This window comes from Misgurnus anguillicaudatus, chromosome 11 (genome assembly GCF_027580225.2).
Source record: "Misgurnus anguillicaudatus chromosome 11, ASM2758022v2, whole genome shotgun sequence".
Lineage (NCBI taxonomy): Eukaryota > Metazoa > Chordata > Actinopteri > Cypriniformes > Cobitidae > Misgurnus > Misgurnus anguillicaudatus.
The window spans coordinates 36,033,362-36,494,441 of record NC_073347.2 but is presented as its reverse complement, the minus strand read 5'-3'; the positions used below and the strand labels follow the sequence as shown (position 1 = coordinate 36,494,441).

At 36.8% G+C, this 461,080-nt stretch overlaps 7 protein-coding genes across 16 annotated transcripts; 5 read left to right on the top strand and 2 right to left on the bottom strand.

The window, feature by feature from the left end:
• Window positions 1-1,847: 1,847 nt before the first annotated feature.
• LOC129415714 (uncharacterized) lies at window positions 1,848-224,132 on the top strand. 2 transcript variants are annotated; one of them, XM_073873599.1, is made up of 52 exons: window positions 1,848-2,004; window positions 3,589-3,713; window positions 5,131-5,202; window positions 7,485-7,584; window positions 18,096-18,219; window positions 18,460-18,735; window positions 18,857-18,937; window positions 22,687-22,806; window positions 23,182-23,235; window positions 59,499-59,552; window positions 63,683-63,718; window positions 66,288-66,317; window positions 70,034-70,060; window positions 70,399-70,452; window positions 118,700-118,744; window positions 125,635-125,670; window positions 142,178-142,240; window positions 142,329-142,373; window positions 142,731-142,763; window positions 156,896-156,931; window positions 157,173-157,208; window positions 158,538-158,573; window positions 161,306-161,350; window positions 161,895-161,948; window positions 164,097-164,150; window positions 165,673-165,762; window positions 169,018-169,059; window positions 169,381-169,458; window positions 170,201-170,236; window positions 170,377-170,421; window positions 170,515-170,568; window positions 172,515-172,556; window positions 174,456-174,560; window positions 177,509-177,562; window positions 177,950-178,003; window positions 178,286-178,339; window positions 178,468-178,521; window positions 181,278-181,322; window positions 181,496-181,546; window positions 181,861-181,905; window positions 186,110-186,136; window positions 189,290-189,343; window positions 192,407-192,451; window positions 193,750-193,794; window positions 193,901-193,963; window positions 197,506-197,541; window positions 204,722-204,766; window positions 206,113-206,256; window positions 211,462-211,528; window positions 211,795-211,938; window positions 217,663-217,740; window positions 219,453-224,132. In XM_073873599.1, coding segments are annotated over exons 1-52 (3,354 nt in total). In that variant the 5' UTR covers window positions 1,848-2,002; the 3' UTR covers window positions 219,572-224,132. The 2 variants fall into 2 exon arrangements, with proteins under 2 accessions (XP_073729700.1, XP_055025788.2); XM_055169813.2 differs by lacking the exon at window positions 23,182-23,235 and having other exon boundaries at window positions 1,849-2,004.
• A 1,670-nt stretch (window positions 224,133-225,802) lies between these two features.
• col9a1b (collagen, type IX, alpha 1b) lies at window positions 225,803-258,403 on the bottom strand. 3 transcript variants are annotated; one of them, XM_073873600.1, is made up of 38 exons: window positions 258,027-258,389; window positions 257,582-257,649; window positions 257,044-257,127; window positions 256,833-256,965; window positions 254,541-254,937; window positions 253,419-253,502; window positions 252,729-252,749; window positions 251,936-251,992; window positions 251,793-251,828; window positions 251,648-251,710; window positions 251,177-251,230; window positions 250,798-250,833; window positions 250,095-250,118; window positions 249,937-249,990; window positions 249,453-249,506; window positions 249,206-249,241; window positions 248,827-248,883; window positions 248,679-248,732; window positions 248,050-248,103; window positions 247,805-247,858; window positions 247,589-247,642; window positions 247,074-247,127; window positions 246,933-246,986; window positions 246,799-246,852; window positions 243,996-244,049; window positions 242,405-242,449; window positions 242,082-242,135; window positions 241,811-241,864; window positions 241,675-241,724; window positions 237,157-237,232; window positions 236,577-236,612; window positions 236,239-236,283; window positions 236,068-236,100; window positions 235,703-235,849; window positions 233,308-233,362; window positions 230,128-230,316; window positions 229,733-229,810; window positions 225,803-226,475 (listed from the first exon to the last, which is right to left on the bottom strand). In XM_073873600.1, the coding sequence occupies exons 1-38, from the start codon at window positions 258,035-258,037 to the stop codon at window positions 226,270-226,272; spliced, it is 2,769 nt and encodes a 922-aa protein (XP_073729701.1). In that variant the 5' UTR covers window positions 258,038-258,389; the 3' UTR covers window positions 225,803-226,269. The 3 variants fall into 3 exon arrangements, 2 of the variants coding, with proteins under 2 accessions (XP_073729701.1, XP_073729702.1); XR_012372266.1 differs by lacking the exon at window positions 225,803-226,475 and having other exon boundaries at window positions 230,128-230,311; window positions 258,027-258,403; XM_073873601.1 differs by lacking the exons at window positions 252,729-252,749; window positions 253,419-253,502; window positions 254,541-254,937; ... (2 more) ...; window positions 257,582-257,649; window positions 258,027-258,389 and adding an exon at window positions 252,784-252,969.
• Window positions 258,404-260,857: 2,454 nt separating this feature from the next.
• Window positions 260,858-289,871, top strand: fam135a (family with sequence similarity 135 member A). 4 transcript variants are annotated; one of them, XM_055169448.2, is made up of 22 exons: window positions 260,858-261,154; window positions 261,520-261,571; window positions 266,556-266,683; window positions 270,707-270,786; window positions 272,128-272,267; window positions 272,344-272,414; window positions 272,640-272,813; window positions 273,033-273,159; window positions 275,032-275,185; window positions 276,841-276,918; window positions 277,265-277,314; window positions 278,341-278,496; window positions 279,558-279,631; window positions 279,713-279,867; window positions 279,967-281,725; window positions 284,229-284,389; window positions 284,474-284,565; window positions 286,475-286,572; window positions 286,711-286,862; window positions 286,954-287,064; window positions 287,141-287,254; window positions 288,695-289,871. In XM_055169448.2, the coding sequence occupies exons 3-22, from the start codon at window positions 266,607-266,609 to the stop codon at window positions 288,898-288,900; spliced, it is 4,029 nt and encodes a 1,342-aa protein (XP_055025423.2). In that variant the 5' UTR covers window positions 260,858-261,154; window positions 261,520-261,571; window positions 266,556-266,606; the 3' UTR covers window positions 288,901-289,871. The 4 variants fall into 4 exon arrangements, with proteins under 4 accessions (XP_055025423.2, XP_055025422.2, XP_055025425.2 ...); XM_055169447.2 differs by having other exon boundaries at window positions 278,338-278,496; XM_055169450.2 differs by lacking the exon at window positions 276,841-276,918.
• A 4,369-nt stretch (window positions 289,872-294,240) lies between these two features.
• Window positions 294,241-324,638, top strand: LOC129415471 (FERM domain-containing protein 6). Its single transcript, XM_073873597.1, has 14 exons — window positions 294,241-294,392; window positions 301,084-301,263; window positions 302,777-302,867; window positions 303,842-303,921; window positions 305,627-305,703; window positions 311,236-311,435; window positions 311,728-311,879; window positions 313,476-313,541; window positions 315,889-315,957; window positions 318,837-319,011; window positions 320,968-321,241; window positions 322,280-322,389; window positions 322,924-322,994; window positions 323,077-324,638. The coding sequence occupies exons 2-14, from the start codon at window positions 301,186-301,188 to the stop codon at window positions 323,335-323,337; spliced, it is 1,704 nt and encodes a 567-aa protein (XP_073729698.1). The 5' UTR covers window positions 294,241-294,392; window positions 301,084-301,185; the 3' UTR covers window positions 323,338-324,638.
• Window positions 324,639-326,271: 1,633 nt separating this feature from the next.
• On the top strand, window positions 326,272-365,151 carry tarbp1 (TAR (HIV-1) RNA binding protein 1). Of its 2 annotated transcripts, none has more exons than XM_055170524.2 (29): window positions 326,272-327,294; window positions 327,395-327,492; window positions 329,762-329,831; window positions 329,914-330,059; window positions 330,718-330,770; window positions 330,853-330,950; window positions 331,172-331,307; window positions 331,856-331,952; window positions 332,397-332,486; window positions 332,584-332,734; window positions 333,322-333,576; window positions 340,908-341,005; window positions 341,381-341,539; window positions 341,636-341,859; window positions 342,428-342,653; window positions 345,791-345,979; window positions 346,103-346,302; window positions 347,172-347,243; window positions 347,332-347,452; window positions 347,633-347,743; window positions 351,079-351,231; window positions 353,960-354,046; window positions 354,137-354,336; window positions 355,484-355,565; window positions 355,656-355,827; window positions 356,046-356,225; window positions 361,031-361,155; window positions 361,596-361,732; window positions 364,762-365,151. In XM_055170524.2, exons 1-29 carry the CDS (start codon window positions 326,412-326,414, stop codon window positions 364,922-364,924), a joined length of 4,776 nt encoding a protein of 1,591 aa, XP_055026499.2. In that variant the 5' UTR covers window positions 326,272-326,411; the 3' UTR covers window positions 364,925-365,151. The 2 variants fall into 2 exon arrangements, with proteins under 2 accessions (XP_055026499.2, XP_055026498.2); XM_055170523.2 differs by having other exon boundaries at window positions 354,134-354,336.
• Window positions 365,152-365,666: 515 nt separating this feature from the next.
• LOC129416566 (5-hydroxytryptamine receptor 5A) lies at window positions 365,667-371,617 on the top strand. Its single transcript, XM_055170893.2, has 3 exons — window positions 365,667-365,790; window positions 367,419-367,579; window positions 369,873-371,617. Exons 1-3 carry the CDS (start codon window positions 365,667-365,669, stop codon window positions 371,139-371,141), a joined length of 1,554 nt encoding a protein of 517 aa, XP_055026868.2. The 3' UTR covers window positions 371,142-371,617.
• Window positions 371,618-374,423: 2,806 nt separating this feature from the next.
• slc35f3b (solute carrier family 35 member F3b) lies at window positions 374,424-459,909 on the bottom strand. 3 transcript variants are annotated; one of them, XM_055170372.2, is made up of 8 exons: window positions 459,693-459,909; window positions 458,246-458,460; window positions 400,208-400,550; window positions 392,127-392,346; window positions 385,063-385,188; window positions 381,173-381,365; window positions 380,996-381,085; window positions 374,424-376,991 (listed from the first exon to the last, which is right to left on the bottom strand). In XM_055170372.2, exons 1-8 carry the CDS (start codon window positions 459,782-459,784, stop codon window positions 376,753-376,755), a joined length of 1,518 nt encoding a protein of 505 aa, XP_055026347.2. In that variant the 5' UTR covers window positions 459,785-459,909; the 3' UTR covers window positions 374,424-376,752. The 3 variants fall into 3 exon arrangements, with proteins under 3 accessions (XP_055026347.2, XP_055026349.2, XP_055026348.2); XM_055170374.2 differs by lacking the exons at window positions 458,246-458,460; window positions 459,693-459,909 and adding exons at window positions 411,847-411,907; window positions 413,451-413,808; XM_055170373.2 differs by lacking the exons at window positions 458,246-458,460; window positions 459,693-459,909 and adding an exon at window positions 413,451-413,808.
• Window positions 459,910-461,080: the final 1,171 nt, after the last annotated feature.

Below are 461,080 nucleotides of genomic sequence, written 5' to 3'. Positions count from 1 at the left end.
AAGTCAATTCTCAACCCCAGATCATGTTTGGATTAAGGTGAAGTAATGAAACCGTTTATATCTAATGAAGTCTGTGTCTTTCTGTTTGTAAAGTTTTTAATAAAGATTGTTTGTTTAAACTTAGTTCCTGTGCCATGTGCTTATTTAAAAATGGTTACCATATTGTATACATTATAATACTGTACAGTATATACATAATGTGACACTCAATTTAACAGAACAACTTAACTGTTTAACTGATCAAACACTTGGTAAAACATGTATCATATATCTATATACATATCATATATACAGTATTGTTGTGCGCTACTGTATGTACCTATAATAGGCATTTTTGTACTGTACTTGATTTACAACATACATGCTGGATAACATGTAACCTCTGGAAATCCATGCTAAATATTAGGAAAGTTACATTCAGCTCAGATGTGCACGCTTAAGAATAAAGCTTTACTGAAGAACCGTATTTGGTTTCCCAAATCAGTCAAAGGTTCTTAAAAGAATCATCTTTCCTATTTATAATCTTATAATCTTTATGCCAAAAAGCTAGAGATGGTTGAAGTTTGCTATACGTTTCTTAGGTGAACTGCCAGATGTTGGTCTTACTCATGCATCTGGATAGTTATGTTTGATTCTGGATCCACATGGACAGTGGCTAAAACCGTGTGGCTTTATCGCTGTTTTAGTGCTGAAAACTGAGATCCGAACACAGGGGACATTATACGGTTATTGTGGCAGAAAAGCATGTCTGGAGTGAATCACAGCTGAGAATGGCTCACAGACTCACTGGTTCTCTGTCTGAGAAACAGCTGTTCAGAAAGCAGCTGGGTTGGGTTGTTGCGTGATAATGTGGAGACAGTCACACCAATAAGGCCAATACAAACACAATCCTAAAAATGTGTCTCATTATTCATCGGTGTTGAGGGCAAAGTGGAGGAGTCAGATGGTCAGGTGAGATATCAAAACAATACTTCAAATATTGCCTTCAGTTAATGTTTTATATAAAAACATTGAAAAGCGCAAGGTTTCACACATGCATACAGACATCTCTGGTGCCAAAATATATGTGGAACAAATATCACAACAAATCTCATATATATTGAAGATTTGTGGAGATTTGCAGTGCTGTTTGTGGTGTTTCGCTATGAATTTTGACTCAAGTCCCACTTTACCTGGATGCTCTTTGTGTTGTTAATCATTTTTTATTCCTTTTGTATTTCTATTTTGTGAATACATTTGTTATTTTATACCCTAACCCTTTATTTCAGTTATATTATATTTTCTTGTAGCTCAATTGGTAGAGAATTGCATTAGCAAAGCAAATGTCATGGGTTTGAATCTCCAGAGAACAGACAAACTGACAAAGAAATGTAAACTGAATGCACTGTAAGTTGCTTTGGATAAAATCATCTGGCAAAGGCATAAATGTAAATGTTATCCCATCAGTTTATTTATACAAACATTAGTTTCACAGGATCAAACAATTAAAGAACCAATAAAAGACCATTCATTCTCATGATTACATGGAAATGTTAATGTTTGGAAAAATGACAAACTCTTCTGACTATTCAGTAAAAGGATGGATGGTTACTTATAATGACAGCACTGTCCTACATAAAAAAGTAATGTTTTTGTATTTAATAGGCTTGCAGTTCTTGGTCTCATACTGATTGAAAATACCAAACTGTTTACATTAAAATAACTTAAAAGTAAGGTTTAATAAATGTAAAAGCTCCAAGTTGTAACGTCCATGTGATTGGTGAGGAGTGTTTTGTGTACTGTGAGTGTCCCGTGTCCTGATGTGTTGTGGGGGTCTAATGAGTGTTGGGTGGGAGGGTCAGGCAGTGCGACAAATAAGGACACGGTTCCTGCACGAGGTTTCATTCTCACTTTTTATTTGCAAGTGTGCTTTAGGAGCACAGCTGTCTAAAATGAGCTAATTGTCCAAACAGGATTTTCTTCTTGTGTGTGTTTGCGCTGGATTTATAAACTTTCTCAGCAAATGTAAGTAGCCTGTGTTCATTTGCTTTGCTTCATGCATTGTTTTGGGTGGCATGGCTTTATCGCAAACCATGTGTCCGGTATCAAATATAAATGATAATCTTTAATAAGTGAACGCTTTGATGTTTAACACGTCACTCGCGCGGTCGATCTCCGCGTACTTGAAGGAGAGTGAGAAAGAGAGAGAGATACAGAGTGAGAGAGAGAGATAGAGAGAGTATGTTCAGCATTGCTGATTTATGATCATTCCGTTACGCAGGGAAATTGGAGGAAATGTTTAGTTTTTGATCATGCAGATGAGACATTGCGCGTAAATCTTGGGCAAGCTGCAGTGCGTAATGTCACGACTTCTGCTTGTCATTGTAGCGACTCCAATGAAGTTATAAGAAACTATTTGGAAATCTCTCACAATGACAGTATCCCTAACTAATATAGACGTGCTTATTATTTTACTATATAGATAAAAAGGTATAACGTGTCGTTTCCAAGTGTTTCCAAGAGCGCATACTTTGTTTGATGCATTTTTCTATTAAATGTTATGTCATATAGCCTACGATAGTGAACCTTGGAAACATGCTTCATGTTTATTATATGAAGCTTACGTTTTTCTCAAATTTAATATATTCACAACACATACGACGTGCATGAACTTAATATTCCGTTTATAATGTGTGTGTGTGTTTTACATTTTTGTTTAAATTGTATATGATTGTATAAGGAAAAAGTATGTTCTTTTGAGTAATTTTTAAAGAAAATTATATGCAGTTCACAAAACCACCATGCAATCTCAAATAAAACCTTCCCAAATAAATGCAAGCAATTTATAAGAACTGCATGTAAAAGTTTAAACTTTCTCAGATGTTACTGCAGGACACGACTGTCATATCCATGTGCACCGCTTATGTTTTACTTTTAATTGGAGAAACACATAAACTGTAAGTTTTTAAAACATTTAACTCTGAGCTTAAGGTTCAAGTTCATCATAAAGTGCTATGCTGCACTTTAATGCACAAAGATATGTGAAGAATTGCAGCATGGGTTTCAAACCTCCATTGGAAATGATGAATGCAAAAGTGTTTAATTATTTATTGCAATTTGTTTGCCGTGTTACTTAAGAGCTCAATAACAACAGTCAGCCATGGGTAACGGCTCATATTGACTTACAGGAATCTGGCACTGGTTCCTAAGAAGTCCCACATGCTGGAAACTTACGCTGGCCTGGAGTTTATTCTGAGGAGTGAAATGTCACGCTTGACATTTTGTGTTAAAACATTTCACCACGTAATTGAACTGCTAGACGAATTTCGCTAAACACAATATGTTCATGCACGCCTTTATGTGATGAGGTATTTCTTTCAAGTATATGCTGGTGTTGATATTGGTTAAATACCACAGAAGATGAATACTAAACTATTTAAAGACTGACGGGTTTAAATCAGTTGTTTATTTGTTAAACATTAGCAAATGTAACCAAATTGTAATAGAGAGTGGAGGCCATCCATACTGTAAGGACCATAACAAGTGGTGTTAGGTTACCAAGAAGAGCATGAAAGAGCTTTGAAAAGTGACGTTGTTTTCTATTTCTAGGTTTTCAAGGGGCCCTTTCTCATGTGCCAAAGACGACATGATTTACTTGCTCAGATGGACTGTTTTCCTGTGGATCGTAAATTCCATTCGTTTGACTTCAGGAATGACAGTGAATGAGAGAATAGGTACGTGAGCTGTCACCAGAACCATTAAAGACTGTTGAGATGCACACCACATTCTCTAAGCCTATTACGAAAAGGTTTCGATTAAATCTGTTTGTTTTTTGTTGTCTATGCTCGTTCGCTGTGCAAACCCAAACCAGAGAGATATAAATGTTTGTAAGCCGCCTTCAACTTCTCTGCAAGAGGTCAAAGTTCACTTCATTCCCTTGCTGTCCAGAATTCCCATGATGCAGAGTTGTTGTCATCACCTTTAATTAGCTCGCCATTAAAAACTTTCTATGCAAATGAATTGTTGGCGATGAAAGACGTCTAAGAAGCATGTACTCTTGCGATGTGTTTATTCTTACCTACGGAGAAATAGCGTGAAGCCCCTGACCCGGGTGGCATTAGTCACAGGGCACCAGTAAAAATCCGCCATGGTGTTGCGTGTCCAGCCGAACTGTTTATTGGCCTCGTTCAGATTAACCACCAGTGATTAGTGAATATTTCTGCAGTGTAAATGCCCACCAATGAGGGTCCTATATCGAACAAGGGGACAGACAAGCAATATTTTTGCCAGCTGTGTGAATTGCTATCTCCGATGATACAAACTGCGTGAGTCTGACAGCCAGGAAGAGATTTAGAGAGGATTAACAGCATGTGTCCCTTCTGCTTAAGAGACGACTGTTCGCCAACAGATGTGCTGATTTTAGGACTTTTCCTCTTAATGCTGTGTTTTGTGGGTGTGCAAATGTAGATATGTTTGTTTGTGTTGTTGTGAGTGTTCATGTGTTTACTGAGAGCTTTTTCAATGTAATATATTTATGGTTGATGAAGCAGAATTCATCCTTCGGCAATATCAAAATGCAAATGTCATGTAAGTGCCGGATGTCAGATAGGAAAGTTATCACAAGGGCTATACATGCTTTTAAGTCAAAAGTAAACAACAAATGCACTGATTTTGGTGTTGGACCAAAAACAAATAATGCTGGGTTATTTTCAACCCAGCATTGGGTCATAAAGGGATGAAACCAGGCCTTTGGGTTATAATGTTGGGTCAAATATACAGTAAACATTTTCTGAATTCATTTAACCCAACCGCTGGGTTTGTCCCTTTTTTCGAACCAGTGCTGTTTTTACTTTACTTATATTAAAATGTAATTGTGACTTCTATCTTATAAATTAAAATGACAATATTAGCTTGTAAATGCTGTTGAATTAATGGTAAACATAATAAAACCACACTGAGATATTATCTAATGCACATTAGCATGTTTTTTCTTCTTGATGAATTATATATTTTTTTATAGGTAAACATCTAATTGACTTGACATTGTAAAAGTAAAATGTGTGACCCTTTAACAAGACAAAACACATTTTGACATTTTCACATCATTCATAGCGTCATATCATTCATGCATTATATTTGTCTCCCATGCAGATCATACCTGTCCGTCGATAAAGCTGGAAGAAAAATGGTATACCAGTGTCAGCACCCATAAAGAATTTACAGGTAAGGACAAGAAATACTGCGTATTACATCTAAATCTAAAAATCTTCATGCACCGCTCGTCCACATCCAGTGCAGTAAAACATCCATCTATCTAAGACATCACTAATGTCACACATGGCTGCAAATGACAGCTGTTTATACAACTAAATCTGCATTTCCTACCAGAAAATACAATTTCAGGGCAGGTGATAAATAATGTTGAAGGTGCACTGCCAAAAATAACTTTGAAAAAATGATCCCTAGCTGTCACTGAGGCGGTACCCTTTTTTTTATAAAGTACACCTTTGCCTCAGAACACCACCTCATATTGGTACCAAAAAGTGCATATTAGTACCTTAAAGGTTTATATTGGTACCACATATGTGTACATAATAGGTATATATTAGAACTTTAAATGGGTACTGCTGCAGTGACAGCTTGCGACCATTGTTTGACCATTTTTTCTGATAGGATATAGATTAACTGAGGTTGTAAGTTACAGGCATCACTGCACATTAAGTTATTATGTACAGGGTAGGTGATTTTCAAACTCTGATCCAAATTTTTTGACTGAATAAAATGTAAAAGTTGATAGAAAAACCCATGATGACACTCTAAATATGTTTGGTTTATTTTTTTTCCATAATGGGTAAATTTTGGACAAAAACACATGCTGGGCTAAAAATAACCCAATGCTGGGTAAACCTTGGGTGAATGCATTATACATTAAATATACTTAAAATTGCAATTTAAATGTTTAGTTTACTGAATGTAAAATGCAATTCGTGCATTGCAAAATCATACAATTTGTGCATTAAACTAAAACACTTCATTAATGGAGGAAATTTGTCAGGGTTTAGGTTAAGTTTACTTATTTATTTGGGTTAAAACAAAATGAGGGTTAACAGATAATTAATATGTTTACAGGCACAGTATAAGTGTAGAACTATCAAAAATCTGCTTATTATAGACCGTTTCATCGGATACACGTGCTGTGACGCGATACGCGTCTGGTTTAAACTTTACTTCCGGTTTCAGTTTTATAATGGTCTTTACTCTTGAACAAATACCTCGTTGAAAATAACAATTGTTTTTGTTTCTTATGTAATCTACATGTTATTTTTGTTTGTTATATAAATAAACTATGTGTAAAGTAAAGTTAAAGTTAAAGTTTGTTGTATTTATTGTTAGCAGAGTTTACCGGAAGTTACGTGTTGACCACGGACGCCGCTTGTTTATGTTGTTACTGCTGAAACCTTCTATAGAAACCTGTTTTCATGCGTTTACATGCAAATCAATAAATCGGCTGTGCAGAAAACTGTTTACACTGTAAAATGTTGGATCAAGACTTAAAATAGGTACGTTTATTCAACTTCAAACTTTAGTTTTACTTTAGGTGAAATATTTAAGTTGAATAAACTTTTTTAGGTGTACTGAAGTAACTTTTTAAGTTGATCCAACTTTTCACTTTTTACAGTGTACCTGCAAGATTTTATCAGGTTTCTCACAGGTAGTGACGTCACCGCCCATATAGTGCAATAGTTGTTCAAAAAGTCGACGGGTAATCTGTCTTAAGCTATACTGTTATATCTCTTCTCATTTCCGCAGTGTAACCTGTAAATCCAACGTCACATTTTATTTTCACAGTTTCGACTCAAGCAGTTACCAGCGCAGACTTTTATGCGTTACTTTGTGCGTACGTCTGTGCATGACATTTATCTTTCACACGCAGAAACATATGTGCACATGAACAAAACATGCAACGTGTTTACATGCAATGTGAAATCAGGATAATGAGCAAAAATCTACCTGTGCCGATCGGTTTTTGCATTCTATGCATTTACATGACCCCACATGTTATCAGTTTATTGGCATAGTCGAATCACAAAACACATCAGAACAGTTTTTCTCTGTTTGTGCGCACATACGTACAGATACTGTTTTTTATGGCTTTCCTTGTGAAACTTGGGGTATTTGATATATATTTCTGTTTTAAAATGTCTAATAAGTTTCTCTTGTTCATATTTGATAATTAATATTCATACTGCACAGAATTTTTATTCTATAAAACTTAAAAATAGGATCCACTTTTGCTCGTAACGGCATCGCTTTGTGGCTGGTTAGGACAAAAACTCTAATTAATTTGGAAAAGATACCTTTTTCACTTGTTTCGGCATTGTGTCACATTGAGTTAGGACAACATTTACTGAAAATATAGTAATTTACCAAAGTATATATGTATATGTCTGCATCTGTCAAATGGATAACATTGTAACATTGTGTTTTTCCTCTCTCATTCGCAGGATTTGATTTAGCCGAGAAGTTTCTTCTTCGAAAAGGCACAGTGACAGAAAACAGGGCATTGTTTAAACTGGGGAGTAAAGCTCTTTATAAATCCACAGAGTAAGTGTTTCAAATCTTGATTCGAATTTGATATTGTGCCATTTCTTAACTCGCACGGCAGGCAGAGGGCTGTCGTGCCCGAAAACAATGTGGAGCTACAATATCCGTGACTGCAAAGTTACAAATTATTGCCCTAAATAATGGATGTTTACATAGCTTCGACGATGTGCAGAATCTCCGAGCATCTGGAGCGTAGAAAGTAGGACATTTCCATGTTGAATGGATGCTGTGATGGGTACATTATTATGCCAGTTTGAATTAATGCCCAGATCCACATGTTGCATGTTCTGGAAGCTTTACTTCAGCTTTTCTGACAGCTTCTCATATAAATCTTTGTTAGGCCTGCATAAGCACAAGACACATCATTGAACAAATGCATGTAACTCATCGGCCAATCCGAGCGCTTCGCACAAGCTTCCGCCACTCACAATCTGAAAAAATGCCAGGTGGTTATTGGGTTTCTGCAATGCAAACCTCTGTTTTCACTTGGTGTAAGCTTGCTTAGCGGATATCCGGAAGGAAAACAGAGAAGCCAGGTTTACTTTTAATGGCACGTTGATGCGCGATGACCCAGATATCACGAGCTAGCCGAGATAATTTCCCTCGCATTGGCTAATAAGGATAAACTGTGAGGTGAGCCGTGAGACATGTTGAATCATTTCGACAGAATTAATTTTCAGACCGTGGGCAGCGGGCTTGACCAAGGAGAAAGATAGGTTACTATAATGGAGTGCCGTGTAGTAGAAAATCAGGCAGTAATGGGGAATCATGTCCTGCTTATTAATTGCCTTAAAATGACTCTAATAACTTACTGTGTACCTCACAAGTGGCACACCTCAAGCTTATAGATTGGTTGTATGTTGGACATAAAAGGTGCATTTAATCTGTGTATCATGGATGTTGGATGCCTTGGATGTTTAAAGTTATGTTCAGATCAAGGCTGGGTCTCTGAGGGGCTAGGAGGGGCACTGCCCCCCCAAATGTCAAGCCAACCATAAAAAAACAGGGTATCTCTTTACTCAAATAGCATCCTGACTGTAAACACATCTTTAAAATATCAGAAAAAAATTCACCATTATATGAATGTAATAACACAACACACTGTAAAAAATACTTCGCTGCCCTAAAATTTCTTGCTGAATCAACTCGGATCTAAGTCATTTCAACTTACTATTATTTATCTTGACTACAGGTGAGTTGTTATAACCTATAAATTTAAGTTGACTTTTCTCAACTATATTTTATAATTTCTGTTGACATAACTTGTAAATCTGAGTTGATTTAACAAAAAATTTTAAGGCAGCAACGTTTTTTTACATTGTGAAATAGCCCCTAATACTTACTTAGACTAACCTCATTATTTATTTAAATACAACAGCGAATGGCAAGTCTCCAGCACTTTTAAATTGTTATTGTTTATTAAAATAGAATATGCAGTTTGGTTGTAGCACGATATGTAGTAGATATAAATGATATAAGATGGTTATACAATAAATATACAGTAGTGTAACAGCTGCACATCGCATGCAGTTTTAAAATCAAATTTTAGCTGTGTTGTCATCATCATTGTCAGCTCATTCAGCTCGCGTTTAAGTTCAGGAAAAGCTTTTACTCTGCAAGGTCATCGTAAGTGTGGTGTTTTATAATGTTAGGTTGATTTATAATATCTAATTTGCTGTGCTATGCAATGTGATTTATCTTTGGACTCAACTCACACTTATAGTATTTTAGGGCTTGTGCTTTTATCTGGTGCCATTTCTCTTGGCGAACAGGATAACATTTTGATGAATTTGTCATGCATGTCAATTGTCACATTGCTTTCATGATGTTTTCATTAATAGATTATTTAAAGCGTTGTGCTTTGTTGTGATATTCAGTTGCCGCAGCAGTAGCATGTATCATAGGGTCAGGTATTCATGAAAATATAACCTATACAATGTTGACATTAAAAACTTTAATAATTTAGTCGGGGGAGGCTGGTACTCTGCAAAATATTTTCAAAAAAGTCTCTTATAGCCTTTTATATCCTCTGCGTTTGCCGACATTGATAAGACACTAATATGAATGATGTATTTTCTGTTTAAGGGAGACAATTTATGTAAAACCTTTAGATCTGTTTTATATATATTTTACATGTTATGTTATGGCTGCCCACCCGAAATTCCTTACCAGTGTTGGTCAAGTTACTTGGAAATAGTAATTAGTTACTGATTACTGAAAGTAATCCAGTTACTTTACTGATTACTTATTTTGAAAAGTAAATAGTTACTTTACTAGTTACTTTACTAAGTTACTTTTCAAAAACATGATGCACGACCTGAAAATGCTATAAAGCAACAGACCTTTCAGCCTAATTCTATTCTTTCTGCATATTCCATCATCTAAAATTGCTGAAACTTTTATTTTTTCACCTCACTACGCGCACTAATTTGTGGGCGTGATGACGTCGTTTTTTTAAGCTGCTAACAATATCTATATAGCCTACTGTCTACAAACATTAATAATATTAACATTACTATGCATTGTTTAAAAGGTCTACGGGTTTAGCATCAGTGTATGGTCTCTGTTTTGAGATACAGATGCTCTAGCATCATAAATGTAGTATTTTGTGACAGAAATCCAGATGACAACATGCAAAATATAAATGGGACTTCTTACCTTTGTGTTAATATAAGGATCGCGAGTGGAAGACAGTCTGTTTCAGATGTGTGAATAATCCATGAAAACCGTCTAATAGAATTCATCTAATGACCATTTTCATCCACAAATGCATATTATCCCTGAAATATAGATATATAGTCTGTTGTTTACATCAGTTTTTGCATGAACGTCTTGTAATAGAATATTATATACAATCTGAGGACTATTTATGGAGGCGCAGCGGTCATGTCAGCTGGGGGTTCAGGTTTTTTTTCAGTACGTTTCACATTCCTGTGCCGGCTTGCTAGGTGTTTTTTGAGGTAGAATTTTTCACTGTAGATAAAAGTTTTATTCCCACGCAAAGTGTACAGCAGACGCTAATGTTTTTGTCACCTTTAACTGAGTTAAACTCAAAGTTATGTCGATACTTCCAAGCATTAAACGCTGCATAGTCTTGTTCTCTTCTGCGCTCCATGTTGTCTCCTCATGATCAACACTACACTGACTGATAGCGCGGTGCTCATACGTCATTGTCACTCGACTCGACGGTCACGTCACGAGACAGTCTCATGAAACAAAATCAAGGTTAAATAACGCAGTAACGCAGCATGGTTACGGGGAAGTAACAGTAATCTTATTACCGTTTTTGCAGTTGTAATCCCTTACTTTACTCGTTACTTGAAAAAAGTAATCGGATTACAGTAACGCGTTACTTCTAACACGTTACTGACCACCACTGTTCCTTACTGCGTCCCAGCAAGCCTATACCAAGCCTGCTTCAGATTCTCTACACTTTTTTGTTGAAGGAGAATAATGCAAAATACAATGATACAATAATATAGTGATTTAATTTCTTCCTTCATTACATTTGTATGCTAACACCCATTGTGAGTACTTTGAATTTTGTCAAGGTCATCTATTCAAACCAAAGAAACCCAGAGCAGAGAATCATGAATCTATAAAGCATTGTATTTGTGTTACATGATTACATAAATGTGCTCTTTGTATTTTCTGATAAACGGCTTGGACTTGTCACTGTTTTGTGAGAGTAATGATTGACTTTATAGGCTGGGTGTTTGCATTGATTTTATCACAGCTTTTAAAAATGCACGCATAGCTTCTTCAGACACTCTGGCTGTCAAACTTAGTGGAACATGTTTATTGTTTATATGATAAGCTTTTTATAATACACATCTAAAATAAGCTACATCTGCTAGGACATCTGTGTAACCCTGAAAGGAACAATACAGCTACAAAATGGAATCACCTTGTAAAGGTCGAACATAGTTTGCTTGTAGATGCCACTGTGTTGGATGTTTTCTTATGTAATGCATTGTAATTATTTATTTAATTCATAAAATTGCTGTAGCGGAGTGGTAGAGCATTGCTTGCGTTAGCAGCGCAAAAGGTTGTGGGTTTGATCCCTGGGGACACATATATTGATAAAATGTATACAGTACTTTATAATGCACTGTGAGCTGCTTTGGACAAAAGCACCTGCCAAATGCATAAATGTAACTTAACACATAAAGCCAGGGGCCTCGTGCACCAATATTTTTAAGGGTGCACAGTTTGCACAGCTCACAGAAAGATTTGCAAACAGACATTAAAAGAAATATTATACAGCGTTCACAGTCTTTTCCTTGGTACTTCCACTTATATTTCTAACAATCTTCTGAGCCCCCCTGCCTTCATGTGAAAACCACCAACGTAAAAGTGTTGACCAACTTTTATGTCACTTTTATGACTTGTCTAATGCTGCACAATTGTGCCATTAATGCATTTGCACAACAACTGTGTTATAAGATGAATTTAATTTTAAATGCATAAAGTAACAGTCATGTGATTCATTTTTATGTTCAACGCTGCTGTAATCTACACATAATCTGTAATCTATTTTCAATTTAATTGTAAAAAAATCGAAAGTTTAGTTTCATGTGCTCACATGAGTCTATCGCTTTCGAAAGTTTCACGCTCGCACGCGATAGTTTCACGCGCGCACGCAAAACTAAACTTTATTTAATTTTTGCTCCACATCCCCTTAGGGGCTCCGTATTATTGCAATAATTAAAAAAACGATATGTTTATATAAAATTATTAGAGTAAAGCATTTTGCTCTAAATTTGACCTCATTCTTTATGTGAACTTTTGCGTTGTATTTAGAAATGAATCTAGAAATCTACTGATATAACAGTGAGACTGTAACATTTTAACCATAACTTTTTTACACATCGAGGGTTAACTGCACATTTTTCTGAACTCTGGTTTTGTGTTGTGAACCCTTTTTGCGATGTTTTAATTCTTCAGATAACAAAATGCAGCAGTAATGAGCTGCGAACGCCCTCAAATGCTAATGATGTCTGCAACTGCGCTGTTGCGTCTGCAGCGCCCGTCGCCTGAATGAAGCAACATGATCAAAAAACCCTATAAAAATGCCCAAAATCTCTGAGAAGTGATGATGATGCAGCACTGAACTGATAATATGGTGCATATTAAACAGATATAAAAACAAGTAATAGTTAATGGATGCTTCTTTGATTTGGATGTTGCATGAAAAATCCGTTTGGCTTAGTTTGAATGGGGATGACAAAAAATGCATGTTTAAGCTGCCTTCATTTAAAACATCTTGCACTGATATATCAAATGCCACAACAAAAAATGACTTTCTTTCTTAGTATTTTTGTCTTGTTTTCAGTAAAAATATCTAAAAATTCTTAAAATAAGATACTTTTTCTTGATGAGCAAAATGACCCAAGAAAATAAGTCTAGTTTTTAGACCACAAATATCAAATTTAAGTGATTTTGTGCATAAAACAAACAAAAAAAATCTGCCAATGGGGTAAGCTAATTTTTCTTGATTTTTTTTTCTTGAATTTAGTGTGTAAGAAAAATTTTCAAGATTTTTTTGCTTACCCCATTGGCAGATTTTTTTGTGATATTATGCAGTGTTCCAGTATGATTTTTGTTTGTATATTTGTAAAAACTACTAATGTCCCAACATAACTACTGTAAGCCCTAGTCCTGGATTAATCTAAACGCTGTTTGCAAAACTGCTTCATATGACATTTACATGGCTTAAATGTCCAAATACATTCAAAGTGACCAATAGCTAAGAGCTTAGTGACAGTGTAAATGTATATCGTGGGCACGTGTACACTTCGTATTTTAGGTCAGTTGTTTCTTTTTCCTTTCATGGTCTTTAGTTTGATCTAATTGATTATTTTTTGTTATTGCGAGCACACCTGTTGGTTTGGCCACAGAGATTTAGTGCTCAGTGGACGTCTCCTTGTACCTCCTTACTTTTCACCAGTGAAAAATAACACCCAGTCATCTGCACAGGGAAAGGAAAGATATTTTTAGCGTTTTTATACAACTGTAAACACACTGTTTGCTCCCCGGGGACCCTGACGGGGCCATGGGTCAGATGATTTGCGATCTGTTGCTTTATGTAACGCTTGGTGGTCAACAGCCCGCTGCGGGGTCTTGTCAAGGGCCAACTATGAGTCTCCTCGGCTGGAGGTAGAATGTAGTTTTGGGGGACGAGGATGCCAAGCTGTCTACCTACACCCCCGACCAGACTTGCATACAGTTTTTACCAATTAAGCTGAACTCTGACAGGTGATGGTGTCAGCTGGATGTGTGTGGGGGTGAAGGTGAAGAGCCTACACAAACACTAAACTTCTCTTACTTTACTTTCAGGAAATTTTAGCCCTATTGTCCAGCTGATACAGTCAAATAGAAACAAAAACCTAAAATTTCGGTTAAGCCGAAAGATATTCAGGCTAAATTGAGGCGATTTTACCCATTATGATAATCCCAGTCTATACACTAAGTCCCGATCGTCTTCATGGTTAAACCGATTATCTTATTAGATTTTCCTGTGGTGCACGGTGTCTGAATCTGGTCAAATGCTTGTCGCAAATCAGAAATATTCAACATGTTGAATGTAATGACTCCGCTTTGCGTTGTGCCGCATAACCACCTTGGGCGTGCATTATTTTCTCATAATTCAACGACCCGTCGTCAATTATTCCCAACCTAATCTTATGCGAAATGATACACATTTTACGAGTTGGCTAGTTCGTATCAATTCACGCAAAGTTAATCATGCAAAATCATACGATTCTCATGTAAAACAACAACGAAACTGAACCCCTAAGCCCACACCAGTGTTGTTTTTGGCAGCCCTTTTAGTTTTAGTCTTAGTCTTTTGAACGAAAATGCTTTTTAGTTTTAGTCACGTTTTAGTCACTTATAAACTTGACATTTTAGTCAAGTTTTAGTCGACGAAAACACAAAAAGGTTTTAGTCAAGTTTTAGTCTATGAAAATGCAAAAAAGGTTTTAGTCAAGTTTAAGTCAAATTAAGTAAAAAATTGTCTTTAACAAATTAATTTAGGTTAAAAAGTGTGGTGTATTTAATACTATTAAAATGTGGATTAAGGTTGTCCCTGAGGGCTTGCCGTTGTGCCTTCTGCGCATGACATAACAAAAAAGTTGCGCCTGATATCCCTAATGTTGAGTTTATGTGTTACGCTGAGACCTCACTTATAAAGTTGAGAAACGCGTGCCTTGCCTTGTTATTTAAATACATCACAAAAAACTATTGGAAATGGGCTTAGGTTTGACAAGTAGATACATGTAAAACCTTAAGCTTACCATGAAATGTGTCACAAGCCGATTGTCAAGTAAAATTGAATGTATATGATATGTTAACAGCATGACTTGTTAGTTACCTTTAAAAAAATATCAGCGTGATGAGCCTTCAGGTGCCGCTTGAGGTTGGTGGTATTCTTTCCACCTTGTTTGTGGCAACATTTACCGTCGTCTCCCATTATGCATTTCGTTTTTCTTTCTGATTGATTATACTGAAAGTATGTCCATAAATCATCTCGTAGTTTATTGGTGTCACTGCCACGGTCCTTCGAACTCGCCACAGCCGCAGGTGTGTTGTTGTTGTGTGAAATCTGGTGCGCGTGTGCGGCATGGCGGCAGCCGGGTGGTGGGCGTAACCAAAACAATTATAGGTGGCGGCAGCATTGCTGATACTTTTTACCTAAAAACAGACAGATTTCACGCAAAATAGGCAGAAATGACATGCATTGTGAACGTCAGACTTATAATCATTTTCGTTCCGTCTCGTCTCGTCATCGAAAACTCGAAAGTGTCTCGATTTGTTTTCGTCACCTTAGAGTCATTTTTAGCTAGTCATCGTTGCGTTATTGTCATAAAAAAGGTGCGTCAACGAAATAATTTCTTTATCGTCATCGTTGAAGAAAACAACACTGCCCCACACCTAACCCCAATGTCACAGGGGTCAAGGCAAATCGTACCAAAACTTACAAATGTGGTCGTATGAATTGATACAAATTATCCAATTCGTAAAATATGTACGAATTCTCGTGAGATAGCGTTGATTATACCTTACATAATTGCCCACACAGGATATCTGCCAGCCCAACCTTCTGTAGCTGGCAAGAACCGGCCCTGAGTGTTCACCTTTAAAAAGGCAATGATTGAAAGGATGTGGCAGGGACATTTGCTTTATTAAACGGTACAGTATGTTTTAGTTTTAGTTCTAATCATACATTATGATTAGTTTTAAATGCATTGTGTTGATGTGAGTGCTGCATCTTGTTGTATTTGGCATATGGCCTCGGATGTGTGATGAAGTGAATTGTTGTGATGGTAAAGTTTGTGCATTTAGAAACATTGTGCTTTCAACTTCTGAGGTTTCACCCAGCGGTCCAAGTCCAACGGCTGATTTAGCAATTAAATATATTTTTCATCATTATAAGATGCTCCAACCATAAAACACAAACCTGTTCACCAGAGGTTTGTGCTCCACTGAAGATGGCCAATTTAGATTAATTATGGTGTAAATTATATCAAAATGTTCGTATGGGTGAAGTGTGTGAAGAAATATGCATGAAGAATCTTTCCTAGTTTTACTAATTTTTTATCTAGTTTTTAGGCCACATTCTCTCATTTTGTGTTGTCTCTTTTTATTACAAAAGACACTTGGTCTTGTCAGCATCTAAAGTCGATGTGCATTTTCCTCACTTTGCCTTTAAACGCAAGAAACGCGTTTTGCAGACAGGCCGACAGCCTTGAGAGAGCAGATCATGATCTATTTAAGCAGAAACTCATTTTCAGCTTGTTTCTTATAAGTTGGATTTCTCTCTCTGTTCTGTCCTTTACAGTGTTCATACATGAGATTATATTCATTGTCAGTTCTGCTTAAATGATCAAATACTGTATGAATGAATATATTATAAAATGAAGTACAGTATTAGTCATTCTTCATACAACACACAGTTATGAGACCATTTTTAAAAATGTATAATATTATTCATCAGTGATTTTAATAAGCTTAAACGTGTGTTAGTGTATAGCAGACTTTTCAAATTTGAAGAAACGCAATTTAAGTTTACAATAGTTCACAATAAGGTGATCGCACTAACATCAATTACTAAAACTAATAGCAATACAGCTAAGGGTGTAGGACTTACCTTAACTATAATTAACCCTGTACTGTCTGAATAAATAATTAATCAATCACTACAGGTTTATATGGCCTAGTAATTCAATCTTTTGGTTGACTTCAGGGTGCTGTCCTGTTTGTTTTTTATACTGTATATGTTTGTCTTTATATGTGTGTCTGTTAGATGTCAAACAATGACAGCAGTTTAGTTACTAATGACACTTTTGACATGACTTTAATCTTTACTAGTCTGACAGTTTCAGCTGTTTTCAAGCCTCTTGTTTGTTGGCACATTTACACTGAGTGACCTGAGGCAATAATCAAACACACACAAAACCCTCGTACAGCCCTTTGTTTTCTTTGTTGTAGTAAAATATTTAGTTCAGTACTTCTGTTTCTCAGTGTTTCTGACTCGGGAAGCACATTTTTATGATGTATTAGGGTTTGTTTTTAAATAATAAAAAGCTTGTTTTCAGGCAATAATCAAACACTCCTACTGTAAAAAGTCCTTGCCCAGAAACCCTAGTACAGCAGTTTGTTTTCTTTGTCATATTGAAACATTTAGTTAAATGCTGCTGTTTGTCTTGAGAAGTTACATTTTATAATATATTGTTTTATGTAATATGTAAGCAATAATGTATGAGAGGCCAGGGCCGGAGTGGGGCTCATTTTCAGCCCTATAGTTTCATGCCTTACCGGCCCACTTTATTAAAATAATATCATTAAATCCTCAGTAGCCTATTTAAGTCTGCAATAGTGCACTGATCTCTACAGCCTTGTAATTTATTGTATTTTACAAATATATCATTTCCAATTCAGTTTAAATACAGTAGCCTAAACAATTATGATATTATGCCTTAATCGTGCAGCCCTATAAGGTATTTTAATATTATTCAATGAAACAAAAACTACTGAAAGTTAACAATTGTGTTTTGTTTTTCACCTATATAACTATAAAAAAATAAATGGTGGATCAGACTCTTGAAATTACCTGTTGGGTTGAAAAAGTTTGAAAAAAAAAAACCTGAATCAACGTAACTTTCATGAAATTACTAAAAGCCTTCCTTTTCCGACTGTTAACAGCAGGGTTATTTCTAGGCATAGGCAAACTAGGCGGTCACCTAGGGCGCCACCAGCTGCATGGGGTACCACAAGTTGGATATACATTTATAAAACATGGCTATTGACCAATCAGAATCAAGGACTGGAACTAACTGTTTTATAAATGTTTGCAGATCATTATTCTGGAGTTTCAGAATAGCTTCTCCAACAATATTAATTAACATGGCATAGAAGCATATCCATATTCATTGACAATGTTTATTGTTCGTTCGATTTATGTCATTTTTAAATGAATAAGCCCTAATTGTTGCAATTGTCTTACATAGATTGGTGTTCCCTGGTGGACTTTCTCACGAGTACTCGATTATTACAACCTTCCGGTTAAGAAGAACCACAAAGAGAGATCGATGGTTTGTTGTGCAGGTGTTTGATAAAGACGGAGACACACAGGTATGAATGTTTTTTTTCGTAGTAAAAAAGTAAAGAAGTTAAAACTTTATAAATAAGAAATAGCTCAAATCTATTCACATGGTACTTTAAATGGACTTTTAAAAGTTACCACATGTGTTTTTGCACATGTGATTTTTCTGTAAGGCATTGACAAAATGATACTACATTATTTTCTGATTCAATGCCTCCTTCATTAACTGCATTGATGAATTTCTAATGTGCATTTCTCATTTCATCTAGGTGTCATTAATAGTAGATGGGGCTAAAAAGTCTGTGGAGTTTTTAGCTCAAGGTTTTCTGAAGAACAGCCTCCTGTATGTGTTCAAAAACCGAGACCTGCACGCCCTATTCGACCGACAGTTTCACAAGCTGGGTGTTTCTGTTGAGAGTAATGCTGTTACTGTCTATTTGGACTGTAAACTGATCGAGCGTCAGGTGACCGCCGAAAGGGCCGGCATGGATCTGAGCGGTCGCACCTTTATCACTACACGTGTGGAAGATGGCCGTCCGGTGGATGTGAGTTCTGAAAACACTTTCTTCATCAGTATTTAGTCTTGTTTTAATACACCTGCAGGGTATATTATATTTGGTTCTCAAGCGTCTGTTTTAATGCTCACAATACCATTTACTTTCACAGATTGAGCTTCAGGAGATTCTGATCTTATGTGATGCTAGAATATCTGACCTGGACAGATGCTGTGATTCTCCTGAAGTGACAGTAAGACATTTCTGTACTCATACAAGCCCTCCATCATTCTGCACTAAAATTAGAGACTTTATCCAATTCAATTTGTAATACTTCATTACTGCTACAGTTGCATGTTGAATTTTTTTCATTTTAATAGCGAGATCCAATTGTGACACATACAGGCTAAATATTCATAATATAATTATGAGATTAGAAGCATAAAAGTTTGTTTTCACTCAATGACATGCACAAAACACAAATTCATTGATTTGCGCGAGATTACGTACAAAGTCAATGCAAACACACGAATAGACGCGAACTTGGGTGGGGCGATGCGAATGATGTAAATTGCCACAAAAGTGCACCCTGCTATTCGCCTCATATCCAATTGAAAATATTCAATTCAAGCTAAAATTTGCATGGCACAAAGTTAAATCTTGCGAGCAGGAACGTGATGCTTCGTGTTTGGTGTGTTTGCACCGTTACTCAGTCAATATTAAAGATATCAAGGTTATAGACCATTTCAAAAGATGTAAACAACACGGGTCCAGAAGCACTTCCTGTTTCAGTGTTTTAACACTAGATAAACAATGGGATAAAATAAACCAACAGAACATATAAACCTGAATTAACTGAAGTTAAACAAACATCTTAAAGATAATAATATATGTAAAAATAAAAAAACTGTCACAAACTGTAACAGGAAGTGTTTCTGGACCAGTGTTGTTTACATCATTTGAAATGGTCTATATTTTCACAGAATGTTCTTTACATGATTTAGGATGAGTTTGTCTATAAAATCACACACAAAAAAAGATTTTGGCTGGGTTTTCACACAATATTAGGGTGACCATACATGCCATTCTTCCCGGATGAATCCCGTCCAGGATTTTGTGTTCGTCTCCCGAGTCAAATTTGTCGACCGCATACGTCATAGAGGATTATTATTATTATTACAGAAAAGCAACCGTTACATTTTAAGGTAAGAATGAAACTACGATTGTATATCTTATGTTTTTTTAACTGAATGGCGTATGCGGTCAACAAATACGACTTCCGGAAGACACACCGAAATCCTGGACGGGATGCGTCCGGGAAGAATGGCACGTATGGTCACCCTACACAATATAAGCATTTATAAGACTTTACATAAGTCGGTACAAAGCATACACATGATTTGTGTTACATAGTGCATTTTTGGATTAGATTGGATGCATTTTAAAGTTAGATTTCATTATATACTGAATTAATTATATTTATGTCTCTCGCATAATCCAACCATGTTGGGTGTATTTTTTCACTGGGCTGTCATCATGCATTATGGAATTGCCTTCTTTGAAAAGTATACGTGCAATGCTCTGTTAATATTTGACTGAAAGAAGCAATCCTAAAAGGCATAAATATAATTATGCTGTCTATGCTTTTGATGTCTTAAAACGCTGCCTACGTTGGATTTGGATATGAGCCATGGTGATTTCAGTGCATTGTTCTTGGTGTATAGTTTTTGTTGGCAAAGCCCTTGAGGATGTCCTTTAGCTTGAGTCGCTCCGGTCAATAATTTCTGATTAATTAAAAGCAACATCCTGTCGTAAACGATTGGATTAAAGAAAATCCACATCCTTGCTCCGTGCTATAATGGAAACATGTGCTTTACAGTTATATGTTAATCCCATCCACTCTCAGCATTGGGTGGTTGCATTTCCATAATGTTTCCTTACTGAAGCCGAATGGCCCAAGTGGCCAAACAGGTTAAAGTCTAAACATGGTTCAAAATGCTTTTTGGCATAGTTGTGTTTGATGCATGAAAGCGTCTCGGGTTACGTATGTAACTGTTGTTCCCTGAGAAGGGAACGAGACGGTGCGTCTCTCTTGCCATACTTCCTGCGTCCCTTTAACGGCAATATTTCAGATAGCGATATATTTCCTGGCTCCCGCGTCACCCTGTCTTTGTCGTTAAGCCTCACCATTGGTTGAATTTGATATACACATTCAGACGCACTTACACCTGGATGCGTCCCCAAAGTGTCACTGCAGTGATGCAGCGCGAGTTCCCTCAAAAGGGAACTGTAACAATGTATCCTAAAAGGGAACACGATGTAACCTTGCCTTTCACTTAAAATGTGTCCCTACATTTAGTCCTTGAATTTGAGGGTATTGGACCTGAAAAGTCCTTGAATTCGAACCCTGTCTAAAGCATAATATGCTTCTTTAGCATTATACATTTTGAGTAGTAAAGTATGCTATTATTTGTGACCCAGTCTATGAAAATCCATCCAAGTCATTAATTGTGATTTACTGGTTTCTACATAAACTCATCCTACATAATGTAAAGTGTCAAAGTTCACTGAAGATGAGTTAAAAGAGAACCCAAGTGCCATATTTATTAATAGGGATTGCTTATAGGAAACTGACGTTTCGACATTGTGTCAAGATCTCGACGAGTAAATCTTTCAAAACACTGATCCAAAGTGTGATTCAAAACAGCTATGTCACGTGACTACAGCTAAATGAAGCTTCGGTGCATTTCACAAGAAAGGTGGCTTACCTGCATTGTTGGGAAGAAAAATAACCTTGCAGATGTGTTTTTGCACAGAGCCAAGGATTCTCTTAAGTACAAGTAATCTTTCCTTATTTCTATGTACTTGCAAAAAATATCTTTGCTTGCCACCAACAATTGTCCCTTTATTATGAGATTTGAAAAAATGCTGAAGAAAATATATATAATATAACAGCAGCACAATCAATATTTTTGAATAAAAAATTGTCTTGATTTATTTTATTCATTTCTTTTTATTATTTTTATGTATCCCTATTAAATGTATTTATTTGCATTAACAAAAATGTAATTCACAATAAGAGGTCTAAAAGAAACTCAATGTAGTTGTCATACAGATGTGAAAACAACAAAAACATTTATTTTTAAATTCTTTGTATCGATGTGAACAGTGATGCTTTGTCCTGGGTTCAATCCTAAGGTGCCATCATGTAAATTGAGAACACTATCCACTGTGCCACGATGATGATGATGAATGCCTTTATTACTCTTTGGGTACAAAGGTGTACATTTTGGAAAGGGTACCGTCCCAGTGACAACTTTTGTACCTTTATTTATGCGAGTGCACCCCATTGTTTGTGATGAACAAACAAGATACAATCTCAATATGTAGACATGCAAGTGACCACTAGTTGTCACTGTGGATGTGTTTTGTATTGACATTTCAAAGCTTCGAAACAATATGGCACAATTGATTCAACCGATTTGGTGTTTCACGAAGCCTCGCTCTGACCACCATTATTTTTTAAACAAAACGTGAACAAATGCATGGCATGGCATGGCATGTGCAAACTCACCAAACAGTAGATTACAAACAACATTAAAACTAGACAAGAGACAAACATAGGGGCTATATTAAGGGACAGTGGACCAATGAGAGCATAACACATCAGACAAGATAACCAATAGAAACATAACACATAAGGGCAAAAGGAAACAAGAGACAAACATGAAAAACAGAAACACACAGAACCCTTACATAAACAACATTTTGTGAAAATATAATCATGATATCTTTAAGATTGACTGAGTAAGATCATGTCAAAGATTGAATGTTGATGCTCCTAATCTCATAATTAATTTATGGGACTTTAGTCTGGATTTCACAGACTTAAAATTCCCAAACATCCCATCTTTGTCACTGTGTAACTCAAAAGGTATAATGGATTATTTCAGTCTTCACTTGAATGATTTACCACTGTTTGTTCTCTTTCAATTTAACCAGTGTGAACCCATAATAACCCACAAACCAACAGCGGCCCCACTGGTCACCGGATACTTCCACCGAATGCTTTCCCTGCCAGCCCAGCAGCCCACAGATCGATGCCACTGCCCTTCTCTAAAAGTAAAGTAAAACCTGTAAAGTGTTTTTTAAATGAGTGACTTATTACTCAATTGTGCGTTCTGAGCTAATGCTGCATGCAAAATGAATGGTCAATTAAAGCACATTTATGCCAGTCCGTATACCTGGACGGCAGCCAGAAGCAGAAATAAAAGCTTATTAGCGGCGATTTAGCACAAATAAGGGGGTGTTTGGGCACGGATTTGCACTTCATCAGCGGGTGATGTTCAGCTAATCTTTTGTGAAGTACAAAGAGACAGAGGTCAGGCTCGGACCTCTCTTTGAATTTTGATCACAACTTTCAGGAGCTGATGCGAGAGGTTGTTTCATCATATTAACGTTGAATAATTCCGGTTGTGTTCTGCTTTAATTTAAAAGGGGAATCGAGGACTTCTAGGTATGGCAGGACATTTTGGACAAAAAGGAGATACGGTAAATAATGTTTTTAACAACACCATAGATAATTTTTTTTTAAATATCAGTATTGCTTAGTTCTTCGTAAGTCGTACTTAAAGGGTTAGTTCACCCCAGAATGACAATGTTATCATAAATCACTTATGATGTTTCGTTCTTGACCACCAAGTCCTCAGATTGTCTTCAGAACACATTTTTGTATATTTTTGATGAAAACCGGGAAGCTTGTATCTGTCTGGTAGACTGCGGTTTCATTTACACAATCAAGTCAGTAAAAGAATGAAAGACATCGCCAAAACGGACCATGTGCTATCAGTAGTTCAATAATAATATTATGAAGCAACTTTTGAAACACTTTTGTGCGAAAAGAATAACAAAACGAACAATTTTATTAAAAAATGTGAGCCGTCATGGAAACCAGTGACACAAGTCAGCAGCACAACTTCAAAGTTTTTTTTCAAAATTTGTGATTTTCGTTTTTTTTTTTTTTTGCAGAATCTGTTAGTTGAGATCACGATGAAGCCTCACCATGTTTGAGATAGCAGTTTTTGTTTATTTAAAAGCGTACATTTTGCGGTTGAAATCGGCTTGTTTTTTCGGAGATTCTAGCGTGCAGCAGGGGGCGTCATTGTCTGTGTGTATTTACATACTGGAAAAGCGGCAAAGGGAACAGCGTGGCTACTTAATAGGGATAGTTCACCCAAAAATGAAAATAATGTAATTAATGACTTACCCTTATGTCGTTCTAAACTCAAAAGACCTCCGTTCATCTTCGAAACACAGTTTAAGATGTTTTAACGTTAGATTTAGTCCGGGAGCTTTCTGTCCCTCCATTAAAAACCTATTTACGGTTTCCATGTCCAGAAAGGTAATAGAAACATCATCTAAGTAGTCCATGTGACATCAGTGGGTCAGTAAGAATGTGTTGAAGCATCAAAAATACAGTTTGGTCCAATAATAGCAAGAATTACGACTTTATTCAGCATTGTCTTCTCTTTTGGTTCTGTTGTGAACCGCGTGAAGTCACGTGACTGTAGTGATCCGGCTGCCCTGTTCCTCAGACATGTTTGCTACGTTTTTTTTTAAACTTACAGCGTGCATCTCCCCAGACTGTAAATGAAGCTCGGGCACACAAAACAAAAGAAAAAAAGAAGTTGTGGGGCGGAACAGATCAACAGTCAGCCGCGGCACCGTAGTCGGATGATGTCAAAGTACCGCGGAGTAGTACTGAGTAGTTCTTACGGAGTAGTTTAATTTCGACTCGCTCTTGCGGTACTTCGACGTCATCTCTCTGTCAGTTCTTGCAGCGCAGCATGAAGTCAAACACACACAAAAAGTCACACAGAGATCATTGAATTCGTTATATAATTGGCTACATGTTTTGTCTATCAATATTTTCCATGAAGTCATTGGCTGAGGGAGGAACAAGCGAGTGATTGGTAACATCACTAAAGGACGTCACGTTTTCAACAGCGCTGTTTGGATTATCTATTATACTACCTCCCTATTTTAAATACAAACTTTGAAGGCGGGTTCATGTTTTTAACGTAACGTAAAGTATATACAGTGTTACCATGTAAATAGTCCTCAGATTGTATATTATATACCAGACATTCATGCGAAATCTGATGTAAACAATAGACTACATATCTATATTTCACGGATTATACGCATTTGTGGACAAAAATGGTCATTGGATGATTCACACATCTGAAACAGACTGGATTCTACTTGTGATCAACACAAAGGTAAAAAGTCATGTTTATTTTTGCATGTTGTCATCCAGACTTCTGTCATAAAATACTACATATGATGCTAGAACATCTGTATCTCAAAACGGCTTTACAGGGATAGGTATGGCTTAGCTAAATGAGATGTAAATGAGCCCTATTGTCTCCCCCAGCAGGAAAAAAAGAGTACCTTTCCGTCTCTAATTTCTCGGCTTTGAGTTTTCCTGAGTTCTTATATTCAAATGGCCACAATTTCTCCAAATCTTATCAGATTTCCATGTGTTACACATCGTTGGAAAGCTTAGAAACTGCACTGTCAGAATGTGTGAATAACTCAAAATCCGACTTGTGTTCCTACTTTCCGTGACTGGTCACAAATGTGTTCTCCTCATTGGTGCGTTCACGAGCAAACTATGGCGCACGCTGCTGACGTAGTTGAAGGGGTAAGTGATTTATGATAACATTATTATTTTGAGGGTGAACTACTAATGTGACCATGTCTAAAGTGAATCGTAAATGTTTTTTTTTAAAGTCTACTTGGAGTGATTCTTTTAATAGCAGAAAGTTCTCCCCGCCACATTTACAGTAGGCTTAATTTTATTAGATACGATGCCGCAGAGGTTATAATGCTATTATCCTTACATATTAAGAAGCGATTTGAGGGATTTTCTCAGTAAAGTATGTTAGCAGTAAAAAGCTTTATGTCTTTCCTAGTGGCACAGAGAGACTGAAGCTAAAGCAAGAATGATAGGAATCCCTATGAATGAACAGCTGAGGATATGTTTGTTAAGGACAAATGGTCCTTCAGGTCATTAGCTTAATTGGTTTGTTGTGTTTTGAAATAGAGATGTTTCTTGACAGCACCACGTGTTGGTGTGCGATTTTCTGAATACCTTTTTGGAAACAATAAAGCCATTAAATCACATTCCTATAGGACCAACCTGTGAGGAAATTTTCTATTCGACAAAATAAGTTCATTCTTTGACAAAAAGTGACATTGAGGTAGTGTTAATATTGTTTGCCAAAAGCAACTCTCATTGGTAAATCTTATTTCTTACTTAAATTGCAATGTGTATTAACAGATGAATAATATTGCATTGCTGTTGTGATGGATGTGTAGCTTCTGCTAGAGTTTGTTTACTTTGCTCAATATCGAAATGTCTAAAAATAAATGTTCAATGTCAATCTTTTTCACATAACCCTATAGGACATGGATCATGTAAGAAAACATGACATTTGTGATACAATCCATGATGTTTTAACACATCAACGAATGTAATATGTTTTAATAGAGGCTTAGGCTAGGTAAGAGGTGATAAAGGTGAATTGAATTGTTATTGTTTTCCCGGTGCAGTCTGGTGTGACACAATCATCGTTTCAGCTTCTGGAATTTCCATTATTGTTGCACTGAGACAGGCAGATAAGCGGCTAATTCGGCATCTCCTGGCATTCCGTTTTATTGTGTTTTTGTGAGATCACTGGTGCATGCTTGGATTCCCAAGTTGTCAGCGCTGCAATTCTCCATAGCTCCTGTGGTATAACGGCACAATCCCAGGGGATATTCTAGGATCGGTTTCAATGCTAAGCGGAGACTCAGATCACCATTTGTGGGAGTTTGAGGTCAACGGGTCATCATGGTACATTTCCTTCTCTATTGTCCTATTTTAAAATGGGGTTTTGTCTTCTGACGCTTCTTTCGTCACCGTATGGTGCTCATTAATCAGCATTATATGTCAGAATAGACAGGGCACACTTGGTTTGATGCCCACATGTGACTCTGTCTGTGAAAGTCTTATAATCTAATGATGAGATTTGGAGCATCAACGTCTTTGACATGATCTTACTCAGTCAATATTAAAGATAGCAAGATGATATATACAGAATATTCTTTACATTATATAGGATGTGTTCATAAATCACAAAAAAAATGCACGTAAGTTAAGTTTTCCCTTGTAGGGTCACATATTAGTGCTTGATCTGTGTTATATGACTTTTCTGAATGTTAAGGGCAGTTGACAACTATCAAAATTATTTTGTGAAGTTTGTTGAAACGATTTGCTGTTATTTAGTATTGCATAGTGGACATCGTCTGTAAGAAGTTTTTGCCTTGAATGTTATTTTATCAACATAACGGATCCCTCAAGAAGATGACATTCATAAGTTGTGTTGAAGTAATTATTTTAGGACATATAAAAGGACATTCTGTAGGACATAAAAAGGGTGTCTTTTGTTTTTAAAAATTAATAGCCTTGACTTCAGGGGTCTCCAACGTGGTGCCCGCGGGTAGCCTGCACAGAGTTTGTGAGGTGCCCGCCAAAGCACATTCTATTAATAGTCTGAACTGTAATATTTATTTATTACATATTTTTTATATTAGCTTGGCTTGGTTTACGTATGCTAACATTGTAAACGGTACTAAAACATATCAACAAGTCAAATAAAATAAAATCAACAAGTAAAACAAAAGTTTTCAGTAGACTATACCAAAAAAGTCCTGTTTATCCATTATGATAGGCCTTGTTCACAAAAAGGTTGGAGACCCCTGCTTTCCGCCAAAGCCAAAAATGTTTGATTTATTGCTCGCTACTATTGTTAGTCATTTTCAGATGTTATCAGCTTGTTAATTCGTGAACTACGGGGCACCATTTCTGGGTCCAACCCTCCTCTCATTTCTCAAGTGAGACTACAATGTGTTTATGAGTGCTGTTTATTCAAATGACTTATTTAAGATAAGCTTTTTTAAACTCATGGTGTACACTACACTCTTCAGGATCATGGCGTTATTTTAACAATTAATTAAAGTTAAATCATTCTCATCTAGGATTTTAGCAGTGGCGGCTGGGACTTCTTGTTTGAAAGGCGCAAATTCAAAATATCTGTTAGTAGTGTTGTGTGTGGCTTGTCATGTCAAAATATGTGTTTCGGTGCATCATGTTATCCTATGTGTATCATGTCAAAATAAATGCCTGCTGCACACACGTCACATTCACAAAATACTCGCAAGACACTGACTTTACAGTAAACTCTGATTACACATGAGATTAAGCGAGTATCTGGCAAATGTGAGCGTCTCTTTTATCATAAAGCCTTTCATGATGAGCCACACACATGATTATGGCAAGCCGTTTTGACTTTTATTCGTTGAGTTCTTGATATCAAAAATTCAACTTTCACTAGTTAAAATTTTAATTCTTGATATCATGAATTACATTTCTATTAGTAACTTTGGCAATTGTTGATATCAAGAATTACATTTCCACTAGTTACAATGTTAATTAATATCAAAATGGCTTGCCATACATGATGGGCTAAATACCATGTTTTGAGGAGCTTCGCTTTGTGCGCCCTCAAAAAATAAATCACCGGCTGTCACTAGATTCAGTCTGGAGATGGTTAGGATTGTGATTTTTCTGTTGTTTTTCATAAAATTGTGAACGTATTTTAGTATTGTTTTTTGTTGCTTTATGCATGTGTTCAGACCCTGAGGTGGTATTTTGTGACGTGGGTACATTATGTTCTTATTCTGAGCTTTTTATTGAAGCAAAAAATGTACTGGCCCCTACTAACAAGTCGTCAATATCTTTGTGCATGTTTTTTTTTTAAGAAGAGACAAAGCTAACAGATATTGATTAAATGCCCTAAAACTATACATTTGATTATACGAGATATTTAAAGATGGATGTTGTAGTTGCATAATCGTATTACGCCATGAATACTGTAAAAACATGTAAAGCATTTACATTTAAGGTCATGAGAATTTAAGCACATATTTCTGTGCGTGTTTACTGAATGTCCAGTTTAAGTTTTGTTCGTGATATCATTCGTAGAGCAAACATCATAATACAAAATGCCAGCCACCCTTTCAACCCATGTTTTACTCTTCACCCTTCAGGCCATATGTACAGACAGCCAACACTTATGAAAGATAACCATGGTTTTACTACAGTTAAAACCAAAAAAACATGGTTACTCTGGTAAAACCATGGTAACCACAAAATAATCATAGTGTAGCTATAAGAGCAATGAATTCATTGAATGTGATTTTTTTCGGTGTGTTGAATGTGATTGTTACATTCTGTAAAAAACAAATTTCCTCTAACGAGGACGATAAAGAATGAATCTGAAGTTTCTTCCAGGCGTTGTCAGAAATAAAGTTACAAAAGTTTTCACTGGGACAGTACTCTTTAAACAGGTCAATTTAGCTACAGATATGTATCTTTGAAGTACCAACATATACTTTCGGGGGAACTAATATGCACCCTTTAGGTACCAAGGTGTATTTTTTGAAAGGGTACGACCCCGCTGACAGCTTTTGTACCTTTACATCTGAGATTGTGGAAGAATGCAACCACATTTTTTCTACATGTTAATGTTTCTCTGGCACTGAAAATGTATTATGTTAAAATGAAGCACATGCATTTTGTGGCTGGCGATTATTTTCATTGTCTCCCGTTGAGTCTGTTCTGTTATTACCTTCACAAAGAGAATACCACAAGCAAGCCGGGTTTCCGGGCTTTGTGCTGGTGATGCAATTTGTCAATGACACACAATGTATTTTTGGAGAAAAGAAATGCAAAGTTATGGTGGCAGGGAAGATGGGAAAGAGCTTGCATATGTATAAGCTGACAGGCCTGATTTACTGCAGCACTGTGAATGGAAACAGGGAGAAATAAAATCTCATATTTATAGACTGCGGGCTAAACTTGTTTACTTACTAAATCCTCCATATTTGAATTGTACAGTTGAATTGCCTGATAGCATTGTCACTATATTGAATTGCTATGCTGTAGTGCATGTTGTATACTGTTGCTGTGCACCGTAAGGCCAGCGGTTTGCTCTTTATTGGGCTACTGTTACGTTTTTACCACCTTGAGTTGACTTAGGGATTGTAAAGATTTTACTGTGTAGTTTAAGTGTTCATTTGCATTACACAACTATGCTGTTAGAGTTGTGTATGGAGAATAGAGTATATGCAAACAACAATACCAAAGCCCTTAATGATCAAAAGCAATACTAGACCCTCTATGACACAATCCTGGACCAAAACCAGAACCACAGGTATCCATTTAGCAATCAATTTGCCAGTTACATGTAGATTTCAAACAAGACATGTTGAACTTTGCTTCCGGTTTTGTTTTTTTAATGGTCTGACTAGTTGCTAAACTGATCTGTTGAACAAAAACCTCGTCGAGAATAACAAATGTTTTGGTTTCCTAGGTAATCTATGTGTTGTTTTTTTGCTTTAAACTACGTTTAAAGTACTTTGTTGTTATTTATTATTAGCGGAGTTTACTGGAAGTTACGTGCGGACTGCGACAGCCGGTTGTTTATGTTGTTACTGCTGAAAACCGTCTATAGTTCATCCCCAAAACTTTGTTATTTATTTATTTAACCCCATGATACCCCAGTGTCTTTCTTTGTTTTGGGGTTTTCTGGTTACTAAGGGAGTGAATGGTGACCACCATTTCAAGCTTCAAAAGGACCCAAAATTGCTAAAAAAATAACTTCACTTGACACGTGCCATATGTTTTAAGTGTCCTGAAGGCATACAAAAGGGTTTGATGAAAAAAAAATGAAAATCTAAACTAGGGTTGCTTGATTAACATGATTACTCAGTGACTTTGAAACATCCATTTATTTATTTTTTATTAATAAGTAAGTGATGCAATAGACTTCACGTGTCAAAGCAGTGGTGCCTTCAAAGTACCTTACAAAACATATCGGTCCAGCAGCATGCAATTTAGATTTGAATCGCACAATACTTGTTTTACCTCTTTTAACTTTTTTTGTAATAAATTGAATCAAAAGTTGTAAATCAAAAAGAGTAAATTGCACAGCCCATTATAATCAAATACACTTGAATAAATTTTATAGAAAGATATAGGGCCATATTTTAACGATCTAAGCACATTGTCTAAAGCGCACGGTGCACGGACCTAAACAGGCGTGTCTGATTCCACTTATTATTTTAACGGCGGGAAAAATGGTTTGTGCGCCAAGTGCACAGTCTAAAAGGGTTGTTCCTATTCTCATAATGGGTGTGTTTTGTACGTAACATGGAATAAACCAATTATCAATCCATTTATATAAAAAAAAATCATTTGTATTGAAACTATTATTTTTTGGTATTAAAACTTTTAAAATCCATTTTCTTTCAGTTATGGAAGTACAAATAGCAGGCTTTTAATTGCTGTAAATGTGTGGATATCCTACATAATCACTCATAAAATAGTTTGCAGATATGCAAGAAAATGTTTGTACTCTAAAAATACTTTATTTGTAACAAACAGGGAGATAATAATTTACAAACATGTGGAGAGCTGAAACGTTTCAGCACTCGGGACAGCGATGTGAAAGCATTACATAAAAACGGATCTCATCTCATCATATCCACAGGTCATCATATACAATAAATCCATGGGGTAGCATTTAAAAAAGCATTTGTTTAAAGCAAAATGTTTAATTACTTACCAGGCTACAGGAAGCAGCTCTTTACTTCTCATAACTCAATAATAGTCTTTTACATTTTAATCCTTTGATCTTTTTATATTTTAAAACATTTATGTGCTGTTGTCATGAAGGGAAAAATGTGCTATATAGACCAAAACACTTTTTGTACAAGACTGTAAACATATTATTTTCTGCTATAAATTCGGGCATTTTAAAATGTGGGGTCTATGCGGTTTGACTTCGTTTTGGAGCTTGTCTCTAGTGGGCAGTCGATGAATTGCAGTTTAAATCACTTTTGTGTTGGTTTCATAATAGCAAAAATCGGAAAAATGCACCAGATAACACTTTTTTGAATAAAGACATACATTGGGTGAGTAAATAATAACATAAATTATGAAATATTTTTGTTGTTATTCCGTTCTTTCGTTTTATCATCTTGTGCCATAAAAAACATATTTTTAAACCATTGCACCCCTTTTAATTGCTCTGATGGTAGAAAAATCCTTTAATAGTTTACAAACATTTTAGGGGTCAAGCCTAAATGCCTTATTTTTGTTTTAAATCTAATTAATTTGACTAAATTAGAGCTTCAAATTGATAGCCTGATGAATAAACCTGCTAGATTTACTGCATCTGCAAAAGCCTTGAATCTGCAATTACAAAACATAGACACACTGGTCAAATGTTTAATAGATGCATTAGCAATGTGAATTATATCAGTTTAAAGCACAAAGAGTATGTCATACTCTCTGACGGTGAACACGGTCACCTCTTAACCCAGATAGAGGCCAGAACATTAAACTGGGACAATTTGCGACAAGATAGCGCATACAGACGTTACTGTGTTTTGAGCTATTAAGCTTACGGCACGTCACCCAGAGGTTAATTATAGTGACCTGGACGACAACACCAGGTTTTTGTGAAACGCTTAGAATGAGTCTCTCAATAGGCAATTTTTCAGTGCTGGGTAAAATACTCGTCTCAATCTCCCTTCATGGATTGAATGCAGCTGAATTAAGCGCATGAGGAATTCTGTTCGGAGTGTACCGGCATTTCAGGATCTTTAATACTGGTCAATGCGCACACGTTCAGAATGCAATTACCTGAGCTGGTTTCGTTGTTATGGAGTGTGGTACTTTCAAACCACACTGTCTGCCTAAGAGCTCTCTCTTTTTCGCTCTGTGCGTAATCCAATATTGAGCTAGAAACCATGCAACATAAGTGATTTTAGGCAGCAAGCCTGAATCTAGGGGCCACCTGCATACCTGAATTATTTTTGAGTGCTCGTTTTAATGGGCCTGCAGTTCATTAACACACACCCAATACTGGTAATGTTTTCATATTATGTATCATTGATATGTTGAAAGTGATTGTGTTATGTGTCATGCCTGTAATGTGGAATGTAGCATCTACTGTGAAAACTTTTCTCTCAAGGACAATTAAAGGATCACAAGTAGAAAAACACAAATATTTACTAAACAAAACAGGAACCAAAAAACCCACGATGGGGCAAAACCACATAAAACGAGATATACAGACTGAACACTAAACTAGACTTAACAATAAACTTGACTGGAATGGACTAAACACTAAGGGGCGGTTTTCCGGACAGGGATTAAACTAGTAAATAAATGTAAGAGCTGTCCCAAACTGAAATAATCTTGCACTGACATATCTTAAAATACATCAGTGCCCTTTTTTTGCCTCAAAATGCACACAAGTCATGTTTTTAGTAAGGCATGTTTGGTAAAACTAGTTATATTTGCTAATTAAACTAAGGCCTAGTTCTGGCTAAAGCTAATCCCTGTCCAGGGAACCACCCCTAAATATACAAAAGATTTTGTTTAACTAGACAGGAAACTCACAGGCAAGGAACATAGACAGAACAATGTACACAAGGGCCGTTTCTCAATATGCGTTCTTGTCTGTACTTACGTTCTTGTGGACTTGTAAAACGTCATCAGTCGCAGACCAAGTACTGTTCCAAATCAAAGTTCGCATTAAGCCCAAGTTCACATAAAATCCCCGGATGTGTTCTTGATCTGCCCATTTTATTGAGGATGCATCAGAGGAGACTTGTGTGGACTTATGACAGCGAAGTTTCCCAGAATGCATTTCGCGTCAGGAGTTCGTTCTTCCGAGTCTGAACTTGCAAGTTCAAACTACGAAGGACACAAGTCCGAGTTTGGCGTACTTGGTATTGAGAAACAGCTTAGGACTATAAATAGGGAGAACTAATGAGGGGAACAGGTAAAAATAATAACAGGTAAGGGAGCGGGTAAAAAGTGACGAGACACAGGAAATACGTGTGCTGCGTCCAAAAACTCAAGGCAGTGACTCGTTGCCTCGCTGCCTCATGAGAAAATGACTTCGGAGGCATGAAGGCAGCTCAGAGAAAGACTTGGACACACTTCAAAGGCAGCGTGTTTGAAATATAAACAGAGAGCGCCTTTGTGATAACTAATCACATATTTGAAAACTACAATACTAATTTCTCACTAGAAATGCAATTAAAAGGTGTAAAAAGTGAAAATGTACCTTTATTTACACTAAATTTGTGCTCCAGTCGCGTCCTCGGCCGCCATTTTATTTTTTCGAACTCGACCAGGCTCGACCAATCACATTCTTATTGTACGCCCACGCATAGGTATCTCAGGAGTCAGGCAGAAAACCATTGAATTCGGACACGCCTTGATGCCTTCCTGCCTTGGAAAGCTGCCTCAGAAGGCAGCAATTTAGAGTTTCCCTCCCCCCTGCATTCAGAAGTGTGTCTGATACCAGGCACTATTGCGCTTTTCAACCACATGGGGGAGCTGTAAGTCATTTTTACATGGACACTACATAGTGTTGCTTTAGGGCGCACTCACACTATCCAAACCAAACCGCGCTCGGGCGCGTTTGACCCCCAAAGCCTGGTTTGTTTGACTAGTGTGAGTGCTCTGTTCCGCGCCCGGGCGCGGATTGGTTAATCGCGCCGCGGCCGGGTTGCAGAGGTGGGCCGGAGCGCGGTTCACTTGGGCTCAGGCGCGAAGGCTGTGGTGTGAGCGCATTCGCGCCTGGGCGCGATTCAAATGGTGAAGACGTCAGCTGCGCGACCACTCACCTTCATCTGCTGCCGTAAAAACCTTTTGATGCGCGCAGCGGGGTTACGTGAATGTCCGAGCTGCGCACGTGACAGATCAACTAAGCAATATGATGACATGTGAGAGCGCTGTCTGTAATCGCGCACCAAACGACTCCGAATAAAAAACACAGACTTATCATTACGGTGGGTTCCAGTGTTAAGAGAGAGCTTTACTTCCTGCTTTTTTCAAAACAATCGCATCTTAATGACGAAAGCGCGCCCGGACTCGGATCGATAAAAGTACAGTGTGAGTGCATGCACATGGGGGAGTAGGGAGGGGTGACATTCGCGCTGGGGCATGGTTTGGTTTGGTTTGGATAATCTGAGTGCGCCCTTAAGCTGATAATAGTCAGTTTTACTGCCATTTTCGCAGCAGCCCCTATGAAAACCAACCAGCCATTTTGTTGCACGTTTTGCTTCTCAACCGGGCGAGCTCTCGCGTGGTCACATGGAAAAGTGACGCCAATGCAAACCATCTATACAGACTATGCATTCCCCACACAAAACATTGTACTGTCAAAACCCTGCCATACTGGACTAAATATTAAAACAAGACAAGATCCTGACAGATCTATTTGATCCATCTATCTAAATATTATGCTTGAAAATCAAGAAAGTATTTTTATTTTGTGTAAAATTGATTTTTGAGGTTTAACTGATAGACTCTGGGCCAGATTTACTAAAAGCTTGCACCAGCACAAACCATCATTGTGTTGTTAAATAATTAACGACACAATTAACGATTACTAAAGATGCGCAGTGGATATTTAGTGCTGATAAGGTGTGGTCTAGTTATGCATCTAGTTATGCATAAGCTGTGGTCATATGCATTTCTATAAGTTTTCCTTTCAGATGCAAAAATTATAAGGGGAGATTATTTCAATGATTTATGCAAATCGATTCACTATAATGTTTGCTCGGGTGATATTACTGGTATAACGCAGATAAAAAGCATATCTTAAACCAGTTTGCGCTGACAATTGCTGCAATCTTTGCTTATAGAGAGTGCGTGGTACAAGGCAGAGACAGTTTATTTGAAATGCCAGAGGAACATTTTATTAAAAAAAAATTATATTCAAAAATATCACAATAAAATAAAATATTTTTTTGTCCTACGATACTTTTCAGTGTCTTATGGCTTTGCTAGCTGGGATTTCACCACCTGACTTTTCACCTGCTCCGTGGTGCTGAACTCAAGCGCTTTAGGCGTAAATATATCACTTGCCCCTGAGGAGCATCAGCTCTGCTTATTTGCGACACTGAATTAATTTTCGCTGCTCTTAGTAGATTGTGTTGGTCATTATATAAATCATCTGTTGTGCCTGTGTTACTTAATTTGCGCCTCTTTGGTAAATAACCCGCAGATATTACCACTCTCATCTGCTGTTTTTTGGAATTTGCACCGTTTAGTAAATCTGGCCCTCTATAGGTTAATAACTAAATATAAGGTTTTTATGATCTATTCATGTCTTGTGTGTTCTATAACTCTTGTTCATAAACACATGGTTGTTGAATGCTTCATTCTGGTTGAGAAATGTTCCATGGGTGTTGATTATTTTTCAATAACCGCACACCTAACATTTAAAATGTCTTAAAATAGGCACCAGAGCAATATTTTTGGTAACAGTGGTATATGCAGAATAATTGACTCCGGTCCTTTGAACTATATGAAAATAATGCACCCCCGCGGTGTAACGCATAACCACCTTGGGTGTCCATTATTTTCTTATAATTCAACAGCCCGTCATCAATTATTCCTTACTCATACCACGGGGCTCTAAAATTCAATCCTTCTGATTGGTTAATTAATATTCTACCAGTTCACACGTTCACAAAATACACGCAAGACACTCCCTTAACAGTAAACTCTGATTACGCACAAGATTATGGGAGTATCTGGCAAACATGAGCGATCCATAAACCCTTTAAACGCGTCTGCAGCAGGCATTTATTTTGACAAGACTCGTGATTCACATAAGTTTACATGACGCGCCGAACACACATTTTGAAATTACGAACCACACACATGACGGGCTACATACATGTTGTGATGAACTTCGCTAAGTGCGCCCTCGAAAAAAGAAGTCACCAGCCGCCACTGTATTCTACACATGTGCATTATTTCTCAGTAAACGCACACCTACAGTATGAAGTAGTTCCAGGTCTGTCGACCACATTACAGTTCCATATCACTACGCCAAGCTTAACTGAAATAGGAGAATCATTTAATTTCAATAAATAAAGCATAAACATATGAATTCATGTTAGCTAATGCATTTACTAATGTTAACAAACACAACATTATTGTAAAGTGCTACTGATCTTTTTAAGATATTTCCATGTACAATGGCAAAATAAGAGTCTCTCTGGATATTTCAATTACACATGTACCAAATAATAGCAGTAGTTTTACTTTAACCTGGACTCTTATGTGCACAGGCACATCAAACAGGGTTTCAGTGGGTCTTGATCTTGTAACCTCCCAATAATCGAGTAATTTTACACACTTCTGCAGCTGCTGGACGGCGTGTTACAGAAAGCCCAGAACAGCTGTAATGTCGCTTAATGTGTCAATATGGGATTGTGCACCAACATGGCCATCTGCTGCCTCTTCTCCAGTGCAGTGCTGGAAAAGATAAACTGTCTGCTGCACCAGAAGTGAAGTTATGGCATTTTGAATGTTATCGCTCGGGTGAGAGTATGCCAATGAAGACTTGTCAACAGTTTTTTTGCTGCAAGATGCCGCGCTAGCAGATTGGTATTTTGTCAGCGTGCTAGAGAAATCATTAGTGGACATTACAGTAAGTGGGTTCTAGATGCAGCATTTTGTCTATACTGGATGCAGCTGCAGTGTGTTCACTAGGGCAGTACAACTGTAAGCATAAAGTATTATTGATGAGTTTAGCATTAGGGGAAGAATATGTGTCCAACTTGCATTGATATTTAGGCATTAAGAAGATGGTTTTGTCCAAAGCAACTTATAAAGTTGGTTTGGACGGTACAGTTAACAGTACCCATTGACTTCCATAGTAGGAAAAACAATTCTATTGAAGTGAATGGGTATGGTCAATTGTATGCTTACCATCATTTATCAAAATATCTTTTCATCAGAATAAAGAGACTCGTCCATGTTAAGAAACAACATGAAGGAGAATAAATGATGGGATTTTTGGGTTGATCTACAGTGTATGCTGTAAACTTAAAATATGAATTTGAATAAAAGTTAAATGTGGGTTTATGTTCTGCAGTAGTTTCTTTTCACTGGAGATTTGAAGAAGACAGTGGAGAAAATTAGACCAATAATGCTAATTAGGTTGTATAGATATAATTGCCTATGACTGGAGCAAACATCACAAAAATATAATTTAATGAATAGTTTTTTTTACAGGGAAAGTAGTAAAACTTTCTAAAACTCCTTGATGCAAGATTGCATTAAAACTCCTGGGAATGTATCTTAATTTATGTGAATAAATAAAGGCATACATTTTTTTTAAACCTTGTGAAACTTTAAGATTTATGCATTTTTCCTTTTGGGTAAGAAAAATATATTTGATTCATGATATGAGCTCTGAATCTATTTATACTAGCGTGTATAGTTTTGTTTAAAGGTGCCAAAGAATACATTGAAATAATCTGTTAAATTGTTCTCTGATATCTACACAGAAGGTTTGTGGCTTTATTAGATGCAAAAATGATCCAGGGTCAGTTTTTCATGTCTATTTACAACCCTAGGATTTGCCTTTAGTATGAAATGGTCTATTATTACCCTATTTAAAAGGGTCATGAATAATAATGTTGAGCTCTTCTCTGATTGGCTGTTTCTCAGAGCCGCTCATTTCAGTAGCTCTGTGTGTGTGTAAACAGATCTTATGTTTGAGTCTGTATCAGAATTTTTGAGGATGTACAGATTTTGAGGAATTATCAATTGTTTAGAGATTGTTAATGGACGTTTCTGACTGGTAAGTTTATGTTTTTTTTTTCAGTATAGACCTGCCAAACGTAACTGTAACGTCAATAGTAGAACTTCAGCCTAAACGCTAGCATATAGCATTAACTAGCGTATAGCATTAACTAGCGTATAACGCTAACTCAGCATATAGTTCTAACTCAACAGTCACAACTTTGTTTTTAGCATTGTAACATTGTAATTAATTTAATGTTGTGGGTGTACATCTGGACTGTGATGTCACAGTTGGTGTTATGTTGAGATTGGTCTGTTTTCCAGCTGTCTTTTGCATGCACAAGATTTACATAAGGAGGAGGAAACAATCGTGTTTGAGGCTCATGATATGTCATTACCGAATGTACCCAACTCTTATTATTCATCTATGCCTACATAAATACACTTTTACATTTTACGGGACTTTTAAGCAATTTAGAGCATATTAGAGATATTTAGATACTTTAGTGGAAGTCATATCATATGTATGCAGTGTAATACAAATAGTATATTTTCTACAAATATGTATTGCCTGAATTTAGTTCCTGGATTAAGTGAAGTATAGTGAATGAATGAGTGATGTCAGTGACAAGTAACAAGAACACCTTGACATGAAGCCTACATCATTACCATATCAACCACAGTAGATATACAGATAAAGATTAGATGTTTCAAACAAACAGAGCCAATTACATCTCTTGACAGTACAAATAGTCTTTCGGATTGATTTGGAAACCAAATCAGAAATTGTGTGCGGTGTAAACCACAGACAGTCAATAACTATCATCTGAACGGCATACCATGTGATGTTTTTTTTTTTATCAAACAATGGAGCTCCACCAGCCACATATAATCTACCAGAAAGGTTTATTTTATCCTGGGGTGCTTTGAGAGTCTTGAAATCTGATTATAGCGATTGGATTCCTTCCATCGGTTAGGTGGGATTATGGTGGCAGACCACAGGGTGTAAAGCCTTTGGTTTTTACTGTACTGTAGCTCCAGAAGCTTTGTACCGGAGTGAGCTGTTCACTTCTGTACTCTTAAACTGAGACCTGCTAGGTGGAAGAAAAGGCTTTGATTGAATGGAAATCTCTTTAGGTGACCACAATACATTCTGTAGCTTTTAGAAAATTATAAACTATTTTTTATATCAGTGTGGTGCCTGTAGCTCAGCTGGTAAAGTGTTACATTAGCACCAAAAAGCTCATGGGTTTGATTAGGGTGACCGTACGTGCCATTCTTCCCGGATGTGTCCTGGCCAGGATTTTGTATTTGTCGACCACATACGTCATAGAGGATTATTATTATTACAGAAAAGCAACCGTTACATTTTAAGGTAAGAGTGAAACTACGATTGTATGTCTTATGTTTTTAACTGAATGGCGTATGTGGTCAACAAATACGACTTCAGGAAGACACACCAAAATCCTGGCCAGGACACATCCGAGAAGAATGGCACGTATGGTCACCCTAGGTTTGATTCTTAAGAAACGCACATATTAAAAAATGTTAAGTCGTAAGTGTCTGCCTAATGCATAGTGTAGATATAAGTCTATTTAAAGGGTTAACCTACACTAACTAGAATACAAGTCACTGCAGGTAAAAAAAGTAGAAAGCATCTTGAAATTGTGAATATGAATGTTTGTTAATATTTGATTTGTCTGCACTAAGCCATTAATTGTTTGTGCTGTCGGTGGTTCTTAAAAGCAAACAAGTCTTTTCTCTTAGGCTTCTCCTATTGCGGCGTTATCTAAATATACAACTGCTCATTCAAACACACAAAAACAAAAACATGCATATTTGCATAGACAGTGTAGCTAGGAAACCAGTGGTACTCTGTGTCCGGATTTTATGTTGGCAATCAGCTGGATACATATTCATGTCTATGTAAATCACTGTAGGCAGAGGAGCACTTTAATGTGATGTGATTAAGAATGTCCAGTTCATAATCATCTAACTGTGATCAGGCCAATGAACACGCAACTATAGAGAGAGAGAGAGAGAGAGAGAGAATAAGACCCCTGGAGATGTACTCCATGTACTGCAGAGAGTGAACTGTAATTATTACCGGGTTTTAAACCACTAAAGCAGCCTATTGTTTACTAATGAGATCCAATTTATAACCGTTTCGGTAAACACTTCTGCACAGGGTAGCTTACTGTAAAGAACTGAGGTTATGACTCATTCAGGATTGAACGTGAATGTCTTTTAATTTCCAATTCAGTGCCTAAATTGGAATTGAATTTGGGTAGGAAGCTGCCTGCTGGAACAGATAGAGGTTTCTGGGAATAATTTTCATAAATTGGAAATAAGCATATGATTTGTAGCAGAACCAATTCTTCTGTTGTGGGACTGTATTGAATGTATTTGAAGAACACTGCTTGCAGTTTTAAGTTCAGATTCAGCAGCGTGTGTTGTGGTTAATTCAATTTATTTTTGAACCCTTTAAGGATCATGCACCAGCGCAAACCATCATTTTGGAGTTAAGTAATGACTGTCGGGAATTACTGAAGATACGCAGTGGATAATTAACGAAATTAAAGATGTGGTCTAGTAATTACAGTATTACATATGCATTTCTAGGAGTTTCCTTTTCAGACACAAAATTTATGAGGGGAGATTATTTAATTGATTCACGATTTACTAATGTTTGCACGTGTGATATTACTGGTATTATTTAACACAGAAAAAGCACCTCTTGAGTCATTTTGCCTTGAAATGGCAGGAATTGTAGTTGATAGGAGAAGGCTTGGCAGAGATCAGAGAGTGTGTGTAAGGCAGATGATTTTTTTAACAGGTAACAGTTTTTTGAAATGCCAGAGAAACATATGTTTCAAAAATATTGTTTGCCAAGCCATGTTATTTTTATTTGCTGGAGGAAGTAAAAGAGGAGTCACTAGCTAGGAGAAGTCACACAATAGCAGGTGTTTCAAAACTTCTTGTAAACCTTCATTTTTTCCCTCCAGTTTTTTACAGTGTACTGTGACTTTGTTAGCTGGGATGTCTGTGGTGCTGAACTCAAGCTAATCAGGTGTTAGTAGATCACCTGCACCTCATCAGCACTGCTCATTTGCGACCCAGATGTAATTTGCACTGCTCTTAAGCCCGGGATACACTGCACAATTTGTGCACCCCTATAAGATCATTACCTTATCACACTGTGCCACATGGATCATTGAAACTTGGGTACGACAAGCATGTAGACTAAACCGGAGGCTTCGTCACCAGTTTGCGCTAGTGGTAAACAAATACCAGTATGCAGGTTGTAGCAGCAAACACACTGTGCGTTGATCATGCTGAATTCCTTACACTGTCAGAAAACTATTGTAGGCTATCTTTGGACGAAAGACCAGGAAAACATCTGTCTTTAAACCTCTCTCTCTGTATGACACAGGACCACAGGTGAAGAGCCACGGTCACAGAAATCGCCACCATTTTTCACAATAGTAATCTTTCGTCTGGGACAGCCAAAAAATTGCGCAATGTATTCCGGGCTTTAGTAGATTGTGTTGGTCATTATGGAAATCAGTGCCTGTGTTATTTAATTTGCACCTTTTCAGTAAATTACCTGCAGATATTACCACTCCCATCTGTGCTTTTAAAATTGCGCTCTCACGCTAATTTGCCCCATTTAGTAAATCTGGCCCCAAGTTTTTAACTTTGCCATTACTCATACATAAAGAATTACATGGAATTAAATTGAAATTTTGGTAACTCTTCATAATAGGGTTGTATTTGTTAACATTAATCAATGCAGTGGTTCTCAAAAATGTTCAGTTCCCCCCTTATGTAGGGAGCATCCCTTCACTCCCCCTCAAAGAAAATTCATGACATAAAACAATCTCAAACTTAGAATTTGAATTTAACAAAATATATTAAATGATGCAATGTAGTGTTGGTTACTAGCCTTATTTTTCTGAGGTTTAATTACATAAAATGTATGATAAAATAATTTAGTTTATAAAATGCCAAAAAACTGGGAACCTCTGGCATCAAATATCATGGAATTTTCAAAAGTCTATTCCAGACATTGAAAGTCAGGGAATTTTATGAATAGATTTTATAGTCATGACTAGAATTTTATGAATAGTCATGAAATATCAGGGATTTTGTTTGTCGCTCTAAAATAAAATCTGCTGGTTCAAGCCTTGCTGATTTCAAGTGATACTACAATCTAAACAGCCATTTATATACATTGTTTGTTCATTTTACACTTTTAAGCCAAATTTTTCATAAACTTACAGTGTACACTACATTATCAGGCATACGGCATCCCAGACATATGTCATGAAAATTCAGAATTTAGTCAATGAAAGTCAGGGAAATGTCAGGGAATTTGACATTTAGCTTAGAGTTGGAAACCTGGTTTAAGAACCACTGAGTCAAGAATGCATTCGCTAGCATGAACTTACAATGAACAGCACTTTTACAGCATTTATTAATCTTACTTCAAGATATTCCAGCATTTAAAAATATTGTTTTAAAATAGTAAAAATTCACATGAGTTGATGCACAGTGAACTACGATCATGTGAACAATTGTATTCTGTCTTTGGCATTATGCAAAGTTGTTTAGTCTTTGTTATGCAGTATTGAGGAAACAGAAACCAAATGGTTTGGAGTGGATCTCTAATGAATCAAATATAAGTAAGGGCTGTCGCGTAAGCTTTGTAGAATCTAATGCTCGGCAAGGTGTGCATACTTTCAGTCATTCACACCACTGTTACACATTAATGTCTCCTGAGGTCCAGCGTTCAGCTGTCTGTCTCTCGCCTGTTAACACATGAAGCACATTTGACCTTCAGAGATACTTGAACATTTGTTTCACTGGTGAGCACCAGAAGAACTGTTGACACACAGTAAGATTACAATCCAAGTAATGAAAGTAGCATTGCTTTAATCATTTAGTTTAGTCTTTTAATAATTAGATGTAAATACTTTACACAGTACAATTTTTGGTAACACTTTATTTTACGGTGTCTTTGTTGCACATGTTACATGGAATTATTATAGTAATAACAGTTAATTATGCATAATTACATGCAACTAATCCTAAACCAAACCCTAATCCTAACCCCAACCCTACAGTAAACATGTTATTGTTGATTATTACTTAGTACTTAAATATATAATTACAATGTAACAGTGATGCCTTAAAATAAAGTGTAACCCAATTTTTTAACCAATTCTCAAGGCAAATCGTGGTATAGACGGTTTCATTGGACGCACGTGCGCTGATGTGATGCACGTCTGGATCCGAACTTTACTTCCGGTTTTGTTTTTATAATGGTCTGACTAGTTGCTAAACTGATCTCTTGAACAAATGCCTCGTCGAAAATAACAAATGTTTTGTTTTCCTAGGTAATCTATGTGTTGTTTTTTGCTTTTATATAAATAAACTACGTTTAAAGAACTTTGTTGTTATTTATTCTTTATACGTGCCGACCACGACAGCCGCTTGTTTATGTTGTTACTGCTGAAATCGTCTATAGTCATGAAATATTTGATTGATTGATTTATTCATGTTCATGGACACGGTTTTCAGCTTTTTTTGTCATTAAGCACACATGTCTTTTGTGTCACACAGCACGGATTTCTATTAATAGTTTTTCGAGTCTGCCCCCCCCCCCCTTTTTTACCATTGTCGCTTGGGGGTTGGGGTTAGAACAACTTTGTTTCAGACATCCTAACCACAAACCCCAAGTAAAAATGATTAAAAAAAAAACAGAAGAAAAACATGTAGAAACCAAATCAAATCCTTAATCTAACCCCAACCCCATGCAACAATTATTTAAAAATAGAAAAAAAGGAAAAAACATAAATAAATACATAAAATGACACAAAAAAGAAAGTCGTGCTAGGGACACGAAAAACTATTTATAGAAATTTGTGCTGAGTGACATGAAAAAAAAACATTTGTGCTCAATGACACGAAAAAAGCGGAAAATTATGTCCAAGAGCACAATTAAATAAATCTAATATTTTGTGACTATAAAATGCCTTGAGCAAGGTTTGATTTTTTTTGTTTATTCATGACAAATCGAGAACACTCTTTAAATTCGTGGTTTTCGCTGATTTTTTATAAAACATTTTCATCAAGTTCATCAAGTGCGTCTGACATGTTTTAATTATCATTTTTATCAGGCTTTTCTGTTTAGGTTCAGTGATATCACTTTAATGGCAATTAAAAGGTTAGTAGTCAGTCACTGAAATGCCTTATTTTCACAAATGTCACTTTAGTCATTTCATTGGCATTTAACAAATTTGATTGTCTTTCACTGCCAAACTCTTTAAGCGCATGCAAACTTTTTTGGCAACAACCTCCACTTGCAAAATCACTAAAGATGTAACTGGGAACATTGCAAATGATAAAAGTCCGAATTCAAAATGTACTAATGAAGAAACTGACACACATATTAGGGGGCACTTTGATGCCACATTTGGGTTTGAATTCAAGTCCAAGTACTCACAAGGTTGAATATAATGTCAACTTTGAATGTAATCCATGGTCGTTTCACATTCGTCTTCTGTGCATTTTAAGGACTTTGCAAAACACTTCAAATTTTGATGAAAAAGCAGAAATAATTGCATTTTTGTAATGGAGTTCTTTGTTAGAGATCAGATTCAGAACGAAGATAAATGCATACACAGAGTTTAAAATTAGTTAAATTTGTTTTTGCCTCAGTATTTTATAAATTGGGTAAGAGCGGAGAATCCATCTAGTGGATAATAGGGGAATTACAGATTACCGTAAAAACTTGTTAGGGAAGGGTCATTGGCAGGGAAATATTTTCTCTTAAAGGTTGAGATAACTTGTCAATGGTGGGGAAAGATTTACAATTCTCTAATATCTTTTTAAAATCATTCCACAGAATTCTGAAGATTTTACCACGACATGGCTTTTAATGGATTCTGCCAACAAAGTGGTATTTCTGAACGCCATGAGGCCAGAATTATGAGGATTTGAAGTGAAAGTATTTGATGAACGTACAGTATAATATGTGGCGAGAGCATTTAGTTAATATCATTATATTATATTTTTGGCAGTGGTGGCGTTTAGCGGCTTTTGCATTTGAGCTCTTTGAGCAAGTCCTTTTCTCACCTTTATATGGTCTGTCCTTTTCCATGTTAAAGTTTCTTTATGGACCCATAAAGTCCAACAAAGATAATTTTATTTTTAAGAGTTTAATATTTCAGAAGTAACAAATGAAGTAATGTAGAAAAACACGTGAAGCGGAGAAAATATCTTTTTTATTCTCCTTGATGTCTTGGGAGAAACGATTGAGAAATGGAAGTGATTATGTTAGAAAGTTTGCTTTTTAGTTTGGATTTAAGGCATAGTTTAAAGAAACAGTTTTGTTTAGATCTGCAGCTGTGTCTTTGCTCATTAAACCAATGTATTGTCATAATGGACACACACACGCACACACATACACAAATGTTGTTGCATCATGCCAAGACTTCAGGCTGTGATGATTTTTTAATTATGCTCCATTAGAAAGAGACATTCAGTCTTTGTTTGTTTTATCATAGAAAGTTTGTTACAAGGGCAAATTCTTGTGCCTTAGTGAAAATATGAGTATTTTTGGTTGATGTTGAAAGAAACTTCAGCAAGCTTGAACTGGATTAGTAAACATTCAATTATTTATATTGTTTGTCTTTTGAGGTTGGAACATTTTGGACATAATTATAATTTATTTCAAAATACCATGACATACCAGCTGATACCATCATTGGTTATTTCCATGAATGGCATACGGTTTTGATTAAAAATGTTGTTGTTTTTTTACACAAGGCAACATTTTCTTTCCATACTAAGGAGAAGTGCGATACAAAGCATGTCACTTGCATAATAAGTGCATGTTTTTGGACAACTTTAAAGTAGTGTTTCTAAAGGACCAGACTAAAACTTCACGTTGTCATCTGTTAGTTTGGAAACTGTCAGTGTTTTCTGGAGCCAGGGACATTGCCATGGGTACAGTGGCCACATCCTTGATTATATTGCAACGGTGACAGACAGCTTTATGGCCCTCCTGACAGATTTGGCCATAGTTTTGGAGGTGCGTTTGGAGTGTTCGGCCTCCCGTGTCATGCAAGTAGAAATCAAAGTGGCTGAGAAACGCCCTTTGCGGCTGTTTCTGATCAGACTTCAATATGAAAATAAACTCTTTTGCCAGGCTGCAGTTATACTTGCTGAAATATGGGATGAAAGGAAGGGCATTTGAGTTCATTGTAAAGACTATTTGAGGTTCATGTCGGTGTTGTGAGGTCATGTTTGAGGAAAGATCATCAAACTTTGATGTTCTGTAAGGAATGTGACATGATTTTATACAAAAACATTTCATACATAACAGTGTGAGCTGTTGGTCTGGTGTGGTCTGGTGTCTATGTGATGAAAGTGTATTGCTTACTTTATGGGGCCCTTTCATGTTTTTCCACCCCAGACTTCATGTGCTTTTTAGGTCATCACTAAAAATGTAAATTTATGGGAAATAATCATTTTTGCATGTACTTTAACAATGAATGAAACAATGCATTCTTAACTAATACTGTAAGTGGCCATGCAGGCATCACAGAATAAAGTTTTTAGTTTTATTTCTAAAAGCTGACATCCAATTTTTTATATTTTATAGATTTTATATTTTAATAATCCATGCTATCACTTCCTATTACGGTTTTTTTCTATTTTGTATATGCTTTGGACTTTCATTTCAAATTCAGTTCATTTGGATTTCCACAGTAAATTCTCAGTAAATTTTTCTTTGCTGATTGTTTTACACATACAGTAACATTGATGGCTGTAGACCAGTTGCAATGTAAAAAGTATGTTTTATTGATATCATATATCATTTAATATTTGCCTTAGAGAAAATATTTCAGTCTTCTTCTAATTTATTTCATCTACTGTACATGGTTCACGGCTGAATAAGTTTGTGACCTCTTTACAGTTTGCTATTGCATGACAGCTTGTGTGAGTGATTTACACAGTTTGTTGAGCCGTGTTGGCGGAGGCAGGCATATTTTGTGTAATGGCTTTAGCATTACGTCAGTGTTTGCAATTGTTTAAGAATGTGAGCGTGCAATATCAGATACGGAGGACAAAAATGACTTTGACATTTCCTTGGGAAAAATGAAATCCTTATAGTAATGAATGGCCATTTCATGAACGTGATTGACAGATGCATTGTAGATAGCAGCGGTCAAGTCTTGAGTTAGTGTCTTTTTAAAAGAGCCCTACTTCAATGAATATGTCAGAACAGATCACTCTCTTTAAAGACAACAGCTTTTTGAAAACCAGCTTCCTTTTCTTAATTTAATGGATGCATTTTTGAAACGTTGCTCATTAAATGTGATTGCTCTCGATGTTAAAGTCAGAAAGTTTCCAGGCTTTTCAGAGCTATAAAGTCCATGCAAATCATAGATTATTGCAGCAGCCTTGATTTCTACAGGGTTGATTACAGTATTGCAAAAGGCTACGGGTGTTTGTGCACTGATTTTGTTTTTGCATCCAGATATTTGTTTAGCATTCATAGCATTGACAAATAGATAAGCAAAGATTCATAATAACCTATAGTTTGTGGTGATACCCACTGCAGGTGAAGCTTTATTTAAATGCAAATTAAAGGCGGGGTGCATGATCTCTGAAAGCCAATGTTGATATTTGAAATCACCTAAACAAACACGTCCCTAGTACCCCAAAAGAATCTGGACCTTCTTTTGATAGACCCGCCCCACAAATACGCAACCCAGGCAACGATGTCATTTAGTAGACACGCCCCTTACTGCTGATTGCGTTTTTCAGAAATCATCTTTAAAGCTAATCAAAGGTGGAGTGCAGGATTTTCCAAAAACTAAAATATGGACACAAAAATATCCCTCTCAATTACTTATAATTCACTAGATGTATATGCGTTTGTGTCTACAGAAACACCTGTATTTTCTTATTTTTGTATTGTTTTGGGGTGCTCCATCTGTGGGTCTGTATTGCGCAGCCGTTGCAGGTGAAGGCAGCGGCCAGATGTAAGCAATTATAAAAATGATAATATATATAATTATACACAAATATAGCAGGCAAACAAGACTGAATGAGTGAATGTGGGGTTGGTAGTAGTTCTCTACAATATTGGCAAGAACTGAAGGAGAGGAAAGGGCTGAAGAGAGACCTGGAGTTGCCAAGTGTTTTGTTGGACAGGAACGTGTCACCCCATGCAGGCAGTTTACAGTATGTACACACTAAAGCTTATTTCTACTAAAAAATAACCCTTGATGTCTGTTTATGAGGTTTGAATGTTCTGGGTGTCACACGCAAGCTTCACCGGTTACAAGGCAGCCACAAAACAAGTTGTGGTTCATTGTTGGAAACTCAGATATAACCTCTATTACGGAAAAAAAATCGTGCTTCTCAGAGGTCCTCTGTATTTTTAATCCCGTCTGAATCGGCCATGTCTGTGTTTTTCTCTGACGACCTCTGTAAAAATTTCAGAGCAATTTACCTAAAGTTTAGTCATCTGAGAAATTTAATCCCGTCCGGATGCAAATGTCTGTTTGCCCGCAATATCTTTTGAAAACGCAGTTCTTGTAGTGTTAATATTCTAGTAGTGTAAGGTCTTACTAATGTGTCTATATTGTACTTCCTGCTTCCCATTCATTCAGATATGGATGTTTTTTTACATTCGGCGAAATAAAATATTTAAATCCAGATGAGCTGAATATCAAACACTATTAAGACTGGCCACTGTAATATCAGTATAAGGTAAACTCAACCTTATTTTGTTCAGCTCCAGAATGGTAATCTTAAAGGTGTAGCGGAGGATTTTCTTGAATTTTAGAAAATAACTGCCTTCTCCATTTTTAAAAAAAATGCAGTTGCGCAACACTCCTGATTGACAACTAGGAGGACCAATAGTCTTGATGATCCACCCAGAAAAAGAAAATCCTCCGCAATACCTTTAGTGAATAAAGATAATAAATTGTTATTAATCATTATTTCTTAATTTCTTTGGGTTTATTATAAGCAGCCAGTTATATAAAACACGTAGGCTACTTTAGTAGGATTTGAGTGAATGGGTGAACTTGAGGCAAAATTTTAAAGCACTTTGAAAGGCCATGGGTCTATGAAAGCGCTATATAAATGCAGTCCATTTACCATTTACTATTTGTATAAGTTATTTTGGTTTGTTAAAATTAAATTAATAAATTACATGTTCTGTAACCTTACAAACACGCGTATCCAGAGCACGTGATCTTCTGCAACGGCCAAATGCATGAAACAGACACTCCCATCTCTGGAATAGCCTGAGAATTTGAATCCCGTCCGAATCGGTACATAAAATCACAGATGTTGTGGGGAACATGTTGAAACTCAAAAGTTGTTTGGAAAACTAATCCAGTCCGAATAGTGCTATAGGGTTAGTTTTGTCAATTTGTACATTTATGTTTGTAACTGTAAATTCAACGTTAAAAGTTGACATATGCATACTTACTACTGTAGCTAAACGACTCCTAGTAAACGATAGCTAGGATTACATTTTTACACAGCGGGGTTAGTTGTCACACAGAGTTACAATGAAGCATCAGGTATACAATGATAATAAAATGAAAACAATGTAAATACTATTCATCAAAATGATAAATGTTTATACAATATCAAATAACTTACTATTATTTTTTTTTATCTTAATTGTGCAGCCCTTTATTGCTGCATTGCTGCATAAAAGACGGATGGTTAGATGAAGGATGATGGATGGATGAATGTGTGGATATCTATTTATTATAAGCAGATATAGAAACAATATCCACCTTTAGTGTATAGACAGAATTTGATTGAATTATTTGTGTTTGAACTCAATTTTCTAGCAGATGTTACAACAAACCCTCTGTTTGTTACAATGAACCCCATCTTTGGGGTAACGTTTGCACATTTGTAGCAGAGATGTATGTGTTGATTGTGTACAAAAATGATTCATCTAGTCTAAATATTTTTTGAATGACAGAGACAAAGTCAAAAAGAGTTAGTTTGTGCCTCACTCTCCCTTATTTGACAATCTGGGACGGTGCACCTTAAATCGTTCTGCTTGCAATTGCTTAAGTATGCTTTTTTGAACATTGAGACTTAAAATAATTTAACTCTCACAAGCCTTGTGTTTACAAATAACAGGAAGAAATCTCAGTTCCATTTGAGTTAGTGGATAAGTCAGTACTCTTTTGTGTCTTTTTGCTCAAAAGGATATTTTATGATTTCAGGACTTTCAGACCAGATTTGTGAATGTTCCCGTTTCCCGATCCCATGTGTGTGTTCTGATATTGCGTGTGGCCTCGTGTCGAGTATCATAACTGAGATTGTCACTGTGAGGAGAGATTTGATGGAAAGCCGGTCCTATGGGATCACTCGAGAGTAATGTTAGAAACCTTTTAAAACGGCAGTACCTTAAGACATATGCTATCGTTCACAAAAATCAATACATTCTAATGGCTGGCTAATTTAAATCTTGCAAAGTCAATAGCTAATATCTGAGGCCCACCGGGGGTTACATGAGATGGGAGAATGGCATGTGCATGACGACGTGTATCATTTGTCCGACATGAGGCCGTCGAGAGACTCGCATGGCGTTGAGCATAACATGGTGTACTAGAGTTACAGTATCTTCTAGAACATGACAGGGTTCGTTTAGCACTGATATACATAGAGTTTGTGTGCGGTAGATGGATGCTAAACATTTTTTGGACTGCTTAATTGGTAGAGAAGGCAGTTTTCATATGAGATACGGAAATTAACCGTGGGTTTTCTTCAGTTCACTTATGGGAATTTAAGATCAGATATATGATTTGTAGTAAACACCACAGTAACCACAAATGTATCATTGTCTCATTCTGACCATATTTCAACTATGATTTTTTGTACTTTTAAAATTCTGGATAGTTTTCAAAAAGAGATGAACACTAAAAAAGGATTCATTAAATTTGCTAAATTTTTTTAAGTTAAGTGGTTGCAGCCAATGAAATTATTTAAATTTAGATATATGCATTTTGTTGAAGTTACTAAATTGATTTTAGTTATCTTAGCACAATTAAATTGAGTTAATCTGAGTAAAAAATAGGTTAATTCAGCAATGCTACTATTATCTAATCATGTTAGTTCTACTCAAATTTAGAAATATAAAGTTATTACGGTACATTCACACGAGGCGTAAGCATTAACGCTGGATGGAAGGCGTGTCTGAAGCATGGCCAACAGCAAATCACAGTGGCCGCACATGCTCCTCTGTTCTCCAGTCTCGCATAAACGTAATTGGCTGGCTCTGCCTAGGTTATTTGCATAAGGCGATCTGATTGGCTGGTGCACACGTTGGCGCTTGAAAAGTTGAGAAATGTTCAACTTCTGCCGCGAGCAACGACTGTGATGCGATGCCAACGGATCCAAACTTTAGATCTACAAGGCATAATGTCACCCATGTGTGTTACACTACAGCAACAACACACATTAGCAAGCTAATCATAACTAACACAATTAAACCAGAAGCTGATTATGACAATAAAATGGTTTCTGATCAAACAACACTAAATAAACATGTCAATGAGACTGTTCTCACCCTAAGCAAATGCTTTACTTATAAATTCATAAAATAAATCTTTATTTTGATATTAAATCTCATTATTCAGTCTCATGCAAAGCATGCTGGGAACTGGAAATCACCACATAGTTTGAGCAATATTGCTTTAAAACAACACAAATGCTTGATGTAGTCCCAACTTAAATGAGTTAAGTTTACATAGGGTGATTTAAAACACAACTAGAAACCACTTAATATTTTTCATTAAAACCTAAAGCAATTATTGTAATTAAATCAGCAAATTTGAATTATGTTCAATTTAATTAGAGTCCGAATCATTTTTTTTCAGTAAACCCAACATGTTTGGTTGTAATTTAACCCTTTTCTGGTGGTTTCAACCCAAAGTGCTGGGTTGTTTTTGTAGGGTCAAGTAAAAACTTTTTTTTGTTAATTTAACCCAAAGTCCGGGTGTGTCACTTTTGACCCAACTTTGGGTTGAAAATAACCCAGGATTTTAAAATGCTAAACGATAAAAATTATGTTTACTGCAGTTAGTAAAACAGTTTAACTATAGTAAAATAATAGTAAAATATTAAGGGCCTTTATATTGAATAAAAGTTTGAGATACTTTAAATTTCCTGAAATCATTTTTACTTTAAATATTTTTTTAACGACTCCGTTTATGCTAAAGCAGTTCAGAATGATTTCTTCTCTTTGATAGTTTGTTAGGCATGTTTCTGTGCTGTGCTGCTTCTTCAAACATTTGAATCGCTGAGCAAATGGAAACTCACAAAAAGCATTTCCTGGCGTAACCCCCTTGGCATTTGTGGGTCAGCGCGTGAGATATCTCTGTTACTCTACTGGATCTTATTCCAAAGGTCTTTGAAGGCCTGCCATTCTGCATATCAACACATCTCTCCACTTAAAACATGCACACCTTCGAGATGGGCCGTGTAATTTCTCCTGATAGGAATTTTAATTTTATCCTCAGTGAAAAAACACTGTGGGGTCTGCGTGCTGAATATTAAATACACAACTATCAGACGAGTAAGTGAAGATCCCTGCGGTATTCTGACCTCTCAGTGAAGTGACCGGACAAAAAGAGGGAACAAGAAAGGAATGCGTCCCTTATTTTTACCCATCATCCACCTCACCTCTTGTGCCGCTATGCAGGCAAAGGCTAACTACGTACGCAATCTCTACTGCCTCACTCCTGAGGTCAGGACCATCTAGATACAAGTCACTTTGAAAAAAGGGAGAATTTCTTAACTGAGATTGCTCTCGGGGAGGTTGGACTACAAAAGAAAGGTGTGCTCAGTTCCCTGAAGGTGTCATTAGATTGTGCCAAAAGCAGAGCGTGGATCTCTCTCCATAGACGCCTCAGAACATACATCATTTAAAAGCAACCTCGGGCTAACCTCCATTGCACCGTCCCAATGCGAGCTTCCTCTGCACCTGATCAGGTTCAAGTGCTGAATCTTAGTTACATCTGTCTCTTATACCCTGAAGTCAGAGTTTGGTCCAGAGGAGATAGATGTTCAGAAAAATAATAGCTTGCTGGATTGAGGCTTTTAAAGCTGGTTCTTTTTCACTTTAGCTTATGTAGTTATCTTATTTGTAGTATAATCTCGCCAACATTTGTTGGTATTAACGGAGGCCAGCTATGAGTGAGAGCTGTGCAGTCAGTAAACCACAATCCTCGACCTCAAGAGGTGCTCTGTCGACAAAAAATAGAAGTCATGGCCAATAGTATCGTACACCGGAAGTGCACATTAAATAGCGCAAGCTTAGTGAGATAGCGTCTACTTCAAAATGCAAAATATACGTTAGCAGCCAATGTTAATCGTTAATGATTTGGGACAAATATGATGTTATTTAATGTTAAACTATGTGAGTGGCGCTCCGTTGCATGACAGGGATTTGAGCAACTTCCTGACTCGTAGCTGGGCGCCACGGACAAGCGCCACCTGTCGGCGCCGGTGTGCGTATACTCATAGAAAACAAAGTGTTTGATTTTTTTAGAACGGCGCGCCGCTGAGCTGCGCATCCGGTGAGCGACCCCCCTGAGATTAAACCGTACTAGCGAGCGTAGTAATAATGCAACGTATGGAAGGGAGTTGAAAAAAAAGGAGAAAAATGAGAAAAAAAATGTTATTAGGCGGAAAAAGTCCAATAGAGAAAAAAAAACCTTGAGGGATAGCCAGACATAGCTGATTCTATAGAGGATATACTATTTATTAGATACTATATTATAAAAGTTTATGGGAAATTAAACATTTCAAGTGTATTTCGTATATATATGTATAGGTAAATAAGTAAATTAAACGAGAAGCGGTGGGTGGTTGCTGGTCAGACTTCTGCTGGGGATCATGTTGCAGGAAAGCCAGTAGATCAAAGGTGTGATGACCTTCATGGCAGCATGAACTGGGTCTGTTTGTCTCAGTGCCCTCGGGTTCGAGGACGAGACAGAAAAAGAGATAAAAAATTCTATTAGCGTAGGGGCCACTCGCATGTAATGCAAGTGGCATACAGTATAGTGGTTAAATATCTGTTCGGTTCTGGACAAGCTAACTATTGCGGCATAAGTATATTTTTAAGATAAGTTATGTGCATGCTTTCTTAAAGAGAAATGTCTTTAGTGTAGACTTAAAGTGATCGACTGTGTCTGATTCTTGAACATTGTTTGGTGATTCATTCCAGAGCTTAGCGGTTAAGTAGGAAAAGGATTTATGTGATCATCAAAATTGGGTTTATGTGATCATACTTAATGAAAAAGATTTAAATTCGGCCTTACATTATGTTAACATCTGTGCTAGTAATGCATGCAGTGCAGTATGAAGATATTTATCTAATGTGAAGTAATCAGCAGATTATAATCATAAAATTATCATTCATGCTTTTCTGATACAGGGTAACACATCGTTTTCTTTTACGGACTATGGACCCCCTAAAGTAGCCTTGGTCACCCCCTGGCCAACCCATTTATATAATTCTAGTTCTGCCACTGTTTGCAAATCCCTGGTGGTTCACAAGGAAATTGCAGGGAGTTTGAAAGTTGATGAAAAACAATTAGTTAATTGCAATTAAATAAAAAATGTAACTTACTAACAAAATGTATAGATTTGCATTTCATGTGGCCTTTACAACACCACAATATATCAGGAAACTGAAAACTTGTGCAACATGGACAGATACGTTTTATGTACCAACAAAATAAAATGACCAGATGAATGTCCAATAACAGGTCATAATTACAATAACTATGTTAAATACTACTCATAAAAACTTTGAAAAAATATACACTAGTCAATATTTGAAGTGGATCAAAACCATTCATAAAAGTTATGTCTTAAAACCAATACCCAATTCCCATTTTTATCTTAGGGCAACTTTGATTAACTTTTTGATCCACTTCAAATGCTGACTAGAACATTTAAAAAAGTTAAACATGTAAACGTGCTAATAAAGTGTCGAAATATTTACATAAAATCCTAGGGTATCTCAGGGTACCAAAGGGGCTCGGCCTAAACAATTACCCCGTGGTTGTGCGGTTGTTTCAAATGTGTATTGATTCTTCCAACATTTCTACTTTTGTTTTACAAGAGCGTATTGGTTTAAAGAGACACGGGTGAGTAAATAATAGTATCATGTTTTGCAAAACTATTCCTTTATAAGACTTTAGATTAGTTCAATAAATGTTATTCAGAGCTGAACATTCAAAGTCCGTCTTTTCTCAAAACCCGCCTCATAGCTAGATGGCTGATGCAAGAGATGATTTGCCAGATTTACTCTTCTTATTAGTATTGATCTTGTTTTATGAAGCCGGGCTTTCTATTATCGTTCTGTTTTCCAGTAGAGACGCCGAGCTTTCACTCACCCGTCATGATGAGTCTCTTCATCATAAAAGCATATTAGTCGCATCTCGATCTGTGAACTAGAAGATGTGATTGAAAAAAGGCAAGTTGCTCATGGAGCTGTAATATAATTCAGTATTAATAGTCTGACTCCAAGGCTTAACGAAGACAAATAGCTGGGTTTTGAGGGCCAGCGTATCCTCTGCTTTAAGTATCCCCTGACTTATTTCACTATTGTCTCTGGTTGTAGCTGCTGGTCTTGATGTGTCACACCTAACAAGAGGCGCTGTAAATTTAGTCTGTCAATACATGTCAGGCCTCATTTATCAGACCCTCCGCTCTGATGCTTTTTCCTTTCTCACCTTCTTTATTCCTTGTTTTCTAACTGTCCTTCCTCCTCCTATGCTTTTAGCACAGAGAGTTTTGACTTTGCCTCTGGTTTTGCCTTATCTCCAATCAGATTTCCTCTTAGGAAGGTGATGGGAATGCTAATCCCTGCTCCAGCCAAGGGGTTTGTGTGTGTCTGTGTGTGTTTGTTTGTGAGTTTGCAGTAGTGGTTTCCTTAAAGGTAAGTGTGTCGCTTTTAAAAGGACTTCTTGACAGAAATGCACTGTAATATACATAAATATATTATCTGTGGTGTATAAAGACCTTACAAAATTGTTTTTGTTACCTTACAATGAGACGTTTTATCTATATGCACCGAGGGCCCCCTTACATGCAAGTCGCCATTTTGTGCCGCCATGTTTCTACAGAAGCCCCTAACAGACAAACTTTGTAAACCATGTGCCTCCGATGATGACATGTTTGTCCTGTGGCCGCTACAGTTGCGTTTCTATTCATTTCAAAAGCAAGTGGTGAGTCGTGGACTGAGCCGTTGGTTGCAATTCACAAGCTCACCACTAGATGCCGCTAAAATTTACACACTGTACCTTTAACTGGGCAGCATTGAAAGCTATAAGCAAGTCCAGCAGTCATCATTTGTTCTAAACACTAGTTAACACTAGCAGACCAAAATAAACGAAAATTGCCATAAATGCATTGATGGACGTTACATCAACGAATAAGGATGTGGAGAGTGTCAAAATTAAGGTACCTCATATCGATATTTTATGTGCGGCATCCATGCATTGTATTGTTAGAAATAATCAATGCATTTATCCATATCAATGTATTATTACACCCCTACTGACTTTTAGATCATAATGCAATAATATTATTTTCTAGGCTTGTTCTGGGTTTTGGTTAAACATAAATACACTATTAATATAAATGTGCTATAAAAGGGTCTTCACAGTAGTCTAGTTTCCATTACAGATTTAAGCAAAACTTTTGTAATATTTTCTGAATGTCGATAAAAACTGATTGCTGTGTCGATAAAAAATGTCTTAGCTGTGATACATAAACCTACCAACATCTGTCGCTATTTGGTGCATTCGCCTTGCAGACTTTGACATCTTCCAGAGCGATTCAAGAAATCATATAGAGAAGTTTGCTCTTGAATCACTCTTGCAGTACTTTGATATCACCCGCTGGTGCCTGTAGGTCTACGTGGTGCCGCATGAGGTTGAACATGCATATTATTTTAATTAAAGGCAATGGAGGTGTGTTATCCCAGTATTAAATGCAAGAAAACTGGGCTGTAACGATTTATCATGCAAATGCGCGTTTTCTCAATGAATACATTTGAATGAATTGCGGTGAAATGCCGGCACATCCAAAAGCCAGGGGGCGCTCTCGTGCAGAAACACTCTTTGTGCCACAGAAGAAAACACCATAGTACATGCACAAGCTGCGCATGAAACACAGAATCGCGGTGCAGCAATGCCATTTCGATTTTACACAGGTCTTTTTAATGGGACATGCGATATATCGTTACAGCCCTATGTATGAGGTATACTTTAGTATGCTCTTTTAGTGATGGACGATTTTGAATCATTGCTTCATGAAGCCTCAAAACATTTACAAATCTTTTGTTTTGAATTAGTGGTTCGGAGCGTGTTTCAAACTGGCCAAGTCACGTGATTTGAGCAAATTAGACTTCATTGAAACCAGATGGTTCATCACAAGGGGGAATTGATCATAAAGTGAACCCATTGACCAGTGTCTAATATGGTTAGGTGAAATCGGGTCATTTTTATTATGCAAGTTCATATAACATTCATCCTTTTGACTGATAACACTATCATTTTGAGCAAAAAGCTGAGATAATTCCATTTTTGTGAAGGACTCTTGATAGAAATCAGATGCAGAGCGATGATCAAAACTTACACGGACATACAGCTGTTTGCCTTTGGGTGATACTTCTGGGTTTTATAAGTTGTGGAAAGCCAAAAAATACATTCAGTCATTGGCAGGGAAGCGTTTTCTCTTAATTGACGAATTAACTCGTCAATGGCGGGGAAAGAGTTAAAATTATTGTGTAAAAAGTGTAAAATGTTTGAACTGAGATTTTGTTGCTTTTACAACATTTTTACCAGCAGTTGGCGCCATATTTAGGTGTTTCGAGCGTTTCGAAACAGTGAATCATTTTTCAAAGTAATTGTTTAAATTAATTTGAACCTTCGAAAAGCTTAATTTTCCCATCATTATGCTATTTTGCCTTTTCAAAGAATGATCATGTGACTTTTACGCACGTCAGGTGATGTTAATGTGTTTAAACCATTGCAATTTTGATATATATTACTTTCATTAAATTGCCTGAAAAATGTTCTGCCATATATGCGAGTTTTTGCAAAATTGACATGTTTCCATTTGAACAGGTTTTTTTCTGCAATTTAAATTAGCGCTATTTGGACGGTAATGAAAACAGAATGAGTGATGCAGTAAAAGAACCGTTTTTTATTTAGTCCATGATTTTTTGGAAAATATGTTTCTTACCTTTTTGTAGTCTAAAGAACTTTTTAAATGTCAAAAAATCTTTTGTAAAACAGGAAGGTTTTTGGGGTGTTAAAGGTTAATTATGGTACCATACAGCTGAAATTGGTTTGGTCTTTGATGGCATTGTGTAGCACAGCACCTTAGTGTAATTGAGTGTTAAAAGTATCAAACTTTTTCTTTTAAAGATGTGAAAAATGTAACTTAAAAATGAAAGCTTGACTTGAGAATTATAATGCAGTATGCCCGTGTGTCTGAAAAACCCTTCCAAGACGATGCCATGAATTTTAGCAGTGTGGGTGGCGTGGCCACATAGGCAGCGTGACGAATGAATCTGATCACCAGAAATGGTTTTGAGTCCCGAGTTCAATCTTTCTTTTGTTTGTTTTATTACTGGGTGGCAGGTTAATAACCACTGGTTTACAGTAAGCAATTATGGCTAATCTTTCACAGAGAAAAGTGCAGAAGTAAAGGGAAGAGATTTGTCTTTTAAACGAGGCCACCTCAACTCCCTCAGACACTCGCTGACAGAGATAAGACGTAGCGGTTCACCGCATGCTCTCGAGACATGCGACATGATTTTTACTAAAAGATTGTTGGACTGGATCCCAGCTGAATTCATAACTACCGCAGGGGGAACGCAAACCGATACGTTGTCCCCTGGCTGGAAAGATTGTACTACAAGTTGTCTTGTCAGGATGCTGCTAGGAAATGGATCCTGTGATTAACCCAGTTGCCGTTCCTTGTGTCTCCTCAGGGTTTGAAAGGAGATCCTGGACCTCAAGGGCCACCTGGTGTTAAAGGTGATAAAGTAAGTTTTCCAACAAGTTTGATTTACTGTTAAAAGCATCTTTACACACTGTGTGCCTGTGATCTTTGAGTGTTTATTTCTGTGTACAATGAAAGTCACATCCAAATGAAAACTCGTTGTAAATATGTTTTAATATCACACTGTGTTGAAACTGTCCATACTTTACTCATGCGTTGTTTAATAAGTTTGTTTGCGTGCAACTTTAAAGCCACATCTCCAATAGTGTGAATGCCAATCAACATCTCCGGTGCTCCTTTGTGACCCTGGCCAAAAACGTTATGTGCACCCCTGTTTATAACCCATTAAAACTCAATGTTCATATATGGGATTTTTAGACAGACATACAGGAATGGCTATGTGCAAAGTCCCAAAACAGTGATGTATTTAGCATCAGCAGGATACTACATTTTTTCAATTTTCCCATATTGTAATGCAATGTGATATTTCATCAAAGCCAAGACAGGCTTTGTCACTAACTGTTTGAATCAGTCATGGGTTGCAGAATGAAATGGTTATTTATAGATTCTTACACAACAAGCTTGATTTACTAAAAACCTCAAAGAAGCGTGACTGCTGATTGGACAAAGAAATATGTCTATATTGAATCATTGATCGCGTTGCTTATATTGCTTGTGCTGTGCAGTACATGTAGCCGATGCATCACTAAATCAACCACATGGAACGCTGATAGAATTTGTAAGATGGAAAGCCAATTTTGTTACTGCAAGTCAAATGAGCCATCTGACATATATATGGCAGGGAAAGCGCAATGTAAGAAGACAAGCAAACAAGAAAATGTACTGGTATCGAGATTGTTTGTAAATATTAAAGCAATGTTGTAGATTGAACTTCAGATTGACAGCTTCTGTGGCATGCTATTCAGTTTCACAGACTCGCCCTTCGGTTTGTAAAAATAAACCAAAAAATGGGTTTGCAATTGCAGTGGGAGTCTTACTTCAGTGATGTTTACATGGAGACCATTTGCTTCAATCAAAATGAAATCATTTAAATCTGCACATACTGGAGCATTTACATGAATGCTAAAGCAATTGGGTTGATGTGCATGTTTATGTTGCAAGCTTCAAATCGGATTTGAACTGTCAAAACCACCATGAACGATCAAAGATATCTGTCATGTAAACAAATCTTTCTGGATAGGTATGTCATGACCTCGCTATCCGTGCTGAAGGGATAGTTCAGCAAAAATTGAAATGTCATTAAATTTCTTTGCTCTCCAGAATGCAAAGGAAGATACTTTGAGGAACATTTGTAATCAAGCAGTTTTGAAGCACCATTGATTTTCATAGTAGGAAAAAATACAATAGAAGTCAATGGTGCTCCAAAACTGTTTTGTTACAATCATTGCTCAAAGTACCTTCCTTAAAATTGAAGTAAATTTTCAACAAGTACAGGATGAGTAAATAATGACAATTTCATTTTTGCATGAACATTTTTACTTTACTTTCACTTCATTTTCACAACTATCCCTTTAACACATGTGGAGCCGGCTTCCAGTACAGGGTTTTAGATTAATCCAGGACTAAGCCTTATAGTTATATTAAGAATTTAAGTTGTTTTTACAAACAAACCTTACACTACAAAAAATGACTTAGTATTTTTGTCTTGATTTAAGAAGTAGAGATATTTGTACTTTATTTGAAGCAAATTTGTGCATAAAACAAACAAAATGGGGTGAGCAAAAAAAAGTTTTTCTTAAACACTTAATTCAAGTGTCCTTGAGATTGTTGAAAGGCACTATGTAAAATAAACATTATTATTATTGCTTACCCCATTGGCAATTATTTTGCTTGTTTTATGCACATATTCACTTAAAATATATAATGTTTGTCTAAAAACTAGACTTATTTTCCTAGGTCATTTTGCTTATCAAGAAAATACATCTCTATTTAAGAATTTTTAGATATTTTTACTAAAAACAAGACAAAAATGCTATAAGAAAGTCATTTTTTGCAGTGTATAAAAACAATCCTGGTGTGCATCTCAAGGCAAAACAATAGCACAGATGTGTTAAGATATGTCAGTACAAGATGTTTTTAAATTAAGCCAGCTCAAACAGACAATTTAGTCTGGGATTAGGATAAACCATAGACTGTAATAAAAGATGTACGTAGTGTCCGTGACATCACCCATAGGTTTCTGAACATCGTTTTTGAAGCTTAAAGTAGGCGGATCGCCATCTTAGCCGCGTGTCACCGCGCATCACTCACAGATATCCGAAAATGGGTAAAGAGGCGGGACATGGGTGAAGCTGAGGTGACTGGTTGCTGAAACCACACCCACCTAGTGGTGACAGTAATGACAGCAGTGGCTGTTCAACCATCACTCAAGTGGCCACGCCCTTAATTATGCAGAACTTATGCAGGCTTAATATAATTAAAACGGATGAGTTAACCCCCCCCCCCCCACACACACACACACACATTTGTCATGAAGGGCAAAATTAGCTATACACTGTAAAAAAAAATCCGTAGAAATTACAATGTTATTGCAGCTGGGTTGCCGGTAATTTACCGTAGATTTAAATGTATGTTATTTACTGGCAAGAGTTTGTTCAAAGTTGATTTTTTTTAATATTAACAAGTCTATCTTTACAGAATAAAACTATACAATAACAGCCTCATGCAAAGCATTCTGGGAAGCAGAAATCATCATCAACCTTTTTCAGTTTTTTGCTTCAGATTTTGTTTTCCAGAATGCTTTGCTTGATGCTGTTTTTTAGTTTTACTCTGTAAAGACAAAGACTTGTAAATGTTTAATGTTCATTTAACTTTGAGCAAAATGTTGCCAGTAAAAAACATAAATGTAAATCTACTGTAAGTTACCGGCAACCCAGCTGCAATTTCTATGGATTTTTTTACAGTGTACAGACCAAAAACTATTTTGTACCAGGCTGTAAACATATTATTTTTACTGTAAAGTTGGCCGGCCATTTTAACATGGAGGTCTATGGGAATTAACTCCCTTTTGGAGCCTCAAGTGGCCAGTCGATGAATTGCAGTTTAAATCACTTCCGTATTGGCTTCATCAGAGAGATCGGAAGGTTGCCCCTCGGGATAAAGCCTAGGATGCATTGGAGTTCCTTCTAAATTTTCCAGCTCCACAAATGTGGGATTCACAACAGGAAAGATTTGACTTGAGTTAATGGCATGTAAAACAGAGCTTTCTGTAAAATCTGATTCCCTGGCTTCTTACAAGACCACAGCAGGACTGCTTTTCAAACAATAGATCTGATGTTATTCTCTAATTAGCTGCCATTTTACCCGATGTGTTTTTCGCTTCTTTCTGGCTTATCTGCTTCCTTTGTTTGCCTGCTTGTATGTAATTGTCAATGCTGCATTTTCAAGCCTTGAACTTCTAATGAGCTCCTCTGTGCTACTGCAGAAAATAACCAGTTTTTACTGCGTATATCTCATCTCACTGGGTGGGAGGATGGATGGGTGGGTGGGAGAAAAGTCTGTAGTTTAAATTAAACCTGACAGTCGGATAGACGCGTCATTCTCTTCAAACCTACAGCAAATGTTCAGACTTTAAATGTTCACCCCTTTATATTTCTGGATTTAAATTCAATTTGTGTAAGGTTTGTTTTAGTCAAAAGGTTCACTGACGTTTGTTTATTGAAACTTGATTCGAGGAGCACATACGCACACATATGCGTGTCATATCATTAGTTTCTATCATTATCCCTCAGACAGTCTACTAAGCTCCTCATATGACAACATTACTACTACAACTGCTTCAGTCTCCTTTATCAACATTATATTTTATTGGCACTTAAGTAGACTACGGGGACTACGGATGGAAATTAGCGTTTCGCTATAATCCGGCATGTTTACATGTATGATTGTCATGCTTGTTCATTAACATGTACTGTCCCAATCAAATAAATTATTTAAAAAAAAGTGTGTTTTATCTTTAAGCAACCTCACGTGCCTCGCACGGTAAAGCAGGTCTGCTGTAGTTTTTCACAATGATATCAATAAGATCTGCTTTTCATGTTTTGTTGCTTCAAATGTTTTGAATACTTTTACTGCATTATTTTAATATTTCATCAATTTACTTGCTTTCTTTTGTACTGTAATTGCTCCTCTAAATTTGAGTGTCTTTTGCAGGGAGACCCTGGCACATCAGGTCTGGGGACTTTCTCGGTACGTATCTCACTCCACCCTACAACAACGCTTAAAACTGCATGAAACAACAGTTTTTATTTCGTTTTGAAAGAGACTCATAGGACGTTTTACAGGATCTGCATTATGGCGTAGTGTAGTACTGAGCTGAGTTTAATAGAGAGTCTTTACTGAGGGATGAAATTACAGGATTGTGAAACTACTTCTGGCTGGCATCGATGGGAAAAGATGCTTAGACGTTATGGTGTCGTGTTACAATCTGAATACAGTAAGAGAGGCCGGTGGCATGCAGACGAAAAATAAACCTATTGCCTGATATAAACCTACTATCCACGAAAAGCAGGATGCACTTACTTGCCCGAGTTCTTAACATTTAACATTATTCAGTTTCTGGTCTTATTGTTATAAGTCAATATTATTCCTGGAAAGACGGTTTTGGTCATTTTTTATCAATTGTATTAGCTTGCTCCTACTGGCTTACACCCCCCAACCACTGTGGTGGTCCCCGTACTGTGTTATCAGTTAGTTATATTGAATGTTGCCTAGCTAGCTGTTTTTCACTGTAACAAAGTCACATCACAGTGGGATGTATGCTGTCACATTCTAATGCAGTGTTAACAAAGCGTCACAATTAAAGGAAACAATGTATCACACTGAATGTTGATTTGTGTGACAAGATACAAAACTGATTGAAGCGCCATTGTTTTGCGATGTGAAGGTATAGATGAATGTTGTCATGCTTTCATGTGAGGTGAAAATGTTTTAGTACAGGAAGTCTTTAACCCTTTTCAGGCCAATGGTCCTTTAATGGATAGAAAGGAGGAGCTACATGTATCAAATAAAGACTTGATTTACATTTTGTTTTGATGGTTAAGTTACAAAGATATTAAAATAATCGTTTTTAGTATACACAGTGTGTGTAAGTATGTGTGTGTGCGCGTGTGTGTGCGTGCGTGCGTGTGTGTGTGGGTAGGTGTGTGTGTGGGTGGGTGGGTGTGGGTGTGTGTGCAGCCACAGAAAAAAAATTAACAGACCAAATATACATTAATTTATTTACAATTTATTACAGAGCCACTAAGGGGACATAAAGCAAAAATTAAATAAAGTTTTGTTTCACGTGCACACGTGTAACTATCAAGTGCTCACGTGAAACTATCACATGCGCACGTGAAACTACTGCGTTTAGTTTTGCGTGCTCATGTGAAACTTTCACGTGTGCAAGTGAAACTATCGCCTGATCACGTGAAACTTTCACATGCGCAAGTGAAAGTTTCACGTGAGCACATGAAACTAAACTTTAGATTTTTTTTACTCCAATGTCACCTTAGGGGCTTAATAATTTATAGATATGTGTTTAAGTAAAATTATAATTTTTGTTTCATTCTGCCAACTATCGACAACATTTCTGCAAAAGTCTTGATAAAAATAATGTTTTTATTTGCATTTATTTACTAAGAAATTAAAATGGGTAAAACATGGTCCAAATAACAAAAAAGATACAGTGTTTGGTGGACTCCTAATAATACCACCAGGGACCATCAAATGTTCCCTGGCTCCCTGTTTTAAAACAAAGATTGAGTCTCAAACACAACAACTTTCAAAATGGATGTTCATTGCCATTTGTTGTAGTGTAAACTATGGGGACGGAGCACAATACCCTCTAAAAAACCCTGTGCATTATTTTTGTCATCTGCACTTTTTTTCAATTTTCTGACTGTGGAAGTTAAATGGTGTGAAGAGGTGTTTTATTTTGACATGATTTTAAAATACACATTTTCACAAAACAAGCAGGATGGTGAAGTAAAGCACATGTAGATAATCACATCTGTCAGGTCATTTCCGATATAAAGATGGACATATGTTCATTGTGCGTGACGTTACAGTACTGCCTCCTTACTGTATGTAACTTAAACAGTAAACCAACCCCAGTGAATCTATATCAAGCCCTAATGGTTATTTACTCTTCTAATTTTACATTTATGAGGACATAGCAGAGATTGAAAAGCATGAGCCGTCAACATGCCCGCCTGTCCTGTAGTCAACTTGTAAATCCAGTGTGGGTCAAAGCATTTCAAACAGCTTTATTGCTTAGAAAACATCGTTGTTGGAAAACTACACTGAAAGTTTTTTTCACCATTTGCTAACACATCATGTATACCTGCCATCCTGAATGTTTCTTTTGATTTGTTTTTAGGAATTTTTGTGTGCTTTTATGGATGTTGGCATTTTAGACATCTGTCACTTATGTTTACGATCCCTAACATCACAGGCCGCTCTTACATTCTGACATTTTAGGAGGATTTAAAGTTCTCTGACTTTCACATAGCCAACACAAGAAGTGAAAGGCTATTTTTGCAGCTGTTTCTAAGATGTGTTAGTATTTTCAAAGATGCCATTTGAAAGATGACACCTCACTGCATTTTTCACAGGCTGGGATAGAGAGGAGGAGATTAAGAGAGAGGTCATGTGGTTTGTCTTAATACTGTGCCATGTACAGATGACCTTATTATTGTTCTGACTTCAATTATTGCTGAATTTAATTGCCACATCTTGATTCAACACTTCTAAGTACTTCTCTTCTTTCTTATAGGCTGAAAAGCAAGGTCAGAAGGGAGACCAGGTAAAAAGATTCACATTTAAAATTCCAGATACATTTATTCATACTTAAATTGTAAAAAGTCTATAGTCTATATTTCACTTTTACCTTGAACAACTGTTTGAAGTTTATTAAAAATTGATTACAACACGACCAACTGTTCAGATTTCATGAGAATTGTATTAAGGCAACACTCTTCTCCTTTGTTTCTTTTCTTCAAAATCTAACTGCTTATCATACATGACTTCATTTTAACTTTGGGCACGTCTTGATTCGTTGTAGTCTATATGTTGCCAAGGGAGTCCTGTTGTCAAAATCTGAAGCACTAAAACATTTCCTAGATATTAGATATAGTTTAGAGATGCATCGATTTTAAATGTTTCCACTGTTATCATAGCTGGTTATTCCGACTGATACCTACCAATGCTGATGCTAATATGGATAGTTCGCGCTGGTTATATTAACTTACATTAACTAAATACTTAATAACATTTTCTGAATGTTCTTCATAATGGCCATTAATATTAAACATTAAACTACTGTAGTGATGTTTCTGTACCCAGAGCTCAAATATATTGCATTTTCATGTTCTCTTTTGATTGACAGGATATATCAGCCTTGACTATCGCTGTTTTTAAACCATGCATGCATGCATACATACATACATACTAGGGGTGTAACGGTACGCAAAAATCACGGTTCGGTGCGAACCCCGGTTTTGAAGCCACGGTTCGGTTCATTTTCGGTACAGTAAGGGAGAAATGCAAACATTAAACTGCAGGTTGTTTATTACTTTAAACTTTTTTTAACATTTTTTTTACACTTTTTTAAACACTTTATTAAAATATAACAGATAAAATATATATAAAATGAAAAAATAATAAATAAAATACTACTGCAAAGTTATTTTTTACATTATTTTATAACAGAAGGTAACTCTTATCTTAACCTTCTCTTAAACTTTTTCTACTAAAACCTTGAACTAACAAATTCAATTCCTGAATACATTTATGAACTATTAGCCTACATTTTTGCCACTAAAAATGTTCTGTTTTGATTTATTTTGGATTGTTTAACTCACAGAATTGAATTGGCTATGTACCATCTCTGTATAAAAATAATATTACTGCTCTATGTGTAACTGCATAGCAAGCAACATGATGATATACTTATTATACACTCATTTTGAGATTAGTGAGCTGCATACAGTACATAGCCATCTTTGATCTTTTGCACGTTTCTCCTAATCTTTGCTTGTGTCATCAATGTAAGCTGTGACTTTACTTACGAACCCCTCCGCAGCTGAGTAACAGCTGAGTAAGCCCGGGTTACAGCTCTTCTCTGTCCCGACCAGCTGATCGCATTGTGACAATGATATGATTGACGTGATCTGCAGATGAAAAATCTGATCACGCATTCTTTATTCTCGCTGTCACAGAAAGCGCGTCTCATGAATACGTAGCAACGAAAGACGTGCATCCTCTCACGCACTTTTGAAAGAACAAAGCAGCGCGTTGACACGCGTTTAACATGCGCTTTTAGATACGACACGTAAACGTTTACATCAATAATCAAACGGATATACAACTAAGTAAATAAAAATCTTTCTGCGGGCCGAATTATGTTATATGTTTGACAGAAGACTTGCGCTGAACGCGGAGACTTCCGCCACTTAATATGTTTGTGCGGAAACGCACGTATTATGTTCCGCACAGGCGCACACAAAATGCATTCGGCCTTTCGGTGCACGTGCGCACCGTGCCGAAAGCCCTGAACCGAAACGGTCCGGTTCGAATACACGTACCGTTACACCCCTAATACATACATGCATGCATACATACATACGTACGTACGTCTGCATGCATGCATGCAGACGTACGTACGTGCATGAATGCATGCATGTACGTACATACATGCATATGTACGTACATACAGTACATATAGTACATATAGTACATACATAAGTACGTACATACGTACATACAATACAATACAATACAATACAAGTGTTGAGTGTTGTTTGTCATGTCAAAATATGTGTTCGTTGCATGATGTGAACCATGTGGATCATGGGTCATTTCAAAATATGGACCTGCTGCCACGCTTCGAAAGGATTTATGATAAAAGAGCCGCTCACGTTCACAAGATACTCTGGGCCCTATCTTGCACCCAGCGCAATTGACTTTGTCAGTGACGCATGTATCATTTCGTATTTTGCATGGGCGCACAGCGGGTTTTTCCCTCCACAGACGCATGTCGGCAAACTAGGGAATGAACTTGCGCTCCCTGGGCGGTTCAGCGCAAAAAAGGAGGCGTGCTCCGGCGCAAACCATCTCTTATGCTATTTTGCAGTTTCAAAAAACAATTGCGCTACTAACCAAAAAAAACTAGTCTAAAGTCAGTGGCGCGTTGCGCGTGGTTCATTACGCTATTTTAAGGGCGCATGCTTGACCATAATGTATAGCGTGCACAACGCGCATTGCTTATCTAATCTACACAGATGCAACAGTTATTTTTGCAAATCATAAATTGTTACAATAAAAAACATAAGATAAGGGAAATCATTAATCATAAATTATCACAATAAAAAATATTAATACATGAGATAAGGGAAATCATTGTGGTGAGCATTGTGGTGATAGTTTTTATTTATTTTGTGTGGCAGCGTTAAACAATTATCATGCAAATAACGATTAAAATATTTTCATAAGTTTGTTGTGTGGCTGTATTACGTTTATTTTATCTAAATAATAATTAAAATGTTTTCATAAGAAACCTTCATGTATGTGAACTTGATTTGTAAGTGTACTTTGGGGTTGGACCTTGCTTGCGTTTCTTGTGTCCGATTTCAAAGCCCCCAAACCCTTTCAGCGGTGAGGGTGGACACAGCGTTGTCCTCCTGTGTGCCCGGCGTGCCCGATTTATGCTGGCAAGCTTGGGATCCCCCCGTCTCCTGACATCATTGTAGTGCTTGCCGCAGCTGATGAGACAATTGCGGCTATTTCCTCTCACGCCTGTTTAACCGCGACGCTGATTTGGGCGGGTTTCTCCTATCCCCATACAAAACAACTTCTCTGTCTTTGACTGCTCTTACAAGAACGTCGGTCTCCTCGGCTGTGAACCACTCCTGGCGTGCGCCTGTCAAATCCGTCATAATAATAGCAACCCGCCATGGAACTTGCGCCCTTGCGTTTAAAGGGAATGTTGGATAGCGTTCTGATTGGTTTATTTGACGTTACGCCCAAACCACACCTATGAATAATGAACCTACTTCAGACCAACCCCTTATTGATTTGCGCCCGGCGCAAGACTTATTTCTCCCGCCGGGAAAATAGCAACAGCGCCCAAGATCCGCCCACAAAGTCACTTGCGCTTTGCGCTTCGGACTTGCGTTTCAGATCGTTAAAATAGGGCCCTCTAACTTAACACTAAACTCTTGATTACACATGAGATTAAGCAAGTGTCTGGCAAACGTGAGCGTCTCTTTTATCATAAACCCCCTTTTTTTAGTCTTAATCCATCAGAAATGGTGGGTGAGCCTTTTTTCATAGTGGTATGGTCTCTTTAAATGCCAACAGCAAAGGTGCCAGATAGCAAAAGTTTATTGGCCATGGCGGGTTATACAGTAATCCTGTTTATAAATATTTTTTTACTAAAATGTACCATATATATGTGTTATGAGTTTATAATCAAGTGTTTTGTGGAGTCTCTCTATTTATGTATCTGTTTGTTTTGTTTAGGGCCTGCAAGGTGATCCTGGAGAAAAGGTAAGCACTTCAACTGCACTTAAATTGACAAAAATGCAGGCCATTACCTACAGCTTTCCTTCATAATTGCACCTTCCCACTGGTGATTGTGCTGTAAATGTGCCATCTGAACATCTGTCTATCAGCACTTTACTAAACAGCTCGATAAAGAAGTCAAAGTAGAGCCAGCTGCTGTGCGGTCATACTCACATTTGTGTTGTTTCTGAATTGGATCATTTAGTTTGTGGGGAATAATGACCACGAACAGGTGGTAAACTCAAACATTGCGGCCGCTCTGCTTTATGCACTGAAATGCTTTCTCAGAACCACAATCTTGATCCTTTACCCATCATCCCCAGGGAGACGCTGGGTTGCCCGGTCAACCAGGAGCAGAAGGGAAGGAAGGCAAACGGGTAAGTGAACGGGAGCATGCCACTGCTTGTGTGGGCCGCAACCACGGTGTGTGTCTGTCTGTGTTTATGTGACCGACGTGACAGCAGGGGAAGTCTTTGAGAATAACGTGGATACGGCTGAAAGAAGGGAAAGTTTGGAGAGCTTTTTGTGGCCTGGTCTTATGCTAATTGAAAGACTGAATTTTCAATCGTTGGGTCAACTGGGGACTGACAAAGACATCAGAGGAGAAAGCAGAAAGGTGGTGATTTATGCAACATGGCCATATTAATCAACATTTTAAAAAAAATAAATGTTGACAAAACTGTTGCGAAATGACAGCGTTTCCATTAACTGATGATATGCGACTACCATAATTTTTGCCCTTGCAATAAGTCATTCCAAACATCACATCGACTGATCTTGGTAGGTTTACCAATTTCACATCCACCGCACTAGGCATTATTTTTAACCGAAGGAGACGTAAGAGTATTATCCGACCATTAATGCCAAGGAAAGCCCCTTATACTTAGCAGCGCCAACATACAGGTGTTTCTTGGAGGTGAAAGTAGATTATTTTAAATCAAAGAGATGTAGGAGTGTTATCCAAACATTAATGCCAAGGAAAGCCTCATAAGAGCAGACACTTATTGAGGTGTTTTTGGGAGGTTTTAGTTCAAACCTTCTTTCATCTTTAAATAATAATTATGTGACTTACATGCAAATAAACTTTTCCATTGCAGTTTTGCAAAAAATGACGCGTTGGCTGTATTTTAAATTTGCAATGTCAATTTGCACAATTTGAAGGGTAATGGAAACACAGCTATTAAGGCAGTAAATTGAACTTACATTCAGATAAACTTTAAGAAAATGTTGCATTTGTTAATATTACTCAATGCATTTATAGACATGAACTAACAATTAACAATACTACAGCATTTATTAATCTCAGTTAATGTTTACTTCAGCATTTATTAATTCTTTTTAAATCAAACATTGTAATGAGTTAATGTACAATGAACTAGCATTAACAACTATATTGGCTTAAATAACATCAATAAAAGATTATTAAAAGCTATATTGCTAACCGTTAGTTCATATTAACTAATGCATTTATTAATGTTAATAAATACTTCCTTATTATAAAGTGTTAAAGTGATAGTTTACCCAAAAAAGTAATTATTTACTCACAGTCATGTATTGTGATGAATGACGAAAAATATATTTTGATAAATGATGGTAAGCACACAGTTGATGATTCCCATTAAATTCCATTGTATTTGTTTTTCCTACTATGGAAGTCAATGGTTTCAGCTGTGTACATCAGAAAAAGAAATTCATACAGATCTAGAACAACAGTAAACAGACAGCTTTTTCAAAAACCATGCATAAAAATTTTTCTCTCAAAAAAAAAAAAAAAACATAATGTATATACATGTTGATCATATCATATTGTAGCCCAGTTTGTGCTGAACGCAGTGTTATGAGACTTTTGCCATTAATATGTTTTTAAGCAACTGAAAAAAGCACAAATGTCAGTGCATGTCAAAACCTCCCCAGGGCCCTAAAAACCCCTTAGACCCCAAAGGGTTAAACTATCCCTTTAACAATAAGATTTATTACAAAAAAATAATCTCATGTGTTTCAGGAAGGTTTGACACAACACGGGGTTTAGTAAATAAGCCAGAATTTTCATTTTTTGGTGAACTATCCTTTTAAAACCACGGACCAGCGATTAAATAAAGATGTTGTCGTTCTTCTCACAGCTTAAAAGCCTTATGTGATATTCAACTCCCTGCGACAAATTGCCGTTGTGTGTTACTCTTATTTGAATGACCTAAGCTGTTGAGCCATTTCACTAGAGGCGCACTAACACCTGTTAGCACAAATGTTATCTCAGCTCCTCAAGTGGTTAATGGTGCCGAATGCCGCACCGTCGCTTTTTTGTCTCTCTCGAACGTGATAAAAAGTATTAATAATGCATGCCACTGTGATGGAGGTGAACACTCAGGTCTGCCTCAGGGACTGTAAGCGCAGCATTAAACTCATTCAACAGAATGAATGAATATTTATTATCATCCGAAAGCGATTGTTCACCGGAGTGCTATCATGACACTGTTGGGCATTTTCACTGCAGTGATGGATTGAGTGATGTACCGCACCACAGACATCTGAGTGGTGCCACGCTTTATCGGCTCCGGTTGGGAACACTTGAATTGGCAGTAAAATTCCCTGTTTGGGTACAAAAATATTCAAATGGAGTAAAATTCTGTAATGGAGGTCTTTTTGGTTTTGTCAAAGTTTGTTGAAATACATTTCTTGAAGATTTAAAGGGGAAATATCATGAAATCTTACCTTTTTTATATTTAAATGCTTCTATCAATCTAGAAAATGTGAAAAAGATCATCCCAGTAACTTGGTTTTGGTAAACCATTTTCTGCAAGCATGTGAAAAAATAGCTTATTGAAATTTGGCTCCCCCTGTGATGTCAGAAGGGGATCTTATATGCCCCTTAATCTGTACTATCCAACCACGGCATTGCCATTTAGTGCAGAGATCAGCTCATTTGCATTTTAAAGGACACACACAAAACGGCACATTTTTGCTTAAAAAAGTAGCAATTTTAACATCTTATAATAAATGATCTGTGGGGTATTTTGAGCTATGTAAAACTTCAAATGTACTCTGGGGACATCAAAGATTTATTTGACATTTTAAAAAAGTCTTGTGAAAAGTCCCCTTTAAAAAGATTAACGGGATATGATATTGTTTTACTTGTAAACGGTTATCTGGTGTCTGTGATAAATCCTTGTTATTGGAAAAATGGTGTCTATAGATTGCAGACAATTTGAAGACATTATTTGATCGATTAGATGAGAGTGTAGATTGCATTGTATACCCATGGTTCACTTTTTGCATTTAAAAGACATCTACTAGCCGTCCAAACACAGTCTCTAGGTCTTCGAGGCTAAAACAAGGCAAAATTAAGGCTGTCAGTGAAAATTTTATAGATGTCTAACCATAGCTCAAAAATAAACAAAACCAGACGCATTGTAATCACTGTTGATTTTACTCACATGATGGAATATCAGACATCCCACAAATTATTCAGGGAAAAGACTTCAAGTTTATTTTGTCTAGAAGTGGATTACTCATGGCCAGTCTACACAAAATCAAATAAACATAAATTGTTAAGTTAAAGTTACCTAAAAATATAGGTTAAACAATTTCAACTTGTTATTATAAGTTGAAGTAGTATGTTGAATTGATTTTCGAAACCAATTTCATGCTGCATTTTTTGTACAGTTCAATTAATGTAGTCAGAGAAATGATGGCTTTTACTTTGCTGCGTTGTTAGTAATGTGAGTAAATACAGTCAGGAAAAAGACACTTTCATGTGTCTATCACTCTAAGAAAGGATGTGTTAATTTTTTACACATTTTGTTGTGTTATGCTATTAACACATTATGTCTCATTTTCTGTAAGGAATAATTGACGACGGTCCATTGAATTATAAGAAAATAATGCACACCAAGGTGGTAATGCGGCACGACGCGAAGCGGAGTGCTATTACACCGCAGGTGTGCATTATTTTCAAATAATTCAAAGGACCGGAGTGAATTATTCTGCTTATACCACGGTTACCACAAACATTGCTCTGGTGCCTATAAGGCATTTGACAAGTTAGGTGTGCGTTTTACAGAAAAATAATCAACACCCATAGAACATTTCTCAGCCAATCAGAATACAGCATTCAACAGACCCGTGGTATAAGTATTAAAATACAACACAAATTGTGTTAAAGGTGCCAAAGAATGCATTGAAATAATATGTTGAATTGTTCTTCGATTTACATAGAAGGTATGTAACTTTATTAAGTGCAAAAATTATTGTTTTTACATGTCCATTTAAACCCTAGGATTTGCCCTTAGAATTAAATTTATATTTTGCCCTATTTGCAAGGGTCATAAATAATAATGTTGAGATCTGCTCTGATTGGCTTTGCTCTGAGGCTCATGCCAGTAGGTCACATTAATAAACATTTTAACAACTTTGTAATTAATTTAATGTGCAATTTAATGTTGGGGGTTTACATCTCACCTGTAATGTCACAGTTGGTGTTATGTTGAGATTGGTCTATTTTCCAGTGGTCTTATGCATACATGAGGTTTACATAGAAATGAGGAAACAAATGTGTTTGAGGCTCATGAAATGTCAGCACCATGCACAGTTCTTATGATTCATCTATGCCTAGATAAATAAAGTTTTATGTTCTAAGGCAATATTAAAAGTAACACGAAATTTGTTCCAATAAAAACACAGAGAACACGCATTTAGTGTCAGAACACTGAAAACATTCGTTCTAGTGTGTACACTATCAGAAGAATTGTCAAAAAATGGTCCCTACACTGCAAAAAAATGATTTTCAAGATACAATTTTCTTAGTATTTTTGTCTTGTTTTCTGTAATAATATAAAAAAAAATCTTAAATTAAGATGCTTTTTCTTGGTGAGCAAAACGACCCAAGAAAATAAGTTTAGTTTTTAGACCAAAAATATTTAATTTAAGTGATTTTGTGCATAAAACAAACAAAAAAACTGCCAATGGAACAAGCACATTTTTCTAGAATTTTTCTTGAATTTAGTGTTTAAGAGATTTTTTGCTAACCCAATTGCCAGATTTTTTTTGCTTGTTTTATGCACAAAATTGATATTTTTGGTCTAAAAACTAGACTTATTTTCTTGGGTCGTTTTGCTCATCAAGAAAAAGCATCTTAATTTAAGAAATTTTAGATGTTTTTACTGAAAACAAGAAGAAACTAAGAATTTTTTTGAAAATCATCTTTTTGCAGTGTAGCTGTCATTAGGGTGTTACCCTTTCAAAAAGTACAAGTATCTTGGCACCTAAAGAATTAGTATTTGTACCTCAGAGGCCACCTTTGCTATATAAATACTTACTCTAGTCTAGAAAAAGTTGTGTCAAGTGTGGAAACCATCTTTAAATATTCACCCTGTCCTTTGTAATGTGCTTTTGGGGTCCTTAATTTTTTGCACCCCATCGAATAATCTCACTTAGAAATGCTTTTAAGGCATAGTGACCCTTAGGCTTCTTGTTTAACAGTTTTAATAAATGTTTTCTCCAAAACGACCGCAATGTTGCCATACCTAAACCTTAAGTGAGATTACGAGTCAGCTATAAGTGCATGACCTTTCTAGAAAAGTTCAGGACATAGTGTCAACGTTTCCCTACATGATTTCACTTTAATTGGTTGGTGTTGGAGAAAAAACCTGTGTCCAGAAGCTGTTTTGTAATGATCTTGTGGTTGGCACCCTGCGAATTAATTAAATTCTCTGCGTTCACAAGAAATCAGGCTAACGTTTAATTCCCACATTGGTTAGTTTGCCATTAAACGGATAATTTTAAATGAACGTCAAATATGTTGAGATTATTTGGCTCCATGAATCTTTACTCTGAGATGTGCGAAGGTTTCGGGTTATATTTGGTGAGTCACATGTCGTCGGGTAACTTGTAGGGCGGCACTGCGGTGCTCTGCAGTCTTAGGTGCTATTTCGGGAGTAAAGGGACACAGGTCATTATTATCGGCCTTCAAGACGAGAAGGAACTTCCGCTGCCGAGAGTCTATCACCCAATTAGCAGCTCTGATTTTCAACACAGCCCTCGGTTGTTACCCGGCTGCTGTCATCTTACTAGCAGAGGAGGTTTTTCAGCTAGCAAACTTTAAAGAGGCTTTCTCATTAAATAATACTTAAGCTTAGTCGACAACATGTTAATTACCAAATAATGTAAAGGGTGGTGACAGTAGTGCATATTTGAGATAAATATGGTCAGGAAAGCAATTAAAATACACAGTATTTATTGCCACATACTACACAAGTTGTTGTTTATATTTCAATTTTGTTGTCACCTTTTGCACAATTGTGCGAGGATACAAAGAAAGGAGGTAACTTGTTTTTATGGCGTTGAGCAGGTGGTTTACCAGACTGTTGTTTTGAGTCATAAATAAGCATGCGTGTCTGGATATCTTCATAAACTTTACTTCCATTGTTATTGCCTTTCTCTAAAAAGAAATAAATGAATTTAACTCTTGGCCTTGAATGGCGTCTAGTTATTGGAAGTGATCACATTACTGTTACCTGCCTTCCCAGATGATTAAGCAAAGACAATATTTCCTATAATATATTCAGGAGGGAACTGAATCAATGCTAACGGAAGCAGGCTGGAAACCTTTCTCATAGATTTCTTTGTGTAGAGGTCAAAGGTTGTCAGACCTACTGCTATCCGTCTGATGAGGTTTACTTAATAATGTCTGAATGTCAATAATTCTAATAACTCAAGCATAAAGCAATAAAATAATATCAAATTATAATGGAAAGTATCTGTGAGATGAGGGCTTGTGTTAATTATAAGATGGAAGATGAGATGAAAGAGAGAGTTTGTGCTGCTATGTGATTTCTGATTAATAAAGATCATAATTGGTATTGTATTGTTTTTCAGTGTGTTTCCTCAAATTTTAGAAAAGAACCGCCTTCACTTTTTTTAAAAATGCAATTCCGCAACACTCCTGATTGACAACTAGGAGGACCAATAGTCTTGATGATCCACCCGGAAAAAGAAAATCCTCCGCAATACCTTTAACAAATGTCTGTGTTAAATATTCTCATACAATAGTCTAACATGAATCGTCTTTTTTAAAGAGAATATATGAAGAGCTCAAATGCAAAAAACGCTAAGTGCATCTGGCCTGATTTCTTATTATTATCTCATTTTTGATGGGGTGGCGTTTAGCGGCTTTTGCATCTAAACCAACAGGCCGAACATGGCCCATGAAGGGGTCCAATCTGGCCCGCGTGATGATTTATTATTAAATGTTAAATGCATATTTTAAAAATCCTTTTAGGTGGGACGTAGCAGTCGTGTGTGCCTAGTTTAAATAGGAAAAGTGGCACAGGCAAAGCGTAGACGGACCTCACACGGTCTTTGTGCACCCAAACATTCTGTCGTTTTCGCAGGCATGGCTCTTTGCGGCAGATGCAGGGAGAAGCGGCTGCCATGCGGGCGTTTTGTTGAGTACCGTGCATGAAACAGCTTAATCAGTTTCTGCCTTAACAAGCCGTGATGGCGACACGCGACAAACAGCAGTGAGTTTAGAAACATTCTCTTTTAAATGTTGTGGCTGGACAGAACTCAAACACAAACATCTAGAAATGAGAGTAGTAACTTCCCCCAAAACTGGTGATGTTGATCCAGTAGTCGAAGAAATCTAAGGAAGCATGATGTAAAATTGTCTACTTCCATACTATATAGTAGGCAAAAATCAGTAGGTGAGCCCAGTAGCATGTCCGAATTTATAGTATTTGAAAAACAGTCGATGAAAAGCTACTTTTGACAAGATTTCAAAGGGTGCATTTGATAGACACTTTACTATCCCGTGAACCCCTAGGAGAGGAGTCACCCAAAGCAGAGGCGCCATATTCAAAAACATCAGGTCATGACATTGCTGTAAATGCATACGGAAAACAGCTGTTCCTTGTGTTTAAATTGTGCTTATTTAACATCATTCAGGTTAATGGCTCACAAAAATTGCCTCATTACTTTACCTCAATTAACAATGGAAACCTTAAATAATAATGATCTATAAGTTGAGCTGTCTGGTTGGATTTCGCAGGAAATTTGTTTGTTTTGTCTGACAAAAAAAGGGGACTTTGCAGCAGACTTTTTTAAGATGTAAAATAAATCGTTGGTGACCCCAGAGTTACTATGTGCAGTTTTAGCTCAAAATAATATATATATATAATATAATGCCCCCTTAAATGCAAATGAGCTGATGAAATGCAAACACTGATCGCCATAGTGGTTTGTTGAAATTAAAACTCAATTGTGCTATCAAATATTTTCTCTCTCTCTCTCTCTCTCTCTCTTTCTCTCTCTCTCTCTTTTTCTGTTAGCTGTTAACCCATTTACTCATAAAACGCCTAAAACCCTTTAAAACACCAAACGAACAACATTTTGAGGCATCAGGGAGAAACGCAGGCATGTTACATTGTTCCCCTCGTGCTAAAAACCCTTTCGGAAGGGCAACTTGTGGCGGTGATATACTGAGGCCGTTTTTCAATCTGAAGGCTGTAGCCTCCAGAAGTTGCATTTCTTAGCTGCATACGTCATCAAGACTGAATATAATCGATTATTAAGTTGACTATTATTCTTAGTTAATCGTAATTTGTTTACGTATGTTAATGACTTGGGAATGTAATGAATGCTCAGTTAACTTAAATAAACCAGGCTTGATGACGTAGGCAGCTTGCATATGTGGCTGGAGCCTTCCCATTAAGAAAAGTCCAGATGTCCTTTTTTCTGAACCAATGTTGTTGCATCATCACTCTCTTTGTCGCCACCAGGATTTTCTCCAATGGCGCTTGTTTTTCCTCTCTTTTGTGTAAAATTTGCCACTACAAATCCACCAAGTACAATGATGTGTTTAGGTCTGCCACCTTGTTATACGTCACGCAAGTGACAGCGTAACGCCAGAAATAAGGAAGAGAGAGGAGAGAAACGATGGGGTCTGATTGGTGAATGAATACGGAGTGTGAGCAGGTTGGCTGATATAACATCTTGGATTGTAATGTAAATATGTGAACATGTGAATGCAGCATCTGAATACAGGGAAACACTGTATATGCAAGTGAATCGCCGTCATTTAGAAAGAAGATTGTGATTCTTTTTTCGATTAATCCTGCAGCCCTATAAGATCCCCTTATGACATCAAAAGGGAGCCAAATTTTAATTATCCATTTTTTTACATGCTTGAAGAAAACGGTTTACCAAAACCAAAAGTTACCAAAAGTTAATGGGTTGATCTTTTTCATATTTTCTAGGTTAATAGAAGCACTAGAGACCCAATTATGAAACCCACTTAAACATGGAAAAAGTCAGATTTTCATGAAAACGCTTCCCCGCCAATGACGAGATTTTCCGTCTTTCCGCAATACCGCTATTATCCACCAGGTGCCGCCCTTCCGCAACTTTTTAAACCCGGAAGTATTGCCCTATGGCAATCTGCTGCATGTCCGTGTCTGTTTTAAAGATCGCTCTGAATAGGATCTCTATGAAAAGTCGGTCACAAAAATGGAATTATCTCACTTTTTTGCTCAAAATGTGGTGTTTTTGCAGAAACCTACCCATATTCAAAAGCTGATTACAAAAGAACCACTGAAGGTAGGATGAAACGGGGTTTTTTTTGTTTGAAAGCAGAAGGTCTGTTCTTTCATTTGGTATATTGTATGTTTATATATTTAAAGAAGAACATTTTCTGGAAGGCATTAAACTTTGGTGAAAATCATGAAAAACGCTGCCGCTGGCTGGCAACTTTTTTAAAAAACGCTGGCGGTGAAAGAGTTAAGTATGTAAAGTAAACTTCAATTTTATGTTTCAAACAGAGATGGTAAAAGTTACTGTATGAATCACCGCTTTAAAATAAATACCATATGGCTTGATATAGTATTTAATGCAGTGACATTTAAATATATTCAAATGTCCAAATAATGTGCAGAGATTTAAAACAGCACTTTTCTGACAATAATGTTGTTTTACTAACACTGAGCCATGCAGGATATTTCTCACACTTTGAATGTGAAACATTGCATTTGCTTTTATCCATTATGGATGCCACTGGCACAGCGTGATGAGCAAAACCAGAGGACTTTGGGACCATGTGACACGTTACAGGAGATCAAACAGGAAAGAGAGGTGCGCCGATGGTTAAAAAATGGATCTTTCTCCTTCCCAAAGGCAGAACACTGAAATATTAATCAGTGCTGGAAATGGTGTGAGAAGCTCTGCTGCTGGCTTCCTGAGCTGCAGGAAAAGCACATGCACACATGCAAGCGGGCCAAACCAACGCACTGCCAGTTTACATCACACGCTGTCAACTGGCAACTTCAGCTGATATGCATTTGGGTAATTAGAATAGAGTTGCACAATAGCTACTTCTGCTGCAGGTGTGTGTGTGTGGCAGCTAGCGTGCATGCGCGTTTGGGTCGGCATCCCTTTGTACGCTTAGGTAAACAAAGTGCTAAAACTCTGAAACACACCCACGGTAATTAGACGGTGTTATTCGGAGACAGAAAGCAACAGCCCACACTCGTGCACGCAGCGCTTACACCCCTAAGCCAAAACATGCACCGTGCATGTTCTCATCTAATGTTCTGCCAAGATCTTCCAGCGTTGAGAGATGACGTACTGTCATGTGTGGGCTTTAGCGTGGATGCGTTTACCTCACCCGCACAAAATGGTGTTCACCGCTGGTTTGTTTTGTGGAATGCAGAATATTACAAAATAGATCAGCAAACCTGCTGGTGCCGTGGATCTAGATGTTAAAGAACCAAACAAATACTGGTTCATATTTTGGAGCCATTTATTAAAGCTCACATAACACATGCCGTTTCTGCATTTCTGATGTTAATACCTATAGAGTAGTATTACATCCTTTATATCTCAGAAGAGTCTTTAGTTTATAAAACAAGATTAGCTTTGCCGAATCTTTATGATAACGTACAGAAAAATGAAGAAGGAGGAGTTACTACCGCGGGAGGAGCGAGTACGAGTCATGCAACACTATACAACACTGTTTAACTTATGATTCACTACATGTTTGTGTCATTTATATAATATGCACTTACGCGCCTATTTCCAAAATAACACAAAAGTCTTACTGCATGCAACTCATGACCCGGTTGGGACTTTTCAATGAAATTCAGCGCATCAAACACACACGCAAAACTCCGCTGCTACCCCGGATAATAAACGGGCAGTTCTGGTTCTTCATTCTGATTGGTCGAAACGCATTCTAAGCTTTGATAAAATACCCCAGTAAACCCACGGTTCAGACCGCATTACATAAGTATCACTGCGCCACTGTTTTTTTTTTCTTCACTACTCCACTGATTTATGAAAATAAACACCACAGTCTTTAATCATATTTTTAATTTGTCTACAATTGCACAATTATGGCGATACCCAGATAACTGTCAATAAATATTGTTGAATCATCTAATCAATAAAGAGAAAACGCTCCCTGAGGAGTTTCTACCTCAAACACCTTCATATTTCCGCTATCCACTGGGTGGGATTCTTACCCAACTTTAACACTGATGCTTCGCGTCGCCTCGTAGCTGTTATAAAATGCACTGGTAACCCACTGCTTCTTGGGCTTATTGCTTTAATATCCATTGTTTTCATAAGGCTGGCTTTCTTCTCCTTACATCCAAAAACACACTTCGTCTTTCGTGCCATTGTTGAGTTTTGAAATTAAACAAAGCTGTGTCGCGTGATATGATGTTTGCAAGTTCTAGCGTCTCCCGCTGATTGACGGGTGGGCGGGGTTTTCCGGGGGAAGTGCCCATATAAAGAAGTGATACGTATAGAAACCCCTGAAACGTCAGCTGGACCTGTAATCGGAAAAACTTTCTTAAAACTTGTACGAACCCTGACGAAGTGCATTCGGCACAGAAATACTCTGTTACACGCCCAACTGCTTTTTTGACACTTTGCCTACGTTTAGCATGAGGAAAAACTCTATAACTGTGTTAATAAGTCAGAATGCATGAAATCCCCAATTTTTTAAAAGAAAATGTGCATGATGCAGCAGTGACAGATAGACAGATAGTTATAGTAGTCAACACTTTGGAGTGATATGATTGATTGACAGACAGGTTGTGAATCCCACACCTCTGAAACAAAGATTGCACTTTAAATTGCACATTTTATATATTCTTATAAATAGCAGTGAGACAGCTTTAGATTTAAATATAGTCTGGGACACCTCTGCCCAGGCACGTTTTGGATGTGATGGCAGTGGGCACAAATGACCTTACGTTGCGCTCCCTATTGCCGCCAAGTTGGATCAGCCGGCTGGTCAACGTGCCCCTCATTCTAACAAGCGTGTCACGGATGAGAGGAGATGTGAGATGTCCGTGATAATCAATAACCTGGTCAACCTTCTGCTCGTGGCTGCCACCTCCAGAAAGTCCAGATCTGCCAGGGTGACAACATCGGCTTCCTCCTTTTCCAAAAACTGGCTTTTCTTCGGATGATGATCTGTCAGATTGCCACACGAAAGACCAGATTGTGATCGTATTGCAATCCGGTGCCATATCAGTGCTCGACACTACCATAGCCAGTACTTATAGAGTTTCAAGGTTATCTCTCTGCATCACTGCTGTTGTTTTCTAGCTGTTTGGCGGGGTTACGTTGTCTGCATAGCGTTTAATATTTCTTTAGCTTTACAGAAACTCTAGTTTTGACTTCTACCGTGTGCACAGAAGGTGCTGATGTGAATTCTGCTGTGGGACTACAGTCCAGCGAACAGTACACGCATCATAATTGCTTCTTTTATCTCAGAGAAATATTTCTTGGTTAACAATGAGTATAATGAATACACTAATTGTGATAATGCATGTATTTAGTGACTCTCGGGCTAATTGTAGTCGAGTAAGAATGTTAATGAAGATTAAAGACTGCAGCTGTATAAAATGAGAAGTTACGGTATCAAAACATTGGCAGTGCTGTAATACCTCATCTTTACCGATCGATGACTGTCATCCTTTTGGTTTTTCGTCTCCAGTCATCTGTAAAATAGTGTGACATTCTCGGCCAGAAGAGCAAAGAGCTATATAGGATATAATCTTATCCTTTTCTGTTGCAGTCTGCATTCAGGCTATTTAGTTTTTCTCCGGTAGTTGATGTGGAAAGTTTCATTTTAAAGCAATGAGTGTTCTGATCTTCTATTCTTAGAAACAGAGATCAAATATCTGTATCTGAGTAATATGAAGACTTAATTACTTGGATGCTTCAATGATCCGGAGTCTTGTTCATGAACACCATACCATCATGTCAAATGACAGGAATGGGTGGAGACATTGAATGTGCAAATTGCTTAATATCATGTATGAGATTACTTAACTTTTCTGGAGGCTGGTTACTGATTCTAGCGCAGAAAGATATACTAAACAAAACAGGTTGTGATATTTTAACTCATTCACTGCCATTGACGAGTTATCTCGTCATTTATGAGTTCATATTTAACTAATAAATATGCCTTTCTGGACGAATTTCAAAGTGAAAGTGTAATACCGCTTTTATCCACCAGATGGCCAAACCAAATTTATCAAAAACGGAAGTTAAAAAGATTTAATGATTTATTTTAACTGCCTTTATGTTTGATAGTCATTCTGAGTCTGATCTCTAACATAAATTCCTTTACAAAAACGCAATTTTTTAAAGCTTTTTGCTCAAAATGTTGTATTTTTGAAGAGAAATATCCATATTTCAGTGGTTAAATTAAGTAGAAAAAGTAAATATATAATGAAACGTTTGTTCCCCATTTTGTTTGTTTGTTTGTTTGTTTATTGTTTGTTTGAAAGCAGAGGGTGTGTTCTTTAATTTGATATAATTTGTATGTTTATATATTTATAGGAAATAATTTTTCCTGCAAGGAATTTTGTGAAAATTTTGTTAAAATCACAAAAATGCCGGTGGGCAACTTTTCTCAAAAAGGCTGGCAGTGAATGAGTTAAATGTGCATATCGCAATATTGCATCTAGCAATGGTTTACAATAACTAAATAATTTACATGTTTAAAAGTTATGCATAGTCAACGTTTTAGGTTGATGCAGAGAGTCAGAAAGAGTGATGTTTTTTTATAGAAAGAATGTTAAATACATATGTGACCCATGCTGGCTTTTTCTTTCTTATAGTGTTTGATTGACATTGAGACAGATGGCTTTAAGATCTACTGTAATGAAAGGATCTAATATAATCGTACACATCAGATATTTTCCCCAACAGTTAACATTTACTTAAGACATAACAGATAAGATCTTCGTGAATTCTTGTCAAAACAGATATTTATGTATATATCGGGCTCGCACATCTATGTGCATGCTTCAGATCTGTCAGTCAGCGTGAGGAAGATCGTATTCGAGTCTTGTCGATCTTAATAACTATTTTAACATCAAGCAAGTCCTGCATTTTATTTTTTAATTCCTGCTTGTTTTAAAACCAGAACCAAAATCTCAGATGCGCATTAGATTAAGCATTTAGGACGACACACCTCTCAGAAAATGTACACGGAAAGATCATTTTAGAGCTTAATGTACTTTTTTTTATGAAAACCTCAATTTTAAACAAAATCGACATTTATGTTTGTTTGTCTCTAGTTTAAAATTACACTGTGTTCATTCTGACTCATTTTGCTGCACGGGTCACAAATATTTACATAAAACTCATAGGTTCGTGTTGTTTGTTTTATAATTGTCAGGTCTTTCTCTGTTCAGTCGAGAAGAAATTATGTTTTTTGAGGAAAACATTCCATGATTTTTCTCATTTTAATGGACTTTAATGGACCCCAACACTTAACAGATTTAATGCAGTTTAAAATTGCAGTTTCAAAGAACTCTAAACGATCCCAAATGAGGCATAAGGGTCTTATCTAGCAAAACGAATGTCATTTGTGACAGGAAAACTTTAAAATATGCACTTTTAAACCACAACTTCTCGTCTATCTCCGGTCCTGTGACGCACCAACGCAACCTCACGTAATTGCGTAATGCCATGGAAAGGTCACGTGTTACATATATGAAACGCACATTTGCGGACCATTTTAAACAACAAACTGACACAAAGACATTAATTAGTATCATTCCACATACAACAACGTCGGAACGGTCCTCTTTCCCCACACTTGTAAACACTGGGGCGTAGTTTCGCATACGTCATCCGTGACCTCTTGACGTGATGATGTATTACATGAGGTCGATCTGGGGCATCACATGACCAGAGAAAGACGATGAGTTGTGGTTTAAAAGTGCATATTTTTTATTTTTCATTTTAATGGTTTCGCTAGATAAGACCCTTATGCCTCGTTTGGAATCGTTTAGAGTCCTTTAAAACTCCATTGAAACTGCATTAAAACATTCGTGTTGGGGTCAATTAAAGCCCATTAAAATGAAAGAAATCCTGGAATGTTTTCCTCAAAAAACATTTCTTCTGGACTGATCAAAGAAAGACATCAACATTTTAGATTACATGGTGGTGAGTAAATTATCTGGATTTTTTTAAAGAATAGCCCTAGACCTTTGTAGTTGTTCACATTTACTGAAATTTTAAAAATCATTTTATAGAGACTACATTTACAATCAGCAATATTTTTGTCAATAAAATACATAAAATGTGTAATTTTGGGGAGATTTATATAAAATGTGCATGACGTGTACAGGAATGCATGTTAGGTTGGACATCAGTTCAGATATTGTCCAGGTTATTTATGACCGTGGGCAGATCAGAGTAAAGGCTCTATAGGAGCTGTCTAGAGCGCTAACAATCTCTGGGGATGCCCTCCAAACATCAGACAAACACTCCACATCAGTGCCCATTTCATCAATGTTGCACCCACTCTTTGTTTAGCTACCCTTTCTTACTAAAACAAATACTGAACAAGTGATAACTTTTATTAACTTTTTATAGTAACTTGTACTAAGTTTTTTTTTTTAGCTCCGAGTCTCTCACCTCAGCTGCTGTGTTTCCACTACTGTAGGATTTGCAGTATTGCATATCACTATAAAATGCACCTACATATTAAATGACATAGTTGACATTTTATTTACTGAATATTGATAAAACCCCCTGTACTATTAGAAATATAAAACGATGGATTCTTTTTATTTGAAGGGCTGCATAACAACTAATCGCAACTAATTGTTTGCAGAATAAAAGTTTTTCGTCATATATGTGTGTGTATTGTGTATAATAATTATGTGTATATAAATACACACACATGCATGTAAAATTTTAAGAAAAAACTATTCATATTTATGTTTAATATAAATTATATATAAATATAAAAAGTATATAGAGATGCAAATATTTCTTAAATATTTCACTTCCCCAACCCCAACGGGTTTTGGTTTGTCTCTTTTTTCACCCAACGCTAGGTTGAAAACAACCCAGCATTTTATGAGTGTATTTGATTAACTTATTATAAATATTTTAGTTTATTTTCTTTTACCTCAAGATAAAAAGCATTCAATAATCTAACAGTAAAACTGCAGTATGTACAGTACCATAACCAAAGTAATGTAACATGGAAAACTGTGTTCATTGTGGTGGTGATGTCATATGTCTGATCTCATTTAGGGCACTATGAGGGTCAAGACCACCAAGGATTGTGGGAATATGATATGTTTAACTCATGTGGTGGTGAATAATGTTCATGGTACAGATTTTCCTGCTTTGAAAGAGCTAAAACAACTTATACAATCTCATAAAACAACTCATGATTTTTAATAAATTAAAAAGCAATAATGGATGCATATCATCATAAAATACACACCAGTATACATTTACATAAACCAGAACAACCTTTTGATATTACACTTCACAGTTGATGACAAATATGTCTCTGCCCTTCTAGAGTCACCCAAAAATGTCCCAACAGATGGCTTGTGTCCACCATGTCTGACATCAGCAGGCGCCTAGAAATGATTAGCCATGTGATCCATGCTATTAAACATGGTGGGAGGTGAAATCGGAGTGAGTAGTAGCGTGTAAACCAGTGACCCGGCTGCTAGGTCACAGCTCTGTGTCATCTCCTGGACGTTTCCCCAGCTGTTGATGGTCGGCCGTAAGAGAATATTACCTCGTAACCGGAGGATCCTGTAGCTGTGATGTCAATTTGTGCCCTTTTAATAATTAATAAGATGCACGGAGCGGATTGTACTGTCACAGATAGCAGCAACTTTACGTGAGCTATTTGATCTCAAGGTTTGACAGTTCTGCCTGCTGTGAAAATAAATTGCAGTCATCCAATGAAAAGTTTCCATCGAGCACATTAGACTTGACATTGTCATCATACAGTATAACATATTGCATAAGTTTGTAACGTTAAAGGTAAATGCATTCTGTTTTCATTCAGCGGCTACAGTATATGACAAACAGACAGCACAGTAGTAAATCTCAGGGGAGAATCTGAAATAAGTCTATATGTAAATTTAAGGTAGATGGCCTGCTGTTTGCTTATGAGAGGCAATGAATGGTACTTCTACACTGTATAAAAAAGTCAAAATATACCTCAGTTGTTACTAGGGCGGTACCATTTTAAACAGTACAGCTTTGCACCAAAAGAGTTTATATTAGTATCTCAAAGGTATTGATACCCAATAGTGTCAAATATGAAATGTACATAATGGCGTCTCATTGGTACCAAATCTACAACTTTAGTATTAAGTGAATTTAAGCTTAAAAGAAGCCAAAATAATCTGCCAATGGGGTAAGAAAGTGTTCTTGATTTTTTTTACCCCATTTGCAGATTTTGTTCTTGTTTTTAGCACAAATTCATTTTGTTTAGTTTTTTCAATTTGATGTTTTTGTCTAAAAATTAAGTCATTTTGCTCATCAAGGAAATGCATCTTGATTTAAGAATTTTTTGATTTTTGTACTGAAATTTTTTTGCAGTGCCCCTACAGAAATGTACATGACTTTTTGTATGCAAACATTTTCACACATGGCTTAGTTTAAACAAATGTTTTGTTTTTAGGTTCACATGTGAATTTGTGGATAAGGACGGTTAATTATAAAATTGAATGATGCACCAAAATGTTTGTGTCACTGTCCACACTGCAAAAAAAGACTTTCTTACTAAATATTTTTATCCTGTTTTCAGTAAAAATATCACATTTTTTAAAATCAAGATGCATTTTCTTGATGAGCAAAATGACCTAAGAAAATAAATCTAGTTTTTAGACAAAAAAATAAAGTAAAAATTAGTGCCTAAAACAAGCAAAAACTTATTTCTTGAAATAAGTTTACTTTTTTCATAAACACTTAATTTAAGAAAAAAATCTTATTCATTTGGGTAATTTCTTTGCTTGTTTTAAGCACAAATTTGCCTAAATTTTATATTTTTTGTTTAAAAACTAGACTTATTTTCTTAGGTCATTTTGCTCATCGAGAAAGAAGAAAGAAGTAAGAAAGTCATTTTTTGCAGTGCAGTATTATATGAATAAATATGTCACTTCATCCAAAAATAGGTTCCTACACTGCAAAAATGATTTTCAAGAAAATATTTTCTCAGTATTTTTGTTTTGTTTTCAGTAAAAATATCTAAAAATATCTAAAAATGCTTAAATTAATATGTTTTTTCTTGATGAGCAAAACAACCCAAGAATATAAGTCTAGTTTTTCAACCAAAAATATCAAATTTAAGTGATTTTGTGCATAAAACAAGCAAAAAAATCTTGAATTTTTTTCTTAAACGCTAAATTCAAGATAAATTCAAGAAAAATTTGCTTACCCCATTGGCAGATTTTTTTTTTTGCTTGTTTAATGCACAAAATCACTTAAATTTGATATTTTTGGTCTAAAAACTAGACTCACCCTCCTGGGTCATTCCGCTCATCAACAAAAAGCATCCCAATTTAAGAATTTTTAGATATTTCTACTGAAAACAAGACAAAAATACCAAGATTTTTTTTTGAAAATCATTTTTTGCAGTGAATGCATTATATCTGTATAAACATAATTGACAAAGGTTGCAATAGAATAAAGTGCACTTTTGTTCCTCCTGTCCATGCCCATGCAGAGGTTTTTGCTAGCCACTGTGGTCATGAAATAAGCAGTAGTCTTATTTTTGAATACTTGGTCCTAATACTAACTACATACTGTTAAAGCATGTGTGAAGTCCTGTATTTCTTAGGATTGCATAAAAGTCATTGATGACACTAATAATGGAGTCCCTGCAGTCTGTGCCGTATGTGCATTGCAGTGTTTGTCCTGTCAAAGTCAGACAGCAAGAAAATGTGAAATCTAACAGCAGGGCGTCGAACAGTTGGCAGTGTTTTCCTTTGGTTGGCTGTGTTTGATTAGGCCGCACACATGCTGGTGACCTCTCCGTGTGCACCTGTAGGGTGAGGTTATTGGCCGAGCAGACTCCTGATGCGTGCGATCTGATTGGACGGCCTGGAGATATTTAAACCTGTTTTAAAGGTTTAAATAATGTTAATTTAACAGTCCATTGCTTATGAGTTCTGAAGCGTGATATTAAAGAAATGTTTCGACATGTTTAGCTCTATCGACAACATCTGCGATGTGTTTTTCATTACCACAAAACATGATTTTCCCTGTTCTTTAGCTTGTATACAAAAACATGTTTATATTAATGCACTTACAATAAAAGACAAATGGCAAAGCATTGTAGCAGGTTTATGCAATGTGCAGCCTTTTAGTGCTTTTATTGATTCTTCTCAACAAAAATAGTTTTGTTCTTTAAGTGATCGCTTTAGTATTTCAAATGTCTTTTCATGCATTTCCATGCCAATAACTGGTTGTGACTTTTACTCCATGTAAACACAACCATGCATTTGTGTTCCTGTAGCTCTGCTGGTTGAACATTGCCTAAGCAGTGCTAAAAGTCATAGGTTTGATCCCATTGACCACACATAGTGATAAAAATGTATAGCATGAATGTAAAAGTCTCTTTGGATTAAAGCATCTGCTAAATGCATAAATGTGAAAGTAAATGCATAAAGTTGTACACCATTGTAGTGTCCTTCAGGTATGTATATTGCCCAGATGTCATCAGCTTGTAATTGCACTCTCACTAATCTCATGTTAAAACTCACAATGGTCACTAAATGTTGTTTAGGTGTTATTAATGTTTATTCTAGCTTGTACTTTTTTACTGCATTGAATAGTCATGGTCTCACTGATACAATGTTGCTTAACCAGTGCATTGGTCAGTTTGGTGGGATATGACATTGTCTGAGACCTTCTCTATTTATATCCGCGTTGGAATTCCATATGCACATTCAGTTTTCCGGGCATCTATTTTTTACAGTGCAATCCTAGAGGCGCACATACGTGTGTCACGTGTTTACTATATGTCTTTGCAACACAGATAACCTTCTGTCCTTCAGATTTCCATCTGAATATATTTTCTAATGTTCACACCATGGTTTTTATTGCAGCTCCATGTAGCAACAACCAATATACACTTTAAAAAATTTGCTGAAATTTTGCAGCTGGTTGCCAGTAACTTACTGTAGAAGATAAAGTGTTTCATGTTCATTTAACTTTGAACAAAATGTTGCCAGTAAATAACATAAATGTAAAATCTACAGTAAGTTACTAGCAGCTAGTTCCAGTAATACACATTAATACTGTAATTTCTACAGACATTTTTTACAGTGTACTGTCTACCATTGAATGTTCGCATTTGTATGTCATTCATAAAAATGTACAGCTTGAATGCACTGTAAGTCGCTTTGGATAAAAGTGTCTGCCAAATGCATGAATGTCTTAGCATTGTTTTAACATGGTGCACAATGGGACTTCAGTGGACACCATGATATTACTATATTTTACTGTATTACGTTTATTTATCTGCATCATATTGTCACACACAAAAAATGCTAGGTTATTTTCAACCCACCGTTGGGTCAAAAAGAGACACATTGGTTTTTGCTGTTTCAACCCATAGTTGGGTCAAATATGAACTGTTGGTTTATAAACGGGCCAGACAGAATCTGCAGACTTTTTTAGCTTTTTCTGTGGACATTTTTGGTAAAATCTTCAGAATTCTGTGCAATGATTTAAAAAAGATATTAGAGAATGTAAATCTTTCCCCACCATTGACAAGTTATCTCAACAATTAAGAGAAAATATTTCCCTGACAAGTAAATGCAATTATTTCAGCTTTTTGCTCAAAATTTGTTATTTTTTAAAAAAACCTACTCATATAAAAAGAGAGAAAATTTAAATCGGATGAAACGTTTTGTTTTTTTCCCAGTTTTGACATGCGATTATGTTATATTTACAGCTTAACTCATTCCTCGCCAGCCTTTTTTAAAAAGTTGCCTGCCAACATTTTTTTGTGATTTTCATAAGAGTTTCACAAAATGCCCTCTGGGAAAATTTTCTTCTATGAATATATAAACATTCAAATATATCACATAAAATAACAGACCCTCTGCTTTCAAACAAAGAAACAAAACTTTTCATCCGATCTTAATTTAATTTAAATTAATTTAATTTAAAGTTTTCGAAGTCAAAGTCTTCTTATAACCTCGTAAATATGGGTAGGTTAGGTTCCTTCAAAAACACAAAATTTGGAGCAAAAAGCTGAAATAATTGCATTTTTCTAAAAGAATTTTGTTAGAGATCAGATTCAGAACGATTATCAAAACTGATATACTGAGTTTGAACTGATGTAAAATTAGTTTTTGCTTCAGTTTTTTTGTAATTGGGTAACACTCTAAAAACAAACGGTGCTATATAGCACCAAAAGTGGTTCTTTGCTCGTAATCATAGAAGAACCGTTTTTAGTGCCATATAGCACCGGTGAAGCAACGGTGAAGCACCTGTATATATAGTGCTATGTAGAACCAAATGTGGTGCTATAGTGGTGCTATATGGCACCTATATGGTTCTACACAGGTGCTTCACCGGTGCTATATGGCACTAAAAACGGTTCTTCTATGATTACGATCCAAAGCAACAGTTTTGGTGCTATATAGCACCGTTTGTTTTTTTAGAGTGAACACCATCTAGTGGACAGTAGCGGAATTACAGATTACCGTAAAAACTCGTCATTGGCAGGGAAATGTTTTCTCTTAATTTACGAGATATCCGCAGAGTTTTCGGCTGAAATCTGCGGCTGTGGATTCCGTTTGGGCCTGGTTATAAATAACCCTATGCTGATACCCAACTATGGGTAGAAACAACCCGTCAATTTTGGTTGAAATTAACCCAGCTATTTATCCATATTTGACCCAACTTTGAGTTAAAACAATCCAACAATGTTTTAGATTGTAGATTAATTTAACCCAAAGGCTGTGTTCTTCCCTTTTAGACCCAGCATTTTTTAGATTGTACCATCTATTTTAGTCGTACAGTAACTTTGCCTTTTAAAAGACATGAACGCAGTTTTTAATGTAGCTGTTGTGTTATTCTCCTCTGTGCAATAGCTTTGGGTTAATTTACAGCTAAACAATACGCAAGAGCAAACTGTACTCAACAGCTAGGACACGTGGAGATGTTTAGAGCTGACGCGTCTCACACCTGGGAGTTTACTGGCAGATTTATGCCCTTCACAGGTAGACTGGCTTCAGTTAAAGGCGGAGTCCATGATGTTTGAAAGCCAAATGTTGATATTTGAAATCACCTAAACAAACACGCCCCTGCCCCAATAGAATCTGGACCTTCTGTTAATAGACCCGCCCCACACATACGCAACCCGGCATTTGATTTGATTTGATTGGCTATAAGTGTGTTTTGGTAGTCGGCCCGTCTCCTTTTCCAACGCGTTTTTCAAACATCGTGGACTCCGCCTTTAACTATTTGCGGTCTAACATTGCAGAACCCGGTGTAGTGACCTTGTCGTATGGTGCTATTATCTGAGCAATAGATCTAAGTGTGTAATATTAACCTATGGCAGCAGTCTGTTGAAGAGTTAGACAGAGATAAACGCTTTCACCCAAAGGAAAAGAATTGCTCAAGCTTCCAACAGGGGAAAAGAGGTAAAATGCGAAGAGAGGGAGGATGGATGGGTGCGACTGGGGACAGATGTGGCGGGTGATGATTTATCTGACTGTCTCAGACTTTTCCCAAAGTGACTCGGTGCGGCGGCAGCCACGCTTGCATGGGATAAACAGATTAAGCGTCCAGTTAATTAAAGGGGCTGCACGGATGACCCGAGACCTTGAGGGAAGAAGCAGGTTTAATGGTACTGGTTAGTGACTAGATACACAATCAGGGTGTGTGTGTGTGCGTGAAGGGTGATATGGTTAAATGAACTTGCTCTGTGATACTAGAGAGGGCTAATGTAGGTCACAACATGTCGCCTGAATGAGAAGAAGACTGTTCGGCCCAAAATGTTGCCATTTAATCACCATTGTGTCATTCCAGACCCATGTGACCCGTGAAATGTATGGGCAAGCTTTTACCATAAAATAAAAATGAATGGGGTCTCGGGCCGTCAGGCTTTAAAATGTCTGAAAAAGTTAAGTAAAAGTAGTTTGTATGATTTATGCAGTGTAAGTCTCCAAGATTCTGACAAAAAACTATAATATTGCTGCAGAAGACTTGGTGACGAATGTAGCGTGCATGGACTACTTTTATTTTACTTCTAGATTTTGACATTTGGGACTGGAGAGCTCCCCTTTACTTTTATTATATGAAACATAAGACATTTCTCTTTCTGTGTTCGACAGAGCAAAGTCATACGAGTTAGGCGCTTACATAACAGAGCGATTTCTTTCAAAGAAAATGGAGGCAGAATGAAATGAGGCGCTGCTAAAGGGAACAACTTAAAGAGCAAGGATTTTGATGGTCCCGTCACGCGCCCTTGCTGAATGATGTTTGCATACAGTGAAGTTAATTGTCTTGATGACAGCAAATTGCCTGATTAGCATTTGGTTGTCTTTCATTGAACATTTGTATTCTCTTTGATTACGTACTATAATAACAGTTGTCACGGATGCCTGCTGTGTGTCTCCATTGCCTGACCTTGGCTCGTTCCAGTTCAATCTTGGACCAAAGGCCTCTGTAGCATCAAGTACCATGGGTCAGTCCAGTTGCCGTCCGGTAAGGTCAGGGGGCTGAACTATGTAACCTCACAGTTATGGTTTGCGATGACAGCGCATGCAATTATGCTTTCAGACGATGTGACTCTTGTGGCGTCTGGACATGCCGTGTTAGGCTACTTTTGACCAATCGGGAGCTCTGGTTCTTTGTTGACCTCTCATCCGGAGGACAGGATTGGTGTAGAAGGTCTCAATTGCGTAACCCTTTTCCTTGAACCGTCTGTGGGGTCAATGAATGTTGCAGGAGTTGTTTTTAAGCCAGCATGACAGTTGTAATGTCAGTTTATGTCAACAGGTTGAATGAGGCATCACAACACAAGACATATGGCATATAACACTAAGGTGTTTTAACATTTGTTTCACCTCAAATTTTTGGATGTGATATGAGCCTTGGATATTTAAAAATTTTAACTTAAGCGACCAGACCACATGCGACCCGCTGACAGAAAATGAAACGAAACACTGTGGAGGTAAAAAATTCGTAATAGTTTTTTGTTTAACTTCAATCAATCATTTTTAAATGGTTCAAGTGTTACTTATAAAGTAATAAATTATTAATTTATTATGCACAGCTTTTTAACTCTTTCACCGCCAGCGTTTTTTTAAAAAGTTGCCAGCCAGCGCCAGCGTTTTTCATGATTTTCACCAAAGTTTAATGCCTTCCAGAAAATGTTCTTCTTTAAATATATAAACATACAATATACCAAATGAAAGAACAGACCCTCTGCTTTCAAAAAAAAAAAAAATACGTTTAATCCTACCTTAAGTGGTTGTTTTGTAATAAGCTTTTGAATATGTGTAGGTTTCTGCAAAATCACCAAATTTTGAGCAAAAAGCAGAGATAATTCCATTTTTGTGACGGACTTTTCATAGAGATCCCATTCAGAGCGATCTTTAAAACAGACACGGACATGCAGCCGCTTGCCATAGGGCAATACTTCCGGGTTTTAAAAAGTCACCACCTAGTGGATAATAGCGGTATTGCGGAAAGACGGAAAATCTCGTCATTGGCGGGGAAGCGTTTTCTCTTAATTGACGAGATATCTCGTCAATGGCGGTGAAAGAGTTAATGTTTCATTCATTTGCCTTCATTTATTCATTCCACCATATTGAATATTTGTATAATGATGGCTCTTGCACTGCTTTAGTGAAATAAGCTTCATCCCCATGCCACTAGGGGGCTAATGTCTGAATGTCACGTGAAGTGGAAGGGTTGCTATAGATCAGTAATTCTCAAAGTGTGGTCCGCGGACCACTAGTGGTCCACCAAACCTCCCCCCCCCAGTGGTCCGCCAAAAGATGACCTAAACTAGGCAAGTGTCACTTTTTTTTGTCAAATTGTCACTTATTTAAGTAGATTTTTAATGCCTTGCAAAACTGTGATATCAGTTCTTGCCATTCTGTTTTAATAACATAAAAATGGATCGGTGGCCAGGGCCGGCGTCAAGGGGGGGCATTTGCGGGCAGTGCCCCCCCGAACAGGTTGTTGTGCCCCCCCTACAAAGTTTTTTATTACTTTAATATATATCAAGAATAATTAAAATAAATTAAACATTGAGGGGCGGTTTCCCGGACAGGGATTAGACTAGTCCTAGACTAAAACATTTTTAAGAGCTGTCCAATCTGACAACAACTTGCACTGACATATCTTAGGGCCCTGATGTATTTTTTGTTTTGCCTCAAAATGCACACAGGTAATGTTTTTAGTCAGGCATGTTTGTTAAAACTAGTTATATTTCCTAATTAAACTAAGGCCTAGTCCTGGATTAAGCTAATCCCTGTCCGGGAAACCGCCCCTGAATGTTTCATGACTTGTAATGTAATCAAATGAGGAAAATATAGTTGATATATGTTTTCTTTAATTAAAGCTGTAGTCTACGATGTTGAAAATCGGTCTAGAAAGCCTGAGACGGTTAGTAAGTTTTAAAAAACTCATCCCGCCCCTCTGTGCTACCTGATCCCTCCCACCGGGAAACCACCTGAACAACGTCACTCATTCAAGCTGTGATCACTGGTAGTAAACATCAGAACAGAGATTTACCGAGCAGTAAACACATAAAGGCTTGAAGGAATGAACAATTACAATTATGATTATAATACTATTTATGTAACACCTCACAAAAGTTGTTTAAAGAAATGTAGACTAGATGTAGGCAACATTCTCACCCACCCGAAAGCTCATTTACACACAAAGGAAAAATTGTTCAAGTGCAAGTTTTCCCACACACTTCAGCGGTCCAACCGCAGTTTACATTTGCACACTTGTGTTTTAAGCAGCATAAACTGCTTCGACTGGCTTCAGACTTTCCCCAGATGGTGTTTGTGCTCTACTTTAATCTGCTGTGATAAAGACCTGGAATACAATACAACAGGAGCTTTGTGGAAATCTCCACTAATTTAAACTGATTCTGGATATATAAAGTTTGCTTTTCAGGACACACAACGGGCTTAGCTGTACGTCACTCAAAAGCGCTTTGCGTATTCAAAGGTCTCCAGTTAGCTATGCGACCAATCCCACAAAAAGGGCACAACATATCTGCCCATGAATTTTTAGAGAGCCATATCTGGTTATGATCAGCATCAAGATTAACATTTTAAGATGGCATTCTCATATTTATGCACAAACACACACACACACACACACACACACACACGTAAACACAGATGTGTTTACGGGTGTAATGTGTGTACACCTTTGAGGTACTAATACAGTATGTATCTTTAAGGTACCAATATGCACTCGGGTACCAATGTGTGCTTCTGAGGTACTACTATGACCTCTTCAGGTGCAAAGGTGTACATTTTAAAAGAGTCTTGCCCTAGTAACAGCTAGGTACTGTTTTTATCCGTGAGTGTACTGTACAGAAATAATGGTAGCATTTTCTTGTACAATACATGTACTTATCTTTTACATATATGATAAATATGTTGTACTTACAGACAAATGTGTGGTACTTACTTTTGAGTATCTACATGGTAATTGAATTTAACGTCCATAGTAAATGCATAGAAACAGGACTGTAAAATAAAGTGTTGCATTTTACACAGTAATTACACAGGACCTACCACCTAAGATATAGCATAGTATACATCATACACCATACTAATACTGTGTTTGACCACCTCTCACCTTCAGAACTGCATTAATTCTACATGGCATTGATTCAACAAGGTGATGAAAGCATTCTTTAGAAATGTTGCCCATATTGATAGGATAGCATCTTGCAGTTGATGGAGATTTGTGGGATGCATATCCAGGGCACGAAGCTCTCGTTCCACCACATCCAAAAGATGCTCTATTGGGTTGAGATCTGGTGACTGTGGGGGCTATTTTAGTACAGTGAACTCATTGTCATGTTCAAGAAACCAATTTGAAATTATTCGAGCTTTGTAACATGGTGCATTATATTGCTGGAAGTACATGGTGGTCATAAAGGGATGGACATGGTCAGAAACAATGCTCAGGTAGGCCGTGGCATTTAAACGATGCCCAATTGGCACTAAGGGGCCTAAAGTGTGCCAAGAAAACATCCCCCACACCATTATACCATCACCAGCAGCCTGCACAGTGTTAACAAGGCATGATTTATCCATGTTCTCATTCTGTTTACACCAAATTCTGACTCTACCATCTGAAGGTCTCAACAGAAATCGAGACTCATCAGACTGGGCAACATTTTTCCAGTCTTCAACTGTCCAATTTTGGTGAGCTTGTGGAAATTGTAGCCTCTTTTTCCTATTTGTAGTGGAGATGAGTGGTACCCGGTGGGGTCTTCTGCTGTTGTAGCCAATCCGCCTCAAGGTTGTGCGTGTTGTGGCTTCACAAATGCTTTGTTGCATACTTCATGTGTAACGAGTGGTTATTTCAGTCAAAGTTGCTCTTCTATCAGCTTGAATCAGTCAGCCCATTCTCCTCTGACATCAACAAGCCATTTTCGCCCACAGGACTGCCGCATACTGGATGTTTTTCCCTTTTCACATCATTTTTTGTAAACCCTAGAAATGGTTGTGTGTGAAAATCCCAGTAACTGAGCAGATTGTGAAATACTCAGACAGGCCTGTTTGGCACCAACAACCATGCCACGCTCAAAATTGCTTAAATCACCTTTCTTTTCCATTCTGACATTCAGTTTGGAGTTCAGGAGATTGTCGTGACCAGGACCACACCACTAAATGCATTGAAGCAACTGCCATGTGATTGGTTGATTAGATAATTGCATTAATTAGATTCAACAGGTGTTTTTAATAATCCTTTAAATGAGTGTACATATGCAACTGTGAGTAATATTAACTAGTCAGACCATAAAATAAGATGCATTATTGGGTTTGAATGGTACAATAAAGGACAAAGATACTGAGTACAAAATGGCACATCAGTAATGTTTGTTACTAGTTATCATATACGTACACTATAAGTACTTGTCATTAACCCACACTTGCCGGTACTGTAAGTACTAAATACTTTAACTGTACATTGATTTGTAAGTACAGTAAAGTAGTGTTTCTTATTAGTTACAGTACAACTACAGTACACTATAAGTATGTATCTGGTATTACCTAGTACTTATCTAGAGTTACATAATAACTACCAAGTATGTACCACTAGTAAGTAGGGTAATGATAGCATTTAATTATCATATAGATACTCAAAAGTACCACACATTTGTCTGTAAGTACAAAATATTTACCATATATGTACAAGGTAAGTATGTGTACTGTAAAATAAAGTGCTAAAATAATATTTACCTTGACTGATCTGAATGTGGTCCTACCATAGATTGTTGTATTTTATATAGCATATAAGAGTTTTTATGTATAAAACATAAATATATTTTATTTTTGCATACAGTATATTTATCCCCCCTGCACAAAATTTGAGGATGAAAATGAGACTCGGGACTAAATATAAGATTCATTATCTTTTCCAGCGCATAAAAAATTTGGATTTGCATAAAGGCATTAGCACAAGTTGTTAACATTGACGAGCTCTTAATTGAGATACAGTAATTTCCCCGTCTTAAAAGCAACATTAAGACCTTGCTGGATATGAGCAGAATGTATTTCCATTGGAGTTTTTAAACCGGTTATTTTGTGGCTGTTATATGAAACATGGCTCTTTATTCTCATTTTTCATTTTCACTTGACACATGACCAGCATGGAAAACAATCACCTATATGCTGGCCACTCTCCACACCTATTTAACATTTGCACATTTTGGTCATATTTTAACCCTTCCCTCCGGCCAGTCATTTAAAGCAATAAATCAGCCTCACAGTACACTCAGGACACACTTAAATGCATTTCTACACACTTCTCCTCTCTTACGGCTCACCGTACAACATCATTCGCTCTTCTGTTGACGTAAGGCATTCATGGAACCAGAACGCCATCCGGTGGCCAATTGAGGAACTGGGTTCTGCTTCATCCTGAATGGACCTGAGAGTGACAAAATCATCCATATTGAATCTGAGTATGTCAAACAAAGGAAGTAGAGAGAAGTGTTTGAGCTCTGTTGTGGCTGGGGCGTGCTGAAACGCTTGTTGTTGACTGTAAGACGTTTCTTTATGTGTTTGGGGATAGTTAGATGTTTGGAGGGTTGAATAATTGCATATTGTGCCGTTTAGAATAGGGTGAAGCCAGGCAGCTGTCAGCCTTTCTCTCTTTCTCTCTCGCTTTACCTTACACCCCCTGTAAACAACTGGAACAATTCCTGTTTTATTGAAGTTTTGAAGTGTGCCAGTACCGTAGGCGAGCTTCAGTTTTGTTATGTTGTAGACCTTGAGTAGCCTGCTCTGAATCCCAGTGAAATGGCCTTTCTGCCTACATAGACAGCTGCCTTTCATAGTTTTCTAGCGTAAACGGAAGTTCATACAGTAAGTGACTGAATTGGAGCACACTTTGTAGACAGCAACAAATAGCCATCATTGACACTTAGTTTATTCACAAGAATAACACGGTACTCTAATAGGCACTGAAATGCACAACAACGATGAGTTTTATATCATTTTAGCCTTTTTTTATTCAATGCATTTCAGTTTTAGATGAATTATAAGTACAGTCAATGCCTATTTCTTTCAGCGTGTTGCATTACATTCTGGAATTGCCTTTTCAACAAAAGGTAATGTGGCTGCGTTCCAAAATTCCATACTAGATACTTATTTTGAATAAGTGAACACTTAACAACCTCAAAAATAGTATGCTCTATATCATGGGTCTTCCTCAGGGGGTCTGCGGCAGAACTGCAGGGGTCCGCCAAATGATGTTTAATCACAAGCATTTTCTTGTTAAAAATATGTACAAAACAGTACAACAAATGTTCCATTTAAGTTGCGCACATGCATTGAAGCATTTTGAAGGTCCCGCGTGCAGTGCAATTTTAGCCTGTGGACAAAAACAAAATATATGAAGACAAGGCAAGCACCCACTCAGAAATAGCGACAGAAAAAGTTACCTCTGCATTATAAAAACAGGTAAATCGTATAGGCACGTTTGTCTTTCTTTCAGAATGTCATTTTGGATCAGTGCAACTGTCCCCTCATCTATATTTCTGAACTTCAGGTTTGTTAATGCTGTAAAGCGCTAATAATGACATTAAACCACATCTGCATTATAAACTGTGACAAAACTATCGCTCGCATTTAAAATCACTGAGTGTGTTTACATGCACAGTCTTACGCCGATTATGCTTCATAAACTGATAACACGTGAGGGCATGTAAACGTGTAAAACGGTATTCCTTTATCGGGGAAAACCCATAAATGGCATAAGCAAAAAACGATCGTCACAGGTAGTTTTTTGCTCATTACGCCGATTTTGCGTGGCATGTAAACACCTTAACCGGCTTTCTCATGGTTTTGTTCATGTGCGCATGTCTCCGCGTATGAAATATAAACGTCACACGCGGAAGCTCAAAGTAACGCATAAAAGTTTCCGCTTGACTAAAGCAGTTGGCAGAGAAACTGTGAAAAAAAACTGATGTTACATTTACAGGTTCTGCAGACCCGAGAAGAGATACAACAGTACAGCTTAAGACAGATATGCCGTTGACTTTTTGAGTGACTATTATGTACTATAGGTGGTGACGTCACTGTCTACGAGAAAACTAATAATTCTTCAAGTCCCATGTAAACGCAGTTGTCCGCGTATCTGGCTTATTGATTTGCATGTAAGCGCATGAAAACAGTTTTCTATCATATTCATGTAAACATACTCGATGAATCTCGCGCTGTGTCACTGATGGTGCAAGAAACAGTCAGATTGAAATCTGGACAAATAGTGCTTATCAAACATGTTGCCCCAAAGATGGTGCGGACTCAATGCATGTTGTTCTCCTGCAGCCAGGTTTTAAACTTGCGTACTGTAACTCAAACTCGTGACAATATTGATCCACGACCACGAAAAAGGCAGAGGATCTCAGAATGATAAAGTAGCAGTGTGTCTGTTCGTCAGCAACATACAGAGAAGCAAAGAAGCGTTTGCAAAGCACTTTTCTTCATAAAATGACCTGCTTTTACAACAGAATCTATTACTGTAAGCCTGCACGGATGTCTTCTGCATGAGAGTCTTTGTGCCATTCATGATCAGTCATCTTCATCGAAAGCTTAGGTAATTGTCCATTTTACAGTTAAATGAAAATGCAGCTCTCGTACCTTACAGTACTGCTAGCTTAAATTTCATTTAATATCGGGAGTCCCAGCTCTTTTTCTCATCTAAGGGGTCCTTGCCCCCAAAAACACTGAAGATCCCTGCTCTATATACCTGTAATAGTACTGGGGTTACGCCGTATCGTAATTACCGTTATATCGAGATGATGACACATGAGGTTCAACTGGAAGCTGTTTACGCCATTGGACTGGGAATAATGCACATCTCTTTAGCAACGGTAACATTATTGGAAGCTTTAAAATACATGACAAAATTAATTGACATGTTCAATGCTTTTACTTAACATTGCAGAACACAGAAAGCATGTCAGGTAACAAATAAAACCTATTGGAAGTGCTTTCTCATGTACGGCCAAGATGTAGCTTTCAGAAAACTCACTGTCTATAAGCTGTAATTATGAGCTCAACGAGAATTTTACACCTATATAATAATTACAAATTAATGTGAATGCACCTTATTAGTCTGGGAAGTATAAACGAAATCCCCACCAGCGTAAGATGTGTCGCATCATCTCCATTCACAAATCCCCTCACATGCGTTCACATTAGATAGTAAAGTGTCCACACTTAAGAATTCAGCCAGAAGAAGCAGGTCATCCAAATACTTTTAGCCCACTGTTTTATGGGTAGTTTGATTTTGGACATACTTCTTTTGTTACATATCGTATGCGGTTTTGGATGCAGCTTGTCTTTGGCTAAAATGAGGTATCTTGAAAGCAGCAGAAGTCAATGGCAGAGCATTGTGGGTTCGATCCCAGGGAACACACAGAATTACAAGAAACACATTTTATCAGTATATAAGTGGATAAAAGCGTCTGCCTGATGCATAAATGTTAAATTTGCATTGAGAGCATACCTTTAATGTCTTCAAGTGGTTTAGGAAAATATTGGGTAAGGTTCATTGGATTTAACTGATATGTGTCTATATTTTCACTTTGTCTTGAATTAGTTTTTCCACTGAGCTTATAAAATGCTGTTAATCCGAAAGCTGTTAATTGAAATTGAATGTTTTATTGTGTTACATGAACAGAAGTTAAACACGTCACCTCAAGTTCCTCCAGGGTGATTGAACCTGCAAGTCACTTTAGATAAAAAGCGGCCTGTTAAAATACTAACCCTACTGGACATAATGAGATCTTATTTGACGGTAAATGCCTATCAATGTGTTAGAAAAGCCTTTTCCAAATTAATTTCGCCCGTTCTGCCCCAAAGGTGTGCTTGTAGCACAGCCCAAATGTTCTCAGGATGGCAAGAAAACATCTGCAGAAGAGAGGAAAGATGACATTTCAGAATTAATCTTAATTACAGAATTAATTAGCTATGTTTTCCTGCTGCTAGTAGACAGTCGGGATAATTGCAAGTGTCTGGCAATTATGAATGTTGGGATGGGAAAGCGTTTTGTATCTTGATTCGTGTACTGACCGAGATACTGGCTGATTAAAGGAGAGAGTTTAGATGTCTTACTTTTCTTAGCTTTTCATCAGTCAAAAGGCAAACATCACTCACATCGGCTCTAAAGGGAGAAAGGATACCATGGCAACAGCTGGAATGCTATATGGTGATGCTTTACAGTATGCATACATTTAGGTGTTTACAATTCAGTGCCAATAAAGGGATTTGTCATATGGAGGCAAAAATACAAGAAGTGGGTAAACCAGTGAAACAATACCTGTTGAGAGAGAGAGAGAGAGAAAGTTAGTTTATTTTTATAGAATATAGAAGAGCAGTCAAGGAAGTTATATGTTTTAATTGTTTTTTGAATGTTGTGAAAGATGTGATTGACCAGACTGCATTTAAAAAGATCGTTCCACCAGAATGTACAGTAGTGGTGAAGCGGGAAAGTGGTTTAGTGAAGGTATTACAAGGTGCCGCTCATTCGCTGAACTCAAGGTTCTGGATGGGCTGTAAAAATGCATGAAGGTGTGAAAGTATCCTGGTGCAGTGCCAGTGAGAGTTTTAAGGGTGGATTCAACTTCTGTAGGAACGCCAAAATGACTGAGAAATGTTAACAGCAAGATGATGTAAAACTCTGTTTTTTCTTGTCAATTACCACACTTCTGCAACTTACAGTATACCAAAGACAGAAATGAGCGCAGTTATAATAGCAAAACAATAATAGCAATGTGGGAGAGCATTGCTAGAATATAAATATATTGCAATTTAAGAATTAACATTAAATCAAAACTAAACAACAGATTTGTAAATGAAAAGGTTTAATAACAGTACTGACTTAAAGTTACAATTAAAATGGTTACATGCATGAAATGGTAAACAATACATGTACAAATAACTGTTTCCAATGTGTATGAGATAATAGTATAGAGAACAGATTATAAGAAAGAGAGACAGACATTGAGAACCTAATGGCCAGAGCTCAGGTAAAGAAATATCACATAGAGCTCATGGATACCAACACAAATGAGGTCAGAAGAAGAGGCAAAGCATCTCCAGACATTAAAGGTGACATAGAATGATTGAACGGAGTATTTATCCTTGTTCTGTGATGTGACATGTACTCAAAAATTTTTTGTTTGGGTCTGTAATGCCTTAGAAGCTTCCTAAAAACCTCTTTCAGATAGCTCTATTAGGGTGGGGGATTTTAAACAAGTGGTTTTGCACCTATTTGGCTCCCACTACTGGCTTAACTTGCAATCTCATTACTGATTGGCTGACTTTGCTGCGACTCAAAAAATGTAGCCAATTATTTTAAAGTGGAGGGGCAGTTAGATGCCTGTGATGTCATAAGCATCAGTTTTTCAGATTGGGCTGTTTTCTGGCTGACATTTCTAAAAGAGGAATTTCTATGAAACTGAGATGTTTAGCATGTTTAGCACTTTTTGTATGTTTGTGAATGTGGGTAGACTACCATTATTCAACATAGACAAGGTAAAAATGGTTTTTCATTCTTTGTCCCCTTTAAAAGCATTGCAGGAGAGTCCAGCCTAGAGATTACAAGAGCCAGAAGTTGTGTATCATGCTCACTAAAGTATAGGGCCGTATCTTCCCAATGTTCAATCACGCCCCAATCACATTACTGTATATAACATCATACATGCTCAAAATTTTTCTGACAGGGTGTTGACATCTCCATGCCAAAAGGCACATAGATCCAGACATTTCACTTTATCAGTATTTTATTCTTCCTCCATCTGGCCGTAGGTATAGGCAACCTATGTGCAGTAGGCGTTTTGCTCCTGTTGCTTTACGAGCTTTAAATCTAAAGGAAATAGGCCACTGATACATTTTTTAATGCGTTTTTGTTTTGTGATGTGTGTTTGTTTTGCATTATGTAATGGGGATAAGTTAAAGTGGGTGTGTTATGTCTGTGACTTTATCTACTGTGAAAACAAGTTTCTACTTGAGGACAATTAAATGACCTATCTATCTATGTGTGCTTGTCTATATAGTGTATTATTTCTTATATAAATATGTAAGAAGTAAGAATTTTCTTGTAGTATTTAAACAAAAACTTTTAGAAAACTATTTTTCAGTGGTAGCAGTAGGATTCTTAAGGACCTTAAAGGCGGTGTCCATTATCGCTGAAAACAAATGTTGATATTTGAAATCACCTTATCATGCACACCCATACCCCAATAGAATCTGGACCTTCTTGATATAGACCCGCCCCACACATACGCAACCCAGTCAATGATGTCATTTAGTACTAGACACGCCCCTTACTGCTGATTGGCAACAAGTGTGTTTTGGTAGTCAGCCTGACTCCCTTATCCAAACATTTTTCAGAAATCGTGCACTCCACTTTTAATGGGATAGTTTATCCAAATGCATTCCTTTTCAGGCATTTTATCTTGAATTAAAGGAATAGTTCACCCAAAAATGAAACTCCTGGCATCATTTACTCACCTTAATGTTTCTTTATGTTGTTGAGTACAACAGAAGATATTTTGAGCACACAGTTACCCTTCGACCTCAAATGTATTTGTTTATCCTACTATGAAACTCAGTGGGTACTGTGAACTGTGTGCTTATCATCATTTATTAAAATATATTTTTTGTATTCAACAGAATAAAGAAACTAATAACATGAAGGTGAGTAAATGATGCCAGAATTGTCGTTTTTGTCTTTAATCTAGGATAAAATGCCTCAAAGGGAATGCATTAAAATAAATGTAAAAAAGAGATTTTCAGGGATTTCTATGTCTTGCATCCCTCCACAAATTACTCTTTCTCGGGCTGTAATGGTTTGTCATAACCACTGCACCACCATGCAGGAAGATGTCTTTAAGTTTGTGAGAATGCAAACGGCCAGCAGACTCAGAGTCAGTGCGCTGTTTGCAAGGGGATGCAATTGATAACAGTAATGACCCATTGACTCGGTCACCCAAGGTTGTGAAAAAGTATCAATCTGCGCTATCAGGACACCATCAGAATGCGTTTTCAGCACGACTGAAAACATTATAACCCCAGTAAGGTTCCTCACTTGAACCATGTATTGTTTCACGGATGGAAGTGCTACAATAAACACGCACATGAGCTCCGATCCAGTGGGTGCTTAAGGGCTCAAGCACCCACCGAAATGGTCAAGCACATATGCTTACTTACTTCACATTTGCTTCACATTTCACATCTAAAACCATGCAGAAAACGTAACCGCACCACTTCCTCCTTTCTAAAGCGCTAGGGTGCTCCAGAGCGTCATACTGTGCTATTGCTAGGTAACCTAAGCATTGCTTGACATTGTGACGAGCACCCACCGCCTATGAACTTGGCGTCTATGAACACGCATGTTTGTTAAGAAACGTATTTCTGATCCTCGTTTACATTTTTATGTTTCAAATATAATTATATATAAGCCTAAATGCATCAATGCACGTGTGCACACACATTCATTCTCTAACCACCGCGGTGAGTTGGTGCATTACCATCACGGTGGTAAACTACTGCCACCGTCACAGCCCTATGTCCACTATTATTTTAGTGGTTTGTATTCAAAGATGATAATTATTAAAACTAATCAAAGCAAATAAGAATAAAATCTTGTTGGACTATCAGTTTATCCGGTAAACTTTTGTAATAGAATCCCAGTAAATCAACCGCTAGATCTTTTATAAAACATAGTTTAAAGCTATTGTGATTCTCAATCGGACAAAATCCCCTGTAGACACAGCTTTCTACACAATTTTTCTTTTATTGCGCCAGAGCAAAACATTATTCTAATATCCAATGCAAAGCCTCCAAAGAATACAATATATTTTAGTCCAATAAAAAGAAAAGGAAATAAAGATAAAAACATCCTGCAGGATATTTGAGTTTTCCTTCAGTTTATTCAATAAGTTTGTTGTAGTCTCAGAGGATGTTTCTTTTTTTTTTTGTTAATTTAAAATATCATATAATTTATTTTTTAACCAGGGAAGTCCATGGAAATGTATTTTTGGCCAAATTACCTACATGCAATTTAGATCTCCCTTAAAATTCTGTGTCTTACTTTGGTAAAGTCCTAATAATAAGTTTCCAGAACAATAAGAATAGCTATTAATTTATTTCCTTAATTATTCTGTGGTGGTGTTATTGATTTATTTCTCTGCCAAATCCAAAATATCAGACATTTATTTTAGTAAAAATAGCTGTGATATTTTGGTTGTTACCATGGTAATCTTTTCCCAAGGCTTGCTCCTTACACATTTTTTGGAGAGAAGTCTTCAGATATTGCACATGCTGTATGTGTGTATTTGTTGTAATGTATGGATATATGCATCTAAACTGCTGTAAGGGTCTGACTGTGGTCATGATGGTCAATTTTAAATAGCCAACACACAGAGCGGCTTGTGTGTCTCCCGGATGACTCACTGTCACACCAGTGGTGAAGTACAGGATCAAATGGCACAAAAGAGACTTCATTTCATCAGACATCACTAGAGGAGCAACCTGTAGCCATGGAGACAAGACTCCAGCTGGTGGCTGTCAGGTCCCGCAGTGTTTGTTTCCAAACGCTATTAACCAGTGCAAAAATTACTTTAGAGTCAGGTCAGTAACTAAGATTAGTTACTAATCTAAACTAAATCAGTATTAACTCTTTCACCGCCAGCATTTTTTTTTAAAGTTGCCAGCCAGCGCCAGCGTTTTTCATGATTTTCACAAAAGTTTAATGCCTTCCAGAAAATGTTCTTCTTCAAATATATAAACATACAATATACCAAATGAAAGAACAGACCCTCTGCTTTCAAACAAAAAAAAAAAAAAAACGTTTCATCCTACCTTCAGGAGTTCTTTTGTAATCAGCTTTTGAATATGGGTAGGTTTCTGCAAAAACACCACATTTTGAGCAAAAAGCAAAGATAACTCCATTTTTGTGACGGACTTTTCATAGAGATCCCATTCAGAGCGATCTTTAAAACAGACACGGACATGCAGCAGCTTGCCAGAGGGCAATACTTCCGGTTTTAAAAAGTTGCGGAAGGGGATAGCCACCTAGTGGATAATAGCGGTATTGCGGAAAGACGGAAATACTCGTCATTGGCGGGGAAGCATTTTCTTTTGATTGACGAGATATCTCGTCAATGGCGGGGAAAGAGTTAAACATTACAACCTTTAATATATCATATTTTGTTTTTTTGTTTTGATGATTATTTAGTTCCAGAAAGTTTCTAAGATTGACAGGTATAAAAATTTTGGGTATTTTCAATTGGGTCAAAAAGGGACAAGCCCAGCCCGGTGGGTTGTAATTTAACCCATGCCAGGTTGTTTTAACCCAAAATGCTGGGTTATTTTAACACATTGTTGAATCAGATATAAACATTTTCTGGGTTAATTCAAACCCAGCTGCCGGACTCGTCCTTGTTTGACCCAACGCTGGGCTGAAAATATCCCAGCATTTTAAAGTGTAGTTGTTTTTTGCATTATGTGTCCAAAGCGCACGGCGCACGGTCTAAATGCACGTGTTTGATGCCACTTTTGCTAATTTAACAACGGGAAAAAAATGTGTGTGCCAAGCGTACGGTCAAAAAGAGTTGTTGATATTCTCCTAATGAGTAATGGGTGTGTTTTGGGCGTAACGTGCAATAAACAAATGAGAGTCTTATCTCTCATCCCCTTTAAAAGCCTGTTGCACTGACGCTATGTCTAATTCCTATTTAGATGACGGACTTTGTAAACTGAAAAACTAAGCGGAGGAAGAAAACCACCAGTTTAAGATTAATGTTAAAAAAATGTGTTGTTTTCATTTTTATTAAAACCTTTAAAAGCCGTTTTCTTTCAGTCATAGAAGTACAAATAGCAGGCTTTTAATTGCTGTAAATGTATTGATATCCTACACAATCTTTGTAATCTCATAAAATAATTAGCAAATATGCAAGAAAAGGTTTATACTCTAAAAATGCAAACAAGACATAAAGAATTTACAAACGTGCGGAGAGCCGAAGCGTTTCAGCACTAGAACAGCGCCATGTGATTTTTCAAAGCATTACTTAAAATGTTTCTCATCTCACCATATCCACAGGTACAGAGTCATCATATACAATAAATTCGTGGAAAGCATTTAAAAACATTTAAAAACAGATGCATTTGTTTAAAGCAAAGCATTTATTTACTTACCAGGCTGCAGATGAAGCAGCTCTTTACACCTTCTAACGTCTCATAATCGGTCCTCATTTATGTCCAAGAGACTCAATAATAATCTTTTACATTCAATCCTTTAATTTTTTATATTTAAAAGCGTTTTTGTGCTGCTGCGCATTCATGTATGTGATAACCAAACCCGCAATGTCTTCCTGTTTATAGGCGCATATTACTAACGTGCTCATTACATAACAAAAACAATAGTGCGCTTGACTTTAGACTTTAGAGCAGGTTTTAGTTGGTCAATGGCGTAGTCTATTTTAGTTACCTCAAAATAGCAACGCACCAGCAATGCACCTGAACACACCTCATTTTCAGACCAGAACGCCCATGGGCACAAAATTGTTAATCAGTTAACATTTTGATGAATAGTATTTACATTGCTTTCATTTTATTATCATTGTATACCTGATGCTTCATTGTAACACTGTGTGACAACTAACCCCGCTCTGTACAAATGTTTTCAATCCCAGCTATCAGTTACTAGGAGTTGCTGACATGTTTCAAAAAGCTGTTATGTTTGAGGTAACAAGACAGTGATTAAAATAATATACAGTAAGGTTGGATTTGGTGACTTACACACCCAACTCAGAAATAAAAAAACAAAAGATGAAAAAATTAGTAAGAGTGAGAAAAAAAGACCAAAAGCACAGATTGCTCAGTTCTGAAAATATGTAAAGTATACGTGTTACTATTAACCCCGCGTTAGTTTGTGTCCCACTCACCCCTACTGTACTACAATCTCAAATACTATTGAAATGCACTAAATCAAATATATTGCTATCAGTTCCTGGTAGATGTGTACACTCCTAGAATGCACACTTGAAATAAAGTTGCTTCACAATGCCATAAAAGACCGTTTTTGGCTGAATGTTATCATAAAGAACCTTTAACATCTAAAGAAACCATTTTGTTTTTGAAAAGGTTCTTCATTGTGATAAAATGATTATGTGAGGATTCTTGCTGTGAAGAATAAGCAACATTATTTTTAAAAGTGTATGATACCTTGTTAAGAGGCAGCATTGCTGATATCATTTAAAGAGAATGTAATCCCAGAATGCACCAGTACACAGTCAGTGAAGGACATTTATAAAGATGGTGTGCATTTGCTGTGTATTTTAATGCTTTTTAGTATGGCAACAAAGTTTGACCGCACCTTGCTGCTATGATGAGCACTTTAAACTTATGAGGTTTTATTTCATGTATGCTGCTCATTTAAACCGTACAGCAAGGCAGCTCACTAGGTTTTGGAACGGCGCCTGCGAGTGCATTTCATCATATTAAAAAGAGAAAGTGATGAGTAAATCTCATTCTTTTGATGAATGGTATTTTTTCCATCAAACAAACCCAAGCTTACAAGTGCAGCGTCCTGTCCTTCATGCTTGTTAACACACTGTTGGACATTGATCTTCACAGCAAAAAATATGCAGTGGACCTAAAAGTCGTCGTCCCTAGCATGCTAACAGCTGGGGGAGACATAAAGTACTGTCTTAAATCAATCTTTTATAAGAAATGTGTTGATTTCAATATTTTATTGATTTCAAAATTGATTAATGACAAATGTTGTTTGCTTACATATTGTGCATTTTTAAAGAAATGTATTATCCCAATATTGCTAAAAGAATAGTATTGTATTTGATGCTGTTCCCGCTGTTTTTTTTAGACTTGACGGGATAATACAGAAAGTTACCCTTTCAAAAAAAATGATGTCCTTTTAGAGGGGTTACAGTAATATTAAAGTTTTCAGATGTAATAACAGATTTTTTTAAAAGCTTGATTCATCATCCTGTAACACGTAGAAGCAAACAATATTGGGGAAATCTTTTTTGGGAATTTGAATTAAAATATTTTAAAATTATACGTTTAATTTTTCCAACTAAACAATTTCTTTTAAATCGTAAAGCTACCAAGACTATGGAATATTACAATGCGTTAAATTCCTCATTTTGAAAGGAATGTATTGTATACCCTCCTTATTCTTTTTAATTTTTGTAGAATTTTTAGTTTTTATGTTCTTTAAATTTTATTAGTTTTACTTTAAATGTTATGTTCACAATTATGTTTACAATCTATGTATAATGGCCTAAATAAAATAACTACAATTATTGCATATAAAAAGAATCTGTGCAAAAGTCTTAGGCCACCACCACCCCCAGCTTTTTAATGTCCATCCATATTTATTTTTCACTCATTTTATTAAGATACACACAGGAAATACACACAATTAAAAACAAAACCATTTTCAGAAGTAAATGTCTTCCTCAGGCATCAGTCAGTATTTAGTGTTGATCTCTCTTGGTACTAAACACATCTTGGGCTTTTTTGAGGAGACTTTAGTCCTGAAGATATTCGATTAGAATTAGAAATTAATATTTAATTTTATTTAGGTTTAAGAGACCCACAGCCGCCTGCTGTTGCACAAGTTGAACGGAAGTTTTAACACTACATACATACAAATGTCCTGTATTTTCTGGTTGTATTCTAATAAAGAGACTGAAAAATAAATAATCACTATACAATTGCAAAAGCAACATATCTAATGTTGGCCGAAGACTTTTGTCCAGTACTGTATATGTGTATGTGTGTAAAGGATTAGATGCTATAATGACACACATTACATGGCTGTTTCTGGCTTCCCGTCTGACCTCGTGTTGGAATGTGTGTGTGTGTGTGTGTTTACAGCAGATTACTGAAGCTTTTTGAAATGCTAGATCTGCTTTTATGTCTCTTTCATTTCCCACGTTTGGGCCCGAACTTCCTCTCCCGTCTACCAGATATTCTGTAATCCATGACACCTGACCTACGCTAGGCCTCAGAGAAACTGTTGACATTTCAGATCAGGATTACAGCGCTGCTTTAAAGATTACTCAGGTCACTGTTTGTTTGCTTGGCTCCTGGTGAGGCAGGAGAGGTGTTAGATGTAAGCAACCTGCCTCGTCTTAGTGTACTCTGTCCAGCAGGTAAGCTGGCATTCTCCATGCCCGACTGTGCGGATTAAAGCCCATGGTAATGCCATCAGAGAAAGCCATGCAGGTTTCTGTTCCGGGTAGGAATTTCTGCGAGGTTGGCTTTATTAAAATGTATAAATGTAAAGGGCGTGTAATGAAAGTTTTTAAAGGATGTGGTGCAGATTTTTTAAGAAAACTTATTTCTATGTAAACTTGAATATTAATACTTTATAGTGGAACTGTGTTTGGGGACACACAGTGACAGCATGAATTTAGTAAGAGCTTCTTTATAGCTCAGTGGTCGAGCATTGCATTAGCAGATCATGGGTTAAGTTGCTCTGGATAAAAGCATCTGTAAAACGCATAAATATAAATTAAATCCTGATCTATTGCTATTTTCATGTACAGTACAGTTTATAGTTTTAGGACAATTGATCCTTCGCTAAGCCACGATTAGCGTCGTGGCGTCAGGCCAATCGTGGTGCAGCAACCCTAACTAGACCTGGGGGTCTAAAAAAATTTAGAGCAATCCTAAGTATCCTAAGAGTTTGGACGGGGTGGTGGATTTTTTCCCTTCCCAAAACATAAAACCCAAGTGGAGAAATGTGGTACTTGGATCAAGCAGTGTGGAATTCACAACTTAATATCAACAGGATTAACAAAAACACATACGTTTGCTCCAATGTAAGAGCACGCTAATGTTAACTGTCTAGCAAATAATGACGGTTCTTTGTTCATAATGCATATATTTAAACGTAAAGTAAGATGATTAAAGACAAGGCAGAGGATGACTGACATACTTTAAAAAATATTTTAGCATTTTGTCAATATACCCCTGAATACCCCAATTCAATCACGGCTCTCCCGGGGTTACTTCTAGTTAAGTGAGTCAAGTAAACCTTTACCATTACCTGAACAACAAGTGCCTTAATATAGTCTCTTAATGCAGTGGTTCACAAACTTTTCAGCGTGCGGCCCCCCTTGTGTATGGTGCATTCCTTCGCGGCCCCCCAAAAGAAAATTTATGACAAAAAAACAGGTTTTAAACTTAACATTTTTTTATTAAACAAAACATCAAATTATACAAGTAGTGCTGTTGTTTAGTACTGTAGCCTTGTTTTTTAGATTTAATTACACAGAATTCATGATAAATAAATGTATTTTATAAAATGTCATAAAGCTCGGGCCCCCCTGCCACCATCTCACCGCCCCCCTAGGGGCCCCGGTCCCCAGTTTGAGAACCACTGTCTTATTGTACACATAAATAGAAATTTTAATGCATTGCAAAGTTCAGGATACATGCAATCACTTTACTAAGAATCTGCCGTTAAAGACGGGGTGCATGATTTTTGAAAAACACTTTGGAAACTGGTCCGACTACCAAAACACACTTGTAGCCAATCAGCAGTAAGGGGCGTGTCTACTAAACGATATCGTTGCCTGGGTTGCATTGGTGGGGCAGGTCTATCAAAAGAAGGTCCAAATTCTATTGGGGTTTGTTTAGGTGATTTCAAATGTCAACAGTGGCTTTCAGAGACCATGCACCCCGCCTTTAAAGGGATAGTTTACAAAATTACAATTCTGTAATAATTTTCTCAACAAATATTACTAAAAAACAAATATTATGGAAGTATTGTGATAAATGATGAAGAAGATATTTTGATAAATGTTGATGATACCCGAATTCCACCGTATTTGTTTTTCCTACTATGGAAGTCATTGGTTACAATCAGTTGTGTGCTTACCATCATTTATCAAAATATCTTTTTGTGTTCATTCACACAGATCAAGAACAACATGAGGATGAGAAATTGTTTTTGGGTTAACTATCCCATTAAATTGAACTGAATCATATTGATAAATCTGTATTGAGTGAGAGTCTTTCATCAACCTCATGCACACAGTTCAGATAGACAACCTGTCAATGCCACTTGCTCTCATGTGTCCACCGGTGGCCTAAAGAAGATTTGCCCCGCAAGAAGGCAAATAATAATCAAGGTCTTGGATGTTGTCAGACTAACAGGCCATCCGGTGTTGCATAGCAACAGAGATTGCAGGAGTGATCCAGAAGAGAGGTGACGTTGTGTGCGAGTGATCTGTGGACTGTGTGTAAGGGTGAAGTGTCACACAATTGATCTCTATTTTCTGTCATGCGACGCTGCCCTCGTCTGACCAGGTCGTAGGCGTTGTGTAGGTTCTGCGCTCAGATGCATTCACTTTTTCTCTTTCCTGTCTGGATAAGTTCCTACGCTAAACGTATACAGAGAATAAGTTGGAGCTGAAATGCATGCGTGTATAAAGAAGACTTTGTAAATGCATTTATATTAAGCTATTTACAGATGTCTATAGGGAAAGATATCTAAGTTTTTAAGCCCAGCATTGCTATTACTTTTGGCATTTTAAGACACCGCTGACCTTAAGTGTCTTCACAGTGTACAGTGACTGGATACCAGAAAGTTTTTGCTACATAAATATAAACTATATCTCTAACTCTTGTTAAACGGTGAACTGTTTGTTTTCTAAGCTATTTGTCTTATGTATAGGATAAATCTTCATGCAAATGTGCAGAAGACGTGACTGAGGTGTATTTTGCGAGTTGCATTGCCTAATTTGCGTCATTTGTGTTGCCTAGCGAATGACGCACATTGGGTCGTCTGTGCATTGACTCTGTATGTAACCTACTTGCACAAATAGTCCAATTTGCTTTTGATGTTCAGAAACCATTAGACTCTTTAGCAAGTGTACAGCAATGTCCTGACAACCACCAACTACGTAATGTGGTGCATAGTTAAACAACACTTACGTTGCATGCATAATAATAATAATAATAAGCGTACAGTAGTCACAGACTAAAGTGGATGTTTAAGCTGTCTATTTGCACTTACATATCTTAAAATATTGTAAATGAGTCAATCATTGGTTTATCTCAATATGCACACACAGTTATAAAATGTCTTACTCGTGGTTTGATCTAAGCCCTGTCTGTGAAACCAGGCTTAAGTGTTTAATTAACAAGCAGAAGAACGATTTGTATGCAATCTGTAATCTTTAACTTAATTGACTTAATCTTTTGGCATAATGTGTATTTTAGAAGGAAAAGATGATAATTAAAAATGCATTATTCATCATCTGTTTAGTAATAGCATAATAAAATCTGTATTTCTATGGCTTCATGTAGTTGTATTTTCTCCTGTTTTCGAAAAAGCAGAAGCTGAAATTGGAGCAAACCCTTCATTGACCTGTTTTACCGCCGCCTACAACACATTAACATATTATTACCTCCGCTAACAACTAGCCTGATTTTCATTGAGCTGTATAATTAGATGATGGATATAAACTTTCAGAGCTGTGGGAATTGCATGTTTCAGCTTTGCCTTGAATATTTTTCTCATATTCTGTATAATGCGCCTCACCTAGCTAAACAAACATCATTATAATTGCATTACTGAAGCATTTCAACTGCTAGTTTATGCTGTGTTAGATTCTCTATGTGTGAGGTAGCTGAGCTTAAGTGTAAATATCTCTTTAGAACTGAAGTTTTGCTAATTGTGACATTTTAAATTTATGTTTGACGTGTATCTATATTAAAGGCGGGGTGCATGATTTTTGAAAAACAGTTTGGAAAAGGAAGTCGGGCCGAGTACCAAAACACACTTGTAGCCGATCAGCAGTAAGGGGCGTGTCTACTAACCGACATCATTGCCTGGGTTGCGTAAAGGGTTTGCGGGTCTATCAAAAGAAGGTCCAGATTCTATTGGGGTAGGGGCGTATTTGTGTAGGTGATTTCAAATATCAACATTAACTTTCAGAGATCATGCACCCCGCCTTTAAAAGCTTCTTACTAAAATATAATTTTCCTTACTAAGTTTATCATTTTATAAATTAATTTTAATGGATCACCCAACAACCAACTGCTTCCTTTAAGTTTTATGTTATTTTATTTTAAATTATTTCAATCAATCTACAGGTTATTTAGTGCTTTAACACATCCTGAAGTTTGACTTCTCAGAAATCAGGGTTAAAATTTCAGGAGTTCCTGTTGCCATGAAATTAACACTTGTTACGCTGCTAATACTGTTGCATTATGTTGAACATTTAAATTATTCTAATTTGATTAAATTTAATTTTCATAGTGTTCATACTGTAAATAAAAAATTTTATTCTTAACAATTTAATATTTAATATTTATTTGTACTGTCGGGTTGCTTTTGAAACATTTGATGAAACTGAAATTTAAAATGAAAATATAATTAAATTATTTTTTGCAAAGATCAATGACAAAAATATGTTTGCAGTAACAAGGTGATAGTCATGTATATTTACTAAAAACAAGTGTAACGCAAAAATCTATCTTGACTCATTTGAGTCGATTCATTTTAATAAATGATTTAAATTACTGATCTGTTCAACACTGAACTCATGAGACGGCTGGCTGTCAGTCACTCAAACCAGGTAAAACAATCACAGCTTTTTTACAAAAAGGACAAGACATGATGACAGTGAGTGTGACAGGTAATATATATGGATATGGAATATATTGAGGTCACTATTAAAGCCAAAGTTTTTGACATTTTGACATATAAAATAGTTTGAAGCACTTTCTGTAGAGTTTTAAGGTCTTTCTGTTCACTTGGGTGGGGTAATATTTACTGTTTGTGTACAAACATCAGTCAACACTGTCTTGATATCTGAAAATCCATCTGAATGGGGGGAATACGGTACCTGCCCAATGAAGGTATATCAGTAGCAAAACTTGTACATTTTAATTTGAGAACTTGCTAAATAAATATTACTTGTTCACTAATATTTATACTCACAGTCTTGATGTGAAAACTTGCAAAATCAAAATCTGAAGTTGAATGTTGAGATTTGCACTCATGGACAGTAATCACAAACTTCTAATTTTGAAGTTGCAGACAAATAGTCTCAAATGTGTAAACTAGCACTCATAAAAAGAGATTTGCTGTACAAACACAAATAGGCACAAACAACCTCTCAAATCTGTCACTGCACTTTCAAATCAAGCTTTTTGACTTTTGATATTCTTTTTGCGATACCTGTTTCAACTTATTATTTTAAGTGTAAATATTAGTGAACAAATAAAAAGTTTTACTACTGATTTATCTTTATGTTTTTTTTTACTGAGACCACCTCACAAACACATATAGTACAGCACAGATGCATTCATACAGAGCTTTGATGAAAGCGGTTCATTCGTTTGTCAGTCCATTATGTTGCACGTAATGAAATCATAAACACGAATGAACTCGACAGCACTGAATCAAAGATTATGGAAATGAACAGCCGCTGGCTTTTGTGCACGTTCCCTTTTCTCTTTCATCAAGCTATGATGACCTGCGATCGCACAAACACTTACCACAAAGACAAAAAACGCTTCTCCATCCATACAGTTTCTGCCAATCTCATGTTAATCTTGGGTTCCAAAAAATCTTTCATGTTTTCAGATTTAGAAAAGACAGAACAGTCTTTACTTTTTTCTGAAATGGCCTGATAAAGATTTACAAGTACAACACAGCTTTACGTTTGTGTCAATGGCGAGGCTACATAAGGGTGGCACTGGCACACAGATTGACGGCTGGCCCACCCAGTCAGAAGAGACACAAAATAAAAGCAAAAGAAATCATGCATAAATGATAATAATCTCTCAAATTCACATCATTCAGAAATAAATAACTTTTTTATAGAACATTTATCATTTACATGTGTTTCTAAACCATGTACATGTTAACATTCAAGCCATTTTAAACAATTTGAGCACAAGAACATTACCCCCCCTCCCTTAATAATGCTATACATATTGCCAAAATTGCAAAGTGCAGTGAAACGCCTCCGTAAGATTAATTTATAAAAGAAAAAGCAACCATCAATAAAACGTCCAGCTCATTCATCGGGAGGCAATGTATTTCCCTCAGGCTGGCACACCCGCTTTCTTCATGTCAGTTTTCCCATCCGTTCGTGTCTTCGACTTGAAAATGAAACCGGTGACTGACAGTTTTGATGGCGTTCATTGAACCCGCCTCATGCACTTGGCTGTTTGCGTGTTTCAAGCATACTGATTGAAGGCTGTTATTATATTTGTGAATAGTCCATTATGTCCCGGCGAGTGTTCGGGGCCACGCACAAGGGCCCGCTCTGTTCGTCACTGTAGGCTTGACTTGATTGATGTAACCGGGGTTTGTTACGGTTGGTGAGAAGGTCGTAGACCTGGGGGTGGTTTAGAAAAAGTGCCGTACCACACAGGGCTCGGCAATTAAGCTGTTTTCTTTCTGTTCATTAAAAGTAAATTAGTCACTGCTACAAGAGGAGCTGTCTTTATCTAATTGCTATCCCCACAGTGCACCAACTAACACCAAACATTGAATCTGTCGTCGAACGCCATTTCTCACCCTCTCGTTCTGTGTGTCTTACAGGGGCGACGAGGAAAACCTGGAGAACCCGGGACTCCGGGAACACCGGTAAGACTTATCGTTTTTGTTTAATCTATCACATATTTTCAAACTCTAGAAAGATGTCATGCCATCCTCTGCCTACATAGGCAGCCAGTTTTGTCTGTTGTTATTTGTAGCTGATGAAATAATTAAACCTGCATGTGGATTTGCTCTGTGTTCGCCAGTGTTGCCATAAATATTTAGTTTTCATGGAGAATGGTGAGCAGCTTGTTTTCTGTGGATGGTGCAGGTACTGTATTAAAAGAATTTGAATTATACACTTTTATAATTGCCTTAAGGCAGACATGTATTTTATTATGTACTCGTGCAAACTTACCGTTCGGTTCATGTATGAAATGCTGCTTTCAAGTACACCTGGGAAACTTTTACCATCAAATTTTTTATTACGACATGTAATGCATCCAAGTGGGAAAATAACCTAGACGTAACATAAACCAAATAAAACAATGGAAAATCTACATGATTTATGCCACATCAGTTTATGCATACGGCACACTTAACTTAAGACACTTTAGCATGTTCAAAGTCGTTCTCTGATTGGTTAAATTACACTGGATTTCCAAGAGATGGTCCACCTGGAAACAACACAAAGCCGTCTGATCGAAGAAGAAAGCTGTCACGTTTACATCATTAGCAAAATATTCTTAATCAAGATCGAATAAACGCTGCATGTGTTCAAAGTATGCGGGGTTCACCACATAAAGTCTTCAAAAGACTCAAAGCTAGACGTGGAATCTAAAAGATATATTTTAACGTTTTTGCACACCAATCTGTTATTGTGGAGACATCTCCACGCCCCCAAAATATGACTTGTCACAAAGCGAAATGTTATTAGCTGCTCTACCTGTCAGTCAAATGGCCTCTTGTGTGGTCCTTGTCCATTTAAGCAGCCAGTATGAAGGTGTGGCTATGCGCGACTACCCATTATAAGTCAAGGGAATCCTGGTATTTTTTTATTCTTTTATTGATCATGTATACATTTCTGATATAAAATATCTAGTTTTCACAGGGGTTTTCGTAACATTGAGCATTTAAAATGATTGAAAATGATGACCATTTCCATCATCTTGGAAAACTACACAAAAGCATGGCAACTTGTGTATTATATATAACCAAGAGTTTCCCACTTGCAGATTCAACTTCTGTTTGGTCGTTCATATACAAAAACAACATAAAATACATAATAACAATGTTTTCGACTCCTTCTGCAGTCAGCATAAGTTTTTCTTTGATTGAACTTACAGTACACTGTGCAACCAAGTATAAAAACATATTTTACACATGTTTTTTTTTTTTTTTTTTGCAAATATCCAGCCAGGAATATTGCAATATTATATGTGTTGTCTTTAACTAGACACAAGATGTGTTATTGTTTTAAGAGTGTAGTTGCTAAACTTTTACTACAGATAATAAATAATTAATCTTGCACGTGAACATTTATACTGTATTTCAGTCATAAAAAAGGGAATAATTGCTATTGGTGATGCTGTAGTGAGATGAATGGACGTGTTATGTGCAAGTGTCTGTTACTGTATGTCAGTGTAATTTGACTTGTAGGTTGAATAATTGTCACTTCATGGCAGTAAGGAAATTACAGAATGTGCCAAAAGAAGCATTTGTGGTCTTGCAGCTAAATGAAAAGTGATTTAATGCTCAGGATATTGCCTAAAATCAATGATTAATGCTAATGTGATATTTTATTTGTTAATGAAACATCAGAGAATGACATCAAATAGGGGAGAGCAGGGCACAAACTAATGCTTTGAGTCAAAAAGAGATGTGTCCAATCTGTTTGGGTTTAAACATATATTTAACATACAGTATACTGGGTTGCTTTAACCCAAAATTGCTGGGTAAAATATAAACAATTTCTGGGTTAATTTAACCCAATGGCTGGAGTTGTCCCTTTTTGATCTAAATAACAGCATTTTTTTTTTAGAAAATAATAATTTGATAAAATAAAAGGGCCTAAAAAGTTGTTTTTGACTCATGTAATTAAGGTTAAGTAAAAAACTAATATAAATATCAAATATTGTTAAAGACAAGTATATAGTTATAAAATAAAAGCAAATAATCAAAAAATCACACAAATACATACAATGCAACAAACATACACAGAGATTTTTGTATAAATTTGAGTGAAATCTTCATCAGACATGCAGTGGCTCAATATTTCAAAATGCAATTTCAAGCAGCCCAAAGGGGGCATATTAAGAGCAGTGCCATGCATAAATGTTATTGAAGACCCTGATGAGGCTCTCAAAGGAGTCCTAGTTTACCGCTTGATAAATAGTCACATCAAAGTCATAGAATCAATATGAAAATGTGTGTGTGGTGTAAAAATCACACTCACATACGCCACAGGGCCTAAATTGCCTGCTGCTTTGAGGGGTTTTTGGGATATTTACATTGCCCTCGGCTATAATTGCTTCTGGCCACAAATTCAGGAGTCGTCCAATAATGTGAGAGCACTGATCTATGTTAGGCATACATGACTATTTCATATGTCTGGAACTATTAAAGCATAACTAAACCCTAAACCAACTTTTTTTAGTTAATGATCTGTAAGAATGATGCTTTATAAGTGCTGTTCATTGATTTTAGTAAGTTTTTTGACATTTGGATAGAAAGGGCCCTATTTTAACGATCTAATGGCATTGTCTAAAGCGCAAAGCGCCACGTCTAAATGGGCGTGTCCAAATCCACTTTTGCTAATTTAACGACGGCAAAAATGGTTTGTGCGCCGAGCGCATGGTCGAAAAGGGTTGGTACAATTTTTTAAATGAGAAATGGGAGTATTTCGGGCGTAACGTGCAATAAACCAATGAGATTCTCAGCTCTCATTCCCTTTAAAAGCCTGTTGCGCTGGCGCTATATCTAATCTCTATTTAGATGACGGACTTTGTAAACTGAAAAACTAAGCGGAGGAAGAAGATCCCCAGTTTAAGATTAATGTTAAATAATTGTGTTGTTTTCACTTGTATTGAAATTGTTATTTTTTGGATTAAAACTTTTAAAACCCTTCTTTTAGTCATGGAAGTAAAAAGCAGGCTTATAGTTGCTTTAAATGTATGCCTATCCAATATCATCAAAAAAAAATTTACAAGTATGTAAGAAAATGTTTGTACTGTAAAAATACTTTATTTGTAACAAACAGGAGATAAAGAATTTACAAACGGCTCTCCTTTCAGCACTTGGACAGCGTCACAAGATTTTTTAGGCATTACTTAAAAATGTTTCTCATCTCATCATATCCACAGGTACAGAGTCATCATATACAATAAATCCGTGAGGTAGCATTTAAAAAAAAATATTTAAAAACAGATGCATTTGTTTAAAGCAAAGCATTTATTTACTTACCAGGCTGCAGGTGAAGCAGCTCTTTACGCCTTCTAACGTCTCATAATTACTCCTCATTTATGTCCAAGAGACTCAATAATAATCTTTTACATTCAATCCTTCCATCTTTCATATTTAAAAGCATTTTTGTGCTGCTGCGCATTCATGTATGTGATAAGCAAACCCGCGTTGTCGTCCTGTTTAGGCGCATATTACTAATGCGCTCTTTAAATAACAAAAAACATATTGTGCCATTGACTTTAGACTTTAGAGCAGGTTTTTGTTGGTCAATGGCGTAGTCTATTTTAGTTGCCTCAAAATAGCGACACGCCAACAATGCGCCTGAACACAACTCGTTTTTAGACCAGAACGCCCATAGGCGCAAAAAGGGGCGCAAATGCATTTGCTATTTAATTAACGCCGCGCTAAACGTGAAAATTATATTTGCGCAGGGTGGAAAATAGCAAATGACACTTGCGTCGCGCATTGTGCTGCATTGCGCCGGGTGTAAGATAGAGCCCAAAGTGTTTCAATAAATACTGTATATGGTGTAAAAACGTCTGAGTGCTGCCCTCTTCAGGTTGAACGGTGGCTACTGCAGTTGAATTTTCCTATTGGATGTTGGGTCCAAAAAATGCCATTTTGGCTGCATTTTTAAAAATAAAGGTGCAACATGATGCCATTAAGAAGAACTTTTATTGGCTTTTGTGGTTCCCAGAACCTTTAATATCCAATTTAATAATACATTTCACAAAAAGGTTTTTGTATTAAAAAAAAATCTGACTATAAACATTTAAGAAAGAAATGATGGTTACACGTCTAAAGTCAACTTAAGACATTCTACTAACTATAAATAACTTTGCAACTACATATCAATTAACTTGCATAAGTATTAGTAGGTTGTAAAGGCCTCGTTATAGTTGTGCGTAGGTTCTACGGCATAGCCACGACAGCGTAGGATCCGCGTCGGTGTTCATTTATACTTTTGCAGCGTCGTCCGCGTCGACGTGCAAACATGCACGCAGATCGCTAGTAGGCAGTATCTACCCGTGTAACCACAGTAGCAGCACGACCATCAAAGAAAAAGAAGCTTGGCAGGTTAACCCACAAACGAAGAAGAAACAGAAAATTGTTGTGCAAGATTTGAGAAGACCAGCAATGATGGAAGTAAATAAACAGCGACTTTTGTTGCAGCTTGAGTTAACTCATTCACCGCCAGCCTTTTTGAGAAAAGTTGCCCACCTGCATTTTTGTGATTTTAACAAAAGTTTCACAAAATTCCTTGCAGGAAAAATGATCTTCTATAAATATATAAACATACAAATTATATCAAATTAAAGAACACACCCTCTGCTTTCAAACAAACAACAAACAAACAAACAAACAAACAAAATGGGGAAAAAACGTTTCATTATATATTTACTTTTTCCACTTAATTTGACCACTGAAATATGGATATTTCTCTTCAAAAATACAACATTTTGAGCAAAAAGCTTAAAAAAATGCGTTTTTGTAAAGGAATTTATATTAGAGATCAGACTCAGAATGACTATCAAACATAAAGGCAGTTCAAATAAATCATCAAATCTTTTTAACTTCCGTTTTTGATAAATTGGCGGTTTGGCGCCATCTAGTGGATAAAAGCGGTATTACACTTTCACTTTGAAATTCGTCCAGAAAGGCATATTTATTAGTTAAATATTAACTCATAATTGACGAAATAACTCGTCAATGGCGGTGAATGAGTTAAATCACTCCTCAATTTGGCCATTCTTTGTTTTCACCATCGCAAACAGAAATACCTATGACGCAGGTTTTTTTACCTGACGGGAGGGGTTCTGGTGGACCAATCACAGCGCTTGCGGTCCGCATAGAACTGACGCGCTGCTAAAAATTTTGCAAGGTGCACGTCAGGCTACGCAGAGCTACGCACAGGCTACGGATAGCCTACGCCGTAGAACTTACGCACAAATATAAATCGGGCTTAAGGGTTAGGGAAGAGTTTGGTTAGTGGAATAAGTTGACATGATACTTTTAAGGGCGGTTTCCTGGACAGGGTTTAGATTAGTCAAGGCCTTCGTTATATTAGGACATTTAATTCTTTTTACAAACAAACCTTACAAAAAACTAAACTGGTGTGCATCTTGAGAAAAAACAATGGTACTGATGTTAGGATAGTGCAAATTAAGGTAGTTTAAATATACATTTTAGTCTTGGACTGGGATAAACCCTGTCCGGAAAAACGTACCATAGTCAGTTAATGTCTGTTGAGGGATCATCACAATAAAGTGTTAATAGATGTAGACAGTCTATACTAATACTGTAAAGATTGGTAGTTAATAAGTAGTTGCAAAGTTAATTAAAATGTCTAAAGTAGACTATTGAAATAAAGTTACCGAAATGATTCTTTTAAGATGTTTTTTGGGGGAAGTGCTTTTATGACATTGCTTTTGTAGTATTTTTATTCAAAACAGTGCAGTTTTTATTTTTATTTTATTCTAACTCTTTCTGTCAATGTTTAAATTAGATATTGAATCCCAGATGTGCAATTTTGTAATCTCAGTCCCTTGTAGAAACACTGAAACTTTCCAGACTCTCTCTTTTGGGAATAATAAGTGATAAATATGTTGCCACACTTAATGAATTCTTAACGATTCATTAAACTGCAACGGCAACTACTTTTCATCTTTAATTTCAAATTGCCCTTTACTTCCATGGGCTTGTATACAGACACAAGCTGTAAATCTCTTCCGTTAACCACAACAGGACGGTTATAAAGTGGGGTAAAGTCATAAGAGTCGGAGGGGAAGTGATTTGGAGAGTGACATTTTAAAATGGCAGTGTCCCGATAATTTCTATGGCATGTGCCAACCTTACTCCTGTCCCCGGGAGCTGGCATTTATGAGCTGCCTGTTGTCTGTAGTAGGGAGGCGGCCCCAGGCGGCACAGACAGCCTCCCCCAATCCCTGCTTGTTTTTTACCGCAGGGTGTCAAGGAATGTGCAGTCTGGGAGCTCTTATCTGTCTCGATATTTAGTTGAGCTGATGTGTCTAGTGACCTTTGTAGAGGACATTTACAGGTGTTGTTGCTGCAGTCGTAGGCGGACGAGTATAATAGGCAGTGAACGCTGTGTCCTGGTTGGCGTGTTGTGAAGTCAGAGCTGAATTTGTTCATTCTTCACTTTAAAATTAGTTTCTGAGTGTTTGTCTCATTTTCTTCATTCAAGTCAAGTCAAAATAAAGCGATGCCATAGAATAACCATTTTTGGTTCCCCAAAGAACCATTCCATCACAGCCCATTTCTTTTTGTTTTCTTTATATAATCTAAAAAACGTTTTTTTTCCAGAAGGATCCTTTTGTGAAACAAAAAGGTTACTCAGATCTTAATGGTTCTGTATGGAACCATACAGCCAAAAATGGTTCCTCTTTGGCATCGTGTAGCACCTTCATTTATAAGAGTGTGGTTGGTTGTAAAATTGTTTTGCATTATAATCAAATAATATTTCTTGCTCAAGAATTAAGTGCATCTTTAAATTGACTTTTTTATTTTCAACACAGGGTCCTCCTGGAACGTGTGATGTTAAAGTCATTAAGGTAAGATTTAGCTTCATGTTTTAGCTTGTAAATGCGATGTGTACTTTTGTTGGTAAAATACTTAATCACAAGTGCTGCCAAAGAAACATTTATCTACAGAAGCAGTTAAATCCTTAATACATTTGACAGATCTAAATCAAATATTAAATGCATGCACCAGAAATAAATGGGAGTCGGAGTGGGATTAGTGCTTAAATGACAAATTATGTGAAAGAAATCTTGATGTTGGGATAAAGCTCATATTCTTAAAGCATAAACTACCGAATGAAGAAATAGCCTAGAGTTAGAGATGTGTTTTGAAGTGTAAAGACACGGACTCGGGAGGGTCACTTGGATATGCAGGTTTAATTAAAGTCACATTCACAAAGAGTCCAGACATGGGTCAAAACCAGGTAACAAAACCGGGCCTTTTCTGTCAATAGAGTGCTTCATTTTTGTACCTTTATGAATATACAACAAATTGAAATGTTGTAAATTTGTTTGGACAATATTATACCTATAAGGGTCTATTGTGTACCAGTTAAATGTTAGGGGTATAATACATTTAAAGGCACAACACGGAACCTTTTGGCCACTAGGGGGCGCTAGACATGTGTTTTTCACGTCTAATCCCCTAGAGGCCACAAGCGCCACAGCACTGTCGCAAACGAAAATAAGACAACTCCGCGGTGTGCCTTTCAGCATGTCATATGAATATAATTTCATGGGTTTTATTTTTTTCAAACGCCAAAAGATCGCGTAGCTCATGTTTACAAGCCAGTTGTAACGGTGGTTGTTTGGTTAAAGTATATATTAAAAAAAATTGCCTTAAAGAGGAATTAAACCCAGGTCGCCCATGTCGTAAGCCGTGACACTACCACAACGCCACAGAGTCACATGATAGAAATCACTCTCTACACTCCCCAAATAGCCTCCAGCTAAATTAATGTAAAAAGAAACATTTGGTCAGGATCTTCTCCTCCTCTTTCCTTTTATTCTGTCACTTTCCCCGTTTTCTCTTTCTGGTCTCCTCCGACAAAACCTTAGGTTTCTTTTTCTTAGTTGCTACTTTGGCCTTGACGAAAACAGGGGAGAAATATAAACATGAAGAAAATAAATAGTTGCGCTCTCACGTCCGAATTTGAGTAAGCGGAGGAAGTGCTGTATGCCGTAAATCAGAATTTTGTAGTTCTTTTTGTGCTCGGTTTACTACCCGAAGCCCCGGGTTTAAAAGTACTAGTAAAAGCGATACAGACCCCGTCAGGCTACAGTAGATATGTCATTCAACCCATTTTAAGTCGATGTACCATCACAAGAGTCTTGAAAATATATTATGAAGGTTGAAAAACTACAAAGTGTCACTTTAACTGTACCTTTAAAGGTACACAATAGGTTCTTACGTAAGTAATAATTGATGACGGGCCGTTGAATTATAAGAAAATAATGCACACCTAAAATGGTAATGTGGCATGACTCGAAGCGAATTGTAAAGTGCCATTAAACCGCGGGTGCTTGTGCATTATTTTTCAAATAATTCAAAGGACCGTAGTCAATTATTCCACTTATGCCACGGTTACCAAAAATATTGCTCTGCTTTCTATTTTTAAGACATTTGACAAGTTAGGTGTGCAGTTTACAAAAAATAATCAACACTCATGAAACATTTCTCAGCAAATCAGAATAACGCATTCAGCAGACCCGTGGTATAGGTACAGTAATGTACATAAAAGAGTACAACATTCTATTATTTTTTGTATACCTGTAAAGGTACAAAACTAAAACTTAGGGTACCACCCTAACAACAGAACAGGTACAGTTTTGTACTTTTTTCTGACAGTGTACAAAGACAAAAAGGCTGCAAATAGTCATACAGTACATGAGTAAATCCAAATGCAGAAAGAAACGCTTAGAATTGCAAGACTTTACAAAATACAAAAGACAGTCTGCGTTTTATAGTGTTATTGTATAGTGATATACATCAGCGAAAGTTAGAATTTGTAAAAAAGCCTTTGGCTGGTGAAAAGGGGGTAAAGCAGATATGAAATAAAGAAGGGGTAGCTTTGGAAAGCGCTCTTAAAGGAGGTGGGATCTTATGCTTTGCTATGGCTAGCCTTTACAAAATCACCTGTCCTACATTTTTGGTTTTATTTATGATAACACAGTCGTTGAAGTTAGCCATTTGTATAAGGGTCTCCTGGACCTTGTGACCATGGTACCCCACCAAGTCCACAAAGGAAGAAACCGTTTCAGTCTATCTACAGCAGGGATGGGCAACGTTGATAATGACGAGGGCCAGAATTTTTCTCCTTTATACCAAGGGGGCCAGAACCACACGCACAATTTACATCATTCTTAATTTTCTTTATTAAGAAACCACAATAATAAAATTAACCTGTCTTTAAAGATTTTAAGTATAAAACTTCTTTTAATTCTAAATCATAACTTTATTTTCAGTGGACAAGCATTTCAGAGAAAACTTCTTAACTGCATTGCTTTAACATCTGTAACAAGCAAGGCACTTTTAAATTAGTATAGGAGTTTCTCATCCCGCCCTCAGAGAACAAAATTATTTGAAATAAATAATACATAAATACAAAACAAAAAATATATATAAAAAATGTTAATAACAATTTATTTTACCCTTCAAATCTGAGAGCAATTCTGGCCCGAGTACGACCCGTCACCCAAACCAGTGGCATTGGTTTTAACCCGAATGTAAACTGACGTGTGTGCAGTCTGCAGCCCCGGTGGCCCGCAACAAATTTGGCGAGCTCCTCCATTTGTTTATATGACGATGACACCAAGGTAACGGCTAAAATGTTCATTTAAAAATATCTGACATGTCTGTCTCAATGAAAATTAACCTATCGCCAGCCACACAATCAGGGCCGTTTGAAGGAATTTGGGGGCCCCAAGCAAAATGGACATGGAGGCCCCCCCACACGCACGCAAAGCCTACAGGAACCACAGCATAGCCATACAGTTTAAGGTTTACAGTTTAATGTTTATTTACACAGTTTGGTGGGAATTCAATAGTGATTTGCACTGTTTTTTTTCTAACAATATGACAGCACACACTTACCAGTTTAAACTCTGGGCTGGGCATGATATCAGCTATAATTATAGAGCTTGTGGTACCTTGTGCTATAGAGGAAACATCAGCACTGAGAAGTGATGCATCTGTTGATGTTGAGGATGACGTTTATGGTGTAGCTGGGAAAATAATTGGAAAAAAAATCTGAAATTACCTGTTAAGTACATTTCACCATTTCACTTTTAGCATATTGAAAGAGGTCACTATAAACAGCTCAGCTCAGTGAGAGAAATTCACTCTACCTTCATCAGTGGATGTATCTTTAGGAAGAGCCTGCGCGCTGAGAAATTTAAGCAAAGCACCTTGAGAGAGAAAGAAAAGATGGTAACACTTTATAATAACAATCATATAAAGATGGTAAATTGATAGTTAATTAATCTTTAATTGTCATTTAGCTGTTAGCAAACAGTCTTTTTACTGTTAACAAACAATTAAATTATAATTAAATTACTAATTATTAGTAGTGTTGTAAATTAACAGTTTATTGTAACACACATATCTATCATATAATATATTAGGTATTGGGTAATGATTAAAAATGCTTGTAAATCTTTAAGAAACCATTTTTAAAACATCTATAAACATTACATAGATAGACGGACCAAATATTCCTAACACTTTGTTAAGGGTTACTAACTTAGTTGGTTTGTAAACTGTCTATAAACATAGACAAAGTTGCAACAAATTATGACTATAATACTTTGTTAAATAGTTAATAAACAGTACCAGTGAAACATGTGGGTTGTCCTGATACTGTACTTGTAACAGTGTAAACATTGCTACACAGAATAAAGTAACTGTTCAAGATCCATTGATAACTAATGTCATATTTGCATAAACTGTCACTACTGTATATCCTGACACTAGCACATTAAGATACGCTATGAAAAAATAATGTTCCTCTGCCTCTTTCTGGTAAATAACGTATAGATGGTTTACAAAGTATTTATTAAGTAAAACGATCGGTTTGCTAACAGTTAAATGACAATAACTAAAGATTAAATAACTAATAATTTACCATCTATTAATGATGGTTATTATAAAGTGTTACCGAAAAGATATGTTAGCAATAGCATTTCCATATTTTGATATTTATAAGGGATGCGGCTGCTTTCACAACTACCAATGCTTAAAAACTTCCCAAGTTATTGTTTGATGCACAGAATTTATCGTGTCGTTTTCCTAACCCCATTTGGTAAATACATTATTTTGTTAAATAGATTATCACGGTGTGGAATAGTTCGTTTCATTAGCACTTTCATTAAAACCTATTACGAAGTACAGCAACGTCATGGAATAAAACAGCGATTTGGAACAGATCTGCGTCTTCCTTATCTCGTTAAAAAACATATTACAGTATGTAACCATATTCCGTTTGTTCGAGAAAAAAGTTGACTAACTGTTCGTTACAAGCAGCATTTGCCGTCAGGCAGGTATAGCTAACATAAACAGATTTTTGCTTCTGCCTACCTGCTGCAAAATTACATCATTTGCACAAGACAAGTAGAGCTATTTCATCCAATGTAAATTATTACTTACCACTATCTTGTTTTTTCTTATCCTCCTCTTCCTTTCTCTTCTGGCTTCCAGAAGCATAAATCCGCTTCATGGTGACTGCCGAAGTTTTGTATTTTGCCGGCAGCAGAGATCACGTGGTTGGCTGGCTGCCTGCTGTCAGCGACTAGTACTGAGAGGGGCCCCCTTGAGGGGGATTACGATAATAACAGTGTCATTGCACTTTACTACAATGACTATCAAAGGGGCACAGTTTGTCATTGCATTTATTCTCAACCAGTCGTTGTCTTGGGGCCCCAGGCCAGATCGAGGCTCCAAGCAATTGCTTGGTTTGCTTGCCTTTCGCGACGGGCCTGCACACAATGTCGCAAGCGTTCTTGGCAAACAGAGGAGAGGTTTGAAAATGACATTGACACACACATGCGAAAGTTCAGGGCTTTTCGGGTCCATTTGGCAAAAACCCATTAATTTTAAATACCCCGAGACCCGATTATTGTACCTGACACGTGTCCGAGGCACGCGTGAAACTTTTAGACCCGTACCTGATCGGATCTCGGGTCGGACCTCTGGTTTTCGGACCCGTGAAGACCTCTACTTCACACACGGGACTATGCTTACTGTGACGATCCGCGGGACCTAGCGCCCCCTCCCGGTTGGGAGTATTTACCTAATACAAAAATCATCATTTTAAAAGTATTTGATTAAGTATAATATGGGCCAGCGGGCCGTATTAAAATTTACCCCGGGCCATGTGCAGTCCTCGGGCCGCCAGTTGCCCATCCCTGATCTACAGTATCAGTCAGGTGAGACAGCATTTATCCAGACGTGTCCTCCTGAGAACATTCAGGTATAAGAAAGGACACGCTCTCATCCTACCAATTGGCTTCCTTCAGTCAAACACTGGCTGTCTGCTCGGCATGTTAAACAGCCACACACACACACACAGACACACACACACACACACACATCCTGAATCACTCCACAGACTTGAGTCTGACAGATGGTAATTATGAACAGTGCTTTTGCAAAAGGTCTGCAATAATTTTCATAAAGCCCAGGGGTGTCATATCTCACCGGTGGCAATGGCAGCATATGAATATAAATCTAAAGTATAGAAAAATATATAATTTAAACCCAACATGAGTGAGTGTTTACATGCAGCTCCTTAACTCGTCAGCGCTGTCGAGTCTCAGGGCGCACCGTACGTCTGTTCAGCCTTTAACCTTCCTGTGATGTATGAGCTACACTGTCTCCTCATGTTGAAGGACTTCTGGTCGTCTGCTTGTACTATGCAGTTCACATTGTGTCGTTTGTACCGTCTGGATAGTCAACACTACAACAGTGACTGATTCATCCTCAGGATTACAAATCATTTTCCTAATCAACATTTTGTCTTGTTTTTTTTACACAAATATCCAAAAAGCCGTAGAATGGTGGATTCAATGTCATATAAGAATACAATCCTAAAAAATAAATGTGCATCAAGATGCCATAGAAGAACCATTTTGGGTGGTATGGTTACATAATTCAATTCAATTCAATTTTATTTATATAGCGCTTTTCACAAGTGTTAATTGTTGCAAAGCAGCTTTACATGAGAAGATGTAGAGGAGAACACAGAAAGTAGAGAAAGCGGTTAAAGCGTACAAGCGAGCATATTAATAATGTAACGTATACAGTAAAGTGCTAAGTTAAGCCAAAGTTGGCTGACTCTCCCTGGGACTAAAAACCCTCTAGGAAAAAAAAACCAATGGGAAAAAAGTCCTAGAAGGACAAAAACCCTTGGGAGGAATTAATATATATATTTATATATATCTATAGAAACGGTAGGGATAGGAGGCGGGTAAGCGAATTAAACTGGTTTAGCCGGTGGTCGTTGGTCGGGCATCGGCTGGTCATCACGTTGAAGGACAGCCAGTGGATCAGTGATGCAATGATCTTCACAGCAACAGGAACTGGGTCTGTTTGTCTCATGGTCCTCGTGGTTGAGGACGAGACAGGGAGAGAAAAACAGAATTCTATTAGCGTAGGGGCCGTTCGCATGCAATGCAAGTGTCAAACATTATAGTGGTTCAAGTCGACTTGGTTCCAGACAGGCTAACTATTGCGGCAATAGTATATTACCCATATGAGGTATGTGAGTGCTTTGTTCTAGACAAACTAACTACTGCGGGAAATGTACATTCACTGGACATTTTATGTGAATGCTTTGTTAAAGAAGAATGTCTTAAGTTTAGATTTAAATTGATCGACTGTGTCTGATACTCGAACATTATTTGGTAAATCATTCCAGAGCTTAGGGGCTAAGTAGGAAAAGGATCTACCACCTTTAGACACTTTTGATATTCTAGGGATAATTAAGTGACCAGAATTTTGTGAACATAAAAACCTTTCTGTTTCACAGTAGGTTCTTGGTGATGGATAAAGGTTATTCAGATTTTCAAAAGGTTGCCAGATTCCTGTATCAAAACCTACCGAGCCCCTAAATATCTAAAGTTTAGTTTTATGTGCTCACGTGAAACTTTTGTGTGCTCACGTGAAACTTTTGTGTGCTTACGTGAAACTTTCATGTGCTCATGCGAAACCTTCATGTGCAGATTTCTTTTAAAGTTTAGTTTCGCGTTCGCATGTGAAACTATCGCGTGCGCACGTGAAACTTTCGCTTTCACATGCACACGCGATAGATTCACGTGCGCTTGCGATAGATTCACGTGCGCTTGCGATAGTTTCACGTGCGCGCGCGATAGTTTTACATGCACACGCGATAGTTTTACGTGTGCACGCTAAACTAAATTTTTATAAACATTTTTCTCAATGTCCCCTTAGGGGCTCCGTAAAAACCAGCCCAATGGACATTCAAAACTAACCCAAAAGCATCTCAAAGACTATTCAGAGCCCCAAAACCAATAACTAATCAACAAAGTCCTTCGATCTTTAACCCACAGAAAAAAAATAAACTCGGTGAAACTGTTTAAAAGTAGCCAAAATCTGAACTGAGTACTTGGCAACGCAGTGCACAGCATCTTTTTTCGAGTCGACGATTTATCTATGGATAAATGTACAAATCAAAGTTGAGCTGGAGAAAGTTGTTCTTAAGACGTTTTCAGATATAAGAAAAGAAAACTTACTTTTCAATCATAATACGATTCACGCATTTACATGCGTACTTTCCTCCTGATGATCGGATTACGGATCAGACTACACCACCCCTTTCAGTACGATCAAAATTTTTGGTATGTTTTGTAGCCTATGTACTGTATGTATACTGTATATGTATATAAAATTGCAATATACTGTGTGTTTTCTGTAAAATGTGACCTTGATGTGTTTTCATGAGATTCAGTGCCATATTTTCTCTACAGAGCTGCAGTAATGTTTTAATGCCCTGCAGATGAGCATGTGTTTAAGTATTAGACATGTCATGATTCAAATGAGTATGTGTTAAAGGCCTGAGGTGATAAAACCCCTCAGTCAAGGACACTGTCGGCTGATTTATTAATGGTAAATATAGAACTTCTGGAATTTGCTTGTAGTTTTATGATGAAAACTCACTCACTGAGTTATTAAAACCATCTACAGTATGACCCATTGTTTAGACTGGCTTGGCATAACCTTCATGTCTTACCCACAAATGACAGTCAGAATATACATAGTCAAAAAAAGATTAGGGGCCAGCTTGCGCCAAGACAAACCATCATTTTGTCATTAAACAACAATTGTCGGTATTTACTAAAGACACACATTGGATAATTATTGCTGAAAAGGTGTGGTCTAGTTATTTTTGCCACTGACCTTATTGTATATGCATTTCTAGAAGTCTTCCTTTCAGACCAACATTTATGGGAGGAGAGTATTTAAATGATTCACACAACACGATTTACTAATGTTTGCTCATGTGATATGACTTGTATTTGTGCCATTATTTATTTATTTGCACTTTGCAAAAAAGAAGAGGCATCACGGAGAGCAGAGGACGCGTGGTACAAGACAGAGAGGATTGTTTTAACATGTAACAGTTTATAATGCCAGAGAAACATTATTCAAAAATATTGTTTGCCAAGCCATGTTATTTTTTATTTGCTGAAGTAAATAAAAGAGGAGTAACTAGGAGAAGTTACACAATACCAAACGTTTCAAAACTTCTTGTAAACCTACATTTTTGTCCTCCTGTTCTTTACTTTGGCTTTGTTAGCTGGGATGTCCGTGGTACTGAACTCAAGCTCATCAGGTGTTAGTTGATCACTATCACCTCATCAGCTCTGCTTATTTACAACTCTGAACTAATTTGCGCTGCTCTTTGTGGATTGTATTGGTCATTATGGAAATCAGCTGTTGCACTTGCAGGCCTCTTTATTTGTGCTTTTTTAGTAAATAACCCGCAGATATTACCACTCCCATCTGCACTTTTTTGGAATTGCGCTTTCACACTAATTTGCCCCGTTAAGTAAATCTGGCCCTAAGTCTAGTGTCCTCTTAAGGTGCTTTAGGCATTTTTATCAGTTTATTACAGTATTGTGCATGGTGTGCCTAAAATACTCCTACTACCTGATGCACAGAAAATATCTGCATGTACGCGTGTATAAGCCTATCAGAAAACAGACCTTGGGCCCTATCTTGCACCCAGCGCAATTGACTTTGTCAGTGACGCATGTATCATTCGTATTTTAGGGAATTGCTAGGGAGCAAACTAGGGAATTAACTTGCGCTCCCTGGGCGGTTCAGCGCAAAAAAGGAGGCGTGTTCCGGCGCAAACCATCCCTGATGCTATTTTGCAGTTTCAAAAACAATTGCGCCACTGCCCAAAAAAAACTAGTCTAAAGTCAGTGACGCGTTGCGCGTGGTTCATTATGCTATTTTAAGGGCGCATGCTTGACCATAATGTATAGCGTGCACAACGCACACACACTTTGCTTATCTAATCTACACAGATGCAACAGTTATTTTTGCAAATCATAAATTGTTACAATAAAAAATATTATTATACACAATAATTTAAGGGAAATCATAGTGGTGAGCATTGTGGTGATTTATTTATTTATTGTGTGGCTGCGTTAAAAAATTATCATGCAAATAACGATTCAAATATTTTCATAAGTTTGTTGTGTGGCTGTATTACGTTTATTTTATGTAAATAATAATTAAAATGTTTTCATAAGAAACCTTAATGTATGTGAACTTGATTTGAAAGTGTACTTTGGGGTTGGACTGCTTGTGTTTCTTGGGTCAGATTTCAAAGCCCATAAACCCTTTCAGCGGTGAGGGTGGACGCATCGTTGTCCTCTACTGGCGTCAGGTCCTGCGTAGAGGCAGATCCACCTCCCGTTACACAGAGTGCCAGATTTATTCTGGCAAGCTTGGGATTCCCCCGTCTCCTGCAATTATTGTAGCGCTTGGCGCAACGTCCTGGGGATGCCAGCTGATGAGACAATTGTGGCTATTTCCTCCCACGCCTGTTTAACCGACGCTGATTTGGGCGGGTTTCTCCAGTCTTTGACTGCTCTTACAAGAACGTGGGTCTCCTCGGCTGTGAACCGCTCCTGGCGTGCGCCTGGTAAATCCATCATAATAATAGCAACCCGCCACGGAACTTGCACACTTGCGTTTAAAGGGAATGTTGGATAGCGTTCTGACTGGTTTATTTGACGTTACGCCCAAACCACACCTATGAATAATGAACCTACTTCAGACCAACCCCTTATTGATTTGCGCCTGGCACAAGAGTTATTTCTCCCGCTGGGAAAATAGCAACAGCGCCCAAGATCCGCCCTCAATGTCCCTTGCGCTTTGTGGTTCACACTTGCGTTTCAGATCGTAAAAATAGGACCCCTTGAGTTTGACATTTCTTTAAAGAGTAGGGTTTTGGAGAGATGAGTTTTGGTTAAAGGAATTGATATAAGGGTCCACAAAGTACTTAGTAGCTAAAACTGGCAGAAATCAACACAACTCACTGGCATGGGTTAATGAAGAACTCACATTTCGAGTATGGGCTACAACATCACTTTCACTTTTACAACATGGCTAATATCACTTAATTATTCTTCATTTTACCAATGTCTTCACATTGAGTTGATACAATAGTAATTCATTTACAGCCTCATGAAATCAGGCAAATACATTTACATTTATTCATTTAGCAGGTACTTTTATCTAATGCGACATACAAATGAGAGAGCATTTAACATTTTCTCTAAGATACGGTTTATGCTTTAAACCATTGTGTAGAAGTTTAATTTAACTTGCAAATGCAACCTAATAATGTAGAGTTCAGATGCAAAGGATGCTAAACAGCACCACCATTAAAAAATGAGATAATGATTGTAACTGAATGCTCTCATCACGTAGGGGAGACCGGGGTTGGTTGTCACAATTTTTACTCATGCATGAATTGCTCATCTTCAAAAAATCTTTCAGCAGTATTTCCTACATGAAATGAAAACTTGGGGTCTTGGCTTTAAATGTGTATACTTTTTACTTTTAGAATGTATTGTAACAGGAAGTAATTAACCATCAAAGACACTCTGACACAATGTGACAACCAACACCATCACGGGGTTGGTTGTCATAAGGTATGGGGTTAGTTGTCCCTATAGTGATTCAATAGGATTTCAATGATAAATTGGGATCTGAAAAGATAATGTGTAACTTTTTATTTTTTTAAGCTAGAACCTGCAAATAAGTTATAATATGAATACCACCCCTATGATAGTTGTCATCAATGCCCATTATGTTTAAATAATGGGATTAAAGTGGGTGATCAGTTACTTGAATTGTCTACTGTGTTGAGAAATAAAATGAATTAATTTTTAATGCTTTATTTATTTTATTTTAACAGCAAACAAAAACAAACAAACAGACAAACAGTCTTAAAAGGTCTACTTGTCCAATACTTACATGTGACAACCAACCCCGCAAGCTATGTGACAACCATCCCCAACTGACTTCTTGACAAACATGATAAGCTAGCTGCCACACGGCTTTAACTTGATCGCTAAAAGATGACTCAAAATAAAGCTACTACTTTTAGCTTTTTAATGAGTGTTTTGTTTTTGAATGACTAATATCCTACAAGATCTCAACACAAAAACAACACCAACATGAAAATTTACTCTGACCCATAAAAATAAAAAAATTGTCTCCTAACTTCAATGTTTTGTGTCTGCTCAGCAAAATTACAAGTGCAAATGTGTAAGCTATCATAGGCTAACAAATTGATATCAAAATTGTTCCACAGCACCATGTAGTATGTCTGGAATAAGCAGTGTGACAACCAACCTATGAGACAACCAGCCCCGGTCTCCCCTACTATACATTCATCATATTGTTTTGCTTTAAATGCTCTTTATCCCACCCTCAGGCCATTCGGAAATACGGGTTTAAAGGCATAAATGTAAAATTATGAAAAAAGTCTGAAAAAAATGCTAATTTATAACAAATCGTGCCAAGTGCACCAAGCAGGTTTTGCATCTAAACTCTTCAAATATAACTTAAACAAAAAATTGTTTGTATGTATGTATTTCCAATCAAGATGTATTCTATTCCAATTATGTAAAATATGTAAAAGATTAAAATTTAAAGTACTCAGGATACATAAAAATTGGTGGTACTGCTTCCATGTGTGTACCCCAAAATGAGAAATGTGCAGAAAATGACACATTTTGTTTAGATAAATGTATTGTTCACACGATGCATGGATATCCTTTGTTGGCCAAATGTTTATGCCCATATTAGAAAATTCAGTTTTATAGCAATATGTACCAAAAATCCACACGGCTGAAGTTGCCCAAAGTTGAAAAACCCATTTTTTCTTTGGTAGTCAGCATTCACCCGCATATGAATGGAGGTGAGTGAAGCGTGTGAAGTATGAAAAGCAATTGTGCGACTATAGCTATTCAGCCTCTGTCCATTCTGTACGCCTTTCATTACAGTTCACGAGTGACCGTCTATCATCAGCTGGTCGTAAAAGACACTCATTTCCCTCGGCGGGAACGTTTCAAAAAAATCGTCACGCAGGGATTACTCAGGGTTTGCCGGGTGAGCCGGTGCTTGACAAAGAGGACCAGAGGGAGACACTCTTTGCTTCACTGCACCTTTGAGCTCAGGCAAAAGAAGAATGTGTGCGGTGCTCCTTTTTGCTTTTGTGAGAGCCAGACGTGCACACGTGTGTGTGTCATCTCCACACCTTCATGTAGGCAGTGGACTGTGAATATACTGAGATGGCAGCGTGAGGACTGTGTAGCATCTGCATAAGTTTGTCCTGACAGCACAGAATGTCACTCGACAGGCTCACGGTGCAAGAGTTGAGTAATTGTTGCTCTTTGTTAGGAAGTTGTTGAGTGAACGCACATACAGTAGTGCACTTAACATACTCCAGATTTAAACCTTTACTTCCTGCTGTGGGTAACAGGTCAGAATATTACTTGGATAAACAGACAGGCTTTGTTTGGAAGGAGATGCTATTTTATGTGCACGTTGCTCTGCATGTAAATACACCTTGAATGTTTTGTTTAAAAGATGGAGGGTAAACGTACAGTAAAGATTGATTCATTGTTGACATTTAGATCAGGCTTGTGTTCACAATCAAAAATGCAGAAAAGACTTACTTTTGGCATAAAGGTTTTTGAATGTCAATAGTTAGTAAAAGGAATGTTCTGGTTTTGTAGTTTACAAGCAAATATGCTGTCTAAAAAGATTTTCAAAAAACTTACTGGGGCAGTAGCCTATTAAAGGGTCCTTATATGTAATGTTTAGGTAAAGATATGTTTAAATGTAGTATCTCAGAGATGCTGATATGAATTCTTAAGGTATGCATATGTGTACTTTTTGACATCTAGGATCTTTTTTTTGACATATTTGTGTACAGTGTTTGGGGTAACGCATTACAAGTAACATGCATTAGGTAATAATATTACTTTTCTGAAGTAATAAGTAAAGTAATGCATTACTTCATAAATGTACACATTATTATTTGAGTTACTTTTTTAAAAAAGTAATGCAAGTTACTTTTCAGTTTAGTTAATTTTATTTATTACACGGCTCTCTGGAATGCTTGATTCTGATTGGTCAGTTGAGACATTTGCAGGTTCGTTCTTTTCAAATAATAACCGCTCCAAAGTAATAACGCATAGCCGGTACTACTTGTATGTTTAAAATTCCTCTGCGCCAACAAAGATTACTGTTTGGCGCCATCTTGTGACAAACACTGGACAGCCACAATTAAGAATGGAAAATTTTGACATTCATTTTAACATGTACGGAAAAAAACAAAACATTTAAACAGTGAATAGAAAAACGAACAACGACAAGACACAGAGAGCTTACTGAGACTGAACTTGACAAAATAGAACATGACAGCTACGAAGCCAACAAAAAAATACCAAATGGGCATTAAAACTTCTCAAAGACTGGCTAAAAGAGAAAAAAATGGAGACAGACAAGTATGAAGCAGAGGATCTTAATAAGGTATTACGATCATTTTATGCATCTGTGCAAAGTTTCGCGGAAGGATAAAAATGTTAATTTAAAACAAATATGCCAATAAAATGTTTCAAGTTCATGTTCATGTCCAGTTTTTTTTCTTATGTGGCAAGTAGCCGTGTAATAAGCGGGATAATGTGCAGGCAGCCGGTAGTTATCGGGTAAATAAGCCCCTTCAGTGTGATACAAGATCACACTGTCGGGGCTTATTTCCCGATAACTACCGGCTGCCTCTACATTATCCCTTACATAAAAAGCAATGTACTGATTAAAACTGAACGTAGTCACGTAGGGTCTGAAAGGGATCAAGCCTCAAGGGGGTCGCACAAGGGACGCACAGCTCAGCGGCGTGCAGCGCCGCACCGTTCTAAAAAAATCTAACACATTGTTTTTTTAATGAGTATACGCATACCGGCGCTAACAGGTGGCACCTGTCCGTGGCGTCCAGCTTTGACTCAGGAAGTTGCTCAAATACCTGTCGCGCCACAGAGCGCCACTCACATAGTTTAACATTAACATTGGCTGCTAACGTATATTTTGAAGCAGACGCTATCTGACTAAGCTCACTCTATTTAATGTGCACTTCCAGTGTACAATACCTCCGAGTTTTTCTTGACGTGACGCGGCGCAGGGCTGAGCTGCGCGTACGGTGTGCGACCCCCTTCAGCCAAGTAAGAAAAAGTAATGCAAAATTAACTTAAAAGTAACGTAAGCATTACTTTCCATTAAAAGTAACTAAGTAACGCAATAAGTTACTTTTTTGGGGATTAATATTGTAATGCATTAATTTTAAAAGTAACTTTCCCCAACACTGTTTGTGTACAAGATTTCTGATTTCAGGTTTCTGAACACTGTTGACTTCCATTGTAACTGCAAAAACCTCTATTTTTATTTGTTTTTCTCAAACTTAGGTTTAAATCAATCTAAACCATGATCGTTCCTTAACTCTTTCACCGCCATTGACGAGATATCTCGTCAATTAAGAGAAAACGCTTCCCCGCCAATGACGAGATTTTCCGTCTTTCCGCAATACCGCTATTATCCACACGGAAGTATTGCCCTATGGCAAGCTGCTGCATGTCCGTGTCTGTTTTAAAGATCGCTCTGAATGGGATCTCTATTAAAAGTCCTTCACAAAAATGGAATTATCTCTGCTTTTTGCTCAAAATGTGGTGTTTTTGCAGAAACCTACCCATATTCAAAAACTGATTACAAAAGAACCACTGAAGGTAGGATGAAACGGGGGTTTTTTTTGAAAGCAGAGGGTCTGTTCTTTCGTTTGGTATATTGTATGTTTATATATTTAAAGAAGAACATTTTCTGGAAGGCATTAAACTTTTGTGAAAATCTGGAAAAACGCTGGCTCTGGCTGGCAACTTTTTTTAAAAACGCTGGCGGTGAAAGAGTTAAGAAAAAAAGCTTAAGCTTTTCACGTCTTCCCACATTTTTCATTTGCATTACTATATGCATAAATCATACATTTCCTTTAATAAAACACGTTAGTCTTATTTAAAGTGCCAGAGCAAAGTCAATAATGAAATATCTAACATGGCATCCCACATATACAGGTGAATCCAGAGAGGATTATGAAGGTGTTTAAGTTATTTGCAATTTGTTTAAGTTATTTGTACTAAAGATCAAACCCCCACGCAAATAAAGAGATGAGCTGGCATTAGAACAAGTTTGTGTAATTTGGAGAAAACATGAAAAAATTCTATTCCTTTGCATCAAGTTTTTTTTATCATAATGTGCCATTTAATTAACTTTGATCAGTATAAAGGCAATTAAATTACTTCTAAATGATCCTAACAATAGGCTAAATATAATAACATGTTTTTAACAGGTTGCGCGTGTTTCTAGCAGGTCTCCTCCTGCGAACATTCAGTCAACACTCTCTCATTCAGTCTCTCTCTCTCTCTCTCTCTCTCTCTCTCTCTCTCTCTCTCTCTCATATAAAAACAACAACATACAATTATAATTTCTAAAGATCTTTACATTCTTAAACTATTGTGCAATAGAGAATCTAAAACTAAAGATGGTTTCATACTGAATGCATACAGTAGTGAGTGCAGGGGTGAGCTTCTCTGTGTCTCATCTGCCGACATAAAACATGCACAGTTTGCGTCGTCTTGAGTGCGGATGTCATCTCAAGATGAAAGCAGGGCGAGTGATGTAGAAATTCATCTACAGTGAGAAAGTGCCATCTATTGGCCATTAAATTCCACTTCTGCTAGCTGTGTGTTGTGATGTATTAATGTGAGATACACAACGTTGAGTTTCATGTTCACTTTCAATTTATAGCACACGGCCGTGTTTGCGTACATCACACGCGGGCATGTTTGCATACTTATGGAAGTTATTTATTTTTAATAAGGCAGGTTGCTTGACAGTATTATCTGCATGTTTATGCAATTTATGCATGTGTGTGCGATTGCTGTTCTTTAGGGAGAGAAGGGCGACCCGGGCATCACAGGATTGGATGGGCAAAAGGGCGGAAAAGGAGATCCTGTATGTATTTCTGTCACAGTTGCATGATATTTTTGAGTTTTGTATGTGTGTGTACCTTATGAGTGTCTGAACTCTCTTAACCAAACAGGGTTTGCCTGGCCAGGATGGAGTTGATGGAATAAAGGGGCAAAAGGTGTGTAATTTTTGTGTTTTTTATATTAAGTTAGGTGACTTTGTCTAATACAGAATAGTGTTGCATAGACTCTGATCATATTGTAGGCATAAAGTCTGGTCTAATATGTAATAGACTTCCATTAGTGTCGACTTCCTGTTTTTTAAGACATTTTATAATATACATTTTTTCTAGTGTACACTGACTATAGGTTATTTCTTACTAGGCTTCTTAGTCGTTTTGTATGCATTGTGCTTCAGACAGTCAGTGATTGGACTGCGGGTGATCTGTGGGCGCGCTGTCTGATGTTGAGACAAAAACACAACACCCATAGTTCACTGACTCATTTGTTCTTTGTGTTTGTGTATCTATAAATAGGGTGAAGAAGGCCCCCGTGGACCGCCGGGCCCAGTGAGTACACTATGTCTTCATTTAAAAATCCAGACACTTGCAAATCCGTCACACAAACAGTACCGGTACCAGTAATTATATATATATATATATATATATATATATATATATATATATATATATATATATATATATATATATATATATATATATATATATATATGTAAGGAATAATTGACGATGGGCACACCCAAGGACCGGAGTCAATTATTCTGCTCATACCACATTTGACAGGTCAGGTGTGCGGTTATCTAAAAATAATGCATACCCATTTTTCAACCAATTAGAATAAAGCATTCAACAGCCCTGTGGTAAATATATATGAGAGTAACCCGAATGTTGCCGGTTTGAATCTCACAGCTAGTGCATGCCCTTGAGCAAGGCACTTTTCCCCAGTTGCCCCCAACTATTTACTGAAAGGGTTAAATGCATTAATGTATTTATATACACTGTAAAACTTTGCAAAATTCTTGGTTTTGCAAGTTGATTCAACCTAATATTTTTAGTTTTGACTTGTGATAGATTGACATAACAAATTATAAGCTAAACAATTTCAAGAAGTTAAGTTAAAGCAGTGCTTCTCAAATAGTGGGGCGGGACCCCCGGGGGGGGGGGGGGGGCGCGCGAGACCCCGGGGAAAATACTTTTTTACAAATTATACTATTTACAGTCACGGCGGAGAGTTGGGGGGGGGGCGCAAAATGTTTACTTTTTCCTGGGGGGGGGGCGAAAATATTACAGAAAATAATTGAGAAGCACTGAGTTAAAGTAACATAAAAATATATGTTGATATGACAAAAATGTTGCATTTATTTTACAGTGTTTATATTAATAAAAGTTAACACTTTACTTGAAGGGGTGTTCATAATACTGACATGACACAATCATAATTATGACATTGCCTGTGTCATGAACATGAAGATTTTATGCACATTTATGGCAACTGTCATTAAGTCTTATTTGTTCAATTCAGAAAAAGACACTCTGTAGCAGGTCCACGGAAAAATGCGGAGACCCGTGAGAATGCTACAGAAAAATGAATAAAAAATTCGGACTATCCCACGGAAATTCGTGAGATCAGGCTGATTCAATTATGTCATTTTTAATGCAAAGATGACATTGTTAGAAATGTCTTGTCAAGACAACATAACTGACCACTTTTTACCGTAATACAGTAATTGAATTTGTCATACTCTGTCATATAGTTTTATGATAGCGTCATTAATATTTTTCTTGACCTTAACTACAGTGATACAAATATAATTTGTCATTAAAATGTCATTAAGTGTTAATACTCTGTCAAATAGTTTTATAACAGCATCATGAATATTCTTCAGTTCATAATGTTTAGACTATGTTTACACGTGGGCGGCTATTTTCATAAACGGACATTTCAACCTCTCTAGTTTCAAAAATAATAAGTTTTCAGAAAAGTGTTCATTGACACGTATCCTTGTATATATGGTGTAACGAGAAGCTCAAGCCCAGGTAAGCCAATCAGAATCCCGAAAAGAGCAACAAATCACTTCCTGTTCCTCTTTTGAACAAGGTCGCACTTTTGACGTTAGTGTGAGCTCTGGCACATACTGTGACGTTGGCTGCCTAAACATCTGTTTGTCTCAGTTTACATGCAACCGTGCCACCGAAGCTTTTCAAAATCTCAATTCTGGCTGGAGTTTTTAGAAAGAATCGGTTTCAGAGGCGAGTTCTCCGTTTGCGCGTAAACGAAGGCCGCAAACGAAGGGAAACGTCTCAGTTTTTCAAAATAAGCATGGGCGTGTAAACAGGGCCATATTTTGGTTTCCTCCATAATAAAATAAATCATCAAATAATGAAAATAATAATAATTAAAATTGATAATATTATATTTTATTGCATTTAGAGACTTAAAATTAAATTAAATCAGTACAAAACCAAAAGAAAGAACAAGTTCTGTTAGTTGTCAGTTTTTTATGTATTGTGCACATACATAAAGTTAAGTATAATCTTTTGACGTGTCTGGTATTTAAAAGTATTTGACAGAGTATTAACACTTAAATGACATTTAAATGACAGGTTCATTTAATGTTTACCCATAGTTTCTTAAGTTTGATCATTATTCTGTTATGTCATGTTTATAACAGATTTATGACAAGTTATGATGTATTAGTTTACGTCAAGTTGTCATAACAAAGACAACTCAAACAATGTCATCTTTGCATTAAAAATGACATAATTGAATAAATGACACTTAATGAGTTGTCATAAATGTGCATAAAATCTCCTTCATGTTCGTGACACGTGTCAGTCTTATGAACACCCCTTAAAGTAAAGTGTTACCTAATAGGGTAATAAGCATCCTAAAAAACCTAATCCCTAATGTCATTAAAGACAATACAGTTGTTGTTTTTATGGCACACTCAATGAAAATTTGAAGAGTCTTCACAATGTCAATAAAACAACACTAAAGGCTAAAAAGTGGACAAAAAATGTGACACAATTTTAGTATTTTTTTTTTTATCAAACAACGTTCTAAACTTTGAATATATTGCTCATTATGGTCTTTATGAAATAAAAACGGTGTGAAATTTTAATTAAAATTCTCCTTTTGTGTTTTACAAAAGTATGAATACAGGCTTAAAACGACTTGATGGTCATGAATATTAGTCGAACCTATTCATTTAAAGAGATAGCATTTAAAAGAGAAAAGCACAGACCTTTGATCAGCACATTTGCCTTCATGTCATGAATCCACTCCACTGAGAGCGTTCACCTCTAATAAATGATTCAAAGAGGCGGATTCATTCTAACACCAGCACATCAACTGGACTGCTTTCTTTCTTAGCTCTCTTGGTTCTTTCATTACTAGCTTTAAAACATCGTCCTATAGCTCAATGAGAGAGCAGTGCGATACCAGCTCAAAAGTCATGGGTTTGATTCACACACATCCTGATACATCTACAGCTTGAAGCATCTATTAGTGTCTGACAAATGCATAAATCATTCATATCCAAACTGAATGATGTAACATTCACTAAACATGGGATCTACATGGGTTTGTAGTTTACAATTGAGTTATTTGCCAAAGTTAAAAAGATTCACCCAGAAATTAATATTCTGCCGTAGCCGTCATATTACTCAAAAATGGCATGATTTTCTAAACATGCTTTCTGTTTTACAAAGTGTTATTTGTAGTGAGGATGTTTTGATTATAAAAAGATATGAAAAATGGTTCCTTTGATTGAAAGGTCTTTTGGGGAGCCAAAATTGGTTCTTCTATGACATCACAGTAAAGAACCTCTAAGCATCTGTATTTTTAAGATTGCATTTGCTTTTTTGGACAACCTAGTAGACTGGCTGCTAAACTTTTTACAAAAAAATTTTACAGTCTTAAAACAGCAAAAATATTTATTGGGGGGTAAATGCGATTTCATGCATTCTGACTTATTAACACAGTTTAACTCTTTCACCGCCAGCATTTTTTTAAAAAGTTGCCAGCCAGCGCCAGCGTTTTTCATGATTTTCACAAAAGTTTAATGCCTTCCAGAAAATGTTCTTCTTTAAATATATAAATATACAATATACCAAATGAAAGAACAGACCCTCTGCTTTCAAAAAAAAAAAAAACATTTCATCCTACCTTCAGTAGTTCTTTTGTAATCAGCTTTTGAATATGGGTAGGTTTCTGCAAAAACACCACATTTTGAGCAAAAGGCAGAGATAATTCCATTTTTGTGACAGACATTTTATAGAGATCCCATTCAGAGCGATCTTTAAAACAGACACGGACATGCAGCCGCTTGCCATAGGGCAATACTTCCGGTTTTAAAAAGTTGCGGTGAATAATAGCGATATTGCGGAAAGACGGAAATACTCGTCATTGGCGGGGAAGCGTTTTCTCTTGATTGACGAGATATCTCGTCAATGGCGGCGAAAGAGTTAAGAGTCATAATCCTCATGCTAAGTAAATGCAAAGTGTCAAAAAAGCAGTTGATCGTGTGACGGAGTCTTTCTGGGCCAAACTCACACCTTCTCTTTCATACAAGTTTTGGAAAGTTTCTGTCAAACATGGGTACCCGTTACATATCAGTGGCCCCATATTCCTTTTATGGGCACTTCCCCTGGAAAAGCATGCTCACACGTCAATCAAAGTGAGAGTGAGAACGAGGACGCTGATTATCATTGTTCCTTCGAGTAGAAGTCTCAGGCTCACTGCATGCGCAACCCAGTATCACGAAATTATGTACATATAGTCACGTACATTTTTGAGTCTTATGCGTGACACTGACACGGTTTTCGCCTTTTTGCATAAACATGTCACACATTTTTGTTTACGTGTCACTGTCACATATTTGTTACTCAACTGTTTTGTCCTATTTTCTTACCATTGTTGCTTCAGTTTAGGGTTAGATTTACATAAAATGACATGCTTACCCAAACCCAACTCTAACCCTAATGCCAGGCGACAATGGTTTAAAAATCATAAAATATAAAATAAATCGTGAAAAAAGGTATAAACCAATACCTAACGCAAACACCAAATCTAACCCTAAACCGAAGCGTCAATGGTTAAAAAATAGGACAAAACAGTTGAGTAGCAAATTCGTGACAGTGACACGTAAACAGAAATGCGTGACATGTTTACGCAAAAAGGCGGAAAGCCTTGTCAGTGTCACGCATAAGACTCACAAATTTACATGACTATAGGTACATTATTTCGCTTTGTAAAACTTTGTTATATATCAAGACTCAACAATAGCACAAAAGAAGAAGAAGTGTGTTTTGGATGTAAGGAGAAGAAAGCCTTGTTCAGCTTTCCTAGTAAGCGGCCGTATGGAAACAATGGATATAGTTTGTTTATCCAGGGTAGCAGTCAAGTTTTGCGTATGTGTTTGCATTTGGTTGAAATGGGGGCGGTCCCAACTGGGTCATGGGTCGTAGATAGGGATGGGTATTGTTTGAGTTTTTTTCGATGCCGGTGCCAAATCGATACTTTTAAAACGGTTCCGGTGCCTAAACGGTGCCTAAAGCGGTACTTTGAAAAAAAGAGTCACATAAAGATGGTAGATGAAAGTACAGCATAAAACACTATGAAAATTCTTCTCTGTTTGTCATAATTTGTTTATTAAGGATTTGCCTAAAGCACCATCATCTTTTAAGACCTGCATTCTTGATTTCTTTATGAAATTTTTGATTTGTGAATTAAATAAAATCTTCTCAACACTCCACTTTGAGCTCAGAAAAATGTTCTCTGATTGGTTGTTAATAATCTGTTCAATGATTGGTTAAAGCCTACGCGGCTGCCGCTCACAAAAAGATAAAGGGTGAGTTCTAATCGAAAGTGATCCTCCCTATGTCCTATTCCCTTCGAAGATCAGATCTCTTGAACTCTAGAGAAAGTTGCGCAATTGTGTCTCATAGTGTGGCTAATTAAACACACTTGGCAAATAGAGCAATAAAATACAGCATCTTTTTCTCTTTATTTGGATCGACTGTTCATGGGAAATCCTCTTCGTGAAGTGCCCTTCAATGGCGCAAACAGCATTTGGAATTCATCCAAAATATTTTCTTATCGGCTTGTAAAACCATTCACGTTTTGACGCTTTCTGCTTGTCTCCGATGAACTTGACACTTGTGACTGCCGCGGGCCATCTCAGGCCAATATCGGCCGAAGTACTAATAAAAACATTAGTGAGGTAATACGTTTTAGCAAGTTCTCTGAAGGAATGTTACCTTATAAAATATAAAATAAGCTGCCGTCAGATCAATTGCGGCATTCACGCGCTCCTCTGAGGATCTCATTTTCCAAATTGTTCTTTTAAGTCAGAATATAAAAATAACCTGGACATATATTCTTACAAAAATTGTTAGATTTGTATTATTAGGGATGTGCAGATGAGGATTTTTTTCACATTTTAAACTTATTAAACACAGCGCATATTTTAAATGAAAATATATTTGGCAAAGAAGTTTAAAAGTTGGCTATTTAATCTTTAACATTAGATTATTTAATATTTCCATTTATTAATAAAATTAATTTTTAAAATGTTTGTTCATTATTACTCTTAACGAAAAACTCAACTCCAATAAAATAGTAGCTCCAATGACAAACTTATATTGCTTGTTTATTAATAAAACAAATTTGACGGATGGTATCTGCATTAAAACACAAATAAATGAAAGATTTAATTGACATAATTTTCATTACTACGAATGCTTATTTGTTCATTATTATTGTTTTATTAAAACAGAACAACAATAAAAATGTAAAATGACTCGCTTATATTAAACCAAACGTTTAACAAAAACGAATAGACGGAAAACATTTTACCCGCCCTATAACATAAATAAATCTAAGATCCTTAGATTTTTCAAAACAAATGATTGGTTTCCGTTTTTTTATCAATATAAAACTACAATAATGTAAAATATGAACAAACTCACCTAAGTTAAGCGAAGAAATCAAACTTGAATCCTCTGTATTATCAAATCTTTCCGACTTTCACATTCACGTAAATTTTGTAAGTGAGGAAATTATTTACACCATATGAGTGCAGTATAATTTAACTAGCGATTGTGCTGTGCTTGTGTGATTATGCTTTTTGCGCTACAGAGAGCAAAATACTTCAGTCAACCGTTCATGCATTAAGAGGCACCGAAATGATGCACCGAAATCTGTGTTCTGATTCGGTCCGGTAGGTACCGCCCATATAGGCTTCGGTGCCATAATGGCACCGCGTTTCGGTACCCAACCCTAGTCGTAGGGCGGTAAGTAAAACTGCATGTGTCTGTGTTTTGTTGGCTATCGGCACGTAAGTGCATATAATGTAAATGACACGAACAGTAGTGAATCATAAGTTATCGAGAGATAGTGAGATAATGTTTTGTGTGTGTTTCTTGCTCGTGACTCGCACCTCTCGCTGGACGCCTCCGGGACCTCGTGTTTTTCCGGAAACAATCGCTACAGCTGATATGTCTTTCATAAATCTGATAAAACTAAAGAAACAGCGTGTGTTATAGGATCTTTAACTTTATTTATCCAGGAAGATCCCATTGAGATATAATCTCTTCTTCCATTGAGACCTGTAACTACTAGGAAAGAGTTTATGCTTCATGTCTGTTGTCTTTATCTCCTCTGATTGCTCCATAATAAGAAAACCTAATAGGAGTGCTGTAACACAGATATATTTTTGCAAGGTTTGGAATAACATTGATAATGTCAATTAAATCAAAAGGGGCAGGCAAAAAGGTGCGATTTGACAGCAGGGTATGAAATCTATTGATGTTGCCTGCTGTGTGAATTTAGAGCTAAATTGTAAAAGTGGAGTGACTGTGGCCCTCTTTATACCAATTTACAAAGATTCAGAAAAAGCCAGAAAGAAGAAAGAGTCCAATTGTTTCTTTGCTGCTGCTGTTCCTGAAATGATGACGAGTGACTCAAATATAAACTAGTTTTAAGAGTTTGATTGGTTTGCTTTAGTTTGTAATTTGATTGTGGCTTTGAATAGTGCACAGTGTGCAGCGTTAGTACTTATATAATTAGAGACGTTTAATTAAAGGTTTTTATGTCCAAGAAAAAAGACTTTGAACAACTGTTACCTAAATCCCATTTCAAGATTTTAATTACATTTTAGTTTATTGTTAAACGGTAATTAACTGTTTGTCTGAGATCAAACCAGAGGAAGTCAATGTGCAGTGTGCTTGACTGACTTTGACAATTAACAAGCATGAGAACACACACGCTTATTTTTGATTTACAGAACATGTAGACTTAGGGTGTTTTCACATATACACTGTTTAGGTCGGCCCAAATGACGTGTCGCTCCGAGTACGGTGCGTTTGGGTCAGTGTGAACACAACAGCCGCACTCGGGTGCGCACTAAGCGGCCGCTCCGAGACCGCTCTAAACAGGTGGTCTCGGAGCGGCTGTTGCCGAACTCTGGGGCGACCCACCTGTGGTGTGAACACTGCCGGACCTCGGGCCGAACCAAATACAGGAAGTTCTCCACATGTTTGAGCCACTGGGCTTCCGTTGTGACGTGAGCCGGGTGTTATATTGTGGGTTAACAACAAACAAGCCATTCCTGGTCCGTTGCATAGAGATTCTATGTCTCCTTTACGTTTGAGCTGATGATTTTATAAATGCATAGCTGTCCTCCACACACAAATAGTGACATTACGGGCTTTTTAGCAAACGGCTCCGTGAGAAAAGCTTTAATAGAACAGCTACGCAATTTCGCGTTAAAGCAAAGAAACTTCACAAAGACGTGCATCGTTTATCTCCACATCTTGATAGCTGCACTCTCTCCCTGTCAGGCTGGTTGTCGTGGAAACGTGGGGGTGGTCATGAGACGGTAAGAGCTGTCAGAGACCAATGACAGCACTGACCGTTGTCACATGGCGTACGGTGCGGCATTTCGAGTAAAGTAAAAAATATATATATGTGAACACGGACCGCACTAACTGAAAAATGATACAATGTATTTTGGTGCGCTCCGAGGCCGCACCGCGGTGCGCACCAACATATGTGAAAACAACCTTAATAATTCTTCAAAAATCTTGTGAGCTGCTTACCTACATTGCATCCCTGTGGGTTTACCCAGCGTAAGGTTTTTAGTTGGTCTCCCAGCCTGGCAAAACTGGTTACACCGTCAGACAAAAAAAAGGTCAATCAATGATGCAATGAGGCAGTACCCTTTAAAAAGGTCCTAATATGTACCATGTAGGTACAGGTATGTATAGATTCGGTACGAATATGTACATTTAAGGTACTAATACAGCATGAACTCTTTGTAGGGCTGCACGATTAATCATAAAAAGATTACAATCTCGATTCAAGCACCCGCACAGTCTCATTCCTAACTTATAATGATTCTTCTGTCTTTTTAACCTTTGACAGAAATCTGTTGTGGAGTCAGATCAGTCCTCATGAGAAATTTTTAAACAGTAGGTTGCAATGACAATTCTTTACTGGTTCACTTGTAAGTTTCATCTGCACTTTAAAGGGACTACAGAGAAAAATTAGCCCTGGGCTTAATCCGACATGAAATGGAAATGTTATGTTAAAATTTGTGCCTGTCCCGTTAAACAAACAAAGACGTATAAATGTTCACACGCTTTGCTTTCACGGATGTGTAAGCGCGTGTTTAAAGCACGGATGAAGCTCGCGTCCATTGTGCTTTTCTTTCACGGATGCGCAAGTGGCACATTCATACTGGCTGTGTGTGTGCTGTCTGTCTGTATATACAACAGGATAGGTAACTCGCTTTATATGCTAACTGTGTTACAATAAAAAAATAAGTAAGCCTCTTCAAAAATGCTTTTTTTATTGCTTTGTTGTACAGAAAATGAAAGAATATAAATATCCAAAAGGGATTTGTTTTAGGCCTATATCTCAATTTAAAAATTGTGTAGGTCTTAAAGGGGCCATGGCATGAACATGTTAGCATTGCCACTTTGTAGGTGTGAGAAAAAATTAGGTCATTGAAATTTGGCCCTACTTATGATGTCATAAGGAGATCTTATTATAATAATACCGCCCCCTTAATATGCACTATCCACCCACAGCACTGCCATTTAGTGCAGAGAGAAAGAGAGAGAGAGAAAAAAAAATTGACAGCACAATTGAGTTTGAATTGCATCAAACCACCATCATTGAGATCAGTGTTTAAACTTCATCTGTCATTTGCATTTTAAAGGACACACCCAAAACGACACATGTTAGCAGTATCACGTCATGAGCTTAGCGGATGTGAGAAGCTTGATTTATTTGACTTCATAAATGATTCTCCATCCTCAGATCGACGTTTTATTAATGTCGCCTCCTGTTGTTTATCTTTATTTAACTTTGGCTTATTTTTACAGTGCGTGAATCAATGAATGAACAGGTACATCCCACACAACAAGCCATCCTTCACATTTACAAAATGATTGACAATCTATTAAACCGGTAGTTAATGGACAAATGAAACATCAACATACTGTCGATTCAGAATTCACTTCTTTTCAGCAGACCATGATGCTTTGAAGAGGTTCATTTGGTTCCCTTCTTACAGGGCTTGGGTTGCAGTAAAAGGTTCTGGCCATTTTGAAATGTCATAATGACTGGATTAGTGCAAATCTCTTCAGACAGTAAAGAAGAAAGACAGGAAGCTTCTTGTTATCGCTGAACTGAGATCACTTTAAAGTGGAGTGTGCCAAAGCATAAAATCAAAACTGATTTGGGTTTCATAGTGTGCAGCTGGAGCATGTCTTCAAAGTGAACACTACGGGGGCTAAATGGAGTTTATAATGACAGCTGTTCCTCACTCGAATTCGTTCTTGATCCAATGCGACCCTCTAGGAAATTATTGACACTTTTTCTTGTCTCGAGCCCCATACGGGGTAAATATATCCTTTTCTCACAGTGTCCAACTGATGTTCAGTACATTTCTGTTTTTGTTTTGTTTTTCCTCAAAAAGGACTACCAGCATACTCCAAAACCCTAGAAATATCCTTCGCACCAGGATTGTAAGGTCTGCATGATAGTGACAGCTAAAAAGCCAATTAAAATGAGATCAAAACCAGGAATTCATAAACTTGTGAATTTTTACAGTCCATTTAATTTGTGGACCTAAATAACAGATTTAAAAGCATAGTTTATCCAAAAATAAAAAATTGTTCATATTTAATCCCCTTCTTACACCATCCCAGGTCTATCTGACTTTCAGCCCAACACAGTTATATGAAATAATCTCCTGGCTCTTTTAAACCTTATAATATTAATGAATAATGCCACACTTTTAAATCTTCAGAAAGGTGCCTCCATCCATAGAGTTGTCTTCTGAGGTGAAGCAATGGGTTTTAATAAGGAAAAATTTATAAATTACAGCCATACGCATGTTGATAAAAGAGTTGAGGCGACCTTTGACCCAACTTTTTAAATAACCATTGCTTCCTCTCAAAAGACATTTACTGTAGGGCCTGATTTACTAACAGCTTGTGCCAGCACAAACCATCATTTTGTCGTCAAGTAACGACTGTCGGGATTAACTAATGACGCGCAGCGGATTATTAGCATGGAAAAGGTGTGGTTTAGTTATTTTTGCATATGCATTTAGAGATGGTTTCATCGGACGCACGTGCGGTGACGCGATTATGCATCTGGTCGGAACTTTACTTCCAATTTCTGTTTGTTTAACTCTTTAAACAAATTCCTCGTCAAAAAAAAACAAATGTTTTGGTTTTGTAGGTAATCTACATGTTGTTTATTTTGCTTGTTATATAAATAAACTACTTTAAAAGGACTGTTTTTTTTTTATGAGTTTACCGGAAGTTGCTTTGTTCAACAAAAGCCGCTTGTTTATGTTGTAACTGCTGAAACCGTCTATACATGAATATCAGCTGACGTCACTCACTTGTCTTCCGCCATTTTAACTCATTCACCGCCATTGATGAGTTATCTCATCATTTATGAGTTCATATTTAACTAATAAATATGCCTTTTTGGACGAATTTCAAAGTGAAAGTGTAATACCGCTTTTATCCACCTTTATCCACCAAATCGAATTTATCAAAAACGGAAGTTAAAAAGAGTTAATGATTTATTTTAACTGCCTTTATGTTTGATAGTCATTCTGAGTCTGATCTCTAACATAAATTCCTATACAAAAACGCAATTTTTTAAGCTTTTTGCTCAAAATGTTGTATTTTTGAAGAGAAATATCCATATTTCAGTGGTTAAATTAAGTAGAAAAAGTAAATATATAATGAAACGTTTTTTCCCCATTTTGTTTGTTTGTTTGTTTGTTTATTGTTTGTTTGAAAGCAGAGGGTGTGTTCTTTAGTTTGATATAATTTGTATGTTTATATATTTATAGAAAATGATTTTTCCTGCAAGGAATTTTGTGAAAATTCTGTTAAAATCACAAAAATGCAGGTGGGCAACTTTTCTCAAAAAGGCTGGCGGCTGTATGAGTTAAGGACCTGAAGTGGTGGCAAAAGAACTAGAAGCTATGCCTTCAATATGTTGTGAGCATCAAAATCGCTATTTTTGCAACACTGGGGGGGCTCGACGCGGCATGATCCTTTGCTCGGGGTGTCATCTGTGTCTCTACACGTGAACTCGAGCATTGAGAACATTGTTTGTGAACACAGAGTTTACTAAAGGGAAGGTTTTGAACAACTGACTTTGGATGATTTGGCTTCCGCTCACCGCCATCTTGCCAGTCAAAATGTAGCGATCTCCGAATGCAACGTAAGGAGGGAGGAGAGTAAAGATGGATAGCTCCTAAAGCATAGCTCCATATAAATGCACGGATAATTCATTGTTTTGTCGCAAGTGACAAACAATATTGACCTTCTAGTTGAAAAAGGAGCCTTATATAAGATTCATTCATTCGCAATCGGAAAGCGATTATTTACGTCTGGCAGAGATGACGAGCGGACACCATAACGGCCAGGGTCGGTTGTGCAAAGCCTTTCTTTTTAGTAAATTCTGTGTACACAAACAATGTTCTCAATGCTCGTGTTCATGTGTAGAGATCCAGCTGATACTTCGAGCAAAGTTTCATGTTGTGTTGCGTCTTCTTATATTGTAAAAATAGTGGTAGTTCGGAAGCAGCGAACAGCGGCTGGAAGAACGCATCAGGAATCGAGTAGGCTCCAATATATATATTTTTTAAAGTAGCATTTCTTTTCATGCCAGTCGAGGTGCGACATGTTGTCTTTCGTAGCCATTTACTGTATCCGTAAGAATGATAGACAGTAAAAGATAAGAAATCCGTAAATCGTAGCAAGGTAGCCAATGCTTGTCAATAGCCTACTGGTACTCGGTAGGTCCTCAAGATGGCGGCATGACGTAAAAGGTCACATGACTGAAATCCATCTATAGGAGTTTCCCTTTCAGACGCAAAATTTATGGGAGGAGATTATTTGAATGATTCAGGCAATGTGATTTACTAATGTTTGCGCATGTGATATTACGCCATTATTTAACGCAGAAAAAAATATTTATTTGGAATGCCAGAGGAACATATTATTCAAAAATATTGTTTTGCCAAGTTATTTTTTATTTGCTGGAGGAAATAAAAGAGGAGTCACTAGGAGGAGTCACACAATAGCAGGTGTTTCAAAACTTCTTGAAAACCTGCATTTTTTTGTCCTCCAGTTCATTTTAGTGTACTATAGTTTTGTTAGCTGGGATTTCACAACCCATTCAGCTGTGATGTTGTGTTGGTCATTCAGAATTGTGTTGGTCATTTTGAAAATGAGCTGTTGTGCCTGTGTTGTTCAATTTTGCACATTTTTAGTAAATAACTTACCAAAGTTAAGCAATTATTACCATTACCATCAGTGCTCTGGAATTGAGCTCTCACACAAATTTTCCCCATTTGGCCCTTAATAACTTCGTTTTTGATGGATGAATGCATTTTGATGGATATTAAAGGTCCTTGTTATAAGTCCCTCCTTCAGAAATATGTGATGAGTTTTGATTGTGTAGTTTGTTTACTGTGTTGTGATTCGATAGTAGGTTAGCTTGCTGTTAGGTTAGCTGGCGATTGATGTATTCTTGTGGGCGGAGTTAGTCAAAAAACTGTTCTAGTGACATCATTAAAGCAGGAAGTAGAGGGCTGTAGTCCAAACCGGCCGTACGCTGTAAGCTTTGAAAGACGAATTCTGTTAAAGAAAATATATCGCCTGGCATTGAACTTTGAGCTTTATCATTTTACAGGTATTATTTATGCTAGTATAGCAACATTACACACTAACTAGGGTTTAAAAAATGGGATCAGAAAAAACGTGACTTTTAAAATTCTAAAAAGCACTAGGTATCATAAACTTAAAAACATGCAACATTTTTAAACCATTTATTATAAATGTAAATTGAAATGTGTATTGGTGTATTTCATGTTAGCTATTACATTAACTACAGTTATATTCATTCTCATTCAATTACAGCAGCATGTCAAACTCTCAATTGCTAAACAAAAAACTATTGGCAGTTTAAAGTATCCCAGTAGGCTTCCCATGCAGGAAAACGTCTGGTGTATTAAGCAAACCTGTTTTGCACAATAAATGAATTGCAATCAAGGTAACAATCGAGTTTGCCTCTCAAGGTGATTTGTGCATTGTACCATGAATAAAAGCCATCTGTTTTCTGTTTATTTATTTAGGTCATGACGGCACATGGCCTGAGACTTTCTGGATCTGTAAGTTTTCCCCTCAATGCTAAGCTGTTCATAACATATATTGTAATATGCACTTTCATGCATGCTCATGTCATATGAATGAGATCTGTAATTGTAAGTTGTGTACATTTTAAATGGTTATTGAGCTGTTTTAGTAACATCATTTGTGTCAGGAGACGGCTGTGTGCTTTAAATTGAACCAGATGCCTTCATAAGAAACCTTAATTGCATTCATTTTTATTTTTTCTCACCAATACATGAGGGGGAATCAGGTGAGAAAGGCCAGAAAGGAGATCAGGTAAATGACCACAAATGATCTTACAAAGCATTTTGAGACAAATAAAATGTTTTCTTCTGTTAAATAAAAGCTCAGAATGAGTCAGTATAAAATGAAGAATCTGTTCCAGCAGCCTTGTCACAAAATGAAAAATGAAACCCATGTTTAGCCAATAAAACGAACAGCCACTCAAATTGCTTGATCCATCACTCTTCTTAGCACTGACTGTTTCCTAAACGTTTTAAAATGATGTCGCCATCCAAACAATAAACATCCTTCTGTGTACAGTCACATAATCTACCATGTATTAGATGGTTCAATCTTATAATATTATAGTATTGAGTAGTATTTAGAAAACATCCTGATATTGAACTGCTTATTTCACAAAAAAAAAAAAGATTCACTTATGGAGTAAGAAGAATGCTTTTGTAATTTTTTGTCTAATTTAAAAAAGTTTGCATACCACCATTATCACCTTATGTACTCCAGTTTGGAAATTAGTGGCCTTGTATTCAGTGTCACTTCACCTTTCAATGCTTAATCCTGTTTTTTATGGGACTGACAACCGAATTAACACCCGCAAAATGCAGGTAGTGGCAACCGCATTTACAGAAACTCTGAATAGTGTGTACATAACCAAACTAAACAACTAGTTGTTGATGAAGTATTTAAACGTGCATCATGGACATGACAGGTCTCTCTTCTGGAAAAAAAAATGCCTAGAAGGTCTTCTGTATGCGCGGTTCAGAAAATGAGAGATCTTGCACAAATCAATAAAATTGCGAACAATAATAAACCGGAAAAAAATCCAAATGCTTTACCTCAAAGATCAAAATATTGGGACTGGCAGTTTCACAATTTCATAAAACCAAAAACTTGATCACTTCATGAGCCAAAAGCCATAAACGGTTAAGCACGACAATGGTATGCAAGTACAAAAAAGCAGATTTACAAATGCATACAACACACAACGCCAAGATGGAGATTTATTGCAAAACTGCTGGAATATTATTTTGGTCAAAGCAGTGAATGATAAGCACGCAAGATGGTTATTATTGTGTCAATCATCACATTTTCAGGAGCGAGTCTTGTTCCATACAGACATGAAATTATCATTTAGGGGATTCAGCCCTGCATTTAAATGCGGTTGTCACTCCTGAAAGTTTGCAGTGTGGACGAGGCCTTAGATGATAGTAATGTCACACAAGAGTTTTAAATTGAAAGGATTTGTGAAGTATTAAAAGCATTAAAAAGATGAAAGCTTCTAACCTTCAGACTTCTTTTCTGTATTATTGAACTTCTAAAAAATATTTTTCAGTGCTATTTTCTCACCGTGCTTTCTTTCACCAGGGTGAAAGAGGGTTTGAAGGCCCACGAGGACTGAAGGTAAATGAAATCTATTAGAGAAACTTTTGGGATGATGCAGGTCAGATGAGCAAATGGCGCATGAAGAATAGAGTGTTCTGTTTTTATGTGATATTTAGATATTTTAAAGGGGACATATCATTAAAATCTGACTTTTTTATGTTGAAGTGCTATAATTGGGTCCCCAGTGCTACTATCGACCTAGAAAATGTGAAAGAGATCAAACCAGTAACTTAGTTTTGGAAAGCATGTGAAAATGGGGTAATTAAAATTTGGCTCACCTTGTGATGTCAGTAGGGGATCTTATTATAATAATACCGCCCCTTAATCTGCACTATCCAACCACGGCACTGCCATTTAATGCAGAGAGAGAGAGAGAGAGAGAGAGAGAAAATAAATGAAAGCACAATTGGGTTTTAATTTCAACAAACCATCATTATGGTGATCAGTGTTTGCATTCTATCGGCTCATGGAGGACACACCCCAAAAACGGCACATTTTTGCTCACATCTACAATGGCAATTTTAATATGCTATAATAAATTATTTGTGGGGTATTTTAAGCTTAAACTTCACATATGTACTCTCAGGACACCAAAGATGTATTTGACATCTTAAAAACGTCTTGTGAAATGTCCCCTTTAACACTCTTTTGGTTCTTAGTTAGTCTTAATTCAACTAAAAAAGGTTTGTTGAAATGTTTTGGTAAATTGTCTGGAAATGAATATAATTACACAATGTAGGGATTCGTTATGTTATGTGACAAAATATATGTATGTATGTATGTATGTATGTATGTATGTAAGTATGTATGTATGTATGTATGTATGTATGTATAGCCCTTTTCACACAGACATTCCGGAAAATACACGAAAAATGCATCCTGGATTTTTCTGGGATTCTTTGATTTTTTTGTTCATTCACACTGCCAATGATTTGCCGGCATCTGCAAGGTCCCGGAAGGACACGTGACCTGTTTAAAGTCCTGCCCTATCTTCTACGCAGTGTCTGAAGTTTGCATATTATTTATTCTCTCTCTCTTCAGAAACCATTTGCGTGCATTTTTGTTTATAATAAGCAAACTAAAAAGGAGCGTGTGACGCGCAGTTCTATGCTGGTGAATGATCTCAGCTTCAGAGTGGATATTTGACGAGCTCCCTGATCTCTGCTTTAAAACCGTTTTTTTTTTATATGCATTTAAAACCCCCGTTTTGAGGAGCTGAACAAAATATCTTGTTGGAATGACTCGGGGGCATTTTTTTGTTTATTATAGCTCAAATGAGCACGTAACGCAATATTCTTTTATGCTGCTGAATGATCTCTGCTTCAGCGCGGTAAGTGATCAGCTAACTTAACTGATATCTGCGTCAGTCCAGTTTGTCGACATTTCTCGTTGTGAATGTTGTAAATCCCTCATTTTAAAGAGTTGAACCAACTTTATGTTGCCATTACACGCGCGTCCTCACTACGGCACGCCCAGCATTGTTTATGCGTCTCATTTATCATTTCCTGATAACTGCTTTAATCTAGTTTGTGACATTTCTTGTAGCAAATGTTGATATGCATGTAAATCTCTCATTTTTAAAAGCTGAACCATAACTTTTGTTGTGTATAGCGTGTGTCCTCACTACGACACGCCCATTACGGCATTGTTTCGGCTTCTTGTTCACACAGAGGGTTTTCCATGTATCTTACTAGGTCCTCTTTCCGGCAACGATCCCAGAAGATAGAGGGGACATGTTTGCATTCACACAGACGCTTGTCTGGCAATTTTACGGGTATTTTCTGGGACCAAAGGTCTGTGTGAATTGGGTTTATGTGTCTATGTACTGTATGTATAGAAAATGCAAGGCTGTATGCACATATTTAGGGTTAGGGGTAATCATTTATAAATTGCCGTTTGAGAAAAAACCTAGCTTGATAGCCTCATAAGAAGCATTTTAGTGCACTTCCAGTTCTCTTTTCTATTGCTATTTGAATGGGGTTAAACGCCTTAAGTAAGATTTTGGATTAACACAAGCTCAAGATATTTTTGCGTTTCATTCTATGACTTAAAACACATCAGTAATACCCTCCCTTGGGACTTTTTTAAAGCTTTTATGTGTCTTTAAAAGTTGCATGGGATGGGATTACTCAAAAACAATCCCCCAAAAAGATTGATCCATGGACTATTTCCTCATCAGAGAGCATTTTTTCAAAGGCATTTCGACATTCATAAAAGTTCATTTCTGAAGATTATCTTGATGGATAAAATCTGTACAGGCAAGTGCAACAACATTTTAATTTAATTGATAACCCAAAAGCCTGTGGAAAAATCCATTTGACTTTTTGCTTCGGGAACCCACTTAACGCTTACATCTGGGTTGCATCATCCCTGCAGCTCTGTAGTTGCCAAGGTGGCTAATTTGAATGAATTTGTTACGATGTAAATCGTACAAAAACTTATGATCATTTAAAAAAAATTAAGCCCCACCCCTAAACCCTAACTCACTTGGGCAAAAGCAGATTGCAAACATAATAAGACTGTACAAACCATACAAATGATCCACCACGCAAACTAGTGAGTTTGTCTTGTGTAATCGTATTTGTTGGTCAGTAATCTGAATATTAGGGTGGGACACCTCGTCATGGCCAGCCTGAATTTACCTAAAATGCTTGGACACTAGTAGCACTCTTTTCAGAGAATGGCCAAGTTTTCAAACCTGTCCTAATGTATTGTTTTACTTTTCTTTGACCTGCTATCACCTCATAAAGGGGGATACTGGATTGCCTGGGCCAAGTGGGACACCAGGACCTGAGGTATGAACTTTTTGTTTCTGTGAACTATGAAAACTGTGAAAAGTTAAACACTTCCTCTTGTCATTTAACCAAGATGGAAAGGCCATTTTAAAGTCATTTGGCTCTAGTGTGGTGGAATTATTCTGGACCTTGTCAACATAACCAGGACAGGAACTTTGCCATGATCTCAGTGATTTACTGACTACTATCAAAACCTTGCTTATAGGCAGCTTATTGCGACCAGTTCCAGCTGGGTTAAATTGGCTGTGGCGTATTACCAGGGTCACAAAAAGCATCAGATTTTTGGCCCTCTTTTCAGTTAAGGGCACAGAGAGAGACCTCTCAGAATAGCAAGCAGTCAAAATGCTACAATTTTCACGGTCGGTACAAAATCAAAGTAACTGCAGCAAGACCTTTCAAGGGCTATTTTTATTGTTTGAGTCCGTCAAAGTCAGACACTGCGATTTCAGTTTTGGCATACTCTCGTGTTTGTCTGTGACCTCGCTGTACTTCGGTGTGACGGATAAAACGGGTCTGTACTGGTAATGTATTTGTGCTCCTACAGGGAAAAGTGGGCCCACCTGGTCCCATTGGACTACGTGGTCTTCCAGGAGACATGGTAAGTACTTCACCTATTAGTGATATGGCAAGCATCCCTATTTCTATTAATTACTATGAGGGTTTGGGATTTAGTGCATTTTCCCGACCGACAACTGCAGCTTGTTAACCAAACATTAACTGTAAACTGAGAAGATGTTAATATTAAATTGTCATTGAGTAAAAATACAGTTGATGGTTGTCTGTGACCCGGTAAAAAATACAAACATTTTATTTAATTTTAACAACAACAACAGATCAACAACAGAACCAGAACATTATCATAAGAGCACACGATCAGTCCAGAGGATTCATATCCAAAGACAACAGATTATCTCTTTACCGTATCATCTACCACAGAGGCCATTTCTGAAGCAGGACACATTTCAAAAAGTTTTGCTTTTGCATCTTCTTTCTCTGTTTGTGCAAAAAGAGAGATGTTTATGGTCAGGTTCTAGGACAGAGGCGATCAGCGAAAGTCTGTCCGGATGCACGTGAGATGGAGATGGGGACGGACCACGTCATCTTACGCACACGCGTGTGTCTCCATGCAACTTCCAAGCACAGACACATATGCAGTACAAATGATTTCTCATACAAATGATTACTTACCAGACCGTCAGGACAGCAATAATTCACATCATTTACAGGACATTCACAAATTAAGGATAGAAAAGTGGCAAGATGTCTGTAGGCACGTGTCCACATGCACCGTGCGTTAACACATTTTTTTTAAACTAATGATATTAACAGGGTTCCCACGGGTCCTTGAAATCCTTGAAAGTTTTTTATAATATACATACGTAGATACAGGTCATTGAAAGTGCTTGAATCTATTTTATGCAAAAAGTTTTCTGGGGAAAAAAAATTCCCTGTGTAGTAGAGGATAAAAATATCATAAAAATTCTAGACTTTATAAGCACACGTGCTAAACTGTTCGCTTTAAATGCTTATATCTTCTGTATGTGAATGTTGATTCATAATGCTTTCATAGTTGTGTTTGACACATGAAAACGTCTTGGGTTACGTATGTAACTGTTGTTCTCTGAGAAGGGAACGAGACGCTGCGTCTTCCTTGTCATACTTCCTGCATCCCTGTAATGCCGTCTTTGGCAATATTTCAGATAGTGATATCCTTCCTGACTTCCGCGTCAGCCTTTCTTTGTCGTTAAGTCTCACCATTGGTTGAATTTGATATACACATTCAGACACACTTACACCTGGAGGCGTCCCCAAAGTGTCACCGCAGTGACGCAGCACAAGTTCCCTCGAAAGTATCATAAAAAGGTAGCACGATGTAACTTTGCTCTCACTTGAAATGTGTCCCCACATTTAGTCCTTGAATTTGAGGGTATTGCACCTGGAAAGTCCTTGAAACGTCCTTGAATTTGAAGTTAACTAAGGTGTGGGAACCCTGTATTAATCGGTCATAAATTCTTACCATCGGTTAATCGGTCAATATGAACATTCCTATTTGGGGTTAAAAACTGTTAATCCGGAATACTACATTTGGATGTGTTGTTTGGGAAACAGAGATGAGTGATACCTCCACTTGCAACTCACTTTTTAAAGACTTTTGTGCTGTAAGTTCTGTAAAGGATGATATAACATTATATGTTTTTAACTAAAATATTATATGGAAGTAGTTCAGACAGGAATCATTCACATAGCAACACATTAAACCACTCAGCTGTATAGCAGAGGTCTGGTAAACATCCATATTACCCTTGCATTGTGCCGGTGAGGTTTTGGCATAGGTAAGTGCCACTCACAAACTCTCCAGGAAAATTGAATTCTGTAAAAATTGAATAATTTCCTTCAATTATGCACTCCTCAGTTTCTCTCTCTCTCTTACACACACACACACAGAGAAAATGAGAACGCAGAGCTGTAAGTTGTTTCTCGCACAATCAGTAATCAATCGGTAATCGGAAAATTAATTTGCAGAGACGGGAACATCTGAGTTCTCAATGTGCTGGAGAAAAACAACATCAGCATCACAATCTGTTCTCAGCACCTGCTTCTGCTAACAAGCATCTGCATTTATAAAAAAAAGAATAGTAATACTGGGAAGCGGGGATGTTAGGAGTAAAATGTAGGTGTGGTGTGATAAAAGAAGGGCCCACTAGCTGAAGTTGATACACATGTCTCATCTTCTCTTGGTTTCCAGGGCTCTCCCGGTCATCCAGGACTACATGGAAGAGATGGAATGAAAGGAGAGAAGGTAAAGAGCACTGCTTGAATTCATTAGCCATATTATAGCGTTAAACTTTAAGTGTGCCTCCATCTCTCTGATATTGCAAGGTCATTTGGTTTGCAACAGCATATAAAGAAACTTTTTTTTTCTCACTTACTTGCTGTAAATTGATGCTAATAGTAATACACATGTTGTTTCAGAGATGAGATCAATTACAGGAAACTTTAACTTAAAATGCATCCTTTTTGCCCTGAGTCGTGAAAAATAGATCAATAGATCAAATGGATTCAAAGGCTATCTTGTGATTCATTATGCACGCTTAATGGATGGATATTTTAAAATAAACATTTATAACATCACTTAAATGAAAGTCTGTATAATTGAAAGTTACTTGTCACTGTTTTACTATTATAAATGATGCTTTGCATTGACTTATTCCCCACCAGCATTTTTTGTAATTTTCACAAAAGTTTTACAAAAGGCTTTCCAGGAAAATGTTCTTCTACGAATATATATACATACAAATATATCAAATGAAAGAACAGACCATCTGCTTTCAAACAAACAAAACGGAAACAAAATGTTTATCCTATCTTCATTTGTTTTCTTTTTATCAACTGTAATGTATGGGTAAGTTTCTTCAAAAATATCAAAAATAAAATTTTGAGCAAAAAGCTGAAATAATTGTATTTTTGTAAAGGAATTTTGTTAGAGATCAGATTCAGAATGAATATCAAAACATACACAGGGTTTAAAATGTTGTTAAATTAGTTTTTGCTTTACTTATTTATAAATTGTGTAAGAGCGTCATCTTGTGGATAATAGCGGAATTACAGATTACTGTAAAAACTCGTCAGGAAAAACTTGGCAGGGAAATGTTTTCTCTTAATTGACGAGATAACTTGTCAATGGCAGGGAAACAGGTTAATATTATTGGTGCAAAACTGTGTATGTTTCTGAAGTAGTTTTTCTTAATCAATACTTAATATTCTCACACACATACCGTAAAGATCCTGTAAAGGCATGTGATGTATTTAAAGTCCTGTGCTTGATAGTTTTTTCCACAGCTTCTGAAGTTTGCTAATTATCCGTGAATTATCTCTCGAGAAACCACGCATGTGCATTTTATTTCATGATCATTTAGGTCATGATGGTGAATGATCTCAGCTTCAGCGCTGATAGTGACGAGCTCCCTGATCTCTGTTTCAGTCCAGCTTCATGACATTTTTTGTTGTGAATGTTAATCTGCATGTAAATCCCTCATTTTAAAGAGCTGAACCATAACTACTTGTTGCGATGACATGCGCGTCCTCACTACGGCACGCCCCCTTACGGCATTGTTCTGCGTCTTGTTCACACAGAATGCTTTCCTTGAATGTTACTACTGTAGGTCCTCTTTATGGGAACGATCCCAGAACATTTACAGGACGTGTTTGTGTTCGCACAGAGGCCTATTTTACAAAAAATTTGTATGTGTGTGTCAAATGACAAGCCATAGGTGACGGGATCTCTAAATTCCAGTTGTCGATGTGTGTTTATGTTTGTGCAGGGAGAGGCAGGTGGAGCACCAGGACCGATTGGACCCCCGGGCCTCAAGGGTGAGCCTGGTGAGCCCTGCACACCCGGACCCTGCAATGCGGTAGGCTCTCTTTCCCCCTCCTCCATCTGTGATCTTAAACCTATTTTCATTCAACACCTCTTACAGAAGCACAAACAGAATACAGATCAACACTTATCTAACATCCCGCTGCTTTTAATAACAACGCAGGCTGTCAGTGACATGACGCACTTGTAAATCTGTGACAGCTAATGTCAGACATTCCCACACATGCGTTCATCCTCCAACAGCAGCTGGGGTTACTGATAAACGCTTCATCGTTTAAGCTCTGACACTGGGAACGGGAAAGATGTCTCATGCTAATACACACAATTCGGTGAAACTATCTGTTAAAGCAGCCTGCCTACACACCTGTGGCTCTCTGTAAAACAAAAAAAAAACAATTTTATGAGATTAGAGGCCGTGTTATGATCTCACATGTATATTCTAGAATTTCAGAAGAGATCTACATATAATAATGTCAAAGGTTTGCTCAGATTTTCCAAACCCCAGAGTTTGCGCTCATTGCAGATTTCAATTCAAACTATTTCATCAAACTCTTTAAAGACTAAAATCATTCAGGCTCTGTTCTTGACATTATTTTATACTTCTAGACTGTTAATGCAGTCTGTCTTGTTTCACTTTCAATAACAAAAGTTTGGAGATTCATCTCCAAAGTCAATACTTACAGTAAATGTAGCGTAAAACTGTGTTACGTTTCTTGAACTATGAAAGAGCAATCCCTGAACCGCAACACTTTCCTATCAGATGTTTTTGAGACATCAGCAGTGGTAACACTATTCAAGATGTTTCATGTTAGTTACAGTAGATGCTAGCTGGACTCTGACCCCAAAAAAATGTTTGTTTGCTAAGAAAGAAGATAAAGTAAAGTTTATATTAACTATAATGGTGGTAACAAATCTTTCAGCATGAAACATATAGACAGATGGGTGGTGGGCAGACCGATCCCCTGTTGAATGTTTGAATGATGGTTTGCTGGACTGAAATCAATTTATCAGCATGAAGTCATCAGCTACCATCATTTGCTCCTGTTTTGAATAATAAAGAGAATGACATAATCGAAATTGCTCTTTCATTTGTAAGTCACTTTGAATAAAAGCCTCTGCTGAAAGATAAATGTAAATTCACCTTGTTTACAGTGTAACGTTCACACCAGAAACGAATGAAGTGCTATTCTAATATACAGTGAGGAAAATAAGTATTTGAACACCCTGCTATTTTGCAAGTTCTCCCACTTAGAAATCATGGAGGGGATCACAATATATGATTTTTTAACTATTTATTTGTATGATTCAGCTACAAAGAAGTATTTGAACACCTGAGAAAGTCAATGTTAATATCGGGTACAGTAGCCTTTGTTTGCAATTACAGAGGTCATATGTTTCCTGTAGTTTTTCACCAGGTTTGCACACACTGCAGGAGGGATTTTGGCCCACTCCTCCACACAGATCTTCTCTAGATCAGTCAGATTTCTGGCCTGTAGCTGAGAAACACGGAGTTTAAGCTCCCTCCAAACATTCTTTATTGGGTTTAGGTCTGAAGACTGGCTAGGCCACGCCACAACCTTGATATGCTTCTTACAGAGCCACTCCTTGGTTATCCTGGCTGTGTGCTTCGGGTCATTGTCATGTTGGAAGACCCAGCCTTGACACATCTTCAATGCTCTTACTGAGGTTGTTCCCCAAAATCTCACAATACATGGCCCTGGTCATCCTCTCCTTAATACAGTTTAGTCGCCCTGTCCCATGTGCAGAAAAACACCCCTTAAGCATGATGCTACCACCCCCATGCTTCACAGTAGGGATGGTGTTCTTGGGATGGTACTCATCATTCTTCTTCAGCCAAACATGTTTAGTAGAATTATGACCAAAAAGTTCTATTTTGGTCTCATCTGGCCACATGACTGGATCTGGATCATCCAAATAGTCATTGGCAAACTTAAGACGGGCCTGGACATGTGCTGGTTTAAGCAGGGGAACCGTCCATGCCATGCATGATTAGAAACCATGACGTCTTAGTGTATTACAAACAGTAACCTTGGAAACGGTGGTCCCAGCTCTTTTCAGGTCATTGACCAGCTCCCCCCATGTAGTTCTTGGCTGATTTTTCACCTTTGTTAGGATCATTGAGACCCCACGAGGTGAGATCTTGCATGGAGCCCCAGTCTGAGGGAGATTGACAGCCATGTTTAGCTTCTTCCATTTTCTAATGATTGCTCCAACAGTGGACCTTTTTTCACCACGCTGCTTAGCAATTGCCCCGTAGCTCTTTCCAGCCTTGTAGAGGTGTACAATTTTGTCTCTAGTGACAGCTCTTTGGTCTTGGCCATGTTAGTAGTTGGATTGTATGGTGTGGACAGGTGTCTTTATGCAGCTAACTACCTCAAACAGGTGCATCTAATTTAGGATAACAAATGGAGTGGAGGTGGACATTTTAAAGGCAGACTAACAGGTCTTTGATGGTCAGAATTCTAGCTGATAGACAAGTGTTCAAATACCTATTTGCAGCTGTATTATACAAATAAATAGTAAAAAAAATAATGTATTGTGATTTCTGGATTTTTTTTAGATTATGTCTCTCACAGTGGACATGCACCTACGATGACAATTTAAGACCCCTCCATGATTTCTAAGTGAGAGAGCTTGCAAAATAGCAGGGTATATAGACAATGCAATACAATCTTAATGGGTGAAAAGTCGTGCCATGGCCTGTTTCATGTCACATTAGAAGTGAATGATTCATAAATGGTATTTTATGTTGTGCTAGACCTGTTCTTTGCATTATAGCACCTATTTTCCCCTCGCTTACTGTAGGTGTGTGCAAGTAGAAATCTTACCCCATCTTACCCTAACTGTTTCAATCATTGTCGTGTTAATTCCCAAAAGTCACTTATTCATGGATGCAAAAAACTCGAGATCTCTTCACACACCTAATGTTTAGTTTACCATCCTCTTCTCACATTGCACAATATCATTCTTGCTGACTGCAGAGATCAATTTTTCATCAGTGGCGTAGAGCAAATAATGCTTACTGCAACTCTTTTACACAGTCAAGATCTGCAGGATCACTTACAAATCACACTCAGGCAAACAATTACAATTTTGCTGTGAATAGTATTAAACCCTAGAAAACCTATCAATGCTGTCCAATATTTCAGATTGACATTTCCCAGTCCATTATTCATATCTTACTTTCTGCTCTTTATGTAAATTAAACCTTATATAAGTCTTTATAAGATTATATTCAGTTTTTTTTCTGTCTTTTGTTCTGCACTAGGAGGATGCCATCTCTAGCTCGCGCGGGACACGAGGCCCAAAGGTGGGTCGCTATTAGTTTTCCATGTGCTTCATAACAATTTTTCCTCTTTTTTAAAATTCGTATGCGTTATTTTGATGTATGTGATTATTTATTGTATGCTATTTGATATGCATGTCTTGATTTATTCTTAGTTTTAATGAAATATCTCTAATCTGGCTAAGGATTTGATGTTGCTATGGCAGCATCTTCTTTATAAGCCACAAAATCTGTTGGGTCCAAATCTTATTGCATAAAATCACACCAGGGCACTTTGTGAAATTTGGATGCATGCAGCTCTGCTGGACATAAAGTCCAATTTGGTTATTTGGTTGTTTCCGTCAGGGCGAGCGAGGCGTTCCTGGTGTACCCGGAGACCCAGGGGAGAAAGGAGAACCGGGTGTTGGCATTTCTGGACCCCCTGTAAGTAGCTTTTGAGAAGGGTAATGGGGTATATTTATCTTTTCACAACTACTCTGACTCTTAAAGAAATAGTTCACCAGAAGAATATAATTATTATCCAATTAAACAGATATTGATTATATCAGCTTTGTTCAAAATGGACAAAATGACATCATTATAGTATTAATAATGTGCGCTATACAGAAACAACGTCACTTTAGGGAAATCAGAGGCCATGTTTGCAATGCCTCATGATAAAGTCCTATCTGCTGTACTTGGGAATAGGTAAAGACAGATATCTTCAAAACTGGGTGCTAAAATTACAATTAAACAACATATTTAGAACCAACATTTAATCCTGACATTAACTGTATCATAACTATTGCTTCATAAACTCATATTGAGCTAAAAACACATTTATCAAGGTTGCTACTGTGAATGCACACGCCTCACATTCCTCCCCAGAGAATCATCAGTTGTTATCCATTAATGATTGGTTCTTTTTACTGGAAGGCGGGACTTAAGTCACCAGGGCGGCCATATTAAGTCTTGCATTGTATAGTATTGTATTCATAGTATACAATGGTACCTAAACTAAAAATATAAAGATGATAAAGTGAATCAGACTTGAGATTTTTAAGTTCACACTTTGGAGTGGCATGCAGAACAGGGTTAGATTTTAGGATTGCAGAAAATGCATGAAAGCACAAAAATCTGTGATTGTTGAGATTATGAGAACAACGAAAAACTTTTCTTTCCATAGGGTTCGATGGGACCAAAGGGCGACACAGGAATCCAGGTAAAAGAGAAACATCCAGAAACATCAGTAACTAGATCATCAATCGTGTTAAATACATTGACTAGAAGTAAAACAATACTTCAAACAGAGGCTAGTTTGTGTTGACAATGGAAGTCCATTTCGATGAATTGATTTAACAGGGACCTCGTGGACCCCCAGGACCAGCTGGAATAGCAGGAAACATGGTGAAAATATATCTGCTTATATCTTTATAATTTACATTGTACGTAATAGATTTTTTTAATCAATAACTTGTTTTTGTATATATTTGTTGAAAGGGACCACCAGGCCCACAAGGCAGACCAGGACCCCCTGGACCCCCTGGAGAACCGGTACATAAAATATATATATTACTGACATGCTTTAACCTTTGTCTTGTTAAATGTTATTCATGTTCACATTTAATATTGTTTTGTGAATCTGTATTGCACTTGTTTTGATCGTGATCATTATTGACTTTGTGTGTAGAACAACTTTATTCACAGATTATGTAGCTTGAGCTGCTGATACTAGTACAGTAATGTGGTTAAAAAAACTAAAGGTGCTTCATAGTCAAGTAGCTGAAACTTGATCAACACCTTAGAAAAATTACTTGTGTTTGTTTGCTTTTGTCATTAGTAAACATGCTGCACAGTGTTGTGTACGTGTATATGAAGAGTTTGGTTCCAAAACGCAATAAACGCCATTTTTGAAAAAAATGAGTTACTGCCAGAATCAGTATTATATCAGGTCAGTATTAAAAAGTACATTTTTAATTTTACGCAAAATCCAATATCCGGCGTGTTATTCTGTCATCTTTTCTCCCTTTTTTCCCAAAATGCAATAAACGCCACTCCCCCTTTTCTACAGAATGCCATAAATCTGCTCCACAGATTACAGCGCACCATTCCACGCAATGTAAACAAACAATGGTGGCGCGTTGAGTACACGGATTCCTAGTTTTCCTCATCTACTTTGTACTTCGTGATCAACAAACAAAAACAAAATAATACTTTAATAGCATTGCTAAACCTGTGATGGTCTTCTGTGACGGGAAAGAAACGTAAGCCATCAACATCTAATACTTTACGCAAGAGGCACTCGGGAGACGGGTGCTTGTTTGCCCGGGCCGACAGCATCAAGTTTCTGTCATGTTAACACATTGACCCCAGGGGATCTTATGAAAAATGTTCCATAATTTTACTCAAAGTCAACGAAAATCGAGCAGGACCAAAACATTTTACAGCTGATCGCTGTGAAAAACGTTAAGCGACGACGTCAAGTATAACCGCAGCAATGACAGTGTTCTTAATATAACAAAGTAAGTGTTTTGATTAATGACATTAATGTTTATATTTTTAATTCGTGTGTACTACTAGTCAACTAAATGAATATAACATGGCAAAGATGATTGCACATTTATACACTGATTCAATAGATTTATAGCATTTTGAAAAAAAGACTTGTCATGGATTTATTGCATTTTGTGGAAAAAATAATTTGTTTTTATAATAAATCTTTGAAAATCAAGTTATGGATTTGAATTTTTTATGTTTTTATAACCTAAAGATGCTATGTGAAAGTTTGTGACAGAAAATGGGGGTTTTCATTGCGTTTTGGAACCAAACTCTTCATATGTAAGAGCTTTCTCTGATATTTCAGAGCAGTTGATGAAATAAACTTTTTTGCGAGCAACTTTAACACACTCACAAAATGAAAAAGAAATTAAAGTGGAGGAGAGCACATGTCATTAGTTTTTAAGATTGTGCTAAACACTGTGGGATGACGCTAGAAGTCAGGACCGATGTAAAAACGTTGTGCTTGGTACATCACACATTAGATCAATAGGTGAAGAATAGGCGTTGTTTTGTGGTTGTTCAAACACATTCAACTACATAAGTGCTTCATCACAAAAGCAATCCGGTTTAATCCTCTGAATGTGGTCAAGAGGAGCTCAAACGAGCTCAAAATGTTTCATACCCTGTGTACACCTGTATTAAGCGTCGTCCACTTGTGATCCATTTGACCCAATAGTAGTAGTTTAATGTAAATTTATTAAATGTACATTAATGGTCAATTACTGTTTACAATTATTATATTTGACCACTGAATGACATAACTAACTAATAAGTGTGTCTAGTATTTTCTAAACACAGTGTAGTAGTGTGAGTTTGATTTAAAAACATAGGATTTGTTATATACTGTAAGGAGAAGTGCATTGCGTCTCATTTGAAAAAAGGTCATCATGTTTTTTAATAATGCTGAATCTAATGCTACTCTTCATTATTTTTCTTTTTAGGCAGCGCTGCCCATTGTAGGAGACATGGGCACATTACTGAAGGTACAGTTGCATTGAGGTGTATGTCATCTTGTTTACTGTAATGGATTTGTGTTCTGCAAACCGCAGTCTTTTGAACTCTGATATTAGAAATAAATTGAAATGTATTGAACAAAATCAGTTTCTGTTTAGATGCATTTCAACAAGACTTTTTAGACTATTGCTCTGCTCCAAATACTAGTATAGGTGCCTAGATAGGCAGCTTTTAATAATATCGCACTCCAAAATAAATAGTTATGACTTGCTGCTACATACAAAAAGCTAAGGCTTATTTGCATCCATGTGTGTGATAAGCAAACGTGCACTGTCGTCCCATTTATACAATGCAAAAAATGATTTTTAAGAAAAAAATTCTGAGTAGTTTACTTGTTTTCAGTAAAAATGTCTAAAAGTTGCTTTTTATTGAATAGCAAAAAGACCCAAGAAAAATAAGTCTAGTTTTAGACCAAAAATATCAAATTTAACTGATTTTGTGCATAAAACAAGCAAAAAATCTGCCAATGGGGTGAGCAAAAAATCTTGCATTTTTTTTCTTAAACACTAAATTCAAGAAAAATTTGCTTACCCCATTGGCAGATTTTTTAAATTTGAAAATCATTTTTTGCAGTATAGGCACATATTACTATCGCACTCTTTAAATAACAAAAACAATATTGCACCATAGACTTTAGTGCAAGTTTAAGTTGGTCAATGGCGTAGTCTATTTTACTTGCCTTAAAATAGCATTGCGCCAACAATGTGCCTGAACACACCTCGTTTTCAGACCATGGGCGCACAAATGGGCGCAAATGCATTTGCTATTTAAACAGCTTGGCACTGGATGTGAAAATGATAACTGCGTTGGGCTGAAACTAGCAAAAAACCCTTGCATCACTGCATTGCGCCGAGTGTATGATATGGCCCATTGTGTTTTAGGGAACACTGCATTAAAAATGTTCTTGGCTCTATAAATCACAATCCACTTTTCTTTGTCTCGCTCATAAATTCTGACATCATTTGTTTCATACAGCATTGGAATGATATGGGAGTGAATAAATAATGTTGCTTTTTTAAATTAATTCATTCAACCAAATTAATTATGTGACTTAATTAAGCCCTGATAGAAAAAAATGTTTTCCAAAATGTCAAAGCACTTAGCGAAGTTGCTCAGTTTTTCTCCCTGTCAAAAACCTTTTGAATTGTTGAATGCTTGCACAACAAACATGTTAAACCCCCACTGTTGTAATGGTCATGTGCAATTTGCTAATTGTCAGCCTCACACAAAGAACGCAAATGTAAACTCGGCTCCAGAATCGACCAGCACCTATTGAGCAGGCCGGACTAATGCACTAGTAAATTGCTACCTTCAGAAAGCTGCTGGAAAAATGCATCGGATGTGAAATGTCACAGGGATCCTTACGACCCATTACCGTGAACCTTTGATTATGCTTTACGGCCCTACATAGTTATGCTCCTAAAGAGCAGACGAGTGAAAGGTTGCTTTCTTAGCCTGGAGTTTTAAAGATGCTTTTGAAAGCACCTTAGCTTCGGCTTTTCACATTTCTCTCTGTATCGTCTGGAAAATATATCAAAGTGAATGCATTAGGTTGGCAAGGTTAAAAAATGGGCACTGTACAACCCTAATGCATGTTTTTATCTAGTTTGCTACTTCTGAGTTTGATCTTTTAGTTTTTTAGCGGTGTGCAAAGCTGAATTACAGTGCTAAAATGAAAAGATATCCAGATGGAAAGACATGATTTTTTTTACAAATTGTGCAACAAATGTTGGTCTATAGAAGCAAATAAATGTAGAGCTTATTAACATGAGTACAAAGTGCTAGTTTTCAGTTCATTCTGCTTATGTGATGAAGTGCCGGATTCCTTCACCTTACACTGTTTGTTGTGTTTTTCTCTGGTCTGACAGAATGCTTGCAGTGTATGCCAGAGCAGATCACCAGGTTTACCAGGGCAGAAAGGAGAGAAAGGATCACCTGGAATTCCAGGTTTTCCAGGAATGGATGGAGAAAAGGTAAAAATTCAATTCCATTCAATTTTAGTTATATAGCGCTTTTCACAATTGTTAATTGTTTCAAAGCAGCTTTACATGAATAGACACAGAATAATCAATATATAATATAAGAAGTAGAATACAGTGGTTAAGAATAAACCGTACAAGCGAGCGTAGTAATAAAGTAACATATACAGTAAAGTGCTAAGTTAAGCCAATGTTGGCTGACTCTCCCGGGGATGAAAATAACCCCTAGTAGAAAAACCCTGTTTATATGTTTAATTTATATATATAAACACAGTAGGGATATGAAACGGGTAAGTGGATTAAACTGGTTCAGCCGGTGGTCGTTGGTCGCGCATAGGCTGGGCATCATGTTGGAGGACAGCGAGTAGATCAGTGGTGTGATGACCTTCACAGCAACAGGAACTGGGTCTGTTTGTCTCATTGTCCTCGGGGTCAAGGACGAGACAGGGGGAATCCTATTAGCGTAGGGGCCGTTCACATGTAATGCAAGTGTCAGTATTGTGGTTTAAAATCCACTCGGTTCCAGACAGGCTAACTATTGCGGCGTAAGTACAGTTGTGTTCAAAATTATTCAACCCCAACTGTAATTGATTGTTTTGGCCGGTTTGACATTGATTTTGATCATTCAGTCATCCTGCTTACAATTACATCAAAGAGGCATGTGTAGGTCAGACAAATATAACATAACATTTATAATGAAATAACCACAAATGTCTTTTCTGTGCTCACATCATTATCAGTTTTATTCAACCCCCAAGTGACATTCAATCTTAGTACTTAGTACAACATCCTTTTACAGTTAAAACAGCTTTTAAACGTGAAGCATAGCTTGACACAAGTGTCTTGCAGCGATCTACGGGTATCTTCGCCCATTCATCATGGGCAAAAGCCTCCAGTTCAGTCACATTCTTAGGCTTGCGCACTGCAACTGCTTTCTTTAAGTCCCACCAGAGGTTCTCAATCGGATTTAAGTCTGGTGACTGCGATGGCCACTTCAAAATGTTCCAGCCTTTTTTCTGCAACCATGCTCTAGTGGATTTGGAAGTATGCTTGGGATCATTGTCCTGTTGAAAGGTCCAACGTCTCCCAAGCCTCAGGTTTGTGACGGACTGCAACACATTGTCATCCAATATCTCCTGCTACTGAAGAGAATTCATGGTACCTTGCACACGCTGAAGTTTCCCTGTACCTGCAGAAGCAAAACAGCCCCAAAGCATGATTGACCCCCCACCATGCTTCACAGTAGGCAAGGTGTTCTTTTCTTCATAGGCCTTGTTTTTCCTCCTCCAAACATAGCATTGATCCATGGGCCCAAACAGTTCTAATTTTGTTTCATCAGTCCACAGAACACTATCCCAAAACTTCTGTGGTTTGTCCACATGACTTTTGGCATACTGCAGTCGACTCTTCTTATTCTTTGGAGACAGCAAGGGGGTGCGCCTGGGAGTTCTGGCATGGAGGCCTTCAGTACGCAGGGTGCGCCGTATTGTCTGAGCAGAAACTTCAGTACCCACATCTGACAAATCTTTTCTCAGTTCCTCAGCAGTCACACGGGGACTTTTTTCCACTCTACGTTTCAGATAGCGCACAGCAGTCGCAGTTAGCATTTTTTTTCTGCCACGACCAGGAAGCGTTTCAACAGTGCCCTTTGCCTTGAATTTGCGAATGATGCTTCCTATGGTGTCTCTTGGTATGTTTAACATCTTTGCAATCTTCTTATAGCCATTGCCCTTCCTGTGAAGATTAATCACCTCTTCTCTTGTCTTCCTTGACCATTCTTTTGACTTCACCATGTTTGTAACCACACCAGTAAATGTTTAGAAGGAGTTGAGTATCACAGTCATTTTAAAGCTGCCTAATTGGTGCTTATTAGGCTTTATTGCTGTTCCCTGACATCCACAGGTGTTTTCAATACCTGATTGAAAACACTTCAATGAACCTCTGTTCTTCAGAGTGGTAGTTCTTTAAGGGGTTGAATAATTGTGTCAATGAAGAATTCACAAAAGAAACATTTACTACTATATTACAAAACCAATTGATGTCATTTTAGTTGCATATGGTTCTTTAAGAAGTCATTGTAGGATTTCATTCTGAATACAATTACAAATGTACACTAAATTCCCTAAAACCCTTAACAGCATTGGGGGGTTGAATAATTTTGAACACAACTGTATATTACCCAGATAAGCTATGTGAATGCTTTGTTCTGGACAAACTAACTATTGCGGGATAAGTACATTTACTGGACATTTTATGTGAATGCTTTGTTAAAGAAGAATGTCTTAAGTTTAGATTTAAATTGATCGACTGAAAAATGATTACTTACACACTTTATATCCTCATAAATTAAAACTCTCCACCTGAGAGTATTGGCGAGTTCATTGTGTTTTCTGATGCAATCCATAGGATTTGATTACAAAAGCTTCTGTTAAAGTTATGATGATGCCAGGCACGTGCAACTCGGATGGTTTTGTTGTAATATGTGTGTAATATAAGTAGATATTTAAAAAATACCTTTTTGCATGTGTATGCACTGTCAGAAAAAAAATGTCCAAAAATGGTCCCTGGCTGTCACCCTTTCAAAAAAGTACACCTTTTTACCTAAAGAGTTTACATTATTAATGTAAAGGTACATATTGGAAATTAAATGTACACATATCTGTACCTAAATTAAATGAATAGGTGCTGCCTCATTGACAGCTTGGGATCATTTTAACCCTTTTTATCTGACAGTTTCTTTTTTTACTTTTTCTTTTTTTCTTTGAAATGTTGTCATCTAATTCAATGACACAAATTTCCAAATTAAAATGTCCAGATATTTTTTGGTGACTGTTGTTTGTTTTTATTAATCTTTTGAGCTGAACTAAAGGTAGATACATTTGTTTTCTGTGAATTTGGGAACTTTGGATCTGTGTCGTCATCTTCTGTGTTGATTTTAACAGGGGGATCAAGGTCTGCGAGGCCCAGCTGGTAATCCAGGGAAAGAGGGTCCGAAGGTAAACAGTCCTAAAATTTGAGCTTAGAGAGAAGAATTGTGTGACCGGCAGGCACATAAGCCCCAGAAATTTCCACAAGCTGCTCTGGCCACGGCTTTAATTCGTCCTTGATGTCCAATAACATGTGTCTCATTATGATGAAATGTTATTATAATTATTATGTGCAACTATTACTATTGCAGAGGTTTCACATAATGTGCTTAAATGCGATGCTTGAATGCGATAAATGCGATGCTGGTTGCCATGGAAGCAGAGACAGTCAGTGACAGAGGCAAAATTTAAAGCCAAAGCAAGAGCATTAATAATGTATAAGAGAACATTTTTGGGGGGAAGTTGGAAGCAATGACTGTATAAACAGGGTGTACTTCTTGTCTCAACATCATTTAGGGAGTGAAGGGTGAGAGAGGTTTTCCTGGACCAATGGGAGACAAGGGTGATGAGGTAAGTTATAAGAGAAATGTGTTTACATCAGATGTGTGAGGCAAGATGCAACAAAACTATTGTAGATGAGCCTCGCTGCTTGTGTCAACACGACTTTAGTTGATGCATTTTTGATTGTTTTTTTGTTTTGTTTTGTTACCTATCTTTCTGAAGTAACTTTCTTGTTTAGAACTTTCTAGTTAGATGTAGTGCAATTTAATTATATATATTTTCAAATATTTTATATTTTAATATAAATTATTTGAGTGTTTTTGTGTCATCTGAAGGTCTTTTATTTCCCAGGGTTCCCCTGGTGTTCCAGGACTGCCCGGAGCCACAGGTCGTATAGGTGCACCGGTGAGGTTCTTGAATCCCTTAAAAATAGTTACACAGTGCCAGTTTTCCACTACAATTGGTTTCTTGGCCCTATTTGTCATGCCAGCATCTTGCAAAATGATCATCACAAACATTCCTCTGTTTTTTAGGGACTTTTAGGCAGGCCAGGACCTGTTGGCCCCTCAGGACCAAAGGGAGAACGGGTAGGCAAAATAAATGTTTTTTTAATGTATACTTTTTACAAAATAATGCCGTTTTTAAATGAAGGTTTTTATTTTTAAGGGAAAACAAAATCCAAAGTAAGTGTGTGTGAAAAAGTGTTTGAACCCCCTGTTTAAACATACTTGTAGTTTATTACACATGAGTTCAGTTTCTCTAGCCACAACCAAGCCTGATTACTGCCACAATTGTTCACAATCAAGAAATCACTTAAATAGGACCTGCCTCCTCACAAGCTACATATTATGTTGAGATCCAAAGATATTCAGAAAAAAATGAGAACGAAAGTAATTCAGATCTATACGTTTGGATAAGTAAGTAAGTAAGTAAGGTTTATTTATATAGCACCCATCACAGATACAGAATCACAAGGTGCTTTACAAGGTAAACGAATAAAAATACAGAGATTAAAAAAGCAGAAAAATTAAAAACAAAATTAAAAACAATATCAACATAAAATGCCTGATCAACTAAAAGCTTGTCTAAAAATAAATGTCTTCAGTTGCTTTTTAAAAGACTCAACGGATTTAGCCTCACGTAACGATAAGGGCAGAGCATTCCAAAGCTTTGGTGCAACCATATAACCAAAAAAGCCATTTCTAAAAGAGTGGCCGGCTGACCAAAATTACCCCAAGAGCACAGCGACGACTCATCGAGAGGTCACAAAAGACCCCACAACAAAATCCAAAGAACTGCAGGCCTCACTTGCCTTAGTTAAGGTAAATGTTTATGACTCCACCATAAGAAAGAGACTGGGCAAAAATGACCTGCATGGCAGAGTTTAAGATGAAAACCGACGAAAAAAAGTCTCGTCTCAGTTTTGCCAGAAAACATCTTGATGATCCCCAAGACTTTTGGTAAAATACTCTGTGGACTGACGAGACAAAAGTTGAACTTTTTGTAAGGTGTGTGTCCATTACGTCTGGTGTAAAAGTAATTTTAGAAAAAGAACATCATTCCAACAGTAAAATATGGATGAGGGTAGTGTGATGGTCTGGGGCTGTTTTGCTGCTTCAGGACCTGGAAGACTTGCTGTTATAAATGGAGCCATGAATGAATTCTGCTTCGTTACAAAAGATCCTGAAGGATGTCCGGCCATCTGTTCATGACCTCAAGCTGAAGGGAACTTGGGTTTGCAGCAGGACAATGTTCCAAAACACACCAGCAAGTCCACCTCTGAATGGCTTAAAAAAAACTAAATGAAGACTTTGGAGTGGTCTTGTCAAAGTCCTGACCTCAGTCCTATTGAAATGACCTTAAAAAGGCAGTCCTTGCTCGAAAACCCTCCAATGTGGTTAAATTACAACAATTCTGTAAAGATAAGTGGGCCAAAATTCCTCCACAATGCTGTAACAGAATCATATAGCAAAAGTTATAGCAAAAGCTTGATTGCACTTGTTGTTGCTAAATGTGGCCCAACCAGTTATTAGGTTTAGGGGCCAACACTGGGCCATGTAGTTTTGGATTTGTTATACCTTAACAATGAAAAATTTCATTTAAAAACTGTATGCTGTGTTTACTTGTGTTATCTTTGATTAATATTTACATTTGTTTGATGATCTGAAATATTAAAGTGTGACAAACATGCAAAAAAATCAGGAAGGGGGCCAACATTTTTTCACACCACTGTCCCTCAATATAAATACAAACTGACACTACTTTAAGCAGAGTTTCCAAAACTGAGGTTCATTTGTTGATAAAATAATAAATCAATTATAATTAAATCATAAAATCTTTTCCAAGTTAAACATGCAAATGTTCTATTAAATTAATAAGATATTTAGTAATATGTAAATTCTTTCATCGATTTCTCATCCTCATGTTGTTTTAATCTGTATTAATTTCTTTTTCTGATGAACACAAAATAAGATATTTTGATAAATGATGATAACACACAGCTGATTGTAACCATTGACTTCCATAGTAGGAAAAACAAATATTATGGAAGTATTGTAATAAATGATGATGAAGATATTTAGATAAATAATGGTAAGCACACAGTTGACGATACCCGTTGAATTCTATTGTATTTGTTTTTCCTACTATGGAAGTCAATGGCTGTGTGCTTACCATCATTTATCAAAATCTTATTTTGTGTTCATCAGAAAAAAATATTTTTTGGGGGGTGAACTATGCCTTAAAGTTTAATGCGTAGGCTTAGTAAATTAAAGGTAATTGGTAGTGCTTAATGTTATTTTCTTCTTTCTAAATATCTTGTTTAAATAAAAACGTTGTAGACAACTTCACAAGCTTAAATAGATGATCAACAGTACAAATACTAAATGTAAGGCACAGAATTGTTTTGTTTTTCACTTTTACAAACACTATAGTTGTTTGTCCAAGCTGTTCTGCATCTGCATGTACTCGCATCCTCTCTGATAAATGAATGGATCGATACTCTCACAAATGGTTTGTGCGAGATAGGGAAAATGTTGCCCAATGAGATTGGCGAGCTCGTGTTGTGCCCAGCGGTGTTCAGATACACAGTAAAAAGAAAACTGAGGCATTTTTCTTTAGTTTTCATCAACTGCTCGGCTGTGTTGAGAGTTTGCTATGTAGGGCCAAGGGGCAGAGAGTCTATAGAGAAAATATCCAAACGTTCCTTCTGTTATTATTCACATCATTTGCTAACAATGCAGCGTGGCATTGGCGTTGATTTTCAATATAATCACATACTGTGTTCAGAGAGGCAGGGTTTGTGTTATGCATGTAAAGAAAAGAGATGTCTTGTTTGTTACAGGGCAGTGAAGGTCCTCCAGGTCAACCCGGACCCCCCGGACCTCCTGTAAGTTCTGTTGCTTCATTTTGCATATATTGTACTTGCAAAAAATTGCCACACAAATGAAATGGAAAAACAGAAAAAAAGTCTGCAAAAAAAATGAATATAAACTTGTATACATGTATGCTTTAGTTATATAACTTATCTTGTTATACGATTATTGGTGTTGTTTTTTGCAGGGAGGTCCGTATACAGAGGGCAATGGAATGAGCAGTCTCTATAAGCTTCAGGTAAAATACAACTAAAATGCATCCAAGTTATCTTAAAGAGATAGTTCACCCAAAAAATAAAAATAATTTTATTATTTACTCAACCCAAAACCTGTATACATTTCTTTGTTTTGGTAAACAGAAACAACTTTGACTTCCATAGTAGGAACAAAATGTGTGTTTGAAAAAAATAAGTGTTTGATTACAAACATTGCTCAAAATATTTTATTGTGTTCAGCAGAAGTTTTTGAGTGAGCTATTCTTTTGAAATTAATTATTTTTATTGCTCATATTACTTGTATCACATCCTGAAATTATTCTTATGATATTTACAGAATGGAGGGTCTAGTATGGGCCAACCGGGACCACCTGGACCTCCGGTATGTATCATGTTTTTGCCCTAGATCATTTGTAGAGGAACACCAACAAAAATCTGCAACATATGACAAATGGATAAAAAAGCAAAACAAACCCATTACACATGCTTAAAAGCAATGCTGCTTTTAAAGATGGGGTAATTGACAATTTAAAAAAGAAAAAAGTCTTAAAAATAAAGACGCTATAAAGGGATCTTCACAACCATGCCACAGAATAGAGAAGAAGCAGTATGCTTTTTTACATAAGGGTTATATTGACCAAAATCACCACGTTATCAATATTATCATGGTTTTGTGAACAATTTCTAGAAATGTAATGAAATTATTGATGCAAATCTAATTTAAAATGGATTTTACATATAAGTGCACTTTTGTTAAAAATCAAATAAATAACATTAACATGAATCACGGCACCTTTTACATTTGGGGATAAATGTTGATCTAGTTCAGATAAAACACAAGTTAGTAAATCAGATTTTCATATAAACACAAATCATCAAGTCTTCTGTCTGTGTATGTTGTGAGAAGTCAGGTGAACTTTATGACCCAGGAGTAAAACTGCTTAACACCTCCGCTCACAGCAATCACTGAAGAAACAAACAGAGCTTTAAACTCATCACATCACATCATTTCATGGAAAATGAAGAGAAAAGATGGATCTGTCAAGAAGAAATATTAAGTAAACGTGTCAGTACAACTAGATTTCCTTTAATGTGAAATTTGTTTGGATTTAAATTCAGTCAGTAAAGCACTGTCATCACAAACACATGCGAGCAGATGTAAATGAATGTGTTTGTCTTATGTTATTGCCTAAATTGGTTATGGTTAAACAGAAAATAAAAATGAAGCGATAATACTAACTGTTGGACATTTTTGATAACAAAAACTGGTAATCGTTAGTTTTCTACCAAAGAAGAACCATTTTTTGGTTCCCCAAAGATTTCTTTCCTCTCATAGTTTGTACACTCTTAAAAATTAAGGTGCTAAAGTACATCATGTTATTATTAAAAAACTGTTTGGTTTTTGGCTACATGGGTTCATGCAGTATACACTCACCTAAAGGATTATTAGGAAAACCTGTTCAATTTCTCATTAATGCAATTATTTAATCAACCAATAACATGGCAGTTGCTTCAATGCATTTAGGGGTGTGGTCCTGGTCAAGACAATCTCCTGAACTTCAAACTGAATGTCAGAATGGGAAAGAAAGGTGATTAAAGCAGTTTTGACCGTGGCATGGTTGTTGGTGCCAGACGGGCTGGTCTGAGTATTTCACAATCTGCTCAGTTACTGGGATTTTCACACACAACCATTTCTAGGGTTTACAAAGAATGGTGTGAAAAGGGAAAAACTTCCAGTATGTGTCAGTCCTGTGAGCGAAAATGCTTCGTTGATGCTAGATGTCAGAGGAGAATGAGCCGACTGATTCAAGCTGATAGAAGAGCAAGTTTGACTGAAATAACCACTCGTTACAACCGAGGTATGCAGCAAAGCATTTGTAAAGCCACAACATGCACAACCTTGAGGCGGATGGCCTACAACAGCAGAAGACCCCACGGGGTACCACTCATCTCCACTACAAATAGGAAAAAGAGGCTACAATTTGCACGAGCTCAGCAAAATTGGACAGTTGAAGACTGGAAAAAATGTTGCCTGGTCTGATGAGTCTCAATTTCTGTTGAGACATTCAGATGGTAGAGTCAGTGGTGGTGGTGTAATGGTGTGGGGGATGTTTTCTTGGCACACTTTAGGCCCCTTAGTGCCAATTGGGCATCATTTAAATGCCACGGCGTACCTGAGCATTGTTTCTGACCATGTCCATCTCTTTATGACCACCATGTACTCATCCTCTGATGGCTACTTCCAGCAGGATAATGCACCATGTCACAAATCATTTCAAATTGGTTTCTTGAACATGACAATGAGTTCACTGTATTAAAATGGCCCCCACAGTCACCAGATCTCAACCCAATAGAGCATCTTTGGGATGTGGTGGAACGGGAGCTTCGTGCATCCCACAAATCTCCATCAACTACAAGATGCTATCCTATAAATATGGGCCAACATTTCTAAAGAATGCTTTCAGCATCTTGTTGAATCAATGCCATGTAGAATTAATGCAGTTCTGAAGGTGAAAGGGGGTCAAACACAGTATTAGTATGGTGTTCCTAATAGTCCTTTAGGTGAGTGTATATATATATACTGTATATATATTTATGTATAAAGGAGCTTTTCTGCTAGAATCATTCCATCGGCTTATCAACTCTGCCACACGCAGACTTATCTGTTCTCTATGTAATGTGCCCTTCTTCTCCATGAAGAACAAGAGTCTATTCCCTCCTGGCACCTTGTTACCAGACCGCCCGTGACTAAGAAAAGATACTAAACCCTTATCAGCAGGTCTGAAAGAGGACATACTGCATTCTTACCGTGATAGACACAAGGAGCTGCTTGTAAATCCCTCAGGCTGCTTTGCTTTGCTCAAAGTGGAACGTGACGCCTCCTGTTGACAAGATACATTTTGCTGCTAAAACAGCAAGAAGAGATGACACTCAGACAAAGCTCACTTAAATTTAATCTTAACTTTATTTGAACAACTAAGAGGCTTGTGGTTAGAAGAGCTCTACTAAAATCAGTATGTGATAGGGTTATGCTCACTCATGATAGATGATCTCACTTGGTGTGTAAAGATGTAAAATCTGCTTCCAAATTATGTGTGATATGCTATATTGTTTTATAAGCTGAATTCAGGTTAACTAGATTGCAGAATATATCTTGGCATGTGCCAAAGTGACTCCTCACACAAAATAACTAGCAAAATATAAACTTGTCTTTGTGTTAATAAGTGCAAATATACAGTTCATGTTGTCAGTGTTGTAGCGACGCTACTAGTTTAACTACATCTGTCTGTATCTTGACAGTAGTTCAGTTACTTTAAAACAGTGTAGATTTAACAGTAGTTAAATATGTTTTTCAGCAAGTAGCGATGTAGCGCAACCAAACGCAGTTTTGTAATCTGTGCAAACCAAAGATTTGTATGTTTGCGTCACTTCTAGCATATGCAAGTGACTAATAAAAAATGAATAAAAATTAAAATTAATAAAATATAATCCTCCTGCTTTATTGCTTTTACATCAAATGGCTATTTCTATTTTAATCCATGTTTCCCATTATTCCAAAATCTAATCTGTCCTGCCACAGTTTTGTAACAAACCTATAAAAACACTAATGTTGTGTTTGCGCCACTGCTTTAGCATCTGTCAATCAAACAGAAATATAAACAGAAATCCAGATTTAATGCGTTTATCAAACCACATGATTTAATTATATACCTTGTTCATTTATAATAATTATTAATCACAATTCATAAAGATGAGATAAATATTTGTAGTTCACAAACTAAAACAATACTGAAATCATAATTGTATTAAATTACATTGTTTTAAACCCCAAATCATTTTCTTTAAACATTCTTCATTAACAATTATATTCAGTTATTTGTAATTTAATGGCATTGTAAAAGTAGTTTTAATCTAGCTAGCTACTTTTTAATAGTAACTTGTAATGTAGCTAACTACTTTTTCAGATGGGTTGCTTGGCTGTAGTTTTACTGAAGTAGCTTGTAGCTTATCTAACTAAAGTTTAAAGCAGCTTCCCCAACACCGCATGTTGTATGCAAATATTGAATAATTCAGTCACTTTTAATATTTTGTATGAAAATAAGTTTTTTTTCAACTGTTTATTCTTGGATTTATTTTTCCATTTGAGCTTGTTGCAAAGCATTTTGGGATTGCTTTATCAGATGTGATGCTGTGAAAACTTGATGTTTTAAAAGGCAACACAGTTTTGCTGATTATGTCACATTGGGGAAAACGAATGGTTAAAGACCACATCAAATTGATTGACTTCTGTGTTGTGGAGCATTTTCATGTTGGGATGTAATATCAAAGGATTTCTCTTTCTACTAAACACTTTGACAAAAATCTGATTTGAATATGCCTGCAGGATGACTCATCAGTCTTTCTGCTCCTGTTTTCCAGAAGAGACTCAGAAAATAGTTAGAGGTTTTTTGTATCAATGCATTGTGCTGTTGTGTGACAGCAATCAACTAATTACACCAATTGGTTAATTTTATAGATACCACACATAAATAGAAAATGATAGCAATTTAATGTCCATGGGCACTGATTTTATTTTTGTTTTTCAGGGGCCAAAAGGAGATGAAGGAAGGATGGTGAGTGTTGCGCGTCTGGCTCGCGCGGCTAGTTCGACACTATACGCAATACAAATGATTTCTCACTCAAATTATTACTCTACCAGGCCGTCAGGGCGCACTGATTTAGGATAGGTGAAGAAAAGTAACCAATCCACTATTGCAAACACAGTTTAGAACAAACAACAAGACAACAAAGAACAAGAATCAAACATTATGGTAACAAACATGCTCCACAGCTTTCTGTTCTTGAAAGAAGTAAAAATTAAAGAAGAAAATTGATAATGTGTGTGCAAATTCTGTCCTTTTCCTGTTTTTGTGTTTGTAGTGGAGTGTCCTGTCTAAATATTTTCACGTGCATGCGCTGTTGTACGTGGACTGTACGCGCACTGTACGCGTGGTCTCAAATTTTGGGCTGCACGCGGACGGCACGCAAATGACGTCATGCGGACGGTGCGCATACGCGGACGTCCCTAGTATACTTTTGGCTTAACTTACTGTAGATTTAAATTGATGTTATAATAATAATAATAAGAAGAAGAAGAAGAAGAAATGAACATTAAATATAGTCTTTATATAGTCTTTATCTTTACAGAATAAAACTAAAATAACAGCCTCATGCAAAGCATGAGAACCAAAATCTAAAGGAAAAAACAGAAAAGGTTAATGATGCTTTGCATGAGGCTGTTATTTTAGTTTTATTCTGTAAAGATAAAGGGCCCCATTTTAACGATCTAAACGCATGGTCTAAATGGGTGTGTCCAATTCCACTTTTGCTAATTTAACGACGGGAAAACGGTTTCTGCGTCGAGCGCACGGTCAAAAAGGGTTGTTGATATTCTCCTAATGAGTAATTGGTGTGTTCAGGGCGTAACGTGCAATAAACCATTGAGAGTCTCAGCTCTCATCCCCTTTAAAAGACAGTTGCGCTGGCGCTATGTCTAATCCCTATTTAGATGACAGACTTTGTAAACTGAAAAACTAAGCGGAGGAAGAAGACCACCAGTTTAATGATATATAACTGTGTTGTTTTCATTTGTATTGAAATTGTTCTTTTTTTAATTTAAACCTTTAAAAGCCATTTAGTCATGGAAGTAAAATTAGCAGTCTTTTAATTGGTGTAAATGTATGGCTATCCAACATCATCAAAAATAATTTACAAGTATGTCAGAAAAGGTTTGAACTCTAAAAATACTTTATTTTTAACAAACAAGCATTTACAAACATGCGGAGAGCCGAAACGTTTCAGCACTCGGACAGCGCCATGAGTTGTTTTTTTTTAAGCATTACTTAAAAATGTTTCTCATCTCACCATATCCACAGGTACAAAGTCATCATATACTATAAATTCGTAGGGTAGCATTTAAAAAAACATTTCAAAATAGATGCATTTGTTTAAAGCAAAATATTTACTTACTAGGCTACAGGTGAAGCAGCTCTTTGTGCCTTCTAACGTCTCATAATTGGTCCTCATTTATGTCCAAGAGACTCAATAATAATCGTTTACATTTTAAACCTTTAATTTTTTATATTATAAAAGGGTTGTGTACTGCTGCACATCCATGTGTGTGATAAGCAAACTCGCGTTGTTGGCCCGTATTACTAACGTGCTCATTAAATAACAAAAACAATAGTGCGCCATTGACTTTAGAGCAGGTTTTAGTTGGTCAATGGCGTAGTCTGTTTAGTTGCCTCAAAATAGCAAAGCACCAACAATGCACCTGAACACACTCATTTTCAGACCAGGACGCCCATGGGCACAAAATTGGGCACAAATGCATTTGCTATTTAAACTATTTCAATGCGGGGAGCAATTCGCATTAAAGTGCCTTGCTCAAGGGCACCACAGTCCAACCTTCCGGCTGAGACTCAAACCGGAAACTCTCGGGATACAAGCCCGACTCTCTTACCACTAGACTAGAACTAGTGGGGGCAGAGGTCACATTGACAAGCATGTCACTTTCACTTACCTACTGTTTTAATGGGCAATGAGTTGGTACTTCATCTAATTCAGTACCTACTGTCACAGTATACGATTTCGGACGTAGCCACTGTCTTTTGATCGGTCCAGCTCTTGCTTTTTAGCTGGTCTCCATTAATCATGACTGGTCCGAGAGCAGTGAAGCACAACAATTTAGACACAAAACACTCTCTACAACAAAAAGAATGAGCAGGAACGGAGCGTGAATCAAATTGTTGTCACATATTGTCTGTATGTGGGAGATGTCATGCATACACATGCAAAACGACACTGTACAATAGCAGCAATGCAGCCAACCAGGCATTTGTTCTCGTGGGTGCAATTTAGATTTTTTTATTGTTTTATAATTTTTTAAGGAACGATTTTTCACCAGCATGCTAATTTGACATTTGAATAAATGGTCCCAGCAGTCTTCTGCACAGTGCTGAAATTGGCCCATCTGTCTCCAGTAGATCCTCGCTCTGGTCTCATGTAGGTCTGCGATCTGTTATTCGTGACTTTCTACACATGCAACAATTGCCTGGCAATGTTGCGTTCGCTGTTGTCCGTCAGTAGCAGCTGAGACGTGAGACAAGCATAATGTACGCCGCTTGTTCATGCATCCTTCGAGGCGTCGTACATCGGTTCGTTGTGGGGAAATGGCCAATCGCTTTGGATGAATTACGAGCGACTAGGTTTGCCGTGATTTATTCCTTCAGCAGACTGAATTAGAAGGCAAAGAGGAAAGTACATGCTTTGTCAGGACGATAATGCGACAGAATTAAAGTTGACCTGACTCACATGTCAAGATGAAGAAAAACGCACTTCTTAAATAGAAATAATCAGTGACGTGCATGAAGAATGAATTTGGGTGTTTGCTAGCTGTATACATGCATGCATTACAAACGTGTCGCCTAACCATAGAGTCAACATTAAAACACACCGAGTGCTAAATATTTGCTTCATGGTGGAGACAACAGTATATATTTTGAGAAAAAAATAATGCCAAAATGTAGTTTAATGGTTAGTAAGAAACATTTTATTAAGATTTGTTCTTGAATCAATTGGCATTGCAAGATTGTTATTTGTTAATGCAAAATGGGAAAATGTGACCTGTAGACCTGTGTACATCTTAATAGGTTTCAACACTTAGGCAGTCTTTCTTTCACACATGAAGGTAGGCATGCTGAGCTGGTATTTTTCTTTTATTCCAGGGTGAGCCTGGGTTGATGGGATTACCGGGACTGGAGGGTCTGCCGGGTGCTAAGGTAAGCGCATTTCAAAGAGTCGCATCATTGGATGTTCTCTCACTGTGTCTGAGTGTCCAGATTACACTGTAGGGTAGTACACTTTCAAATTTCATATTAGTACTTCAGAGGTACATACTGGTACCAAAGAGTGCATATTAGTACCTCAAAGGTGCATATTAGTAATAAATGTATACATATCTGTAGCTAAATGCTACATATCTTACCCTTTTTTTTAAGGGGACCTCCCCAATGACAGCTTCAGGGTTTCCAGCAGAAAATTTGTTAGTTAAGGTGGTAGGGGTGGGCGGGGCCGGTGGCGTAGCAATCAAAGGGGCGGGGCGTACTTGTCATGATGAAAATAAAATATTTTTATTAAAAACACCCAAATAAAATTCTTAATTTTGAAGAAACTATGACAGAAAATAAACACATACTAGATTATTAATGAATAAAATGTTTTTAACAGATACCTTTAAGAGGCTGTTTACACTTGGCATTAACATGCGTTTTCGTCGATCGGATCACAAGTGGACGACGTTAATGCCAAGTGTAAACAGTGTTCAAAACTTTTTGAGCTCGTCTACTTTCGACCACTTTCAACACATTCAGAGGTAGTCCAAACCCCTTTCGATCAGATTGCTTTTGTAGTGTAAGTGCACATGTGGTTGAATGTGTTCGAACAGCCACACACGATCACCTTCTCTTCGCCCATTTATCTAATCTGAGGTACTGAAAACAATGTTTTACATCTTTTCTGATTTCACACGGTGAACAGCGCTATTTTTAGCCTTTCATTGATAAAACTAACGCAGCTGATCTCCGCGTAGTTTCATTTTGCATGCGTGTGAAAGTTGCGCGATCTTATTTCATCAATTGCGTTGAAATATCAGAAAAAGCTCTGACATATACATGTGCAAAACACTGTGCAGCATGTTTACTTACTACACAAGCAGTGGACTCCGACATAATATTAGTTCATGTCCATATAAACTCGTCATTATTCCCGCTGCCGTTTAAATGACTCGCCCACAGTCTCGACAGACCCCCCCCCCCCCAGTGTTCAGGACAGAAGCGGTCCAAAGTGGCCAAAAGAGACGACTTTAAATACCAGGTGTAAATGTGATGTGTCTTTCTCGTCCACTTGTGAGAGACGAGAACGCATCTTGGTGCCAGGTGTAAACAGCCCCTAAAGGGAATAGCTGCGTGAAAGTGAAACTAAAGGGTTAATAAACACAAACTGAAGCAGATGTTGTAGAACGTCTGGTGAACGCTGATAGATAGCTTGAAGATTGTAAAAACTGATTATTTCTCACTATTCATTACATTATCTTAAAGGAGTGTAACTACTGTAGCATGTAAATAATGCAAATAAATAACGTGAGCAAGAGCGCTCAACAATTATATCAAATCAACAGGCACGTGAAACCTAGCTAGCAGGTTGCTCAAACAACAAAATCACCAGCTAACTTACTTTAGATTTGGAAGAACTATAGACTAATACAATACCAGGCTTAAATAAACCCAAAACATAAGTCCACTTACAGTTCTCATGGACACGTGTTTCATCAATTGACTAGCCTATCCTCCAGACAGTGACAGACCACCACGTCTTCCTCTCATTTTGGCCGTGTGGCGTGCGTGCCCGCTCGTGGGGTGCAGTGCATCCGTGCTATTCTCCAAGATACACTTGACGGCCTTTTGTGCAGCAATTTTTTTTTGGACAACCTAGTTAAGGCGGTAAGGTTTCCCAGCTTAGGCGGGCCGCCCGAACTGCAAAGTGCTGCGGGAAACCCTGAGCTTGAGACCATCTTTTGACAATTTTTTCTAACAGTGTGCCCTACACCATCACAATTTGACGTGACATAGCAGGATCTTGAGCTTGTGTGTGTGTTTTCTTATTTGAGGAAGGTTTTCTTTAGTGAGAATTATTGTATTGTAGATTATTTGGTAACACTACAGTAAGGTTGTATTTGTAAACATTAGTCAATGCATTAGCCATACCTGTCAACATTGGAATATAAAATAAGGGAAATTTCCCAAACCCTAACACATCTCTCCCTTTTCACTACTATGCAAGGGAATGGACGGGTATACCTTGGGGTATAATTTTTTTGTATGGCTCTTTTGTTATACACATAGGTCACAGACGTTGTATTCCTGAACACCTTCTGAGTTAAGCAGTAAAGCACAAACAGCAGTTTTTCCCAACACGCAAAATTATAATATATCAAACCTGTATTCATTTCTAACAAAATCTTTTTAAGCACCATTGACTTCCATAGTAGTATTTTGTACATACAGTGGTGCTTCTGTTTCCTGCTTTATCTTCCTTGCTGTTAGCTTTATGTGAGTTAATGTATTTACAAAGGTTAACAAATGCAATCTTATTGTAAAATGTTTAATTGAACATTAACATAAATTGATATGGCATAAGTCATAGCTTATTCTAATTGTTAACACAAACCTGTGGACATGTCCCAAATATCAGTAACAGGTTTGTAAAATTCCTTTCATCTTTTTAAAGAGTTCTGGTTTTATATCCCGTTCATGAAGTGCTTATTAGTATTCAAAAGTCACTTCTGCAGTGCTTAGTCACAGTCCCACCAAACCACTTCCAGTATACGCGCATGAATATAAGAGGAAGAAATAATAGGCTTTATTAAATCTTGCCCACAAAACCATGCAGAACCCCGACCTCCCATCCCGAACGAATCCGAGCGCTGGTGCGTGGAGACTCACTTTCGTCTCCATGCAAGAGCGGCTTCCTTTCTGGAGCGCCGTCAAAATCGCCCACTCTTCCCTGAGAGGACTTGTCAAGATGTAGTTGCACCGTTTCGTGCACTCGCTGATTTCACAACAGCCACAAGGATGCCTGATCTCAAGCTGTTTATTTTCGTGCTGTGCCCCAAAACCTAAAAGCTGCTCATTAGTTCTTAAAGCCAGCAGAGCACATATTGAAGAATGAGTTTAGATACAGATACTCAGACTTTTGGTTGTGGCTTATCTTATGCATATAGACCTGAAATGATGATTATTTTTTGTGAACTTACATGTTCTTGTCTTACGTGTGTGTGTGTTAAGGGTGATCCTGGCTTACCTGGTCCTCCTGGGGTTCTTGGTCCTCCTGTAAGTTAATCTTTACATTAGCAAAGTTTGTATACTGTTATTGTAAGAACCACATTTATTAGATATGAAAGATCATAATGTTAACAACATAAACATGTATTCAAAGCAGTCTCGTGGCTGTATTCAGCACATACCTATTTTATGATGTGGCCTTATTTATACGTTTTATTACTGTACAATCTTGGGGTTGGGGTGAAGTTTCATTCATGGTTTTTTTTTATAGTTGTAGGTTTTTGTTTAATTCACATCATACAAATTTACATAAAATCCTTACCACATAAAATATGTACATTTTCCTGTGAAAGCAGGTTCATATATCACCAAAATCAAATGTATGAAAAATTGGGTGGTCAAAATTATTATCCCCGGGGAAAATTATTATCTGGGGAAAATGCTTTCGGTCTGTAAAGTTACATTTAATTTAAGTCACTATTTATTTTTAAGGTTGCATGATGTGCACAATAAAGTAAAAGTTAAAGTGGGGGAGAAGCGGAGCTCTGGCTACATTTGCATTGCAAACTATGACAGCATCTTTAGCACACAACCCTTGACAGAGCTGACAAATATCACGTTATTTCATCACCGCTTTGCGCGTGTAGGTCTAGAAAGCTGTTTTCAACTATGATAAGTATATTCCTAAAGCGATCATTTTTCTTATAAGGCATTGTGTGTCTGGTTTCATGCGGTAATGTATTGATCAATCTACAGTTTATTTAGTGCTCTAACACATCCTGAAGTTTCAAGTTTTTCAAAATAAAAGTAAATTGAGTCTTTAAATATCAGTAGTTCCTGTCGGGATGAAAGTAACACTTGTTACTTGCTGCTAATACTGTTGCATTATGTTGAACATTCTAATTTGATTTAATAAAATTTTCATTAATTACTGTTTGAATTTTTTTGAATTCTCAACAATTCAAGTTTGTACTGTCAGGTTGCTTTTGGTCATAATCATGTGTATTTACTAAAAACAAGTGTAACACAAAAATCTATCTTGTTCTGTTGTGTTACTTTCGTCTCAGCTGACAGGGTCAAGAGTAACAATGTGCTACTTATGTATTTAAAGTGAAATAATAATGAAGTCATTTTACATTTGTTCAAAATTCCACCTGGTATTGATCGACCACACTTGAGGGTTTTGAGCTCAGTAAAAATATATCTCTGTTTAAAACATTAGCTTTAAAAAAAAATTTTCTGAAAAATTTTACTTTCGCCCCTACTAGTTAATCGTGTGATTCAGATGGGTGTCTGTTTTGGGAAATAACACTTACTCTTGTGAAACTGTTTCCTGTGGTGTGTAGGGAAAGCCCGGCCTGCGCGGTGAGACAGGCATCCCTGGAGACCCGGTGAGATTTGCTTTGTTGCTTGTTAGCAGCTGTCAATCATCCAGCAGGTTTTTTGGCACAGAGACTATGAGACAATGATAATGTCCTATTATCCTCCTTCACACAGGGAGAGCGAGGACCTGTGGGAGAGACTGGCTTCCCTGGACCAGAGGGTCCACCTGGAGCTCCTGTAAGCTATCCAAGCAAACTACACCTGCACAACACCTCATAACATAAACTACCTGTAATCTAAAGTGGAAACAATGGTCTCATTCACTAATAATTGCGTACGTTATTTGGATTTTTGCGCACATTTGGTGAAAACATTTCGCCTAACATCATGGGTACGCACATGAGTTTGTTCTTATACTTGTTCTTACGGTAGTGAATTTGGAGTGTTGTACATGAGCGGCCGAGTGCACAAGGTTGGCAATTTGCATAATACACACCCAGACCAGCTCCATATATGGACTTTCCGCAGCGCTGGTCCACAGAAATATTTAGAGCAGTTTGTCACATTTATTATCTGTAAAGTTCCATTTTGCTTTGCATTTTTGATTTGGGAGGTTTTGTTGTCGGCGGAGGTGAGATGCGATAATGAAGACTTAATATGACTTCATATCGATTTTAAAAGTAAGCAAAGCATGAAGATTTGTCATTAGCTGCATCTTTTTATGTGTAGAAAAAATAATATAGCCTATATAATAATGTATAATATAATGTAGAGAATAATATAGAAAATATTATCATATAAAATATAATATATATCAATATTATTTACATTAGCCTAGTACAAACTCTTCATATGTCTAAAGCTGTGTATGTCTTACAGTATGTATCAGTCTGTAATCTATACCTTTAACATTAGATCTCCCAACAGCTTGATGTAGCCTTGAATTACAGGCCTGATTTAATTAATTGATTAATTTGCTGATTTTTCTCAATTTGACTCTCTGTGGATTCAAGAGTAACAACACAAACATTTGGTCAGAATTTCTTCATCATCAGTTCTTGAGTTCTGCTCAGGTGCCTGTTGTTTGATTCAGAGCCGAGCTGTAGCTAATGTAGGATCCTGGTGCGCCGACATCGTGGATGGGCACCACAGCGGTATTATTGGATTGAATGAATTACTTTGAATCTCATCGCATCATTACCCTAATACCATATGATATAGGGGTATAACACATTTAGACCGCAAATCCCACCCATGGCACTTTCAACACAAAGCAATCTCACATATTCTTGTTAATGCTGTGGGGATTTATTCTGTGTTATGAAATGAAGTTTTATTGGCTGTCTCACTGCAGATGTACAGTGCTTGTACAGGTCTCGTATACTGTTATTGTTGAGTTATTCCTGCAGCGGTTTTGCTTTTAGCATGTTTGTTGAATGCACAGAACTGCCCAGAGGTTTTGTTTGTTTCTGCTGGTGTTTCACCTTTTTTACTAGTTGTCTCTGCATGTTTTTATTTAACTTTAATATAAATAATGTGCATTTAAATAACATCAGATGTTAACTACATGAGTTTAGAAGTCATGTTAAAATCAGGGCTGTCAAAAGGTTTACAAAGAATGGTGTGAAAAGGAAAAACATCCAGTAAACATCCAGAAAATGCTTTGGTGATTCTAGAGGTCAGAAGAGAATGGGCCGACTGATTCAAGCTGATAGAAGAGCAACTTTGACTGAAATAACCACTCGTTACAACCGAGGTATGCAGCAAAGCATTTGTGAAGCCACAACACGCACAACCTTGAGGCGGATGGGCTACAACAGCAGAAGACCTCACTGGGTACCACTCATCTCCACTAAAAATAGGAAAAGAGGCTACAATTTGCACAAGCTCACCACAATTGTACAGTTGAAAACTGGAAAAATGTTGCCTGGTCTGATGAGTCTCGATTTCTGTTGAGACATTCAGATGGTAGAGTCAGAATTTGGTGTAAACAGAATGAGAACATGGATCCATCATGACTTGTTATCACTGTGCAGGCTGGTGGTGTGGGGGATGTTTTCTTGGCACACTTTAGATCCCTTAGTGCCAATTGGGCATTGTTTTAATGCCACGGCCTACCTGAGCATTGTTTCTGACCATGTCCATGCTTTTACGACCACCATGTACTCATCCTCTGATGGCTACTTCCAGCAGGATAATGCAACATGTCACAAAGCTCGAATCACTTCAAATTGGTTTTGTTGAACATGACAATGAGTTCACTGTACTAAAATGGCCCCCACAGTCACCAGATCTCAACCCAATAGAACATCTTTGGGATGTGGTGGAACGGGAACTTCATGTCCTGGATGCGCATCCCACAAATCTCCATCAACTGCAAGATGCTATCCTATCAATATGGGCCAACATTTCTAAAGAATGCTTTCAGCACCTTGTTGAATCAATGCCACGTAGAATTAAGGCGAAACAGGGGTCAAGCACAGTATTAGTATGGTGTTCCTAATAATATTTATTCCTACATAATAATTACACACAATACACACACACAGATTATGCAAACACTAACTTTTATTTTGTATGTGATTAATGTGATTAATCTTTTGACAGCCCTTATTAAAATCAATATGAAATGTCATGCACTCATTCATTCACATTTTAGTAATTTTCATAACAAATGTCTACTTTTCTAAATTTCTTAAATAAAACACTAATAAACATTAAAAAAAATGTAGGGGAGGATTTTTGCATGATATCCAATAAATTCCCAGTGAACATTAAATCTATGCCAATAACGTCAGGCAAAAAAAAATTAATTATATGTGAAGGATAAAACTCACTAAAGTGTATTTATGTATGCTTGAAACAACAAAAATCTATTTGCCAGTGTGGATAAGATATAAAATAAACTTATCTTGATATGTACTTTGAAAATAGGTCTTGCTATCCTTTTGCTTCTACATTTTTCTTATTTTAATGTTTGGGTATTTGTTCTGGCTAACAAATTTGTGACTAAAATGAATCTTGTCATTTTATTAAGAGTTTAATAAAGACAGTTTCTTTATAAATCTGTACAATAAAACCAAGATGTATTACAAAGGTAAACAGAGTTAGTAAAAATGATATTGACTATATAGACGGTTTCATCGGACGCACGTGATACACGTCTGATCCGAACTTTACTTCCGGTTTCATTTTTTTAATGGTCTGACTAGTTGCTAAACTGATCTCTTGAACAAATTCCTTGTCGAAAAGAACAATGAAAAATGTTTTTGGTTTCCTAGGTAATCTATGTGTTGTTGTTTTTTTGCTTGTTATATGAATAAACTACGTTTAAAGTACTTTGTTGTTTTTTATTATTAGCGGAGTTTACCGGAAGTTACTTGTGGACCGCGACAGCCGCTTGTTTATGTTGTTACTTTTGAAACCGTCTATAATATCTGTCTAAAATAATAATTTAGCCCTTGCTTGCTTTAGCATAAACTTTACTGCATTTTGTTAGATTATTTTAAAAGAGATCTTACATTATTATGTTTCTTAATAAATGTTGTTTTAAGGCCATTTAAGGACTGAATTAATGGAAACAAGACAGACGCTTATCAAGACACAGCACTAATCTTGAATACTTATCTTTTTGCAGTGTAAAACAGCAAGAAACATGGTTTTCTAATAGCATTAAACATTTGTGCTCATTGGGACATCTAATTAAATATGTAGATTGTAGATGAAGCAAATCTACTCTTGTTGAAAAGATTGATGGGAATGTTCTGTCTCCTCTACAGGGACGGCCGGGAAAAGATGGAATTCCAGGCTATGAGGTATGTTTCAGGATATTTATAAAGCACATAATAAAACAACTGAGTGCTGTACAACCAATAAGACTGAAGTATATAAAAGCAGAGCACTCCATTAGCAATGCAAAAGGTCATGGGTTTGAACCCCGGGAACACACATACTGATATATACCTTGTAATGCACTTTTGGATATTTATGCCAAATGCTTTAATGTAAATACTGTGGGAATTTGACTTCGGCTGTGCGTATCAAAGCAAATCATTTTACTTGATTAAATATTTTTACTCCAATATGTGCATCATCTAATAACTTTCTCTTTAGTATTTTTCCAGGAGTTATGAGGATTTAGTTGCTGACATAAGCATGCTCTGCATTTATCTCTGTCTGGCTCACTTTGTTTCTTGCCCATGCAAATAAAAGCCCAGCACCAGTCATTAGTCTTGTAAAGTTTCAATAATAAGATCACTTACTCACTGCTAATGCTCTTCTGCATGGATAAAATAGCGTCCATGAGCCATTAAATCATGAATAATGCATGTTATCGCTAATTAAATGTCCCCTACAAACAGTGTTTGTAGTTTATAAAAACTTGTCATGTCAAAAAATGTTCTGTTGCCTGATGCCTTGTCACAACAGACTGCAGATCTCTGACAGAACTGTGATACAAATCATCCATCTATACTTCACAGAAAGTAAAACAGACACATCAGAGAGCCGCCAACACACGAGTGCACCTACACGCCTCTGTCAGACAACACAGCACAGTAAATATAATGCACATCTATAGATCTTAATGAGATAAATGAAAAACAGCGAAGTGGAGTGTGAAGTGGACGAATAAGTCAAAGTTGACTTCTTATGGCAAGCTAGATCATTCGCAGGCATCTTTTTGTTATGTCACAAGACATCTGTTTTCTTTACAAGTATAAAGCATTAAAACCCGGCTGATCTCACAGAAATGTATATGCTTTTTACAAGTTGGCTAATTTGTATAAGTTCGTACGCAGAGAATCGTACAAAACTTACACGTTGTAAAAAATACATTAATGAAACCCCACCCATAACCCCAACGTCACAGCAGCAAAAGCAAAGCGTAAATGTCCACAGACAGCTGTTTTCTTGATAGCTTACAGATATTAAAGCACAAAGCTCCTGTTATATCCAGCCTGGTCTCACTGTTAATACCTTACTCTCAAAAACACAAAACATACTTTTTGTACGTTTGAATAGATGCTGAAGTGTACAATGTAGACATATTTGCAACATTTAATCATATTATTATTATGTTTTTACAGGTACAAAATGTAAAACATTTACAAATCTTAAATTCTGCTGTATCATTTTCCTTTAACCATTTTTTCGATAATGTTACACCCTAACCCTACCCCAAACCTTATCCTAAATCCAAACCCTTTTCATACAACATTTTTAAAAAACGTAATGTATTCTTCATATATTATGCAACCTAACAGACAGATGTGTGTAGGAAAATTTTAGTAACAAAAATATATATATCAACAATATATCATTTGACCGCTAATACAGTTTATTAAAATCATGTACTGATAGAAATAAAATGCATAACAGACAGAAAAGTGTAATGAAAATCATTTATTTATTGCAACATTTCAAAAGCAATATCAAAGTAGTTAAAATGAGGATGTGCTGCAGTCGCGGTCCTCTCTGGAGTTTATGAAGTACAGAGAAATATTTAAGTTATTTATTCACTAGAACGTTAATCCAGCTTCTCTCTGTCAAGGTGCGCATTTCAAATTTCATCGTACATCGACTGAAAGACAGCAATGTTGCAAATCTGTGACGTAGTACACAAGAGTCAATAACCTCTTTCACACAGTAATTTCAGTAAATTACCATGAATTTATAAGTATATACAAAAATGTGCTGTTCACACACGCAGTGACGATCCGTCTCTTTACCAGTAAGACATCATTCACACATCAGTAGCAAAATAACGGTAAACCCTTTGAGAAAGCCTGTGACGCACGGCGAGCTCAGTGTTGTATTTGTAAAAAATGGCGGGTTATGACTTTATATCCACAGTCCATATTTTGATGTGGACGTTAACTTCAGGTGTGCTCGACTTTTAAGCAGCGTTTGTTTGGAAACGTCCATAAACAGTGCGGAAGTAAATGTGTCATCTGTATCAAAACATTATGATTGGCCTGAAGCTGTCAGCGCGGTCTGACGTCGTCTGTTCTAAATGCCGGTACACTGAAATAAAATATTTATTCAATTTACTCAATCAATGTATTTAAGCTACATTTAAACAAAAAGATTAGTAAAATAAAATAAAATAAAAAAGTTGTGTTTAAATGTAGCTTAAATAAATTGATTGCAACCAGTTACCTTAAAAAATTGAGTAAATTGAATGAATCATTTTTTCAGTGTAGTCTATATTTTAGATTACTAGCTTCAAAACACGTGAACCAGCTGAAACAGACAAGGAGATCAGTGAGTACATAATGGCTACCAGTTGCAACACGCATTTGGAAAAGCAAGGCGCTTGAGAGCACTGTTCGTTTGAATGCAAAATACAATTTCACCACTAGATGGGGAAAATCCTACTTACTGTCCCTTTAAATGCAATTTACCAGTAAATTACCAGTAATGATTCTATGTGAGAAAGGGACTAATGAGGGTTTGATATCAGTGTCATGAAGCAATGTGTCGTAAAGCTTCTTGAGGCGCAATATTTGAATTCAAATTCATAACCGAGATTTGATGTTGATGGTCACTGATGAGAACTGGGATCAAGATTCCTGGATAAAGGACTGAATTTGAATCTGTTCCTCACAATCGTGCAAATTTTAAAGATGTGAATTACAGCGAATGAATAATATTAACATCTTTTGTGAATTTATGTTTCGTTTTGATGTAATTATTGTTGCATCGGAGAAAACGCCTTTTGTGTGTCATGGCAAACAAACTAATTATTACTAAATGGTTAAATGATTTCAGAAATGTTGTTCATTTGAAGGTTTTAAATTGTAGTCTTGTTTAATATTGTGTAATTCTCTGAAAGTCATTTCATTAGGTAAATGATTAAACTCTCTTAAATAAGTCAGAAAATATGACTGAAAACATGGCATTAATATGAGTAAGAAATGCCAATGCCCGTGATTTTAATATTTATTTATAGGAATATGTCCAAAAACGTACGATTTTTGGAAATAAATTAGAACAATGAAACACCACAGCGATAAAAGCAAAATGTAAATGTCCCCAGACAGCTGTTTTCTTTATAGCTGATATGAATTAAATCACAGCTTCTGTTATATCCAGCCCAATGTCATGGGACATTATTTTCGAGTTATATAATAATAACAATAATGAAACCCCACTCCAACATCAAAGCGGCAAAAGCAAATACATACAAATTGCCTTGATATTGTGTTGTTATATCTGCTTGAACGGGGAAAGACAGAAATCTCTAAACCCTAAAGATATTAACAACCCATGTTGTTCGGCTGGTCATAGCTGGTCTATTGAGTTTCAACTGGTCAGGCTTGGAGACCAGCTTAAACCTGTAAATATAATTGAATGGTTAGTCATGTTTGTGTTAAGCAGTGACGTCTTAAAATCATTTCAAATAGTAATTTTAGCATGATTGAAGATGACGCATGATCTCAAGAAAAGAAACTGAAAAGTCAACTCTTTTTAAACTGGGACTTCCTTTCCCACAGCCACCATATTGAGTATTTTGAAGATTCCCCCTTTAGTTTTCTATAAGTGTTCTTCCTCTTCCCCTTTATGATGTGATGACAGAAAGCCCAGCCCTATTTTTGCTTCTATTCACGTCACCATCATCTCTGTGTTTGCGGGGTATCAGACCACTCGTCGAGTTTTTTCTGGTTTGTTTTGCTTTAAAGCTCCTTTCCTTCTCGCTCCCCGCATCGATGCCATCTGTATGCATTTGGTGGTCCAACAGTGCCATCTAGCAGGAAGGATGTCTGCTTATAAAATCCCCCATCTCTTTACTAACAGGGGCTCAGGGAAACACAATTCAGTGGGCACGGTGATGGCTTTAAGCTCTCCTCATCAGGAGCTGGGGAATAGAGAGACGATAGAAAGAAAGAGCTTGTTTGACATCGACAGGGCTGGGGATGAAAGCAGATGGTCGGGGATGCTTTTTCCGCTTTAGAAACGCAGGCTAGATTGCATACATTTTTGCCTCGCCGGCAGCAATCCAGCAGGTGAATTTGATACAGAGATGCTCCCAGAGGAGCCAGCGGTACACGAGAGAAGAAAAGATAGATCGAGAAATGGAAGAGTGGTTTTGGAGCACAGCGAGAGGCGTTCTCTCAAAGGAGAAAGAGCAATGAGAGATTCAGAGGTTTTCTGCTTTGATGAGTTTGGGGAGAAGATGGTCATTTAGAAATCCCTCTGCTTTTACAGCTGCTGTCTGCTGAACAACTAAGACAAAGTTGAACCATAGAAGCAGGCAGATAATTTCATTTCTCAAATGCGAACGATGAACATCTGTGTGTGTATCTGGGTTTGATTTGGCCTGGACTTCTGCATAATTGTGTATCAAATTTAACACAATCTTTACATCCCAGCGGTACACAAAAACACAGACTGCTTAAGTAATGTAAACTATGAGTATTTTTACAAACACATGGTGTAAACATTCATATTTAGGGTAGAATATGTCTGTGAATTCCTGCGCTAATGGCGTATAGACGGTTTCAGCATCAACAACATAAACAAACGGCTTTTGTGGACTAAACACAACTTCCGGTAACAGAAGCGTAGCCAGAAAAGAGATGGGTGTGCATCTGAAAATCGGTGTGTGCCTACTGTGGAAAGTTATTAACCATAAGCATACAAGTTAACCATGCTATAACAATAATGTTATGAGTGAGAAGGCAGAGGCAGATCCAAATGCAACAATTTATTAGACAAGAAATAAGCCAGGCAAAGGTCAGTATCGGACTTAGAAATATTCAAACTGCTTTTGCGCATTGGTTGGCGCTGAGCCAGAGACGGACGTGATCATCAACTAATATGCAGTGTTTTCAACCAACCACATAAAGTTTATTTTATGTTTCAGACATTACAAGTAAAACAATACATTTGTAGTTTATAAAATACACACGGATGTCTATGGAAGGGAAGCAGAAAAAACTATCTATTTAAATGTAATTTTTCCACGTGTATTATTCATATATCAGACACACATAGCGGAACTATAAAGCCTAACGATACTCTATTCCTTTCCCAGTTCAACAGCCACTTACTTTTATGTTTTTCGGGAGAAACTGGGGAATTTAGGTGCTGTAAATCCGTTTGACAGAACTCTCTGAACTGCAGCGCTCATCTCGTTATAAATCAAGATAATTTATAAAGGTTTTTAAATGAAGAATCAGAATATCAGATAGTTGACATGGTAAGCAAGTTAGTGAATATTCGTGAAATAAAATGAATAGCATACATCTGTTAGTTATTGTGGCTGCGGTGTGTCACGTGACAATCATGACGTGTCACTATGGACACAAGGGGTCAGTTAAAATATTTTTAACTTACGCGTGAAAGGGTTGATTTTAAAAAGATATATTCTAAGGAAAAACAATAGCGCAAGTTTAGTAAAAAAAATTTTGAGACTATAAAAAAATTCTGCATCCATTTTTAAGTGTGACAGCTGCCACTGTGGGTGGCACCCGCACACCCGTGGCTAACACACTGTCCGGTAGTTTTTTACACAGAATCATCCTTTTACAGTAGTTTATTTCTGATAACAAGCCAAACAAATGACAAATAAATTACTTTCGTTCATATATTTAAAAACTATTACATTGGGCTAAAGTTACTGTGTAAAATGCAGACTGATCTCAAGGAAAGTCGTGTTATAGTTACGAAAAATTTGATTAATTTATTTGTGTCCATTGCACGAAATTCAGCTTTTGTTCATGCCTTGAGCACAAATGTCTTTTTCGTGTCATCCGCAAAAATTTCTATAAATAGTTTTTCGTGTCCGTGGTACGACTTTCTTTTTCGTTTCATTTTATGAATTGTTTTCTTATTGTTTTTTTTACATTTTCTTTCCATTGTCGCTTGGGGTTGGGGTTAGAATCTTTCTGTTTAATTTTTAGACATCCTAACCCAAACCCCAAATCTAACCCCAACCCCAAGCGACAATTATTTAAAAATAGGGGAAAAAAAGAGAAAACAATATATAAAATGACATGAAAAAGAAAGTCGTGCCATGGACATAAAAACTATTTATAGAAATTTGTGCAAGTGACACGAAAAAGACATGCACAATGCACGAAAAAAGCTGAATTTCGTGCCAAGCACACAAATAAATTAATCACATTTTTCGTGACTATAACATGACTTTCAATGAAATCGTATTGGTAAAATGAATGTATACAATGTTAGTTACAGATCCTTGAATTCTTGCCTGACTGCCAAACCTCTCCACACAGTTGTGATCCATGCTTGTCGTCTCCCCTCGTCTTTAGCAAACTAAAACATTTTATTTTTGACAATGTAATTGTTTCAAAGATCAGTTTAGCCACTAGCCAGACCAATAAATAAATACAGATCGGAAGTTCACTACGGTACAGACGTGTAACCACGAAAACACGCATGTGTCCGATAAAACTGTCTATACAGACTAAAGCAGAGGTCACATTAGACTTTGAGCATGTGAGTTTTTGTCGGACGTTGCTGCGGAGTGGGCGGGGAGCAGCTCATTAATATGATCTTTGGCGTCTTCCATTTTTGTTTTTCAATAGAGAGGAAGGTCACACAGTGACATATCGGTTTTGAAATGAATTTGCAGGTCAGAGTTCATCAGACTTGAACTTTGCTATGCAGCAACTTGTGAAATATCGTCGCACGAGCTTGCATTTCCGGTCTCACACATTCTCATTTGTTTGAATGGAAGTCAATGGAACCATAAGTCTAGTGTGACCGCAGCTTTGTGTGTGTGTGTTTGTGTGTGTGTGTGTGTGTGTGTGTGTGTGTGTGTGTGTGTGTGTGTGTGTGTGTGTGTGTGGTCAGACTGATTGTAAGCTGTAATAAAAGAAAGGATTTGGAGTGTCACTGCCATGGATGAGGCTTTTAGCTCAAGGGTCAGTTTCACTCCAGATATCTAATTATTTGTCTTGCCTCTTGCGAAGACTCTTCTGTCTTTGTGCTTTTCTTCATTTCTTAGATTTATCTGTTTTTTCACAGGGAGCCACAGGCAGACCCGGAGACAGAGGTTCTAAAGGAGAACGGGTACAATTTTTATTTCATTTCCATAGAAAATGTCATATTTTGGGTCAGTGGCGGCTCAGTGAAAGGTTCATACTAACAATGATTTAAATGCACCTCTTCAATGACTAATGTCAATTAAATCCCTTAAAATTCAATATGATATATAGTTTGGATTTATGTGAGCTTTGATTATGACAAAACTTGCCAAAAATCTACACTTTTATTAAGGGGATGTGGCTACATGTAGTATTTTCTATTGTTTCGATCAGCATTCACTTTTAACTCATTCCCTGACAGCATTTTTTGTGATTTTCACAAAAGTGTCACAAAATGCCTTTCAGGATCAATTTCTTCTATATATATATATATATAAACATACAAATATATCAAATGAAAGAACAGACCCTCTGCTTTCAAACAAAAAAAGGGAAAAAAAACTTTTCATCCTATCTTCATTTTGTTCATGGGTAGGTTTCTTCAAAAATACTAAACTTTGAGCAAAAAGCTGAAATAATTGCATTTTTGTAAATTACTTTTTTAGAGATCAGATTTATAATGATTATCCAAACATACACAGAGTTTAAAATTTGTACAATTAGTTTTTGCTTTAGTTTTTTTATAAATTGGGTAAAAGCGCCACCTAGTTGATAATATTTGAAATACAGATTACCGTAAAAACTCGTCAGGAAAGTGTTGTCTCTTAATTGACGAGATAGCTTGTCAATGGCGGGCAAAGAGTTAAAAAAATGCTAGGTTATTTTCAACCTATGATGGTTGGGACAAAAAGGGACACACTTAACTTGGGTTGGGGACCAACCATGGGTTAAAGCAACCCAGCATAGGTCATTTTCTAACCCAATGCTTGGGGTTGTTCCTTTTTGACCCAAATATGGGTTTAACCTCCTAAGATCTGGATGTCCACGTATGTGGACATCACATTTTTTGTTGTTTGGACCATAATACTTAAATCTGTGTAACTGGAAACTGTTGTACACAAACGTGGACAATTACACTGATTTTGTTATTATATTTATTGGTTCTTCCTAACCCCAAAATAGCTGATAGAAATCTGAAAAAGCGACCAAAGCTCGGGTCTTAGGAGGTTAAAATAACTTGGCATTATAATAATGCCAAACAATGGACTTTGATTCATATCATGCTTGCGATGACACCCACCAAATTTGGTGTAAATGCGATAAAGCGATGTGGAGATATAGCCTCAAATCTCTTGACCATTAGGGGGCGCAGAAAGTGCTCTCAGAACATGTCAGTGAAGAACCATACCAGGTTTCATAACAATATACATTTGTTATTATGTGTAATGGCTACTTTGTTTTTACATTTTTATTCTGGTTTTGCTTCTATAGGGAGATCCAGGGATTTCAGGAGAGAGAGGAGTCCAAGGAGAAAGAGGGAGAAATGGAGAAAGAGGACCCATTGGGCCGCCCGGACCGAAAGGAGAACCAGGCGTCCCCGCATCTGCATCCGCATCTGGGAGCGTGAATCTGTTGGTATGTGTGCGGCACATTTTGCTAAAATCAGTGACTTGAAAACTTTGCTGTTTTGAAAGAAAGTAGACAGCCAGGTCTTTATGCTAAGGCCAAAGCGTAGGTTTTAGCCAGTGGCCATTTACAGTGACAGATTTGCAGCGACAAAACAACCAGATGTCATTTATTTCTCAAGGAGTGTTGCTGATGTGAGTTGACATGCATTAAGAGTTGTTCTTCAAACTTGTTTATGCTATAATATACTTTAGACCCTGCTGCAATATATACACACACGCTAAAATAGTCAATTTTTATCTCCAAGAATAATTTGTTGTCAGACTCCAGCAATAAACTGACTGTTAAGGTGAACAATCCCTTACTGCAGACTTATGTGGAGGGTAGAGCTCATCTATGACCTCAGTAAAGATCCAGTTTCTGGCTTTCTTCCAATCTGCGGCAGCCTCTTGGCCCATAGCCCGAATCCATAACCGCTGGGTCACACCACACAATACAGAGGGCAACCGGCATTGATTGCTTTGTTGAGCAAAACACACATGCGTTTACACTTTACAATAAATAATTAATAGCGCATAACAATAATCATACACACAAATAGCCCAACCCATCAGTCTCTGAAAGCACAGACCGCAGCTCTGAACCCCAGCGAAATGCCCGCTGCGCTGTCACTATGCAGTTACTTTTACTCTCAATCAAACACACAAACATGTCTCTCAGGATGGAGCCATTAGCAGTGTATTGTATGTGGGACAATGAATGTACTTGCACCCGGAGCTCAAAACCCTGAGACACAAAATTAATGCTCTTTGGGTGATGCGGATTGAGAGCGTTTAAGGATAAATCATTGTCTGTTGTACTGGTTAAACGCTCACACACATTCAGTGGGTCCAAAAGTCCACATCAAAATCCTGTTTAAACCATAAAAATAGTTTCAACAGGTTTAAAATAAGAATTTTTGACTATTGCTTGGTCATTGGTTTAAACTCCACTGAGAGGCGAGTTGAAAGAGCTCAAGTGCAGTTTTATGAAACAAAGATAAATGTGAGCGAACACTAAACATGGCGTGACTTAATAAACATCACCAAACAGCAGATGAGATGAGCAAAGCTTGACCAAAGACATTGAGAAACACTGGGGTATATGAAGGGCTCAGATGCGAACCCCTTTTAAGTGCGTCTGACATGTGAATTTTGTTTGCAAACTGTTTTTTCTGAATGGCCTGAGGCTGAGATTAAGTGGATTTGAAATGAAAGAATTTGATGAATGTATAATATATGCTGAAAGCATTCGGTTATCATTATTTTATTTTTGGCGGAAGTGGTATTTAGGGGCTTTTGCATCTGAACTCTTCATATACACTGACTAATCAAGGGTAGCAGGACACACCTGAAGCCAGTTAGGGTGGGATAAAACAAAGGCTGTGTCTGAAATAGCCCCCTATAGCCTTCTTTTTACCCTACATAAAGTTCACTCAAAGGAGTGAATGGAAATGAGTAATGGAATTGGACACTTGAGCTCGCCGGATGCACCATCTTCTGCCGAGATGCGAGAGTTTATTCGGTGCAAGCCTAAATGGAAGAGTCAAGTAGCGGTTAACAACCAACTGAATTTTACTTTGTAACACCCCCCCCCCCCATTCGGAACGCGTTTTAACTCGTACGGTGGCCCGGCCATGTCATGCCAAGGTTAACATGGCTTCCAGTAGCTACAAAGCAAAAGCAATGAAAAAAATGAACAATTTGCAGTGTCCTATGCCTGTGATCCGTCAAAGCACACAGATTTACGTTAAACATGTAAAAAGTCTGATTGTCATGATATGTCCGCTTAAAATCACATACAAAAAGCAACCATAAACGTAGCTTAGACGCTCCTTTTTTATCGATGCGAGGAAAAATATCACAGGGGCTGTTAGACTTGGTATTTAGATGTGTTTTCGTCGATCAGATCACAAGTGGACGAGAGAGACACATTACGTTTACACTTGGTGTTTAAATCCGTCTCTTTTTGTCCATTTTCGACCGCATCTCTCCAGATTACTGAGGAGATGGTCTGTGGACGAGTCCCTCTCCTGTCATTTAATCATGAGCGGAAGTAATGACAGGTTTAAATGGACGTGAACTAATATTATGTCAGAGTCCAATGCTTATGTTTTGTAAACATGTTACATATCCATGTATATGTAAGAGCTTTCTCTGATATTGGTGAAATAAGATCGCTCAACTTTCATACGCTTGTAAAATGAAACGAAAGACGCGCAGATCAGCCGCATTCGTTTTATCAATGAAAGGCTAAAAATAGGGCTGTACACTGTGTGTTTGTGCTAGAGGTCAGAAAATATGAAAAACATTTATCTCAATACCTCAGATTACATAAATGGGCGGAGAGACGGCGTGTGGCTGTTCGAACACATTAAACCACATGCGTGTTTACACAAGTGTTATGCATAATCATGCTATAGTTAGCCAAAGAACTATAAAACTTCAAGTTTACAACAAAGACTGTATAGATGTAAACGAATATGCTGAATTACCTGTGGAGAAGATAGAAGTAACGTTAGGCAACTTCTGTGTCCCTTGAGCCCCATCTTGGAAAACTATCATTACTCTAATATTGACTTTGGTCTTGTTGTGTTTTCTGTCGCGTTGTCATTTTAAATCCCCGTTTCGCTTCCTTGGCGACATGTTTTAATGTCCTCGAAAATAGGTCTTCAACAGGCTTTCAAATCAAAGCATTAGATCGCGGGATTATCACGGTGTGCATCTGTTGTTAAATCCGAAGGATTCAGTCTACACAGGTCGCATATGCGGGCTGCATACGTCATCAAGCCTGGTTTATTTAAATTAACTGAGCATTACATTCGCAAGTCATAAGCATATTACATCAATTTACAATTAACTAAGAATAAATGTCAGCTTTATAATTGTTAATATTCTGAAATAAGACTGTCTTGATGACGTATACCGCCTACACATGCAACCTCCAGAGGCTTCAGCTAGCGGCCAGCATGAGTGTAGTCTGAAAGCACGAAAGGCTGAGCTTGAATTTCAGGTATGTCCCTCGTCGGCGAATGTTTTTCAAAGATGGAGGCACAACATGGATTCAGCCAGTCGAGCGACTCGACCGTATGTATTTTAAATAGCAGATTCTACACTTACGAGAATACTTTGATTAGTAGGTGGAAGTAATTACACATGAATGAGCACGTACTTTTGAAAGAAAACATGAGTTTTTGCTAAGAATTAACTTTAAAAAGTACACAGTGGAGCTTTAACATTATTGCAGTGCATTGTGGGGTTGAATGTTCCCTCAAATAGTGCAATATTAAGGGGTATAGGGGGCTATTTTGGACACAGCCAAAGACTACAAAGACCATGGACATACGCTACAAAAGGAAAATGACAACATAAAAAACATGACTCAAACACTTTAAAGTTTTGTAGTCAATAAAATCTATAAAAATTTAATTAAACATATGATATAGATTGTGTCACATCCTGTGCGCAATATCACTTCAATACTATGTTTAAAATATGTATGCATAGTGAATAGTATGTCCGAAGCCTTAGTATGCATAAAACATACTAACAAATACCCGGATGGTCAGGTCAAGACTTAAATATATTTCAAAATATACAAAAAAAGGGCAAAAAATTGCTGAAATATATGTTCACAAAAATATATTTTTCACCCATATATTTTTGCCAATTTTTTGTGTATTTTGTACCAAACCCCTAAGGTGACATTGGAGTAACAAAAATCTAAAGTTTAGTTTCATGTGCTCACATGAAACTGTCATGTGCTCACGTGAAACTGTCATGTGCTCATGCGAAACCTTCATGTGCAGAATTATTTTTAAGTTTAGTTTTGCATGCTCACATGAAACTTTCGCACGTGCATGTGAAAGTGAAAGTTTTCACGTGAGCACGCAAAACTAAACTTTATTTAATTTTTGCTCCATTTCCCCTTAGGAGCTCCGTAATTTTGAAATTTATTTTAAAAATAAATAAATTTTAAAGCATTAAAAATATATTAAGCCCTCCAAATATTTAAATCCAAGGAAATATATTCATGTCAGTCACATTGAAAGAAAAACTTTTGTTTTTGTAACAAACCTGTAAACATAACAGTTTTAAAAAGGCTAAAATTAAATATAGTTTCAACTTCAAATATATACTTTATAAAAATGCATATTTAAAAAAAAATTTAATCATACATTTTTCCATATGGCTTGTAAAATTAGAAATGTATTTGCTTGCCCTTGAAATATATTTTGAAATATATGTTGATGTATGAAGGTTAAAACTAAATATATTTCCAAAATATATTTAATTGATCATTACATAAAGAAAATATGAAAAAAATATATGTTTGGTCAAAGAAATGTATTTTTTTTTTTGCCGTATGGGTCAGATCTACACATTCTATCCAATGAGGTTTTAGGAGTTAAGGAGACATAAAGTTAATAAACAGGGGCAATATAGATGCTGTATCTCTAGTGGTTAAATTGTACTTGTTTAACAACCCCTGAGTACATTTTGTTCATAATTGTTGTGATTATGTCAAACATACGGGTCACATGGCAATGAAAACAGAGGATATAGTATGACCAGAATTAATTCATACTGCACCCACACATACTATATAATACATACTGTTTTCCCAGTCCATTAGTAAGTCATTTCACCTTTTATGTTGCCTAGCAACCTCATCAAATTGCCATTCCATGACGATATCTGCAACGCTTTGTCATGCAAACGACAAAGAAGTTTGATGTGAAAATTTCACTGAATTTATATACACTTGCCCAATTAATTTCAACCCAGCACCGACCTCATTCTCGTCCCAGAGATACACGGCATCCCGGTGGCCTTCGAGCGCTTGACAGAGCGACTTTAAGCAGCGAAGGGTTTGCTTTCGATTGAAGGGAATCAGTTTGTTTTTCAGCAATATATTCTTCAAAATTCAGCCCCCCCCTCCCCGCAGAACAGCGCTCATAAAGAGAGAGACGCTTTGAGAAAAGATGGTGATTACATCATTATGTGCCATCCATCCTTTATCTCGGAGAACTTCAACATTTCTAAGCATGAATAAAACATGAAGCGTTGCCATTTTGTAGCAGCACTTTTTTAATCTGCAAATCATGTTGTGCTGATGTTTGTTTTTCCTCTCTGCCTTCTTGTTTTCTTTCATTTCTCTTTCCTTTTCTCGCAGAGCGATACAGCTGCCTTGGAGGAAATTAAAGCCTTCATCCGAAATGAAGTATTGCGCGTGTTTGAAGGTACATCTGCAGCCGCCGTGTCACCTTATTGAGTACTGGAGTGTTTTACCTCTGTGTGTGTGTGTGTGTGTGTGTGTGTGTGTGTGTGTGTGTGTGCACCTTGTTGAATCAATGCCACATAGAATTAAAGCAGTTCTGAAGGTGAAAGGGGGTCAAACACAGTATAAGTATGGTGTTCCTAATAATCCTTTATGTGAGTGTAAATGAAATGTACTGATATCATACAGTAAGTATAATCCAGATTCTGTTTGCTAATTTTCTTTCAGAGAGGTTTTCAGAGAGCTCCTCCCCGCTGCAGAAAACACCGGCATCTATATTAGCAGCTCAGGGTCGACCGGGCCCCCCCGGGCCGCCCGGTAATGATGGCTCCCCTGGACCTCCCGGAGAGCCAGGTCCCCCAGGCCATCAAGGTAGGAGCCAAATCCAAAAAGACTAAACCTCTATGGATCTCTTTATTCTGCTCCACCGATGGTCTCCGTTCAAGATCGTGACTTTCATTTTTATAACTCTGAAAAGCTTATACTGTCTGTCTATCCAGTTTTTTCCCTGGTAAAATAGAAAGAGGGCGGAAAAGCAGAGTATCTCTTTATTCATGTGCATCTTTTGTGAATATATACTGCGTCAGCCGCAACTCAAATAGTTTGAGTAGCGCTGAACCGAGCGGGTTGAGGTCACATGGCTTTGTCGGTTTATAAATTTACTAGAAATTTACAGTTTACAGAAGCTGGAAATGAAACAGGAAGGTGAAGTTCACCAATTGTCGAATGTGAAATTTGGGTGTTAGGGATTCACAGGCTAGCTAGGAAGAAAAGCCGGGTACTGTAGCTGCTCGACAAAGTGGCATATGGTGCCGCGAGCCGGGCGAGACTTATGAAGACGGATGGAAAACCAAACCAGAATCGGAGAGCGTAATATCACACTGGACGGGCTTATGAGAGCACAAAGATAAAAGAAGAAGTGTGCAGATGGAAGAAAAGGCCTGGCAATATCTCACTTTGTTGGATTAAGGCCTGCAAATAAATAAATAAAAAAACATGAGAAAATAAAGGAATTCTGATCATTCATCAAAGGCAGGCAGGCAACTATCTCACTGCTTCTCCAGTCTCTCTCATCAATAATCCCGGTTCAGATTTATCCTTCTGTCTGAGTTCCTGAGGACCCTGAACCCTTGATAAGATACAAGACTATATACTGTACCTTGTATGATAATGTGTCTTTGATTGTGTTTGATACATACTCTATGCATATCTGTCATTTTGTTGGTGCCCAACATTTATAACAGCAGATGAAGCTTTGATTGACACTTGATATTACTATTTTATTTTTATTTTTTGTGTGGCACTTTTTTGTGGGTTGTGCCTGGAGATTGCTGTAGATTTTACAGATCAGGCATGAGGAGGAAATCATAAGGAGTCTTTTTTTCTCCTGGTAAATCAGAAATTCATCAGTTTTTTTTATTTGTCAGATGTTGACTTCCACCTCGGCACAGGCAGGAGGAAGTTTGCGGGTAATATTTTCTCATTATTCCTTGTCATCCTCCACCGAGTCTCTCCTCCTCTGGAATCATCAATTTGGCCACGTTTTTTTTCACGTTATGTGCTAAAACTAATAGCTTTTGAAAAAAATATCTCAGCCACACATTTATGCTAATTTCATTTGGGGTCAGTTTTCATGCAAACTAAATGAGAAAGGGCGATGTAAATATTCACGGCTGTGTTATTTCTCTTGTGACGTGAAAGCGAATGAACGCAACACTTAATGCTGGTGTTATACATTGAAATGCTGTTTGCTTTTTTGTCATACTGATGATGCCATTTTGCATCTTTTATTTTTATGTTAATGTAAATGTATGTATGTTTTTTCATCTTAAAGAGTTTCTTAAAATGACAAATGCATTGTTTGTGCAGTGCGTCATGCCATCTAAACCTACTTATGTTTCATTGAGCTTAAGTATAATCTGTTGTGCTTTCATATAACACAATTTGTTAAGATAATGTTTCATGTTTAATCCCTTTGCAACATGATTTTTCATTTGATGCTGTTTTCTATGGTGATAAAATCCTCTAACTTTATTTCATTAAAATGTATCTAAATCCTCCTAAAGCTGAAACTAAAATGTATTTTCCTGTGTGTTGTCCCTGCATGTCAAGAACATATCTTCATCAGCACTTTAAATAATGTAGTTTCATGACAAGCAATGATTTTATAATCTCAACTGAACATTTTTAAAGATTAAGAGCCAAATTTACTTAACGCTAGATGGGACGTTAAATTAGCGTTAGAGCGCAATTCCAAAAGTGCCAATGGGAATGGTAATATATGTGGGTTATTTACTTAAAAAGTGCTAATTAAATAACACAGGCACAACAGCTCATTTCCATAATGACCAATACAATCTACTAAGAGCAGCGAAAATTTGTTCAGGGGTGCGTTTCTTGAAAGCATTGTTAGCCAACTACTGTCGTAAGTTTCGTAGTTACTGACAAAGTTCAAGGATTTGGTGTTTCCCGAAAACATAGTTCAAACAAACATTCGTAAGCTGCATCGCAAACTTGTGTGGTTTGAACAACAGCTCTTTACCTGTCGTTAGAAGCATCATTCCTTGTTATTCAACCCAATATCACGCAAATACGTGACTATTTCACGTATGGACCAACGTGAAAATGTCACGTTCTGCCGGGTTTGAACGTGAGCATGTCACGTTCTCTGCCTGTGTCACCCACACGTCCTGGCTACTCAACTTCTTTGTCCCAATTTCTCACCATTGTCGCTTCGGTTAAGGGTTAGATTTACATAAAATGACATCCTTACCTAAACAAACTCTAACCCCAACATCAGGCGACAATTGGTTAAAGTTTAGAAAATATAAAAGAATAAGTCTTATATCTTTTTTTTTATAAACCAATACTTAAAGTGACAAATACTTAAAGTGACATATAACGCAAGCACCAAATCTAACCCTAAACCAAAGCGACAATGGTTTGAAAATAGGACAAAAAAGTTGAGTAACCAATACTTGACAGTGACACAAACAGAAAAGCGTGACATTCTCACGTTCAAACGTGGCAAAACGTGACATTTTCACGTTGGTCCATACGTGAAATAGTCACGTATTTGCGTGATATAGGGTTGTGTTATTATCATTATGTAGACTTACATTAATCATGCTTTTGAACAAAATAAGCAAAAAACATGTAGTGCATTCTATATCCATCATTCTAAATATATTAAAATGTTATTTTACGTCTTTAAGTTTGTAAACAGAATTAATGCGCTGCATTTGAAAACTGCGCATGTGCGCAGTCCTACGAGTTTTAAGACCCTGGGGAATCCCTGGGAAGAGTAACGTAAGAGGGAACTTGCGCATGAATTGAATATCTTGAAAATAAACAACAGAAAAATAAATCACGATAACAAAATCAGTCTTCCGATGCAATATATGTTATTTACAGCAACAATCTGACATTAAATCGATCTGAACAGATTAATTAGTACTTCACCTCTCACGTGACATCATCAACTATGTTGTTAAACCAACATGGTTCAAACAACGAATGTTCGACAATGTTACTATGCTTTCAGGAAACAGTCGTGACAAGGTAGTACGTTTTTCCAACTATGCAACGCGTTACGTCGTTGTTCGGGAAATGCACCCCAGGGTCGCAAATAAGCAGAGCTGATGAGGTGCAGGTGATCTACTAAACTGTAAAAACACATAAACTGTAAAAAAAAAGATGGACGTGACATCTCCCATAAGTTTCTGAAGATTGTTTTTGAAGCAAATAGTAGGCAGTGCCTACCGTCGCCATCTTGGCCATAGGTCACCACGCATCACTCGCAGATATCCAAAAATAAGGTAAGAGGCGGGACGTAGGTGAAGCTGAGTTGGCTGGTTGCTGAAACCACGTCCACCTAGCTCGACTCTAGTGACAGCAGTGGCAGTTCACCTGTCACTCAAGTGGCCACACCCTTAATTATACAGAACATACATTGCAGCGATTTCAAGTGCAAAATGGTGCTTTTTCTGCATTAAATATTGACCAGTAATATCACACGCCCAAACATTAATAAATCGAGTTTAAAGGGGCCATGGCACAAGACTTTTTTAAGATGTCAAATAAATCTTTGGTGTCCCCAGAGCACATATGTGAAGTTTTAGCTCAAAATACCATATAGATAATTTATTATAGCATGTTAAAATTGCCACTTTGTAAGTGTGTGCAAAAATGTGCCGTTTTAGGTGTGTCCTTTTAAATGCAAATGAGCGGATGAAGTGCAACCACTAATCACAATGATGGCATTTGAAACTCAATTTTGCTGTCAATTATTTTCTCTCTCTGTCCTTTTTTCTGCACTAAATGGCAGTGCTGTGATTGGGTAGTGCAGATGAAGGGGCAGTATTATAGTAAGAGCTCCTTATGAAAACATAAGGAGAGCCAAATTTCTTGTGCTTGCAGAGAATGGTTTACCAAAACTAAGTTACTGGGTTTATCTTTTTCACATTTTCTAGGTTGATAAAAGCACTGGGGACCCAATCATAGCACTTAAACATGGAAAGTCTGATTTCCATGCCATCGCCCCTTTAAATAATCTCCTCCTTATAAATTTTGCGTCTGAAAGGAAAGCTCATAGAAATGCATATGCAATAATAACTAGACCGCATCTTTTCAGCGTTAATTATCCACCGTGCGTCATTAGTAAATCCCAACAGTCGTTATTTAACGGCAAATGAATGGTTTGCGTTGGCACAAGCTGTTGGTAAATCTGGCTCTAAATTTGTCACACTCTAAATCTTGTTATAAAGTCTATTTTCCATTATAATCACTTATATTATTTGATACTAATCTATAACATATCATATTGTTAAAACCATATAAATTGTACCCCCCGTGCCCCCTTTTTGGTTTGGACCACTGCCCCTCAAAATGTCTGTGCACGGCCCTGCTCTAAATGTGCTAATGGTTGATATGAGCAAATCTTTAAATCATGTGAAAATGCAAAATGTAATCTTTTGAATGTAAACATTGTTTCCCTCCAAGTTTGAATAAGAGATTTTAAATGTAAGATGTCAGCAAAAGGAAAACTTGCAGATTTGCAAGTATTGTAATGCAGCTCATCCTGTCAGAGTTGTTTTGAAGTGTGCAGTATTGTGAGCGGCTGCAGGAAATCATGATATGATGGTGCAGGTAGAGTGCCGTCTTTCTGTTGAATGCCATTGCATTGAATGAATGCATATTAAGGTGATGGATACACTTTGGTCTGTTAGTCAGTGACAGTAGTTGTGTATGTTTGTGTGAGTTGCTCATGTAAATCAGCACTGATCATTTGTGTTATTTGTGTTGTATGATAGAAACATTTTGCATTATCTGGCTTCTTTAGTCCAAATCTTGGGTATTTTTTCATCGGAAATTTATTTCAGGCTAGTCTGCCTTGAGGAAACATACAGTATTACTAATGTGTGTGTGTGTGTGTGTGTGTGTTTTAAACAGAGGCTTTTTTCTGCATGTCATTATGAAAATAATCCTGAGATTGTTGTCTAACAGAGTGTGTGAACAATGCTAAAACGCCGGTGTCAGCTAATGACTTTTTGTTTGTGCATTTGTCTGCCCGCTGATTGTGACATGCACTGTCAGCATCTGCAGTGCTCCAGAAACTTTGTTTTCAAAGGTCGATCGATGAATTTGTCATTACTTCTAAAGGGTTCAGAAAACTGTAAAATCTAAAAGATCTGAGGCTTGTTGTGTCATATAGCAGATCTCTTTCTAACAAAATATTGCTTTCTGGAACAGCAGAGTCTGAACTGCACATCTGAATCTGAAACTGGATAATTTGGTGAAGTTGTTGTAAAGGTGTTGTAAGGGAATTTTATGGCATGGCTTGCAGGAAAAGTTGGTATTGCTTGAAAAATATAGTTGAAATAAGTGTCCTGAAATATTACAGTGGATTTCTGGTGGAAATCATTAAATGCATTTCATCGCTTACAGCACCTTTAATGTCCTGTAGTAAGAATGATTTTAATAGTGTAGTTCCTGTTCAAAAACAAATAATCACATGAGTATCAACTCCATCCAAAGTTAATGTTCCCTGCTTGCTGAAGAAATATGTCTGACTTTGGGTGTTTTTAATCCCTGCAGGGTATCGAGGACAGAAAGGGGAACGGGGTCAGATGGGGTTGGGCATTCCAGGACCACAGGGACCAGCTGGCCCACCAGGTACAAAATTGTCACTGATGAACAATTCAACAAATATTCCAGGTTTTTATATAAACTACTACTGAAAACTGAAAGGTTTCTCATGATCTTAAAAATATTTTCATTTGAAGGAGTATTGAAATGTTTGAAATAAATTGTGTAGACAATATAATTGTGATTTTTTTTTAAATTTTGCACTTTTTTATAATTGTGCACTTTTAACTTTTTTTGCACTTTAACAAAAATGTATAGAAGTTTTGCAATGGATCCCCAAGCAAATCATGAAGAAAGCATTGGGCCAAAAAGGAAAGAACCCAACCTGTTATGTTGTTTTAACATATTGTTGAATTTTGGGTTAAAACAATCTAGACTGGGTTAAAATACAACCCAGCAGGGGGTTTCTCTCTTTTCAACTCAACACTAGATGAATAATTACCCATCATTTTTATATACAGTAATATGTAAAGCCTAAATACCTTGTCATGTAAAAATGCACTATATGTATTTTACTGTAAATACTGTAAGTTTGTTGTTGAATATACAAATAGGAAAAAGAGGCTACAATTTGCACAAGCTCACCAAAATTGAACAGTTGAAGACTGGAAAAATGTTGCCTGGTCTATTGAGTCTCGATTTCTGTTGAGACATTCAGATGGTAAAGTCAGAATTTGGCGTAAACAGAATGAGAACATGGATCCAACATGCCTTGTTATCACTGTGCAGGCTGCTAGTGGTGGTGTAATGGTGGGGGGGATGTTTTCTTGGCACACTTTAGGCCCCTTAGTGCAAATTGGACATTGTTTAAATGCCACGGCCTACCTGAGCATTGTTTCTGACCATGTCCATCTCTTTATGACCACCATGTACCCATTCTCTGATGGCTACTTCCAGCAGGATAATGCATCATATCACAAATCATTTCAAATTGGTTTCTTGAACATGATAATAAGTTCACAGTACTAAAATAGCCCCCACAGTCACCAGATCTCAACCCAATAGAGCATCTTTGGGATGTGGTGGGACGGGAGCTTCGTGCCCTGAATGTGCATCCCACAAATCTCCATCAACAGCAAGATGCTATCCTCTCAATATGGGCCAACATTTCTAAAGAATGCTTTCAGCACCTTGTTGAATCAATGCCATGTAGAATTAAGGCAAAAATGCGAAAGGGGGTCAAACACAGTATTAGTATGGTGTTCCTAATAATCCTTTAGGTGAGTGTATATAACACATTATTAAAATGGGCATAATAGGTGCCCTTTAAAATAATTGATAAAAATAAATGTCATTTTAACATTGAATGTGAATATTGTACAAATAGACAGACAACAGTCTATCATATAAAACAATAATTCAATTGCATTGTTTCGTCCATGGCCAGCTGGTCAACCAGTGCCTGTAAAAACCCCTTCCTGATGGACTTTTCACACTCGAAATCTGCACCTCACAGATAGCTGCAATTATTTGAGTTGTTGCTTTAATGTTTTCCTTTCAAAAGCACGGGCAGATAATGGCTCTCAACCAAACTAATTAATATGGGATTGTTGTAATGAGTGCCTCTTTTTTGCAGCGGCACAAAGTACTTGGCGTATTGGTCTTCAAATGCAACCATAAAAAAGACTTGAACAGTTGGTCCATTATTATTTAACGGTGCACTGTTATCACAGTGTACATAATGTTTTCTTGTGCACTCACATTGTCTTGAGATTTCCCTGTACTTTATTTCTCTACAGGTCTTCCTGGAATGGGCATCCAGGGGCCTCCTGGTCCCGCAGGACCCCACGGTCCACAGGGGAAATGTAATCCCAGCGACTGCCTTCACCCTTTTCCTCATGGTAGACGGGAGGGATAGATGTCCTAATGGACCAGCTTATGTACACAAACCTCAAACTCAGCATTTAATTCTTGTGCAAACAAGTACAGCATCCCGGCTAAGAGAAAAGACACAACCAACTTTTTATTGAACATCACCTGTTGTGTGTGTGTGAAAGCCCGCAGAATATGCTGAACATTCATTTATCTTTATTTCACGCTTTCATTTCCCATATTTGTGACCAAATGCATTCAGCATTGATTCATTTTTTGATGCTTTGTGGGTATGAAAGTTGAAATCAAACTCAAAACAGACAGATTTATCTAAAGAGGTCCGACCAGAGCGAGCGCAGGTGGAGTTATATTTACATTTGTTAATTTTCTTCAGACTGTCGTGAAATGTAGTTTAAAATTAAATTAAATTGTGACGGCACTTTGCAATCTAAAATAGATAATGAATCTGTTAACAAATATTAATTGAATGTAAATAACGCAAACATAACCTTGCATACAAATTTATCTCATGAATATTTAATTAGACAATCGTTTAGGAAGTCTTTCTCCAGCCCTGTGGAAAAAGAAATGAAGGGAATGAATTATTGGGCCCTATTTAAGTCTGAATCCACTTTTGCTAGTTTAACGACAGAAAAACGGTCGGCGTGCCAGATGCATGGTCCAAAAGTATTCAACAAACCAATTAGAAATTGCATACGTCATGACTTCATTCTGATACACGCAAAGACTATCATTTATGACATGTATGCATTTTTATCTTTATGTACACAATAATAATCTTTTAATTTTTTAATATTTGGCATGTTTGTGTGCCGTCCCTGTTTGTGTATTATGCAGTGTATGCATTTGTGCACCCACCTAGCACATATTACTAACACACTCTTTAAATAAAAAAATACTGCGCTAGACCAGATTTTAGTTGGTAAATCGTGGTGCAATCGTTTTTAGTTGCCTCAAAATAACAATGCGCCTGAACACACCGCGTTTTCAGACCAGCACGCCATAGGCAAAATAAAAGATGGGTGCAAGTGCATTTGCTCTTTAAAAAACGTGGCGCTGGATGTGAAAAATATGAACTGCATCGGTCTGAAACTAGCAAAAACATTTGCCTGCCATCACATTGCGCTGGGTGTAAGGTAGGCAGTCCTTCCAGAAAAGCGCTGAGTTTTTTGTGATTGTTGCGGGCAAAAATCCTTGATCTTGCAGCACGTTTTTTTTATGTGATGGAATATGCGAGATATTTATGCAATTTTATGCTATGAAATTGTGGGAACTTGCAAAAACTGTTTGCAGCTTTTCAATGATGTTCACGTCACATAATCACGTCACTTTATAACGTTCCCATGGCAACAGGGGACATGGGTGCGCCTGTGTGAAGTAAATGCACCATTTTTCAACTTTTTGCAGGGATTATGAAATCATGCAAGCCCCACATATTTTGTGCACATTTATGCTGTGAAAGTGCAGCTTATTTGAAAAAATGCGGCCCCCGCATATATATGCACACTTTGGCTGATTGTGCGTTAAATTATGCAATCGCATAATAGCGTTTTTCTGAAGGGACTGGATAGGGCCTGATATGTTCATTACCTCACACTAAAAATAAATGTATAATGGATCATTCAGTATAAATGACTGATCCATTTAGGCTTAAAACATTTTAACCAAAAATGAAAGCCTAATAAAAATAAATGCAAACCACATGTAAATGGGAATGTTTGACCAAACACAACAGGGAAAGATTTTGGTGATCTCGCTGTGTTGGCCTACCATGAAAACTGCTAATGAATGAAATAAGCTTTAATTGTTTACAGGGAAATAAATGTTTTTTTTTTTTTCAATCTTTAAAACACCTTCATATTGGTGTTGTATGTATATTTTGTTTATCCAAAGAAAAAAACAGTGTGAAGTGCATTTCTGTATATTTATCTCTGAGTTCTTTTGCTTTGTACAAGTGATGTCCTTCTGTGTTACTTGAATATTTGAGATTTTTATACGATTCATTCAACAATGTCATATTCACAATTTAGCAAGAGAAAGCATTAAATAATTGTATACTTGTTTACATTACACACACACTAAAAGATGCTGGGCTGTTTAACCCGTGATTGAGTAAAATTGGGACAACTGTTGAAGAAAATGTCCATATTTGACCCAACTATGAGTTCAAGTAATCCAGCATTTTCCATAAAGTGCAGACAGCAGGTGTCTTAAGACCAGATTTCTTTTGTACAGCAGATCTTTATTTCTTTGTAGTTTTACAGAGCGTTGTGTGTTTGATTGAATTTATTTTATTTTTCTGTAAAGCGCCGGTTTAAAGGATATCTTTAAAATAATGATCTAGAGATACCAGGGAGCCTTTTGACTTTACTCATTTAATGACTGTTATGTTATGTTATGATGTGCACGACACATACAGTACTGATTTCTTTCTTGTTTGTTGTTGTCATCTTCTTTTTTTTATAAGGCTTTATTTTCCCTGACATCTTTTTAGGTGTATTTTGCCCTCCCTCCTTCCTTTCCTTTACTTTATTTACATTTATTTGTTCTTTAATTCTTTTAATTTTTGCTTTTATTTTCCTTGTTCCATTATTGTGCTTTTATTTATATTTTATTTTTATTCGTGTATCATATATAGATTTTTATCTTTATGCATAATATACTAGACACTGTAAACCTCTGGTGAGAGTTGAAAGATTGATTCATATATAGTGATCATATATAGGATACCCGAAGAGATCCCAGTAAGCATCTCATAGGCTGTTTACACCTGGATATAAGATGTGTTTTAATCAATGGGATCACAAGTGGACGATGCTAAATACAGGTGTAAAATGGGTGTGAAAGTTTTGAGCTATCGACCACATTCAAAGGTACTCGAAAATGGATTCGACCAGATTAATTTTGTGGTGTAGACGCTCACAAAACTCTTCCTATTCATCTAAAGTGTGATAAACCGAGCACAATGTTTTACAGCGGCCCTGACTTTTAGCTCGAACCCACAGTGTTCACGCGATCTTTAAGCGTTCATTGATAAAACTGAAGCGGATGCTCGCCGCCTCTTTCATCTTTGTTTCATTTTGCAAGTGTGTGAAAGTTGCGCGAGCTTATTTTATCAATTGCTCTGAAAAATCAGAGAAAGCTCTTACAGTATAAACCCCTTCACGGTTCACGTCACAAGCGGTTCCCACCGCGCATGTCGGGGTCAGAAAAGTCATTACAGCAGATTGAGTTGCGTATTATTCGGTATCGTCAAAAATGCCTACTTACGTCGTGGGCTGTGAAAATCACACCAGGTCTTCCGTTAAGTTTTTGCAATTCATGCAGAATCTCAAAAACAAAAAAAATACAACATCTGCGGCTGCAAGCAATTAACGTGCAGACTGGGACAATGCAAATATCAAAGAGGCTTGTGTTTGTAGTGCTCACTTCATTTGAGGTAAGTCATCATTTTTCATTAGATTCAATTATAAAGCCTGGATGGTATGAACAGTTTGACTCCATGCTGCGCGCGCACCCGATAGTCATTCAATGTTTACAAACCTTGAAGGGCTCTATATACACATTAAAAACACGGTTCAGCATGTTTACTAAAAGCGCAAGCAGAGGACACTGACATAATAATAGTGCACGCCGACTTAAACCCATCATTTCCCCCGCTTGAGTTTTACCGACCACAGACCACCCCCTAAGTAATTAGGACAAAAGATGTTAAAAAAACGGGTGTAAACGTGAATGTGTCTCTCTTGTCCATTTGTGATCCGATCGACCAAAGTGCATCTTAATAGCAGATGTAAACTGCCTGTCCGCGCCGCCCAGCTGTGACTTAGGAAGTTGCTCAAATCCCTGTCGCGCCACATAGCGCCACTCACATAGTTTAACATTAAATAACATCATTAAGGATTAACATTGGCTGCTAACGTATATTTTGCATTTTGAAGTAGACGCTATCTGACGAAGCTCGCGCTATTTAATGTGCACTTCCGGTTTACAATACCTCCGAGTTGTCCTCAACGCGATTCGACGCGGCGCTGAGCTGCGCGGCCGGTGTGCAATCCCCTTTAGAGACAGCAGTCACGATTTCAATTTTTGTTTCCCATTCATGTTTGTTTAATAGTATTGTTATTCTTAACGTTCGGACATGTATTGTCATTTAGAGGCATTGTTTATGCTAAATGTATCTTTATTGTCGTAAATTAAATCTTTTAAGTTAACTGCAGATGTTTAAAATGTAAAGATATCAAAACTCTTTAAATGACGACATACAGTATCATGGATACTCGTGTAGCATTGATGTGTGGATATTTCTCAATATTTTTCTCAAGGGCTTTAAACTGTGGACTTACTTGAAAGGTAACATTAATTCATCTACCTGCATCACAAACACTCGTATTGGGTCAAAAAGTGACAAACCTGACCCGTTGGGTTGTAATTTAGCCTATGCTGGGTTGTTTCAACCTAAAATGCTGAGATGTTGTAAACCATTGTTGGGTCAAATCTAAACATTTTCTAATTTAAACGGCTGGCTTTGTCCCTGTTTGACCCAAACATTTTAAAGAGTGTATCCTGGTTCTGTTCTCATTTTTTTTTAAAAATTCATTGTGGTGAGATCAGTTTGATCAAATACAGTATACATACGTTTTACCTTTTACCTTTTTTGGCCTTATAGGCTTAGTTGTTCATTTTTTGATTTGTGTAACCAGATTATCAAGGTCAAATGAGGTCAACACACTACTGTATGTAAAATCACATTGGCAGAACCCCTGAAGAACATCTAGGCATCGTTTCCGGTCTTCTGCAAACTCACAGTACCTTAAACACTCAACAGACCCTCCAGTAACCCAATTATAAGGAAATACACCTGAAGGTTTTTGAGAGGCTTCTGCCAGTGTGACAAACCCCAAATGTTGCCTGAAGTATATCATATGTAGTTTAACAGTGTACATATTTGCTTTATAAATGCATCTGTCTATTGCAATTAAAATGACTGTGTTATTATTACCCTATATATGTAACACACTTTCACTTCTTTAGAAAGATATGACATTTATGTTTTCTGATGTCCTGTTCAATATTTGCTGCCTCAAGAGTTTTTATCAGTTTCAGTTGATCTTATAGTGTGATTCTCATAGTTGTGTGATCTGGGCTCAATGCCATGTTTCCATATCAATAATCATTACAGTTAATTATGTCCTCTACGAAGATTTGCAATATTGTTGATGCATTAAATGTTTTGCTTTGTATTTTAACAGACTTTCAGCATTACACTGATATTGTTATTTGTTCTTGTTGAGCGCATGAGGTGTATAAACATAAACAGTGGCTTGGGAAAGTATTCAGACACTTCTGTCACATTTAATGTTTGCATTGCACAAGTAAGGATCAACTCATGTGGCATCTGCAAAGGTTACACTGCAAAAAAATGACTTTCTTGTTTTTTATGGTACACATAGCTTAAAATTCTTAACTCATTTTCTTGATGAGCAAAATGAAAATAAGTAGTTTTTAGACAAAAAAAATGAAGAGAATTTCTGCTTAAAACAAGCAAAAAATCTTGAAATAAGTTTTTCTTTTTCTAACTTTCTAACTTTTTCTTAAACACTTATTTCAAGAATTTTTTTTTTGAAAAAAATTCTTACCCCATTGGCATTTTGTTGCTTGTTTTGTGCACAAATTCACTTCAATTGTATATTTTTTGTCTAATAACTAGACTTATTTTCTTAAGTCATTTTGCTCTTCAAGAAAATGCATCTTGAGTTAAGAATTTTTATATATTTCTACTGAAAACAAGACAAATGAAAGTCATTTGTTGCAGGGTTCTTATGCATTTTGTGATGATTTCTAACCAACTGGTTAAAAACTGTAATATAGTCTGTTGACCTCATGTTCACACGGTTGTGCTTGCTTGTTTAAAACATTTACTATGGTATTCATATACTTACATTATGTGTGGCTAAAGTATCTGAAAACGTTTTAGGGCCACTGCATATTCAGGGGCTAAATGTCTATTTATAAATGAACATTTAAATAATTTATTTTAATAAATATTCATTCACTTCATGCTCCACCATTATCTAGTCTGTATTTAAGATTATGATGTTTTTATAAGACTGGTGTAAATATAATCTGGTAATTAAATAGATTTTTGTTTGCCAGCGTGACTCAATTAACGTCTACGCTGAAAGAGCCGATCTGTCCTGGTCTATCATTCAGAAATAAGTCAGAGAAAGTTGGTCTGAACAATAAATCCACATTACTTTGAATGTTTGAGGCCTAGTTTTTATTTTAAGGTCATATAAAACATTCACATTTATTTAATCTCTGTACAAATTTCATTTCCTTTGAAGTATGTAAAATAAATAGAAATATGAAATGTGTATCTGCATTTTCTCAAATGTTTTTTGTGTTTCCCTCACAATATTCCACCTTTCCATCACTTTTCTTCAGCAGGGAAATGAACTTCTTATAAAACAACAATCAAATCATTTACAATATTTGCTCTCTTTGTAATTCCTTTACATGAGGACCCCATCAGTTTTTTGCTAATACCCAGATTTATCTTTGGCACACTGCATTAGCTACATAGAGATGATAAAGACCCCCGGTCTGAGTTCACCACCACCACTATGAATGTTTCTGTGAGGGTGATGGAAATGTTTTGTGCTCCTCACAGAGCTGTCACTGTCTGGATCCACCTGATCCTGATGTCCCAGTAGTACGGATTTAGTTTCCTCCCGGGCCCTTCATGTTAGAGTCTTTGAGAGATTGATGGGCGGCACCTGCGCTCAGATTACAGGCTGAAGGGTCGCAGTAACCCGGTTGACCAGCTGGACCAGGAGGACCGGGAACGCCAGGCTGTCCCGGGATTCCGGGTGGTCCTCGCTCGCCATCACGTCCATCCTGACCGTATCCCGGTATTCCAGGTTCACCTGCGAGATGGAAACAGGTCGGTCATTTTTTACGCTAACTCCAAATCATCAAATCAATTGTTTTGACTTTATTTTGACATGGAAAAACTTGAACTTGTTTGGTCAGTGGAGAAACTGCTGGGTTGTTTCAGCTCATGGTTTGGTCAAATATGGACAAATCCAACCGTTGTATTAAATTAACCTAGAAAATATCCATATTTGACCCAACCATGGGTAACAACCCAGCGTAGAGTTAACTTAAAGTGTTCCCTACTGAAAAATCCAGCTAAGACCAGCATAAGATGGTAGCTGGTTTTAGCTGGTTTAAGGTGGCACTAGCTGGTTTATGCTGGTCCTCCCAGCCTGACAAAGCTGGTCATGCTGGTGGGCCAGCTGGCCTTCCAGCCTGACCAGCTAAGTCCAGCTAGACCAGCTTAAAAAGTGTCCAAAACACAGCTAGACCAGCTTGCTACACCAGCAAAACCAGCTAAAACCAAGCTGGGAGACCAGCTAAAACCAGCTCACCAGCTTATGCTGGTCTTAGCTGTATTTTTCAGTATGGTTAGTTCACCCAAAAATGAAAATTCTGTCATCATTTACTAACTCTCATTATGTTACACACCTGTATAAATATTTTGAGAAATGTTTGTAACCAAACCAATCATGAGCCCCATTCATTGCCATAGTAGGAAAAAAGAATACTATGGAAGTTTTGGGGGCTCATCATACCTTGTGGTTATCAGAACAAAGAAATTTATACAGGTTTGCAACAACATGAGGGTGAGAAAATGATGAACAGGGTTTATATTAATCAAGGACTACGCCTGATTGGGATATTTAAGTAGTTTTTACAAACAAACCTTACAAAAAACCTTACTGGTGTGCATCTTGAGACAAAACAATGCCGCTGATGTATGTTAAGATATGTCAGTGCAAGATGCTTTTAAATGACATCTCAAACCAGGGCCGGGTCTACAGGGGGGCTTGGAGGGGCATTGCCCCCCCAGATTTTCCTTCTGCCCCCCAAAAAAATGTCCAACCAACCAAAAAAGTCTCTTTAAACAAAAAACATCTTCTGTTGGCAAACACTAGTGTTTACGGCTCCTGCCCACTATCATCTGATTAGCTCATAATAGTCTTAAAGGTCTTTTCAGCAGTATTTAACTCACAGGAAAAGTACTACTGTTCTCTATGACGGTAACTAAAAAAAAAAACGCATCTTTAAAATATATTTCAGAAACAATGCAATTTAGTATTACATAAACGTAGTAACACAAAACATATTAAAATGAAACTTTTTTATAGTAAAACATGCCCAAAACAGCCCCTTATCCTTTCTTAGACTCACCTCATTATTTATTCATTTAAATACAACAACCAATGGCAAGTCTCCAGCAGCATTTCATGTGTTTGTTTTAGACATAGTTCTGTTTATTAAAATTAGAATAGTAGTTTGGTTGTGGCATACTATATAGTAGATATAAATGATATAAGATGGTTATACAGTAAATATACAGTATTGTAACAGCTGAGCATCGCGTGCAGTTTTAAAATCACATTTTAGTGGTTTTGTCATCGTTATTCATCAGCTCATTCAGCTCGCGTTTGAGAAAAACTTCTCAAGGAACTGTCACTCCGCAAGGTCATCGTAAGGTAAAACGTTGTATTTTATAATGTTGCGTTGTATTATAATATCTAATTTGCTGTGTTATGAAAAAAGCAGTGTGATTTATCTTTGGTCTCGTCGCAAATCACACTTACAGTATTTTAGGGCTTGTGCTTTTGTCTGGTGCTGTTATAGGCAAACAGGATAACCTTTGACGAATTTGTCATGCATGTCAAACTGCTTTCATGTTTCAAAAAATATTTTTTAAAGCGTTGTTTTTTGTTGTGATATCTGAGGTTGTTGCAGCTGCATGTATGATAGGGTCAGGAATTAATGAAAATATAGCTTATCACATATCATATTGAAAATGCATTATTTTAAATGAAGAAAATGTTTGAGAAGTGGAAATAAAGTGCCTAACAAGTGTTTATTTAGAAAAAAGGCATATATTGAGTAGGGTAGGTATAAGAATGGCTTTAATTTATCTATAAGTGAAATAATAGATTAAATGGAGTGTACACATTAATAAAATATAGCTATATGTACAGCTTTGCATTTATATCACCTGCTTGCGTGATTTCCTTAACTGTGACTTAATGTGTAAAACTACATTAAGTGTAATCATTATAACATTATAAATCATTATAAATCTAATCGGATCTACTTTTAAAATTTGAACGTGCAAAAGGACATATAAATGGCCTTTTATTATAAGACATATGCAAAATAATATTGGATTCAAACATCCATAATTTTAGTGTATGGATCATTTTAGTCGAGAAATGGCTGCCCACCCAAAAATCCTGACTGCCCCCCCAGTCTAGCAAGCCTAGTACCGGGCCTGTCTCAAACATGCATTTTCATCTGAGACTAGGATAAGCCGTGTCCAGGAAACCACCCTTACAAGTGTGCATCACCTGTGGGTTCACACCAGCCGCATTTGAGGCATCAAATTTGCGTCTACCGTGTCTAGTTTGCCGCTTGAACATTTTGAGTTTACTCGCTTCATTCGCATGTGAAATTCTAGTCATCGAGACATTTACACGGAAATTCACGTCATGGGAGGGGCTTCTGTGGCTCCGCTTGCTTCCTTTCATCACGTCACTACTAGAGCAAGCTCCTGATTGGTTCTCCAGGGTTAAGATAAAACAATGGCCCTGATATATGTTAAGATATGCCAGGAAAAGACGTCTTTAAATGAAAGCAGCTCAAACATGCATTTAAGTTTTGGACTTGGATAAGCCCTGTCCGGGAAACCGCCTCATAAAGTTTAATGGTAGCATTGGAGAAAGCCAAGATTCGTCTGTCCTTTGCGATTAAGCCACTGAGAAAATGGCCAAGTAAGAAATCTCATTTATACAGGTTCATTTGATTGACAGTAAGTGACAGTGACACATAAATAAAATTGAAAGTCTCTATACATTCAATTCATCAGACATTTGACGGCTTCATTTTATTGCTTTCAAAAGTCTATTACTGCAACCGTGCTAAATATAACTCTGGCATGATATTTCAATTGAGTTCTTTCAGAATAAATTGGTTTGCAGACAATATTCATTAATAGCACCTTCATTTATGCATTAGAACAACAAGGTGGAATTGGGAGGAAGATATAAGCTCATTGTGAAGTGATATTTTTTGACAAGAATCAACAGAAGATATGAAGTCTCACCGGGTAGACCTGGAGGGCCTGGTGTGCCTTTGGGTCCCCGAACTGTGGGTCCCCTGTCTCCTCTGTCTCCCATCTCACCTAAAACACACACACAAATACTGTCATCACTGTTCATTTACCAGAATTTTAAAACAAGCTCACAAAACCAACATTTCTGTTTATTTCCCAGATGTGTAAAAGACATTTTACCCAAATGATTAAACATTTCTCATAACTGAATTACAGTAGCAAACAATTAGCAGCCATCAAAAAGCCATTTTAATTTTAGCATACAACACCATAAAGATGTTAGAAAGTGATTGGTTTATGTGAATGTTGTTTACATCCTAAAGTCTGACAGGTTAGTAGTAACACATAACTCAGTGAGAGCACATTAAGCACGTCCGACAACTTACCTTTCGGCCCCTTGATACCCAGGGGTCCCGGAGGTCCTTTGAGTCCTGGAAGTCCTCTTGCACCAGCGTGCCCAGGGAAGCCGCTGTCACCCGGGGTTCCCGGAGGTCCGGGGGGTCCGGGTTTGCCCGGCAGTCCGGCCGCACCGGACTCTGGTCTTCTCAGACTTGCGGCCAACTGGGCCAGCTGCTCTGAAAAGACAAAGATGCGATGTGCTAATGAGTGTGAATTGTCTCCTGCCATTAGCACAGCTCATTTCGACTTCATTTTGTCCATTGATTTCTCAGTTGTATTCTCTAATTGGAGTTGCCCACCGCTGCTGACTGACTTCTGTGTGCATTGACTTGAGTCTCTGAGATGAGGTTACAGCGCCTCCTTCAGGGTAATGTTTCTTTTTCATCTTCGTCTTTTTATAATTTATTCACTTCTTTTTAAGGGATTTAAAAATAAAATAATGATCATTTTAGTAGTTATTTTTTATATTCAATGACTGGATAATATGATTAATTACAAGTTATATTGTTCATTAATGCATCTGTAGGCTGTTTGTGGTGCATAATGGTGCATTATTATAGATTACAGATAAACAGGTGTACATTTATTGGTATTTTATGATCAATCCATTGCATAACTGGTGCTAATCCTAAATCACAATTGTAATATGTTGTTAGAATAAGAAATGCTGTCACTGGGCCATTACCCTTTAAGAAGGTCCTAATATACAATTAAAGTACAGATATGTATACATTTGGTACCTTGGACGCCTGAAGTACTAATATGAACTCTTATAGGTGCAAAGCTTTACTTTATTTGACCATTTTTTCTGACAGTGTGCCAAGTTAAAACTTTCCCATATCTTATCTTGTTAAAAACATTTAATGTGTCGTGTAAGGTCTTCTATTTATCCCAAAGGAAAATGTTATTGTTCAGTTGTTGCTATCTCATAGATCAGGAGATTTGACATTTAATCTTTGGTCAACCTCAAGATGTATTTAAATGTTCTATATAAATAAATGTAAAGGAGAATTAAAGTAAAACTGCTTTGAAAAGTTAAGAGTTTTGAGTTGTAAAATAAATGTAGATTTACTGCTGGTGAAAATTAGCTTTTAACTAAATCCGCTGCAATGCATGAAATGGAAACATTATGTTAAAAATTGTACATGGTCCCTCTATAAATAAATAAATCAAATTAAAGTAAATGTAATCTAGATTTGGGTGAAATATTGATTTGATGAGAAATATTTTTATTCAGATTGAAATCTTTAAAGGACGTGTTGCAGGTTAACCACCACTGTCGATTAATGGGTACATAAATCACTCAAGATATGTATATCATTTTTAAAAGATCATTCTTAAAGTTCAATTTTTTTACGTTTTTGGTATTAACGTTTTACGCAATTCGGCGATGATGTCACGTTGGGGAGAAGTGGAGAAAGCCTCAGCCAGAGCCATAGAGATAAATTAGACATTTATTGGTGTTTAATACTTACGTATATAATATGGAAATCATATATACATAGTAGGAAATATATAATGTGGTTACTGCAAAGTCATGCTTATTATTATTTATGATGTGGAGATAAATAAAACTTCGCAAATCTGCTGATTTGATCCATTCATGTCCTGACCACCAGCCTAGAGATTTTTAAACACCCTTAATCCACAATTAATAGTCTATCAAATAATATCTAAAATATATTGTGTTGTGATATAAAATGATGCTTTGTTATATTGTTTATGCGATCATAACAAATCACACGATCATTTTATATATACGCAGAAGCAGCGGTCAGCAGCTGCATACATACTGTAATAAAAAGGCGTTCGGCGGCTTTTTACATCAAAGGACGACAGGCTATGCCATTTGGGGAGGGACCGCTCACTGATCCCCGTATTTTTATAAATCCTCGAAATGGTTGGACCTGCCGAATGGGTTGAGCTACCTATCTATCTATCTATTTATCTATCTATCTGTCTCAAGGCGGGTTTGATAAATTCTCTCCCCAACGTGGCGTAATGCAGTGCGTTGTTGGGGAAAGGAGAATCATTGCAAACCACTGTATTTTTTCGTATTATATTCCGTTTTGTGATACCCAACAACATAAAATACAATGGATAACAGTTTAAATGTTTATTATCAACAAGCAAATTGCACAAATTCGTTGAAAAATGTACCCTGCAACACGCCCTTTAATAATAAACTTTTGTTTGCCAGACAACAGACGACGCCTGGCAAGATGTGCACCAGATCCGCACCGGAGCTGCTGACTTTGGCCCAGAGTCGTCTGCTGTCTGGCTCAGCAGTTTGTTTAGCATTGTTGAGATTTCTTCTGAAAATCTAATGGAGACTAATTTTTCTCAGGAGAAACATCTGAGATGCAAGAGACTGAAGAAAAAGTTTTCTCTACATTTAATCTCATTCACAGAGACCTCATCTGGGACTAGATTTACAGATGAAGTTTCATATAATACTGTAGGTTATTTCAAAGCTTTAAAACCAATATTTTTGCGAATAAGCAGATAATTTTGCCTGTTTTCAAGATCCATTTAAAAGCGTGTTGGAAAGTGTTTGAGCTCAATCTCTTCATTCACCCTTTGAATGTTTCTCACCCCTCTTTTACATTTTCAATTTGCGATGGGAAATTGAGCATAAAAGGAGAGCATTTCTTCCTTTTCAATGGGGAGAAAAGATAAAAGCAAAGGCTGATTATTCAGGATGTAAAGAATCCAATCCCAGGCCCTGAGCCATGAGCAAGAGCTCGGGTACAGTGAATTTCACTGAAAATGTATGCAGCGGGATGCTCGACTGAGCTTTTAAGATTTTTCGGGGAGGGTTTGGTGGGCGGAAGAGGGCTAGAGAAGAAAACTCAACGCTTTGAGTGGAAAGTGCAGATCAGCTTAAAGGAAAATGAATTTTTCAGTGAAACGTGAATAAAAGAGTCATGAGGGAACCGGAGGAGGAGGAAGAGAGGAAGAGGCAGAAGTGATGGCTAATGTTAGTAACATGATTCTGTCCGTCAGGATGAAATCAAAGAGAAATCTTTCAAACAAAACACAAACTATTCTTTCATCTCATTGTGACTTTTGTGGTCAAGTGTTTATTTGTTCTCCTGTCTGAAGAGCTCTTACGCTCGGCATAAAGCATCAAAGATAAATCAAGAAATCTGAGCTTGAAGACTCACCCTGCATCACACGCATGCACACCTGTCTGATGTGTGGGTCGCTCGGTTCTTTACCCTGTCAACACAAACAGCTTTATTGTTAATGAAAATCACACAATCCACACACTTTATTCTTCATATTATTTTGTCTTATTTCAGATCTTCCCTTCAAAAAAAAATTTGTTGAATGCTTTAAATATCATTGTTTGGTTTTATCATCATGATTTTTTCTAAATATATCATACGTGCCATTTTTCCCTGACGCGTCCTGGCCAGGAATTCGGATGCATCCTCCTGAAGTCGCATTTGTCGACCGCATACGTCATCGAGGTTCACACATTTCAGTTAAAAACATTATAAAACTAACATTTATTTCATAGAAAGACATACAAATTTCCTTCTTACCATGAAATGTAACGGTTGCTTTTCTGAAAAAGAACCTGGAATAATAAACCTCGATGACGTATGCGGTCGACAAATGCGACTTCGGGAGGACGCACCCGAAATCCTAGCTAGGACGCATCAGGAAAAAATGGCACGTATGGTCACCCTAGATTGAATGTCAGCTTATTATTTCTTATTAATGAGTATTTACATGTTTGTTTGTTTTGTTTTGTTGTTTGTTTTATTTATTTATAAAGCACAATTTAATACAACCCGCGTTTCCCGAAATGCTCCTCAATCACAAACTAAAAACATAGGAAAATAACAATAATATAACCACCCACATCACATATAAAACAGCTCCCCATTTGTATTTAAAAAATGTTGTTTTAACATCACTTTAAACATGGGTAAGATTTTGTCAGATGTAATAAATTGAGGTAGAGCATTCCACTGGAGAAAAGCCTCTGTCACCCCTATGTTTATATTTTGTCCGAGTAGCGCAGATAAGATGTTGACAAAGTATGTTGTAAAGTAGCACCATACTGGACAGATATACAGGAACTAAATTGTACAAGGCTTTAAAAACAAGTGTGTGCATCTTATACATTTTTCTGAGTCGTACTGGCAACCACTTTAGTGAGATTAATAACAGAGTCACAGATTCATATTTCTTTGCCGACTTGATCATTTTTGCTGCTGCATTTAGAATTTTCTGTAGATGCATAAGTGCTCGAACATCAACTCCTAAATAAAGGGAATTACAGTAACCCATTCGCGAAAAGACCATACCAGTAATAGCTTTCTCTAAATCTAAACTGGATAGAAATGTTTTGGTCTTAGCTAATAGATGCAGATTAAAAAAATCAGCTTAACAATGGAATGATACTTCATTTGTCCAAAAAATAGCCCCCAACAGTAGCATGTAAAGGGAGAAAAGGATTGGGGCCAAAACTGACCCTTGTGGAACACCCCAAAGATGTAGTAATTTTGAAGAATTACAGCCCCCAAAACTAACAGAAAAAATCTGTCCGTGAGATAAGACTTAAACCATTTAGGCACATTACCTTTTAAACAAACCCAAGCGGTTAGTTAAAATCTCATGGTCCACCATATTAAACGCTGAGGTAAGGTCAAGCAAAATAATCCAGTGAAACAAAGATGTCTTTTAACACCTTGACCAACACTGTCTCCGTGCTATGACTAAAACAGCGCCGGGGTCATAGGATCTTGTAGTTGCTTAAAAAACACTTTTTCTAAAACCTTAGCTAAAATGGTCATTTTGAGATTGGTCTAAAATTATAAGGATCCTCTATTGCCAAATTTAACTGTAGCATGCGTTAAATCTGCTGGACAGGTGCCCTGACTAAGGCATTTGTTAGCAAAACAGTCTTTATTTACACAACAACAATGTGTTTTTTTAATAAAAATGTCACATACTGACAACAACCCTGTCAAAAAGATCTGCATTTATATGGATACATAAAAATGACTAAAGTGCTGTATTACGTGTGGCAGGCCAGTAGATGGCGATGTTACATTGTAAAGAAACACTAAACGCACATTAACATTCATCTACAGAGCGATAAATACAAACAATCAAGATCAACAAAAGCATCAAGCAGTTTTGTTTCGAAGGATAATGAGTTATATTAGTGATCCTGAAATATACAGTAAAGTGCCAAAATTTTTTAAACTTTGTTGGAGAAGCGTCAATAAACGTTTGAGCAGTCCTGTAAGCGCCAATGTTGTTTTGGTTTTACTCGTGCATGCCTATAATTAACATATGCGCATGATGTCACCTGTACATAGTTTTTTTAAAAGCTTGCACTTTGAAACCCGTCTTCAAAAGTTTGTGCCGTCATGACCCCAAAATGCCATTGTTATGTAAACGAACGTCCAAACTGCATAAAAACTTTTTCTGTTTCAGCTGAAATCATTGTGTGAACATTCCCTTAATATAATCTGTGTAATATATCCTCACAACTTTCAAATATCAACCCGAGTACTTCATGAAAGGTTTAAATCATACCGCTGGCCCCTGGGAGCCACGGGGTCCTGGAGATCCTCTGTCCCCTTGCACACCACGTGGTCCAGGGCTACCAGGAGGTCCTTCAATGCCAGGCTGCCCCCGGAGTCCATCTGGTCCTCTATTACCTGGATCTCCTTGGTTACCGACCTAAATGTACATCAAAGAAATCTACGTGAATGGATGTAGTGCTAGTATCTTTAATACAATAAATCATTACAGTGATTTTTGCTTACTGTCTTAGCTAAGGGCTTAAGAAGAAAGCTAGACTATAACTGGGATATAGCCAAGGAAAAGACTGAAATCAGATATAACCGCTAAAAAGACCTTAGTCAATAATTCATAAATTTCAAAGAAAGGAAACTCACTTCGCCCTTTACACCGGGTGGGCCAGGGTCACCCTAAGCAAAACAGACAAAGTAAGAGAATAAACAGCAATTTTACTACAATATCCTTAAAGGTTATAATAGAACAGAATGCACATAAACATACTGAACTGATACTTGACATTTTTAGCATAGTATTATTGTGCTACTTACAACATCTCCATTGTCTCCTGATGTTCCCTCTGCTCCTTGATCTCCCTACAAATCAAAAACATTCATGCAGAAAATCTCATTGATTTAGGGGATTTAATAGCACACTGCAAAAATCAATACAGTGCTTTAAAAAGCTATGTGATATGTAATGTTAAACACATTTAAAAGCATATGCATACTAAAAATCACAGCATTGCCATAGAAGAACCAGTTTGGTTTCCCAAAGAAACATTTAGTCAAAAAAACTTTATTTGTAGGAGTGTACAGCAGAACTTATGTCTGTTATAGATTTGTGCATATTATTAGTGAGTTCATGTATAATGTAATCAGACTCTCACCTGTTCTCCCTTTGGTCCAGAATCACCCGCTTCACCCTGTATAATTCAGAAATTCATTTCCATAGATATTTAACTCAAAGAATAGCAATGTGCTTAAAGATTTCATTACAACAACCCAGTTATTCAATAACTCACATTCACTGTTTGACTCCTTATACAAATTTAAATCTATTCAAGGTGCATGAATTGATTTGCTTTAAATGCATTAAGGAAATCGTTTAGCATTAAAGGGCCAATTTAATTTTCATTGGCTTCATTGTACTTTTCTATATAAGCTTTAAAACACCAGTGGGAGCAAATTGCAAATAATTGCAAAGTCTTAAAAGCTGAGACGAGTAATTGAATGAAAACTGCTTAGTGATTATAAAGAGTTGAGCTGCTGAACATAATAGTGATGCTTATGTAGCACCGTCTAGTCGTCTTTGTTTTCTGAATACATACTTAATAATTATATTACTTTTGAAGTAATTATGAACAACTTTTTTTACATACATTTACATGTACCACCACAGAGGCACTGTAAATGCGTCAGATATCAAAAAGCTTTTCAAAATGTATTTGATAAGCAAGCCGTTCTTACCCGTTCCCCCTTTACTCCGGGCAGGCCTGGTGGTCCAGGAAGTCCTGGCAAACCCAGATCACCTTTAGGACCTCTGAGAAGATCAATGACATGCGGTCAGTGCTGTCTTCTGCATCTACTGTAAAATTCTGCTTCTTGTTTACTCTTTTCTGTCTCTGCAGGACCTCCAAACTGAGGTGAAAGACTCATAAATGAATCCTTCACCATCTCGCATGTAGAGACAAACTTATGCATTCTTAAAAATTCTGTCTGTCTTTCTGTCTGTCTGTAGGATGATTGTGTGTGTGAAAACAGGAGAAGAGAAGTTTTTTTTATGAAACACTTTTGTGTGAGATTCCTTTCACTGTTGACTCTCTCCTGTGAAAACAGTGAGGTGGGATCCCATTCAAGAAAAGAGAGAGAGAGAGAAAGAAAGAGAGTGAGAGATGGTTTTATTCTCCTCTATAGGTCACAGCATGGTCTCTTCTTTCCTACAGTGAGTGTGTCTATCTCAGTATTATTTTTGTCTTGCTTGAAAGAGGACATTTGCATAATATAAAGGCACAATTTCCGCTGTAAGTTAGTGAGGTTTCTAGAATTCACTGCATCCCAAACCAACTAAATAAGTAAAAGCAGCTGAGTTTAGTGGGAGTAAATATAACTTGCTTCCCCTTTCAACATCAGGATAATTCAAAATATTATGGTTATTTTTAAACTTTGGGTCTGCTGGCATCTAAGAGGCAAGAAAAATCATGGATGAGATCTATTTAATATCTCATTTGTTTTGCATTCAAAAAAGTTTTTTTCCCTTTTTACTCTATTAAAAAATACTCTATTTTAACACGTTTAAGGATGTTTTGGTAATACTGTGAAGACTCATGTTTTACTGCTCAATATCTATATATATATCTATATCTATATATATATATATATCAACCCTATATCATGAAATTTGCGTGACTATTTCACGCATGGACCAGCGTGACAATGTTGAGTTGGGTTAGGTTGAGTTGCATATTATTCGGTATTGTCAAAAATGCCTACTTGCGTCGTGGGCTTTGAAAATTGCACCAGGTCTGCCATTGAGTTTTTCGGGATTCCTGCAGAATCTCAAAATCAAAAAATACAACATCTGCGGCTGCAAGCAATTAACGTGCAGACTGGGACAATGCAAATATCAAAGAGGCTTGTGTTCATAGTGCTTACTTCATTTCAGGTAAGTCATCATTTTTCAGCCCTGTTTTAAACGAGAAAGCCTGGATGGTATACAGTATGAACAGTTTGACCCCATGCTGCGCGCGCACCCGATAGTCATTCAATGTTTACAAACCTTGAAGGGGTCTATACACACACAAAACTCTAAATATCTGCCATCTGAGGCAGCATTCCAAGGCAGGAAGGCATCACACTGCAAAAAAATGACTTTCTTACTTAGTATTTTTGTCTTGTTTTCAGTAGAAATATCTAGAAATTCTTAAATTAAGATGCCTTTTCTTGATGAGCAAAATGACCTAAGAAAATAATTCTAGTTTTAAGGCAAATAATATACAATTTAAGTGAAATTGTCCTTAAAACAAACTAAATTATCTGCCAATGGGGTGAGAAAAAAAATTGTAAAATAAGATTTCGTTTTTCTTAAACACTTAATTCAAGTAAAATGTTCTCACTCTATATAAAGTATAGTTTTATCCATTTTAATTAGTTTTATTATCTTAATTATTGGATGATTCATTTTATTTCTGTCAGAATCCTGCCAGATCCTGTTTGTATTTAGATCTAGTTTAGCATGGCAGGGTTCTGACAGTACATACAGTTGTGTTCAAAATTATTCAACCCCCAATGCTGTTAAGGGTTTTAGGGAATTTAGTGTACATTTGTAATTGTATTCAGAATGAAATCCTACAATGACTTCTTAAAGAACCATATGCAACTAAAATGACATCAATTGGTTTTGTAATATAGTAGTAAATGTTTCTTTTGTGAATTCTTCATTGACACAATTATTCAACCCCTTAAAGAACTACCACTCTGAAGAACAGAGGTTCATTGAAGTGTTCTCAATCAGGTATTGAAAACACCTATGGATGTCAGGGAACAGCAATAAAGCCTAATAAGCACCAATTAGGCAGCTTTAAAATGACTGTGATACTCAACTCCTTCTAAACATTTACTGGTGTGGTTACAAACATGGTGAAGTCAAAAGAATGGTCCAGGAAGACAAGAGAAGAGGTGATTAATCTTCACAGGAAGGGCAATGGCTATATGAAGATTGAATAGATGTTAAACATACCAAGAGACACAATAGGAAGCATCATTCGCAAATTCAAGGCAAAGGGCACTGTTGAAACGCTTCCTGGTCGTGGCAGAAAAAAGATGCTAACTGCGACTGCTGTGCGCTATCTGAAGCGTAGAGTGGAAAAAAGTCCCCGTGTGACTGCTGAGGAACTGAGAAAAGATTTGTCAGATGTGGGTACTGAAGTTTCTGCTCAGACAATACGGCGCACCCTGCGTACTGAAGGCCTCCATGCCAGAACTCCCAGGCGCACCCCCTTGCTGTCTCCAAAGAATAAGAAGAGTCGACTGCAGTATGCCAACAGTCATGTGGACAAACCACAGAAGTTTTGGGATAGTGTTCTGTGGAAAATTAGAACTGTTTGGGCCCATGGATCAACGCTATGTTTGGAGGAGGAAAAACAAGGCCTATGAAGAAAATAACACCTTGCCTACTGTGAAGAATGGTGGGGGGTCAATCATGCTTTGGGGCTGTTTTGCTTCTGCAGGTACAGGGAAACTTCAGCGTGTGCAAGGTACCATGAATTCTCTTCAGTACCAGGAGATATTGGATGACAATGTGTTGCAGTCCGTCACAAACCTGAGGCTTGGGAGACGTTGGACCTTTCAACAGGACAATGATCCCAAGCATACCTCCAAATCCACTAGAGCATGGTTGCAGAAAAAAGGCTGGAACATTTTGAAGTGGCCATCGCAGTCACCAGACTTAAATCCGATTGAGAACCTCTGGTGGGACTTAAAGAAAGCAGTTGCAGTGCGCAAGCCTAAGAATGTGACTGAACTGGAGGCTTTTGCCTATGATGAATGGGCGAAGATACCCGTAGATCGCTGCAAGACACTTGCTTCAGCTATGCTTCATGTTTAAAAGCTGTTTTAACTGTAAAAGGATGTTGTACTAAGTACTAAGATTGAATGTCACTTGGGGGTTGAATAAAACTGAAAATGATGTGAGCACAGAAAAGACATTTGCTGGTTATTTCAATATAAATGTTATGTTATATTTGTCTGACCTACACATGCCTCTTTGATGTAATTGTAAGCAGGATGACTGAATGATCAAAATCAATGTCAAACCGGCCAAAACAATCAATTTCAGTTGGGGTTGAACAATATTGAACACAACTGTATGTTTTATGTGGGAGATGCGTGGTTTTAGTATTGGTTTATTCTGACCACGCATTTCCCGGGTCTCGTCACTTTTTCCCCGATCCTTTACTTGTGATTATTTTCCAGTTTAGTGCTGTGTTTTCGCTGCCTTGTTTTGCCCCCTCGTGGGTTTTGTTTTTCTGTTTTCCCCTGTTTGTTAATAAATCCATTGTCGTCACGTCTGCATTTGGGTTCGTGTCTTGTGTCTTCAAAACCCTGACAATTTCTCTTTATTTCCCTGGAGAAAACTTAAAAAAAACGTTATGAAATTAAGAATATTCATGACGCTGTTATGAAGCTATTTTTAACTATTAACCCTTAATGAGATTTTAATGACCAATTTAATTTGTATGACTGGTAAAAAGTGGTCAGACACAATTATGTCAAAACCAACCACATGAGAGTTTAATGTAAAGTTAACTCATAAAGCTAGGTAGTTTCTTAAGTTTGATTATTAATCTGCTATGTCATGTTTATGACAGATTTATGACAAGTTATGTTGTCTTGGTAATGTCAAGTTGTCATGACAAGTAATGATGTATTGCTTTATGTCAATTTGTCGTCTTTGCATTAAAAATGACATAATTGAGCGAATGACACTTAATGACAGACAATATAAACGTGCATAAAATCTCCTTTATGTTCATGACACGTGTCATGTCATGAATATGAAGGTGTCATGTCAGTCTTATGAACACCCCTTCAGGGTAAAGTGTTACCAGAGTTTTCAAAGAGATCTCAACAATGAGATCAGTTGTGCTCAGATTATATGTAAATTTATATGTACATTTTTATGCATTTGGCAGACAAATGCAAAGCGATTTACAGTGCATTACAGTACATGTTTCCTGAGAACTGAACCCATGACCTTTGCACTGCTAACACAATGCTCCACCAACTGAGCCACAACTTGTGTCAGAGATTTCAAAATAATTATGATTGTAGATGCTATGCTATGCTATGCTATGCTATCCAAATTAATGTTTTAATTCTGTACTCTTACGGTACATCACCAAGTGTGTAGTTTGTGTCTGATTTATTCCTCCTAACTCATGTAAATTAGGCGAGACCATTGAGAAATAACTGAGAACTCTTACTCTGGCTCCTGATTTCCCCATTGGTCCCGGTGGGCCCTGCTCTCCACGGTCTCCCTGAACACAAAGACAAAATCAACATCTGTGAGGTGTAAATAATAAAAACACATCCAACCTATTAGCTTATAGGCATAAATACTCACAGCTTGGCCAATAGGCCCGATGGGTCCAAACTCTCCTTGTTCTCCACGCTCACCCTGAACAGATACAGTTTACATTTACATGCATGCATCTGACAGATACTTTTATTCAAAGCGACTTGCAATGCATTCGAACTGTACATTTAATCAATATGTGTGTTCCTTGGGGAATGAACCCATGATCTTTGCTAGCACAACGCTTAACCAGGAACACATTTATAACCAGATAACCTGCTTCTGTACACAGCTATCGAGGAGTTAACTATAAACCTACCTGTCTGCCCGCAGATCCCATAGTGCCCAAGAGTCCTGGATCTCCAGCATTACCCTGAAATCAGAGCATGAGCATCATATATAAGGTGTTAATAAGAGTCACATCGAATCGCATTAAATTAAAGCAGCAGTCTGTAATTTCAGAACAGAACTGCAAAAATGTTTCTCAATGCTAAAAGCACCATATGGCAGTGTTTATATTGTTTTAAAGTTAACCTATATTTGTCTGCATATTAAACTGGGATAGAAAATATTTTCAAATTTAAAAAGATACGTTTCACTTTTACTAGCCAGTGTTTTTATATTTTTGATAAATCCTCTCACCTTTTCTCCTGATGTACCTTTTGGTCCTGGGCTTCCTGGTAAACCCTGCAGAGATGCACGAAACACTCACTTAAATATCAAAAGCAGTTCATTCAAAGCTAAAACTCAAGAAGAATCTCAAATACCTTATTTGTATTGAAAGATCAAAGTAAAATCCTTTTGATCTCAGTAATAAATAATGATGGGAATGAGTCTTACATCATGCTATAGTGTTTGATCAATTCAGAAGTATTGTCATCTAACACTGCAATAAAATCGGGCAGATGCAAAATTGAACATTTTAAAGAGAAACTATTGACTTTTACCCCCTGCTGTAATGGGCTACGAGTTTTATGGGTTTAAAGGAGACAGGGAAAAGAAGAAACTACACTAAAGGGCCAGAAATATAACCAGGCATGTCTGTCAGGAGTGATATATGAAAGATGTATTCTTCTAGAGTTTGACAGAGTTAAAGCTAATCCTGTACATGTACGCTTTTTATTTTATTAGCCTTTGGAAGAGAAACTATAGGGTCTTAAAGGTACCCCAATGCAAAAGCACTTGGCCCTTGCTCCCTGATAGCTTTTAATAAACCTTTAAGCTTTTTCATTTGAAAAAATTGTGAACTACATTTTGCAACATTTATTTTATCTAAAGTGACTTACAGTGCATTCAAGCTTTACATTGATTGTGATCCTGGGATTGAACCCATGGCCTCTGTGTTGCTAACACACAACTCTATCAGTTAAGCTACAGGATCTCAGTTTTTTTTTCAGTATTTCTTAATCCATTATAAGAAAGGCTTGTGAGTGCAATTGTCATCATTTAGGAGCGTAGAAATGTTTTTGATGTTCTTCCACACTGTAAAAAGTGTTTTTGAAATTTACATTAAAATACAGTAAAAATGTATTTCTCTGCATTATAAATATTATAATTATAATAACCGTAGAATTTACAGTGAAGAAGTAAACAGGCATTTCTATAATTCTCTTTATGACTCTTTACATTTATAGATAATTATGATTCTTCATATATTTGTTACCAGTTAGTGTGTTTTATATTACATTTTTGTTGTTTAATTTGTGTTTATATCATTATTTTCAAGTCAAATGTGTTATCTTCGTGCTCACTTTGAACTTTTATTCATCATGTGGCTGTTCATTTAACCGGCTGTTGTATGGTGGTACAAAGCAAATTTATTCTCATGTATATAATTTAATGAAATATGTGGTTAAGAACTGTAAAAAAAACAAAATGTTGCTGTAAATTATATGGTAAGGAAATGCAAAATACACTGTAAAAAATGTCTGTAGAAATTACAGTATTACTGAGTATTACTGGCAACTAGCTGCCAGTAACTTACTGTAGATTTTACATTTATGTTATTTACTGGCAACATTTCGTTCAAAGTTAAATGAACATGAAACATTTTCAGACTTTATCTTCTACAGTAAGTTACTGGCAACCAGCTGCAAAATTACAGCAAATTTTTTACAGTGTATACTTTGTCATAATGCAGAAAATTTCATTACAATATCTTTACAGGTTTAAACTGTTAAGTTTTAAATATTGAATGAGTGTTGAATCAGTTATTCTTTACGTAAAGACTTACAGGAAGACCTTGAAGGCCAATTTCTCCTGGAGCGCCCGGTTTCCCAGCATTGCCCTGTAAAACAACCAAATCTCCATTATTGCTACTGTCAGACTTTAAAGTCCCCTGTAGTCGATACTTTTATTACTTAAAATTCAGTTTAAGCATCATAAAAGCATATGTGAATATGTAAAGTTTTTTACTGTTACAGTAATTTCTTTAGGCTTTAAAACAGCTTGAATGTAACTCTACACCATTGCCTTATTTAGTATACAAGGATCTAAGAATATGCAAATTAGTCCCCATCTCTACTCAATCGCACAGCTCAGACCATAAACATAACCAGGCAAATTAGTCCTCGCCTCTACTCAATCGCACATCTCGAACCATAAACATGAACATCCAAATTAGTCCCCGCCTCTCATTAATTGCACAGCTCAGACCATAGACATAAAAAAGCGAATTAGTCCCCGCCTCTATTCATTCGCACAGCTCTGACCATAGACATAAATATGCAAATAAGTCCCCGCCTCTACTCAATCGCACAGCTCAGACTATAGACATAAACATACAAATTAGTCTCTGCCTCTATTCAATCGCACAGCTCAGACCACAGACATTAATATGTAAATTACTCCCAGTCTCTACTCAATCGCACAGCTCAGACCACAGACATAAATGTGCGAATAAGTCCCCGCCTCTACTGAATCGCACAGCTCGGACCATAGACATAAATATGCATATTAGTCCCCACCTCTATTCAATCGCACAGCTCGGACGATAGACATAAATATGCAAAATAGTCCCGCCTTTATTCAATCGCACAGCCCAGACCATAGACATGAACATGCAAATTAGTCCCCGCCTCTATTCAATTGCACAGCCCGGACCATAGACATAAATATGCAAATTACTCCCCACCTCTACTCAATCGCACAGCTCAGACCATAGACATAAACATGTGAATTAGTCCCCGCCTCTATTCAATCGCACAGCTTGGACCATAGACATAAATATGCAAAATAGTCCCGCCTTTATTCAATCGCACAGCCCAGACCATAGACATGAACATGCAAATTAGTCCCTGCCTCTATTCAATTGCACAGCCCGGACCATAGACATAAATATGCAAATTACTCCCTGATTCTACTCAATCGCACAGCTCAGACCATAGACATAAACATGTGCATTAGTCCCCGCCTCTATTCAATCGCACAGCTCGGACCATAGACATAAATATGCAAAATAGTCCCCGCCTTTATTCAATCGCACAGCCCAGACCATAGACATGAACATGCAAATTAGTCCCCGCCTCTATTCAATCGCACAGCTCGGACCATAGACATAAATATGCAAAATAGTCCCCGCCTTTATTCAATCGCACAGCCCAGACCATAGACATGAACATGCAAATTAGTCCCCGCCTCTATTCAATGGCACAGCCCGGACCATAGACATAAATATGCAAATTACTCCCTGACTCTACTCAATCGCACAGCTCAGACCATAGACATAAACATGTAAATTAGTCCCCGCCTCTATTTAATCTCACAGCTCGGACCATAGACATGAACATGCAAATTAGTCCCCGCCTCTATTCAATCACACAGCCCAGACAATAACCATGAATATGTGAATTAGTCCCCGCCTTTACTATTTTGCTCCACCCTAGACCACCATAGACATATATGTAAATAGATGATACATTAGTCAGTGTTAGACACATAACTTCTAAGTCCGATTTCACACAATGCATATGTGAACTGCATGTCTGCAGCACAATTTTTTTAGTGCTGAGGTTACAGCATTCACCTGCATGTGTGAGCAGCACAGAAACCGAACTGAAGCAGCTAAACTTCAATCGTTTCAGCACCGAGTCCATTCATAATATCTTTAACTCAAACTACTGATCCACGCTTTTAACTGTGATGATGTGATTGGTAACATGTTTGTGACGTAAGAAACCGAGGCAATTTCAAACTGTAGGAATGAGACTGTCTTTGGAAAACGCAAACTCTATAAAATTGAATTTGCGCATGGTTTGCATATTAAAAACACCACATAGACACAAATTTGATTTTCACCAGAGGGGACTTTAACATGCCGTGTGTCTCAATTCGTTCCCTAGCTCCCGAGGTCGTGAATCAGTATATCGTGTACACAGGTTCGGGCACTGGTAAGGACCCTAGCTCACTTCACATTGGGACGATGTTCACTTATTTTTCTGTCACAGCTGCTTAAGCGCGGTGTAATCACTCACAGCTGTTACTCATCAACAACCGGCAAAACCAACATCTCTCTGACTTAATTTTAAAAACAGTACATTGTGAAAAATGCTGTCATTATTCTCTTACATATCTGTGCATAAAATTGGAGGCATATAATTACATTTTAAATGTAATAAATATATTTACAATTTTAAATAAATATTATTCTTTTAAATATTGAGTAGATTGTGTTCCCCCATGTGTAGCAATGTGTGTTTATATTTAAAACTAAAACAAACGTTTGTCTTTATAAAAGTTCTGTAACATTTCATAAAGTTTATTGAGTTGGATCACGTGATGTTCGGTTGGCGAGCGTCAGAAAAGGTCACGTGATTTCCGGTTAGGGAACATAGGGATCATCGATGCTCCCTGGTTTTTGCGTTGCATTGTGGGAATTTTTCGGGAACGAACGTTCCAGTGCACTGAACGGATTTTGCGATTGAGACAGCCCTTAAAATGGCCGACTCCCTGATCAGTGCCCTGACTAATGAACAAGGGAGCTGATTGAGACACACGGAAAGTCATGATCAAGAGATGAATGTCATTCTCTGCTGTACCTTAGCACCTGGAATGCCAGGAATACCCTCACGACCATCCACACCTGGCAAACCCTGGAACAAGACATGTATAGTGTCATCTTTGGCATATCCATACATACAACTAAAGTTTATAGAAATGTTAAGCGACGTACGCCGTCTCCTTTTGGCCCTGGAAGACCTGTGATGCCTCTTGGCCCTTGAGGGCCCTGCAGAAAGAGATTATCATTACAAACTAAAACTCTCTGTATGTTTGTTTCTAAAACAGTAGTTGTATGTTATGTGGCTACACGTACCTGATCACCTTTAGGTCCGGTTTCTCCAACTCCCCCCCTCTGGCCTCGATCTCCCTAGAAAAGACACACATCTCCGATAACCATGATGAAGATATATTTCTGTTTATTACATCAGCACACTGCTGAACAGACTATTGAATTGTGAATGAGATGTAAAATATTAAAGATTCTGAATCCTGACGCTGTCAGGTAAGGGATTAAGTTTACTTATGCAATATTTGCATGAACATTTTTATCTATAATGACAAACTAAGCTCTAAGAATTGTGTTTTCATATTGTAAAACCTTTTAGCAGTAATAATAATGCAGTGACAGTAATTTATTAATTTGTGACAAGAGTATGCAGCAAATTTTTGACACCTAGTGGTTGTTGTTGGTAAAACCACTAAAAGTGTAACTCGTGGATAAAATATATACTTTATTGCATTATTTTTAATTACATCTCCTTTCACCCCCACTGAAAAAGTTAAGAGATTAAAGCATTGTTTTAGTTTGGTGTCATTTAAAGAACTTACTGTGGCACCTGCGACACCCTGAGGGCCCGGCTCCCCATCAACACCTCGAATGCCCTGTTAACATAACAACATATAATTCATTTTCATGATGCAAAATGTTTACTTTTTCTAATTTTACGTTATAAGTGTAATGTTTATTATTGAAACTTTTAGCATTTTCATTAAAAATATATTGTCAAAGCATTTCATGTGGTTTCTAATCAATGCCCGTCATACCATTTCTCCTTTAGAGCCAATCATTCCCATGGCACCTCGAGTCCCCTGAGCTCCCTGAGAGAAATTTATAGAAACAAGCAATGAAGATGCTGGATCGAGATATGGCCGATGGATTACATCATGTTTAGGTGACATTTGTGAAATCCATGTTAAAGATATCGATTATGTAAGATTTTTTTTCAAAGGCAGGCTCACAAATAAGCTATTTAGGTAAGATGACCGAATAAAGGGTTAAATGCACGCACAGTTGAACCCTGAGTGCCGACTTCTCCGGGTGCCCCCTGATCTCCTTCCTCTCCCTAATAGGAGGACAAAAGAACGAGATACATTAATCAGCATCAAGGACATTATGAGGTATACTTTTTAAGCGGTCAGTATAAAATCTTGAGGTTTTAGTCATACCTATAATACAAATACACAGACAAAAAACATATTTGCAGAAAGAATAAGATATGTGATGTGCTAATGTGAGTTCATTTGAACCTTAAGGACCTTACAACCAGAAGTCCACCATAACTTAGATGCCAATTTTAAGTAGACAGTTTTATTCTGACTATCCTCAAATCCCTCATTATTCTTCACGCTCCAGTGATGTGTAATTCTCATACAGACCGTATTTTAATACTTCAACATGTTAATTTAACCCGAGTGTCTGCCCTAAATCATAACTGAGGCTCTGTAATTGTCTTGAAAAGGTCGCAGTCTAAGAACAATGAGGTTTTCTCATTACAACAGACGTATTGCTCTATTTAGATTCACCTTGCAAACTTCATGACACATACAGACCTCACGCACACACAAACACACACATGTAGACAAAAACCTGAGGATTTGGACACTTCCGAAATGATCAGACACTTTAAAAGGTTCCTACCTTGTGTCCTTGTTTACCAGGCTCACCGCTTTCTCCCTTCACTCCTTTGTGACCCTGACAACGGATGAGTGGCATATTAAAGCTTTTTTCAGCAGATGAAATCAAACTGTTTCAAGTTAACATTGATATTGATTTAAGATGAGCTTACCTTCATGCCAGGTAAGCCAGGATGACCAGGTGCACCAGGTGAGCATGCATTAGGACACTAAATATCAGGAAAAACAATTTAAACTTAGATTAAATACAAAAAAATAATTAAGTGCTTAAAAGATTCTTCACAGTGATGTCATAGAAGAACCATTTTTGGGTCCTCAAAGAATCATTCAGTAAAAGTTTCTTTAAAGAAGCATTTCTTTCTAACATTTCTAACAGTTCTTCAGATGTTCTTCAAGGTTCTTTATGGAACCATTCAGCCAAAAATGGTTCCTCTATGGCATTGTAAAGTTACTTTATTTTTAAGAGTGTATACTACAACCATATCTAATAATGTTGTCATCTCAGGATAAAAGAAAGTTATTCCCACTTACCAGTTCTGTAGATCCACCCAGCATCCCTGCGGCGCCCTGTAAACACATCAATAATCTTTCAGAACAATTCCCAACAAATTCTGTCCATTGCTTGAGAAGGCAGACATTTAACCATATAATAAATGTTATTTAATGTTACTAATTAGCATAAACATACAAACACTCCATCAAATTATCTAGAGAAATATAACCAGATTTAAGTTTTACGGTCAAACTGTGGTTCCCAGCATGTCACATCAATACTCACACGGGGCCCTGTTGCTCCACGGGGTCCCTGTGGCCCTCTTACGCCCATGGCTCCCTGTTACACATCGAGATAAATGTCACATTTCAGTAAACTTACCACTATGTATTATCTAAGACAGTGCTCTCCAACATGGTACCAGGATGCCCACACAGCCCACATTCTGTGCTTTAGTGGGCAACTTACATTCTATTAATAGCCTCAATTTTAATATTTATTTATTACATTTTTATATAAGCTTGGCTTCTTTTATAAACAATGATAAAACATATCAACAAGTAAAATAAATAATATCAACAAGTAAAATTAAACGTTTTGAGTAGACTATATCAAAAAAGTAGCCCTCACAAAAAGGTTGGAGACCCTTAATTTAAGAGAAATACATAATTGTGTAATCATGAAACACACAAGGCTTTTTCTGACACCGAAGAAACTACACAAGCCATTAAAGCACAACGTGGGAACGTACAACTTATCAGTTACTTACCGGGGGTCCCACTTTTCCCTCCTTACCCGGAAGTCCCCCTGGCCCTGGGGGTCCCTGTGTAAACAAATGTTAAAGTTAAACTTGTGTGTCCAGCATCTAAACAAACATCAAATCTATTGCTATTTCAGATATTTCATATACTAAGACCAATCACTTACAATAGGTCCATCAGGTCCAATACCCTAAAAGACAGAAAGATGATTCATTGAATTAAATGTTTACATTTACGTTACATTTGTCCACATATCTAAAGGGACTATCTTTTCAAACCCAACATATTTATAGTTATGTGTGTGTTTTCTAAGGATCATGACCTTTGCACTACCAATTGAACCATGGGAACTATTTTACTGCATACATAGTTCTTACTCTTCCTGTGAAATATTTACATTTACTGATAAATTGGACAGCACTGTTAGTAAATGACATTTCTTTTGTTTAACAATGTTTTTTTATTTCTTTTGCCGCTGTTGACCAAAATCTATAAAGACTTGTAGAATATGGAGATACTCTCTTAAAAATAAAGGTGCTTCATGATGCCATAGAAGATCCTTTTTTTTGTGTAAAAGTTCCTTTATCATCTGAAGCACCTTTCTGTTTCACAAAAGGTTCTTTAAGGTGAAAAAAGTTATTTAGATTATAAAATGTATAAAGAAATGATTATTTAAAGAACCTTTGGCTAAATGGTTCTTTGAGGAACCAAAAAATGTTTGTCTATGGCGTTGCTGTGAATCATCTTTATTTTTTTTAGAGAGAGTGTATAAGCATTTTCATCCATCTTGCATTACTTATTTGTATTTCATTAAATGTATAAAATGACCTCTGGGATGATACTGTAAAACATGACACGATCAGACTTACAGCTTCTCCTCTGGGTCCAGGTTTTCCAGGTTCCCCCTATTTAACAACATAAAATCTCTTTTTAGGATTAACACATTGGAGCAATTTACATAATATTTAAGAAATTAACAGTAAAAATAAAAATATTAAACAAAAGTGTACAAAAAGACAGAGAGTCTTCACATGCTGCATACAGTTTTGTAAGCGCAAGTGATTTTAACAAGAAGTGATGTTGAATTCTTTACAGATTAATGTGAACACAGACAGAATTAGGAGATGTTGGTCATGTGAAAATTTTTTGCAATTCCCTCTGTGAGGCACATTTAGTCCATTTATTCAGTTTAAGTCTCCTGTTGTGGGTCTGTCTGACAAAAAATTATGAAACTCATTATTTAGTCACCTTTTGTCCAGAAAGGCCATCGGGGCCGGGATCTCCTACAGGGCCAGTCAAGCCCTAAGAAACAGAAGGGAAACATTTTTAATTATTACCCTTACAGTGTTACATGACTTGTTTTAGTATATTATGTAATGATATAATAATTTTTTAATTCCCACTTATTATTATAAGGATGTTTTATAGGTTACTTTTAAGGAGACAGCTGTCAGATACAGTTATTCAACACCTATTTCCATTTTCACAGGGACATTATTATTATATCCAAGCCTCGGATGTCCGAGTTCAAACAAAACCTCTGTTTTCTGTACAGAGGTAAACTTGTTACTGAGGTTTTTCCTTTAGTCCGATGTGAGAAATTCTTTGCATTTCTGACCGTGTTGAAGAGCTTCGCCTTCCATCAACAGAACTCTGAGGTGTGATCATTATCTAAAAAATCATGAAGAAAATCCAAAAGATGTTTATGACATTACTTACATCAGCACCAGGTAAACCAGGAAGTCCAGCAGAACCAGGTTTTCCAGGATCTCCATCAGGGCCCTTTATAAGCAAACCACAGGGTGTGAGATCCAATATCATTCTGAATACAGCAAATTATTCAACAAAAAATATTGAAATTTACAGCAGATCCGTCTTCACCAGGGTCACCTCTCTCCCCCTGCACATAAAAATATTTTCCATAATGTTAAATGGATTACTGTGTCTGTGATTCAGTTAACGTTTATCATTTAAATTATAATCAGATTTCTTCATAAATCAACTCACAGCAATGCCGTCTATTCCAGGCACACCTGCTGGACCAGAAGGGCCGCCTCCAACCCTCTGTTTATAAAGACAAGCGAATGCAACCAATGCTGTGATATTCTTAGTTTAATTTTACATACATTACATTACACAAAAAAAATTGCTGTAGTTATGCAGCTGCTTGCCAGTAACCCACTGCAGATCTATACCGATGTTATTCACCAGCAACAGATTGCTCAAAGTTAAATGAACATTAAACATCAACAAGTCTTCACAGAATAAAACTATAAAATAACAGCCTCATGCAAAGCATTCTGGGAACTAGAAATCCTCATCAACCTTTTTCTGTTTTTATCCTTTTAGATTTTGATTCCCAGAATGCTTTGCATGAGGCTGTTATTTTAGTTTTATTATTTATAAGAAATAAAGACTTGTTAATGTTTAATATTCATTTAACTTTGTACAAACTGTTGCAAGTAAATAACATCAATTTAAATCTACAGTAAGTTATTACCAACAGCTGGCAGTAATACTGTTATTTCTACAGAAAGTGTTAAGGTTCATGCATAAGTAAACAATGCACCAAATAACAGCATAAATTATGTGGAAAGTTTGTTAGGAAAGTTTTCACAAGCGACACCTGCCATGCAACAGCGTGCAGTTGTTTCCTAAAATGTAAAGCCTACATAGACTAAAAGAGGAAATGCATAACAAGATAAATACAGTCCACAATGAATCATGCAGGGATTATGATGTGTGAAAATGTGTGAAAAGCATTAAAGTTTTTCCTGTCATTAGTATTGCAAGCACTCACCTGAAATTCTGCTTCAGATATCTAAAAGGAGAAATAACAGAACGGTTGCATTTACCTGAGCAGTGCAGATGATGGTTATCTCCAATAAAACCAGCAAAAGCGACCCGCGCAGACCTAAAGTGCGAGCCATGATCTCCCCAAAGACACAAAAACCCCCGTTGACTGGGATCAGCTGGGCTGACAGACCCCTGACCAAGAAACCCAGCTAAATCCCCTTACAACTATCTGAACTCAAGGGAGACCACCATAACCACAGATTCCTCATACATATGCACAAGAGGTTTTGTTCTGAGTCTGTGACTGGAGGAGAATGAGAGGAGGAGTTCAGCAGCATACATTCGAATAGACAGCGGGAAATTTTACTAACCGGTGACATTTGACCTTTGTAAACAAATACTGATTGATCTTTAAGAGAAAATATGCTACAAAACATAGCAGAGCATACCACATTATTTTAGCATTATTATTGCGTGCGTGTGTGTGACCCTTAGACTATCAGAAAAAAAACTACAAAAGCTGTCACCTGGATGATACCCTATAGGTCCTAATATGTACCATTTAGGTATAGATACTAGACTTGACATTTTGACCTTTAGGGGACATTTTTGGGTCCCTTGGAGAAAAACAGCTTATAAATCAAACTAAATGATGTTAATTGTTTTATCTAAAAAGACATGTTTGTAGTCTCACCTGTCTTCTGGCAGGAAGATCAGCGCAGATGTCTTTTTGCTGGATGGTTGTGTCGCAGATGATGAGCATTGACTGCAGCTCAAACTGAAATGGGACACATAGTCATAATGTGACCCAAAAGTATATCGAAATCTTCACTATTTGTTTACTTATTATGTTCAAATATACACAGTAAATGCTTTAAAGGTGCAGTGTGTAAATTTTAGTGGCATCTAGTGGTGAGGTTGCGAACTGCAACCAATGGCTCAGTTAACTGCTCACCCATTGCATTTAAAATGCATAGAAAGGCTACAGTAGCCACCATCAGACAAACATGTCATCTTCGGAGACAGCTTTGTAAAAAAAGTTTGTCCGTTAAGGGCTTCTGTAGAAACATGGCGGCACAAAATGGTGACTTTCATGTTAGGGGACCCTCTGTGTATGTAGATAAAAATGTCTCATTCTGAGGTAATAAAAATATAAGGGTTCATTATAAAATGTCTTTATATACGCCTGATAATATAGTTTTGTATATTATTTTGCATTTCTGTCAAGAGATCCTTCTAAAAATTACATAATGCACCTTTAATAATAAGTTGATATGTCCTGTGTGACAGATTATACATGCAGGTTTTATGACCTTAAAAATATTAAAATAGCATTATTTAGTTATTTGGAGTAAAATCAATCATGTGTTTGTCAAAAAACAAATTTTAAGAACTACTTCTCTTTAAGATCCTGAACAATGAAGAATAAGAGACAGGACATAAGGAAAATGCAACTGTTGTTTGTGTCTAATAAATAAATGTCAGAAATCATTGGCTAAATTACTATAAGGTCTGTAGTCTTCTAAAGCAGGTCAGTCTCTGGACTAGAACATCAGTGCTGGAATTCACACTTATCTGTTAAAATCTGTCCAGAATCCATTAAAGAGACAGTTTGTTCTGAGAAACAGCCTTCATACGCATGACTCATGACCTAAATAAAAAGTTTTTTCTTATGTTTTGAACTACTGTACTATGGCATCACTATCTGACACCATTACTGTACCACAGCACCGTCATAGTACTTTATAATGGATGACCTTGTAGAAACACTGAAATTGACTTGCGTATGTGGAAAATCATTAAACTTTTTGCTCACCGGCACTGCTATTGCAGGGCTGTCCTTCAATTTTCCAATATGTGTGAATCCATCTAGATTAATTTGTCCCCTTGGTGCCAACTGTTGGGTATCTGTTGCAGTGCAGTCAGATTTTAGGCTCACAGAGTCTTTTTTCACAACCAGTAAAATCCTGTGCCATTGAGAATTGAAGAGGTGTGTTTGGTAAGGGAATAAAGCCGTCATTACTCCGTTCTCTTGGGTCTTGTACGAGAACTCCACAGACAGGGCCTCTCCGTTTAGTGTCACTGCGATCTGTTCATTTCCATTTAGGTCTTGCATGTGCCATAAATTCCAGATCTTAGTCGCCGTATTCCCAGTCATCCGATAAACTGCAGAAAATGCAAATTCCTCAGGCAGTCCCATGGGAAATGAAGATCTGATTTAGAAATGGATGAACAAATACAGATATTTGCTTCAGGAACAGTGATAAAAATATTAATTAGGCCCATAGTTACTACTTAAAAGAACACTTATATTGCCACGGTACTTAAATCATATTTAAATATATTAATGTGGTTTGTGTGCAAATTTAGTAATTAGATTTTTTTTATTCAGCACCATGGACAGAGGAAGTTCCATCAGTGAACACTAGATGTCGCCACATGCACACATTCCTAATATTCCTGACATCTGTCTGTCTGTCTGTCTGTCTGTCCAACCGTCCATCCATCCATCCATCCATCCATCCATCCATCCATCCATCCATCCATCCATCCATCCATCTATCTATCTATCTATCTATCTATCTATCTATCTATCTATCTATCTATCTATCTATCTATCTATCTATCTATCTATTTATCTATTCCATCAGTGAACACTAGATGTCACCACACGCACACATTCCTAATATTCCTGACATCTGTCTGTCTGTCTGTCTGTCTGTCTGTCTGTCTGTCTGTCTGTCTGTCCGTCCGTCCGTCCGTCCGTCCGTCCGTCCATCCATCCATCCATCCATCCATCCATCCATCCATCCATCCATCCATCTATCTATCTATCTATCTATTCCATCAGTGAACACTAGATGTCACCACACGCACACATTCCTAATATTCCTGACAACTGTCTGTCTGTCTGTCTGTCTGTCTGTCTGTCTGTCTGTCTGTCTGTCTGTCTATCTATCTATCCATCCATCCATCCATCCATCCATCCATCCATCCATCCATCCATCCATGGAAGTTCCCTCAGTAAACACTAGATGTCGCCACACACACACACACACATACCTAATATTCCTGACATCTATCTATCTGTCTATTTGTCAATCTGTCCGTCTATCTATCTATCTATCTGTCTGTCTGTCTGTCTGTCCGTCCGTCCGTCCGTCCGTCCGTCCGTCCGTCATCCATCCATTCATCAATCCATCAATCCATTCATCCTTCCATCCAGCATCCATCCATCTATATATCCATATATCTATCTATCTATCTATCTATCTATCTATCTATCTATCTATCTATCTATCTATCTATTCCATCAGTGAACACTAGATGTCACCACACGCACACATTCCTAATATTCCTGACATCTGTCTGTCTGTCTGTCTGTCTGTCTGTCTGTCTGTCTATCTATCCATCCATCCATCCATCCATCCATCCATCCATCCATCCATCCATCCATCCATCCATCCATGGAAGTTCCCTCAGTAAACACTAGATGTCACCACACACACACACATTCCTAATATTCCTGACATCTATCTATCTATCTATCTATCTATCTATCTATCTATCTATCTATCTATCTATCTATCTATCTATCTATCTATCTATCTATCTATCTATCTATCTATCTATCCATCCATCCATCCATCCATCCATCCATCCATCCATTAGCCATCCATGGAAGTTCCATCAGTGAACCATAGATGTCGCCACATGCCTACATTCCTAATATTCCTGACTACTCGACATCTAGCTCTGTCTGTCTGTCTGTCTGTCTGTCTGTCTGTCTGTCTGTCTGTCTACGTCTGTCTGTGTGTAAGTCTGTCTGTATGTCTGTCTGTCTAATAAAATTTTACTGTAAATCTGTTTCTTGGGAGAAAAAAAATAAAAATGTTGGGATCAAACAAATACTTTTTAGACTTGAATTAAACCAGTTAATTTAGATGCTTTAGATATTTAGGAATCAGATTTTCGTTTTTCTTTTCGGTTACCTAAAGAAAGTATTTTAACAGTGTAGAAAACTCTCATACACATCTCTCTAAAAAATGAATATTAATGATGTAATAACAAACTTATACTGAGGTATCTGCTTCATTGACAGCATTACCTTGTGTTTATTCTGAAGTTGAACTCAGGTCCAATCTTATATGCAACATGCTGAGATGTTGTCCCAGGAACTTTCTTCACCGTTCCTCTCCTTGCCAGCTCAGCAATACTGAACTGAGTCATTATATAAAATCCTATTGGATATTAGAGAGCCTTAAGTTAGGGAATAACACATTTAGTCAAGTTGCATGTAGCGGTTGTGAAATGTTTACCTGGAAATACATCATTCCCATATTTAGTCTGAGGACACATAGTTTGGTCCGTCTGTAGATGACTAACGCTAGAAAATGGCAGCACTGTGAAAGAAAATCATATGCATTATTTAATAACTTCCTTTAATAAAAGCATTATGTTAATATTGCAAAGGTCAAGGGGTTAAGCCTGTGATAAAAGGTACAACTTGAATGCACTGTAAATATCTTTGGATGAAAGAGTCGGGAAAATGCATGAATGTAAATATATAAGCATGGTCTACAAACGTCTAAATCTCTAACTTTCTTTGTCTTTTTGTTTGTGTGTTTGATGAACACACATGGGCTTGTGAAAAATCTGTGTTGACTGTGGTAACAACACAATCACACTGTGTTTGAAAAGCTGTGCCACTTTGTCCATGTTGACTTCAATCACTTTATGGTTCGCCGGTGTGGTTTAACTGTTGCTCTGAATTTGCATAGTTTTATCTAAATTGCTTACATTTTTACCTTAAACTGAAAAAAATAACAAATAAATGAGTATTTTAATAAGACTTACTGTGTGCATGAAGACCAGTTGAGAAACACTGTTTGATGACATTACACAACAGGAAAAGAAAAACCTTTCTAGGAACAAAAATATTAAGTTATTAGTTTGAGCATAAGCAATATTTTATAAAGAGCTCATTAACATGCTGCAAAATTATACAAATACAATATAAATACAGTGAGGTCTAAAGGTTTATGTCTAATTAAAACAACATCTGTACGTTGATTTAAAAAAAATACAAATACTGCTGAATTTCTTGTTTTTTATGCATTGCTCCTTTGCTTTATTGACAACATAGACTCAACAAATTTGTGGTTATCTGTGGTCAACATAACAACTTTGCTTAAACTTAAAAGCATTTGAGCCCACCAGACAAAAGGATCGTAGAATTGTGGCATTGGTTTAAATAATGCAATTATATAAAATGCACAAAAAAAAGAAAGTTTAGCATTACCTCCAGATCATTTCTCCTGATCTTCAGTGATGTTCAGGTCTTGCAGGAGGTGTCTGAAGAAGTCACTCAGTTGTAACCAAACTGACAAACTGATCCTGATCTCCAGCTGTCCAGTGATGTGAGGAACAGCTGACAACCCAAAAGATGCTCATGCTATATAAGAGGAGGGAGTTGTTCCCTTGGTGATATTTGACAAAACAAGGATTGACTTTTAAAATCTTTGACATCAACATTCAAGCAGAATTACTTTTTTCGAGTGACAAATCTTTTTAAAATCACAGCAGGTTCCTCAGTAACATGTAGTGTGAATACAATGTTACATCTACAGTATAATGATAGAAAATCTTTACTGTATATAGTGAGTTGTGTTCAGCTTTTACACAGGCCACTGATGTATTAACTATGAATACAGTTCCCATGAAAAACATACGGATGTATTATTAATGACCTACAAAATAGTAGATCCTTGCAATAATTTATGACCACAAAAATTAAATATTAATTGTCATAGGGTTCCTATTTTTCTCTGGCAGCTTTTTACAATTCTGCAGTGTTGTGTAAGTTGTGTCATTTACATTTGCTGGTGCTAAATGCATTGTTTCCCTTAACTCTATAATAGCAATCACAAAACTGTTGAAGAACCATTTCAAAACATGAAGTACTTTGTACATATTATGCAATGTCAGCTTGCCATCATAAACCTGCCAGTTTCTATAGAAATGTACATTTTTTTTTGCATGAGAAAGAAAGAAAGAGAGAGAGAGAGAGATTATGATTTTTTTTTCTCAAATTCTGTTTTTTGTTTTCATTTTTCGGAATTCAGTTTTTTTCCTTTCTCAAATTAATTTTTTTCCATTTCCTTTTTCGGAATTCTGTTTTTTTTATTCTTTTTTGTTCTGTTTACATTTTTCTGAATTTTGTTAATTAATAAATTTTATTTAAGTAGTCAAAATGATTAAACTTATTATACAATTCAACCACATTATTAATTGTGCCACACGTCTATTCTATCATTTTATTTGCTGGTTAAGAATACCACAGCAAAAAACTGATATTCGCAAATAAAATATTATAGCTTTTAAAAAATAGTCTATCCAAAATTTGCCAAATTTCATGAAATTCACCAGTAAATTACGTTTTCATGTCTTAATTCCATGATTCCGTCTGTGTTTTTTGCAGGTCGTGCGAGAGGTTGGTTGTATAAACTGTTTAGACTAGTCTTACAAGTTATCGATTTCTATTCTTCAAAACTCATAACGTCAGTTACATAAAAATATAGATTGATCCAATTTGAAAATGAAGTTTAGTTAGACCTAACTAACTGCTAGTTGGCCAGACTAGAACTTAAGACACGCTCGACCTGATTTTGCCTTGTGAGAGATGTCCTCAGGGTAACATAGGCTACTGTGTTGACCCAAGAACAACATTTTGTAAATAAAACCTAAACCCAGCCCAAATCCCAACCCTAACCATAACTGAACCTAAAATCGAGGGAAAAGAGAAAAAAAAATGGTTTCTCTAGAAGCAGCTAATCCTGGTTGTAAGCTTGAACTTGAAACAAACTGTAAACTTATGTCTGAAATTTGATTGGTTGATTGAAATGTTGTCCCCGAGGACATCCACTTTGCAAAATCAGAGCCCTTAAGACACAGACAGCCTTAACTTACCAGCTATGTTTATTCAACAAGCCCCTGGTTTTAGAGACAAGGCTTAGCTAAAGCCAGGACTAGGCCTTATAGTTAAATTAAGATGTTTAAGCGTCTTTTATAAACATATTTATTTTTAGTTAAAACAACCCAAATATGTGTTTTAGTCTAGGATTCTCTTCAAAGAGTCTGAACTGGTCGGGAGAACGAACTCAGAAGGTCTCAAGAACACAGAACGCACTTGTGAGAATTGAGATGTGTGCGATCTTCCTGTTGGTCACCTGACCTCTGCCAGTGTTTTGCCGCAATGACTTCTGGGGCGTAAAGCGATTTCAGCACGCAAGTCTGCACTCAGTGCATCCTCGATATTAAGAACACATCCGGATATTGTCATGCGTCCTCTGTACTTGCGTTCTTGATAATTGGAATTGAACTTCGGCGTTAAAGCGAGAACACGAGGACGCAAGATCGCTGAAGAACGCATATTGAGAAACAGCCAAGGATAAATACATCAAGGGTGTCTGATTCACTGTATGTTCAGATGTTCAGTAGCTCGCATAAGCACAGAAAAGGCACATGTGAGGGTTTAAAGTGATAGTTCACCCAAAAATCATTTTGTGACTCTCATGTTATTACATTTAGAGGAAAAAGAATGCTATGAAAGTAAATGGGGTCCACGAACGGTTTGCTTACAAAAATTTCTCAAAATATCTTCCTTTGTGTTAATCAGAACAAAGAAATGTATACAGGTTTGTAACATAATGAGAGTTAGTAAATGATGACAGAATTTTATTTTATTTTTGGGTGAACTATCCCTTTAACTCTCTAGTCAGTGTTGTTCGTGTTCGGAGCTGCTCTGAGTTTAGTTTAGCTCCCTTTCATACAAAAATTTTGACTGTCTATCTATAAACGATATTTATTACAGTATACCCTACTAATTGTGTCAATGTGTTTCAAATATATTTAATTCAAATAACGATATAATAATTTAACGCAATCAAATAACAAAAATTATTTTCTATTATTATAATAGAAATATTTATATATTTATTATAATGTTAATATATTTGATTATATCCATATCCAAAGAGTACTTTATTGTATTTTTTTGTTACTTTTACTTAAGTAACTATTTCCATAATTACGACAAAACAAAATAACACCTTTAATAAATAATAAGGGCAGGATATACGAAAGCGACCGGCGCGTGTGTGAGCGCCTCCCTTAAACTCACGGGCTCATAACACAAAACACAAGTTTGGATATTATCTACGATCCACGAGTCTCAAAGGACAAAGTATGGAGATGTGATTTGTGTTTTAATCCAACCGGAAATTTGACATCTTTTGTAAGTACGGAGAAAGAAACGGACTTTCGGTGGCATGCAGAAGAATTAAGCATTCGGTGGATCTGAGCTTCTAGCCGGGATCGCTTTGGAATCCAGCCCGCAGTCTGAGGCCTACACTCCCGTAGCTGATACATGTACGCGATTTTTAATATAACATTAACTGAAGGTTTATTAAAACAACGTCGTTTGATGTGGTTTTGACTGTATGTGTAAAGACGTCTCCGTTAACTTACGCAAATACTAGTGTTATGTTTGTGAAAGCTGGTCATTTGACAAGCAAAACAGGCTAAAGCTAAATCCATCACAGGACCCATTAAAACAGTTACAAATAAATGATTTGAAAAGATCTAATTTAAAATAATGAGTGAAAGTAGTTAGTATTGTCATGAATAATATTTGCTGATGAAGTGGAGCCGATTGAATAAATGTATTCAGATGCTCATTTAAGCCAAGTTTGAGATTTTTGGGGTTTATATTTTTTGTGTATCTCTGTCCACAGGTTTGTGTTGATCAGTTGACATGAGGAGATTAACTGGACCGAGTCAGGACGGGTATGCACATTGTATTCTCAAATGTGTCTTATAATAAATTCATATATCAGATATACTTAATGATACAACCCACTCCAAACTGAATGAATAATGTATAAGTGTGTAATGATCCCTTTATCCTTTAAATGATCCCTTTTAAAGTGCACTGTTAATGTGAAATCTTGTGTGTAATGTAAAGCTCTGCTGAGAAAGATATAAAGTGATTGCAGCAGCAGTCCTGACCTGTTCTTACATGCATGTTCAGAAATGCTTTGGCAGTGTAAAGCTGGAATCTGAAATAGATGCATAGATAGATAGCAGATTAGTTAGAGAGCAGTGCTTTTAATTATATTAATGTTTGTGACATAAACATGACATGTTCCTGTGGCTTAGTGGTAGAGCATTGCATAAGCAGCACAAAAGGTTGTTGGTTCAATCCCTAGGGTTCCCACAGGTCCTTGAAAGTTTGTGAATCTGGGGAAAAAATCAAGGCCCTGGGAAGTTTTTAAAAATATACATACATAGATACAGGTCATTGAAAGTGCTTGAATCTATTTTATGCAAGAAGTTTTCTGGAAAAAAATCCATATTACTCCCTGTGTAGTGTAGGATTATAGGCACACGTGCTAAACTGTTCGCTTTAAATGCTTATATCTTCTTTATGCCAATGTTGATTCATACCAAAATGCCTTTTTGCATAGTTGTGTTTGATACATGAAAACGTCTCTGGTTACGTATGTAACTGTTGTTCCCTGAGAAGGGAACGAGACGCTGCGTCACCCTTGCCATACCTTCTGCGTCCCTGTGATACCGTCTTTGGCAATATTTCAGATAGCGATATACTTCCTGGCTCCTGCGTCACCCTGTCTTTGTCGTTAAGCCTCACCATTGGTTGAATTTGATATACACATTCAGACGCACTTACCCCTGTAGGCGTACCCAAAGTCACCGCAGTGACGCAGTGCGAGTTCCCTTGAAAGGGAACTGTAACAATGTATCTTAAAAGGTAACACGATGTAACCTTGCTCTTACTTAAAATGTGCCACACATTTAGTCCTTGAATTTCAGGGTCTTTAGGGTTTCCCGCAGAAAATGTGTTAGTTAAGGTGGTAGGGTTGGGCTGGGTTTAGGGGCGTGGCAAATCAAAGGGGTGAAAATATTTGTATTAAAAACACTCAAATAAAACTTTATTTTGAAGAAACTGTGACAGAAAACAAACACATACTAGATTATTAATGAATTAAATATTTTTAACAGATACCTCTAACGGAAATAGCTGTGTGATGAAGTGAAATTAAAGGGTTAATAAACACAAACTGAAGCAGATGTTGTAGAATGTCTGGCGAACGATGATAGATAGCGCGAAGATTGTAAAAATTGATTATTTCCCACTATTAATTATAATATCTTAAAGGAGTGTAACTACTGTAGCATGTAAATAATGCACATAAATAACGTGAGCAAGAGCGCTCAACAATTATATCTAATCAACAGGCATGTGAAACCTAGCTAGCAGGTTGGTCAAACAACAAAATCACCAGCTTACTTTAAATTTGCAAGAACTATATACTAATACAATAACAGACTTAAATAAACCCAAAACATAAGTCCACTTACAGTTCTCACAGACGCGTGTTTTATCAACTGGCTATCCTTCAGACATGACAGACCACGTCTTTATCTCAATTCGACCGTGTGACACGCGTGCACGCTCGCGGTGTGAAGCACGTCCGTGCTCTTCTCTGAGATGTTTTATTAACTGGCTAGTTATCATCCAGACAGTGACAGACCATGTATTTCTCTCATTTTGACCGTGTGGCGCATGTCCCCGCTCGCGTTGTGAAGTGCGTCCGTGCTATTCTCCAAAATGCACTTGACGGCCTTTTGTGCAGCAATTTTTTTTTTTTTGACAACCTAATTAAGTTGGTAGGGTTGCCCAGCTTCCCACCCTAATATTGGACCTGGAAAGTCCTTGAAAGGTCCTTGAATTTGTGAAGGTGTGAGAACCCTGAATCCCAGGGAGTCTACATGTTTATTAAAGGGTTAGTTCAACCCATTCATAAATCACTCACCTTTGTGTCGTTCTAAACCACTAAGTCCTTCAATTGTCTTCAGAACAGATTTTTAGATATTTTTATTGAAAACCAGGAGGCTTGTGTCTGTCCCATAGACCAGTGGTTCTCAACTCCAGTCCTCGGGGCCCACTGCTCTGCATATTGTGCATGTCTCCCTTATTTAACACACCTGATTCAGATTATCAGCTCATTAGGATAGATTCCATGAACTGAACTAAGTGTGTCAGATATGAGAGACATCCAAAATGTGCAGAGCAGTGAGTCCCGAGGACTGGAGTTGAGAACCACTGCCATAGACGGCAGTTCGTTTTCACAGTCAAGCCCAGGAAAGAATGAAAGGCATCACCAAAAAGGTCCATGTGCCATCAGTAGTTCAATAATAATATTATGAAACAACAAGAACACTTTTGTGTGCAAAGAAAACAAAACAAACGATTTTATTAAACAATTTGTTCTCCTCATTGGTTGTTCAGTTTAGAGGTTGACCGATTTATCGGCCGGCCGATTTTTGGCATATTTTAAAAAATCGGCTTTGGACGATTTTGCTGCAAAATTAGGCCGATTAATAGGCAGGCGCATTCAGTGTGTGCTGACGTAGTTGCAACAATTTTTTTAAACATTTTTATTTAATCCATTATGCAAACATTGTATACAATTGGAGGTCGACCGATTTATCTGCTGGGCCGATAATTTGGCCGATTTTTGGAATATAAAAAAAAAAAAGATTTTGCGTTGCCCAGCCTGGATTAGCACACTAATCCAATTCGCAAACTGACTCCTTTGAACTGATTCGTTTGAATGAACGGTCGAAACAGATCTGCTAATGATGATGAGGACATTTTTAATTATATGTACAAACAGAAAATCGGCCAAACATATCGGCCAAGAAAATCGGCATCGGACAGAGAAAAAACCGTATCGGTCGACTTCTATATACAAAACTTAAAGGTCTGTCTTTTTTCATGTTTAAGTGCTATAATTGGGTCTCTAGTGCTTCTATCAACCTAGAACATTTTTAAAAGATCAACCCAGTAACTTAGTTTTGGTAAACCATCCTCTGCAAGCATGTGAAAATATAAGTCATTGAAATTTGGCTCCCTTTATTATGTCATAAGGGGGATCTTATTATGTAAGGAATAATTGACGACGGGCCATTGAATTATAAGAAAATAATGCACACCAAGGTGGTAATGCGGCACGACGCGAAGCGGAGTGCCGTTACACCGCAGGTGTGCATTATTTTCAAATAATTCAAAGGACCGGAGTCAATTATTCCGCTTATACCACGGTTACCACAAACATTGCTCTGGTGCCTATTTTTAAGACATTTGAAAAGATAGGTGTGCGGTTTACAGAAAAATAATCAACACCCATAGAACATTTCTCAGCCAATCAGAATGCAGCATTCAACAGACCCGTGGTATAATATAATAATAATGCCCCTTAATCTGCACTATCCAACCACGGCACTGCCATTTAGTGCAGAGATAGTGAGAGAAAACAATTGACAGCACAATTAAGTTTCAATTTCAACAAACCACCATTATTGTGTTCAGTGTTTGCATTTCATCAGCTCATTTGCATTTAAAAGGACACACCCCAAAAAAGTCACATTTTTGCTCAGTCCTACAAATTAGCAATTTTAACATGCTATTATAAATTAACTGTGGTATTTTTAGCTAAAACTTCCCATACGCACTCTGGGGACACCAAAGATTTATTTTAAATCCTAAAAAAAATCTTGGGACATGGGACCTTTAAACCACCCGTACAAACTGACTGTTGCGCTCTATAAATCTAAGAGAGAGAGAAAGAGAAAGCAAAGAGTAGAAGGTCATTCAAGGATACAAACATATACCAAGGTGTAGGACAACAGTGATATCAGGTTCAGTTTCTCACGCACTGAATTCAGCGGCAGGAAAGTGGTTGCCTTGCATATAATGGGATTTTTTTTATATAAAGAAATATAATGCAAACGGCTGTAATGCACACACACACACACATTGTGGTGGATTTGATGTGGATTTGTGGTGGTTTGTATGGGACAGGCGCCTGCAGTTGGTCTATCAATTTAGATTACTAATCTGTATTAATGAAAGCTAAAGCTCCTGATAATGCAACGGAGCGGTTGCAATCCTCCAGAGAGTCGGTCTGCTCACTGTTATCAGAGTATTTGCATCAGTTTTTGCGCTGGACGTGTCAGGATCTTACATCACGCCTACGGTGCTGTAACTGTAATTTGCAAATAGATGGTGAATCATTCTGCAACAGCCTGTGGGGTGTGTACAACCATTCAGTGGTTATTCAGGACAGGCACAGGCAGTGCTTAAAGATACAGAGCATAGACAATACACTGTAGCCATTGGTCTTTTATTATAACTCGTGCATGTCGGCACTGAAATGCTGTTTGGGAGGTTTAAATGTCAAGAGCTTGGAAAAGTTGTCTCATAAACTTGGGTCAGAGTTACCTGGTGCAGTGAAAGTATTTTACACTAACTGAATAAAAAAATACTAATTTTTTTTACACATATCGGCATTTATGCCAAACTTACAGAGATGTGAATTTTGGTCAAAATGGCCCAACTCTAATTTTGCCATTTTCCATTAATTGACCCGAATAAAAAAAACCTTGGCTATGTTTGGAATAGTATACTACTAGTTGTAGTGTTCACTGTATGCTGCCTGCACGGTTTGTAATCTACACTGCCTACTTTTTTTTTATAATTCTTATGTAATAACGTCTTTGTAAAGTGTTGCAAACATTGCATTCACATAATCGTATTACATTGCGTGTTTATGATGCTGATTTCTGTCCCCCCAGTTGTCCTCTCTGAGCTTAAAGTAGTTGTTTTGTCTGTTATTTATGCAAATGTTGGTCTTTTCACCAGGTATGGCTCAACTAATCTATGTGTATATCTGTTCTTCTTCAGTTTTGCTGCAGATTGTTTAAGACAGGCCGTCCTCCAGCTTTGAATCCCAGCATGACTGAGGTGCAGGCCACAGTGGAGTTCTCCATAGAGCTCCACAAGTTTTATAATGTGGATCTGTTCCAGAGAGGGTAAGAACGTCCTTAACTAAAGATCTCAAATTTAATGCTGTGCTGAATTTGAATAAATTGGATCCAAAGCAGGATGTGCAAAATCGCTAGTCCGACGTCCCGGGGCTATTGTGCCTTACAGTCGGGCTGTCAAAATGCATCTCCGCCCTGCCCATCGGGCTATCTTGACTAATAGGGATGATAAATATATTTAAATGCTTATGCATTCTCTCACAGATTTGGATGGGTAATTATGGTGTATCTAATTCAGGAAACGAGTATTTAAATTGCGTTTGAACGCGGGCTCGCGGTTTACTTTCTCTTTCGGGAACTCTACAGGAAGCAAGCTGTACTGATTTGTCATTGACGGTCTGGATCTGTTGCGCAAAATTTCTTCCAACATCATCTTGTCAGTCATTACTCTCCTCGCATAAAATGAAATCTCTCGCAGCAAGCTTTAAAGTGATATAAATTGCACGTGCAGTGAAGAGAAATACGAAAAAGGCTACAGTATATATGACTCTGATGCAAAACTTGCTCTTAAAGTGACAGTAGCCCCTTTTTTTGTGTTTCTTTATGCCATTCCAGCATCTCTGGCTATATTCATGGCGAGAACTGGTTAATCCATACACAAGTTTATTATTCAGACAAGTTAATCCAGACACGGGTTGGGGGACCAAACTTGGGCCAAACTTGCACGCTGACACAGGGAGAACATGCAAACTCCACACAGAAAGACCGCCTGACCTAGCTGGGGCCTGAACCGGGGACCCCCTATTTTTCTGATCTTAAAAATAATCCAATCTTTACCTGGAAAAATATTGTATGATCCAAACTGTGAGTTTTGTGACCCATTGAACCACTATTAAATATACACAGTGTGGAGATGAGCAGGAGCAGTTGCCTGACATGCAAATCCATTTTTTTTTTTTGTTAAAAAAACAGCATGAAAAACAACAACAAGAATAGCAGAACAAGCATTGTGGTCAGTGGCCCTTGTACGCTTTGTGTTGGCAAAATTTGGCCTGTGGTAAAAACTAATTGAGGAACCGTGTGCTTATGCCCACAACGTCGAGTGGCATTTCCTTATCTGTAACTTCAGTTAATATTTTAGATTCAGGATTTGAAGTTTATAGATATTTCAGTGCAGTTAGAAGCAAATATTTGTATTGATGATTGAAATTTGTGTTTTTGTCTTAATATTCTACATTAACTCTTCCCCCCCAGCGTTTTTAAAAAAAAGTTGCCCGCCAGCATTTTTCATGATTTTTACAAAAGTTTAATGCCTTCCAGAAAATGTTCTTCTTTAAATATATAAACAATATATCAAATGAAAGAACAGACCCTCTGCTTTCAAAAAAAAAAAATCATCCTACCTTCATTAGTTCTCTCTTTATCACCTCTCAAATAAGGGTGGGTTTCTTCAAAAACACCCAATTTTGAGCAAAAAGCTGAATAATTTCATTTTTGTGAAGGACTTTTGATAGAGATGAGATGCAGAGCGATCTATAAAACATACACGGAGTTCTTTCTCTTTGACGTAAGGCTCTACTTCCGGGTTGTATAAGTTGCGGAAGTGCGCCCCCTGGTATTGCGGAAAGCCGGAAATTCTCATCATTGGCAGGGAAGCGTTTTCTCTTTATTGACGAGTTATCTCGTCAATGGCGGCGAAAGAGTTAAAAGTAACGTCTTTTTTATTCGGGCTACTTGCATTCGTTTCAGGCTACCAAAAACTGTAGAGTGCCTGCCCGAAGATCTACCAGGGATTTTGAAATTTGCCGATCCCTGCAAAGTATAAAAACATTTTTCTTTTGGGATTTTTTTTTTTTTAGTTATTATTTCACAGGTTCAGTTTATTCACATAGTGTTCCCTGATGACCAGCTGTATTTTAAGCATAATTGGTTAACATTGTATTATTCCTGGGATTCTGTAAAGTAACCTAACCTTCCTTTGAGGAAAAATAAGTACGCTTTAAAAAAAAAAATTTTTTATTGATCATCTGCATTTTAAACCGAGCACTAGATGTGGCTGGTATTAGGCTTGCCGCGATAGTCGGTGAAACGGTGATAACCGGTGCTTCAGCCTCTCACCGGTTAGATCACTTGCCCACCGCGACACCGTCTTTCACCGTCGTTTTGATATTTTCGTGTAATTTAATTATTTAGTTTCGTTAGAGAGAGCAAACTGAATGTGTCTGCTGCCTGAATTCAGCGGAGCTGAACGCGCGTCACATCACAGAGCAGCAGGTGTCAGATTTCTTTTATTCCTGTGCGAGGCAAGCTGACTGACCAGACGATGGCAGAAGCTGCGTGCTTACTCGTTTTTGTTATAATATACATATATGATGTTTAATATAAGCGAGATCGTTTTGTTGTTGTGTTTTTCATCAAGAAAAATAATAAATCCATCATTCAAGCAGCGCTTCATGGAGAAGTAGCCAGTTGCTCTGCTTGGGACTGGCTGGTTCTGTGAGAATTACCTGCGCACATTGACTCAAGCACTTAAGTAAACCAGCTGTTGCACTCGCATTGCATGCAAATTCATACGCAATTTAACGCAGCGTACGCAAGCACTGCATTTAAACAGTTGCGTACTTCAAAAGTGAAAGTAGAATGTGCACGTCTGCATGCGCATTTATAAGCCCCTCCCACACGGTGACAGACGGGGTTTGTGACGCGCTGATTAACCGGTGGGAAAATTACGTCACCGCGGCAACCCTAGCTGGTATGACCAAATATTTTGTGGTATTAACAATTTAATGAGAATTTATCACAATGTAGTTGTTTATGATGGAAAAATAGCAGTTTAAATAACCTCTTCAATAATCCAGTGAAGTAAAGATATCACAAATGAAATGTATGTCATCTTGTTTGTTGTTTAATTATGTTTGAAACCTGATGGATGATGCAAGCTTGTCTATGTCTGGAAAACATTAACGAGTTAAAACTAACAGTTAAAAAGTTCTGTGACTCCAAAATAAAGCCAACCTTAACACATTTCTCCTGTAAACTTTCATTCTCGTATTCATAGATGTAATGTTTTGTCCCATATGATGTTTGTCATAAGTTCCTACAACACCCCAATAATGGTTTCGCAAGGTAAACGTTTCTTAAAGGGACATTTTACAAGGAAAAGAAGTAAATCTTGGGCTGTCAGCACTGCTCTACGAGGTCATCTGGTGTCGACTTGGCAGTTTGCGACCTCGGGCTAAAATTCCACGTCTGTTGGCATTGTCGCCCCGGTCCGACTAAAACGGCGAGTGGTTGGGTTTGTTCAGCTGTGAGACAGGAAGCATATCGTAACCATCATTGCAACTGCAGGGAGGACTGCTTATTTGTTCCTCTTCTCAAATCTTTTTTTAGCCATGGCATTGTATTCTCACCCATCTCCTTACCCCACATGAGCGCCACATGATATTCTCATCTGAAGGATAAGTGCTGCTTTGTTTTGGTTGTTTGAACTTCTCCTCTCATTGCGAATGCATGAAAGAGCAGAGTACAGGATATAAACACAAGCCATGTGGATATAGCAGTGTGCTCCAGGTTTCTGATGGGATCAGGGTATCTGGTTTATTCAGGCCGGCTCTGATGAATAGAAATAGGCACAGATAGGGCATAAGATTTCTTCTTGTCTTAAAACCACAGTAAGGATGAAAGATTTTATGGGCCCGGTTATGACTTAACCGTGCAGCTTGGCTTTGCACAGAATGAGTTGAGAATCAAGGAACGGGTGTATGTTTCATTTCTAACTTGGGTTTTAAAATAGTTCTGCTATCAAAATGTGGTTTATGGCACATTAAAGGATGGTTGTGACACAGTTAACTAGGTTTTGTGTCATGTACTGATGTCAGGTTGTCTTTTTGTATGACATCTACACCTCCTTTCCCTCTTCTAGTAAATAAATATCTGTTTTATGTAATGCGTGTGGTATTGGGTGAGACAAGGAGGGATGGAAAATATGATACAATTTACAAAAGTTTTGTTGGTTAATTGTTGTGCTTTTTATGAAATTGTGTGTCTAATAGTTGTTTTCTTGGTTAACAGGTTTTATCAGATCCGAGCCAGTATGAAAGTACCACCACGGGTACCGCAGAGGGTGGAAGCCAGTCTGCTGCATCCCACAGGTAAAACACCAGCACACCTTTAATACACATACAAGTCTTTTCAGACGTTTACATATACACGAAAAATGGAGAAACCAAGTAGTTGACAAAACGTCCTGGAATAGCATAAAAAAATATATGTGGCTTTATTTAACTTTGCTATATATGAAGTTTTCCAATACTTTCTTGAGCAAATGTATTACCATTTTGTAGATAAGGTAGGGCTGGCAGTATATATCAAGTTTTGGGAACATATCTGTACTTTTCCCTGCGGGATACGGGATGAGACAATATCGTCTTTATGGTTATGGTCTGATATAAACGTTTTTCAACAGAAGCTCAGAAATGTAAACTAAAGTCAGACGTAAACCTTCCAATCAGTTTGCATGTTGTTCAGCTGTAACATTTTTAAAAGGGAGTACAACCCTGTCTTTAGTAAAACAACGTTGATAAAAATAAAATGTAAAGTTAATTGTGACATTTCACAGTTTTGACTTGACTGAAAATATGATATGATGAATGTTGGTCAATATCGGCCACCTTAAGATGAGGATGAGCTTTTCCATGTGAGCTTCTCTGTACAGCACACCAAACCTGCTATTTCTTTATATTTTACTTGTTTGCACACTCAATTAGGGCTGCAACTGATGATTATTTCAATAATTATACCACGGGTCTGTTGAATGCTGCATTCTGATTGGCTGAGAAATGTTCTATGGGTGTTGATTATTTTTCTGTAAACCGCACACCTAACTTGTTAAATGTCTTAAAAATAGGCACCAGAGCAATATTTGTGGTAACCGTGGTATAAGAGGAATAATTGACTCCGGTCCTTTGAATTATTTGAAAATAATGCACACCTGCGGTGTAACGGCACTCCGCTTCACGTCGTGCCGCATTACCACCTTGGTGTGCATTATTTTCTTATAATTCAATGGCCCGTCGTCAATTATTCCTTACTTGATTAATTGGTTGATCATTTTTGCGATTAAATGACAAATTGGATAAAACCATAAATATTACTCAATTAGATTTTTCACTTATTTTAGCTAAATAAGGAACTAAATTAGGGTATTCACGTGTAGGGTATCCACACAAAACGAAAAGAGTTTTTCTAATATAATATTTTTAATTTTGATATTTTAAGCCTTAAAAAAAGTTTGTGGAGCTTTTGAATAGTAAAACATAAATAAATAAAATAAATAAAATATTTGTTATTAATAAAATAAATAAGCCATTATGATATGGAAGTGTAAACGGAATGGGTCACGTGACATCCAAACTTCTATTGTAGCTTTGTTTAGAATTGAAACAGTTCATGTATAAAATACTTTCTGTGCCATAATCAGCCTTTCCTTGCAGGTTCGGATCTGGCGTTCCCAGCGTCGGTTCAAGATGATGTCCTCTGCAGCAAAACCTTCCAGATCCTTTACAAAAATGAGGAGATTGTAGTCAACGACGTTCTCATATTCAAAGTGATGATGCTGCTAGACGCAAAGAAGGTCAGAGAGTTTAAATATCAAGCACAGTACAAGTCTCTCGTCTTTATCAATGCTAATAGTGTATTATTTCCTGCAGGTGGAAGAGTCTTTAAATGAAATGGACTTTCAGCTGTCTTTGGACCTTTTCTTCACGGATGGCGACTACACGTATGTAAAAAAAAAAAAAAACGAGCTTGTGGGTTCCTCAACCTTCTCAGTAAATCTGCTTAAAATCCTGATAGACTTTTGTTGTAGTTCCACAAAATGTCAAATTACTTGTAAATTGATAGAAAAGGTCAAGCTAGACTAGGTCCCTCTTAAATAAATGTTTCAGGAGTGATGGTTTGTCATACAGCAGAATATGTAACTGATTGTTTTTCTGTCCACGATCAGGCCCGATGAACCCGGTTCTCTCCAAAGCATTAGCAGCCGACCGCTACGCTTGCACTTTAGCCTTCACAGAGGCATCCACCAGCATGTCAATGTCATGTTCGACTACTTCCACCTGTCCGTCATCTCGGCCACCGTCCACGCTTCACTGGTGGCTCTGCATCAGCCTCTGATCAGGTCAGCGCTACGCACATTTTTATTTGTTTTTGTAATAAGCGGCATTGATAATTCTGTCTTTCACAGCATCTTATTTAAAAAGCATCTGTCAGTATCTAAACATTATTATAGTATCACATTATTCTTCACATTATTTGCTAATGTTAAGGAAATGTAAATATTTAAAGTAGCAGTAGAAGTGTGTTTCTTTGACTGTCATGTTAATGTGTTTCCTTTCAGTTTCCCACGACCAGTAAAAAGCACCTGGCTAAATCGTAACGCTCCGGCACAGAGCAAAGACTCTGTCATCCCACTACTGGAGTCTGTGGTGTTCGGCAGCACCTACGTCAAACAGCTGTCACCAGACGTAAGAAAACACACGGACATAAACGCATCCTTACCTACAGTATGCAAATCAACCTACAATATGCATGAGATAAAAAGTTACTTTCCATTTAGATAATACTTTTAATTATTGCTTTTAAATGCTTTTCTTTCAAGCTAATGTGTGCCGTTTATTTTTAGTCCAAATACCTTGCTGACTTTGCATTTGCAGGGAAAGTTCCGGAGGCAGTAATTCTGTCTTGATATCATTGAAAGCTTTAACGCTTGTTATAAATAGAGATGATTATGTAACTGAACAGCTTGAGTTATTACTGTAGCTGAGATGCGATGTTTTACGTTACGGCATCACATTCTCTCCAGAGCTCGGTCACATTAAGTTGCCTTATATAGTAGGTGCCAGATGATGTAAAACGATCTATGAACTTGTTAAGCGAAAGCAGGAGTGCCTTTGCTGAAAAGCAAAAAGGAAAAGTTTAAAATAGGGCTGCAACAACTAATCAATAAAAATCTGTTAGTTGGTCTATGACATCACAACGTCGGACTGCAGGTTAGATATGACGAATTTGGTTCATTAGTTGTTGGTATTTTAGCTGTGAATATTAATTGGGAAGCTTTTCGATTAATTTTAAATGGCTATTGTGCTGGTTTTGTTAAGTGGCTCTGGCAACCCTGATGGGACAATGATGGAAGCAAAAGTGCAAACAATTGTTGTTTAATTAAGGTTTAATTCCGTCCTTTAATATAAGTGAGTGTGTATTTGTTAAATTGTTGTTGGGTTTTCATAAAAAAAAGCATATAAACTACAAACTAAGCTACTGTTTTAAAATAAGGGGAAAATCAAGGTTTTTATCAACAACGCATGTATGTCACTTTCATATCATAATGGCTTATTTATTTTGTTAATAATGAATAATGTTAATTCTCATCCAGGTCTGAAGTTGAAGATTAAAATAAGTTTAATAATCTGTGGCAAATTTTATCCCCTGCACATCCCACAAGACTCAATTTGTTTTGTTTATTTATATTTTGACATTTAAAGATGTTTTACTATTCAAAAGCTGCACAAACTTTTTATTTGAGGCTTAAAGGAATAGTCTACTCATTATTAAAATATGTTATTACCTTAACTAAGAACTGTTGATACATCCCTCTATCATCTGTGTGCGTGCACGTAAGCGCTGCGACGCTTCGATAGCATTTAGCTTAGCCCCATTCATTCAATGGTACCATTTTTATACGCCATAAAATATAGTTCCTCTTTTAAATCCGCTTAGAAAAGCTCTACGTTTTATTTTGTACCACCAAACTTGCTCGTATAACTACTCGTCTTAAATAGGAAAAACGTTGATGTGTTTGGTCACTTCTAACTTTATCTTTAAATGGTACCATTGAATGAATGGGGCTAAGCTAAATGCTATCGAAGCGTCGCAGCGCGCTCCAGCGCTTACGTGCACGCACACAGATGATAGAGGGATGTATCAACAATTCTTAGTTAAGGTAATAACATATTTTAATATTGAAAATGAGTAGACTATTCCTTTAAAGTATAACAATATTATATTAGTAAATCTCTGTAGTAGTGTGTGGCTTTTGCACTTTTAAAAGTACACTTCAACACTAGCAATTTAATGCCTTACTTCCCTATAATTAGTGAAGAATCTTATTGAGTAAATATTTATGGATTTATCTGATTAGTCGATTAATCGAACAAATAATCACCCGATTGATCGATTATGAAAATAATCAATACATTGTGTAATTTAGCATTATTTAAAACATTTAAATCACATATATGTGACATTTCACTTCAATTTTAAATGCATATTGGTCATAAAAATAAAATAGTCTTGCAGTTCATTCAGTAATGCATCAAGCTCTTTCTCATGGTTTAAAGGGGAAGACCTTCATGGTTTCAGATCAGTGTCTACAGCACGCCTACACCCTGCACCAGATCATGTGTGCCAGTTTGCTGAGGGCATATCGGGGCCTGTTCTGTTACCTGACGTCCCTGACCAAGAACCTGCCGTCTTCCCAGCGAATGGAGCTAGGTATGCCGCCATCATCAGATCGTTTAGGTAGCTAATTGCTGAAGTGTTTTAGGTTTAGCATAAGCCTCCTTTTCCCCAATATATTAAATATTTCATTAACACCAGATTTTTGCTCCGTTAAAGAACTTTATTTCCTAATTAAATTTAGCAGCCGGGTTTTAGTTGTCTGTTAGGTGTGGTGGATATATCAGTTTGTCATTCGGTAGAACGTTTTGAGAATTGTTTGTACCACAGTTGTGCAAAATGCATTGGCACCTTTCGTTGAGAGGGAAAACGAGCAAGTGCTGCTTGTTTCTCAGTGGTATGAATCTGACTATATGCCCAAAAAACAGAAGCCTCATTTATTTGTAAGTTTTTTAGGGTGATTTTAGTTTTATATTTTACTTGTGTGTATCTTAATTTATTCAGTTATTCATTGTTCTTTATAAATTGGTTGTATTGCATTGTGCATGATGCTCTCTTCTTAACTCTTTCTCCGCCAGCGTTTAAAAAAAGTTGACAGTCAACGCTTGAATTTTTTATGATTTTCACAGAAGTGATATGCCTTCCAGGAATTGTTTTTCTTCAAATATATGATCATTGATCATACAATATATCAAATAAAAGATAAGACCCTCTGCTTTCCTATCTTCTTTTGTTTTCTTTTTATCACCTTTAATGTATGGGTAGGTTTCTTCAAAAATACCACATTTTGAGCAAAAAACTGAGATAATTGCATTTTTGTAAAGGACTTTTGTTAGAGATCAGATTCAGAGTGATGTTCAAAACATACACACAGTTTTTACTGTTTTTGGATCAGTGGATGCTTCAGGGTTTTATAAGTTGGGTAAGAGCACCACCTAGTGCATAATAGCGGAAATATGGATTGCCGTAAAAACTCATCATTGGCAGTGAAGAGTTTTCTTTTAATTGACGAAATAACGCGTCAATGGCGGGGAAAGAGTTAAATATGTGGTATGCATGACTTTATTTTAGCCGTTGTTTATTTTATTTGCCTCATTTGATATTGAAACAATGTATCTTAATATGATTAATATTGTTCCTTAATGTGAATATTGTGCTGCATGTAGTTATTGACTCTTTTTTTTTTAAGATTTGAATTTATTTTCTTCCATCACTCACCTTACTTCCTTTAAATGTTTGTCATGTTTTTAATGTGATACACCCCAGTATCTCATCAGAGCTCATAAATAAAAACTCATGTAACTGGTTTATACTAATGCACACACTCACTTCCGATTAACAGATGTGTCCTTATTTTCCGCACGTAGCTAATAATATTAAATGATTATTAATATCTAATATCTACACTGTGGGTTTCCAGTCGTGCTCCTGGAGGGCCACTGACCCTGCAGAATATCGCTCCAAAAACCAAAACAGTGCCAACCAGAAGCAGGATTGACGACTCTGATCTGCAGCCTTTGTTCCTCATAGCTGTACACCCCTCGCTTTCTTATTATGTATTGGCATGCAGACTCTTCTGTCACTCATTTTGGACCTTTAGAACTGACGTTTCTATCCTAAACTCTAAACTTCTCACCCTCTGCTGCATCTAAATGAATGTGGCACGTGACTGTACTTGCATGTATTTAAGGGTTCATTTTAAGTTCAAACAGCAGTTTTAAACGTACCTATATGTGCAATTCCACCACTAGCCAAGCCCAGCATGCAGGTCCTTTATGAGCGAGTTCTCAGAAGACCTTACCCTTCAGGCAAAAGACACGTCTACATAGGTACGTCCCTCCAAAACCGACCCTCGGCTCCACTCCACATGCCTCTTGCCTTTCATTTGTCCTTTCTTCTGTTCCCCCTGACCTGAACGTTTGTCACTGGCAAACGTCTTTCACTGAGGGTGCTTTTAGTTCAGTCCTTCTAGCATCTCAGATTTCAGACTGACATTGGATCAGGCTTATTTCTTGAACTTTGCTGGTGTTCCTACTTTCTATTCTTCCTTTAGTTTCCTTTCATGTGCTGTCAATCAAAGGCTCTTCAGAAAGATCTCTTTTCTCACTCATTTTCTCTCCATGCTGGTGCTGTAGGAACAACATTCTCACTTTCTGACTTTTCCCCCTTGTTTAGAGGAACTTGATGTGGAGGCACGACTTCATGATCTATGTGAACAAGTCAAGGTATGTAAAGGGAATTTAGGGGCCATAGTGATGGCTCATAGATTTTTTTATAATGTATGCATTTGAAATTGTCTCCACTTGTAGATATGTTGCTCTGCTGAACAAACTGTTGTAGATACAAAACTGCCCAGAAGCAAATTGAAACTCAGCAATTGAAAATGCAGAACACTAAAGCCCAATTTACACTTTTAGAAAGTCCATCCAGTTTTTTGAAGCACAAAATTAACAAATTATTATGCGATCCTGCATAATTTGTTATTTAATCACAAAATAATCGCAAAAATTATAAAGGTCTCATTATTGTTTTATAAAATGATCTAATATTGTGCCATGATACATAGTAGACAACTTGGTGAAGATTTCTGACATTGTTCATGTGCGTTAGTAAAATAATCTCCAGCACGCTGCACCCCACAATTAACAGTCAATCACAATCTCCTGAGCACATATATATGTGATACGTGCTGGCACAATGAGTTGAATTTGTAGATTTTCAAAAATCTGTTATACTTATTCCCTGTGTAATGTCACTTTATTTATTATGACTCAACTTGTATACTTAAATGTTCTGATTTCTTTGTATGAATTCAATATTTGGCTTGATGGCTACATCTGGGGAAAATTTTGTGTCAATTGCCCACTTAGAAATCATCTTACTGATAAAAAAGCTGATGTGTCAAATACTAATTTTTCCCGCTGTATATTTCCAAAGGTGCTATTGACATGAAATCAATACCTACAAAGAAACAAATAAGTTCATAAAGTTCATAAGTTATGTGTAATAATGTGACGCAGGGAAAAAATATTGAACATATGAAGAAAGGGATGTGCAGCAAGGCAAGGAAAGCCAAGACAACCGCTGAAAACTATCAGTAATTAAAGAGCAATCCAACTCACTGTCAGTGCGGTTGACATGTCAATGTAGACAACGGTACAAAGATATAAATGAAAACTGATCCGTTGCCAAACATGTCATTAATCATGAATATTAATCTGCATGTGTGTGTCTATCATATTTTCCAGCAGAAGGTGGAGAGCCCAGATGAGCTGGCTGAACTAGTGAACATGAACTTGGCCCAGCTCTGCTCTCTGCTCATGGCATTATGGGGGAGTTTCCTGGAAGTGGTGTCTCTAAATGAGCATGTTTCTGTCCTGTTGGCCCAGGAGCATCACACACTGCGGGTGAGTTCAGAAATCTCAGACCTACCACATGCTACACCACAGGTTTAGGGTACATTAGGGTGGGAATCTTTGGATCCTCATGAATTGATTAAGAGGGTACCGTATCGATTTTTGACATGTTGATTAGCATATTTGTGACATCATTACTAGGGATGCATCCGATACCTGGAATTCAGACCTCTTTTGCTGGATCGAGTATTGGACTAACAGGACCGATTCTGTGCGTTACTCGTGATTGTTACTGTCAAGCTATTAAAAGGGCAAAGTTTTATAAAAAGCACCATAAGTGTTAGATTTTGCTTTGTAACTTTATGTAAAAAAAACAAACGAATATGTAAAGATATTTAGGTTCGTAGAAACTCTGATGTGGTGCTTGCTAAATTTGGTACTGGGTTAAATCACTGGAGAAGAGGACTAATGAAATTAGTATTTTTAATATCTGATCTTTTAAAAAGTCTCAGTAAACCTTGGATGGATGCAATACACTATGTGCCAAATATCTATTTGTGTTGTAACGCCGTTAAAAAGTTTTTATTGTGAAGATTCCTGTAAGAGGATGCATAAAGCACATCAATTCTGCACCCGGGATGTGCACAAGCGCAAAGGACAAAAAGATTTAAGCTCATCAATTATGCATTTAACCGTAAAGTACAGGATGCTTAAGCGCATTATACTCTCTCTTTTTCCAGAATTGTATGCGCTTATGTTACTGTGGTGGTAACAAAGTTCAGATCTCGAAGGAGTGATTGAAATCCTATCCTAAATTATCTGTGCTGTTAAACTGGTCTTTGTTATTTAGTTGTCTAGCTACATACAATTAGACAGTCAAGATGTGCATCTTATTGTATTGACTAAAGCAGTCTCCAGCGTGACAGGATATGACAGCAACAAATAAGTATAGATTAATGATCATTTTGTACTAGTGTATGCCTTTAATGTATGCTTGCATTGTGTTATGAATGACATTTACATTCTAGATTGTAAACCACATAAATTAGATTTTGTGTTCGTGTTTGTGCATGTTTTAAACTTTACGTATTTCCATTTCTTGATGTTAATAGGTGCGAAGATTTGCTGAAGCTTTCTTTTGCCTTGAGCACCCAAGACAGAGTGCACTGGCCTACCAGGAAATGCAGTATGTTTTAATGTCATTATTATTTTTTTAGCTCAAAAAGGAAATGTCATGAGAATTTAAATGAACTGCTTTGTTTCACAGCGCTCACAGTCACCAACAGATGACCACAGCTATCAAAAACTCGTCTTACTTTCTGTCCTTACCACCTCTTCCTGTTGAATGTGCTGATCTTGATGGGGATGTGAACTCCCTGCCAATCATCTTTGAGGATCGATATTTAGAATCCATTACTGAAGGTGTGCATTTAAACTTATTTTGTGACTTTTAGTTCATATATTTATAATAGTATGTTATGTATTTGACAGTCGTCTTACTGTTTGATTTTGATCCGTAAGATCGTGATGGTCCATGGCTCGGTCTTCACCAGAACGCCAAAAGTGTCTCTGTATCCACTAAAGCAGATAAATCCAATTCAAAGGAGCACATTGCTAGTGGGGTAGGAGCATTAGGTTTGTACCCAGATAAGCAGCAAGATGGCCTTTCCACCTTATGGCCTGAACAAAATGAGCCGCCCCTCAAATCCAAAGCCAAATCCATCAAATTGAAGAAGAATGCAAAGACCGAAAATTCCAAGAAGTTGATCAGGCAAAGCTCAAAAGACTCTGTGGTCCTCACAGCCTATAAGAACTTGAAGCTTCCTCACAACGAACCAGTCACAAAGTCCAAAGGGATCAACATTCAATGTAATCAAAACGATGAGGTAGACGAGGTAGACTTCACTCAGCCATGCGTCCATCAGAATGAAACCGCAACGTCCCATTTTTCATTCAATGCTAAAGACGGCACCACAAGCGATGGCAAAGGAAACGTCAGTGTCCAGAATGTTGGCTTTTCTAATCTTTTGCATATGCAGGTGAAGCCCCAGGCGGGTACTGGAGCTGAAACCACACAGGGAGTTGATTCGAGCCCTGCCGGGCTCAAACATATCGACGTCAAGCCGAGTGACAAGGACCCCTACCTGGGCGATAAGGTCACTGTTCTTCTACCGCACCACACCGACCCAACCCCCAAGAGGGATGTTCCAGAGATCACACAGACCGATTACTCCGAGTTCAAAAGTCGAGTTGGGGATAGCGCCACGCCGGTCGGCCACTTCGGAGGATGCGCAGCCGCACTGAGAAGCGATTGTGTTCCTCAAGCCTCTTCCCGTCTCTCGGACTCTGGTATCGAGAGCGAGCCCAGCTCCGCGACACAGCTTGGCCCGTTTTCTCCATCTCCTTTTAGCTCCACCGGGCTTGAGCAGCCAATAGGGCCGATAGCACAGAGCGCCCACCAGAAACCTCCACTTAGCCCGGCCTCCAGAAGAACCAGCGCATTGGATGGGTTAAATCCAGAGAGCACCAGTGGAGTTAGTGGGGTCCAGTCTTCCCTAACATCTATCAATTCACTTCCCTCAGATGATGAGCTGGAGACAGAGACTGTTAGCAGGAAGTCCAGCATCCTGGTCCAGGAACAGAGCCTCATCTTCTCGGAAGAATCTCACAGCGTCCAACTTTCCAGCACTAGGAGTTCGGCTCACCAGAGAGCCTCTATTAGTCACGGAGATGGGTTGGACTCTGCTCTTCAGTCCCACTGTGAAACCTCCGCTCCCACCCAGCAGATGGGATCTGCTGAATCCGATCTTCCTGGGGAAGGAGGTGTGGTGTGTAGTGAGCCTCAGACTGCTGCCCAGTCTAGTACGTCAGCCACAAGCAGCACAGATCTGGTGAAGAAAGGCTTTGTGGAGAACTATTTCGGCTCGCGCTCCAGCACAGACATATCTGAGATAAGCCCTCTGGAGACTGCTGCCGTAACACTGGGGATTCAGACTTGCCCCAATGTTAATGATGATGATGATGATGAAGAAGATGAGGAGCAGGATCATGAGATGATCGAGAACGGTTACTATGAGGAGACGGATGGGCCGGTTTATGTTAACGGGCTACCGGGGGAGGAAGACGGATGCGGGGAAGGTGGTGCGGAGGGGAGGAACCACTTTTATGAGCACTTAGGATTGGAAGAGCTCCAGGAAACGTACGTCCCACCGCCTGGACCAACACCGACCAGTGATGACCTGTGCTGGTACAAGATCGCCTCTCATGCTCAAATAAAAGCGTGAGTTCTCTCTTCAGTCTGTCCATCTGTGTTTTTGCAGTATTATATGCATCATAAAAACAAGTTATGTGTAGCAGTGCACGTTATTTCTGTCACCATGTCACCATGGTTAAAGTCAAAAGCCTTTCTTGGGTTTTGTTTATGATTCCAGACTGATGTTAAATCTGGGCTCTGATACATCAAAAGCAGGATCATAAAGCCGGTTTCATAAAGGATTAGTACATTTTCTTTGATAAAATCCAGATAATTTACTCACCACCATGTCATCCAAAATGTTGATTTCTTTCTTTGAGCAGTCGAAAATAAATTATGTTTTTTTCTCATTTTAATGGACTTTAATGGACCCCAACACTTAACAGTTTTAATGCAGTTTAAAATGGCAGTTTCAAAGGACTCTAAACAATCTCAAACTAGGCATAAGGGTCGTATCTAGCGAAACGATTGTCATTTTTGGCAAGAAAAATAAAAAATATGCACTTTTAAACTACAACTTCTCGTCTTCCCAGTCCTGTGACGCGCCAGCGCGACTTCACGCAATACGTCATCACGTCAAGAAGTCACGGATGACGTATTGAAACTATGCCCCAGTGTTTACAAGTCTGGAGAAAGAGGACCGTTCCAACGTTGTTGTATGTAGAATAGAGGATGACACAGGAGTGGATTTTCACTCCTGTCCCGTCCCACTCCCATAGAAATAAATCTTGTCCCGTCCCACTCCCAGACCAAAGTTTAAAAAATAATCCCATCCCATCCCGCTCCTGGTAAATTGACTCCCACTCCCATCCCGCTCCTGTATCGCTCCCATATATTTTTTTCTTCAACTAGTGTTTAGTTCATACAAAGAATTTGGTTGAATCTGCTCTCCATTCTGTTTTGGACCAGCTGCTGAGCCGGTTTCTAGATTTTCTCCAGAACATGGAATACAGCAAATAAAAGAAAAACAATACATAGTTCACTCCATGTCTACAATAGTTTAATAAACCCAAATTCTGGAGTCCAGAACACAAGAACCAGACGAATAATTGGATTATGGGTGTTTAATTCACAGTTGCAGTATGGGCATAAAACCTTCCATTAATATGCACTTAAGTATCTGTGTTTGTGTGCTTCTGCAACAACAAATAATAAACAAGAATAAAAGCCTTATGAAAGAACATTAATATACATTTGTTTAAATAACCAGCATTAACAGCTGTAATTAAGTTCAAAATATGCAAAAATATACAAGATACCGCGAAATGGTGTCATATGTTCTAAAATGTGACTAGCACATGTATCAGATAACACATACAGTAAATAACTATATTTGTTAGAATTGTTAAATAACTGTATAAGTATTACAACTATACAATCTCCAATATAAGGAAATAATACTGAATAAATATGTACAAGATAAACTATCTAACAGCTTCATTTACATTATGAATGATAACTGACAATATAACATAAAAGACGCGGTAATCTTGCTGCTAATTTAAAGACAACTAGAAAAAACTTACTATTCGGCACTGACGCACACAATAAAGCACAGAAACTATCCAAACAGCAGGAAATCTCTTCGCAACACAACTCTTTTCACACACTTATCTCTCCGTTTGATCAGAGCCGCTATACTCTTTGCTGCTGTTCCCTTTTCTCATAAGCGCGCAGGCTGCATTGGAGCGCTTATGCACCAGGGAGACGCATCCGTGAACATTCATGCAACCTTTCTTACACATGCAAACACACACACAGGCACGCACGCACACAATATATTAACTACGTTTATTTATAGAAACTGCATATTTGTGTATAAAGTTGGGTATCATAGTTTTATTACGATCCCGGTCCCATCCACTCCCGCTGACATTTTTTCCTGTCCTGTCCCAATCCCGTGATTAATAGTGATTTTGTTCCCGATCCCACAGGAATTCCCGAAAAAATGTCAGCCTCTAATGTGGAATGACACTAATTAATGTCTTTGTGTCAGTTTATTGTTTAAAATGGTCCGCAAACGTGCGTTTCATATATGTAACACGTGACCTTTCTATGTCATCATGCAATTGTGTAAGGTCGTGCTGATAGATGAGAAGTTGTGGTTTAGGGGTGCATATTTTTTTGTTTTTCTTGCCAAAAAACACAATCGTTTCGCTAGATAAGACCCTTATGCCCCGTTTGGGATCGTTTAGAGTGCTTTAAAGCTGCAATTTTAAACTGCATTAAAACTGTTAAGTGTTGGGGTCAATTAAAGTCCCTTAAAATGAGAAAAATCCTGGTATGTTTTCCTCAAAAAACATAATTTCTTCTCGACTGAACAAAGAAAGACATCAACATTTTGGATGACATGGTTGTGAGTAAATTATCTGGATTTCTTTTTAAGAAAATGGACTAATCCTTTAAACATAAATGTGTTGCATGTTAGAGAAATGAATGAAAGCATCAAAAAGAATCACTCTGTGTGGCACTGAATCATTGTGTGTGTGTGTGTGTGTGTGTGTGTGTGTTTGTGTTTGTGAACCTTTAGGTTTGTGCAAGCAAAAGAGGAATTAACTCAATTGAAGTTGCCAGGCTTCCTGTACAGTGACATGGCAGATCTGGCTTCTACTGTCCCGTATTTCAGCATGGATGAGGATGAGAGCTGTGATGAGGGAATACACCTCATAGTGTGTGTACACGGTCTGGATGGTGAGCAGTCATACGTAAACACACACCGTGTATGTGGAAATAGTTCATATCAGATTTTAATCAAAACTCTCATTCTTTCTTTAGGCAACAGTGCAGATCTGCGGCTGGTGAAGACGTACCTGGAGCTTGGTTTACCTGGTGCTCGCATTGACTTCCTAATGTCAGAACGCAACCAGGTAACATGCAGACGTGTTTTATGATCAAATGCTTCAGTCAATTCATTGAGTAAATACCTGCTTTATAGTAAATAAAGGCATCACAGATACTTTTAAGAATCATTTGTGACCCTGGACCTCAGAACCATAAATAGCACGCTATATCTGTAGCAGTAGCCAACAATACATCGTATGGGTCAAAATTATCCATTTGTTTATGCAAAAAATCTTTATGATATTATATTTTATATCGTAAAATATATTTACATTTTATTTAGCATGATTAATATCAGAGTTCCCACTGGTCATGGAATTTCTGGAATATCCTGGAATTTTAAAAGGTCTTTTCCAGACTTTATATTTTTTGTCCAAGTCATGGAATATGAGGGATTTTTGTGTGTTGCTTTAAATTTTAGTTTCCATTTATTAAAATGTAATCCTCTTGTTAATTGGGATGTAAGGAATATAATTTTTGTGTCCAAGCTTCCGCTGACTACAATTTAAACAGCTGTTTATTGGCACTGTTTATTCATTTTTACGCATATAAGCTACATTTTTATAAATTCACGGTGTCCACTACATTATCCAGTCTCATGGCATCCAGGACATACGTCATGAAAATTCTGCTTTTTAGTCAGGGGAAACACTAGCCTGGTTAGCCAGACCTACATCAAGATGTAAGGTCTGGCAACTCTTCACACAAACGGCTCAATGCAAGGGGCGGGATATAAGGTTGTCCCTCAAAATGCCTCTGTACGCAATAGGATAGCGCTATGACCAATCAGAGCAACGAAGAAGGTGACGTATGAGTCCCCTGCGTTTCCCCACCAGTGGAGCTAATTGGTATATCAAACTTTTACCGTAACCAGTTGGCAAAACTCCAAACACATCTTTCTTGCTTAAAAATGACTTCAGTAGGGTTATTTGCTCTTCTCTCAAAGAAAAACATAAGTCTAAGTCCTCCAGAGTCGCGGCCAAAGCCGCTTCAAAAGAAAGCTGTTCGCCAGCAGCAGCAGCCATTCTTTGTTTTCAAGTAGGAACCGTCGCAGGCAGCTCTGTCGTCATCATGTTAAGCCCGCCCCACAGACGCTACACACGATGTGATTGGCCTGACCAAATTTTGGTTTTTGGAGCTGTTAAGTGTATTGTGAGTGCCTAGACTAAACCCTGGCAGCAAATATATTTTGCGGCCGCTAGGGTGCGTCTAGATTTCTAGGCTAGGGAAACACCACAGTTTTTTCAATATTTTATTATGTTCGTATCTCAACTTAGACAAATCAATACATACCTTCCTTTTTAATGCGTAAACTTGATCTTTGTACCGCGTGTCGTGAGGGTGTTGGCGGTTGGCCTGGCCCCATTCATTCCTTAGGATCCGGACAGGGATAAATTTGGTGGCCAACAAACACTTCCATGTTTTCCCTATTTAAAGTCTGTTACATGAGTAGTTACATATGGTGCCACAAAATAAATGTGGCGATCTTTAACTAGGGAAAACATGGAAGTGTTTGGTGGCTTCTAGGTGTATACTGTTTGGATCCTGGGGAATGAATGGGGCTGGGCTGAATGCTGGCACTTTCACGACACGCGGTACAAAAATTAAGTGCTTGCATTGAAAAAAGATAGGTATTCATTCATTCGTCTAAGTTGATGTAAGAACATAGTAAAATATTAATAAACAGTGGTGTTTTCCTTTAAAAGTGGGAACGCTGTAATATGTATATGTTGCTAAGGACAACTTTAAAGGCGATTTTCTTATATTTCAGCTTTCCAAGCAGTTGTATCCTAACAATCTGTACATCAATGAAAACCTTATCTATTTTTTTGTATAAGCCTCAATTAAAAAAAGACTGGTTTTGTGGTCCAGGGTCACATTTAATGAGGAACAAAATAAAATGATTTTAAAAATATCAACTTTTTGTTGTTCAAGAATGACACATTTGCTGATTTCGAGTCGATGACTGACAGACTTTTGGATGAAATAGTGCAGTACATTCAAATCTACAATCTCACAGTTTCCAAGATAAGGTGAGACACCACACAGGCCATAAGACAAAGTACCATCAATACCAAGTGCTCCATTTGGGACCAAGACTTTATAAGTAAATAATATATTGGATATGTTGTGTAACCTTAGGATAACAGAATCACTTTTGTGTCTCTTAGTTTTGTGGGTCACTCTCTAGGAAATCTGATCGTCCGATCGGTCTTGACAAGGCCCAGGTTTAAATGTTATCTCAGCAGACTGCACACGTTTCTCTCGCTGTCTGGACCTCATCTTGGCACGCTGTACAACAGCTCAGCCCTTGTCAATACTGGTAACCCTTCATCATTTCAGTAGTTTTTTTAAGACGGTATGTTCATTAGTTCTTATCAAATATTTTCCTTACTCGTTTTTCTGTGTTCCAGGGTTGTGGTTTATGCAGAAGTGGAAGAAGTCCGGCTCTCTCCTACAGCTGACCTGTCGTGACCATTCGGATCCCCGACAGACGTTCCTATACAAGCTGAGCAAGAAAGCAGGTAAACATGACTCTGCTTCTGTAAATCTTATTTTGTTTGAGTTAATCCACATTCAGACTCTCAAACTTTCTTTCAGGCCTTCAGTTCTTTAAGAATGTGGTGCTGGTGGGATCTCTGCAGGATCGATATGTCCCATATCACTCTGCTCGAATAGAGATGTGCAAAACGGCCGTAAAGGACAAACAGACTGGTGAGGCAAACATTTGTTTTTACATTTTTGCATTTGGCAGGCGCTTTCATCCAAAGGGACTTACAGTGCATCACTTTTTTTTTAAACAGTCCCTCCAGAAAAATGTGATTATGCGATCGCATGATTTAAATGCAGGGGGACGCATTTTTTTTCAAATACGCCGCACTTCCGCAGAATAAATTGCAGATTTCTGTGCGCAAAATATGCGGGGATTGCATGATTTCATAATCCCTGCATTTTTGTATCAAAAAGTCATATCTTAGCAGAAAGTTGAAAACAGTTTTTACAAGTTCCCGCAATTTCATAGCATAAAATTGCATAAATATCCCACATATTCCATCGCATTTTTTAAGAAAACGTGCTGCAAGATCAAGGATTTTTGCCCACAACAATCACAAAAAAACTTCACGTTTTTCTGTAAGGACTGCTTAAAGGTGCCGTAGAATGTAAAACTGTAAGTATGAAAATAAGAGTTCTGTACAGGGTAATGACATATTGTGAGCCTTAAACACGACTGTTTCCTCCTTATGTAAACCTCGCCCCCAGAGTTTGATTAAAGTTTATGAGGGCGCACGCACATCAATAATAAAAAATCCATAAAAAAATAAGAATTGTCAGTGGCTTTTTATAGCTCTTTAAAAATGTATATAGCGCTTTTCCCAATTGTTCAATTGTTCCAAAGCAGCTTAACATTAATAAAAACAACAGAAACCCTGTGGGGAAAAGTCTTTGGTAGGAAAAAAACCCTTGAAAGAGAGCCAGACATAGCTGATGTTATAGAAGATATACTATATATTGTGTACTATACAAAAGTATGTGAATTAAAAGTTTTAATAATTTAAAAGAAAAGTTAAAGAAACTGCAAGAGAATGCATTATTTTCTTCTTTGTAACTCTCAAATCTTACGTACGGTTGACACTTTTAAACTTGCTACACTTTGATTGATCAAATGATAAGAGCTGGAGACATTTACTAATGATGTAGCATATTAACTCTTTCCCCGCCACCGTTTTTTTTTTAAAGTTGCCAGCCATCGCCATTTTCACAAACGTTTAATGCCTTTCAGAAAATGTTCATCCTATCTTCATTTGTTCTCTTTTATTACCTCTCAAATATGGGTAGAAATTAAATTTTTTGAGAAAAAGGCTAAAATAATAGCATTTTTGTAAAGAACTTTTATCAGAGATCAGATTCAAAACAAACATACACAGAGTTTTTACTGTTTTTTGGATCAGTTGATGCTTCAGTGTTTTATAAGTTGGGTAAGAGCGCCCCCTAGTGGATAATAGTGAATTGGCGTAAAAACTCGTCATTGGCAGGGAAGTGTTTTCTCTTAATGGACGAGGTAATTCATCAATGGTGGGGAAAGAGTTAAGCTTGTATAACAAAAGGTATATCAACCTGTTTTTAACAACCTTTAACTACACGTTTGCCGGTCAGGTCCAGTGTATGCAGAGATGATAGAGAACCTTCTACTCCCTGTGCTTCAGAACAAAGACTGTAACCTGGTCCGTTATGATGTCATCCATGCGCTGCCCAACACAGCCAACTCTCTGATTGGCCGGGCAGCTCACATTGCCGTCCTTGACTCTGAAATTTTCCTGGAAAAGTTCTTCCTGGTGGCAGGACTTAAGTTTTTTCAGTAGCCTCCAAGACCGGACGAATCTCGAGTGATACCTCACTGCAGATGGACTGATTCAATGTTTTTTTTTTTTTACGGTTTTATGTATGCATGTGGAGGTAAAGAAAGATATAATATCAGTGTTATTTTGTGTTTCATTTTGTTTCTACTTAAACTGTTGTGACTGTGGATCATTTTTATTTTTCTACTACAATTTCTTTTTTTTTAAAGAATAATTTTAATGTTCTACTCATCATTAAGAAAATCAATCCTTATACGTTATTATTTTCAGTGTTATTTATCTCAAACTTTAATTTTTACAGTTTTCATTTAACTCTTCATATTAAACTCTCTTATGCTGAACTGGAAATGTAGCTGCTAAAATGAATGAAATATTTATTCAAGGTGGAGATCTTCATGGTGAAAGCACGTTCACTTGAACAATCTGGCATCCGAGTTGGCTTGCATCTGATGGGCATACATTTTTCTATCAAATCGCCATTTGACTACACATTTTCTACAAAATCGTTTTTTTTAAAAACAACGTCAAAGGCTTCCTAAACATGGACGAACATGTGATTGTAGCTGAAATGGAGCAGCGTTAGACTGTGTTGGTTTTATACGATGTCTTTGCTGCCCATTGCATTGTCATGCACAACATTTAACCCGGCCTGGTGTTGGGTAAAGAACATAAGCTTGGCATGTTTGTGTGTTAATTTAATTACAGGGGAATACTGGTAACTAATGTACGTGGGCTAGGTGTGGGTTATACGGTTAGTCGAGTTTAATCAGCACAAAAATAAACTGTAATCAGACCACATGGTTATGGGTAAGTATTTATGTTTGGTTTTCTGTGGAGGAATTCATTGATGCTTGTGTGCAAAAACACTTTAAAATAAATAAAACATTAAATTTATTTTGGTTTGTTAAAATGGTTTTGTATCATGGAAACATTTCATGAAATGTATAGGCAATAAATGTTTTTGTCATCTCTTATCTCTCATGTGTTTTTTTACCCCCAATGGAAGTGCTTATTTGCCCTATAATGATATTTTTTCAGTAACAAAACCTTAAAAGGATAGTTAACCCAAAAATGAAAATTCTGTATGAGTTGTTATTTTTGTTTTGATAAACACAAAATAAGATATTTTGATAAATGATTGTAAGCACACAGCTGCCATTACCATTGACTTCTATAGTAGGAAAATAAATATTCTGGAAGTATTGTGATAAATGATGAAAATATTTTGATAAATGATGGAAAGCATATGATCGACGGTACTCCTTGAATTCCATCGTATTTGTTTATCCTACTATAAAAGTAAATGGTTACAATTAGCTGTGTGCTTACTAGGACTGCCAAAAGATTAATCGTGATTAATCGCATACAAAATAAAAGTTAGTTTTTGCATGGTGTAATTATTTTGTAAATATAAATACACACGCATGTATATATTTATTTAGATTTTGATATATTTTATATATAAATGTAAATATACAATGTATGTACACACACAAGTATATTTTGCAAACTTTTATTTTGTATGCAATTAATTGCAATTAATCTTTTGACAGCTCTAGCTTACCATCATTTATCAATTTTTAAACATTATGGGGTGGGATAAGATTAGTCCTAGACTAAAATAAATGTAAGAGCTGTTCAAACTGAAAACAGCATGCACTGACATATCTTAAAATACATCAGTACGCTTTGTTTTGGCAGAAAATGCCCGCCAGTAATGTTTTAAGTAAGGCATGCCATGTTTGTTAAATGTTTGTTAAAACTAATAATATTTCCTATTAAAACTAAGGCCTAGTCCTGGCTTAAGCTAATCCCTTTCATACAGATTTATGAGAAAATGAAATAAAAAATATGACAGAATTTTAATTCTCTTTAATTTGGAAAAGAGCTGCACGAAGTGTCAATGAATCATGTTGACCTCTAGATGGAGGTGTTTACCAAACTGGGAGAACAGTGAAAGTAAGAGATGGCATGTGATGCTGTTCACTGTGTTAACTTTAATTAAATGTGTTGGATGTTTGTGGTTTGTATATAATGTTATATGAAACATAATTGTCCTATACCGTTGGTCAAGCTTCATCAAAATGCTTTTGGTAATATGACCTAAATACTTGTTTATCCATTATAGATGTACTAAAGATACATCATCATCTCATTTTCTATCTTGCATCCTGCGTTGTGGAAATGTTGTCATTGCTTTATTTAGTACCTGTTTTTTATGCATGTGGTCTCTTTGAAACCAGCTGATCTTTGGAATGTGGGTCACCATGGAAACCTAAAGACCTGAATGAAAGCAGCCTGTGGAGCAGCACCACCCCCGGTCCTCACCGATGGCCTGACGGTTCTGTGTGATGATGTCATGTGCTCTCGAAAAAAAAAAACACTGGATGGTGAGAGATGACCTGGTCAGAGATAAAGAGATGGAAGGTTAAATGAATGTAAATGTGACCACAGCATGGGGTCAGCAGTTAAGGATGGCACACGGCTTCTGGAGACTCTTAAATGGTTGTTGTTGCCATTAGAAAGCGGACACCTTTGTGCACAATAGAAGCAGTGAATAACCTCTTAAGACCTGTCATGACCCCTAACAGCAGACCCTGAATCATCCTGCACACTAAACACAAAACCGAAGGTCTCCATTGAAACGACTATGGGCAATGTATTCTCTATACCAGGGGTCTCCAACCTTTTTGTGGGTAAGGGCTACCACAATGGATAAAACAATCTGGAGGGCTACTTTTTTTACTGTCTATTCAAAACTTTTTTTTGTTTTACTTGTTATTATGTTTTATCATTGTTTAACATGCATAAAGAAGCCTAAAAATATGAAAATTTAGGCTAATAGTAGAATGTGTTTTGGCCGGCAACTCACAGACTCCGTGCAGGCAACCTTATGCCCGTGGGCACCATGTTGGAGACCACTGCTATATACTGTTGCTGAAATCACAGTAATTTTTTTTATTGGTTTTAAACACCTTCATTGTGTAATCTAATTTCCAGTTCAGTAGCTTTATCATTTCAACTCTATGCAGCTCTAACACGATGAATTGTTTCGAGAGTACCCAGGCGCTACATAAAACATCGCAGGACATATATGTTACTGTAATTAAATTGCCTTAAATAGAAAAAAAACTATGTTTTTTTAGATATATGTACTCTAAAAAAACGTATAATTAGATCAGGGGTCACCAATGTGGTGCCCGCGGGCACCAGGTAGCCCGCACAGAGTCTGTGAAAGCACAAGCCCGCCAAAGCACATTCTATTAATAGTCTCAACTGTATTATGTATTCATTACTTTTTTTTATATTAGCTTGGCTTGGTTTACATATGTTAACATTTTAAACAATACAAAAAAATATAAACAAGTCAAATAAAATAAAATAAACAAGTAAAGCAAAAAAGTTTTAAGTAGACTATATCAAAAAGTAGCCCTCCAGATTTTTTATCCATTGTTGTAGCCCTTGCTCATAAAAAGGTTGGAGACCCCTGAATTAGATTATATTGCTGTATTGGTCAAATACTTGTTTTTTTTTTTTTAAGGATTAGTTGTGGTCCCTGCAGCCCTGAATTAGTGTAATCTCAGACAGATTAATCTTAATCTTGATTGGTAATCTGCTTGGTGGATTTTATCTGATCCAAACAGGGTCACAGATATGCTTTGTGTGGTGTTTTTCAGTTTTGCCCAAACTGCTACAAGAAGAGAAAACCCTGCAAAGCTAAAACAAGATAGGGCTAAAGAACTAACACATTTGTGGGAAAATTAAAGGTGCCATAGAATAAAAACTGCATTTATCTAGGCATAGATGAATAACAAAAGCTCTGTACATGATAATGACATATAGTGCAGCCAAAATTAAATTACAGAAATCGATTACAAAGTTGTTAAAATGCTAAAAACAAAGTTGTGACTGCTGAGTTAGCGCTACATGCTAATTTATGCTATAGGCTAGCGTTTAGGTTGAACAATTAGTTGTTTCTCAAAATCTGTATTTTCGTCTGATACAAGCTCAAACATTTAGAGGCGGTTTCCCGTACAGGGATTAGACTAGTTTAAGACTAAAATAAATATCAGAGCTGTCCAAACTTAAAACAACAGACATATTTTAAAATACTTCAGTGCCCTTTGTTTTGCCTCAAAATGCACAACAGTCATGTTTTTAGTAAGGCATGTTTGTTAAAACTAGTTATTTTCCTTAATATAAAATATTTAAGATAATCCCATGACCACCACACCATAAGGTCTGTTTACTAATGTGAGCTACTGAGCTGCAGAGCCAATCAGTGCAGAGCTCAACATTATTATTCATGACCTTTTAAAATAAGGTAATAATAGACCATTTCATTCAAATGACAAATGTAAAAACGTTTTTGGATAATTTTTGCTCTTAATAAAGGTACATACTATGTTTATGTCAAAGAACAATTTAACAGATTATTTCAATGCATTCTTTGGCACCTTTAAAGGGATAGTTCACCAAAAAAATGAATATTTAGTTGGTCTAAACCATTTCTTTTTCTGATGAACACAAAAAAAGATATTTTGATAAATGATGGAAAGCACACAGTTGATGGTACCAATTGAATTCCACTGTATTTGTTTTTCCTACTATGGAAGTCAATGGTTACAATCAGCTTTGTGCTTATCGTCATTTATCTTCTTTTGTGTTCATCAGAAAAAAAGAAATACATACAACATTTAAAACAACATGAGGATGAGAAAATGATGACAGTATTTTCATTTTTAGGTGAACTATCTCTTTAATGATCCTATTGCAGTATCCCCCAAAACATTCCTAACCATAATATCCGACAAAATACTGTACTACTATATTTAATATTTTACCAACACAGTAAAAATACTAATTCATAATACAATTAATAAAAACATTACCATTACAGCACAGACTCCTTAAAATATTATGACATCTTAAAAGTGTCCTTGAATGACGATGGTTAATTCCACGTTACCACAGTTAATGTAAACACCTACAAATGTATTCAATTTAACGAAAACTACAGTTACCACGGTCATTTTTATGACGGTAAGCTTACCAGTTTCTGATAAGATGCATACGCATCAATCAAAACTTTTGAGGCCTGAAGAGATCTTGACTTGTACCTGTTGCTGCTTATAAATTTGAAGTAGGGCTTATGCATATTCATGATGAGGGGAGGTCAACGTTATTTATAACGTTTATGTCCATACATAACCACACAGTTTACAGTTTCCCTTAATATTACAGCTTTACTATAAACAGGTTATTTTCGTTAAAAATGGTTGATAAATAAATCGCATACTTTTGTGCTAGTTGTTAATGTTTCGGATTAAAAACATCCCCATCGCAGCTATATTTTGGTTTCGCCCGATCTGAGGCGCAGTCCCGCAGGCAGTCAGTACGCGCGTGACGCTTGTAGTGTTGTGTCTGTGTGCGTGTTACTACTGAGAGGAGACCGCGATGCCATACAAATGCGCAGTCTGGATTTTAAATAAGCGGTAAGTGTTGTTTTTAAACACATTTTATAATTAGAAATTACATGTTTAAGCTTTACAACCTCTTCATTGTTATGGTCTTGATAAATGTAGTTTTATAGAGCAGATAGACGCAATTGTTAGCTCTATTTCTTTTATTCGTTATTTTATAACTTTACTCTTCTTACAAGTCTTGGCTTCATGTTTATATGCTTTCATGAGTAATATTCAAACTTTTTGTCTGCAATTGCTTTCCCACCCTTGATGTTGCTCTGCACGACTTCATGCGGCGCTGCGCAGACAAGGCGATTATGACATCAATATACCGCGAGAATGAGTCGAAAGCACAGATCTCGCGAAACTTGAATGTCAAAAGCCGATCAGTCTGCGCAGCGCCACATAAAGTCGAGCACATCTACTCTCATCTATTATATTGGCATAAAATGTAGTGTTGATTAGTGAAGTATGTTCTTGGAAAGTAGTAAAAATCAGAGTAAATTTGTTTGAAAATTGATAATTTAATGTTTAACCAAGTCAGAATATGTCAATTAATTATGCTCAATGATCTAAATATGCACATCACAATGTATGATTTAATGTACAAGCCGATATAACACTATTTTAATGTTAAACACTAATGAATTAAAGGAGTTGCTTGTTTTGTGAACACGAGAGACAGGGAAACGGTTGAAATGTAATTGCAGATATAACAGTGACGGCTCACCTTGTAACGTGTCTGAACATGATAGTGCAGTGAGTGTGTACAGGTGAATGATGCTTAATGACAAGATGATGAATGATCTTTCTTACGTCCCCAGCTGGGTGGAAAAACTGCTTTTGACTTGCCCCCCAAATTCTTTTAAAGCCATGAGATTGCAGCAACATCATAGAGTTTGAAGTGTCTGCCTGCAGTATTGCTTTAAGCTGCATTTGATTGCAATTTGTTCACACAAATTGATTAAATGTACCTGAATACACATCTACAAAATGTGTAAATGTATATGTCATGAACAAGTTTATCATGTGGTGTATCCTTTTCCCCTAAGGCTTATCGAAATACCTCAGGTTTTTCACTGGAATTATGTTAATAGACACTTCTAGTGTTTGTTATACCGGTCTTTTTGGAACGTCGGATGGAAAACAGTCCTTATGCACATAGTCATATAGTACCTGAAGTTTTGTTCTAGCTTTAAGGCTTGATCTGTCTTTAACGTACACAGCAGGTGGCTTTTCCAGTCTTAAGAATGCATACAGATTGATTTACAATTGTTCTTAGAGAGGTGCGCACACCTTGTGAGGTTGATGAAGAGTGACATAGTGTGAACTGTCATTCATTACATTTACTATTGTTTACATAGATAGTTGACTTACTTGGAAAGAACGCATTGAATCCTCATCTTGTTTTTTATTAAGTGGGTGATTCTCACGAAAACTTGGTTTTAAATATGTCAAGCATGAAAATGTAAAAATTGCTTAAATTTACTTTTTTTCCCACCAGACATTGAAAAACAAAGTCTGGAGTAAATGGGAACATTAATGTAAAAACTTTTACTTATCATTTAACACTTTTTGTAACATAATTGAAAAAATTAGTCCTAAAAAATCTCATTACCGCAACAGTCAGAAAACATCAACACTGACATATTTTCAAAATGACATGACAAACCTGAAAGAACATAATTTGGAGATCTGCACATGCATTTAAAATCAAAGTATTATGCTTCTATTAATTAAATTAACATTTAATAAGCATCTGTTGCGGTAATGATAATCAAAATGTCGTGTAAGCATTCTGACAAGACAATATTTCAAATTAACTGTAAAAAAATGATCTTACCTGGTAGCCATCTTGAAGTAACTGGTCCATGTGCTTGGTCACTCAAAATCAAACTTTATTAAAATTCTGTATGTGTGCTTAAACTGTTCTCAAAAAGTGTTGCGGAGGATGAGAACATCAGGCATGGACACATCATTTTCCTAATTTTTCTTCATTATTATTATACATGAGTATTCAGTAAATATTTTTTCTGTCATCTAAAGTAGTCTAGCAAAACATCCATTTATTTTTTTTATTTGATTAAATTACAACATAACGCATGTTCAAACACAGCCGGACACATTGCGGTAATGAGAATTTCAGCAGAAAATGAGATAAAATTTACAATTATAAATTCTTATGTTGAAATCACACATTGTGCAAGGTAGAACACAGTATTGTGTTAATTCTGATGCTTTTTAATGTTACTATATTACACATTTTAAAGCTAAAATTATTAGTGCCGTGGTGTTTCAATGGTTTCGTGAGAATCACCCAAGTAGGCTATGTTTTTATGTGATGGACAAGACACTGTCAAATGTTATAAGCTGTCAGATAAGGTAGGTGTTACTGTGTGCGTGTGTGGTTCTGGGAACAGATCAGGGAACCTTACTGTGCATTTAGTAGCAATGAAAATCGTTGGGCAGAAACTGAACATCTTACTCTTCAGGGTTGATATGAAATTAGTAATGCATTCTAATACATGTGCAAAACTCTGTGTGCAATCTTAATGTTCCTGTTGCACAATTGGTAGAGCTTTGAGTTTGCAGCACCAAGTTTATGGATTCGATCCTTGGGGAACACACCTACTGAATTGGATTTAATATCTTGAATGCACTGGATAAGTGAAAAGTGCCAGTTACCAAAACAGTCACCCTCTTGTTTATCCAAACTTGTATTGTGTTATTGTCAGTTTTTTAAAAATCATATACTGTAGGTCAGTGGTCTCAAACATGATGCCCAAAGGCACCAGGTTACCCGCACAGAGTCTGTGAGTTGCCCACCTATTAATAGCCTCAATTTTAATATTTTTTTTAAATAAGCTTGGCTTCATTTATGTATGTTAACATTTTAAACAATGATAAAACAAATCAACAAGTAAAATAAAATAAAATCAACAAAGTAATACAAAACAGTTTTGAGTAGACTATATCAAAAAAGTAGCCCTCCAGGTGGTTTATCTGTGGTAGCCCTTGCTCACAAAAAAAGTTGGAGACCCCTGCTGTAGGTCCAATACTACGATGGTCACTTTCTGTAAAAATGAATTCTTTATTGTAAGTCATTATTCACCGATAAACTTTACTTCCATCATAAATCAAATAGCATTTATGTTTGAGATGTGAAGATGTTTTGTGTTTATATTTTGGTCTGTTATAATGTTATTGCATGCCTTCTGAGCTTGTACAAGTATATGATTTATGGTGCTTTTAATGTTTTTTTTCTTTGAAACTTGGTAGCCTCTGGACACTATGAACTTTGTATTGGAAAATTGTTGCAATAAAAACAATCCACTGTGAAAATAACAGGATATGTCAAGTAAAATAAGATAAATACCTCCTTTGAGAGGTCTTGAAGGGTCTCCCCTGCATTATTGTCCCTTCCCTCAGAACTAGACTGATCCAAAGCCGGGATCTTGAGACAGACAGGTCAGATTTAATCTGATTAATCAATTTAAAGAAAAGATAAATCCCATAAATCCAACCCAACTATTGCTCCGTAGATGTGACTGCTGGCAAACCTGACTCATTTCTTCCTGGGACTGTTTTATGTCTTTCAGGTCAGGTCATTTGTTAGGCAATATATTAGGCATTTACATTTAGCAGCAGATACTTTTATCCAAAGTGACTTACAAAAATGTATTGACTTGTGTCTGTATTTATGTGTAAAATGAAAGAAAATGTATGAATCAAGCTAAAGGCATGATTCCCCTGCATTTCCCTAAGGCTGTAGCGGTTAATTGTAGTTTATCATGTGAAATCTCACCCAGGTGTGGTGTCATCCTCGAATTGCCTGAGGGTAACAGCCAAGAAAAACACCACTGTAAACTTGACTGTGACTTAACTAGATGCAAAATATTTCTTTATTACTTTACCAAAAACAGGTAAAGTAGCTGAGAGAGGAAATAGTTTGACTATGCTTGGTTTGAAATTGAAAGATGCAATCCACAACTTGCTTTTATATCGTCATCTCTTCTCACGAAAACTTGGTTTTAAAAATGTCATGCATGAAAATGTAAAAATTGCTTAAATGTACTTTTTTTCCCACCAGACATTGAAAAACAAAGTCTGGAGTAAATGGGAACTTTAATTTAAAAACTTTTACTTATCATTTAACACTTTTTGTAACATCATTTAAAAAATTAGTCCTAAAAAGTCTCATTACCACAACAGTCAGAAAACATCAACACTGACATATTTTCAAGATGACATAACAAACCTGAAAGAACATAATTTGGAGATTCTGCACATGCATTTAAAATCAAAGTATTATGCTTCTATTAATGAAATGAACATTTAATAAGCATCTGTTGCGGTAATGATAATCAAAATGTCGTGTAAGCATTCTGACAAGACAATATTTCAAATTAACTGTAAAAAAATGATCTTACCTGGTAGCCATCTTGAAGTAACTGGTCCATGTGCTTGGTCACTCAAAATCAAACTTTATTAAAATTCTGTATGTGTGCTTAAACTGTTCTCAAAAAGTGTTGCGGAGGATGAGAACATCAGGCATGGACACATCATTTTCCTAATTTTTCTTCATTATTATTATACATGAATATTCAGTTAATATTTTTTCTGTCATCTAAAGTAGTCTAGCAAAACATCCATTTATTTTTTTTTCTTAATATTTTTGTGTTAATTTGATTAAATTACAACATAACGCATGTTCAAACACAGCCGGACACATTGAGGTAATGAGAATTTCAGCAGAAAATGAGATAAAATTTACAATTATAAATTCTTATGTTGAAATCACACATTGTGCAAGGTAGAACACAGTATTGTGTTAATTCTGATGCTTTTTAATGTTACTATATTACACATTTTAAAGATAAAATCATTAGTGCCGTGGTGTTTCAATGGTTTCGTGAGAATCACCCATGAATGCTCCAGCACATTACTTCAATATATAGTTTTTAATAGTGCCTTAAGTTCCATTACTGGTTGTAGCTATTCAACGCATCATTTCATTTTATATGAAAAGACTGAGTTACTGTCCTTGTATATCCAAAGAAGTTTTAATTGGTATTGTTTTATACATAAGTTGATTAGAGGTAAACCCATTAATCGGTTTTGCAGATTAATCGGCACCGATAGTTTATTGGTGGAACTTTCAGCAGAGGAACAAGAGCAGGAACCTAAGTTTGTCGGCAAGGCTGACAGGACGCTAATATTAGCAGTACCTCAAAGAACGCAGATAAATCCAATTATTTTGATTAGAAAATCATTAAGTGTTAAAACAGAAACAAGTAAAGTACAAGACTACATAAACATTTGTCATTTCAATTTTACCAGTGGGAGTATTTCAAGGAAGTATTTACTTCAATACTTATTATTTGGTAAATGGTAAATTTAAAAATATTCATATATTTTTATTCATACATTTAGCACATTTTCATGGTTCAGTTTTTTTATTACTTTTGTAATACATTTCAGCACTGTTTCATCTTTAATGTTATGTTTTTTATCCAGTATCCATTTTAAAAACTATCGGTCGATTAATCGGTTATCAGCAAGCAGGGTCAACTTAGTTATTAGTATTGGTAAAATCCGTCGATTTGCATTCTTACCCCACATTAGTTGTCTCTTAAATTTTCACATTCAAATGAAACGCTACAAACTTTGTTTAAATTATTTGTAGGGATAAACAATTTTTAATATATAATGCCGCCTCTGCTTGGATTAACCTACAGAATACCCTAAAGTTTACCAGATTTCCATCATTAAATTAGTTTGTTACTTTAAAACAAATGATGTGTTTTATCCTTTGGTAAATTGTTGTGACTTTAAGTGTTGTTTTTTATGTTTTGTTGTATACTGTATATTTCTTGTCACACGCATGCAATAATTCTGAACAAGGAAAAATATATATTAGGCTAAATATATAACAACAGATATATATTATAGGGTTCTTTTTTTCTTGTTCATGATAATTGTGTATTTGTGGTCTAAGTCGGTATTCCATTTTTACATACATTTAGAAGAATTTTTAGTATGAAAGTTTTTGTTGAATCATTATTTTGTTCGTTAAAACGTCCGTACGCACATTTCACGCACAAAGTAGTGAATGAGACCCAACAAGTTTTTAACCTGGTTAAATAAAATGAACTGAAAAATCACTGAAACAGGTCTATGATTTTTCAGTTCAGTAAAAGCAGGTGAAATTTGTCAAATATGTGCAGAATGCAGGTGTGGTTATCCTCACTGTCAAACTTGGACACTTTATCACAAACATTGCCGAAAAATCTTCATGCAATACTAATTAGTACTGTTTAGAAATTGAGTACCCCTCATAATTATGTAATGGTGTGTTTATGTAATCAGGCCTGGCTGGGATATTTGTGCAATATAATGAGCTTGTGGGTGAATGTTTGCACAATTCAAGGTCTATAAGAGCATTAACCATTCTGGACAGAATTAGCATTTCTATATGTTGCACATTTTAATATTACCACAATGTTTTAGTTGGCTTATTTTTCTGAAATACACTATGAGGTGGTTTCCCAGACAGGGCTTATTCTAGTGCTAGACTAAAATGCATGTTTAAGCTTCCTTAATTTAAAAACATCTTACATTGACACATCTTATCATATTTATTAGTGCTGTTGTTTTGTCTCAAGGTGCATACCTGTAATATTTTTTGCGCCTAATTCTAGTTTCTTTGTGTTTTTTGTAGGCATTTAAAATGAAGAGGCAAATACCTGTGAAGAAAATATCATAAGTAGCAAGTCAAGAAGAAGCCAACGTGTGTTTGTGTGTGAATGAAGATCCATAAGCCATGTCTTTTACCTCCAAACAAGAGAGGACGGTGTGTGTCCTCCTTCCCACCAAAGAGACACTGGACATCAAAGTGGGGGTAAATATTTTGATTCGTATATGTCCTCAAATGAAAAGTATTGCTCATGTGTAATGTCTCATTCTAACGAAGGGGTGATTGTTAGATGTAAGATAAATTAAGTGAGTCCCTAAACCCCCTTTACTCTAGTAAAATCATTGTAACACATGGCTCCTCCAGGTTATTAAAGTTCACCCAAAATGAAAATTCTGTCATCATTTTCTCATCCTCATGTTGTTGTAAACCTGTATGAATTTATTTTTTTTCTGATGAACACAAAAAAAGATTTTGATAAATAAGCACACAGTTGATGGTACCCATTGAATTAGGGCTGCACGATTTGGGTAATTTTTCCCATTGTGGTTATTGCTGCTAATATTGCGATGTGTGATTGCGATTATACTAAATTGTATCATGAGTCAACTTGATGGGTTTTAAGGAAAATCCACACACAGATTAGCTAAAATGTGTATTTGTAAAGCTAGAAATGTTTTCGTATTGCCACGTGATGTAGCAACTGCTCAGTGTCAGTAATCTAGACATAGTTTTTTTTTGCTACCAGATCACTGTCAACCTCTGCATCCATCTTCGCTCTGGTATAAGTGACGACGCACACCACACACGTGCATGCCACACGGTGCACTGCCTTTTTTGTTCGTTTTTCTTTCTTTTTTTAAACAGCAAGGAAAATCATCAAACTGTTATCAGAAAGTTGGTGTTAACAAGTCCACACATTTATTTATTTAATATAATTGCAACATTTTGCTGTCATTTAATTGCACAGGCTGACATTGCGATTGCGATGCGATTAATTGTGCCGCACTACATTGAATTAAATCGTATTTGTTTTTCCTACTATGGAAGTCAATGGTTACAATCATGTGCTAACTGTTGGCTTTAAATGCTTATATCTTCTGTATGCGATTGTTGATTCATACCAAAATGCTTTTTTGCATAGTTGTGTTTGACACATGAAAACGTCTTGGGTTACGTATGTAACTGTTGTTCCCTGAGAAGGGAGCGAGACGGTGTGTCTCCCTTGCCATACTTCATGCATCCCTGTAACACGGCACGCCGTCTTTGGCACTATTTCAGATACCGATATACTTCCTGGCTCCCGCGTCACCCTGTCTTTGTCGTTAAGCCTCACCATTGGTTGAATTTGATATACACATTCAGACGCACTTGAGTCGTCCCCAAAGTGTCACCGCAGTGACACAGCGCGAGTTCCCTTGAAAGGGAACTGTAACAATGTATCTTAAAAGGTAACACGATGTAACTTTGCTCTCACTTGAAATGTGTCCCCACATTTAGTCCTTGAATTTGAGGGTATTAGACCTGGAAAGTCCTTGAAAGGTCCTTGAATTTGAAGTTAACTAAGATGTGGGAACCCTGTCAGCTGTGTGCTTACCATAATTCATCAAAATATCTTCTTTTGGGTTCATCAGAAAAAAGATATTCATACAGATTTATAACAACTGTTTGCCATTATTGGCTAAAACGTCAATTTATTCTGTTTTTTATTTCTTTCAAGCTGAAAGCAACAGGTCAAGATGTGTTTCAGCGTTTATGTGAACTTCTCGGGGTCAAGCAGCTGCACTACTTTGGACTGACTTTAGTGAAAAGTAAGTATTTTATTATTCTCAGTTATGTTAATCTTATTCAAATAGCAAGTGTAATCACAACGCAATGAGATGTCGGGATATTTCTTTCACATGCAAACGCTTACCCCACAAGCCTTTCTGGTCTGTTGCCCGTCTTAAAGCCGTGTTTATATAACGTATTGTACATGAATGACCTAAACGAGTTGGGCAATCGCCCAAAAGCATGAAAAACATGAGATTTATTTTTTCTCAGGGATAGAATATAAACGAGATAAATGCATAGCAATTCTGATCAGCATTACTCTTCATTCACATGAACCAGAATCCATCCACTTATTTATTTTCTCCTCTTTTCAGCTTCTCTGTCACATTCCAGCTTCTTTCCTTCAATACCTTTTTACGATTTCGTGTCACTCTCCACTTGGACAAAGGCTTTTTGTTTCTGTGCGTTTAGGGGACGTGACCCCTGTGGCCAGGAATCGAGCTATATTAACTTTGTTAAGCCTGAAATTCCCCGTGATTCACTCCTTTAGGGGAGAAAGGATGAGCAATAGATATTGGCTGGGTGTTTAGCAGGGTCATAGCCTTCTTGTGATTAAGCTTAGTGAGTCAGAAAAGCAATTTAGTGAGGGAGTCGATGATGGGAAGACAGCATAAGAATGTGCTAAAAATGCAGTTTCCATTAACTCTGAAATAACACACTTGATCTTAGCTATTTGTCTCTGTTGTTATTCATGAAAAGTCTGTTCTTGCACAACTTTTCTTTAAAAGTCTTTACGTGGTTTAGTAATAGCAGGAATTCTCATATGACCACTTTAACTGGGGTAAGTTTTGTCTGCTGCATTCGTCGATGGCTGAACGAGTCTTTTCATTCCTGTCGTCTCACTAATTGAGGTCATTGTTGGGCAGATTTCATGCATGAATTCATGATGCCATTGTTTGTTGGCCGAAAGCATTTATTCTCATTTCCCGTGTGTTCGTTTTGGCTTGTTTAGACAATGAGTACATTTTTTTGGACCTGGAGGAGAAACTTGCCAACTACTTCCCCAAGGAGTGGAAACAAGACTCAGGGAAGGTGAGACATCATCATCATCTTCTCAACGGCAGATCTTTACACTGGAAAACCGTGTTTTCTGGAATTCACACTCTTGATTTACTGGAATTTAGTATTGTCTGTCTAAGATGAGTTATCATACACCATTACATACATATCAAGCAAAACATTTTACCATAGATTTTAGACAAAAATTTAAAGTGTATTATGTTTAATCTTTATTACTTTTTAATTTTATTTTCTTTCACATAGTCACACTTTACCTAGATTACATCTCTGCACACTCAGTTTTGGGAATTCTCTTAAACAACCTACTGTAATAACCCTTGGATATTTTTAATGCTGCAATCTGTAACTTTTTTTGGTAAGAAATAAGCTAAATTTACCACGGTAAGCTTATAAAATAATTTAAAAGTTAAAGGGGACATTTCACAATACTTTTTTTAAGATGTAAAATAAATCTCTGATGTCCCCGGAGTGCATATGTGAACTTTAAGCTTAAAATACCATATAGATAATTTATTAAAACATGTTAAAATTGTCACTCTGTAGGTGTGAGACGTTTTTGGGTGTGTCCTTTAAAATGCAAATGAGCTGATCTCTGCACTAAATGGAAGTGCTGTGGTTGGATAGTGCAGATTAAGGGGCGGTATTATCCCCTTCTGACATCACCAGGGGGGCCAAATTTCAATGATCTATTTTTTCACATGCTTGCGAGAATGGTTTACCAAAACTAAGTTACTGTGTTGATTTATAAGTATTAAAGGTGGATTGTATAACTTTTAGAAGGATCTCTTGACAGAAATGTAATATTATTTACAGAACTATATTATCAGTGGCGTGTAAAGACCTTACATAATAAAATGTATTGTTTTTATTACCTTAAAATGAGCCATTTTTATATCTACATACACCGCAGTCATGTTTCTACACTAGCCCTAAATGAACAAACAGTTTCGTCCGCATGTTGTCTCACACAACGACACGTTTGTCCTGTGGCGGCTACCATTTCATTTTAAAAGTAAGAGGTGAGCTTTTGGTTGCAAATTGCTACCTTACCTCTAGATGCCGCTAAAATTTACACAAGCCACCCTTAAGCTAGACGTATAGATTCGTTTTTAAGCACATGTGAGGGTCTGTGTACAGTGGGCGTGACGCAAATTTTGTCATCAGAATAGTATGTGCACACTGCACTGCATTATTTTTAAACCGTGCATACTTTTTACATGTAGGGTCGCGCATGCGTGCTCTGGCAAATGTAGCATTTTGTCACAATTTGTTGAATGTCTGTGTACACGTACGAGTCGAATAAGCTATGCTTTGCAAGGTTGTGCGTTCAACCGCGCAGGTTAATTTGCGTACACGTAAAAAAACTATATGTCTATACTAACTATCTATAGCTGCTGGGTTTTATTTTGCGGGAAAGGTCTGTTTTTTTTTTCAAAACAAAAGTAACGATAAGTACATAAAGTAATTTGCAATTTTATGTTTCAAACATAGATGGCGATAGAGAGTCAAAAGTTACGTATTGCAGCTTTAAACAGTATTAAATTTCTCATGTTTGCATTTCCATATTTTGTTGGTGCATTCACATTCATTGGTCACCCTTGCTGTGGTACAGTATGACAGTACTCATAAACACAAATGGGATGTCAGAATGTGGGAGGGGCTTCATAATGAGGCAGTCACCACAGAAACCTGGTCAAGCCTGTTTTTGTTTCGGCAGGGGTCGCAGAAGAGGTCAATACCACCCCTGCTCTGTCTGAAGGTTCAGTACTATGTGGAGAATGGCAGACTCATCTGGTAAGAATCAATAGGAACCCGCTTCTCTGGCTTTTCTTCAATAGTTTAATCCAGTGTTCACAAGGCCAGTTTAAGTGGGCTTGTGATCTTGGTTTTTATCTGGTCTGAAATAGGGCTGCAAGATATATCGAAAAATTATCATTGTCGTGATAACAGGATATGCGATATCCATATCGCAGAGAGTTGCGGTAACTTTAATTTATTTTACGTGTCTATCATTTGTGTGTTGCATGCTTAAATTATCCCAATTAGACCCATCAGAAGTAGACGGTTTTATCTGACGCACGTGCGGTGACGCTATTACATGTGGGCTGAACTTAACTTCCGGTCCCTGTTTGTTTAATGGTCTGACTCGTTGCTAAACTGAACTCTGGAACTAACACCTTGTCGAAAATAACCAAGGTTTTGGTTTTCTAAAGACAAGGGGAGACGCGATCATGGATTACCGCTATTTAGTGGAGGTTTGGCAGCTGATCTGTAGTTAAGCTTGTATACATTATATAGTACACATTTTACATGGTAACGTTAGCTAAGGCTACGTTCATACTGCAGGGCTTAATGCTCAATTCCGATTTTTTGAAAAAATTTGATTTTTTGCAAGGCCGTTCACATTTCCAATTAAATGCTACCTTTTGTGATCTCCTGTGTGAACGTGAAATGACCCAGAAGTGACCCGCATGCGCAGAAGAGTACTCAATGGTCAATGACGTCACTTGTAAACTAACGTTAAACATGGATGTCAACAACAGTGTAGTCCAGGGCCGCTGGAAGTCATTTTGAACAGGGGGTGCTGTGAATTATTTTTTTAACAAAAAACCTATGAGCCTATAGGCATATTTAAAATACATTTTAAATATAAATACATTGAGTTTCACTACTTTATTGTCATATACACTTCAGTGCACACAGCCAGGGTCTGAAACACACAGACATTATCAGTTATCAGATAAATATATGCGCTATTAATCAGAAACAGAAATACTTTTAATAATCCCAGGGGAAATTACTTTCTTACAACTTCAGATATACATACATACAACATATTTACATACAACATATAATATTATAACAACATATAATATTAATTAAACTTTACAATTTTCAGTGTCCATGCGGACGAACATATTTTACTTTCGTAAGGTCGTAAGATCTTTTTTTACTAAATAGTACTATTACTGTCTTTTTTAAACTTATAAATAATTCATAAATTGAAAAAAAAATGGGGTTAGTTCTAATATTGTATACTTTTATAAAGATATACATAGTGTATAATTACATTTTTAGAATATATTAGGCTTTATATAAGGTTTGTACTCTAAAAATACTATTTGTTACAAACAAGAGATGAGTTCTCATCTCACCAAATCCACAGATTATATACAATAAATTCGTGGGGTAGCATTTAAAAAACATTTAAAAATAGATGCATTTGTTTAAAGCAAAGCATTTATTTACTTAGCTACAGATGAAGCAGCTCTTTGCGCCTTCTAATGTCTCATAATCAGTCCTCATTTATGTCCAATTTTACATTTTAATCCTTTAATTTTTCATATTAAAAAGCGTTTTTATGCTGCTTCGCATCCATGTATGTGAAAAGCAAACCCGCGTTGTCATCCCGTTAATACTGTATGCCCATATTATCAACGCACTCTTTACTCTAGCAAAAGACACTAGCATCGCGCATTGCGCCGGTTGTATAATAAAGTCCAAAGTCTCTCATGAGCTAGGGGACGAACGCCCAGGGAGTTCAGAATTTCTGTGTGGGCATGCATTAGCCAAAGGTGTGTTAGTCTATTCTGGGTCATGCCCGTATCTTCAAAAGACGCAAGGCGAAGAAAGTGCGCTCGGATGATGACAGTAATGAAATTAAAATCCAAAATACACGTAATAACCTACGTGTGTCAAAAATAATTTCCTAAAATATTCATAAGTAATATATAAATTGTGCAAAAAAATCTCCCCAATAACAAAGGGGATCCTGCCTTGGAAACTCTGGCTACAGTTCAGTGTTTTTATTTAATTTGGAGATTTAGTGCGTCAAAGCAGTCATGACAAAAAAAACGACAAATGAGAAATGACAAATACTTTGTGATCGTTACTGTAAATAATAAAAACGAAGCTTTATATACAAATCATTAAACGTTACGTTAATTTATAACAAGAAAAACACTGAAATTAATGATTTTTTAGACACTACGCGGTGCAGATATTTTCCGTTTTAGCACCGAAATTTAAAGAAACGGCTTACCTCTGTTTAAATACATTTAACATTTTAAAAACTTATACCCGTCGAAAAACATCCGTGTTTGTATGTTTAGTTTGATGAGCTTCTAAATATGAGACGCAGAGCACCTAGCCCGTTCGGCTAAATTGCATGTACAAGCATTGCCAGCACGCAATAGCGCAACATCGATACAACGAAAAGCAATCCAAAATTTACAGACTTAAATTAGATCAGAATTTAGGTTTATGGTAAATACAATTTTTTAAATAAAATAAAGTCAGAAGTAACAAAGTGCAGAACAAATGTGCAAAATGCCTCAAGTGCACGGAAACAAAACACAAGCCAAATAGATAAATCAGATAACCCAGAGTGATTTATAAATAAAATAAAAAAAGTAAAGAAATTATTAAAAGAACGAAAGTATAACCAGAATTGCCAGCTTTGTCTTTTATAGAAACAAAGATGCAATGGTTATAGAAACCTCTTATGGACATGTAGCCCGGTCACAGGGGTTGTTGGATTTATTAACGCATTTTAAAAATATTTATTGAAAGCTGCTACTTAACATATTATTTGCAGCATTATAATAATATGCTGTATATTAATATAGTGGGAGAAAGCTGTTATATGTGAAATCAGATAACGTGTGCACCCATACGGCCAAAATTGAATGATCCTCATTTCATAACACATCTGCGACGATACGACTGTGAGATTTGTAGTCGAATCAGGCTTCTCCTATCGATGCATTGAATCTTCGACTATTCGGGGTCACACTTACAATCTTCTCGTTTTAAAAAAAAATAAAAAGAAGGAGGAAGCAAAGTTTTTGGCCATAGCGTTTTGTGGAGCAGTGTTAGCAACGTCCGCCATGGCTGTTGTTTATCTTCTCGTTTCAGCCTACTTCAACACAGAATTATGACGTATGGGTCGGATACATGTGGCCTGGCCGTTCAGACGGAGGACGCATTTCAAAAGATCGGATACGTATCGGATTCAGGACCACATACCCAAGTGGCCTGGGTCACATTTGAAAAGATCGGATCTGTGTCGTTCAGACTGTCATGAAAAGATCAGATACAGGTCGCATAGGGGCAAAAAAATCAGAATTGGGTTGTTTCAGCCTGCAGTGTGAACGAAGTCTAAGTGTAGTTTTTGATACATTTTAGCTATGATTTGAACTAAGGTAATCTACTTGTTGTTTATTTTGCTTGTTATCAGAAATAAACGACTCTTAAAGGACTTTGTTGTTATCGATTCTTTGCAGAGTTTACCAGAAGTTACGTTTGTTTCCCGAAAGCCGTTTGTTTATGTAGTTACTGCGGAAATCGTCTATATCAGTGGTGACCAACCCTGTTCCTGGAGATCTACTGTCCTGCAGAGTTCAACTCCAACCCCAATCAAACACGCCTGAACCTGGCAATCAAGCATTTCAGGGCAACCTAAAAATTAGAGTCAGGTGTGTTGAAGCTGGGTTGGAACTAAAATATGCAGGAGGGAAGATTTCCAGAAACTGGGTTGGTCACCCTTGGTCTATACTGTTGTACTATTGGCTAGACCTTGGGCGCAAAGGTGAACCTAGCGACTCAAAGCAGAAAATAAATATGGCAGGAGTAGAGACGTGCGAGGAAAACGACAGCGACAAACTTCTGCCTAAAAAGAACGGAAAAATAAATTGTTTTCTAGCCTGAATTAGATATAGACATAATTTACATGTAAATGTTTTTAAGAAATAGCTAATAAAAATAGCATTTTTCTAGGGAAATAATATATTGCAAGAAATACCGTTAGCGCAACACCTTTCAGTAGAATCACATATCACATATATTCTAAATACTGTGCAACCTTATGCTGTGTTTACACCAACCGCGTTTGAGGCGTCAAAATCGCATCTACCGCGCCTAGTTTGCCGCCTGAACAGTTTGAATGCATTCGCGCGTCTACAGCGAAGTAGACTCGCGGAAAAAGCAAGCATATGACGCGTGTCAGAGGCAAAATCCGCTTCTTGTGGGAAGGGCAAGTGCTATGCGGTTGTCTGTTTGCAAGATGATGTTGATTGTGCATTTATCAAGAGAGTTACTGGTTTGTGTTTGATCACCTAACTATAGGGGAAAAATAAACTGCGAGGGTCGATAAGCGTCACGTGACTCAAAAGTGAAATTTACCAGGTTGCCCAATGTCCTCACTGACACTCTTCCAAGAGAGGCCCTTTTTATTCCTGTCTCTATAGAAATAACAACTTGTGTCGTATAGCTCCGGGTGACTGCTTACGGACAATATCAAGTGTTCCTTCATGTTGAATGAGTGACTCCGGACGGGGCTGCCACCACAGCAGCAAGCAGGCTCCTGATTGGTTAACGCTGCGCGAAAATCCGCCAAAGTTCGATTTTTTTCAACTTGGGCGTCAGCCGCAAATTCGCTTCAAACACAAAATGCACAAAAAACGCCATTTGCGTTTACCGCGCCAGCCGCTCAATTCGCGACATTCACGCAAACTAGACGCGCGAATGAGGCGGAATTGTGTCTACCACGCCGCGCCAAATGCGTCATCCGCGCCGCGAGACCTAACGTGCATCTTCACACTGACTTAACATTGAAATCACTCGCGCTTGACGCCTTTACCGTGGCTGGTGTAAACGCAGCATTAGTCTAAAAGCTTTTTTATTGGGTTGTGTTTTCGCCTTCTCATCTTGGTGTAAAATTGAAACCGCTTAAAACTCCAAATTAGTTTTCATGTATGAAATTAAAAGACAATGTGGTTAAAAACTTCAGAGAAATTATTTTATTGCAACTACAATGATTTAATGTCTTATTTAGTTGAGTCTTGTTATGTATAATTTTAAAAAAATTGATTATCCAAAAAAGAATATTCTTGCCATTATTTAGTCACGCTTTTGTGTCTTTCCAATGCCATGGTTTTGTTTTCTGTGAAATGCAAACATTTCTAATTCTGTTGCACATATTACATTTTAAACTTTTAGGGGTGGTTTCCCGGACAGGGATAAGACTAGTCCTAGACTAAAATAAATGTAAGAGCTGTCCAAACTGAAAACATCTTGCACTGACATATCTTAAAATACATCAGTGCCCTTAGTTTTGCCTGAAAATGCACACAAGTAATGTATTTGATAAAGCATGTTTGTTAAAACTAGTAATATTTCTTAATTAAACCAAGGCCTAGTCCTGTTTTAAGATAATCCCTGTCTGTGAAACCACCCCTTAAAGGACTTTAGTTATACCCACATTTTCTTAATTAATAAACTGTTCTTATATCGCTCTCTCTCTTTTCTGTGTTGTGTCTGTGACAGCGAGCGTAAAGCGAGGAAACTTTACTACTATGACCTGCGTGAACGTGTCCTGCGATCAGAATGCAGACAGCAGGAGGAAGTGTACTTCCAGCTCGCAGGATACGCCCTACAGGCCGATCACTTTGAGCACTCCTCAGATGGTCACAGTCAGGGACACGCTTCGTATTTCCAACCCAAAGAATACTTCCCTCCTTGGATAAATCTTTAAAAGTTTAATGACACATATTTGCATCTAAATAACATTCCTTACATTGCTTTTGGTTTAAAAGAGCAGAATTGTTGGTCATCTACATTTGTTAAATTAACTAACTTCTTTGGTCAACCAGCTTTACCAGAATGACAATACCCATAGCAGTAATAACCAGTCTGGGCTAGCATGGAAATGGTCTTTTTTTAGCAGTGTTTTGATAAATAGTTTGATTAAAAAAGTAATAATTCGTGGTGAGTGAACACATGTTTGATAATCGCTCATGTCTGCCCCCTCATAGATAATTGCAAAGCGTGGCGTTGACTACCTGCTGCGTCACGGGCCCAAGGTTCATAAAGAGATGTGGGGGATGTCTTCTCGTGACGCTATCTTGCTGTTTATCAGAGAATCGTGTCGTCTGGAGGATGTCCCAGTCACCTTTTATCGCCTACAGAAGGTCAGAGGTCACAAACTCTTATCAAAAGGTTTGGCTGTAGGTCAAGCTCCTGTCAACTGTGGAATGTTGGGAGTATTTGAAAAACTTTCTTTATTACTGTGAAAGTTAAGTGAAAGTAGTTTTACGCCACTTACCACATTCTCATTACTCGAATACAGTTTATTAAAGCATGAAATTACAATAAATACTAGATAGATAGATAGATAGATGGATAGGATAGGAAAGTATTTGGCCAAGATACAAGTATTTGAAATATTGAGAAAATCGTCTTAAAGTTGTCCAAATGAAGTCCTTAGCAAAACTTATTACTAATGAAAAATATATATTTGATTTATTTATGGAGGGAAATGTACAAAATAACTTAATGTAACATAATCTTTATATCCAAATGATTTTTTTGGCATTTATTAAAATCGATAGTTTTGATCAGTGGCTATTGCTACAAATATACCCGTGCGACTTATCACTTAAGGTTTTGCGCTCCAGGGTCACGATTTCCAACAGGGTGATTCTCACGAAATCCAGATTTAGAAGATGTCCAGAATCAGAATTTTTAAAAAGCCATTGAAGCCAATTTTTTTTTGCACATATAAGATTAAGGTCTGAACTTACTAAAACCATTTTTTTAGAGGATTTAAAAATATTTCCTATAGAATTATTTACATTTTTTAGATTATCATTATAAAAAATGATCATTACCGCAACATGATATTACATTAAATTTATGCATTTTAGTTCTCATAACCGAAACATGAGTTTGTAAATTTACAAACTCATGTTTCGGTAAAGAGAACTAAAAAGTTGTCTAAGTACTATGACAAACAAAATTTTAACTTTTATCAAGAGAAAAAATAAGAACTGCTTACCTGGTAGCCATCTTGAGTGTCACAGTCAATTATGTCCGTTCCAACCATTTTTTGTTGTTGTTGAGAATGTTAGTTCCTTGAGGGGTTAAACAAGGTTTGAAAATTGTTGCGGAGGATGACAATTTTTTTTTTGGACACATTTATATTCCTTATTATTGTCTCTACATTTCCCAATGATCACCAAATACCACATGTTTCTTTACTGTAAATGTTTATAGTATAACGTGCACTGAAGCTTTTTTATTTTTTAGATTTTTTAATTTAAATCTTTTGTCAAAGAACCCAAATCCAGTCATGGACACGTTGTGGTAATGAACATTTCCTTTTAAAATGAGGAAAAAAAACAACAAAATTGATGAAATCATGTGCAAAATAGTACAAGAAGAGATGTTTGTAACTGTATGCTTCTTATTTTGATAGCATTTACTTTTATTATCAAAATATTTCATGACACCTCATAAATTTAATTTCGCAAGAATCACCCAACATGAGTTATTATTTTGCTGTCTTGTTTGGCACAGAAACACACACTTCATCATTACCTTTCACTTTTATAAACATATTATCTACATAATCCCAAAGTTTGATGAGATATTGTGTTTACTTCTTTGAGAAACCCTAAACATTTCCCCAGTAAATAAATGATTAATTATTAAATGGTAAATAATGCATAAATGTAACTTGACGATATGTAACTGTGTTTCAATATGTTTGTGTGTCTTTCTTGCAGGATAAGAAAGAAGATAAAGGTTCAGCCCTTCTTGGACTCACGCTCAGAGGAATGCAAGTGTATCAGGTGTGTGTTTATATTTGTGTGTTTGTTACAGTACATACACAATGTCTGTTTTGTTTATTATATGTAGTGGGTGTAACTACTGGATGGCCTTAATGCTATTGCTTGACTTGCATAAAAAGCATGCAATTGAGCATCTGTAAATGAATAATAAACAGGAAACATGCACATAGGGGTGGTTTCCTGGACAGGTTTTATCCTAATCCCAGACTAAAATGCAAGTTTGAGCTCCCTAAATATAAAAAACATGTGACATATATTAAATATCAGAGCCATTGGTTTGTCTACAGATGCACAGCAGTATTATTCTTTGTGAGGTGTGTATATCAAAACTACTTCAATGCCCTAATCTAACCAAGTCCTGGATTAACTGTGTAATCGCCACTTAAAGTATACAAATCCAAAGACCATAGAACAAGAAGTAATGTGGCTCATCGCGATTGGGTACGTCTATATTACCTTTAATACCTTAATGCTTCGGAGGTTCACCTATTTTCACACATAAACATGAGTCCTTCCCCTGACACAATCCCTCAATTTCTCCAGGTACATCTACTCACTGATCAAAGATCTCCTGATCCTGACCAACTTTACCATGATAACCAAGCCAATGTTTAAGTGACTGAAAGTCCTCATGAACAGGACATGCTTGACTGATGTTGTGAACTTGTGTTATACTGTATTGTTTTTAAAAACACCTACATTTTTCTACTGTAATTCCCAAAGGCAATGTAAACTAGTTCTCACATTTCAGTTTGGAGAGGCTCCTAGTTTGTTTACTATAAATATTTACCTTAACTATTTGTTTTAATATGTGTGTATGGTAATTTTTACCCACCTCGTACTGTATGCCTCTGGGCTCCACAATATATCGCTCAAGCATCGACACCGCAATATATTCATCTGCAGTAGTTAAGGTAAACATATATCAGTCTATAGCACGTATACATTTATTTTATTAACTAGCATTATACCTGTCTGTATGAAGGAGGATTGGTGCCAAGCTAGGATAGAATGGAACCATCTCGAAATTGGGGTCATTCAAATGCGAGAATAAAGTCATTATTTAACGAGAAAAAAGTCAGAATAAATATAATTTCGAGAATAAATTCGTTATTTAACGAGAATAAAGTCGTTATTTAACAAGAATAAAGTCGTTATTTAACGAGAATAAAGTCGTTATTTAACGAGAATAAAGTCGTTATTTAACGAGAATAAAGTTGTTATTTAACGAGAAAAAAGTCAGAATAAATATAATTTCGAGAATAAAGTCGTTATTTAATGAGAATAAAGTCAGAATAAATTTAATTTCGAGAATAAAGTCGTTATTTAACAAGAATAAAGTCAATATTTAACGAAGTCGTAAAATTTCGAAAAATGAAATATTCAGTTTAGGCTTATTCTTTATGTTGTTTACTGCATTAAGATAGTGATATAAATACACACCATTCAAAATTTTACAACTTTATTCTCGTTAAATAACTACTTTATTCTCGCATTTTAATGACTTTAATCTCGAGATGGTTTTATTTTTTTATTTTAGCTTGGCCCTAATCCTCCTTCGTATGTCTGATATGAAGCAATTAACCCCCAATTTTTGGTTACACATAGTTTTAATTTTACACAGAGTTTGTTGCTGCACATTGTTGACGTGCAGGCTCTGCTTGCGCATGACAAAATGATAACTGCAACTGTTGTTCATCTCAAGAGCTGTATGTGAAAGATGTTCCCACGAAGATGCAGTGCCCTACAAAATCATTTTCATATAAATATCGCAGGAAAACAAAATACTGCAACGCCAGATCCCCCCAAACCGCACCCCCATGCACATTAAAATGATGGAAATCATCAGCTCATTGAATCTGAAATGACTTGAGTTTGTCGCAATTCTGTGAATGTTTCTTTTTAAATGTTTGCATGTTTGTGCACGTTTCTGTTAGTCAGTGCAGTCCTGTGTTCTCTCTTTGATTCAGTGCCAGTCACCATGATGGGACTCTCCAGATAGGCCTGACTGGAATGCATATATTAGATGGTTGAGTCCATGAACAGGGATTTGGAGTGCATGCCATTCCGCTGAGTCCTCTGATCTGTCTGTTAAACTGTCTAAGGCCGGATTAAACTAAGGGCCCTGTGTCTAAGACATCAAAGACCCAATGTGTTGAGCCCTGACCCCAACTTCAAATGATCTCCACTTTGTACTTTGATAAAAAACAGGATTTATTTCCTTTCTCACACTGCCAAATAATCTTATATTACAAACAATAAACAATAAAAGTTTGTTTGAAGGAAGATTTGCAGCTTGGAGAGTTAGAAACACACTGTCTTATTTATTATTTATTTTATTTTTCAGGAATTGAACAATGTACGTGACCTGCTCTATGACTTCCCCTGGTTTCACGTGGGACGACTCACATTTCTGGTATATTTCATGTTGCTACTTGCCATGTTACTACATTACATCAGTCTTACCGTTACAACAGGAGCTGAACTCATGACTGGATTTCATTTTGATAACTGTGGTACTCAACCATTTATGCACTTGGCAGACATTTATATCCAAAGCCACTTAGGCCGGTTTACATTGAATATTTGAAGTGACTCAATCCCATTTTTTTCTTTCGTGTGGCACAGATCAGATATGACCCACGGATGTGTAAGCAGGAAAAAGCGCATAGATTACGATTTCTTCCGATCGGTATCACACCTCATTCATGTGTGAAAATAAATCCGATATGAAATGAATCAGATACATGCGTTCTGATCAGATATTCCCATGTCAAGAAGTGTCGTGCGTCATTAAAAATGTGACGCTGGCAAATGACGTCAACTCCATAGACACCACCCGCAATCACATGACTCTTTTTAGCAGCGCAATGGCGGATGATGGCTCCACATAGCGGAGTAATGTTAAAGTTTTATGTCTTGTTACAGAAATAATCTTGTATAATCATTTTGTCTATGTCCATTGAATATTGCGACATTTTAATTTTTCTGTACTTTAAGCTGTTCAGGTCAGCATGTCTACTTTGAATTTTTCGCCAAGTGTTTAGTGTAAATGCAAATATCGGATACGATACGAAATTTTGTTTTGTAAACAGGTCATTAAAAAAAATCAGATACAGGCAACAAGATTTGTAGTGTAAATCCACCTTAAGGGATCACGTACACCAAAGTTTTTAAACTCATCTGAAAATGCAAGGCAGACACTGACTCTGGCCGCTTGCCGACTCTGGGCGCTTGCCAGCGCATTTTTAGCTACGCGCTTTGGTTGCTATAATACTTCTGCTTTGTTTATCAGTCGTTGAATGATGCAGGGGTTGGTTGTTGTAATACTAGGGACTATAAGCAACACCTGGAATGGAACGGCTACGGCGACCGGAAGTATGCTGTCACACCGCCGTAGCCAAGAATGTAAAAATCACTAAGCAACCGTAAACAGGACAGCGCAGCAGGGCATTAATTCATTTATTGAGATATAAAAAAAATCTTTTGTCAGAAGAGGAGTTTTTACTAGTGTATGATGTAAATAAGTCTAAAAACCTAGATTTAAGCAATACTTGAAAACGTTGAATACTTAAAAATCTTTAAAATTAGCTTAAATTTAAAACATTTTAACACACGAAGAGTTTCGTTGCAAAACGAGATAAATACATTTTTTTACATTTTTGTCAAAACATGTTTGTTATTATGTTATCATGTTATTATTTTGTTTTATGGTGCTACTTAGCTGTATTTTTTAAGTTATGAAGGTTTTAAATCAAAACAAACCAACTGCAGTTGCATTGAAATTAATTGGAATGCACAACCAAAAAACGTGTTTTCTGAACAATTAAAAAAACTGTGGTTATCTCCTTTTGCACCGAAACTCTTCAGTCATATTATATAAAAGATTTGAGGTACAATCATAAACTGATGCAATTACAATAGCCTCTTTCACACAGTAATTCTGGTAAATTACCATGAATTTACCAGAATGAATTTACCAGTAAATACAAAAATGTGCTGTTCACACACGCAGTGGCGTTCCGTTATTTTACCAGTAAGACATCATTCACACATCAGTATCAAAATACCGGTAAATTCGTTGAGAAAGCGGAAGTACCTGTAGCACGCGGCGAGCTCAGTGTTGTATTTGTAAACAATCCACGTCGTTCATAACCACGGTCCGTATTTTGTTGTCGCGAAGTTGCTCATGACCAAACAACATTGAATGAGACGACGTCAAACCGAAAATGCGTTTTTAACAACAGTTTGCACTTTAGGCTTCACAGAGGGCGTGCTAAGGACGTCGGCAATTCGGCGGTAAGCTGTTTTAAACAACTTTGGTGAAGAAATGTGAACGTAAACTTCAGGTGTGCTTGACTTTCAAGCAGCATGTGTGTGGAAACGTCCATAAACAGTGCGGGGGTAAACGCGTCATCTTGTATTAAAACGCTATGATTGGCCCGAAGCCGTCAGCGCGGTCTGACGTCGTCCGTTCTAAATGCCGGTAATCCTATAATTTTCGTTCACACACAGCGCTTACCGGTAAATTACTGGTAATCTTACAACCTGTCTTACTGGTAAATTGGGAGCACTGATTTACCAGAAAGGTTCTGTTCACACATGACTTGTTAACGGCAATTTACCAGTAAATTACCAGTAAGACTGTATGTGTGAAAGGGACTAATGTCACATGCCATAAAACATAACATTTATTTACATGATCTCTCACGTTGTAGCGACTGCGGCAAATCAGCTGTTCTTCTATAGTAGAGCGTTACAGTAGAACGTCGCAAAGTAGCAGTTAAATTCGCGCATGCCCAATACAACGCAAGAATGCCTTTGCCATTCCACCAGAGGCTGTTGCTTAAAGTCCCTATTTTGTCCCGCCCCTCCTCCACTGTGATTGGATGGCTGAGTGAGAAGTGACATTGAGGAGCTGAGCTTTTTACCCAGCTTTTGGAAAAGTGTGGCGCTTCCATTGGAAACAATTGAAAACATACGCCGGCCGCTGGCATAAACGGCACCCCCTTACAGTGCTTTCAAGCTATACATTTAATCAATTATCAAATATAGCCTTGATATCTTTAATATTAACTAAAATCATGCCAGATTTTGAAATCAATGATTGAAATCAAACTTTGATCATCCTCATCTCAAAATTAGTTTATGAGACTTTAGCCTGGAATACACAGGAATAATTAGATGCATGCATTACATTATATGGTATATATGTTTTGGATAAAATATTAATAATTTTATATCCATATGTAAGAAATATAAATGATCTGAAATGAAGATCTACTCTCTGCACAGGGGAAAAGGTTTGAGATCCAGCCGGACGGTTTGCCTTCTGCCAGGAAGCTGGTGTACTACACGGGTTCAGCCTTTCGCTCTCGACATCTTCTACTACACTTAAGTTCCTGCCATCGACTGTATCTCAGCTTGCAACCTGCTCTCAAACACCTGCATCAGCTGGAGGAGACGGAGGGTGTGTGTGCTTTTCATCATCTGTTTTGTGCTATGATTTATTTCTGTTCATTAGAGGAACTCATTAAGATAATGACCTCACAGATGATGGTTGAAAATGTCAATTTTTTTCATCATTTTAAAGAATAACAACAATTACTGTCAATTTAGATTTTTTTGTATGTGACATAAATAATATGAAATATATTATTTAAATAGTTTTGATCTTAGTTTATGTAAATATTCTTATTTTATCATATGATGTGTATATGTGTAATGATGCTGTCTTTGTGTTAGGGTGACTTTTATGGCACATTTACAGTGTGTTTATTAATGTTCACTGTTCATATACACTCACCTAAAGGATTATTAGGAACACCTGTTCTAATTAATGCAATAATCTAATCAACCAATCACATGGCAGTTGTTTCAATGCATTTAGAGGGTGTGGTCCTGGTCAAGACAATCTCCTGAACTCCAAACTGAATGTCAGAATGGGAAAGAAAGGTGATTTAAGCAATTTTGAGTGTGGCATGGTTGTTGGTGCCAGGCGGGCCGGTCTGAGTATTTCACAATCTGCTGAGTTACTGGGATTTTCACGCACAACCATTTCTAGGAATGGTGTGAAAAGAAAAAAACATCAAGTATGTGGCAGTCCTGTGGGCGAAAATGCTTCTTGATGCTAGAGGTCAGAGGAGAATGAGCTGACTGATTCAAGCTGATAAAAGAGCAACTTTGACTGAAATAACCACTCGTTACAACCGAGGTATGGAGCAAAGCATTTGTGAAGCCACAACACACACAACCTTGAGGCGGATGGGCTACAACAGCAGAAGACCCCACCGGTACCACTCATCTCCACTACTAATAGGAAAAAGAGGCTACAATTTGCACGAGCTCACCAAAATTGGACAGTTGAAGACTGAAAAAATGTTGCCTGGTCTGATGAGTCTCGATTTCTTTTGAGACATTCAGATGGTAGAGTCAGAATTTGGCGTAAACAGAATGAGAACATGGATCCATCATGCCTTGTTATCACTGTGTAGGCTGGTGGTGGTGGTGTAATAGTGATGATTTCGTGGCACACTTTAGGCCCCTTACTGCCAATTGGGCATCGTTTAAATGCCACGGCCTACATGAGCATTGTTTCTGACCATGTCCATCCCTTTATGACCACCAGAATTAAGGCAGTTCTGAAAGCAAAAGGGGGTCAAACACAGTATTAATATGGTGTTCCTAATAATCCTTTAGGTGAGTGTATATATATCATCATAGTACTTTTTGTAATGCCCTTAAGTATTTTTTAAGACTGTAAGCACAGAGGAAATGCGCTTAATTGTCACGATTGCCAAAGCTTTATTTTCTGCTAACAAAATATGACTTTTTTGTTTCTCTGATTTTTTTTTGTTTTCCCTGTCTGTAAAAAAAACATCTAAAGTCATTTTTCTCTGAATAACTGTTTTCTACATAAACTTATCCTATATGATTTCAAGAACATTGTATGAAAATATAATCTTGATATCTTTAATATTAACTGGGTAAGCTCATGTCAAAGACTGAAATCAATGATTATTAAAAACATCATTAGTGTAGTCCATGTGACATCAGTGGTTAGTTAGGAGCAGCGAAAATACATTTTGGTAAAAAAATAACAAAAATTACGACTTAAATTCACGTGACTGCTGTGACGCTAATGATGTATGACGCGGCTGACGTGTTATATGGTGCGCCCCAGCTGTTGTTTTTTTTCCGCCTGGGCTTCATTTACAGTCTGACGGAGACGCACGGTATATGTTTGAAAAAAAACTTTGCACATATGTTTGAGGATAACACATCATCCGTGTCACTGCAGTCACGTGACTTTAGTCTCGCGCATACGCTTCACAACAGATGTGGAAGAGAAGACTTTAACCTGGATGTCCCTGACTGTGTCCCAAATGACTCCCATATTTATTTATGTCTCTCGCTCTGATTCCAGAGAAGAAGAGATACCGTGAGTCGTACATCAGTGATGAACTGGACCTGGATCAGCCCTGCAGTGAGGGCAGTCCTCACCTCTCCCGACACTCCACCAGCAGCTCCGGCATTGAGGTGGACACCAGGCAACGCAGCGTCTCCGTGGAGATGGTTTCCATGGAGGAGAAGGAGAAGTCTTTCATCTCTGCCGTCAGTCAAGGCTCTTCTCAGACCTCTGACGTTGACACGAGCAGCAAAGCCCAGGCTGATGAGGATGATTTGCACGATGAAGATGAAAATTGCAAAACCTATCTCTAACACACATTGGTGTGGTTTCCCAGACAGGGATTAGCTTAAACCAGGACTAGACTAGACTAGACCTTAACAAACATGCCTTACCAAAACCATTACTTGTCTGTATTTTGAGGCAAACAAAAGGCACTGATGTATTTTAAGATATGTCAGTGCAAGTTGTTTTCAGTTTGGACAGATCTTCAATTTTTTTAGTCTAAGACTAGTCTAATCCCTGTCCGAGAAACCGCCTCATGAGGTTTATATATGCTATAAATGCTGTATATGTTATTTGTTTGAGAGCCAAATTCCTTTAGCAAGGTTTTGCATGTATTTCAAAAACGGTGTCTGTTTCACAACCAGTGGCGGTCGGCAACTTTTCTTCCTGAGGTGCGTGAATTTAAAATGTTTGTTGCGTCATGTAAACCATGTGCATCATGCCTCCTGTCAAAATACGTGCCTGCTGCACACGCGTTGAAAGGGTTTATGATAAATGAGACGCTCAAAATTTACAAAATACTCGCTAGACACTAACTAAACTCTGATTACACTTATTAAGTGGGTATCTGGCAAACGCAAGCGTCACTTTTATTATGAACCTGTTTGAAGCATCTGCAGCAGGCATGTATGCAGCATGTGTGATACACATAAGTATACATGACGCCCTGAAAACATATTTTGACATGACGAGCCACACACATGACGGGCTAAATACATCGTGCACCCTCGAAAAAAGTCACCGGCCACCAGTATTCACAACATAAAAATAAAATAAACAAACCTGTTTCAAATGTCACGTAATTTGACATGCTGGGCATTGCTGGGATTCTTCACATGTGTAAGTCTGCAAGAAAATATCTGAAGAATGTGAATCATCAAAGTTATGTTACGTATTTGCTCACCTTGCTCAACTTAATTTTCACAAAATTGTCACTTTGCATGTCTGGTCGTGAGTTTACAAATCTTCAATCGTGACAACCTAAATAATGCATTTACCCATCATTGAAGATTTTGATCATTGTGATGAATCTGAATCTAGATGAGCCACGTGAAGTTTCTGTGGATGACCCTGAGGATATCTTACGATTGGCTAAGCTACTGAAGGGCGTTTCTATTGACCGTCCCACCAACCAATCAGACACTGATTTTAAAGGTAACAACTAAAAAGCTAAAGCTAAACTTTCATTATTGCTTATACTGTTCACAGAGTTATACGAGCCAAATCGTGTGGCTTGTTGAGGGAGTTTTTATTTTTTTATTCCACCTGGCAGAACTTAAAAGCCATCAAATACATATTAGGGGTAAGCGGGGCACAAAGGTTAAATGTAACACGGCTACTTTACATATTTATACAGGGCCGAACAATCTGTGCTTTTGGTCTTTTTCTTTTACTCTCAGAAGATTTACTGTGAATTTATGAAAAGTTTTAATTAAGATATTGAACAATATTTTTGTCTTAATTGTGCAGCTCTTTAAATTTTTTTTATTTCTATGCATTGCTGCATAATGGACGGATGGTTAGAGGAAGTGTCATGGATGGATGAATGTGTGGATATCTATCTATTATAGGCAGATATAGAAACAATATCCACCTTTAGTATATAGACAGAAGTTGATTGAACTATTTGTGTTTAAACTAAATTTTCTAGTAGGTGTTACAACAAACCTCACTGGTTTCTTCCTACAGGTCCACGAATGACTTCAGTTAAGACAGACAATGAGCAAACGACCCTTTGTGTTACTGACAGCGATGAACAGGTTTGCATTTTCCTGTGCCTTTTCTAATCCTATCCCTCTTCTCATTCATCATGTCATCAGATGCTCTTATCACCCATTCCAGGTTTGGATTCAGAAGACTTGTAACCCAGTCAACCGTCAGAGTCTGAGCCTGGATGATGTGCGGCGGTTTTCACCTCTCGTACCACTAGGAACGGCATCGGTTCTTGACACCTGCCACAGCTACACGTTCGGTCTGCCCAACTCCTCGAGCTCTCCGACCAGTTCCTTTCCAGACAAACCTTCATTCAATGCACAGCGTGCCACAAACTGCCTGTCACTGGACCAGCTGGAGGATAACCAACCATTGGAGCTTGTCTTTTAAAAGAAAAAGAGAAACAGACAGCAGAAGGAGAATAAAGACGTGAATTTTTTAAACTAAACCACACAATGCGTTAATATGCTATTTAGCAGCCATACAACACAATTGTGGGTTGTTTACAGATAATAGTATTCTGCAAAACTTTGTGTGGTACTTTAAAATCGAACAAGGACTGAGGCATCATTTCGTCTGACATCATATAAGTGATAAAATGAGTTTGTTTCTTAACTTGCTGTGATCACAACAAACAAGAGGACGTTTCACATGAAGGTCTCAGACGGGGATGATCTTTCTCTAAAATGCTTTATAAATAAATGAGAGTGTTTGGCCTCGGGTGGATTCTCAGGCAGCTTATAAATGAACACGAATGAGATTTCACAAGCTGTGCTCAGATTCTTGTACTTTTACATTGTCAGACATTTCCTCAAACACAACATGAAGCCCATTTTGTTTCTATAATGTGCTGCATTTTAAAGAGAAAAATAATGAACTTCTGGATTGGACTTGCTTTGGGAATGGATTGAAAAATAGTTTGTTTGTATTCAGCATCAGAATAAAGCCAGACATAATTAGTCATAGCTTTCTGCTTATTGGTTAACATCATAATCCAATAGCCCGTGTGACTTCACTTGAGTGGTATTAGAAAAGCAAGTTACTACATGGTGATTATGTAATTGCAGGTACAGTTGGTGTCCAAAGTCATTATTTTTTCTGCTTTTTTTAAATTGGTATATATTTTTTATTATTTTAATAATCTGTACTCATTTTCCTGAATTACAAAATGTTACAGGCCATAACAATTTGGGCTGCATAATAACTAATCGCAGCTAATCGTTTGCAGAATAAGGGTTTTGGTTTGCATCATATATGTGTATAATGATTCTGTATATATAAACACACACACATGCATGTATAATATTAAGAAAAAAAGTATGTGTATGTATGTTATTCATATTTATATATAATACAAATTATATATGAATAGAAAAATGTATATAAATGTATATAAATATTTCTTAAATGTGTGTGTGTGAGTGTGTGTATATATATACACAGAGTTGTTGTACACACATATATGATGTGAACTGGAACTTTTATTCTGCATGCGATTAGTTGTTATGCAGCCCTAATAACAGTATAATATTTTATATAAAAGTGTCTTATAGCTGAAAGTCAAGATTTCCTGTTGTCCAAATTACTGTCAATTCTGTTACCGTCAAACTCGGTTACTAAACAAAGTCAATAAAAAATAAAACAATTGTTAACTTAATGCATGTTTTTGTTCTCAATGTTGCACAAATTTCGCCCTTAACAATATATGTTATACTCTGTTACCAAAGTAGAGTAACAGTGCCACTGTTTTTTTTAAAGAAAAATGTGCATTAAGTAATTGTTTTATTTCATATTGACTTTGTTTTTTAATGCTTTAATTCATACTATTACATGTAGAATGTCAATATATACAAATTGCATGTATAAATTCAATAAGCAAGCTGAATGGTTATGTGATACCCATAAGAAATCACGTTTACCTTTAAGTGTATTTGAATTTCTAGTCATGATAGTCTTATTGTATAAAGACTCACCGGTCCTGTTTCAAACAATCACTGTGTTTAGAGATAATACCCATAGATATAAAGCAAATGTAAACCTGCTAAACCCAGCGATCAGGAAGTGAAGGTCTTTTAATGTGTTTTTCATACATGAACAGTTGGTTTTAAGTAATATCAGATAGTTTTGTTTTATTTCTGTTTCTGCAGAACTTTTGTCCATGATATACTGAGGTCTTTTTTATTTCACTAACTGCAAATACAAATCAAGCCCTTAAAGGGTGTGCACATAATGGTGAGTGTAATTGCTGCATTTATGTATTATAATCACAAATCTTATAAAACATACACATGTTCCTTTCAGTGAAAGGAAAAACACTCGGATTAAATAAATAAAAAAAATGCTGAAATTGGTTATTCTGGTGTTTAATATGAAAATTGTAAAAGTTTTTTCATGTTACATACTAAGCTAGAAAAATAATAAGGTCAGAAAATGTGAATTATCATACCAGGAATTCAAAATTGGGTGGGGCTTTCCACAAGGATTCTGAAATTGGGCGGGGCTTAACGGCTTAGCAGTTCTATGTTGACCGTTTAGCTTAATGGCTATTGAACTTTTTTAAAAAACTTTTTTATTGAACTTATTTTAGATGCCAAGATTAATACTTACCAGTGCTATAAGCAAATTTAGCAATATTACAAATTATATCACGCAGCCTTTCTTTTAAAACCACGCCCTCTAGTGACATGCCAGCCAACACGATATCAACACCCTAAATGATTGACAGAATGTTTCTGACGAATAAAATGTAAAATTTTCTCAACAGTTCCCAAATTAAACAATTTTCTATATGACCTTAATAATTTAATTATGACACTAACTAAGATTAACAACCAAAAAAGCGTCAAATTTGTGAATCTGTATAATGATCTGATGAATGTTACATAAATCGCTTTATTACGCTTTATTATTATTATTATTATTATTTTTTTGCTTTTTCATTGTTGTTTTAATTGTTACATTCCGTTCCTACTTTATACTTGTATTGTATTTATGTCATCCATGATTGTTTAAAAATTCAAAATTGTTTCAAATTCAAACTCTTGCTTATACTTGTAAAAAAAAATCGAAAAATAAATAATGTTGGTTTTTTTGGACGAATAAAGTATGTATTAGTAATATTACCTTATATTTATGTTAAATCCCCTAATTACGACTATTATTTTGTACTGATAGTATGCGAATTGGGATCCAGGAACCGTCGTTTATAAATGCGATAATTACAAAATTATGATTATAAAATTATAAAATGTTTTTCCAAACCATTTTGTACGATTCTCTTAAATAAGCTATACTAGAGCGCCCCCTACGGGCTGTAAAGTTGCACACACAGCGCATGCGTCAAGCGCATACGCAATATTTCAGGAAGTGGGACGCACCGGTTTACACGTGTGTAAAAACAAATCATTCAAGTGAATTTTAATCGTTTTTAAACTGCGGATGGCTTTCAAGGATAAATAAACAAAATGGCAACGTCTCGTCTTTTGATCAAAACCCTTTTATCCCACTGTCCCGATCCCGAAAATGTAATCAATACTTTGTGCTGGCCAAGTACTTCATTGCCAGACATAGAGACGATTGAAGCATTAACTGCTCTCATCCAGGAGCTTTCCAGTAAATTACATCCAACAGAGGATCGGTTTATTTGTAAAGTGCAGTCTGTGATCTGGGATCAGTGCATGCCACTACTAAAAACGATTTCGAGTGCAGATAACGGAGGTAAGGATCTGCTCAATGCTGCCTGTGGGCTGTTTGCTGTATGTGTCGGTGTTTGTCAGGCTGATGTACCTGAGCAGGTGTGTCAGACTTTTCTGCCTGTTCTGATGATGAAAGATGAAGGCAGAAGTAGCTTTGACGTGGATGTTGCTACTGAAGTCACAGCAGTGTTGCTCTCCAGCATCCCATTCAACAGAGACATCATCTCCAGGACTCTGTCGTGCACACTTTGCTGTGTTAAGGATCTTTCTGACTCCAGGGTGTCCAAAATCATTGTTCGGATCTGGTTCACCATACTGAAATCCTGCGGTAAAGATGAAGAATCAGAGATGCTGCATCAGATCTGGGAGGATTTGTTGGCATGGCATCAGAGAGATCAGACAGAATTGGTGTCAGCTCGGGTTCTGCTGTGTTTTACTGCTCTGTCTGATCAACTGTATTCTCTGGAAACCTCCTCGTCTGGGAACCGACCGGACCCTAGGAGATCACAGGGGTTTTTCAAGGCAGTTCAGGCCGGACTGACACACAGAGACAGTGTGACCCGCAAACGGGCACTTTACCTGCTCACCCGCTGTGTGACACAGGCAGATATCAGGGGAGAAGATGTGGGCACCTGTCTGACACCTGACACAGGTGGGACACATCTGTTACAGGGTCCTTAAGCTTTCAAAGATTTAGATTTTCATAATCATGATAGTGTTAAGATATAAACATGTGGTTTGGTTTTCCACAGATGAAGTCTTGTTTAAATGGACAGCAGAGAAGAGAGAGTTACTGAGGGAATTCTGGGAAGATTACGCCTTAGTACTGGAGACACTCGAGGAAAACCAGGTAAGAATATTTCTGAGATTCGGATCAATAATATTTAAACCTAGGGTTGCAAAGAGGCAAAGTTTCCATGGGAGCTTAATCTAGGGAATTTTGGTAATATTCCCAATTGGAAACTTAATGGGAATTTTACAGGAATTATTTGTTCATTTAGGGAAATTTATATAAACTAAATCATATACAAACATAAATAAACAAGCAGACATGCATGCAAGGTAATACAAATTTACTGATACTTATGATCATCAAGCTGTGGATTAATTTTATCAAAAGTTGTAATATGAATTAATTCTAAAGGATTTTTGATCAGGTAAATGCAAACTTGATGAGCATAGGAGACTTCTTTCTAAAACATTTAAAATAGTAATGTGTCTAAACATGAAGAATGTGCAAGGTAGAAATTCAAATGAAATTGCATTTAATCTTGTTGTTTTAAACCAAAATTATGCTGCAAGATTTTTTTAAGTACATTTAAAGTACTAGTCAATTTTCTTAAAATAAAAAAAAATCCAGATAATTTACTCGCCACCATGTCATCCAAAATGTTGATGTCTTTCTTTGTTAAGTCAAGAAGAGATTATGTTTTTGAGAAAAACATTCCAGGATTTTTCTCATTTTAATGGACTTTAATGGACCTCAACACTTAACAGTTTTAATGCAATTTAAAATTGCAGTTTCAGCGCAGTTTCAAAGGAGTCTAAATGATCTCAAACGAGGCATAAGGGTCTTATCTAGCATAAAGATTGTTTTTTTGTCAAGAAAAAAAATGCACTTTTAAACTACAACTTCTCGTCTATCTCCGGTCATGTGACGCGCCAGCGCAACCTCACGTAATTGTGTAATGACCTGGAAAGGTCACGTGTTACATATATGAAATGCACATTTACGGACCATTTTAAACAATAAACTGACACAAAGACATTAATTATTATCATTCCACATACAACAACGTCGGAACGGTCCTCTTTCTTCAACACTGGGGAGGAGTTTCGTGACCTTTCGGTGTGATGACGTATTGCACGAGGTGGCGCTGGCGCGTTATAGGACTGGAGGAAGACGAGAAGTTGTGGTTTAAAAATGCATATTTTTATTTTTCTTGCCAAAAATGACAATCGTTTTGCTAGATAAGACATGTATGCCTCATTTGGGATCGTTTAGAGTCCTTTGAAACTGCAATTTTAAACTGCATTAAAACTGACATTTGTTAGGATCCATTAAAGTCCATTAAAATGAGAAAAAAATCCTCAAAAAACATAATCTCTTCTCGACTGAACAAAGAAAGACATAAATATTTTGGATGACATGGTGGTATGTAAATTATCTGGATTTTTTTTACAGAAAATGGACTAATCCTTTTAAGTTCCCTGTTATAGGCAACTTTTGCCATTTTTTTTGAATTCCCAGATTATTCCCATTAACTCATTCACCGCCATTGACGAGTTATCTCGTCATTTATGAGTTCATATTTAACTAATAAATGTGCCTTTCTGGACGAATTTCAAAGTGAAAGTGTAATACCGCTTTTATCCACCAGATGCGAAACGAATTTATCAAAAACGGAAGTTAAAAAGAGTTAATGATTTATTTTAACTGGGTTTATGTTTGATAGTCATTCTGAGTCTGATCTCTAACATAAATGTCTTTACAAAAACGCAATTTTTTAAGCTTTTTGCTCAAAATGTTGTATTTTTGAAGAGAAATATCCATATTTCAGTGGTAAATTAAGTAGAAAAAGTAAATATATAATGAAAAGTTTTTCCCCATTTTGTTTGTTTGTTTGTTTGTTTATTGTTTGTTTGAAAGCAGAGGGTGTGTTCTTTAATTTGATATAATTTGTATGTTTATATATTTATAGAAAATAATTTTCCTGCAAGGAATTTTGTGAAAATTTTGTTAAAATCACAAAAATACAGGTGGGCAACTTTTCTCAAAAAGGGTGGCGGTGAATGAGTTAACTCCCATTAATTCCTATATATTCCCGTTAATTCAAATTCCCATGGAAAGTTTCCAGCCTTAAACACAATTCCCAGAAATCAAAACCCCATTGATACTGTATTTTGCAATCAAAATCTACTGTATTGCTCATTTATTATTCTTTGTGCTAGTCTTTTGGGACTTTTTTGTTAGTAAAGTGAATTTAGAAATTTTATTTCTGCAATGATTTGTCATCTGGCTCCTGAAGCAAAACCAGTGCGCTTTCTTGTGGCTTCTCCTGTCAACATTAAAATTCACATTAAATTTATATTGATTCATTTTTATTTGCTTGTTTTAGATTCACGTGATTCGCCCCGTTCTCAAAAGGATCGACATGCTCGTCGAAACAACATCAACTGACATCCAAGGTCTTTAGTAGCAGCACACATCCTAAATTTTCCTCTGTCTGACCTTGTATCTTATTTTGATCCCAATTTCTCCCATCAGCAGGTGGTCTGTTTTCCCCGTCCTGGTTGCTGTGTGTGTATCAGCGCATGTTTCACAGCGAGAACAAAGCAGTTATGAAGGAAGGAGTCAATCATCTGTTAGAGCTGAAAGCACTTTATCATCCTGCGTTTGCTTTTGCATTCTCACAGGTATCTATCAGTTTATCTCTACTTTGTATTGACTGAGACCATTTTTTTGCTTTAAAGTTTATTCAGTTTTAAAGTCAAGATGAAATCAGAGTCAAATTTACTAAATAGATGTGTGGTCTTATTAATGTAACCACACCTTGAACATTGGGGGGACCAAAACATTCAGGGCTTGATGCTTTTTCCATACTCCTGCTAATAGTTAACAGTGCACTGCAAAAAATGATTTAAAAGAAAAAAACTCTTAGTATTTTTGTCTTGTTTTCAGTAAAAATATCAAAAAATTCTTAAATTAAGATGCTTTTTCTTGATGAGCAAAACGACCCAAGAAAATAAGTCTAGTTTTTAGACCAAAAATATTAAATGTAAGTGATTTTGTGCATAAAACAAGAGAAAAAATCTGCCAATGGGGTGGGCACATTTTTCTTGAATTTTTCTTGAATTTAGTGTTTAAGAGGAATGTTCAGGATTTTTTTGCTTGCCCTATTGGCGGATTTTTTTGCTTGTTTTGTGCACAAAATCACTTACATTTGATATTTTTGGTCTAAAAACAGCATTTTTATAAGGATGAATAAGATCTTGATCGTAAAGGTTTTTATGATGATTCAGTAAATTCCTGTCCATGTTTGTTTTTGATGAAGAATGTTCTTCTGGTTCTCAGTTTATAATCGGTCCTCTCATTGATGTTCTTGCAGAGAGCTCTCTGTATCACAGGTATGTGGTGTCTGCTTTTCCACACAAACTTTTATCAGTCTGATCTCAAACTGTGACCGTCTTAAGCTGTTTGTTTTTACAGAGGAGCTCAGCAGAATCTCAGAGATTGTCCGGAGCTGGGAAGAAAACTTCAAACCTTTATAGTGAATTTCTTTGACAGTTTGCCAGAAGAGAAAAGAGGTAGAGAGATATGAGATGTTTGAAATCTGTGCGCATTTAGTCTTGTACATCATAGTAAGAAAAAGCCAACATTTGTCTGAATAAGACCTTTGAGCTGCATTCAGAAACCTTTTGGATCAAGTGTGTAGTTTGTTGGATGGAGAAATATTTAGTCACAGGGTCTATATGGTGGTAAATAAAAAACGAACTTACTGTAAAGTGTATTTCTGCTTTAATATCAGGCTCAGTATTGCTGCAGCTCATCCAGCGGTTGGGTTCACGTCACTGGTGTGCCGTCCCTTTGCTCTTCATCTCTCAGGCTCTGAGTTGTCTGTCTCTACGTCCTCTACTTGACTCTGATGGGCTGCAAGCATTCAGGTACAAAGCTATAGCTGGAGAAACACAGATAGTTTGGTCTGTAAATTGAAGAAATAAAGTAGCTCAAATGGTAAAACATTGAATTGGTACCACAAGCGTAATGGGTTTGAACCCCAGGAAACAAACATACATGGCTTACAATCAATACACATTTTTAAATTTGTACTGTATGTCGCTTTGGATGTGACTTTTCTCCGTTATGGAGAAACTTAAGGTTGACTTTGCATAGGATTGCTTATCTGTATTTGTAGTGTAGCTGTATTTACTGCAACAATTCACACTGCTCTTACGAATAAGTACAATGGTTTTACTTTGGTATTTCAAAAACTACTTTAGTGCCGTGATGTTTTTGAATTTCATAAACTTCTGTACCATGTATGTATTTGATTACTATGGTATTACAGCTGATTTCATTAATGTACCGTAGTTCTTTCGTTGTATTGTTTTGTAAAGGTGATCCACATATGTTAGTCAAACCACATATACACATATTTCTATACTGAACACAATCAGCTTACTGTGTTTTGAATATGTTTTTGTGTTTTCAGAGAGGTTCTCCGCTGTACTATGATCACTCATCAGGTTCTGTTGAGAGGAGCTTCACAGTGTTTTCTGCTTCACGCTGCCCTCTCTCTGACACATGTGGTACTGCATTTTCTCCCTTTAAATAACTAAAGGTGCATTTCACCCAAAACCGATGAAAACTTTGTCATAATTAATTCAACTTTATGTAATTCTGAAACCCATGAAACACGTGACTTTCTATGCAACAAAAGCGACAAGGCTAGAAAATTATTTTGAAGACAATTCCATTTGCATATGCATTGATATCAAAACCTTGGGGTGATGAATTTTGACGTCCTGACGGTTAAGTAAATGCAAATATGTTTGAGTTTTGAGATGGTTATGCTACAGTCTGTCTAAATATCTATTGGTTTGTCATAAGTAGATAAAATATGAGGTTCCTATTGATAATTATAATATGTGACCCTGACCACAAAACCAGTCACAAGGGTCAATCTTTTTGAAGTTTAATCATCTGAAAGCGGACATAACAATTTTATTTTTTTCTTTGCTTGTGTTTGGCAGTCAGCTGTGTCTTTAAATGATGTTTTCAGTTTCCTTGTGCATTTTCGAGCTGAAGAATCTCTGTGTCGGGGTACAGCACTTTGGACTGAGGTAAACTAATACCACCAAAGTTAAGTCAAGTCTGAATTTTTAAATTGCACATGTGTTTTATCTTAAATGATATTTATAACAAATCCTCTGTTGGCAGCTTTGTGAATGGCTGCAGAAAAATGAAGAGCGCTTTTATTCAGTATCTTCTGAGGATCTTCATATTGAATCCTCACACAGTAAAAGAGCTTCTGTATTCAGTCACGTCCAGCAGCGACTCAACACCTTCCTCACCGTTCCAGCCAACTCGGGTGAGATACGGTACAACATGATGTTAGCAGCGTTCCTATCATCAAAACATCAACATATGATGTGTTGGACTTTCCATTTATTCAGTCATAGCCATAAGCTTAAACCTAACTTTAAACCTAACCAAATCTGAGCGTAAATAAGGGTTGGTTTGCCCATAAACTCAACAACTCCAATATGAATTATTGAAATTGACAAGCGGGGAAATATCGTATTCATAATTTCAGATGAATCGCCTGCAATTATGAATGCGATATTTCCCCGCTTGTCAGTGAACTACGGCTTTGTGTAGTAAATGCCGCTCCATCTGGAAGCAGGTGATGGCAATTTATTACTAATCAAGGAACCGGCTTTACTGATGAGATCCACGTGATAATCTCATGCGATTTATTGTACAGCCCTAGTAGCTACACATTATGCTATGAATACAAACCTAAAGTAAAAAAAACATCTAAAGGAATGAGCCCAAAATTCATACCAAACTGTTTATTGTGCCCCTGGCTGAACATGATTGAGAAAATATCTCACAGTTTGATTTAGATGTATTCTGTGAAACATCATCTAAATGTAGCTGCTTCTCTCCTGAAAGACCAAACCGGAAAGTTGCCTGATCCAGGAGAAGCGGAGCTGCTGTCCCGGGCCGTACTCCTCACAGCAGACCTGCAGCAGAGCAGAGATGAACAGATCGAGGCTGTGGATCTGAAAGAGCTTCTCCGACCCCTGCTGGACATCTTACACAGACTCAGCACCAACGTTTACCTGCTGCTGCACAAGACCGATAAAAGCCTGCAGTTACTGCTACGACTGCTGCAGCTGCAAGGAAAAGCCAAAGATCCAGAGAAAGGTTTGTGTGTTAAGAAAATGAAGACAAACATGCAGCGATCAAACGTGATGTAGCTCTGGAAAAGTTATGAGTTTGAATCCCAGGAAATACACATGAAATGTAGTGTAACTACTGTAAGAATGGTTGCAAACGGGCAGAACGTTTTCGGAAACTTTTCATGGGAACTTAATCTGGGGAATTTTGGAAATATTCCAAATTGGAAACTTAAAGGAACAGTATGTAGGATTGTGGCCAAAACTGGTATTGCAATCACACAACTGGTGGCCAATACACAAAATGACAACATAAACATCAGTTGAGGGCTGAAACTCTACTTTTTAAATGACAATATCCTGGCCAGACCACTGTTGTCAGTGATATAAGTATTTGAAATGAAATTTATTTCTTAATGTCTAGTGACATATCAGGGCCATTTTATAATTAATTTATATAAATTTCTTACATACTGTCCCTTTAACAGGAATTTATGGGAAAATATTGGAATTATTTGGGAATGTAGGGAAATTTATATAAACTATATCATAAACAAACATAAATAAACTTTTTTTGCTCATAAGCAGCCATGCATGCAAGGTTATACAAATTTTGAAGAATCCTGATTGCGCTCATCAAGCCGTGGATTTATTTGATCATTCTACACCGATCAGCCATAACATTTTGACCACCTGCCTAATATTGTGTAGGGTCCCCCTTTTACCACTAAAACAGCCCTGACCTGTCGAGGCATGGACTCTACTAGACCGTTCTATCAGAACCAGCATTCACTTTTTCAGCATTTTAGCTACAGTAGCTCATCTGTTGGATCGGACAACACAGGCCAGCCTTGGCTCCACACGTGCATCAATAAGCCTTGGCCACCCATGCCATGACACTTTTACCAGTTCACTGCTTTTTCAAATTCCCAGTTTATTCCCATACATTCCCGTTTATTCCCATACATTCCCATACATTCCTGTCAATTCCCATGGAAAGTTTCCAGCCTTGAAAATTCCCAGAATTTTGCAACCCTAACTGTAATGCTGCGTTCACACCAGCCGTTGTAGAGGCGTCAAGCGCGAGAGATTTCAATGTTAAGTCAATGTAAAGATGCGTTGAGGTCTCGCCACGCAAATGAGTCGTTAAGTGTTGCACGATTGTGAAGGACATAAGAGACTACAGGTGATAAATCCATCCTTTCTATACTAGTTAAATGCTTATAAGTAAAATCAATACACAGACACAAGTAAAATGGTTAAATTTGAAGTCTTTTATTTGGCTAGTCTAATGTGTTTTTTTTTTTCTTACCATGTTCTTTGTGTGTTTGATGGTGGTCGAGTTTCTGAGGTTGGTCCGTCATTAAAAGAGGTCCGGGCGGAAACTTCAGCCGTATTTATATCGTTCCTAACGACGGTCCAGACCAAACCATTGGCATCCACAAGAAAGGGGACGCCAACTATGTTTGCTCATGCATATTGCTAATAATTTTGATAATATGTGATGTGGGAAATTAAAAGTCATGTTAAGTTGTGTTTATTGTGTATTTCGTATGTGAATTGTGTAGTTCTTTGTTATTAATGTGTGTAATGGCCATTATGTTAGTTTTGTGTCTCCTATGTGTTATATATTGGTGCTGGTCGCCAAGGTATAAGAGGGTTGTGTTTGGATATTGTAGGTTAGTTGTTGGTTGTGGGTCTGGAGTGAACATGTTTAAACTGTAGATTTTGGACCTCTGGTATTTTATTGTTGAGAGGCATATACAGAGACAACCATTATTAGCTCCATTTTTGAATTACTTTATTTTGTTTGTTTTTTCTATTTTTGGTTTATTCTTGTTTTTTTGTTACTTTGTACATGGTTGCCTTGTATTTGAGACAATAAATTCTCAAAATATTTTTGCATGAAACTACTGCCCCTGTGTATTTTTCAACCCTTGGCCATGACTCTCACAATTGGTGGCAGCGGTGGGATTGCCAGTAAGGGGCAGTAGTAGCTAATATTTTACCACAGTCTGAAATGGGACCGAAGAAAGCAGTAAAGCTGGATGAGTTACCAGCCATAGTTACGGCTACAGGAGGTGAGGATTCTGAGAATCTATCGGCTTTAAGAAGCTCGCAAGGGGTTGCCATGGAGGAGTTACAACAGATGTTTCGGACACATATGCAAATGCAACAGGAAAGGGATAAGCGTATGGATCAGGAAGCAACTCGACAGGAGACACGATGGAGGGCTCTCCAGCATCAGTTTACTTTACTTCAAGAAGAGGTCCATGCGAGGGCTACACCCATACCTGCTCCCCTCTCTGGTACTTCATTTACTCCAGTAGGTCCAGGAGGTGCACAAAGTGGTGTTCATCAGGGGTCTCCATCAGATGGGCCTATTGGGCAAGGAACAGGGCAGCTGGGGCCCATGGCAGAACCACGAATGCAGCCACTTAAGGAGGATGATGATGTGGAACATTTCCTTACTACTTTCGAACGCATAGCCAGGGCATGCCGTTGGCCGATGACTGATTGGGCTGTCAGGTTAGTGCCACTTTTAACGGGCAAGGCCCGTAGTGCTTATGTGAATATGGACATAAATGAATCTCTTGATTTCGAGAGTGTAAAAGCTGCAGAACTTGCTGATGTGTTTGTGGCTGCTCGTCGACGAGGTCAACCATGGTCTTATAATCAGTGGAAAGCATCTAAAGATCCCAGAAGACCAGGGAAAATGTCTTTCTCTCCAATGAAGTCAAGTAGTACAGGAGGTAAGTTTGTGGGTGCGAAGGGTGGTCCTGTAAGTGAGAGCTTAGGGCACAATGCCAAAGTTATCATTTGTTATCAGTGCGGTCAGGAAGGACACACTAAGCCCAAGTGCCCCAATAACCCCTCCACACATGCAAATATGTGTAGTGTGCCTAGACCAGAAGCTCCTGCTAGAGTAGGACAGAGTCTGTTGCATTATACAACCATTTTCTTAAATGGGCAGGCAGTTAGTGCCTTAGTAGATACAGGAAGTATGCAGACGCTAGTTAAGGCAGAATTAGTACCACTTAATCTTTGGGACCACGCATCACCTGTAATAGTTAAATGTGTCCATGGTGATGAAAAGCACTACCCTACTGCTAATGTGTATGTGACCGTACAAGGGCAGTCATACTTGTTGAAGGTTGGCCTTTCACATGAATTATCATATCCAATGGTGTTGGGTCAGGATTTGCCCATTTTGTTAGATCTCCTTCCCTCTATACAGGAGTGTAATACTGTAGTAACTCGTAGTATGGCCGGGAGTATTGAGAAGGATGTAGATTTACTGGGTGTTCTACCCTTTTATGAGGCAGACATTGAGGTAGAGCCAGGAAAGACTCGTAAATCTAGAAGTCAGAGGAAATGTGAAAAATTTAGGCATTTAGTTGTGAGTAAAGATGAATTCATCCCTGAGAATCCGTTGGGATTCAAAGTACCCCAAAACCTAGCGGAACTGCAGAAACTAGATGTTGCTATCGGGCCTCTGTATGATCTTGTTAGAAAGCAGCAACAGGCAGGCCAGGTAGAGACAAAAAGTGGTCAGGAAATTTTCTTTCTTGCAAATGATGTCCTGTGTCGTAGGCAGGGATCTGAGTCTCAAGTGGTGATTCCCAAAGAGGGTAGAGAAATTGTGCTTTCGTTGGGCCACTCTGTGCCCTGGGCAGGGCATCTAGGAAAGCATAAAACTACCGCTCGCATAAAGCGTTATTTCTATTGGCCTGGGATGAGGAAAGATATCAGTTTGTATTGTAAAACCTGTCCCCAATGTCAGCAAACCTCTTTGAGAGGTCCTCCTAGAGCCCCTCTTCAGCCACTTCCTATTATAGGGGTACCTTTTGAACAGCTAGGTATGGACATTGTTGGACCACTAGAAAAGACTAAGGCAGGAAACCGTTATATGCTGGTCATCACAGATTATGCCACAAAATATCCTGAAGTCTTCCCACTTAAAACCATCAAGGCTAGAGTAGTAGCTGGTTCACTCATTCAACTCTTTTCTAGAGTTGGCTTTCCTAAAGCCATGGTTACAGATCAAGGTTCTAATTTTATGTCTGAATTATTAAAGCAGGTGTATAAACTTTTAGGCATAAAGGGACTAAGGACCACTCCTTACCATCCACAAACTGATGGCTTAACTGAACGGTTTAATCAAACTCTAAAACAAATGCTCCGAAAATTTGCCTCTGAGAAGAACAGTGACTGGGACCAGTGGCTCCCGTATCTACTCTTTGCATATAGAGAGGTGCCTCAGACCTCTACAGGATTTTCTCCTTTTGAATTGTTGTATGGGAGAGAGGTGAGAGGACCACTTACACTATTAAAGGAGATATGGGAAGGAAAGCATGATGATATCCATTCGACTAATGTTGTTGACTATGTGATCCAGATGCGAGAGAAGCTGGAAACCATGAGTGATCTTGCCCAGAAACACATGGCAGAGGCGCAAAGACAACAAAAGACCTGGTATGATCAAAAGGCCAGACTGAGGAGCTTTGAACCTGGTACTCAGGTATTGGTAATGTTACCTACTGACTCAAGTAAATTAACAGCTAGATGGCAAGGTCCTTTTAAGGTTTTGAGAAAACTTGGGCCCACTACCTACGAGGTAGAAAAGTCTGGACGAAAGCATTCTAAGTGGATATTGCATGTTAATTTGCTTAAAGAGTGGTTTCCCAGATCTGAAGAAAAGAGAGAGATGCTGTTAATCCAAAGGGTAACTGATGAGGAAGAAATTGAAGCCCAGTACTTGCCTGTTTCAACACCTTCGGTACTGTCTCTGGGTCACCTCTCTCCAAGTCAGCAATCTGCAGTCAAGAAGCTGTGTGACCCTCAAGTTTTTCAAAAAAGACCAGGACACACAAATCTAGTTGAGCATGATATTGTACTCAAAGAGGGTGCCTCCCCAAAGCGGGTGAGTTATAGAATACCTGAACGCCTTCTAGTTGCATTAAAGGAGGAGTTGGATGAGATGCTGGCCATGGATATCGTGGAACCATCAAGAAGTGAGTGGTGTAGCCCGGTGGTGCTGGTGCCCAAAAAAGATGGCAGCCTAAGGTTTTGTATAGACTTTAGATATCTTAACACTGTGTCAAAATTTGATTCCTACCCAACTCCAAGAATTGATGAACTTATTGACCGTCTGGGTAAGGCCAAATATTTAACAACTATTGATCTATCTAAAGGCTACTGGCAGGTCCCGTTGAGTATCAGAGCTCGGGAGTTGACCGCCTTTCGAACACCTTGGGGGCTGTATCAGTTTTCAAAGATGCCCTTTGGCCTTCATGGGGCTGCAGCCACATTTCAGCGCCTCATTGATCAGGTACTAACTGGCTTAAATGAATTTACATCTGCCTATTTAGATGACATTGTTGTCTACAGTTCGACCTGGGAGGAACATCTGCGACATCTAGAGACTGTTATTAACCGAATTCAAGCAGCGGGGCTCACCATCAATCCATCCAAGTGTGCTATTGCAAAAACAGAGGTTGAGTATCTGGGGTATGTGATTGGCCATGGGGTTATAAAACCTCAAGTTCAAAGGATCCAGGCAATACAGAACTGTCCACTTCCACAAACCAAGTCGCAAGTGAGATCTTTTTTAGGAATGGCAAATTGGTATAGGAGGTTTGTCCCTAATTTTTCTGAGAGAGCTGCTGTGCTTACAGATTTGACTAGGAAGAACTGCCCAAACCATATCTGTTGGAATGAGGAGACAATGCAAGCTTTCCAGGATGTTAAGCATGCTTTGTGTCATGACCCAGTTTTGTACTGCCCAGATTTTAATAAGACTTTTATATTACAAACTGATGCCTCTGGTATTGGAGTTGGAGCTGTTCTTCTCCAGGGGACCCCAGAGAACCGTCACCCAGTCGCTTACATAAGTCGCAAGTTATTTCCTAGGGAGGTTCGATATTCAGTCATTGAGAAGGAGTGCTTGGCGGTAAAATGGGCACTCGATACCCTAAAGTACTATTTACTTGGCAGGGAGTTCATCCTTGAAACAGATCATAAAGCCCTACAATGGATGGATCGTATGAAGGATTCGAATGCCCGAATTACCCGCTGGTATCTGTCTATCCAACCCTACCGATTTTCCATCCATTATGTCCCAGGTAGAGACAATGTGACTGCAGACTTTCTGTCTCGCCTGCCCGCATGAAACTGGAGAAAGGGGGGTGTGTGAAGGACATAAGAGACTACAGGTGATAAATCCATCCTTTCTATACTAGTTAAATGCTTATAAGTAAAATCAATACACAGACACAAGTAAAATGGTTAAATTTGAAGTCTTTTATTTGGCTAGTCTAATGTGTTTTTTTTTTCTTACCATGTTCTTTGTGTGTTTGATGGTGGTCGAGTTTCTGAGGTTGGTCCGTCATTAAAAGAGGTCCGGGCGGAAACTTCAGCCGTATTTATATCGTTCCTAACGACGGTCCAGACCAAACCATTGGCATCCACAAGAAAGGGGACGCCAACTATGTTTGCTCATGCATATTGCTAATAATTTTGATAATATGTGATGTGGGAAATTAAAAGTCATGTTAAGTTATGTTTATTGTGTATTTCGTATGTGAATTGTGTAGTTCTTTGTTATTAATGTGTGTAATGGCCATTATGTTAGTTTTGTGTCTCCTATGTGTTATATATTGGTGCTGGTCGCCAAGGTATAAGAGGGTTGTGTTTGGGTATTGTAGGTTAGTTTTTGGTTGTGGGTCTGGAGTGAACATGTTTAAACTGTAGATTTTGGACCTCTGGTATTTTATTGTTGAGAGGCATATACAGAGACAACCATTATTAGCTCCATTTTTGAATTACTTTATTTTGTTTGTTTTTTCTATTTTTGGTTTATTCTTGTTTTTTTGTTACTTTGTACATGGTTGCCTTGTATTTGAGACAATAAATTCTCAAAATATTTTTGCATGAAACTACTGCCCCTGTGTATTTTTCAACCCTTGGCCATGACTCTCACAACGATTCTGCTTCATTCGTGCAAACTTGATTGGAATTAGGGGTTGCCGCGGGAAACGTGCGATTTAAAAAATGTAAACTTTGGTGGAAAAACGTGCCGCGTTAACCAATCAGGAGCTTGCTCTAGTAGTGACGTGAATACAGGAAGCGAGCGGAGTTGCAGAAGCCCCTCCCATGACGCGAATTTCCACGTGAATGTCTCGATGACTAGAATTTCATGCGCGGCTTTCACACGCAAATTAAGCAAGTACACTCAAAATGTTTAAGCGTCCAACGAATTTGACGCCTCAAACGCATCTGGTGTGAACCCACACAGTAAGTCACTTTGGATAAAAGCATCTGCCTAATGCATAAATGCAAATGTTTGGATGTTTATAGAGGATGTTGTGGCTTTGGCTTTGAAGACACACGTGCTGTCTGCAGTGGAGTCGGTCCAGGAGTTTCTGCTGAGGAGGTTAAGCGGAGAACTGAAGGAGGTGAGCAGGAAACTTTGGGATACACACACATGCCACATGTCAAATTGTGAAGGCTGGTTTGTTACTGCAATTAAGCACAAGTCTAATAACAGACAGGTGTGTAGTTGGGGAAGGAAGCATACGTTTTTTTACCATGAGAACTAGTAGCGTGCAGGGAGTTAAGTTGCATTGTTTTTGATGTTATGCCTTTTTTGAAGATATGGATTATAAATTGCTGTTCTTGAAGAATGCTTTGGATGAAGCAATAAAGAACTGTCTTTAATCTTATTCCAGATTTAATCATGCGTCAAAGATCCTTACTACATTCCCCAACGATACAGCTTATTGGAAGCCGTAACAAACATCTAAAAGTGTTTGTATTTTCTCTGTCTTTAGTTGTGTGATGTGGAGAGAGCTGAACTTTACCTTTCAGTATTAAGAGAGCTGGTTGTGAGTTACTCCGGTGTGTCGTGGTACAGTTCAAATCTGCAGCAGAACTACATCCCAAAACTCGCCAACAACTGCCTAAAGATCCTGAATGAACCCTATAAACAGGTGCATCCCAAGTTAATGAATAATGAAGGGCCAATAGAGTTCAACGCAGTGTAAACTAATAGGATGAGATCTGTGCTGTGTGTGTGTGTTTTTCAGAGTCCATCTGTATCAGGACCGGTTCAGAGAGCGGTTAGTATGGACACGCTTGCCTTGCTGTGTGAAATGGCTGATCAAGGTCTACTGAACTCCCAGTCTGAGGCTATAAGATCACTGTACGCACTTACTGACTACTTCTACCCTTCATCATCATCATCATCATCTCTTCAGCGTCTCAACCAGACTTTGCTGAAGCCCACAGCTGCATCAGATTCCTCAGATAGGTCTGTTTGAAAAGATCACACAAATAAGTATTTAAATAAGACTGTGGTCCTTAAAGTCACCGTCTCAGACATTCATGACCTCTTTTTATTCAGATAAACACAAACAAATTTTTTATATTAAAGTGCTATTATCTTATTTAGGATAGCAAACCCCAAAAAACAATTGAGGATCTTGAATGCGAACCCCACCTCCGTCAAAAATGAGATAATGATATTAACCGAATACTTTCGGCACATATCATACGTTCATCAAATCTCGGCCTCAGGTCATTCAGAAATACAGATTTGTTGAAACCATTAAAAATGCATGAACGTGTCAGATGCCCTTGCAGGGTTTTGGATCTGAACTCTTCATGACTTCCATTATTATGTAATCACTTTTGAAGCTCTGCAATACATTTGTGAGAAAAAAACTATTATTATTTTGGTCTTTAAAGCTGCAGTTGTCTTGATAAAGAAAAGACAAGATCATACAATTGCTATTTTAATTTAAATATAAGAATAAAACTGATCTGTACTATGAAGTGTTATCATCACTTATTACTTTATGAATGTGTGTATATTATAGTCAAACAGAGGACAGCCCTGTGCTGAAGGACTGGGGGCGAATTGTTGCCCAGTTTATTGGAGACCAGTGGAAGTGTTTGAGTTTCCTGCAGAAGTCCGTTCCTGCCGGACCCCCGCCGACCCCTGAAGCCCCCGAGGTCCTGCGAGCTGCGGTCGAGGCTTTGGCTTTACTGCCCGGTCACCTCGCGCTTCCAGTGCTGGACTTCATGACAAGAGTTTTTCCACAGGTGCACCACAATCACACCTACATTAATCTGAGATTAGCATTGACAGGTTAAGGACATTTGTTTTGCTGTTTTATTGGTGGAAAGGGTTTAACTGAGGGTTGATGTTAGGAAGATTGATGGAGTCGTTGTTTTACAAGCTTTTGGTTTTGACTTTGACTTGTGGACAGGCACATTTGTTTGTTGTTTTGTTTAGGGCTGCATAACTACAACGAATCGTTTGCAGAATAAAAGTTTTTGTGTACATCATATGCAGTATGCGTGTGTGCTGTGTATAATAGTTTTGTGTACATATAAATACACACACATACACACATAATTTTTTTAAGCAGAAAATTATATGTATTTATATATAATTTAAATAATACCACAGGCCTGTGGAATGCTTTATTCTGATTGGTTGATAAATGTTCCATGGGTGTTGATTATTTTTCTGTAACCGCACACCTAACCTTTTAAATGTCTTAAAAATAGGCACCAGAGCAATGTTTGTGGTAATCATGGTATAAGAGGAATAATTTACTCCAGTTCTTTGAATTATGTGAAAATAATTCCGCTTTGGCACTCCGCTTTGCCCGTTGTCAATTATTCCTTACATATAAAAATGTATATACACATGTAAATATTTCATAACCTTTGTGCATTGTTCAAATTCATTACCCTTTTGTGTTGTTCGGGATGAAAACATCCACTAAATTAAACTGCTTTCACACACAAACACACACACACAAACAATAATACGCTGTTATACTCCATATAATTCAATGTACCCGCCAGAAACGAAGCTTTGTTTTGGTTTTACCTCATGATAAACAGTAAAAATAACAAATTTGACCTCTTTGCAAAAGGAAAAATCACCAACAATAAAGAATGCATGATTATATGGTGTCATGGCTTTGTAATCAAAAAAATCTGGTTATAATGGAAGTCAATGGGGCAAAAATGGCCACAAACCATAAATAAGGGTGAAAAAATCTGATGCTGCACAAAAACTAAAAATGCATAAAGGCCTATGTTTTTACTAAACTTTGATATGTCCAAGACTGTGAAAAAGTTAAACAAATATCCACTCCACAATCACTTTTTATATTAAAATAAAGCAATAATCCCCAAGAAGCAGTGAGTTACCAGTGCATTTTATAACAGTTAAGGGTCGTTGTTAGGCATTAGTGCCTAAAACCCCCTTAGCTGTTATAAAGTGCACTGTGACCCCGCTGCTTTGCAGGGCGTATTGCTTTTATAAAACGGTTACTTCATATGCATAGCAGGATTTCATAAAATAAAACACAAATAAGTTGTAATTATATTAGTACAAATATTACTCTTCCACCAAACAAAGTAGTTCCTCAGAATCAAGTGTGGCTGCAACAGAGCGCAGTTCACAAACAACACAGACGCAGCAAAGACACAATGAAAATATGATATAAGACTGTGATGTTTATTTTTATAAATCAACATTCATCTAAAATATACATTAACATTTATATTGTGCAACTGTTGAAGTGATGATCAAATATGCTTGGAAGCATGCTTATCTTTAACTCTTTCCCCATCAGCATTCTTTTTTTTTTAAGTTGACACCCAGTTTAAGTTTAATGGCTTCCAGAAAAATTATCTTCTTTAAATAAACATAATATATATTAAATAAAAGAACAGACGCTCCGCTTAAAAAAAAAATCATCCTACCTTCATTTGTTCTCTTATCACCTTTACAATTTCAGGTAAAAGCGGAGATAATTACATTTTTGTGAAGAACTTTTGTAAGAGATCAGATTCAGAGCCTTGAAGAGTACTACACAGTGTTTTCAGTGTTGAGTGAATGCGTCAGTGTTTAAGTTGGGTAAGATCGCCATCTAGTGGATAATAGCCGACCTATGAATTTGAGTTAGAAACTCCTCAGAGAACGTTTTCTCTTTATTTACGAGATGACTCAACAATATTTATTGACATTTATCTGGATATTGCCATTAATTGTGCAATTGTAGAAAAATTAAAAATATGATTAAAGACTGTGGTGTTTATTTTCATAAATCAGTACGCAGCAACAGTGGTGCAGTGATACTTACAGTATGTAATGCTGTCTGAACCGTGGGGTTATCGGGGTATTTTATCACGGCTTAGAACGCGTTTCAACCAATCAGAATGAAGAACCGGAACGGGCCGTTTTATAAATGTAGTATGTTTTCCCCCAAATCAGTGACATTTTTACAGCAGTTTAATTTAGTGGATATTTTCATGTTGAACAACACAAGGGTAGTAAAATTGCCCATGGTGTAAAGTTGAGTTTTTTAAAATTTTCAAAGAATTTTCCCAAAATATGTGTCAATATAAGATTTGTCGCCAAAAATTATTCCATTTGCTGACAAACAGAGAAAGTTGTGGCCACATTAACTCTTTCCCCGCCATTGACGTGTTAACTTGTCAATTAAGAGAAAACATTTGCATAAAAAAGGTGTTCCTGATGAATTTATATGGTAATCTGTAATACCGTGATTAACCACTAGATGCACTTACCCAATTTATAAAAAAACTGAAGCAAACAATTGTTTACTCATTTTAAACTTCTGAATCATATCTCTCACAAAATTCCTTCACAAAAATGCAATTATTTCAGCTTTTTGCTAAAAATTTTTTTTTTTAAGGAACGCAGCCATATTTAAGACTTTCTAAGCAGCGAAAAAAATATAGATAGGATAAAAAAAATTCCCATTTTGTTTGATTGAAAGTAGAGGGTCTGTTCTTTCATTTGATATATTTGTATGTTTTATGTTTTAGAAGAAAATTTAAAGAAGAACATTTTCTGTAAGGCTTTACATTTTTGTGAAAATCATGAAAAATGCTGGCGCTGGCTGGCAACTTTAAAAAAAAAACGCTGGCGGGAAAAGAGTAAAGACTCAAGACTCAACAATACATACGGGTTAAATATATACATGCATATGTGTGTGTATTTATATTTACATAATTATTATACACATTACACAGACACACACACACACACACACACACACACACATATATATGATGTGAACAAAAACGTTTATTCTGCCATCGATTAGTTGCGATTAATTATTGTGCAGCACTAGTTTTGTTATTGTTTGTATAATGTGGTGTTTAGCTTGCAGGTCTGTTTTCTCCACCAGGTGGCGCAGTGTGATGAATCTTTGTGTGTGAAGGCTATATCTGCATCATGGAAAGTAGTTCAGGCTTTAAGCACAAACCCTCATGACTTCTGGTCAACACTTCAGGGATTTGTGCGCTTGGCTTTTAACCGGGAGCTGCTACAGCTGACGGAGGAGCAGAACCCCAAAATCACGGCTTGTATTCAACAGGTCAGCCAAACATTTACCTTCCTGTTAATCCCATAACCCTTTGCCTAAGTTTAGACAACTAAATTGTAAACTGCATTGCTGGTGAGAAATTAGTTATACGTTATTTATATATGATTGTTTCAGATTGTGAGCGAGCTTATGGAGTTGTCTCAGGTCCGGTCGGGTGTGTTTAATATTCTGATCCAACATTGTTGTGAGATGTGGCTTTCATCTGGGGCAGAAGATGAAGTCCAGACAGATGTTGTGTTCAGCAGCACTCTCTCATACATCAACATTCTGACTGAAGCCTGCGTTTATGGCCCAGTGTTCAGAAGAGACCAAAGGTGAACCCACAATAACATAAATGCAGTAGTAGTACCATGGTTTTTGGACATATGGCAATTCAGTGATTTGCTCAAGTGCTTTGAATTACCATGCAAACACCACGGTATATAAATGTGCATGTACAGGTCAGTGGTAGAGCATTGCAAAAGGTCATGAGTTCAAACCCAGGGAACATGCATATAGGAATAAAAATGTACACTGCAAAAAATGATTTTCAATTAAAAAAAAATATTTTTATTTTTTCTTGTTTTCAGTAAAAATAACTAAATATTCTTAAATTAAGATGCTTTTTCTTGATGAGCAAAACGACACAAGAAAATAAGTCTAGTTTTTAGACCAAAATTATCAAATTTAAGTGATTTTGTGCATAAAACAAGCAAAAAAAATCTGCCAATGGGGTAAGCACATTTTTCCTGATTTTTTCTTGAATTTAGTGTTTAAGAAAAATGTTCAAGATTTTTTGCTTATCCCATTGGCAGATTTTTTTGCTTGTTTTATGCAAAACATCGCTTACATTTGATAATTTTGGTCTAAAAACTAGACTTATTTTCTTGGGTCGTTTTGCTCATCAAGAAAAATCATCTTCATTTAAGAATTTTTTGTTATTTTTACTGAAAACAAGACAAAAATACTAAGCGTTTTTTTCTTGAAAATTTTTTGCAGTGTATACCTTGTTATAGTATTTATATATATTGTAGTATTTATTTGGTGCCAAAGGGGCCCATAAGCAGTGGCATTAAAACTTTAATTTTTTCCAGGGTTACATTTATAAAAGTTGTAGGATTTCAGAAAACTATTTTTTTCTAATTAAAAATGTATTGATGTTTTTGAAAGCAGAAACATTCAGTAGGTTTTCTCTTGCTTTCAGACTGATTCAGGAAGTTCAAAGCTACATCGAGCAGCTTGGTGATAGTTGTGCAGCGAACACAGCCGTCAAGAGGTGAACCACAACACTTTCTGTTCATAATAAACAGATCTGTCAGTCATCATATACGCTTTACGAACACATAAATCCCTTTTATTTTCAGTGATAACAGAGACGATCAGTTTCCTCGCGTGTGTGTTTTGGCTTTCTTGTGCCGTCTGAATCCATCCAATCAGCTTCACCAGCGTTTGATGCAAGAGCTCGTGCAGCGACTGCTGAAAAAGGTTTGTTGAATCCTTTAAAACAGCTCTTGCTTGAAATTGGGTTTTGAATTGTTAAACACCCCATCAGTGCTTTCTAATAAAGAAGTGAATGTTCAATTCTTTTTAAATGTCCCTTCTCATGACTATTGCATGTGTTTTTTTGATTAAAGCACTCTCTTGTTTTTTATTTCCTCATCACAGGACGAAGAGATTTCAAAATCCAAAGTACGTTACTATAGCAACTCCATCCAGCACAGAGTAAAGAACCGCGTGTGGCAGACGCTGCTGCTGTTACTGCCGAAACTGACAACGGTTAGATGTGTGCACACGCTCATGCATATTAATTCACACCTAATTTAAACTGATTCAAATACAGCAAAGCCTTTTGTGATAAAGCAGGTAGGTTCACTTTTTTACTTAATACTTTTAACAAAAAGTGGATAACTACATTTGAAGAAGGGCAACAATTAAATACAAATCAAATGATTACCATGTGTCACTCCCTGATAACCAAAAATGGGCAAAGAGGTGGAATGTGGGTGGAGCTGAGGTGAAACCACGCCCACTTAGCTTGACTTTAGTGACAGCTGTGGCAATTCACCTGTGAATCAAGTGACCACGCCCTTAATTATGCAGAACTTTAAAGCTCACCTATCACACACTGTTTCTGCATTTCTGATGTTAATCTGGAGTAGCTATAGAGTAGTATGACATCCTTTATATCTCTGAAGAGTCTTTAGTTTAATCAGATTTATAAAAGAAAGATTAGCTTTACCGAATCTTTACGATAACATACGAAAAAATGAAGAAGGAGGAGTTACTACCGCTGGAGGAGCGATTACTTGTCATGAAACACTATACAACACTTTTTTATCTTATGTTTCACTTCTTGTTCGTGTCATTTATATAATATACACGCGCCTATTTCCAACATAAGACAAAAGTCTTACTTACCACGTGTAACTCGTCATGACCCGGTTCTGAAAATCCACCGCATCAAACACACACGCAAAACTCCGCTGCTAATCCGGATAATAAACTATATCCATTGTTTCCAAAAGGCTGGATGTCTTCTCCTTACATCCAAAAACACACTTCTTGTTGTGCCATTGTTGACTTTTGAAATTAAACAAAGCTGAGTGGCGTGATAAGCTGTTAGCAGCTCTAGCATCTCCCGCTGACTGACGGGTGGGCGGGGTTTTCCGGGGGAAGTTTTCCGGCGGAAGCCCATATAAAGAAGTGATACGTATCGAAAACCCCTGAAACGTCAGTTAGAACTGTAATCGAAAAAAACTAGCCGAAACTTGTACGAACCCTGGCGAAGTGCATTCGGCACAGAAATACTCTGAAACACGCCCAACTGCAGTTTTGACACTTTGCCTACGTTTAGCATGAGGAAACAACTCTATAACTGTGTTAATAAGTCAGAATGCTTGAAATACCATTAAACCCCCCCTTTAAGGCTTAATATAATTTAAACGAATGAGTTATAAATAATTCACCCCCCCTCACAGTTGTCAAAGGCCAAAATAGAGACCAAAACAGTTTTTGTACCAGGCTGTAAACATATTTTTTGTAAAGTTGTCCATTTAAACAGTTGGGGTCTATGGGATTGAGCCAGTCTGTAGCGGCCAGCAGATTAATTCAAGTTTAAATCACTTATGTGTTGGATTTACAGTAGAGACCGGAAAGTTGCTGCTTGCTTCTGAAGCAAAACAATATTTTTTTTTTGTATATTTTATTCATATTTTGAGCTTACTTAGAAGATAAAACATGGCAGCATTTTAATATAAAGTTGTTAAAGGGATAGTTCACACAAAAATAAAAATTGTATCATGAATCACCTCACGGCATGTTGTTCCAAACCTAAAAGTCCTTCGATAGTCTTCGTAACACATTTTCTATATTTTTGATTAAAAAAACGGCAAAAAATATATTTCAAAATATACAAAAAGTGGCCAAAAAATATACATTTGCTGAAATATATTTTGAAATATGTTTAAATAATATATTTTTTGACCATTTTATATATATTTTGAAATATATTTTAAACATAAATATATGTTAAAGCATTTAAAATAAAGCAATAACCCCAGGAAGCAGTGAGTTACCAGTGCATTTTATAACAGCTAAGGGGCGTTGTTAGGCACGACACGAAGCCCTTTAGCTGTTACAAAATGCACTGTAACACCACTGCTTCGCGGGGCTTATTGCTTTTAGAAAACGGTTACTTCATATGCATAGCAGTTTTAGTTTAATGCCTTCAAGGAAAATGTTCTTCTTTAAATAAACATAAAATATATCAAATGAAAGAACAGACCCTCCGCTTTCAAACAACAACAACAACAAAAAAATGTTTCATCCTACCTTCATTTGTTCTCTTATCACCTCTCAAATTTTTCAACTAAAAGCTGAGATAATTCAATTTTTGTGAAGAATGTTTGTAAGAGATCCGATTCAGAGCCATGATCTAATTACACTGTGTTTTAGTGTTGAGTAAATGCGTCAGTGTTTAAGTTGGGTAAGATCGCCACCTAGTGGATAATAGTGTAAATATGCATTTGAGGATAAAGAACAATAAAGAGAAGCGTTTTCTCTTTATTGACGAGATGACTCAACAATATTTATTGACATTTATCTGGATATCGTCATAAATTGTGCAATTGTAAAAAAAATATAAACGGGCTGTTTTATATATTGAGTCCTCCATATTTTAAACCAAGGAAATATATTCATGTCCCATTGGAAGAAAAACCTATGTTAGAAAACAAAACAGGTGTGAAAAGGTTAACATAAAAAATATTTTTAACTTTAAAATTATGCTTTATAAAATGAACTTGTATTTAGAATATATTTAAAATATATTTTAGCCAAGAAGACATTTCTTGCCATATGGGTTGTAATTGCCTGCCCTTGAAATACATTTTGAAATGTAATTTTGATATATAAAGGTTGAAACAAAATATATTTTCAAATTCAAAAATATATTAATTTAGCTTTACTTTCTACAAAACATCTTTTGCATTATTTATAATATTTTTTGCCGTATGGGCCTGAAGGCTCCTTAGACTGGTATTCAACCAAGAAAACAATGAAAGACATCGCCAAAACAGTCTATGTGCCATCATTGGTTCAATTGGAATATTATGAAGTGAGGAGAACACAAAACTAATGACTTTATTCCTCCATGGTTGATTGAGTGTGCGTTTTTATATCTTTCATTAATTTGTGGGCTTGAATAGTATCGGTTGAAAACCAGTCTACGGGACAGTAACAAGCCTCCCGGTTTTCATCAAAAATATCTAAAAATGTGTTTTAAAGACGATAGAATGACTTACAGGTTTGTAATGACACAGGGGTAAGTTTATGATATTTTAAGGTGAACTATTCCTTTAAAAAGATAGTCAAATACCAATGTGTTGGCATGAGGGAGAGTAAATGATGAGAGAATTTTTATTTTAAGGCAAACTCTTTTTTAATGCATCTGATAAAAATGTCATAAATTATATCACATAATTAATTAAATAAATACTTTTAATTACCTCTTAACTCTTTGTATCCAATGTCTTTAGCAACTATACAGTAATATACTTGTAATATAGTCTTCTCATATAATTGAAAAGTGTGTTTTGTTTATATTGTTACAGGAGTTTGTATCAGAATGTGTGTTGAGTCGTGTTTGTGAGGCTGGGTTCTGCAGTAACCAGGCTTCAGTTAAATATCTCATAGAGTGGACCTTGATCTTAATCCTCCATCAGAACCCATCACACATTCAGAGCCTCTGGAACTGCTTCAATATGGTGAGTCTGAACAGTCGTCCCGTCCCAAACTCCTGCCATTGGCTGAGCCAGAAACTGACATGTTAAAGGTGCCATAGAATGTAAAACTGTATTTATGATAAATAATAAGAGTTGTGTTCATTTATCATGAGCCTCAAACACGATTGTTTCCTCCTCCTTATGTAAATCTCGTGCATACAAAAGACAGCTGGAAAACAGACCAATCACAACATAACACCAACTGTGACGTTACAGTCCAGATGTACACCACAACATTAAATTAAGCACAATGTTAAAAACAGTTGTGACTGTTGAGTTAGCGCTATATTCTAGTTAATGTTTTATGTTACTTAATGCTATATGCTAATTAATGCTAAATGCTAACGTTTAGTCTAAAGTTCTACTATTGACGTACAGTTACGTTTTGCAGGTCCATACTGAAAAAAAACCACAAACTTACCACTCAGAAATGTCCATTAACAATCTCCAAACAATTGACTATTCCTCAGAATCTGTAACTTCATCTAATACAGACTCAAACATAAGATCTGTTTACACACACACAGAGCTACTGAACTGCTCTGAGAAGCAGCCAATCAGTGCAGAGCTCGACATAATTATTCATAACACTTTCAAATAAGTTAATAATTGACCATTTCAATCTAAGGGCAAATCGTAGTGTTGTAAATGGACATGAAAAACTGACTTTGGATCATTTTTGCACTTAATAAAGTCACAAACCTTTTATGTAGATCAGTGGTGGCTGGTGACTTATTTTTTTAAAGCGCACGATGCGAAGTTCGTCACAACATGTAAGTAGCCCGTCATGTGTGTGCTTCGTCATTTCAAAATATGTGTTCTGCGCTTTGAGAGATCGTGTGTGCATCATGTGTCATGCCAAAATAAGTGCCTGCTGCCTTGAACTTGAACTTGAAAGGAGAAACTCGCACAATCTCATGCGTAGAGTTTACTGTTAAGGGAGTGACTTGCGTGTATTTAGGGAACGTGACCGTCTCTTTTATCATAAACGGTTTTGACGCGTCTCCAGCAGGCACTTATTTTGACAAAACGCGTGACGCACACAGGATCTCTCCACACACATGACACATATTTTGGAAAAGGGAACCACAAACGTGACAATCCCGAAAACTTATTTTGAATTAGCGCATCCTCGGAAGAGCAGTCACGAGCCGCCACTAATGTAGATATCGGAGGACAATTTAACAGATTATTAAAATTTATACAACAGTTCTTTCTTGTTCTCGAATCTGATTGGCTAAGAGCTATGCGATATTGTGCTAATATCGGCACAGTAACCGCTTCACCTTTCGTATCATTCCGCCACCTAGTGAATGGAGGTCCTAAGCAGGCTCATCTCTGAATGGAAAAACACAGACGCGCTGTTTGAATCACTCTCCGTGCATCTCATTAGTTTACTAGCTCATAAATCAGTCTGTGAATCCCCAATCGGAAGTTATTATTGGATGTTACGTTAAAGTTAATGGGATTAATGTCTTGTCACATCGTGTCGACGATTAACACTTGGAAAGAGGAATATAAACACTCGTTTTTTTCTGGAGCTATATTTCTTATCAGAACGCGAAAACACCGTGGAACTGCAGGTAAGCACCGCAGCTTTTAAATGTGGACATTGATCATTTATTTTATCCTGACGTGACTATTAAAACATGTTATGAGATATCGCCACTGGTATATTTATAAGCAGCATGCAAAAACATCTCTCTGACACTTATAAAAAACCGTTTTATATAGTACTGACAAGAACAAAGTTTAATAATAATAATCGAGTGCTCGTATCACGTTAAGAATAAGTGAGAAAGCAATAGTAACGTTATACAAGTAGTTTTATTAACTTTTACCTCGCGCCAAAACAATAACAACACAAAAGACACTAAATATGAATTAAAAAACAAGTAATAGTTTGATCATGACACCAAATACTGCTGATTTGATCTCATTTTGACGATCATAAACAAACAAGGCCAACATGAGAGCCAGGGTATCTCTTTCAGAGATGTAACCCAGAGAGGGCGGTGGTCAGCGGGGCGAGTGAACACTGATGTCCGCTCATGCTTTGGTTCTCATTCGTACCGAATCTCACTAAGCAAACGTTCAAACAGGCGCTATCTTTACTAATCGACTGCAGATTTAAATATAATACATATACATTCTCGACTGAACTAATCTTAAAACTACACTTTGTGACCAAGAAACGGTAATATAAGGTAACGGCTTTTCCGTCCATTGAGTTGTTATGAGCTTCAAAGCAGCCGAAAGTTTTACCTGTCATTCTGGCCGCCCTCAAATCCGTGGCGGAAGAAGTAGTTCTCAAACAAAGAAGCTTTTAAAATAACTCCGTTGTTGTTTTCTAGTTTTCGTTTTTCAAACGTGTGCCGTCGAACTGTTGTATAAAAGCAATATCGCTCTCGGAGTCGTGTGATATAGCTCTATATCATCACGGCTGTGATTGCCTCCGGCACTCGGCCTGCGGCCTCGTGCCTCTGGCCTAATCACAGCCGTGATGATATAGAGCTATATCACACTCCTACTCGAGCGATATTGCTTAAGTATTCTTTGGCACCTCTAAGGAACTTCAAACTAAAGCAATGTTTTAAAAATGCCAGGGTTTACACTCAACCTACAAAGTATTACTTTTATAATTTTCTCAGTACATCAAAATAAAATATTTTACCAAGAAAATGACAGACAAATTTATTTTCCTTTGAAGGATCAAGAGAAGACAAAAACGAGTATCTGCACATTTCTGTCAGTCCTCGTGCATTTGAACATCCTCCTCCCAAAACTGGATGAGAAGGTACTATATGAATATTTCTACTTCGTGTGACTAGAAGAGATTTCTCACTCTTCAGTAGTATTAAAAAATGGTGTTATTCTCTCTCAGCAGGTTCAGTGGCAGAGAGGCGTGGAGGTGACCCTGCAGTGGTGTTTCAGCCATAACTTCAGTGTCCGTCTCTACGCCCTGCTCGCCCTCAAGAAGGTTTGGGATCTGAAAGACGCAGATGTGTTCAGTGAAGAAAAACTGGGCGGTCTGACCACAGTGGTCCAGGCTTGCTTACATCAGGCTGAAGCCATGCAAAACACTGGGTACAGACTTTTTGCATTAGAATCATAAATTATTTTATCATATTTAAATTCTGTATTTCTGCTACCATAGCTATGTTTACATGCACAAACTTTTGTCAATCCAACTGAATTTAATCCAATTGCAAATTATGACAATACTGTTTCCATGCACCCTAAACACTGCAATCTGATTAAAATGTTTGTTTACATGCACATTCAATATAATCTGAACCAAACGTCTGCACAAATGCACAGTCAGGGTTGCCAGACTCCTCTATCAAAATCATCCCAGTGAACATTCAAAACTAGCCCAAAATCATCCCAATGACTATTCACAGCCCAAATGCCAATAACTAATTAACAAAATCCTTTTATCTTTAACCCACAACAAAATCAACTCGCTGAAATGGTTTAAAGTAGCCCAAATTTGAACTCGGCCAAAAAGCAGAAGACTTGGAAACACAGCGCACAGCATCTCACATTCTGTTCAAGCTTTATTTCTGAATAAATGTACAAAGTAGTTAAAGTTCAGTTGGAGAAAGTTCTTAAAAAGTTTTCAGATAGTTAAGCATAAATATCTTCATAGATTAAAAGCTCTTGCGTTAGAATGAGCTTCTCTCACATGTTGGCATGGATTTACAATAAAACTGATATTTCATTATGACTGCCACTAGGGGGCGAACTCAGACAGTCACGTCCGAATGTAGTGTACAATGAAAAGGCAGTTTAGCCGATATATCTTAAAACATATTTTTTTTTTTTAAAGAAAGAGAAGTCTGGCTATATGTTGTGAATACTTGAAATGTAACAATTTATGAAAGTTAAACAGTTATAAACAAAAGAAGTTTAATAGCTCTGCATTATAGTTTGGGCTATACAAAAATATGTTAGTTTTCAGTAATTAAAAGGCAAAATACTGAAGAAGTGTGCATCTTTTTGGAAAAGGCATGTTTTTTAATATTTGACCTATAACAAAAATTAACAAAAACAACATAGGTTATAACACACATAATAATAATATATATAATAGGTAAAAGTAAAAAATAAGAGGAAAAGTTTGGCCCGCATCATATTTAAATTTTTTAAATTTGGCCCTCGAAGAAGAGTAGTTAAAGACCCCTGGCATAGATATTATAGTAACCACTCTACTCATCTGTCTTTTCCCCAGCAATGCCATGAAAAACTGGTCAAGAATCCAGGATCATTTCTTCTTTAGTGTTTTCCATCCCATCAGGGATTACAGTGTGGAGGTGAGATCTCAAACACACGTCTCCCTCATGTAAAAAATCTGATCTCTTCTGTGCTCTAATGTAGCCCAATCACGTTCTCCGTTCCCCTAGACAATATTTGAGACCTTTCCTCGTCTCTCAGAGCTGGCAGAAGATGAGTGGCTTCCAGTGTGGAAATTTAAGAGCTTTGTTAACTTTCCCCTGTGTGCCAGCCTGCCTTTAAAGAACCCCGTGATGGATCTGAGCGAGCATCAGTCTGGAGATTGGATCCAGCAGGATAAAGGTAACACCACCAGAGGGCAGCAAGAAAACACTCGTATAAAGTCAATGAGAACCATCTAATACATGCTAAGAAATCTTGGCAGAAGTAGTAGAAGATTTCTCACATACTTTTGTTTGCATGAACATAACTACTCATTATGCATAATGATTTTGGCAGTAAGACTGAAGGTGATTTCGGATGCAGAAAAGCAGTTCAGTAATGTCGTTTTTGTCTGATAGGTGAGATGGAGCAGGAGGAGCGCTGGGCAGAAGTTCAGAAGAAAATCACTCCGTGGAAGCTGAGCGTGCAGGAGCAGGAACCTGAACTCATGGCCCAGCAGAGGGCAGCACGCCTGGGCAAACTCTCCAGCGACCTCCTGGTGGTTGCATCTCTCATCGACAAGCCAACCAATCTCGGTGGTAAGACAATAAAACCATGCTGAAATCGCTGTCAGTAAATGCACCCCATTGCATCTTCACACTTTTGTTTACTGGCGCAGCCCTTTTTGAGCTGGAGGGGTGAAAAGGTGATGTACACCTTTAAATTAATATAACTAATCTTGGTCTTGTTTTAAAGAAGACTTTTAAAAGTTTTTTTATTTACGTGTCTGGAGGTGAAAATATTAAATAAAAAATTGTCATAGCAGTTTTAAAATATATTTTAGCAGTATAAAAATAATTCAAGAAAGTATATATTGTATACATAAAATTATCACAAAAAATGTAGGTTTGTGTTTAGGGGTGGCACGGTTCATGAAAAAAATCCGAACCGTTCGGTTCGCTTGTCTCGGTTCGGAGCGCGTGTGTGCCGTACGGTTCAACGGTTCATGGCATGCGCAATGTAGCCTCTTGCCCTGTATGTGACCCCAGATAGCGTGTTTCCCTTTCGCGGATAGCGCGAAAGAAGAGGTGACTGCTGTGGAGAGTGAGTGCTGCCGGTCATGTTACGTGTAGAAATGGCAAGAGGGAGAGAAATGGAAGTCTGCCCGGAGTTGGAGGATGCCCCAGCGTCGTATAAGTTTGGTGTGTGGAAACATTTTTTATTTCATGTTACCTATGATGACAGCGGAAATAAAACAATAGATAGAACTGCAGGCTATGGGTTGAATGTGTTCAAAACAGCCACACGCGACGACAGCCTTCTCTTCGACCATTTATCTAATCTGAGGTAATGAACACTGTTTTACGTCTTTTCGTATTCAGCGCTATTTTTAACCTTTCATTGATAAAACGAAAGCGGCTGATTTCCGCGAAGTCATTTTGCTACCGCGTGAAAGTTGCGCGATCTTATTTCATAAACTGCCCCTTAAAGTAATCAGGACAGAAATGGTCAAAAGTGGACAAAAGAGACAGATTTAAATATTACAGGTGTAAACGTTATGTTTTTCTCTCGTCCACATATACTCTCTGCGGTATTTAAGCAGCCTCTCAGTGATAAATCTTAGAGTTACACTGAAGTTGGGATTTTGAGAAATGCAAGTTATCTTTGTGTGCTAAAAATGCACATAAGTTCATGTAGATGGCAATACACATTCACTTTTTTGCCAAATAAATGAAAAGCATGTTGAAATCATCAATGTCTTCCCTCTTGCTGTATCAAAATCTCACCTGGCTTTCCTCAGGGATGGTTCCAATAATGTGCTTAAAGTCAAATTCAGTTTGTGCATGATTACATGATATAACTTTTTTAATACTGTATCCTAAATTATGGATAATTAATACATTAATAAGATAATACATTTCTGGAGTGTTAAAAATTAAAAGAAAAAATAACAACAAGAACCGTACTGAACCGAGAACCGTGACCATAGAACCGTGATACGAACCGAACCGAGGGTTTTGTGAACCGTGCCACCCCTATTTGTGTTACACTTTTTATGGTTTTACCAACAACGGCCACTAGGTGTCAACGGTTTGCTGCATACTCTTGTCAGAAATTAATAAATTACTGTCACTGCATTATTATTACTGCTAAAATGTTTTGAAATATGAAAACTTCATTCTTAAGGGCCACTCGCATTATAACGATAACTATAAAAAATATGGTTTTGAAAATGGTTTTAATGTTTTTTATTTAAGTTGCCCGCCAGCATTTTATTCTAAAACTTTTGTATAAATAAATTTTTTTTTTGCAAAAAGCTGGAATTATTGAATTTTTGTGAAAGCATTTTGTTAGAAATCAGAATCAAAATGATTATCAAAACATACAGAGTTTAAAATTAGTAAAGTATTTTTTTTTCTTCAGTTATTTAAAAATTAGGTAAGTGGATAATGGCAGGATAATCCTAACACAGATTATCATAAAAACTCACCAGGAACACGTTTTTTCATGCAAATGTTTTCTCTTAATTGACGAGATAAATCGTCAATGGTAGGAAAAGAATTAAAGAGAATAGCGCAATTCAGATCACAACTAAACAATAAAGATTAAGGGCTCTATCTTACACCCGGCGCAATGCAAGTGTCTTTCGCTAGTTTCCACCATAATTTTCACGTTTAGCGCCGCGTTGTTTAAATAGCAAATGCATTTGCGCCCCCTTTGCGCACATGGGCGTTCTGGTCTGAAAAACGAGGTGTGTTCAGGCGCATTGTTGGCGCGTTGCTATTTTGAGGCAACTAAAATAGACTACGCCATTGACCAACAAAAACCTGCTCTAAAGTCTAAAGTCAATGGCGCAATGTGTTTTATGTTATTTAAAGAGCGCATAAGTATTATGCGCCTTAACGGGAGGACAACGCGGGTTTGCTTATCACAAAGTACATGAATGCGCAGCAGCACAAAAATGCTTTTAAATATGGAAGATTAAAGGATTGAATGTAAAAGATTATTATTGAGTCTCTTGGACATAAATGAGGACTAATTATGAGACGTTAAAAGGCACAAAGAGCTGCTTCACCTGCAGCCTTGTAAGTAAATAAATGCTTTGCTTTAAACAAATACGTCTGTTTTTAAATGTTTTTTTAATGCTACCTCACGGATTTATTGTATATGATGACTCTGTACCTGTGGATATGGCGAGATGAGAAACATTTTTAAGTAATGCTAAAAAAAACTCTTTGCTAAAAAAACGCTGTCCAAAGTGCTGAAACGTGCGGAGAGCCGTTTGTAAATTCTTTATCTCCTGTTTGTTACAAATAAAGTATTTTTAGACTACAAACCTTATCTTACATACTTGTAAATTATTTTTTGATGATATTGGATAGCCATACATTTAAAGCAATTAAAAGCCTGCTTTTTTACTTCCATGACTAAAAGAAAACGGGTTTTAAAGGTTTTAATAAAAAAATTTACAATTTCAATACAAGTGAAAAACAACACAATTCTTTTTAACATTAATCTTAAACTGGGGATCTTCTTCCTCTGCTTAGTTTTTCAGCTTACAAAGTCCGTCCGTAAATAGGGATTAGACATAGCGCCAGCGCAACTGGCTTTTAAAGGGGATGAGAGCTGAGACTCTCATTGGTTTATTGAACGTTACGCCCCAAATACTCCCATTACAATAGGACCAACCCTTTTCGACCATGCGCTCGGCGCACAAACCATTTTACCCGTCGTTAAATTAGCAAAAGTGGATTCGGACACGCCCATTAAGACGTTGCGTTGTGCGCTTTAGACAATGCGCTTAGATCGTTAAAATAGGGCCCAAAATGAAAGATATTTTTGGGATCACATTCTGAGCAATGTTTTCCCCACTTGATGATCAATAAACCACTGATAGACAATCAAATCTATTTTAACTTCAAGTGCATGCACACTTGAAATGACAGTGGAGAAACTCATTGCTGAGGTCCATAACATAAAATTACCCCAGGTATCCAGCGCTGATGCAGTTGCTGTGAAATCGCAGTGAAATAGGTAAGATATGGTATTACACAAACTATTAGATTCACTGTTTGCTGCTGGTTACCCATTGTGTAAATGTAAATAAGCATAAATTTATCGTTATCGTCTGGTGACGCTAATATAGTTATGGTTATATACGGTAGTTAATGTTATAATGTGAACGGCCCTTTAGAGCTTTCCAACGATATATAGTTTGTCATGATAGATTAAAATGTACATGCAAAATATTGAAGTAAAGTCCAGTTAAGGGTTAATTTTATTAATTATGTGAAAGCTTTGTTCTCTGCTCAGATGATGTTGTAATGTCTTGTGGTGTTTTCGCTTAATACGTTTTGCCTGTGTGTTAAATGTCTCGTAATGAAATTGAGAGGAAACAATCCGCATCTCGTCTGTGTCAGTCTTAACAAAAGCTCATTATAAAAGCCTTTCTCTCATTCAGACATTCAATCCAGCTGGGTCTTGGTTTGATAAGCGTGTGGTTTTCATATCAGTTTTATCTGTTTGTTGTGTATCATGAATAACCGATTAATAAAGCTGATAAAGAAAGCCACATACAGTTAAGAAAGTCAGACTATGTGAGGTAAATAATGAATACAAGCACTGAAACAAGTCATGCTCAGTTTAATAACATGGATTGAAGTTTTTTGATTGTTTGTAAATTTGAGGATCTCAGATGCAAAAGCCTCTAAATGCCACATCTGCCAAAAATTGGATAATATTAACCAAATGCTCTCGGCACATATTATTCGTTCAATAAGGACATTCAGAAATACCGGTTTGTTGGCAGAATCCATTTAGAGTCTGATAAAAAAATTCTCATTTACAAGAAAACATGTCAGATACACTTATTCTTATTTGGAAATAAATCAGATATGAATCGCATACGTGCATTCGTATCTGCAAATGTAAGCAGACAGACCGGATTTTCCCATGTCAAGACGTGCCATGCGTTATTGAAAATGCGATTCTGACACATGACACCACCCGCGATCACATGTTACAGAAATAAAGCTTTATAATCTTGTTTAATCATTTTGTCTGAGTTCATTGCAGATTGGGATATTTAACTTCCTCTGTTGTTTAACATGTTCTAGGTCAGCATCTCTACCTTGAATTGTTTTGCCAAGTGTTAAGTGTAAATGCAGATATCAGATACAAGTCGCTTTTAAAAGATGATGTAAGCGGGTCGTCAACAAAATCAACAAATAAGAATTTGGCATTGAGATCTGCAGTGTAAATTCAGCCTTAGACGGTTTTAAATCATTCACAAGTCAAGTCCATTAAAGCTACGTTTGCAAAGGTGAAAGTATGTTTGTAGTTACTATTATTAATTTGTAGATGTGTTAAAATCAAACATTTTGTGTTTCTGTGTCTGTTTCAGGTTTATGCAGGACATGCGAGATCTTTCGGGCCAAAGCTTTGGTTCTGGACAGTCTGAAACACATTAATGACAAACAATTTCAGGCGCTCAGTGTGTCATCAGAGTTGTGGTTGCCATTACTGGAGGTGTGTGTTTATGTGTTTGCGTGTGCCTGCGTGTGTGTGTGTGTGTGTGTGTGTGTGTGTGTGTGCATGCATGTTTGTGTGTGAGTGTGTGTGTGTGTGTATAAAGTAGATAACCTAGATAAAATTTCTGTTTGTTCAGTTTTTGCTTTGTTTATCTTTGTCTTTCTTTTTCAAGTTCACTCATAAATGAATTTGATGTTGTGTCAGACAGACAGATTACATTGCTATTTTTTGCCAGCTTTAAATCAATTGTCCAGAAAGTTTGGTGTGAGCCGGGATTAATAATAATCTTACATTTCATCAGCCAGCTACACACAATTAAAGAAAACAATAGAAACTGTAGACCTGTTGTGTGGGGGGACATTAGCATAACATTGAACAAATCTGTCACACTAAATACATCAGTTTATAAATCTAACATATTTGTCTTCATTCTGCAGGTGAAGCCGGTGGAGCTCTCAGACTTCTTGCAGCAGAAGAAGAGAGAGGGATATTGGGTTATAGGTGTCGAACAAACATCCAACAGCCAGAATTTACAACATTACAACTTCCCTGACAAAAGCCTTCTGCTACTCGGGTAAACCCACATCCTCACACGGGGCTCACAGTGACCCAAAATCTTGTTTAACCCTGGAGAACCCAAGAAGAGTAGCAGCAATTAACAGCGGCCAAATTTAACCCCGTGGGTTCTCCAAGGTTAAAATTAATATTTTAAGTATATTTAAAATGTTCAATCATATTTGTGATTACCAAAGTCATTTGAGATGGATTTGGAGATATTTTTTTACTTTTTCCTTAAATGACAAAAACAAAAAAAAAAACAAGTACTATGCTAAGTAAGAAAGTCATTTGAGTGGATGTATGAAGTAGTGTTGTAGTCAAGACCACCTAAACCGAGACCAAGTCATGACCAAGACAGGCCGAGACCGAGAAAAGACCAAGACTTTGAAGGGTCGAGACCACGTCAAAGCAATTGTAATTTGGAGAAACTTAAACAATGCCAACATCATATGCCAAACCTGAATAAACTGCTTAAATTAATGATAAAAAAATAAATTTGTGATGTGCCATCAGTTGTGGTCTTAACCGGTCTTGAAATAAAATTCCGAGTCCTCTTTGTCTGAGACCGAGACGAGACCGAGTAAAAATGCGGTCGATTCCAAGACGAGATCTAGACCTTTAAAAAGTGGTCTTGAGACCGGTCTCGAGAACTACAACACTAGTATGAAATTTTTAAATGAACTTGCAAAGTAACCACAGGTGTATTTCTACATATTAACTAATAACTCAAAGGTAATAATATACTGTTGGTCGTGAATGACTTAAACACAAACAAGGTTATAGCTGATCTTTAATTCGATTATCACTTATGAAGAGCAGGATACTCATTGTGAAAAGGGAATGGATGAGATAATGAAAGCATCTTATTGTGCTTACAGTGCAGTTTATTTGTTATCAGACTAATTGATGCTTTACTCCCTGTGAGATTTCTTTATCTCTGAATGCTTAGAGAGAGAGAGAGAGAGATAGAGCGAGAGAGAGAAAGAGAGAGAGATGCTTGTCCTGACACGCCAGGCACACATCAGCAAAACCAGCCTGTAGTCTACACACAAACATCAAACCTCCTTTAAGGGTCTGAGATCAGTCATGTACTCTAGATCAATGGTTTTTAAACGTTTTCGGTGTGTGCCCTCCCCCTTGTGTATAGTGCATCCTTTTGGGCCCCCTTAAGAAAAATGTATGACATAAAACATTCTAAAACTTTACATTTTAATTAAACAAAACTTATTCAATTAAACAACATAGTGCTATTTTTTAGTACTGTAGCCTTATGTTCCTGTGGTTTAATTACACAGAATTTATTATAAATTAATGTTTTTTTTTTTTTATAAAATCTCCTGCACCATCTCACATCCCCCGGTCTGAGAACCACTTCTGTAGATGACTGCTCATCCATTTTATTTTTGACAATTACTTTTAATGGTGCTTGAGAACAGTAAACCAAATGTTGGTGGCAATAGACGCACAGAGCAGAGGTAGCCTTGTTCACACAATCTCTCTCTCGCTCGCTCGCCCTCTCTCTCTCTCTCGGTGTCTCTGTTGCTCTCTTTCTAATAACTTCATTAATAACTGCATTAGAATGCCATCAATGGCTCAAGCCTCCAGCTTTAAAATGACATTTTGGAACAAGCAAAAGAGCTGTTGGATGAGATGCGGAAGAAATAGTCCTACTCACAATAGCGATTTAAGTACAAAAATTGGACGAATTCCTTTAAAGGTGCAGTGTGTAATTTTTAGAAGAATCTCTTGACAGAAATGCAAAATAATATACAAAACTATATGATCAGGAGTGTATAAAGACCTTTTTATAATGAACCGTTATGTTTTTATTACCTTAGAATGAGACGTTTTTATTTACATACGCCGAGGGTCCCCTTACGTGGAAGTCGCCATTTTGTGCCGCCATGTTTCTACAGAAGCCCTTAACGGACAAACTTTTTTACTAAGTTGTCTCCGATGATGACATGTTTTTCCGGTGGTGGCTACCGTAGCTTCTGGACTGAGCCGTTGGTTGCAACCTCACCACTAAATGCTGCTAAAATTTACAGACTGCACCTTTAAATATATCATGTGATGGGTGTCTTGAGGTGTGGTAACCGTAGTATAAGTGGAATAATTGACTTTGGGCCGTTGAATTATTGAAAAAAAAAATGCACTTTGTTTCGTGTTGTGGCCGCATCACCACCTCGGGTGTGCATTATTTTTCTAACAATTCAACGGCCCGTCGTCAATTATTCCTTACTTATTTATGTTTGTATGCACGTGTGAATGCGCATATGTTGCAGTTGCAGACAGGAACACTTACTTAATGCAATTATTAATATGATTAAGATATTGATACGTTTTAGAAACCATCGATAACAAATGATTAGCTTCTAGGCATAGATTCATTGATACTGCAGCATCAGTGTCTATATATATAGTTACTGTAGCCAACTTGCAATGCTGAAGAACCGCATTTAAAGGGATAATTCACGCAAAAAATAAAAATTCTGTCATCATTTGCTCAGATGCAACACACAGTAAGATGTTTGTATTCAGGCAGGAAGCAGAAGCACCATTGACTTCCATAGTAGGGAAAATATTATGGAAGTCAATGGTGCTCCAAAATCGCTTACAAACATTGCTCTGCTGAACAGAAAGAAAAATATTTTAAGCAAAGAAATGAATCCTGGTTTGAAACAACTTGAGGAAGAGTGAATGTTCTGTTTTGTGTGAACCAAGTTTGATTTCAATCACTGGTTTCACTTCGATTTTAGCCATTAATATTAAGGTCGTCAAACATGTCAAGGTTATATTGTCACAGAATTGACATTATTTATGATGGTTTTATGTAGAAAACAGTATATCACTAAAAATGACTTTAGCTTAGTTTTTACAGGTAGGGTTATATTGACCGGCAGGGACTAGGACATACTAACCAGTAAATCACGCTTAATGTTTTATCTAAATATTGTCTCTATTTCAGTAGGCCACACTTTGTTGAAATGCCTTGAGATCTAAGCTTGTTTTATAATTCTGAACTGTTTGTTTGTCTCTGGACAGTAATGAAAGAGAAGGCATTCCTGCAAATCTTCTTCAGCTGGTAGATGTTTGTGTGGAGATTCCTCAACAAGGTGTCACTCGCTCCCTCAATGTACACGTGAGCGCCGCCCTGCTGGTGTGGGAATATACCCGGCAACATTTAAACCCAAGCACTGGATCATGAAACCATCATATTACTTACTGAACACTTCTCTGTGTTTTAGCAGGAAACAGTATTTGATATCCTGATGTCAGTATTTGTGTTATACACCCTTGTTCAGATAGAAAAGCTTTCAAATGTATGGCACTGTTTGGGGTAATTGTTATGAATAATTTTTGATGTAATTTGTATGTTACGCCTTGAATTTTAAAATGACTTTTAAGTATAATAAAACATTCTCTCAACATGAAGGATTTAAAGTGTTTGATTTAAATTATATTCACGTAATACTTTTGAACATGAAATATGAGGCATTTATTTATAGCTTTACAATAGACATCAGTTATCTCAAAATGAGTTGCAAAAATAAATAAATGTAAAATATAAATGTAAAGCCTTAACTACTATATACGTGTTAGCAGTGTTCATTTAACGTTTAGCAAGTCATGCGTTTAATTTTCCATGTTGTCATCGTTGTGGATAACTGATGGCTGATGAAGGGACCCTGGAGACTCCAAAGTGCACTGCGCTCTCAGGTGCGCACGGAGCAAACACTAAATCAAAGAGGATCATAACAGACTCATCCTGAATTTCTCCTTAACAAAAATTATATTTAGTGTTTAAAACCCACTTTTACAAAGCTAATTTTACTTTTTTAATTTTACTTTAAATGGCTAACATGCATACATCACGCCTGAGACTGGCAGATTTCTTCATATAGTTTCCATTTCAGAAGCATTCAGATTTATTTTGAATGGAGTCGTTGATGAATAAGTGTTATGAGTTTGAAACGCAGAGCTCAGTGGAGAACTCGACAGACTTCTTGTCCTCTCATGCACGTCTGATGTTGGAGACACTGATGGTCATCATGAGTCTGGGTGCAGTGACAGGTGAGCTTTAAAACACACTTTATGAATGTTTATGATTGTGATCACAGGTGTAAACATGAGGAAGTAGTGCATGTGAAATGTTTAAATATAATAGAGATCTAATTTAACTGTCAGAACAAAATACTTGTGTATTACATTGTAACTAATATATCCAATTACTTAATATATTTTGCATTTAATTGCTGTACTTGTATGTTTTGTACTATCAGTTCTTTTATCTCTTAATTATTTAAAACATGGCAAAATGTTGTACAATAATATAAAGCTCAAATAATATTTCTATAAATAAAACAGAAAATCCTCTGTATCTCCATCTTTAAATTTCAAATATGATCTTAGATCTGTGATATCCCTTACAACTTAACATTTTATGAAATGTTTTTCTATATGTGATTCTGTCTGTGAAATCCAGGTTAAAGTCTCATAATCTAATGATGAGATGAGGAGCATCAAAGTTGTTTTCAGTATTTGGCATGACCTCACTCTTGTGCTGCATTCAAAACCCTGTAACGCTTGTGGTACCGGTCGGAAATGACGGGTCTAATAAAAGATATACAAATCAGTAGTTGTGCCATATAATTACCAAATACTGCTGATATCTTTTTGTCAACTTTTAGACTGGTTTTGCATTTCTTTTTCAAATAAAGTTAATCATAGGCCTAATTAATCTAAGTTTATGGACTTTGTATTGAAAAGAGCATTGTTTGCTTCATGTTTTTTAATCAAAAACTAAGGTGCATGCACTCTAAAAAATGCTGGTTTATTTTCAACCCAGCATTGGGTTAAAAGGGCCGAGCCCAGCAGCTGGGTTAAAATTAAGCCAGAAAGTGTTTATATTCGACTCAACAATGTATAAAAATAACCTAGCATTTTTTAGAGTGCAAGATTACCAAGACCTACTATTAAACAGTTCAAAAAAAGAAATACAAAACCGGTCCTAAATGAAAGAAAACACATTGATATAAAGATATTTTGGTCAAAATTTTGCATATGGAGTCATTTATAAGCTATTTTCATTAAACCACTCATTATTATCGGGACACCGCAAGTGTAAAAAAAGTGTGGGGGAAATCACAAAAAGTGACAAAAATAGCAACTTTTTTGTGAGAGGTTTTTATAGTTTTTGTGAACAAAGTTGAGACTTTTCTCTGGATCAAAATGACCTGAACACAACATGAGGGTTGAAGATATCAAGGTTATATTTTCACATACTGTAAAAAAAATATTTTTAGTTTATTTATTTTTTGTTGTTGAATCAACTCCGATTTACAAGTCATGTCAACTTACTATTATTTATAGACTAATGATGAATTGCTATAATTTATAATGAACTTGACTTTTTTCAACTATATTTTATAACTCATCTGTAGTCAAGATTTTTAATATTAAGTTGAGATGACTTGTAAATCTGAGTTGATTCAACAAAAAATTTAAGGCAGCAAATATTTTTTAACAGTGCATGTAAAATGTAGGATGATTTCATATAAAAACAGTGAGTCACAGAAAATGGCTTTAGCTTTTAAAATGACACAGGCAGAGTCAAATGTAATGTCATATAAAATTATTAATTATTTTATAATAACACAACATTAATATACATTTATTCTGCTCTTTGTTTTTTTTGTCAGGAAATGTTCTGGTTATTGTGATTGTGGCAGCCACAAAAACTTTCCACACTGTGACCTCAGTCCTGATCATTAATCTGGCTATTAGTGATCTGTTAGTTGGAGTCGGTGTTATGCCGTTTGTGGCGGTTTCCATTATGAACAACGGATGGGTCAGCTGCAATGTTAGTATGAGACAACTTACACTTTATACTATAAAGAAATATTTCACTTAAACTTACCATCAGTGTTGGGTGTAACTAGTACTAAGTAATTAGTTACTGTAATTTAATTACGTATTCCTTGAAAAAAGTAAAGTAAGGGATTACTTTTATTTCTCCAGTAATTTAATTAGAGTGTAGTTTCCAATCCTCACTATTACAGTTTTTTACAGACGCTAGGACACATTTCTCAATACTTCGGTCACGTTTGCAAAACTCTTCACACAGTTTTCCTAACCAACTTTCAGCTTGGCAAAGCAGTTCATTTTACATTCAAAATTCACTACAACTACCAAAACACTTTATTCAGGTCTCAAATCAACTCATTCTTCCAGAACACTAGCAAAGGTTAACAACCGACAAACACACTTTGTCACCCATAAAACAATTACCTAAAAAACTGTAACAACATGTAGCATTATACAGTGTTTTCTTGTGTAAAACAAGTACTCTGTTTATAATTCACTGCAATATATGTTACTGGAATAAATCAGACATGATGCAGAATTCTTCAATATTTTATGTAGTTTAATTTTAGTAATTCCAAAATACAATAATTGGTATACACACCATTCACTGATACAGATACAATAGGAATGCTAATCTACTCGGTCTTCTCTATTTGGCCAATTGTTTTTATAGCATTTAATTTTAAGATTTAAAATGTATTTCATTAAAATATTACAGTAGAAATGTAGCAAATTGCTGTCTTATTCAGTTTTTTAATGTGTTATTGTTTTGAACATATGTTTTGAAAACAGTATGTAAGCATGTGCAAATTGGCCTGTATGTATAAAGAGTTTTGGCAGTTGTTGTGTCTGAGTGATAATAGAAGTCATGAAATTTGAGAGATGTAGTTATTGAATGCATTTTGTGCCAAAGCAATGATAATTGATCCTCAGTTTAGCTCACATAGACTTCTGTTGTGCTCACTGTGTGAAGAGTTTTGCCAAAGTGACCTAAGTATTGAGAAATGTGTCCTAGCGTCTGTAAAAAACTAACTGGTAAGTTATCAGCATTACTATTACTGTGTATTAAAGCAACACTATGTAGTTTTTTTACCTTTAAATAATGTCTCTAAAATTATTTCAGTGATAGAACAACTTTTAACTGGACAAATTGTACTGTTGCTGCAACCTGAGCAGCCTCCTAGCTGCTATAAGCACACTCTGAAAGTGGTGGTGGAGGGTAGAGCACACAGCCCCGCCCCTCCCCCTGCCTGCAGAAGAGTGTCTGATAACAGGCACTGTTGCGCTTTTCAACCACATGGGGGAGCTGTAAGTCATTTTTACATGGAAACTACATAGTGTTGCTTTAATACTTAAATAGCACATATTATCGCTTTAGTCTGCAAAATCTTACCCAATTACTACCAATACTTAAACTTAACAACTACTTTACTAAGTGTTAATAAGCAGTAATCAGGAGTATATTGGGGCAAAAGTAGTTAATAGTGAGAATTGGACCTTATTAAAAAGTGTGACCAGAATAATTGATGTACTTTTACATGATTTATTCAAGCGGTTTCAAGACTATTTTTTAATCATTTTTAATGAAAAAATAGGATTTAGAAAGTAGTTAGTAATAAATAATGAAACCCTTTTTGGAGAGAGTAATTTGTAAAGTAATCTAATTACATGATTGAAGATGTCATTAGTAACTTGTATGATGAGAAAATGTCTTTATTCAGAAAAAGTACATTAAGCATATGTACTTTTATGGTGAGGATAATAAAATTTGCAATAGTCCTGCTGAACTCACTATTATTCATAACTTTTTCCATTCTCTTCAGTGTAAAAAAAAACTTTGCTGCCTTAAAATTTTTTGTTAAATCAACCAAGATTTACAAGTCATGTCAACAGAGATGAGTTGTCATAACTTATAAAATTAAGTTGACTTTTCTAAGCTATTTTTATAAGTTATAACAACTCACCTGTAGTTATAACAACTCATTTCTAGTCAAGATAAATAATAGTAAGTTGAAATGACTTGTAAATCTGAGTTGATTCAACAAAAAAATTTAAGGCAGCAAAGTATTTTTTACAGTGTGTTCTTTTTGCCTTTCATGTAAAGCTGCTTTGAAACAATTATAAAAAAGTGTTATATAAATAAATTTGACATAACAGAAATGTGTGAGGATTTGCAAATATTTTTTTTCTTTTTCTCCATTTTTCAGTTTTGAGTGAATATTATTTTGTAAAGTCAAAATAAGCTTGTGTTCATCTGTGTTTCATGTGTTTGGCCTGATGTTTTACAGGATCTCTGTCTATTTGTTGGTTACACCTCTTCTGTCTACTGCACCGTGTCGGTCTTAACTCTTGCCGCTATCGCACTGGACCGTTACTTCTCCATCATGGACTGCCTGCGCTACAATTCCCGCTGCACCATATGGACAACAGGTTCGGCCGTGTTGTGGATCTGGCTGCAGGCTATGGTGACCAGCTGTCCTCCTCTTTTCGGTTGGAGCGACGTGGTCTACGTGGCTCCTATGTACAGCTGCGCTGTAAACTGGGCAAACAGCCCCAGCTACACAGTTTTTATGTCTGTACTATGCTTTCTTCTACCTGGGGCAATCATCTTGTACTGCTATGTAAAGATTGTTCGTGTGGCACGCTACCATGCCAGAAGGATCCATAGCTTGGAGGAACACTTTCGGACAAAGCCCACATCGGCATCTGTGTCGGATCTTCAGCGTTCATCTGCAGATGTGGACGTTTTTGCACCCACCAAGCTGGTGTATTACGTGAGTGGTAGGTTTGTGGCTGACGTGCAGTTGGAGGTTCCTGGTGAAGCAACATCTGGAGATATCTCATCCACCCAATCTGGTGGACGTCTGCACTCCATCCTGGCTCAGCTCCACAGCAGCAGTCCTCAGCATCCCAACCAACCTCAGCATCACGGCATCTTAAGATTGTTTCTGGTCATCGCCACCTTTTTTCTTTGCTGGACACCATACATTTGCGTGTCTCTTGTGCGGGCCACTGAAACGGCTCTTTCTTGGCGCACCAGCTTCGTTCCCCCCTCAGCGGTTACGTTCTCCTACTGGCTGCTGTTGTTTAATTCGGATATCAACCCGTTGCTGTACGCCCTCCTGAGCAAGCGCTTTCAGGGGGCTCTTCAGGGTTTAAGATGCAGGATTCAGGCCAGGCTGGGTGGAGCTGTTGAACTAGCAGGAGCTGAACGATCTACAGGTGGAGGTGGAGCAGACAGCGACCCCACTAACAGCTCCAGAAATGACAGTGCTCCTCTGGAGTCAACATACTCTCCTGTCTGTACTCTAAGCTCTTCGTTCCCAAAGAACCTTGAGGAGGAGATCAGGAATGTTCTTCCGTCTGGAAGTGTGACGACTGCTCGGTCTGTCTGTCGTAAATGTAGTGGGAATAACGTTAAGACTTCAGATCACCTGCAGGTTCCCTCCAGACAGTGTGAGAGAAACAGACTTCCCGATTCTGCCGCAACTAAAAAGAAACAAGCAACTTTCTTTTATGGAGAGATTACGGTAAGAGTAGAGCATGATGTTTGCTGAAGATCTCATGTGTAACTGAAAACACAACTGCCTGTTAATTTACAAATGTGGACGATTATTTTTTGAACTTTGAATGATTATAAAACCACCAAGTAAATAAAATAAGTTAGCAAAATTTTGGAAAAACCGGAAGGATACTCTGCTCTCAAACGCTGGGGGTGTGTCCACTGTCAGCACTGAAACCACGCCCACTCGCGACAAAGCTGACGTCTCTCTCAACTTTTTAATACAGATACAACCTGAATGGATGCTCATGGTTGTGTTAGGGGCGGGGCCACGCTCAGTGACTCCAGTGCATCATCGAGCCACCATTTTAGCCACGTCCAAATAATCCTTCATAAATCATTACTACATAGTTTACAGACTTTCTATTGTGCTTACAGCAATACATTTCTAACATTTATAATGTGTTTACAAACAATTCTCTGAAATGACACAGACTTTGTTGTATTAACTCCTAAATACAAAGGTTCCTACGTTTTTTTGGAGGGGGATTCCATAAAACCTTTAATGTCTACAGAACCTTTGTTGTGCAAAAGGTTTTTTAATCAGGAAAAAGATTTTCAGACTAAAACAAGAATTTTAAAATGGTTCTGCTATGACATCGCTGCAAATAGCCTTTTATAAAAGTGTTTAAAATTATGCAACACAAATGCTGTTATGTTATGTAATTCCTACTAACGTTTAATTTTGACTGTCCTTCAGATGTACAGTTTAAAATATTTTTTGTGTTACATTTTTTTTTTTGATGTTACAATTCTATGTTTAAGTTTTGTTTTACCGTAAAAACAACACACTTTTTTGCTTAAAGCAACACTATGTAGTTTTTTTACCTTTAAATAATGTCTCTAAAATTATTTCAGTGATAGAACAACTTTTAACTTGACAAATTGTACTGTTGCTGCAACCTGAGCAGCCTCCTAGCTGCTACAAGCACACTCTGAAAGTGGCGGTGGAGGGTAGAGCACACAGCCCCGCCCCTCCCCCTGCCTGCAGAAGAGTGTCTGATACCAGGCACTGTTGCGCTTTTCAACCACATGGGGGAGCTGTAAGTCATTTTTACATGGAAACTACATAGTGTTGCTTTAATATTACACCTCAAATCAAGGCTTTGAACTGGTTCACAGAACGAAAACGAAAAGCCAGAAAATTAAAAAATATATGTTCCGGAACAGAATTGTTTATTTAAAACAATGGTAACCGGTTAATACCGTTATTTTTTTGTTCTTTGACAAGATTTTTGTGCAATATGACTCAGTGAAGTTCAATTCCGGTCGTCATTGACTCATCAGAGAAATGAGAAGCTTGCCAAGCCCAAGTCTCTAATGCTCAATCATAAGAGGTAAATATTGTAGACTACCAAATATCTCAAGATGTTTTTTTTTATGCTAATTAGTGCAGGTGATTCGTACAGATCACGACCCACGGTTCGGCTTGCATGCGATTTGCAGATTAATATGCAAATTTAAATAGGGTGAAAGTTGATCATTTGCACGTGTTTCAAAGTCTTGCAAATGTTAACACTTAAGTGATTTTAAACAATTTAACCGCTAAAAGACACTAAAGTTAGCAATTTTCTGTACGGACAGACGCACATGCTGTTGAATGTGTCCGGTCCAACTCCAATCAAATGTGATTATATCTATGCCCATCAAAGATCAGCACTTTGGATGTATAAACTTGAGAGAGAGTTGCACTACTGTGTCTCATACTGTAGTCCATTAAAATACATTTGGTGAATAAAGCACTGAAAAACAAACATAATTTTCACTTTATATGGAGCGACTGTTTATGCTGCATCTTCTTCCCGAAGCGCTGTTTGGAATTCGTCCTCCGTCTGTGTGTGTGTGTGTGTGTGTGTGTGTGTGTGTGCGGGTGATTCTCACGAAAACTTGGTTTTAAAAATGTCAAGCATGAAAATGTAAAAAATGCTTAAATTTACTTTTTTTCCCACCAGACATTGAAAAACAAAGTCTGGAGTAAATGGGAACATTAATTTAAAAACTTTTACTTATCATTTAACACTTTTTGTAACATAATTAAAAAAATTAGTCCTAAAAAATCTCATTACCGCAACAGTCAGAAAACATCAACACTGACATATTTTCAAAATGACATGACAAACCTGAAAGAACATAATTTGGAGATTCTGCACATGCATTTAAAATCAAAGTATTATGCTTCTATTAATTAAATTAACATTTGATAAGCATCTGTTGCGGTAATGATAATCAAAATGTCGTGTAAGCATTCTGACAAGACAATATTTCAAATTAACTGTAAAAAAATGATCTCACCTGGTAGCCATCTTGAAGTAACTGGTCCATGTGCTTGGTCACTCAAAATCAAACTTTATTAAAATTCTGTATGTGTGCTTAAACTGTTCTCAAAAAGTGTTGCGGAGGATGAGAACATCAAGCATGGACACATAATTTTCCTAATTTTTCTTCATTATTATTATACATGAATATTCAGTAAATATTTTTTCTGTCATCTAAAGTAGTCTAGCAAAACATCCATTTACTTTTTTTCTTAATATTTTTGTGTTAATTTGATTAAATTACAACATAACGCATGTTCAAACACAGCCGGACACATTGCGGTAATGAGAATTTCAGCAGAAAATGAGAAAAAATTTACAAATATAAATTCTTATGTTGAAATCACACATTGTGCAAGGTAGAACACAGTATTGTGTTAATTCTGATGCTTTTTAATGTTACTATATTACACATTTTAAAGCTAAAATCATTAGTGCCGTGGTGTTTCAATGGTTTCGTGAGAATCACCCGTGCGCGTGTTTAAGTGCACTCAACAAATGTATGTCAGAATTACAGTTATGCCGCTTACATAATGTAGCCTTTTTTAATGTTTGATGACAAGATAGACTTAAGTAAAATTATTTAGACTAATAATTTAAGTTTAATGTCTTAATGATCAGCTTACTTATTTGTATGTCCCACTGCTGACATGGAACGTTATTAACCGATTCGGGAACTTAATTTTTTTGTTCTAACCGGTTAATTTTAGGGTTGAACCGAAAACTGGAAACGTTAAAATACTGTTTCTGTTCGGAACCAACCAATTGGGAAAAAATTCTGGTTTAAATCCCTGCCTCAAATGCTGTCAGTGTGACGTTACTAATCATGTACAAGCAAACCACAATTTTTTATCAAAGCATGTTTACAATTTTACAATATATTTCAGTCAGAAATGATTTTACATTTTACAGAATAAAGTAGAAATGTTAAGTGATTACATTCGAAAACAGACGAAGCAGAATTATTAAATGGAATTTTCATTTATTTGTTTCAACGTCATTTTGCCTCAAATGTGATCATAATGCATTTCAGTGTAAAAATCATTCCTTACAAAGGTTTACAATAATGTCTAGCAATAATTCCAGAGGAATACAATATCATATTTATTGTCATCTTAACAATGACAATGGGAAACAGTGCTGATGAGATCCTATTGCAAATCAAAGGCAGTGAAGCATTTATTTTCAAAATTTTCCATGCGGTTTTCTGCAGATCTTATTCAGTCTGTAAGTTTGAGAAATACAAAACATTTTTGAGAAAAATGAGTGCAGGTTGTGTATGTTATGCATGTAAAAGTGCCGTTTCAGTACCGGTCATACATTCAAAGGACACACGAGGTCCCATTGACGGTTACATGATTGATGAAAGTCTCTTCTCTCGCCAATACTGACCCTGAAGTACCCTCACAGTGATTAACATGTGATTCAGAAAAACTGCAATGGATCTGAAGAGGAATCTTCTTCTGCGTGCACAGTTTGTAATGCTGGCGCCCCCTGTAGGTAACCCAAGATGTTGCCGATAACCAACATGAGTTTCACAGTTTGGGATCCTTTGGCCTTCAGGAAGGTAGATACAGTTTAACACAAGATATTCATGTTTGGCACATAGTCTAATGGGCACTGGCGGTGATGCCAGTAAGAGTCTTGAATGAAAAAATTATTCGCTGAAAAAAGCAATACTAACTTTGTGTCATTCTCCATCTGTATGATCTTTCTCGTATGGAAAACAAAAGAAGAAATTGCTTTTCAATTCAAATGACACTGTGTATAACACAAAGCTACAGTATGGCTGCAATAATATGGACTGCTGAAATACGGCTCTGAAAAGCAAAGCTCTGGTCCGCTTGCATTATAACGTCATTGAAGAGCAACCAAAACAATATTCAGGAGTTTGGTTGTTCCATGAAAGACAAAGTCAAAATAAATTATATGATAAAATAAAAAAGCGTTCACGAAAATATTGCAATGTTATAAAAATAAAGTTTTATAATGTTATGACTTTATTCTCCAAAGTGTGAGGACTTTAATCTCATAAAAGTACTAGAATGAAAATATTTCCAAAACAATGGGTCTCATTTACTAAGCATGCGTATGCACAAATTTGTTGACGTTTTCATGAACAAATCACGAAACTTTTTGTTGAATCATATCAAGATTTCTTCTAAATGTATGAAAAAATTCAAGAACAAAACAAATACCATACATACGCAATAATCACATACGCTATAATAAAATACTAGGCTATAATTATAATGTATATAATAATGTTGACATATAACATTTACATAATTATATTATATTTTCAATATTGTCTATTATTAAATTCATTATCTATATTATTATTATATACAGGATATTATACATTATTATAGCCTAATTATTTTCAAAATTCTTCGCTTTTCTTTCTCACTTTTTTAAATTTTTATAAAAAAGTTTGCTTATTGTCTAATGTAAACGTTATTTAAATGTAATGAGAAGCCCAAACGTCAATCACTTGATCTCTGTCCATTTTATTTTAGATACAGATGCCCATATAATATTAATTAAATGTCATATTAATAAATGTCTTTGTTATTCTTTTATGTTACTTTGTTGGACACAAAGCACATCTGGCTTCCTCCAGCAACAGCAAAAACCCCAAATCAAAAATGCAAAGCAAAACATACAGATATTACAAAAAAAAAACGGAAAAAAAATAAGATCATGGATTTCTTTTTTAGTTCTTTTGCTTTGGTGACAAACTGCTAAAAAATTTTCTGTGGACCTGCGATGCGAAAAGCCCTTATATGGAGCTAGATTGGGCGTGTTTTATGCAAATTACCAACCCTGTGCATGTGGCAGCTCAGTTTCATGAGAAGTTCATGTGTGCGTATAAATACGAAAAACGTACGCAATTATTAGTAAATGAGACCCATTGACTTGCGTGTACCTTCCTACAATCGTGTAACTTACTTTACATTTTAATGTGGCACTATAAGATGCCATTGCATGACGTAAATTTAAAAAGAATTATTTTTTGGATGGGCCGCTTCTTCAAAAGCAGTAACAAGGACAGACATGAAGCTCCAAAGGGAATCAAAATCTTCTCCAGGCCTGCAGGGGTTTTATATTGCAGTCATATTAATCCAGCTCTCTTGAGTTTCCCACAATGGACCAAAGTCACTGTTGATATCCACTGACAACAGGGAGAACTTCAAATGATATGTGTCATATAGCCATGTCTAAAAACTTGGATGAAGAGGATCAGATGAACTTCTTCTTAATGTCACTCAGATACGACAGAAGCGTCTGTCAGTGAGAAAATGTAGACATGGAGGTCCTGGCTCGTCGAGTCCAGTTTAGTCCTGAACCGGGTCCAGTCTCGGGGACCTCAACGGGCTGTTCGCGCTTTTTGAGTTTGGCGGCGAGCTCGATAAGACATTGATCCCAGTCTTCAGGTAACAACAGCATCAGGAAACCCAGACAGATGATAAAGACGGCAATGAGTCGCACTGTATTGAAGTGGATATCACAAGTGTAGAGGTCCACCACTAAAACACACACAATAAATCATCATAAATCCTTTAAAAAAAAAAAACTTTTTGAAGCTTGACAACAAATTACCATTTAAACAGCAAAAATTACTTTCTTACTTAGTATTTTTGTCTTGTTTTCAGTACAAATATCTAAATTCTGCCAGTGGAATAAGAAAGATTTTCTTGAAAAATTTTAAAATAAAAATGTCTTATTTCATTGGCTGATTTTTTGCTTGTTTTACGCACTAATTTACTTAAAGTTTATATTTTTTTGTCTAAAAACTAGACTTATTTTCTTAATTTTACTCATCAAGAAAATACATCTTAATTTAAGAATTTTTTTGATATTTTTACTGAAAACAAGACAAAAATACTAAGTAAAAAGTCAGATTTTGCAGTGAACCCATTTATTACACGTTTTTTTCCCCTTTTTTCAGCTGAACACAGTCAGGTTTATATTAAATAATATCCTGGCTGTACCTTGCTTTATAATATTTCCCATCTTCGAAAAGCACACTGCAAAAAATGATTTTCAAGAAAAAAATTATTAGAGTTTTTGTCTTGTTTTCAGTAAAAACATCTAAAAATTCTTAAATTAAGCTGCTTTTTCTTGATGAGCAAAACAACCCAAGAAACTAAGTTAAGTTTTAAGACCAAAATATAAAATTCGAGTGATTTTGTGCATAAAACACGCAAAAAATAATCTGCCAATGGGGTAAGCAAAAAGCATCTTAATTTAAGAATTTTTAGATATTTTTACTGAAAACAAGACAAAAATACTAAGAATTTTTTTTCTTGAAAATCATTTGTGCACATGCTTTTTTAAAGAAAAAAGTAAACTTATTTCAAGATTTGTTTCTCACCCTATTGTCAGATATTTTTGCTTGTGTTAAGCACAAATTCAAATTTTTGTCTAAAAACTATATTAATATATATTTGCTCATCAAGAAAATGCATCTTATTTAAGAATTTTTAAATATTTGTACTGAAAACAAGACAAAAATACGAAGTAAGAAAGTCATTTTTTGCAGTGTATGCACTGCAAAAAAATGATAAAAAAAAATCTTAGTATTTTTGTCTTGTTTTCAGTAAAAATATCTAATTTTTTTAAAATTAAGATGCTTTTTCTTGATGAGCAAAATGACCTAAGAAAATAAGTCTAGTTTTTAGTCCAAAATGAACAAATTTAATGATTTTTTTGCATAAAACAAGCAAAAAAATCTTGAATTTAGTGATTAAGAAAAATGTTCAAGAAAAATTCAAGAAAAAATTGCTTACCCCATTGGCTTGTTTTATGCACAAAATCACTTAAATTTGATATTTTTATGAATTTTTTTTTGCAGTGTGTGCTTTAGCAATTATTATTAACCCTCAAGAGTTCCTTTAAAAAACTTCCTTAAGTGTTCCTAAGGCCACAAAATGTAAAAAACTTCCTTAAGTGTTCCTAAGGCCACAAAATGACACCTTTCCAAAACTGCTCTAAAAATATCATACGTCAATATTTTCTTTCATTTTAAACGATGCTATCTTTTAGAACTACTTCTGCCTGAAACATACATATCAAATATTAATATAATTTGTGGAAATTTTAACCCATTATATGCCTGTTTATTTACATTAGCCCATGTTTTTTTAACATAAAAAAACAAAAAAATAAATATTTTCCAAAAAACACATTTGAACCACCATGTGATTATTATTATTATTATACCCTGAGATGGGTCAAAGATTGGTAGCAACATTGATTTTCATGCATTGTTATTTTTTTAACATGGTCATATTTTATAAAAAACTTCCTTAAGTGTTCCTAAGGCCACAAAATGACACCTTCCCAAAAACTGCTCTAAAAATATCATGCGTCAATATTTTCTTTCATTTTAAACGATTCAGTCTTTTAGAACTACTTCTGCCTGAAACATACATATCAAATATTAATATAATATGTGAAAATTTTAACCCTTTATATGCCTGTTTGTTTACATTAGCCCATGTTTTTTTAACAGAAAAAACAAAAAACTAAATATTTTCCCCCCAAAAAACATTTGAACTACCATTTGATTATAATTATTATTATACCCTGGGATGGGTCAAAGATTAGTAGCAACATTGATTTTGATGCATTGTTATTTTTTGAACAGGGTCAGATTTTATACAAAACTCGCACTTGTGATCCTAAGGCCAAAATGACACCTTCCTAAAACCTGCTCTAAAAATATCATACATCAATATTTTTTTCCACTTTAAACTACTAAATCTTTTAACACTACTTCTTCCTGAAACATACATGTCAAATATTAATTAAATTTGTGAAAATTTTAACCCTTTAAATGCCAATATGTTAACATTAATCGAACCACAGTGTTCGGCTGATGTCGTAAAACCTTTTTTGGGACATCGTAGCCCAAATAGTGACCTGTCCTGATTTCTCACTCCAGAGACTGAAAGCTAATTAATTTTTTATCTGTAAACACCGGTCAGAATGAGCAGCCCCACATAAGCCTGCAGTTTCTCTGTCTCAAGATCTCTCCAGTCTGTGACTGTCTCCCATGTAGGTTTGTCATGGCCCCAATATGCTGCAGGATTTCATGCATCAGCATCAATGAAAAGCTTGAAGTCAGGGCTGATTCGGGCAGTGGCATAGTGTGTGAGCCCTGGGATCAAATCTCTGGCTGCTGGGAAGTAGCGGAGCGTCTCCATGTTTGTGGGAGACCAGAAGATTTTTCCATTTTTGACGTCCATCCTGCTTCCGTTTTTGATTTTGTTTCGGTTCTGGCCTCTCATCGTTTTTATTACTGAATTAGTTTATAACGCAGAATGTGCCTTTCAAAGAGAGAAAAATTTGGATATGTTGAATATGCCCCCCTGCCCCACTCATCACCGACCCCACCCCGACATCACCCCACCCCCTTACCGCTCAGACACACTTTTTTTACACCCACACCAATTTTCAACATTAAAGGTTTATCTTTTCAGCAGCTATGCGGTCCGCAGAAAACAGCAAAAATTGTGACATTTTGATGAATGCATGAAATGGTAAAAAGTAGCGCCACCTGGTGGACAAGTATAAAAATTAAAACTTCAAGGCCAGTAGTTTAAAATGATATATTGACATAAAGGTATGTATTAGTTTATGTTAAGATAAATGGGGGGTCAAAAATGGTAGTTATAATGGTTTTCAATGGGGCAGTTTTTGTCCTTAGGAACACATTAGTCGGTTTTTGCGTAGCTTAGCCATTTTAAGCTAATTTAAAAAACTGAAACCAATATTCTAAAATGTATCAAAAATGATTAACCTTTGGCAAGTTTGGGCAATATTTAATCATCACAGTCAAGATGGTTTAAAAATCAAAATCAAAATGGCACAAAATGTCCCTAGGAACTCTTAAGGGTTAAAGTGATTTGTTTCATGTATGCGTGATTTTTCTGCTTTCCCACACAAATCATGTTGTCTCTTCTGACTGGGCGGCCCGGACGTCAATCTGTGCAGCTTTAGCCAATTTGTATTAACAGTATTTGATACAATGTTTTGCGATTTGAACATATTTACGTATTTACAGTAAGCTATAGAGCAATGTGACTGACAAGAAAGGAGTATGTGCATTATTTGTTTCAATCCATGCCAATAAAATTCTTTCAGGTGACTTTGCAATGTCAGTCTATGTGTATATTCTGTTTTAAGTGATATCATTGACACCTCAGAAATCTACAGTGATAAGGTTTTACAGCGTTTTGTGTCTTATACTCGACCGATGACTTTACGACCCGAATGTAGTCGCTCTGTACATCCTTAACAAGAATGCGTATGATAAAGAAGGCAGTAAATCCTGGATGACATAAGTGTGAGTAATTGTTCAGTAAATTTTGCGAGTGGAACTATCCTTTCATGTAGATGAATTTGCAGAAGTAATATTAGTGTTGGGTACGTAATATATCTCTGTCATACCTTTGTCAATTTATCAGTGGAAAATACAATTCTAAAAGAAAATCTTAATAAAAGCTTTTAATGTAGATGAACTTACTTGCATTGACAGGGACACTGAGAACAATGCCAAGTGAAATCAGTGTTGGATATGTAATGGCAATTCCAAAGTTCACCAGAATATTAAATGCTAGAGAGAAAGAGAGAAAGAGTAAAAGACTCAGAAAATGAAAGACAGAGAACAAGATAAGATTGTACTGATGTGTGTTTTATTTACCTAATATTAGTCCAGCTACTCCACACAGGTAAGCCCAAGGGAGCTCACCTATGGATGTGAAATATTCAACATGTGTGAAGTAAAGGATAACTGGCACAAAACCTAAAAAGACAAAGTTTGCACATCCGACAATAGTCAAAAACAAAGCTGCTTCTCCAAACTTTGCACTTCCCAGGACAAGCTTGAAAAGCACCTGGAGAGAAAAACAACAGGAACAGATGCTCAGTAATAAGACACGGATGGGTTGATGTCACTTTGCATTGCATTGTTGACTGCTTGTAGTACAACTAATGACTTTAGATGATTATCTGTTGTTTTCTTTATTTATCCTGTAGGGGAGAGCGGGGCACAAAGTAACTTTTTAGCTTTCAAAAAATATTTAAGTTAGATGAATCTTTTTTTACACAATCAACACACACATCTCTGCTACAAATGAACACTTAAAGTTTGGGTTAATTGTTAATTGTAACAAACAGAGGGTTTGTTGTAACACCTGCTTTAGTTTAAACACAATTTTATTGAATTATTTGTGTCTACATACTAAAGGTGGATATTGTTTCTATCTGCCTATAATAGATAGATATCCACACATTCATCCATTCATCATCCTTCATCTAACCATTCTTGTATTATGCAGCAATGAATAGAAATCGATTTTTTTTTAAAAGGCTGCACAATTAAGACAATAAATCCTAATAGTGAGTTATTTCTCCTGATATTGTATTAACAGTTATCATTTTGATGAATAGTATTTATATTGTTTTCATTTTATTATCATTGTATACTTGAGGCTTAATAGTAACACTGTGTGACAACTAACCCTGCTGTGTAAAAATGTTTTCAATCCCAGCTATCAGTTACTAAGAGTTGCTGACATGTTGGTGTTATGTTTTAGGTAACAAGACAGTGATTAAAATAATATAAGGTTAGATTTGGTGACTTACGCATCCAACTCAGAAATCGAAAAAATTCATAAGATGAAGAAATGTACTTTCATGCCTCTAAAACACTCTTTGTTTAATATCTTGACCAAAATACATCAACACTTTTCACAAATTCACAGAAGATCTTCTGACAGTAAGAGAAAAAGCACAGATGCAAGGCTCTGTGTAAATAAGTAAAGCAGCCGTGTTACAATTGACCTTGTGTTAGTTTGTGACCCGCTCACCATTACTGATAAGCTAAAAGCAATTCAATTTAATCTTTCTAATGACCGCAGGATGAGAGGCTTGATTCTTTCTCATGATGAGTTTGAAATGATGCTACTCAGGAGCTTCAGATGATATATGTGTCTAGTTTTTCTCTGATCAGTCATTCAAATGACCGCCAAGAGTCCAGAAGACATCGTAAATCAATCCAAGCAAACAAATTAGTGAGGTCATTTCAATTACTGAAAACAAGGAAGAGAGCAGTATTCCCAGGACACATGTCATCCATGACTAGAGTAAACAAATACGTTTTATTGATCAAGTATTGTAGACATAACCAAATTACACGGAGTTTAAAGATCTGTCCTGTTATTGATCTATACACTAAATATGTGACCCTCGTCCACAAAACCAGTCATAAGGGGCAAGTTTTTAAAATTGAGACAGTATTACTTTCCCTGGTTACTAGTAGGTGTAACTAATTACTAATAATTTTTTAAATACTATTACAATCACCAAACTAGACATGGGCCGGTAAAAGATTCTGCCGGTATGATAACCTTTAGCAAAAATACAACCTTGAAACCTTGACGTTTAAAACCTCAGTATACCTTGAATCCGGTAACCGGCCCATGCCCACACCAAACAAAACAAACGGCTAGTTACCCCTTACTTTTGATAATTTAAAATTCAAAAAACACTCTATTTTCATAATCATCGTGCGGGTACACTGTAAAAAGTTTGATCAACTTAAAAAAAGACCTCAATTGGTAACATGATAAAAAACTAAGTAAAAAATATAAGTTGAAAAAAATGTAGATGTTACAAATAAAAGTAACTTTCACTTTTCAAATTTTTAGGTGTTACCAATCAAAGTATTTTTCACTTTTCACATTTTACGGTATTACCAATAAAAGTATTTTTCACTTTTCAAATTTTTATGTATTACCAATTAAAGTAATTTTTTAAGTAAAAAATATAAGTTAAACTTTTTTTAGGTGTTATCAATTAAAATATTTTTCACTTTTCACATTTTTAGGTGTTACCAATTAAAGTAATGTTTTAAATAAAAAATATAAGTTAAACTCTTTTTAGGTGTTATCAATTAAAGTATTTTTCACTTTTCACATTTTTAGGTGTTACCAATTAAAGTAATTTTTTAAATAAAAAAAAAGTTAAACTCTTTTTAGGTGTTATCAATTAAAATATTTTTCACTTTCACATTTTTAGGTGTTACCAATTAAAGTAATGTTTTAAATAAAAAATATAAGTTAAACTCTTTTTAGGTGTTATCAATTAAAATATTTTTCACTTTTCACATTTTTAGGTGTTACCAATTAAAGTAATTTAAAAAAAAAAAAAAGTTAAACTCTTTTTAGGTGTTATCAATTAAAATATTTTTCACTTTCACATTTTTAGGTGTTACCAATTAAAGTAATGTTTTAAATAAAAAAAAGTTAAACTCTTTTTAGGTGTTATCAATTAAAATATTTTTCACTTTCACATTTTTAGGTGTTACCAATTAAAGTAATGTTTTAAATAAAAAATATAAGTTAAACTCTTTTTAGGTGTTATCAATTAAAATATTTTTCACTTTTCCCATTTTTAGGTGTTACCAATTAAAGTAATTTTTTAAATAAAAAAAAGTTAAACTCTTTTTAGGTGTTATCAATTAAAATATTTTTCACTTTCACATTTTTAGGTGTTACCAATTAAAGTAATGTTTTAAATAAAAAATATAAGTTAAACTCTTTTTAGGTGTTATCAATTAAAATATTTTTCACTTTTCACATTTTTAGGTGTTACCAATTAAAGTAATTTTTTAAATAAAAAAAAAGTTAAACTCTTTTTAGGTGTTATCAATTAAAATATTTTTCACTTTCACATTTTTAGGTGTTACCAATTAAAGTAATGTTTTAAATAAAAAATATAAGTTAAACTCTTTTTAGGTGTTATCAATTAAAATATTTTTCACTTTTCACATTTTTAGGTGTTACCAATTAAAGTAATGTTTTAAATAAAAAATATAAGTTAAACTCTTTTTAGGTGTTACCAATAAAAGTATCTTTCATTTTTTTAATTTTTAGGTGTAACCAATTAAAGTATTTTTCACTTTTCAAATTTTTAGGTGTAACCAATAAAAGTATCTTTCACTTTTTAAATTTTTAGGTGTTACCAATTAAAGTAATTTTTAAGTAAAAAATATAAGTTAAACTTTTTTAGGTGTTATCAATTAAAGTATTTTTCACTTTTCAAATTTTTAGGTGTTACCAATTAAAGTAATTTTTTAAGTAAAAAATATAAGTTAAACTTTTTTTAGGTGTTATCAATTAAAATATTTTTCACTTTTCACATTTTTAGGTGTTACAAATTAAAGTAATTTTTAAGTGTGTTAACACTGTGTGTTAAGGAAACAATCTTTAACCTAGGATTAACCTAAGAGCAGTGTGAAAAGCCCTAGAGTTAATATTTCCAGTTCTGGTTTGAATTTAAAACTTAAAATCAATAATCAAAATTAAGTTGTGTTCTTCGTTTTAGGTAATTAAGTTTGACAACTTACCTGCCGATGGGGCAAACTGTCACAAGTGAACATTACTTAATATCCTAATGATTTTGACATAAAAAATCTATTATTTTGATCCATAAAATGTATTGTTGGCTATTGCTACAAATAAACCCATGCAACTTATGACTGGTTTTGTGGTCCAGGGTCACATATATACATTATGTACACTGGATTACCTTGTAGAGAGCAGATGCAGACGCTGAAGCCACTACCAGTGTGATTCCTATAACCGAATGACTGTGAAACCCATCGGCATACGTCAACATCACAATTCCTGCTATGGCCAGAATGGCAGCAACAATCTTTGAAAAGAACAAAATAAAACACATCAAAAAGCTTTTCAAATGTATTACATCAGAACAGTTTGTCGTCCTCCAAATGGGCTTCATGCTGTTTACAATTACCATACAATGTAACTCTACATGCCTCAAACATAACGCTGAATCACATTCAAAAACCAAATGTCATAAAACGCTTTGATTGACCTTCGATACTGAAACATCTGATCACTACATCAAACTCAAACACATATAGGTTGAATATAATCAATAAGTCTTTCCTTCAGAGAAGATTAATGCTTCAAGCTACACTGCAAAAAATGACTTTCTTAGGTAATTTTTTTCATCTTAATTTAAAAATGTTTAGATATCTGTACTGAAAACAAGACAAAATACTAAGAAAAAAGTCGAGGTTTTAGACAAAAAATATACACAATTTAAGTGAATTTGTGCTTAACACAAGCAAAAAATAATAAAAATAAAACATGTCTTACCTAATGGCAGATTTTTTTTTGCTTGTATTAAGCAGAAATTGACTTAAATTGTGTATTTTTGGTCTAAAACTAGACTTATTTTCTAAGGTCATTTTGCATATCAAGAAAATGTTTTCAGTACAAACATCTTAAAATTCTTACATCAAGACAAAAATACTAAGTAAGAAAGTAATTTTATGCAGTGTAAAATTTTTTTAAAATCTCAGATCCAATTTCTTTTGTTCTTTACGATATACATTACTGATAAAAATTGTCTAAAAAAATCTTTTGATCTGAAAGGTGTTAGCTTGAAAATCCAAAACCATTTTTTGTAGAAAAAATAAAACTATTATTATTATTATGCCAACATAATAAAACTGCATTTTTTTATGTATGACTTGGTCCGAATAATGGAGAAAAAGCAGCCAACAAGAGCCCAAAATAAATGGAAACTTCAGTACTGTTTAAATACATACAGAATAAAATCAAGAGAATATATATCAGATAGAAGAGGCCTGCTTTATAACACCAGCTGTGTGTGTGTGTGTGTGTGTGTGTGTGTGTGTGTGTGTGTGAGAGAGATTGTGTTTATATGTGTGTATCGCAGTAAGAAATGTCTTCCGGCGTAAAGCTGAATTCATTGCACCAGAGGAACATTACGAGCGTGTCAAAACGACTGATGATTTCCAGTCTTCCGCTAAAAGACCCTACTGAACTCCTCCATCTCTCACTATCATCCACCTTTGATATATAAGATGTAGAGTGTTTTGGGACAGAAATGCTGGTGTGTATGTGTCACTGTTGTCTCATCCGAAGAAACTGCACTAAAACATGGTTAGAAATACACATGGGTAAAATATCATGGAATCTTTAAACCCATAAATCAAAGGAAAAAAGGTCAGATTCTGGCAGTATGGATGGGAAATTTTCAAACAAAACTTAAAAATATAATTTCTCTGAGAATGTATTTATTACCAGTATATTGAACCATATGTTCATATTTTATTTACCCCTGATGAGATTTCGGTTTATACTCATGTTTTCTATCGCATTATGGATGTGACATAAAAGGACAGACAGACAGCATACTTTGTAGGAATTCTGTGAATTAAAATGCACAAACCAGAAGCAATAATACCCAATAAATGAAAAAAGCATGGCTCTTCAGAAAACAAATATTATTTATTTTATTTTAAGCTTTGTCTAGGAAACAATGTTACGGATGTGACAATTCTAAAATTCGCACTTAACTAAGGAACCTAAGAAAAATGCTTTAAAACCTTTAACAGATATTTTGCATGAGTATTTTAATTACCAAATATTTACATTTAATATATTAGTATGTTTGTCGGAGCTGATGATTTGTATTTGTATTTATTCCGATCTCCATTAGCTGTGAAAGCACAGCTATTCTTCCTGGAGTCGATACTTCACTACAAAAACATTTACATGAATAATGTGACAAAAATAACCATAATACAAACACAAATTCGTAACATCAATAAAAACAGCACATAAATACATACTCACACCCACACACATACATCCACACACAGGACCTAGTTTATGTTAGAGTAATAACAGAGAGATACGCTTACTCATTGCGATTCGTACAAATTTTTGTGATAAATAATACTATAAAGAATCCCATTTTCTTATTTTAAAACATTTGAAGCACTTCGATATAGGAAGCAGCATCACAGGACCAAATCTCAGGACACTAGTCTAATTGTGAGAATACAAGTGTTTTTCTTCTTAGGTGCTATTGGAATAAAAGAAGATGCCTCTTCAGGAGGACTTTAAATTGTTGTTTGCTATTTGCATTAATAATTTCACTTGGCAAATTGTTCCAAGAATACATGGATCTGTATTTTACAGTAGTTTTTCCGTGATTTGTTTTTACTTTGGGTAGTTTGAATCTGCCCTCTATAGCATGTCTAGTTCCATAATTATGCTCGTTATAACTAAAACATAACTCCCGATAAAGCACATTTGGTAATTCAGATACTACAATATTTCTTGTCAGATTAAGCAATGAAGCTTTAAATCTCTCTGTTACCTTTAACCAAGACAACATAGCGTGCATCCAATTTACATTTGTTCTATACAGACATCGAAGAGCACATCGCGCTGCCTTGTTTTGAACCCTTTGAAGCACTTTGATATGAGAAGCAGCAGCACAGGACCAAATCTCAGGACACTAGTCTAATTGTGAGAGTACAAGTGTTTTTCTTCTTAGGTGTTATTGGAATAAAAGAAGATGCCTGTTCAGGAGGACTTTAAATTGTTGTTTGCTATTTGCATTAATAATTTCACTTGGCAAATTGTTCCAAGAATACATGGATCTGTATTTTACAGTATTTTTTCCGTGATTTGTTTTTACTTTGGGTAGTTTGAATCTGCCCTCTATAGCATGTCTAGTTCCATAATTATGCTCGTTATAACTAAAACATAACTCCCGATAAAGCACATTTGGTAATTCAGATACTACAATATTTCTTGTCAGATTAAAGGCGGAGTCCATGATGTTTGAAAGCCAATGTTGATATTTGAAATCACCTAAACAAACACGCCCCTACCCCAATAGAATCTGGACCTTCTGTTGATAGACCCGCCCCACACATACGCAAACCGGCATTTGATTTGATTTGATTGGCTATAAGTGTGTTTTGGTAGTCGGCCCGTCTCCTTCTCCAAACCGTTTTTCAAACATCGTGGACTCCGCCTTTAAGCAATGAAGCTTTAAATCTCTCTGTTACCTTTAACCAAGACAACATAGCGTGCATCCAATTTACATTTGTTCTATACAGACATCGAAGAGCACATCGCGCTGCCTTGTTTTGAACCCTTTGAAGCACTTTGATATGAGAAGCAGCAGCGCAGGACCAAATCTCAGAACAATAGTCCAATTGTGATAGTACAAGTGTTTTTATAACATCTGCCACCAGCAATAAATGGGAGCACCGTTTAACCATCACAAGACTTCTGCCCATCTTGCGTACAACCGTGCGGATGTGTTTGGACCACAACAGCTTGTTATCAAGTTCTACTCCAAGAAGTTTAACCTCTTGTACCTGCTCGACATTTGTATCCTTCACAGTTATACACAATTTAGGCTCATCCAACAGCATACATCTGGTTCCAAACACAATACTTTTTGTCTTTTCAATATTTAGTGCTAACTTATTATTTATGATCCACTCATATACCAATTTTAATTCTTTCACTAAAACATTTTGAAGTTCACCAATTGTACTTTGTGAAGAATAAATTGTTGAATCATCAGCATACATAGATATTTTTGCTTTTTGTAACACTAAAGGCATATCATGTGTGTACATAGAAAACAGTAGCGGACCTAGACAACCTACTTGTGGTATACCACAACACACATCTCTGTTATCTGAAAAACTTCCATTAAAGAAAACAGTCTGTTTCCTATTCTCTAGGTAACTTTGAAGCCAATGTAATGGTGCTTGACTAAAACCATAACATTTCATTTTTCTTAATAAGAGATTATGGTCAATAAGATCAAAGGCTGAGCTGAAATCTAATAACACTGATGTAGTGGACAGTGCTCCGAATTACAGTGCAGAGGCACTTCTAGCCGATCCCATACCCCTCTTTCCACCCTGTACTTCCTGTCATCTCCTTAAATACTGTTTATAAAAAATAAATAAATGGTCCAAAAAATTACTTACAAAAATCTGTATGTTTAAAAACTTTGGGTAAAAACGTTACTTTTCATAATATAGTTGACATTAGAACGGAATTGCCCATAAAAAAATAATATTATAAAATGGCACGTTCTGGTTTTTCATTCTGATTGTGATTCTGTGTGGCAACTAAAAAAAAAAAAAAAAGGGAAAGAGTTCCAAGCATATTTGATCATCACTTCAACAGTTGCACAATATAAATGTTAATGTATAATTTAGATAAATGTTGATTTATGAAAATAAACACCCCCGTCTTTAATCATATTTTCATTGTGTCTTTGCTGCATCTGTGTTGTTTGTAAACTGCGCTCTGTTTCAGCCACACTTGATTCTGAGGAACTACTTTGTTTGGCGGAAGAGTAATATTTGTACTAATATAATTACAACTTATTTGTGTTTTATTTTATAAAATCCCTCTATGCATATGAAGTAACCGTTTTATAAAAGCAATAAGCCCCGCGAAGCAGTGGTGTTACAGTGCATTTTATAACAGCACAAATTATAATAATTTGTTATAAAATGCACTGGTAACCCACTGCTTCTTGGGGCTTATTGCTTTATTTTGCATTAGAAAAATGCATGAAGTTTTTGAATCAAGTTTATTTTTAAGACCAATAAGACTTTGACATGGGCATGTTTTCTTGAGATTTAACAACATCATAAATTATTTTACATCTCTGAGATTTTCTATTGCTACAATACAATTGATTTCAACAGATATCTTGTCTTAAAGATTTTGATTTTACAAAGCAAACTGTACTTTCTTTTTCACGCAGCATCTATGGCTATATTCATGGCGAAAACTGTTAATCCATAATCCATAAAGGCAATTTGGTATCTCTTATTTACCTAACTTGTATGTTTTTGGCCTGTGGGAAGAAACCGGAGTAAAAACACACTGACACATGGAGAACATGCAAACTCCACACAGAAAGGTCACCTGACCTAGCCGGGGCTCGAACCGGATACCTTCTTGCTGTGAGACAACAGTGCTACGTGTACAACTTAATATTCTCTGAGCAGAAACTCTCGCTGTGTTGAGAGTCAGAGACTTTAGATGTAAACTTAACTTCTAAACACGTTGACTCACTAAACCTCCATGGCACCGCAGTGTTTGCGTGTGTGAGGAACTTGGATACAGCCCGAGTAAAAAACACATTTTGTTCCTTTGATCCAGGAAAAAAAGAAGAACCAGGAAAGTGAGAGATAGAGAGAACAAAAGCAGAGGAAGGTAACAGAAAGCCAGAGAAATAACACAAGCTGAAGGAAATTCTATAAAATTCCCAAGCTGAACTTTAATACCCTTCTCAATTTTTGTAACAGATATTTGTGTCTTCGAGACACATTAAGAACATTATCTTTTTTAGTGCAGCAGTCCACATTTATGCACCATCAACAACTGGTAATCTGCTTGTTAAGTCTGATGTCACACGCCATAACTTCCAGGTCCAAACGCTTCATCAGATGACTTAAGCAAATAACAAACTATAACCACTGAAAAAACATGATCCTAAACTTTATCCACATACCCCATTGGAGAATGTAGTGTACACTGCCATTTTATAAAATATGTGATATGAATAAATAGTGCTTATAAACGACTGCTGAAATTGTAATGTCATGTGAAGCGAGTGGAGGCTTGGACCCAAAAATGATGGTCATCTGCCTGTCTGTCTTGATTTGACTGAATCTACAGTATATGAACAGTGAAAACATCTATAAAATCTCCCAGCGGTATGTTGACAACTTTGACTCTCATTGGTTCACGCATTTTGTGACTAGTTGCCATATGTGAATTTCATTGGTTCTCACATGTCCCGTAACAAAACAAAGTTATCAGCGTAACTCACTGGATTACATTGATGGAGTTTCGCCATGTTGAAGATGATAAAATTATTCATTTGTATTCAACTAAAAAAAAGCTCATTGGGAGCAACCCTGCCAAGCCTGAAAGCAAGCCAGCTGACTGTGCGCCATACTAGGCAACTCTATATTTATCAAATGTTACACAACATACACAATACACCAAGACGAAAGTGTTACCAAACACGGCATTTAAAAAGAAAAAAAATCTGTAATATTAAGTTAGTACATACAGTATACAAAACAACTAGGGCTGTCAAACAATTATTCGTGATTAATCGCATACAAAATAAAAGTTTGTGTTTGCATAATATATTTGTGTGTTTATTGTGTGTAATTATTATGTATATATAAATGCACATAAACATGTATAAAGAAATAAAAATTTGTTTATGTATATTTTTTCATTTATATAGGCTATAATATAAAATATATCAAAATCAAAATAAATATACATATACATGTAAATGTTTCTTAAGTACATACGTGCATGTGTATGTATTTATATATGCAAAATAATTACACACAGTGCACACACACACATATATTATACAAAAACTTTTATTTTGTATGCAATTAATTGCGATTAATCTTTTGACAGCCCTAAAACAACAAGTATGTTAAATGTTGTTAATTTTTATGTCAAATTTTTTCGACAACTGAAATCTCTACAAGATTTACAAACAAACTACCCAGGGCAAAACAGAGTATCCTGAAAAGCTGTAAGTGACAGATGCACCAGGGCCGCTAGAAAATAGCGTCTACATAATATGAAGCGATCTCACATCTGGACTCATATTGACTACTTTATCTTCATTTTTTTATATAAAAATTCAGTTTTCATGAAAGTAGTCGATCAAGCATTATAAAAACTGTCATTTCTCAAGTTTTGTCCACTTCTCTAACTCACCCGGACGCCCATGAAGCGATCCCGCAGCACGATCCAGGAGAGGAGAAAAACAAAGGCTTTGTTACAGCAGAAGAGAGCTGATACATCAGTGGTGTTTATCTTTCTCAGAGCCTGCAGGTACAGATAGTTTGTCAGAATCCACAGCAGCCCAAAAGGTGCAAGCTTACTGAAGAAGACCTTCGCTGTCAGTCCGTCGTCCCCCAAGAACCGGCAGCACTCTCTGAATAAACCACACAGATGTAAATAAAACATCAGTTTAATGGCCAAATCACACACACTTGAAGTCATATATATCAAAAGGTGCACCCCTTTTATTTAGTCCTTTTACTGATAAAAATGAACACAAGCTGGGTTTCCATCAAAACGTGAAGCAATTTTTGTTCAAAATTCGCAAAAAAAAAAAGAAAAGGATGGTACTGGTAACCTAACAACCAACAGTAAATAAAACAAGGCATTTTAAGAAAATTGAGACAGGACTGCATTTAGTTATACACTTACTACACTGAAAAAAATGATTCATTGAATTTAATCAATTTTTTTAAGGTAAGTGGTTGCAATCAATTTATTTAAGCTACATCTAAACAAAAAAGATTAGTAACATAAAATGAAATATAAAACTTTTGTTTAAATGTAGCTTAAATAAATTGATTGCAACCACTTACCTTAAAAAAATTGATTAAATTCAATGAATCATTTTTTTCAGTGTAGCAGTGCAGCTTGTATTTACCAAACTCAATGCTGTGCACAGAAGAAGGAATGAAGAAGTTTTGATTCATGCACAAAGACAGCAAGGGCACACTGCAAAAAATTATTTTTAAGAAAAACAATTCTTAGTATTTTTGTCTTGTTTTTAGTAAAAACACCTAAAAATTCTTAAATTAAGATGCTTTTTCTTGATGAGCAAAATGAACCACGAAAATAAGTCAAATTATATCAAATTTAAGTGATTTTGTGCATAAAACAAGCAAAAAAAATCTGCCAATGGGGTAAGCAAAAAAACCTTGAAAATTTTTATTAAACATTAAATAAAAAAAAATGTGCTTACCCAATTGGCAGATTTTTTTGCTTATTTTATGCACAAAATCACTTAAATTTGATATTTTTGGTCTAAAAACTAGACTTATTTTATTGGGTCGTTTTGCTCATCAAGAAAAAGCAGCTTAATTTAAGAATTTTTAGATATTTTTACTGAAAACAAGACAAAAATTGAATTTTTTTTTTCTTGAAAATCAATTTTTGCTGTGCATTATGACAATGCCAACCTCCACACTATAAAAAATACTTTGCTGCCTTAAAATTACATGTTGAATCAACTTTGATTTAAAAGTCATTTCAACTTACTCTTATTTATCTTGAATAAAAATTAGTTGTTATAAAAACAGGTGAGTTGTTATAAATTATAATTTTAAGTTGACTTCTCAACTATATTTTATAAGTTGTGACAACTAATTTCTGTTGACATGACTTGTAAATCTGAGTCGATTCAACAAAAAATTTTAAGGCAGCAAAGTTTTTTTTACAGTGCATATATGATAAAGACAACGACCGCTAATACAGCTAGACCATCACTCACGTGGGTTTAATGTTCGTTATGTCAGAATTTGGCAAATGTTTTTCCATCTCCTATTATTTTCCCTTTTTCTCCAGATAAGTCAAAAACCACCTCAAGTGAGCGTAAAAACGTTTGTGTGAATTAAGGGATTTTTATTTGAAATATGGCGTTTCCATCACTCGTTTCTTATGCGATACTTCTAAATGTGCATAAAAGCAGGATAATAGAAACCCATCTGCACTCTCCATAACAAAAAACACATGGACACAGAATACACTTTACAATAAGGTTGGATTTGTTAACATTAGTTAATGTGTTAGCTAACATAAACAAACAACAAAAAATGAGGAGCTCAGATGCAAAAGCTGCTAAACGTCACCTCGTCAAAAATGAAGTAATGATATTAACCGAATGCTTATATACATTCATCTGATACTTTCGCTTCAAATTCACTTAATCCGGCTTTAGGATATTTCGAAAAACGGGTTTGTTGGCAGAAACCGACAAGAGTCTGATAAAAAATATAATTTACAAGAAAACATGTCAGACGCACTTAAAGGGTTTTGCATCTGAGCTCTTCAAATACATCTACAACATTAATTAATCGTAGTTAATGAAATATAATACCTTACGAACGGTATTCACATTCTTAAAAATAAAGGTGACCAAAAAAGAACCATTTAGATTTTCTCCAAGAAACTTTCAAGAAAGTCCATGTTAAGTCATTTCAGAGAATTGTTTATTAACACATAATACATGTTAGGAATGTATTGCAAAGTCTGTGAACTATGTAGTACTATATTGTGGAGTTTCTGTGTTCAGGATTATTTGGGCGGGGCTAAAATGGTGGCTCAACGATGCACTGGAGCCACCGAGCATGGCTCCACCCCTAAGACAATCACAAGCATTCATTCAGGTTGTTGCGGTATTAAAAGTTAAGAGAGACAGCAGCTTTCCCGCTAGTGGGCGTGGTTTCAGTGCAGACAGTGGACACGCCCCTAGCGTTTGAGAGCAGAGAATCCTGCTTGTTTTTCCAAGATTTTGATAACTTATTTAATTTACTTGCCGGTTTTTCTATCATTTTTAATTTGGCTGCGTGGTTAATACACATTATATTTGTGTTTTTTTTGTGATTTGCTTTACACAGACTTTAAACCTTCTGCATATAACCACACAGCCAGATAGATAATATAAACTTCTCATTTTAAGATTGCATTTCTGAATCTTCACAGCTTTGTTATTTTACTGCAGTATTTTGTGTCTGAGTTGATAGCCAGTGTGATTTGATGTGATACACATACTAAACTCAATTCTACCATCTGTCAATGGGCATTAGGCTCAGTTAGAGCTGTTCTCAGTTCACCTCTCGGTGGAAAAATGAAGCAATCTCTAAATGCAACAGAACACATCTTCTATTAAAAAAAAAACAGCAATAACATAAATTACTAACATGTTTAGTTTTCATAACCTTTGTCATCATATGTTGCTGTCATCATATGACATTATGGCTTTTAAATCATATAAGTTAGCTTTAAAGATATCTGCTATAAACGCAATGCACAATGCTCTTACAAATAAAGGTGCTTTAAAGATTCACAGAGATGCCACAAAAGAAGAATTCAGTTAAAGTATCTTAGAAAAATAATTTCTTTCATATTTTTTCATAATCTACAGAAATGTGACCATTTTTTGGCCAAAAATGTTTTTTTCTATAGCATCGTGACACGCTATTTCATGCATTCTAGCTTATTAACACAGTTTAAGACCTTGTTCACACTGTAATCCGATTTTGGTGCATATCCAATTGGAATCCAATTACATTTAGAACGTGTGAACGGCCAAAAAGCGCATAAGATTCAAGATTTTTATTTGCCACATACACAATTATATAGAGCATATGAAAGCAATTTCAGCAGTGAAATTTGAGTCAGGTCTGCTCCATAGACAGTGCAATTATCAAAGTAAACAACACAGATGAACAATATACATAAATATAGCTATGAAAGAATGAAATACAAGTAAACAATAAAGATATAAGAAAAAAAGATACTGTATACTATAGAATTAAATATTGAATTGAAAATAATGTGCATGAAAGTACACTGTAGTCTTAAATATTAAGATACACAGGTGTGTACAAGAGGCAATGTGCAAACAGGTTGACACTTTCAGTATGTTAAAGTGATGTAGTGAATGATGAATGTCTTACTGATAAAGTGAATATTAAGTGTAGACATGAAGACGTTAAGAGGCTGGTTTTGAGTTTAGGGGCCTGATGACCTGGGGGAAGAAACTCCTCCTAAGTCTCTCAGTTTTTGCCATCAAGCGCTTACCAGATGGCAGTAAAGTGAAAAGATGGTTACTGGGGTGGATTGAGTCCTTGATGATTTTAACAGTTCTGTGTTTGAGGTAGATGTCCTGCATAGAGGGGAGAGAAGACACCGAGATGCACTCAGCTAAGCACACAACTCTCTGCAGGGCTTTGCAGTCGTGACTGGAGCTGTTTCATACCACACTGAGATGCACTTTCTATGTCAATATACTTTCTATGGCTCCTGAATAGAAAGTTTTCAGGATTGCTGGTGAGACTCTGAATTTCATCTGCTGTTGCAGATGGTACAGTCTTTGCCAGGCTTTATTAATCTGTATTTGAATGTGGGCAGTCCAAGTCAGGTCCTCGGAGATGTTTACGTCAAGGTACTTGAAGCTGCTCACCCTTACTGATCATAAGAGGAGTATAGGGCTGTTGTTGTCTTTTTCTGAAGTCAACAATCAGCTCTTGAAATGAAATCAGTTTTTTCAAAAATCCATTTCAGTCTGACCGCTCTGATCGCATTTGTGTAGCTTTTTAGTTACGTCATGTTGTCACGTAATCGCAACCCCAGTGCGATGGAACAGTCCATTTCTGACGAAAGTCCATGAATATAGTTTCTACAACGTCAGACATCAAGGCAGATTGTCGTGCCAGCGCACAGGACGCATAGATCGGATCCAAAGAGTTGTGATACACAATATGGACAGTGAGTCTGTCAAATCAGATATGCACCAAAATTGGATATTGACTGACAGTAGCTACGTTTACATGGACACATTTTGCCTCCATCGGATTAAAATCCTTCCGATTAATAAATCCTATCATAGCGTTTACATGAATGTGATCGGGTTGATGTGCGTGTTTATATGACACAAGATTTACATCAGATTTGATCATTTGACATGCGCACATTGCACAAATATAGTTTCACACTGTTTCAAGATTTGCTTTGTGCCTCACTGATTATAAAGGAGCAGCAAAAACACCCATTCACGTGTGCCCAAAAAGCGTATTTTATTTCACGCAGTGCTGCAGAGACCGTTCGCAAGAGCGAGTTCAAACAAACCCGTTTGTGGATCAGAGACTAAATCATGGACTGACCGGACAACACTGTCTTGTATCACTTTATGGGGAATTGGAAGGATAATAGGAACAAGATTAACAAGACAATCACTTCTTGTGACTTCCTTCAACAAAACAAACTCGAGTTTTTTGCGTCACATGTCATTACGGCAATTCTACGTCATTGCACATGTGCATATGCTCCACACTCCCGTCCTGTAGGTGGCGGAAATTCACCTTTCAGTGGAGCCGTTTCTCAATATGCGTTCTTGTCTGTACTTGGGTTCTTGTGGACTTGTGAAACGTCATCAGTCGTGGACCAAGTACTGTTCCAATTCAAAGTTCGCATCAAGCCCAAGTTCACATAAAATCCCCGGATGTGTTCTTGATCCGCCCATTTTATCGAGGATGCATCAGAGGAGACTTGTGTGGACTTATGACAGCGAAGTTTCCCAGAATGCATTTCGCGTCAGGAGTTCGTTCTTCCGAGTCTGAACTTGCAAGTCCGAACTAGGAAGGACACAAGTCCGAACTTGGCGTACTTGGTATTGAGAAACGGCTTGGGTTTGCCAACCGCCAATAAAAAAAGAAAAGATGGCACATGCGCAGAGCGTCTCAGTTTCAGTTATCCGTCCGATCAAGTGTATACATGTCATTTTGAGCGGATTACAAAAGGTATAAACCACCCCTAACAAGCGGATTAGATTTTTAATCAGATCAGGCACTTTTTAGTCCGATTGAGGTGTTTACATGGAGCATTTTTATTCAGATTGACCATTTAAATGGATTAAAAATGTCCATGTAAACGCAGCTAGTGTGAACAAGGTATAAGAGTTGTAATCCCTGAGTTGACTCGCTCCTCCCGGTTTTGGGCTTTTTTCAGAGCTAATCTGTCTTTTATAAATCTGATAAAACTAAAGACTCTTGGGAGATATGAAGGATGTAATATTTAAGCAATATCGCTCGAGTAGGAGTGCGATATAGCTCTATATCATCACGGCTGTGATTAGGCCAGAGGCACGAGGCCGCAGGCCGAGTGCCGGAGGCAATCACAGCCGTGATGATATAGAGCTATATCACACGACTCCGAGAGCGATATTGCTTTTATACAACAGTTCGACGGCACACGTTTGAAAAAAGAAAACTAGAAAACAACAACGGAGTTATTTTAAAAGCCTCTTTGTTTGAGAACTACTTCTTCCGCCACGGATTTGAGGGCGGCCAGAATGACAGGTAAAACTTTCGGCTGCTTTGAAGCTCATAACAACTCAATGGACGGAAAAGCCGTTACTTTATATTACCGTTTCTTGGTCACAAAGTGTAGTTTTAAGATTAGTTCAGTCGAGAATGTATCTGTATTATATTTAAATCTGCAGTCGATTAGTAAAGATAGCGCCTGTTTGAACGTTTGCTTAGTGAGATTCGGTACGAATGAGAACCAAAGCATGAGCGGACATCAGTGTTCACTCGCCCCGCTGACCACCGCCCTCTCTGGGCTACATTTCTGAAAGAGATACCCTGGCTCTCATGTTGGCCTTGTTTGTTTATGATCGTCAAAATGAGATCAAATCAGCAGTATTTGGTGTCATGATCAAACTATTACTTGTTTTTTAATTCATATTTAGTGTCTTTTGTGTTGTTATTGTTTTGGCGCGAGGTAAAAGTTAATAAAACTATACTTGTGAAACGTTACTATTGCTTTCTCATTTATTCTTAACGTGATACGAGCACTCGATTATTATTATTAAACTTTGTTCTTGTCAGTACTATATAAAACTGTTTTTTATAAGTGTCAGAGATATGTTTTTGCATGCTGCTTATAAATATACCAGTGGCGATATCTCATAACATGTTTTAATAGTCACGTCACGATAAAGTAAATGATCAATGTCCACATTTAAAAGCTGCGGTGCTAACCTGCAGTTTCACGGTGTTTTCGCGTTCTGATAAGAAATATAGCTCCAGAAAAAAAACGAGTGTTTATATTCCTCTTTCCAAGTGTTAATAATCCACACGATGTGACAAGACATTTCTCCCATTAACTGTAACGTAACATCCAAGAGCGCCGATCTTTGACTAATAACTTCAGATTGGGGATTCAGACTGATTTGTGAGCTAGTAAACTAATGAGACACAAACACGGAGAGTGATTCAAACAGCGCGTCTGTGTTTTTCCATTCAGAGATGAGCCTGCTTAGGACCTCCATTCACTAGGTGGCGGAATAATACTAAAGGTGAAGCGGTTACAGTGCTGTTATCAGCACAATATCGTATGGCTCTTAGCCAATCAGATTCGAGAACCAGAAAGAACTGTTGTATAATACTGTATAGATACTCAAAATTAACATGAGATGAGCAGAAACTTATAAGCAATTATCTTAGCAGATACACACATTATTAATGTCTAGTCTTTCTCATTTGTCAAAACAGACCAAAAATATTGAAGACTCATATTTGCAGGGGCATGTACACATTACTGTCCATCTGTCTAACTTCTGATGCCCATAGCAAAACAGAGAGGGATTATGGGTAGTAATCTGTACTGCCTGTTTTCCGTTGATGTTGTCAAGTGTTAGATGAGTCTGCATGTCAAACACTTTAGATGGATGAACTATATCGCTTTTTAATGAGCTCTTAACAAATGTGAATTGTGATACAGAAATATTGTTGGCTGCTGTATGATAAACAGCTTGTGCTGTTGTGTGTAAAGTGAGTTGGGAAAAGCATCATCGATATAATGAAATGTTATTTAAAGCATTACAGTGGCTGCTCACCAGTATCTACTGTATTTCAATTGAAAGATATTCAAGTACCTTGTTTATGTCTAATAAGGACATTATATAAGGTATAATAAGCAATGAGAATACAGATGACCTCCGAATCCCCTTCCTTCTTTTGTGTTTTGTAATGCAATACCATAGTATACCAGTACCAGACTTTTCAGGAATTACCGCAATGCCCCATTTTAACAAAGATTAAAAAAACAGATGCAAAAAAAAAAATCACTTGATGCGTGGGATACTGTACTTAACGAACACATATTGTATTTCAATGTTAAATCAAAAGTCACAGTAAACATTAAATTCATGCACAGCAATTTTATGTAAATTCATCTGGTGCAAATACTGTATTAGTTTGCGATTAGATTCTTACCTGAATCTCTGTTTAGGTGATTGTTTTTCTGGGTTTTTGCACCAGTGGCCAATGTAATACAGAGGAAAGAAGAGGCAGTTCCACGTCGTGGCGAACCACGTGAGAGTAAACGGTGCATCGTACTGCTTGAAGGTCAGTTTAGCCAGCTGGGTGGAGCCGGCCCAAGACGTGCACACGCATATCACCATGGCCACGCCCCACATTGCTTTTCGCACTTGGACGGCTGTCACTCGCACACAACAGCGTAACCTCTGCCTCCCCACACCTGACTCCGCCCCTGCTCCGCCCACCATCGCCTGTCCATCGGCCATGCTGGGGGTGTTCTCCCGCGGCCGGTCCTCTCCTATAAACCAATAAAAGCAGAGACAATCATTTCTCTTTTGCACAGATTTTTTGCAATAGTCAGTGTATAGCAGAAGTGTAATTGTGTAAAAAATAGTAAAATACATAAAATAAAGTGTATAGTAAAATAGTTTTGTATGCTTCTCTTGTCCCTATTTTATTACACAATTCAATTATGTGACACCGATGGATGGCACAGCATTTCATTTCACCTTCAGAGATTTGGGCTGTTAGCCAAACGCTGAGAGGTTTTATCACATAAAGGTCTTGAGCAAAGAACCTCAAGGACACTATTACTGTAATTGACCAAAGCCACTGGATGATAAAATGACTTTTATTGGGACCGTTCAAATATTCCCCTAATCATAATGAAATGTAATAAGTTGCTCATTTGGATGCAATTAAAAAGACAAATTACAGCATTGCAGGAATCAATGTATACAATTAAATTATACAGTTAAATTTTTTTACTTTTTAAAATAATATTACAGTACTACGAGTGTTTTTTACACTGTGCTGGAGATCAAATAAAACGAAAACCATTTATTTCATTGAATCTCTCTTGCCAAAGAACTGAAACCGCCGACTCTCACAAGCGGTCCTTGAAACATTCAAGAGAAAATCAATATCACAGTTTACTCATTCAACAAAGAAACTGATTCAACCTGCCAAGAGGAAATACGTAAAACAACAAAGAGTCCTTCATGATATTGAAACCTGGAATTGAATCTGTCTAGACCTCTTACTCCAAAACAGCCGTAGTATTGTTTAAATCAGATATGCACATTTCAAGTAGAGTCCTCCATTCTTTCATAAACAACTTTAAAAGCTTTCGCACTTAATCAGCATAATGGAGCGAAGCAATTAATCTGCCTTTCTCTGTCCCTCGAGTATTTAATCAGTTTATTCATGAAGAGAAGAAGATACGTTATTAGTACTGAAACACACTCTTTTGATACTTAACAAGATAATTCATGAATTAGCATCAATTATATTTCGTCAAAAATATGGTTATTTTCAAGTAAATACTAGTTTGCACACTGTCCAAAAAATATAATTTTACTATGCTTTTATTTAGTACTATACAACAGTTAGTTCCAGTCCTTGATTCTGATTGGTCAATAGTTGATATTTGACTTCTAATGGTAAAACAAAAACATTTTGCAGGTGACTTGTGGCTGTGCTCTAATTGGCTTGCGTTAGATCGGCCACGGGGCACAGCTCTGTGCGCCCCGGACCATTCAACCTTTGTTGATAGTTTTTGCATGACTGGCCTCATTTGATTGGATGATTCTTGATCGTTTTCAGTGAATCTCTGGTACTGAACATTATGAAGTTTTTTGTACTTCTGAAGTTCATACCGGATCGATACAATTCACAAATTCACAGCAGTGATCAGGTGAAAGAGGATGCACCCTTTACTTTATTTTGTGTTTTTGAAGAAACCTCACCATATTTGAGAGGTGATAAAAAGAGAACAAATAAAGATATGATGAAACGTTTGTTTTTGCTTGATAGCAGAAAGTCTGTTCTTTCATTTGATGTATGTTTATTTATGAAGAGTTTTTAAAACGAGACAACTCTGTTTTTTGTCAAAACATGTTTATTATTATGTTATAAATAAAAAACATAGATTGTATAAAAAAGTATAGATTAAATACACTGTAAATCACTCTGGATTAAAGTGATTGCCGAATGCAAAATGTAAATAAGGCAAAATTACTTTACACACAAACAAAAACATTACATGATTCAATGTAAAAGTGATATAAAATAAATATAAGAGCTGTCCAAACTGAAAACAACTTGCACTGACATATCTTAACTCTTTCCCCGCCATTGACGAGATATCTCGTCAATCAAGAGAAAACGCTTCCCTGACAATGACGAGTATTTCCGTCTTTCCGCAATACCGCTATTATCAACCCGGAAGTATTGCCCTATGGCAAGCTGCTGCATGTCCGTGTCTGTTTTAAAGATCGCTCTGAATGGGATCTCTATGAAAAGTCCGTCACAAAAATGGAATTATCTCTGCTTTTTGCTCAAAATGTGGTGTTTTTGCAGAAACCTACCCATATTCAAAAGCTGATTACAAAGGAACTACTCAAGGTAGGATGAAACGGTTTTTTTTTTTTGAAAGCAGAGGGTCTGTTCTTTCATTTGGTATATTGTGTGTTTATATATTTGAAGAAGAACATTTTCTGAAAGGCATTAAACTTTTGTGAAAATCATGAAAAACGCTGGTGCTGGCTGGCAACCTTTTTTAAAAACGCTGGCGGTGAAAGAGTTAAAATACAGACAAAAAAGGGATCACCGGTGCAGCACAGAAAATATTTTAATAAAGGTGCACAACAGTGACTAACGTTTCGATGCACAATTTCATCTTCATCAGAGTCCTCAGAGGTGTTCTGTGCTGCACCGGCGATCTCTTTTTTGTCTATATTGTCCCGTCCTTCTCTGGTCGCACCGGATTGTCTTGGAGTACAGAAGCGCAGTTTACTCTTCCATCTTAAAATACCTCAGTGCCCTTTGTTTGCCTCAAAATCCACACAAGTAATGTTTTTAGTAAGGCATGTTTGTTATATTTTTTAATTAAACTAAGGCCTAGTCCTGGTTTAAGCTAATCCCTGCTCGGGATGCCTGCTAATATAATGAGCAAAAAATCTAAACCCACAAGAATGACATTTTAATGAGTTATCTTTCACAGATTTCCTGAATCACATTTGGAGACACAATGAATGCCTTCAGAAACAATGGCAGTTGCAGAGACCTAAAAACACTGGATTATCCATCCATAAATAATAACAACTATATCCTCTCGTCAAAGTCATTAGGTCCACCGATTGCCTGTTATACATATACAACTTCCTAATATATATATAGTTTTACAGAAAGAAATGCACAGGACTACTCATAATAATGATTCACTAATCACTATACTAGGATGATAATGCATCCATATGTGTGGCTTAGAGTTGTTTAGACTTTGTTTTACCATGTAAGTAAATACGTGAGACTTTAAAATAACACATGACTTTAACAATCTCATACGTCATCCTTTTGAGATACGGCTATGCAAATCTCATGCAGATGTCCTGTAACTAATTCAAAATTTGACACAATCACTAAAGACTCTGAGTTGATTCTCTTCTCCTTTATCCACTGGGAAAATCACACTTGCATGCCCATTTTTATCCTGTTTTCTGCGTGTTTTGAGCTCATGTTAAGTCTTCTGGAGCTTTCCTCTCTTCTTTGTAGTCTCTGCAGTGCAGATCTCTCTTGCTGATAACAGCCAAGTCTTTGTAGTGCCAACTCTGCTCTCAATCTCTCTTGTGCTCTCTCTCTCAATCTCTCTCTCTCTCTCTCTCTCTCTCGTTCCGCTAAATTCACGGTGCTCAAGCAGCATGAAAGACCACAAATCACTGCCTCTACTCTGGCACTTACTATGGGGCAGGCCCATGTAATGTTGTAATGCCAGTCGTGAGCGTGTCAGGTATCTGCGGGACACCACAGCAAGATTTCAAACATTTAGAGGTGAAATATGAGCACATTGCCATCTGGGTGACAGTGGTATAGCTCTGCACTGAAGTATCCCATGGATACATACAGCATATTAATCCTTATACTTTAAATGGCGTTCCTTAAATGCCTATCATTTTCTTAAAGCAACATTCTAGTTCAACTCTTTCCCTGCCATTGACAAGTTAACTCGTCAATTATAAGAAAACGCTACCCTGCCAATGAAGAGTATTTCCAGCTTTCCACAATACTGCTATTATCCACCAAGTGGATCTGCAAATTCCACTAACACCAGTTAGTGAGTTTATAATTTAAAACGGTACAACAGAGATCAAATAAATCTGCATCTAAAAGGATAAACTGGGATTGGTTGCTTTACATGTCAGACGATCTCTTTCAAACCTGAGAGTGTCAAACTGCATTTATTTGTGACACAATCTTCTGCATTCCAGTCATTCAGATCTGCTAAAGTGGCAGATGCCCTCATAAATTAACATTCATTTATGCTGACACAACCCATGTGTTTCCAGACTCTTTGTTTATGTCTGCAGTGGTGCTTTTCCAACTTTTTAAAGTGCATCAACAAGACAATGCCTTCATATGCAATTAATGAAAAACATTATTCTGCACCATATTATATATTACATTATCATTTATATCAAAATAAATAAAGATCTGCATATATGTCTATGCAGTGCTGTGTAAAAGTCTTATGCCATTACCAGCTTTGTTGTTTTAGCAAGGATTTATTGACCGACCATGTTTATTTTTCAGTCTCTTTATTATAAGATACAAACAGAAAATACACTCTAAAAATGCTGGGTTATTTTCAACCCAGCGTTGGGTCAAAAAAGGGACAACCCATATGGCAAAAAATATATTTTAAATATACATTTAAAACATTTTGTAAAAAGTATTTCAATTAAATATATTTTTGAATTTGGAAGTATATGAAGAGTTTCGTTGCAAAATGAGATAACCACCGTTTTTTTAATTGTTCAGAAATCTCGTTTTTTGGGTGTGCATTCCAATTAATTTCAATGCAACTGCAGTTGGTTTGTTTTGATTTAAACCTTCATAACTTAAAAAATACAGCTAAGTAGCACCATAAAACAAAATAATAACATGATAACATAATAATAAACATGTTTTGATAAAAATGTTAAAAAAATGGATTTATCTCGTTTTGCAACTAAACTCTTCATATTCAGTTGTAACCTTTATATCAACATATATTTCAAAATGTATTTCAAGGGCAAGCAAATATATTTCTTATTTTACATCCCATATGGCAAAAATGTATTCTTTGCCAAAAAATATTTTAAATATATGCTAAATACAAGTTAATATAATATAACAAAAATTCCAATGCAACGTGAATATATTTAATTGAATTGAAATGTATGGAGGGCTAAATATATTTTTTAATGCTTTAAATTGTATTTAGTTGTAAAATATATTACAAAATATACCAACATTTTTTTGGGTGAAAATAAATTTTTGTAAACATATTCCAAAATATATTTCAGCAAATATATTTTTTGGCAATTTTTTGAAATATATTTAAAAATATATTTTTGTCGTATGGGAAGCACAGCAGCTGGGTTAAAATTAACCCAGAAAATGTTTATATCTGACCCAACAATGGGTTAACACAAATAAATGAAAGTAACCCATTGGAAATATGTACACAAAATGAAAAAATACACAATTATTAGAACAAAATGGCTTATTTTGTCCAAAGTCAGTATTTAGTGTTGACCATAAGTGAAGTCCTGCAGTCATTAGATTTAGAAATTAGGATTTAATTTCATTTAGGTTTAAAGGTGTGTGTATATTTTAAAAACCAACAGCTCACCCTTCAATTTTAAAACATGTCATCGTCTGAGACCCTCGACCAAAAAGCCGAAATGCGCACTTTAGTGCTACTGAAGCTCTGGAATGACCTTCCTCTGTCTGTTAAATCTTCTCCAACATTGGGTTTATTTCAGAGTCCTCTTAAGACTTATATGTTTTCTGTTGCACTTGAAAATGCTTTGTAAGTTGTCTTTGTTGTATGTTTTGTATCGGTCTTAATTTCTCATTTTTTGAGAACACTTTGGTTCCACTTGTGGTGTTAGAAGTGCTTTATAAATAAAGTTGAGTTGTAGAAACATGGCAGCGACTTCCATGTTAGGGGACCCGCGGGGTATGGAGATAAAAACGGCTCATTCTAAGGTAATAAAAACAATAGAGTTTATTTTGTCAGGTCTTTATACACCACTGATAATATAGTTATGTAGATTATGCATTTCTGTCAAGAGATCCCCCTAAAAAGTACACAACAAACCTTTAAGAGATCCTGCGCAGGTTCTTGCTATTGCTCAAGAGCTCACACTAAACATTTGAAACTTAGCTCAATGTTGCATACAAATTTAGTGTATATTCTGGTTTTAGTCTTATAAAGAGACTGAGAATTATATATGCTCATTATAGCTTTGCAAAAACAACCATGGCACCCAATTGCACAATACAGTGTGTGTGTGTGTGTGCGCGAGTGTGTGTGTAAGTGCGTAGGTCAGGGAAACCTGTAATGTCCAGCTGGTAAAACAGATGCTTGGGATGTCACACTCGGTTGTGACCCTGCTCACCGCTCACTGACATCATATCCCTGCCAGTCGCCCACTGTGTGTTTCTGAGCACCTGTGATATATGACCACGAACCAACAAAGAGATGACTAAAATAACCCTGCTGCTACAATGAGTGCTGCCAGGAAAGAACGAGTCACTCGATTTGTCAAAGTTTGCAAGGTTGTGAGCGGCACCCTAACATATGGTGCAACCCAAGTTCTTGAGGTCCTGTGCCGGTCCTGTTCCCATTCCATCTCTTTGTGTCAATCTATTCTGTCCTGTCAATAATTTTGGCAAAAAAATTATCTAAAATATATTTTTTAAACATTTGTAAGTTTCATATCCACAAATTTCCTATGGCCCATAAGACCTTGCATCAAAAGTGGGTACGTCAGGGTACCCACGGGTCCTTAAAATCCTTGAAAGTTTGTGAATCTGGGGTGAAAAATTCAAGGAAGTTTTTGAAAATATACATACACAGATACAGGTCATTGAAAGTGCTTGAATCTATTTTATGCAAGAAGTTTTCTGGAAAAAAAAATCCATATTATTCCCTGTGTAGTGTAGGATATTATCATAAAAATGCTAGACTTTGTAAGCACACGTGCTAAACTGTTTGCTTTAAATGCTTATATCTTCTGTATGCGATTGTTGAATCATACCAAAATACTTTTTTGCATAGTTGTGTTTGACACATGAAAACGTCTCAGGTTACGTATGTAACTGTTGTTCCCTGAGAAGGGAACGAGATGCTGCGTCTCCCTTGTCATACTTCCTGCATTCAGACGCACTTACCCCTGGAGGCGTCCCCAAAGTGTCACCGCGCGAGTTCCCTTGAAAGGAAACTGTAACAATGTATCTTAAAAAGTAACACGATGTAACCTTGCTCTCCCTTGAAATGTGTCCCCACATTTAGTCCTTGAATTTGAGAGTAATGGACCTGGAAAGTCCTTAAAAGGTCCTTGAATTTGAAGTTAACTAAGGTGTGGGAACCCTGGTACGTCTTCCGATTTGAAGTAAACAAGCGCGATGTGACACTCATTCAAGATTTAATGACCCTAAACGAAGTGGGAACATAACTTCAATGAACTTCAAGGGTGAAATACCTTAACCCTCAGCGATAAATATTTCTGACTGGGAAGATGACGTGAAGCGGCCTTGTATCACGTGTGATGTATGGTAGCATTTGAGCTATTTTGTAGATTTATTAGCCCGTGGTGTTAGGCAATGATCAATATGAAAAGCTCAGAGGCGTGTCAGTATCTAAACAGTGATAAAGCCGGTCGGGTGTTATTTAAGGACGTCAAAAAGGACCTTGTGTATCCAAAAGTGGACACTGAGCCGAGCCAGAGCCTTCACGTATCACATCATAAGTCTTTGGTGCTAGAAACCGTGACAGGTGAAGTATAGACAGCGGGTTGTTTTTTATGCATTGCAGGGCCAGAATGCTTTTGTATTCATGCAGCAACACTTTTGTGGAAGATCGGTATAGTAAGGACACAAAATTTTTATTGTATTGTGACATTATTAACTAATTAATAAATGCACTAAACTGAAATGCTTTCTGTGTGTCATTCATGTTGCTTCACAGTAGCCCTCACTTGACATCTTTAGTCTAAGATTGATGGATGATAAAATTGTATTAAATTAAGTTTAAGTTGCCCCAGTCAGGCAGGGCAAGACAGGTATGGCATGCACTGATCTGTCAAAACAACACTGAATTAGTTTATTCTGGTTATATGTGCAACCACGAACAGTCCCTGAGCTCATAAAGGTTTGCAAATGTACAATGATATAAAATACACTTTGCCGCTTTGCTATTTGCACACAAAATGCCATTGGTATATGTGCATATAGGACCAAATCTGTTAGAAATTCAGCTTGTCAAAAATGTGGTTGTGCCCATCCTGTATCCAAAACAATGCTGGTCTTTGCATAGTCTCTCTCATTAATCTTTCCATCTCATTCTCCAGGTTACTGCTCCAGCAAAGCCTTTTTCTAACCCTTGCAGATGACACAAAGCATTTGAACCGACTGGAGTCACGCCAGCTTTCCCTGCCGAGATCAATATTGTAATAGATTGACTGTGAGTCCCCTGCCGCATGTAATTGATGATCTACCGCCGCAGGTGTCTCCCCAAACAGAGCTTTTCACACTAATGTCCCCACGGTCTGAAGTCACAAGCAATCTGACGCTTGGCTCGTGAGCTTCGAACGAAATACTAATCCACCTCAGTCTGTAAACACTTCAGACAAGTGTGCTAAAACTCATCAATAAAATACTACAGGACATTTCTGCCTTCAGAATGAAAACAATTCACCTGTTCTTGTAAACACTAAGCTTAAATAAAAACAAAACAATGAGCTTAAAGAAATATATTTTGTATTAGGTTCTGTAATGCATTAAGTACATATTAACAGCATATAAGGTTAGGATTTGGTTTAAAGGGCACCTATTATGCAAAATCCACTTTCACAAGGTGTTTGGACATGGTCTCTATCATACACCCGGCGCAATGCAGCGCAATGTGTGACGCAACTGTCTTTTGCTAGTTTCAACCCGGTGCAATAATCATTTTCACGTTTAGCACAACGTTGTTTAAATAGCAAATGCTTTTGCACTCATTTTTGGGCCCATGGGCTTTCTGGTCTGAAAATGAGGTGTGTTCAGGCGCATTGTTGGCGCGTTGCTATTTTGAGGCAACTAAAATACGCCATTGACCAACTAAAACCTGCTCTAAAGTCTAAAGTGGCGCAATATTGTTTTTGTTATTTAATGAGCGCGTTAGAAATATGCGCCTATAAACGGGACGACAATACGGGTTTGCTTATCACATATGAATGCGCAGCAGCACAAAAACGCTTTTAAATATGAAAAATTAAAGGATTGAAATGTAAAAGATTATTATTGAGTTTCTTGGACATAAATGAGGACTAATTATGAGACGTTAGAAGGCACAAAGAGCTGCTTCACCTGTAGCCTGGTAAGTAAATAAATGCTTTGCTTTAAACAAATGCATCTGTTTTTAAATGTTTTTTAAATGCTACACCAAAGGTTTATTGTATATGATGACTCTGTACCTGTGGATATGGTGAGATGAGAAACATTTTAAGTAATGCTTTAAAAAACTCATGGCACTGTCCAAGTGCTGAAACGCTTCGTCTCTCCGCACGTTTGTAAATTCTTTATCTCTTGTTTGTATTTTTAGAGTAATGAAAACAACACATTTTTAACATTAATCTTAAACTGGGGTTCTTCTTCCTCCGCTTAGTTTTCAGTTTACAAAGTCCATCATCTTAAAAGGGATGAGAGATAAGACTCTCATTGGTTTATTACACGTTACGCCCAAAACACACCTATTACTCATTAGGAAAATATGAACAACCCTTTTCGACCGTGCATTCGGCGCACAAACCATTTCGTTACATTGCAAAAGTGGCATCGGACACGGCCATTTAAACAATGCGCTGTTTCCTTTAGACAATGCGCTTGAATTGTTAAAATAGGGCCCAATGTGTGTTGGCAGTGTGTGAACAACACAACCACAATACGATGACAAAAATCCACCCATTCATTGTTTTTTAATTCCCATTAAACAAAGGAGTCTCATTAGACATGCCGTTTTGATTCTCTTCTCAATGTGAGGTCACACTTATAAAGCCCCGCCCACTTACAGTCCTGCATTTCCATAATTTCCACCCTCAGTGAGTTGTACTCTGTCCACTAGATATTATTGTCTCAGACTATATTAATCAGATCTATTTTAACTTAAAGCACTTAATGTCTGTTGATAAGGGAATGAGGAGTTGTAGCTCATTTGCATTTAAAGGTACGGACATTAAAACTAAAAAAGCGTTTAAAAAATTGCGTTTTTGCTCCCACCCAAATAGGGTCATTTTGGACATGCTATAATAAATGATCTATGGGGTATTTTAGCTGAAACTTCACAGATATGTTGCATGTAAATATGCACAATGTACTGTTATTACTATAGTAACAATATGCAATATGCAACGAAGACACTGTAAAATAAAATGTTACCAGTTTATGTAAAAGGATTTTGAACCATTTTAAGGGTGTTTCTTAATGATTTTTCTAAACATTTTACAATGCCATACCCCTCCAAACAAAAAAACATGAACCCATGAAACAGCGAACACTGCAGGGGTTTGTACACACAAGCGTTTCTTCTCAAATACCAAGAGAAAAAGGTTTTGCTCAGGGAGAGCAAAATGAAGCAAAACATTGCTGAACTGTGTTCTTCTCCTCTTTTTTTGGTATTTCTTGAGGCTTTCCTCGTGAAAACAAGATAACAATATATCTAATAATTTATCCAAGATACATCGTGACTTTTGTCTTCTGTAATCCACGCTACATAATGTAAACGTCTGAAGTCATTTATAAGCCCTCCAGTGTACCAAACAGAGACAAAGCATCCACTCACGCAAAAAAACGCCTCTCAGTCAGGATTACACATATCCGAACACAAACCTATTAAATGCAACATGCAATACTCATTTAATGACTCGAAACTGGCACCAGAATACACCGATATGCTGTCATGGATGACTGGTGTTAAATATATTTGAGAAACTAAAGTGCTGCCCCAAAAAAACTTAAAATGGCCCATCGGCATCCAACCAGGGCCACGGAGTGTTTATAGAAGCCAATATCTGAACAGAACGACTTCTGGCAATGAAAGTGTATGAGTCACATCAGTGTAATGACTCACTGCAGGTTTAAAACAGCTTTTTACTTCTGCCACCCTGCATCAGATTTACTGCTTGATGGAGTAACAGCTTGGGTTTAAAGATCTCACTGCCTTAAGTGCTCACCAGTAATAACTAAATGCTAAATTTCACTAAGAATAAATTGTTCCCGCTGTTCGCATTGTTTGTTTGCATGTCTTATCAACATCGCTTGATTCTGATTGGTCGATTGCACATCCGGAGACCAAGTGATCACTGGTGCTACTTAAACCATTCATCCAAACTCACACGTTAATATTTTGTGTCAAATTAGTTAACTAAAGTAGCTTTGTTTTACTTCAATATAATATAATTATTATGCTAGTGGTTGATATGTATGGTCGGTGGATAGGTATCACAGAAAGCAGTTCACTAAAATAATGCTGTGAGGAAAGCCAAGAGGCTCAACTGATCTCATACCTGTTTATTTTCAGTCTTTAGTAATCGTAGATGCAATTTGGCTGTAAACAGGCCTACGCCACTACAACAGAAAGAGGAAACCATTACAGCTGAAACCACAGATCAATGATGTTTACTCATTCACAGCATAACACATCAAAACACATCTTGTCAGTTTCCACTGATTCCATCTCGACTTTTGCATTATGAGTCCATCTGTTTATATAAATGTATGTGTGAAGAGAAATCCATAAGAATATCAAAAGTTAAATACAGAGATTTTAAACAGCAAGTTGTGAGCTGTCTCATACGCTTGAGAGAAGTCCAACATTTTAACATAGATTTGTATTTACGAAAAAATTTATCCAAAGCGAGCATATTCAATCTTTACATTTCTTCAGTATTTCTGTTCCCTGGGGATCAAACCCATGACCTTTGTGTTGCTAACCCGATACCAGCTGAGCTACAGGAATACACATTATGACGATCATAATCCCACATTGGTGAATTGGGGGAACTGTCACACATAACATGCTTAACTAAAAACTGCTGAATTAACATTACAACAATTTGATACAGACCTCAAACCACAATTTTAGATGCTGGGAAAATGCAAACTCATTCTCTTATGTCATGTATATTAAATGTTAGAAATCTATGCTTCAGGCATCTAGAAAAAATAAACCATGGCAACAGAATAATTTACTAAAAAACTATACAAATAATACTGTTAGGCACCCATTACACAAGCACACACACTTCTTCTGGAGCTACAGCATATCCATGGTCCATCCATCATCCATAACAGGAGAAATGGGACATGTAATCAACTTAATGTATGAAGAAAAGGCTCAACAGGACATTTCCATCAAATAATAATGATATCTCATTAAAAATAGGTTAAAATAATACTGCACAGCTGCAGAAGCAGGTTGTGTATCTGAATTAATATGAGAGTCTTCATGCATATAAAGTGATGCAATGGTTTGTATGCTGTGCATCAGTTACTGAAAGCCAAGATATCCTGAATATAAAGTAAAAAACCTTCACGGAAAATCTGACACGGAATGCTTATTCTGTTATAAATTGGAAGCAACGCCATTGCTATTAAAAAAACATCTTTATAAAAGGAAATCCACTGTACAAACATTTCCATTTCTAGTTTAGTTTCAGCTTCTCACTTGAAACCTACCCTTTCCCTTTAGGACAACTTCTGAATCATGATACAATTATGGTCTGTGCAATTTTGCACTGGAAGCCTCCTGTAGCAGAGAAAATGTCTTGTGTGTGCAAGCACACTTAACAATAAAGCTCTTTCTGATTCTGATGATAGATAAAAGTTTGATCAGCAAACCCGCGGAGAGGATTTGGCATCTTATACATCCCTTAATGACAACAATGATCTACTTACACTGATATTCCAAACACCAAAATCGCACGGGGATCTGCACCAGCGATGCGTAAAGGAGACCTTTACGCATTTAATAGTCTATTTTGGCGCGCGCACTTTAGTTTAAGCTCATTAAATAATAACACAACCCACGCTGAACTGACAGTAAGACACGTAAGATGTGGCATTACGGCGTGCAGAATGATGTAAGATGAGGAAACGGGTGCGCAAATACCTCTCACTTTGGTCAGGGTGAGCACCGGACTGTTGCAGGCGGACAGCGGCGCGACCCGGGCCGAATGTTTCTTCATTCTTGAGAGCTCGGACGGACAGAGCTCAATCCGCATCGACTACATCCCTAAAGCCGGTATCTATCCAAACTGCACGAGCTTTCTCCTTCCTCCACCCCTGATTTCTGCAGAAATTGGTCTCGCTCCCCTCCCACCAAACACTCTGCGGTATCCTCGTTCATTCGCTGTGACTTCTCCACTCGGGACAGCCACAGTGCTGCAGATGGAGAGGTGGGGGGCACCATCGCATTTCTTCTGCCCTATACCGATTTACGCTGAGGCTTTTACATCGAAACCCCTGCAATGATGTCAATTTAGCCAGCTGCGTCGCTACACATCAACCTCTTGGCATTTTCTAATAATATCTAACATTGTAAATTTGTCATATTAACATGAGGGAGAGAAAGAGAACGACATTAAACTATTACATGAAACGAGCAATAATTATTATTTTATGGTGTAAGTTGTTAAAATAAAAGTCAATATTAGACATTTACATAAACATTTATCTATTTGGCAGACCCTTTAATCCAAGTGACTTACAGTGCAAAGGTATCATTTGATCAGTAACCCATGTGTTCCCCAGGATTTAAAACCTATGACCTTTGTGTTGCTATAATGTCACTCACTCTATATCAGTGTTTGTGCTCCTGTAGCTCATTGCATTAATAGTGCAAAAGGGTTACTTTGAACCCAGTGAACAACACACATACTGATAAAATACCATGTTATACACTTTGGATAAAAGCATCTGTCAATTGAATATAATTATAAGGAATAATTGACGACGGGCCATTGAATTATAAGAACATAATGCACACCCAAGGTGCAATGCGGCATGACGAGTGGAGTGCCGTTTCACCGCGGGTGTGCATTATTTTCAAATAATTCAAAGGACCGGAGCCAATTATTCCTCTTATACCACGGTTACCACAAACATTGCTATGGTGCCTATTTTTAAAACATTTGACAAGTTAGGTGTGCAGTTATAAGAAATTAACGCATACCCACTGAACATTTCTCAGCCAATCAGAATACAGCATTCAACAGACCCGTGGTATAATTAATGCACACCCAAGGTGGTAATGCGGCACGACGCAAAGCGGAATGTGCATTATTTTCTAATAATTCAAAGGACTGGAGTCAATTATTCTGCTTATACCACAGTTACCAAAAATGTGGTGCCTATTTTTAAGACATTTTAAAGGTTTGGTGTGCAGTTATATTGAAAAATAATCAACACCCATGGAATATTTCTCAACCAATCAGAATTAAGCATTTAACAGACCCGTGGTATAAATGAATGAAAAACAGATAAACATTTAAGGCAATGCAAAGTTTTACTAATACAGTGAATCTAACTTAAGTGTTTTTCTTCTTGCTGTGAGAAATGCAAATTATTCTCCATCCAACCCCAAAACAAAAGATTTAACCATAATGACCCTACTGTAGCATGGATGAGAAACTCCAACCTTCATAATAACCTTCCTGCACTTTTTCTATTTTTATTCGCTGGATTTCTGACCAGTTTCCATTCCTGTTTTCTTCACAGCAAGGCATGTGTTTAAAGTTCTGAAAGACTGAACATGATTTCAAATTGACACGGACTGTGATGGAAAATGTGACAGAGACCAGAACAGGATCTTTAAATGGGAACATTTGAATATACATCTGTGATCCATCACACGTCAGCTAAAGTTTTTTTTATGAACTTTTTATGATTTATTTCATTATAATATGACCACAATAATAATATACCAAACTAATGGCTTTAACCCTTTAACACAAACATCACGCACCAATACACAGCATTAATAACATTTTTGAAGGCTTATTTAAGTTATTATTGAGTCTAATCTCAGCACTGTCCTGCCATGCATTGCTTGTGTGTTTGTTTTGCCTTTAACATTCTGCTGTAAACCTGAAACATAATCATACAATCAGTCTAAAGCTGTCTTTATATTAGCTTACAGGCTGATGAGTATGAGATGAGGGTCGAAGAATGCATAGTGACAGCATCTGTATTTCAAAATTTCCTTCCAGCCATTTACAGCATACGTACACTATACATGGACATTGAGATTTCTAATCCATATGTGACCCTGTCTATGAAGACTTGGAGCATTGAAGATTGATTTTAATCATTGATTTCATATTGATTTCAATCTTTGACATGACCTCTAAGTCAATATTAAAGATATCAAGGTTATATTTTTATAGAATGTTCTTTACATTATGTAGGATGATGTCATGTAGAAAACAGTATTTTACAAAAAAAATTCCATTGCTGCATATACAGGACCCATCTGAAGTGCTGAGCTTTAAAAAGTGAGAGCCATCCTTTTTCATCCAACAAAGACAATGCATGATTGATTGCTGGTACTATTCTGCCTATTTCTGCTGACCTGAGGACATTCTGGGCCTTTCTTTTAACACAACAAGTTAATGACACATTTTACATTTACTATGGTACGCTTTGAGAGTTTCGATTCTTAGGGAACACACACACACACACACACACACACACACACACACACACACACACACACACACACACACACACACACACACACACACACACACAAAGGCCTGCTTGAATGCACTGTACGTCGTTTTGAATGAAAGCATCTGCCAGATGCATAAATGTAAATATAATACACTTCCATGAGTCATTTGTGCGTGGGAATTCTGTTTACATGTTTCAGTGTGACGTGAATTTGCTTGCTGGGAAGCAGACACCAGAAACTACAGTTATCTGAGTGGGTGGAGGAAAGCCTCGCTCGCTCACGACATCAGCTTATCTTTTATTTATAACACAAAAAAGAAAAGAACTCCGTGTATCCGTGAATGCGTGTGTGCACGCTATTGAAGTTCATTCTCAAGGGTCCAGAGTATCAAACATGTAGTCTTTATTGAAAATTCGCTCAGGCATAACTAATGCATGTTCTGGAAAGGGACAGATCCCAGTAAGTATATGGATGAGCATGCAAAACATCAAAAAGAGAGATTCAGCCTCCTACATTACACTGCAGTGCCCGCAGCACACATTGCCCCTCCTGAGCTCAAATGTGTGGGCATGTATAACTGGATCTCTATCACCTGCCTGCCATTTTTTTAAATGCACAGGGACTGAGGCTTCAATCTTAAATATAAAGGTGCTTCATGATGCCATAGAAGAACTGTTTTTGGCTGAATAGTTAAAAAAAGGTTGCATCTCAAAAACTTTGTGGTGAAATTAAAAGGTATAATTGAAATGTTTCTTTGACTGAATGGTTCTTTGAGGAACCAAAAATGATTCTTGTATGACATCGCTCTATTAAGCACCTTCATTTTGAAAAGTGTTGACTGCTGATGTGGGATTGTTAAGGTCCAGGCAGTATTTCTGTAAAAGTGTTGACATTGGGTTAAGCACTGGTTCACATTGCCTCTGGTTCTCTGCACGTCTCTCCTGACTACATCAATTCTTCAGGTTAGATGGCATATTTGTTGTTCAGAGCACATACGGTGAACCGAGGAGGCCGCAGCAGAAACATTTATTGTAGCCATCTGCACGGAGGATCCATCTGAAACGTTTATTTCATCTTCTGCAGTTATAGGTTGTTTATTCTCTCACATCTCTGCAATGCAGGCAGGATGTAGTCTAAAGGACCAAAAGCAGGACATATTTCTCATAGCTTTAATACAAATAACACACAAAAAGCAGGCTGTATTCTGGCCACATCTACACTTTCATCATCTTTATTATTATGCATAACAACCATAAAATTACTAGTCTGTTTTACTGTCACATATGCTTTTGAAATCCTCCATCAGGTATGCTCACATGCACCTGTTTTTGTCATTCTGAATAAATTTAATGTGATTGCAAATTACAAAATTACTGTTTATATGAACCCTAAACCAAACATCTGTCAAGTTCACAACAAACAAAGAAGAAGAACACAGAAAGCCATGGACTTCACACCAAATGAGCAAACAATAATTAATACAAAGTTAATTTTTTCTTTATGTAATGTTTAGGGTTGCAAAGGAGGAATTTTGGAAATATTCCAAATTGGAAACTTAACCAAAATTTTGTGAATTTATGGGATTTTTTTTGGAAATGTAGAGAAATGTAGCGTGCAGAATTCAAGAAATGGTCTGTGCATGTTATGGATGAAAACAAGTACATGCAGGGGGTGTGGCCTCAATGGCTCATCAGTAAGCAGTGTGCATGTAAATGAAGAATGTGCAGGGTAGAAAATCAACTGAAACTGCAGTAAATCTTAGTAAAATTCCCAGTCTGTTCTCATATATTTCCATTAATTCCAATAGAAAGTTTCCAGCCTTGAAAATTCATGGAATATTGCAACCCTAGTAATGTGAAACAACAGCCATGCAGAATGTACAATGCATTCTTCACTCCCTTAATAATGTAAATGTTTAATATTTAAGACAAAGGGCTCTATCATACACCCGGCACTATGCAGCGCAATGCAGAGCAATGCGTGACGCAAGTGTCTTTTGCTAGTTTCCACCCTGCACAATTATCGTTTTCACGTTTAGCGCCACGTTGTTTAAATAGCAAATGCATTTGCGCCCACTTTTGCGCCCATGGGCGTTCTGGTCTGAAAACGAGGTGTGTTCAGGCGCATTGTTGGTGCATTGTTATTTTGAGGCAACTAAAATAGACTACGCCATTGATCAACTAAAACCTGCTCTAAAGTCTAAAGTCAATGGCGCAATATTGTTTTTGTTATTTAAAGATCGCAGTAAATTATGTGCCTATAAACAGGGCGACAACGCGGGTTTGCTTATCACATACATGAATGCGCAGCAGCACAAAAATGCTTTTAAATATGAAAGATTAAAGGATTATTATTGAGTCTCTTGGACATAAATGAGGACTAATTATGATACGTTAGAAGGCGCAAAGAGCTGCTTCACCTGTAGCCAGTAAGTAATTAAATGCTTTGCTTTAAACAAATGCATCTATTTTAAATGTTTTTAAATGCTACCCCACATTTTTATTGTATATGATGACTCTGTACCTGTGGATATGGTGAGATGAGAAACATTTTAAGTAATGCTTTTTAAAAATCCATGTCGCTGTCCGAGTGCTGAAACGCTCGAACTGATTTTGCCAAGTGGTTGATGTCCTCAGGGCAACATATTGTGTTGACCCAAGGACAACATTTTTCTAAATAAAACCTAAACCTACCCCAAACCCCAACCCTAACCATAACCAAACCCCAAAATCAGAGGGACATGATCAGTAAAAAACAATGGTCTAGAAACAGCTAATCTTGGTTGTAAGCTTAAACTTAAAACAAACTATAATCTTATTTCTGAAATCTGATTGGCTGATTGAAATGTTGTTCCAGGGTCAACACAACGTTGACCTGAGGACACCAACCACTTGGCAAAATCAGGAGAGCCGTGCTGAAACGCTTCGGCTCTCCGCACGTTTGTAAATTCTTTCTCTCTTCTTTGTATTTTTAGAGTACAAACCTTTTCTTGCATTTTCACAAATTATTTTATGAGAATACAATGATTGTGTAGGATATCAATACATTTACAGCAATTAAAAGTCTGCTATTTGTACTTTCTATGACTGAAAGAAAACGGCTTTTAAAGCTTTTAATCTAAAAAAATAAAATTTCAATAAAAATGAAAACAACACATTTTTTAACATTATTCTTAAACTGGGGGTTTTCTTCCTCCACTTAGTTTTTCAGTTTACAAAGTTCGTCATCTAAATAGGTATTAGACACAATGCCAGCGCAACTGGCTTTTACAGGGGATGAGAGATAAGACTCTCATTGGTTTATTGCACATTACGCCCAAAACACACCCATTACTCATTAGGAGAATATGAACAACCATTTTCGACCGTACACTCGGTGCACAAACCATTTTTCCCGTCGTTATATTAGCATTTAGACCACGCGCAGTGCGCTTTAGACAATGCGCTTAAATCGTTAAAATAGGGCCCAACGACATGAACATATGCACCACTAAACTGCACATGTGCAAGGTATCACAAGGTAAATACTCCTAATTCCTATTGATCAGATTTTGTTCAGGTCTATACCACTCCCTTCAATCAGATTAAAATGTCATTCGGATCAAGATCGATCAGATTAAAATGTGTTCACATAAATGCAATTCAGTCCTACTTAGCCATCAGTACGACTGCGTACGACTGATTTGGTTGCATGTACGATAAACGTAGCTACTGCAGATCATTTTACTAAAGCACCGCATTGAGATCTGAAGCGTGATTGCAGGTGTGAGTGCTAATAGGACCTATAACCACTAAAATGTGTCATTAACTGCTGTCCTCAGGTCAGCAGAAACAGCAGCCATTGTACCAGCAATAAATCATACAGTACATTTAGTGGCTCAGCACTTTAGAAGGGTACTGAAAATGCAGTAATACTTTTTTACTAAAGTTCATGTTAAACATTAATATTAAATAATAGTTTTCAAGTGATGTATGTGGGGCTTATATTATAACCGAAGCTTTTATTATTATTCCTAACAACACTTTTAAAAAAACTTTTTTACTATTTGCTTTCTCCAAAACAGAAAAATTGCTGTATAACGTTCATAAATGAATGTAGTATTATACAACTCAAACAGGTGTATTATCTTGCAAGTCAGTACACTGTAAAAAATACTTAAAAAGTTTTGTTGAATCAACTCGGATATACAAGTCATTTCAACTTACTATTATTTATCTTGACTAGAGATGAGTTGTGTTAACTACAGGTGAGTTGTTATAACTTATAAATTTAAGTTGACTTTTCTCAACTATATTTTATAAGTTGTGACAGCTAATTTCTGTTGACATGACTTGTAAATCTGAGCCGATCCAACAAAAAATTTTAAGGCAGCAAAGTTTTTTTTTACAGTGTATCCACTAGTAGAGTACAACAGGAAAAGTAATTTATTTTAGTAATATCATCCAAGTAGAGACAATTTATGCATGTTTTTTACCAAAAGATAAATAACTAACAAAATATTGATTTAAAATGTACACTAAACTGTGTTGTGCACTGTAAAAAATACTTTGCTGCCTTAAAATTGTTTGTTGAATCAACTCGGATTTACAAGTCATTTCAACTTACTATTATTTATCTTGACTAGAGATGAGTTGTTATAACTACAGGTGAGTTGTTATAACTTATAAAATTAAGTTGACTTTTCCGAACTATATTTTATAAGTTATGACAACTCATCTCTGTTGACATGACTTGTAAATCTGAGTTGATTTAACAAAAAATTTTAAGGCAGCAAAGTATTTTTTACAGTGTGCAAACTTTTCCAGATGTGCTTGCTTATATTGCATTAAAAAGTATTAAAAACAGTATTTCATTTTTCATTATTGCTTATTTTTATGCACACGTTCCCAACAAACACAAATCAAATCCAGCAGAGGTGAGTTTTTCCTCTTTGTATGTGGTAACACAATTACTATGACATTTGTAAGACAAGTAAGGGCTATACTATATTTCTATTGGTTTTATTTACTTTCCCTGACTTATTTCAGTGTTATCTCTCTATTCAGATTCATTATTGTTCAACATAATAAACAGCAAAAAATAATGCAGGTGAAAGATTGTCACTTTAAACACAAGGGGGACACCTTGTGGATATCCAAACAAACTGTTACTATTTTCCAATAGGCTTACAGGCATACAACAAAATATCAATCAATAAGAAAACAAGGATTTATATTTTGCTTAAAGAAAATTATGATTCTTTGTGTAAAGATCATTACTTAATTTAAATTATGACATTATTTTAATGACTATCTATCCCTTAACCTTGCTAAGACAGAACTGCTTGTCCTACCGTCTGACCCTGATTCAACACAATCTTTCAGTTCAACTAGGTTCTTCAAACATTAGGCCTTCCAGAACAGCCAGAAACCTGGAAGTGGCCAATGAAGATCATCTCAGTTTCACTGAGCATGTTGTCAGCACCCTCCCGCTCTTGTAGATTCATCCTCTACAACATTAGGAAAATTAGACCTTTCCTTTCTTATCTGAGCATCTACACAAGTCCTAGTCCAGAGTGGACTATTGCAATGCGTTATTGGCCGGACTCCCAGCCTGCATAACCAAACCCCTACAGATGATTCAAAATGCAGCAAGAGTGGTCTTCAATAAGCCAAAAAGGGCGCACGTCACTCCTCTCTTCATCAGGTTACACTGACTTCCTATAGACGCTTCCTAGCAGCTTTCATTGAATTCAAAGCTCTTCTCCTGGCCTTCAAAACCACTAAGTCAGCGCCCTCTTACCTTCAATTGCTTATACAGACTTATATACCTTCAAAATCCCTGCGTTGTGCACAGAGCGACGTCTTGTTGTGCCGTCCCAAAAAGGGAAAAAAATGGTTCTGTTCCTCATCTTTGGAATGAACTACTGGTTGCGACAAGATCTGCTGACTCTGTAGCAGTCTTTAGGAATCGGCTAAAAACACATCTCTTACACCAACACCTAGATGAATTCTAGTGCACTTATGTATTGCTGTTCTTGTGTTGTTCTGACTGCTTCTATTGCTACCTCATTTGTAAGTCGCTTTGGACAAAAGCGTCTGTTAAAGGCACTCTAAGCGAATCTGTATGACGTCACTTTTTGTTGATGTTTGAACTGTTTTTAAACAAACGGAGCGTAGCTCCTCCCGCTCCTCCTCCCTTCCGTGCTTTCATGAATGCGCCTTACACTCACCCCCAAATCCTTCTTGTCGTTTATTGGCTGGAACACTTTGTTATAATTTCTGTTTGTAGGTTTGGCCACTTTGTTGTTATTGCAGTTTGTGGAGCCTGGACTGTCTACAGAGATCGCGTTTTTTTACAGTTTGATCAGCGGACAGGCAGCAAGCAGATAGTGAGGAGATGTTTGCTGTATGTAACAAAAAAATTTTATGGTCTAAAACCTGTGAATTTGCTTAGAGCACCTTTAAATGACTAAATGTAAACGTTATTTCCACCAATTCTCATTAACGTAACTAAAAATAATAATAATAATTATTATCTGCTATATGAATCAGAGGCGGACACTACTTAAGTATTTTTACTTTTTACATAAAAGTAAATTTTCATGTATTTTAATTTAATCAGTATTTTTCTTTGGAAAACACACATTCCAAAGCATATTATCATAATTTTAACTCAACTACATTTCATAATTTCAAGTTTTTAGTTTATATTTAATATTTAAGTACATTAAATAGTTTTTTTACTTTTAAATAAAAAGTACTTTTGTACTTTTACTCAAGAAAGTAAAAGTACACCATTTTTATGTATTTAGGTATTAAATCAATTTTAATATGCAATATAAAAGAAATTCACAGTATGATTCTATGCTTTAGACTACCCAGTCTCCTGAGGATGCGTATAAATAGCACGAAGTGTAAAACTCGTGCAATACATAAGCCAAATTCCACTTTGGGGTGCGTATGATACGCAAGTCCTTCCCAATTCACTTAAACGGGGCATCTTTCTTTGTCATTTTATTTATTGGTTTCTAAATTTTTTCTGTTTTTAAACCATTTTCGTTTGGGTTTAGGGTTAGATTTTAGATTTGCTTAATGAGGTTATTTAATATACAGGTTTCTCCATGTTTTTGTCCATATTTAAGCCATGGTCGCTTGGAGTTGGGGTTAGAGTTGGGGTTTGGGTTAGGATGTCATTTTTATATAACAAAAAGTTGTTCTAACCCTAAACCCAAGCAAAAATGGTGAAAAATAACAAAAGATTTGAGAGACCAATAAGTAGAACGACAAAAAAAGATGCACCGTTTAAGTGAATGGGAAGGATTTGTGTATCATATGCACGCCAAAGTGGAATTTGGCGTATGTATTGCACGAGTTTTACACTTCGTGCTATTTATACGCATCTTCAGGAGACTGGGCTCTCTTTAGAATGTAGTGAACATTTTTTAAGTAAAGTACATTTTTTCCCAAGACAAACACTCTGATAAAGCACAGATGTTTGGAAAATTTACTCAAAGTACTCAAGTATGTCCGCCTCTGATATGAATAAAAGGGTCAGGGTATTATGAGATATTTTCATGGAAATCTTTCAAATACCCTACAATATAATGGTGTCCCGTGTGATATCAACACTGCATCATGGTACCTTCATAGTACTTCTTTCGCAACAGTTATGTTTGAACATTTTTGCTATTTCTTTCCCATCAGAAAATATCTCACCCTCAAACAAACACACAAGCACGCACGACCAATCAGACGACGATCAAACCAATCAGACGACAGAAGGGAGAAGTTCACACTGATGGCCGACTTCTCTTCCTATATCCGGCGTGATGCTCGATGAGCACACTTTGGAGCGTAAAAATTACAGATGGGACACCCTTTGGACTCGTAGACTAAGCGAGCATGTGCAATTTAAGGCCACGAGACCAAAAGTGTGCCATTTGAGACCTGGCCTCTGTCCCAAAATACCACTCCAGTGCGCCCTTGTGTACTCAACTCCAAGTATGGACTCTGAGGAAGTCCAAAAGTCCTTAGTGTGCCATTTGGGACAGGGCCTTCCTTGAATACGGAGCGGTATTCAAGGCTAAGTGTATGTATCCCGTCATGCATCATGCTCTGGATGTAAATTGTGAGACTTTTGCCCTAACCTCGCAAGATGTCAAGGAAACTTTTAGTTAATAACTGGATATTACATATTTTGGGAGTAAAATTGAAAGTGTTTCAGTGTTTCGACCTGAATAAACAATACACTTTAATAAAGCTGTAAAAAAGTGCAAGAATTCTGATTCTAAAAGTTTCACATAAGTGTAAAAAAACAAATAAAACTCCGTCTGACGGTGGTGACATTGGCCTCATTATTCCAAAATGTATACCACTCAAGTCAATGGCTTCTTGCTTAAACTTTATGTAAATATTTGGTCCAAAAAATAACAATCCTGAGCACTGTGATGAACAAATATCAAATCATAACTTCCTAAAATACATAAAACTTGAGAGAAAAGACAGAAAACCTGATGGTGGTGACATCTGACGGTGGTGACAAAAACCTAATATAGATAAAAAATAGATGAGTTGTTCACATTAGCCATCTTGTTTCCGCTTTGTTGTTAGCTACTTTAGACCTCTTCTTAAAAATGATACATTAATTTCATAATCTAATCTAATATTTTTCTTACAAAGATGACGGCGTTGACATGTTATGGTTGTCACAGTAGCAGTGTCTAAAACTATGAAGAAGTTTAAGAGAAAATAGCAAACATACAGGAGCTTGAGTGATCTTGAAGCATGCAGAAGAGCTGAAGGTTTGAAAATGGGGTCCTCAGGAATGCAGTTGACCCTGTAGTTGCCTGATTTTATTGCTTTTTTAAAATATCTGACGGTGGTGACGAATATGTGGGACACATTTTGAGCAATCACAAAATAATAGTAAATATTGTTCAAAACTCACTGTTTGCAGTTTTTAATACATATTACAATGTACTATTTGATGTGGTAAATATATTATTCAATTCAATTATTACTTTGGCTTTTTTTAATCAAGTTGAAATGATTTTCTCTTAACCGAGGACAACTGACTTTGTAGGCAATGGGCCAGCATATAGGGGAGACCGGGGCTGGTTGTCACAATTTTTACTCATGCATGAATTGCTCATCTTCAAAAAATCTTTCAGCAGTAATTCCTACATGAAATGAAACTTTGGAGTCTTGGCTTTAAATGTGTATACTTTTTACTTTTAGAATGTATTGTAACAGAAAGTAATTAACCATCAAAGACACTCTGACACAATGTGACAACCAACCCCATCATGGGGTTGGTTGTCACAGGGGATGGGGTTGGTTGTCCCTATAGAGGTTCAATAGGATTTCAGTGATAAATTGGGATCTGAAAAGATAATGTGTATCTTTTTAGTTTTTTAAGCTAGAAACGGCAAATAAGTTTTAATATGAATCCACCCCTATGATAGTTGTTATTAATGCCCCTTATGTTTAAACAATGGGATTAAAGTGGGTGATCAGTTACTTGAATAGGCTTTATGCCCAGCTGCACTATGAACTTCAGCCAGCTTCTTGTTTTTTTGTCTGCCATTATTGGACAAACTGATTAATCCAGGTGTGTCTGATTATTGTTGCTGTGACTACTGAGGTCAGGCACACCTGGATTAATCAGTTTGTCCAATAATGGCAGACAAAAAAACAAGAAGCTGGCTGAAGTTCAGGAAGTAGTTCAGCTAGGCATAAAGCCTATTGTCTACTGTGTTGAGAAATAAAATGAAATAATTTTTAGTGTTAAAATCTCTTTATTTAATGCTTTATTTATTTAATTTTAACAGCAAACAAAAACAAACAAACAGACAGACAAACAGTCTTAAAAGGTCTACATGTCCAATACTCACATGTGACAACTAACCCCGCAAGCTATGTGACAACCATCCCCAACTGACTTCTTGACGAACATGATAAGCTAGCTGCCACACGGCTTTAACTTGATCGCTAAAAGATGATTCAAAATAAAGCTACTACTTTTAGCTTTTTAATGAGTGTTTTGTTTTTGAATGACTAATATCCTACAAGATCAACAACACCAACATGAAAATTTACTCTGACCCATAAAAATAAAAAATTGTCTCCTAACCTCAATGTTTTGTGTCTGCTCAGCAAAATTTCAAGTGCAAATGAGTAAGCTATTAAAGGCTAACAAATTGATATCAAAATTGTACCACAGTGCCATGTAGTATGTCTGAAATAAGCAGTGTGACAACCAACCCGTGAGACAACCAGCCCCGATCTCCCCTAATCATTAAATTAATAAAAAATAAAAATAAACCTATAAAAGAACCTTACATATGTGCAAAGGACCCCCTGATTATAACATTGATTCCTTTTCTTCATGAAAATTTTATTAATTTCCAACAGAATTAACACTTTTGTTAGTGGGACATGTTTTTGCCAAAGTTTCAAGAATCAGTGAATTACATATAATCACTATAACATTATAAAAACAACAAATCTAATTCTGGCATGGTGGCCTAAGACTTTTGCACAGTACTGCATGTCATTCAGATTTTGCCTGTTTTGTGAGGTAGGTAGCAAACCCAATTAAAATAATACAACCCCTTACTCTGCACTATCCAACCACGGCACTGCCATTTAGTGCAGAGAGAAAGAGAAAGAGAGAGAGAAAGAGAAATAATTGACGGCACAATTGAGTTTCAATTACAACAAACCACCATCAGTGTTTGCATTTTATCAGCTCATTTGCATTTTAAAGGAAACACCCAAAAATTTTAACATGCTATAAATAATTATCTGTGAAGTATTTTAAGCTAAAACTTCACATACACACGCCAAATACTTATTTACATCTTAGAAAGTCTTATAATATGACCCCTTTAAAGAAAAACTTAAATTTAAAAAGCTAATTGTTTTTGGTGCAAAATGTTTGGTGCAAATTGCTGCCACTACCAGGATTGACATTTTTACACTTGCTAAGTGTACACAATATGCAAACATTATCAGAATGTATTTGCTGTGACAGAACAGTAGGGGGCGCTGTGGTCTCAGTCAATAATGTCTCCAGAGCAACTTGGGCTTTAGAAACACAAAGCAATTGACTCAACATGACCAATGAGCTGTACTGTGTTTTAATACACAATAAAACAGCTGCAGAGTAATATACAATACAAAGTGAACAAAGAGAAGAGAGAGAGAGAGAGAGAGAGAGAGAGCGAGAGAGAGCGAGAGAGAGAAGAGAGAGAGAGAGATAAGGAGAGAAAAGATGTTTGCCTGGATATTTGTAATAAGGTCCTTTGGGAAAGCAGCATTTAAACGGTCATACAAGCAGCACAAGACACATCTTATTTCCAGATACTAAATTCAGAAAAAAATGGAGATATAAGTGTGACTGACAACCAGTTAAAGAATAAAATCAACACAAAAGAAAACAAAAGAATCCACTACAAAGGCCATGTACACAATACACCTAATTACGACAGTATTACGACATCGCCTGGTTTGGTTCTGTACACACAACGCTTAATCTTTATCATGTTTTTGCACTTTCTCTCTCTTGCACACTCACTATATGCTAACATTAAAGAAGTCGCACCTCCCCACCTTCATCTTTTCACTTTCTCTTTATATTCACAGATACACTGATACATCATGTGCATTTATGGGATTGCAGTACATAGATCAGTAGGACTTCATCTGTTAGATCCACTCATCTCGCTCATATCAGAGTCTCATGCAGCCATCTGTGTCCTGCTGGTTTTCTGCTATTATTATAACACACAGTGGGAGAATCGCTGGTATAATCAATCAACTAAATCCACTTCTCTTGGTCTTCACCAAATCTTGAGGAACAATCAGGTTAATGTCATTTAGCGTAATGTACAGCAGTATTACTCCAGCTTGATCTCTTTATTAAGAACACTCAAAAAAATGATTCATTGGATAAACTCAATAAAATTGTGGGCAGGATTTCCATCCAATATGAATGTGTACCCCTAACTCATAAAAAATTGCTTTACACAATTAAAATAAATTGAGTTAGTCCAACTCAATTTAAATTAAATGGCAATACTCAATTAGTTGCCTCAACTCAATTTACTTTAGTCTGAATAACTCAATTTAGCGTAGTTTGAATAACTCAATGTAGTGTAGTCTGAATAACTCAATTCTGTTATTTTATATAAAACGTTTTTGTGTCATACTAATTAGCATAAGCACATGTTAGCATGCTAATAATAATAACATATGATACTTTGGATGAGCATGTGAGAAGAGAATGATCTCCAAACAGGCATTAACACAGCTCATTGAGAGAAATACGTCACATCCACAACCTAACCACAAGCGACACTCTTCTGCATGATGGTAACCAAACAATTTGAAAAAATATAACACAATCGCTTCTAAATCAATAAGATAAACGGACATTAAACACTATTAAGTCTTTCTCTTTACCTAAAAATGCATAAAATAACACTTAATTTAACAAATGACTCTCCAAAAGCAGTTGCATGCAAAGCATGCTGGAAATTATTTTTCCAGAACCCAAACTCAAACTAATTGTGCTAACGCAATTAAAAAGAAATCAATAAATTATAGTACATATTCATTTTGTGTTAGACTAATTAAATATATATACTTATTGCTCTTAATGAGGTATTTTACATTAATTGAACACAATTTTAATGTGTCATTTCTAAGAAGGGCTTGAATCATTTTTTTGAGTGAAGTAAAGATCAGGAATTTATTAATGAATTCACTTTTTCCAGCTAAGTGTCTTTTGGGCATCTGCACATAGAAAATATATCACTTTTCCGCTCAAGTCTTCAATGTCAGACAGCCAATGAAAAAATCTTTAATGCAATGATGCCAGCACAGAGAAAATAAATAATATAACAAGGCTCAGAATGTTGATTTGATGGAGTTGGAGTGATGCAAAAGAGTTGCTTAGAGGGATAGTTCACCCAAAAATGAAGATAAATAAAATATAAAATGAAAATAAAAAATGATAATGGAAGATATTTTGAAGAATGTTTAAAACCAAACCGATCATGAGCCCCATTCACCTTCATATTATTTTTTTCCTACTATGGAAGTCAATAGGGCTTGTGATCGGTTTGGTTTCAAAGATTCCTCGAGAAAATGATGAGACAATTTTTATTTTTGTGTGAACTATCATTTTAAAGGAAAAATTATCATCTCATAATTGACTCACTTTAATGTCATCCTATCCTAGGTGTATATGACTTCCTTTCTTCAGATAAACACATTTATATTTAAGCAATATCGCTCGAGTAGGAGTGTGATACTCGGCCTGCGGCCTCGTGCCTCTGGCCTAATCACAGCCGTGATGATATAGAGCTATATCACACGACTCCGAGAGCGATATTGCTTTTATACAACAGTTCGACGGCACACGTTTGAAAAACGAAAACTAGAAAACAACAACGGAGTTATTTTAAAAGCCTCTTTGTTTGAGAACTACTTCTTCTGCCACGGATTTGAGGGAGGCCAGAATGACAGGTAACACTTTCGGCTGCTTTGAATCTCATAATAACTCAATGGACAGAAAAGCCGTTTCTTTATATTACCGTTTCTTGGTCACAAAGTGTAGTTTTAGGATTAGTTCAGTCGAGAATATATATGTATTATATTTAAATCTACAGTCGATTAGTAAAGATAGCGCCTGTTTGAACGTTTGCTTACTGAGATTCGGTACGAATGAGAACCAAAGCATGAGCGGACATCAGTGTTCACTCGCCCCGCTGACCACCGCCCTCTCTGGGCTACATCTCTGACAGGGATTCCCTGGCTCTCATGTTGCCTGATGGTCAAAAATGAGATCAAATCAGCAGTATTTGGTGTCATGATGAAACTATTACTTGTTTTCTTATTCATATTTAGTGTCTTTTGTGTTGTTATTGTTTTGGCGCGAGGTAAAAGTTAATAAAACCATACTTCTATAATGTTACAATTGGTTTACCATTTCATCTTAACGCGATACGAGCACTCGGTTATTATTAGACTTCGTTCTTGTCAGTACTATATAAAACTGTTTTTTATAAGTGTCAGAGAGATGTTTTTGCATGGTGCTTATAAATATACCAGTGGCGATATCTCATAACATGTTTTAATAGTCACGTTGCGATTAAATAAATGATCAATGTCCACATTTAAAAGCTGCGGTGCTTACCTGCAGTTTCACGGTGTTTTCGCGTTCTGATAAGAGATATAGCTCCAGAAAAAAATGAGTGTTTACATTCCTCTTTCCAAGTGTCCACACGATGTGACAAGACATTACTCCCATTAACTGTAACGTAACATCCAAGAGCGCTGATCTTTGACTGAATAATAACTTCCGATTGGGGATTCACAGACTGATTTACGAGCTAGTGAACTAATGAGACACACAGAGAGTGATTCAAAACAACGCGTTTGTGTGTGTCCGTGTGTGGGTGCAGTTTTTCCATTCAGAGATGAGCCTGTTTAGAGGACCTCCATTCACTAGGTGGCGGAATGATACGAAAGGTGAAGCGGTTACTGTGCCGTTATCAGTAGAATATTGCACGCCTCTTAGCCAATCAGATTTGAGAACCAGAAAGAACTGTTGTATATTAGATAATATCCTGGCTCTATAGCTTCGTAGTAGCATTGTAGTCTTTTTAAAGCCATCATCAAAAAAGGAATTCCAACGACTTGGGTTAATATGTCTTTTAAAAACTATATTTATTTTAAGCATATATCGACCAATGTGTCACTTTTGAATGTAAGCACATCTAGTTTGAAAATGGCGGCGTGCAGGCTACATTTTGGTAACCAAATATGATCACTGGTTGTCAGAAGAAGTCTCGTGACTAGTCAACGTGCGTTGTGACGAAAAAATATTTTATACTGCTTTCAGAAAGAAGAATGGGCATTAGGGGCATCATTTTTAAAATACTGTGTAGAAACTGGCCTAAATTTGATCTACGATCATTTGTCAAAAGTGCGTACGTGTGATTTATAAAACAAACGTGCGCACAAAAATCTATTAATCGCAAATGATCTTGAAATTGTGCACATGTAGCTAAATAGTTTCAAATCATTTAAACCATGCCACATAATGTCATAGACATAAAAAAGAGTGCTGGTCAATGTTTAAATCCTTTAGGAGCAGCAATAAAGACTTATATTATTTTTCCAAAAGCCTGTAGGAATCAGAAAAGCAAAAGTCTGCTCAGATCCTGACGTGGGGCTAAGCACTTTTCAAAATCAAAGAATATGGACATTGTTGTGGATTTTTGGGTATACACACTTTACGTCTAAAAAATGAGAATTTAAAATATATATTTCATAATATTGGTAGATTTATCTGAAGCATGGTGGTTAACTAATTGTTAATTAAACCAAACTCCCACAATAATCTGATTATATGCAACATAATTTAGACTCTTAAGTGTACAAGTGTAGGGTAATTTATTTTAGGAACACAGTTGTTTCGGAAAATATTACGGTGGCCCTGAAGTGCAAACCACAACAACAAATTACTAAACAACAACAACAAATTAAAAAACAACAACAAATTAAAAAACACCACCAACAAATTAAAAAACAACAACAAATTAAAAAACACCACATCAAATTAAAAAACCATAACAAAATAAAAAAACACAACAGCAAGTTAAAAAAACACTACAACAAAACAAAAAAACACAACTACAAATTAAAAAACACTACAACAAAATAAAAAACCATAACAAAATAAAAAAACACAACAGCAAGTTAAAAAAACACTACAACAAAACAAAAAACACAACTACAAATTAAAAAGCACTACAACAAAACAAAAAACCATAACAAAATAAAAAACACAACAGCAAGTTAAAAAACACTACAACAAAATAAAAAACACAACTACAAATTGTAAACTACGTTACATCCACAAGCAACGTAAGCATTACACTATTCTTATTAACTTACTCGAAGGTTGTTGGGTGTCTCCGATGGTAGATATTTCTTTAAGCCTTTTGCAACAGCCGCTGCAAAAGTTCGGGGGCGGCTCAACCAGTTCTTTTCCGCAGTTTAGGCAAAACATTTTGCTGTCCTTCCTCCTCTCCAAACCACGCGCTACAGGAAGAATAACTTCCGGTTCAAAAGCCGAACTGCAGTGTCGTCCAATCAGCGATGTCTCATGTTGCCCACTGGTACCTACCTCTTCCGGTAGGTTAATGTAGTTGTGTTTTTTATTTGTAGTTGTGTTTTTCATTTGTAGTTGTGTTTTTTAATTTGTTGTTGTGTTTTTTATTTTGTAGTTGTTTTTTAATTTGTTGTAGTGTTTTTTTACTTACTGTTGTGTTTTTTATTTTGTTATGGTTTTTTATTTTGTTGTAGTGTTTTTTAATTTGTTGTAGTGTTTTTTATTTTGTTGTAGTGTTTTTTAATTTCTTGTAGTGTTTTTTTAACTTACTGTTGTGTTTTTTATTTTGTTATGGTTTTTTATTTTGTTGTAGTGTATTTTAATTTCTTGTAGTGTTTTTTAACTTGCTATTGTGTTTTTTATTTTGTTATGGTTTTTTATTTTGTTGTAGTGTTTTTTAATTTGTTGTAGTGTTTTTTTAACTTACTGTTGTGTTTTTTATTTTGTTATGGTTTTTTATTTTGTTGTAGTGTTTTTTAATTTGTAGTTGTGTTTTTAATTTGTTGTAGTGTTTTTTAATTTGCTGTAGTGGTTTTTAATTTGTTGTAGTGTTTTTTTACTTGCTTTTGTGTTTTTTATTTTGTTATGGTTTTTTATTTTGTTGTAGTGTTTTTTAATTTCTTGTAGTGTTTTTTAACTTGCTATTGTGTTTTTTATTTTGTTATGGTTTTTTATTTTGTTGTAGTGTTTTTTAATTTGTTGTAGTGTTTTTTAACTTACTGTTGTGTTTTTTATTTTGTTATGGTTTTTTATTTTGTTGTAGTGTTTTTTAATTTGTAGTTGTGTTTTTAATTTGTTGTAGGGTTTTTTAACTTGCTGTTGTGTTTTTTAATTTGTTGCTGTGTTTTTTAATTTGTTGTTGTTGTTTAGTAATTTGTTGTTGTGGTTTGCGTTTCAGGGCCACCGAGAAAATCTCCCGTGTCTTTTAGCCTTGTACTTCACATTACAGATAAGTGTGTATTTTCTTTAGAAGCACCATCAGTTTACAGCCGAGACACCACTTGTGGTTTACTTATGATTTAAAGATTTAAAAGTTTGCAGTTTATCAGCATTCTGAACTCATCATCACGAATATTACCTGGGGAACGCTGGATTTTTTACAGGGGTTTTATACAGTAACAGTCTGTAGCCTTTGGTGCTTTGATCTTTCACTGCATTCTGATTGTATCGTACCGTTCAGACAGAAAGCTTTCAACTATAATCAAGCTGGTTTCTCATCACAAGTACAAGACTGTGTATACCTCACTGCTACAGCTGGTGCCTTTGGCTTGCTTTCAAAAAAATATTACATTCTATATTAAATATAAATTTTAAAAAATTATATATAAGTAAAACAATTCTAAAATGAATATATGAATGTGTGTGTGGTTAAATATACATAATAATTAGACACAGTACACGCACATATATTATGGCAAAAATCACTTTTATTTTGTATGCGATTAATCGCGATTAATCTTTGCCCAGGACTAGTTTTTACGCTGCTCTTTAACCATTTTTTTTTTTTAAATAAGTTGGAGAGATGTCGTTTCTGCATGATGCTTAAAAAATAACAGTGGTGCACATCTTGTTTTAATGAGCACGTCACTGAAATATAAGTCATCAAGTGTCATTGTTTGTTGCGTTGCGATCGACGGGTGTGTTCAAGTAAGATGTGTGGACGCTGTGCAATAATGCTGTTTATTAATAATGTTAATGATAATAATAACAATAATAATTTTCCCAATATCACCTGGGCTACAGGTGATATGACTGCTGGTATCCACTTTATTTTGAGCTCCTTTGTGTAAAACATCCAGTGAGCCACTAAAGCTAATTGTAGTCGTATTGCGAAGGACACAAGTGTGCTGCTTTGTTTATTATGAAATACAGGAAGATAAACATAATGTGAGCAGTTAGGGGTTGCCATAATAGCTGGTACAAACGCCGTAAATCTCTACAAAACATTTGTTTTAACCATTATACACACACAAGAGCTGAATGTGTTTGTTGCGCACATGCACCCATGATCTGTATTCACACATCAAGTAAAACCATTTATAGAAACTGCCAGTAAAAAATAAATACAATAAATTGTTTAAAAACAAATAATATCATACTGATAAAAATATGCTGATTTAGCTGGTTTATTTTCTCTGCTACTATATAGAATTACAAAAATGCGATTACAGTACAGAATATATACTACATAAACTGCTTATTAGTTATGTTTATAATAGTTTGTAATGTGTTTGTGCGTATTTTTGTTATGTTTTAAATGAAAAAGCAAATAATTTCAAAATAAGCAAATAATTTCATAAACTCATGTCTCCACCTAGTGCGTAAGAAACTATGTAATAATAAAACGAAAACAATACTGAATACATGTAATAGTTTAATATGTTCGGTTTGTTCAAATAACTTGCAATGAGAAAGAAACTGCTGTTGGATCGCGTGAACCTTGATGTGTCGCCATAAAAACTCAAACTAGTCAATTAAAAACTGGCGTTAAAAAAAACTCACAGCAAAGGGACAGTTGTGATATTTTAAACATACGAAAAGGTTAAAAACGCATTGTAAAGATACTAGTAACGTTACATCTCTGTGCATTTATAGGCTATTTGCGCATTGAAGACCAGTCACACAAAAATACTGAATATATCTTCATATGATGTATCAGGCCACTTTTTCATTTCATTCTCACATTGGTTCATACGTGGCAGGTGTAGTATGATTTAAACAGTTATGGTAAATATTTGTTTTTGTGTGCTCCCACTACACAGTTTTCTACCGGCTGGCTATTGAAACGTATGTCTTGCACAAAGAAGGGAAACACGTCACTTCACTTACTTCCGCGTTCGAAAATAGGTTGGATACCATGATGACGATTTAAATATTTGTGCTGAAACAAATTGTGCTGTACAGATTTGGCTTACATGAGCTTTACAAAGAAATTAACGAATGAACATCATTTATAAAAAGTGGTGATTTGACAACATTACCCACCACATCTGATTTTTACCCGCATTTGATGGGTGTTCATTTTAAACCTTGTGCATAAACACAATATGCAAAGCCTTTGTCATTAAGAATAGTGCTGTCAAGATATCTTTACCTCATGTTTATCGTGGACAAAGAACCGACAATAACAATATTATTGTGATATCTATTGAAATGTTGTGTTTTTATAATGCTATCAGTCAAATATCTTTAGGCCAATGAATTATACTCAAGTACAAGTGTAAAGGGAGCAGAAAGAGACAGTATTGCGTTTTTTGCCAATACAGGTACATTGTGACACCCCTAAATAAGAATACAGAATATGGGACACCTTAAACCTATTTATTTTGCTGTCCTTGCACTTTATTATAAGCATTTAGCATTGCTCCTTTAATGTCCAGGACCTTATCACAAAGACCCGTGACCTGGTTCACAAAGTAAGTCTGTACTCACAGTCCTTTCTGTACCAGAAAAAGGATTCTTCTCATAAACCACCACTTTTTTCCTCTCTCCTAGACATTTTCCTGTCACTCACACCAGACAAAGACTGCAATTATTCCCAAACAATTATTACTCTGCAATCCAGAGTTTTGTCTATTAGCATTAAATCTTCTGCCTACTGTAGCTTAATTTAGCATAAATTGTCCATTGAAATATGAGTGGACCATCTGACTGACACGAATCACAAGACAAATAACAATTCAAGTATCTTGTTAACTTTTTTAACTGAATGCTTTCAGTTTTAATGAACACAGTTTCTCTTTTAGAGAAAAACACTTGATGTGACATTCATATTTTTCCATCATTAAATTCATTTTCTCAATATGATTGTGCTGATTCTATGAGCCACGATTTTTACACCTGCCAACCCTGTCCAGAAACATCTCTGACCTTTCCAATGTTGAACAGCTGGGGAGATCTAAAAGGTGAGCACCTATTTTCTAAATGTCACAACCTATTCACAGTTAAACCTGATATTGACATATGGCTAAGGGAGGTTAATTTATAGGTTATGATGATGATGACGAAGAGTCAGATTTAAACTGGGTGGGCATGCTGCCTCAGAGAGCTGTGGATTGGGGTGGTTTGTTTTTGCCGTTTCTTACTCCCTCTCTCCCAGTCCCTGGCTGTCTAGTCGGATATGTCACCAGTGTTGCTCTAATTGCCTGCTTTTCCTGTGTGCATGAAGGCATAGTGAGTATTACACGCATTAGGATCGCACTGACATTACATAGACTGGCATGGTGGTCAGAGCCCATTGACATGCCCTGGCAAGCTGGCTTCTACTAATCTCTTCTGTTAATTGGTTTTCCACTTACACCAATCAAGAAGTTCATCTGCATAGTGCAATATTAACATTCTGAAATGCATTACAGTGTACAAAAGTTATCAAACTTTGTGCACATACTGACACTATTGTCAATATATAATATTTGTACATGCATTATTCTATATGTGTCTCTTCGATATAGTGGTGTGAAAAGTGTTGGCCCCCTCCAGATTTCTATGTTTATGCATATTTGTCATACCTTAATGTTTCAGTTCACAAAAATAATTTAAATACTAGTTAAAGATAACACAAGTGAACATGAAGTTTTTAAAAGAGGTTTTAATACTATCAAAGGAACACAAAATCCAAACACACATGGCCCTGTGTGAAAAGTGCTTGCCCTCTAAACCTAATAACTGGTTGGGCCATTCTTAGCAGCAAGAACTCCAATCAAATGTTTGCAAATTTTGGTCCACTCATCTTTGCAGAATTGTTGTAATTCAGCCACATGGAGGGTTTTCGAGCATGAACTGCCTTTTAAAGGTCATGCCACAGCATCTCAATAGAATTGACATCAGGCCTTTGACTAGGGCACTCCAAAGTCTTCATTTTGTTTTTCTTCAGCCATTTAGATGTGGACTTTCTGGTGTGTTTTGGACCTTTGACTAATATTTAAATTAGTTTGATGATCTGAAATGTATGACAAATATGCAATATCAAAAGCAGTCTGGGGGCAACAATTTTTCACACCACTGTATGTCTAAGCTAATTTTGAGTGTGGCATGGTTGGTGCCAGACAGGCCGGTCTGAGTATTTCACAATCTGCTCAGATTGTGACTGCTCAGTCACAATCTGGGCCTACTGATTTAAGCTGATAGAAGAGCAACTTTGACTGAAATAACCACTCATTACAATTGAGGTATGCAGCAAAGCATTTGTGAAGCCACAACACGCACAACCTTGAGGCGGATGGGCTACCACAGCAGAAGACCCCACCGAGTACCACTCATCTCCACTACTAATAGGACAAAAAGGCAACAATTTGAACGAGCTCACCAAAATCGGACAGTTGAAGACTGAAAAAATGTTGCCTGGTCTGATGAGTCTTGATTTCTGTTGAGACATTCAGATGGTAGAGTAAGAATTTTGCGTAAACAGAATGAGAACATGGATCCATCATGCCTTGTTACCACTGTGCAGGCTGGTGGTGTAATGGTGTGGGGGATGTTTTCTTGGCACACTTTAGGCCCCTTAGTGCCAATTGGGCATCATTTAAATGCCACGGCCTACCTGAGCATTGTTTCTGACCATGTCCATCCCTTTATGACCACTGATGGCTACTTCTAGCAGGATAATGCACCATGTCACAAAGCTCAAATCATTTCAAATTGGTTTCTTGAACATGACAATGAGTTCACTGTACTAAAATGGCCCCCACAGTCACCAGATCTCAACCCAATAGAGTCTCTTTGGGATGTGGTGAAACGGGAGCTTCGTGCCCTGGATGTGCATCCCACAAATCTCCATCAACTGCAAGATGCTATCCTATCAATATGGGCCAACATTTCTAGAGAATGCTTTCAGCACCTTGTTGAATCAATGCCATGTAGAATTAAAGCAGTTCTGAAGGCGAAAGGGGGTCAAACACAGTATTAGTATGGTGTTCCTAATAATCCTTTAGATTAGTGTATATCTATACCGTCATTTTTGCTCCTGTTAAGACAAATTCCTTGCATGCATGAGTACACTTGGCAACAAAGCTAATTTTTATTATAATCAGTGATCAATGTGTCCCATGCATTTGGTGTTGTGCTCAGTCCCTCACAAGGACCCACTGAAATAATTACGAGGACAATTTAATGAATAAGGTAACACCAAGAACTCTTACGAGTACATTTGTTCACCTACAAGACCTACAAAATGACTGTCAAAAAAGAGGTTGTAATCTAAAATGTAATCACTGCTTGTAACAAACTTTTAGATACATCTATATTCAGCTTTATTAGATTTCACAGCGCAAGCCATGAATTGTAAATGACTCCTCTGAACCGGATCTTTTTAATAAATCATTCTCAACCTCGTTTCAACACAACTAAAGCTGGCTGTTGAATTAAGAATATGGGGAAACATTACTTTGATCTCCACAATAAACACCAACAGAATAATTGTGATCCAAAAACACAAACAACTGGAAGCTAGTGTCATTTTTCATCATGCCCAGCTATGTTTATTTAAGGATTATTAGACTTAAATTAAATACTGAATGGTTGTTGTATTGTTGTAAGAGTCACATTCACATCATACCATCTAATAAATTGCATTCTGAAGAAAAGTCAACTTTTTAATTTTCTGCATACAACCACTGTTCTCCTGCACAGCTGTCAGTGTTAAAGCACAACGTGTTCATGCGCTTGCGTCTGTGTTGCAGATGCAAGATGTGTAAAACTGGCCTGAGGAAACAAAATAAATTTAGCACCTTGTGACATCAACCGCACTTTCTGATAAAGGTTTCTGACAAAATTTAGGAAAATTCCCATTTTCTCTTCATCATATTATTTAACCAATAAAATACAATTACAAAACAATGCAAGATTCAGTTTCTTTTGTCACGGGCATGATTATTCTGACAAACATCATCCAATACTCTGAAACAGCTGAGTGCATTTCTGCAGAATTTAAGCTCTAATGGTAATCAAGTACTTTTATATCAGGATTTTATCCCAAGTGATTCCCAGTGCATTCAGGCTTCTTATCAGTTCATGTATAGCTATACTTTTTACCTTTTGTGCAACAGAAAGACGTCATGCTCTACCAGCCGAGCTTCACATAAGCCTCAGATTTAACAATCACTACAAAGGCACAAAAAATAACCCATACAGAAGAAGACGTGTAAGAAAGAGACTACACAAAAAGATAATCCCGTAAAGCACAGGTACCATTCAAAGTTTATCACATCCTCAATATACAGCTCATTTTATTATTTTATAAAGGGTCCATTTCTAATGTTTAATAAAGTTTCTATTGGCTCTAATGCCAGTAATAATTTATGTTCACTGTTGGGTAGAAAATGCTTCTAACTACTTGATTTTTACACTAGTCTCTCCAAACACACATTCCTTATATTAAAATCTCATTATGGGCTCATTATAGTTGTGCGTAGGTCCAACGGCATAGTTTTCAGATTTATTTCTGCGTCGTCATCCGCGTCGGCGGGCAATTACACATGCAGACTTTTGCTGCAGTTTAAGTCAAATCACTTCTCAACTTGACCCATCTTTGATCTTACAGTCGAAAGCGGAAATGCCTATAAAGAAATACAACGCAGATTTTTCTACCTGATGGGAGGGGTTCTAGTGGACCAATCACAGCACTTGTGGTCAACATAGAACCGATGTGTAAAATTTATGGCAAGGTTTGCATCAGGCTACACAGAGCTACGCATAGCCTTTATGGCGTAGCCTAGCCTACAACATAGCCTATACGGTTTAGCCTAGCCTATGGCATAGCCTAGCCTTTGGCATAGCTAAGGCATAGAACCTACGTAAGACTATAAATTACACTTAAGAATAAAAGTGTTTGAAGATTAAATAGGTGTTAGGAACATACAGATTTGGGAAAATGACTAAAATATTAAATTATCAACAACAGAAAGTTTCATGGTCACAGTTCTCAGTCCTAAAGGTTACAGTATATGAACTTCAATTAACATTAAAAGATAATTTAATTTCTAATGATATGATCTGTTAAGCACGCAAAGAGCCACCACATTACACTGCCACATTTAAATTTTCAGCTCAAGTAAATCAAGTTCACTGATGAAGAGATAATGACTGTAACCCCAGAGACTCTAAGAGAGAGAGAGGCAAAAAAGAGGCATCAATCTGCATAAACCTATTTCCCAAAGACAGCAAAAAAACATCTTTAAAAAGAAAATAAACAATGTTCTGTGGTTTTAACCCTGCATGTTTTCTCTAATACAGAACTCAGATTAATTTCAGGTGACATGCACCTCTGCAGAAGCAATGCTGAGAGCTTCTCTTCTCCTTAACCCTGTGCTGCTGTTGAGAGAGATAAACCAGGTGATTGATAGACAGACAATGTGTGAGAGAGAAAAAGTCTGTGTGACAGAGAGAGCGAGAGACAGAGACAGTTTGTTTCATTTGGGATCAGTCTCACCTTGTTCAGAGCAGACCTTAAACTTTTGGAGAGCCAATCAATAGCAAACACTCTATTGTACTAACATGAATACAGAGAAAGAGAGATCTTGTAAAACTAAGAAATCAATTTCTGAGCCACATCGACAGAATCTCCAACAGTGAAACAAACAATAGATGTGAAATAGAAACTACTTTATAAAGCCAAAAATATGTCCTTTATACTTTCAATCCAGCGTTATTCTGCTTGATTCATCAGTGCCAAATAAATGAAGTTCTAAACGTAGGTTCAGGAGCCTAAACGTTCAGGCCTATAAATCATCATTTAAAGGATAATTCCGGTATTTAACACTTTGAGTCTCATTTCTGGTTTGTTTTGGATGAACTACAGTGATGGACACAGAAATTTTGACAACGGGTCGTGTCTTGAGTTTTTGACTCGTTTAGAAGCGTCTCTTGACTGCTTCAGAATGGAAGTCAATGACCATGCACAAACATGTCATTAAAACAACACTTAACGTTCATTTTCAAAACTGTGCTACTCACCGAGTGGTTCATGGTGTTCGTTGATAATTAAAAACAAGTTGTGTAGCGAAATACAGTTTCTGTCGTGTTTTATTTGGCTTGTTGTAAAATTCCATTGACTTCTCTTGGAAGACTCGTTGCTCGCTGATATATCACTCCGCCACCGGGAAACAGAAAAGGGTCTATTTACATGTGGTTGTAGTTTTTTCGCTCGGTTTCTCTCAGAAGAAATTTTTCCCATATTTGTAGGGCTGGACCAGAATATTCAAATATTCGTTCTGTGGATTGACATTCGATTTTCAGTTTTGAGATTTGAATATATATATATATTTTTTTTTACAGCGTTAATGCAGAGCTTTTGCCAAGCAGGAAGTGCGCTTCACGCTCCCGCTCTATAGGTGGCGCAGAGAGACCAACATCCATAGCCAACAGCCACCAAACGCACACCAGTGGAAGAGATCGCCTCAAATGGAAAACGCGCTTCCTGCTTTGGCAATCACGCTAATAATGTTGTAAATAACGTTCAGTTTCTTGCAAAAACTGATTGATTTGCTTCACAAGACGTCAATATGTTACACGGAGTTATGGGGGATTACTGTTGTATTGGATATATATGCTTTAGCTCTTAAAGTGTGCGGATCTGTTGACTTGCATGACGGAGCACCGGGGTTTCTGCAAAATATTTTCTTTATTGTTCTGCTGATGAAAAAAACATATTGGATGGTGTAAGTGTTATAAATAAACTTGATTTTGAAAGTATGCTACCGTTTTATTACAGTTTGTTGGACTACGTTCATTCATGCTTCAGACTCAAATATAGAGCGGAAGAAAAAATAGTTCCACTATAGCAAATAACACGGATTGAAATCATACATTGCGCCAATATATTTGTTTTTGATCATCAACGAACACCACGAACCACTCGGTGAGTAGTACAGTTTTGAAAATGAACGTTAAGTGTTGTTTTAATGACATGTTTGTGCATGGCCATTGACTTCCATTCTGAAGCAGTCAAGAGACGCTTCTAAATGAGTCGAAAAGTCAAGACACGACCCATTGTCAAAATTTCTGTGTCCATCACTGTAGTTCATCAAAAACAACAGAAATGAGACTCAAAGTGTTAAATACTGGAATTATCCTTTAAGGCAGTCTCCATGCAGAGGCGCATCTTGTCAACAGGCAAGGCAGGCAACTGCTTGGAGCCCCGAGCCACTAGAGGGCCCCCGAGTTTGTTTCTCGGATGGCCAGCTACACCCGGTAGATGAACATAGATACTCAACATGACTGCATATCAAAATTCCGATTTGATGGAATGTTGATTGACATTGGCTTAGCCCAGTCAAAATCCAACCCAGGTGGATAACTTGCCAGTTTCGAAAATGAACGTAGCGAATGGGTGACGTTGTATCGTTCAGTCGTGCTGTCGCAGTTGATCCGTACGGATCACAACCCACGGTTTGGCTCGCATGTGATTGCCAGATTAATACGCAAATTTAAATAGGAAAAGTTTATCATTTGCACGTGTTTCAAAGGCTTGCAAATGCTAACACTCAAGTGATTTAAAACAATTTAACCGCAAAAAGGCGCTAAAGTGAGCAGCCCTCTGTACCCACATGTGGTTTAATGTGTCCGATCCAGCTCCAGTCAGGCACGTGCCCAAGTGTAAATCTTTTGTGCCCTGGTGTAAATCTCAAGTTTAAATTTTAACAGTTAACTAGTGCAACCCTTTACAAAGACAATCGCGGCAAAAACGGATCTATATGCAATGTAGTTACCCAATTTACGCTTGTAAAAGAGACGAAGCAGTCGCACTGACGCGTGCACGCACATATTCATGTCCGCGCGCGTCTTTGCGTTCATTCGCGCACAACCCCATTCAAAAGATGTCGCGCGAATGAGTTAGCTTGTGAAAACATGACGAGACTAAAGGAAGCTTCTAAATAACAATGCTAATCTTATTTTGAGTCGATCACTATTGGCTTCTGTAGATGGACATCATAAATGTTTTGTGCAAAGCAGGGAAAGGGAAGAAGAAAGGAGAGGTGATGAGTTAAGGGAGGTAAGACAAACTACATCCTTACTCAGTCAAGTCTCAAACATTAGAGGAAATATCTCAGGGAAACCTCTTGTCAAGTCTTTAGAATTGCATTGTTGCTGAGAAAATCACCAGATGTATGTGTTATACTGTTCTGTATTTTCAGATATGAAACAAATATTTAATATTTAACTCTAGGACACTAATTTACATAACAGTTAGCAGTAACTATGACTGAGATTATTTTAGTATAGTCATAAAATTACTGGTTTCTTTAAATATTCTTGTAAAAATATTATTGTAAAAATAATTAGTAATTAATAATTGCTATCATTGTATAATAATGCTGTCATTATTTCCAAGCATGTTATGCCATTTATGCATCCAAACATGTTAATAATGTTAGGTATGATGAGGATTATATGTGTCTTTCGCAGTAACTGTTGCACTGTAGAATAGTGGGTTAAGCAAAGGACATTGTATAGAAGTATTGCACACAGGGAATTTTCTGCTTGGGGCCCCCATAGACCCTAGAATCGCCTCTGTCTCCATGCCTTCGCGCCCAGCTGCAATTCAGCATCCCTCCTCCTCCCCAACTCCACCTTCACTGCTCTCTTTCATTCTCTGTGCAGTTCTGGGGGTTGTGGCTGAACTTGGGGCTCGAACTGAAATGCTTTTTTAAAAGATTATATTACTTTTTAATAACCAATCAATTCCCTGTAGATAAAATTATGTCTGGATTATCTATTACTGATTCTGTTCAACATCATTCTGTTCAATACTGAAGTAAAAGGGTTGCACACAGCGTTAAGGGTTGACTTTTATGTTTCGATTTATCTTTCGAAATAAAGTAAATGATGGACCTAAAAATCAACCACTCACATGTAACTAAATGTGAGATAGCAGAAAAAAGCTTTTTTTGTGAATCTGTCACGATGTAATGTACCTCTGAAAATAGGCTGTTATTGAAGGATGGATGAGCACTAACTGTAATGGACCGACAGCAAACCTACAGCTCACGATGATGAGTAAGCTGTTGCTCATTTCCCGTGTGAAGAGGCAATTTACACAGATGTCTTAAAAGCACTGCAGCAAAAAACAGCCTATTATAATGCTAAGGGTCAGAGAGAGCGTTGAAAATTATGAAAAAGTAGATTTTTCAACCTGATAAATATTTATGAGTGAATACGAAGGGAAGAATCAAATGATAAAAATGGTATATTATGATCCTTTACTTTAACATGTACAAATAATAACTGAGACATGTAACTTTTAATCTACAATTTCAATACTATAGGATGCTTTCTAAGGCAAATAGGAGATCCAAAGTGTTTAATTTAAAGGGATAAACTCTTAAAAAATGTTCTCATTAGTGTTTATATCAAATCTTGTCAAATTCACAGGAACAACCCATCACCTCAGTCCAAAAGAAACCATTTTTTTGCTTGTGTGTCAATGCACTTGCTTCTTAAACTGGTACTGTACACAACTGCACAACTCTGTTATTACATTTATGCCTGTAGACAGATTACAACATTTTCAAGTCTATTTCTTAAAAAATGCTGAAGCCAAGCACAAAGTCATGCGATAATCTTTTCCAGACTTTCCCTCCAGACCTCAGTAAATAATTCATGACTGTACAACTTCATCTTATCTGAGGCAAAGTTTCATTTTTAGCAAGAAACCATTTTACATCATGATAGCCAAGAGATATAAAACAACCAAAACTCAATGATTACACATTAATAAACCAGGTTATATAAACCAACAAATTTACATACATGCATTTAGCAGATGCTTTATCTAAACTAACTAACATTGCTTTCAAAGTATATATATACTATATATACACTATATACTATATATACCAGTCTCCGAGTTGCGTATACATAGCACGAAGTGTGAACATCATGCAATATACACTCACCTAAAGGATTATTAGGAACACCTATTCAATTTCTCATTTATGCAATTACCTAATCAACCAATCATGGCAGTTGCTTCAATGCATTTAGGGGTGTGGTCCTGGTCAAGACAATCTCCTGAACTCCAAACTGAATGTCAGAATGGGAAAGAAAGGCGATTTAAGCAATTTTGAGCGTGGCATGGTTGTTGGTGCCAGATGGGCGGGTCTGAGTATTTCACAATCTGCTCAGTTACTGGGATTTTCACGCACACCGAGGTATGTAGCAAAGCATTTGTGAAGCCACAACACGCACAACCTTCAGGCGGATGGGCTACAGCAGCAGAAGACCCCACCGGGTACCATTCATCTCCACTACAAATAGGAAAAGAGGCTACAATTTGCAGGAGCTCACCAAAATTGGACAGTTGAAGACTGGAAAAATGTTGCCTGGTCCGATGAGTCTCGATTTCTGTTGAGACATTCAGATGGTAGAGTCAGAATTTGTCATAAACAGAATGAGAACATGGATCCATCATGCCTTGTTACCTCTATGCAGCCTGATGGTGGTGGTGTAATGGTGTGGGAGATGTTTTCTTGGCACACTTTAGGCCCTTTAGTGCCAATTGGGTATCGTTTAAATGCTACGGCCTACCTGAGCATTGTTTCTGATCATGTCCATCCCTTTATGACCACCATGTACTCATCCTCTGATGGCTAGTTCCAGCAGGATAATGCACCATGTCACAAAGCACAAATCATTTCAAATTGGTTTCTTGAACATGACAATGAGTTCACTGTACTGAAATGACCCCCACAGTCACCAGATCTCAACCCAATAGTGCATCTTTTGGATGTGGTGGAACGGGAGCTTCCTGCCCCGGATGTGCATCCCACAAATCTCCATCAACTGCAAGATGCTATCCTATCAATATGGGCCAACATTTCTAAAGAATGCCTTCAGCACCTTGTTGAATCAATGCCACGTAGAATTAAGGCAGTTCTGAAGGCGAAAGAGGGTCAAACACAGTATTAGTATGGTGTTCCTAATAATCCTTTAGGTGAGTGTATATGCCAAATTCCAATTTGGCGTGCATATGATATGCCAGTCCTTTCCATTCATTTAAACGGCACATCTTTTTTGTCGTTTTATTTATTGGTTTCTCATTTTTATTGCTATTTTTTACCATTTTCGCAACTTTTTGTTATATAAAAATGACATCCTAACCCAAATCCAACCCTAACTTCAAGTGACAATGGCTTAAATATAGACAAAAACATGGAGAAACCAAATAACCTCCTTAAGCAAATCTGAAATCTAACCCTAAACCCAAGCAAAAATGGTTTAAAAAAACTGAAAAAATTGAGAAACCAATATATAAAACGATAAAAAAGATGCGCCATTTAAATGAATGGGAAGGACTGGCGTATCATATGCATGCATTATACATATATATATTTTTTATTTCCCTGTTCCCTGGGAATCAAACACAGCAACATTTGAATAGGATAATTATGACAAAATGTATTGTATAATAAAATGTACATAATTCTAAAATCAAAATGAATCAAAAGCATCAGATTTTCTGAATAAGAGATTATTAAAGCTCTTTAGAGTGATTCACATTATTAGTCACATGATGCTAAGAGACACCTACCTAAACACAAGGCTGATTTTGGGTTATGACCTCATAGGAAGCACATAATTTGGTACATCTTTACTGATATGAAAAACTAAATGAATAATACATGAGAGTATTTAGTCTTTCATTTCAATGTTACCCGTGCATATTAGCACTAAGCTCTTTAATTAAATCTAGCTTTGATTTGTTTACATTACAGCTAATGAGACATTTAATTGAGTTTTGCATTTAGTTATTCATCAGCTTGTTAGTTAGCATTGAGTGGATGCTTTTAATCCAGACTGACTCACAGTATAAATTGCAGGAACAGTTTTTCCTCGTGCACCCTGGAGTTATGCTGGCGTGCTCAAGTAGACACTACTGCTGTAGTATAGACTGTGATTAGCACTCCAGTTCTCCCACAGGCTAATGCCTCTCCATCAAACCCAGACCCCAATGACAGCGATGAAAACTGTAACCTGCAGACCACAATTACTGGGGATAGTTACAGGCAGACAGGCTTATGTTGCTCTCTGTAATGAAAAGAATCGTTTCATGCAGATATAACCACAAAGAGGAGATTTTTTCACAATCTTTAAAACCCTCTGAAGGTGTCTGTCTGAATGTTTGAAATTAGTTATTTGCATTCAGCAGACACTTTAATCTCAAGATGCATTTTTATCAGTATGTGTTTTCTCTGGGATTCAAATTCGTAACCTTTATTGCTGACACAATGCTCTTCCAATTGAGCTTATCATTATCCCAACATAGTAATCATTACAAACCAAACACTTCATGTGAAAAATATTTGGATAATAATGATTTATGATGTAAAAATATTATTTATGATGATTAATGAAGAAAATATCCAATGAAAAAATGCTGGGTTTTGTTCAACACTGTGTTGGGTCAAAAACTCAAGAATCCCATCTGTTGGGTTATTTAACCTTTGCTAGGTTATTTCAACACAAATGTTGGGATAGTTTTACCCATTGTTTGGTCAAATATGAACATTTTCTGGGTTAATTTAACCCAACAAACAGGTCTGTTACTTTTTGTCCCAAATGCTAGGTTAAAAAAAATCATTATTTTTTAAGAGTGTAGTATTGATGAAAACTCAGTATTATTTTAAACTTCAACATGGTTTAAAATCTATTACTGTTACTCTAACATGTGGAAAATAAAAATAAAGAAAGATTAAATAATAATATCGTAATAGTATGCAAGAGTAAACGATATAAGTGTAGATTTTTATATTAAACAAAGGGGAACTGGAGCGCTGCTGGTATCCCTTGTATCCTCTGGTGCTCTTGGAAGGGTGAATAGTTATTAAAAAACTAATTCCAAGTCTAGGCACCCAGTAGTATGCAAAAGTTAAAAAGCCTTTATTAATAATCAAGGGCTAAAACATTAAAACACTAACGTGTATCGGCCCGTATCGGGTGTTTTAGCCCTTGATTATTAATAAAGGCTTTTTAACTTTTGCATACTACGGAATGCCTGGACTTTGAATTTGTTTTTTCCCATTCTTTTTTAATAGATTTTTATATTGTTGCCCATCATCCCTTTCGGAAATTAAACATGGTTTGTCCTTTGGTAAAAGTGTAATAACCATGTTTTTTTGGTTTTAACTGTAGTAAAAGCATTGTTAATTTCTGTAAGGGATGAGTTCCTGGTGGTTGCCAGGGTGTTAGTTATGTGGTTGCGGGCTGTTCTTGGTTTTTGCAGATGAATACTTAGTTAAAAGAGCCCTTCCTCATGTCTCTTTGATATTCTGGTCTCAATATAAAGCTTTAATGTAAGTCTATGGGATGCTGCATTTGCAATACAGCAATCAACATGAGGTTGAGGTAACATGGTGGAATAAAATTGGATGCTGACTGTGACAAGGCAACACCACAAATCTCTTCTCTCACATCTATCGCTCTTTTTAGTTACAGAGGCATTTTGCAAACAGACTGGTTTTAGGAAACAAAACCATTAAGGGTCATTTGTCTATTTACTAATAGCATGCACCAGTGCAAACGCATGGATAAAATAAACTACTGTCAGGATTTAAAAACACGCAATGAAACATTTTAGCTGAAAAGGCATGGATCTTATTGCATATGCATTTGAAGGAGTTTCCCTTTCAAATGCAAAATTTATGGGAGTAGTGTTTAAATGATTATTTAATGCCCAAAATCACCTGAAACAATTTTCACTCCCGTCTGCGCCTTTTTGTTAATTGCACCGGTGGCCTTTTATTAAATTCGTCCCAAACGCTGTTAAATAACACCAGTTCAGTTGTAATTAACCCTAATGAAATAACATGTTTCTATCTAAACATCCATTCTCTAGTCTGTAGACTGACTTCAGCTGTATGGTTTTACAATATTATTCAAGTCGTATACTGGGATCACCTACACTAGACTAGATATTTTTCGACTAAATCAAAAGTCCAGACCCATGTAAACCACTCTTCTTCACCCTTTCTGACCTAGGTCCGTATTTATTAGGTTAATTTTCAAAAATGTTCCAACATTTAAAAAAGTTCAGTGATACAGGAAATAAAGAGTTTGGTTCCAAAACAGAAAAAAAAAAATGTTGACTTATTTCGTTAAAAACATGTTTTTTATACCAAGAAAGTATACCACTATTTTCACATAGCATCTTTAGGTTATTATAACATTAAAAATTCAAATCCATAATTTGATTTTCAAAGATTGATGATAAACATTTATGATTTTTTTTCAGCATAATGCAATAAATCCATGACAAGTTTTTTTTTTTTAAATGCTATAAATCTATTAAATCAATATATAAATGTGCATTCATCTTTTCCATGTTATATTAATTTAGTTGACTAGTGGTATACAGTGATTAAAAACATTATTTCAAAACACTTACTTTGTCATATAAAGAACACTGTCATTGCTGCTGTCATCCTTGGGACGTCGTCGCTGAACTTTTTGACAGCGATCAGCTGTAAATGTTTTGGTCTTGCTCGATTTTTGTTGACTTTGAGTAAAATAATGTAAAGTTTTTCATAAGATCCCCTGGGGTCAATGTGTTGGCATGACAGAAGCTTGATGCTGTCGTTTGAGAACAAGCAACAGACAGCATTTTCGTTCACCCGAGTGGCTTATTCTTCCCCGTCACAGAAAACCAGCACAGGTTTATCAATGCCATCAAAAGTATTATTTTGTTTTTGTTTGTTTGTTGATCACAAAGTACAAAGTAGATGAGGAAAACTAAGATTCCTTGTGTATTCAACACACCGCCATTATTGTTTAAAATGCGTGGAATGGTGCGCTGTGATTGGTTAAGTGGATTTATTGCATCCTGCAGAGGAGGAGGAGTGGCATTTATCACGTTTTGGGAGAAAAGGGAGAAAAGATGACAGAATAACACTGTGGACATCAGATTTTGCATAAAATTAAGAATTTACCTTTGAATGCTGGCCTGATTTAATACTGAATTTGGTGGTAACTATTTACAAAAATGTTTATTGCGTTTTGGAACCAAACTCTTCAAATATTGTATGAATTTCAATAGGAAGTTCAAATGCTGCTTTGTGCAGCATTGTGAATGCAAAGATGCTTGTCGCAAATAATTCATTATACTCATCTTACATAACCCTTGCAGAGACTAATATACCTTCTCTTCCTCTTGAGATTAGTATCGAGGTTAATGAAAATGTTGCAGATCACTGACTGCAGTATAATCTCCCCAGCTAACACATGACGTCCTAGTTACGTAATTTATTTTTCATTTTTGCTAATTTCATGACTAGCTGGCAACGTAACTGTTACGTCATAGGGAGGTAATTTCATTACCATTACAGTACCAAATCACTACGTTGCCAGTACGGTCTCCTAACGTCGCGAGGTAACCAAGTACGTTCCAGTTAGGTAATACATTCGTACTATTTTGGTAATTTCATAACTTACTGGCAACGTAACTGTTACGTCCCAGGGAGGTAATTTCATTACCATTACAATTATATTAACATTTATTTTATTTTCTATTAAGGTTAGCTTGTTAGAACTTTTCTGTCTCAAAGTTTCCCTTAAATAAGTCAAAATAGAATAGATATTTAACCACCTTACGAGCTGCTTTTTACATAGGAAACAAAAAACAGCACGCGTCTCCCTCCTTAAGCTGAACTCAATCAGAGCGTGTAACCGCGCATGCACAGCACGGCATCTGACAGGACCGGTCGTGTTTCTGACTTAGATAAAAACACAAAACTTAACAACACAAAACTTTTTATCCATTAAGTTGTAACGACGTGGCCACGACAGGCAGATTAAGTTGCAAATTTAAGTCGAGGCGACGAATCCAGGAATTTCACTTTTCCGGTCGCCACGACGTAAGTTTGGTAATCATATTACGTCGACGTTACGTAACAGTTACGTATTTGTGTTAGCTGGGTCAAGTACATCACTGGACACACTTTTACCAAAGACTGCATCACAGCATTTTAAATGGCACTAAAACGCTGTCCTAAAAATCCGAAAAAGTGTTTAATTTTGAATGTTCAGGTGAAGCGGATCAGGAAGTAGCGTTCTTTGTTCTTTCTGATTTGCATATTTATGAGGGTTGCTTGTAGCAGATGCTGTTTGCGTGTTATTGAAGGCTGGAACAGGATAAACGTACTTATTTGCTGCATGGTGGGCTTTTGTTAATGACCTTTCCTGTACAGTATAAAAGTCAAGATCACTTACAAATCTCATCTCAGACCTGCATCGAAGCAAACATCCTTTAATCTATCTGACGGATGCACCTGCGCTTCAGTCACGTACTGTTTGGCCTCTCTTGCACTCTCTTAGCTGTCTGTGTTGCTTTGTAAAGTGCTATTTGTGATACCTTATTTAGAACAGACAACTTTGAAACACTTGTGCACCTGATCTGGCATTTGTTAAATTATAATTTCTGTGAACATTTAGTTCTGGGCAACACTTGTTGAGAAATGATGTCAGAAATGACGGATAATCCGAAACTTTGCAAAAGATATTCACCCAGAAAAAATTAAATCACTTTCACTTTTAGTTTCTGATAGCTAAGTGTTTCAGTGGATTTTTATATTTTAAACATAGTCTAATTTGTATCTAAGACCTTGGGCAAACAATAATATAAATATAACATGTGACATTTTTTTGTGATTTACTGTGACCCTGCCTGTCTGAAGTCTCATATAGTTAAAACAACCCCTGTTTGATTGTGACGGGCACTGTGTAGGAACTGAATCTGTTGTTCACTTTATATTATAATACTTCTCTCTAGTCAACAGAAAGATAATTAAGGATCATCATTATATGTCTTTGCCTGCCTTTACTGTCCTCTGATAGACCTTTCCCCATGGAGCAGCATGTCGCCAATTTTATTCTTAGTCCATGAAATCGTGTTTGATTGAAGGGTGAAAATGACAGATATGACACATATTGGTCAAGGATATCACGTATAACTAAAACTGTAAATGATACTGACACAGAGTGTATTATTAAAGCCACAAACAAAATATCACACAATGCAGCCTCCAGAGAAACAAACAAAGATTATATTATTTAGTCTTATAATGTAAAGTATCATGCTGGTTTAATAAAAAAATGACACATCTGTATTAAAAAAATGTCATGTTGCTTATTGTCATTACATCTCTAATATTGTATGTCCTGGTCCCTAAAGTATGTCTTTCTTGGGTCCTTCTTTCAATTAAGGTCTATGCACGTCAATGTCCGCCAGGGTTTATTAAAAAAAATCCTAAAAAATGTTTCTGTTTCAGTATACATTTTCTCTCTCTTTCAATTTTTCTCTTTCCAAACTTCTGTCCCTTTAAAAAAAAAATCCTCTTTCAAACGCTTGATATGCCATTTGTTGTCATTTATAAACGCTGTAGTTATTTTACAGGTTGGGTCATTCGTTTTCACAGACTGTTGAAACAGAGACACTTTTCACCGAGGCCAAATTCTTGCATTTACTTAGAGAGCACCTATTTCATTGCTAAAAAACAAGGTTATTTTGTGTATTTGGTATAATACAATGTGCCCTATTTTAACGATCTAAGCGCATTGTCTAAAGCGCACAGCGCAACGTCTAAATGGGCGTGTCCGAATCCACTTTTGCTAATTTAACGACGGGAAAAATGGTTTGTGCGCCGAGCGCATGATCGAAAACTGTTGGTCCTATTTTTTTAATGATTAATGGGAGTATTTTGGGCATAACGTGCAATAAACCAATGAGAGTCTCAGCTCTCATCCCCTTTAAAAGCTAGTTGCGCTGGCGCTATGTCTAATCCCTATTTAGATGACGGACTTTGTAAACTGAAAAACTAGCGGAGGAAGAAGATCCCCAGTTTAAGATTAATGTTAAATAATTGTGTTGTTTTACACTTGTATTGAAATTGTTATTTTTTTATTAAAACCTTTAAAACCCGTTTTCTTTTAGTCATGGAAGTAAAAAGCAGGCTTGTAATTGCTTTAAATGTATGGCTATCCAATATCATCAAAAAATAATTTACAACTATTTAAGAAAAGGTTTGTACTGTAATAATACTTTATTTGTAACAAACAGGAGATAAAGAATTTACTAACGGCTCTCCGCACGTTTCAGCACTTGGACAGCGTCAGTTTTTTTTAAGCAATGTTTCTCATCTCAACATATCCACAGGTACAGAGTCATCATATACAATAAATCCGTGAGGTAGCATTTAAAAACATTTAAAACAGATGCATTTGTTTAAAGCAAAGCATTTATTTACTTACCAGGCTGCAGGTGAAGCAGCTCTTTACGCCTTCTAACGTCTCATAATTAGTCCTGATTTATGTCCAAGAGACTCAATAATAATCTTTTACATTTTAATCCTTTAATCTTTCATATTTAAAAACGTTGTGTGATAAGCAAACCCGCGTTGTCGTCCCATTTAGGCGCATATTACTAATGCGCTCTTTAAATAACAAAAAACATATTGCGCCATTGATTTTAGACTTTAGAGCAGGTTTTTGTTGGTCAATGGCGTAGTATATTTTAGTTGCATCAAAATAGCAACGCGCCAACAATGCGCCTGAACACACCTCATTTTTAGACCAGAACGGGCGCAAATGCATTTGCTATTTAAACAACGAGGCGCTAAACGTGAAAATTATAATTGCGCAGGGTGGAAACTAGAAAAAGACACTTGTGTCGCACATTGCGCTGCATTGCGCCAGGTGTAAGATAGACCCCAATGTGTTTGCGTGGTTTATGGTTAAAAAACACATTATTTTCCACATACCGTACATTTTTTTTTAGCTCCAGATTTCACTCTCTTCCTGAAATGAACAGATTTGAAAAGCTCTTGGTCCCTGATTTGCCAGCTAATCTATACATTGTGATTGGCCTGAATACCTCTGACGTCAGCCGGAAATGTGACGCTCCTTACCATGTTTGAAAGATTCGGTTGCTAACAGGAGTTAATTTACAGGGTGTGAGTCCGAAACGGGAGGAATTATGATAATGTTGGTCTTTACTACATCACCAGTCCCAGAAATTAAACTATTGCCTACAATCCGTGTGTTTGTTGTAGTCCAAAAAAAAAGAGATTTACGTTGGAGATGATAACTCGCGTCATCGTTTACTTTGGGGTTTGTACATGTTGCATATTCTTAACATGAACTAGTACACACTTACACACCAAAGGAAATATAAAAACATCAATCGGACAATCACAGTGGCCACTACACATGCTCTGCTCTTCCATAAACATAATTGGCTGGCTCTGCCTAGGTTATTTGCATAAGACAATCTGATTGGCTGACCCACATGTTACCGCTTGAAAAGTTGAGAAATGTTCAACTTCTGCCACGAGCAATGGCACTGACGCCACGCCAACAGATCCACAATTCAGTTTGGCAACATATCACCCATTAAAAGTGAATGGGAAGCATTAACTGAATGTGAATGTCCGCATCTGTTACAAACTTTCGTTGATAATCACAAAAAAGCGAGTTTGTCTCAAAGTTCGTTTGAAGTTTATTTGTTTTTAAGACTTTAGCAGAAGCACATCGTTCAATGCAGGTTTGAGTTTTGATGACCATAAAGGTTTTAACTTTCATTTCTAAAAAGCAAAATGGCATTGATAGGAAAGAATTTGATCTTAGTCTCCCTCAAGAAGAGTCCTGCACCTGCTTGACCCGCCGTGTTTGATAAATCTGCTAATTCTTAGCTAACAAGCATTTTTTCCTTGTGTGGTCTTTTGAAGGAGAGAAAATGAGAAAAATAAAAAAAATCAAGAGGATGTTTTTTTTTTAAAGAAAAAAATATATCTTGAAAGTAATAAGAAATCTAAGGAATGAAGAAATTAGCAATTTGTTTCTTCCTAATGTTTTTTTTTTAGGTTGCGCTTCAGGGCTTCCGTATACAAACCAATGAGACCACACAGATTACAGCCGTTATTAACACAAGCTCACAACCCTGCCGTACACCACCAGTCACACACGGCAAATGTTTACAGAAGCTGACTTTAGAAGGGCAGAGAGGGTTTTCACCATAACACCGAAAGTAAACAGACACGTTCCTCTTCTCTCTATGTTTGGGAAGCATTTGGTGCTCCTAGGAGTGACAAGAGTGAAAAAACTCAACTTTTATCAGATCAACCCAGACAAGACCACTAGTGCATGCCTTTGCTTAGCTCTCTAACTACATGATTTAAAAAAGACACTAACTGTGTATGTAACAGTGTTGTAGTACTCGAGACTCTGACTTGGTCTTGGACTCGGTCTCAAGACCCTATTTTAATGGTCTTGGTCTGGTCATGGACTTGTGAGCATTTTGACTCGGTCTCGACTCGTACTCAAATACATTTGGATTCAAACTAATTCTCGAGTCCACACAAGTCCCTTAAAAATTTATATGACTGTTTCTTGAAACTGATGTAAGATTGACACGAACAGTGATTTTTTGCGCGCATCGGACTGGTGCAAGGTCAGACGGTCAGACCTGAGGAGGTTAAAACGCACCCATCCAGTGAGAGTTAAGCATTAGATAAGCCGCTGTTACCCAAAATGATAAGACGGTGGCGCTAATACACAGAGTTTTGCAATGTTGCTGTGGTTTGTGTTACAGTGGACCTGTGTATATTGTAAGGCCTAATATTATAAAGTGGATTTCAAAATCATTAAACTGACATTTTAACAAAACATGAATTGAGTGAGATCAAAAATGCCATAGCATAGCATAGCATAGCCCTATGACCTCAAGTCTTTTCTCAGACCCAACTTTATGTGGACTCGGTCTTGACTCGGACTCAACCCTCTCCGGACTCGCTCTTGACTCGGACTCGAATGAGCTGGCCTCAAATACAACACTGGTATGTAAAGTCTCTATCACTTATTCACACAAACAGTTATATACACACATATACTGTGTATATATATATATTACACGGCTCTCTGGAATGCTTGATTCTGATTGGTCAGTTGAGACATTTGCAGGTTCGTTCTTTTAAAATAATAACCGCTCCAAAGTAATAACGCATAGCCGGTACTACTTGTATGTTTAAAATTCCTCCGCGCCAACAAAGATTACTGTTTGGCGCCATCTTGTGACAAACACTGGACAACCACAATTAAGAATGGAACATTTTGACATTCATTTTAACATGTACGGAAAAAACAAAACATTTAAACAGTGAATAAAAGAACGAACAACGACAAGACACAGAGAGCTTACTGAGACTGAACTTGACATAATAGATCATGACAGCTACGAAGCCAACACTCAAAAAAATACAGAATGGGCATTAAAAGTTCTCAAAGACTGGCTAAAAGAGAAAAAAATGAAGACACACAAGTATGAAGCAGAGGATCTTAATAAGGTATTACGATCATTTTATGCATCTGTGCAAAGTTTCGCGGAAGGATAAAAATGTTAATTTAAAACAAATATGCAAATAAAATGTTTCAAATTCATATTCATGTCCAGTTTTTTTCTTATGTGGCAAGTAGCCGTGTAATAAGCGGGATAATGTAGAGGCAGCCGGCAGCCACCGGGAAACAAGCCCCCCCAGTGCGATACAAGACCCTCCGCTTCGCGTCAGGTCCTGATCACACTGTCGGGGCTTATTTCCCAATAACTACCGGCTGCCTCTACATTATCCCTTACATATACACTTGAGACTCAGACTCGGTCTTTGACTCGGTCTGGAGACCATATTTTAATGGTCTTGGTCTTGTCATGGATTCATGAGCATTTTGACTCGGTCTCGACTTGTACTCGAATACATTTGGAATCGGACTTATTCTCGAGTCCCTTCAAAATGTATATGACTGTTTCTATATATAATGCGATAACTAGCCCTAAAAAAGATACAGAAACTTAATATCTCCTCTTTAACTGTACTGTAGTTTCTAGATCAGCCTCTCATAATTACTAAAATCCCTCAGTTCACTTCAACTTAAATCAAGGGACACATCTCATGCCTGCTAGCTCAGTAAATACAACACAGGACCAATTGAAGTTTACACAAGAAAATAGCACTCTGGATTTTGCATATAAGTTTGTAAATCTGCCACTTGAGAAACAGTTATTATTTGGCAGAGAATCTTCAGAGAAATTTTTAAGGGTTCAGTGTTTTGCCTAATTGTCCAACCATAACCACAAAACACAGGTTGTATCTGAAATCACCCCTTATAACCCTGTTCACTACTCCCTACATTACTTCACAAACACCATACCCATAACAGACTTGAAGTAAATAAAAATCAGTGTGCGGATAGCATCACCAATAGCATCTGTAGGAGGATGTCAACATTATTATATACACTACAGTAGTTAAAAAAAAAACTCTTGAGATGACACATTTCATTGTGTGTCTTCTAACAAACAAGTTTCACAGAGTCAAAATACAAGCTCACCAGGCATAACTGTGCATGCCAGTTTTTAAACACAATGGGTCCCAAGACATTTATAAAGTTATTCTATACAATAAGAACAGTCAAACTAAGGATATAAACAGAATTGGAATGTAATGTTCTTCTCTTTATATCAATATAGTAAATAAAACAGCTGGACTGACTCTGCCAGTCCAATGCCCATCTAATGCCCAGACTGTCACCAACCCTGAAAAGAATTTAGGTAACTTCAGATTGTAAATGAATATATGCATTTTTGAGGAAATAGCACTGCACCTCAACCATATTAAGACAAAAATCATAATGAGATGTCTTTATATCCCAGTTAAAGGCAATAAGATGAAATGGAGACGTGATGCTTTTCAGATATTTCTCCTGAACAAAATACAGTAACCTTACATTTATCTCCTAACAATAATTTCAGAAGAGACCTCCACAATTTCTCAAACTGAGCTAAGATGTGCCAAAGGACTCCAATGCAGTCATTTATCTCCAAGATATCTCCAATATCACACACATTCTGTCACATTTGTGATTATTTATATATCTCCAAAAGAACCCCAAAAGAAACACCTGAGATAACATCTATGCTTTAAATAAACCAAGAACTCCATCTATGAGCTTTAAAGGAGCAAAACCATGAATTGCTCCTCTGGGAGTCTTACACAGCTCAACAGCAAAGGCAAGTGCAAAAATAAATGGCTTACTCTTATAAACTGCATTCCACGGCTGGTAACCATAATAGCCTGTAATTCTTAGGATCCTCTCCTCGATTGATGCGCTGCTGATGTCTTCCACTGATCGAGACGACTTCAGGTCCTCTTTAATCGATTCATCCACCACCAGGTACTTAAGCTGGCGTAGCTGAGGGCTGATGTCGGACAGCCTTCTGGGGCTCACCTCGGGGGATTTGCGCATCCCGCTGGGGACAAGGACGCAAAGTTAGAAACGCGCTATTTTGGGAAGTTTGGCACAGAGGGCGCGGTGTGCCAGTCAGAGCGCGGCGCGCAAACAAACCTTCTCACTACATGGGGATTCAGTTAGTCTACCTCCGTAGGCAGAAAACACAACAGTATTATCTAATCACTAGCATATCCACTTCGGATTTTACAGCGCTCACCCCCGGTGTGGATTGTTTAAGCGCCCACAGTGCGCCTACAAATCTTCACCCTCCACTGCCGTTACGCGCGGAGGAGGAACAGCGGCTGAGATGATAACCAGACGTGACTGCTGGGGGTACAGTAGCCTATAAGACTACTAGTTACTGTAAGCCACGATTCAGTCTCAGCTACAGATACTGTGGGCATTATTCTTATTAATGAATTCAATGGTTAAATCTGTCTCAAGGAATATTTTTTATACATTTATGCATTTGGAAGACGTTTTTATTCAACAGCGCATTCATTTCAGTAGGTCTGCATTTTTTCTTGGGGTCGAACCCCTGGCCTTTGCGTTGGTTACGCATCTACCAGCCATGCTACAAGATCATGCTGTATATTGTAATGTTCTAATACATCTAAACCATGAGTCAAGAGGTTGGTATGAAAATTCACAATGTAAAGTGTCCAGTAAAGTACTAACACAAAAGAAAACAGCCTATAAAGACAACATTTGGGGTAGCTCTTATGCTCCGTATTCAGTTTTACGCACCAACTTAGCAGAAAATTTGCGCTCCTGACTGAGGAATAAAAAACACGGTGGCTGCCTCCTACAAACACCATCAAAATATTTTAATATTTATTGATAATTTCTATTATTCCATTCCATCCATCCATTAACGCCCAGATATGATCTTAAAAAAACGAGCTACACCTCATCTCTAGATATTCTGATTATGCTGTAGATAAAACTGTATAAACTTTAAAAACTCTTAAGTAACTGCATATTATGCTCTTTCTTTTCTTTATTTAATACTGTGACCTGCTTATCCATATACCATCTATAACAATTCCCATCTGAGCATGAGAAGCATCACATTTAAAGACCTGTGCGTAATACCGTCCTATTTTTTCTCCCTCCACATAAAGATAATCTTTACTCAACATAGTAAACATCTGTCACGACTACTGTCTTAACTCTAAAGTGCTGCCGAGTTGAAGCTACACCCCACATTACTCATGCATACAGTAGAATAGATTGATTTTGAATTCTTACATGGGCATCAAGGTGGTCGGTGGTCCCAGGTAACATCCGCAGTCTCTCCGCGGGGGTCCAAGTCGGTCTCCATCTCCATACATGATCCCCATGAATGACAGCAGAACACTGCTCACAAACACACAAAGACACTGAACATACAGTACCCACTCACCCACACTCACGCCGTGGCATTTTACACTGATTTTCGTCAGTATAGTATCAGCTGTCACACCTCCATCAGCTTTCAGTACCACAGCGCCATCTAACGGTACATGCGCTCCAGTGACGCATGCTCACGTGGAGTTTGAGTGGGCAATGCATTTTGTGAAAACCCAGGCAGCTGAAATCATTTTTTTTGTGACTTAGCGTTAACATAAAATCATTCTACATATTGTAAAGAACATTGTGTTAAAATAAACCTGATATATTTAATACTGACTGAGTAAGATCATGTCAAAGATAGAAATTCAGTGATTGACATAAAAATTTGATAAACCAAATCTCAAAATTAGATTGAGTAAGAGACTCATGTTGGACTAAATTTTTGTGTCATGCACCGACTCATAGTTGGTCCAGACCCACAGTTTGGAAACCTTAAGTAAATAATCAAAAGCTTTATTGGTGGTTTACCAGCCAGGCTTAAGACTATTCCCAGACTAACTTAAATGTTAGTGTTGTCTTGACCGAAAACAACTTGCTCTGACATATCTTAAAATATATCAGTGCGAGTGTTGTCTCTGAAGATGCACACCAGTAATGTTTGTTTATAAATTATGCTTTTAAAAATATTAAATGCTTTGGAAAAAATGTCTGCTAAATTAAATAACATGTAATGTAAATAAACTTGTTAATGATCACAGAGTGTTGGAAAACATTGCTTGTACAGAAAGGTACAGCGAGAGAGAACACAATGATAAAAAGTCCAAAAAATACAAAGAGTTGAAAAAATCTTCCAAACCGTGAAAAAGACGAATTCATCATAATGTCCTCTGAATTGGTTTTGGTAAACAACTTTTCATCTTGTCCTTATTATGAGGTACAAGCACTCTTTAGTGGCTAGAAATAGATGACATCCAAAGAGCTCCAATTCATTTTTCTCCTGTCGTGTGTTTATTCTTTTATACAGGGTGAACACAACACAATGCCCTCAATTCAGTTAAATTACAAAAAGAAGAAAGTAAAAATTCAACATGTGAATCTGACGAAGTACAATGGAGTCTCCCTCCAACATCATTTCAAAGAATAAGGCAGATAATCTGTGTCTGAGTAATAGGAGACAGTCAAGATGAAAATGTCACGTAAGTGTCTGTTTTGTGCTGTATAGACTGTTAACCCTTATATCATTCATATCATATTAGACTCGCCAGCGTTTCAACCCACCATTCAAACCAAAAATTTGTAAATAA

Coding starts and splice junctions, on each gene's coding strand:
- LOC129415714 (XM_073873599.1), top strand. Junction 142,241..142,328: donor AGGGCGGAAAAGGAGATCCT/GTATGTATTTCT, acceptor TTAACCAAACAG/GGTTTGCCTGGCCAGGATGG. Junction 197,542..204,721: donor ATGGAATTCCAGGCTATGAG/GTATGTTTCAGG, acceptor GTTTTTTCACAG/GGAGCCACAGGCAGACCCGG.
- col9a1b (XM_073873600.1), bottom strand. Junction 249,991..250,094: donor TTGGACCTGATGGACCTATT/GTAAGTGATTGG, acceptor TTGTTTACACAG/GGACCCCCAGGGCCAGGGGG. Junction 236,101..236,238: donor CAGGAGACAATGGAGATGTT/GTAAGTAGCACA, acceptor TGTTTTGCTTAG/GGTGACCCTGGCCCACCCGG.
- fam135a (XM_055169447.2), top strand. CDS start 266,607: ATGACTGAGGTGCAGGCCACAGTGGAGTTCTCCATAGAGCTCCACAAG. Junction 275,186..276,840: donor TTCCCAGCGAATGGAGCTAG/GTATGCCGCCAT, acceptor TTCCACCACTAG/CCAAGCCCAGCATGCAGGTC. Junction 286,863..286,953: donor CTCAGCCCTTGTCAATACTG/GTAACCCTTCAT, acceptor TCTGTGTTCCAG/GGTTGTGGTTTATGCAGAAG.
- LOC129415471 (XM_073873597.1), top strand. CDS start 301,186: ATGTCTTTTACCTCCAAACAAGAGAGGACGGTGTGTGTCCTCCTTCCC. Junction 301,264..302,776: donor CACTGGACATCAAAGTGGGG/GTAAATATTTTG, acceptor ATTTCTTTCAAG/CTGAAAGCAACAGGTCAAGA. Junction 322,995..323,076: donor TTACTGACAGCGATGAACAG/GTTTGCATTTTC, acceptor CACCCATTCCAG/GTTTGGATTCAGAAGACTTG.
- tarbp1 (XM_055170523.2), top strand. CDS start 326,412: ATGGCAACGTCTCGTCTTTTGATCAAAACCCTTTTATCCCACTGTCCC. Junction 331,308..331,855: donor GATGGGCTGCAAGCATTCAG/GTACAAAGCTAT, acceptor TTGTGTTTTCAG/AGAGGTTCTCCGCTGTACTA. Junction 355,828..356,045: donor TTGGATCCAGCAGGATAAAG/GTAACACCACCA, acceptor TTTGTCTGATAG/GTGAGATGGAGCAGGAGGAG.
- LOC129416566 (XM_055170893.2), top strand. CDS start 365,667: ATGAATAAGTGTTATGAGTTTGAAACGCAGAGCTCAGTGGAGAACTCG. Junction 365,791..367,418: donor GAGTCTGGGTGCAGTGACAG/GTGAGCTTTAAA, acceptor TTTTTTTGTCAG/GAAATGTTCTGGTTATTGTG. Junction 367,580..369,872: donor ACGGATGGGTCAGCTGCAAT/GTTAGTATGAGA, acceptor GATGTTTTACAG/GATCTCTGTCTATTTGTTGG.
- slc35f3b (XM_055170372.2), bottom strand. CDS start 459,784: ATGGGGATCATGTATGGAGATGGAGACCGACTTGGACCCCCGCGGAGA. Junction 458,461..459,692: donor CCGACCACCTTGATGCCCAT/GTAAGAATTCAA, acceptor CCTTGTCCCCAG/CGGGATGCGCAAATCCCCCG. Junction 400,551..458,245: donor GTGGAATGCAGTTTATAAGA/GTAAGCCATTTA, acceptor ATTGGTTTATAG/GAGAGGACCGGCCGCGGGAG.